The sequence below is a fragment of the Myotis daubentonii genome, chromosome 1, assembly GCF_963259705.1.
Source record: "Myotis daubentonii chromosome 1, mMyoDau2.1, whole genome shotgun sequence".
Classification (NCBI taxonomy): Eukaryota; Metazoa; Chordata; class Mammalia; order Chiroptera; family Vespertilionidae; genus Myotis; species Myotis daubentonii.
This window is the reverse complement of record NC_081840.1, coordinates 233,505,478-234,052,427: the sequence shown is the minus strand read 5'-3', so window position 1 is coordinate 234,052,427 and position 546,950 is coordinate 233,505,478. Positions and strand designations below refer to the sequence as shown.

The window sequence follows — 546,950 nt, the reverse complement described above, 5'->3', positions numbered from 1 at the left end:
AACAGGAGTAGCCTGACGGATGAAAGTTAGTAGCTCATGCATATCTCTGAAGCTCACAAAATATAAACCTGATATGAAATCTCTGTCATCAGTGATGCAGCAGCAAAAGTCCCACTGATAATATCAAGTGGAGTCATAAAGTTTTTTGTCGGACTATCAGTGTATATGTATACATTAAAAAATAAATGTAGCCAGAACCGGTTTGGCTCAGTGGATAGAGCGTCGGCCTGTGGACTGAAAGGTCCCAGGTTCGATTCCGGTCAAGGGCATGTACCTGGGTTGCGGGCACATCCCCAGTAGGAGATGTGCAGGAGGCGGCTGATTGGTGTTTCTCTCTCATCGATGTTTCTAACTCTCTATCTCTCTCCCTTCCTCTCTGTAAAAAATCAATAAAATATATTTTTAAAAAAATAAATGTATTTTTCATCATCATATACTGTGTTTTTCGCTCGAATGAATTTTATTATTTCTTCAAGGTTCTTCACATACGTACACCTTAAGAGAGATCAAGTAGGCATACGCTGTCTTACACAAACTAGAAGGATATAAAAAGGAAATACTCCCTCTTGTGTTTGTTCAGAATTTGACAGAGGCAATCTGCTCTGAACTTCTGCACAATAAAGATGACTCCCTTTGCCGAAACCGGTTTGGCTCAGTGGATAGAGCGTCGGCCTGCGGACTGAAGGGTCCCAGGTTCGATTCCAGTCAAGGGCATGTACCTGGGTTGCGGGCATATCCCCAGTGGGAGATGTGCAGGAGGCGGCTGGTCGATGTTTCTCTCTCATCGATGTTTCTGGCTCTCTATCTCTCTCCCTTCCTCTCTGTAAAAAATCAATAAAATATTTAAAAAAAAAAAAAAAAGATGACTCCCAACTAATTGGCTCATTAGGCATCTTGTCCAGTTTACTGATTTGCGAAACAACAGCCTGACTTGTATGCAATGGAGACATGGGTCTACTTCCTTGTCTCTTATTTCCACCTCAGCATTCACAGACAGGGTTCCCACCTCCCCCACCTCCACCCCAGCTGAGTGCCTGTCCAGCCCCACCCACTGCCACACCCTGTCATTGTTGCCTCAGCTGACCCAGCCAGGGTAGGTTTTCTGTCATTATGCCCTTGGCAGGAAGTGGCCACAGCAGATGGTGGGGACCAGGCTTCACTGATGACCCTCCCTCTCTCCGTTCCCATCCACGGTTCTCCCCCACCAAGGGCATGAGGCTGGCAGGGGGCCCCGTCACCCTGAGGACACTCCTCTGGCTGCTTGGGCTCTGGGTGGTGATGGCTCCCGCCCAGTGTTCTCAAGGTCGCCCCTCCTGGCGCTACATCTCCTCCGAGGTGGTGATTCCCAGGAAGGAGCTGCACCACAGCAAAGCCGTGCGGGCAGCAGGCTGGCTCTCCTACAGCCTGAGGTTTGGGGGCCAGAGACACGTCCTCCACATGCGGCGCAAGAGACTCTTTTGGCCTGGACAGGTGGTGATGATGACTCAGGATGACCAGGGGGCCTTGCAGGTGGACTACCCCTTTTTCCCTCTCGACTGTTACTACCTGGGCTACCTGGAGGACATCCCTCTCTCCATGGTCACCGTGGACACGTGCTATGGGGGCCTGGAAGGCATCATGAAGGTGGATGACCTTGCCTATGAAATCAAACCCCTCAAGGATTCCCAGAGGTTTGAGCACATCATTTCTCAGATCGTAGCCGACACTCACGCCATAGGACCCATGTCCAGTCTGGGACACAAGGCTGAGAGGTACCCGCTGTTCTCTGACCCGAAACCCAGTGCAGCCTCCAGGATCAGCAGTAAGAACTATGCATCCCACAGTGGAGCTATGAAAGGCTGTCTTATGAGTGCCCATTCCATTTATACTCTGTACAACAATGTGTCACTGTGTGCCCAATACCTGGTACAAATAGGTAGTATAATAGACGCCATGTACAGAGGTCTTAATATGAGGTACTACATCGGCCTCATGGTCATTTACAATCAGGGAGAGCCAGCCAATATGAACAACTATGCTGTGCCACAAGGTCCATTTGCTAAGAATTATGCTGACAAAATTTATAGGTATTATGACACATATCCAGCCTTAATTGTGAAAAGAGATGGACCCCATGAAGTTGATTTTAAACCAGGTATATACTCGCTGTGTGGACGTGCAAATCTGATCTTTCTGGGTCAACTATCCAGACATTATTTACTGTTATCAATTATAGCCTCCCACCATATAGGGACCTCTTTTGGTCTGTGGTTAGATACGAAGGAATGTGTTTGCCAGAGAAGGACCACCTGCATCATGCACAGATACCCTGTGTTGACAGATTCATTCAGTAACTGCTCCTTTTTACACACAGAACACATATTGTTTAATGCAGCAAATTGCCTGTTTAGAACTGAAATGGTGTATTCAAACAAAAGTCTGACATCCATTCGATGTGGAAACTCTGTGGTGGAAAACAAAGAGCAGTGTGACTGTGGGACCTTCAAGCAGTGTTACAGCAACAAATGCTGCGAAAGTGACTGCCGCTTCACACCTGGGAGCATCTGTAACGGAGAAACGTGCTGTGCAAACTGCACCCACTCGCCTGCAGGGACACTCTGCAGACCGATCCAGAACATCTGTGACCTTCCGGAGTACTGCATGGGGAAGAACACGAGGTGCCCCAGTGACTTTTATCTGCAAGATGGAACCCCGTGCACTGAGGACGGCTACTGCTATCATGGCAATTGTACCGACCGCAGTATGCACTGCAAGGAGATCTTTGGGGAGGGGGCGCTGAGCGCGCCAGACGTCTGCTACAGCATAAATAAAAAGGGCCACCGATTTGGACACTGTAAAGTTACAGTTGGATATCGCCCAAAGCCTTGTGCGGACGCTGACGTTATGTGTGGACGCCTACAGTGTGTCAACGTCACTCATCTGCCTCGGTTGCAGGAACATGTGGGCTTCCATCACTCAATCATAGGGGGGTCCTTGTGTTTTGGCGTGGGTGCACACCGTGCGACAGAAACAACTGATGTTGGTGCTGTGAGACCTGGTACTCCCTGCGGCGGTGGAAAGTTTTGTCTTGAGAGCTTCTGCAATGCTACTCTGGCGGCCATCAACTACAACTGTCCCCCTTCGAAATGCAACTACAGGGGCGTGTGCAACAATAAGAGGAACTGCCATTGCCATGTAGGCTGGGACCCTCCCCTGTGCATTAACAATGGTGCGGGAGGGAGTGTGGACAGCGGACCCCCTCCAAGAAGAAGGCGGTCAGTGAGGGCAGGTGGTATGTCACTGGTGTATTTGAGAGTCGTTTTTGGTCGCTTGCTTGCCATCATAGCTGCACTCCTCTTCGGCGTAGCCACGAATGTGAGAACTATCCAGACCACTACAGTCACTGAAGTGAAAGTTCGTAGAAAGTAAACAGCAAGTCAGCCTTCTGACCCCTGGACAACTCAGGCAACATGAAGAAACACCTGAAAAAATTCACCATAACCAGCTGGCAGAGCTCAAGGCCACACTTCTTAGAAGCTGCAGGAGTCCTGCCCCACATCCAGCATGAGCGCAGTGTGGGCATTTTCACACCACTCTCTCTGACACCTCGCTGGCCAGCGTCTGCAATAAAGCTTGAGCACCACATGTTGGCATCCTGTTCAGCTCTTGTAGGTCTGTAAGAGCCCTGAGTGAACCCCAGGATCGGGCCTGGAGAGGAGACCTGGTCAGCAGCTGGTCTTGTGCTGTGGACGCCTGTCCCAGGATTAGTGACAGTAGCCACAGGTTCCTTTAGGACCAATACCTGTCAATTCCCCACAATCTGCCCTTGAGCACCAAGTTACTCTCAGTCCCTAGGTCAGGTCTTTTCTAAACAGGTTGGGTTCAGGGCAATGGTGTAGGGCGTAGCTATAGGGTTAAGCCTGGGACTGACCTGTTTGCAAAGCCACAGACAAGTCCCAGCTTAGAGGGCACAGTCCTCTTAGCATAATTAGGCTTGGCCTTATGACACTCCCTAGATCTTATCTGGGTAGCTAATGGGCTGTGGGAGGTGCAGCAAGTGCTGCCAAAACAAGTGAAACTCACAAGAACACTCTAACTATGGTGACCACTACCTTGTTTACCTCTGACTATAAAATAAAGGCTCAGCTTGCCACTGGATCTCTCTCTGTGGCCTCAGCCAGGCACAGGCAGATCCACCTAGACCCAGCTTATTCTCTTTGTCATTTCTTCATCCATTCACCGCCCTCACTCAGGCTTTCAACCCTTGGCTGAGCTGGCTCGGCACATGTGGTGCCCAATGTGGGGCCTGAGTTCAGGGGAACTGCAGTTTTCAGGTGAAAGGACTCTCCAGTGAAGCACGTACAGAAAACAAGAAGGAAGGTAAGCAGCGAAGTTCAGTGACATAACTAGGTGTAAAACATGGGAAATTCAGGATCGCAGGAAAAGAACTTATACATATCCATGCTTAAGGCTATGCTCCAAGCATGGGACTGTTCTGTGAGGTATGAACAGCTTTTTGAGTTGTTGGGTTTTATGAGTAAAATCTGCCCATGGTTTTCGGAGGAAGGAAAGGTAAATATAGAGGCATGGGAGAAGGTAGGAAAACAACTTAAAGATCATTATATCGCTGAAGGTCCAGAGGAAATGCCTGCCTCTGCTTTCAGTCTGTCATCCTTGATTCGGGACTGCCTAGAGCCACTCCTGAAAGGGAGTGGATGAATGTGGCAGGGGAATCAAGACAGATGGGGGAAGGCTACCAGAGGCTTCCGACTCCACCTGTACCATCGGCGCCTCCGCTGCCTCCTCCAGTCCCTGGGGCTGCAGCTCCTGTGGGAGAGAGCCCTCCGGACGATGCGCTTCCTCCCAAACATGAGTGAGGATTGGAGGAAGCAAGGGAACAGCGCCGGCAGGTTTGGGATGATGGGGGTCTGATGCAAATATTTGGAGAGCTTACTGTTGCTCATAAGCCTCTACTTTTACCCCCTAAACAAGCAGCTAGAAATGAAAGTCAAGGGCTACAGGGAGTGGAAACAAGCAGCCTGGATTATGTTCAGGATGCAGGAGAGGAAAGAAATTGGGTAAATGACTGATGTTGATGATAGTCCAATGTCCCCTAGGCAGGGAAACTTCAAGTGGGGCCAGCCCCGTCCCCACCAAACAGTAGGGTCCTTATCCTTAACCCCACTGAAGCCTTTCCAGCTGGCTCAGTAAACCTTTATCATGCCACCCTGGGAAGCTCAGCATTGGCGAGTTCTTCCTGGGGTGATGGATCAGGACTCAGGCAATATCAAAAAGCGCCAATCCTACTCTTAAAATGCAACTATAAAAACAAAAAAAAGGGGGGGGGAAGAATTTTATGTGTTAAAATTTTTGAAGTACAATGCAGAGTTGTACAGCGGCCGAAAGACATTGGGCCTCCTGTACAATAGCCTCTGCTGGGTTAGCCCGATGGAAGGATACACAAACCAGGCAAGAGTGTTACCAGAATCAGTAATGATGTGGGGCAGAAGTTGTGTTTGTATCTTTTCAGAAGGAGCAGTGCAGCCAGGTTGGGTGCCAGAGCGTTACATGCGTCACCATAATGGACCCAGAGAAGCTCCTTGTCCCTTTACTCAAAAGACAGAGCTGCCCCGATGACAGCAAAGCAGAAAAAAGAAGAAAAGGATGGCTATGCAAGGGACCGAGGTACCACCATGGGGTCAGCTGAAGAAGTCAACAACTAAGGCCCAGCAGATGGTAGAAAAGAAAGATGTGGAAGCTACTCCCTCAATCGTGTTTCTGGCTAGGCTAGCAGTGGTTAGCTGCCAGTCTTCTGCAAAGTCTTGCGCAGCCAAGTCTGAGGACTCTGAGTAAATCAGCAAAAGAAACTTTCATTTAGTAGAAAATTGTTACTGTAGTTTGAGTTCTCATTTATTGGTGTTTTGCATTGGCATTGTTTTGTTATTCTTACTAGTTTTAAAAATGTTAACACATTGGCATTGTTTTGTTAATAGCCAGAGCTTTATGTTTAAGTTTTAACATGTTAACATGTCTATAGTTTGGGTTTTGCATTGGCATTGTTTTGTTATTGTTTTAATAGCCAGAGTTTTGTTCTTGATGCTTAAGTTTTACTTTCATTATAGCAGCTTAAAAATAAAAAAGGGCAAGATGTAGGGTGTGGCTACAGGACTAAGCCTGGGACTGACCTGTTGGCAAAGCCACAGACAAGTCCCAGCTTAGAGGGCACAGTCCTCTTAGCATAATTAGGCTTGGCCTTATGACACTCCCTAGATCTTATCTGGGTAGCTAATGGGCTGTGGGAGGTGCAGCAAGTGCTGCCAAAACAAGTGAAACTCACAAGAACACTGTAACTAGGTGACCACTACCTTGTTTACCTCCGGCTATAAAATAAAGGCTCAGCTTGCCTCTGGATCTCTCTCTGTGGCCTCAGCCAGGCACAGGCAGATCCACCTAGACCCAGCTTATTCTCTTTGTCTGTCATTTCTTCATCCTTCACTGCCCTCACTCAGGCTTTCTTTTTTTTTATTAATTAAATCTTCATTGTTCAGATTATTACATTTGTTCTTCTTTTTTCCCCCCAGAACTCCCCTCCACCCAGTTCCCACCCCATCCTCCTCCCTCACTCCCCACCCACTGTCCTCATCCATAGGTGCACGATTTTTGTCCAGTCTCTTCCCGCATCCCCCTCACCCCTTCCCCCCGCCCCCACAAGAATAGTCAGTCCACTCCCTTTCTATGTCCCTGATTCTATTATAATCACCAGTTCATTCTGTTCATCAGATTATTCACTTGATTTTCAGATTCACTTGTTGATAGATGTGTGTTTGTTGTTCATAATTTGTATCTTTACCTTTTTCTTCTTCTTCCTCTTCTTAAAGGATACCTTTCAGCATTTCATATAATACTGGTTTGGTGGTGATGAACTCCTTTAGCTTTTCCTTATCTGTGAAGCTCTTCATCTGACCTTCAATTCTGAATGATAGCTTTGCTGGATAAAGTAATCTTGGTTGTAGATTCTTGGTATTCATCACTTTGAATATTTCTTGCCACTCCCTCCTGGCCTGCAAAGTTTCTGTTGAGAAATCAGCTGACAGTCATATGGGTACTCTCTTGTAGGTAACTGACTGTCTTTTTCTTGCTGCTTTTAAGATTCTCTCTTTGTCTTTTGCTCTTGGCATTTTAATGATGATGTTTCTTGTTGTGGTCCTCTTTGGATTCCTTTTGTTTGGGGTTCTCTGCGCTTCCTGGACTTGTAAGTCTATTTCTTTCACCAGGTAGGGGAAGTTTTCTGTCATGATTTCTTCAAATATGTTTTCGATATCTTGCTCTCTCTCTTCTTCTGGCACCCCTATAATTCGGATGTTGGTACGCTTGAAGTTGTCCCAGAGGCTCCTTACACTATCTTCATATTTTTGGATTCTTTTTTCATTTTGCTTTTCCAGTTGGGTGTTTTTTGCTTCTTCGTATTTCAAGTCATTGACTTGATTCTTGCGATCCTCTAGTCTGCTGTTGGGAGTCTGTATAATATTCTTTATTTCAGTCAGTGTATGCTTAATTTCTAGTTGGTCCTTTATCACAACCTCGAGGGTCTCATTAGATTTCTTGTGGGTCTCATTAAGTTTATCGGCAGTTTCTAGAAAATTCTTGAAAAACCTTAAAAGTGTGGTTTTGAACTCTATATCCAGTAGTTTGCTTTCTTCCATTTCTGTTATTTGTGTCCTTTTTCTTTGTCTCCACATTTTTTATGCTTCCCTGTGTTGATAAAGTTGTTTTCTGTGCTAAGTGTCCTCTAGGGCCCAGTGGTTCAGCCTCCCCAATTACCTGAGGAGGACACTCTTGGTGCACCCCTTTGTGGGCTTTGTACACAGTCTTGTTGTAGTTAAGCCTTGATTGTTATAGGTATCACTGGGAGGAATTGACCTCCAGGCCAATTGGCTGTGAGAATCAGCTGTGTCTGCAGTGGGAGAACTTCTGTGCTGGAGACACCCCTCTGGGGCAAGACTTGCTTCAATGGGGTGGGGCTTTGGTGCTCACTGAGTCTGCCCCCTGAGTGTGTCCTTTGTGGTTCCACGGAGCTGCAAACTGGATGGTCCCACTCTGACCTCTGGGTACACTGGCTCCTGGATCTCTAGGGAGGTGCTAATCTAGCCTCTGCCTGATGCTATCCAGCAAAAGCCTCCCTGCAGGTCTTGGGCAGGGGGGGTCCCACGGGATCAACAGGGTGGGGCTATCAGTTATGGCTGCTCTCAGAGGCCCAGCTTCTCAGTGAATTGGCAGTTGCGACCAATGCCAGACAGTACCGCTTCTCCCGTATAAGTCTGGGTCCCCAGATACTCGCCTGGAACTGGAGCTCAGAGCCTGAGACTCCCTCCCGATTGAAAACGACAACCATGCCCTCAGCCACCAGCTCGCTCAGTGTGCGCCTCTGTACCTTAGTATTTTACTTCCGCACTGCGCCTCCTCTGAGTCTCGGTATGCTTTTCTCTTTCCTTCTAGTTGTGGAATTTCCACTCAGCCAGCCTTCCTGTGGTTCTGGATGATGTCCATTCCATCTTTTAGTTGTATTTTTGAAGTGGTTGTTCCAGGCAGAAAACTTTGGTGTTTACCTATGCCGCCATCTTGTTTTTTCCAGGTCACTCAGGCTTTCCAACCCTTGGCTGAGCTGGCTCAGCACACAATGGTGTGCTCCTGTCCCCCAATCCTGCCTGTTTCACACAGGGTGGCTGTGGGTGCGGGCTGAGAGTGAGGGTTCCTTGTCTGCTAGTGAAACCTGAGCTGCCTGTGTTGAGGCAGACCAGTCAGTGGCAGTCAATCAGAAAGGAAGAAGGAGTGACCCTCCTGACTCTGGCCTCAATGGAGCCTGCTCATTTGGGCCACTCCTCCCCGCTGTGCACTGCAGAGAGTGGCAGTGAGTGCGAGCTGAGTCCTGGAGAGGCACTGACACCCTCTTCCCCAAAGGCCTGTGGGGCTGGAAACCCTCCTCCTCTGTGTCTTCATAGTTTGCCCCTAAATGCCATTGAACAATGTCATGTAAAGCTGATGAAAGTGAACCTTTACCTGAACATTTAGAATTAGATATTTCCTCCATCCAGCAGGTCCATCAAGTGGAATTGAAAACTGAAATCCCCACAAGTTCAAGGGTCTGGGTGTCCGTGATGGGCAGACATGACAAATGGACGTCAGAAGCTGAGGTTGGGACCCGTGTGGTCACTTATTGATTGAAAGTGTCTTCTGTGACGGGCAATGTGGGAGAGCTGGGAAGAAGGAGCAGGGCCCCGGGCTCATGGAGCTCGAGTCTAGGTCTGAGTTGGTGAGAATTATACAGTGTGTCCTGCTAGGGTGGTTTCCTGAGGCACTGAGCAGCCAGAGGGTCATGTGCGGTCAGATGGACACCCACCTGAGGGTGCAGTTCCCAGGGATGATCTTAATCCCTGAGGGGCAGGTGGGCCTGTCAGGAGGCAGGTGTGAGGAGGAGCCAGGTGGGCCTCTTAGGAAGCAGAAGAGAATTGGGGCCAGGTGGGCATGTGGGAATCAGAGCTTGAGCTCAGCATGCAGCTGCCTGGGCTGTGATGGTGTCCCTCTTGGTGGGAATGTTGCAGAATTTATCAGGCAACCAGAAAACACACAACAGGTACTCAGAAGATTCAGAAAAACCCTTTATTTGCAGATGTACTAATACAGTGACTCAGTTTTCCAAACTAGTCAGTTTTCCAAAGCGTGAGTGATGAATATGGAGCAAGCTTTCCTTTTATCCCCTTAGTGTCAGTTAGAATGGGGAAGTAAGATTACAGCTAAAGGCCTTGCCTGGGTGATGCCAGAGACCTCCCTTCTTGCTAAGCTGTTAAATTCTTGGTTTATGGCCCATGTAAACTGGGATTTTTTGGGAAAACAGATTATTGCCCATGGAAGGGGCAGTGACTTAATTATAGGCTAACAAGAATGTGTGTCAGAGGCAGGTTACTGGTACAGATTCAGATTGCTAGCCCTCCAGTTGTCTTATTTTCCCCTTCATTCCCCCCTCTTGATCCTTGAGCTGATTTTCAGCCTTGGGGATTCAATAGGAGATTCAAAGCGAGGGAGCAGGGTGTTCAGAAGCTCAAGTCTTTTTCATCTTCATCACCCAAGGGATGTGATGGCAGTCCAGATATCTGGCCTGGAGTAACATCTGGGGCTTCAGGGCTTATTGATTCTATCTCTATTAGCTGTTCTAAACCGGTTGGCTTTCTTAGAGGAAGGGAGAGGGATTCTACACAGGTTTCTTCATTTCTGGCTTCAGAGCAGTTGGAGTGGTGAGAAGCATGTCTCAGAGTCCCCTCTATTTCCCCTCCAGTTGGCCCATTGTCCTAGCTCTGCTCATGTCTGTCTAACTGCCTAACACATCCCCTCAAGGATCTTGGCTGTGAATTCTTTCAGGGAAAGTGGGTGTCAGTGGGCTCCTCTAACTGCTTGGATGCTGAGAAGGGATGAAGTTTTCTTTCAGAGCCAAGAGATCTTTGCTCTCCATCAGAGGGATGATGAGGCCTGGGCATGGAATGAGGTGGGCTTATGACCTGGTGGAGACAAACTGTATTATAAAATTTAGTATTATTGAGCAATTAGAGCAGCAAGAATTACAACAAATGTTCTGGTGGAAGGGAAGAGAAAACATTTCAATTCTAATAATTTCCTATTGAAATAGATTTTTTTTCTCCTTAAAATCACACTTATTTTTATTAAAGAGCCAAATTAAGACTATTTATCAATTTGGCCTGATTGTCTGCATAAACACAAGAATGGTAACTGACTGCCTTTGCTGGAATTTCATGATTGAGTCTCAATGTGCCCCTTAGGGCAGAGAAGCCCAGCCATCCAGCTTCCATCAGGCCTGCCTGCAGCATCTGCTGGGTTAGGTGAATTCCTCACCAAGATCTGTACCTGCAGCAGCTCCACTGGGGCCCACACCTTAGGCTTCAAAACCCATCTCAGTAGCCCTCCTATTCGTCATGGTCTAGAGTGCGTGGGGGTTTGGCAAGGATGCAAAGGCACCCTTGCTGCTTTCCTTCCACTCTGACCAATCAACAGCGATAGCAGGGTATGGGCCTGACATTCCAGCACCATCCATTTTCAGGGCGACCAAACAAGAAACCAGGCTTTCTCCATGGCACTCTTATTGGCTTCAAGTCCTCAGAGTCCAGACATGACCTTTTTAAACATGACACTCCAGTCAAATTTTTCGGTCAATAAAACCACCACTGGAAACCTGTCTTATTGAATTTATGCAAAGAAATGCATTGCCATGATTCATTCATTAAGAATTGCCAAATTTCGGAGGGATCATATGGGAAGAAAAATACACTAACTTGCTTTAAGATCTTCTGATTTTCCTTGTCAGTCCTTTCCATGGACTCTTCAGAAGATGTAATATTTTTCCAAATGCATTATCACAAAACAGTAACTGTCTCCAAATGACAAGAAGAAATTTAAAATGACATGATTATGGATTTCATTATAATGCAGATGACATGTAATATTGTCCTTTCTGAAAACCTAACATTCTATAATATAACCAATAACCATCCTATATAATCCTATATAATAAAGAGGTAATATGCAAATTGACCCTCACACCCTCGTGTCACAAGATGCCTGCCCCAATGTTGTCACAAGATGGCTGGCAAGGGAGGTGGTTGGGGATGACCAGGCCTGCAGGGGAGGGCAGTTGGGGGTGATCAGGCCGGCAGGGGAGCATTTAGGTGTAAATCAGGCTGGCAGGGGAGTGGTTAGGGGGTGATCAGGCTGACAGGCAGAAGCAGTTAGGGGCAATCAGGCAGGCAGACAGGCAAGTGGTTAGGAGCCAGCAGTCCCAGATTGTGCCATCTTCAGGGCTCCCAAACAGGATACCAGGCTTTTCCCATGGCACTCTTATTGGCTTCAAGTCTTCAGAGCTCAGACAGGGCTCCTTAAAACATGATACTGCAGTCAAAGTTTTCGGTTAATTAAACCACTATTAGGAACTAGTCTTATTGAATCTGTGCAAAGAAATGTATTGCCATGATTTATTAAACATTGCCAAATTACAGAGGAGTTATATAAGGAGAAAAACATACTGACCTGCTCTACGATTTTCTGATTTTCCTTGCCAGTCCCTTTTCATGGACTCTTCAGAGTAATTGTCTTTAAATGGCAAGAAGAAATTTACAATGTGTCTATATTCAAAGAGACAGTCACTGCTGTCCCTGTAGTAGGGTTTCCCTTACTTGACTTGTTCTCTCGGAACGGACTAAGGGAGCTTTATTTCTTTACAGGGTCTTACATGTCACAGGACCTCACAGGGTCGGTAATTCCTGTAACAGAGGGCTAGTAGTCACCACTTTACTAACCCCCTCTGTTCTAAACAGGCCTTCCCCAGTTTCCCACAGTTGAGATTTGTGCCACCCCTGACATGGGCATGGTCACACAGGCCTTCAAGACAGTATACAGGCTGCTAACTGTCAACTTTCTCTGAATAGAGACCAAAACCTGATGGGTGGTCTTCTTTGCCCAGTTGGGCACCTGCCCTCTCGGCAGCTAGGAACCCTCAACTTTTGGGGTTCACCCCACATAGCCTCCTTTTAGGACACCCACCACATAGCCATGACAATGGCCCTCAGTGTAGGAGACTGGACACTTGCCAGTTACTCCCAAAGCCTACCAAGGACTGTAGACCATCACCGGTCTTCAGCAACTGCTGGCAGCTACACCTACATTCAAACCTGTAAGATAATCAAAGGTTAATACAACATATTAATACAATGAAACATAATATTGGCACCATGGCCACCTCAAGACAGCTAAATCTTCTGCTACTAAACATGACATATGGTAGGGCTATACAAACATCTTAGGGAGGTGACTAAAGTCTACTCTTGACCTTCCCATATAAGGCAAAATTGTCCTTGTCTCTCTGGAGCCATGTCCATGAAGATGCAGGCACTATCTAAGTCTATTACACAGTTTTCTGCGGGCTACTGTCAGGGCTGTGTATGCGGCCAGTTCTTCTTTCTAGCCGCAAACACAGTCTGTCCAATTTCCTTAAAATGTATTCTGGCACAGGAGAAAGTTGTTTTGCTGTACACAGGTAGCTTCACCCCTATACAGCTGGGCTTGGACCTCTGCCTAGCAAACTGCAGTTTACAAGTTCAATATGCAACCTCAAGCCCTCTTAACCCAATGAGGTTTCGGCCAGTCTCTGAGTCAGACTCCTCCTCTCTTGGAGAATTTCAAAGTCCTGATGGCTCCCAGGTCCAGGGAGAGTGCCCATTTGTTAAGCCTGTTTATTAGTTACAGGGCCCCGCTATCCGTGTCTTGCCACCAGTCCCCTTTGTGGCAGAGCAGCGACCAGGCCTCTTCCAAGGGAGTGCACGGGAAGGGGATATCAGCCCCTCCTCTTCCATCAGCAACAGGTACTGAATACTTTCAGTAGATTTGCAAACAGGGAGCTTCTGCTAGCTCTATCTGCAGCTTTCATAAATCCCAGGCTTGCTGCTCTATTCCTGGGGCTGTAGGAAGGCTAGTAACAGTCACTGGCTTCTGCCTTAACTGCTGTAGCCTGCAAGCCAAAGGCCCAAGTCTTGTATTGCTTGTTGTAAAACACTCATTACTCACTGGGCAGCAGCGGTGCAGCTCTAGTGTCAGGTAAATTCCTGCTGTCCCCCACTTTCTCGATGCTGCTGCTGCTGCTGCTGCTGCTTCTTTTTTCAGGGCCACTGCAGGCAGCTTGGGCATCCAGCCCCCCTTCTTTGTCTGGCTCTCGCTGGCTGAGTCTGCCTAGAAACCAGCTCTAAATCACCAGGGCAGCTGCGGACTTCAGCTCCGTTATTCCTCCACTTTGCTCCTGGGAGTTTAGTTGTTTTTAACGTATCAGAATTCTTTATTCTTAGAAACCTTAATGTTTTAATGATTACCAAAAGTGAACAATCAGCATTGGTGCTCACAGAGAACTTGTGACCTTGAAGTAAGTTGATAAGGCACCTGCTGGTAAACTACATACAAAACCCCTATGCCTGCAGCTCGGTCTGCAGCCAGTAAAATAACTGCCAACACTCTGCCCCTATCTCTCAGCCCAGGGCCCGTTGCTTTCCCCCACAGATTTTTCCTCTTACTCTTGATCTCTCCGACCAATCCCCCGTCTCCCAGTCCAGTTGTTTGTCTCCTTTTAAACAGTGGGAGTTGCAGAGAAAAGCAGACCAATGCTATAGTAGTCCTCCCTCCCTCTGCCTTCACCCTCTCTGATCATTCACTCCCCAATCTGGTCTGGAGCTGGGGAATAGTGCCTCGATCCCCCTTGCATCCCCAGAGGGCTGCCCATCTGGCCCAAGGACCAATTTCCTTCCCTCCGCCTTCACCTTCCCTCCCTCTCTTAGGTGAAGAGGGTCTGCAGTAACTGCTGGCAGTCATCCCACTTGGGTAAAAAAAAGACTGACTCCAGCAGAGAGATCAGACCCTGAAGGTTCTGAGAAAAAGAGGGATTTTGATTCTTCCAATTATACAAATCACTAGTTGAGAAAGGGACATAAATCTTGAAAAGCTGGCCACCCGGGCCCAGTTCCGGTGGCCCAGCCTGCCTCGAGGGCAGGAGAGGCGCTGGGGCCCCCTGCCCAACGCCCCCGGAAGCTCCATAGTCCGTTCCCTGTCTAGTATGACAAAGCCCCTCCTGTCGGTGGGTCCAGAGGGAAGACAATTGGCATGGGGGAGGCAGGGGCTCCAGTTCAAGAGCTGGTGGGGTGGCCTGGGCCTGAGGCCGGGGCTCACCCAGGTCCCGCGCCGGGGAAGCATGGGGGGGCGGCTGGCTAATGGGTTCCTCCTGCTCTCCCTGAAGGACCGGGGAGCCTTTTCCTTCTGGGGCCCGGCCAAAAGAATTGTCTGTCTCTGTCCCAATTTTCCCCTCGGGAGGCATGCCCTCATCCACCGGGGTTTCTTGGACAATACGTCAACCCAAACCTGAATATAAGGAATTTGATCAGAATGCCCTGGGCGGCCGTGTATGATATGATGGACCCAGTAGGCAGTGGTCAGGTCAAAAGACCCTGCATCCAGCCACCCCACCTGGAAAGTGGGCCACTCCCGTTCACAGAATCACTGTAAATCAAAAGCATTAACATCATATCTGTAGTCTCCAGCTCTCTTCTTGAAGTCCTGAAAATTCTTAAGAAAACATTGCAACACAAACACATCAGGCAAGAAGGGAATGGAATGAAATATACAAAGTCATGCAAAGGAAGGGTCTGAATCCAAGAATACTGTACCCAGCGAGGCTATCAATCAAAATTGAGGGTCAAATCAGGAGCTTCACAGACAAAAACGGTCTACGGGAGTTTATTACAACCAAGCCAGCAATGCAAGAAATGCTAAAGGGTCTGCTGTAAATAGAAAAAATAGGAAACAAAGAAGGAACGCAGCGGTAAAGAACAAAAATGGCGACTAACAAGTTTCTATCAATAATAACTTTAAATGTAAATAGATTAAATTCCCCAGTCAAAAGGCATAGGGTAAATGAGTGGATAAGAAAACATGACCCATATATCTGCTGTCTACAGGAAACCCACCTCAGAAAAAAAGACGCACACAGACTGATGGTGAAGGGATGGAAAAATGTTTTTCAGGCCAATGGAAGTGAAAAAAAAGCCGGGGTAGCAATACTTATATCTGACAAATTAGATCTCAAAGTGAAGGACATAAAAAGAGATAAAGTAGGCCACTTCATAATACTAAAGGGAGCAGTCCAACAAGAAGAAATAACTCTGGTAAATATATATGCACCCAATATAGGAGCACCCAAATACGTAAGAAATCTTCTGGAGGAGATCAAGGGAGAGACTGACAGCAATACAATCATAGTAGGGGACCTTAACACCCCATTATCTCCACTGGACAAATCCTCTAAACAGAAACTCAGCAAAGAAACATCAATCCTAAATGACTCACTAGATCAGATGGAATTAATTGACATCTTCAGAGCATTTCACCCCAAAGCCACAGAATATACATTCTCCTCAAGTGCACATTTGTCATCTTCAAAGATAGACCATATATTGGGGTCACAGACAGAGTCTCTTCAAATTCAAGAAAATTGAAATCATATCAAGCATCTTCTCAGACCACAAAGGCATAAAACTGGAAATCAACGACAACAAAAACAATCCAGAAAAATCAAACACATGGAGACTAAATAGCATGCTATTAAACAACGACTGGGTTACCAGTGAGATCAAAGAAGAAATAAAAAACATCATGGCAACAAATGACAATGAAAACACAACAATCCAAAACCTATGGGACACAGCAAAAGCAGTCTTGAGAGGGAAGTTCATAGCTCTACAAGCCTACTGCAAGAAACAAGAAACAATGAGAATAAATGACCTAACTCTACAACTCGAAGAGTTAGAAAGAGAGCAACAAAAAAGGCCCACTGTAAGCAGAAGGAAGGAAATAACAAAGATCAGAGCGGAGATAAAGGACATAGAGACCAAAAAAACAATACAAAAGATCAACAAAACCAAGAGCTGGTTCTTTGAAAGGATAAACAAGATCGATACACCTCTAGCCAGGCTCACCAAGAAACAAAGAGAGAGGACCCAGATAAACAAAATCAGAAATGAAAGAGGAGAAATAACAACAGACCCCATAGAAATACAAAGGATTGTTAGAAAATACTACGAACAACTCTACTCCAACACACTAGACAACCTGGAGGAAATGGACATATACCTAGAAAAATACAACCTTCCAAAACTTAATCAGGAAGAATCTAAAAATCTCAATAGGCCAATAACTATGGAGGAAATCGAAGCAGTAATCAAAAAGCTTCCAGCAAACAAAAGCCCAGGGCCAGATGGCTTCACAGGGGAGTTTTACCAAACATTCAAGGAAGACCTAAAACCTATCCTCCTCAGACTATGTCAAAAGATCCAAGAGGAAGGAACACCTCCCAGCTCATTCTATGAAGCCAGCATCACCCTAATACCAAAACCAGATAAAGACAACACAATGAAAGAGAATTATAGGCCAATATCCCTCATGAACATAGATGCCAAAATCCTCAACAAAATCCTAGCAAATCGGATCCAGCAGTACATCAAAAAGATCATACACCATGACCAAGTAGGATTTATCCCAGGGATGCAAGGATGGTACAATATCCGCAAATCAATAAATGTGATACATCACATAAACAAATTGAGAGAAAAAAACCCACATAGTCATATCAATTGATGCGGAAAAAGCATTTGACAAAATCCAACACCCTTTCTTGATAAAAACTCTCAGCAAGATAGGAATTGAGAGATCATACTCAACATAATAAAAGCCATATATGACAAACCCACAGCCAACATCATAATCAATGGGCAAAAACTAAAACCATTCCCCCTAAAAACAGGAACAAGACAGGGATGCCCCCTCTCACCACTCCTGTTCAACATAGTACTGGAAGTACTAGCCGTTGCGATCAGACAAGAAGAAGAAATAAAAGGCACCCAGATTGGAAAAGAAGAAGTAAAACTGTCCTTATTTGTAGATGACATGATACTGTACATAGAGAACCCTAAAGACTCCATCAAAAAATTATTAGACTTAATAAATGAATTTGGCAATGTAGCAGGATACAAAATTAATGCTAAGAAATCCATGGCATTTCTTTACACCAATAGTGAACTTACAGAAAGTGAAACTACAGAAGCAATCCCATTTTCCATTGCACCAAAAAAATTAAAATACCTAGGAATAAACTTAACTAAGGAGGTAAAAGACTTATATGCCAAAAACTACAGGACACTGAAAAAAGAGATAGAGGAAGACATAAACAGATGGAAGAACATACCGTGTTCATGGATTGGTAGAATCAACATCATCAAAATGTCCATACTACCCAAAGCAATCTATAGATTCAATGCAATCCCCATTAAATTACCAACAGCATATTTCACAAATCTAGAACAAATGCTCCAAAAATTCATCTGGAATAAAAAAAAGACCCCAAATACCTGCAGCAATCCTGAGAAAGAACAAAGTAGGTGGGATCTCAATACCAGATATCAAACTGTATTACAAAGCCACTGTTCTTAAAACAGCTTGGTACTGGCACAAGAACAGACATATAGATCAAGGGAATAGAATAGAGACCCCAGAAATCAACCCAAACTACTATGCCCAATTAATATTCGACAAAGGAGGCAAGAGCATACAATGGAGTCAAGACAGTCTCTTCAATAAATGGTGTTGGGAAAATTGGACAGATACATGCAAAAAGATGAAACTAGACCACCAACTCACACCATACACAAAAATAAACTCAAAATGGATAAAAGACTTAAACGTAAGACGGGAAACCATAAAAATACTAGAGGAATCCACAGGCAGCGAAATCACAAACACATGCCAAAGGAATTTCTTCTCTGATACTGCTCCTAGGGCAATGGAAACTAAAGAGAAAATAAACAAATGGAACTACATCAAAATAAAAAGCTATTGCACAGCAAAGGAAACCATCAACAAAACAACAAGAAGACCCACTACATGGGAGAACATATTTGCCAATGATACCACCAATAAGGGTTTAATTTCCAACATTTACAGGATTCTCATGAAACTTAACAAAAGGAAGATAAACAATCCAATCAAAAAATGGGCAACGGACCTAGATAGACACTTTTCAAAAGAGGACATACAGAAGGCCGAAAGACATATGAAAACATGCTCAAAGTCACTAATTATACGAGAGATGCAAATCAAAACGACAATGCGTTATCATCTCACACCTGTCAGAATGGCTATCATCAACAAATCAACAAACAACAAGTGTTGGAGAGGATGTGGAGAAAAAGGAACCCTTCTGCACTGCTGGTGGGAATGCAGTCTGGTGCAGCCACTGTGGAGAACAGTATGGAGCTACCTCAAAAAACTAAAAATGGAACTCCCATTTGATCCCACTACTAGGAATATATCCCAAGAAACCAGAAACGCCAATCAGAAAGGATATATGCACCCCTATGTTCATAGCAGCACAATTCACCATAGCTAAGATTTGGAAACAGCCTAGGTGCCCATCAGCAGATGAGTGGATTAGAAAACTGTGGTACATCTACACAATGGAATACTATGCTGTGGTAAAAAAAAAAAAAAAAAAGGAACTCTTGCCTTTTACAACAGCATGGATGGACCTGGAGAGCATTATGCGAAGTGAAATAAGCCAGTCAGAGAAAGATAAATACCACATGATCTCACTCATTTGTGGATTATAGAGAACAACATAGACTGATGAAAAGGGACAGATCCAAAGACTGAGAAACAGCGATCAGGCTATCAATCCCCAGAAGGAAAGTGGGGGAGGGCGGGGGTAAGGGAAAGAGATCAACCGAAGGACTTGTTTACATGTATATAAACCAAACCAATGGACATGGACAACAGGGGGATGGGAGCATGAGTGTGCGGGGCGGGGGAGGGGGGGTGGGGGCTAATGGGGGCGATGAGGACACATTTGTAATACCTTAACTAATAATAAAAAAAAATAAAAATAAAAAAAAGAAAGAAAACATTGCAGCGGGGAGCACACAAAAGCAGACGACGACTGTCCCGTTTTGACAACAAACACCAGACAACAAACACCAGACAGACAAGTCCTGTGCAACCGAAAGTCACACTTGCCAGATGCCGTGGCCACCATCATGGCCACCGGCTGGAGTCGGGAGGTAGTGCTGCGTCCAGCCCTCCTCTTGACCCACCTGTGAGATCTCATCCCAGGCGCCTCCTGTCCTTACCCCCCTGCCGGATTTTTCAATAAGTTCTCACTGATTGGCAGGTGATGGATGGGGGGGAGCCTCCTGCCCTAGAAAGGGGGTCCCTCTCATCCCTGCCAGGTATCTCGCTGCGACCTCCAAATGTTGTGGCCCAACATTCGCGAGAATAAGACCACCAACTCCAATTAGGTCTTAAACAGCAAGCGAGGATTTATTGAGCTGGCCAGCGTCTGCCATAGGCCCCTCCTGTAACAACCCCGAGCTTTGTGCTCAGCGAGCTTTAATTCACAGAAACCACAAATGTCCTTGATTTGCAGTTACAAGGGACTAATCAGGACCTTGGCGCGCAGATGTCTGGGAGCGGGAGGCTTGGAGTTATGCCTGGTTGGTTACCTATCCTTGACCCCATCCTTGTTAAAATTTTTTACTGACATTCAATTCATCACAATCGATGTTTCTAACTCTCTATTCCTCTTCCTTCCTCCCTGTAAAAAATCAATAAAATATATTTAAAACATAAAAAATAAATTCCCTACTGTAGATGAAATGGCCACATACTAACCTGACGAGCTCAGGGGAAGCCTGCATGGTGGCCTTGCAAACTCAGAGACCTATAGTAGCCACAAAGGCTGGTCTGAGCTGAAAACCTTTTCATTGAAAAGCAGTTTATAGTGGGTAGTCATGTCCTAGGGCAGCATCTTCCCTGACAAAGGTCAATCTTTACCTTAACTGAGCCTATTGTCTTTTTGCATCTGTGACAACATATCATTGAAATGTCAGGGTAACTTGTAACTTCCCCTCTTCCAGACCCCTCAGGCCACAACCAGATGCCCTGGGCTCCAGGACAGCAACCACAGACTGCTTCATTGTTATTGTTATCATGATAGTTGTTGCCTGTAAACTATCCAATACCCAGTGAAAGAAGCAAAAGAAATTTTAAAAAGCATGTTTCCATCATTTCACTTTTTATCCATTCCCAGAGGTTGCCCCCCATCTCACCATCCTCTGCTTTCTCCCGCCTCCCAAATCTATCACCAATGGATTTCATGTGACCCACGTAGGTCTCCTCCTTTGATTGTAATGTATGGAGCAAGGTGAAAAAATGCCATTCTCTGGAGCATTATCCCAATCTGTTGAGATTCTGCTTCTCAGCAATTATCGAAAGTTTGGCTAAAATAAACTCACAAAGTTCTGTACAGGTTTGAATGTTTTTATGTTAACACTACCAACACTGTCACCATGAAGCAGCACTGCCCAGCGTCAAGCTCAGGAGACACCTGCAGCAGGGCAAAGCTTACAATGAGCCCTAGAATACTGGGCCTCAGTGTGAGAAACGTTCATCTCTCTGGATTGAAATAACGGGCTTGGAGACAGAAGTATGGCAAAACCGAGACTTTTAGCACATCTTTGAAAGAGAGGGTGTCGGGCTATATGGGCACACGTGGAGTAGCCGTCACAGGCTATTTCTCCCTAGGGTGCAAAAGTCCCTCCTCCGGTTCCTCATTGGCTGAGTGCTATGGTGTTAACGGTTTTCCTCACATGTGGTCTAGGTCTCATTGTCTCACACTGGGCCATTAAAAAGAAAAAGGGCTACCCCAGCTGGTTTCGCTCAGTAGGTAGAGTGTTGGTCTGTGGACCAAAAGGTCCCAGGTTCGATTCAACTCAAGGGCACGTACCCTGGTCAGAGTGTGTGCAGGAGGCAACCAATTGATGGTTCTCTCTGTCTTTCCCTCTCTCTTCCAGTCTCTTGAAAATCAAGGGAAAGCCCGGCCAACATGGCTCAGTGGTTGAGCTTCAACATATGAAGCTGAAGGTCATGGTCTAATTCTGCATCAGGGCACATGTCTGGGATGTGGGCTTGATCACCAGAATAGGGCGTGAAAAAGGCAACCGATCAATGATTCTCATCACTGATGATTTTCTCTCTCTCTCTCTCTCTCTCTCTCTCTCTCTCTCTCTCTCTCTCTCCTTAGAAAGAAGGGTGGGTGCCTGAAGCCTTTCCTAATTATCTCCACCTACCCACGTCTAGTGGAGGTAGGCGGGAGGTGTTTTGTCATGGGTGCCTCAGAGGTTTCCATTGTGATGCTGGCTCATGTACACAGTCCTTTGTTCTTATATCTTCTTCCCTCCTCCCCACATTCTCTTTGTTCTGGGGAAATTCCATAACCAGTTCCATTGAAAGTTGACTATGCTGGAGATGGATCACAGAGGCCTATTTCCTTCACTCAGTTGCTGGAGGCTAAAGCAAACAGAGATTGGCATAAAAGTGCAGAAGAGACATTGGAAGGCCAATGCACTTTGACATTCAGCACGGCTGAATATCAGCACAAAACTGCCCTGCTGTGGGCAAAATGGCTCGAGGCAATTTCTTGACCTGATAATCCTTACATTGTTTACCAAACTTTACCTTTGATCTGCCTGTGTGCATTGCTAAAGGGCAGATGTGTATTCAAACTGAATAAATAGGAGATGGCCCCTGGCCCAGTGTGCCTTTTCAGGAAAGAGGTCTCCACCTGGCCCCCAATGCCTTCTAAATTCGTATTTCTTATATAGCATTTTCATTTCTGTGTCGGCCCCTCCTTCAGATCCTGAACCTTGCCGTGCAGGTCACGGCAATTCGTGCCTCAAACAAGAGACTGAAGGAGCAGGATTGCCTGAGTGAAAAATGAAGTGAAAAATTAAAAGTGGAAACTCACCAGAAAGGTGGAAATTCACTGGCGCACAAAGCCCGTGCCAGCATCAGAGTCGCGACCATAAGTGAACAGGGACGTTTCTGGAATCAGCCAGGTTATAATGGGGGCAGAATTTGAGTAAAAGGCAAACACATCATGGTAAATTTGTACCTTTCATGCTCAAGGATAAAGGAATTAAGGTGTCAAAAGTTACTCTCTTAAGTCAGGCTCGAGGAAAACGAGTGCCCTTGTCATCTTTAACTATGTGGGCTCTTGTTCAAACTGCATTGTGCCCACTTTGTACTGAGGATCAAGAGCCTACAGACCCCAGGAGGATTTGCCACTGCCCCCTCCCTCCAACCAAGGTAGAGCTTATACTGCCCCCCAATTGTCCACCTCTGGTGTGGGAAGGCTCATCAACTAGAAAAATGGGGCTAACCGTCAATTAAAAAAGGACTCTAACGCTCTGTCTGAAAATCAGCACCTGACGCCTTGGAACTGGCAGATTTTAGCTAAAACGACTTTAGACGCCAGTCAATGCTGCGGAGAGCAGAATATGATAAGATCTGTGAACAACAGACTGAGATCTGGGCCGCAACTGGCTGTAAGTCCCAGGCAATCTGAAAGATCCATGAAAAGAACTCTGTTTTATTAAGTCTTGTCTATGTGTTATGCGAGCTTGTCTGTTGATTGTTGTTTTACCTGTCTTTGTTGTTTGGTTTAATTGTTTATTGTTAGTCTATTGAGCAGGCCTCTGATTTATCTTCATAGAAAAGAAACGGTACGTGGCCAGGCCATTACTGACTTTCCCCAGAGCAAACAGGATGTGGGGATGGGAAGAGAGAGTACCAGCGGTACACGTGGCCAAGAGCACAGGCCCTAGAAAGATTCCCCAAGACAAAGGGAGGTAACTAAAAAAAGGCTCCGGCCCATTCATTACTAGGTCTCTTAGTGATCCTGTGAAATGGACACCCGCTCTTGGGAGTGTAACTAAAAGTCTCATTTTCCTCATGTTTTTGTTTCCCAGTCCGTCCTTTGAAATTTAAATAGATCAGCCAGCCGAAACCGGTTCGGCTCAGTGGATAGAGCTTCGGCCTGGGGACTGAGGGGTCCCAGGTTCGATTCCGGTCAAGGGCATGTACCTGGGTTGCAGGCACATCCCCAGTAGGAGATGTGCAAGAGGCAGCTAATGGATGTTTCTCTCTCATCGATGTTTCTAACTCTCTATCTCTCTCCCTTCCTCTCTGTAGAAAATCAATAAAATATATTTTAAAAATAAAATAAAATAATATAAATAAATAGATCAGCCATTTCTCACAATCTGGGAAATGCATCTGGGACGTCTATACCCATGAAGAGAAAAAGGTTAGTTTAAGGGGGAGGTGACCCACCCGATGATTTTCGGTAGCATCTTGTCCTAAGCTTTTTATTGTGATGTAGTACCATTTGTTTATTCTGCTACGTGAGTAGCCTGAGATTTTACTGCCTATGCTTTCTTTTAGGATTTCTATGGTTTCATGGCTTACATTTGAGTCTTTTACCCATTTTGAGTTTATTCATGTGTAGGGTATAAGTTGGTGGTCTGGTTTCATCTTTTGCATATGTCTGTCCAGTTTTCCCAACACCATTTGTTGAAGAGGCTCTCTTTACTCTATTGTATGTCCTTGCCTCCTTTGTCAAATATTACTTGAGCATAATGGCTTGGGTCGATTTCTGGGTTCTCTGTTCCATTGGTCTATATGCCTGTTCTTGTGCCAGTATCAGGCTGTTTTGATTATAATGGCTTTGTAGCACAGTTTGATAGCCGGTATTGTGATTCCCTCCAACTTTGTTCTCCTTTTTCAAGATTGCTGCAGCTATTCAGAGTCGTTTATGCTTCCATATAAGCTTTGGTAGTATTTGTTCAAGTTCTGTGAAGTATGCCCTTGGTATGTTTACAAGAATTGCATTGAATCTGTGGGTTGCCTTGGGTAGTAGTGACATTTTAGCGGTGTTAATTCAAGAGATCCATGAACATGGTATATTTTTTCACATGTTTATATGTTCCTCTATCTCCTTTCCCAGGGTCCTATAGTTCTCCAAGTATGGATCTTGTACCTCCTTAGTTAAGTTTTTTCCCTACGTATCTTAATTCCTTTGTTGCAGTGGTAAATGGGATTTTTGTTTGTTTTTTCAGTTTATCTTTCTGAGAGTTCATTATTGGTGTATCAAAATGCCATTGATTTCTGGATGTTCGTTTTGTATCCTGCTACCTCTCCATTTTCACTGATCTCTCCCTTATTTCCTGTATCTCTCCATTTTCTCTGACATGAAAATGTTATTTTATATGAAATTGTGGTTACCTGATTTTACAATGTTGAACCTATTTAATGTCTTTCTTTCAACTTGGGAAGATGTTTGTACATAATGTCGATCCACTTTTTTATGAATTCCATGGCACATAAGATTAAAATGGTGTGACCCACTCATCTAGTCCAGCATTTATTGTTAAACTTGGAAAGATGGGGCCATCAATTGACCTGACTCCAAGGTGCGTCATACCCCAGGTGTTCTCCCATCCCAGACCCACACCATTGAGTCCAGGAGAAGGAATGTGCTCAGGGCCTAGAAGGACATGTCAGACTGAACACAGTCCTTCCCACTTATGAGAACAGAGTCCCCACATGCAAATGTCTCTTCAAGCTGCAGGGCAAATCCTCTCTGAGCTGTGCAGGCTCACAGCTCTCTCCTCACACAGGGCTGAGGTCTCTGGGAAGGCAGCTCTGTGGTCTAGAAGAAGATGAGACTGCTGGGTCTTCTCCTGTGCCTGCTGGCATCCCCCCAAGGTGAGGGCCTCAGGGGCCAGACAGGGGTCATGGATGGCAGGTAACTGAGAGGTCTGATGCTCCTTGTTGCCGGGGGGGGGGGGGGGGGGGCGGAGGATGGCGGGGGGGGGGGGGCGGGGGGTCCCGTCCCAGGTGCAGCTGCAGGAATCAGGCCCAGGACTGGTGAAGCCCTCGCAGACCCTCTCCCTCACCTGCACTGTCCCTGGATTCTCTTTAATGAGCAATGCTGTGCCCTGGACCCACCAGGCCCCAGGGTTAGGGGCTGGAGTGGGCCGGGTTATGTGGGCTGGTTGAAGTGCAAAGTATAATGCAACACTGAAATCCCACCTCTATGGAGGGGTCTCTGTTTTCCGTGCCCAGCGCGGCTAGAGAGTGGTCCAGTTCTTTGAGTAGGGGCGGCTGGGGATTGAGAAAATGAAAGAAGGAGACAGACACAGAGATGGAAGGAAAAGCTGGGACTGGGTGGGACACTGCCCTCTTTTGCTGGGGAGACAGGACCCAGCACCAATACAGTGTGTTTATTTTATACCCCAAACTAGTAGCCCGGTGCACGAAATTCGTGCACATTAAAAGGGAATTAATTGCCCTAACTGGTTTGGCTCAGTGGATAGAGCATCGGCCTGCGGACTCAAGGGTCCCAGGTTCGATTCCAGTCAAGGGCATGTACCTTGATTGCGGGCACATCCCCTGTGGGGAGGGTGCAGGAGGCAGCTGATCGATGTTTCTCTCTCATTGATGTTTCTAACTCTCTATTCCTCTCCCTTCCTCTCTGTAAAAAGTCAATAAAAAATATTTATTTAAAAAGGGAATTCATTAGCAGAGATATTTTAATTTTGCTATTTTCCCTTTCTTTATAATAGAAGTGTGAGAGATGAAAGGAAATTAGTAAAATGTGTATGAAAATAATAAGTAAATTTATTAATAAATAAACAGTAACAAAAGTATATAACAACAGAGGCAAGATATAAAAATGACAAAAACATGATATGAAAACAACAAAAACATGGTATGAAAACAGTGATGCAAACAATGACTGATAAAGGGATTAAACTTATTCTAATATCTCCCTGTATGCCACATTAAGAGTGAAAACACTTTCAGAGTGCTTGGCTAATTTCCCTTGTGATGAATTACTTAGAACTTTAACTGTAACATCACATGCTCTTCAAACTCAAGAGAAAGCAACATATAACTGACCATGTGCAAAAACGGGTTCAGGTAGGAATATGCCTACTTTGTCTAGAGTTTGTCCTTGTGATTTATTAATAGTCATCACAAATGCTGGCATCTCGGGAAGCCGTCGTCGAATCAATTTAAATGGGAGGCCAGTGTCAGATGGGGACAAATTAATTCTTAGAATCGGAACAACCTCTCTCTCTGAAGATCCTGTCTCCTACCTCAGCTTTGATAATGTTAGGTCGTAATCTTTGGATAATAAATCTGGTACCAGTACCATGACCCCACCTACTATTAAGATTTCTCAATAGCATGATGATTGCACCCACTTTCAATTTTAATTTATGACACGGCATTCCTGAAGGAGTAATACTATTAAGAAATTCGATGGGAAAATTTTCCTTTTCAGCATCATCTGTGGAATCAATGGAATCATCACTCAAATATGTGTGAAAATCGCCATCGAGCATATCCAAATTTTCTTCATTTAATTTTTGAACATGCTCATTTTTTGGACAAAGAATTGCACGTTTGGATATATTTTTAATATTATCTATAGCAGTGGTTCTCAACCTTGGCTGCACAGTAGAATCACCTGGGAATCTTTTTAAAATCCTGATTCCTGGGCCGCATCCTCCGGAAATTGTTTCTTTGTTATGGGGTGGGGCCACAACATCAGTAACAAAGAAACAGAATTAAAACTTTATTGTGGGGAGCAGCTACAGTGTTTGGACAGGTTCAAGCCTTGGACTGATGAGAGGGCACAGTCCTCTCATTGCCACGTGCAAGTCCCAGCTTGGAGGGCAGGGCCCTCCCAGCACAATTACAGACAACAGCTGTAGTTGTAAGCTTGAACCTATGGTCCGAACACGTGGCCCCACGAGCTTGAGTGATGTAGGCTTGATAGAGTTCAGGTGCATGTAGTTGAGTAGGATTGTAAACATCTTGGTCATGCCCTTACTTTGCCTCGTAACATCTGCTATAAACTAAAGGCATGGCTGTGGGCATAGTTGCTGTTTCTCAGAGAAGCAGCGTCCCACTGAGACCCGGCTTTCATTCTCTTGTCTGTCTTTTCTAAGCCTTTCAGCCGCCACCACTCAGGTTCACCCCTGGCCCTGCTTTAGAAAGATATGCCTCCACGGTCCCAGGGCGGGTTCCTGCCTCAAACCCCACCCTTACAGGAAACAGCTCCAGGAAACAGCTCTGGGGAGGGTGCAGCCATTGCCAGGACAACCCCTGCAGAACTGACTTCCTTCTGCTTGGTCGCAGCGGTTGTGGTCATGATGAACACCACCCATGGTTTTTATATAAGTAGACTAGTGGCCGGGTGCATGAAATTCATGCACGGGGTGGGGGGCGAGAATTCCCTCAGCCCAGCCTGTACCTTCTTCAATCGGACATCCCTCTCGCAATCTGGGACTGCTGGCTCCTAACTGCTCACCTGCCTGCCTGCCTGATCACCCCTAACTGCCCTTCTCTGCCGGCCTGATCTCACTCCCAAGTCCCCTGTCGGCCTGATCTTGCCCCCAACTGCCACTGCTTGCCTGATCACCCCTAACTGCCCTTTCCTGCCGGCCTGATCTTGCTCTCAACTGACCTCCCCTACAGCCTGATCTCACCCCCAGGTTTAATTAATAGGCATGTTTAATCAATAAGCATATTAAACCAAATAAAATGACATATTTTGCATTTTTTTCTTATTTCACTTTCCAAAGTAATGACTACCTCTTAGAGTTATTTTCGTCAACATTTGCTTATTCCCAACGCATTCTTTGGTAATTTTGAAACAAGGCATTAGAGAATCTTTTTGCAGGAGAGCTGAGAGCTCCGCCCTCTCCAGCCGCCTTTGAAATCAGAAGAGGAGTATCCGGCGCCTTTCTAGAAATTACAGATTTTTGATCTTCAAAACATAGAGTGGGGCCTTGACTTATGAGTTTAATTCGTTCCATGAAGGAGCTCGTCACTCCAATTACTCGTATGTCAAATCAAAAAGTGAACGAGTGAGACACGTGATGCGGGGCTGATGTTGTGGCGGTCACTGTGACGTTCGCTGCGCCAACTAGCGGTGGGGTATTTGAAGCTGGCTCATAACCCGAATTTTAGCTCGCAACTCAAAGCAAAAAATCGGCCGAGAGACGGCTCGTATCTCGAAAAACTCGTTAGTCGGGACACTCATAAGTCAAGGCCCCACTGTATTAGGTATTTCATGATTTGAACTAGAAACCACATTTTTAAATATGATAACGGCACTTTTTCCTGAGCCTGATTTTGCACATCAATATATGTCCCAGTCCCGCCAGCATTTCATAAGTTATTTGAGCATTCAGCCCGCGGTTTGTGTGGGCTTGCTCCTGACGTTTCTCCAGAAATTCTCCCTTCCATAGGAAATAATCTCCTCCATCCAGAGTTGCACAACCCAGAGAAATGTTTCAGGATTAGGACATGGAGGTGGAGGGGGCCACGAAGGCCATTCCTCCAATTTTTCTTTTTGCTCTTTTTCAGGAGCGGAGGGTGCAGGGGAGGACGTTTATCCTCCTTGGCCTCTCTAAAAGGCTCTAGCAAATGCAAGACCTTGTTCCACAAGGAGAAGCAGTTTGGAGGCAAGTTTTTCCCCTGCTGCTGAGCTTTTTTCAAATTTTGACCCACTCTTTGCCAACATTCAAGAGCTAATGTACCTTCTTCAGGAAACCACGGGTTATGTTCTATAACATCAAGCAAAAACGGTAAGAGAATAAGTTCTGAAGCTTTAGCTCCTTAAGCATGCAAACCTAAAGTCTACAATAGTTTCTTACTTTTTTAACGGAATTCTGCCCCATTAGCCTGGCTAAAATAAGATTTTCCCACCCTACTTGCAGACCGTGACATCTGCAGCTGACCGTGCACTTTGTGTGCAGTGAATTTCCCCACCTAGAATGGTAAAATCTTCCCCACCTTGCCAGTGAAACTTTGTTTTTTTGGCTCTAGGCGATATCTTCTCCTCCAGATGTCCCTCATTGAGGTGCCAGATGTGATGACCCATGTGATGACCCATGGTTCAGGGTTCGGGCTCTGGAGAAGGGCGGCACTCAAATGACAGAGAGGAGACAAGAAATAATAATTTGGAAATTGTGGGGCCAGGCGGGAGCCCAGGAGGACTCCACTTGTGCTCAGGCCTTGCCATCCTTTGATTCAGTTTGGGATACACCTATAGCCCTCAGGCAGGCAATTTCCAGTAACGGATAGACTGTCTTGTCTTGACTAAACAGTCGCTGCATAGCTCTGACCTTTGCCAGGGCTCAAGGTTCACCAGCACTCAGGGCTCCTTGTCCACACCTCTCTGCTAGTGAAGACAATGGGCAGCTTCCGCCAGGTAGTCCTTTGACTGGGAGGTATAGAGTCTTCATTCTTCCTCCCTCCGCTCTGCTAAGGACAGGATCGTTGGAGAGGCCTCCTCACCTCGGCACAGTTGTGCTGAGCCATCCGGGGCAAAGGTGATTTCTGCTCCCATTTTGGCTAAAAGGTCTCTGCCCATTAGAGGGAATGGGCAGTCTGGCAAGTACAGGAATTCATGAGCTACCTGGTGGCCGCCTAACCGACATCGGCAGGGGTGGCAGAACAGTCTGGGGCTGTGGTCCCTGGTAGCTCCAATAATGGTGGCTTCCCATCCTGAGAAGGGAGCTGCTTTCTGAGTAACTACCAAGTGCTCTGCCCCTGCATCAACCATAAAGTTCAGAGTCTGGCCCCAGATTTTCATTTTGACCATGGGCTCATGGGGGCCCAGTTGGAAAGAGCTTGGTCTGTAATTCAGGTCCCATCTGGGTTCCACATCTGGGAGAGCCTCCCTGGCCCATCTGTCTGTGTCTAATGTCCCTGGTGGGGCCTGGGTCTGGTGTGAAAAGCCATGGCCAGCGTGGCTTTCAGGTTCAAAGGCTTGGAGAAAGAGCTGACATGCAAATTGACACACAAGACAAGAAATATTAATTTGGAATTATGGGGGGAAGCCAGGGAAAGCTTAATGGTAGTAGTCAAGTTCCATTGAGTCTCCGTTTCCATCTGTTTTTATTTACTAGAATACACAATTGCCTTTTAGAAATGCAGACAGACATATCAATGGTAATGTTTAGTAAACAGTAAGATTATCAGGTTGGGGGAGTTTGCTTTAGGCCATTTGTGGGTAGAGGTCAAGAGATTTATCTCAGTGCTGTGGCCGAAACAACGCTGTGAGTACACTGCAGCGAACAGGCTTCCTTGGCACACCAGGAAGTGGCAACACCCGCCTGACAAATCTCCAAGAGCCACCTACTCTTAGCCCCGACTCTCATGCCCATTGGATAACATAGCAAGCGGGTCCCTGTTGCATTGGCTGCTTACCCCTTTATATACGGGGTACTTCCTTTATAAACTTAGATCTGTGTCTCTGAACCTGGTCTCCGGAGTCGTGCATGCAGACGCCCCAGCGCGTTGGGCTCCGTCGTCCTCACCCCTGGGGGACCCCCTGTTCCATCTGGCGCCTCAAACAGGGACCCCAGCATGGCACACTCCAGGACGGTGAGTGACCCTTTGTAATGATGGGAAACCTTCCCCCCGCAGCCTGAGCCCCTCAGGCTCGTGCGCTTCATGCATTGTTACAGAGTAGGCAAGTAAAAGTAACAGAAAAGGAGCTACAAAAGCTCTGGGATGTCCTAATAGCACTTAACCCCTGGTTGCTAGAAGCCCCCATTTGGGATCCCAGTACATGGGAGAAAGCATTACCGAGGATAAGATCAGCAGAGGTCCATGAGAGAAAGACTTTTCCGCTCTCTCTCACACCTGCTATTTTAGCAATCTTAGCCTGCCTAAGCGGGGCCCCACCCAAGCCTGCACTTCCCATACGGGAGGCTCTCTCCGCCACCATCGGTGTGGGCGGGGGAACAGAAGACCCTCTGCCTCCCGATTCCCCTCCAGAGCCCTCTGCCCCCCGCAGATCCATGGGCTGTTTTCGACAAGCCAAAAGCAGTTTCTCAAAGCTCAAGGAAGGCTGAAACAGAGACAGAGAAAACCTCTAGCGAGGCGAAAGCAGGGGAGTCTCACCAGGAGGCTTCCTGCCGGAGTCACTTCCCCGCTCCCCTCGCTGAGTGAACAAAAATTTTAACTGCCCAGTGGTCCCCAAGTAACTCTTTCATGGGGGACACGGATGATAATCCATGGACGGGGATATATCAATCCATATGTAGCCAGAGGGGTAGAGCAAAGAAGTCCTTAGGATAGAGACCCCTGGACTCTTTCTTGTGAATGATAACCCCACAGCTGCAGCAAATGCCACCGGATCTGCAACAATATCCCCAATATCCAAATGGTTAATGCGGGGGGGGGGGAGGCCGTTGGCAGGGAGAGCAGGGAGAGAGAGTTCGTTGTCAATTTTTACTTACCTAAACTATGCTGGACTCAAGGCCGCAAGCTGCTAGTAAGCATAACAAACTTTTCTCTGTCCGGTTTTCTTCTATTTAACCCTTCCAATACTAAATTAGACTAATACAATATACTTAAAATTATATAAGGAAGGAAGCACCTGCTCTTATTAATCTAAAGAAATGAAAATCTTGTGCTTTCTCTGAAAAATTCAGAATTTAAAATATGTTACTCATTGGTCTAATTAAAAAAGAGAATAAACTCTGTGATCACAACTGAAATTTTTATATACAAAGATCAGTTTTAATTTAATTAATATCTCTTAATAATTATACAAAGTATATAATCTTTAAATCATATATACACATATGTATTTAATGGTCCTTCAAGTTAGATTTCAAAACTATAACCAAGGAATGACTTTGAGACATTTCATGGGCCCTGAAATGTTTTCAAAAGTTTATTCTCTCTTCTTAAAGGATTTTTTAATAAAGCCAATTTAATATACTTAAAATCACATGGAAAGCTTTATCAAATAAAAGTTAATAAATATATATTTTAGGTTTTTGCCTCTAAGAAAGGGCAAAACAAGTTATTTTGTTTAATACTTCTTAAAATACAGCAGTAGAATTTTAAGATATAATTTAAAATAACAAAAGCTCATTAATAATTTTTAATATTTTACAACAGCATATTATCCATTTATTCTAAACAAGCTTACAAACTAATTCTTTAAATGTTTGGCAGCAATTTAATAAGGACATGAAAGAATTTAATCCCTTCCACTGTGTGGAAGGCCCCCTGGGAAGGAACTTGGGCATTCTATATTGACCTCTCTTGGCCTTTTTGCCAAGGGGGTCCCTCTTTCAATTGCCCACAGCTGCTGCCTGAGCTCTCTGTTCATGCTAAGGTTGAAGCCTCATAGTGGCTAGTACCATAGATCTGTCTCTTGCCCCATGGCATGAGCTAGGCCCTCTCTAGAGAAGAAACCTGGGTTCCCCATGACTGGGCGTGGAGGCCATAGGGACATAGGCTACCAAGGAGACAGAACTGAACCTCACATCACCCATCTAGGCCCTGGAGGATGGCTGGTTAGCCAGAGACAGGTAAGATTCCTCAGGGAGGAACAACCTAAGACAGGCACAGTCGCAGAAGGGCCTTAGGAGAGAACTTGGGGGCCAACAGAGGTGGGGCACAGATCCTCACCCCCCACCCCAATTATGCAGGGGCTTGAACACTTGCCCCTTCTGAGGGAGGTCTCCTGCCCCCATGGCTGCTTCTCGATTCCCATGCCCAGCTCAGATCGGGACCTAGATAACAGAAAGAAACTTGGCCCACCCGAGATCGGTATCCAGATAACAGAAACTTGGCTAACAGGGGCTACCCTATATCTAAATCCAGCCTAACACCAGGAATACTCAGGGCCTTCTCAATGATGCAAAATAATCCTTTCCTTTAATATTTACAGTGTAAAATAAGATTGTTATTAGAGTATTAAATCTGACAGTAAAATAGTAGTCAAGGTTTCAGATTAATTAAAATTTGCTCAAGAAGTATTAACTAAAATTTTCATTTCATGGAAAAATTGCTTAACATTCAATGAACCTAAAGCAGTCATATTTTTGTACAAAAAAATAAAATTTAAAGTTATCTAGACTGCATTATAAATTTTTCAAAAATCCTCATAATAATTAAATCAAAAAAGGGTGGAATGTGGAAAAATACCATGTAAGGAAAAATATCCTGTAACTAATTTACATCTAGAAAAATTTTTTCATTTGTAATGCTAACAGCAAGACACCCATAAAAAACATACGTGGTGTCAAAATAAGCCAAAGAAAATTCATTTAAGCAAAAATAAATAGCACCCCAAGTAAAGTTTCCTTTATTAACCTTTGGTCGAGAATACGTTTGTATATTTTCAGAAAACAACTCCAAGACCATGTGGATTCCTGCAACAGAGAGGAATTATCAGGAATTCTTCAGCCATGAAGACAAGAGGAAAAACAATCCAGAGATAGAGGACGCTGACAACGCTTTATCATGTTAGCGGTCAGCAGCTGTGCGTCATTACAGGTTGCCCAAGACCAAACCAAAGAGGGTTGGACCTGCATTGCCACCATTTGTCCACCATCCAGTACACATTTTCTCAGATAGTGCCTATGCAGTACACACAGTCACAGGCCTAGGCCACTCAACCTTTCGAGCTAGAGAGACACCTATAGATCAGGCCCTACTTTTTATCAAGGAGATCATAAAAAAACAGACAGCATCCCTGGTACATACAGCATCTAAGGGCTCACATGGGTCTACCCGGACCCCTATCAGAAGGCAATCACCAGGTAGACCGCCTAGTCTTGACCCTAACACCCATAGAAGAAGCCAGACTGTTACATACAAAATTTCATATGTCAGCAGCTAGCTTGCACAAGCTATTTCCTCATTTAACCCTCTCTAGCTGCAAGCATCTCCTACGGGCATGCAAAACCTGCAGCCCCCTATTGCCTTTAGGCCCCCTCCAGCCACAAGGGGTCAACCCCTGGGGGCTCCAACCCAATGCCTTATGTCAAGCAGATGTGACCCATATTCAAACCCTGCACCACCAGCGATGAGCCGTAGACCACCATCACCATCACCCCCGGTAGAGGAAATGGAGGACCTGACCATAGAGGAAAACCAGCCCCGGCGGCAGAGACGACCAAGACACTGACGGGCCCACAACATTACCTGGGGAGACATCAAGAATCTATAGGACCAAGCCGCACACATGGCACCAAAAGGCAATCCGTCGGCAGGGACATTATTCCTATTAATGTGTGCCATCTGTGTAACACCCATTCCAGTGAGAAATGCCTCCTGGGAGCGCCAAAAATTAGCAAATCTCCTTAAAGGTCCATTCAGCCAGGCATTCCTAAACAGCACCTATCAGCTCCAGCAAGAAATCCTAAGAATCAACAATACCCGAATAATCCCATTGAGTTTAGTTTCTTAAGTGATGCCCTCAGCTGTCTAAACTCCTGGTTAAATCCTGCTAACATATTCGTATGGGCCGTCCTAGCAGCAGGAGGCCTCCTTCCGTTCTGCTTGTTTCGCTGCTTTTACTCCATGATCCAAAGAATGGATGCACAGCAAGCTATGATAATCCACATCCAGCAGGTGTTTATAAAAAGGGAAGGGGGAGATGTGGGAAGAGCTCAAGAGATTATCTCAGTGCTGTGGCCAGTGCAATGCTGTGAGCACACTCCAGCATACATGCTACCTTGGCACACCAGGGAGTGGCAATGCCCGCCTGACAAATCTCCAAAGCCACCTACTCTTAGCCCCGACCCTCACGCCCATTGGATAACAGAGCAAGCGGGTCCCTGTTGCATTGGCTGCTTACCCCTTTCTATACAGCTGTACTTCCTCAATAAACTTGGATCTGTGTCTCTGAACCTGGTCTCCGGAGTCGTGCATGCAGACGCCCCAGAGCGTTGGGCTCCGTCGTCCTCACCCCTAAGGGGACCCCTGTTCCAGAGAAGGAGACCTGATCTAGGGACTAGGGGACACTTGGTGCTGAAGGGCACGATTGTGGGGAATTGACAGGAATTGGTCCTAAAGGAACCTGTGGCCACGGTCACTAATCCTGGGACAGGCGTCCACAGCGCGAGGCCAGCTGCTGACCAGGTCTCCTCTCCAGGCGAGTCTCAGGCTCACTCAGGGCTCTTACAGACCTACAAGAACTGCACAGGACGCCAACATGCAGTGCTCAGGCTTTATTGCAGACGCTGGCCAGCGAGGTGTCAGAGAGAGTGGTATCAAAATGCCCACACTGCGCTCACGCTGGATGTGGGGCAGGACTCCTGCAGCTTCTAAGAAGTGTGGCCTTGAGCTCTGCCAGCTGGATATGGTGAATTTTTTCAGGTGTTTCTTGAAGATGTTGCCTGAGATGTCCAGGTGTCGGGAGGCTGACTTACTGTTGACTTTCTAGGAACTTTCACTTCAGTGACTGTAGTGGTCTGGATAGTTTTCACATTCGTGGCTACGCCCAAGAGGAGAGCGGCTAAGAGGGCAAGCAAGCGACCAAAAATGACTCTCAAATACACCAGTGACATACCACCTGCCCTCACTGACCGCCTTCTTCTTGGAGGGGGTCCGCTGTCCATACTCCCTCCCGCACCATTGTTAATGCACAGGGGAGGGTCCCAGCCTACATGGCAATGGCAGTTCCTCTTATTGTTGCACACGCCCCTGTAGTTGCATTTCGAAGGGGGACAGTTGTAGTCGATGGCCGCCAGAGTAGCATTGCAGAAGCCCTGAAGACAAAACTTTCCACCGCCGCAGGGAGTACCAGGTCTCACAGCACCAACATCAGTTGTTTCTGTCGCACGGTGTGCACCCACGCCAAAACACAAGGACCCCCCTATGATTGAGTGATGGAAGCCCACATGTTCCTGCAACCGAGGCAGATGAGTGACGTTGACACACTGTAGGCGTCCACACATAACGTCAGCGTCCGCACAACGTTTTGCCTGGTATTCATCAGTAACTTTACAGTGTCCAAATCGGTGGCCCTTTTTATTTATGCTGTAGCAGATGTCTGGTGCGCTCAGCGCCCCCTCCCCAAAGATCTCCTTGCAGTGCATACTGCGGTCAGTACAATTGCCATGATAGCAGTAGCCGTCCTCAGTGCACGGGGTTCCATCTTGCAGATAAAAGTCACTGGGGCACCTCGTGTCCTTCCCCATGCAGTACTCCGGAAGGTCACAGATGTTCTGGATCGGTCTGCAGAGTGTCCCTGCAGGCGAGTGGGTGCAGTTTGCACAGCACGTTTCTCCGTTACAGATGCTCCCAGGTGTGAAGCGGCAGTCACTTTCACAGCATGTGTTGCTGTAACACTGCTTGAAGGTCCCACAGTCACACTGCTCTTTGTTTTCCACCACAGAGTTTCCACATCGAATGGATGTCAGGCTACTGTTTGAATACAACTGCTCCCCTCTATCTTTGAAGAGGCAGCGTTGTATATTATTACTAAGTACGTGTTGTGTGTGTGTAAAGGAGCAGTTACTGAATGAATCTGTCAACACAGGGTATCTGTACATGATGCAGGTGGTCCTTCTCTGGCAAACACAGTCCATCGTATCTAACCACAGACCAAAAGAGGTCCCTATATGGTGGGAGGCTATAATTGATAACAGTAAATAATGTCTGGATAGTTGACCCAGATAGATCAGATTTGCATGTCCACACAGCGTGTATATATCTGGTTTATAATCAACTTCATGGGGTCCATCTCTTTTCACAATTAAGGCTGGATATGTGTCAAATTGCCTATAAATTTGGTTAGCATAATTCTTAGCAAATGGACCTTGTGGCACAGCATAGTTGTCCATATCGGCTGGCTCTCCCTCATTGTAAACGACAATGAGCCCGATGTAGTACCTCATATCAAGACCTCTGTACATGGCGTCTATTATACTACCTATATGTACCAGGTATTGGGCACACAGTGACACATTGTTGTACAGAGTATAAATGGAATGGGCACTCATGAGACAGCCTTTCATAGCTCCACTGTGGGATGAATAGATCTTACTGCTGACCCTGGAGGCTGCACTGGGTTTCGGGTCAGAGAACAGCGGGTACCTCTCAGCCTTGTGTCCCAGACTGGACATGGGTCCTATGGCGTGAGTGTCGGCTACGATCTGAGAAATGATGTGCTCAAACCTCTGGGAATCCTTGAGGGGTTTGATTTCATAGGCAAGGTCGTCCACCTTCATGATGCCTTCCAGGCCCCCATAGCACGTGTCCACGGTGACCATGGAGAGAGGGATGTCCTCCAGGTAGCCCAGGTAGTAACAGTCGAGAGGGAAAAAGGGGTAGTCCACCTGCAAGGCTCCCTGGTCATCCTGCGTCATCACCACCACTTGTCCAGGCCAAAAGAGTCTCTTGCGCCGCATGTGGAGGACGTGTCTCTGGCCCCCAAACCTCAGGCTGTAGGAGAGCCAGCCTGCTGCCCGCACGGCTTTGCTGTGGTGCAGCTCCTTCCTGGGAATCACCACCTCGGAGGAGATGTAGCGCCAGGAGGGGCGACCTTGAGAACACTGGGCGGGAGCCATCACCACCCAGAGCCCAAGCAGCCAGAGGGGCGTCCTCAGGGTGACGGGGCCCCCTGCCAGCCTCATGCCCTTGGTGGGGGAGAACCGTGGATGGGAACGGAGAGAGGGAGGGTCCTCAGTGAAGCCTGGTCCCCACCATCTGCTGTGGCCACTTCCTGCCAAGGGCATAATGACAGAAAACCTACCCTGGCTGGGTCAGCTGAGGCAACAATGACAGGGTGTGGCAGTGGGTGGGGCTGGACAGGCATTCAGCTGGGGTGGAGGTGGGGGAGGTGGGAACCCTGTCTGTGAATGCTGAGGTGGAAATAAGAGACAAGGAAGTAGACCCATGTCTCCATTGCATACATGTCAGGCTTCCCTCTAGCTACTTGCACACAGGTTATGTAATTTCAGCAAAGTTAAATGCCCTACTGTTGCCCGAACCGGTTTGGCCCAGTTGATAGAGCATCGGCCTGCGGACTGAAGGATCCCAGGTACAATTCTGGCCAAGGGCATGTACCTTGGTTGTGGGCACATCTCCAGTAGGAGGTGTGCAGGAGGCAGCTGATCGATGTTTCTCACTCATTGTGTTGTGGACCAACATTTGCGAGAATAAGACCACCAACTCCAATCAGGTCTTAAACAGCAAGCGAGGATTTATTGAGCTGGCCAGCGTCTGCCACAGGCTCCTCTGTAACAGCCCCGAGCTTTGTGCTCAGCGAGCTTTTATCCCCAGATAACACAAACGTCCTTGATTTGCAGTTACAAGGGTCTAATCAGGACCTTGATACAGATGTCTGGGAGTGCGAGGCTTGGAGTTATGCCTGGTTACCTATCCTTGACCCCATCCTTGTTAAAATTTTTTACTGACATTCAATTCATCACACTCCCTACTGGTCTTAAGAGACGAATTCAGACCCTAGATTCGTCGCTAGTATCCACTAGCTGAGAGTACTGGGTGTGCAGGACCATGAGGTAGGACGCAGAGCCCTGGCTCAGACTCAGTCTGGAGGTTTAGGGAGAGTATGCATGGGGTGAGTCCGGTGGTGCATGCCCACCAGGTACCATTTGGGGCCACCAGGTACCAGGGGTTCCCGGACCCTGGTCTTTCCAGAAGTCAGTGTGTCTGGTTACAATTTTCTGCATGGGGGAATCAGGGAGGGAGTAATTGGCAGATGTGACACACAGCCCGGCTCCAGTAATATCTCCTAAAGTTAATCCCCTCCTCCCTTTTCCCCATGCACATAGTCCCAGGGTTTCTGCATCCGTGGACACGTTGCGGACATGGGCCGCACTTGCCCAAAATGGAGCCGAAGCTCCCATCCCTACATAGTAGGGGGGCTTGGGGTTCACTTGGGCACACGCCTGGCATCTCCTAGCCACATCCTTGGCCATCCTCTCTAGTCCCGGAACGTAGTAATCCTTGCGAAGAAGCTCAGCCAGCTTGGTGCCTCCGAGATGGGTGCCCCTATGGGTCTGCTCTACCATGATTCTGCCCAGGCTTTCTGGGAGGAACAGACGATGGTCCGGGAGTTTCAGCCATCATCCCCTGGTCAACTGGGCCCCTAGTCCTTTTGCTTGCTCTTCTTCCTTCTTGGTGTAGGTTGGGGTGTCAGGCAGCTGGTGGTCTGGGAGGGCCAGTAAGACCTGTAGGGGCCCTACTGGTCTTTTGGCGGCTTCCTTTGCTGCTTGATCAGAGCAGGTTGATTGGCCAGGTCCATTGTCTTCTTGAGGATGATCCGCAGCAGGTGTGTCTGGTCAGAGGTCACCTTGTACTGAGGCTGGGCGTCACTCGGCTGGTGGGCTGCTGCCACCCAGAGGCAAGTAGGTCACCTAAATACTCAGATGCAAAGGGGTCAAGTCTTTTGGACAAATAGTCTACCAACCTCTTCTAGGGGCTGAGACTTTAGGCGAGTACCTCTTTGGCTATGCCCCTTGTCTCACATACCTAGAGGTGGAAATACTTAGTTACATCTGGTAGCACTAGTTGGTCCATTGTCCTTGCTCTGCTCATGTGTGTCTAACTGCCTAATATATTACCTCACGGATCCTGGATCTGAATTCTTTCAGGGAAAATGGGCGTTGAATTTTCTTCTGTAACTGCTTCGTGCTGAGGAGGGACGGAGTCTTCTCTCAGAGCCAAGAGATACTTGCTATCTGTCAGAGGGACAATGAGGCCTGGGCACAGAAGGAGATGGGCTTGTGACCTGGCGGAAAAAAAACATTTCCGTTTAAATAACCTCTATTGAAATAGAGTTTTTCTCCTCAAAAATACCTCTGTGTTTATAAAAAAAAAAAAATTAAGACCAATTTATCTATTGTATTCAATTTGGCCTGATGTTTGCACAAGCACAACAAGAATGGTAACTGATTACCTTTGCCAGAATTTCATGATTGAATCTTCGTGTGCCCCATAGGGCCAGGAAGCCAAGCAATCCAGCTGCCATTAGGCCTGTCTTCAGTATCTGCTGAGTTAGGTGATTCCCTCACCAGCAGCAAAGCCATCTGGGCCTATGCCCTAGGCTTTAAGGCCCATCTCAGTAGCCCTCCTACGCATTGCGGACCAGAGTACGTGGGGATTCCTCAGGGACGCAGAGGCGTCCTTATTGCTCCCCTTCTACTCTGACCAACCACCAGTGACGGTAGGGCATGGGCCTGACGCTCCAGCGCCAGCCATCTTCAGGGCTCCCAAGCAGGATACCAGGCTTTTCCCATGGCACTCTTATTGGCTTCAAGTCTTCAGAGCTCAGACAGGGCTCCTTAAAACATGATACTGCAGTCAAAGTTTTCGGTTAATTAAACCACTATTAGGAACTAGTCTTATTGAATCTGTGCAAAGAAATGTATTGCCATGATTTATTAAACATTGCCAAATTCCAGAGGAGTTATATAAGGAGAAAAACATACTGACCTGCTCTACGATTTTCTGATTTTCCTTGCCAGTCCCTTTTCATGGACTCTTCAGAGTAATTGTCTTTAAATGGCAAGAAGAAATTTACAATGTGTCTATATTCAAAGAGACAGTCACTGCTGTCCCTGTAGTAGGGTTTCCCTTACTTGACTTGTTCTCTCGGAACGGACTAAGGGAGCTTTATTTCTTTACAGGGTCTTACATGTCACAGGACCTCACAGGGTCGGTAATTCCTGTAACAGAGGGCTAGTAGTCACCACTTTACTAACCCCCTCTGTTCTAAACAGGCCTTCCCCAGTTTCCCACAGTTGAGATTTGTGCCACCCCTGACATGGGCATGGTCACACAGGCCTGCAAGACAGTATACAGGTTGCTAACTGTCAACTTTCTCTGAATAGAGACCAAAACCTGATGGGTGGTCTTCTTTGCCCAGTTGGGCACCTGCCCTCTTGGCAGCTAGGAACCCTCAACTTTTGGGGTTCACCCCACATAGCCTCCTTTTAGGACACCCACCACATAGCCATGACAATGGCCCTCAGTGTAGGAGACTGGACACTTGCCAGTTACTCCCAAAGCCTACCAAGGACTGTAGACCATCACCGGTCTTCAGCAACTGCTGGCAGCTACACCTACATTCAAACCTGTAAGATAATCAAAGGTTAATACAACATATTAATACAATGAAACATAATATTTGCACCATGGCCACCTCAAGACAGCTAAATCTTCTGCTACTAAACATGACATATGGTAGGGCTATACAAACATCTTAGGGAGGTGACTAAAGTCTACTCTTGACCTTCCCATATAAGGCAAAATTGTCCTTGTCTCTCTGGAGCCATGTCCATGAAGATGCAGGCACTATCTAAGTCTATTACACAGTTTTCTGCGGGCTACTGTCAGGGCTGTGTATGCGGCCAGTTCTTCTTTCTAGCCGCAAACACAGTCTGTCCAATTTCCTTAAAATGTATTCTGGCACAGGAGAAAGTTGTTTTGCTGTACACAGGTAGCTTCACCCCTATACAGCTGGGCTTGGACCTCTGCCTAGCAAACTGCAGTTTACAAGTTCAATATGCAACCTCAAGCCCTCTTAACCCAATGAGGTTTCGGCCAGTCTCTGAGTCAGACTCCTCCTCTCTTGGAGAATTTCAAAGTCCTGATGGCTCCCAGGTCCAGGGAGAGTGCCCATTTGTTAAGCCTGTTTATTAGTTACAGGGCCCCGCTATCCGTGTCTTGCCACCAGTCCCCTTTGTGGCAGAGCAGCGACCAGGCCTCTTCCAAGGGAGTGCACGGGAAGGGGATATCAGCCCCTCCTCTTCCATCAGCAACAGGTACTGAATACTTTCAGTAGATTTGCAAACAGGGAGCTTCTGCTAGCTCTATCTGCAGCTTTCATAAATCCCAGGCTTGCTGCTCTATTCCTGGGGCTGTAGGAAGGCTAGTAACAGTCACTGGCTTCTGCCTTAACTGCTGTAGCCTGCAAGCCAAAGGCCCAAGTCTTGTATTGCTTGTTGTAAAACACTCATTACTCACTGGGCAGCAGCGGTGCAGCTCTAGTGTCAGGTAAATTCCTGCTGTCCCCCACTTTCTCGATGCTGCTGCTGCTGCTGCTGCTTCTTTTTTCAGGGCCACTGCAGGCAGCTTGGGCATCCAGCCCCCCTTCTTTGTCTGGCTCTCGCTGGCTGAGTCTGCCTAGAAACCAGCTCTAAATCACCAGGGCAGCTGCGGACTTCAGCTCCGTTATTCCTCCACTTTGCTCCTGGGAGTTTAGTTGTTTTTAACGTATCAGAATTCTTTATTCTTAGAAACCTTAATGTTTTAATGATTACCAAAAGTGAACAATCAGCATTGGTGCTCACAGAGAACTTGTGACCTTGAAGTAAGTTGATAAGGCACCTGCTGGTAAACTACATACAAAACCCCTATGCCTGCAGCTCGGTCTGCAGCCAGTAAAATAACTGCCAACACTCTGCCCCTATCTCTCAGCCCAGGGCCCGTTGCTTTCCCCCACAGATTTTTCCTCTTACTCTTGATCTCTCCGACCAATCCCCCGTCTCCCAGTCCAGTTGTTTGTCTCCTTTTAAACAGTGGGAGTTGCAGAGAAAAGCAGACCAATGCTATAGTAGTCCTCCCTCCCTCTGCCTTCACCCTCTCTGATCATTCACTCCCCAATCTGGTCTGGAGCTGGGGAATAGTGCCTCGATCCCCCTTGCATCCCCAGAGGGCTGCCCATCTGGCCCAAGGACCAATTTCCTTCCCTCCGCCTTCACCTTCCCTCCCTCTCTTAGGTGAAGAGGGTCTGCAGTAACTGCTGGCAGTCATCCCACTTGGGTAAAAAAAAGACTGACTCCAGCAGAGAGATCAGACCCTGAAGGTTCTGAGAAAAAGAGGGATTTTGATTCTTCCAATTATACAAATCACTAGTTGAGAAAGGGACATAAATCTTGAAAAGCTGGCCACCCGGGCCCAGTTCCGGTGGCCCAGCCTGCCTCGAGGGCAGGAGAGGCGCTGGGGCCCCCTGCCCAACGCCCCCGGAAGCTCCATAGTCCGTTCCCTGTCTAGTATGACAAAGCCCCTCCTGTCGGTGGGTCCAGAGGGAAGACAATTGGCATGGGGGAGGCAGGGGCTCCAGTTCAAGAGCTGGTGGGGTGGCCTGGGCCTGAGGCCGGGGCTCACCCAGGTCCCGCGCCGGGGAAGCATGGGGGGGCGGCTGGCTAATGGGTTCCTCCTGCTCTCCCTGAAGGACCGGGGAGCCTTTTCCTTCTGGGGCCCGGCCAAAAGAATTGTCTGTCTCTGTCCCAATTTTCCCCTCGGGAGGCATGCCCTCATCCACCGGGGTTTCTTGGACAATACGTCAACCCAAACCTGAATATAAGGAATTTGATCAGAATGCCCTGGGCGGCCGTGTATGATATGATGGACCCAGTAGGCAGTGGTCAGATCAAAAGACCCTGCATCCAGCCACCCCACCTGGAAAGTGGGCCACTCCCGTTCACAGAATCACTGTAAATCAAAAGCATTAACATCATATCTGTAGTCTCCAGCTCTCTTCTTGAAGTCCTGAAAATTCTTAAGAAAACATTGCAACACAAACACATCAGGCAAGAAGGGAATGGAATGAAATATACAAAGTCATGCAAAGGAAGGGTCTGAATCCAAGAATACTGTACCCAGCGAGGCTATCAATCAAAATTGAGGGTCAAATCAGGAGCTTCACAGACAAAAACGGTCTACGGGAGTTTATTACAACCAAGCCAGCAATGCAAGAAATGCTAAAGGGTCTGCTGTAAATAGAAAAAATAGGAAACAAAGAAGGAACGCAGCGGTAAAGAACAAAAATGGCGACTAACAAGTTTCTATCAATAATAACTTTAAATGTAAATAGATTAAATTCCCCAGTCAAAAGGCATAGGGTAAATGAGTGGATAAGAAAACATGACCCATATATCTGCTGTCTACAGGAAACCCACCTCAGAAAAAAAGACGCACACAGACTGATGGTGAAGGGATGGAAAAATGTTTTTCAGGCCAATGGAAGTGAAAAAAAAGCCGGGGTAGCAATACTTATATCTGACAAATTAGATCTCAAAGTGAAGGACATAAAAAGAGATAAAGTAGGCCACTTCATAATACTAAAGGGAGCAGTCCAACAAGAAGAAATAACTCTGGTAAATATATATGCACCCAATATAGGAGCACCCAAATACGTAAGAAATCTTCTGGAGGAGATCAAGGGAGAGACTGACAGCAATACAATCATAGTAGGGGACCTTAACACCCCATTATCTCCACTGGACAAATCCTCTAAACAGAAACTCAGCAAAGAAACATCAATCCTAAATGACTCACTAGATCAGATGGAATTAATTGACATCTTCAGAGCATTTCACCCCAAAGCCACAGAATATACATTCTCCTCAAGTGCACATTTGTCATCTTCAAAGATAGACCATATATTGGGGTCACAGACAGAGTCTCTTCAAATTCAAGAAAATTGAAATCATATCAAGCATCTTCTCAGACCACAAAGGCATAAAACTGGAAATCAACGACAACAAAAACAATCCAGAAAAATCAAACACATGGAGACTAAATAGCATGCTATTAAACAACGACTGGGTTACCAGTGAGATCAAAGAAGAAATAAAAAACATCATGGCAACAAATGACAATGAAAACACAACAATCCAAAACCTATGGGACACAGCAAAAGCAGTCTTGAGAGGGAAGTTCATAGCTCTACAAGCCTACTGCAAGAAACAAGAAACAATGAGAATAAATGACCTAACTCTACAACTCGAAGAGTTAGAAAGAGAGCAACAAAAAAGGCCCACTGTAAGCAGAAGGAAGGAAATAACAAAGATCAGAGCGGAGATAAAGGACATAGAGACCAAAAAAACAATACAAAAGATCAACAAAACCAAGAGCTGGTTCTTTGAAAGGATAAACAAGATCGATACACCTCTAGCCAGGCTCACCAAGAAACAAAGAGAGAGGACCCAGATAAACAAAATCAGAAATGAAAGAGGAGAAATAACAACAGACCCCATAGAAATACAAAGGATTGTTAGAAAATACTACGAACAACTCTACTCCAACACACTAGACAACCTGGAGGAAATGGACATATACCTAGAAAAATACAACCTTCCAAAACTTAATCAGGAAGAATCTAAAAATCTCAATAGGCCAATAACTATGGAGGAAATCGAAGCAGTAATCAAAAAGCTTCCAGCAAACAAAAGCCCAGGGCCAGATGGCTTCACAGGGGAGTTTTACCAAACATTCAAGGAAGACCTAAAACCTATCCTCCTCAGACTATGTCAAAAGATCCAAGAGGAAGGAACACCTCCCAGCTCATTCTATGAAGCCAGCATCACCCTAATACCAAAACCAGATAAAGACAACACAATGAAAGAGAATTATAGGCCAATATCCCTCATGAACATAGATGCCAAAATCCTCAACAAAATCCTAGCAAATCGGATCCAGCAGTACATCAAAAAGATCATACACCATGACCAAGTAGGATTTATCCCAGGGATGCAAGGATGGTACAATATCCGCAAATCAATAAATGTGATACATCACATAAACAAATTGAGAGAAAAAAACCCACATAGTCATATCAATTGATGCGGAAAAAGCATTTGACAAAATCCAACACCCTTTCTTGATAAAAACTCTCAGCAAGATAGGAATTGAGAGATCATACTCAACATAATAAAAGCCATATATGACAAACCCACAGCCAACATCATAATCAATGGGCAAAAACTAAAACCATTCCCCCTAAAAACAGGAACAAGACAGGGATGCCCCCTCTCACCACTCCTGTTCAACATAGTACTGGAAGTACTAGCCGTTGCGATCAGACAAGAAGAAGAAATAAAAGGCACCCAGATTGGAAAAGAAGAAGTAAAACTGTCCTTATTTGTAGATGACATGATACTGTACATAGAGAACCCTAAAGACTCCATCAAAAAATTATTAGACTTAATAAATGAATTTGGCAATGTAGCAGGATACAAAATTAATGCTAAGAAATCCATGGCATTTCTTTACACCAATAGTGAACTTACAGAAAGTGAAACTACAGAAGCAATCCCATTTTCCATTGCACCAAAAAAATTAAAATACCTAGGAATAAACTTAACTAAGGAGGTAAAAGACTTATATGCCAAAAACTACAGGACACTGAAAAAAGAGATAGAGGAAGACATAAACAGATGGAAGAACATACCGTGTTCATGGATTGGTAGAATCAACATCATCAAAATGTCCATACTACCCAAAGCAATCTATAGATTCAATGCAATCCCCATTAAATTACCAACAGCATATTTCACAAATCTAGAACAAATGCTCCAAAAATTCATCTGGAATAAAAAAAAGACCCCAAATACCTGCAGCAATCCTGAGAAAGAACAAAGTAGGTGGGATCTCAATACCAGATATCAAACTGTATTACAAAGCCACTGTTCTTAAAACAGCTTGGTACTGGCACAAGAACAGACATATAGATCAAGGGAATAGAATAGAGACCCCAGAAATCAACCCAAACTACTATGCCCAATTAATATTCGACAAAGGAGGCAAGAGCATACAATGGAGTCAAGACAGTCTCTTCAATAAATGGTGTTGGGAAAATTGGACAGATACATGCAAAAAGATGAAACTAGACCACCAACTCACACCATACACAAAAATAAACTCAAAATGGATAAAAGACTTAAACGTAAGACGGGAAACCATAAAAATACTAGAGGAATCCACAGGCAGCGAAATCACAAACACATGCCAAAGGAATTTCTTCTCTGATACTGCTCCTAGGGCAATGGAAACTAAAGAGAAAATAAACAAATGGAACTACATCAAAATAAAAAGCTATTGCACAGCAAAGGAAACCATCAACAAAACAACAAGAAGACCCACTACATGGGAGAACATATTTGCCAATGATACCACCAATAAGGGTTTAATTTCCAACATTTACAGGATTCTCATGAAACTTAACAAAAGGAAGATAAACAATCCAATCAAAAAATGGGCAACGGACCTAGATAGACACTTTTCAAAAGAGGACATACAGAAGGCCGAAAGACATATGAAAACATGCTCAAAGTCACTAATTATACGAGAGATGCAAATCAAAACGACAATGCGTTATCATCTCACACCTGTCAGAATGGCTATCATCAACAAATCAACAAACAACAAGTGTTGGAGAGGATGTGGAGAAAAAGGAACCCTTCTGCACTGCTGGTGGGAATGCAGTCTGGTGCAGCCACTGTGGAGAACAGTATGGAGCTACCTCAAAAAACTAAAAATGGAACTCCCATTTGATCCCACTACTAGGAATATATCCCAAGAAACCAGAAACGCCAATCAGAAAGGATATATGCACCCCTATGTTCATAGCAGCACAATTCACCATAGCTAAGATTTGGAAACAGCCTAGGTGCCCATCAGCAGATGAGTGGATTAGAAAACTGTGGTACATCTACACAATGGAATACTATGCTGTGGTAAAAAAAAAAAAAAAAAAAAAAGGAACTCTTGCCTTTTACAACAGCATGGATGGACCTGGAGAGCATTATGCGAAGTGAAATAAGCCAGTCAGAGAAAGATAAATACCACATGATCTCACTCATTTGTGGATTATAGAGAACAACATAGACTGATGAAAAGGGACAGATCCAAAGACTGAGAAACAGCGATCAGGCTATCAATCCCCAGAAGGAAAGTGGGGGAGGGCGGGGGTAAGGGAAAGAGATCAACCGAAGGACTTGTTTACATGTATATAAACCAAACCAATGGACATGGACAACAGGGGGATGGGAGCATGAGTGTGCGGGGCGGGGGAGGGGGGGTGGGGGCTAATGGGGGCGATGAGGACACATTTGTAATACCTTAACTAATAATAAAAAAAAATAAAAATAAAAAAAAGAAAGAAAACATTGCAGCGGGGAGCACACAAAAGCAGACGACGACTGTCCCGTTTTGACAACAAACACCAGACAACAAACACCAGACAGACAAGTCCTGTGCAACCGAAAGTCACACTTGCCAGATGCCGTGGCCACCATCATGGCCACCGGCTGGAGTCGGGAGGTAGTGCTGCGTCCAGCCCTCCTCTTGACCCACCTGTGAGATCTCATCCCAGGCGCCTCCTGTCCTTACCCCCCTGCCGGATTTTTCAATAAGTTCTCACTGATTGGCAGGTGATGGATGGGGGGGAGCCTCCTGCCCTAGAAAGGGGGTCCCTCTCATCCCTGCCAGGTATCTCGCTGCGACCTCCAAATGTTGTGGCCCAACATTCGCGAGAATAAGACCACCAACTCCAATTAGGTCTTAAACAGCAAGCGAGGATTTATTGAGCTGGCCAGCGTCTGCCATAGGCCCCTCCTGTAACAACCCCGAGCTTTGTGCTCAGCGAGCTTTAATTCACAGAAACCACAAATGTCCTTGATTTGCAGTTACAAGGGACTAATCAGGACCTTGGCGCGCAGATGTCTGGGAGCGGGAGGCTTGGAGTTATGCCTGGTTGGTTACCTATCCTTGACCCCATCCTTGTTAAAATTTTTTACTGACATTCAATTCATCACAATCGATGTTTCTAACTCTCTATTCCTCTTCCTTCCTCCCTGTAAAAAATCAATAAAATATATTTAAAACATAAAAAATAAATTCCCTACTGTAGATGAAATGGCCACATACTAACCTGACGAGCTCAGGGGAAGCCTGCATGGTGGCCTTGCAAACTCAGAGACCTATAGTAGCCACAAAGGCTGGTCTGAGCTGAAAACCTTTTCATTGAAAAGCAGTTTATAGTGGGTAGTCATGTCCTAGGGCAGCATCTTCCCTGACAAAGGTCAATCTTTACCTTAACTGAGCCTATTGTCTTTTTGCATCTGTGACAACATATCATTGAAATGTCAGGGTAACTTGTAACTTCCCCTCTTCCAGACCCCTCAGGCCACAACCAGATGCCCTGGGCTCCAGGACAGCAACCACAGACTGCTTCATTGTTATTGTTATCATGATAGTTGTTGCCTGTAAACTATCCAATACCCAGTGAAAGAAGCAAAAGAAATTTTAAAAAGCATGTTTCCATCATTTCACTTTTTATCCATTCCCAGAGGTTGCCCCCCATCTCACCATCCTCTGCTTTCTCCCGCCTCCCAAATCTATCACCAATGGATTTCATGTGACCCACGTAGGTCTCCTCCTTTGATTGTAATGTATGGAGCAAGGTGAAAAAATGCCATTCTCTGGAGCATTATCCCAATCTGTTGAGATTCTGCTTCTCAGCAATTATCGAAAGTTTGGCTAAAATAAACTCACAAAGTTCTGTACAGGTTTGAATGTTTTTATGTTAACACTACCAACACTGTCACCATGAAGCAGCACTGCCCAGCGTCAAGCTCAGGAGACACCTGCAGCAGGGCAAAGCTTACAATGAGCCCTAGAATACTGGGCCTCAGTGTGAGAAACGTTCATCTCTCTGGATTGAAATAACGGGCTTGGAGACAGAAGTATGGCAAAACCGAGACTTTTAGCACATCTTTGAAAGAGAGGGTGTCGGGCTATATGGGCACACGTGGAGTAGCCGTCACAGGCTATTTCTCCCTAGGGTGCAAAAGTCCCTCCTCCGGTTCCTCATTGGCTGAGTGCTATGGTGTTAACGGTTTTCCTCACATGTGGTCTAGGTCTCATTGTCTCACACTGGGCCATTAAAAAGAAAAAGGGCTACCCCAGCTGGTTTCGCTCAGTAGGTAGAGTGTTGGTCTGTGGACCAAAAGGTCCCAGGTTCGATTCAACTCAAGGGCACGTACCCTGGTCAGAGTGTGTGCAGGAGGCAACCAATTGATGGTTCTCTCTGTCTTTCCCTCTCTCTTCCAGTCTCTTGAAAATCAAGGGAAAGCCCGGCCAACATGGCTCAGTGGTTGAGCTTCAACATATGAAGCTGAAGGTCATGGTCTAATTCTGCATCAGGGCACATGTCTGGGATGTGGGCTTGATCACCAGAATAGGGCGTGAAAAAGGCAACCGATCAATGATTCTCATCACTGATGATTTTCTCTCTCTCTCTCTCTCTCTCTCTCTCTCTCTCTCTCTCTCTCTCTCTCCTTAGAAAGAAGGGTGGGTGCCTGAAGCCTTTCCTAATTATCTCCACCTACCCACGTCTAGTGGAGGTAGGCGGGAGGTGTTTTGTCATGGGTGCCTCAGAGGTTTCCATTGTGATGCTGGCTCATGTACACAGTCCTTTGTTCTTATATCTTCTTCCCTCCTCCCCACATTCTCTTTGTTCTGGGGAAATTCCATAACCAGTTCCATTGAAAGTTGACTATGCTGGAGATGGATCACAGAGGCCTATTTCCTTCACTCAGTTGCTGGAGGCTAAAGCAAACAGAGATTGGCATAAAAGTGCAGAAGAGACATTGGAAGGCCAATGCACTTTGACATTCAGCACGGCTGAATATCAGCACAAAACTGCCCTGCTGTGGGCAAAATGGCTCGAGGCAATTTCTTGACCTGATAATCCTTACATTGTTTACCAAACTTTACCTTTGATCTGCCTGTGTGCATTGCTAAAGGGCAGATGTGTATTCAAACTGAATAAATAGGAGATGGCCCCTGGCCCAGTGTGCCTTTTCAGGAAAGAGGTCTCCACCTGGCCCCCAATGCCTTCTAAATTCGTATTTCTTATATAGCATTTTCATTTCTGTGTCGGCCCCTCCTTCAGATCCTGAACCTTGCCGTGCAGGTCACGGCAATTCGTGCCTCAAACAAGAGACTGAAGGAGCAGGATTGCCTGAGTGAAAAATGAAGTGAAAAATTAAAAGTGGAAACTCACCAGAAAGGTGGAAATTCACTGGCGCACAAAGCCCGTGCCAGCATCAGAGTCGCGACCATAAGTGAACAGGGACGTTTCTGGAATCAGCCAGGTTATAATGGGGGCAGAATTTGAGTAAAAGGCAAACACATCATGGTAAATTTGTACCTTTCATGCTCAAGGATAAAGGAATTAAGGTGTCAAAAGTTACTCTCTTAAGTCAGGCTCGAGGAAAACGAGTGCCCTTGTCATCTTTAACTATGTGGGCTCTTGTTCAAACTGCATTGTGCCCACTTTGTATTGAGGATCAAGAGCCTACAGACCCCAGGAGGATTTGCCACTGCCCCCTCCCTCCAACCAAGGTAGAGCTTATAATGCCCCCCAATTGTCCACCTCTGGTGTGGGAAGGCTCATCAACTAGAAAAATGGGGCTAACCGTCAATTAAAAAAGGACTCTAACGCTCTGTCTGAAAATCAGCACCTGACGCCTTGGAACTGGCAGATTTTAGCTAAAACGACTTTAGACGCCAGTCAATGCTGCGGAGAGCAGAATATGATAAGATCTGTGAACAACAGACTGAGATCTGGGCCGCAACTGGCTGTAAGTCCCAGGCAATCTGAAAGATCCATGAAAAGAACTCTGTTTTATTAAGTCTTGTCTATGTGTTATGCGAGCTTGTCTGTTGATTGTTGTTTTACCTGTCTTTGTTGTTTGGTTTAATTGTTTATTGTTAGTCTATTGAGCAGGCCTCTGATTTATCTTCATAGAAAAGAAACGGTACGTGGCCAGGCCATTACTGACTTTCCCCAGAGCAAACAGGATGTGGGGATGGGAAGAGAGAGTACCAGCGGTACACGTGGCCAAGAGCACAGGCCCTAGAAAGATTCCCCAAGACAAAGGGAGGTAACTAAAAAAAGGCTCCGGCCCATTCATTACTAGGTCTCTTAGTGATCCTGTGAAATGGACACCCGCTCTTGGGAGTGTAACTAAAAGTCTCATTTTCCTCATGTTTTTGTTTCCCAGTCCGTCCTTTGAAATTTAAATAGATCAGCCAGCCGAAACCGGTTCGGCTCAGTGGATAGAGCTTCGGCCTGGGGACTGAGGGGTCCCAGGTTCGATTCCGGTCAAGGGCATGTACCTGGGTTGCAGGCACATCCCCAGTAGGAGATGTGCAAGAGGCAGCTAATGGATGTTTCTCTCTCATCGATGTTTCTAACTCTCTATCTCTCTCCCTTCCTCTCTGTAGAAAATCAATAAAATATATTTTAAAAATAAAATAAAATAATATAAATAAATAGATCAGCCATTTCTCACAATCTGGGAAATGCATCTGGGACGTCTATACCCATGAAGAGAAAAAGGTTAGTTTAAGGGGGAGGTGACCCACCCGATGATTTTCGGTAGCATCTTGTCCTAAGCTTTTTATTGTGATGTAGTACCATTTGTTTATTCTGCTACGTGAGTAGCCTGAGATTTTACTGCCTATGCTTTCTTTTAGGATTTCTATGGTTTCATGGCTTACATTTGAGTCTTTTACCCATTTTGAGTTTATTCATGTGTAGGGTATAAGTTGGTGGTCTGGTTTCATCTTTTGCATATGTCTGTCCAGTTTTCCCAACACCATTTGTTGAAGAGGCTCTCTTTACTCTATTGTATGTCCTTGCCTCCTTTGTCAAATATTACTTGAGCATAATGGCTTGGGTCGATTTCTGGGTTCTCTGTTCCATTGGTCTATATGCCTGTTCTTGTGCCAGTATCAGGCTGTTTTGATTATAATGGCTTTGTAGCACAGTTTGATAGCCGGTATTGTGATTCCCTCCAACTTTGTTCTCCTTTTTCAAGATTGCTGCAGCTATTCAGAGTCGTTTATGCTTCCATATAAGCTTTGGTAGTATTTGTTCAAGTTCTGTGAAGTATGCCCTTGGTATGTTTACAAGAATTGCATTGAATCTGTGGGTTGCCTTGGGTAGTAGTGACATTTTAGCGGTGTTAATTCAAGAGATCCATGAACATGGTATATTTTTTCACATGTTTATATGTTCCTCTATCTCCTTTCCCAGGGTCCTATAGTTCTCCAAGTATGGATCTTGTACCTCCTTAGTTAAGTTTTTTCCCTACGTATCTTAATTCCTTTGTTGCAGTGGTAAATGGGATTTTTGTTTGTTTTTTCAGTTTATCTTTCTGAGAGTTCATTATTGGTGTATCAAAATGCCATTGATTTCTGGATGTTCGTTTTGTATCCTGCTACCTCTCCATTTTCACTGATCTCTCCCTTATTTCCTGTATCTCTCCATTTTCTCTGACATGAAAATGTTATTTTATATGAAATTGTGGTTACCTGATTTTACAATGTTGAACCTATTTAATGTCTTTCTTTCAACTTGGGAAGATGTTTGTACATAATGTCGATCCACTTTTTTATGAATTCCATGGCACATAAGATTAAAATGGTGTGACCCACTCATCTAGTCCAGCATTTATTGTTAAACTTGGAAAGATGGGGCCATCAATTGACCTGACTCCAAGGTGCGTCATACCCCAGGTGTTCTCCCATCCCAGACCCACACCATTGAGTCCAGGAGAAGGAATGTGCTCAGGGCCTAGAAGGACATGTCAGACTGAACACAGTCCTTCCCACTTATGAGAACAGAGTCCCCACATGCAAATGTCTCTTCAAGCTGCAGGGCAAATCCTCTCTGAGCTGTGCAGGCTCACAGCTCTCTCCTCACACAGGGCTGAGGTCTCTGGGAAGGCAGCTCTGTGGTCTAGAAGAAGATGAGACTGCTGGGTCTTCTCCTGTGCCTGCTGGCATCCCCCCAAGGTGAGGGCCTCAGGGGCCAGACAGGGGTCATGGATGGCAGGTAACTGAGAGGTCTGATGCTCCTTGTTGCCGGGGGGGGGGGGGGGGGGGGGCGGGGGATGGCGGGGGGGGGGGCGGGGGGTCCCGTCCCAGGTGCAGCTGCAGGAATCAGGCCCAGGACTGGTGAAGCCCTCGCAGACCCTCTCCCTCACCTGCACTGTCCCTGGATTCTCTTTAATGAGCAATGCTGTGCCCTGGACCCACCAGGCCCCAGGGTTAGGGGCTGGAGTGGGCCGGGTTATGTGGGCTGGTTGAAGTGCAAAGTATAATGCAACACTGAAATCCCACCTCTATGGAGGGGTCTCTGTTTTCCGTGCCCAGCGCGGCTAGAGAGTGGTCCAGTTCTTTGAGTAGGGGCGGCTGGGGATTGAGAAAATGAAAGAAGGAGACAGACACAGAGATGGAAGGAAAAGCTGGGACCGGGTGGGACACTGCCCTCTTTTGCTGGGGAGACAGGACCCAGCACCAATACAGTGTGTTTATTTTATACCCCAAACTAGTAGCCCGGTGCACGAAATTCGTGCACATTAAAAGGGAATTAATTGCCCTAACTGGTTTGGCTCAGTGGATAGAGCATCGGCCTGCGGACTCAAGGGTCCCAGGTTCGATTCCAGTCAAGGGCATGTACCTTGATTGCGGGCACATCCCCTGTGGGGAGGGTGCAGGAGGCAGCTGATCGATGTTTCTCTCTCATTGATGTTTCTAACTCTCTATTCCTCTCCCTTCCTCTCTGTAAAAAGTCAATAAAAAATATTTATTTAAAAAGGGAATTCATTAGCAGAGATATTTTAATTTTGCTATTTTCCCTTTCTTTATAATAGAAGTGTGAGAGATGAAAGGAAATTAGTAAAATGTATATGAAAATAATAAGTAAATTTATTAATAAATAAACAGTAACAAAAGTATATAACAACAACAGAGGCAAGATATAAAAATGACAAAAACATGATATGAAAACAACAAAAACATGGTATGAAAACAGTGATGCAAACAATGACTGATAAAGGGATTAAACTTATTCTAATATCTCCCTGTATGCCACATTAAGAGTGAAAACACTTTCAGAGTGCTTGGCTAATTTCCCTTGTGATGAATTACTTAGAACTTTAACTGTAACATCACATGCTCTTCAAACTCAAGAGAAAGCAACATATAACTGACCATGTGCAAAAACGGGTTCAGGTAGGAATATGCCTACTTTGTCTAGAGTTTGTCCTTGTGATTTATTAATAGTCATCACAAATGCTGGCATCTCGGGAAGCCGTCGTCGAATCAATTTAAATGGGAGGCCAGTGTCAGATGGGGACAAATTAATTCTTAGAATCGGAACAACCTCTCTCTCTGAAGATCCTGTCTCCTACCTCAGCTTTGATAATGTTAGGTCGTAATCTTTGGATAATAAATCTGGTACCAGTACCATGACCCCACCTACTATTAAGATTTCTCAATAGCATGATGATTGCACCCACTTTCAATTTTAATTTATGACACGGCATTCCTGAAGGAGTAATACTATTAAGAAATTCGATGGGAAAATTTTCCTTTTCAGCATCATCTGTGGAATCAATGGAATCATCACTCAAATATGTGTGAAAATCGCCATCGAGCATATCCAAATTTTCTTCATTTAATTTTTGAACATGCTCATTTTTTGGACAAAGAATTGCACGTTTGGATATATTTTTAATATTATCTATAGCAGTGGTTCTCAACCTTGGCTGCACAGTAGAATCACCTGGGAATCTTTTTAAAATCCTGATTCCTGGGCCGCATCCTCCGGAAATTGTTTCTTTGTTATGGGGTGGGGCCACAACATCAGTAACAAAGAAACAGAATTAAAACTTTATTGTGGGGAGCAGCTACAGTGTTTGGACAGGTTCAAGCCTTGGACTGATGAGAGGGCACAGTCCTCTCATTGCCACGTGCAAGTCCCAGCTTGGAGGGCAGGGCCCTCCCAGCACAATTACAGACAACAGCTGTAGTTGTAAGCTTGAACCTATGGTCCGAACACGTGGCCCCACGAGCTTGAGTGATGTAGGCTTGATAGAGTTCAGGTGCATGTAGTTGAGTAGGATTGTAAACATCTTGGTCATGCCCTTACTTTGCCTCGTAACATCTGCTATAAACTAAAGGCATGGCTGTGGGCATAGTTGCTGTTTCTCAGAGAAGCAGCGTCCCACTGAGACCCGGCTTTCATTCTCTTGTCTGTCTTTTCTAAGCCTTTCAGCCGCCACCACTCAGGTTCACCCCTGGCCCTGCTTTAGAAAGATATGCCTCCACGGTCCCAGGGCGGGTTCCTGCCTCAAACCCCACCCTTACAGGAAACAGCTCCAGGAAACAGCTCTGGGGAGGGTGCAGCCATTGCCAGGACAACCCCTGCAGAACTGACTTCCTTCTGCTTGGTCGCAGCGGTTGTGGTCATGATGAACACCACCCATGGTTTTTATATAAGTAGACTAGTGGCCGGGTGCATGAAATTCATGCACGGGGTGGGGGGCGAGAATTCCCTCAGCCCAGCCTGTACCTTCTTCAATCGGACATCCCTCTCGCAATCTGGGACTGCTGGCTCCTAACTGCTCACCTGCCTGCCTGCCTGATCACCCCTAACTGCCCTTCTCTGCTGGCCTGATCTCACTCCCAAGTCCCCTGTCGGCCTGATCTTGCCCCCAACTGCCACTGCTTGCCTGATCACCCCTAACTGCCCTTTCCTGCCGGCCTGATCTTGCTCTCAACTGACCTCCCCTACAGCCTGATCTCACCCCCAGGTTTAATTAATAGGCATGTTTAATCAATAAGCATATTAAACCAAATAAAATGACATATTTTGCATTTTTTTCTTATTTCACTTTCCAAAGTAATGACTACCTCTTAGAGTTATTTTCGTCAACATTTGCTTATTCCCAACGCATTCTTTGGTAATTTTGAAACAAGGCATTAGAGAATCTTTTTGCAGGAGAGCTGAGAGCTCCGCCCTCTCCAGCCGCCTTTGAAATCAGAAGAGGAGTATCCGGCGCCTTTCTAGAAATTACAGATTTTTGATCTTCAAAACATAGAGTGGGGCCTTGACTTATGAGTTTAATTCGTTCCATGAAGGAGCTCGTCACTCCAATTACTCGTATGTCAAATCAAAAAGTGAACGAGTGAGACACGTGATGCGGGGCTGATGTTGTGGCGGTCACTGTGACGTTCGCTGCGCCAACTAGCGGTGGGGTATTTGAAGCTGGCTCATAACCCGAATTTTAGCTCGCAACTCAAAGCAAAAAATCGGCCGAGAGACGGCTCGTATCTCGAAAAACTCGTTAGTCGGGACACTCATAAGTCAAGGCCCCACTGTATTAGGTATTTCATGATTTGAACTAGAAACCACATTTTTAAATATGATAACGGCACTTTTTCCTGAGCCTGATTTTGCACATCAATATATGTCCCAGTCCCGCCAGCATTTCATAAGTTATTTGAGCATTCAGCCTGCGGTTTGTGTGGGCTTGCTCCTGACGTTTCTCCAGAAATTCTCCCTTCCATAGGAAATAATCTCCTCCATCCAGAGTTGCACAACCCAGAGAAATGTTTCAGGATTAGGACATGGAGGTGGAGGGGGCCACGAAGGCCATTCCTCCAATTTTTCTTTTTGCTCTTTTTCAGGAGCGGAGGGTGCAGGGGAGGACGTTTATCCTCCTTGGCCTCTTTAAAAGGCTCTAGCAAATGCAAGACCTTGTTCCACAAGGAGAAGCAGTTTGGAGGCAAGTTTTTCCCCTGCTGCTGAGCTTTTTTCAAATTTTGACCCACTCTTTGCCAACATTCAAGAGCTAATGTACCTTCTTCAGGAAACCACGGGTTATGTTCTATAACATCAAGCAAAAACGGTAAGAGAATAAGTTCTGAAGCTTTAGCTCCTTAAGCATGCAAACCTAAAGTCTACAATAGTTTCTTACTTTTTTAACGGAATTCTGCCCCATTAGCCTGGCTAAAATAAGATTTTCCCACCCTACTTGCAGACCGTGACATCTGCAGCTGACCGTGCACTTTGTGTGCAGTGAATTTCCCCACCTAGAATGGTAAAATCTTCCCCACCTTGCCAGTGAAACTTTGTTTTTTTGGCTCTAGGCGATATCTTCTCCTCCAGATGTCCCTCATTGAGGTGCCAGATGTGATGACCCATGTGATGACCCATGGTTCAGGGTTCGGGCTCTGGAGAAGGGCCGCACTCAAATGACAGAGAGGAGACAAGAAATAATAATTTGGAAATTGTGGGGCCAGGCGGGAGCCCAGGAGGACTCCACTTGTGCTCAGGCCTTGCCATCCTTTGATTCAGTTTGGGATACACCTATAGCCCTCAGGCAGGCAATTTCCAGTAACGGATAGACTGTCTTGTCTTGACTAAACAGTCGCTGCATAGCTCTGACCTTTGCCAGGGCTCAAGGTTCACCAGCACTCAGGGCTCCTTGTCCACACCTCTCTGCTAGTGAAGACAATGGGCAGCTTCCGCCAGGTAGTCCTTTGACTGGGAGGTATAGAGTCTTCATTCTTCCTCCCTCCGCTCTGCTAAGGACAGGATCGTTGGAGAGGCCTCCTCACCTCGGCACAGTTGTGCTGAGCCATCCGGGGCAAAGGTGATTTCTGCTCCCATTTTGGCTAAAAGGTCTCTGCCCATTAGAGGGAATGGGCAGTCTGGCAAGTACAGGAATTCATGAGCTACCTGGTGGCCGCCTAACCGACATCGGCAGGGGTGGCAGAACAGTCTGGGGCTGTGGTCCCTGGTAGCTCCAATAATGGTGGCTTCCCATCCTGAGAAGGGAGCTGCTTTCTGAGTAACTACCAAGTGCTCTGCCCCTGCATCAACCATAAAGTTCAGAGTCTGGCCCCAGATTTTCATTTTGACCATGGGCTCATGGGGGCCCAGTTGGAAAGAGCTTGGTCTGTAATTCGGGTCCCATCTGGGTTCCACATCTGGGAGAGCCTCCCTGGCCCATCTGTCTGTGTCTAATGTCCCTGGTGGGGCCTGGGTCTGGTGTGAAAAGCCATGGCCAGCGTGGCTTTCAGGTTCAAAGGCTTGGAGAAAGAGCTGACATGCAAATTGACACACAAGACAAGAAATATTAATTTGGAATTATGGGGGGAAGCCAGGGAAAGCTTAATGGTAGTAGTCAAGTTCCATTGAGTCTCCGTTTCCATCTGTTTTTATTTACTAGAATACACAATTGCCTTTTAGAAATGCAGACAGACATATCAATGGTAATGTTTAGTAAACAGTAAGATTATCAGGTTGGGGGAGTTTGCTTTAGGCCATTGAGTCAGCAGTAGGTAATAAAATGCAAATATTCACCCTGTGAATATCAAACAGCCCAGTTCAGCCTTCTGACAGGTCTTCTCCCATTTATATTAATTACTGTTGATCTTGGTTCTCAGCCGTCTGGAGCCATTCCCAACTTTCTGTTATTATTCTCATGCGTAGTAGAAGACCAAACCCCATCTTGTGGGGTCCCATTTTCTCCAATTATATGAGGACCCTGCATTTCTCAGAGAGGCATGTGGAAAACAGAGAGTGGTTTGGGTCCCTGATCAGCGGAGCACAAACGTTGTCCAACTGGCTGTGGAGCGTCCAGTTGGGAGGAGATGGACGGAGGCGGTGTATCTAAGCTTCCCTGGCAAGGCAAAGGGGCACTGGGCACCACTTCAGGCAGGTATGGAGGTGGCAGAACTGGCAGGGCTTCCTCAGGGGGTTCCTGCAGAATAGGAGGGTTATTCCCCTTCTGAGGGGCCTGCCCTTTTTCCTTATCTACACAAAACCGGATCCAAAGCGGCTTAAGCTCTGCTGTTTCTAGCCACTGGTCAACACCAGGGAACTGGTCGGGATGACCTGGGTCTCCTGTGATAATTCTGTGAACATTCCTGATCGTGGGGACATCCAATGTGCCCTCTGGTGGCCATCCTCCTCCAAAGATGGCCAGTCTGCTTCACACGTCCTTTTTAACTCCCAGGGAACTATTTTTACCCCATAGTCCCCAATAAACCTCTTTTTAAAATTCCTTAACATACATTCTAAGACAGTAGAGTTTGTGGAGGAGCTATTACCCATGTTTCAGGGAGAGACTGGGTTGCCTCCCTTCAAAAAAAAATACCTGAATAAAAGAACTAATCAAAATAGGCTAATTTTCTTTTTTATTTATTTATTTTTTTAAATATATTCTTATTGATTTTTTACAGAGAGGAAGGGAGAGAGATAGAGAGTTAGAAACATCGATGAGAGAGAACATCGATCAGCTGCCTCCTGCACACCCCCTACTGGGGATGTGCCCGCAACCCAGATACATGCCCTTGACCGGAATCGAACCGGGGACCTTTCAGTCCGCAGGCCGACGCTCTATCCACTGAGCCAAACCGGTTTCGGCAAAATAGGCTAATTTTCTAACTTCATTTGTTCTTGGGTGTGGACAGCAAATGACACTAATCAGATTTCTGCTATCAGCCTCGCTGAGTACATTGACATAAGTAATTAACCTCTGTTTAGGGAGTCAAAATGCAAATCATTTACTCCCAAGTGTCCTTGGTTTAGGGAAGACAGGATTTCTCCTCAGTTTCCCTATTCTACTTGTCCCAGCTTACTGGCCTGTCATCCATTCAACTTTCTTTCAACATTTCTCTTTACCTTCCTCCATTACACCAAAGCTATATTTTCTTTCCAGTTCCTTAGAACTCTTTTTTAAAAAAATTAAATCTTTAGCTTTTCCTACAGAAACTATGCAGGCCAGAAGGGAGTGGCAAGAAATATTCAAAGTGATGAATAGCAAGAACCTACAACCAAGATTACTTTATCCAGCAAAGCTATCATTCAGAACAGAAGGTCAGATAAAGAGCTTCACAGATAAGGAAAAGCTAAAGGAGTTCATCACCACCAAACCAGCATTATATGAAATGCTGAAAGGTATCCTTTAAGAAGAGGAAGAAGAAGAAAATGGTAAAGATACAAATTATGAACAACAAATACACATCTATCAACAAGTGAATCTAAAAATCAAGTGAATAAATAATCTGATGAACAGACTAAACTGGTGAAAATAATAGAATCAGGGGCATAGAAAGGGAGTGGACTGACTATTCTGGGGGCGGGGGCAGGGAAAGGGGTGTGGGGGATGTGGGAAGAGACTGAACAAAAATTGTGCACCTATGGATGAGGACAGTGTGGGGAGGGGGGGGTGGGGAGGGCGTAGGGTGGGGTGGGAACTGGGTGGAGGGGAGTTATGGGGGGGAAAAGAGGAACAACTGTAATAATCTGATCAATAAAGATTTAATTTTTAAAAAAAAGAACAAAGCAGATATTCTAAAAAAATTAAAGAGTTACCATTGTCTGCTAAAACATTGAAAGACAGAACAATCAAAATGTCTTCGAATATAACCAACCAGCAAGTCAAAGATCTTAAATTGGTTTCAGCTTTATCAATAGCAGTTGGGGAGTCTTGTGACATAAATGATACAGCGCAAGTTTCACTTTTTGTACAATTTATTTCGTCTACAGTTCCTAAAGAAGAACTTTTAGGATTATTGCCACTCAAAGGTCAAACACGTGGAGAGGATGTAGCAAATGCTGTAACTGAGTGCACGGAAAAACATCATATTCCACTCGATAAAATTGTCTCAATTTCAACAGACGGGGCAAAAAGTATGACCAGCGCAAGAAATGGGTTTGTTGCTATTTTGAAAGAAAAATTAATCACGAGATACTTACTGTTGCATCATTCATCAAGAAGCACTTTGTGCACAGACATTTCCAGAAGAAATTTGCAAAGTTATGGAATTGTTGATTAAGATTATCAACTCCATTATAGATAAAGCTCTTAATCATCGCCAACTTACAGGATTTTTAGTTGAAATGGAGAGTGAGTACACAGATCTTCTGCTGCATAACAAGGTACGTTGGTTATCAAGAGGAAACATTTTGAAATGTTCTGCTTCCTTAATAACAGAAATTAAAGCATTTCTCCTTGAGAAGGGTGTTCACAATCCAGAACTAACGAATGATCAGTGGATCCCAAAATTTTATTTCATGGTAGACATTACGTCTCATCTAAATCAGCTTAATCGTAAACTACAGGGGAAAGGAAACACAATTTTTTCGATGTTAGAAGAAGTTATTTCATTCTAAAACAAATTATCTCTTTTTGCTCAAGATTTTGAAAGATAAACTTTGATTCACTTTCCAAGCCTGTTGAAACATGGCCAAGAAAATAATTCTGATATTGACATTTGCTATTTCAAAACAACACTTTTAAATATGAGGGAAGCTTGTCTCAACAGGTTTCAGGAATTCAGAAACAGCAAAACAACGTTAGCCTTTGTTAAAAGACCTCTTAATGCTACTGTAACAGAATTAAATTTTTCTCCCTTTAATATTGACATTGGCAACTTTGAAATGCAATTGCTGGATTAAAAAACAAACAACTCTGGAGCTCGAGATTTAAACGTCTTTGTGCTGATATAGAAATATAGGAGAAAAACAAATGTGAACTTAGTTCACAGCACAAGTGGTCTGCTTTGAAAGACCTGGAGAAGGAAGATATGTTGATTTTTAACACCTGGAATAGTATTCCTGACTCAAATAATCAACTGAAAAAGCTAGCGTTTGCTGTTCTTTCCTTATTCAGGTCTACATATTTATGTGAACAATCATTTTCAAGCATGAACCTTATCAAGAGTAAATTGAGAAGTCATCTTATTGATGAGAACCTGGAATCGTGCCTAAAATTAAAAACAAGAACATACAAACCTGACTTACCCAAACTTTCCAAGGAGATGCAAGGCCATTGTTCACATTAGTGTTTGTCATCATTGTCATGATTTAATTTTATGGATATTGTAAGGTAAATTGTAAAGAATTTAATTTTATCAATAAATAGTATCATTATTAAGTATGATATCAAGTTTTATTTCAACGTACCTATAGTTTAACTAAGACTTAAAACTTTAAGTAAAGTTTATTAAGTTAATTTTAGGGAACACTGTGGAGTGAAAGAAGATGTAGTGTGGAGGATTGAGAAAGGTGTGTTGAGATGGTTTGGACATATAGAGAGGATGAACGAAAGGAGATAGAGAAACAAGTATACAAGACGAGTGTGGATGGGAGAGTTGGAAGGGGTCGACCTCAGCAAACGTACCTCAATCAGATTGAGGACGTTTTTTAGCAAAGGCCAGTTTAGGAGCACCCTAATTAAGTTAATAACAATGTACCTACCTAGATAGTTTAAGTTTAAAAAATTTGGCTCTCAAAAGAAATTTCAATCGTTGTACTGTTGATATTTGGCTCTGTTGACTAATGAGTTTGCCCACCATTGTCTTACACAGATGGGTACAGGATAGTTTAACATAATTAACAGTTGACGATTAACTTGATAACAATAACAATGGGAAATGTCCTGGTGCCATTTGTTGTGCCCTGAGGAGTCTGGGGGTGGGGGGTAAACGGGAGGGGAGCGGGGAGGTTACAAGTTACCCAGACATTTCACTGGTATGTTATTTTAGATGCAAAAAGACAAATGGCCTCAGTAAAGATCTAAGTTGATCTTTGTAAGGGAAAATACTGGTCTAGGATATGACTACCCACCGTAATCTGTTTGTAGTTAAAGTTTAATTTCAGACCATCCTTTGTGGTTACTTTAGGTCTCTGAGTTTGCAAGACTGCCATGCAGGCCCCCCTGAGCTTGTCAGGTCAGCCTGTGGCCCCGACCCCCTTTTGGTCATAAATCAATCCAAAGGATGCATTGATGACCAACCTTTTGGTTGGATAATGGAGTCCCATGGTGCTAGGAAGCTCATTCCCAGGATGTCTCAGTGTCAGCATGTCTTTCATATATATATATATATATTGATTTTTTACAGAGGAAGGGAGAGGGATAGAGAGTTAGAGACATCGATGAGAGAGAAATATCGATCACTGCCTCCTGCACACCCCCCACTGGGGATGTGCCTGCAACCAAGGTACATGCCCTTGACCGCAATCAAACCTGGAACCCTTCAGTCCACAGGCTGACGCTCTATCCACTGAGCCAAACCAGTCAGGGCAATGTGTCAGCATGTCTTGCTGAACAGCTGGACCACAGGGGATGGGGCAAGACCATAACCTTAGATGGCATTTAAAGTCAAATTATTATTATTATATATTTTTAAAAAGACAGGTAAATGGGAGGCAGTTGTTATGCCCAGATTTCAGGATCCCCAAAAGACCACCACCAGGGAGCCAGCCGAGTCTGATGCAAAAGCAAAGAGTCTTTTATTCAAACCTGGGCCTGGCTGGCACAGCAGCAAGTGGCAGAGAGAGCTAGCCCGGTGGGAAGAGAAGTTTTATAGGGGGGTGGAGTAAGGGGAGGAGAGGGGACTGTGGGCCCTGCTGATTGGCCAGGCGCAAGTCGGTGTCTCGCTACACAGGATGTGGTCATATCTATGGTGTGCACTTCCTTTGATTGTCATTGGTTAGTTTAGAGAAATCCTGGGTGTGGCTAGCAGAGGCTTGGGCTTCCGGGAAGAAGCCTTGCTGAGCGCATGGCTCTGCCAAAAAATGGAGGATTCAGGGCAAGATGGAGGGCGTAGCCCTCGCCCTTTCAGCAGTCAGATCCTATATGTCCTTGTTAAAAACTATTCTGGATCATTTCTAATTTTTGAGACACCATGATCCTAGTCTTTTTACTGTTTGTCTTAAGTTTTGCTTTTCTGCATCTAATATAACATTTACATATCAGGAACAAAAGTAACAATATTAAACCAATAACACTGATTAAGAACAGAAAATGTCTAATTCTAGACAAGGAAAAGTCTAAGGGGAAAAAGCATCCCAGCCAACTGAAAAACCCTTTACATGGATTATCCTAATTTTTTAGGCTAATTATATGTTTTCCTCCTTCATCCACTATCATTTGTACCTTATGATATGTTTGGCCAGATGAATTAAGACTCTCTACTATTTCATTATCTAGAAGTTTTAATTTTTCTTCTGGGCAGTTAATTTTATCCATTCCTATATTTAGGCAATATTCATCTAAAATACTCATCTAGATTAGATCTACATATTATTCTACCAGGGGAATTATTAGGGAAGTGCTCTTGGAGAGGTTTGTCCAAGATAGGTCCTTTATAATAGATACTAGAGGCCCGGTGCACAAAACTCATGGGGGGGGGGGCGGTGTAGGGGTCCCTCAGCCCATCCTGCACCCTCTCCAATCCGGGACCCCTGCTGGCATTGAAGGTCGAATTAATATTATTCAAAAAGGGAAGGTAAATGGGAGGCAGTCAGATCCTACATGTCCTTGTTAAAGATCATTTCTAATTTCTGAGCCACCATGATCCAAGTCTTTTTGCTGTTTGTCAAGTTTTGTTTTTCTGCATCTAGCATAACATTTACATACCAGGAATAAAAGTAACAATAAGAAACCAATAACATTGATTAGGAACAGAAAATGTAGGGGAAACAAATATCTGCTATTATCCAGAAGTTTCCGTTTTTCTTCTGGGCAGTTAATTTTATCCTGTCCTACATTTAGGCAACACTCATCATAGGCGATCATCAGAATATCACTGTCCAGTAGGTGGAAAATTTTTCATGTCTAACAGGGAAAGAGTTCTAGAGAGACAAATATTGTTTCCACCAAGAAACCGTAAGGGGGATCATGACAGTATAAAAATCATTTGTATATACGCACAGTCAATGACAGTGAGGGGATGTAAGAACAAGGTTTGAGCAGCATCAATCTGTGGGCACACAGCCCTGCTGACGTCTGGGGATGGCTGTCAACCTCCTCCATAGTCGGCGGCTTCTCATCCTTGAGATGAAGGCGCGTGTCAGAGCCCTTTTCATGGATTTTTCTAAAGATATAATATACCTACAAATGCATCAGAATAAAGCAACAGCTGTTCATGAATGACAAAATTTAGAAGTGGCATGGTAGTAGATTTGATAAAACTTTGCTTTTTTATAAAATATTCCAAAACAACAATTTCTTGGTCAATAATAATTCCTGTAAAATGGCATCAACACTAATAAAAGAGAAAAATGGTAATTGGCGTACGAGCTACCCTTTTCATTGGCTAATCAGGGCTATATGCAAATTAACTGCCAACTAAGATTGGCAGTTAACTACCAACAAGATGGCGGTTAATTTGCATATGTAGGCACAATGCAGGGAGGCGAAAGGGAAGGCAGGAAGAAGCCCCCTGCCACTGACAGTGATTGGAAACCCAGGGGGGAGCTAAGAGCTGGGGGGCAGGGCAAAGGCGGCCCTGGGGCCGCCTTTGCCCTGCCCCCCAGCCATGATCAGAGAATCAGGCGCCTTTGCCGCCCTGGCCAGTGATAGCAGGAAGTAGGGGTGGAGCCAGTGATGGGAGCTGGGCACTGTCGAAGCTGGCAGTCCCAGGAGCTAGGGGTCCCTTGCCTGGGCCTAAAGCGAAGCCCAGGATAGTGGGGCCGCTGCAGCTGCGGGTCCCCGCTGCCCGGGCGGAAGCCTAGGCCAGAGGCATCAGGCCTGGGCAAGGGGCCGATCCTGCGATTGGAGGGTGATGGGGGTCAACGCCTGAGGGCTCCCAGTATGTGAGAGGGGGCAGGCTGGGCTGAGGGCGCCACCCCCCCCCCACCCAGTGCACGAATGGCGGTTAATTTGCATACTCACAATGATGAGAGGCGAAAGGGGAAGGACTGAAGAATGCTGATCAGCAACCCAGGCGGCAGGCAAGAGTTGGGGGGTGGGCAACGGCTGCCTTTCCCCACCCCCCAGCGGGTGATCGCCATGGGAAAGCTGGCCTGTGGCCCTGATCGCCAGGGCAATTGGAGGGCAGGAGGGCCGGAGCCAGGCCAGGCAGCAACCCCGGACCCCCGCCATGGTGATCGGAGGGCGGGAGGGCCGTGTTGCAGGCCAGGCAGCAACCACGGACCCCCACCATGGCAATTGAAGGGCGGGAGGGCAGGGCGCAGGCCAGGCCGCAACCCTCTCCGCCATGGCGATGGGAGGGCGGCATCAACCCCAGACCCCTGCCATGGCGATCGGAGGGCGGGAGGGCCTGAGCGCAGGCCAGGCAGCAACCCTGGACCCCCGCCATGGCGATCGGAGGGCAGGAGGGCCGGAGCGCAGGCCAGGCAGCAGCCGCGGACCCCCACCATGGCGATTGAAGGGCGGGAGGGCCTGCGCCCCTCCATCGCCATGGCGATCCGAGGGCAGGAGGGCAGGGCGCAGGCCAGGCCACAACCCGGACTCCCAGAACCTCTCTTAAAGGTTCTCTTAAGGCAGTTGGCGAGGGACCTCGGAGAGCCCCAGGGGGCCCTGGTGCCAGCAAAACAGACCTGGGGCGGCTCTCCCCAGAAGGTCCAGAGAACAGCCACTGCAGCCCGCCCCCACCCCAGCGCAAGGCATGGCACACTGGGCCCACCCACCCCCTCCCAGAGGCCCCTGGCTTGCTCATGCAGCCCTGGTCACATCACCGGAGCAGCTATAAGGCACAGAAAGCACCATGGACAGCTGCTTGCTCCCACTTGCATTTGCTAAGAAAAGGCCGGAGGGTGTGAGGGCCGGCTCACATCTCCTTCTCCCTCCTTTTGCTCCTCCTCTGGCTGCTTAGCTCGCCCAGCTTCTTATCCAGGCTCCTCTGCAGCTGGGCCCACTTGGCGGGGTCCAGGGACCGGTCCTTGGCCCCACTGCCAGCGTACAGCACTCCCTCCCAGCTGATTCTCTGCGGGGCGTGGGCGCGGGCCCTCTCCCCACAGCCATGGATCTTGGGCAGGCAGTGGCTGAGGCAGTAGCGGTCGGTGGCTGCAGTGTGGGCAGAGCAGTCCCGGATTATGAGAGGGATGTCCAACTACTGGTTTAGGACCAATCCCTGTAAACTGGCAGGACATTTTTCGAGGGGTCCCAAATCGGAGAGGGTGCAGGCCAGGCTGAGGAACACACCCTCCCCCGTGCACGAATTTCGTGCACCGGGCCACTAGTAGAGAATAATATAAAATGTGTATACTTTTAGATTCAATTATAATTTCAAGCGAATTACAAATATCCCGAGTATCACTGGCAGACGCCCCCACAGAGAATCTTCACTCTTGGCTTGCCTGGTGTCCCTGGCTGGACACATGCTACCCCCCTGAAAATTTCCTCTTTGAACCTATCTCTGAATCTTCGCAAGTTCCTTTCTGAAGCCAACTGAAATTTCTATAACATTCATTTCAACAAAATATATGTACATAAATAGAACATAGTTACTAATTTTTATTTGACAAAGCTTCCCATGTAATATCAAGTATATTAAATCGGCCTAATTAAGTTCAAAAAATATTTCTTTTAAGAAGAGAGAATAAATCCTTGAGTCGTTCCAGGGCCCTTGGAGTCAACCTTGGAATGCAGTCCATTCTTATTCAAAAACTGCATTATCATGGAAGCATTAACCTTGTTGCCCAACTCAGCCTGTATAGTTTACTTCCCCATGCCTGTAATCCCTACTTCCCCCTGTGATCTTTGTCCCCATATTCATAAACAAGGGAAGAGCAAACCAAAATCCCTAAAAGGTAGAGAGCCAACATTATATTGCAGACAAACAGAAATCTCACCAGCTGTTTCTGGTGGCTGAACCCTGAGAGGGAGAGCAAGAAGAGCCCCCAAGATTAAGAGTCCTTGGCACCTGCTAGGACATTCTTGCAATCTCTCTCACACTTTCAACGCCACCACACACAGCTAGGCTTCCCCATAGCAGGACTTGCCTCTTCTTTAAACAAATTAAACAACAACAAAGAGACACAAAACATCAACCCTTTTATACAGGCACACAGAACACACCAAAAGTTTACACCAGAGAATGTCCAGCATTAAACATTACCAGAGCAATGTCTTTTGTCTCTGGTTCGGGAACTGCCCCTCTCTAGAACCTCAGCATTCTCCCAATGGACTATTTAAAAAATGGGCTGGGGTCTTTTCTAGTTGCCTCTACCTCCCTTTGTCTGGAGGAATCTTCCTAGAACATGTGCCATTGGCCACGTGTCTCCCAATCCCCACATGCTGTTTGCTCTGGGGAAATTCAGTAATGGCCTGGCCACATGCTGTTTCTTTTCTATGAAGATAAATCAGGGGGGAAACGGGGTGTAGACATTTATTAACTTCAGAATAGTTCTGGGACAGTCTCTATAATTTTTTTATTAATTTTCATCTTTTTGGAAGAATTTTTCTGTATGCTTTTCCTTAGAAGCTTCTAATTTCCAAATCAAGATATGCTTCCCATATAGTCATTCAGTTTAATTTCAAGCCGGCATTTTCTAATTTCTGCATGCAAAATGTTAATGTAGATACCCAAAACAAACAGCATTTTGGCCATTTCTAAGTTGATATTTTCTAGTTAAACCTTCCCATTTCTGTAAAATACTTGCAAGTAAAGGCTTCCTATCAGGTGTATTAAATGAGGGCTGGGGTTTGGGGAGCTTTTGTCTTTGGAGGCACAATCCCATGTTTTTTTGTTTGTTTTTTTTAATTTTGGATATCTGTAGTCTGAGCAAACTTTCTAGACATGTTATGTAGTGGGTCAGGTGTGGCCTCAGTTTCTCTCCCGGCTGTCTAAAACCACAGGAAAGGTTCAGGGTCCAGGCAGACCAAGCCTTATGGTGGCCCTCTAGATGAGCCATTTAGTTAATTACAGTTGTGTTGGGACTTCCTTATGGGGCTCCTGCATTTCTGACACCTCCACAAAGATTCTTAGTCACCTAAGAACACCCCAGAATCGGACTGGAGGGAGGATGTGTCCCTTTATGTTCGAAGCTGAATGAGTTCAGCTCATTTATATGGCAAAGGTTATTTTTGCTCAGACTCTCAGCAATTCCAATTGAAAAGCCAAAATAAAAACCGGCCACCCATTTTCTCCACCAAAGCAAAGGAAGGTCCTGGATCCAAGAGACAACTCGCCCGAGTTCACCCAATGGGCCCTTTGCTGGATCCTAGCTAGTAAGCTCTTTGGAATCCTTCTGTGACTACGCCAAGTAATGTTAACGTAAAAACCACTGAAACCTGTAAAGAATTTTTGTGAGTTTATTTGAGCCAAACTGTCAACATATGCCAGAAAGCATATGATAATGCTCAGGAGATTGGTGGGTTACATCTGTATTTATACATTTGCAATCAAAGCAAAGGGACATAGGTGGGTTACATGAAATCCATTGGTGATAGACTAGAGAGGCAGGAGAAAGCAAAGTGGGAAACCACTAGGCTTGGATAAAAGTAAAATGATGGGCACATACTTAGGTGGGTGCAGGAACAATTAACATGATGAGGGAATTTGTGGTATCCTGGCACCCAGCACATTAGGTTGTGCCCCAAGGGGTCCAGAAAAAGGGAAGTTACAAGTTACCTAGACATTTCAAAGGGTATCTATACTAATAAAAGGTTAATATACTAATTAGACCAGGAGACCTTCCGGGAGACCTTCCAGATGTCCTTCCGGACAACCTCATGGTAGTGGGGCCGACGCTGAGGCAGTTAGGGGTGATCAGGCCGCCAGGCAAAGTGGTTAGGGGCAATCAGGCAGGCAGGTGAGCAGTTAGGAGCCAGCAGTCCTGAATTGCGAGAGGGATGTCCAACTGCCGGTTTAGGCCCGATCCCTGTGGGCCAAAACCGGCAGTCATACATGCCCCGGGGGTCCCAGATTGGAGAGGGTGCAGGCTGGGCTAAGGGACACCCCCTCCCATGCACAAATTTCATGCACTGGGAACTAGTGTCATTATAGATGCAAAAAGACAGATGGGCTCAGTTAAGGTAAAGGTTGACCTTGTCCGTGAAGATGCAGGCCTAGGACGTAACCGCCGGCCATGACTGCTTTTACTTACAGTTTAATGTCAGACCACCCTGTGTGGTGACTTCAGGTCTCTGCGTCTGCAAGCCTGTCCACAGCCTCCGGCAGGCAGGAGGGGAATAGACGCTCCAGGAGCCACCGTCTCCGCTGCGTCGCAGGCACCAGCGCCCTGGGTTGTCTGGCTTCACTTCAATCCCACGACTCCCACCCAAACCCCAACAGGACCTGAGACGGCGTCCCACAGCCCAAGGGCAACAGACGCCCACGCGGGTGGGCGGGGCCTCGCGTGGGCGGGGCGAGCGGGAGTCGCTGGTGGGCGGGAGATCCGCCGTGGGCGGGAACAGCGTGGGGATTGGGCCGGCGCGCCGGAAGTGCTGTGTGGGGCCTCCGACTCGGGCGGCCGGGCACCCGGAAGCGCTCGCCCCTTCCGTGTGTGTCGCTGGTGCGCAGCCGCCGGGACGCGGGGCGGGCTCCGGCAGGGCCTCGGGGTGCACCTGCTCCTGCCGTTCCCGCCGCCGGAGGCGCCGCGCAGCGCGGAGGGCACGATGCGGCTGGGCTGCGGGGCCTTCGCCGCCGGCTGCGTGGTGATCGAGGTGCTGGGGGTCGCGCTCTTCCTGCGGGGGTTCTTCCCGGCGCCCGCGCGCCCCGAGCCCGAGCCCCCGGCGGCGCCCGCGGCGCCCGAGCCCATGGCAGGTACGGCCCGCTCCGCTCCGGCCCTCGGGTCCCGGCCCCCTGGTGCTCAGGGAGTCACCGCAGATGACGACGCCTGCGGACCGCGCCCTCTGACAGCCGCCAGGCCCCTGGCACCGTCGCGACGCCCGCCCGGCGGGCCCGCTTCTTGGTCCGCCCCGCCCGCAGCCCCGTCCGGGGAGAGGCCCCGCTCTGCCAGGTCCGCCCCGCGGGGCCGCCGAGCGTGCGGACAGTTGCTGGAAGCTGCGCTTCCGCAGCGAAGGGCGCGCTCGGAGGGCCAGCGCCTGCCCCTGCCATTGCAGGGCCCTCGCCCGGAAGGGACCGCGGGGAGGGCTCGCTCCTCGCCCGCTGAGGGCGGTTCATCACTGGGTCCCGGGCTCCTGCGCTACGTGGGGGAGCCCCCCCACCCCCCCGGGGAGGGCACTGTTCTCGGGGTCGGTACCGACAGGTCTGGCGGGGTAGGCGCCAGAGACGTGGGCAGAAACTGGGTTATAGGTGATTGGTTGCTAAGTCACGTGTACAATTCAATTTTCTTTTTTCTTTCAAACCCTTTTAGGAGCCAGTTCCAATTGGACCGAGCGCCCCCCGCCTCTCTTCAGGAAAGTCGTTATTATGCTGATCGATGCCTTGAGAGATGATTTTGTGTTCGGGTCAAAAGGTGTGAAGTTTATGCCCTACACCACTTACCTTGTGGAAAAAGGAGCCGCTCACAGTTTTGTGGCTGAAGCAAAGCCGCCTACAGTCACCATGCCTCGAGTCAAGGTAAACGGTTTCACATCGTGTTTTGTAAATCACTAGACCCAGATGCACGAAACTCGCGCGAGCGGCTCAGCCCTCGCAGCCCGCCCAGCCCGGCGTTGTCCGCTACCGGAGGTGGTTCTGCTGTTGGGTGTGATTAGCACGTTAGCTCTTTCGTTTCTAGGACGGTTTGGCTCTAAGAGGTTCAGAGGGCTCTCTATAGTCTGTTACTTGTCCACATTTGAAATGCATTCCGTGCCGTCAGCCTGGCTGGGGCAGCCTGACAGATAAGGCAGAACTGAGGCCACCATGTGTACCCCTTTCCAAGTAGCCAGGGTTCAAGCTCCCTGGGCGGCAGAAGGGATTGAAAGCCAGCTGTTCCGGGCCAGCCTGGTCTCAGGGACGCCCTCCTCCTTGCTACCCTGCTGTTTTCTCTAATTGCCATTAGGGCAGTTATAATCCTGGAAAGGCTTAAGGGTGATCTCGTTCAGCCTCTGAGGCATACAGTGACTGGCCCAGCAGGGTCTGGCCTCCCCAGTTCTCGCTGTGTCTGCTGTGTGGCCTGCCTGCAGCTGCTTGGCCTAGTGAGTGTGGCTTTCGAGTGCCTAGTGCTTCACCCAGGAACTATGGGTAAAGAAAAGACTAAAGCTTTATTAGGGACCATTTCCGAAGGAGGGAACAGGCTTGAAGTACCCAAGTCACGCAACTGGATTGGGGACTGGAGCACAAGGCTGCCTGGCTCCAAAGACTGGGTGTCACGAGGCAGCACACAGCCGCACTGCCGAGCAGGGAGACTAAGCCAGGTCCTCCTCAGAAGGCAAGAAACCACCCTTCCCACGGCCATGGCAGCCACAGGAACCTCCAAGGACATGACAGAGTCTCCCTTCACCCTTCCTCGGGCCCCCAACTGCGACTCGGTCGCTCCCTGCCTGCTCCCTGGGGTGACAGCCCAGAGGGTAAGAAGAGTTCCATAAGGCAAGAAATTGCAGTGTCCGTTTAACTTGTGAAAAGGTTCTTTTTACTTTACTAGTAATCATAGCAACGCAAATTAAAACCATCTGCAAGGCCAAATTTTGTCTATCACCTTGAAAAAATTTAAAGATCGACGTTAACCTACTCTTCACGAGAAAGAAGGTGAGCAAGCGTCGTAATTCTGAGACTATAGCTGGACTGCGCCACCTCCCTCCTCCAGTCCAGTGTGGTCTCCGGCTCGTGCCCCTCGACTTGGTGCCCCCCACTGTGCCTACTCACCCAGGCCTCATGGCAGTCGTGCCCGTTCACCTGCCCCTCGTCCGAGCTACTTTCCTCTTTCATGATCACACGTAGCTTGGCTCCCGTGCACACTGCCCACTGGCCTCAAGCCTTGGCAGTTACTGTGTCTCCCTAGGAAGGCCCCAACTCCTCTCACCCAGACAACACTTCAGTCTCAGGCCTCAGCTCCAATGGTACTTCCATTGGAAACTTTGTAAAGAAAGTATCCATTAACATGGTCTTGGTTAAATATATTGTGCATTCAAATACTAAAAACATAGCCCCGGCTGGTGTGGCTCAATAGATAGTGCCAACCCTCGCACTGAAGGGCCGTGGGTTCGATTCCCGTCAAAGGCACATACTGGGTTGCAGGTTCCATCCCTGGCCCGGTCGGGCATGTGCAAGAGGCAACCAATCGATGTGTCCTTTTCACGTGTTTCTCCACCCCCCTTTTCCCGTCTTTTTTTTAAAAAAGGAAAAAATATCCCCAGGTAGGGGTTAATAAATATTTGTGTGTGTGTGTGTATATATATACACACACATAAATTTATATGTAGTTTTTATAGCTGTTAAAAAAAAGATAAAGTAGCTATTTGTTTTCTGGGGAAAGGAATCGGTGGTCTGTTATTAATTGGAAAATAAAACCAAGTTGTAAAATTATTTACATAGTTTGTTAATATTTTGGTGAAAAATGTATCTTTGTATATTTTTGGTTGTACACCTACAGAAGAAAGTATGAAAGGGTACTTACCAAAAATAACCAGTTATCTTTAGGAAGTAGAATTTGGGGTAAGAGAGAGGCTCACATTTTGAGAAATAACTTTAGCCCTGGCTGGTGTGGCTCAGTGGATAGAGCATCAGCCTGCAGACTGAAAGGTCCCAGGCTCGATTCCAGTCAAGGGCACATGCCCGGGTTGCAGGCTCGATCCCCAGTGGGGGGTGTCCAGGAGGCAGCCGATCAGTGATTCTCTCTCATCATTGATGTTTCCATCTCTCTCTTCCTCTCTGAAATCAATAAAAATATATTTTAAAAAAAGAAAAAGAAATAACTCTAGCCCTGGCCAGTGTGGCTTGGTTGGGTGTCCTTCCTCTGCACCGGAGGGTCGCTGGTTCAATTCCTGGTCAGGACACACGTCCTGGTTGTGGGCTCCGGCTGGATGTCTCACTCTTACCTCTATTGCATCGAGCTTATGGAAATCCATCACACCTGTCTTCATCTCTCTAGAAATCAATTTAAAAAATCTTAAAAGGGCCGAAACCGGTTCGGCTCAGTGGATAGAGCGTCGGCCTGCGGACTGAAAGGTCCCAGGTTCGATTCCGGTCAAGGGCATGTACCTGGGTTGCGGGCACATCCCCAATAGGAGATGTGCAGGAGGCAGCTGATCGATGCTTCTCTCTCATCGATGTTTCTAACTCTCTATCTCTCTCCCTTCCTCTCTGTAAAAAATCAATAAAATATATTTAAAAAAATCTTAAAAGGAATACCTTTATGGAGATAGAGTTTTTGTCCAATCCAGCACATGCATTTGTATGTGTATAGCTGGACGAGACATAACGTGTGTATATCCATGCCCCCTCCTCCACTCGAGATCGACCCTCAACCAGGAGTGGTGGCTGTCGTCGCTGTTGTTGTGTGTGGGGCGTGACCTGCCTGGACTAGGCCTGGAGAGTGTCTCCCTGAGTGCAGGGCAGCTGATGTCTCTAAGGTCGTTTTTCCAATTCTTGTTTTTAGTTTTAGGCTAGTATTTCCAGGGGCCACTCAGGGTCAGCACAGGTTAGCAATTGCTCAGAGGTTGTGCATAAAGACCTAGTGTGGTGAGGCTACCACCCTTCGTGGGGTCACGTGTGGACGGGCCATGTGCTCACTGGTCAGGGACTGACGTGTCCGCCCTGACTCTCACTTTCTCTGTGAGGAGGCCTTCTGCCCAGCCAGCAGGAGCTAGGAAGTCGGCCCTCCCTCTCCGGTCTCCTGAGGGTCCACGCAGCCTTCCAGGTGCCAGGAAGAGGTGGCGCTGACGGGGGCCACTACACCTGTCTCGTTCCTCCAATCCCCTCCCCCCTTTTTTTAATATATTTTTATTGATTTTTTACAGAGAGGAAGGGAGATAGATAGTTAGAAACATCGATGAGAGAGAAACATCGATCAGCTGCCTCCTGCACATCTCCCACTGGGGATGTGCCCGCAACCCAGGTACATGCCCTTGACCGGAATCGAACCCGGGACCTTTCAGTCCGCAGGCCGACGCTCTATCCACTGAGCCACACCGGTTTCGGCTCCAATCCCCTTTTAAAGTGTGGGCTGGTCTCTTACCACAGCTAGCACCGCGCCTCGGGCCGCTGTTGGTGTGGCCTCGCCATGGATGCCATGCCCTTGCGTGGCACTGTCCCCTGAGCCAGCTCCAAGTCGAGGGCCCTCCTGTCCTCTGTGCCTGCAGCACAGCCAGGGCGCAGCCCCGTGAAAGCACTGCGGTGCTCACAGAGCTCTGAGACTGCCCTTGGTCTTGAGTAAGAACTTCTCGACGGATTGTCTATCCTTGGTGAGTTTTCAGAGTCCCCAAAGGGTGGTTTTGACAGTTTTATCCAGTGTCATCTTGCTCTTGGGGGAGAAGACTGACGAGCTTGCATGCGTTCCAGACGCCCAGAACACGCTCCGTTTGCTGTTGGAGCAGTCTTGGCAGTTGCCCCTTGGGTGTGACCGGATTCCTGTTGATTTGCATTGCACAGGCCGGACACTCGTGCTGTGTGTTGTGGGGAGATACAGACCACAGAGACCGCGCCCCATCCATGCGGCCTCTTGGACTCCTGGCTAAAATGAGGGAGGTCACAGGAAGGTGTGAAGATGTCACACCCCCTCCCTGTCCCAGAAACTGGGGCCATGTGGTGGGGGCGGGGAGGGGTCCCCACCAGCACACCTGGGCCAGCTCTCGGGGATCCCTGAGAGGTGTGTGGGAGCTGCTCCTTCACTCGGGAGTGGACAGTAGGGTCTCTGGTTTGGGAATCGGGACGTGGAGTTTGCAGACTTGAAGCTCAGGTGAGAGCCTGGCCGTGGGTGTGAACACAGGCTTGCGCACACACCGCCTTTGGTCGCTTGTTTTGGTTCTTCTCCTCTGGCTCCCTCAGCGCCTCCTTTATCCTCTCCTTGTCTGAAATGGGGCCAGGTGTTCACGGTGAAGCATTCTGGTTTTGCCAGAATCTGCGGGTAGCTTTCCCCATTTGTCGTAGGACTGACCCACCCTCCTGTCCTGGGAGTGCCCTACTTTTATGCTTGCGTCTTTCCTCTGTGTCGTGGCCAGCACCCCTCCCCCTGCTGCACTTTGGACCCCAAAGTCTAATCCGAGAGTGTTCCCTCCTGCAGGCATTGATGACAGGGAGCCTCCCCGGCTTCGTGGATGTCGTCAGAAACCTCAACTCCCCCGCACTGCTGGAGGACAATGTCGTCACACAGGCAAAAGCCGCTGGGAAAAGGATCATCTTCTATGGCGACGAAACATGGGTGAAGTTATTCCCAAAGCACTTTGTGGAATATGATGGAACAACCTCATTTTTTGTGTCAGATTATACAGAGGTCAGTGTTTAAAATAAGAAACATAGATCCTACCAGGTGGAGAGGCAGCGTTCGTTGTAGTGGTGTTTGTTGCTCTATCGGGAGGGTGTGGAGACAGTACAAACGTGGCTCACTTGCACCGTGACAGCCAAGGGCGTGAGCCCTGGTGCAGGTGTGAGCACGGCTCTCTGGAGCCCACAGCCTGGAGGCTGAGCACCGATTGGCAAGTGTCAAGAATCCAGAAGGGCTGCCCAGCCAGGAGTCAGGTGAGCTGGGTGCATAGGTGAGCGGGGACGTCCCACAAGGATAGAGTGGTGGCAGCCTCTGTCTGAGGCCGAGCCCAAGGATGCCACACTGCCTGGGGCTCCGAGGCCGTTGGTCCCTCTGCAAGTGGGTCAGCGTCGAGTAGGAGGCACAGGGTCGAGGGCAAGCTGGGTGGGTGGTCTTGAGAGGCATCAGCTGGGAGTGCCGCTTCGCCAAGGGGAGGAGTGATGAGAGCCCTTGTTGAAAGTTGAGCCTGGGTGCAGAGGGAGACCCTCGGGGCAGTGGCACCGCATGTCTGACTTGGCATTAGGGCGGACAGCATTGCACCCCTCACCTGTCCGTTGGCTAACACAGATGCCCTCTGCTGCAGTGGCCTGTGCAGCATAGCAGTGCTGGCCAGCGGCAACTGGGCCTCCCCATCCTGTGTACAGTCACTCAGAAACTTCTCTGCCATAGGCTTTTCAGTGGGAGGGAGGTGGCCAGCAGTGGCGTCGGGGCTGACCAGGCTAAATGGCTCTGTTGGGGGCTGTGGACGGCTGGTCAGAGTGCTGTCTCCTCCCTCCCAGAACAGCTCTCATGCTGGTCACTGGAACCTTGGGCACTGTCCTGTGCTCACTGCCCTCCCCTGTGTAACTGGGTCCTGGGTCCTTGCTCAGTGCAGCCCTCGCGGTGCCCACAGAGATGCTCTTGCAGCAGAACTTGCTCGGTCCATCTTATACCACAGTCTGTCTGCAGCCTGGGGTGCGAAACGATGTCAGTGAAAGTTTTGTCTCATCTGATGTTTAGTTCTTTATGGCAGTTTTAATTTTTTTTCTTGTCTTTTCGAACTCCCCCGAGTCCTGTCACCTATAGTGAACCCTGTGACGTATAACGACACATCACTTCCTTGGGCAGTGGCGATCTAGCTCTTCATCTGCACTTTCCCCTTAAAGGTGGACGATAACGTGACGAGGCACTTGGATAAAGTATTGAAAAGGGGGGATTGGGATGTGCTAATCCTCCATTACCTGGGGCTGGACCACATCGGCCACATTTCCGGGCCCAGCAGTCCCCTGATTGGGCGGAAGCTCAGCGAGATGGACAGCATCCTGATGAGAATCCACACCTCGCTGCTGTCAGAGGTGAGCTGCGCTTCCGTGGGTCTTGGTGCCAGGAGGTGCTTGTGCCCACAGTCCCCAGAAAAACTAGCCGTCACGTGAGCTCAGGTGAGCTGAGTGAATGTCACGCCCACCGTCCCTCGGCAGCCTCAGCCGGCACAGGTGCCACTGCCATGCTCACCTGCCGGGTCCCGCCTGCAGTGGCTGTGTCCCCACCATCCCCATCCCTCCCGCTCCCGCCTCCTGAGTGCCTTCGGGACGCTGAGCCTGTCTGGGTGTCTACGGGGTGTGGGCTCCAGCCAGGAGGGCAGACAAGAAGCACAGTGAGTGCATCAGGGTTCTTTTTTAAAATATATTTTTATTGATGTCAGAGGGAGAGAGAGAGAGAGAAACATCCGTGATGAGAGAGAATCATGGATCGGCTGCCTCCTGCACACCCCCCCCTCCCCCCACTGGGGATCGAGCCTGCATCCTGGGCATGTGCCCTAATCGGCAATCGAATCGTGACCTCCTGGTTCACAGGGTGACACCCAACCCCTGAGCCAGGCCGGCCGGGCTGCATGAGTGTTCTTGAAGGTGACGTGCCCCAGGACAGTGGGGGCAGGAGGAGGGAACCGCACCTGCGGGGCTGTGGTTTTCAGCAGCCTGGGCAGAGTAGCCACAGGAGACGTGAGCAGAGGCTGGACAGGAGGGGGCCGATGTGCCAGGCCAAGAGCAAGGGCGAGGTGGAGCCTGCCAGGCACATCCTGGGCAGCAGAGGTCATGGCTGGAGCCCCAGGGCAGGAAGGTGGCTGCATTTGACAGATGGGGGCACCGGGGCACGCAGAGCAATGTGCCCGCACTCTCACAGCTCCGAAGTGGCAAAGAGGTCCGGGCCCAGAGCCTCTGCCCTGAGAGCCCTCTGTCCAATCCCACTGCTGTGCGACCTCCATGAGATTCTGCTTGTTTCATACATGACGCTATTTGACCGTGACCCTTTGATCTGACTGTAAACTCATAGGCAAAAGGAAAAACCCACTAATTTAGAAAGAACTGTTCATGCAGCTAGAACAGGGGCGGGCAAACTTTTTGACTCGAGGGCCACAATGGGTTCTTAAACTGGACCGGAGGCCGGAGCAAAAGCATGGATGGAGCGTTTGTGTGAACTAATATAGATTCAAAGTAAACATCATTACATAAAAGGGTACGGTCTTTTTTTTTTAGTTTTATTCATGTCAAACGGGCCGGATCCGGCCCGCGGGCCATAGTTTGTCCACGGCTGAGCTAGAACCTGACGTGCGTTTCCTAGCGAGTACGTGTTCCCGGTGTCAGTGCCGTTGAAATGGCCCCTTTGCCTTACAGGAGAGGGAGGCCCTCTCGCCCAACCTGCTGGTTCTCTGTGGCGACCACGGCATGTCCGAGAGTGGGGGCCACGGGGCCTCCTCCCTGGAGGAAGTGAACACCGCGCTGCTCCTCACCAGCTCTGCGTTCGAGAGGAAGCCCGGTGAGGACGCAGGCGTGGCTAACACGCTGAGACTGTATTTTACTGCTGTGTTCTACCACCCGATACTGATTGTAAAACTCTTTTTGGAAGCTACGTTTGAAATACCCTGAGTAATGGCAGAATGAAAACTAACAGGGCAAGGGGCAGTCAGGATGAGGAGGTTAGATTTCTTGCCCCGATTATTACAACACAAGTGTCCTTTGTGGGAATTCGGTTGTATGGATGCCACTGCCTAGCTGCCTGGGACTGTTAGTAAGAATGTCCCGTAGCTTAGCGACTTCGGAGGCACATGTATGAACGGAGAAACGTAAGTGCTTACATTCCCCTAAGAGTCCCCTCTGTTAGAAACTAGAGGTCGAGTAGCCGTGTCAGTAGGAGTCACCAGACCAGTCCGAGCAAGATTCACTGAAGACTCCTCTGTCATCACTGACACCCAGTTCTGCACCCAAACACACGGGCCCCTCTGACCCACCGGCCTGCCTCAGGCCTGGCCGTCTCCGCCACCCTCCCCGTGGGCCTGCCTTTGCCCCTCGCTTCACTTGCTGTTGTTTCTGTGGATTCTGTGGCTTCCTCTCACAGTTCCTTGCCATCACCCAGCACTGTTGGAGCCAGCCTTCCAGAGAGCGGGTACAGTGCCCACCAGGGCACCGGCCTCTGCACCCCGCCACCCTCACTCGACCACAGCACGGCCTCTGCACCCCACTATCCTCACTCGACCACAGCGCGGCCTCTGCACCCCACTGCCCTCACTTGGACCACAGCACAGCCTCTGCACCCCACTATCCTCACTCGACCACAGCGCGGCCTCTGCGCCCCACTATCCTTACTCGACCACAGCGCAGCCTCTGCACCCCACTGCCCTCACTCGACCACAGCACGACCTCTGCGCCCCACTATCCTTACTCAACCACAGCGCAGCCTCTGCACCCCGCCACCCTCACTCGACCACAGCACGGCCTCTGCGCCCCACTATCCTCACTCGACCACAGCGCGGCCTCTGCGCCCCACTATCCTCACTCGACCACAGCACCGGCCTCTGCGCCCCACTATCCTCACTCGACCACAGCACGGCCTCTGCGCCCCACTATCCTCACTCGACCACAGCGCGGCCTCTGCGCCCCACTGCCCTCACTTGGACCACAGCAGGGTGGCCACCGAGTGGGGTGAGAGCCCTGCACTAGAAATGGCTTCTTCCCAGCACTTGCTCATCCTGCCCGGGTGCCTGAGCTCCTGGGACGGAAATGGCGCCACGTGAAAATGTCTCACAAACACGTGTTCACGGACGTTCACAGCAACATCACTCATGAGAGCCCAGAAGTGGGAACCCAAGCCCTGATGAGGCGGCTGAACGTGGTTCGTCCACACAGCAGATACCACCGACAGCAGGAAGGGGTGAGGGTGGGCCGTGCAGCAGGGCTGTCTTGGGAGGAAAAGGACAGCTGCCGAGCTGGGAGGCCCGTGTGCGGGCAGATGGCCTGGAGGGCTGCGGGGCGTGTGTTTAACTTGACTGTCTTTAAGAATAGTTATACCCTGCAGGCTTCACTCCTTCTGTCCATTGAGTCAATCTCAGTTCTAGAACATTTATGTGAGTGGTCCCCAACACTCCCACTCCCACCACCACCCTCCACCCCTCCAGCAAGTTGTGTTTCTGTCGCTGTTAGATTTGCGTCTTCCAGAGCTTCTAATACAAGGAGCCCTGGGGCGGTGGTCTTGTGGCCAGGATAGAGGGCCCTGCAGTGCTGCCGAGTGATAGCTGTGGTGTGGGCACGCGTGTCCATTTATCCATTCATCCGTGGGCGGGGCTGTGAACATTCGTCAGCAAGTGTTTGTGAAGACGTATTTTCATATGGTGTCTTTTAAAAAATGTATATTCTTAATTGATTTCACGGAGGAAGGTAGAGGGAAAGAGAGATGAAGACATGAGTGATGAGAAAGCATCACTGACGAGCTGCCTCCTGCACGCCCCTCCCTGGGGATGGAATCCACAGCCTGGGCCTGGGGTGTCATTTTTCTCCGGGCACCTTTGACTCCCTCTGTGCTGTTACTGTCAGGTGGCTTCTGCAGGGCACAGCCGGGTCTGTGCGCAGCGCGGGGCTGCTGCAGTCAGTGTCGGGTCTCAGCACAACAGCCAGGCCCCACCAGTGTCAGTGCTGAGAACTAGCCCTCAATGTCAGAGACTATGAGAAGAAATGTAATGCTGGAGTGGAAAACTTCTAAGTATAACTCAGGAGGCATCAGTAGAGGGTTGGTCAGAAAAGAAGAATAAATTGGACCCAGTTAAAAAGAAAATTCCATACAACCCAAAATTACCATAATCAAAGCTAAACCTCTACAAACTCGCCCTAGAGTGGGAGGCTGGCCCCAGGCTGCGCTGACCCACCTGCACAGGCGGCTGGGGGGACGGGGAATTTCTCCTCCGAGAAGAGGACGCCTGCGCTGAGCTTCCTGTCCAGGGCCTTGCGGGGCCTGGGGCGGAGCCGGGCCTGAGCCCAGGTCGTACCTCACCCAGTCCCCTTGTAGGGCCCGTCGGACGCCAACCCCTGCCTAGTGCTCGGGCCGAGCCACTGGGCCAGCCTCCCGCTGCTTTCCCAGAGGTGCCCGAGGGGCTGTGAGCACCACTCTGATCCACAGGGCAGGGCCGCCAGGGACCCCCAGGTGACCATCTGCTGCGCCACCTGCTCCCTGTGCCGGCGTCTCCCAGGCGCCGTGGCTGCTTCAGGGAAGGTGGCGGTCCGTCAGCTCACTGACAGCCCGGTGCGGTGCTCCCCGTAAAGCTACAGGGAACGGTTTGGCGAGACGGTGATTGACGTGCGTTGTCAGAGGTCAGGTGTGTCCGAGAGCCTGTCGCTGACCCTGCTTCCTCCCCTAGGTGAAGTCCGGCCCCCAGAGCGTGTGCAGCAGACCGACCTGGCCGCCACCCTGGCGGTGGGGCTCGGCCTGCCTATCCCGCAGCACAGCGTCGGCCGCTTCCTGTTCCCAGTCGTGCAGGGCAGAGCCCTGCGGCAACAGCTGAGGCTCCTACACTTGAATGCGGTGCAGCTCAGCAGGCTGTTGCGAGCGCGCATCCCGGGGTTCGAGAGAGGTGAGTCGCGGCTACCCTCCGCCAGACTGGGGCCCCGCGTGACCTGGCCCCCGCTGCGGCCTGGCTGTGCTTTCAGAGCTCGGCCATCACCGTGAGCAGCACCCAGAGGCCGTTGTCTCAGGCACGTGCTCCCATACGTGTGCTCAGTCGACAAGTGGCGACTCTTCCCACTGTTTCCGTTTGGACAGCAGGGCCAGGGCTGCCCTCATGGAGCGCAGCTTGAGAGGGAGAGCAGGAGGTGGCCACTGGTGTCAGGTGGTGTGTGGGTGGCGAGGCCTGGGGGGGACGTGCCTCACTTGCAGGGATGAAGGGGCGGGAGTGGCTGGAGCAGAGGAAGGCACAGGACGGGAGGCCAGGGGTGTGGGGGCCTCTGGGACCCTGGCTAGAGTAGGGGCTCTCGCTTTCGTCCTGAGTCGCGGAGCCTGAGCTCTGCAGCCGGCACTTGGGAGGTTCTGGGGCCAGGGAGGCTGGAGGAGAGCTGGGAGGAAGCTGCCCAGAGAGGACTCGCGATACGGAGCCGGTAGAAGACCCAGGCTGTTGCTGAGAGGCAGGCAGGGCAGCCATGCGGGGGCGGGGGGGAGGGGTTGTGGATGTGGTGGAGACAGCGGCAGGCACCCGTCCGCCCAGTCCTCACACAGTGCGAGCATGGGAAGGTTTCTGTAAAGTCGAGGGCCTGTTAACACAATGCATTTCTGGGTAGTTTCCCATTGCAGGAGCAGAGGGGAGGGAAGGAGAGAGGGAGCAGGGGAGGAGGAGAGGCAAGGCCAGGGGTGGAGGCAGAGGGATGGGGGAGGTCAGCTGGAAGGAGGTTGGAGGGTGCTGGCCCATGACCAGCCCACACACGAAGGTCCCTGGGCGCCAGCTGTCAGGTTCTCCCACAGGCCGCGGAAGCCGCTGGGAACCCAGTGCCTACGTCTGTGCTGCGTCCGCAACCTACCTGTTCCTCTTCTTGTCAGAGCATGGATTCGAACAGTTTAAAATATCAGAAAGGCTGCACGGAAACTGGGTCAAACTGTACTTAGAGGAAAATAATGCAGAAATCCTTCTCAACATGGGAGCCAAGGCCCGCAAGCAGTACCTGTACACCCTGAAGGCCCTGAGCCAGGCCTTGAGCAGCCAGGAGGCCCAGTACGACATCTACTCCATGGTGGTGGGGACCGTCGTGGTTCTGGAGGTATGGTGCTCGCCCGCAGCGAGGCTCACCTGTGGAGCTGGCTCGATACCCCAGCCAGGATATTGCAGTGGAGTGTCTGTAGCACATCAGTGTTCCCCAAAACAGGAAACTGGTTTTCCTGTTTGCTCACGTGTGCCCTTGTGCACAGTCCTGTCCAGGCGGGTGGCTGGAGGCGTGGTTTGGCCTTTCCCTGCCACCATTGTGGACCAGCCTGTGCTTTCTCGCCCAGGTCCTCGCCCTGCTCCTGCTCAGCGTCCCGCAGGCCCTGGGTGCCACGGCGAAGCTGGAGGTCCCTCTGTCGCCCGTGTGTTCTCTGCTCTTCTACGTGATGTTCCTGCTTCTCTGGGCCACGCACATGGTCGTGTGCACCTCGGCTGAGAGCTTCTGCTACCTGTGCAGCCTCGCGTGGCCCGTGGCGGGCGTGGTGCTGGCACTGGTCTCCGCGCTGCTCTGTGGGGTCTTGTCCACTCTGACCAGGATGTGTGTGCGTGGGAAGCTTCTGAGGAGGGTAAGGCTGGCTCCCGCAGATAGGACACATCTCGTGGTGTAGGCTGCACTTGGTAGTTGAGTACCTTTCCCTCCCGATGTGTGCGGCAGGTGCAGCGCTGGCCGGAGCCAGGGAGGGCAGCCTGTCCCCAGGCTCTGGGCCCACCTCACACTCTCAGCTCCGTGCTGACAGGTCCCAGGCCTCGCCTGTCAGGTGAGAGAGGGTGGGAGAATGAGAGAGACAGAAACATCAATGATGAGAAAGAATCATGGATCAGCTGCCTCCTGCATGCCCCACACTGGGGCTCGAGCCCATAACCCAGCCATGTGCCCTGACCGGGAATCCGAGTTGTGACCTCCGGGTTCATAGGTTGATCTCAACCACTGAGCCACACTGTCTTTAGTTTTATATGCTTCAGGTTGGTACATTGAAGGGATGGTGCTGTGATGCCAGCTTTGTCATTTCAGTAGAATGAACATTTCAGTGGAAACTTCTGGATTTCTGGAAAATTCATGGTTGGATTCTTGGGAAATACCATTGAGGTTCTTTGGTTTAGTAGTGGGAACTGGCTGTGGCTGCCTGACGACCCAGGCTCGAGAGGACGAAGATGTTGTATGAAGGGCTGGGTCCAGGGGCCGGGCCCAGGTCTCTGAGCCCCCACGCTGCCCAGGTGGTGCGGGTCTAGGCACCATGTCCCGTCACCAGGCTTCGGACGGGCCGTGCTGAGGAGGGCAGGCCATTCCTCCAGAGCCAGGGGAGCATCTGATGAGTGTCCCGCGGGTTCTGCTCTGTGCCCAGCATGCAGCCCGTTGTGTGCGGTTCTCAGGTTTCCCTTACAAAGTCCACCTTCCTTTCTACAGAAGTCAGCTCCTTCCCACTGGAAGTGGTCGGAGCTGGACTTCCTCATCCTGGCGGGGACTGCGGGCCATGTCCTGAGTCTGGGTGCGAGCAGCTTCATCGAGGAGGAGCACCAGACCTGGTACTTCCTCGTCAGCACCCTGTGTCTGGCTCTGAGTCATGAGAGCTACAGAAGCTGCTTCCTGGGAGACGATGAGGAGCCTGAGCATTGCCCACAGGTGGCAGGAGAGTTTGCCCGCACGGCGTCAGCTTTGCCGGACAGGAGCGTCAGCTGTAACATGTTAGAGCTCGACCAAGCACGCCAGAGCCCCTCTTCCCTGGACGGACTCCGAGGGCGTGAGAAGTGCATGGCGCTGGCCAGCCCGTGGCTGATCCTCGGCTGCTGCCGGCTGCTGCGGTCTCTGAACCAGACGGGGGTGCAGTGGGCCCACCGCCCTGACCTGGGACACTGGCTCACCAGGTGAGAGCACGCGCCGTGGCCACGGCCAGCTGGCCAATAGTCGCCTTTCTCCACGTGGGCCCGTTTGCCATGTTCAGGGTGGAAGTGGTATTTGAGATTGGAAGAATTAGAAAAATACACCCTAGCGCATGAATTGATGTTGAAAAGCAAACTTACGTCAGGCTGGCCTGTGTGGCTGGTTTTATGGCCGAATCCCTGCAGCTGATATTTGAGAGCCTGTGAGTGTTCAGTGGTGATCACAGCGAGGAGCTGGCTCTGCCCTGGCCAGCTGCTCCCGGGAGGACAGGCTGTGACGTACGTGGTCAGAAGCCCTCGACAGCTAGTGGCTGTGCGGGTGCTGCTGCAACACCTGGGACAAGTGCAGCAGGTGAAAACCAGACTGGAAAGGGGGACTCATGACCGTTAGAGGGGGGCGGTGGGGCTCAGGACAGTCGGACGGGGTCTGTGAGGGGCTCGGGACCGACGGACGGGGTCTGTGAGGGGCTCGGGACCGACGGACGGGGTCTGTGAGGGGCTCGGGACAGTCACAGACACCTGCAGCAGGAAACTTCAGCAGAACAGCAAAATGCTTACTCCGACCAGCAGTTGGGAGTTTCAGGTAGAATAACAGGGCACTTTTATCTAACAAGATAGGGAACAGAAGAGATAGGCGGTCTGGGTGAGGCCGCAACCTGGCCCACACGACAGTCACTGGGGAAACTGTGTGGCCTGTGCCTCCAGCCCGAGTGTGGCTCCTTCCTTGACTGCGAATTCTATGGGGAAATCTCCCATCCCAGCGTCAACCACCGACAGCCCAGCACCCCGGGCAGCGCTCCTGGGCTGCTGCTGCGAGCCCGCTCCGCGCCCTCAGTGGCCTGGAGAGAGGAGCGAGGCCGAGCCCACGGGCCCTGGGACCGCACAGGGGCCGCGCTGGGGGCGTGCTGTCCTCCCCACACTGGACCGGGCCCTTCCCCTCAGGCTTCTGCATCTCAGGCTGTCCCTGCCGGTTTGCAGAGGCGGCCCGGGGACCAGGACAGAGCTGCGTGGGGGCATCCAGGCTCGCCTTCTGGTGCTTTTTCAGTTGTGACCATTTACCACCAGGACAGGACATAAATGTCCAGTTTAAACAGCAACAATGAGTGGACCCCATGTGACCACCCCCAGAGCAAGACCCTGGCCACGGGCACCCTCTGCCTGTTTCCCAGGCGTGTTTCCTTCGTGTGTTTCATTTCGTGAGCGAACTGTGCTCCCCGGCTGCAGCAGTGGGCGTGGCCAGGCAGTTGGGCGCCCACCCACCCTGTAACCGCTGCCTGTGAGCCTCCCAACTTCTCTGGGGTCTCGGGCCCCGAATGGAGATCACACCAGGAGGTGCATGACTCCCCGGAGTGGGATGTACCCTGGGAAGCACAGGGTTTGCCCAGCAACTCCTCACCTGTGTAGGGAGCATGTGGCTGCCCAGAAAAGGGGCGCATGGCCAAGCGGTGAGTGGACCACTGTGGACAAGAAGCGGTAGGTCAGGGCAACAGCCCTTCGTTTGTACATTGTGAGAGCCTCAGTCTGCATTTCAGTCACCAACCGTTTTCTTCCATGCTTTTCAGGAAAATCAGCTGTTTTTAGGACAGTTCTTAGAAAGCCACGCAGCAGAGACCCAGCATCGCTAGCTGCACTTGTGGGTAATTCCTGGCACTTTCCATTCCCTTTCAGCTCTGACCACCAAGCCGAACTCTCCGTCCTCGCTGCCCTTTCCCTCCTCGCCATCTTCGCGCTGGTTCAGAGCAGGTGCTCCTCGGTGGCCAAGGGGGCCCTGGCGCTTGGCCTGCTGGGTGTCTACTGCTACAGGGCAGCCACTGGCTCCGTGCTGTCCCCATGGCAACAAGACAACAAGGACGTTTCCAGGTAGTGTGCTGCAGCCCGGGGGCTTGTTTTGAGGTCTCTCTGGTTTTTGAAGGAACACCTGCCTGCTGCCTTTAGGACGTCGGTGAAGTGGTTTCACCGAGAGCCGCGGGCCTGGCTGAGCGCTCAGTGAGCTGACCCTGCCCTCGGTCCTGGTGGGAGACAGTTGAGGTGAGGTGTGAGGTGTTTGAGGGTCATTTTTTTAAATAAGGAATTTCTTTAAAAAACAAGGCGTCTCAAGGATTCAGTGTTGCCTGCTCAGGACAAATGAGATAGAAGAGCGAGTGGGTGTTGCCTAGCAGTTCGGAAACATGGCAGAAAACGAAACTCGCCCAGGTCTGGCCGGGAACCCCTGAGGAGCCCCGTGCCGCTGCGCCCCGAGTCACTGTGCAGATCAGAGACGGGGGGCGGGGGCGGGGGGCAGTGTCCCAGGACTGTTGGAAACGTGCGGACCCTCCAACCCAGGTGTCCTCAAGCAGCGAGGAGGCCCGAGGGGAGGGGTGGGCTCTGCTCTCCAAGGCACGAGCATTGCACCGTGGGAGGCAGCAGGGCCAGCGTGGGGGAGCTCTGAGCGAGCGCGGCTTGTTCTGGGCTCGCAGCCCCGGCGTCTGCTGAGCTGTGTGTTCACAGGACGTGCTGAGACGCAGGGCAGCAGGCCGTCCCTCTGTGTGGCCTGAGCTTGTGAAGTAGGAGTGTCGCTTTTCATGTTCATGTGAGACTCACAGAGGGCACTGGCCCTCGGTGGGTAGGTGGCTGAGGGGCACGGGTACCCCTGGAAATGGCCTGCCAACTGGCGTGGGGAGTCAGTGATGCCAGGGGCCTGGTGAGGGGATGCACCCGACACAGGACAGCCAGATGGGGACAGCGTGGCGTGCAGGCATCTCCGAGGAGGCGCGCTTTGTCGTCGGAGATTGGGCGCCTGCCGGAGAGGGAAGCCGCATTCGGGTGTTTAATGCAGTTGTTGGCCTCAGTCTCAGAGTCTGTGACGCACAAGCAGACCCTCCTTCCTCTCTGGTTGACGCCCTGGTTTCAGCATCGCTCGCTTCAGAGCTTGGGGCAGTGTGATCCTCTCACGGACCCAGTGGCTTGTAGGCCGGAGCCCCCTTTGGGAATCTGCTGCTGCCTGTCCATCTTCTAGAACTTGCCTTTACATTTAATGCCTGGCTCTTCTCAATGCTCAGCAGGCGGGGGGGCCAGGCGGCGGTGGCGCTCTTCCTCCTGGCCGCCCGGCATTCAGCCCTCCCCTCTGTGAGCTCTGACCACTCCGGCCTCTGCTGCGCTCTCTCTGCTCAGCGCGGCTCCCGCCTGAGTGGGCTGCGCCTGACCACATCTCCGTGGCAGGCCTCGTGGACAGTGTTTCACTGCTTGAATTAAACTCATACTAAAAAGATAATTTTTAAAAAATGCATAAACCTTCCTAAGAAAATCTGAAAGTTTATTTTTTTCAAAAATATATATTATTTTGATTATTTCATTTACATTTTTGCTTAGCGTTACTGCACTTATTTGTTCTGACTTGGAGAGGGTGTCTGTTAAAGCTGGGGCAGGGTCACTGGAAGGCTCGGTAGAAGCAGCACCAGGACAGCCCAGGGGGGCACTCGGCTTTCCTTTAAATCATCAGCCTTTCTAGTATAAAATATTTGCTTTATGAAATTTTTTAAAATTTATTTATTATCTAAAGTTTTACATATGCCTCCTTTTTCCCCACTTGACCGCCCCACCCAGCTAGTCCCACCCCCACAAGCCCCCACTACCCCAGTGTCTGTGACCACTGGTTATGCTAATGTGTATGCACTCTAACCCCCCCTCCCCTTCCATTTGTCTGTGTATCTATTCTTTTTTTTTTTCCATTTTATTTTTTCTTTATTTTATCGTTGGGGGCCATAATGATTTCTAAATAAAACCTGGTAGGTAGTTTATCTTTTTTTTTTTAATTCTTTATTAAGGTATTACAAATGTGTCCTCATCCCCCCCCATTAAACCCCCATCCTCCCCCCACCCCCCCACCCCCCACTCATGCTCTCACCCCCCTGTTGTCCATGTCCATGGTTTGGCTTATGTGCATGCATACAAGTCCTTCGGTTGATCTCTTCCCCTTACCCCCACCCTCCCCTACTTTCCCTCTGGGGATTGATAGTCTGATCGCTGTTTCTCTGTCTTTGGATCTGTCCCTGTTCATCAGTCTATGGAGTTCTCTATATTCCACAAATGAGTGAAATCATGAGGTATTTATCTTTCTCTGACTGGCTTATTTCACTTAGCATAATGCTCTCCAGGTCCATCCATGCCGTTGCAAATGGTAAGAGTTCCTTCCTTTTTACAGCAGCATAGTATTCCATCGTGTAGATGTACCATGGTTTTCTAATCCACTCATCTGCTGATGGGCACTTAGGCATGTTTTCATATGTCTCTCGGCCATCTGTATGTTCTCTTGAAATGTGTCTATTTAGGTCCTTTGCCCATTTTTTGATTGGATTGTTATCTTCCTTTTGTTAAGTTATATGAGTTCCCTTATAAATTTTGGAGATTAAACCCTTATCTGAAATATCATTGGCAAATTTGTTCTCCCATGCAGTGGGCTTTCTTGTTGTTTGTATGAAATTTTTCAAACCTTTGTTGTTGAGAGTATTACAGTACCCCTCTTTCCCCCCCCATTACCCCTCCACTAGGTTCCCGTCCCGCCTAAGACCTTCACCACCTTATTGTCTGTGTCCATAGGTAACGCATATCTATTAAGATGCAAAGTGTTCCCTCAGGAGTTCAGCTGGGAGGCCACGAGTTCAATTGCTTGCTATGACGTGCACTCACCACCAGGGGGTGGCACAGAACGAAGGAAAGCTCCAGCTGGCAGCTGGGGAAGGGAGGCCCCGGCTGGCAGCCAGAAGGCCCCGATCGGCCCTGATCATGGGCCAGTCCTAGGGACCCTACCCATGCACAAATTTTGTGCACCAGACCCCCTCTCTCTCCCCATCTCTCTCTCTCTCTCTCTCTCTCTCTCTATATATATATATATATATATATACACACACACACACACACACACACACACACACACACATATTAGAGGCCCGATGCACGAAATTCGTGCAAGAGTAGGCCTTCCTTCCCCTGGCTGCCAGCACTGGCTTCCCTCTGGCACCTGGGACCTGGGCTTCCCTTGCAGCCCGGCTTCATCCAGAAGGTCATCTGGAAGGACGTCTGAAAGGACATCTGGTCTAATTAGCATATTACGCTTTTATTATCTACACTAATAAAAGAGAAATATGGTAATTGGTGTACGACCGCTACCCTTCCCATTGGCTAATCAGGGCAATATGCAAATTAACTGTCAGCCAAGATGGCGGCCGGCAGCCAGGCAGCTTGAAACTAACATGAGGCTTGCTTGCTTCAGTGACGGAGGACTCCAACGTTCCCCGCCGGCTGCTGCAGGCCTCTGAGCCTGCAGTTTCAAACGTTGTAACAAATATAGACGCCCAGAAACCAGCTTTCAGCCGGCTGGGATCTCAGAGCTGGAGTTGATACAGAGTTTCGAGAACCCGAAACAAACCAGATACCTGCTTTCAGGAGCGGAGGCCTAAGAGCTGGAGCCTCAGAGCTAAAGCTGGCCCAAAATAAAAAAAATAAAAAAAAAGAAAGAAAAGAAAAAAAGGAGCAGTTGGGAGCTTCAGTCCCAGCCTGAAAACAGCTCTCAGCCCCTCACCCAGACTGGCCAGGCACCCCAGTGGGGACCCCCACCCTGAAGGGTGTGTGACCAGCTGCAAACAGCCATCATCCCCTCATCCAGGCTGACCAGGCACCCCAGTGGGGACCCCCACCCTGATCCAGGACACCCTTCAGGGCAAACCAGCCGGCCCCCACCCGTGCACCAGGCCTCTATTCTATATAATAAAAGGGTAATATGCCTCCCAGCACCGGGATCAGCGGAGCTGAGAGGCCTCCCGGCACCGGGATCAGTGTGACGGGGGGCAGCACCCAAACCCCCTGATTGCCTGCGGCTCTGTGTGTGACAGGGGGCAGGGCCACAACCTCCCTATCGGCCCTGCTCTGTTTGTGACAGGGGAAGGCGTCCCAAACCCCTGATCAGCCCTGCTCTATGGGTGATAGAGGGCGGCGCCCCAACCCCTCCCCCCCCCCCACAAGCTCTGCTCTGTGTGTGATGGGGTAGAGCCATAAACTCGCCATCGGCCCTGCCCTGAGTGTGACAGTGGCGGCGCCCCAACCCCCTGATCGGCCCTGCTCTGTGGGTGACGGGGCAGTGTGCCAACTCCCCTATTGGCCCTACTCTGTGAGTGACAGGGGGGAGCTCCTCAAACCCCTGATGGGCCCTGCTCTGTGCGTGACGGGGGGGGGGAGCTCCCCAACCCCCTGATCAGCCCTGCTCTGTGCGTGACAGGGGGCAGCGCCCCAACCCCCTGATTGGCCCTACTCTGTGCGTGACAGGAGGTGGCGCCGCAACCTCCCTATCAACTCTGCCTTGAGTGTGACAGGGGGTGGTGCCCCAACCCCCCAATCGGCCCTACCCTGAGCGTGACTGAGGGTGGCATCGCAACCTCCCAATCTGCCCTGCTCTGTGCATGACGGGGCGGCGCCTCAACTCCCCAATCGGCCCTGCTCTGAGCCCAACCAGGGGCTGCACCTAGGGATTGGGCCTGCCCTCTGCCACCCAGGAGCAGGCCTAAGCCAGCAGGTCGTTATCTCCCAAGGGGTCCCAGACTGCGAGAGGGCACAGGCCGGGCTGAGGGACCCTCCCTCCCCCCCGAGTGCACAAATTTTTGTGCACCGGGCCTCTAGTTATAGATAAAAGCCTAAGTGACAGTTACGACCGGTCACTGTGACACACTGACCACCAGAGGGCAGATGCTCAATGCAGAAGCTGTGCCCTGGTGGTCAGTGCGCTCCCACAGGGGGAGCACCACTCATTTGACAGACCCGACCCGGCACCCACCAGCCCGGCGGCAGCCACTCACTCCTTCAGTAGTCCTGCAGGTCTCATCTCCGAAGAATGGGCCAGCGCCACTACACGATCCCAACAGTGCTGCCCTCCTGGAAGTCGGCCTCGGGTACCACAACCGCTTCCCCTCCTTAGACGCTCCGCAAGGAAGAAAGGATATAAAAGCAGCCACCAGGTGGCTCCCAACAACGGGTGCAAACATCAGCAGGACAGATCCGGATCCTGGGTCGGCAAGCGCGTCGGTCCCCCTCCCCACCTTGGGACCCCACCTGTGCATGAATTTGTGCACCGGGCCTCCAATACGAATATCTTTGGTTAATCTCTTACTGCCCCTCCTCCCGAGATTCTTCAGTCTGTCCCATGATTCTGCCTCAGATTCTATTTTATTCATCAGTTTATTTTATTCATTAAATTCCTTCTTTTATTTTTATTTTTATTTTTAGATTCAACTTTATATATATATATATATATTTTATTGATTTTTTACAGAGAGGAAGGGAGAGAGATAGAGAGTTAGAAACATCAATGGGAGAGAAACATCTATCAGCTGCCTCCTGCACACTCCCTACTGGGTATGTGCCTGCAACCAAGGTACATGCCCTTGACCAGAATCAAACCTGGGACCTTTCAGTCCGCAGGCCGACGCTCTATCCACTGAGCCAAACCGGTTCGGCTAGATTCAACTTTTGATAAATATGTATTTATTGCCATTTTATTCATATTTTTTATCTTTTTTTCTTCTTTTTCTTTTTCTTTCTCCTCCTCCTCCTCCTCTTTACCTTCTTTCTCCTCCAGTTTGGTGGTGATGAATTTCTTTAGCTTTTTCTTGTCTGTGAAGCTCTTTATCTGACTTTCAATTCTAAATGATTACTTTGCTGGGTAGAGTAATCTTGGTTGTAGTCCTGGCTTTTCATCACGGAATATTTCTTGCCACTCTCTTCTGGCCTGCAAAGTTTCTGTTGAGAAATCAACTGACAGTCGTATGAACACTCCCTTGTAGGTAACTAACTGCTTTTCTCTTGCTGCTTTTAAGATTCTCTCTTTGTCTTTAACTGTTGGCATTTTAATGATGATGTGTCTTGGTGTGGGCCTCTTTGGGTTCCTCTTGTTTGGGACTCTCTGCGCTTCCTGGACTTGTAAGTCTGTTTCTTTCACCAGGTGGGGGAAGTTTTCTGTCACTATTTCTACAAATAGGTTTTCAATATCTTGCTCTCTCTTCTTCTGGCACCCCCATAACACGAGTGCTGGTAAGTTTGAAGTTGTCCCAGAGGCTCCTTAGGCTATCTTCATATTTTTTGGTTTCTTTTTGCTTTTCTGATTGGGTGTTTTTTGCTTCCTCATATTCCAAATTGTTGATTTGATTGTCAGACTCCTCTACTCTCTTGTTGAGTCCCTATAAATTATTCTGTATTTCAGTCAGTGTATGCTTAATTTCTAACTGGTCCTTTTGCATGTCTTTCACATTTTCACTAAGTTCCTTCAAGCTCTCATTAAGATCCTTGAACATCCTCATAACCATTAGTTTTAACTCTGTATCTAATTGTTGTAGTTGAGCCTTGATTGCTATTGGCATCACTGGGAGGAGTTGACTTAGGAGAGCTTAGGCTCCCAGTCTTGCATAGATGGGAACTGGCTGTGCAGACCAGGCTGCACCTACAGTGGGAGAGCTGCTGTGCAGGAGACACCCTATGGAGCAGGACTTGGTTCAGTGGAGCTATGGTGCTGAGTCTGCCCCTTGAGTGTGTCGCTTGTGGATGTGTAGAGTTGTAATCTGCTATGGTCTGAAACTGTCCGCCAGGTGCACTGGGTCTAGTGCAGAGGTGGGCAAACTTTTTGACTCGGGGGCCACAATGGGTTCTTAAACTGGACCGGAGGGCCGGAACAAAAGCATGGATGGAGTGTTTGTGTGAACTAATATAAATTCAAAGTAAACATCATTACATAAAAGGGTACGGTCTTTTTCTTTTTTTTTTTTTTTTTATTTTTATTCAAACGGGCTGGATCCGGCCCGCGGGCCGTTGTTTGCCCATGGCTGGTCCAGTGCCTCCCGGGTGGTACACAGTCAGCCACTGCCTGGGGCCACCCTGCAGGAGCTACAGAGCTGTCTGCAGATGGCTGTTACTTGTATTGGGCTTGGAAATGCCAGGTGAGGGTAAGCTGTGAAGTAAGGTAGGCTGGTGCTAGCGCCGGGTCTTGGGCCTCTTATTGATAGTTATGGGTTATGCTGACACCGGCTGCTGCTTGTTTGAGAGATTTTAGGAAAGTCTTTTTAAAAAAATATATTTTATTGATTTTTTTACAGAGAGGAAGGGAGAGAGATAGAGAGTTAGAAACATTGATGAGAGAGAAACATCGATCAGCTGCCTCTTGCACACCCCCCACTGGGGATGTGCCCACAACCAAGGTACATGCCCTTGACCAGAATCAAACCCGGGACCCTTCAGTCCGCAGGCCGGGGCTCTATCCACTGAGCCAAACCGGTCAGGGCAGGAAAGTCTTCTTAGAAATAAGTTGATCTCCCAAAACCAGGGGTCCTAGCAGAACACAAGGGACATTCGGAAGCCAGACAACAAGGCAGTCCCTTCCCTCCTGCAGGAGGTGCGTATGCACTGGGGCTGGGAGCATGCACATGCTGAGCAGCGACCACTCGGGCTTTTATTGCTCATGCACCTGATCTGTCCCTCACTCTTGATGGGAGAGCTTAGGCTCCCAGTCTTGCATAGTTGGCTAATTTAAAGGAAAAAGGAAGGGGTTGACCTTTGCCATTTCAAAATGGTGGCCCCAGGGGAGCTGCAAGTCACACGGGCCAGAATGGTGGCTGTCTACACTCCCTTCTATGACAGGGGAGATTATTTGTTTATTCTCAGTCTGAAACCTGAGCCAGAACAGGCTTATTCACATGAAAAAGCTGTTGCAACAGCTTGGGTGGGGCTGCAAATTGGAGAGGACCGGGCATGAAATTTATTTAAATATGTTTAGGGATATGTGTTTCACACTATGAAGTTCTTTGGCATGTTGTCACAAACAGTGTCCTCTGCAGACAGCTGCAGGTGACGTGCAGAAATGTTCAGTTCACAACAGGCACTGCGCAAACACTGGACGCGCAGTCCCTCGGTCAGTTCCGCGGACGCCTCTGTGGGGTGTAGGTGCCGTCCCTTCATTTGCCGATAACACGGTCGAGCATCAGGAGTCCGGACTGACTTGCCCACAACAACAGATGGTGTGGACCAGCCCGTTGTGTGCAGGTGTGCCTCAGTGTTTGTGAGCTCGGCTGTTCCTGGCAGAGCTGTACCAGGTCGTCCTCGGACAAGCTCTGTCAGAGGAGTGCACACACAGGGGTCCTGGGCTTCCACTGGCCGCCCGACAGGTGGGGCTGGGGCTTGTTAGCTGAGTAGACACTCAGTCGTCGTGGGGAAATATGTGCCCATTTGTTTTGCTTTTTCTTAGGGGCATCATTGAAGCGCGTTTCGTGTATGTGTTTGTGCTCGGCATTCTGTTCATGGGCATCAAAGACATGCTTAAGTCTCAAGTCCACGCTGCAGGCATCCCGGTCAAGACTGTGGGTCTATGGGACGTGTACAGTGGACTGGTGCTCCTGGCAGCCTTGCTCTTCAGACCACATAACCTTCCCGTCCTGGTGTGCAGCCTCTTGATCCAGACCCTGATGACCAAGTTCATCTGGAGGCCCCTGAGGCACGGGGCCGCTGAGGTCACCGTCATGCACTATTGGTTTGGTCAAGCGTTCTTCTATTTCCAGGTAGGTTTTCGTTATCCTTGTGGGTAGGCCAGTAACTTTTTGTCATTTATCTTTCCGTTTTTCTTTGGGAAGCTTCCGTGTTGGTTCGGTGAAAGAGCTGTCAGTGCAGAGTGGTGGTGCTGCCCCTGCCGTGTGCGTGTCTGTCAGACTTGACGCAACAGTTGCGTGAGGCATGGCTGTGGCCATCCTGCTCGCCTGTCCCCTCAGTCATTCCTCCCCTAGAGCCCAGCGTCCACCCTCAGCCTCCAGCGAGGGCCCCTGGGCCGCGTGACCTCCGGGTTCCAGCCCTTGGACAGGGTCCCAGGGGGGAGGGTGTGTCACGTGTCTGTGTGAAGTAGATAGATCTGAGGAAAGGCAGACCTTGCTGCAGCTCATCAGAGGCTTCCGTCTGTATAGTCTCTCCACGATCAGACCTGGCACTTGCTCCTCGCCGTCTTTGGAAGCGTGTCCGGGGTCAGCCGGGACAGGAGGGTGGGCGGGCAGCCGGGGCTCCTGGCTTCTCACGGTCACATGGCCATGTTGTGAGTGTGGCCATGTCATTCCAGGGAAACTCCAACAACATCGCCACGGTGGACATCTCGGCGGGCTTCGTGGGCCTGAACACCTACGTGGAGGTCCCGGCCATGTTCCTGACGGCATTTGCGACGTATGCGGGGCCTGTGCTGTGGGCCAGCCACTTGGCGAACTTCCTGAGTTGGGGGCCCAACAGGTGCGGCTCCTCCCTGTCCCTCAGCAGTCTGTCCACGCCCCTCGAGTGCGCAGCTCCCTTTGCCAGGGTGACGGGAGGGGTGACCCTGGAGTGTGACTGTGGAAGCCCCTGTTTCTGTGGCTGAGAAGGACCCACTCCCCAGGCGAGGGGCAGGGGGCAGCCAAGGCCGACCTGTCGATGAAGCTTCTCCCAGTCCTCCTTCATGGTTGGTGCCGTGCTCCCTGGGGTCCCCTTTCTGACAGTTGGATCCCTAGCGGGACCCGCGGCGTGTGTACAAGGACTCGCTGCAGGAGCTCGGGCCTGGAGCCACCACAGAGAGTGAACCAGAGCGCCAGTCAGGCCGCCTCACAGAGCGGGGCTTGGGGCAGCAGGGGTCACAGCCTGCCCCGGGGAGCGGGCGGGGGCCGCGTGTGCCTGAGAGTAGAGCTGCACGCACTAATGCTCGTGATCTTGCGTTTTGAGCTGGTTCTTCATGTGGTGTAAGTTGGTGGTCGAGCTTCATGTGTCGCACATGTCTGTCCAGGTTCCCAGCGCCCTTTATTGAGAGGCTGTCTACCCAGTGTGCACTCCTGCCACCACCTCTGTCCTAGACCATGTGGCCTGGGCTCACTTCTGGGCTCTGTTTAGCCCTTGTCATGGTGTATGATCTTGCTGGGCTCGATTTGCTAGTATTTTGTTGAGGATTTTTGCATCTATGTTCATCAGGGATATCAGCCTATAATTTCCTTTTTCAGTGTCTCTGTCTGCTTTTGGAATGAGGATGATGCTGGCCACGTACAATGAGCTTGGGAGCCTTCCCTCCTCTTGAATTTCTGGAAATAGTTTAAGAGGAATGCATGGGAATAATTCTTTAAGTGTTTGCTAAAATGTACCTGTGAAGTCATCCTGTCCAGGACTTTTGTTTGTTGGGAGTTTTTTGATTCCTGCTTTGATTTCATGAGTAGTTAGCAGTCTGTTCAGGTTCTTCTTAACTCAGACTTGGAAGATCGTACGTTTCTAGGAGTTTATCCATTTCTTAGTTTGTTCAGTTTGTTGGCGTATAGTTGATGATCGTCTTGTGCGGTTTTCTTTTCATTGTCTATAGGTTATAATATACATGATAGTATTGCAGTGTGTGCATATCGTTTCTAAATAGATACTTTTGCAAAACAGGGCGTGACGTGGCGTGACAGGAGGTATCTGCCTGCAGCCTCATCTCCTCAGGCGCCTCTGCCCTCCAGACTGACCAGGCCCGGGAGCAAGAATTCCCTCCTCGTTTTCAAAATACAAACGTCAGTCACTTAATGCCCCCGGGACGGAGCGGTGCACTAACCCGTTTCCCTTTACCCGCAGCGGCTCGGCGCTGAGGCGGGCCTGCTTCTGCTACGCGCTGCTCAGCTCCGTCCCCGTGTCCGCCTACGTCGTCCTGGTGACGGCCCTGCGCTACCACCTGTTCATATGGAGCGTGTTTTCCCCGAAGCTCCTCTATGAGGGCATGCGCCTGCTCGTCACAGCCGCCCTCTGCCTGAGCTTCACCGCCGTGGACCGGGCCGGCGCCAAGGCAGACGCTGGGAAGGTGGCGCATTGTTAAAGCTCCTGTTCACTTCATGGGTTCGAGTCATGAAAGCAGGTGTAAGTTCAAGATTATTCTAAAAAGAAGAGGTGAGTCCTACAGTGTGGGTGAGTAGCTCCAATGGCTGGGACGGCTACACTTGACGTGGAGTTCGGTGGCCAGTGGCTAATAAAAGGTCACTTTAAAATACTTAATTTGGATATGAATCCTATTCCCCTGTGGACAGTCACTACGGAACTGCTGGACGCCTATTGCCTCTGGATGCATTCGGCTGTGACCAGCCCTGTGTGTCACGTGGTGCACACCAAGGTGGCGAGGGTGTCGCGTGTGCGGGGTCACAGCTGTCGCACTGACGGCGCTGAAAATTAAAACAGACACTTCGAAACAATTGATTCATTTAAAAATAAAGATATAAACTTTAATATATTTTTAAGAAAAATAACTACTTTCCACACACAAAAATTAGCAAGAAGAGTGGCATTATCTTTTTTTTTTATATTTTATTGATTTTTTACAGAGAGGAAGGGAGAGGGATAGAGAGTTAGAAACATCGATCAGCTGCCTCCTGCACACTCCCTGCTGGGGATGTGCCCGCAACCCAGGTACATGCCCTTGACTGGAACTGAACCGGGGACCCTTGAGTCCGCAGGCCGACGCTCTATCCACTGAGCCACACCGGTCAAGGCAAGAGTGGCATTATCTTATATTTTTGCAAACCTCCTGAGTGTCTGGCTCAGGTGGGGACGGTTGGGCTCTGCGCTCAGTCTGCTGTGCTGTGTGCAGGTGCGGGGCACACCGCCTGGTGCCGGCCAGGAGAGTGTGGGTCCGTTTGTGGTCATGGTGGGGGTTCTGTGTTGATGCTGCACTGAAACTTTGGAAGGTGCACCAGGGGCAAGCGGCGAGTGGGTGCACGGAGCTTCCCGCTGGCGTCGACAGGTCCTGTAGCTTTAAATGCCTCAGGGAAGCTGGGGTGTGGGACGAGGATTCCTGTACTGTTTTTGCAACTTCTTGTGAGACTTAAACTTCTTCAAAATAAAGTTATTTTGAAAAGGAAGCTTAGTTGTGCTGTGCAGTCTGAAGCCACACTGTGACCGGCTCTGGGCTGCGCCGGGCTGCACTGCGCGGTTGTGCCTGAGGGAACCCGCCCCAGGGGCGGCCCCGTCACACTCTCATCTGGAGAATGACGTGGCAACACGGTTCGCGATGCACAGCCACACACCGCTCGTCCCGTCGCCCACAGCCCATCAGAGCTCTGAGTGCCGGGAGCAGAGGGGCAGGTGCACGTGTCCAAACTCTTAACTTAGTGTGAAAACTCAACGTTCATCAGCTCATACTGAGTTGTCTTTGCAACAACAGTCCCTTGGTTCTCAAGGAAATGACTGCCACACCCCCAAACCCGAGCCCTAGGTGGTCATTCTTTCAGGCGCCAGGTCCCGGCACAGCTGCAGGTGGGGTTCCATCCATGTCGTGGTCCTGCCTCCGGGCGCCTGGAGGAGGCACTCCTCCTCCACAGTCACCACAGGACTCACCGTCCGGCCCCTTGAACACTTCGGATTCTAAGAGCAGTGCGATCTAGAAGGAACGAGCGAGTTCTCTCAGCCTCTACCACCTTGTCTCCTCTCTCTTCCCTCGATTCCTGGCCTCCCCAGGGTCTGCCCCTCTTTTTAAGAAATAATGACTTGGTATCATTGTAATTTTTTAATCATAAATACTCAAACAACAAAAACACCGCATTTTAAAAAATATATATTTATTAATTTAAGTGAGGAAGGGAGAAGGAGAGATAGAAACATCAGTGATGAGAATCATTGATTGGCTGCCTCCTGCACGCCCCCTACTGGGGATCAAGCCTGCAACCCGGGCCTGTGCCCTTGACCGGAATCAGACTTGGTTCCCTTCAGTCCACAAGCTGACATTCTATCCATTGAGCCAAACCAGCTGGGGCAAAAACACATTTTTTTAAAGAAAGTATTTTTTTTTAATATATTTTATTGATTTTTTTTTTTTTTTTTTTTTTTACAGAGAGGAGGGGAGAGGGATAGTGTTAGAAACATCGATGAGAGAAACATAGATCAGCTGCCTCCTGCACCCCCCTTACTGGGGATGTGCCCACAACCCAGGTACATGCCCTTGACTGGAATCAAACTTGGGGCCCTTCAGTCCGTGGGCCTACGCTCTATCCATTGAGCCACACCGATGAGGGCAAGAGTATTTTTAACTGTCACTGCCCAGAGCAGCAATCACGGACACTCAGGGAACTGTCTCTGGCATTCGTCCGGCAGGCTCCACTCTATTGCTATTTTTAATCCAGAGCTTTTAATGCAATTTCTCTGAATTTAACAGAAAAAGAGAAAGTGCTGAACTTTGGATAACTGTTCCTTCTTACAAGAAGTATTAGTTCATAATAGATTCCTAAAAATTTAAGAAAAAATACTTTTAAATGTTCATTTTAAAAACTAACTACTCTTTCCTATTTTATTCCATATCCCTGGACTCCTTGCTATGAAACATGACAGAATTATCACACACCTTTCTTCCTTCCCCCACTTACACATTCTTTTATAGGATTATTACCACAATTTATGACATCAATTTTGTGCTGTAATCTATGCAACTGGTCAGTTTTAATTCTGTGATAAGTCGCTCGTAGCTCACCCCCAGGCCTTTCCACGCTGCTTACTATTATATTCTTTCCTCTATTTTTGAATCTTTTTCAAAGATGATTCATGGATGTGGACTCTGAACTTTACATCTGTCAGAGCAAGGTCTAATTCTTGGAGTGTGGGGCGCGGGTCCGGTGTTTGGCCAGGTTCCAGCCTTGGACTAATGAAAGGACAGGGTCCTCTCACTGCCACGTGCAAGCCCCAGCTGGAGGGCAGGGCCCTCCCAGCACAATCATAGCCAAGGCTGTGGCTGTGAGCTTTAACCTGTGGTCCGAACACGTGGCCCCACGTGCCTTGTGCTAGAGTTCCGGTGCATGTCGTTGAGTGAGGTTGGAGCTCACAAGAATGCTGGAAACAACGTGATCACGCCCCTGCTTTGCCTCGTGGCATCTGCTATAAAATAAAGACACGGCTTGTGGGCGCCGGCGTTGTCTCCTCATCAGGGAGGCAGCAACCCACCGAGACCCAGCTTTCATTCTCTTGTCTGTCTTTTCTCAATCCTTTCACCCCCCTACTCAGGATCACCCTTGGCTGTGCTGGCGCGGCACATTGGAGTACTTATTCCTACATCCTGCTCACAGTGCCAATTGTCAGAGCAAGTCCTACTTGAACCCTGCTCGCCGTATTATTGTTGAAAGCACTCACTGCTCCATCCTGCCAACTGCTCCAAGTAGGTCCTGACCCTGCCCTACTATGCCAACTGTCAGGTCCAAGCCCCTCTGCCTGGGGCTAGACCTTCTGGGGCACCGGTGGTAGAGAAGCTATGTATGACAAGTCATGAATACGTAAGAGAGTCTTTATTGTAGGAGCCAGTGGCCATGTAGCCATTGCTAACAAGGAGCCATTAGACCAGTGGTTCTCAACCTTCCTCATGCCATGACCCTTTAATACAGCTCCTCATGTTGTGGTGACCCCCAATTTCATTGTTACAAATTGAACATAATGAAAGCACAGTGATTAATCACAAAAACAATATGATATTATATATGTGTTTTCCGATGGTCTTAAGCAACCCCTGTGAAAGGGTCGTTCAACCCCCAAAGGGGTTGCAACCCACAGGTTGAGAACTGCTGTTCTAGACCCACAGCCTCTCATAGCAGCTGCATCTAAGCTCACAGCCTCAGTAGCCTTGGTAACATACTTTAAGACTAGGTAGACAACAGAGGCTTTCTGCCAAATAATGGCAGCAGTCTGGGTTAGGGACGGGTACGCCCACCCGGTGCACGGTGAGATTGCGGTACCTTGCGCCTGTGTAGAGCGTCGTGGCCTTGAACACTTGGGTGAAGATTGCCACACTCCAGCTGGCCCTGGCCACCCGGCGTGCTCTGTTCCCAAGCATCCGAGAAGTGTCTGCTGTGGGATTCTGTGCAGCGGAGTCTGCATCACTGTGGCTGCTGGTGGTCTGGCCCATGTCCCTTCCTCCCTTACATCCAACTGAAAATGAAAAGTCTTTTACTAAACACTGCCTTTATGACTATTCAAAGTGTGTGTATACATTTTGGGGGGATACCCTATAGTTTTTCTTTTCCCCGAATGTCACATATCTGGAATCCCACCATATGTCGTCTTTCATACTGGGTTCTTTCCCTTGGTAGCATGCATTTAAGGTTCCTCCTCGTCTTTTCATGGCTTGATAGCTCATTTCCTCTGAGTGCTGAATACTATTCCATTGTCTGGGTGGACCCAGTGAAAGAATCTAGTGAGCGACATCTTGTTTGCTCCCAAGTTTTGGCAATTATGAATAAAGCTGCTATAAACACGTGACCAGCATCTCTCAGCAGGAAATCAGCCCCGCGTGCCGCTCACAGATCCCTGGATGCCGTGTGCAGCTGCAGGCAGGTCCCTGGCGGTGGCTGGGAGAGGGACCACAGAGCCGTGTCCGGAGGGAGGCCACAGGAAGAGAAGTTCTGGGTTTGTGGGCACGTCTGAATCAGGACAGCATGTTCTCATCTCTGTCAAAAGTTAGGGATGGCTTGGGTACAAATTCCTAGAAACAAGCATGCAGTCATGGACCACCATATGCCTCACCTGTGAGCAATGTCCGTGATCTTAATAAAGTAGAATACTGACTTTTGTTAATGCCAACACTCTTTGGGAGGGTGGGGAGAGAAGGTTGTGTGTCAACTTGTGAGTGTAAGAAAACTAATCTTGAGGCTCACTCGGAAGAAACCAGTAATCCTGTCCAAAATGGAAATAACAGAATAGCAATGCAACCATTTTTCCAAAAAAAAAAAAAAAAAAAAAAAAGGATATTAGCAAAGGAAGTGGTGGAAATACAGAGTTGGAGGGGGAAACAAAACCATCACTGACTTTCCAATCAGACGCATTATTGGTTTGATTTACATCAAAATATGTATTAGTGTAACTTAACCACAGAAAACAAATGATCATAGTAATTAACGGGGAAAAAGACACTGACAGTGCTAAGAACAAAACCCAACTGATTAAATGTGGGGACTGGTGGGTTGTGAATGGTCCATGAACTGGGCTGCAGCTCACCCCACAGGCAGACACCTCCAGGGACAGGACGGGCAGGTGCCGGACAGCTTCGGCCAGAGAAAAAGTCAGGTTCATTCCGCCAAGGAGGAGTCACGTGGCCATGGCCTCTCATTGCTGAGCTGCGGCGTTTTCATTGGCTGGGCCTGTTGCTGGGCTGGAAAAAAGCTGCGCCTGGGGCCGTTGACAAAGTGGGGCTTCCTCTCTCGGCCCTTCCCACTCCAGTTGCAATCTGAGGTTCCCTTTATTAATTGTCACATTAGAATTGAATGCCCACTTATGGAAACAACAACAAACTATTAGCAAACTAGCCAAAGAAGGAAGCTTCCTTCATGTGTTCAGTGGGGCAGCCCCCACGTCTCAAGACTGAAGGTAGACCCAAGAGGAGGGCCTCGTCCCCACCCCCAGGCCCGTCGTGTTGGGGGGCTCAGCAAGAGCGTGTGCCCAGAACGCAGGCAGGGGACCAGGAAGCCAGACACGGAGCCATCACTGATCACCGATGACATCGGAGACAGACAAGTTATTAGAACCGTAAAGAAATGTTTGGCGTGTTGCTGGGCACAAGGTCACTATACCAGGTCAGCAATAGTCTTTAGACCAGCAACAGACACATAGGAAATGTAGTTTCTAAAAAGACAACATTTACAATGGCCACAAAAATGAAAATGCGTCTCGGGAAAGTCTAACAAAAGCCAAGCAAGGTGTTTACAGAGAAAAGTATTAAACTTAATTAAAAACATAAGTGAAGAGAGAGCTCTACCCAGAGATGGAAGGCCTCAAGTTTGTCAAGATGGCATTCTACCCCAATTAACGAGCAAACCCCCAAAGCCAGGCCGGTCTGCATCCTGTGCGGTTCTGCGCAGCTCACGGCAGTCTTACCAGAAACGCATATGGAAAGGGCCAAGGCCAACACTTGGGTGAAGTAAGATGTGGGATACGTGGATCAACAGAAAAAAAAGAACAAAAGAAAAATTGTGTAAATATAGAATATCATTATGTGAGATATGTTACAAACAGCTTAATATTAATAGTCTTCATAAAGCACTGAAATAGTTGGCTTACCGTGATAAAAGAGAAGGGGTGCTAGAGAAAGTAGCTATCCACACAATAAAGGAAAACTGATAAAGGAGATGGAAAGGTAATGGATGGTGGATGGTGGATGATGGATAGATGACAGATGTGTATAGATACAGATAGGTGAACACACACACATACATATAACAAAAGATAAAAAATGAGATCTCACCTCACATTATAAACAAAGATAAATTCCCAGGTGGATAAAAGACCTAAATATGACAGCAAAACTGTAAAACTTTTACAAGAAAAGGAAACAAAGATTGGGGTAGGGAGGATTTCTTAAGCAAGAAAAGGGAAGACAAGCAATAAAAGATTAATGTGATTTACTTTTTGACAAAATACCACAAACAGATTTTAAAAACCCTGGGATAAGGTATTTGCAAACCCCAAAGGGGTGCCCAGACAGAATACGTGTCAGGGGCTCTGAGAAATCAGTAAGTAAACAGCAAGCTGTTGTTTTTTAAAGTCAGAGAACCAGGGTGCAGATGGCACTGCTAACAGCACAAACCTCCCCCAGTAACTGGGAAGGCAGGTGCGAACAGTGAGGTACCATCGCACAGCAGCCAACAGGAGACAAGTGAGGGGTGCTGAGGGAGGTGGGCCCCTCAGATCAATCCCCAAACATCCCTAACTAGCTTGGCTCAGTGGCTAGAGTGTCGTGTCGGCTTACGGACTGAAGGGTCCCAGGTTCGATTCTGATCAAGGGCATATACCTTGGTTGCAGGCTCGATCCCAAGTAGGGGATGTACAGAAGGCAGCTTTCTCATTGAGGTTTATAACACTCTATCCCTCACCCTTCCTCTGTAAAAATCAATAAAAATATATTTAAATAATAGTAAATAACCCCCAAAACATAATGTTGGTGCACCAGACGAGGTGCAGACGGCACCATCATGCGAAAACTGGGAAGCGTGCAGAGCACCTGTAAGGCCTGTGGCAGACACGCCCGGGGTGATGGCTCCATGGACAGTGCGTCGGCCCGAGGACTGAGGGGTTGAAGGTTCGGTTCCCATCAAGGGCACCTACCGTGGTTGCAGGCTCGATCCCCAGCCCCTGGTCGAGGCGCATGTGGGAGGCAGCCAGTCGAGGTGTCTCTTTCCCATCAACGCTTCTCTCTGTGTCTTCCCACCTCCCTTCCACTCTCTCTAAAAATCGATGGGAAAATATCCTCGGGTGAGGATTAGCAACAACAGAAAAACCTCCCTGGAAACAACCCAAAACCACTCTGAGGTGGTAGCCAAACTGCTCCCGTAACATTTTCTAGATTTAGAACGAAGATTTGACAGTCCGCTCCGTGCTTCTGTCTTTGGATCTATGGAGGGTGGGCGGGTGGGAAGAGGTCAGCCAATGAACCTGTATACGTATATGCATAACCCAGGAGCACAGACACTAGGGTGGTGAAGGCCTGGGGTGGGGGCAGGGGTGGGCTGGGAGAGGTCGGGGGGGGGGGGCGGGGGGAACATGGGTAATACTTTCAACAATAAAGTGTTTTTAAAACTAAGGCAGGGGAGGGTGGCAGTGTGAAGAGATCAACCAGTGACCTTGTATGCATAATGCATAACCCAAGGACACAACAGTGGGTGGTAAAGGCTTGGGGGGGGAGGGTGGGGGGAGGGGGCAATAGGGGGAGAGGGGACATATGTAATACTTTCAACAATAAAGATTTATTTAAATAAATAAATAAATAAGAACTAAGAAATGTGGACCAAACATGGGCAACATTTTAAACTGTTAAAATTTAAAATGGCCCCGGCTGGTCTAGCTCAGTGGATAGATCGTCGGCCTGTGGACTGAAGGGTCTCGGGTTCGATTCCGGTCAGGGCACATGCCTAGAGTACGGGTTCGATCCCTGGCCCTGTTCCAGATGGATGCAGGAGTCAACCATTCAATGTGTCTCTCACATTGATGTTTCCCTCCTCTCTCTCTCTCTCTCTCTCTCTCTCTCTCTCTCTCTCTCTCTCTCTCTTTCCTTTCTCTCTCTCTCCTCCTCCTCCTGCTCTCTCCCTTCCATTCTCTCTAAAAATCAGTGAAAAATGTCCTTGGGTGAGGATTAACAGCAACAACAAAAAAGACCTCACAGGTGCACAGGCCTGGGTGACGGAAGACAGGCAGGCAGAGTGGGCCCCTCCCGTGCCCTGAGCAGGCCCAGGCAGGGGCACCCGGCCAGAGCAGCCTCTGTTCACCCACTGACCTGCTGGCCCTCCGGCCCCTAGCACACCCAGGCAGGTCTGGCCACAGCACAAGGTCTGCAGGGCCAGGAGGAGAGCCACGTGGATACGGGTAGGGAGGCAGGCGTGCTCTGTGGCGGAGTCGGATCTCAGACTTCCTGCTGAGGACCAGGGCACATAAAGTGGCAAACTCACGCTGTGAGCAGACTCCCACTCACCGCAGAGATTTTAAGAAAACTGTTGCAAACACAGCTCCCTGAAGGGCTGGCCTGCTCTCCTCGGCCAGCCAGGAGTTGCGAGGGGAATTCAGATTGGGGATAGGAGATGTGCACACTGTTTTCCTAAGTTAAACTTTCTTCCCTTTTGCTGGTGTTTTGTTCCTGTCAATCACTGCGCTGAAAAGTAGCAAATTAAGCAAAGACATCAGATCATCTGGAAGGTAAACCAGCTGACGTGAGCTCTTGTCTCTGTGGCCGAGTTTAAAATGGCCCACAAGTCCGTCGCACTCGCACTCAGTTAATGCGCCAGGACTCCCTTCCCTAAGGCCTCTGTCAGGTATTAATTTCTTCCCAGTCTTGGTGAAGAAACAGTGCTTTGGGGCAAGAAACACCTTGCGGGCACAGCCTGGTCCCGTGGGTAGCACAACCCAAAGGTGACCCGACACTCGGCCCCCACCACGCACAATGTCTGTGCAACACGGACCCACCCAGGGGCCCCGGGACTCGGCCTGGCCCCACCACTGTCCCAGACCCTAGTGCAGCTCCAGTGCGATCTGCTGTGCCGGTCTGTGCACACATTCGGGTGTGTGGGCACCCACGGGCCTGCCCCACCTTCCTATGACCCAGTGTGAGCCAGCCTGCAGCTCACCCACTAGCCGCGCTCAGAGTCATGCTCCCTACATGCACATTCTGGTGTTTGTGCCCGGGGGGCAGTCCACAGCCAGGCCACTCCCCTCAGATTCCCCGGGATCCTGGGTACCCCAGGCAGCGCTGCTGGCCTGGCCTTAGACATGCCTAGGCGGCAGTCCATGTGTGAGTGCACATGAGTGCAGCATGTGTGTGCACTGTTTGGTTTTACAGTTGCATGCACTCCCATGTGCATGTGTGCTCTTGTGTGCGTACACACGCACGGGGGCTCATGTGTATGCCCGTGTGTGCTCCTGCGTGCATGCGTGTGCACTTGAGGAGTGTATGTACTGTATCTGTGTGCATGTTGGAGTGTGCTGGGTCATGGCACTAAATAAACATTTAATCACCAGCAGCCCCATCTTCACACAAAACCATCAGACTGATTCCTAACTTAACGGATTGTTTCATTGCATTCCAGGCGAAACGTAGTTGTGTGGATCAGATTTGTGCGGCAGGGCAGAGCTGCGCTGATGACGGAACACGTGGCAGCCCAGGAGCCTGAGGCCGGGCGCGGCTGTCCACCTGTCTTAGCCTGGCTTGTGTGGCGACCACATCATGTGTTATCTTAATTAAATTATTCTCTTAAAGGTAAACAACCTTTATGTTTAAAAAAGCAACTTATAGCCAGCCCTAGCCGGTTTGGCTCTGTGGATAGAGCGTCGGCCAGCAGACCAAAGGGTCCAGCTTCGATTCTGGTCAAGGGCACGTACCTCGGTGGCAGGCTCCTCCCTGTGCAGGCCCCGGTCGGGGCATGTGCAGGAGGCAACCCATCGATGTGTTTCTCTGTCTTTCTCTCTCTAAAAATCAATGGAAATTCACGAAATTTCCGAAATTCTGCTGAATATTCACGAAAACAAAAACAAAAAATAAAACTACTTATACACTCAGCATCAAGCCATGTAAAAACTCTAAGATGTGTTTAATCTTGGTGTTTCGTTGTGACCCTAAATTCCTGGGGCGGCCTCCACGGGCCACGAGTAGGACCCACTCTGAGGAAGGTCCGAGAATCAACTTGTCTTCTGAAGAGTCAATTCCAAACAACTGACGCTTTCAGAAAGCAGGTGATGTGGACAGTGTGGGGGGGGGGGGGCGTGGCCGTGGGGCGTGGGGGCCTGGAGCCCCCGCCAGGAAGCTGGTCCCGAGCCCAGGAGGCTCAAAGCTTCCAGACCCCACGTGTTCCCTGAGGTTGGCCTTGGAACAACTTCAGCTTGGGGATTTTTGGGGTTTCATCTCCTGTATAAACTTTAAAAAATGAAACCTGTTTCCCACATCATGGTCTTGCGTGGGGCTACGAGTATTCGTGAAGTTAGAAACATTTGCATCTTGAAAAGTGTCACCTGGTTTTTTGTTGCCCGAAGTTCACTTCTATGTGACCCAGGCGCTCCCTGCGGCCTGGCCAGACGCCCACGCAGAAGGCGCTGCCCGGTCCAGCTCTAGAGTCTGCCACTGCAGGGAGGCCCCTGGTTTTGACGTAGAAGGCATCCAACATGCAAACTGCACAAACGGTGTAGAACGAAGCACCTCAGAGAACAAGGGTCTGAGGTTGATGTCCTGTCACACCAACCGGGCCACCTCCACTGCAGCTCTGAGCTGACCCCGCAGGCGTGGGCCCGGCTCCGGAAGTGGGAACTGCTGGCAGGGCCTGATTGGTTGGACTTGGGCAGATAGAGAATGTTTTTAGAGTCACTTTTGCTGCCACTATCACGTTTGCTGCCTTAGGTTGATGGCCAGGGGGCTGCTGGTGTGGGGACGGAGAGGGGTCCGGCTGTAGGACCGGCACGGGCACTGCTCGGGCCATGGCCTCAGCCTGGCTGCATCCAGAGGGCTAATCTGGACAAGCATCTGAAGTGGCCTGTGGGTGAGAACCGAGTAGCCTGGACGTGAAGGACTCTTCCTCAGGCGGAATCCATGTTTCGCAGAGGACGCTGGCTCGCTGGCTCGCTGCCTCTTTGATTGGATGTTTTACAGTCGCTGAGGTCAGGCTGCTGGATGGTGACAGGCCGCCACGCCTCCCTAACAGCTTCTGCTGCAGCGGGGCAGCCCGGCCTGGCCAGAGCCTCGGTGGCCAGGGTCCAGGGGATCTCGGGCTTAGGGCGGGGCACCGGGGGGCTGAGGGCAGGTCTCACCCTACAGCCTGCACTTGGGAAGCACCTCCATCCCCAAACCTGGGTGCTTTTTCACAATGAAGAGGACCCCAAACATGAATATGTGACACATTTCTTTCACTTTTCTCTGGCAGAGGTGACCTTCGCTCCGGGATGTCCCCACCTCTTTTGCAGGAGGTCAAACCCTTCCGTCAGAGTGGGGCTCTCCTCTGAGCAAGTTCAGAGTCAGCGCACACCTGCCTGACACCCCAGCTCTGGCCAGACTCCCCTTTTCCCTGAGACCCACCAGGTCGGATGGACACTCACCGCACCACCATGTGGAATGCACTTCACACCGTGTGTGTAAACATACAACCTAATGATTTAAAACTATGGCCTTCACATCAAAGCGAAGGAGTATATGTTAAATAAAATGGCATAATGTTCAAATGACCAAATTAATGAATTCATCAACAGGAAAATAACCTTTGCCAGAAAAACTAGGCCTGTGGTTTTCCAAAATAGAATTGGAAATTCATATGCATTAACCAAAAATAAGCTCAGCTTTGCAGTAGAAACCTCATCACCAGTTTCCAAAAAGAGAACCGTTTGGGGCCTGGTGCACAGGAAACGTTCGCTTCAGAAAGAGGCTGGGTTAGTCCACCCGGAGCGGAGCGGAGAGCGCTGCGGGGACTGACGTCTGGTAAACTGAGCCATTGCCCCCCAAACTGACCTGTGCGTAGACATCTTCTAACTCCAATGACATAGCAATTAATTTAATAAAGGAACTCACCAATTTTAAATTGCAATTAATTTACCAAACATCGTCACCATTTATGGAGCTTTACAGTAAGAAAGTTTCGACAAAAGCAGGCACATCCGTGTACAAAGTGTTGCCGGCGGCGGTGCGTCCTGTCTTTCGTTCCGGAAGTTGTCCTTCTGTCCGCTCCGAGGGGGGTCTTCCTCCCCTGCCAGCTCGCACCGGGGACCTGGGAGCCTCGCCCAGGGAAGGGACTTGCCAAAGAGAAGTGCGGTGGGGGCGAGCTGACCCCGAACATTTATTGTAAACTTGAAAATGGAATCCGGATACGGACAGACACGGCGAAGAGAAACCTCCCAGACACAGAAACGGTAACACTGGAGGCCGGGCTCGCGGCGGGGGTACTCGGAGAGAGGCGCCGGCCACAGCCCGGGGGAGGCGACACCTGGCTCGGCCCCGCCGCCCCCGCGCGCCTCGCGTTGGTGGTGGCTGGGGAGGCGCCCGCGAGTCCGTTCGGGATCGGGGTTCAGCAGGCGCGTCGTGGCTCCCAGGGACGCGCCGTCTCGCGGGGAGGCCGGCAGCAGTAGGGGTAGGAGACGTCGAGGTCAGGGTCCGAGGGCGCGTACCCCGGCAGCTCCACGGACGGGTGCCCGCCGCAGCACACCTCCACCCCCGCCTCGTCCGCCGCGCGGACGACGCCCACGTCGATGTAGGAGACAGCGTGGTGCGCCGCGAAGCCCGCGCAGTCCCCGGGGGCGGCCAAGTCCGACTCCTCCGGGGCCAGGATGGAAGCCTGGCTCGGGCGGTGCTGCAGCCGCCGGCCCCGCCGGCCTCGCCGCACCCAGGAAGCGGGCGGCGGCGCACGGAGCCCCGAGCCGCCGCGGGGCCGCGCCGGGGCCCGGCCTCCCCGCCGTCCGCGACGCCCGCGCCGGGCCCGCGCCGCGCGGTAGGTCTTGGCCAGCAGCAGGCTGAGCAGGCCCAGCAGGCACTCGAGCGCGTTGAAGACGGTGGAGAGCACCAGGCCGCGCTGGTAGTCCTTCAGCTGCCGGCACTTGGCGGGCGTGGCGCGGGCGCGCGGCGCGCCGGGGGCCGGGCCGGGGGCGGGGGCCGCGGGGCCCGGGGCCGGGGCCGAGGCGGGCGCGCGCGGGGGCAGGCAGTAGTGGGAGTACTTGCGCTCCACGAGGGACACGGCGTCGCCGTCGATCACGGCGCCCGCGAAGGCGCTCAGGACCCCGAGCATGAAGACGAGGGCGCCGAGCAGGAGCAGGTTCTGGCTGGTCCCCGGCCCCGCGGGCTCGGCCGCGGCCCCCGGCGCGCCCGGCGCGGTCTCCGGAGCGCCGGCCGGGGCGGCGGGGACCCCGAGTCGCGGGCCCGGCCCCGCGAGAGGCGCGGCCCGCGGCCCGCAGCAGAGCAGGGCGGCGCCGAGCAGCGAGAGGCCGGCGGCCAGCAGCAGCCCCGAGTAGAAGGCGCCGGCGGCCGCCCCGAGGCGGAACGGCTCCCCGCGGAGCTCCGAGCCCAGCGAGAAGCACTTGAGGCCGACGGCGGCGGCGCTGAGCGCGCAGGCGAGCAGGAGGCAGGCGGAGAGCGCGGCGCAGGCCCCGCGGACGCTCCACTTCATCCTCCGCGCCCGAGCCGGCCCGCACCCCGCGCGCCCGCCGCCGCCCGCCGCCGCCCCCGCCGCCTGCGCCTCCTCCCGGCGCCGCGCGGCCGGACCGCCGGCCTCCCCCTCATCCTCCCGCGTCCTCCCGGGCCCGCGCCGCCGCCGCCGCCGGAGCCCGCATCTTCTGCCTCCCGCCGCCGCCGCCGCCGCCCCGCGCCGGGAACCCAGGCGGCGCAGAGACCCGCCGCGAGCGCGCCCCCTCCCCAGCCCGCGGCGCCCCGCCCAGGGCGCTGCGCTCCCCGCACCCGGCCCGCGGCCCCGCCTTCCCACGCCCCCGGCCCCCGCCGCCCCTCGGACGCCCCTCGGCCAGCTCCCAGAGGAGAGGGCCCCCGCGCGTCTCCCCACCTTCCTCCGGGTGCGGGCGCCCTCGGCCCCTTAGGCAAGGCCACCCTCCAGCCCCGGGCTCCACGGAGGCCCCCAGGCCCCACCCCCCCGCACCTCCCACCTCCTGAGCAGCTGCGTCTGCGCTCCCCAGGCGACGAGGCTCGCCGCTCTGCACGGCCACCGGCTTGCAGCGCCACGACCCCGAGGAAGCTGGCAGGGGCGGCGGCACGGGGGAGGGGCCCGGGGCTGGAGGCCTGAGCTCAGGAGGTGGAGGGAGAGGGGTCCCGGGGGAGGGGGCCGGGGGCCAGGGGGATGAGCGGCAGTCTGTATTCGGGGGGTGGTGGGTGATGGGGTGTGAGTGGAGGTGAGGCCTCAGGCAGAACCTCGATGAGTCCGTCTCCCGGCTGAGGCTGTGAGTTAATTCATTAGAAGGCGGTCCCCGGCCGGAGAGCGACTGGGGTGGGGCTGGAGATGCCTGTGGGTGAGAGGAGGCGGGGGTGCGAGGTGGTCCCCGCGCCCTCAGGGCGCTCCATGCTCCTCCTGAAAGGTCTGGGATGGGGCGCCTCCGGACGGCCCTCGGAGGAACCTCGGGCGGCGGCTGGGCCGGCGCGGTCCCCGAGCTGCAGACGGAGGCCGGGAGCCATGACTCACCCGCGGGCTAATCGCAGCGTAAATAGCTTTGCGCCGATCGGAGGAGGCGGGCGAGCTGCGGCGAGGGGCGTGTGCGGAGGGCTCTGAGCACACGCCTCCGTCCTGCCTCCCACGTGCGAGGGCTGCGGTGGGGACCCCCTCCGTGCGAGCGTCCTCGGTGCCGGTGAGCAGTGGCCCAGCAGCGCGCGGGCCCGCGCCCGCCTCCCACCACCACCATCCGCCGCGGGAAGGAGCGGGCTCCGCCGTTTTCAGCGGGGACTGCGGGCCGTAGAGCGCCCGGCGCCCGCGGGTGACTTCCCGGGGCCGTGGGATCCTGAGCCCCCTGCGCACAAGGTGGACAGTTGGAAAGGCCAGGGCGTCAGCGTGCGCCCCTGCGCGTGAGCGGAGCGACTAGGAGCTGCCTCCCAAAGACTGTTTTGGTTTCCAGGGCGACAAGGTTCGCAGCCAGCACCGTGGAGCAGCCTGGAGCCGCCTCTCCATCCCGCGCTGCGGTGCGCTGCGGCCGGACCCATTGGCCGCTGGGCGGGGCAGCAGCATCTCTCCCCGGCACCCACCTTCCCTGACACTTGTGCCCCGACCCCCTCCCTGACCCTCCCCTCACCAGCCTCGCGCCTGGTGCCCGCGTCCTGGGCTGTTCTGTCGCAGGGGCTCCCTTCGCCACCCTCACCCGCTCCTGCCTTCCCTGTGTGCGATCTCCGCATGGACTCCCGGAAGAGTAACTGGCTACTGACTCCTCGGTGCCTGAGTCCTTCGGACCAGTAGGTGCTTTGCGTGGCTTGCTTTTTTCTTAAAGTACACTCTTTTAAAAAATATTTTTTTATTGATTTCAGAGGAAAAGGTAGGAGAGAGAGAGAGAAACATCAGTGATGAGAATCATTGATCAGCTGCCTCCTGCATGCCTCCCACTGGGGATTGCGGGTGCAAACCCTGGTGTGCCTGGAGGGAATCCAGCCGTGACCTCTTGCTTCATGGGTGGGAGCTCAACCACTGAGCCACGCCAGCCGGGCAAAATTATTTTACTGTTGTATCCGTTGCGGTTATTGTATGTTTTTCCTTTTCAGCCTGTTACTGTGGTGAGTGACGTTCATCAAGTGTCCGTGTTAAGCCAACCTTCACTCCTGAGATAAGTCCCACTTGGTCATTGTCAGGCCAACAGCCTCTGATGCCTGTTACCAGGAAGAGGACAAGTACTTCTCCCACAGGAACACAGAGCAGGGTCAAGCGTTACCCACACTGAGGAGTGACAGCCCATCCGGGGGTCTGCTCCCCCAAAGCCAGGAGGCCCCCAGCAGCTGATTCATGGCCATTAGCAGAGGTGCACCCCTCCTGTGCTGCAGCAGAAGCCCCCCCTCCCCCCGCCCAGCACAGACACCCGGGGCTGGCCAGGTGCCATGGGGTGCACAGTGAGCTGGAAGAGGGAACACATTCCCACACAGTGATGAGCCCAGCACAGGGGCCTCCCGGTGAGGAAGTGCTCAGCCCAAGGCCCATTCTCGCTCAGATGAGTAGGAGCAGGCAGACTGGTGCAGTCCTGATGGCCTACCCTTTCCATAGGGGCGGGGGGGCGGGGATTCAGTGTGCTGTTACCTCCTTGAGGACTTGTGTCTCTGTTAGTGCGAGGTATTATTTATAGCAGTGGTTCTCAATCTTCCTCATGCGGCGACCCTTTAATACAGCTCCTCATGTTGTGGTGGCCCCCAATTTCATTGTTACAAATTGAACATCATTAAAGCACAGTGATTAATCACAAAAACAATATGTAATTATCTATGTGTTTTCTGATGGTCTTAGACGACCCCTGTGAAAGGGACGTTCGACCCCCAAAGGGGTCGCGACCTACAGGTTGAGAACCGCTGATTTTAGCCGCCTCTGCTTGTACCATTGTCATCTCCTGTCAGAGTCTGGGGTGCTGACTTTGCAAAATGAGTGGGGAAGGGCTCCCTCATTTTTTAAAATATACTTTTTTTTATTGATGTCAGAGAGAAAGGGAGAGGGAGAGATAGAAACATCAATGATGAGAGAGAATCATGGATCGGCTGCCTCCTGCACAGCCCACACTGGGATGGAGCCCACAACCCAGGCCTGTGCCCTGACCAGCATTCAAACCCTGACCTCCTGGCTCATAGGTCCACACTCCACCGCTGAACCGTGCCACGCTGGCCGGGCCCTCCCTCGCGTTTTACTCTCTCCAAGCACTTGCAGAGCTGGCATTGTTTCTTCCTTAAGGATTTGGCAGAGTTCACCTGTGAAGCCATGTGGGGTTGAAGTTTTCTTTATGGGATGATTTTAACAAACTTAATTTTAAGAACATGTATAGGGATATATATTTTTTTTTTTTCTGGAAGGAGCGTTAGTATCTTTTGAGGAATTTCTCCATCACAGTTTTAGATTTGTTGGCATGGAGTTGTCTGCATTATTTCTCTATAAGCTGGTACTTTTATTGTATGAAAAGTATACCTCAGTAAAGCTGAAAGAATGAAATGTTTTAAATTTTTATTCTTTTATGTCTCTGGGGTCTGTGGTGAAATTCCCTCTTTCATTTCTGATACTGGTCATTTATGCGGTGTTTTTTTAATTTTTGTTTTAATCCTCACTGGGGGATATTTCTTCCATTGATTTCTAGAGAGAGGGATGGAGGGAGGAGGAGGAGAGAGAAACATCAATGTGAGAGAGACACATCGATTGGTTGCCTGCACCCGTACTGGGGTTGGGGAACTGCAACCACAGTACATGCCCTTGATGGAAATCAAACCTATGATCCTTTGGTCCATGGGCCAGTGCTCTAACCACTGAGAAAATGGGCCAGGGCTTTATGGTGTGCTTTTAAAAATCAATTTGGCCCTAACCCGTTTGGCTCAGTGGCTAGAGCGTCAGCCTGCGGACTGAAGGGTCCCAGGTTCGATTCTGGCCAAGGGCATGTACCTTGGTTGCGGGCACATCCCCAATAGAAGGTGTGCAGGAGGCAGCTGATGGATGTTTGTCTTGAATCGATGTTTCTAACTCTCTATCTCTCTCCCTTCCTCTCTGTGAAAAAAAATCAATAAAATATATTTTTTTAAAAATCAATTTGGCTGCAGGTTAATATTTTTGATCATTAAAAATAGTGTTTAGTTTTATCATTTTCTTTATTTTTTGTTTTCTATTTCATTGACTTCCACTCTTCTTTGTTATTCCCTTTTTCTCTGCTTACTTTGGCTTAGTTTGCTCTTTTTCTAGTTCTGGTTTGAGACATTTCTTTTTATATAATCATTTAATGCTATGAACATTGCTTAGTGGCATAAAGTAACAGTGAGCAAATTAAATCCCTTAGTTTGAACTTGATTTCATAAAAGCAAAATTCACTTTTTATCATACCCCCCTGCCGCAACCTGCGTGGCGGCTCCGGATGGCCTGCAGGAGGGCTGCGTGCTGGCAGAGCAGAGAGCACACAGGTCAGTAAAGCTCAGTAGAGTTTAGTGAACAAGATTATGGGGTCAGGCAATCACCTCGAGCCACTGATTGGCTGCCTCCTGCACGCCCCACACTGGGGCCCTCGCGGTCACAGCAGGAGCCACCTTGTGCTGGCCACAGCCCTGCTGACCGCCCCAGGTCCATGGCCTTCCGCGTTCCTGGTGCACTTCCATGCCCATGCTGTTATGCACGGTCTCCCGCACTCCCCCACAACTTTTTAAGGTGCTATGGGATGGCAGGTACTGGAAGGTTAGTCCAACTTGAAGACAGGATCTGGGAGGACCGATGGTGGATGGATGGATGGTGGGTGGGTGGGGGGATGGTGGATGGATGGTGGGTAGATAAGCTCAATATGAGGGATGGATAAAGTAAGATACCAGAGGGACCATGCATGGACCAATGGTGATAACGCCTCACACACTGGAGAGCAGGATTAACTCAGCTCTCTGGCTAATAAGCTAATCCTCACTCCCATTTCCTCGTGGCATAGCAGCTGTGGTCTGTTCCCTCTGTCCAGGACCCCAGCTGGGGGTGGCCCTGGGAGGAGGGACGCTTTCAGGGAAGAGGGGTCAGGGCTAAGGGTGGACCCGCCCCAGGGCTGCTGAGAGTGACCCTCCCTCCTGCATCTCATGAGCCAGAGCCACAGGCGGGTCCCTGAGGTCAACTGTGGGGCGCAGGGGACGGAGCTTAGTCAGCCAGCCGCTGCCTCTGCCATCCTCCTGGGCAGCGCATTGTCCCGGCCCCAGGCCGTGAAGCCACTCCGCCCGCAGCTACGGCTCCTCCCGAGATGGACCCTTCCCACATGTTCAGTCACGAGGCTTTAAATGTTCCCCCGGGTGCTTGGGTCTGCGGTCGTCCCTGCAGCGTTCCCGTCCTCAGGAACCCCGAGGAACCCCGAGGTACCCCTTTTCCATTTTCTAAGGCATTTGTTCCCTTCCTCCCGTTCCCACAGCAAGTCCCAGGCAGAGGACATGCCCACCTCCCTGGCTGGCTGAGAACTGGACCCAAAGCCACAGTGAACCCCAGGCCCCGTGGCCCCCGCAGCCCAGAGCAGAGCCTGCGCCCGCAGACGCCGCGGGTGCAGACAGGACCGTGTCCTTCAGATCCCGCCTCGTCAGTGGCCCAGCCTGGGCTCTGATGGGCCTCAGCCGGGGGGAGCACACAGTTCTGTCAGGGCCCAGCGGGCACACAGTCCGGGCTTCGCAGCCACACGGTGAGCGGCCCGGGCTCAGCGACAAGCAGCCCCGTGCGTGAGGCCCGCTGTGGGTTGCTCTCACTGGAGTCGAGGCCCTGAGGGTCCCTCCCTGCCCTGAACAGGGCTCCTCTGGACTCTGTGGCTGCCTGGGGGCCCCGCTAAGCCAGTCAACACCTGGGGTTTGCAACCCTGGCTGCCACTGCCATCAGCGGAGGGCCCAGAGCCCCGGGAACCACCGTGTGCCGCTGGCCGCCCCCCCTCTGAGCCGGGGGTGTGACACGATGCACTTCCTTACGCTTAAGGCCTGTAGAGCTCATTCCTTCCACTGCCCTGGCTGCTCTGAGCAGGACCCGCCCACAGGGGTGGGTGCCGGGTGCCAGGCCCGCTCCCCGCAGCCGCACCAGAGCAGCCGCCTGGGCACCCCAGCTGCACCCGCGAGGCTGCCGGCGCCACGCGGCTCTGCGCACACCCGGCTGGTGCTGGCCTCAGGGCTCCAGGGCAGGACGGAGCCGGGGCCTCCGCTCAGACAGCTCAGCAGAGGGACGAGAATACAGGGCCGAGGCCACAGCCAGCTCAGCCCAGCCCTCACTGGCCATCCTGGGCCGGGCGTGCCCTCTGCGTGGCCGGGGTGGCGGCTGAGACCAGGCAGCCAATGCCCATCGTTCATGTGAGTGTCCAAGGGCGGCCCAGCCGTGGATAGATTGTGGGGACTTAAGTCCTGGCTGGTGCTCAGTGGTCAGAGCGTCGGCCTGCGGACTGGAGGGTCCCGGGTTCAATTCCGGTCAGGGACACGTACCTCGGTCGCAGCCTCCGCAGCCCAGGCCCTGGTCGGGGTGCGTGCAGGGGGGCAACCAATCGATGTGTCTCTCTCACATGGATGTTTCTCTCTGCCTCTCTCCTCCCTCCCTCCCCCTAAAAACCAATGGAAAAATATCCTCGGCTGAGGATTAACAAACAAACAAAAAGAAACCAAACCAAGAAGAAAGTGGGGACTTAAAACAGCAGAAATGTGCTGTCTCTCTTGGGGGCAGCTCAAGGGCTGGGTCCCTCTGGGAACCGGAAGCCGGCTTTGTCTGGGAGGAGAAATCTCCAAGCCAGATCACATGACAGGCTCCAAGCTCCGTGAGACAAAGGGTTAATGCGCCACAGCCCCCTAGCTATCCCTGGGCACTGCCCTGCCTGCAGCCCGCAGCCCCCAGCCCCCGGGCACTGCCAGCCCACCCCACAGGCTGCCGTCTGGCTGGCTGGTGGCCACGGCCATTGGTGAAGCGAGAGACCGGGAAGTTCTGTGAGCCTGAGAGGTGCTGCTGCTCCCCTGGACTGGGTGAGCTGACGGCCGGGTGTGTGTGTGGGAGGGGGGGGCAGGCGGTGTTAGCAAGGCCAGGGGCCAGCACGCGGGCCACGCCTTCCCTGGAGCACTGCCAGCCACAGGGTGACGGACGCCTCGAGCTGCTTGTGCCTGCGCCCAGGGCGTGGGTTCCCACCGCGTGAGCCGGGGAGCTTCATGCCGCGCCCAGTTTTCCTCAGGCTGGAGGGGAGGAGGGAGCAGAGTCGGACGCTGGCAGGGCCGGAGGGTGGGCCTCAGGGCGGGGCGAGTGGCAGGTTTGGGAAGTGCCCCCCAAGACCCAGTTCCCCAGGCGCTCGACCAGGTGGTGGTCATCACGTGTCTCTCACACCCAGGCCCAGCGCAGGGCCTCCGGAGACGATGCCCGGGGACACCGAGAAGCTGCTTGGAGCTGACGGCCAGCGAGGCCACGGCAGCCCCGGCCCCAGGTCCGAGAGTGCAGGCCGGCACCCTAGTCCGAACCCACTATTCTTAGGAGACGTGGGAACCTTGGAGCGGATCCCGGCAAGAAGCCGGCTGCGTGGCTCTGCGGAGGCGGGAGCCTCGAGCCGCCCCCGCCCCCAGCCCCGGCCAGCTGGGCCCATGGGGTGTCACAGCTGCAGGGCCCAGAGCCCCAAGATCCCTGCTCGGGTGGAGAACACTTGTCCCAGCACACGAGGCGCCCCGGCCGGCGTGCACACTGCACACACACACACACACACACACACAGTTTCACCAGCTGAGTGCAGCAAGAGCCAGACTCACACACAAGCCCTGCGTCCCGGTGGAAAGTGTGCTAGCGGCACAGACACGGCTCCATGAGGAGGAGACCCAGCCACTCGGAGCCCGTGAGCAGAGGGGCCAGAACCCTCCCCCAGAGACGATCTGCTGCCGCCTCTGCAGACAGGCCGGTTCTATCGCTGCTGCCTCAGGTGGATCCGAATGCCAGGTGCCACCAGGCGCCCTGAGACGTGCACACCGGTTCCCATGGACAGAGCTTCTACCCCAGCCTCCCACGGCCCATGGTGCGCATGCACACACGCACAGGTACATGCACACACAGTCATGCATGTACACACACTGCGTGCACGTGCAATCATGCACGCACCTAGGCATACATGTGTGCACCCATGCATGGGCACACACAGACTTGTGCGTGTTCACACAGTCTTTTTTTCTGTGCAGCAAAGGGCACCCCTACAGCAAGAGAGTCAGAGAGACGTGGTAGCTTCACCTTGTTTCACATCATGAATCAGAGAAGCTAAATCTGATGATGTCGGGGGCGGCCCAGGCATGCCAGTCCCTGCGTGAGGCACAGTGCTCGGGAACGAACTCGCCTGCAAACACGGCCAGAGGTTGTGGCAAATAAAGGTGCCGGCACGTGGGGAGTGGGGGGGGCGGGGTCCATTCAGACACTGAACTAAGGGTGCCAGCTCTTCACAGAGCAGCACCGGGGTGCGTCCAGGTGAAACCCTCACCCTCCAGACTGGATGCCCGGGCCGCCTCTTCCCAGCATGGAAAGGGGAGTGTGTGAGCCCCTCGCCCAGGCCAGGGCTGGGCCACCTCCCCCCCTTGTCCCCACCTCCCTCTGTGGGGGTGGAGCCGAAGCGGCAGCCCAGGGCCCCCGCTCCAGGCCTGGGACGGGCTGTCTCCCCGTCTCCCCGAGGCAGATGCCCACCAGTGTACACCTGAGCCCAGGTCTGGGCCGCCGGTGGGACCGGGTGGAGAGGGTCATCTCCCTCCACGGAAGGAAGCCCCCCGCCCGCCCCAGCCGCTGGGGCGTCCCGAAGGCCCCATCACTCCCAGGCAGCAGGCAGCCCAGGCCTCGGGCCCCGGGCGAGGGGGCAGGCGTGGCCAGTCAGCTGGTGGCCCAGGCCTCTAATCGCCACTAAGCAAGGCTCTGCTGATGACAGTGTTTGCGGGAGCCTGCGCACACCTGGCGGCAGCAACCGGACACCATGAGCCTCCGCGAGGAGCAGGTGCGGCGGTACCTGGACCAGAACCCCGGCTTTGCGGACCGGTACTTCGGGAAGACGCTGAGCCCCGAGCACGCGGCCCGGGCCTGCGAGGACGAGGATGAGGACGGGCTCCCCGCGGGCGGCGCCAGCTTCCGGGAGCTGTGCCAGGTGCGGGAGAGCGCGGCGCTGTTCGAGCTGGTGCGGGACATGCAGGAGAACGTCAACATGGAGCGCGTGCTCTTCAAGATCCTGCGCCGCCTGGGCCCGCTCCTGCGCGCCGACTGCTGCAGCCTCTTCCTGCACCGGCAGCGCAACGGCGTGGCCGAGCTCGCCACCCGCCTCTTCGGCGTGCGGCCGGGCCGCGTCCTGGAGGACTGCCTGGTGCCCCCCGACTCCGAGATCGTCTTCCCGCTGGACATCGGGGTTGTGGGCCACGTGGCTCAGACCAAGAAGATGGTGAACGTGCGGGACGTGAGGGAGGTGGGTTCCCGCCGCCTCCAGGGCCTCGAGGGTCCCTCGGGGTGGGGGAGGGTCAGCAGGCCGCACGGGGAAGGGGGTGGGAGGGGGCGCCCGGGAGGAGCAGGGAGAGGCTGCAGCCCAGGAGGGGCCCGTGCATCTCCCGGCCCCTGAGGGGCCCAGCCTGGGAGCTCGAAGCAGGAGCCGCGACCTGGACCTGCCTCTTCCACGCCCACGAAGGAGTCCAGAGGGGCCGAGCCCCCAAGCAGCCGCGTCCCCTCGTCCGTGGAGACAGACGGACATGCCGGACCCCAGGCTGGAAGGGAAGCAGCCAGGCTGCAATCCTCTTAGCGCCTCTGCTCCCACCGCCTGCCTCCGTGGCCTGAGCAGAGTAATCTCCAGGATTAGCCTCTCTCTTCGCTTCCTTTTTAAGAAATGGGTCACCCAAGAATCGGGCGTCAGGAGCGCGACTTCCCAGAAACAGGCGCTCAGTAGTGGGGACCCCCGCCCCGTCTTGTCCCCTCAGGGGCCGGTTTTCCAGCCTCCCCATCCCACGCCTGTGCTGCGGGTGTCCCAGCTGCTCTGAGGGTCTGGTTCCACCTTCGGGGCTGCCCCAGGCCAGGTCCCCCCCCTGCAGAGCTGTCGCCCTGGGTCTCCCGGGCGGGGGGCCGTGCGGCATCGGAGGTCCTCAGGCCACGGGGGCTCCTTGATCCCAGATGCAGTGGAACAGAGACCAGATCAAAACTCACCAAAAAGCAAATCTCCACAAAGTGCATCACGAATCCCTGCGTTGTCAGGGAGGGTGGGGTTCCCAGGTGGCTCTGGAGAGGGGAGACTGAGGCAGGGTCTGAGCTCCGCCCTGGGCGCCAGCCACTCGGAGGGCAGAGCCCCAGGGGCTGTTCCCGGAGCCGGGTGTGTGGGGGGGTGTAGGGGGGAGAGGGGGGTGCAGGTCTGGCCGGTCAGCACCCTCACAGCTCCCAGACCACGAGGGCTGTGGCTGAGCCGCTGGGCCAGGACCATGGGCCCAGGTCCTGGCTCGGGGGGCGGGCGTTCTGACCCCCCCCCACCCCCGCCGCAAAGAGCTGTGGTCCCCAAAACGCCTGGCCAGAGTCCTGCTGTAGCCGCAGTGTCTGGACCCAGTTGTGGCTGGAGTCGTGTGGCTGAAGGACGAAGGGCCGGCGCTGGGGGCGGGTGAGGCCTGGGAGCTGCCGTGGGGGGGCGGGGGCAACAGCATTGGGGACACTTTAGAGAAACCCCAGGCTTCGGTCCTACAGGCTGAGTGGCGGGCAGGCAAGGCCGCAGGGTCCCCTCCGCAGGCGTGGGCGGGGCCGATCCCGGGAGGGGCACAGGAGGCAGTGTGGCTGGGCAGGAGAGTAAGGGCGTGGGCCGGGGCTGCCAGTCCGTCCCAGGGTGTCTGGGAGCGTGTGCACCCCCAGCAGCTGCAAAGCGTCCGGCTGAGGCCCTGGGGCCCAGGGTCTGACCCCACAGAGGAGCCCGGACGGGGCAGGGGGCCGGTGGGGGGAGACGGGGGAGCAGAAACAGCACAGGCAGGGAGCCCGTGCAGGCGTGGGCCCAGGCGCTTCCGTGACGCTACCCCGAGAGCGTGGCTCGGCCCCAACGTGCCCCCCTCGGAGGCTCGTGCGCGTGTGGTGGGGCCCGCATGCGGGCGCCTGTGTGGGTCCCCTGGGCACGAGGACCGGGAGGAGGCCGGCAGCACAGCCAGGCGTGTGGACGCCGGGGCGGCCGGGGCTGTGAAGGGAGCCGGGAGCTGGCGGGCGGAGGGCTCAGCACGTGGGACCTTCCGGTTCAGACGCGGGACCCGCACTCACCGGCCAAGCGCTGCTTGTCCTGCGGTCAGAGCTGAGCACCGTGAACCCCTCACTCTGGCCTCAGGTGAAAACACGTCGCATCGGGAAGGGGGCGAGGCCGGCACACCCCTCTGAGGGACAGAGTCCGAGTCACCTCGGGAGCCCTGGTCGGGGCCCGGTCAGGGCTTGAGGACCCTGCCCCTGTGGAGACAGACCTCCAGCCGCTCCCTCCCCACCAGGGACCTGCTTGGGACAGGTGCTGGGGTGGTGGGAGCCCCTGGGGCAGGTGCTGGGGTGGTGGGACCCCCTGGGGCAGGTGCTGGGGTGGTGGGAGCCCCTGGGGCAGGTGCTGGGGTGGTGGGAGCCCCTGGGGCAGGTGCTGGGGTGGTGGGATCCCCTGGGGCAGGTGCTGGGGTGGTGGGAGCCCCTGGGGCAGGTGTTCGGGTGGTGGGAGCCCCTGGGGCAGGTGCTGGGGTGGTGGGAGCCCTGGGGAAGGTGTTCGGGTGGTGGGAGCCTCTGGGGCAGGTGCTGGGGTGGTGGGACCCCCTGGGGAGACCCCAACTGGTGCACAGGCCTGGGAGGCCTGTGGGGGCTTTGGACAGAACCTGGGTCCCCAAGGAACCCTCGACGCCCACCCGCGGGCTGTCCCCCGAACACGCCCCATCAGACTGTGCTCCCCCGAGTTCAGCCACACGTATGTTTGGGGGAGGAACCCCTGGGTCTGGCCCCAGCGGTGGAAGGCAGGAGGAGCGGCAGCCAGGAGTAGGAGGGCACCCAGGTGTCAGGTGTGGGGGGACCCAGTTCTGCCCACAGCCCAGGTGGGGCACGGGGGTGGGGGTGCTGTGAGGACTGCGGAGTCTGGAAGCCAAGGTGGGGTGACCGGGACTGAGCCAGGCCGGTGGCACATCCTCTGAGCTTCCCGGGCTCCCCAGGCCGGGGCAGGGCCGCTGGGCGTCAGCCCCGGCCTGGGGCCCCACAGTCCCCCAAGCCCAGGCCCACAGAGGAACAGCCCCTGTCTTTTCTCCGGCACCGCACAGAACCCCCACTTCAGCACCTTCGCCGACGAGCTGACCGGCTACGAGACGAGGAGCCTCCTGGCCACGCCCATCATGAACGGCAAGGACGTGGTGGCCGTGGTCATGGCCGTGAACAAGCTGGACGGGCCGGGCTTCACCGGCGAGGACGAGGACGTGAGTGCGCACCCCCCCCCCCCCCCGGCAGGGGTGCGAGTGTCCGCGGCTCCGTCCCTCTGTCTGTGGGCGCCTGAAAGCCGGGCTTTAACGCCTGTGGTCGACCCTCCGTTCCAGGTTTTCCTGAAGTACCTGAACTTTGGGGCCTTGAACCTGAAGATCTACCACTTGAGCTACCTGCACAACTGTGAGACGCGCCGCGGACAGGTACCGCCTGGCCCTGCCTCCTGGCCACAGCCGGGGGTCCAGGCCCCCTGCTCACTCTGGACCAAGGCGGGCGGGGTGGGGCCCCCTGGGCAGGTTGCTAGGCGTCGTGGTGTGGTGCTGTGTGTGCTGGCCGACCTCAGAGGCTGGGCCTGGCCCCTGGGCTGCCATCCCTCACCTGGGGCCCAGGCGGGTGTGAGGGCACTGCCCTGCCTGCCAGCTGCCCCAGCCCCTCTGGAAGGGGTCAGGGGATTGTGCACGGATGACAGGCACACAGTCCTGCTGCTCTGAGGCCGCGATCCCTGGTGGTTTGGCCCTGGCCACACGGGACGCAGGACAGCGTCTGCCTGCCCGAGCGAGGGCATGGGGGCTGGGGGGGGGGGGGGGCCTTGTGCTGTAGGAAAGAGTGCAGAGCTGCCGGCGCGCAGCCTCGGGCCCCTGCGTGGCCCTGCCTCCGAGGCTTGGCTTGACTCCGGTGGGAGGTTTGCTGTGTCATCAGGCGTCACCGCCTACGTGCAGGCTGACCTGGCGGGTGCACACGGAGCCTGGGCTCCATGCGGCCCCGGGAATTCGGGGACAGTCACTGCAACGAGACAAAGAATGAAAGCTGCCGTCCTGCGATGTTTGCTACAAACAGCAACGCCTCCGAGTGGGTAACTTAGCCAGGTCCGGCAGGAACACTGGCTGCCGGTCACACACGACCAGGGCGGGGTGAGGGAGCTGAGGGCTCCCGTTCCTTCCCGCAGAGGAACGGACATCGGTCCGGAAACGGCCTCGCAGACGTGGCCGATTAAGAGGACGCGTGACGGGGCCGGTTTGACACTTGTGGTCACGATTCGATTCCGGTCAGAGCACAGGCCCGGTGTGGGCTCCATCCCCAGTGTGGGGTGTGCGGGAGGCAGCCGATCAGTGATGCTCGCTCATTACTGATGTTTCTCTCCCTCTCCCTTCCTCTCTGAACTCAATAAAAATACAGTTTTTAAAAAGGTGAATGATTGGAAGGGAATACGAATACCTCGATGAGTGGATATAGTTTTAACGTGATCTCCGTTTTTTAAACGTAGGTCCTTTACCTCTAATAAAGCTGGTGTGGAGCCCTGGCCAGTTTTGCTCAGTGTCAGAGCGTCTGCCCAGGGACCACGGGTCTCAGGTTCTGTTCCGAATCAAGCTGCAGGTCCGATCCCAAGCCCCGGTCAGCGGGGGCCTGTGCAGGAGGCAACCAGTCGCTGTGTCTCAGTCACACTGATGTTCCTCTCCCCCCTCCTCTCTCCCTTCCACTGTCTCTAAAGATCAATGAAAAAAATATCCTCACTCCGGGTTGAAGATTAAGAAAATAGAGTCTGAGGCGCTAGCTTCTCCAGAGAGGTCAGGCCCACACCTGACATGAGTCGTAGCCATCGAGCGGAAACAGACCAGGGCCCTGCCCCCCCTGCAGGAGTGTGTGTGGGGGGGGGAGAGGAGGTTCGGGCAGAGGGACAGAGCACAGGCCCTGCGTGAGGCCTTGGGGTGAAGTCCCAGGACACCCCGAGTCAGAGCAGCTCTGCCCAGGGCCGGGTCTTGGCTGGGGCAGAGGCCCTTCAGGGCTATTTGCTCTGAACGCCGACCTCGCGGCTACACGAGGCAGCTGCCTAAACATCCCCCTGGCGTGGCTCAGCTCCCACTGAGAAACAGAGGCAGGAGGCGAGGGCGGGTGGGGCCTCGCGGGCCAGGCTGCTGGGGTCAGAGCCGCAGACACACCCCAACCCTGCGCCCATTTCCTCGGCTGTGACAGAGCCTGCTCCTGGCAAGGGGGCCACACGGTGACAGGTCCCTGGTCTAATCGGGGCTCAGGGGTGACAGACGGAGGGCCGGGTGGGAGTGGTGGGTCTCCCCTCGATGCTCCTGGGGAATGAGCGGGGGTGGGGGGTGATTGTCTTCACACAAGTGTGTGGGGGCGGTGCCCAGGCCTTTCGCAGCAGGATGGAGGTGCTCGTCCACCAGCTGACTCGAGAGGGTGACTCACGTGTAGACCCCACGGGGCAGCTGGCACAGGGCCCGCAGCGCAGACGGTCGGCGGCTCTCACGCCCTCTGCACCGTCAGCAAGCGCTGGGGCTCTGCATGGCCTCCTGACCTCACAGCTGTGATCGAGGGGCCAGACCCCGAGACTGCTTCCTGAGGCCCGGAAGGAAGGGGCGCTGTCGGGGTCTGGCTCCGCGAACGCGGCCGTGAAGGCCCAGGGCGCAGCTTGTGCAAAGGCCCTGGCCCGGGTCCGGGGAGGGAGTGGGGACACAGAGGAAGCAGGCCACCGCTCAGGAACTCCTGGTCTACGTGGGCAGCGGGCTGCCTCCTGGCAGGAGGACACAGGTGGGCCATGAGAGCCAGAACTGGCCGGCGACAGTGGGGGCTGCAGGGGCCCCGGGGGCTGGCAGCAGGGGAGCCATGCAGGGGATGATCTTGCAGGAGGGGCTCGGCCCCAGGCTGTGCTCAGGCCCGAGGACAGGTGCGGGGGGGGGGGGGGGGGGGAGCAGGTGTGACAGGCTGGGGCCAGGAGGTGCCCTGCCTTTGGGCTGTGGCTGAGGAGATGGAGGAACTGGGGAGGGGCCCCCCTCGGAGTTAGTCTGAGCCTGGCCATCAGCTGAGGCTCAGGGGGCAGGTGACCCAGGGCCTCGGGGACCCTCACCTCATCTTGCTGGCCCAGGACACCATGAGCTCATGTCCTCAGAGCCCTGCCGCCACCGCCTGACCAGGGCGGGCTGGTCCAGGCTGTGCCTTCCAAGCTCATGGCCACTGGTGACAATTCCCATCACTCATCACGGACCCGGTGTGAGGCCAACCAGGCCGCGCGGGGCAGGGACATGGCCGGAGCTGGAGGCCTCCTCCCCCAGGAAGCCCCCAGGCCCTGGGGTCAGGCCGCAGGAGTGGGGGCTGGTGCCCCTCAGAGATGCTGTTGGGGGGCCGCCCGGCTCAGCGTCCCCCGGGTCCTGCGGCAGGTGCTGTGCACGTGCGTCTCAGGGGTGAGGGTTGGTGCCCAGACAGGCAGGGGGTGTGAGCAGGGGCCATGGTGCCGCCCTGCAGGTGCTGCTGTGGTCGGCCAACAAGGTGTTTGAGGAGCTGACCGACATCGAGCGGCAGTTCCACAAGGCCTTCTACACGGCGCGGGCCTACCTCCACTGCGACCGGTACTCCGTGGGCCTCCTGGACATGACCAAGGAGAAGGTGAGGCCCGCCTCCCCCCCCCCCCCCCCCGCCAGGCCTCGCGCGGCTGGCTCACCCCTCTTCCTCTTCCCCGCCAGGAATTCTTCGACGTGTGGCCCATCCTGATGGGAGACGCCCAGCCGTACTCAGGCCCGCGTACCCCTGACGGCCGAGTGAGTCGTGGGGACGGGCCAGCCGCTCCCCACCCCCCAACTCCAGGGCAGCAAGGGGCCCGTCCCAGCCCTGCCCAGGACGGGGGAGGGCGAGGGGCCTGGGGAGCCAGGGACGGACGTCTCATCTCCCAGAGGTGCCCGGGAGTGCTGGCCCGGAGCCCCTCACGACCGCCCGCTGTGGTCTGACCCTCAGGAAATCCTCTTCTACAAAGTCATCGACTACCTCCTCCACGGCAAGGAGGAGATCAAGGTCATCCCGTGAGTGCCAAGGTCACCCTGTGCCGGCGGATCCTGGGCCGCGGGCGCCCGCGTGGTGGGAGGCGCTGGCTCGCTGACCTGGAGAAAACGACTGGGGGTGAACCTTGCAGCGGCCATCCCGGGGGGCCAGGGAGCGTCCAGGGGGCCCTGCCACGCGCCTGAGCTCGCGGGCCCTCTAGTCTCGTTGACACTGCACACCCAGCGGGATGGACCCCAGGGGACATCTGCTGGGGGCAGCATGGCCGGTGGGGCTCAGGGAGGGCCCGGTCCCAGCCCTACAGCCACGCGGCCATGGCCCTGGGCCCCACAGGCCGGTCAGGGCCCCACCCACAGGCCCCCACAGGGACCGGACCTCCAGATCCCGGCCCGGCCACAGGACAGGGGTCCAACGCTCAGCTCCAGAGGCCACGGGAGCCAAAGGGGTTTCCACGGGGCCAGTGGCCTCGTCGTGGGCCGAGAAGGCGGATGCGGCAGCACAAACGCCCCCAAGCCCACCCTCCGCTGCCGGCAGCCTCCCAGCTTCCCTCCCCACCAACCCTGCCCCACCCGGAGCTCAGAGAATGGAGCCAACAGGAGCACACACGTGCACACACCGCACAGCCCTGGGCCTGGCCCATCTGACCCTCTGCTTCTCTTCCCAGCACACCCCCAGCTGACCACTGGGCTCTGGCCAGTGGCCTTCCAACCTACGTGGCAGAAAGTGGCTTTGTGAGTCCCGAAGGCCCTGCCTCCAGCCCACGGGCACCCCCGCCAGCCCCACCTGCCTGGGGGCGCCCCTGCCAGCCAGGCACCTCCCACCACCCGCCTGGGGTACCCCGCCAGCCCCTGCCCCCACTCGGCCTCTGTAGACGCTCCGGGCTGGACAGTCGCTTTCAGAATCGTGTGTCCACTCGGCTGTGCAGCTGAGACGGCTCTCTGCTCCTTGCAGATCTGTAACATCATGAACGCCCCTGCGGACGAGATGTTCACCTTTCAGGTAGCTGTTTACCAACAGGGCAGGCACTGCCCTTGGGAAGGAGGGATCACGGTTCAGAAAGGACGCTCAGGAGTTTCATTTTTTATATTTGTATTTTATTTCAGAGAGGAGGGGAGAGGGAGAGAGAGAGAGAAACATCAACGATGAGAGAGAATCATGGATCGGCTGCCTCCTGCACACCCCTTCCTGGGGATGGAGCCCACAACCAGGCATGTGCCCCGACCGGGAACCCAGCCAGGACCTCCTGGTTCCTAGGCCGATGCTCAACCCCTGAGCCCCGCCGGCCGGGCCAGAATCGGCTTTTACTGCTTAAGAAACAACCTCAAAACCGCAGTGTCAAACAGCAGCAAACACATACCGGGGGTCCCCGCCCCCCAGAATGTACACACTTTAACAGCTGATAGCTCACTAATTTAATAAACTCTGACTTTATAATTGTTCAAAGTGTGTGTGCCTCCGGGGCACCCGCATCTCACGCTCACCTGCCTGCGGGTCGCTGGGTTCAGGGGTTCGGGTCTGCCCCCCCGCCTTCCCTGGGGACACTGACCAGGGCTCCGCGGCCGGAGGCTGAGGTCCTGGGCGCCGGCCGTCCCACAGGAGGGCCCCCTGGACGACTCCGGCTGGGCCGTCAGGAACGCCCTGTCCATGCCCATCGTCAACAAGAAGGAGGAGATCGTGGGCGTGGCCACCTTCTACAACAGGAAAGACGGGAAGCCTTTCGACGAGCAGGACGAAGTGCTCATGGAGGTAGGCACCCCCGCGGGTGCCGGACACGCCACCTGCTCCCCCACCTGACCCCGCGCGGCCCCAGGGTGGACGGGAGGCAGCGTGCGGGGTCCCAGCGGGGCCAGGGCTGGGCAGGCACCCGGCCGCCCCGTAGGAGCGGGCACGGCCCTGGGCCGCGCACCTGGCACCTGGACGGCAGTGCCCCGCGGGGGTGACGCTGTGCCCTCCGCAGTCCCTCACACAGTTCCTGGGCTGGTCCGTGCTCAACACCGACACCCACGACAGGATGAACAAGCTGGGGAACCGCAAGGACATCGCCCAGGACATGGTGCTGTACCACGTGCGCTGCGACCAGGACGAGATCCAGCTCATCCTGGTACTGCCCCCCCCCCCGCGTCCACGCGGACGCACACCCAGGAGCAGGCCCATCCCGGAGGCCCACTCGCCCTGCCAGCCCAGGGTGGGTCCCTCCCAGGCCGTCCCCCTGCGGTGAGCGGGGAGGGAGGCGCCTTCGTGCTGCTGTGAGGGCTCCATCCTCCGGGGAGGCAAGGGCCACCACGCACTCTCATCTCTGAGGCAGGACGCACCCCCCTGGGCCTCCCGCGGTGACCTTGGTCCTCTGTCCCAGTCACAAGGGTGTGGGGGTGCTGTCGCCTGTCCCACACTCCCGAGGGTGTAGCTGACGCTGTCACTGACTCAGCGCATCGGTTCTCTCCCAGCCAACGCGAGCACGCCTGGGGAAGGAGCCGGCTGACTGTGAGGAGGAGGAGCTGTGGGAACTCTTGGTCAGAATCTGCCCCCACCCTGAGGTGCAGGCTGGGGGCTGAGGCTGGGGGCCGGGGACTAAGGGTGCTCACAGGGTGTCCCTGTGGCGGTGGCCGCCGTCCGCCACCTTCCCACGTAGGTATCTCTGCGTTTGTTTCCCTGGCAACATCACTGTGTCTGCCCAGTTAGGCAAGTTCTTGTTATTGGGCTGAGCGTCTGAGGAGAGGGGAGGAAGGGAGCTGAACCATCCAGGACCCGTGTCCAGGCCACAGGCCAGAGCGACTGGCAGGGCAGATGTCACCTGGGGCATCCGGGGCTGGACTGAGGGTCCTGGGAGGAGGGACGAGGAGCAGTGGGTGGTGGGCCTGCCTCCCTCAGCCACGGCCCTCCCACAGAAGGAGGTGCTGCCTGGGCCCACCAAGTTCGACATCTACGAGTTCCACTTCTCCGACCTCGAGTGCACGGAGCTGGAGCTGGTCAAATGCGGCATCCAGATGTACTACGAGCTGGGCGTGGTCCGCAAGTTCCAGGTGCCCCAGGAGGTGAGGGCGTGGCCAGGGTCCCAGGTCCCCCAGGAGGTGAGAACATGGTCAGGGGTCCCAGATGCAGAGGTCCCAGGTCCTGCACTGAATTTGGGGCAGGCCTGTTCATTACAGAATGGGCAGTGCAGGCGGTAAAACACAGGTAGAGCGTGGGGTGGGAGAGATGACCGCTGGACGGATGGAAAGTCTGATTGACAGGAGCTCCAGGCAGTGTGACCTTAGGTGCAGCGGGGCGATAGTGGGCTCTGGCATTGGTGTGGGGGGGGGGGATAGCAGCCCACAGCTGTGCAGAAAGCACCCGCCACTCCCGGCTGGAACCAGGCCCTGGCGACCATCCCACCGCCCGGGTGGGGCCACCTCCACCCTGCGCTGCCCCGTGGTTCCCTTCACACCCTGAGCCTCTGCTCCCACCGCCACCCATTGAGGGAAACACCTTCCCTCTTGCCGACGCCAGGGCAGCAGGCCGCATTTCCAGGAAATGTTCTACTGAATAAGAAAGGAAACAAAGGATAAAAATTATAGACAATATGGACGGAAAAAATTATTTCCTGATAATTTCCTGGACCTAAAAATCACAGAACAGCCCTAGCTGGTGTTGCACAGTGGGTAGCGCGTTGGCCTGGGGACCCAAGGGTTCCGGGTTTGATTTCGGTCAAGGACACGAACCTCCCAGCCTGGACCCTGGTCAGAGCTCGTGCAGGAGGCAACCCATCGATGTGTCTCTCTCACATCGATGCTTCTCCCTGACTTTCCCTCCCTTCCCCTCTCTCTAAAAAGCAATGGGAAATATCCTCGGGTGAGGATTAAAAAAATTATTTAAATCGAAGAACAATAAGAGGCTCCCCTGGGGAGACCACTGCCTCCACCCCACCCCCTCCCAGCCTCCGCCTCCGCCACCAGCGCCAGGTGCCCACACAGCTTGCCCCAAACAGGCCTTTTCTTCTGAGACGCCCTGTACCTGCCCTGCCCGTGTGACCAGGGTCACGGGTTCCATTCCCCGTCAAGGCACATACCTGGGTTGCAGGTTCGTTCCGGGCCCAGGTGGAGGCGCATTCTGAGGCAACCACTCCACACGTCTCTCTCACAGGATGTCCCCCCTCCCTCCCTCCCTCCCTCCCTCCTTTCCACTCTCTCTAAAAATCAATGGAAAAAATACCTTCTGCCCTGGCTGGTTTGGCTCAGTGGATAGAGCATCGGCCTGCGGTCTGAAAGGTCCCGGGTTCGATTCCGGTCAAGGGCATGTACCTGGGTTGCGGGCACATCCCCAGTGGGAGATGTGCAGGAGGCAGCTGATGGATGTTTCTCTATCACCGATGTTTCCAACTCTCTACCCCTCTCCCTTCCTCTCTGTAAAAAATCGATAAAACATTTTTTAAAAAATATCCTCTGGGGAGGATTAACAAAATACAAACTCCCCTAGACCCCTTGCTGGGGTCCTCTTCTCACACTTGGGGCTGGGCGATGGGACGGAGCCCCTGGCAGCCCCGTGAATGAGCGCCCCCCCCCAGCAGACCGTGTCCTGGCTCCACAGGTGCTGGTGCGGTTCCTGTTCTCCGTCAGCAAAGGCTACCGGCGGGTCACCTACCACAACTGGCGCCACGGCTTCAACGTAGCGCAGACCATGTTCACGCTGCTCACGGTGCCCGGAGGGGGCAGGGCGCCCAGAAGCCGGGGTGCGGGGTGGGAGGCGCCCACGCACACCGCCCCACCTGCCCAGGGCTGTGAAGACCTCCTGGTCCAAAGGCAGCCCCGCTGGGGGGGCGGGGGGGGCGGGGCTTGGAGGGCTCATTGGGGGCGCGGGGGAGGGGGGGTCAGACCCAGCCCCCAGGCCGCCCCACGGCCCTCAGCCCCGGAAGCAGGAGCGGGTGCGGGTGCGGGTGTGGGACTGGGGCCCTGTGTCCGCAGACGGGGAAGCTGAAGAGCTACTACACCGACCTGGAGGCCTTCGCCATGGTCACCGCCGGCCTGTGCCACGACATCGACCACCGCGGCACCAACAACCTGTTCCAGATGAAGTAGGGGGGGGGGGGGGGTGTGCCGGGAGCGGGGAGGAGGGAGGGGAGGGGGGAGGGTGCCGGGGCGGGGGGTGCCGGGAGGGGGGAGGAGGGAGGGGAGGGGGGAGGGTGCCGGGGCGGGGGGTGCCGGGAGGGGGGAGGAGGGAGGGGAGGGGGGAGGGTGCCGGGGCGGGGGGTGCAGGGAGCGCGGAGGCCCCCCGGAGGGCCCCGCGCAGCCGGCCGGGAAGCAGAGACTCGCTGTGGCGCCCACGGCCCCGCCCGGCCACTCGGGCTGCTGGTCTCCCTGCACCTGGCAGGTCCCAGAACCCCCTGGCCAAGCTGCACGGCTCCTCCATTCTGGAGCGACACCACCTGGAGTTCGGGAAGTTCCTGCTGGCGGACGAGGTGCGAGTCCCCGCGTGCGCGTGCGTCTCCTGCCCGCGCCCCAGCGCCCCGGGCCCTGCACCTGGGCCCCCGCGCCCCTCCGCCCCGGGCCCTGCACCTGGGCCCCTGCGCCCCGGGCCATCCTGGGAGGGTACAGCCCCTGGCCTCCTGGGCACGGAGTCTGACGGTGCGCCCTAGCGAAGGGGGCGCGGAAGTCTCCCCGCGGTGAGTGGGCTCCCTGGGGGAGGCCGCCTGAGTCTGGTGCGCGCCCCTGGGGTGAGGGACGGACTGAGCCCCCGCCCCCCACCCGCAGAGCCTGAACATCTACCAGAACCTGAACCGGCGGCAGCACGAGCACGTGGTCCACCTCATGGACATTGCCATCATCGCCACGGACCTGGCGCTCTACTTCAAGTGGGTCCCGCGTGGGGGGCCCGGAGGGGAGAGGCCCGGGTGGGGGCACCGGGGAGACCCTGCGGCCCAGGCACCTGGACTCCTGGCGAGACCTCCCTGGAAGGGCGGTGGGCGCCCGCAAGAGGGGGCGGGGCCTGCCCGGGGGGGGGGCGGAGGGGAGAGGGGGGAGGGCGAATGGGGAGGGGTGGCCCACAGCCCCCGTGTCCTCGGGGTTCAGGAAGAGGACGATGTTCCAGAAGATCGTGGACGAGTCTAAGAGCTACGCGGACCGGCGGAGCTGGACGGAGTTCCTGTCGCTGGAGACGACGCGGAAGGAGATCGTCATGTGAGTCGGTGCGGGGTTCGGGAGCGGGGTTGGGGGGCGGGTTACTCCGCCAACTTCCGCCAGCCCCAGGCCAGGCCCCCCATGCTCTGCGGCAGGAACAGCTCCTCCCTCTCGGGCTTTGGTGCCTGGAGGCAGAGCTCCGTCCTGCTCCTCGCGTGCGGGGGCTTTGGGGCCCGACAGCACCGCGCACGGGCCGGTGGCGGCGCCCGGTTCAGCACCACGGCCAGCGTCTCGGCGCCGCCTTTGGCGACCACGTGCCCAGCCGGGAGCCCGCCATCCACACCCTGGAGCCCGGTTCTGATCCTCACGCCCGTACACCACGCACTGCAAGGCTCGGGACAAACTTGCGGACTTCCGCGTGCGGGGCACGGGGCATGGGGAGCACAGGCTGCCGCTTCCGGAAGGACCTGCGCCCCGCGGTCCCCAGGCTGCACGGGCAGGCGGGTGCAGGGGCGGGGGGGGGGGGGGGCGAGGGGGCCAGCCTGGACTCGCCTCCAGCGCCCTCTGCTCACAGGGCCATGATGATGACGGCCTGCGACCTGTCTGCCATCACCAAGCCCTGGGAGGTCCAGAGCAAGGTGAGCCATCACCTGGGGCGCCGCCTCCCTCCTGGGGGGTTGGCCTGCGGGAGCTGTGCTCACGCGTGTGGGGTTCCCGCGGGTCCGGGTGGAGACCGCGGACACAAAGCCTCCGGCAGGTCCTTGGGACGCTCTCTGACCCAGCGCTGAACCCCACTGAACCCCACCGGATGAACGACTGCCTTTTCTGTGCCCCCAGGTGGCGCTGCTGGTGGCAGCGGAGTTCTGGGAACAAGGGGACTTGGAAAGGACGGTTCTGGATCAGCAGCCCATTGTGAGTGTTGCTTCCAGAACCTCTGCCCGGGGCGTGGTCCTGGCTCAGTGCAGACAGGGGACCCCGGGTCTAAAGTCCTGGGCTCTCACTCTGGGTCATGTGACGAGATGGGGTGTGGGTGCCGGTGGCTGGGGATCCGGGGGAAGCTGTGAGGTTGAATCTGGTGGGACCAGGCAGTGGATCGTGGCCAGAGGCTCCACGAGCCCAGGCAGCTCCGCAGTGAACACGGCTGGGCCCTCAGAGGCCCAGGAAGCCCCAGGTGGGACAGTCGTGGCCCCAGGGAGGGTGCCGAGCCAGGGAGCCAGGTGCTGGAGCCAGGGCCCACACACGGCACATGGCGGTGCGGGGCCTGTGGGTCACAGTGTGGTCCTGACTATTCTGCAAGGGAACCAGGGGCCAGGACAGCGTGGTAGGTCCAACACGTGAGAGACGGGGAGAGGGTTTGCTCACAAGCCAACCCACTTGGTGAGTAGCGGTCTGAACACAGGCCTGAGGAGGAGCCGGGCAGTACAGGCGGCAGGAGAGGCGCCCTGACCACCAGCAACGTCTCTGGGACACTTGGCCGGTTTGTCCGTCCAGGCCAGGCTGCTAGGGCCCTGCCTGGCTCACTCTCCCCACGCCGGCTCCAGACCATGGGTAACTGTGAAGCAGGGACTGACAGGAGGCCGCTTGGCGGGTCCGGAGGGTGTGGACAACGAGGACAGCGGTCTAAGCTTACCAGGGGCTCGCGCCAGGGCGTCTGGGGCCCCGGGTTGGCACCGTGGACAGCTCCTGGGGGAGCTGGAGGGGCCGCTCTCAGGGGATGCGGGGCCTGGTTCAGCATCCTGGACAGCGCGGTGGTGGGCCTGGTTCGTCACCATGACAGCTCCCTGGACTGGGGCGGCTCTCAGGGAGCCCGGGGTCCTGGCTCAGCATCGTGGAGAGCTCCGGGGGAAGATGGAGGGGGCCGCTCTGGGGGCGTGGCGTCTAGGGGCCCTAGGAGACCTGGGATAGGCCAGCACTATGACGTTGACACGGATGCCCTGGAACCAGGGCCCGATGGCTCCAAGGCGTGTGGGGCATCCTGGCCAGGGCTCCACCTTCCTCTGCGCATCTCCATGGTCATGTTCATCCGAGTGGGTGGGGCTGAGTGAGTCCTGGTGCTTGGGGATGTGCCGGACCCACCTGGCCCTGGCCCTGGCCCTGGCACTGCCCCTCACTGTGCCCCTGCTTCCCCCAAAGCCAATGATGGACCGGAACAAGGCGGCTGAGCTCCCCAAACTGCAGGTTGGCTTCATCGACTTCGTGTGCACCTTCGTGTACAAGGTGAGCACGGGGCCCACGGGCCCAGGAGGAAGGGCCGTGGAGTCATCGGCCACCCAGGGCCACCCTGGCCCACCCTCCTCACCTCTGCAGTAAAATCCGACATCTTCAGTGTCGCCCCAAGTTGAGTCCCTCCCCCTCCCTAGCACAGTCAGCGCCTCGTTCCCACCGGCTTTCAGCTTTCTCCCGTTCAATGTCCTCACAGTCACCGCGAGGCCTCGCCTCCAGTGTCCCTTCTCCAGCCCCCCGGGCGCTCCCCGCGCCGGCATGGTTCTCGGGGTGACGGCAGGTGTATCTGCCGGTGTCTGTGAGCCCGAGGACAGGGTGGCCCCATGGAGCTGGGTGTGCTTTCCCCAGAAACACGTGCTGCACAACTGGCAAGTGACAGCAGGTCACAGCTCAGGGGACTGGCCAGGGACTGAGGGGCATCTGACTGCACAGCCTCCTGCGATGCCCAACATGGCCAGGGCCTCCACCCTGCCACTGGGGCAGCAGAGCAGACCCCGCACTCCAAGGAGGATGTTGCCTGGTTCTGAGTGAAGTCACCCCTGACTGGACTGCCCCACCCCCACCTCGGCCCCCAGGACACCAGCTTCCCTCCACTGCAACTCCAACCCATTTCCTGCCTCCACAGCTGACGTGCGGGGGGAGGCGGGACCAGGATGTGCACAGCAGTTCTGACCTCACAGGTCACAGCTCACCATGCATCCCCTCCCCACGGCCCCCGCATACCCACAGCTTGTGTGCTCACATGCCTGTGTGCTGTGCATGCATTTTTTATGTGTGTGCACTGTGTGTGGTGTGTGTGCATCGTGTGTGGTGTGTGCACTGTGTGGTGTGTGTGCATCATGTGTGGTGTGTGCACTGTGTGGTGTGTGTGCCCTGTGTGTGGTGTGTGCACTGTGTGTGGTATGTGCACTGTGTGTGGTGTGTGCACTGTGGGGGGGTGTGCACTGTGTGTGGTGTGTGCATTGTGTGTGGTATGTGCACTGTGTGTGGTGTGTGCACTGTGGGGGGGTGTGCACTGTGTGTGGTGTGTGCATCGTGTGTGGTGTGTGCACTGTGTGGTGTGTGTGCATCATGTGTGGTGTGTGCACTGTGTGGTGTGTGTGCCCTGTGTGTGGTGTGTGCACTGTGTGTGGTATGTGCACTGTGTGTGGTGTGTGCACTGTGTGTGGTATGTGCACTGTGTGTGGTGTGTGCACTGTGTGTGGTGTGTGCACTGTGTGTGGTGTGTACACTGTGTGTGCACTGTGGGGGGGTGCATTGTGTATGGTGTGTGTGCACTGTGTGTGGTGTGTGCACTGTGTGGTGTGTGTGCCCTGTATGTGGTGTGTGCATTGTGTGTGCACTGTGTGTGGTGTGTACACTGTGTGTGCACTGTGGGGGGGTGCATTGTGTATGGTGTGTGTGCACTGTGTGGTGTGTGCACTGTGTGTGGTGTGTGCACTGTGTGTGGTGTGTGCGCACTGTGTGTGGTATGTGCACTGTGTGTGGTGTGTGCACTGTGTGTGGTGTGTGCTGTGGGGGGGTGTGCACTGTGTGTGGTGTGTGTGCACTGTGGGGGGTGTGTACACTGTGTGTGGTATGTGCACTGTGTGTGGTGTGTGCACTGTGTGTGGTGTGTGAACTGTGTGTGCACTGTGGGGGTGTGCATTGTGTATGGTATGTGTGCACTGTGTGTGGTATGTGCACTGTGGTGTGTGCACTGTGTGTGGTGTGTGCTCTGTGGGGGGGTGTGCACTGTGTGTGGTGTGTGTGCACTGTGGGGGGGTGTACACTGTGTGTGGTGTGTGTGCACTGTGTGGTGTGTGTGCCCTGTGTGTGGTGTGTACACTGTGTGTGCACTGTGGGGGGGTGCATTGTGTATGGTGTGTGTGCACTGTGTGTGGTGTGTGCACTGTGTGGTGTGTGTGCCCTGTGTGTGGTGTGTGCATTGTGTGTGCACTGTGTGTGGTGTGTGCACTGTGGGGGGTTGTGCACTGTGTGTGTAGTGCATACACTGTGTGTGGTGTGTGTGCACTGTGTGGTGTGTGCACTGTGTGGTGTGTGTGCACTGTGTGTGGTGTGTGTGCACTGTGTGGTGTGTGTATGAGACATGGGAGAAGGAGCACAAGACACACACGTCTGTGAGCCCCCCGCCCCCTCTGCAGTTGACACCTTCGGCTCCATTCTTGGGGTCCTTGCCCGCTCTGATGGCGTGTGTTATAAGCATTCACGCCCACAGCTCCCAAGCGCAAACGCCATCTCCCTGTTCAGGGCTTTGCTGGGAAGTGACATCTCGGTGGCCGCTCCTCCTCCCACCCGGCAGGCCTCGGGGTTCTCCTCAGAGGGAACCAAGGCAGAGGCAGGGTCGTGACCTGTCCCTCCACCCGCCCGGGGAGGTCGCGACGTCTGGGTTCCCTTCCAGGAGTTCTCCCGCTTCCACGAGGAGATCCTGCCCATGCTGGAGCGCCTGCAGAACAACAGGCAGGAGTGGAAGGCGCTGGCCGATGAACACGAGGCGAGAGTGCGGGCCCTGGAGGAGGAGAAGCAGCAGGAGGAGAGGACCGCGGCCAGGAAAGGTCTGGGCCCCGGGGTGCAGGGCGGGCACCGGGTTCGCCAGTCAGAGCGAGTGAAGAGGCAGAAACAAGGAAGTGAGCTCAGAGGAACGGCAGGTGCAGAGGGGGCCACCGGGAGGCCCGACCACGTCCACGGGTGGGCCCTGCTGACTCAGGAACGCACCAGCCTGGGAGAAAGGGTCCCTTCTCCTGGCCCAGCGGGGACTCTCGTCTCCTCCCAGGATCATGCGTGTCACTTCCTTCACGAAGGGGAAAGCCCACTGAACAATCAGCAACTCTGAACGGATCTTCCCTGCAAAGAGCAGTCCCCTCCAGAGGAACTCGGAAACCCACCTGTTTCCCATGCACACACACTCACATGCTCACACACACGCATGCCCACACATGCTCACACGCACACATGCACACACAGAAGAGCTAGGAGCCGTGTGCACGACTCCCGGGGCTGTGTCCAGCAGTCGTTGGCCTGTTCGCCCTGAACTGTGGGAAGGTGGCTGCCCTGGAGCGGCTCAGCCAGTCCGGCTGGACTCTGGGGCCGCGTGGCCTTGTGTCCACCTGTGCTCGGCCACTCGGCTCCGGGACTTTTGTGCTATTCCCTGCGGCTCCCTGCTATGGGCTGTGGGAGGCCAGGGCTGAGATAAGAAAGGTGAGCCCCAGAAATCGGCTAGGCCGACCACAAACGCTCTTCCCCTCCCACAGGGCCGCAGAGGACATGCAGGCCGACGGGAGGGGCCCGGCTGGGGCGCGCATGGCCCTCCCTCACCTTCTCGCCTTCTCTTGCAGGGGGCACAGAAATTTGCAATGGTGGCCCAGCACCCAAGTCCTCGACCTGCTGCCTCCTGTGAGCCACTCAGGGCACCTGAGGGCTCCCGCATCCCCCACGCCCACGCAGACTCGCCTCTAACCACTTGGTTCAAGAGGTTAGGAAGCCTGAGACAATTTTGGATACTTTGAATTTTTCTTAAGGTTTGTGTTTTGCCGAAACCGGTTTGGCTCAGTGGATAGAGCGTCGGCCTGCGGACTGAGGGGTCCCAGGTTCGATTCCGGTCAAGGGCATGTACCTGGGTTGCGGGCACATCCCCAGTGGGAGATGTGCAGGAGGCAGCTGATGGATGTTTCTCTCTCATCGATATTTCTAACTCTCTATCCCTCTCCCTTCCTCTCTGTAAAAAATCAATAAAATATATTAAAAAAGAAAAAAAAAAGGTTTGTGTTTTTATCAACTGAAGTCAACCAGAAATAAGAGTGTAGCCGCCCTGCACTTACACTCATCGCCTTTGACACACAGTCGCACGGAGCCCCTGTGTCCCCACCGGTGTCGGAAGCCTGGGGAGAAGTCTGCGCCTGTTTTTATGGACACACAGGTGCTGTCTCCCAGCTGGTTTAGGAAACGGTATCTGACCAGAAATGTAGAATAAATGAAAACAAGCCGCCCCTTTTCTTCTGTGGTGGGAATTACGGCAGAAGGCGCACTGTATACGACCAATTGGAAAAATTCCGGCAGGGAGGTGAGGCCGGGAGTAGAGCGCGATCAGACCTGAGTGGGCAGTGCAGAAAGAACCCGGAATAAAGGCCTGTGTGTCGTTGCTGAGGGACGAGGTCGGGCAGGTCGGTCTCCAACGCCCGGGCTGCCCAGGCCCCTCCTCTGCAGCTGGGGGTCCCCTTGCCGCAGCACCACACACTTCCGATGGCTCCACAACTGAGCCAGGAAGAAAGGCAGTCACCCCCAAACTGGGAAGCAAGGCCACAGGTGAGAGGGGTGCTAATTATCTGGCAGAAATTAAGGACTTTTAACTCCTGATGTGAGCTCCCGGCATCTGTTCCCGACACTGGGTGACACGACCCCCTGGGAAACGCCCTTCAGCTGGGTAGAGGCCAGTTGTTACAATGCCAGTTCTGATGGCACCAGGTGCTCCCCCAGGGATGGGGGTGGGGTGGGTGGACACGCGCCACACAACCAGGCCTCAGAGGGAGGGCATTTCCGTTTCCATCTCAGGGGCCACAGGCACCTGGTGACGGACCTGTGACTGAGGAACTCAGCACCATCTCACAGGGGCCTCAATTAACCAAACCAGGGATTTGAGGTGCTGGTGTGCTGCTCCCCGTGCACATGAACTCGTTTTATAATGAAACTAGTGGCCCAGTGCGTGAAATTTGTGCATGGGGGGAGGGGCGTCCCTCAGGCGGGTCTGCACCCTCTCCAATCTGGGACCCCTCAGGGGATGTCCAATTGCGGTTTAGGCCCGATCCCACCTAAACCGGCAATTGGGCATCCCTCTCACAATCTGGGACCACTGGCTCCTAACTGCTCACCTGACTGCCTGCCTGATCACCCCTAACCACTCTGCCTGACAGCCTGCTCGCCCCCAACTGCCCCCCCTGCAGGTCTGATCACCCTCAACTGCCCCCCCTGCAGGTCTGATCACCCTCAACTGTCCCCCCTGCTGGCCTGATCACCCCTAACTGCCCCCCCAGCCTGATCACTCCCAACTGCTCCCCGAGCCGGCCTGCTTGCCCACAACTGCCCCTTCCTGCCGGCCTGCTCGCCCCTAACCGCCTCTGCCTCGCCCCGCCACCATGGCTTTGTCCAGAAGGTCTTCTAGTCTAATCAGCACATTACCTTTATATTCGTATAGATGGGCAAGAAAGAGCAGAGCCTGGCTCTCCCCTCTGTATGAGCTCCAGTCCCATCCTGTCCTCAGACCACAGCCCCTCCCTGGTGTCACGGAGGAGCTGAAGGGCATCAGCCCCACCCCCACCTTTGCACGACAAGCCCCCACCCTGTGTTCAGGGCCTGGGCCTGGGCCAGCTCAGAGGGCTGCCGGTCCAGCTGTGCCTCCATTACAAACGGCACCCTTTGGTGCTCCCACCTGGATGCCCCAGGGAACAGGTGAGAGTTCCTGTGCTCCCCACACACACACATCTGTGGTGGATGGTAATTTTTTCTTTTCTTTTTTGCCATCTTCTGGTGCCATTTAATTTTCAAGTTGTTTTGAGTCTTGATCTGAAATGCTTTCCCTTCCTTATACCCATATTCCTTTCTCCTTGAGCCCCTAATGTTTCCTTTCATTTTCCCTGGAGAGAGATACACCTCTTCAAAGCTCAGAGAACCCAGGCTGGGCCAGAGCAGAAAGCAAGGACAGAGGATGGGCTGTAGCTTAGAGGCCTGAACAGAGCTTGCAGGCTGGTTTGGGTGCTTCCTGGACTGTGCAAGACCACACTCAGCCTCAAGCAGCCACGAGGGCAGTGTGTGGTCTGAGTGGCAGCTCTCCGACTGCAAAATGAAGGTGGCGGCTTCTCATCTACACTGTGCCACCAACAGACCATGAACTGCCAGGGCGAGAAGGGCCTCTAAGGGCTCACCCAGACCAAATCCAGCCTCCCAGAGCTGAGGACTTGCCAGGTACCCAGTCAGTGACGTCATCCTGAGGCAGAGCACAGTGACGCTTGTGACTGGCTGTCCCTTGACGGACCGTCCAGGTGTGTCTGGGCCCCCAGGACGGCCGACCTGGCACTTCCTGGGAGCCGAGTGCACCTGCCATCACTCCCCAGCCAGGTCTGACTGAAGCCAGAGCCGATCGCGGTGACAAGGGAACCCTGCCATGCCAGGGATTAGGGAGCAATGGCCAAGCTCCTGGGGCTCCAGCGAGGCCGAGACGGGCGAGTTAACGCTAGGCTGGGCAGGGTGGGGGCCTGGCGCGGCAAAGATGGGGGGCGGGGGGTGAGCCAGCGACCTAAATGGCTTCACACAAAGCACCTTCTCAGCTCCAGAGGTGCCTTGGCCTTCAACTGCCCGGCCCGCAGGCTCGCCGGTGCCCTCGCCGGACGGTCACCACAGCACCATCCTCCTGCTTTGTCCGCGCTCCCAGCGCCCCTCCCGGCCGCCTTCCCTTGTGCCTTGGGTTCCTTTTACTCGCTTCCAACTGGTGTTTCCTCCCCTCCCCCAGCTTTGATTCCACCCCTTCCACACCCCTTTGATCTAACTCCCCACCAAATCTTCGGGCTCCCCCACCCCCAGGTGCCTTTGGTATTTCCGCAGTCGGCCGCAGGCGTCTCAGATAAAGTGGATCCAGCCCTGAGGCTCCCGGGGTCCCAGCCCCCCCCCCCCAGGTGCCCGGTGCTCAGGCCCGCATAGAGCATAGTCAGGGCGCCTGTCCCAGGACGGGCGGGCGGCCTCCCTGGCAGCGCTGTGGTGGGTGATGCTGCTTCTGAAACCCCTCCCACCCCGCACACTGAGGACTCGGGAGAGCCGCGCTCACACACAGAAAGCTTTATTCATGTCCTGCGGGCGGGGAGCTCACTTCAGGATGCTGTCATCACGGGCTGCAAGGTCGGAAGGAAAACGTGCGTTACTGCCTGTCCAAGTAACTTAAAAGGGGCGCTGCGGCTTTTGGGGTTCAACACTCCACCTCCCGCTCCCGTGGAGCCCGACGGGGCTCGGCTTAACCTCCCGCCCGGTGGCCTCGTCCCTGCACGTCAGAGGGAGACTGTGCGTCCGGTCCTGCGGCCACGCCCCTGGACCACCCCCTGGGCCCCTCTCAGGTCGCTAGGAGGGGATGTCCGTCCCAGAAAGTCTGGGTGGAGGGCAAGTCTGTCCGACTCAGACCCCGTACCTTCCGCCAGTTCTCTCTCGATTCGCTTCAGCTCATCCTGCCGCTTCTTCTCCTCGGCGGCCACTCTCCTCTCCTCCTCCGCCCGGGGCTTCAGGTAACCTGTCGGGGCGGCGGGAAGGGCACGGCCCATGAGCTTCCTCCCTGGAGCGCCCTGCAAGCAGCTAACCCCGCGCAGCCTCCCTTCCGGGGTGCTAGGAACCCCTGGACCTGCCGTTCCTTCTCCTTTACCTCCATGTCGGGCAAGGCCTGCAGGTCGCGCCTCAACAGGGAGCCCCGCCCAGAGAGGGGGACAGGGCCCCCTGCCCAGCGCCTGGACTCGGACCGCAGCTCGCGCCCACCCAGCTGTCAACCACCACCGGTTTCCAGGCCCTCAGCGTTCTCAGAACCCCTCCCCCAGGTTCCCCGGACCCCGGGTTTCCAGGCCCCCCCGTTTCCAGGCCCCCCGGATTCCCAGACCCCCAGCCGCCGGTTTCCAGGACCCCCAGGATTCCAAGCCCCCGGTTTCCAGGGCCCCCAGGTTCCCAGGCCACCGGGGTGGGGGGGCGATGCCGGGTTCACGGGGCGCCATGGCGGGAACGGCGGGCAGCACCGTCACTCACTGTGGCGCTTGGCTCCGTAGGTCACGCCGAGGAACAGGGCGGAGTAGCGGCAGAGCTGCGGGGAGAGGGCGGTCAGAGGCGGCGGGAGGACCGGGGGACGGGGAGGGGGGGACCGGGACGCACCACGGGGTTAGGGGCGCGGGGGGGGCGGACGAGGTCGCGCCGCGGGGCCCACGCACAGCCGAGCGGCGGGAGGCGGCCGCGAACCCCAGTTCACCTTGATGAGCGGAGAGACCTGCACCGGCGGCACCATCTTGTCCGTGACCCTCGCACCGGAAACACAATGCGGGCGGACGAAGACGTCACCAGGCCCCGGAAAGCCGCGAAGTCGCAAAAGTGCCCCGGGGCGAGCGCATGCGCCGTCGGGGACAGTGAGCGCGGCGCCCCCCAGCGGCCGGAGGACTGACGTGTGACGTCACCGTGCGCGCACGAGGTCCGGGGCGCGCGGGGCTGCGCGTGCGCGATGGCGGGGTGATCGGGTGGCGACTGTGCGGGACCCGGTGCGTGAGCCGGCCCGCAGCCCCGGCGCTCGGGCCCCGCGAGCGCACGTGGAGGCCCGCCGCGTGGGTCCAGCATGAAGTCTAAGTCGGGCACCCCAGGTGCGGCCCGCGCCGAGGACGCCCCGGTCCGGACTGAGCGGGACCTGGCAACGCCGGGCAGGTGGCCGAGCCCCGCACTGTGGCCTCGGGGCCCTTCCTGCGTCCGCGCCGCGCGGGCGCCTCCCCACCATCCCACCGCCCCCGGGCCAGGCTCCCGGGAGGGGTCCCCCTGCAGGACCCGCTCCCTGTGTCTCCTCGCTCCTGCCCTCGGGACCTGCAGTCCGAGGTCCACCTGCACCGGAAGCCACGGTCACCCCCGCGGGGTCCCTTCCCCTCCCGCTGCGCCCCCCGCGCCCCTCGGAGCGCCCTGTTTCCCAGCTCTGTGGGCAGCGCCCGTGAGAACACCGCCAGGCAGACCCGGGTGTGCAAGGGGCCCCCGCGGGTGCTGGCGCATGGTTCCCATGGCACCTGGCTGGGGCCCGCCCCGGGGGACCCCCGCCCCCCCACGCGCCTTTGGGAGAAGCTCCCTGAGAGCCAGGCTTGGGGCCCAGGAGGTCGGCTCCGCTGGCTGCAGTGGAAGGGAGGGGAGCCCGCGCCTCACTCCTCGCCAAGCCCGGGCTTTGGAAGACCTGAGCTGCCCCTGAAAGAAGGGAATGGAAGGGAATGCGGGGCACGAGGCTCGGACAGGAGTAAATCTAATCAGCACATGGGGATGGGGGGGGACCCCTTCCAGGGCCCTGCACTCCCTCAGCCGCCTTCTCTGCAGTCCTGGCCCGGTTCGGTGTCCTGGCTGGAAAGTCGCTGGGCTTTTCCGGGCTGGGGAGGCTGGGGGCTGGGTCCTACAGGCCCTCTCCCGGGTGCAGGTCTCCACCCTCAGGGTCCCGGAGGGAGGGAGGCATAAGGCTCGCGGACCCCACAGGGTACAGGATAAACTCCCTGTGCCCACAGGCCGTGCCCGCCCAGTGCCCACGCTCAAGCACATGCGTTCTTGCCCTGGAGCCGTTGGGCGGTGACCTCAGGTGACAACGTCCTCACCCTTCCCTGACTTTAAAATAAACCAGGCTCCTCAGCAACTCCTGCTTCCAGAGTCAAAAATAAGTGTGGGGCGAAGGTGGGGCAGAGGGCGGGTGGGGCCACACACCAGAGGGCACACAGGCACCCCCAGGGCAGACCCCTGGAGCCCGTACACCTGCCTTGGCCAGGGCCTTTCCTGGGGTGGGGGGTGGGGGTCCACCTGGCTCAAGACACCAGGATGGCCTGCCGCGTCCCTGCACCTGTCAGGGCCAGCTGTCCCTGCCGGATCCCCAAACTCTCCCGGGAACCAGGCTGCAGGCTATCTTTAGTGCTGTGCTCAGACCCTGGCCGGCCCAGGAGCACCCTCGGGGGCTCTGCTGGCCCACTGCCTCCCCTGCTGGGCCTGTGAGCACAGAATTCACAGGCCTCCCCCTGGGTGTGGCCCTCCCCACTCCTGCAGCCGGGCCTGGGGTCCCTCCAGGCCCAGCTGACCCCACCCAGCTGGGGACGGTGGAGCCCCTGTTTGAGGTGCAGCCCAGGCCCACGTCTCCCACATCCTCTGGAGTTCTCTGGGCAGCGCCCCTGAGAGCCCCCCAATCCTTGCAGGCTGGGTCACGCCTCCCCTGGCTCCTCAGGGTGCCTGTGGTCCCAGCTTCGCTCCGTGTGCCCTGCTACAGCTGCAATGGAGGCAAGGGTTCAGAGAGGTGCCCCCAGGAACACCCACTCAGCTACTGTGGCTGCACAGACTCCCCACAATGCCCTCATCCCTGCACACCCCAGGCTGCAACTGCTGACCCCGCTGGGCGCCAGGACATCAGCCTCTGACTGGGTGCTAACGGGCACCCATGGGCCCTGGCATGTGGGAAGACCAGGCTAAGTGCTGGCCCAGCCTGCCCACCCGGCCCCCATCTCCTCTGTGAACCCAAGGTGGGGACGGCAGTGGCAGCCCCAACGCCAGGGTTAGGGACCTGCGACCTGTCTGCCTCTAAGGCCGGGAAGTGAGGGCACACGAACTATTTGTGGGGATGCTTGGTGACTGGCCACTGGGTTCATGTGCAAATCTGGATAAAGCACCCTTTTTTCTGGCTCCTGCAGTCCCCCCCCCCCCCAGGCCCTCCACCCACAGGCAGGCGGCCGGGAGGTGCACAGGATAGCGGGGCTCCTGGGGAGGGGTTGGCAGGAGTGGCCTGGGAGGCTGGGGGCCCTGCTGGGCGGGGCAGGATGGGGGCATCCGAGTCACTGCTGACTGTCAAGCTCACTCGACAGTTGTCCGGTCCCTGGGGGACCCCAAGCCTGTCCTTGTAGGGAGTGACAGGCAGAGTGCGAGCTGTCCTGGGGGAGTGGGCAGGAGCTTAAGACAGACGGCCCGACAGGGAGGGCACAGACCATCGCACCCACGGACCTGGCATGGTGAGTGTGCACAGGCAGGCAGCTGGGGATGGGGGGATCTGTGCCCTGTGGCTGCCCAGTAACAGTCTGGGGCTGGAAGACAGGGTCTTGGCTGTCGCCGTAGCGGGGTACCCAGAACAAACCCATCTACTGCTGGCCACCTGCAGAGTCCCCTGGCTCCTTGGACCCCCAGCCGGCTCCTGGCTGGACTGCAGACGGAGCAGGGCCAAGTTCAAGGTGAGCCTTCTCAGGCTCCCGTGCTCGCCAGCACCTGAAGCTGCCCAGCCTCGGACCCAGACGGGCCACCATGGTCCGGCCCGCCCTCCTCTGCGTTAAGTCCCCCAAAGGCCTGGCCCGGGGCCTCAGCCTGTGTTCTCCTTCAGGCCAGCAGGAAGACCAAGAAGAAGGAGGGGGGGGCCCTCCGGGCGCAGAGGGCGTCCTCCAACGTCTTCTCCAACTTTGAGCAGACGCAGATCCAGGAGTTCAAGGAGGTGAGGCTCTGCTTGTGTAGGAGAGCCCCCCCCCCCAGCTCCTGCCCGGGGGCCCCTAAGGGTCCTGAGCAGGTGGCCAGGAGACCCCGTGGGGGCCTTGCCCAGGGCAGTCAGAGTGGGTGCCGGGCCTCACTGGGCGGCCTCCTTCCAGGCCTTCACACTGATGGATCAGAACCGAGACGGCTTCATCGACAAGGAGGACCTGAAGGACACCTACGCCTCCCTGGGTGGGTGCCGGCAGAGCTCCGCCCCCGCCCCAGCCCCCCCACCCCCCACCCCTCAGCCTTCCCGTCTGGTCTGACACCCACAGGCTGCGAGGAGGGGGGCCAGGCTGGGGAGAAATTCCCCTCTGGAGTGCAAGGGCTGGCAGGGGTGTCGCAGGGCACGGGGAGGCGGACAGCCGAGAGGGGAGGGGGGCTGGGACTGGTCCAGGGAGGAACACCACTGCCCAGGACAGGGTGAGAGCTAGAGGCAGGTCCTGCCCCTGTAGTGCAGCCTGGCGTCCTGCTCCCCGCCCTCCCATCTGGGGACACTTTTCCCAGCCTGAGGTGTCCTGCCCTCAGCCCTGGGTCTACCTGCAGGGGTTCCCACACACCTGCCTTCCCCCTGGGTCCCCTCATGCCCAGGTGAGCAGGTCACAGGCCTTCCTGGCTCCATGGGGCCTCCTCCCTCCTCAGCAGCCCAGCTTCCCGGGTTCAGGGTTTGGGGGTCTAACATGCAGAACCTGCACCCACCAACCTGGGCCAGGGGTCCCCCCTTTGCTGGCCTCCATCCCCACTTTGTCCTGGGGTCACCTGAGGACCAGGGAGGTGGGCAGCCCACAGGCGCCTGCCAGTGGGTACAGTGCATGCATCGGCCAGGACGGGGATGCCCACCCGTGACCTCGTGTTTGCACAGGCAAGACCAATGTCAAGGACGAGGAGCTGGACGCCATGCTGCAGGAGGCCTCGGGGCCCATCAACTTCACCACCTTCCTGAACATGTTCGGGGAGAAGCTGACCGGTGAGCCTCGGCCGTCGGCGGGGGCGGCAGTTTCTTCCGAAGTCCAGGCGTTGCACATGAGATCAGATCTCTGGCAACGGCCTAGGAGCCGGCATTCTGGGACCCACATGTGTGGCCCCCACATCTTCCCTCTCCGCTCCCCGCCCCCTCCCAGCTGGGAGCTCCACCCTCAGCCCCAGCCCTGCCACCTGCCGGCCACTGGTGGCCCCTGTCCCCTCACTGAGTGCTGCCCAGGCTCTGGGCCTAGGCGGGCTGTGAGGGCCAGGGAGCAGCCCCCAGGGCAGGAGCTGCGGTGCCCCAGGCTGTCGGGAGCCGGGCCGTGGGGCTGAGGGCAGAGTGGGGGGCCGGGGTGGACCGGACCGGAGTCTCTGTGGCAGGTACGGATGCCGAGGAGACCATCCTGAACGCCTTCAAGATGCTGGACCCTGAGGGCAAAGGCAGCATCAACAAGGACTAGTGAGTGTGGCCGCAGGGCCTGGGGGCACCACGGCCGGCCCCCCCTCTCCAGCTTCCCCGAGTTCGAGTCCTCCAAGGCAACCGAGGGTAACCCAGTCCTGCCCACACCCCGGCGCTGGGCCTGGGGCTCCTGGGCCAAGCACTGGGAACAGGCCGGTCTGGGTGCCTGGCATTTGCCTCCCATGGCCCCGTCTCTGCCCCCATCACAGCCCCCTCACTGTTCAGCTGTCCGGCGCTGACCTTTTTTTTTTTTTTAATATATTTTTATTGATTTCAGAGAGGAAGGGAAAGGGAGAGAAACATCAACGATGAGAGGGAATCGTTGATGGGCTGCCTCCTGCCCGGGGATCAAGCCCGCAATCCCAGCATGTGCCCTCGACCGGAACTGAACCCGGGACCCTTCCGTCCGTAGGCCGACGCTCTGTCAGTGAGCCACACCGGCCAGGGCTGACTCTTTCTTCAGAGCAGCCTAACCCGGTGCCTCCCTCCTTGTCCTCAGCATCAAGAGGCTGCTCATGTCCCAGGCTGACAAGATGACTACAGAGGAGGTCTGGCCCTGGGCCCCACCCCTCCTCCCCCACGGCCTGGGGGACCCCAGGGCTTGGCTGAGGGTGGGCCCTGGCCCTGAGAGGCTGGAGGGTTGGTGTGGGTGGGACACCCAGAGGCTGAGCCCCAGCCCCCCTCGTCCCCACAAGCACAGAAACAAGCCCAGAGCAGGTTGGAGGTGGGGGCCTGTCACCCTTGGGCTGCACTCCTTGGGACCCACTTGCTCTGCCCTCCTGCAGGGCCTGACACCCACCACCCGGCCCACAGGTCGACCAGATGTTGCAATTCGCAAAGATCGACGCTGCAGGCAACCTGGACTACAAGGCGCTGAGCTATGTGCTCACCCATGGGGAGGAGAAGGAGGAGTGAGGGGTGCCCCCACCCCACCCCCACTGGGTGGGGCCAGTTCAATAAACCCGAACCCACCAACCTGCCTGCAAGTGTCTGTGGGGAGGGGACGTGTCCACCTGGGGTCGGAGGGCCTGGGCGGCATCGGCCTGTGGGACCCTCCATCTGTTCTGCCCCCGGAATAGCCTGGACCACCCGTCAGCACCCAGAACACCCCTACCCGTCAGCGCCCAGGCCCCTGTTGGCACCCAACCACCCCCGTCAACACCCAGGCCACCCCTACCCATCAGCACCCAGGCCCCTGTTGGCACCCAACCACCCCCGTCAACACCCAGGCCACCCCAGTCAACATGAGGCTGGGTGTCTGGTCACTCGGTAATGGAGGCTGAGAGAGGCTCTGGGATGGGTTCCTTCAAGGAAGGCCCTCCCCACCCCTGTGCACTCCAGTCTCTGACCTCTGGGGCCCTCAGGACCCACAACCTGTCCTGCTCCCCATAAGCCATGTCCCCATACGCTGCCAGCTCCCCATAAGCCATGTCCCCATACGCTGCCCCTGCACTGTGCCCACTGCAGTCCTTGTGCCCCTGTAGGACCTGCCCGGGCTCAGCGGTGGCTGCCCCAGCCGCCTCTCCCGGCTCCTTCACTCCCCAGGCTGCCCCTCAGTCCCTGCATGTCCAAGGAGGCTCTAGGAATGAGCCGCCCCTGCAGCGTCCTTGCTGGGGCCCTGGGGGTGCCCCAACAGGGCTGGGGGCAGGGCCTGCTGGAGGGGTGCATGGTCTGCGGCTGGGCTCCCAAAGTCTTGGAGGGAGGGGCTCGAGCGGGCCTCGGCCTGCAGGCGCCGGTAGGGGGTGTGGAAGAGGAGTACCAGGCAGCAGCTCAGGAGGGTGCACAGGCCGGCCATCGTCAACATGGACACTGGGGGGACACAGCAGCCGGCCTGAGGCCTGGCCATGGAGCCAGCAGAGCCCAGCTGACCCCACTGACCACGACCACAGTGACCAGGGGCAGATCCCGTCCCAGCCTTCCTGCCCCAAGGGTAGGTCACAGATGCTGTCGCTGGCACGGTCGAGGGGCCCGGGGCAACACCCCACCTCTCTGTGCCGCCTGCACTCTGTCTTTCTGTCTGTCTGCCTCTGTGCCTGTCTCTCCTCTCTCTCATCTCTTTTTCTTTTCCTGACCTCATTTTAGTCCTCACCTGAGGATACGTTTCCATTGATTTTTAGAGTGGAAGAGAGAGGGAAGGACAGAGAGGAACATCGATGTGAGAGAAACACATCGATCGGTTGCCTCCTGCACGCACCCTGGCCAGGGCAGGGCCGGGGAGGAGGCTGTGCCCTTGACCGGAATTGAACCTGGTGCCCTTCGGTCCGCAGGCCGATGCTCTATCCACTGAACCACACTGACTAGGGCTTCCTGATCTCATGTTAGAACGACTCACGCAGGGTATAGAGGCTGGGCTTTGTAAGGGCCTCAGGGCTGCTCCCGCCATGCTGAGCTGGGTTCTGCCTGTTGCCCTCTGACCCCCCCCCTGCCCCTGCCCTGTGGTGCCCAGCAGCCACCCACCATGGACAGTAGAAGGGCCCATGGAGGGAGGTTCCCAGGGCTGGCGCAGGTGGAGGCCCAGGCCCTGCCCTCTTCGCCTGCGTTGGGCTCCCTGGGCGGGGACACTCACCCTTCCAGTCCAGGGGGTCCTGGCCGCCTTGGCAGGTGGAGAAGGACGGGTCCGAGCGGCGCACAGTCAGGGCGGTCAGCAGCACCATGATGAGCACGCCCTCGGCCTGCCTGGACAGCCGGGAGGCCCTCAGCCGTGCCCGACACGGCTCCCTGCCCCCACCCTGCCCCCCCACAGTGCCAGGCGCCCCAGTCAGTGTGGCCCCCGCCCAGGCCTGCACCCAGCAGGCACATACTCACCCCACCACGAAGACCAGGCCCGCAGCCGCGCCCTCGCCCACGGGGAAGGAGCATTCCACGGCTAGCTCCATGGCGACAGGCGCCACCGAGAAGCCGAAGAGCCCGAGCAGGGAGCAGACGGCAGCCAGCGCGACAGTCTGTCCCCGCAGCTGGGACACCTGGGCAGCAAGCACATGGGAGACGCCGTCAGACGCACCCCAGCCCTGGACGCCGGCCTGGCAGGCCCCACTCGGGCTCCAGCTGGCTGAGTGGGGCTGGGAGGCTGAGCCCAGCGGGCAGGGCCTAGATGCCTGTCTGGTTGGGCTGCCAGCTGCCCACGCCCAGAGCACCCATTCTCCCCGTGGGGTGGTCTCGGCTGCGGGGACACTCACCAGGGCAAAGGCCACACAGACCAAAGAGGTCAGACAGAAGCCGATCTTGACGGCTTCCGTGAAGCGCTTGGTCCGGTCCACATACAGGCCGAGAGCCAGCGCCCCCAGGATCCCAAACACGATGAAGAGAGCCCCGCAGAGGCCTGCGAACTCCTGGAGGAGAGGCCGGGCACCGTCACCAGGCACCCTCAGGACAGGCGCCTCCCCGGGGAGGCCCCCACACGGCCCCACCCCAACCCCACAGTCCCCCCTTCCATGGGCCCACGGCCCCAGCCCACCGCCGGTGACCGTGTTGGCACCTGACCCCTCACCCACAGCATCTCAGCGGTGCCCACGCAGGAGGTCACCTGCCCAGATGTGGAAACCCAGGGCTGGGGGAGGTCACTCCACGGCCACACGCGGGAGCCGCCGAGGCAGACAGCCTTCGGGGTGACAGGCTCCCAGAGCCCCGTCCTGGCGTGGGCCCCCACCCCGGGCAGGGCGGACACTCACGTTGGAGTAGCCGTTCGCGCATAGGACCTGCTCCAGGAGGGCCGAGAAGCTGGAGAAGATGCCGACGCCGCCCCCAAAGCACACGGCCAGGACGACGTAGGCCTTGTTCCTCACGAGCTGCGGGCAGGGCCGCTCAGTCAGGAGCCCGGCAGGACAGGCAGGGGCTCCCACGGGCCCGGCCCACCCTCCCCGCCCCGGCCTCTCCCTGCCCCAGCCCCTCCCCGGCCCCAGAGCCCACAAAACCAACCAGCTTCAGCCCGCCCAGGAACTTCTCCGAGTTGGAGTGGGCGGCCCCCGCGGAGGGCGGGGTGGGGGGCATGCTCTCCCAGAGGCAGGCGGTGGCCAGCAGGCAGGCGAGGCCGGCAGGGATGATGTAGACGCCCAGCTGGGGAGGAGAGTGCACGCAGCACATGTGTGTGCAGGTACATGCAGGTCCCACAGACACATGCACTGCACAGGCCCCTTGGGCGTGCCGCTCGGGCTCCACGCCACCTCACCCACCTCCCTGGGCGACGTGGACAAGGGTGAGCCCGGGCTGGGGGGCTGCCCGTCCATCCGGCTGCCCCCGCACCCACAGCTTTGGCAGTGCTGCTCCGAGTGCACGGCCCCGTGCGGCTACCAGGTGGGGCCGGTGCACACTCTCAAAGACGTGTGGACACACTTGTGCCCATGAGAGCCGACCACTCATGCGCGCACATATCACACATCACACATAAAGACACAGACATGTGCATGTGTGTACCGCACAAACATACACCACACACAAACATGTGCACCACACATACATGTGTGTGCAGGCCAAATATGCATGTGTACCACATAAATGTACGTGTGTGTGCACCACACAAACACACGTGTGCACCACACAAACATATACCTGCTACACAAATATACATGCATGTGCGTGCACAACACACGGCCATACACGTGCGTGCGCACCACACGCATACACACGTGTGTGGGTGCACCCCGTGAGCCCCCTCACCATTATGGGGATGTCATCCTCCTTCTTCACCAGGGCAGGAGACAACACGTTGGCCAGGAGGATGCCCAGGGGGTTTGCTGGATGGACGGACAGAGACACACGTCAGGTCAGCCGTGGCCTGGCCGGGTCCCCAGCCCCCAGGGGAGCCCTCCGTCTCCAAGACCTGGGAGCGCAGAGGGGCCAGGATCCGTTCACTGAGCCAGAGGAGACGTCGGCCTCACCCCTCAACTCACCCATGGTGCCGACCATGTTGGCCGTGGCCCGCTGGTGCTCAGGAAACCACAAGGCAGCCAGCTTGGCCGGAGAGAAGATGACCAGGGTCTGGGCCAGGGCACACAGGCTCTGGCCACCCATGAGGAGGGCAAATGGGTTCTGGATCCAAAACAACACGCAGGGCAGGGTACGGAGCACGCTCCCGGCGAAATTCAGCCACGCACACAGGATGGTCTGCAGGGGGCGGTCAGGAGCTCTGCCTGGGGACTCTGGTCTGGGAGGGGCAATGGCCTCCCAGCCCTCGGGGCCCGCCCCAACCCACAGAGCCCTGGTATGGGTCTAACTCACTGCCCAGCGGAGCCCCACTGAGTCCAGAATCCAGATGGCCACCAGGCCGGACGGGATGGCCACCACCAGGTAGACCAGAGAGAGCCAGTTGACCTGCTCGGTGGACAGGAGGAAGTGTTGGGCGATGGTGTCTGCCACGGGCGCGAAGCTGAGCCACAGCTGCAGGGCACAGGCTGGCGTCAGCCCAGGGGCGGGCACCATAGGCACCACGGCCCCCGCCTTCCTGGGCTGGCTGGCCAGCCTGAGTAAGTGTCCAGCAGTCCCGTGACGGCCAGGGCCTCCTCCTGGTCACCCAAGGTAAGGCTGCCAGGTAGAGGGTCAGACAGTGTGCCTGGACTGGACAGCGCTATCCTTGCAGGCATGTCCTACAGGCAGAGGGGGCCCACAGCCTGGCCAGAGCCCGCAGGATGACCGGCCCTGCAGGACTAACCCTCCCAGGAAAGGCCGGAGCGCTGTCAGGGGGAGGTTCTCTGTGGGGCAGGCAGGCGCCGGGCGTGGCTGGACCACGGAAGCTGGAAGAGGCGCTGGGATGGCGGAGCCAGCGGCCTTGGCCCCCGGTGCAGGGACAGGCTGGGAAGGGGAGCACGTTGGGGGCCACCCTTGGTGTCCAGGTGGATGGGGAAGGAGGCAGGGTGGGAAGAGCTGTGGACGGCCCAGGGGAAGAGACGGTGGTGGGGTTCTGGGTTGGGGGGAAGACAGCCCAAAAGGCACCTTCGCCGGAAGGCATGCTGCGTCCCAGAAACACCTGGATGTGGAGGCCCTGCCCAAGGCCAGCCCCACCTCCCCCACAGGAGATGGGGTGTTTGGGAGGGAGAGCCTCAAGCAGGCACTCATTCTCGCTGGGACGCCACTCAGCAGCCCTCCAGCAAACAGAGTGCGGCCAGAGGGGTTGGGCAGTGGCGGGCGGGGGGACTTCCTGGAGCAGGTGACCAGCCACCTGGCCCCTGAGGGGGGAGGGGCCAGGGTGTCACAAACCCAAGCTCACAGTCCTCCAGCCAAGTGGACCCAGGAGCTGGCCCCAGGGTCAGAGCCACAGGCAGGGACCCAACTTCCTGACTGAGATTTCTGACCACAGACCCTCACATGTCTGAGGTTCCGTAACAACTGCCTGTTCTTCCTCTTTTTAAAAATATTTTTATTGATTTCAGAGAGGCAGGAAGAGAGAGAGATAGAAACAGAAACATCAATGATATGAGAGAATCATTGATCGGCTGCCTCCTGCACACCCCACACTGGGGATGGAGCCTGCAGCCCCCGGCAGGTGCCCTGACCGTGACCTCCTGGTTCAGAGGCCAACACTCAACCACTGAGCCACGCCAGCCGGGCCATTTCTTCCTCTTTTAAAGGACAGACCAGGGGATGGATCCCCAGGTTCAGAGAGTCCGGGGCGGGCCTGGTTGCCTCCTGCCGCCTGAGCCAGCAGAGACCACATGGCATGCTCTCCAGCCCACCCCTCGCTGGCCTCACCCTCATCTCCCTCCTCCCTCCAGCCTGTGGCCACAGAGCAGAGGTGGTCCCGCTGCCAACGGTGGCTTCGGCTTCGAGCTACAGGATCACATGGAGGCCCCAGGCTGCCCGAGACCGGGCCTGCGGGTCTGTGGGAGGCCAAGGAGGCGCACCCCAGCTCCTCAGGCAAGACCTGCCTGGGAGTGAGATGCGTGGGGGCCGGGGCAGCCCTGTGGGCAGTCTGGCAGCCGGCCTCTGTGCAGGTGGCCATGGAGGGTCAGGTGTGGGCTCGGAGCAGGCCTCCCTGGATGCGCCCCTGGGGCAGGTGGCTGCCGGGAGCTGAAGGCAGACTGCCTCCTCGAGGGAACTCAGAGTGGGGCCTCGTCCGCCATCGGGTTATCAGCTCTACGTCCCAGCTGGAGAGCAGGGCGGACGCTGGTCCCGGACAATCACCATCCTGCAGTGACGCCGGGGACACCCCAGGCGCCTGGCCCCATCCTTGGCTCCGGACCTCACTGATCTGCCCTCTCTGACCCCGTGAGTGTAGGTTCCCACAGGCACACGTGTCATTACACGCCGTTATTGATCTTGGTGTCTGTCTGGTCCTCTGGGTATTGGGCGAGCGGGGAGAGCGGGAGGGTGGGCGTTCTCTCTCCGGGCCCCACCCTCTGCATTGGTGCCTGGTCAGGGACATGGGGGTGGAGAACAGTTCACTGGCCGAGCTGCCTGCGAGCGGAGGGGGGGCTGGGGAAAGGGGCACAGGCCTCTGGGGAGAGCAACTGGGCGCTCAGGGGTGAGTCTGGGAGGAGCAGCTTGGGGCCTGGGCCCCAGGAAGGGGCTGAGCGCCTGGCCTGGGAACAAGTCTAGGACCGGGGATGAGGTCACTGGACCCCGGCCAGGAGGTGGGGGGGGGGGGGGGGACAGGTAAGGAAGGCCCTTGGGGGCCCAAGAACGGAATCAGAGACCCAGGAGGGCGCCAGGGCACTGGCGGCGGAGGAAGGGGGAGGGCGAGGGAGACCAGACTCCTACCCGCCCGCCTCAGGGATCCCTTGAGACCATAGCGCCCAGAACCCTACACGGCACAGCCAGGAGAAGGCCCCCGCCCCCAGCACCGAGCACCGAGCACCGCGGGGAGGGACTTCGCGCTGGGTCCCCGCCCCCGGGCCCCCCCAAACCCCCTCCGCTCCCCGCCCCCCTACCGTGGCGTTGGAGCAGCTGAGCAGACTGACCACCAGCAGGAACACCCACCGGCGCGCGTAGGCTCGGTAGCCCCGCAGCGCGCCCAGGGCCGGCGGCGTCGGGGGGCCCGGCGCGTCCCCCTCCAGCCCCGCCATCGCCGGGGTCAGCAGCGGCCGGGGCGGGACCGCCCCGGGAGGAGGGGCCGGGCCCGGTCAGTCCGCCGAGGGCAGGGCCGGGGCCGGGGCCGTGGGGACGCCGACTCCGCCGGGACGTCCGGTGGGGAAGCGTCGGCCGCGAACACTGGGCCCCGTCCCGCCTCTGTGGCCCCCGCGGCGGACACGCCCACGTGGGTGGGGAGAGGGCGCCGAGGTCCCTGCGTTTCCTGAACCGGGTGTGGAAAGGCCTCTGGCCGCCTCCACCCCGGACGGGCAGACGGACAGACGGACGCCCCGCAGGCCCGGGAGCAGCCGCCCGCCTGCGGGACGGGGCTGGAGCCCATGCCACCCCTGCCCGGCGCGGCGCGGGGCGGACCGGCCCTGCGGGGGCCCGGGCGGGGCAGGAAGGCCGTCCTGCTGCCCGGGAAAGGGCGGCGCTGAGCCGCCAGCCGCCCCCGCAGGGCCGGGCCGTTGTCTGCAGTTCAGCGGGGAGACAGCTGGGCCGCGGAGGCCGTGGTTTCTGTTTGTCCGAGAGGCCTGCGGGCTGGAGGGCCGAGGAGGGGTGTCCCTGGTCTGGGCGCAGGCTCCCCACGGCCCCAGGGGACTTCCTGAGCTCCCCGCAGCCATGCCTGGACCTGTGCTCACTGAGGCTGCGGGCTCACCCCCGGGACCCCCTTGCTCAGATGCTGGGCCCCCGCCCAGGCCGGCCCTTCTGTGCAGGACGGAGGCAAGAGCCAGTCCCTGGCCGGACGTGGAGACCGAAGTTAGACCCAGGCCGCGGAGATTACTTCCCAGAAAACTGCCCCTGTGGCAAAGTTAGCAAAACGCACAGGGGACTTCAGTGCTAAAAATTGCACAACAAACGCCTAAAGGCCGGAGGCATACCCTGCTCATGGACCGGGGGCTTCCCACCTCAAGGCGGCAGTTCTCCCGGTGGACCTGAAGGTCTAACGCAATTCCTAACCAGAGGTGTTTGCAGGCACAGATGGGAGGAAACATTTGCAAACCACACGCCAGCAAAGCACCGAAGCCGCGAGGCAATACAGAGGCCTCAAAACTCAACGTAAAGCCCTGGCTGGCTTGGCTCCGTGGATGGTGTGGGCCTGCAGGTGAAGGGTGGAAGGTTCAATCCCCGTCAGGGCACCGCCCAGGTTGGGACTTGATGGGGGGGAGGGGGTGCAGAGGGGGGGTGGGGGGGAGGGGAGCGGGGAGCGTGCAGGAGGCAGCCCATCAATGTTTCTCTCTCATCATGGATGTTTCTATCTCTCTCTCTATCTCCCTTCCTCTCTGAAATCAATAAAAATATATTTTTTAGCCGAAACCGGTTTGGCTCGGTGGATAGAGCGTCTGTGGACTGAGGGGGTCCCGGGTTCGATTCCGGTCGAGGGCATGTACCGGTTGCGGGCACATCCCCAGTGGGAGATGTGCAGGAGGCAGCTGATCGATGTTTCTCTCTCATCGATGTTTCTAACTCTCTATCTCTCTCCCTTCCTCTGTAAAAAATCAATAAAATATAAAAAATATATGTATTTTTTTAAAAAGAGGGGGTGGAAAGAGGCCCCCCAGCCCACAGGCCCCCAGGCAGCATCCCTGTGTCCGGGGCGGTCCCCAGCCCCCAAGCTCTCTTTCATCATTAATGTTTCTCTCTCTTCTGCTCCCTTCCTCTCTGAAATCAATATAAAAAATATATACTAAAAAAAAAACTCAACAGGAAAAACAACAAGAGTCCAATTAGAAAATGGGCAGAAGACATGAAGAGACGTGTCCCTGAAGAGGACATGCGGATGGCACTAGGGAGGAAAATGCAAATTAAATCCACGATAAGAATCCACGATAAGACACCACACGCCCTTCAGATTGGCTCGAATAAAAACAGTGACATCAAGTGGCAAGGTCATGGGTAACTGGGTCACTCAGGTGTTGCGATAGGATTGTAAAACGTGCCCAGCCTGACTGGTATGCTCAGGGGTTGAGCATTGACCTATGAACCAGGAGGTCACGGTTCGATTCCCGGTCAGGGCACATGCCCAGGTTGTGGGTTCAATCCCCAGTGTGGGTGTGCAGGAGGGGGATTCTCTCTCATCATTGGTGTTTCTATATCTCCCTCTTCCTGCCTCTGTGAAATCAATAAAAATATATATATATATATTTTTAATATATTTTATTGATTTTTTACAGAGAGGAAGGGAGAGAGATAGAGAGTTAGAAACATCGATGAGAGAGAAACATCGATCAGCTGCCTCCTGCACACTCCCCACTGGGGATATGCCCGCAACCCAGGTACATGCCCTTGACCGGAATCGAACCTGGGACCTTTCAGTCCGCAAGCCGACACCCTATCCACTGAGCCAAACCGGTTTTGGCAAAAAAATATATTTTGAAAGTTTAAAAGATTGGAAAATGTTACAGCCACTGCACAAAATAAAACCTGTAAAACTCACAGAATGTGGAAAGGACATTCATTTGGAGACAATAAACCTTTTCTGCTTTTAGTGAAACTGTTTTTATTTAAATCCTGGAGGAGTGGCTTCCACGTAAGCACCTAAGTTGTTCACATTTCGCATCCTGGTGGAACGCCACTCACAGAAGCCTCACCTGAGCCCAGGTCCGCGTGCACACCTGTGGTCCAGTACATCCCGACCTCCGTTAGTGGTTTTCACCTGGGAAACACCTACATCTTGCTTTCCCAATTACATTTCATGGCTTGTTTAAAATAAACTCAGCACGCACCATGACGACTGAGTCGGTTTCCGTTTCTTTACCTCCGTTTTACCGAACCGCATGTAGGCTCCTACCCGCATCCGAAACAGCACCAGCCGAGGCTTCTTCCCTAAACAGTGTGTGCTCGAGCGTAAGCCTGGGCGCCTCGCTCCCCAGCCTGGTGCAACCGCTACCCCTCCTTCGCTGAGGGCAGTGTCGGGACAGCAATCTCACCTTACGGCCAGGTGGTCCGCCCCCGACCTGTTCGTTGCTTACCATCGGCTCTGGTCCGGGGAATGTCAGCTATGTGAGGGCAGGCCCAGGTGTGTCCACACCTGAACCTGGAGCGCCCGTGGCTGCGGCTGGGAATAGCAGTGTAGGGGCGGATGACCTTTCTGTTTGCACCCCTCCCTGCCCCCTTTGCCACCCCGCCGGCCTGCCTGGCAGGTTCTTCACGGGTGACCCACCCCTCTCCCCCACCCACATCCCAGGCCTAACCTTCCAGACCTGATTCCAGAGGCACCCGCCCTCCAGGAGTGCAGGCCTTCACTCATGCCTGCTCAGGCCACCTGCCTCCAGGTCACGGCTGCCAGAAGCCCACACTCACACCACCCATGGCGGGGAGCTGCGTGGGCGGGCGGAATCTGGATTCTCAGGCTCCTGGAAGAGGACACGTGACTCCCTCCTTCTCCAAACAGAAGGCCAGTCCGGACGTGTCCACGGGAAACAGTGTAGGGGCTGTCTGAAGGGGGGCTCACTGTGGCCTGCGCTCCCTGCCAGAGGGAAGCCCTTGGGGTTGCCCCTCTCCTCTCTCTGCCTCCAGTGGCGGGGCGGGGGGCCAGCACAGGGGCTCACATACACCCCAAGGTGTGGCAACAAGTACCTGGGACCCAGGTTGCTGGCCCCTCCCATCGAGGACCCTGTGCTCCCATCCGTCTCTGCTGCTCAGACCCACCGAGCCTGTGAATGCAGAAAAAGCTGGTTTTCTTGCTTTTGTGTGCGCACGTGCGTGTGTGTGTGTGTGTGTGTGTGTGTGTGTGTGTGTGTGTGTGGTGTGAGATGGGCATGGTCTGAGGACTCTCTGGAGTCCACGTCTGTGAGAGAGAGTGAGGAAGGGGGGAGAGAGGGTACCGGACGTGTGGGGGTCCTGATGGTCCCCTGTTTGTGTACGTGTCTGGCATGAGTGGGTAGCTTAGTGGTGTCTGGGGCGTCCTATGTGAGGCTGTCGGGGTTAATGGCACGTGTGATGTGAGACGGGCCTCTGGCTTTCGTGTAAGTGTGGGTGAAATGGTTACCTAATTCTGCCCGAATGGGAAAGACCACGCACCAATTCCTCGGTGCACCTGTGGGAACCCTGTCTGCTGTGGGTGTGCGTCTGGTGTGAGATGAGTGTGTTCCAACAGAAACTGTGACGGGCGTGAGATTTCGCTCCATTGCAAGCGGGGAGGTCGCTGACCACAATCCCCAGAACACACAGGTCGGGCCAGCGGCTGTTCTCACAGGGGCAGCCACGCCTGCACCTGGTCTTCTGGCCGACACTCTATCCACTGAACCACACCGGCTAGGGCTGGATCTGTTTTTTAAGAATATTTTGAGCCCAGCCGGTGTGGCTCAGTGGTTGAGCAGCAGCCCATGAACCAGAAGGTCATGGTTCAATTCCCTGTCAGGGCACATGCCCGGGTTGTGGGCTCAATCCCCAATAGGGGGCTCTCAGAAGGCAGCTAATCAATGATTCTTTCGCATCATTGATGTTTCTCTCTCCTCCTCTCCCTTCCTCTCTCTGGAATCAATAAAAACATATTAAAAAATAAAATAATAGCTTTATTGAGATCGAATTCTCATGTCATACAATTCACCCATTTAATGTGTATGGGTCAAGAGCTGTTAGTATATTTGCAAATATGTGCAACCATAACTATGACCAATTCTAAAACATCTCATCGCCCCCAAGCAACCTTGTGCCCATTAGCAGCCATGCCCCATTTCCCCCAGCTTTCCAGCACCACCCAGCTCAGCACCCCCCACTCGCTAATCTGCTCACTGTCTTTTTGGATCTTAGATTCTGGACATTTTATATAAGTAGAATCATAATTTGTGGTCTTTTGTGCCTGTTTTTCCCCCCTGAGTATAATGTTTTCAAGGTCCATCCATGTTGTAGCACGTATTACTACTTCCTTTCTCTTTTTTTTGCCAGATAATATTTTATTTTATGGACTTAGCACATTTTGCTTATCTATTCATCACTTGATTGGCATTTGACTTGTTTCCAGCTTGAGGCTACTATGGGTTTTGCTACTATGAACAGTGTCTTGGTTTTAGGGTGGACGTGTTTTCTTTTCTTTAAAAAAATTTTTTTTCTTGATTTCAGAGAGGGAGGGAGAGATAGAAACATCGATGAAAGAGAATTATTGATCAGCTGCCCGCTGCTCTCCCCCTACTGGGGATTGGGCCCTCCACCCGGGCATGTGCCCTTGACCAGAATTGAACCCGAACCGCTCAGTCTGCAGGTGGACACTCTATCCACTGAGCCACACCAGCCAAGGCTGGACGTAAGTTTTCGTTTCTCTTGGCTCTGTACCTAGGAGTGGGACTGCAGGGTTGTATGTACACTAACTTTCTGAGGCACTAACCGACTGTTTTCCATAGATGCCCTGGCCACATCTCCCAGCGGTGCCTGAGGGTCCAGTCTCTCCACATCCCTGGCAACACCTGTCTGCCTGTCTTCTTGGTGACAGCCGTCCCAGCGGGTGCAAAGTGGTGTTTCACTGTGGTTTTGATTTGTGTCTCCCTGATGACTATGTTTGCCGGGGTCCAACCCCAGCAGGTCCAGGGGTTCCCAAAGGCGTAGACGGAGTCGGCGAAGAAGGAAGGACATGGAGACAGTGTTCAGTTGATCAGCAGCCTAGCCAGGCTCTCCAGCCAAGTTCTGGTCTCGATCTCCAGAGAGGTTCTGCTGTTTATTGTCTTGTTACATCCGTATTTATCCCAGTTGATTTTAATCCTGTCAATTTCTATTACAAAGGTTAGGGCGTTTCTTATCTCCATTCCAGGGAGTAAAGATTATGTAGCTTAAGCATGATTGTTTGTAGTGATTAACTACCCGCCTGGCACTTAGTTAAGGAGTTTCATCCCCTCCCTGACTTCAGGGAAAAATTCCTACCTGGGGAAACAACCTTTCTCGGAGAGGTGACCTTGGTTAAAACACACAGCGCTAAGGGGAGCAAACATATTAAGAACAGTATGCTATATACGCCAGGTCCCTTGAAACATATGCTGTGCAGATGTTTCTTTCCTGCAGCGACTGTGTCAAGCAGCAAGGATGGACCGGCTTCCGGCATATGTTGAGCATTTTTTCATGTGCTTAGTGGCCATTTATATATTTTCTGTAGAGAAATATCTATTCAGATGATTTGTTCATTTCTAAATTGTCTTTTTATTGTTGAGTAACAGCTTATACATTACTTATTTTCTTACATATGCTTTATGTGTTCTAGGTACCAATGCCTTGTCAGATAGATGATTTGCAAAATTTTCCTCCCACTCTTTGGGTTGTCTTTTCACTTTATTTTTTTTAAATATATTTTTATTGATTTCAGAGCAGAAGGGAGGAGATACAGAAACATCAATGATGAGAATCATTGATCGGCTGCCTCCTGCATATTCCCTAATGGGGATGGAGCCCACAACCCTGGCATGTGCCCTTGACTGGGAATTGAACCGTGACCTCCTGGTTCATAGGTCAATGCTCAACCCCTGAGCAACAACAGCCGGGCTCTTTTCACTTTCTTGATGGTGTCCTTTGAGATATAATTTTTTTGTTTTGATGATATTCTTTTTTTAAATGTATTTTTATTAATTTCATAGAGGAAGAGAGAGGGAGAAAGCGATAGAAACATCAATGATGAGAGAGAATCTTTGATTGGCTGCCTCCTGCACGCCCCACACTGGGGACTAAGCCTGCAACCCAGGTATGTGCCCTGGCCAGGAATCGAACCGTGACCTCCTGGTTATAGGTCGATGCACAACCACTGAGCCATGCCCTCTGGGCTATTTTGATGATATTCTATCCAGTTTTTCTTTTGTTGCTTGCACCTTTGATGTCACGTCTTAGAAACCATTGCCTAATCCAAGCTCAAATAGATTTATGCTTATGTTTTCTTCCAAGAGTTTAACAGCTTGAGCTCTTCCATTTAGGCCTTTGTGACCCACTGGAGTTAATTTTGTATATGGGAGATGCTAAGAGTCCAATTTCATTCTTTCACATGTGAATATTCATTTTTCCCAGCAACACTTGAAAAGACTTCTTTCTCCATGGAATTGTCTTAGCACCCTTCTTGAAAACCAATTGATCTAAATGTCAGGGTCTATATCTGGTCTCTCAATTCTAATCCATTCACCCTCATGTCTCTTCTTAGGCCAGCACCACACTGTATTGATTACTGTAGCTTTGTGGTAATTTCTAAAGTCAGGAAATGGGAGTCCTGCAACTTGGTTCTTCTTTATCAAGATTGTCTTGGCTATTCTGGGTCCCTTGAATTTGCATATGAATTTAGGCTCAGGTGGCCATTTCTGCAGAGAAACCAACTGGGTTTTCATATGGATTGTGTTGAATTTGTAGATCAAATTGGGGAAAATGAATATCTTAATATTGTCTGCAATCAGGGTGGCAGATATCTTTCTATTTATTCAGGCCTTCTTTAATTTCATTCAACAACGTTTGGTAGTTTTCAGAATCTAAGTGTTGCACTCTTGTTAGATATATTCGCAGGGCTGGCTCCCTCTGTGTTCCTTCCCTTCCCATCCACCTCGGCTTCCCCACCCAGCTGCTTCCCTCTGTTATTGTCCCTGCCCCAGTGTGGACCCCACGGGGAAGGAGAAGTCACGATCACTGTTTAAAGCTCCAGGGCGGGGCCTGCGCAAAGGTGGACACAGGGACGAGTTGTGGGGTCAGCCCTGCTACCCATCGTCCAGGAGCCAAAGGCAGGGCCCCTGACTAGTGCACGGAGGGCGCTCCGGGCTAGTTGCCAAGGACAGGAATGCAAGAACGACACCGCCTCCGCCGGAGGAAACCCTGGCCCAGGGGCAGCAGAAATCGGGCGTGTGCTGCCTGCAGGCGCCCAGGTCCCGGAGGCCCCGGGGCTGCTGTCCCAGCGCCCACCAGGCCCCTCCGGGCGGCCTCTGCCCCCCCCCCCGCCCCCGCGAGGCCCCACCTCCACACGGCCCGCCCCAGGCCCCGCCCCTTCCAGACCCCGCCTCCGCCAGCCCCGTTCCAAAGTCCCGCCTCCGCCCCGCTCCGCCCCGCTCCGCCTCCACAAAGCCCCACCTACGCCCAGGCCACGCCCCTTCCAGGCCCCGCCTCCGGCCTCACCTCCCGGACCCCGTGCGGGTCACACGTGCCCAGGGAGTCCTCCGCAGAGCCCCGCCCCGAGGCTCCCTCCGGCCACGCCCCCTCTGGCCCCCGCCCACACTCTGACCACGTCCCCGCCCACGCCCGGCCCCTAGCACCCTCCCCTCTCCTGGAGCCACCGAGCCCCGGCAGAACGCGCCTGCGCCCTTTGGCCACGCCCCTCCAGCCCCAGCTCGGCCCCGCCCCCTCCCGGCTGCCGGGTGGGAGCTGGGCCGCGCAACGCGCATGCTCCAAGCGCGGCGCCCCTGACTCGGCGCTCGGCTCCGCTCGGGCATTTCCGCCTCTTTGTTTTAAACTCCGGTCGGGTTTTTTTCTCCGGCTCTTGGGGGGGACCCGGAGGGAGCGGCGCCCCCTCCCCTCCCGGCGCTGCCCCCGCGTGCGCCCCGCTCGTCCGCAGCCGAGACGGCAGGTCAGTGAGTCCGCGCCCCGCCCGGCCTGGCCCGCGGCGGCGCCCGCCGCTCAGGCCGCGGCCTCGGCCGTGTCCGGGCCCGGGAGGCTCCGAACCCCGGCCCGGCCCGCAGGCCCCCGGAGCCCGGACCCCAGGACCCGCCGCCGGGGAGGGCACCGCGGGACCAGCGAGCGCTGGGCTCGGGACAGTCGCCGAGAGCGTCCCCCGCGCGATGGGCATCGAGGAGGGTCCGCGACCAGCTCGGGCCACGGGAGTGCGGGACCTGGGACCGGGCCGACCCTGGGACGGGGCCGGACCAGGGCGGGCGGACCCTGGGAGGGGTCGCCTGGGAGGTCTGCACCTCGACCGGCCGTGGGAAGGTCAGGACTCGGGGTACACCCACTCGGAGGTCTGGGACCCCAGATCCAAAAGGCCGGGTCCCGGGACAGTCCTGTGAACCTGGGACCCGAGACAGCCCCTCCCCGAGGCCGGACCCCCGGACGGTCCCAGCAGGCAGGGCTTGAGCCATGTGACAGGCCCTGGGGGTGAACAGGGCCCCACAGGCCCTGAGGAGGTGGGGGTGCCGGGGCAGGACCATGAAGGCCGGGACCCTGATAACAGCTGGGCCTGGAGACAGGTCTGGCGCGGCCAGGACCCCCGACAAGGGGTGAGAAGTGCCCAGGCCCCACTATTGGGCCATCCGGGCTGCTGGGACCCAAGCCAGGCCCCCAGGAGTTGGGGCCCTGAGACAACACCCAGGGGTGCCCCGAGTCTCCCCAGCCCACTCAACTGGACCCCCGTGCTACGAAGGCCCTGGAGCATCAGGGACCCTGGTCACCTGGGCCCCACAGGTGCACTCCCCTCCCTGAGGCCCCGACATCCGAGCACTGGGCCGCCTGCCGACCTCTGACCTTCAGCGGGTGCTGCCTGCGGGGCCTCGGAGGCAGGGCTGGGGCCCATCCCCCTGGCACTGGGGATTCAAGAGGGGCTCCTGGTCCGCGCTGGCTCCCAGGCCATCACTGTGCCCACTCCCAGACCCAGAAAGCTGCCCCCTATTCTCCCAGCCCCTGCGCCTGGGCTGCTGGCCTTGCCTTGGCCCCGTGGTCAGTGCCTGGCACTTTCAGCTACTCCTGCCCTCTTCTCCCTCTGGTGGTGTCACCAAACTCACCCCATTCTCCTGGTCGTGGGGAGGCACCCGCCCCCCATCCTGAGTCTGGAGGTGTTTCCTGTGTCTAGGAGGTTCCGGAGCGGTTTGGGCCTCGACGTGTGTATGAGAGGGGGGAGGGCGGCGGGCAGGAAAGTTGGAGCAGGCCCGGGTGCATGTCGGGTGACGCGGGCACCTTCCCCACTTCAGGAAGGAGGCATGTACAGGACCTGGGAGGGGGCCTTTGCCTCCCGAAACCTGTAACTCAGGCCGTCTAGAACTTGCCTCTCTGCTCCCTGGATTCGCAAGCGGTGATGAAAAAGCAGGGTGCGCCGAATGCTGCTCCTTGCCTGGGAAGGGCTCCAGAATGTGTCCAGTAAGATGCGGGGGGGCAGGGGGGCTGGGAGCTTAAGAGAAGGGAAGGCCCCGCAGGCAGGGGCCTCGCCCAGCCCCGTGCCCAGCGCTGGCCGCCTGGCGCGAGGTCAGCAGGCGGCACTGGACTGAGGAGTGCGGGAAGGAGCAGCGAGAGCAGGAATACTTGTAGGAAGATCGGTTGCCTTGGGCGGGAGGTGAGATACAAACCTGACCCGGCCTCCTGGGCTCCCAGGAGAGGTACTGGAACTAGTCCGTTCAGTGTTTCACCTCGTGCCCAGCGTCACTTGGTTACTCAGGTGGTCACTTCGGTTTCCTAGGGCCAGGAGGTCCGGGTGAGAAGCGTCTATTTCCAGCTAGAACCACACGCCTTCCTCAGTGCTGACTCTGACTTCGCTTGATTTTCGCTGCGACGTTTTGGAAAAGGCTGCGATATTTTGTTGGGTTAGGCTCTTTACTTCCCCACTTTTGGATTTTTTCTTCTTTAATTTAAATTCTTTATTGTTTAAAGTATTGCATATGTCTCCTTCTTCCCCATTGACCTCTCCCTGGCTGCCCCCCCCCACACACACACACACTTTTGGGTTTTTAAAGATGTGATCGTGCCGGTGGCTGTATCATTTATATATTGCGTCCAGCAAATTACCCCGAAACTTGGTGCCTTGGGAGAGCAGCAGCTACCATCTCGGGTTCTGTGGGCCAGGGGTCTGGGTGCCGCTCAGCTGGGTCCCCAGCCCCGCCTCAGGCTGCAGCCAGGGCGCTGGTGGGAGCTCCACGGGGGCCGGGGGGGGTCTGCTTCCAGGCTCACTCACGAGAGGCCAGCTCCCTTCCACGTGGGGCTCCCTTCATGTGGGGCTCCCTTCACGTGGGGTTCCCCATCCGGCAGCTCAGAGGGAGCCAGCTGCAGAGCAAGAGGGAGCTAGAAGGAGGCCAGTCTCCATGACCTAATCTTGGCAGTGACATCCATCCCTTTTGCCATATTCTGTCTGTTAGAGGCACAGGGCCCAGCCCACACTTGAGGGAAGGAACTCCACAGGGTGTGAGGACGAGGAGGGGCTGGGGTCACTGGGGGACTAGGGGGGCTGGGGTCACGGGGACTAGGGGGGCTGGGGTCATGGGGGACTAGGGGGGCTGGGGTCACTGGGGGACTAGGGGGGCTGGGGTCACGGGGACTAGGGGGGCTGGGGTCACGGGGACTAGGGGGGCTGGGGTCACTGGGGGACTAGGGGGGCTGGGGTCATGGGGACTAGGGGTTTGGGGTCCCTGGGGGACTAGGGGGTGCTGGGGTCCCTGGGGGACTAAGGGGTGCTGGGGTCCCTGGGGGACTAGGGGGTGCTGGGGTCCCTGGGGGACTAGGGGGTGCTGGGGTCCCTGGGGGACTAGGGGGTGCTGGGGTCACTGGGGGACTAGGGCTGGGGTCACGGGGGACTAGGGGTCTGGGGTCCCTGGGGGACTAGGGGGTGCTGGGGTCCCTGGGGGACTAGGGGGTGCTGGGGTCCCTGGGGGACTAGGGGGGGCTGGGGTCACGGGGAGGAGGTGGAGCCTGCACTGGCCGGGTGTCAGCTAACACAGGGCCTGCACCTGAGAAGCACCCCAGGGAGATGGGCAGAGCTGCATGCAGAGGGTGTGCGAGGTGTGGCATCTTCAGGACCTGACGCTGGTGTGATAGGTGAGCTGCCGCGGAGGGAGGTGAACTCCAGGTGGGGAAGGAAGGTCTTTAGGAGCTTCCCTGGAGCGGAGCACAAGGCCGGCAGATTGAATCCTGGGCGTGTCCGTGGTCAGGTTCGTTGATCGCGTCAGGACAGCGGTACTCTCCGTTTCCAGATCGTTTCATTCCCACCAGTGGTTTTGCTCCAACAGCTGTAAACTGGCCTTTGCGAGGAGTTTCTGTGGGATGTGAGATCCCGAAACGCCTTGGGGGTTTGACCCTTGTAGGAAGCAGTGGTTCCAGAGCCCTGTGCAGGCCCGGCTCAGCCGCAGGGCTCCCGGCCCACAGGGCCTCCGGAAGACCTGTCGAGCCCCATCAGGGAGGCATCTGGTGAGGGGATGATCCCTTGGGGCCGTGTGATTTCGGTCATAGAGCAAGGTTCGTTGTTGGTCTCTACTTTTACTCTTCAGTCTACTGAAGGGCTGGGTTGGCTATTTCATTTGGAGCTTTGTGTGGCTAATGGTCGGAATAGGGTTTGAAGTTGAAAATGCAGCTTCTTCTGCGGCTGAAGTACCTCCTCTCTGGTTTGCTGTGGGTGTTGGGGACCGGCCCTCGGTCGCCGTGCTTCAGGGGATGGAGCCGGTCTCCTTCGGTCCAACAGCTGATGGGTCGTTCGCCATGGAGTCTGCCTTTCCTGCCGGCGCGCGCTGCTCCCCGCGGAGCTGACGGGGCCAGGGGACAGCGCGGAGAAGGCGTCTCGCGTGGCGCGGGCTACCGCCTCAGACGCAGGTTCAGGGCTGTCCGCTGAGTGAAGCGCAGCTTTCCCTGATGGGAACGAAAACTCACCAGAAAACGGGCTCTAAAAGCCGAGGGGGAGGCTGGCGGGATTGGAGGAGGGCGGGCGCCTGGTGTATAAGGTGAGTCCAGGGCTGGAGGGTAAGTGGGGTTTTTTGCAAACGTATCAATATTTGTTGGACTTTGCTACATTGACAGCAGATTCCAGATGTTTACAGGAAGTGCGCGAGCAGCAGGCAGCTGCCTGAGGCCTCCCTGCCCGCTCTGGCGGGTGTGCGGGTCCTGCCAGCTGCTCCGGGGGATTCTCAGCAGGACCTGCCTGTCCTGGTGGAGCTGTTCACTGCTCCTTGGTGACTTCCTTCCCTGCCCCGATCCGACGGCGTCCTGACCCCTGAGCCCGCGGGCTGGCCCCGCTCGCCCGCCTTCCCGCCCGCCCACAGGAGACCCGCACAGCCGGTGCCACGTGCGGGCAAGAAGCCTTCCCTCTTCTGGGATGTCAAGTCATGTACCTTACTTTTCTTTCTTCCTTTTTCTCTTTCTTTCTTTCTTTCTTTTAAATACATTTTTATTGATTTCAGAGAGAAGGAGAGGAGAGAGGGATAGAAACATCAACGATGAGAGATGAGAGAGAATAATCGATCGGCTGCCTCCTGCACACCCCGCTTTGGGGATAGGCCTGCAGCCGCACGTGCCCTGACGTATTCGAACCGTGACCTCCTGGTTTACAGGTCGATGCGCAACCACTGAGCCACGCCAACTGGGCTCATCTTACTCTTCTACCCGTGTTTTATTTGGGGGGGAAACACAGTGGAGAAAAACTGCAAGAGTTATACAGGGAGCATCTTCTCCCTCCCTCCCCCCCGCCCCCGTCCCCCCGCCCTCCCGCCAGGTCCAGTCATTGGTTGGTTGTCTTGCCACATTCGCTTCATGTCTTTCTCAGACTCACTTATTGTTGGATCGTGAGAGGGGCTGCGGCTGACCGTGCATTCGCGAGGGGATTCAGGCAGCAGGGCCAGGAATGGGGTCTCCTCCGATCTGCGGGGCCGTCCTCACACGCGGGGCTAGCCTGCTCACCTCCAAATCTCCCGGTGTCTCGAGAGCGTCTTTGGCGGCGATTCTCTCTTCCCTGACACCGGCAGGCTCCCAGCGTGGCCCGGGCCGTGCCCCTTCCTGTCTTTCCGTGTCAGGCTCCCACTGCCCCCGCGTCATCGCTGGCAGACCGCCTGTCGGGTCTCTGGTCTTCACTGGGGTGCTGTCCGCTGCGCTCTGCACTGGGGAGTGCGGGAGAGGCAGGTGCTTCGTGCTGTGCTGTCGGGTCATGCCGTCTGTCCGCGTGGGTATCACTTGGGCTGCGCTGCTGCCACACCTGTCAGCCCCCGATTTCCAGGGCCTTGGGGTGGGAGGAGCCTGCCGGGGAGCAAAGGCTGTCAGGACAGCCCTGGAGTCCCGCACGGGAGCCCAGAGCCGGGCCTTTGTCTGGTGACCGACTTACACTGTGTCTCGCTAGAGGCCGAACCCCTGGCCCTCGGGCCGTTCAGCGCAGGAGCGTCAGGGGCCACCCCACCTTTTTCAGGGGCACACCCAGTCCCACCCGGCGGCTTCGATGCTTTCAGCTGCCTCTGTTCCCACTGAGTGGGTAGAAAGCGTTTGAAGTTGTTCACGGGAACATGACTTTTGCTGTCGAATAAAGTAACTGCCTTTCCTTGCACAGAGATGGGCCTGGCAGGAGGCAGTTAATTTTCCCGGGCTTTTCATCCAGGCGCCTGGCGAGGCCACAGCGATCAGATGGGACCTCTCAGTCCGCCCGGCTGGCCTAAGGCAGTGCCCCAGGCTTCCCGGGTCTGAGGTCCGAGATCCTGGTTCTGGGCGAGGACCCCTCTCGCTGTGCTCACTGATCCCGACACGGGACCCGCCGTGCATCTCAGCCTAAGCGCCCCACATTGGGCCGGTGCAGCGCGTACGAGGGTTAGCGGCCTGTCTCTCGTCTCTGCCTGGGAGGCTCATCGCCAAGGGGACGTTTTGCAGAGCTGGTGGCCACTGTTTTCCGTGCTCGGGAAACTGGCTCTTCCTTTTGCTAGGAGCTGCCCTGCTTCTAGAAACTGTTGTCTTCGTTTTCTGTGGCCGCAAAACGAATTGCCACACACCGGGTGGCTTAAAAGGGCCCCCACTCACTTGCCACAGGTCTGGGCGGCACAGTGGGGCTGGCTCGGGCCACAGAGGCGGAAATGGCGCGCCAGCCGGGGGTGGCTCTGGTCTCGGGCCCTGTCCCTCTCCCTGCGCACTGGCTGGAGCGGGCGCCCTCAGCTCCCAGGGCCCAGTCCTGTGCCCGGGCCGTGGCAGCTGACATGGCACTGCTTTCTGCCCAGCCAGCAGGGCCCCTCGCTCTGACGGCCCCTCTCACCAGCCAGAGAGAACTCTGCTCCCAAAGGCCTGCCACGGGGTCAGGCCACCGGACTCTGCCTTTTTTTTTTTTTTTTTTTAATGTATTTTTATTGATTTAGGAGAGGGAGATAGAAACATCATTGATCAGTTACCTCCTGCACGCCCCCTACTGGGGATCAAGCACACAACCCAGGCACGTGCCCTGACCGGGATTTGAACCGTGACCTCCTGGTTCATAGGTCAGTGCCCAACCATTGAGCCATGCCAGCCGGGCCACTTTTTATTTTTGTTTCTGTTAATCCTCACCTGAGGATATTTTTCCATTGATTTTTAGCGAGAGTGGAAGGGGGGGGGCGGAGAGAGAAACATTCATGTGAGAGAGACACATTGATTGGTTGCCTCTTGCATGTGCCCCAACCCTGGACAAGGATCAAGCCTGCAACCAAGGTGCATGCCCTCAACCGGAATTAAGCTGTGACCCTTCAGTCCATGGGCAAGTGATGTACCTACTGAGCCACACCGGCCAGGGCTATTCTTAATTCTCTACGTTTTTAAAAAACTCAGGAATGGAGCCCTGGCCAGTGGTTCACTGGTTAGAGCACCAGCCAGTGCACCCAGTTCGATTCAAGGGTGTGTACCTGGCCCCCGTTGGGGTCCCTGCAGAAGGCAACCAATCAGTGTGTCTCACTCCCATCGATGTCTCCCTCTCTCTCTCTCTCTCTCCCTCCCTCTCTCCGCCCCCCCTCTCAAAATATCGGGGAGAGATCCTTCAGTGAGGATTAACAACAACAACAATTGGGATGAATTTCGACAGGTGATTTTTGTGTGTATTGGGAGAGCTTATCATTTTTCTCCGTTTGGTCACAAATTACATGTGTTTCTTATATTCACTCCTGTACTGGGATCAGCCTGGCTCGTCCAGCAGGACCTGCTGTCCCGATGGGGCGCGGCGCTCGGCTCTGTTGGCCGCGGGCTCGGTCTGCGATCCCGCCAGCCTGGCCGGTGTGTGTGCTACGCCTCCCAAGACGAGGTGGGAATTACCGCCTGAGACGGGGTCGGGAGAGCCGCTTGCAAGTAGCTACCGAATTCTCTGGGTTTCTGTGTTTACAGCCTCGACCAGGAACGTATGGGTTTTATACAAATTGGCAACTTTACTGGCACAGACTTGTCCGTACTCTTCGGCTGTTGCTCACGTGTCCCGGTTTTCAGTGAAGCCTCTCGGGCACCCCGCCCCGCCCACTCTGACTCACCTGCTGGCCGCCTTCGACCTTACCTGCCCACCGCCGTTACCTTCACTGCCTCTTCCCCGTGAAGGCGCGGCCCAGGCGCCTGTTCTTGTCTGCCGCTGGCAGAGGCCGGCACTGTGACGGCGTAGGGAGCCACAGCCACGCCACCCGTGCTGGGCAGGGGGATGTGCCGGCACAGCCTTGTGCAAGGGCCCCCAGGCCTGCGTCTCCCTCCTGCCTCCCTCCCCTCTGCCTTTTTCTGTGAAACGTAATTGAGCCTCAAAGAGTAGTTAATAAAAGATGCGTTATGGGAAAGCTTGGCGTGCGGATGCTGGCGCGGGATGTGATGTGGACAGCGGGCTGGCGTTTCTCTGGCCCGGGCTTCGAGGCTGGGTTTGCCCTGTTGTTAAGCCCCACGCGCTCAGTGGCGTTAGGGCTGTGACTTCTGTACCTGGTCCCCCCAGAGCCTCGGGCCACTGAGCCTCCCGGGGCCTCTCCCTGGTCCCAAATACACGCTGTGCTGTGGGTGTCTCTAGTCCATCTCCCACAGAGCCCACATCCTCGTCCCCGCTGTGCCCCAGACCCAGCCCGGAGCTGCGGGAGGGGCCCCTGGTGCATGTCCCTGGGCGGGTGGCCCCGAGAGACACCCTGCTCATCACACACAAGTTAAACAGCAGCCAGCCATAGCCCGTCCCTCCCGGAGGCCCAGCCTGCCACCAGGTGCCCCTGTAATGCTTCTCCTCCCCGGAGCTCTCACAGACCCTCCTCCTGCCTCCTGGGGCCCTGCCCCGCGGCCCCCACAGTCCCCGCACCCCCCCCACCCCAGCCGCACCTGGCCTCGGTGACACCACAGCCAGAGACCTCTGTGTCCCTCTGGTCGACCCTGGCCCTTCACTGTCATTAATTCTTGCTTTCCTTTTGGTTCTAAGCAAGGAAGGGAACCGAGGTGTGGGGGCCATTGCACAGTGTGGGGGGCACAGTGTGGGGGGCACAATGGGGGCCATTGCACAGTGTGGGGGGCACAATGGGGGCCATTGCACAGTGTGGGGGGGCACAGTGTGGAGGGGCACAGTGGGGGGTAGTGTGGGGACCATTGCACAGTGTGGGGGGCACAGTGTGGGGACCATTGCACAGTGTGGGGGGCACAGTGTGGGGGGCACAATGGGGGCCATTGCACAGTGTGGGGGGCAGTGTGGGGCACATTGGGGGGTATTGCACAGTGTGGAGGGGCACAGTGGGGGGCAGTGGGGGGCCATTGCACAGTGTGGGGGGCACAGTGGGGGGTCAGGCCGGCAGCACCGTGACACCTGCTCTCTGTCTCCACAGGCCCCAGCATGTAGCGGAGGGCCCCGGCCGCCCATCCAGGTGAGAGCAGCGCACGCGGAGGGGCTGTGGGGACCTGGAGCCACAGAAAGGCGGCGCCTTGGGGCTCCTGAGACAGCTGAGAGCTCCGGGGCGGCCGACTGTGCATGGGACCACATGTTCCCCGGCGAGTGCGGCGGGCTCGTCCGCTGTTGGCTACGGACTCCGAACGGCCCAGCAGAACTCGGTGCAGGAGTGCGTCACCCAGGCGTGACTGAGCCGGGCTGTTTCTGTGCAGAAAATGGAAAAGGCGCAGAGGACCGAAGGAAGGCGCAGGGGTGAAGACGCGGAGTGCGGAGCGCGGCAGCCGGGGCGTCTCAGCGGCACAGCCGAGGCCTGAGCGCCCATGCAGAGGGAGCGGCGGACCCAGGCGTCTAGAGGAGGTAATCGTGGGGCGCCCACAGGGGTGACGTCATGGGGCGGTGCTCACGGGGTGATGTCATGGGGCACTCACAGGGGTGACGTCATGGGGCGGCGCTCACGGGGGTGACGTCATGGGGCGGTGCTCACGGGGTGATGTCATGGGGCACTCACAGGGGTGACGTCATGGGGCGGCGCTCACGGGGGTGACGTCATGGGGCACTCACAGGGGTGACGTCATGGGGCGGCGCTCACGGGGATGGCGTCATGGGGCGGCGCTCCAGGACTGAGGGTTGCTCCCCACTGAGGCTTCCTGCCTCTGCCCTGGACAGCACCTGTGAGAGGCGCCGCGAGGTGGGCGCATGGAGTGGGCACAAAACTGCAGCCTCGAGCTGCTGCCCCTGGTCCAGGTGGACAGGCCCCTCCGGTGTCGGTGCCCAGTGCACAGGGTGCTCAGGGCCACCTCTGCCGACTGGTGGTGACAGGCGTCAGGACAGGCGGTCCTGTCTCAGATGCGGAGGTCAGTGGGCACAGGGCCTCCTCTCCAGCCGGGCAGGCGGCCCTTAGGCGGCGCTGCACCCAGGCCCCTGTCCCTCTGGCCTTTTAGGACCTGGTGGTGTAGAAAGTGACCTCACTCCCTCAGGCTCTCAGCGGGAGTCCCGTCGCGGGCACTGTGTCCCCGGGCGATGTCGGAGGCACACCCGCCATCCTCCTGGTCCCCCTGGGCCGCCTGGCACTCAGTAGGTGATGTCTGTGGGGCTCCCTGCCCTGAGCCCCACTCTCCTTGGTGGCTGCTCGGTGGGGCAGGACTGTGCCTTTAGACGGGAAGGGGGCCTGGCCCTGGCCCAGGTGGGGTGCAGCCTCTGCCCTCTGCACACTGAGGCTCCTGGAGGGACGTCCTCTGACTTCCTTCCTCTGGACCCTGAGCCTTGATGACATGCACCGGAACGTTCCAGATATTCATTAATGTGCCTTTTCTCTTGCAGAAGCCAAAGATGTTGACCAGAAAGATTAAACTCTGGGACATAAACGCCCACATCACCTGCCGTCTGTGCAGCGGGTACCTCATCGACGCGACCACCGTGACCGAGTGTCTGCACACGTGTATGTGAGAGTGTTCTAGAGCCTGGCCTCTGACAGCATGTGCATGTACACTGTCTGACCACGTGCACACGTGCGTGTGAAAACGTCTAGAACGTGGCCTCTGATGATTACTAGTCAGCTGTTCTTTGATACTTTGGCTTTTTTTTTTTTTTTAATATATTTTATTGATTTTTTACAGAGAGGAAGGGAGAGAGATAGAGAGTTAGAAACATCGATGAGAGAGAAACATCGATCAGCTGCCTCCTGCACATCTCCCACTGGGGATGTGCCCGCAACCCAGGTACATGCCCTTGACCGGAATCGAACCCCGGACCCTTCAGTCCGCAGGCCGACGCTCTATCCACTGAGCCAAACCGGTCTCGGCGGCTTTTTTTTTTAAACAAAAGTTTTAGCTCAAGTACAAGGCAGGACCCAGAAGCAGGAATAAAAACGATCTTGAGGATACATTAGGAAAAACACTTTCAAAATAAAAATACTGTGGGTGTTTCCATAGAGACACCATTTCAGGACGCTCGGCCTGGGAAATGCTGTGATTTGATTGAACAGACAACTGTCACGGGGACTTTACTCCTGACGGGCAGAAGCGCTTGTTTTCTTAAACGTTTCCACGGAGGGCTCGCTGGCCCCGCCTGATGCGGTCGAATGGAGGGCTCTTGGGTGTTTTTAAGCACAGCCTCACCGGCCAGCAGACGGCATGGTTCCCTGGAGATGCAGTTTCAGGCCGTGGCAGGCAGGATCTCAAACCACAACGAACCCTGTAATACCTGCACATACACTTTCTCTAACTTTTTAAATTGACTTTAGAGTGAGGAAGGGGGAGAGAGACCTCGTGTGAGACAGAAACATCAATCGCTTGCCTCCCATATGCTCCCCGACCAGCACATGCCCTTGGCCAGGAATCGAACCCGCAGCCTCTTGGTGCACGGAGGACGCGCCAACTGAGCCACCCGGCCGGGCCTGTAACTTTTTCATCCTGTGTTTTCCACTTGAGAAAGTAAAATATTTTCCAATCTTAAGAGTTTTTCGCCAAAACCGGTTTGGCTCAGTGGATAGAGCGTCGGCCTGCGGACTGAGGGGTCCCGGGTTCGATTCCGGTCAAGGGCATGTACCTGGGTTGCGGGCACATCTCCAGTAGGAGATGTGCAGGAGGCGGCTGATCGATGTTTCTCTCTCATCGATGTTTCTAACTCTCTATCTCTCTCCCTTCCTCTCTGTAAAAAATCAATAAAATATATTAAAAAAAAAAAAGAGTTTTTCATTTAAAGTGAGCTGTATTTGTAGATAATGGGGGTATAATTTATGTTGTTTTTACTGAATTTCTGATGCACAAAGGAAGTCCTGTGAACTCTCAGGCCAGCATAGCACTAGACCACTAGCCCGAGTGAGACCGAGCCCAGCGCTTTCCCCGCTCTGGCCTCTGCTGCTCCTCGCCTCCTCAGGAGGCAGCAGGGGTGTGGCTGACAGCGCCGGATTTGGGGGGGCAGGGGAGGGCGGCGGGGCCTGGGCGGCCCAGGTAATTCTGCCTCTGCCCGCAGTCTGCCGGAGCTGCCTGGTCAAGTACCTGGAGGAGAACAACACCTGTCCCACCTGCAGGATCGTCATCCACCAGAGCCACCCGCTGCAGTACATCGGGTGAGCGCCCCGGTGGGCCAGCTGGGGTCACGGGACTTCCGGGCTGCCCTCCACGGGACTGAGGAGTCCAGCAGGCATGAACTCGGGCCGCGGGGGGCCTTGCCCAGAGGGAACTTGGGCCACGGGATGCCTTTCTGAGGGGAACTCGGGCCACAGGAGGCCTTGCCTAGAGGGAACTCGGGCCACGGGAGGGGACTCGGGCCACGGGAGGCCTTGGAGAGAAGTGTGAGAGGCGAGGCGATCCTGTTGGCTAACCCGTGCTGCTCTCCCTGCAGGCATGACAGGACCATGCAGGACATCGTGTACAAGCTGGTGCCAGGCCTGCAGGAAGGTGCGTGTGGGGCACCCGCTCCCGCCCCCGGGTGCCTCTCCCCACAGTGGGGGGGCAGGGCGGGGCTGGACATGAGGCCCCTCCTTCTGGCAGAACCGCCATCTGTCCCTGCTCTGAACTCACTGGCATCTCCCGCTGGTCTCCTCCGTAGTCTGTCCCTCGTCTGCACCCTCAGCCCGGAAGCCCTGGTGTGGGCGTCGTGCGGCCAGCGCTGTCTGGGCTGTGGGGGCACAGCTGGCATGGGTGCCAGTCAGTGTAACTGTACTTACAGAATTAAAAAGAAACGCTCTGTACTACACCCATCCTGAAAGTGGGAGTGGCCGTTCTTTCAAAAGTTCTGCGTAGCCCTGGCTGGTTTTGCTCAGTGGATAGAGCCTCAGCCTGTGGACTGAAGGGTCCCGGGTTCGATTCCGGTCAAGGGCACAGGCCTGGGTTGTGGGCTCGATCCCCAGTGGGGGGTGTGTAGGAGGCAGCTGATCCATGATTCTCACTTATCATTGATGTTTCTATCTCTCCCTTTTTCTTCCTCTCTGAAATCAATAAAAATAAGTTTAAAAAAAAAAAGTTCTGCGCAGTACTCAAGGCTGAGACTGTCCCCACCTTTGTCGGGGTGGGGGCGAGCTCCGTTCCACACGGGCAGCAGGCGGGCGCTACCTGCTGGCGAGACTCGGGTGCCCTCCACGTGAGGCTGGTAGGGCGTCCGGAGAGGCTGATAGTTTAAGATTCAGCTCCTGCCTTAGGCCGCTAGACGGCGTCTGGGCTTTATCCTGTAACTCGGGTGTTCAAGCCTTCCTGTCCCGCATGCGTCCGTGCGGGACTGAAACGTCCTCACGCGTGTGGGCGGGAGCAGCGTTAGTCCTGGAACCGGCAAAGTCACTGGAGAGGGTTGTAGACGTGCAGCCGTGGCGGGATCCGTCACGCCTGGGACCCGTGTCCGTCCTTGCTGGGCCACTCGGGGGCCCTGGGAACCCCAGCTCAAGGTTGCTCTCCTTCCTGCAGCTTCCAACTTTGTAATCGTCTGTGCTCTTTGTGTGATATTTGTGAATAGAACATTCCCATAACTCGTGGCCTGCTCAAGGTTAAAGGTTGTTACTGATCTTTCATAGCGGAAATGAGAAAACAGAGGGAATTCTACCACAAACTGGGCATGGAGGTGCCTGGAGACATCAAGGGGGAGACTGGTTCTGCGAAGCAGCACTCGGACCCCCATCGGAATGGTAAGCGACGGATGGCTGTCAGGCTGTTCCTGAGAGCTCCCGTCCCTGTCCCTGTCCTCATCCCCCGCCCCCCGTCCCCTATACCCTGTCCTCATCCCCCGCCCCCCGTCCCCTATACCCTGTCCTCATCCCCTGTCCCCTGTCCCCTGTCCCCTTTACCCTGTCCTCATCCCCTGCCCCCTGTCCCCTTTACCCTGTCCTCATCCCCTGCCCCCTGTCCCCTGTCCCCTATACCCTGTCCTCATCCCCTGCCCCCCGTCCCCTATACCCTGTCCTCATCCCCCGCCCCCCGTCCCCTATACCCTGTCCTCATCCCCTGTCCCCTGTCCCCTGTCCCCTTTACCCTGTCCTCATCCCCTGTCCCCTGTCCCCTGTCCCCTTTACCCTGTCCTCATCCCCTGCCCCCTGTCCCCTTTACCCTGTCCTCATCCCCTGCCCCCTGTCCCCTGTCCCCTATACCCTGTCCTCATCCCCTGCCCCCCGTCCCCTATACCCTGTCCTCATCCCCCGCCCCCCGTCCCCTATACCCTGTCCTCATCCCCTGTCCCCTGTCCCCTGTCCCCTTTACCCTGTCCTCATCCCCTGCCCCCTGTCCCCTTTACCCTGTCCTCATCCCCTGTCCCCTGTCCCCTATACCCTGTCCTCATCCCCTGCCCCCTGTCCCCTATACCCTGTCCTCATCCCCTGCCCCCTGTCCCCTGTCCCCTATACCCTGTCCTCATCCCCTGCCCCCTGTCCCCTATACCCTGTCCTCATCCCCTGCCCCCTGTCCCCTATACCCTGTCCTCATCCCCTGTCCCCTGTCCCCTGTCCCCTTTACCCTGTCCTCATCCCCTGCCCCCTGTCCCCTTTACCCTGTCCTCATCCCCTGTCCCCTGTCCCCTTTACCCTGTCCTCATCCCCTGTCCCCTGTCCCCTATACCCTGTCCTCATCCCCTGTCCCCTGTCCCCTATACCCTGTCCTCATCCCCTGCCCCCTGTCCCCTATACCCTGTCCTCATCCCCTGTCCCCTGTCCCCTGTCCCCTTTACCCTGTCCTCATCCCCTGCCCCCTGTCCCCTTTACCCTGTCCTCATCCCCTGTCCCCTGTCCCCTTTACCCTGTCCTCATCCCCTGTCCCCTGTCCCCTATACCCTGTCCTCATCCCCTGTCCCCTGTCCCCTTTACCCTGTCCTCATCCCCTGTCCCCTGTCCCCTATACCCTGTCCTCATCCCCTGTCCCCTGTCCCCTATACCCTGTCCTCATCCCCTGTCCCCTGTCCCCTATACCCTGTCCTCATCCCCTGCCCCCTGTCCCCTATACCCTGTCCTCATCCCCTGCCCCCTGTCCCCTGTCCCCTATACCCTGTCCTCATCCCCTGCCCCCTGTCCCCTATACCCTGTCCTCATCCCCTGCCCCCTGTCCCCTGTCCCCTATACCCTGTCCTCATCCCCTGTCCCCTGTCCCCTATACCCTGTCCTCATCCCCTGCCCCCTGTCCCCTGTCCCCTATACCCTGTCCTCATCCCCTGTCCCCTGTCCCCTATACCCTGTCCTCATCCCCTGCCCCCTGTTCTCTGTCCCCTATACCCTGTCCCCATCCCCTGTCCCCTGTCCCCTATACCCTGTCCTCATCCCCTGCCCCCTGTCCCCTGTCCCCTATACCCTGTCCTCATCCCCTGCCCCCTGCCCCCTGTCCCCTATACCCTGTCCTCATCCCCTGCCCCCTGTTCTCTGTCCCCTATACCCTTTCCCCATCCCCTGTCCCCTGTCCCCTATACCCTGTCCTCATCCCCTGCCCCCTGTCCCCTGTCCCCTATACCCTGTCCTCATCCCCTGTCCCCTGTCCCCTATACCCTGTCCTCATCCCCTGCCCCCTGTTCTCTGTCCCCTATACCCTGTCCCCATCCCCTGTCCCCTGTCCCCTATACCCTGTCCTCATCCCCTGCCCCCTGTCCCCTGTCCCCTATACCCTGTCCTCATCCCCTGCCCCCTGTTCTCTGTCCCCTTTACCCTGTCCTCATCCCCTGTCCCCTGTCCCCTATACCCTGTCCTCATCCCCTGCCCCCTGTCCCCTGTCCCCTTTACCCTGTCCTCATCCCCTGTCCCCTGTCCCCTATACCCTGTCCTCATCCCCTGCCCCCTGTCCCCTGTCCCCTATACCCTGTCCTCATCCCCTGCCCCCTGTTCTCTGTCCCCTATACCCTGTCCTCATCCCCTGCCCCCTGTCCCCTATACCCTGTCCTCATCCCCTGCCCCCTGTCCCCTGTCCCCTATACCCTGTCCTCATCCCCTGCCCCCTGTCCCCTGTCCCCTATACCCTGTCCTCATCCCCTGCCCCCTGTTCTCTGTCCCCTTTACCCTGTCCTCATCCCCTGTCCCCTGTCCCCTATACCCTGTCCTCATCCCCTGTCCCCTGTCCCCTATACCCTGTCCTCATCCCCTGCCCCCTGTTCTCTGTCCCCTATACCCTGTCCTCATCCCCTGCCCCCTGTCCCCTATACCCTGTCCTCATCCCCTGCCCCCTGCCCCCTGTCCCCTATACCCTGTCCTCATCCCCTGCCCCCTGCCCCCTGTCCCCTATACCCTGTCCTCATCCCCTGCCCCCTGTCCCCTGTCCCCTTTACCCTGTCCTCATCCCCTGTCCCCTATACCCTGTCCTCATCCCCTGCCCCCTGTCCCCTGTCCCCTATACCCTGTCCTCATCCCCTGCCCCCTGTTCTCTGTCCCCTTTACCCTGTCCTCATCCCCTGTCCCCTGTTCTCTGTCCCCTTTACCCTGTCCTCATCCCCTGTCCCCTGTCCCCTATACCCTGTCCTCATCCCCTGCCCCCTGTCCCCTTTACCCTGTCCTCATCCCCTGCCCCCTGTCCCCTATACCCTGTCCTCATCCCCTGCCCCCTGTCCCCTTTACCCTGTCCTCATCCCCTGCCCCCTGTCCCCTATACCCTGTCCTCATCCCCTGCCCCCTGTCCCCTTTACCCTGTCCCCATCCTCCGTCCCCATCCCCCATCCCCTGTCCTCATCCCCTGCCCCCTATACCCTGTCCTCATCCCCTGCCCCCTGTCCCCTGTCCCCTATACCCTGTCCTCATCCCCTGCCCCCTGTTCTCTGTCCCCTTTACCCTGTCCTCATCCCCTGTCCCCTGTTCTCTGTCCCCTTTACCCTGTCCTCATCCCCTGCCCCCTGTCCCCTTTACCCTGTCCTCATCCCCTGCCCCCTGTCCCCTATACCCTGTCCTCATCCCCTGCCCCCTGTCCCCTTTACCCTGTCCTCATCCCCTGCCCCCTGTCCCCTTTACCCTGTCCCCATCCTCCGTCCCCATCCCCCATCCCCTGTCCTCATCCCCTGCCCCCTGTCCCCTATATCCTGCCCCCATCCTCCGTCCCCATCCCCTGCCCCCTGTCCCCTTTACCCTGTCCCCATCCTCCGTCCCCATCCCCTGTTCCAATCCCCTTGTCCCCGCCTGCCTCCTCTCAACCCCAAGCAGTCTGTGGTGCAGAGTGATAACCTTCGTGAAAGTCAGTGACTGGTAGCCCTGGGGGCATGGCCAGTGGCTCCCGGCGCTCCCTGCGTTTGGGGAGTTTTGCTGTAGACGGCAAAGTGGCATGTGGCTTCCATGTAAAGTTAACGGCATGTAAATCTGCACATCGAGTAACAAATGAAAGAAATCTCTGATGCTCTGACGTTTTCCTGTGGACCACACCGTCCCTGGGAGCCTGAGGCCTCCTGTGCTTTTGTAACCGTCAGGGGACGGGCGGGCTGCCGTCACCTCCGCCCACCCTGCTGGCGCCGCTGGGCCCTGGGAGGCGGGGAACGTGCCGGGACCGGCAGTCTGTCCGCGTGGCAGCCAGGGGCGTCTTCATTTCAAAGTGGCGAGGAGTCGGCCGGCGCGGCTCAGTGGCTGAGCGTCGACCTGTGAACCAGGAGGTCACTGCTCAATTCCTGGTCGGGGCACAGGCCCAGGTTGCAGGCTCGACCCCCAGTGGGGGGCGTGCAGGAGGCAGCCGATCCATGATTCTCTCACATCATTGATGTTTCTCTCTCTCCCTCTCCCTTCCTCTCTGAAATCAATGAAAATCTATTTTTAACCCTTTGTGCGCCATAAGCATCTATAGACGCGATTAAATTCAAAATACCGGGGCATGTGGGGATGGTTTCCGTTTTGGACGCGTGGCAGTTATCTGGTTAAATAAATGGTTCTGAGCTGTGCCGTGCAGGGCGCCGTGCAGAATGGAGGTGGGGGTGTTAAGAATTGAGCAGCAGCGGGTGGCCGAGCCTGTGGCCCCTTTCACCTCCCGTGCGCCTGTGCCCCTCCCTCCGCTGCCTCGGGCCCTGCCTGAGGAGCACGCGCTCACACACTTGTCCCCCGCCTCTGGCGTGTGCTTTATGGTGCAAATTCTTACTACTCTGTTTTTTAGTGTGTTTTTAAAATTATATGTAATTTAAAAATTTTTTAAATATATTTTACTGATTTCAGAAAGGAAGGGAGAGAGAGAGACAGAAACATCAGTGATGAGAGAGAATTACTGATTGGCTGCCTCCTGCACACCCCACACTGGGGATCGAGCCCACAACCGGGTGTGTGTCCTGACGGGGATGGAACTGTGACCTCCTGGGTCACAGGTTGATTGGTGCTCAGTCCCCAGCCCCACCAGCCGCGCCTACACCGGCTTCTATAGCGTTTCAGGTGTACAGCAGTGACCGGCTCCGCATTTTGGGTTTAATAACAAACACAGTGTATTCTCTTCTGCTAAAAGGTGAAACCAAAGCAGACGAGAGCTCCCACACAGAGGCTGCGGAAGAGAAGCAGGAGGAGGACAGCGACTACCACCGGAGCGACGAGCAGGTCGGTGCCTTTGCGTCCCTGTGCCCTGCGTTCCCTAAGGCCCCCCTCCCTAAGGCCACCCCCCGCTCCCTAAGGCCCCCCCTTCTCTAAGGCCCCCCCTCCCTAAGGCCCCCCCTTCTCTAAGGCCCCCCCTCCCTAAGGCCCCCGCTCCCTAAGGCCACCCCCCCCCCTCCCTAAGGCCCCCCTCCCTAAGGCCCCCGCTCCCTAAGGCCCCCCCTTCTCTAAGGCCCCCCCTCCCTAAGGCCCCCGCTCCCTAAGGCCACCCCCGCTCCCAAAGGCCCCCGCTCCCTAAGGCCCCCGCTCCCTAAGGCCCCCCCTTCTCTAAGGCCCCCCCTCCCTAAGGCCCCCGCTCCCTAAGGCCACCCCCGCTCCCAAAGGCCCCCGCTCCCTAAGGCCCCCGCTCCCTAAGGCCCCCCCTTCTCTAAGGCCCCCTCTTCCCTAAGGCCCCCGCTCCCTAAGGCCACCCCCTGCTCCCTAAGGCCCCCCCTTCTCTAAGGCCCCCTCTTCCCTAAGGCCCCCCTTCTCTAAGGCCCCCTCTTCCCTAAGGCCCCCGCTCCTTAAGGCCACCCCCGCTCCCTAAGGCCCCCCCTTCTCTAAGTCCCCCCCTCCCTAAGGCCCCCGCTCCCTAAGGCCACCCCCCCGCTCCCTAAGGCCGCCCTCCCTAAGGCCCCCGCTCCCTAAGGCCCCCGCTCCCTAAGGCCCCCCCTTCTCTAAGGCCCCCCCTCCCTAAGGCCCCCGCTCCCTAAGGCCACCCCCCGCTCCCTAAGGCCCCCCCTTCTCTAAGGCCCCCTCTTCCCTAAGGCCCCCGCTCCCTAAGGCCACCCCCCGCTCCCTAAGGCCCCCCCTTCTCTAAGGCCCCCTCTTCCCTAAGGCCCCCCCTTCTCTAAGGCCCCCTCTTCCCTAAGGCCCCCGCTCCCTAAGGCCACCCCCCGCTCCCTAAGGCCCCCCCTTCTCTAAGGCCCCCTCTTCCCTAAGGCCCCCCCTTCTCTAAGGCCCCCCCTCCCTAAGGCCCCCGCTCCCTAAGGCCACCCCCCCGCTCCCTAAGGCCACCCCCGCTCCCTAAGGCCCCCCCTCCCTAAGGCCCCCCCTTCTCTAAGGCCCCCTCTTCCCTAAGGCCACTCGCTCCCTAAGGCCCCCCTCCCTAAGGCCCCCGCTCCCAAAGGCCCCCCCTCCCTAAGGCCCCCCTCCCTAAGGCCACCCCCCGCTCCCTAAGGCCCCCCTTCTCTAAGGCCCCCTCTTCCCTAAGGCCACTCGCTCCCTAAGGCCCCCGCTCCCTAAGGCCACCCCCCCACTCCCTAAGACCCCCCCTCCCTAAGGCCCCCCTCCCTAAGGCCCCCGCTCCCTAAGGCCACCCCCCCACTCCCTAAGGCCCCCCTCCCTAAGGTGCTGGGGTCCAACCCCAGCAGGTCCAGGGGTTCCCAAAGGTGTGGATGGAGTCGGCGAAGACTATCCACTGTCTTCCTACGGTGGAGTCCTATCCGTCCCAAGTGCGGGGCGCTTACCTAGGGGTCCCTGTTTGGGCGCCAGATGCCGGGGTCCAACCCCAGCAGGTCCAAGGGTCCCCAAAGGTGTGGACGGAGTTGGTGAAGAAAGAATTAAACAGAGACAGCGTTAGTTGATCAGCAGCCTAGCCAGGATCTCTAGCCAAGTTCTGGTCAGGATCTCCAGCCAGGTTCTGTGTCCATGTTCTCTTGCCATGTTCTATCCAGGTTCTGTAGCCAGGTTCTGTCTCTAGGTTCTTCAGCCAGGTTCTCTCGCTAGGTTCTGTCTGCAGGTTCAGTGGCCAGTTTCTGTCCAGGATCTTTTGCCATGTTCTCTCCAGTGAAGTTCTTCTGTCTCTAGGTTCTGTGTAGGTTCTGTGTCTAGGTTCTGTCTCCTGTTGTCTTGTTACATCTGTATTTATACCAGTTGATTCCAATCCTATCAATCTCTATTCCAAAGGTGAGGGCGTTTCTTATCTCCATTCCAGGGAGAAAAGATTATGTAGTTTAAGCATGATTGTTCGTAGTTAAAGGGATTAATTACCCGCCTGGCACTTAGTTGAGGGGTTTTATTCCCTCCCTAACTTCAGGGGAAAATCCCTACCTGGGGATTCAACCTTTCTCGGAGAGGTGACCTTGGTTAAAACACAGTGCCGAGAAGGTGAGCAAACATATTAAGAACAGTATGCCATATATGCCAGGTCCCTTGAAACAGCAAGGATGGACCGGCTCCTGGCACTAAGGCCCCCCCCCCCGCTCCCTAAGGCCCCCCCTCCCTAAGGCCACCTGCTCCCTAAGGCCGCCCCCCCACCCCACACCCCGCTCCCTAAGGCCCCCACTCCCTAAGGCCCCCGCTCCCTAAGGCCGCCTCCCTAAGGCCACAGAGCCCGGCACTCCCGTGGGACTTGCTCTCATTTAAAACAGAGAAAGGCCATGAGGGAAAGAAAATAGAAACACTAAATGTTCATGCAGTTTCTTAGTTTTTCCTGCTACCTCCTTACTTTATTTTTATTTCTTTTTTAATTGTCAAAGTAAATATTCTCGCTGTTAAACATTTTAAATATAAAAGGGTAGGCATTTTCCCTGCACATAGTTCACAAGAGAAACCCAGTGGCAGTAAAAGGTAATTTAAAGGGTAACGTGGAGGCATCTGTTCGCGTCATTCTCTGCGGCATCAGACTGAACAGGAGATTCTGAGGGAGGAAGTGAGGGATCCCGTGTCCTGGCGACTCGGCAGCTGACAGCCATCACACTGTCCTCAGGCAGGACGTGCCTGCTGTGAGCTGTCCCTCAGCCACAGAGACAGAAACGAGACGTGGGAGACCGACACGCACGGCCTCAGACCGCCGTCCGCGCGACCTGAGCGTGTCACCTCTTCAGTCCTTTCTGTTGGGTCCCTGGTAATTCTAGGCGTGTACGTATTTCTTTAGTTCGTTGGTGAATCCTTCCACCCGAGTGTGAGGGGGATGGGCCACTTTCTGTGGCAGCTGAGGGAGAATGTGGCCGAGCACTGGAGTCTCGGGTGGGCTGTCTCAGGGGCCCGCGTGGTGCCTGGCTCCTCTCACCCACACGTCCTCCTGCTGATGGTCGGGAGGGACCTCGTGAACCGCAGGCTGCCCCCAGCTCCTGCTCCTGAAATGGCCAACAGGACACCGCTCCCCACACGACAGGTGCTGCAGAGCGGGGCCTGTCGGCCGTGGGCCTGTCCCGCCAGCAGGGAGCTCGGCACAGCCTGTGGGCAGACGGGCTCGGGTGTCCTGCGCAGCCGCTTCCGGCGCTCCCGGGACCAGGCAGCCACAGGGAGCAGAGCGCTCGGTTCGCCTTGCAGTCCGAGCGTCAGGCAGAGCCGGCAGCGCCAGAGCATCTCCCAACCGGCAAGCACCCCGTGGGTTTCACGATCGTGTGTGTGGAGGAGGTTTTTAAAATTCCTTCCTGTGGTGTGGGGTCTGTTTGGTTTCTGATTTCGAGAAAGTCAGCCTTCTTAGCTGTTAGGGGGCTCGCAGAGCGCCGGCGCCCCGAGGCGAGCCGCCCAGCCCTGCCCTCTCTCCCGAAGGTGAGCATCTGCCTGGAGTGCAACAGCAGCAAGCTGCGCGGCCTGAAGCGCAAGTGGATCCGCTGCTCCGCCCAGGCCACCGTGCTGCACCTGAAGAAGTTCATCGCCAAGAAGCTCAACCTCTCGTCCTTCAACGAGGTAGCCCTTCCTCCTGCCGGCGGGACGCCTGAGCTGTGTGTTGGGTGGTTTTTTACAACTTTCTTTGGAGAGTTTAAATTAGAAAAAAAATGTTTGTTTTGCCTGTGCCCAGAGTGTCCCAGGAAGCAGTGAGGCGGGATGGTCCAGAGACCGTGAATGGGGGGAGAGGGGGTGGTGAGAGAGCTGGTTCATATGTGTTGCAGGTTTAATTTCACCAACGGACAGACGGATGGATGGACGGGCGGTGGGTGAGATGACTGGGTGGGGAGGCAGGTAGATAAAATACTGTCCAGTCGTCATAAATGCCGAGAATAAAACAAAGGCTGGTGACCCGTGGGGCTCAGTGGTGGGCTGGCAGCACACAGCTGGGGCGTCACAGGCCCTTCTGCAGGGCAGCGCTAATGCCAGGATGCACCTTGTCCGCAGGAGCCAGCTGTGCGTGCAGAGGCGCAAGGAAAGGGCTTTGAGGGCCTTAAGCACGGGGTCCGTGATTTGAGCTATGGTTTTAAAATGGTCCCCAAGCTGTGAGAAAAATGGATTGTCGGGGTACAGAAATGGAAGCCAGGGCGGCCAGCTGGGGGGTCTCACAGGATGGTCAGGAGAGAGGGACCGGGTGGTGAGAAGTGACGGACTGGAGGTACGTCGTAGAGAGAGCAGTGGGGTGGCCCTGACCCAGCTGTGGCCACAGCCTAACCCCGAACCTGTGAATGGAACCTTTTTGGGGAAAAGGCCTTTTCGGGGGTAAGTAAGGGTCTTGAGGTGAAGTAGCCCTCACGCCGATTACACGTGTCCTCACAAGGGGAGGCAGCGGAACCGGAGCCACAGAAGGTGGTGTGAGGACAGAGCGGGGAGGCGGACACAAGCCAGGACACCGGGGCCCCAGGAGCTGGACAGGCAGGAAGGACCCCCCCTCCCGCACCCCGAGCCTGGGAGGAACTCTGCCTGCCGGCACGTCTGAGAGCGTGACCTTCGGCTGTGGAAGCCGCCAGTTGCCATAGAAAATGAAGCGAAATTTTGGGACCAGAAGTGGGGTGATGCTGAACAAATCCCCCAAAATGTGGGTGTGGCTTTGGAGTCGGGTGAAAGAGACGAGAAGACTGTTGAGAAACAACTTTAGAAGCCGTGAAGGTCACCTTGAAGAGACTTGTAGGCGTGCGGCCCTTACAGGTGATTCTGATGACGGCCCAGGAGAAGCGAGGCGGCTTCGTAGAGGTAGATGTCACCGGAAACGGGTGTGGAAGAACTTCTGGTGCGGCAGTCAGGCTCCGTAGCAAACATTCAGGGGAGTTAAAAACCCACGTCCACAGAGACCTGCGCATGGATGTTTGCAGCAGCGTTACTCTAATCGCCCCAAACTGGAGGCAGCCACGGCGCCCTCACCAGGTGGGGGATAAACACACCGTGTCCATCCAGACCCCGGACACCCTTCTGCCCGAAAAGGAAATGAGCGATCGAGCCAGGGCAGCTCGGAGGAACCGTCCATGCTGTGCCTCTGTGCAGAGGCCAGTGCGAAAGGCTGCCCACTGTGACCCCACCCCACGGCGTCCTGGTCACCAGGGGGCGGCTGAGCAGACGGAGCGAGGGTTCCAGGTTCTCCGTGAGACTGTGTGGCGGGCACTTTGTGCAAACCACAGGGAGTCAGCACAGGGCGACCCTCGTGGACTCTGGGTGGTGGTGACGGCGTCTCCCTTCCAGGGGTGCTGGGGGGGCGACGGGGCACGTGGGACGTGTCTGGACCATCTGCTCAGTTTTGCTGTGAACCTAAAAGGCTCTAAAAATCTTTTTAAACAAAGAAAGTAACAACAGGGAGTCCATTACCTTTTCCCATGAGGTGGAAGGGACAAGCTTGGCCAGGAGGTGGACGAGGGCGGGGGGGGGGGGGGGGGCTGTCCGGGGGGTGTGGCCAAGCTTCACGCTTCCTCCCGCTGGCTGGGTCGGCGAGGCCCCGGTGCTGAGCGCCTGGCCCCGCTGACCCGGTGTCTTTCCCGCCAGCTGGACATCCTATGCAACGAGGAGATCCTGGGCAAGGACCACACGCTCAAGTTCGTGGTCGTCACGCGGTGGAGGTTCAAGGTGAGGCCTGATGTGTTTGATTTTTAGAATCTGCTACGACGTCAGCACTTCCTGTGCACATTCTTCCATCCTCACCCGAGGAGCTGTTCACCGATGTCTTTAGAGAGAGAAACACGGTCAGTTGCCTCCCGTATGCACGCGACGGGACTGACCCACAGCCTCTCAGTGCACAGACGACGCTCCGGCCCGGGAGCCGGGGCAGGGCGGCTCCTCTTCATCTGAGAGTTTAGAGAGAAGGGTTCAGGCGCAGGAGCCGTGACGCGCAGCCCAACTGCCTCCCGTGCCCCTCCTGGCGGCATGAGGGGGCTGCCACTGCTGGGGCGCCCCCAGCCTTCCCTGGGCTCTTTGCGAAGGTGGGAGCAGGTGGGCGGCGCCCTGTCCTCTGGGGAGGGGCCCTCAGAGGTCTGAGACGGGGCCAGGAGCCCGCACCCTCCGCTCGCCCTCCCTCCCCTGGGCGCCCGCGCGCCGCTCTGGTCCAGCTGAGTGTGCGTGGCCCCGCGGCCTGTCTTACAGAAGGCGCCCCTCCTGCTGCACTACAGACCCAAGATGGACCTGCTGTGACGTGCAGACGGCCCGGGCACGGAGCACGGGCGCGGACCCGAGGCCCGGGACCAGACTTCTGCACAGAGAGTATTTATCCCTTTTGTATGAGAGTTCACGCTCGGCAAGACACTACCAGCAGCTCGGTGACAGGTGGCCACACACTTCACAGGCTCACGCGGCCGCCGCCCTCGCCACCCTCGGCCTCACGGACCCCGGCCCCCAGGTCTCCAAAATCTCGGTCGTTTCCGTTTAGTTTACGAGTTAGGGTTCGTGACAAAAACACGTGTGCTCACGGGGTCCTCACTAAGCTGTTGAAAACGCGCTTTCGTGGTGGACGATGACTTTATGTGGCCTGTAGCTCCCGGACGATCGACAAGAATTCACTTTAAGAGCAAAACAAAAGAGGCTGCCACTCAGTGCGGTGCCCGCGGCGTGCGGTGTCCCTGTCGTGGCCCGAGGGAGCCCCTGTGCGTCCACCGGCCCCGGGCTGACCCGCACGCACAGCCATCTCGGTAAAGTCGCTTTGATCACTCAACGCGGCACCATCGTCAGAGCACGCTCCCTCCTGCTGCGAGGGAGCTGGTGGCCGCAGGGAGTCCCAGGCCCATCGTCCCGCTGCAGGGGTGCCCGCCTCCTCTCTGCCGGTCCCGGTGGTTCTCACCGAGCACCAGGGCCGGCGAGAGGACAGCACCCCAAACCCAGCCCCAGGGACACTCGCTTTCTCACCCAAACGTTCATATTTTTGTGGAATTAGAGAAAAAACATGCGACAGCACACAAACGTGTTTCTTTTAAGGTAGTCCCTTGGAAGGCGTGAAGGCGAGCTCGGGGAGAAAGGGCCGTTCCTGTGGTCACTCCTGCGTCCCCGGCCCTCCCACCCCTGAGGCCTGTGGGCCCGCCCTACGCCCACCCTGCCTCTGTGCTGGGTTTACCCATGAAGTCCTCACTTTAGGGACAGAACTTTCTCAGATTGGCTCCAGACCTGTGGGCTCGTGGGCTGCTTCCTGTTGCACGTACACAAGGGTCAGAGGCAGCTACTGATGAGCCATCAGCGTAGAGAAAAACCTTCAAATTAATTCAGTCCAAGCAATTTTAATGTAAGGCCTTTAAAACCACCCAAACGCGTTAGGGATTGGTCGAATCGCTGTTTCAGCCGTGACCCCGTCCTGTTCATCCCCGCGGTTCTCCGTTGCTCTCCGAGGCCTGGCGAGTGGATGTGTGTGAGCAACTCTGACCTGTCTACCTCAAAACGCACATTGCCGCTGGCGCATCTGTCGGACCCCGGACCCCAGTGCGGTCTCCGGGCCTAGGGGGTGGGGGTTCCCGTGGGTGAAGAGGGGTGAACAGCGTGAGCGTCACCTTCGAAAACATGGTTCCCGCTCAGACCGGGCCGACGGTGTCTGCAGCCGCCCGGTGCACATCGTGACCTGTAGCTCTCGGTGCGACCACTTGAATTTGCTATGGTGCTAAGCTGATACCTTGAGATACGCCGAGAGGGGCCGGGGGCCGGCGGGTCCACACCGCTGGCTCGGCCGCTCTTCTGGCCGCGGGACCTGGGGAGCCCCAGCAGCAGCAGAGCCTATTTTTCTACGATTTCCTCGTGAGACTGTTCACGCAGACGGCGGGACCTGCCTGGCTGGACCGCAGCCCGTGGACTCGGCTGGGGAGGCTGATGCACTTTCTCCTGCGTGAGAGTCGGGTCGGGGGGCAGGCCGCGGGGTTTCCCAGCGGAGTCCCCGAGCGTCTCCCTCCCGTGGGCGCGGCTGGGACGCCGCTCGGCGCCTGCACCCTCAGCAGCCGTGGGACTCACCGTGCGGTTTTCACGAAAACAGAAAATTCAGATAGAATATATAACGTGGAATTTAAGGTTTGGGGGGTTGGAAGAGAAAACTTAACTTTATAAAATTATTTATTCTATTTTAAGCGTTCTATCCTATTTTCCCATCAGCCATCTGGTTCGTGCCGCTTTGTTTACAGGCATATAAGGTGAAAGGGATGTTCTGCAAGCTTCTTCCTTTCTTTGGGGCGTCGCCCTGTGTTTCCGTTTGTCGGGTGAGGAGCGTTGTTATGCGTTTATGCTTTTGTGCAATAGGCTCCACGCGTGCTGCCCGACAGCGACGGGACGGGGACGTACGTGGATTCCCAACCTGCACACGGAGCTACTTGGGTTTCCTTTTTCGTTGTTGTGACGAGAATGCTGTTCTTGGGATGACGCACAGCCTGTCAGCAACATTACCAACAGGTGCCCGCAGGCAGGCAGGCGCGTGTGTGGGGCCTCGCACCGGACCCCGCGTGCTCAGGCCCTGGCACACCACCCCCACGCCCGGCGGCCCAGATGTGGGGTGCAGTCCCAGGCCCCGAGCCCTCGGGCGTCCGTTAGGAGTCCTTACCACCGGCTGGTGCCTCAGCGCACGGCTGTGCCGCTGATGCGAAGTGTCGTCGGGTTCTATGTTGTAGGAGCCGCCGGCGGGTTTCTGTGATGTGTGTCACTGTTGGATGTGCCCTCAAAACGGGAAATCACGCCAGTGCAGACAACAGTCCGTTTCTCATTCCTCAGGAGCCCGTGTGCACCCCCCACGTCACCTGTGCCCTTAGCCCATAAAGTGTGTGTCTGCCTCGGTTCGCAGCGCACGGGGGGCACTGGGATGCGCAGATGAGAAAGGGCTCAGGCTGCACTTCCCGCGAGGCGCCTGTGGGCAGGGAGGGCCCCGCCCCCACATCAGGGGTCCCCACGGCTTGTTGGGTGTAAGAACCACGTGTTCCCAGTCGGTGCGGGTTCGGGCGGAGCCTGCCATCTGCAGCGACAAGGCTGCCATGGGTTATGGGATGGCAATGCAGATGCATATTTTTGTTTAATTTGAAAGTTTACATTTTTATGCTTTGTGTTGGTGTGTAACTTTTGTACTATTGGTGGCTAGTTTTGTCTAAAATCTTTTTTGGAATATTGCTTAAATGTTTTGATTTTATGACGGTGAAGCTTGTATTCAGTGTTTTGCCAATTAATATTATATGCTTGTAATAAAAGCAAAGGAAACAACGGTCTCTCTCAGGCTGGGAGCTTGTCATCGACAATATTTGTAAGAGCCTAAGGTTGCCGTGGGAAACCAGGCTGCACGCCCTGGTCTGGATCCCGGGTCCAGGCCTTCGCCCGCGGCTCCGTGAGGCACCTAGGAGCAGAGTCCTGTAGAGGGGCCCCGGGGCGGTGCCGGTTTGGTGGGGGAAGTGGTGAGTGCTTGCTTGCGGGAGCCAGCGGCAGGCAGGGCTCTGCGAGGACCAGACCCCGCAGGAGCCCAGACACACACACGGATCTGTGGATGTGGAGTCCCCCGAGGAGTTTGTGCACAGGATGTGGAGGCCCAGAAGCCCGGGAGGGCGCAGGCCGCGCACCCAGGGGCCAGAAGACCGCCTCCAGCTCGGCCATCGGGTGGGCAGCGCCCCTCCCACTCAGCCTGTTGGCTCTGTCCGGGCCTGCGGGGGTTGAGTGGCGCCCACACATTGGGGAGGACTCAGGTGCCAAGGCTCAGCTCATCCAAAGCAGCCCCCACACCCAGAATAGTTTTAATCTGGGCCCCAGGGGCGGGCCCCTCATGTTCCCATGAAATTCCCATCCGACCATTTGGAAGGGAGAGGGCCTGTGCTCAAACACCTTAATTTTTTACCTTAATTTTTTTTAAAACATCAATGTGAGAGAGACATACTGACTGCCTCCCATATGCACCCGATCCCGACCGAGGTCAGGGGATCCAGCCTGCAGTGAGCCTGCAACCGAGGTACACGCCCTTGACTGGAATTGAACCGGGACCTTCAGTCTGCAGCTGAAGCTCCATCCACTGAGCCAGCCCAACCAGGGCAAAAAAAAAGCTTAATTTTTAAAATAGCTTTTCTATTACAGTTCGTGTACAATATTATATTAGTTCCAAGTGTACAATCCAGTGATTAGATGTTTATATATATAACTTACGAAGTGATTTCCCCCCAAAAAAGTCAGTGCCCAGCTGGCACCAACACAACATGAAGGGAAAGAAGGAGGTCGGAGGATAGGTTGGCACTGCCCGCTCCCCGGCTGACGGTGCGGTGACAGAGCCGTGTGGCGGTGGTAGAAGAACCACACGCCAAAGGGACAGAAGAGAGAGGCCAGAGAAAGACCCCCCAAGACGCACAGGGGAGGAAAGACAGCCTTCCCCACAAACGTGCAGCAGAACGGCTCCAAAAACAGAGTAAACCGGCCCTACACCTTCCTCAATGATGAGCTCACAGACCTGCCCCAGCCGGTGCGGCTCAGTAGACAGAACGTCGGCCTGCAGACTGAAGGCTCCCCGTTCAGTTCCAGTCAAGGGCACAGGCCTGGGTTGTGGGCTTGATCCACAGTGTGGGGCGTTCCAAAGGCAGCGGATCCATGATTCTCTCCCATCACTGATGTTTCTATCTCTCTCTTGCTTCTTCTCTGAAATCAATAAAAATATTTTTTAAAATAATAAAAAAATGGATTACAGACCTAATGTAAAATACAAAATTATAAAATTCCTAAAAGTTAATGGGAAACTCTAAATGACCTTGGGTTTGGCAATGAGGTCTTTGATAGGACACCACATGTACAAAAGAAAAAAGCAGTAAGTTGGGCTTCATTAAAAGTAAAAGGTTCTGCTCCGGGAAAGACAGTTAAGAGAATGAAAAGACAAGCCTCAGACGGGCAGAAAATATTTGCAAGTCACTGATCATCTAATCTAATAAAAGAGAAACATGGTAATTGGTGTACGACTGCTACCCTTCCCATTGGCTAATCCCCCTGTCACTCACAGAGTAGGGCCGAGATATGCAAATTAACTGGCAGCCAAGATGGCGGCCGGCGGCCAGGCAGCTGATGCGAACAGGGAGGCTTGCTTGCTTCAGTGACAGAGGACTCCAACGTTCCCCGCCTGACTTGCCGGCCTCTCAGCTGCAACTCTAAGCAACTATGTTGCGAATATAGAAGCTAAAAAACCCCCAGAAACCTGCTTTACTCAGCGGGGCTTCAGCCAGCCGGACCACAACATTGTATCAAATACAGACGGTAAACAAAGGCCAGAACCTGTTTTCAGCAGCCGAGGCCTCAGCTAAAGCTGGCCCAGAATAAAAAAGAAAAAAGAAAAGAAAAGAAAAAAAGGAGCAGTTGGGAGCTTCAGTCCCAGCCTGAAAACAGCCCTCAGCCCCTCACCCAGGCTGGCCAGGCACCCCAGTGGGGACCCCCACCTGAAGGGTGTGTGACCAGCTGCAAACAGCCATCATCCCCTCACCCAGGCTGGCCAGGCACCCCAGTGGGGACTCCCACCCTGATCCAGGACACCCTTCAGGGCAAACCAGCCAGCCCCACCCGTGCACCAGGCCTCTATTCTATATAGTAAAAGGGTAATATGCCTCCCAGCACCGGGATCAGCGGAGCCGTGAGGCCTCCCGGCACCGGGATCAGCGTGACAGGGGGCAGCGCCCAAACCCCCTGATCGCCCTGCAAATCTGTGTGTGACGGGGCGGGGCCCCAATCCCCCCGCCCCCCCATGGGCCCTGCTCTGTGTGTGACGGGGTAGAGCCATAACCTCCCCATCGGCCCTGCCCTGAGTATGAGAGTGGCGGCACCCCAACCACCTGATCGGCCCTGCTCTGTGGGTGTTAGAGGGCGGCGCCCCAACCCCCCTCCCCCCCCCACACGGGCCCTGCTCTGTGTGTGATGGGGTAGAGCCATAAGCTCCCCATTGGCCCTGCCCTGAGTGTGACAGTGGCGGCGCCCCAACCCCATGATCGGCCCTGCTCTGTGGGTGATAGAGGGCAGCGCCCCAACCCCCTGATCTGCCCTGCCCTGAGTGTGACAGGGGGCGGTCCCCCAACTCCCCTATCGGCCCTACTCTGTGAGTGACAGAGGAGAGCTCCTCAACCCCCTGATCTGCCCTGCTCTGTGCATGACAGGGGGGAGCTCCCCAACCCCCTGATTGACCCTGCTCTGTGCGTGACAGGGGGTGGCGCCGCAACCTCCCCATCGACCCTGCCTTGAGTGTGACGGGGGGCGGTGCCCCAACCCCCCAATCGGCCCTACCCTGAGCGTGACTGAGGGTGGCATCGCAACCTCCCAATCTGCCCTGCTCTGTGCATGACAGGGGAAGGCGCCCCAACTCCCCAATCGGCCCTGCTCTGAGCCCGACCAGGGGCTGCACCTAGGGATTGGGCCTGCCCTCTGCTACCCGGGAGCAGGCCTAAGCCAGCAGGTCATTATCTCCCGAGGGGTCCCAGACTGCGAGAGGGCACAGGCCGGGCTGAGGGAGCCCCCCTTTCCCCCGAGTGCACAAATTTTTGTGCACCGGGCCTCTAGTCCTATATAATAAAAGGCTAATATGCAAATAGACCGAACAGCGGAACAACTGGAACAATTGAACAACCAGTCGCTATGACATGAGTTGACCACCAGGGGGCATGCGCGAAACATGGTGGGCATCAGCCATGGCAGGATGGTGGAGTAGGTGAATGGAGGCACCAGACCAAGACAGGGTGCTGGTCACTGTCATCAGGGCAAGCCTCTGGTGGTTACTGAAAATTCTTTTCTCCTGTGTGTCGCGGTCGCGCCTGGTGCTTGCACCTGCTGCCAGCGCTGGCCTCACTCACACCCACTGCCGGTACCAGAGCTGCTGCTCCCACCCACAGCCGGTGCCTGGTGCTGTGAGCAGGTGCACGCGGCGGCTGCTGGCCCCAACCACCCTCAGGGCTTTTTCACCTCTCCCAGCTTCTGAGGGGCAATCAGGCTGGCAGCCGCTGTGTGCACCCACTGCTGGTGACGGCCCCTCTCACACCTGCTGCCAGCACCAGAGCCGCTGTGTGCACCCACTGCCAGCGCTGGCCCCACTGACACCCACAGCTGGTGCTGGAACCACTGCTCGCACCAGCTGCCAGCACCTGGTGCTGATCCCAATTGCTCAGCGCCGTCAGCGGGTGTGAATGGCAGCTACAGGCCCTGATTGCCCCTGAGGACTTCTCCACCTCCCCCTGCTCCTGAGGGCTGATCTGGACAGCAGCCACTGCTTGCACCCACTGACAGCGCTGGCCCAAATCACTCCACGCTGCTCGCACCCACCGACAGCGCCAAGTGATCCGGAACAGCAGCAGCGGGAGCTGGGCTGCTGGCAGAGAGGAGACGGGGGCTGCGGAAGGAGGGGGCAGGCGGGGGTGCGGAGAATGGGCCAAGACCCACACCTGTGCCCACTGCAGCCTCACAGCCCACAGTTCCTTTCAAGGTGCACGAATTCGTGCACTGGGCCCCTAGTATATAATAAAAGCCTAATATGCTAAGTGTCCGATCATCCATTCCACCAATCAAAGCATAATATGCTAATGATATGCTAAGGCCGCTCAACCACTATGATGTGCACTTACCACCAGGGGGCAGTCAACCAGTCGACCAGTCACTATGACGTGCACTGACCATTAGGAGACAGACCCTCCAATGGGTAGATTAGCTTGCTGCTGGGGTCTGGCCGATCGGGACTGAGCGAGACGCCCTGGAGCCCTCCCGCAGTCCCTCCCTGGCTGGCCAACCTCCTGCGTCCCTCCCTGGTTCTGATTGTGCACCCCTCCCTCGGCCTGGCCTGTGCCCTCTCGCAATCTGGGACCCCTCGGGGGATGTTGGAGAGCCGGTTTCGGCCCGATCCTGCAGGCCAGGCCAAGGGACCCCACTAGTATCTGATAAAAGACTGTCATCCAAAGTATGCAAAGAACTCTTAAAACAAAAATAAGAAATCAACTCAATTAAATGTGTGCCAAAGACCTAACAAATACCTCGCCAGAGACACAGATGGCAAAGAGCCCATGAATGAATGCTCAGAATGATGTCAGAATCCTGACATTAGAATAATGAGACGCCTGTCGGAACGGCCAGGATCCAGGACACGACACCACAGTGCTGGTGGCAGGAGCGGCAGGGCCTCGCCCGTGCTGGTGGGTGTGACATGCGGCCACCTTGGCCACTTGGCTGTTTTATGACGAAACTAAACATACTCTTACCATGTGACCGAGCAGCCTTAGTATTTATCCAAATCACTTCTGTCCACACGGACTTTTCACAGATGTTCAGAACAGCATTATTCAGTCTCGAAAAACTTGGAAACGACCAAGCTGTGCCCTGCAGGTGAGTGGACTATGTCACATCCAGACAGAAAGAAAAGACGGGCTCTCAGGCCGTGCAAACATGTGGAGGAACCTTAACCACATGTCACTGAGTGACAGGCCAAGGCGAGAGCCGCACAGGCGTGACTCCCGCTGCGACACGTCCCGCAAAGCCATGCCTCAGGCGGCGGCGGTGGGAGGGTCTGGAAGGAGGGACGGGCTGGTGGAGCTGATCTGTGTGACGCGATGTCCTGGACCCATGTCACCCCTCTGTCCAACCCACGGAATGTACCGGAACAAGAACGAGCTCTTCACGATGGCCTGTAGTTAGCACCGTATCCTTGCGCCACTAGTGCAACATGTTCATCAGAGGGGAGACTGAAGGAAATGCGGGGCACGTTCCATCCGTTTCTCTGTGAACCTAAAACTGCTCAATATAAAGTTTATTGACTTTTTCACAAAGACAACAACCCAGCTGTTTAAAACGACAGAAGATTCCAACAAGACGTCTGGGAGGAAGATGGGCAGTGGCCACAAACACTGGAAAAAGTGTCAGGGAAACGCACACGAGCCAAGAGGAGCTCCCATGCCGACCCCCCCCCCCCCCCAGGACTGAAACATTAAGACTTTATGGACTGGCCTTGGCCGGTGTCGCTCAGTAGATAGCGCGTCGGCCTGCAGACCGAGGGTCCGGGTTGGATTCCGGTCAAGGGCACGTACCTGGGTTGCAGGCTCCTCCCCGCCCAGGCCCTGGTGCAGGAGGCAGCCCAGGGATGTGTCCGTCAGTCTGTCCCTCTCTCCCACTCTCCCTGAAAGTCAATGGGAAAGAACAGTAACCCGTGTCTTTCCGAGGAATAACGGGCAGGGCAGCGGGGATGCAGTGGCAGCAACTGCACAGCCCCCTCTTCTCGCCCACCAGCGCCGGCCCGGGCTCCCCCCACGGCCCGGACCCCACGGCCCGGGGCTGCCCCACGGCCCGGGGGCTCCTGGAGGCCGCCCCGCCTCGGTGGACTCCCTCGGGCGCCAGAAATGGGTCTATTCTGTTGAACGCAGCCTTCGGGGCTGGGAGAATCGCCCCGGGCGCCCGGGACCCAGGCGGAGCGGGGCCGCCCTGGAGGAGGCAGGACTCCGCGCCGGCCGCGCCCACCCGGCCTCGGCTCTGGGGCCACGTGCGCCCCCTCCCCGGGCTGTCCTCGGGCTCGGGGCGAAGGGCGGCCCCTCTGCGTCCGGCCCGGGAGCCCCCTCCCGGCTCCCAGGCTCCGACCCGCCACTAGCCTCCGGGCCGCGGCTCCCGGTTCCAATTGGCCAGGCTTTTGCCACGTGATCACGGTGGTCTATCTCGCAGACGCTGATTGGCCCCGATAGGCGGGGGCGGGGCCTAGAGGGTGTGAGGCGGCGGGGACCCCCGCGCCCCCCGCGCCCTCGGCTCTGACTTCGTCCCCCGCGCCCGGCTCCGAGGCCCTGGCCTGGGGTCCCGCTCTGAGCGCTTCCTCCCCGGAGCCGCACGGACCGTCCCGGACCCACCTCGCCGAGGGGAGCCCTGCGACGGGGCGGACCCGGCTCCGGGCGGCAGGTGGCCGGACCGGGCTCACCGCGGGCCGCAGGGTCCGTCCGGCTGCGGGTGAGCAGATGGACACACGGCGCGGCATCGCCAACCCGCACTCCGTTCCGGCCGCCGTGGGGACCCGCGGGCTCCCGGGCCGGGGAGGGGCCATCAGGGCCGCTGCCCAGGGAAGGGCGTGCCCAGCGCCACCACGGGCTCGGCTTTGTCCAGCGGTGAAACGTCCGGGAAGGAAAGAAGCTGCCAACGGGCCGCGTGGCCGGAGGCCGGGCCCGAAACGCTGTCTCCCACGGCGCCCTCTGCGGACACCGCCGTCCGGGACCCGGGCCGCCCGCTGCCCTCACCCTGCGCCGCCGAAGACGCGCCCCGGCCTTGTCCGTCTGTGTTTTTCTGCCGCCGGAACCGCCAGCTCCCGGGAGGGGCCGCTGTCCGCAGCGCCTGGAACTGCCTGGCCACGCGCTGGACTCGGGAGGCACGAGGCCCGGCTCTCCCCGGAGCCCTCGGACCCGGCACCGGAGGGATCCGGCCGCCAGCTCTGAGGACGGGCTGGCGGGCTTGAGGGAAGGTCACAGGGTCCAGGCCGGGGGGGGGGGCGGGGGGGGGCGCTGCAGGGGGTGCCCTTCTAAGAGCGGCTGCAGGGGGCGCTGCAGGGGGGTGCCCTTCTAAGAGCGGCTGCAGGGGGCGGCCTGCAGGGGGGTGCCCTTCTAAGAGCGGCTGCAGGGGGCGGCCTGCAGGGGGTGCCCTTCTAAGAGCGGCTTCAGAGGGCGGCCTGCAGGGGGTGCCCTTCTAAGAGCGGCTGCAGGGGGTGCCCTTCTAAGAGCGGCTGCAGGGGGCGGCCTGCAGGGGGGTGCCCTTCTAAGAGCGGCTGCAGGGGCGGCCTGCAGGGGGTGCCCTTCTAAGAGCGGCTGCAGAGGGCGGCCTGCAGGGGGTGCCCTTCTAAGAGCGGCTGCAGGGGGCGCTGCAGGGGGGTGCCCTTCTAAGAGCGGCTGCAGGGGGCGGCCTGCAGGGGGGTGCCCTTCTAAGAGCGGCTGCAGGGGGCGGCCTGCAGGGGGTGCCCTTCTAAGAGCGGCTGCAGGGGGCGCTGCAGGGGGTGCCCTTCTAAGAGCGGCTGCAGAGGGCGGCCTGCAGGGGGTGCCCTTCTAAGAGCGGCTGCAGGGGGCGCTGCAGGGGGTGCCCTTCTAAGAGCAGCTGCAGGGGCGGCCTGCAGGGGGTGCCCTTCTAAGAGCGGCTGCAGAGGGCGGCCTGCAGGGGGTGCCCTTCTAAGAGCGGCTGCAGGGGGCGCTGCAGGGGGGTGCCCTTCTAAGAGCGGCTGCAGGGGGCGCTGCAGGGGGGTGCCCTTCTAAGAGCGGCTGCAGGGGGCGGCCTGCAGGGGGGTGCCCTTCTAAGAGCAGCTGCAGGGGGCGCCCTTCTAAGAGCGGCTTCAGAGGGCGGCCTGCAGGGGGTGCCCTTCTAAGAGCGGCTGCAGGGGGCGGCCTGCAGGGGGGTGCCCTTCTAAGAGCGGCTGCAGGGGCGGCCTGCAGGGGGTGCCCTTCTAAGAGCGGCTGCAGAGGGCGGCCTGCAGGGGGTGCCCTTCTAAGAGCGGCTGCAGGGGGCACTGCAGGGGGGTGCCCTTCTAAGAGCGGCTGCAGGGGGCGCTGCAGGGGGTGCCCTTCTAAGAGCGGCTGCAGGGGGCGCTGCAGGGGGTGCCCTTCTAAGAGCGGCTGCAGGGGCGGCCTGCAGGGGGTGCCCTTCTAAGAGCGGCTGCAGAGGGCGGCCTGCAGGGGGTGCCCTTCTAAGAGCGGCTGCAGGGGGCGCTGCAGGGGGGTGCCCTTCTAAGAGCGGCTGCAGGGGGTGCCCTTCTAAGAGCGGCTGCAGGGGGCGCTGCAGGGGGTGCCCTTCTAAGAGCGGCTGCAGGGGCGGCCTGCAGGGGGTGCCCTTCTAAGAGCGGCTGCAGGGGGCGCTGCAGGGGGGTGCCCTTCTAAGAGTGGCTGCAGAGGGCGGCCTGCAGGGGGTGCCCTTCTAAGAGCGGCTGCAGGGGGCGCTGCAGGGGGTGCCCTTCTAAGAGCGGCTGCAGGGGCGGCCTGCAGGGGGTGCCCTTCTAAGAGCGGCTGCAGAGGGCGGCCTGCAGGGGGTGCCCTTCTAAGAGCGGCTGCAGGGGGCGCTGCAGGGGGGTGCCCTTCTAAGAGCGGCTGCAGGGGGTGCCCTTCTAAGAGCGGCTGCAGGGGGCGCTGCAGGGGGTGCCCTTCTAAGAGCGGCTGCAGGGGCGGCCTGCAGGGGGTGCCCTTCTAAGAGCGGCTGCAGGGGGCGCTGCAGGGGGTGCCCTTCTAAGAGCGGCTGCAGGGGGCGCTGCAGGGGGGTGCCCTTCTAAGAGCGGCTGCAGAGGGCGGCCTGCAGGGGGTGCCCTTCTAAGAGCGGCTGCAGGGGGCGCTGCAGGGGGTGCCCTTCTAAGAGCGGCTGCAGGGGCGGCCTGCAGGGGGTGCCCTTCTAAGAGCGGCTGCAGGGGGCGCTGCAGGGGGTGCCCTTCTAAGAGCGGCTGCAGGGGGCGCTGCAGGGGGGTACCCTTCTAAGAGCGGCTGCAGGGGGTGCCCTTCTAAGAGCGGCTGCAGGGGGCGCTGCAGGGGGTGCCCTTCTAAGAGCGGCTGCAGGGGGCGCTGCAGGGGGTGCCCTTCTAAGAGCGGCTGCAGGGGGCGCTGCAGGGGGTGCCCTTCTAAGAGCGGCTGCAGGGGGTGCCCTTCTAAGAGCGGCTGCAGGGGGCGCTGCAGGGGGTGCCCTTCTAAGAGCGGCTGCAGGGGGCGCTGCCGGGGGTGCCCTTCTAAGAGCGGCTGCAGGGGGCGCTGCAGGGGGTGCCCTTCTAAGAGCGGCTGCAGGGGCGGCCTGCAGGGGGTGCCCTTCTAAGAGCGGCTGCAGGGGGTGCCCTTCTAAGAGCGGCTGCAGGGGGCGCTGCAGGGGGTGCCCTTCTAAGAGCGGCTGCAGGAGCGGCCTGCAGGGGGTGCCCTTCTAAGAGCGGCTGCAGGGGGTGCCCTTCTAAGAGCGGCTGCAGGGGGCGCTGCAGGGGGTGCCCTTCTAAGAGCGGCTGCAGGGGGTGCCCTTCTAAGAACGGCTGCAGGGGGCGCTGCAGGGGGGTGCCCTTCTAAGAGCGGCTGCAGGGGGCGGCCTGCAGGGGGTGCCCTTCTAAGAGCGGCTGCAGGGGGCGCTGCAGGGGGTGCCCTTCTAAGAGCGGCTGCAGGGGGCGCTGCAGGGGGTGCCCTTCTAAGAGCGGCTGCAGGGGGCGCTGCAGGGGGGTGCCCTTCTACGAGCGGCTGCAGGGGGTGCCCTTCTAAGAGCGGCTGCAGGGGGCGCTGCAGGGGGGTGCCCTTCTAAGAGCGGCTGCAGGGGGTGCCCTTCTAAGAGCGGCTGCAGGGGGCGCTGCAGGGGGTGCCCTTCTAAGAGCGGCTGCAGGGGGCGCTGCAGGGGGTGCCCTTCTAAGAGCGGCTGCAGGGGCGGCCTGCAGGGGGTGCCCTTCTAAGAGCAGCTGCAGGGGCGGCCTGCAGGGGGTGCCCTTCTACGAGCGGCTGCAGGGGGCGGCCTGCCGGGCCCAACCTACGGAGCGGCTGCAGACGGAGCTTTGGATCCAGAGAAAGAGGCGAACAGCTGCTCCCTCCGCGGGTGGACGGTGCACTGGCCGGCTCAGCGGGACTCGGACTGGGAGCCCCCGACCCCTGGCAGCAGGAGGGGGATGGGAGACCCCCCCCACACACGCACGCACACGCACACGTACACGCACACACACCCCTCCCGCCCCCTGCTGGCCGAGAGCTGGGTTCCTCCCAGGCGCCTGAGGCGGAGGGAGGGGCCGGGCTGTCTCCCTGCAGGGACGAGGGCGGCCTTCCTGCCTCGGAGATGATGGCTTTGGGGGGGCTCACTGTGCGGGCCCAGCAGCAGAATGAGGAAAACCGTAGGTGCGTAGGTGCCCCAACTGGCCGCCTCTCTGGAGAGAAGCCCCAGGAGTGGAAGTCACACCGGCCCTTCTGGGACTCGAGTACCTGCGGCACATTTCGGGGCGGCTTTGGGCCCGGGAGGGACATGGGCGGGTCCACAAGAGGGACAGACAGCAGGGCAGTCCTCAGGGTTGGGTCGGGGGCTCAAGGTCAAGTAGGTCCGGGCAAACGGCCTCAGCCCAGAGGAGCAGCCTCCCCTGCAGGTGGGACCCCGAACTGCAGGGGGCACGGAGGCCCCCCAAACTCACAGGAGAGGGGCGCAGGGCAGACGCTGGGCAGGACCCTTGGGCAGCGGGTGCAGGGCCCTGGGTGGGGTCAGCGCACTGGGGCCGGATCTTGCAGGTGGTGTGAGTGAGGGGGTGGCTGCAGGGGCCAGTCTGTGTGTTAGATGGTTGGTCACTCTGGCTGGTCCCCAGTAAGGTGAGTTCTTCCGCAGGCGTGTCAGAGTGGTGGGGAGACCCGGCCGGGCCCCAGCGAGGGGTGCGGATCCCTGTGGGGTCGTGGGTCCCCCCCCCCCCCCGCCCCAGGAGGATTCAGGACTCTGGAGAGAATGTCCACACGGCGTGAAATCACTGTGTTGTTTATTGGCTGTGATTCCATCGAGAGGACACACGCGGCGCCCCGACATGCAGGAGGAGGCGCAGCGCGAGGACAGACAGACGGACGACATCCAAGGTCTAGCTAAGCTGGCTGCTCCGGGCGCCCCATGCGGGGAACGGGGTGCGGGTAGTCTGCTCAGAGCTGGCTGGTTAAGTGTGGACACGAGAGCCGGGAGGGGCGGGCAGGGCGCGCGGTGGTATTGCAGACTGTGTATGGCTTCTCTAACAGCGGGAGGCCGCGCCCTGGCCGCAGCACGTGGACACGATGGACGGACGTGGACACAAAGGGCTGGACCGGGCTTTCTGTCCAGATTCACCCCCAGACACATTCGACCTCATTACCTGAGATTCAACACATCGCGGTGCCGATTAAACAAGGTGGGGACGGGCTGGGCTGGGGAGGGGGCGAGGCCTGGGTGGGTCAGAGTGTCTGTCGCCCGCCCGCTGAGCGCAAGGACGCCCGGCACCGCCCCTGGAGGGGCCGGCCCTGTGGAAGGGATGGACGAGGCAGGTACCTTCCCCAGCACCTCGGAGGAGAGAGGTGGCCACCGGGGAGCTGCCAGGGGGTGTTGGGGGCCTCTGTGCGCACTCGGGGCGGGGTGTCCCCTCTGATCGTATTGCTGTGTTTCCCTTGGTCTGGGCCGTGGCGTTCGTTAGCAGCAGAGCCTTCCAGGGCAGGGGCCAAGGAAGAGGGAAGGACAGACGGACGGACAACGAACGAACCTGATGCGTTCAGATGAGAGACGTGGGCAGCCGGCGGGCAGGTGTCAGTGCCGGGGCGGGTCTGGGGTCCCGGCTGACCGACAGCGAGGGGCTGCCCCCCGCCCTAAGGGTGGGCCAGGCACCGGCTGCGCCCCCCGCCCCCCAGCACGGCCGCCCACCCCCCTATGGCTGTGCTCCTGAGTTTGGGCCGGACGAGAGCGCGCACCGACAGGGACCGGGACCGCGCGCCCAGGGTGGTGGGGGCCGGCCCTTTCGGGGGGCCGCCTCAGGCGCTGCGGGGTGGGCGGTGCAGGGCGGGGAATGTAGGGGTTCCAGGTCTGGGGGAGGGTCCAACCCACCCGCGGCCGGAGGAGCTGGGTGCGCTGTCCCGGCCTCCAGCGCGGGCCGCAGGGGCCTGGGTCGGCGCCTCACGCGGCGGCGATGGCGGGAGGGGCGGGAGGGGCGGGAGGGGCGGGAGGGGCGGAGGCTCCCGAGGCGCGGGGGCGGGGACCCGGGACTATGGCTTATGTGGGCGCTGGGGCTGCATCTGCTCCCGACTCCCTGCGGGGCCTCGGGGGAGGGGGGCGGGGCGGGGTGGGGCCGCGGGCGCTACTTCTTGAACATGTCCTGCAGCGGCCCGGGCAGGTACTTGATGACCGTGTCCAGGATGCTCTCGTCCTCCTCCTCGGGCTCGTCCCCGCAGCCCGGCGGGATGGCCTTCTTGGGCCGCGTCAGGCTGCCCTCCGCGTTGGCCTCCATGGCGGCCTGGGCCTCCGCCTCGCGCTCCTCCCTCTTCTTGATGCCGTACTGTGGGGACAGGCGTCAGGGTCCGCCCGGCCCACCGACCCAGGTCTCCCCGTGCTGGCTGAATGGCGTTCCTGCCAAAACCCATGTCCCGGGACCGACTGGGACCGGACTGGGGAACGGGGCCTGTGCAGGTGCAGCTGAGGCGAAGCCAGACGCCCGCCCGGCAGCCCGGGTCCCAGTCCAGAGGCTCCTGATGAGACGACGGGGAAGGCGCAGAGAAAGCCATGAAGGCGGCGAGGCTGGGGGCGGGTGCCCCTCGGTCAGAGGGATGATGGGGAGAGGGTGTGGGGGTCAGTGATTGACAGGCTGCAGGGCCTGCTGAGGGGGGTTTCTGCAGGGGGGGGCCCTTCCCGCTTATCTCTCTTCATTAGCTCCCCCCCAAAACCTGTCTCTCCAGCCCTTCCCTCTGCTTCAGGGGGGCTGACTGTGCCCACCCCCCTGCTGGGGGCACCTCAGCTCCCTCTTTCTGCGGCGCATGGGGTGGCTTCAGGCAGGGGAGGCGGGCCACCCTCTGCAGGGCGCCTGGGAGAGGAAGCCACGCTCTGGCTCTGGGCTCAGCGACCAGCACACAGGGCGCCTGGGACTGGAGGGGGACGAGGGCTGCCTCGCCTCGGCAGGGCTCCTGTGCGGCTCCTCGCCCCTCTGAGCCCCGACGCCAGAGACCTCTGGGAGGGCAGTGGGCACCCGAGAATGTCTGGAGCAGCAGGCACATTGCCCGAGTGCCCTCCCCTCTGAGCACTGACGGGGGTCAGCAGACGGCAGAGGGGACACTGGGCAGCCCAGGCTCCCCCAGGACGGGTGCAGCGAGCACAGGCCCTCTCCTGGGTCTCTGCTCTGGGACGACCTCCCCAGGGAGCAGGGAGCGAGGAGAGGCAGCCCCAGGGGGCGGGGGGGGGCGCCCCTGGGAGCCTGTGGAGCAGAGCGTGGGGGAGGGAGACGCCGCCAGAAACTAGGTCAGACAGGGCTTCCCTCCAGCCCAGGGCAGGGAGCCCGCAGCCTCCTCCCCCCACAGGACGCTGTGCACTGGCGGCCACCCAGGGGCCGTGCTGCCCACACCCACACCCACACGGCAAAGGAGCACGTGCCCCGGGGAGCACGCGGTGCTTGCCGAGCACGTGACGGCGGGAACACACGTGTAACGCACAGATGTGCCCTGCGGAGCAGAGCCCGGACCAGGGACTGGGGAGGGAGCCTGTCTGCCAGCACCTTGGGGTCAGCCCCTCTGGGTCCAAAGGACACCCGGGCCCCAGCCCATTTGCCTCAGAGGCTCGAAGGCTTTCTGAGTCCAAGGCCACTCGCCCTGGACTTGACCTGAGGGTCAAGGTTACCGGGGGGAGGGGGGCGGGGGGGGCCCTGAGCCGGCTCTGCCTCAGGCCTGGCCCCATGTGGCCTGGCTGGGAGCCTGTCTGCGGCGTCAGTGCTCAGAGCCCAGGTGACCATCACAGCTGTTCACCGGACACTGACCACCCAGGCGCCCAGCCATCCTCGCTCACCCCTGAGAGCCGCTGACCCCTGACGGCCAGAGCACCGACCCGCACCCGGGGGCTGGGCGGGAGCAGGGCGCCTGGGCACCGCCATGCTCTTACGCTGAGAATCCGGAACACGGACCAACAGCAGTCACGGGCAATCGCCCCCTGTCATGGGGCTGGGTCACAGGGCGGTGCCAGGAACCTGGGGACACCGGGTGGGCAAGGAGGTGCCCGGGCACAGCCTGTGTGGGGCCTGGTTCCCCCACAGCTCCTGGCCGTCTGGGGGCGGGGCTTGCGAGCTGCTCCCTACAGGTCCCAGGGAGGACCTTCGGGTGTGTGGCCCCCCTGCCCCATTGATGGGGGGCACAGAGGCTGCGGCTTCCCTGCCCACCTGCCCCCCCGCCCCCCACGAGGCCTGGCTCCCGAGTCAGGCCCTTCACTGGGAACACTGATGGCGGGGCTGGGCCCGGCACCACGCAGATCCCCTCGGAGGCCTCACGGCCCCCCCCAGCCGCCCCCCCAGGGGCGCCTGCCCCCCCCAATGAGGACAGGGCGGCTCCTCATCAGGAGCAGGAGGGACAGAGGGCACGGCCGTCCCCAGCGAGTCTGTGTGGCCAGTGTGGTCGCCTGGGGAGCAGTGACCTCCCTGTCCTACACCCCATGGGCCCAGCTCCCATCGCTCCTGAGCCAGGAGTCCAAGGCTCCGTCCCCTGGAGCTTAAAGAGGAGGGGGGCCCGGCCGGCCTGGCTCAGGGGTTGAGCATCGACCTACGGACCGGGAGGTCAGGGTTCAATTCCCGGTCAGGGCACAGGCCGGGGTTGCAGGCTCGATCCCCAGTGGGAGCCGACCCATGATTCTCTCTCATCATGGACGTTCCTCTCTCTCTCTCTCTCTCTCTCTCTCTCTCTCTCTCTCTCTCTCTCTCTCTCTCTCTCTCTCTCCCTTCCTCTCCGAAATCAATAAAAATATAATTTTTTAAAAGAGGGGGGAAGAGGCCCCCCAGCCCACAGGTCCCCCGGGCGGCATCCCTGGGTCCAGGGCCAGTCCCCAGCCCCCAAGTTGGGTCCTGCAGCCCCAGTGGTGAGGTCCCTGGGTGAGTTCAGGGCGCCGTCTCAGGGGGCAGGGCTCCCCTGTCCCGGGACCCAGCTGTCCCCACCCGTCCCGCAGGCCCACCTGTCCCCCCCCTCCCCCTGTCCCGGGACCCAGCTGTCCCCACCCGCCCCGCAGGCCCACCTGTCCCCCCCGCCCCGAGGCCCACCTGCCCCCCCCCCGTCCCGAGGCCCACCTTGTCCCGGATGCCCTGCCGCATGGCCTCGCGCTCGGCCTCCATCTTGGCGTACTTGGCCTTGCGCTCCTCCTCCTCCTGCCGCAGGGCCTCCTGGCGCTCCTCCTCCTTCTTGGCCGCATCGGGGTCCTTCTCCTCGTCGCCCCCCAGCATCTTGCCCATGTCCTTGGTGGCCCCTGAACAGGAACGCGGGTGAGTCGGGGCAGCCCCACCACCGGACAGTCCTGCTCAGACGGGGGCGTCCGGCACTAACCTGGGTTCTATCCACAGGGGGAAGCACGGGTTTGTGGAGTGGGAGGCAGTGTGTGTGTGGGCACGCGTAGGCAGCAGAATGCATGTGTGTGGCCATGTGCGGTTGTACTGTGTGTGTGTGTGTGTGTGTGTGTGTGGTTGTATCTGTGTGTGTTTGGTTGTATCTGCGAGTGTGTGTGGTTGTATCTGTGAATGTGGTTGTATCTGTGTGTGTGGTTGTATCTGTGTGTGGTTGTATCTGTGAGTGTGGTTGTATTGCTGTGTGTGGCTGTATCTGTGTGTGTGGTTGTATCTGTGAGTGTGTGTGTGTGTGTGTGTGTGGTTGTATCTGTGTGTGGCTGTGTGGTTGTATCTCTGTGTGTGGTTGTATCTGAGTGTGTGTGTGTGTGTGTGGTTGTATCTGTGAGTGTGGTTGTATCGCTGTGTGTGGTTGTATCTGTGTGTGTGTGGTTGTACCTGTGAGTGTGTGTGTGGTTGTATCTGTGTGTGGCTGTATGTGTGTGGTTGTATCTGTGTTTGGTTGTATCTGCGAGTGTGTGTGGTTGTATCTGTGTGTGTGTGTGTGGCTGTATCTGTGTGTGTGTGGTTGTATCTGTGTGTGGTTGTATCTGTGTGTGGTTGTATCTCTGTGTGTGGTATCTGTGAGTGTGTGTATGGTTGTATCTGTGTGTGTGTGGTTGTATCTGTGTGTGTGTGTGTGGCTGTATCTGTGTGTGTGTGGTTGTATCTGTGTGTGGTTGTATCTCTGTGTGTGGTTGTATCTCTGTGTGTGGTATCTGTGAGTGTGTGTATGGTTGTATCTGTGTGTGTGTGGTTGTATCTGTGAGAGTGTGTGTGTGGTTGTATCTGTGTGTGGTTGTATCTCTGTGTGTGGTATCTGTGAGTGTGTGTATGGTTGTATCTGTGTGTTTGGTTGTATATGTGAGAGTGTGTGTGTGGTTGTATCTGTGTGTGTGGCTGTATCTGTGTGTGTGTGTGGTTGTACCTGTGAGTGTGGTTGTATCTCTGTGGTTGTATCTGTGTGTGTGTGGTTGTATCTGTGAGTGTGTGTGTGGTTGTATCAGTGTGTGTGGCTGTATCTGTGTGTGGTATCTGAGTGTGTGTGGTTGTATCTGTGTGTTTGGTTGTATCTGCGAGTGTGTGTGGTTGTATCTGTGAGTGTATGCGTGTGGATGTATCTCTGTGTGTGTGGTTGTATCTGTGAGTGTGGTTGTGTGTGGTTGTATCTGTGTGTGTGGTTGTGTGTGGTTGTATCTGTGTGTGTGGTTGTATCTTTGTGTGTGTGGTTGTGTGTGTGTGGTTGTATCTGTGTGTGTGTGGTTGTGTGTGGTTGTGTGTGTGGTATGTGTGGTTGTGTGTGTGGTTGTATGTGTGTGTGGTTGTGTGTGTGTGGTTGTATCTGTGTGTGTGGTTGTGTGTGTGGTTGTGTGTGTGGTTATACTGTGTGTGGTTGTCTGTGTGGTATGTGTGTATGGTTGTGTGTGGTTATACTGTGTGTGTGGTTGTATCTGTGTGTGTGGTTGTATCTGTGTGTGTGTGGTATGTGTGTGTGTGGTTGTGTGTGTGGTTGTGTGTGTGGTTTGTGTGTGTGGTTATACTGTGTGTGTGTGGTTGTATGTGTGTGTATGGTTGTGTGTGTGGTTGTGTGTGTGTGGTTGTATCTGTGTGTGGCTTTATGTGTGTGTGTGTGGTTGTATCTGTGTTTTGGTGGTTGTATCTGTGTGTGTGTGTGTGGTTGTGTGTGTGTGGTTGTATCTGTGTGTGTGTGTGGTTGTGTGTGTGGTTATACTGTGTGTGTGGTTGTGTGTGTGGTTTGTGTGTGTGGTTTGTGTGTGTGGTTGTATCTGTGTGTGTGGTTGTGTGTGTGGTTATACTGTGTGTGTGGTTGTATGTGTGTGTGGCTGTGTGTGTGTGGTTGTGTGTGTGGTTGTATCTGTGTGTGTGGCTGTATGTGTGTGGTTGTGTGTGTGGTTGTGTGTGTGGTTATACTGTGTGTGTGTGGTTGTATGTGGTTGTGTGTGTGGTTGTGTGTGTGGTTGTGTGTGATTGTGTGTGTGGTTGTATGTGTGTGTGGTTGTATGCGTGTGTGTGGTTGTATGTGTGTGTGGTGTGTGTGGTTGTGTGTGCAGTTTGTGTGGTTGTGTGTGTGGTTGTGTGTGTGTGTGTGTGGTTGTATCTGTGTGTGTGATTATATGTGTGTGTGTGGTTGTGTGTGTGTGTGTGGTGTGTGTGGTTGTGTGCGTAGTTGTGTGTGTGGTTGTGTGTGTGGTTGTGTGTGTGTGGTTGTATCTATGTGTGATTATATGTGTGTGTGTGTGGTTGTGTGTGTGTGTGTGGTGTGTGTGGTTGTATGTGTGTGTGTGGTTGTATATGTGTGTGTGGTTGTATGTGTGTGTGGTTGTGTGTGTGTGGTTGTGTGTGTAGTGTGTTTGGTTGTATATGTGTGTGGTTGTATGTGTGTGTGGTTGTGTGTGTGTGGTTGTATATGTGTGTGTGTGGTTGTGTGTGTGTGGTTGTGTGTGTGGTTTTTGTGTGTGGTTTTTGTGTGTGTGTGGTTGTGTGTGTGGCTATACTGCGTGTGGCTATACTGTGTGTGTGGTTGTATGTGTGTGGTTGTGTGTGTGTGGTTGTGTGTGGTTGTGTGTGTGGTTGTGTGTGTGGTTGTGTGTGGTTGTGTGTGTGGTTGTATCTGTGATTATATGTGTATGTGTGGTTGTACGTGTGTGTGGTTGTGTGTGGTTGTGTGTGTGTGGTTGTATGCGTGTGTGTGGTGTGTGTGGTTGTGTGCGTAGTGTGTGTGGTTGTGTGCGTAGTGTGTGTGGTTGTGTGTGTGTGGTTGTGTGTGTGGTTTGTGTGTGTGTGGTGTGTGTGGTTGTGTGTGTGATTATATGTGTGTGTGGTTGTGTGTGTGGTTGTGTGTGCGTGAGCCCCCGGAGCGGGCTGTGTGTGTCCAGCCGAGGCCCAGCCTCCGAAAGGACTGGAGGGGGGCCCACGTAGAGGACGGTGAGTGGAGGGCCGCCCGGAAGGCGCACCGGCCACGCTTTCCTCCCGAGTCCGGGTTCACAGGCGGCAGACGCCTCCCCAGACGCCCCTGGGCCCGGCTCCAGGACGGAACCCTGTAATTACAGCCTGATCTCCCCAGGCACCAGCGAGGCCTGGCCCTGTGGGGGCTCCAGGGAGCAGAGCGGCTGATGCGCCAGGCACCACGGGGCAGCGAGGGGCACTGCGGTCGGCACATGGCGGCCTGGCGCAGCCACCCGCAGGGCACCCTCCTCGGCCGGAGGAGCCGGCCCGGCCGCCCCTGCACGCTCCCCTGGACTCTCCTGTTCCCAAAGGACCTGCTGCTCCCAGTGCCGGCCGCCCCCACCCGGATCCTCAGCTCTGAAGGCCGCCCCCTCCTCTGGCCTCTCATCGCCTCCACCAGCACGCGCCGCGGGACTAAGCCCTGAGGCGGAGACCAGAGCCACGACGCCTGTGGGGGTAGGTGCTCGCACAGGTCCCCAGACGGCCGTCCCCGGCCCTCCCTCCGGGCTCAGTGGCTCCAGTCCTCGGTGCTGGTGCCGGTGCTGATCTGATGCGGCACCAGTCTGTGTGCCAAATGCCGCCTTTGCCGACTGCTCGGGCGCGACCCCCGTGTGGGCAGAGGGCAGACCGGTGGGCGGATGGTGGGAAACACAACTCTGGACGGGCTCTGGGCCGTGCCGATCCCACGGGGCCTTCCTGGCGCCACACACTTCTGTGGGCCACGGGGTGTGAGGAGGCCCCGGTGACCTGGTCACCATGTCCCCGTGGGCACAGGTCCAGACCCACTGAGAGCCTCGGGGTCCGGTTTCAGCCACATCTGCACAATTTTGAAAAGCAGATTTGGGGCCAATGACTCAAGGGAAACTGGGTCATGGAGTCACTTATACATTCTTCCGACGTCTCCCCTGGTAACTAGGCCAGAACCCGTCTGCCTCCTCTCTGGCGGGTGTGGGACTCGGACCTGTACCTAGAAGGTGCTCAACAAATATCTGGCTGATAATGAATTTAAAACATTTCGGAGAGCCCTGACCGGTGCGGCTCAGTGGATAGAGCGTCGGCCTGCGGACTCAAGGGTCCCAGGTTCAATTCCGGTCACGGGCATGTGCCTTGGTTGCGGGCACATCCCCAGTGGGGAGTGTGTGGGAGGCGGCTGATCAATGTTTCTCTCTCATCGATGTTTCTAACTCTCTACCCCTCTCCCTTCCTCCCTGTAAAAAATCAATAAAATATATTTTTTTAGAAAACATTTCAGAGATATGCCTCATGCTCTCAGCCACAAGTGAAGCCCTCACACGCCCTACAGCTAACAGTCTGCAGGGAAGTCCTGAGCGCTTCCTCGTGGCTCCGTGACAAGCAAGGGGTGCCCTCTCGCCCCCTCCCCGGAGGACCCAGCCCTGGCCCCGCAGCAAGAAGAGAGAAGCAGCCTGGCCGGCGGGGCTCAGGGCTTGAGGGCCGACCTGGGAGCCAGGAGGTCACTGTTGATTCCGGTCGGGGCACAGGCCCGGGTTGCAGGCTCGATCCCCAGTGCGGGGCGTGCAGGAGGCAGCCGATCACCGATTCTCTCTCATCACTGATGTTTCTCTCTCTCCCTCTCCCTCTCCCTTCCTCTCTCTGAAATCAATAAAAATATATTTTCCAAAAAAGTTACACACAGAAGCAGCGCACGGCCGGGCGGGGCCGCCCCCCCCCCCCCCCCCCCCCCCGTGCAGAGCCCTGAAGGAGGGGCTTTGTTGGAAGCAGATGTTTGCGCCCCTGTTCACAGCAGCCCGTGCCCATGGGTGGACGGCGGGTCAGCAGGACGCGGTCCATCCACAGGTGGACGGTGTTCAGCCTCGAACAGGAAGAAGCCGACACCGGCCGCACCGGGAGGAGCCCGGCCGCCCTCACGCTCTGTGAACAGGCCAGGCAGCGTGGGCCGAACCTGCCTGATGTCCCCTCCACCGGCCCCTGCGGTGTCAGCCCCACAGACGGCGAGCAGAAGGGCGGGGGCGGGCGGGGCTTCGTGTGGGATGGGCAGAGGGTCCGTCCGGGAAGCGGAGAGTCCTGGGGCGACGGTGGCGGCTGCAGGGCCTGGGCCTGCGCCTCTGCCCCAGCTGGGCTGTGAGGGCAGATGTATGCTCCGGGTCTTTCGTCACAATAAAGAGAGAGAGAAGCACAGCTGTCCGGCCCAGAGCAGCCCCCTACGTGTCCCATGGGCCCGGGCGAAACCTCTCGGGGCAAATGAGTCAGAACGTGAGTCAGACCACGCGGCCGACGTCTGGGAACCGAGATCCGAGCCTCTGCCCGTCCGGCCACACTCGGGGACTGGTGTCCCGGACGCCCCCACGTCAGCAGGATACACGGGGACACGCCTGCGCTTCGGGCCGCAGAGGGAGGCCGGCGCACCGCCCCCCACCCCACGGCTCCCGCTCTGGGGGAGAAGCCGGGCTCAGGCGCACAGTTCAGCCCTGAAACCGTCTGAAAACCGGGCTGAAGGAGACGCTAAAGGCTTGTCAGCACCAGGACGCGTCTAGAACTCGCGGGTGGGCTCTCGAACGCTGGGCATTTAGGTCGTTCTGGGGGGGAGGGCAAGAGGGACATCCCCGCAGTTCACCAGTATTTCTGTGAAATCAGCATGAGAATGACGCCAAACTCAGCCGACAGGGAGGGAGGGCCAGGCCTGTGACGGCCGAGGAGGGGGCTGTGCTACCTCGCACGCGTGAGAGCGGAACGGAGACGCCACTGGCCTTGCATGCCCCCCCTCAGGAGGTCCCCCAGGGTCCGACAGGAGGAGAGACGGGGCCCCAGACAGTGGAGAGGTGACAGCCTGGGGGTGGGACAGGGGGAATGGGGGGGCATCTGTAAAACTGCCTACAACACATAAAGCCAGGCGTGACCAGGCGTGACCAGGCGTGACCAGGACGGCGCGTTTACACTTTTCTTTAGCATCTCAATTCCCTGCAATGAACAGTTACTATTTTATTGATTGCAGAGAGGAAGGGAGAGAAACATCCATGATGAGAGAGAATCACTGGTGGGCTGCCTCCTGCGCACCCCCCACGAGGGATGGAGCCTGCAACCGGGCATGTGCCCCGACCAGAATCAAACCGGGCCCTTCAGTTCGCAGGCCGAGGCTCTACCCACTGAGCACACCGGCCAGGGCTGAACATTCACTATTTTAATGATGGGAAAATTCACTCTCATGTTAAAAAAAATAACTGTGTGCAAATGTCTCTAATAAAACTGAATGCAAAGATCAAAACACTTTTTCTGTATTAGGAATGGTCCTCCGGATCTGAGCCGCGAGCCGGAAGGGGGGGGCGCGTGCGGGCAGAGCCCCGGGAAGGCGAGGGCCGGCCCGAATACGCGGCTGTGGCCTCGACCCTGACGATTCGAGCTGAAGCGATGTTTTCAAAGGGCACGGCTGCTCGGAAGCAGAAGGTGTGAGAGAGCCCTCAGCCACGCGACAGCATAAACTCGGAGCATTTTAGGGACCAGGTCAGGAGGGTCAGGTGTGATCCCTGAAGCCAAGCCCCTTCACCAGCCCCCCGCCCCCCACAGGGCATGCACCCCGGGCCCTGCAACAGGAGGGGCCACCCAGGGTCAGGGGACAAACCAGGTTCCCAGGAGAAGTACAGCCCAGCTTCCGACTGGCTCATCCGCCCGATTCCTGCTGGCCAAGGTCAGGCCAACCAGCAAGGGCAGCCTGGTTAAATGAAAGCTGCTTTCTCCGTCCTTGCCAGCACAGGTGAGCCCACCCCTCCTGCATGTGGGGGGTCCCCAGGGCCCCGCCTCCTGAAGGTGACCTGACGAAAGGTCGGAAGGTCGAGGGGCGCTGCTCCTGGCCTGGCCACAGCCCAGCCCACACCGGGTGCACGACCCTAATCTCCTGCGATGCTGCCGCTGCCCTCACCACTGGGACACCCTTCTCTCCCCACCGACCCCTTTTGTGGTCGCAAACCTTTGTGAGCTGCCTGGGATTCCCCTGCTGGGAACGGCCCCTCCCCCCGGCCTCCCTGACCTCAGAGGCCCCGCCTGTCTGGCCCCTGCCGCACTCAGAGCAGAGCGTCTGGTCTTGGCCTTGGGGAGAGGACACGTGGAAACAGAGGCCAGATGAAGACGCCAATTAGTGAGCCAGACAGAGCCAAGCTCCGGCAGATGGCACGGCCCGCTTCAGGGGCAGGAATAATCCCGTCGCCTGTCCCTCCATTCAGCCTCTCTCTCTGCCACTCACTCACCACCCTTCACTGGCCGGGAGGGGGACCTGACCCTCTGACCCCCCTCCCGCACCTCCTGGCCCCCAAGACGGCCGAGCGAGCAATGGCCGGGTGGCTCCCTCCCCGAGGGTCTGGCCAACAGAAGCCCCTTCTGACCACCCCCTGCCCTTCCCCACCCCAGCGCCTCCGACCTGTGGGCGCCCCTAGGTGGGCGCGGCCTCCCTTCTCTCGGGCTGTCATGGTCTGGACACGGAACCCCTGGGCGACCTGGCCGAGAGCGAACGGCCCACCCCACAGAGCCCCGAGGCCCTGCCTGGCGCTGTGCCCACGAAGTGCTTCTCCTCAGCCCACGGAGGGCTGGGAGCAGTGCCCAGCCCCACAGCAGCCGCCCGGGGCGCCGCCGTCCACTCCACCCCTCGAGCCCCCCAAGCCCCAGTGCCTCCTCCTCCAAAAACAGAACAGCCTAAGCCTCAGGGGCCCACGCCCTGCAGGACGCGGTCCACACTGACCGGCCGCTGGGAGCCCCCGGACGTGCCCAGGGTCCTGCAAAGTTCCCCTTCGATCTCCAGCTACGTCGGCTCGGCCAGCCGGGGCCCCTGAGCCCAGCTCCGACGTCCCCTCCTCCATGACGCCCGCCCTGCCCCCCGCCCCCCACAGGCCCCAAGGGCTTGGGCATGTTCTGGACACAGACGTGTCGCCCTGAGGCGGGATGGCGGCACAGACGGCCTGAATGGGGCTTTGGGGCCAAATTAGCCACTTTGCCTGCTTGGGCCAGCTAACCTGAAGGCCAGCTCTGCCCAGGGGTAAACGTGGCTCCCAGCCGGGCGCACTCCCTGCCCTTGGGGGAGACAGTTCCTCCAGCACAGGGAGGCCGAGGCCCGGGCCCAGGGGGCACCTGCTCCCTCCTCAGGCCTGAGCCTGGGCTGATGTGAATCTGGTTTGTCTAAGGCGCCTTGGGGTGGTGGGAAGTTTGCCTCGAGGAGGGAGCCTTCCTTAATGATTTGGCCCCAGAGTTCTCTGTCCCCTCGAGGTGCCCTGGCCTCGGGCAGGCCCAGCGGCTGTGCCTGGGGTCACGTCTCCTGAGCTGAGGGAACCAGGGAGCCCTGGTCAGGCCCCGAGAGCAGATGCCCCCACAGGCCCTGTCAGTCACCCTCTGGCTGTGTCTGGAGACACCGTGTGTGCCTCCCACATCCCTCCAGGGGCCCGAGGCTGGTGTGTCTGGGCCGACCCTGCCATCTCAGGGGAAGCAGCCCTGGGCGCCCCCTGTCCCTTCCTTCCTGGCCACAGCTGCCCCCCTGTCCTTAGAGAAACAGCGCCAGGAGTCCGCACGAGGCCACGGGTCCGTGCTGCTGGCCCTGCTGGGGTGGGACAGGCCCAGACAGTGTGCTGGCAGCTGGGTCCCTCTGCTCCCGCCCAGGGCCGTGCCAGAGGTGCCAGAGGTGCCAGAGGTGCCAGAGGTGTGAGGCACCACAGACCAAGGGCACCTGCCTCGTGCCGGGCCCAGCAGAACCGGCCATGCACTGGGGGCCGCAGTCACTCCGCCTGCCCGTCCCCTGCAGGCTCCCCACCAGGCGGTCACCTGGCTGCTCTGTCCCAGCAGAGGCTCTGCCTGAGACACGGGGTCAGGGCAGGGGAGGAGGCGCTGGGAGTGTGTCCTGGGCGGAGGACGTGGTGAGCTGGGCACAGCCTCAGGGGACCAGCACCTAACTCGGCCGCAGGGCGTCCTGCCCCTCCTGCTGCGGGGCTGCCGGCGGGGCTGTCTGGGTCTCTGCCCGCCTCCACTCCTGTTTCGGAGACACCTGTCTGTCTGTCTCTGTCCCTCCCTGTGTCCCCTCTCAGCCCCTCTCTGCTCTCACACCTCGGCCCCCGCCCCGTGGGTCCTCAGCCTGCGTTCAGGTGCCGTCTCTCCCTCAAGGCTCTTCTCGGCTCTGAGCCACCGACTGACTCTGGCCCCTGCCTGGCTTCCAGCAGCCTCGCTGTTGTCTCTGACTCCTGCGTCTGTCTCCCTCCATCTCGTCTCGCACGTCCTGGGGCACTTTCTCTCTCTCTCTCTCTCTCTCTCTCTCTCTCTCTCTCTCTCTCAGTTTCTGCTCTGTATCTCCTCTTTGTGGCTCCATCCCCGTCCCTGCTTCTCTGGGTTCCCCTCCTCTCGACCGTTTCCGGGTTTTTCCTGCAGGTTCCTCTGTCTGGGGCTCCGGTCTGTCCCCCTGGGAATATTCCTGGTCTCTGTCTGTCTCTGTCCCTCTGTCTGTTTCATTGTCACCCGGGCCCCGGGACGGAAAACAGACAGAAATCCAGTCTCACCCAGAGGCCAGCGCAGCCCCACCCCCAGCGCCAGGACAGGGACGGCCGAATGTCTGGGAGCACCGGGCAGGCAGCCGGGACACCCAGCGCCACCCCCTCCGCAGCTCCCACACCCTCAGGGGCACCCCATTGCCGCTGCAGGGGAAACTCTGGGTGACACCACACAGAGGGCGTGCGGCTGGCAGGCACCCAGCTAATTGCAGCCCTGTCGACAGCCAAATCAGAGCCTTGGTTTTCCTGCGAGCCCACCTCAGGGCCTGAATTAGCGCCTAATTAATTATCTGTAACAGCCTGCGGTGCAGGGTGGAACTCGGGCCTCCCGGGCCTCCCGGTGCCAGGAGGCTGCCGGCCCTGAATCCCCTCCCGGTGACGTAATCATTATAATTAGACGCAACCTGAACCCTGTCTATCCTTGACCATGGGGGCCAGGCCCGATGTCTGCTCATGTCATTTCTCTAGGAGACAAGCCACATGTGTGTCCTGTGGGCAGGGGCACCGGCCCCTCCATGCAGCCCCCGTCCCTGACGGCAGTGCCCACCTCCGGCCAAGCTCCCGACCCCCTGACACAGCAGCAGCACCCAATGCCACCCAGTGGACGGCATCAGGCCAGGGTGGGGCCAAGGACGATGCCCAAGCAGCGTCTGTCACGGCCACCAGAGCTGAGCCCAGGCTCCCATCACCGGAGACGGGGCAGGAGCACGGGAAGGCCCCCGCCTGGCTGACCAGAGCACCCCTGCTCTGTGCCCGTGTGGACTGTGCCCCGCTCTTCACCCACCTCTGGGGCCGGGTCTCCGGCCATGAGGATGCCTGGAGCCCAGTAGGCACAGGATTCCCTTCACATGGGGGTCAGCAGGTTGAGGGTGTCCCCTCCCCCAAACACAGGAGGTCGCACTGCCTCATGGAGGGGCCGGCTCACCGCTGTCTGGGACACATCCCTAGTTGTGCTCAGCCAGCCCCGTCCCCTGTGTCGCCTGCTGCCCCCACCCCAGGCCCAGCTGCTGTGGCCCTGCTCCCCGAGGGCCACCCACCCTGCAGGGGAATTGTCCCTCGTGCCCCTGAATCCCTCCCTGGGGTGTCCCCACGCCCAAGGGGGTGCTACTGCTTGCTCAGCCTTGACCCCTGCAGCACCCTGGCCGCCGAGTGTGCGGCCTGCCACCTGCTGGGTGCACCGTACCCCCTCCCCCTTCCTACCTCCCAGGGCCTGTTTCATCACGAACTCCATGACACCAGCTTTGAATCCTCAGCGGCAGCTCAGAGGGTCCCAACTCACAATCAAGTGTGGCCGCCGAGTCCTGGGCCTGGAAGAGAGGAGCCGGTCACAGGCCGCCAGCCCACCTGCGGGCTTCCTCCCCCCCCGCCCCCCCGCCCCCCCAGACGGCGCCTGGACGCAGGCTGAGGCCCCATGGAGACGGGGCTGGGGTCTGGGAGAGCCTCATTCCCTGGACCCTGGCCAGGTCCCTGTGGAGGGGCTCCCCCGCCCCCGACACCCTGGCCAGGGCAGCAGGTCCCAGGACCCCCGCTGGGTCTGCAAAGTGGTCTCAGAGCCCCTGAGGTTCCTGGAGAGGGATGGGGTGCTCAGTCTTGGGGAGAGGCACAGCTCAGAGGAGCCAGCCTGCAGGAAGCAGGGACAGGCACAGGGCATTTGAAGGTGACTGGCTGCTGCGTCCTGGTGGGCCCGGCCGGGGGAGGGGGACAGGGTCCACCCAAGAATCAGAGTGGGGGATGGGGCCCGAGTGGGTGCCCTCGGGGAGGGCCTGTGGCTGCTGGTGGAGGTGTTGGGAGGCCTGGCTCCATCCAGGGGAGACCTCGTGCCCAAGGCCACGGGCCCACCACAAGGAGGGGGTGGGAGAGCCAGGAGGGGGCCTGCCTCTGCATGGGGGGCCCCTGGGTCCAGGCGCCTGGTGAGACCTGCCGTGAAGGGGGGTCCCTGCAGAGCCGCTGCTTCCTGCGCCCCCCTTCCGCTGCAGGAGACCCGCCGGGCGCTGGGCAGGGGGGTGGGGTGCCCCCCCCTCGCAAAGTGCTGGCGCGCAGGGCGCCTTTGCCGCAAAGCAGATTCGCTTCCAAACTTCTCCCCTGGCTCCCGGGGAGCGGGGACCGCAGGGCCTGCCGCAGAGGTCGGGGCGCTGCTGGGCTCTCCCAGGGCGCGTGCCCGGCTCCCCTCGCCATCCCTCTGGGCTCTGCTGCGGGCAGCGTCCCCCTCGGCTTGGTGAGCTGCCCGGCCCTGCGGAGCGGCCCCGGGGCGGGGGGTGGCGCCAGGGGAGGGAAGGAGACAGAGGACAGGGCAGGGGGGACAGGGAAGGGGGGACAGGGCAGGGGGGACAGGGCAGGGCAGGGGGGACAGGGCAAGGGGGACAGGGCAGGGACCGAGCCGGGGAAGGAGCCGAGAGGGAGGGCGCCGCCGGGACGCGGGCCGCTTCAGCACCGCGCGGGTGGACAGCGCCCGCCCGCCGGAGCGCGTGGCCAGCGGGGCCGGGGCCGGGGCCGGGCCGGGTCGGGTCGGAGGGGGCTGCGCGCGGGGCCGGTTACCTTCCCGACCGGGGTGCGGGCGGCGGGCGTCAGCGGCGGGGCGCGCTCGGGCCGACCGGGTCCATGTGGCGCCCCAGGAACTGCGGCGGCGGCTGAAGGGCACCGCGAGGAGGCGCGTCACACGGAGGCTCCCCGCCCCGCGAGCGTGACGGTGAGGGCGGGGCGCGCGGCGCGGGGGGCGGGGCGGGGGCTGCGGAGCCGCGCCCCCATCTCCCTCCAGAGCCCGCCCCGCGCCGGGTTCGGGGTTCCAGCCTTTGGCGCCCGCCCGGCCCCCGAGTCCTAGGCACCGCGCCCCCCGCGCCGCGCGGTGTGGACCCGGTGGGCCGCCCTCCCCTCGCCGGGTCCTTCGTGAGCGCGTGCGGGACCGACACCCTCAAACCTGGAGGGAAAGTCCCTCCTGGGGCTGGAGAGGGGGAGCCGGGGGTGGGGGCTCCCCCGCCCCAATCGCTCCGCCACGGGAGGGGGCTCCCGGGGGGGTAGGTGGTCCCGAAACCGAGCGACCCCGACCCCCGCTCTCGGGCAGCCCCTGGGCGGGAGGGGGGCCCCCAGACTTCTGACCCCTCCCCCGGCGGAGAGAGACCCGCAGACGCCCGGCCTATTTTTCCATGAAAGTGACCGAGGAGCCGGGGTCCGCGGACGGTCGGGGCCCGCGGCGGGGAGGGGGCGGCGGGGAGCGGGGAGCGGGGAGGGGGGAGGGGGCCCTGCGCCCCGGGCCCCGCCCCGCGGTCCGTGCCAGCCCCGCCCGCCGCCGCCTCCCCGCCCGGGAGCTGCCTCCGCGGAGCTGCACTGCGGGCCGCGCTTGGCGGTCGCTGCAAGGTCGCAGCTCCGCCTCCTGCCCCCGCCCGTCCCGGGTCCTGCGCGGCCTCGTGCGGGGAGAGGCCTGCGGGGCCCGCGGCTGCCTGTGGCGGTGGACACCCTGGCGGCCGCAGCAGCCACTGGTCACCGGCCCCGCCGGGCTGAGTCACGGGGAGTCGCGGGTGGCGATGGAAGCGGTGGATCCTGGGGCTGCCCCTGCCCCTGCCCCTGCCCCTGCCCCTGCCCCTGCCCCTGCCCCTGCCCCTGCCCCACGGAGGGGCGGCCGCTCCTCTCGCCCTTCCCGCCGCTGCCTGGACCTCAGCCGGAGCTCGGGAGGACCGGCCTGGTCCCAGTCCACTGGCCCCTCGCCCAGCTCCTGCCTCTCGGACCCTCCGGCCCTGGCGGCCTGAGCCAGCGAGGAGGGGGAGGTGGGGGGGACAGTGGACTCCCGCGGGGCCGCAGACCCCCAGGAACGGGAGGAGCACGTCTCTGCTTTTTGTTTTTCTTTTTAAATATATTGTTTATTGGTTTTGGAGAGAGAGGAGGGGGAGGGAGAGAGAAGCATCAGCGATGAGAATCCCCGATGGGCGGCCTCCTGCACGCCCCGCGCTGGGGATGGAGCCGCAACCCGGGACCAGGCTGTGCCCTGACCCGGATCGAACTGTGACCTCCGGGTTCATAGATCGACGCTCAACCACTGAGCCACGCTGGCCGGGCTGCTTCATCTCTTTTTATTATTATTATTGTTTTATAGAGTTAGAAACATCGGTGAGAGAGAAACATCGATCAGCCGCCTCCTGCACACCTCCCGCTGGGGATGTGCCCGCAACCAAGATACGTGCCCTTTACCGGAACCAAACCTGGGACCTTTCAGTCCGCAGGCCGATGCTCCATCCACTGAGCCAAACCGGTTAGGGCTGCGGTTCTCAACCTGTGGGTCGTGACCCCTTTAGGGGTCAAACGACCCTTTCACAGGGGTCGCCTAAGACCATCGGAAAACACATATATAATTACATATTGTTTTTGGGATTAATCACTATGCTTTAATGATGTTCAATTTGTAACAATGAAAATACATCCTGCATATCAGACATTTACATGACAATTCCTAACAGGAGCAACATTACAGTTATGACGTAGCAACGAAAATAACTTTATGGTTGGGGGTCAGCGCAACATGAGGAACTGTGTTAAAGGGTCGCGGCGTTAGGAAGGTTGAGAACCACTGAGCTTATGAGGTGGGTCAAAGGTCAGCCTTGTGCAGGTCTGGCGACAGGAGCTGTGGAGGGGCCACTGGTTTCTAGGGTCTGAGGATCCCCAGCTCAGAGTCCTTGCCTCCCTGATGGGATGACCCACAGCGGACATCCTGCGGGCAATCCCCCAGAGGACCCCACAAGCCACCTGCAGGGAGACAGCCCCTGACCTAAAGGCACCAGGTTGGGCGGGTGCGGCCTCCAGGCCCGGGAAGTGCAGGCCGTCAGAGCAGACAGGGCAGGGCCCAGCCCCAGTGCTGGAGTCTGCACCCCGAGTGCACCCACACCCTGAGCCAGGGCTCACTGGCCCGGACAGGCTCGGGCACAGAGGCCAGAGGCCTCTGCTGGCTCCTGGACGCTGCTGACCCTCCAGCCTGTCTCCAGCCCTCCCCCTCCCTGGGGGGTCCCTATCAGAGGTCAGCCGTGGGGTCACCATCTCCCTCTCGCTCATGGTCTCCCTGCTGTTACCCATCTTACCCTCGCCACACACAGCGGCCCCTCAGTTCACGTCTGCCAGGGAGACAGACCAGGTTGCTGACGGGAGGGTCAGAGTGACGGGCGCTTGGGAGGAGAAAGGCGCGCGGGTGCGGGCACAGGCAGCGGGGAGCGTGAGGGCTGCAGGGCGCAGTGCAGCTTGGCAGGAGGGAGGACAGGGCACCTGGGTGCCCAGCGATGGCCGCAGGCCACACCCAGTAGGACTTGGCGTCCTGCGAGCGCCAGGTCGAGGACCGGGTGCTGGTGACAGACCCAGGCCCACAGCCAGCCGGGCGAGACCGTGGGAGCTTAGTGGGAATTTGTACCAGCCAGAAAGGTGGGCAGAGGCTGAAGCCGCAGGGGGGCTCATCAGGCACCTGGGGGTGGCCTCTGTCCTGATGGTATTGGGCCTGGAGGAGGGGGGTGGGGGTGGACGGAGGGGGGTGGGGGGGTGGACGGAGGTGGGGTGGGGGGTGGACGGAGGTTGGTGGGGAGGTGGACGGAGGTGGGGTGGGGAGGTGGACGGAGGTGGGTGGGGAGGTGGACGGAGGTTGGTGGGGAGGTGGACGGAGGTTGGTGGGGAGGTGGACGGAGGTGGGGTGGGGGGTGGACGGAGGTGGGTGGGGGGGTGGACGGAGGTGGGTGGGGAGGTGGACGGAGGTGGGTGGGGAGGTGGACGGAGGTGGGGTGGGGGGGTGGACGGAGGTGGGGTGGGGAGGTGGACGGAGGTGGGTGGGGAGGGATATGACAGGCAGCTGGGTGAGGGGAGGTGTCCCACCAGGAGGTCTGCTCAGCGCCCCAATAGCTCTTCAGAGCACTGCCCCCCAGATACCGGCCGGCAGCCCCGGCCCCAAGCAGGACTGAAGGAGACCTGGTGCTTGTGTGGGACCCCGCCGTCCACAGGTCCCCTCTGTCCCCCCACGGCCACTCTGGAGGCAGAGGCAGCCACCGCCCTCCTGCTCCAGCCCCACCCGCCTCTCTGGAAGCCCCTGCTGGGCGCCCCTCGGCTCCCTCCATGGAGGCCATCTGGTGCCAGCTCTCTGTTCCCTGGCGTTCCTGTCCCCCAGGGCACCCTGCTGCCTGGGGGCGGGAAGGGGGTGCAGACCCTGAGGGGGGGCTAGGAGGGGCTCCTGGCACACCTGGGACTCCCCAGAAGCTTCAAATGCCAACTTAATAATTTAACAAGCTGAGTAACAGCCCTGGCACCGCCCGCTGCATGGCCATCTCCCGCTGGATCTGTTATTACTTAAAAGGCTGCGACAGGGAGAAGGAAAGCGAGCAGCTGGCAGGACCCCGCGAGCCTCCGATGCCTCCATGGGCAGGCCCAGCCTTCAAGGCTCAGTGCTGCCGCAGCCTCACGGCCAGTTCTATCCCAGACCCCGTCTGGTCCTGGGGTGCTGAGACCCGGGCCAGTCGGGTATCCTCACTGTCCGTTTCCACAGAGGCCCTGCCCCCCAGGCTGCTCCGCACCGCAGGCCACGCTTCCTGCCCTGCCCACACTCACCTGCACAGCTGGCCTCCCGGCTCTGGGCAGTTCAGCCCACACCAGCCCTGCCCCACAGCCCAGAGGCCGCGGAGCTGGTGGGTCAGGGTCAGGGTCAGGGTCAGGGAGGATCTCACAGGGGCTGGGAACGGTCCCTTCAGGGCTGCCCAGCGGGGCCCAGGTCCGGGTGGGGTGCAGGGGCAGCCAGTCCCAGCGGAGCTCCTGGCCGGGGGGGTGCCCAGGCCACACCACAGCCAGCCTCACAGCACCCTGTGGGCACAGCGTACGAGGCCAGGAGCTCTGGGGGCGGAGCAAGGCCCCAGACCCAAGGAGGGAGCAGAGCATCTCCAGAGCCTCAGGGGCGCCCAGGCCCCTGTACCACCCCTCCCCTCCCCCAAGGCAGGTGGGTTAGGGTTAGGTTTAGGGTTAGGGCTAGGGCTAGGGCTAGGGTTAGGGTTAGGGTTAAGGCTAGGGTTAGGTTTAGGGTTAGGGCTAGGGCTAGGGTTAGGGTTAGGGTTAGGGTTAGGGTTAGGGTTAGGGCTAGGGCTAGGGTTAGCGTTAGGGCTAGGGCTAGGGTTAGGGCTAGGGTTAGGGTTAGGGTTAGGTTTAGAGTTTGGGTAGGGTTAGGGTTTAGTGCTAGGGCTAGGGTTAGGGTTAGGGCCAGGGTTTGGGTTACTGTTAGTGCTCAGATTAAGGTTAGGGCTATTGCTTAGGTTAGGGTTAGGGCTAGTTGTTTAGGTAAGGTTAGGGCTAGGGTTAGGTTTAGGTTTAGGGTTTATGGTTAGGGTTCCGGTAGGGTTAAGGTTCCCAGGTGTGTCCTGGGGGTTCCTCAGTGGCTCTGGGGATGGCAGGATGGCTGTTTCTGCATATCTTACCTGATATGGAAGCAGATGGTGGTAAGGCCCCTGAGGTCACTACCATTTGAGTGAAAGACCGAGTCTCGTTGGTGTGGGGACATCTTGGCCTCTTTGGTCGGCGGCATTGCAGACTGGTCAATGGGGGCATCGGGGCCCAGGCTGCGTGGCTCAGTGCCCCTGGACCAGCCCGGAAACCAGGAGCTACAGCAGCTCAGCAGCAGCCCAGCCAGGCCCTGGGGGATGGAGTGGGAGCCGTTACACCCACCACTGGCAGTGGAGGCCCCAGGTGTTCGCACAGCTGAGCGGGACTCAGGCCCCAGGGTGCTGCCCAGTGGGCCGGCCCCCACGCCTGTTCCGAAAGGGTCTGGCTCAGGGCAGCTGCAGGAGCGGCTCCACGTCCCCCTCCCCCAGGGGAGCAGCAGGGTTTCCTTCCGCCCAGGAGGGCTCCTGGCCTGAGCGTGACCCACAGGGTGAGGGGTGCGCTAGGGCCTGTGGGAGCAGAGCAAACACCACTGTGAACTTCCCTCCCGGTGGCCAATGCCCCTCCCATCCCATCCCCAAAGCTGCCCCGTGTGGGAGGGTTCCTGTGGCACGGAGGCTCCGCCGGCCGCGGGCACTGGGGGCTCAGAGCAAAGCCCCTCAGGTCTGCCCCCAGCCACCGGACATCTGGGCGGGCTCTAAGGATGTGACAGAGGGAGGGAGGCCCCACCCTGTGGTCCCAGGTGGGGGTTGGGGGGCTCCCAGCACTGCCCACAGACCTGAGCCTCCAGACCAGCCCCCACTGCAGGGTGGGACCAGCCAGCCCAGGCCACGGGGCAGGCAGCGTGGAGGCCCGTCCGCACCAGGCCACTTACCCAAGCCCACCTCCAGCCCAGAACTGTCTCTGGAGCAAGGCCCTGCAGGGCTGGGCGAGAGCCACCCGGTCCCATGGTGTGGGCAGAACGTCCCTTAGAGCTGGGGCGGGGCCAGGCCCTGTGCGCAGGCCAGCCCGTCCCTGAGTGGGCAAGCCTGGTCCTGTGGCCTGTAGTGCAGGAGCCGCTCTGGCCGGACCACCTGGGAGTCAGTCGGCACAGGCAGGTGGCGAGGGCCTCGGAGACCTAAGGGGAGACGGCTCCTGCAGGCCCGGCCGGAGACCTTCATGTGGGAGCTCAGCACCTATTGAGGCTGCTCATCATTCTTTCAAAGAAGCAAAAGCTAAAAATAGTGGTGGGTGCATAACAAATGGAGTCCTTACTGCCAACGGCAGGGCTGCCACACGGCTGAGACACGGCTGCACTGTCCAGCGCAGGCTCTGCCCTGGGTCCAAGGGTCTGGGGCCTCTCCTTCCCCCCGGCACCATCCCACCTCCTGGACAGGGGTCGTGGCCAGGCAAGGCCCTGAACCCTCAGAGGCAGGCTCCCTCCACCAGGACCCCCGGGACCTGGCCCAGCCTATGTGAGTCTCAGCCAGTTCATCTCCTGCAGCGGGAGGTGGGCCTGAGCCTCAGGCCAGGTGTTCACAACCACCGACACCCAGGTGAGCGCTCAGCCAGGTGAGAGCCGAGGAATCAGTGCCAGGTTCCCGCAGGCCAGTCAGGGACACGCAATCCCTCCCGCCCCCAGAAGTGGGTGGAGGCCGCCTGCACCTGACTGGATGAAGGACGCGGGCATGGGGCCTGCTGGCAGGAGCTGTGGGGCCCCACCTCACCTGCCTCACCACCAGGAGAGGAGGGTCACCTCCTCAAAGCGCCGGGCGGCGGTCTCCGTGGCCCCGTGGCCGGGAGGAGGTTCGTCAGCCACCTGACCCTGCTGGCCTGCGGGTCCTGCTGAGCGCTGCCCTAAGCCTCTGTGGCCACTTCGCCGCCCGCAGGATTCGGCAGCTGGCGCTTCTCCAACCGGCCTTTCCCTGGACGCCCGACAGTCCCCCACACCCACTCCAAAGGGAGACTCAGGGCCCTCCACTCAGGCACCAGTGTCTGGAGGGGCAGCGACCACAGCTGCCCAGCGCCTACGGCGTCCGTCAGCCCCCACACCGCCGCCTCCTCCTGCACGTGACCGACCAGCCAGGCTGCCCCGGGGCCCGAGGGGGCTCAGGACAGGGACGAGCAGCCCCTGCAGCCCCGCGCCCCGCGCTCGGGTCAGAGCCAAGACCAGCCCGAGACCAGCGTCATCAGAAAATAGTTTAATTATGTACAGGCGGCCTCAGGCTGATCACACCTGGGACACGACGTCACGCGGGACAGAGGGCCGAGCAGCACTCTCCCCAGAGGGGACGCTCTCAGGGACGGTCCTGGACCAACAAATCACAGACGGGACGACGGGGGACGCGAATCAGCACTTTCCTTTGGGAAAAAGAGAAGAGGAAACCCAGAGGCGCTGGAATGCTCTTCGCCAGGCGGGGCTCGTCCTCCGAGGGCGCAGCGGCCATCGGTGCAGCGGCGTCGCCCACGCCTCAGCCTGGCAGGGCCCTGCGGCCAACGGCAGCTCCTGGTCCACATGCAGCTGTGAGCAGAGGGCTCAGAAGAGGGGCCGGGCGCCCTGGCTCTCGAACTCGGACCAGGCGTCGCTCAGCTCCATGAAGATCATCCTGGCCTGCTGCTCGTAGGGCTGCCCCGTGGCCTGCGGGACGGAGGGGAGGGTGGTCCCATGCCAGCTCCTGGCATCCCTCCCGGCTCACCTCCCAGTGGGTACTCACCTCCCAGTGGACCCGCCCAGTGGGCGCTCACCTCCCCAGTGGGCACTCACCTCCCAGTGGGCACTCACCTCCCCAGTGGGCACTCACCTCCCCAGTGGGCACTCACCTCCCAGTGGGCACTCACCTCCCCAGTGGGCGCTCACCTCCCAGTGGACCCGCCCAGTGGGCGCTCACCTCCCCAGTGGGCACTCACCTCCCCAGTGGGCGCTCACCTCCCAGTGGGCACTCACCTCCCCAGTGGGCACTCACCTCCCAGTGGGCACTCACCTCCCCAGTGGGCGCTCACCTCCCAGTGGACCCGCCTGTGCTCACCTTGTCGGGGTGCACCACCAGCACGGCCCGGCGGTACTGCTTCTTCACCTGCTCGGGCGTCACCAGGTCAGCCATGCCCACGGGTGTCCAGCGGCTCTCGCCGTCCCACAGCACGGTGTGTAGTGTGGACAGCAGGGCGCGGATGTTCCTCTCCTTGCCCTCGGTCCAGTCCAGGAGCTGGGGGAAACGTGGAGTTGCAGGCAGGAGTCCTGGCCCAGCCCCCTGCGTGGGCCAGCATCGCAACACTCCGCACGTGTCCGCCCCAAGCAGGCCTCCAACGCCACAAGAACAGGCCCTGTCCCACTTCCTGTGCTGACCCTACCAGGCACGGTCAGCACCACTCCCAGGCTTGGCCGGACCCCACATGGGACACGACAGCGTGGAATTCACGGCCAGCCTCCCCGCTGCGGCCGCACAGCCTGTCCTGGAGCTCCAGGGCCCAGCAGGACAACAGGCCAGGCTCCGGTGGCCTGTCAGGGGCCCGCACCCATCCCCACCCATCTGGAGTGAAGACACCTGGCTTAGGCGCCCAGCAGAGGCCGGAGTGCACGCGGCAGACGCCTCCCCCAGGGGGCCTCAGGCAGGTCGCCCTGCGGGCTGGGGTTAGTGCGGCTAGAATTCCCGAGGAGCCAGACCCCGAGTACGGAGCACAGAGCCTCCACCTTCAGCCTGAGGCTGCCCGAGCCGAGCCGCTGGGGGGGGAGGGGGGGCCTGCGCGGCCGCTTCGCATCCACTGTGAACTCTCCGAGGCCAGGAGCCCGGGCGGGAGACGCCCCCAACCCTCCCAACGTGCAGCTGGCCCGGCAGCCGCTGCCACGCGGCGAAGGCAGGTGATCGTGGCCCCGGGGAACCTCAGCGCCAGGACCAGGGCCACACGGGGATGCCCTGGGCGACCCCGGCCGCTCTGCCGCCACCGCCCACCTTCAGCTTGAGCGGGTCCGTGTCCCTCGCCTGGTCCTGCCTCCTCATCTCGGCGATCGTCCTCGGCCCCTTCCTGTCGGCCTTGGAGGAGAAGCCCTGGTTCGACAGCAGGTCTTCAAAATGGTTCTCCGACACCCGCGGCTTCTGAGCTGGAGGGGGGATTGGACATGGCTGCTGACCCTCTGCCCACTGGACCTTGTGTGGGAAGCACCCACAGGGCTCCCCGGGGGCAAAGGTCACCCACCGCCTGGGGCTGACTATGCCATCCCAGGGATGACACCGCGGCCAGGCCAGTTCCCGGCAGCATGGGCCTGGCCACCTGGGCCGCGACGGAGACACCATCGGAACCGCGCCCCCACCCAGGTGTGGCTCCTATGGTGAGGGCTCTGGGCCCAGAGCTTTCCCGGGAGAAAGTCCACACGGAGGGAAGAGGACTCACCAAAGCTGGGGACGCGGACACCCCGCTCCTCTCGGCCGCCGATAACGCTGAAGCTCGCGTAGTTAGGCCTTGGCTGTGCACAGGTTTTGGGGGGTGGCTTGGTCTGGGGGGCCCGTGGGGCGCCCTGGGTCGGGGGCCGACTTGTCTGCCAGGAGCTGCCGCCCTTGGGAGGGGGGGCTGCTTTGGGACCGAAGCCCCCAGGAGGGAATCCACCGGGTGAGCCTGGGGAGACAATTCCGGGCGGTGAGCGTGAACATGGGGCAGCGCCTGGTCTGTGAGGGAGTCTCAGAGACACAGGCATTGCAAAACCAACGTTCAGTTGGGGGCCAGGACGCAGGGCGAGCAGCCATCAGAGCGGCTCCCTGTGGGCGACGGGGGACAGCTGCAGGGGCTGTGCTCACAGAGCGCAGGGCTGGCTCCTGAACCTTTATCTGGAAACAGACTCACAGGATCCGGAACCGAGACCAGAGCGCGGCACACGCAGCAGGCAGGCAACCCGCCTTGGCGCAGCTCGGGCTCCTGCCGGCTGCTACACGCACGCGGCCACTCGTGTGCTGCCATGTGGGCGTGTGCACGTGTGCGCACACGTGTGCTCAGCTCTGTGCCATCTCTTACCACGCATTCCTATTTGTGTGAGCACTGGGTCCAGGTACCACCTGTTCACCATCTCTGTGACTCACTTCAAGAATGTTCTAGAGCCGAAACCGGTTTGGCTCAGTGGATAGAGCGTCGGCCTGCGGACTGAAGGGTCCCAGGTTCGATTCTGGTCAGGGGCATGTACCTGGGTTGCGGGCATATCCCCAGTAGGAGATGTGCAGGAGGCAGCTGATCGATGTTTCTCTCTCATCGATGTTTCTAACTTTCTATCTCTCTCCCTTCCTCTCTGTAAAAAATCAATAAAATAAATTAAAAAAAAAAAAAAAAGAATGTTCTAGAAACGGCCTGGCTGGCGTGGCTCAGGGGTTGAGCGTCGACCTAGGAACCAGGAGGTCAGGGTTCGAGTCCCAGTCGAGGCACCTGCCCGGGTTGCTGCTTGATCCCGTGTGGGGTGAGCGGGAGGCGGCCAATCAGATTCTCTCCTGACGCTCCTCTCCCCCTCTGAAACCTATCGTCTGTCATCCATCTATCATCCATCCGTCCGTCTGTGTCTATCCGCCTATCGATCGATCTATCCATCTGTCTGTCTGTGTCTATCCATCTATCCATCTATCTATCATCCATCCGTCCGTCTGTGTCTATCCACCTATCGATCGATCTATCCATCTATCATCTGTCTCTGTCTATCTGCCTATCGATCGATCTATCCATCTATCTATCTAGCTATCCGTCTGTCTGTGTCTATCGGTCTATCGATCGATCTATCCATCTATCTAGCTAGCTATCCGTCTGTCTGTGTCTATCTGCCTATCGATCGATCTATCCATCTATCTATCATCTGTCTGTGTCTATCTGCCTATCGATCGATCTATCCATCTATCTATCATCTGTCTCTGTCTATCTGCCTATCGATCGATCTATCCATCTATCTATCTAGCTACCCGTCTGTCTGTGTCTATCGGTCTATCGATCAATCTATCCATCTATCTGTCTAGCTATCCGTCTGTGTCTACCCGTCTATCGATCTATCCGTCTGTCTGTCTATCTAGCTGTCCGTCCGTCTGTGTCTATCGATCTGTCTACATACGTTAAATGCTCTAGAAAGGGACTCAGAAAGCAGGCAGCTTCTGCAGGGAGCTCACTCAGGATGCCTCCTTTTACCGCTGAGCATCATTTTCCAGGAATGCACCAAGGTTCACTCAACCACCAGCCCGGTGTGGAGAGATTACAAACCAAGCTGCTGTGAACACGTGTATACAAGCATGAACACGTGTACAGGACTGTACACGCCTGCACCTCCATCTCTCTGGGTGAATGCCGATTGTGTGTCTACTTTTATAGAAACTGGCCCTCACTTCCCAGCAGCTGCAAGTGAGTGAGGTCTCCTGGCACCTCTCCAGGGGCTGGGGGCTCGCTGGCTCCGCATGCCTCTGCTGGGCGTCTCCTCCGACCGATGCGCCCATTTCCTGATGTTCCATGGACAGCGGGCAGCTCTCACGCTGACGAGGTGCTGGGGGCAGGAACGGCACCCTTGCTCACACCGGCCACCTGGCATGGCTGGTGTCGAAGCTGTTTCACCCGTACCGTGCTGTGCGGTGGGGCCGGCGGGAGCCGTGCTGTGCGGCCGGCGGCCTCCCACCTGCAGCGCCTCTCCGCCTCCACAGCTTGTCCTTTGCTCTCTGGTGGGTCCTGCCTTCAACTTCACGGGCCTGGCCCTGTCCTTCCCTTCCTCCCATTGGCTCTGAGCCGAGATGAGGCTCCGTGGTGACGAGCTCTCATCTTCTCCCAGCGGCACTGCACGTGCACCCAGGTCCGGAGACTCCCACCTCCACCCTCATCCGGTGCAGCACCCCCGCCCCCCACATCCCGAGAGCAGCTGTTCTGTCAGGTTCTCACAGCTGTGCCTGGTGTCCCGCTGGCCCTGTGGTCAGAGCAGGACGATGGGCCGTGACCCTCCTGTCACACGGCCCCACGGTGCCGGCTGCAGGGGCAGGAGGACGTCCGTGGCTCGTGCAGCGGTGCCCGGCCCCCGCCTGCTGGCAGCGAGCAGTGTCCCCAGGTTTGGAGGAGGGTGTGGTCTCCAGCAGAGGCTGAGCCTGTTTATTTCTCCTCTCAGTGCCGCCAGCTTTATTCAAACTCGCCTTGTGGGGGCAGGACACGGCGTCAGGCGCAGTGCAGAGCCGAGGGCCGGCTCCATCCTGAGCACGGACGACTCAGATCGGGAAATCCTCCTCACAGGGTCTGCAGCCAACAGCCCGGGTGGCGCCCAGGAGTCCCCTCCACATCGCTGTCCTGAGCAGGGCCACACAGAGCTGGGCGCCCAGAGACACTGCAACCTCAACTCCAGGAAACTTTAAAGAACCAACTGCCCACAAAACGAAAACCTCCAGGATCAACAAGACGGCAGCAGCGGGCCAGCGTGGCTCAGTGGCGAGTGCCACCCAGGAACCAAGAGGCTGTGGGCTCGACCCGCAGTGGGGGGTGTGGGAGGCAGCCCATGGATGGTTCCCTCCTGTCACTGACGTCTCTCTCTCGCTCCCTCTAAAAATCAGTAACAGCATCTTCTTTAAAAAAGAAATCCTATAACCTTTACCGAAAAAAAAAAAAGTAGCAGAAGGGCCCACGTGAGGTGGGGTGGATGTCGGCCCTGCAGACGCCGCAGCAGGGGCGGGAGGCGGGGCAGGGGAGCCGGGGGCAGCAGACAGCAGGTCCCTCGTGCTGAGGGGCTTCGGCTTCCCACGAAGGCTCAGGGGCACCGAGGAGGCCCCACTCCAGGGGGAGACGCTGGGTCAGCTGAGCAAGCCTCCCCAGGAGACATCACTTCCAACCTGGAGTTCCACCCGCCCACTGCTGAGGGAGGAGACTCAGATACCCACACGTGTCTGGAGGCACCAAGGGGCCAGGGACCCGGGTCCCAGGGCGCCGAGTCAGCTCTGGGAGGTTCGAGCCCGGGCGGGCATGACACCGGGGCCCCACGTGGAGACCCGGCGCCTGTGCGGCTGCTCCGAGGTCACGACGCCCTGGGCCTTGGGGACGGAGGGCAGGCCCGTCTCGGCACTGAGCCGGGCGGAGGGAGTGGGCGGAGGACGGAGCGCTGCACGCCCGGCACGCCCTGCACCTCACCTTGGAGGCTGGAGCTGAGGTCCCCGAGGTCTGCAAATGGGTCCAGGCTCTGAGACTTGGCCCGGCTGGCCGGGGGGCCGGGAGGGGCTGGCTGGCCACCAGGAGAGAAGAAGGGGCCTGGAGAAGGACAGAGGACATTAAACAAGCGCCATCGCAGGGAGACGCAGCCCAGCTCTCCGCCGAGGCTCAGGCGCCACACGGACACGCACGGGAGCAGGGCTGCTTCCGCTGCCCCCACCGAAGACCCCTGGTGCATAAAGGCCTAAACGTCCGTGTCCTCCTGACTTGCTGCTGCTGCTTCCTGGACCCTCCGCCGCCATCTGAATGTGCTCTGTGTTGGATATTTTAGCTCTTACTGTTACTATGACGGCTGCCCTCCCTGCTCCCCCTCCCCCTCCCCCTGGCCATCACCACGCTGCTGTGTCTACGAGCTCTGCACGTATGTTCTTCGGCTAATCCCTGCACCTTCCGTCACCCAGCCCCTCCCCCCTCCCCCCCTCCCCCTCCCCGTCAGTCGGTTCCATGGCTCCAGGCCCCTGGCTCTATTCTGTTTGTTGTGTTCAGTAGACTCCAGAGGAGTGAGATCATGTGATACTTGTCTTTCTCCGACTGACTGATTTCATTTAGCACGAACTCTCCCGGTCCCTCCGTGCTGTTGCAAAGAGTAAGAGGTCCTTCCTTTTAACTGCTGCACAGTGTTCCCTGGTGTAGATGTTCCACAGCTTTAACCTATTCACTAGAGGCCTGATGCACAAAATTCGTGCAAGAGTAGGCCTTCCTTCCCCCAACTGCTGGCACCGGCTTCCTTTTGGCTCCTGGGACCCAGGCTTCCCTCTCAGCACCCGTTTCGTCTGGAAGGTTGTCTGGTCTAATTAGCATATTATGCTTTTATTATTACAGATCTGCTGATGGGCACTCGGGCTGTTTCCAGATCTTAGCTATTGTAAGCTGTGCTGCTATGGACATAGGGGTGCATATGTCCTTTCTGATTGGTGTTTCTGGTTTCCTGGGATGTATTCCTAGAAGTGGGATCACTGGGTCAAATGGCAGCTCCATATTTAATTTCTTGAGGAAACTCCACACTGTTCTCCACAGTGGCTGCACCAGCCTGCACTCCGCCAGCAGAGCCCGAGGGCTCCCTTTTCTCCGCACCCTCCCAGCACTGGCCATGTGCTGGTGGTAGCCATCTGACAGGTGTGAGTGATACTTTGTTGTCCTTTTAATCTGCATCTCTCGGATGATCAGTGACACTGAGCACTTTTTCATGTCTCTTGGCCGTCTGTATGTCCTCTTTGGAGAGGTGTCTATTTAGGTCCTTTGCCCATTTTGAATTGGACTGTCTTCCTGGTGTTGGGTTGTGTGAGGTCTTTATATATTTTTTAAGTGAACCCTTATCAGATGCATCGCTGTCAGATACAGCCTCCCACTCAGTGGGCTCCCTTTTCACTCTGACGTATAATGTTCTTTATAATAGTGTCAGTTTGAGACTAAGTGTCAGAAACTGAAACATCTGAGTAAATTGCTGCACAGCCACTCGGAGGAACATAACCATTCCAAATGCTGGCGACGCCCACAGGAAGGGGCTCTTACAAGTTCACAGGCAGGAGAATGTCCTATGCAAAAAGGAACGTACCACAGTTCTCAAAAAACCCACAAAAAACCAGGACATAAAGTAACAGTTAACCTCACGTGCAGACTGCGATGCAAATGGAAATAGCGGGCAGTCTACCAAAGGGGTCTTTAGTCATCGTCCAGCTTTGGTGAGACTGGAGGCTGGGGGGCTCCTGGGCAAGCCAGTCACCAGGAGGTCCTGAGGGGACGCTGCCACAGGCCTCGTCACAGGGTCACCTCCGACAGCCCCGCACAAGCCAGTTTCCCAACACGACAGAATCACAGACGGAGGAAAGGACAGATGTCCAGCCAGTGAACGTGGGACCCCCTCCGTGTCCTGGGCAGGCTCCCCAGAGGCACAACAATGGTGGGACACAGCCACCACTCAGAGACGCTGCGGTGAGAGGGTCGCCCGTGAGCCGTGTCCTACACACCACGCGCCCACAGGAGACAAGGAAGGGAGCACGTGGAGGGCGCCTGGCGCCTGTGCACACCTGCAGGAGCGGGCAGGGCGCCTGGGACAGCCCTGGACCTGCTGACCAGGGTGTAGCCCGTGCCACCAGGACCCCTGTCCCTGGGAGGGCATGGTTGCGTCTTGGTGACATGGAGGAGGGGCAGGGCCGTACCGTCTGTGGCTGGAGCGGGGGCCGGGGCCTCGGCCCAGGAGTCCCATCCTCCCAGCAGGTCCGGGTGGCTGGCCGAGGTAGACATCCTGCTGGGCTCGGCTGGCACGTCCCCTGGGAGAGAGCAGCAGCATGTGTGGGGCCCCAGTGGGGGTGGACCGTGGCCTTCAAATGGCTCCTACCCACCGTCCCCACACACACCCACACACAGACACCTGCCACGTGGGAGCAGGAGGGACAGAGGACGGCCGGCTGGTGCACCCGGCCAAGTCCCAGTGGGCCCTGCTGGCTCAGCCAGCACTGACCAGCCTCCCCTCCTCACAGGCCGTGGATACCTCATGCCACTGAAGGGACGAAGGAGAAGGGTGAGCGGGAGGAAAAGCTCCCAGGAGGACGCGCCATGTCCGCCTCCCGCAGAGGCTCACACACTTCACGCACGGTGCACAGGGCGCCCCCAGGACCTTCGCCCACCCTCCCCGGAGCCTAGCAGAGCACGAGGGTGGACACCAGCGGCCACCTCATCCTCCGGGGAGGGAGGCCCTGCAGCCCCGCAGCTACTCACCCAGCTGCAGGAAGTCGGTGCCGCAGGCCGGGGGCGGGGCGCTGTGGGTGGAGGGGAAGGACGCAGGCTGAGCGGCCAGAGAGTCTGAATTAAGAAATTCCCCCAAGAGATTGGGCTTGGAGCAGGGCTGGGCATCTAGATCGGACGTCAGCAGGAGAGGGTCGAATGGGTCGGCTGCAGAGACACCAGGAGCGGGCAAAGTGAGGCGTGTGTAGGCACCACAGGAGCCCCCAGCCCAGAGCGCCAGGCCCCCGGCTGCGCAGCCTGGATGATGAGCCCACCCCGTGGGCCCAGGAGGACATGGAGGGACCGAGAGCTGGGCACACCCTCAGCCCCGATGTCCTCGCCTCAGACAAGCAGCCCAGAGGACGTGAGCTCAAGGGGGGGGGGGGACCCCCGCAATGCGGCCGCCTCCTGCTTCCCCTCTTGGCTGCGGCCCCGCTCGCCCATCCTCAGCTCTTCCCAGGCCCTGGCGGCTCACAGACCTGGAGGCCAAACCACTGGAACCCTCTCAGCTCACATACCGGCTGCAGGGGGCCCGCCCGTGGTGGGGGCGGGGCTGGTGAAGAGCAGGGGGGTCTCCCCACCGAGGAGGTCGCCTGGGGCACCCTCGGGAGCAGACTCCGGGGCTCCCAGGAGGCAGCTGAGCAGGTCGGCGTTGCTGGTGGGGCCCCCAGGGGCCGGAAGGGGCGCCGGCCCTGCCTCGGAGTGCAGCCCCAGCAGGTCGACGCTGTCCTCTGGCGGCCTGGGCTCCTGCGGCGTGGCCGGCCTGTTCGCATCAAAAATCAACTCTCGCTCCGGGGCCTTCGCTGCTGGGCCTGGCGTGTCCTCGTCCACCGTGTCCCTGCTCTCGGCGGAGAGCGTGGCCGCATCCTCGTCCGACAGCTCGCTCTCCCCTGCGTCCTCGGCCGGGGCGGACGGTGTCTCCTGGGCCACGTTGCTCTCTGGGCCCGGCTCCCCGTCTCTCTCCTCTGAAAGAGAGCAGTGCGCTGACGGCCGAGCCACGCTGATGGGCAGCGGGCGGTGACGCAGGAGCCCGGGGGGAGGGTCTGAGGGCAGCCGAGCGGCGCAGGCCTGCGGGCCCGGGCGTACCCTGCCAGTCCAGCGTGTGCAGGAAGTGGTTGGTGTCCGCGCCGCTGCTCTGCGGGGACTCCGACTCCGTGGGCTCAGCGTCGGGAGATCCCGTCTCGGCGTCGTACTGGGCGCTGGAGCCCGGCTGCCTGGGGAGCTCGGGCTTCCCTGCGGGGAGAGGAGGGCATCAGGCCACCGAGCCCCGGTGCACCGTCCTGTAGCAGCCGCAGCCCCGCTCCAGACCACCGGGACCACCGAGTCCAGTCTGCGCATGGATCCCAGTGCAGGCTCAGACGCTGGCTTGGGTCTCACGCATGCACACACATGTATACGCGCCTGTGCGCACACACACACACATGCTTCACAGCACACCACACACCTCGGGTACTTGGCCGTCTTCACGTAAGGAAATGTGCACATTGCACCCAGGGCACGAGGGGTGCTGAGCCCTGGCCACAGGGGAGCACAGCCGCGGCCAGGGCACTGCCTACGCTACTTCCTGTAATTGCTCTGAAATAGGAAGACGAGACTGAACTGAGCGGAGGGGCTGCCAGGAAAAAGCTCTGGCGTGCTGGCGGCCTGGCTGTGCCCAGCTGGTCCGGACGGGGCTCTCTGCCTGCTCCCGGTGCCGGGCAAAGGGGCTGCGCATCCAGAAAGCAAGCCCTGCCGCCAGGACAGACCTGGCCCTGCTGCGGGGCCGCCCAGGGCGCGGGAGGCGGTGGAGGGTCCTGGCGCTGGCCCACAAGGACTCACCGAATTTAGACAGGACGTCCTGCTGCTCCTCTCGGCTGGAAAAGAGGATCTTGGGGTTCAGCCCCCTCATGCTGGAGCTCTCCCAGGGCGGAGCCTCCCGGCTGGGCCTGTCTCGGGGCTCCACCTCCACCTCGAGGCTCACTTGGAACAGATCTGGGTATTTCTCCTGAATGTCACAGGCGTCCAGGTCATACCTGCAGGGGGGCCACACCCCAGTGAAGGGGGCAGGACCCGTTTCACAGCTCACCCCACGTCCCCCGGACACGAGCACAGACCAGGCTACACCCCAGTCTGGCCGCAGGAGCACAGTGGGCGCAGTCTGTGCACCAGGCGTGAGCACCTCTCTGAGCAGCACCAGCTTGTCAGGGGAGCACTGGGCCTGCCCTCGCCCTGGGTCCTGGGTCCAGGCCAGGCCGCCTGAGATACTAAATATGTTTCCATGGAAATGATCGCCCTACAAACGCCCCAATGGCTTCAGAGGCCCCGCAATCGCCTGCAGTGAGGGCAGCATGGTGGCCTGTTGCTGTGGGCCAGGGAGGCAGCACCCGCCCCTGCTGGGAGGGAAAGGGAACAGGCAAGAAGCCAAAGGCTCTGGTCTCCACGCACCACTGGAGGCAGCGGCCAGGGGCGGGGCACAGGGCGCACAGATGCGTCCAGGGCGCGTGGCAGTAGTGACTTCAGTGACCACGGCACCGACAGCCTCTGCCTCTCCAGGGAACCCAGTGAGTTAGTTCACAGACACCCAAGGTCACCCTGACGCTCATGCGCTGAGAAACCGCAGCCCCGGGCGCAGGCCAGTGCACCCAGCACCTGTGTGCGTCTCCCTTCACGTAGCAGAGCAGTACAATGCAAAACAGAAATACAAGACGGCAGCAGGTTCCCGAGACCGAGGTGGGGAGGGAGGGCTCTGCCGCCCCCACTGTCCGTGGGGCACCACCCAAACCGCCCCCCACCCCCGGGCCAAAGGGGCCGAGGAGACACCACACAGGGGCTCAGCGAGGGCGGTGGAGCCACAACAGCTTCTCCACGGAAGGAGCCCAGTGACACGCCCTGGGTGGCGCCCACTGCTTCACGCTCCCCGTCCACAGCTCTGCCGGGGACGCAGCAGAGCGCCATGCACGAGCCCTCCTCCGCGGCGTCCCCTGCCCACCCGCCTGCCCCAGAGGCCACGGCTTGCCTGCCTTTCTAGGCTGGGCACCTGCAGCGAGCAGACGACGCAGGCGACCTCCCCGGCAGGAGCCCCGCTGCAGCGAGGCCGGGAGGGGGGAGCCAGGCGGGGCCACGCAGGGGAGCACATGGCCTCGGCAGGTCAGCCCCAGGCACCACCCGGGGCCACCCATCGGGCCTCCCCAGCCCCAGTGGCCCAGGAGACTGGCCAGGCCGGGCCCCCCGCTGACCCAGCAGGCCAGTGAGGGCACAATGAGGGCCTGTGAGCAGGGAGCGGCCGGCCCTGGGCTGCAGAGGGACAGGGCCCAGCCCACTACCCCTGACACACTTGCTAGGAAACGAAGCGCTGACTGAGGCAGAACTGGAGCCTTTCTCGACGCCAGGCAGACCAAGACAGAGGGGAGCTGCCCAGCACGTGGTCCTAAGGCCCACCAACCCCACTGGAAAGACCAGCCTGGACAGCTGGCGCTGACTGGGTCGCCCTAAGGCCCACCCACAGCACAGACACACCAGGGCCCCGCCCGCTCTCCAAGCCCCGCCTGCCCTGCCCTCCTGTCCACGGGGCCTCCTGCTGGCCTTCTCCTCAGCGCGAGGGGCTCCTAGGGGTGCCCGCGAGGGACACAGCCAGGGAGCGGGGCAGCTGGTCCCAGGCAGCCCGACCCGAGGCCCAGGCCGCGGCCGTGACCCTGCTCCTCGACCCCACAGGCTCCACGGAGCTGCTCAGGCACCTGGACTCCTGTCCTGCGCTCCTTCCTGACCAAGTGGAGAGCCCACAGGCCCCGGACAGGGCGGGACGCACCCTCTGGCGACCCCGCCGGCGCCCCCCCCACCCCCCCACGGCCCTCCCCTGGGCCGCCAACGCACTTGGCGAACTTCACGGTGGTGGCGTTCCGAGGCACGAAGCCCGTGTGGAACTGGACCTGGAACATCTTCATGGACGCCATCTGCAGGGAGAGCACACCGGGGCTGGGAGGGGCCGGGCCTCCGTCACCCCACAAGCCCGAGGGCCCTGCACCAGCTCCCGGTGCTGAGCCCGGGGCGTGGGGACCGCACCCTCCCCCACAGCGGCCCCTCGGGCTCTGGGATCCCACCCAGACGGCAGTGCCGACCCGGGGGAGCGCTCACCTTGGCCTGCAGCCTGCCTCCCAGGGTGGACCGCGCATGGTAGATGGCGATGAGCACGTCCCCTTGGACAGCTGTGCCCAGCGGGATGACCGCTTTGCCGTCCTCGATCCTGAAATCCCTGCGGGGAGGACGGGCGGGTCCCTGTGAGACAAAGCCATGCCCTGGGGCGGCACAGCGAGGCCCGGGACACAGCACACCGGCCCCAGCAGTCTCAGCTCCCTGGTTTTGCTATGAACTACCCTGGGGGGGGGTGGGGTGCTCCAGGCAACACTTCCATGGAGCTTCTCAGCACGCCGTCGCCGTCGTGGGGAGCTTGACGCTCAGCAGAGGCCTGTCTGCTGCGCCTCGGGGACCTGAGGCGGGGCTCCAGCCGCCAGGGCCCCTCCCATCCGCCCGGCGCGCCCTCGTTGCCCTGGCTTGCGCTCACCGCATCCTGTCGTACTCCTGGGACGTGGTGGCCACGCGCTCGTCCCCCACGTAGACCTCGCAGAAGGGCCGACAGCCACTCCTCTGCTTGTTGAACAGCGGCACGGGCGTCATGACGATGGCCCGCACCAGGATCGGCTTGCTGTGGGGCGTGATGGGCTCCTCCGCCACCATGTCACACATGTACTCGATGTACCTGAAGGAGACACAGCACATCACACGTGCTGTGCACAGCCACACACATCACACATGCTCTGCATGGCCACACACATCACACACATGCTCTGTGCATGGCCACATACCAGGTCACACGCATGCTCTGCACGACTACACACCACCTGACACACATGCTCTGCATGGCACATCACACACAAATCACACACATGCCCTGCATGGCTATACACATCACATGCATGCTGTATGCTGTGCACAGCCGCACACGTCACACACATGCACACACCCCATCACAGGTTCTAGTTCCATCTCCCAAGCGTGATGCTGTAATTTTCACTCAGTTCAGAATCTTGTCACATTTCATGGGTTATTAAGAAGTAGACTGGTTAACTCTGAAACACTGAGGGGTTTCCCCGGCCCTGTTACAACTTCTACTTGAATTCTCTTTAGCCCGTGATGTTTTGTAGTGTCTAGTCCAGTGATGGCGAACCTTTTGAGCTCAGCGTGTCAGAATTTTGAAAAACCCTAACTTAACTCTGGTGCCGTGTCACATATAGAAATTTTTTGATATTTACAACCATAGTAAAACAAAGATTTATATTTTTAATATTTATTTTATATATTTAAATGCCATTGAACAAAGAAAAATCAGCCAAAAAAATGAGTTCGCGGGTCACTTCTGACACGTGTGTCACAGGTTCGCCATCACTGGTCTGGTCTAACTTGGCTGTGGTTAAGGGCCCGCGAGTGGCTGTTCTTGCCGAACATGCATTCCTGGGAAGGACGCGTCCACCGTGGAACACCCTGTGGACATCAGGTAGACCCGCTGGGTGGGGCCGACTTCAGTGCGTGCGCTGTCTGTCCTTCTGGGAGGGCGGGTGCTGGCCCCACCGCCTGGGATCCTGGGGTGGCGTCTCTCCTGGCTCCGCTGTGTCTGCTCCGCGAGCCACTGGGCGCACTCCGGCCTGTCTCCACAGCGCCCCCTGAAGCTGGGCTCCTGCCTGGGGACCCCTCCTTCACTTGCTTCTAATCAGCAGGAGGGATGGGCAGTGCCTTCCGTGCAGTCACGCTCTCGCCAGCCCAGCGGACTTGTCTTGGGCTCTCGCCAAACCCATCAGGAGGCCGATGCCGGGACCTCAGCACAGCAAACCCGAGAGCTGGGAAGCGGGTTGGGGCTCAGAGAAGAGTTCCTGGGAGCACCGCCCGCTCCCGACGGCAGGGCGGCCCGGCCCAGAACTGGGCGGGAGTCCAGGCGGCTGCGCCACGGCTGACCCTCAGGCTCCCTCACCGACCGCAGCCCGGCCAGGCTCTGTCCCGAGTGCAGACGGCCCCGCGCTGGCCGCTGCCCCCACCCTTCCACGGCCGCCATGGCTGGCGGCACCCTCCGGCCGGGGGCTGGTTTGTCAGCTGCTCCGCCGGGTTCTCCTCCCTGGTCTTCTCTTGGCCGCTGAGCAGGCTCCAGCGCTCAGTGCTTCCCCCGCTGGCTGCCAGGACAGCAGTCTTCCGCTGCCCCGGGTTCTCAGGGGACCTTCTGCAATGGCTGCCAGCAGTTTCCGCTCACCTGAGCGTGGCTTCCGCGGGGAGCACGGGCCAGCAGCTGGCCTTCTGTGTCCATCTGTGCTGCTCAATCCTGCTGGGTCCTGGGCACCTGAGGTTTGGTGCGTCGTGACCTTGAGGAAGTTCCCGGTGCCTGGCTGGTCAGAGCTCCGTGACCCCACCGAGGAGGGTGTGGCGGGCGGCGTCCAGCGCCTTCTGGGGTCCTCTCCTGCTGGCCCTTGGAAACTGACACGTGGGAGGCGGCCTTCACCGCGCCTGCGCGGCCAGGCCCAGCATCTCCAGGCCTCTCCCTCGCAGCCTCCCTGCCTCCCTGCCCTGCAGGTGCCGCCTTCCCTTCAGTGTCTGCAACGCCGTACTCAGACGCAGTGAACCTCCCGTCAGGCACCTCTAGGCACCTGCCTGTGCCCCTGGGAGCCACACCCCAACCCATCTGTGAGCGCCCTCGGGGACTGGAGGACGGACTCCCCAATCTCTGCGGTCTCGCCTGCTTCTGCACACGCGCTGGCCACTGGCTGGCCCTCCTCCGGCCCCCGGCTCACGTCCTTGGCTTCGACTGCGGACGGGCCCATTGCTCTGAGGACCAAGTGCTGTTCCTGAGTCTGAAGCTGGTCCCACTGCTGTTTAAGTAGCTCTGCACACACGCACGTCCCCGAGGAAGCAGCTGGGGTCGGGGGTCCCAGTGTCAGGCCACTCCCCACTAACAGCCCTCCTCCCGCTCTGCCCCGATGGTGAGCGGCTGCTCACGGGATCCCACGCGGCTCCGGACCCTCAGCACAGCTGGAATTCAGGAGCAAAAATGGCTCTCAGGCCCGCATGGCTCAGTGGCTGAGCGTCAACCATGAACCAGGAAGTCACAGCTCTATTCCCGGTCGGGGCACATGCCCAAGTTGTGGGCTCCACCCCTAGTGGGGCCTGCAGGAGGCCGATGGGTGTTCTCTCACTGATGTTCCTCTCTCTCTCTCTCCCTCTCCCTCTCTCTCCAAAAAAATCAATAAAAACATTTTTTAAAAAGACTCAGGTCACATGCTGGAAGGGTCAGCAGTCCTTTTGCTTGGTGGCCTCGCCCACTTTCCCGCGACACAGGACACAGCTGGTGGCTGGCTCCCTGCATCCAGGTGGCCCCACAGCAGGACGGCCTTTACCCGCCCCGCCCCGCCCCGCCCACTGTCCACAGGCTGTGCCACCATCCAGGGCAGAAGGAAGGGCCTGAACACCTTTCTTTCTTCCAGCATCACCCGCCCAAACAGACCCATGTGCACAGAGCTGGCGGCCAGAGTGCTGCCCGTCGCCTCAGACACAGGCTTCAGGGACACACGTGCTACAAGGGCTGGTGCCCGGGAACCGGATAGAGGCACTGCCTGCCACTCAGGGCCGAGGAGGCTGACTCTGACCCTCTGGCTGGGCTCCTGTTGGCACAGCAGGGACAGGCCTGGCGGCACGGGCAGCTGGCGCCCCACCCACACTGCCCACCCCTTTCCGAAACCCTTCCCACCTCCAGGGCCCACGGCGACCACACCAGGGACACCGCATCCAGTGTCCGACCGCGGACAGAGTACCTTTTGTGGGACGGCCAAATGCCAGGCGGGCAGCGCTTCATGCTGAACATGTACACGGCGGCCTCGGCGGTGCTGAAGAGCCGGCAGAAGCACAGGAAGGAGCAGACGGCCACGGCCGACGCCGCTCTCCCGTCCTAGGAGAGGGCACAGGCAGCTCCCTGGGGCCCAGCACCGCCTCCCGGGGGCAGACCCCAGGCCTCCTGGGCAGAGCACGTCCTGAACGTGCAGACACGCGTCCACACAGATGGGCGCCTTCATGACGGCACAGGACGCGGCGTCTCCAACGGGACACGCTTGCCTCACTGCCCCCCACGTGCACCCCTCCCTGAGCCCTCCTGGTGTCGCTCCCGAGTGGCTGCCCAGCACCAGGACAGCTGTCCCGACCTTCGCACCCACACTCGGCAGGTGCCGTGTGACGCCACACACCTCAGCCTCTCCGCGCAGTGGGGTAGGGTCCCCAGCTGCCGTCAGGAGGGACAGAGGTGGGTGCCGGGGCAGCGGCCTCGGGGCAGGGCCGTGGAGAGCCCTGGGTGCTGCCTTGAGGGGAGACGAGAGAATGCACTTGGGGCCACCGCACGCTGCACCTGTGTGGGCAGCTTCCCCAGCAGCAGCTAATGCCCAGGGGCCTGGAGGGGAGCCCTGCTGGGCACCCAGACGCTGCCGGGGGCATGCGCCAGCCCAGCACCCCACAGTCCCTGGCCCAGGAAGGGGCAGGCTGCTGGTGCCCCACTCCCCACCCGGGCCACCACCCAGGACACCGCCCCATCTGACGCCCGGGGTTCCTGACTGTCCTCCGTCCCCACAGCCCCGGTGCCCTCCTCTAACGCGGCGCACACTCACCGTGCAGTGCAGCACACACACGTTCTTGTGGTCCTGCCGCAGCCACCAGTGCATGTCCCTGCAGATGCTGTACAGGCTGCGCAGGCTCGGGGCGCGCCGGGCCGCCCACCCGCACTCGGACACCTGCAGGGCGGGCCCAGCTCAGCCTGACACCCTGCACCCCCGTCGGGGAGGCTCCCCTCACGCGCGCCCGCCCGCTGGCACACTCCTCTACGACAGGGTTTGTGCCAGGCAGACAGACCTGGCGACGGGAACCAGGGACAGCCTCCCGCCACGCTGGGGTCAGGGTTCAGGGACCATGAAAACCACGGGGCCTCAGGCTCCCCACGGGTGAGGGGCAGCAAGGCCCGAGGCTCGCTGGTCTCTGCACCACCCACCCGACTCTCTTCGGTGTCCGTGAGATGCCCCCAGGCTGTCACCACACCCCTGAGGACCAGCCCTGGCATCAGAGCGAGACCCTGCAGAGCCCGCTGCACTCACCCGGTTGTGGAACCTGGCGGGCCGGTACGTCCGGGAGGACAGGTTGTAGACCGCGTAGTGTCCCGGGTGCTTGGAGTCCAGGTACAAGCGCACGTCCTCGATGTTGTTTCTGATGGCCGACTCCACACCCTCTGCCGGGAAGGACATCACTGGAAGGAAACAGCCAGTCAGCCCGGGCACCGCGGGCTGCGCTCAGGCCCGTCCCGCCTCCCGGCTGGTGCCGTCAGACGCAGAGCTGAGGCGCAGCCCGCCTGCCGTCCACGGGAGCCCCTCGGGACCTCCCCACGGTGCACCGGGGCAGGAGGCCCTGCCGAGACCCCACGCGCAGCAGGGTCTCCAAGCGTCCAACCTCGTCTTCGGTTTGGATTTGGCCTGGAGACCGCGTTTCGACTGTGCGTGGCCTCGCTCACTCCTCCACCGCAGAGCCCAGAAAGTCCACCCGGGGAGCAGCTGCTGCACACGCACTGTCCCCTGCGGGCCCGGAGGTGCCCTGACACCGGACCCTTCACGCCCAGGCTGCAGCGGGCTGCGTGGGAGGCCCGCGCCCCCCGCCATCGCCGACAGGAGGCCAGAGGAGCCCCGGGGCGAGAGCGACAACGCACCTGCGATTCGGGAGGTGATGTAGGAAATGTCCAGGTCTCCCTTCGCGTAACTGGAACCCGAAAGAACACTTGGTTAGGACGGGGACTTCCAGGGCAACGACGACAGCTGAGAGAGCGAGTCCGGAGCGGCCTCGGGTGAGCCTGTGTGTGAGCTCACGTGGATGGATGTGGGTCACTGCGTGTGGGCGCAGGCATGTGTGTGAGAGGCGGGGAGAGGCAGGAACCCACACAGGCCGTGACTCAGGGCTTGCTCCCCCAGGAGGTGCGACGGGGAGCTGGCCGTGACAAGAGGCAGCAAACATGGACGACCGAGCCTCTGACCCACCAAGGAAAGCCACAGGGCACCCCAAAAGGCAAAGGCCCAGTCTGAAGGGACACAGCCAGCATCAGCATCAGACCTGGGGGGATGCTGGCATGACGGCCAGGAGCCTAAAGCAACGGTGACCAATGAGCTCATGGACAAAGCAGACAGCAAGGACAGAGACAGTGTGGGCGGAGGGGAAGCCCCAGGAAGAGCCGCCCGCCCCTGGAGGGGGCGCGAGACAGCGCTGCGGAGCACGAGGCCGGCGCTGGGCTCCCGGCCGGGCACGGCTGAGGAAGCGTCTCCGAGCCACAGGACCCTCCACGTCAGAAAAGCCAGGGGAACAAAGACTGCAAACGCCAGGCGGGGCACCCAGGCTGTGGGACAACCACAGAGGGCCCGACTCTCCCAGCAGGGGACACGGAGAAGGAACAGAAATATTTGAGACAATAACGACGGAGAATGTCCCCAAATTCACGTCAGACACCAAACCACGAATCCAGGAAACTCGGAGCACCCCCACCGGGATAAACGCCAGCAAACGCGCCTGGGCACAGGGCACCACCTGCAGAAATCAGAGGTGCAGAGGTCCCGAGAGAAGCCGGTGGGCACACACCTCATCTACTGAACAGGACAAGCACACAGACCTCTTTCTCCCCAGAATCCGCCTGCGCAAGGAGTGGAGAAACGAGAGCTGGAAGGAAAGCACACCAGCACAGCTCTGTGCCTGGGAAACCATCCTCCAAACATTAACGCTTTTTTCTCAAAAACTGAAGGAGCTTGTTGCCGGCAGTCCTGTTTTGCAAGAAATGTTAAGTTTTTCTAGAGACAAAGGAAATCATATGGGCCAGGAGCTCAGAGCCACATGAAGAACAGAAGAGCATCAAGAAAGAGTAGGTGAAGGTGGAGCGAACACCTCTGTTTTTGTTCATCTTAACTATCTAATAAGTGAGTCTGTTCAAAATATTAGTGGCAACAGAGTGTCTGTGTGCTCGGCACTCACTGTGTGCGTGTATGTGCACGTGTGTGCATTCGTGTGCATGTATGTGCGTGGACCGTGTGCTTCCATGTCAGCAACGAATGCCATGACGACGGGGGAGGGGTCACTGGCATCGAGCCTCCGAACCCCACGGCCGCAGTGCTGCTGGGGGGACTGCGTTAGCGCTGAGTGCACGCCGCCCCCCCACAGAGAAACCACTAGAAGGTAAACAAGTGTAACACATGCCAAGAAGGGCGAGCGTGGAACCAAATAAAATACTCAGTTCAAACCACAAATGGCAGAAGAAGAGTGAAGATAAAGAACGGGATGAAGAACAGAGCGTTGAGGGGGAAGCGGCAACAGATGGGGCAGATGCTGGCCCGACGCACCACCCATCTCCAAGCACCACGGTCTCCACACCCGGTGACAGACAGAGACCCCGCACCAACCATCTCCGAGCACCACGGTCTCCACGCCTGGTGACAGGCAGAGACCCCGCACCAACCATCTCCGAGCACCACGGTCTCCAGGCCCGGTGACAGGCAGAGACCCCGCACCAACCATCTCCGAGCCGGCGGTCTCCACGCCCGGTGACAGGCAGAGACCCCGCACCAACCATCTCCGAGCACCACAGTCTCCACACCCAGTGCCAGGCAGAGACCCCGCACCAACCATCTCCGAGCACCACGGTCTCCACACCCAGTGCCAGGCAGAGACCCCGCACCAACCATCTCCGAGCCGGCGGTCTCCACACCCGGTGACAGGCAGAGACCCCGCACCAACCATCTCCGAGCACCACGGTCTCCAGGCCCGGTGACAGGCAGAGACCCCGCACCAACCATCTCCGAGCACCACGGTCTCCAGGCCCGGTGACAGGCAGAGACCCCGCACCAACCATCTCCGAGCACCACGGTCTCCACACCCGGTGACAGGCAGAGACCCCGCACCAACCATCTCCGAGCACCACGGTCTCCAGGCCCGGTGACAGGCAGAGACCCCGCACCAACCATCTCCGAGCACCACGGTCTCCACACCCAGTGACAGGCAGAGACCCCGCACCAACCATCTCCGAGCACCACGGTCTCCACACCCAGTGCCAGGCAGAGACCCCGCACCAACCATCTCCGAGCCGGCGGTCTCCACGCCTGGTGACAGGCAGAGATCCCGCACCAACCATTTCCAAGCACCACGGTCTCCAGGCCCGGTGACAGGCAGAGACCCTGCACCAACCGTCTCCAAGCACCACGGTCTCCACACCCAGTGACAGGCAGAGACCCTGCACCAACCGTCTCCAAGCACCACGGTCTCCACACCCAGTGACAGGCAGAGACCCCGCACCAACCATCTCCGAGCACCTCGGTCTCCACGCCCAGTGACAGGCAGAGACCCCGCACCAACCATCTCCGAGCACCACGGTCTCCACACCCGGTGCCAGGCAGAGACCCCGCACCAACCATCTCCGAGCACCAGCGGTCATTAGCACAGCAACAGCGCGGATGCCTTCTCGAGGTTACTCAGCATGCCTGGGTAACTCCTCTGTACTCTATATAGTTTGAACATATTGTCTTTTTGTTATTTTAAGGAAATGTGGTAATTTGAGGAATAGAGAATTTTTAAGTTAGTGAAATTTATTAATCATTTCCTTCAGCGCTTGTGTATTTTTTTAAAAATATATTCTATTGATGTTTTTACAGAGAGGAAGGAAGAGGGGTAGAGAGTTAGAAACATCGATGAGAGAGAAACATCGATCAGCTGCCTCCTGCACACCCCCTACTGGGGATGTGCCTGCAACCAAGGTCAACATGCCCCTGACCGGAATCGAACCTCGGACCCTTGAGTCTGCAGGCTGATGCTCTATCCACTGAGCCAAACAGGTTAGGGCGGCTTCTGTATTTTTTGTCTCATTTAGGAAACCTTCGAGGGTTATAAAAATAACCCTCTATAGTTTATTAATTTTTCCTTAAAAAACACATGCTTCTTAGAATTAATTGCTTAACTCGCCAGAATAATGTATTCGCTGCTGCTGGACAGGGATCCGACTTCCTCCCAGCAGGCGGGGCTGGCACCTGCACTGACGAGGCCGGGCCTTCCTGGCAGACCGTGTTTCGTGGGTCCCCAGGCCTCAGCACGCCATCTGTCAGTCTCAGCACTCAACTCACCACACTGACGCCCAAGAAAGCTCACGCGTGTAATAGGGATCATCCTCTATTATTCTCACTTTTTAAAATGCTCCTGGCAGTAATGGGTAACATGAATTTTAAGATCAAAATCTATGAAAACAGCCTGGCCAGTGTGGCTCAGCGGTTGAGTGTCAACCTATGAGCCAGGAGGTCACAGTTTGATTCCGGTCAGGGCACATGTCCGGTTGTGCGCTTGATCCCCAGTGTGGGGCGTGCAGGAGGCATCAGATCCATGATTCTCTCATCATTAATGTTTCTCTCTCTCCCTCTCCCTTCCTCTCTGAAATCAATAAAAATATATATATGTATATTTTTTAATATATTTTATTGATTTTTTACAGAGAGGAAGGGAGAGAGATAGAGAGTTGGAAACATCGATCAGCTGCCTCCTGCACGCTCCCTACTGGGGATGTGCCCGCAACCACGGTACATGCCCTTGACCGGAATCGAACCTGGGACCCTTGAGTCCGCAGGCCAATGCTCTATCCACTGAACCACACTGGCCAGGGCTAAAAATATATTCTTAAAAAAATCTATGAAAACAATTTTTATGACAATGAATTTGTAGCCTGATTGAAAAGTGATACCATCTTTAAATCCTCCCAAATGTAAGTTTCTCCACTTACTGAGGTCTAATGTTACGGTTCTCACTGGACTCAGCCAGGCAGGGCAGGCTGAGCAGGGAGGTGGTGCCCTGGCTTCAGGGGCACCTGGGAGGGAGGGAGGGCGCCCGCAGGCCTGGGGAGGCGTCCCTGCTGGAGCCCAGCGTCAGCACCACTGAGGCCATGTCCCTGGTCTGATGGTCAAACGAGTAAAACCCGGAGCTAGGGAAGCACGCAGGCAGCCTGACAAGGTTGCTCTAGAATTCCTCTGCAGACACAGCTGAGCAGGAACATGACTCTCCTGGGAAGGACGGACGGACAGAGAGGCACGCACCACACAGCAGCAGCAGCCGCGCTGAGGGCTGCGGGGATGTCAGGTGCAACGGGAGGGGGAAGCTCAGGGGCTGGGGGGGGGGGGGGGGGGCTGGGTCACGGACGGGGACAGTGCCCTGCTTGCCATCAGCAGACGAGAACCAATGAAAAGTCCCCAATAAGGTCCCTGTAGATTAAAGACGTGAATGTGCAAGGAAACCATTAAAAGTGCATTTAGTTTAAACATTCTGAAACATGTATTTCAAAACATACCTAACCTTCCTACTCAGGAAAACAAAAAAAAGACATACAGGAAGTATGGATAGATTTGTGCTTTACTTAAAACCAAAAAGAAAAACACAAGTAACTGACAAGGAAAAACTGCTATTCTGCCTTTTCACAAAGTGAAATATAAAAATCTAAGCCCACGGCTGAGTCTGAGCGCTCTCACATCTACACGGGCAAGGTGCCGTGCCCACTGCACACGCACTCCACAGCCCAGGCCGGAGGTGGTGCCCCTCAGCTCCAGGGCTCCTGTGTGGCCGGCAGCGGGCCAGCACTTCTCCGCTACTCACACCCAAGTCCCTCAGGGCGGGGCCCACCCGATGGCCATGAGTGCAGGTGCTGCCAGGCTGGGAGGCGGGCAGCGCCCAAGGTCAGGAAACCCCCCCCCCCCCGCCATGGAGAAGCCACGAGCCACGCCCGGCCCTGCACCCACGCACCCTCGACTCACTTGGCGACGGACTGGATGACCTTGGAGGAGGTGTCCTTGAGGTTGGTGAGCAGGCGCCCGGGGCCCCCCCGCAGGATGTCCAGGAGCCCGCCGTAGGACTGCTCGTACTCAGCCACCGCCAGGCCTGCAAGCAGAGACTGGCTCAGGCCGGGGGGATAGGGCCGGGAGCCCCAGCATTCCCAGAACCTGAGGGCCGCACTCCCTGTCACCCCACCGTCTGCACCCCACGTGGGCACAGGAACTAAACCAGCAGCTGGCATCTCAGCATGCCCTGCGCCCACAGCCCACCAGCTGCTTTCACAAGGGCCGAGCCTGAACCCGGCCGGCGAGAGTCGAGCCTCCGGGTGCCCACGGCCTCCATCCCGTCTCTAGATTGTGCACCCATTCACTCCTGCAACCTGGACCCCGGGCCCCCTGCACACACATACGCTGAGGGCCCAGCCAAAGCGAGCCTCCACCCCTGGCGGGAGGACACAGTGGACACGGAGGGCAAGGAGTGGGGCCGTGCATGTGGCCCCGGCCGAGCACAGAGAGGCCGTGGGGCTGGACAGCAGGTGCTGCTATCTGCCTGCAGCGTAGGACCCGGGTGTGAACAGAGTGATGGCAAAGGGAGGCAGGTCCTGAAACCCCAGCACCCCGGAGGATGTGGTCCCCAAAGGCAGTGTGTGTGTGTGGGGGGGGGGGGGGCAGGTCGGGATAAAAAGAGGAAGTCGTGCCCGCGCGCTGCATCTGTGCTCAAGGTGTCTGCGGCCTCTGTGCAGCTTCTGAGACCAGCCAGCAGCACTGGCACAGGTGGCTGGGGTGCAGCTGGGACCAGGCCCTGCGCTCTCCCGCTGTCAGGCAGCCACAAAAGCAGCCCACACTTCCTGCGTGTAGAGCGTTCTTGCTGGCCATTCACCAGGAAATTACCAGCACTCGTGTGTGTGGAGCATGTGTGGGCACGACCGTGGTGTAAGCATGTACGAGCACATGCGTGCGCGTGTGTGGTGTGGTCCTGGAGAAGACCCAGGGCAGTCCGGGCGGCCCCACATGCTGTACATCCAGAGAGGCGACCAGGACCCACACTGTGTGGACACGGAGCCCAGGACCCAGGGCCAGCCAGCTGCTGGGAGGCCCCTCCCCAGGAAACAAACCCGATTTCACCCCAAACAGCGAGAGTGGCCAAGGGGATGGGGCAGAGCACAGCCTGGCAGGGCCGTCCAGAGCCTTCCCGGGCCTGCTGCACCGAGCCCAGCTGTAGGCTCCTCGGGGACCAGCTCCGCGTGCCAGCAGGGGTGCCCAGACCACCCACAACCACGAGATGAGGGTGCAGCTCACTCATCAAATGCAACCGAGCCGGGAGAAAACCCACTGAGCCACCTTTGCCATGGCCACAACCCTCTCCCCTGCCCAAGGAGCCTGCCTCTCCCCAGAGGACTCGGACCTGCGCCCCTGACCCCTGCCGGCCACCCAAAGGCCCCGCACGCCAGGCACCAGGGTACTCAGAGCCCCTGCAGCACAGGACAGGGCGCTAGCACGCACACCGCCCCCCGAATTCTATCCTAAACATGGCCTAGAGCAGCCGTGGGCAAACTACGGCCCGCGGGCCGGATCCGGCCCCTTTGAAATGAATAAAACTAAAAAAAAAAAAAAAAAAGCCTCTTTTATGTAATGATGTTTACTTTGACTTTATATTAGTTCACACAAACACTCCATCCATGCTTCTGTTCCGGCCTCCGGTCCAGTTTAAGAACCCATTGTGGCCCTCGAGTCAGAAAGTTTGCCCACCCCTGGCCTAGAGTGTCGCCTCCCTCCGTCCTGGGAGCTCTAGGCAGTTAGGGGACCCAAACAAGCAGCCTCTTGCACGCAGCCAGGCCGACCGCCCAAGGCAGGGTGTGGGCCGGCGCTCCGCACGTGTGCACTCACCTCCGCCTTGGCCGCTGCTCACAGGCCCCCCGGGAGGAGGTGGCCCTCGGGACGGGGCAGCATTCCCATAGCCTCCATTCTGCTCCAGGAGCTGCAAGGGTTCGAACAGCAAGGCCTCAGCTTGTACAGGGCCAGAGCCGCAGTCCGCCGGCTCTGCGCAGGGAGAAACCCTCCTTCCTGGCTGCAGCCCCTCCACCTGGCCCTGGAGAACCCTACACCAAGGGCGGCTCACACAGCGCTGGGAGCGGATGCTCGGGTCACGGGCAGCCTGCTGCTCCCACACGCCCACCGCGGCCAGTCTCTCGCCCAGTGGCTCGCAGCCTGCCTGCCAGAGGGTGGCTGCGCAGCAAGGGCCCTGCCTGCCACAAGTTGAGCCCACGGCCGGCGCCGGCCAGAGTCACAACCCCCAACCTTCAGAGAGGTGCTGGGGGCCCGGCTGGGGAGGGCTGCAGCTTCCCGCCAGCCCACTCGGCACCGGACGCGACCCTGCATGGCCGACGGCCGTGGTGCCCGCTCCTCTCCTGTGCATTCCTCAGCCTCTGGTGCAGCTCTGTGAATATCCTTGTTCCGGAGCTCAGCTTTCTCGACATGAAGCCCACGAGGTAAAACGAAGGTGCCGTTGCCTTTCTCTGGCCGAGCAGGTGGTGGGCATTCAGGACGCGCTGTTTCCCAGGCGACATGGCGGTGGGACAGCCAGGCTTTCTCCCGCCCTGTCTCTCCGGCAGGTTTCAGGCTGCCAGGCAGGCACGCCTTCCGCTGTGACCGCACACGCCAGGCCCCTCAGTCGGAGGCCCTGTTGCAGAGGGCACGCAGACACCGCTGCTCTTGCCTGCGTGAGGCCGGCCAGTCCTCCATCGGCTGCTCCTGGGCTCCAGGCCCAGCCCCCAGGCACGGTCCTCACTGCCTGGGCAGAAGCCCCCGCAGGGGGTAGTGTCTGCACCAGGGTCCCGAGTTCTGAAAGCGCCAAGACCGAAAGGCGCTCTGGCACCACTGACCAGCAGCCTGTGTCTGTCCGTCGGCACCCCCACCGCGCCCCAGAGAAGTCCTGGTGGCACACACACAGCAGCCCCAGAGCAGACGCCTCGAGCCTTGTTCACCCCCCATGCCCCCACTGCCCACCCTCCCCGCGCTGGCCACTGTCTGACGGGGTCGTCTTCCTTCCAGCTCCTGCCCACATTCAGAGCTGTCTGCCTGGGCTGACTCCCTCCTGCCAGGTGACCCCGCCCTGGGATTGCTGGGGCATGGGGACTCAGCCTGCACAATGGTCACCCCTTTAACACAGACGGGGCCTCTAGGACCCTGCTCCGAGCAGCACCTGGAAGGTCCTACCTCAGTGATGGGCGACTTGGGGTTCACACTCCGGGCAGCCGCGATCTCCTGCAGCTGGTTCACCAGCTCGGTGATGGACAGCCGCTCCTCCGGGTTGACCTTCAGTGTGGCGCCTGCAGCAGGAAGGGCGCGCTCAGGGCCCCACCCCCTGCCCTTGTGGAGGTGACGGACCCACAGAGGGCCTCGCTTACGGACTTTAAAAGCGAGGGCACAGCATGAAGAGTAACAACAGAACGGAGCAAAATGATCCAAAGCCACCGTTTGGAGCACGTAACTCACACGGCTGACTGATGGAAAAAGCCCACAGGGAGGCTGCCAAAGGGCCACGCGGGACGTTAAGGAGGCGTGTCCTCCGTGGTCCCTGCGCACGGCACTTACGGATGAGGCCGTGGAACACAGAGTACCGAGTGTCGTCAGCAGGGATGGAGTATTTCCCGTTCACGATGCGAAGCTTTGCTCCGTCTTCAAAAGGGTGCTGCCCGAAGCACAGCAGGTACAAGATGCAGCCCAGCGCCTGCGGGGCGGGAGGGGGAGGGGGAGGGGGCGGAGGGGGTGAGGCGGCCCATCCTTGGGTCTACAGGGGAGTCAGGCTCAGGCTGGTCTGACTTATGCCAGTGAGCAGGACAGCTCCCCACGCACACAGCTCTCCTCCTCCCCACAGCTCCCCCCATGCACGGAGCCCACAGGGGGCACAGAGCACACAGGAGGCACAGAGCACACAGGGGGCACAGACCACAGAGCACACAGGGGGCATGGAGCACAGGGGGCACAGAGCACACAGAGGGCACAGAGCACAGGGGGCACAGAGCACACAGAGGGCACAGAGCACAGGGGGCACAGAGCACACAGGAGGCACAGAGCACACAGGGGGCACAGAGCACAGGGGGCACAGAGCACAAAGGGCACAGAGCACACAGGGGGCGCAGAGCACACAGGGGGCGCAGAGCACACAGGGGGCACAGAGCACAGGGGGCACAGAGCACAGGGGGCACAGAGCACACAGAGGGCACAGAGCACACAGGAGGCACAGAGCACAGGGGGCACAGAGCACAGGGGGCACAGAGCACAAAGGGCACAGAGCACACAGGGGGCGCAGAGCACACAGGGGGCACAGAGCACAGGGGGCACAGAGCACAAAGGGCACAGAGCACACAGGGGGCGCAGAGCACACAGGGGGCGCAGAGCACACAGGGGGCACAGAGCACAGGGGGCACAGAGCACACAGGGGGCACAGAGCACAGGGGGCACAGAGCACACAGGAGGCACAGAGCACAGGGGGCACAGAGCACAGGGGGCATAGAGCACAGGGGGCACAGAGCACAAAGGGCACAGAGCACACAGGGGGCGCAGAGCACAGGGGGCGCAGAGCACAGGGGGCACAGAGCACACAGGGGGCACAGAGCACAGGGGGCACAGAGCACAGGGGGCACAGAGCACAGGGGGCACAGAGCACACAGGGGGCACAGAGCACAGGGGGCACAGAGCACAAAGGGCACAGAGCACACAGGGGGCGCAGAGCACACAGGGGGCACAGAGCACAGGGGGCACAGAGCACACAGGGGGCACAGAGCACAGGGGGCACAGAGCACACAGGAGGCACAGAGCACAGGGGGCACAGAGCACAGGGGGCACACAGCACAAAGGGCACAGAGCACACAGGGGGCACAGAGCACACAGGGGGCACAGAGCACAGGGGGCACTGAGCACACAGGGGGCGCAGAGCACACAGGGGGCACAGAGCACACAGGGGGCGCAGAGCACACAGGGGGCACAGAGCACAGGGGGCACTGAGCACACAGGGGGCGCAGAGCACACAGGGGGCACAGAGCACAGGGGGCACAGAGCACAGGGGGCACAGAGCACACAGAGGGCACAGAGCACACAGGAGGCACAGAGCACACAGGGGGCGCAGAGCACACAGGGGGCGCAGAGCACACAGGGGGCACAGAGCACAGGGGGCACTGAGCACACAGGGGGCGCAGAGCACACAGGGGGCGCAGAGCACACAGGGGGCGCAGAGCACACAGGGGGCACAGAGCACAGGGGGCACAGAGCACAAAGGGGGCACAGAGCACACAGGGGGCACAGAGCACAGGGGGCACTGAGCACACAGGGGGCACAGAGCACACAGGGGGCACAGAGCACAGGGGGCACAGAGCACAAAGGGGGCACAGAGCACACAGGGGGCACAGAGCACAGGGGGCACTGAGCACACAGGGGGCACAGAGCACACAGGGGGCACAGAGCACAGGGGGCACTGAGCACACAGGGGGCGCAGAGCACACAGGGGGCGCAGAGCACACAGGGGGCGCAGAGCACACAGGGGGCACAGAGCACAGGGGGCACTGAGCACACAGGGGGCGCAGAGCACACAGGGGGCGCAGAGCACACAGGGGGCACAGAGCACAAAGGGGGCACAGAGCACACAGGGGGCACAGAGCACAGGGGGCACTGAGCACACAGGGGGCGCAGAGCACACAGGGGGCGCAGAGCACACAGGGGGCACTGAGCACACAGGGGACACAGAGCACACAGGGGGCACAGAGCACACAGGGGGCACAGAGCACAGGGGGCACTGAGCACACAGGGGGCGCAGAGCACACAGGGGGCGCAGAGCACAAAGGGGGCACAGAGCACACAGGGGGCACAGAGCACAGGGGGCACTGAGCACACAGGGGGCGCAGAGCACACAGGGGGCGCAGAGCACACAGGGGGCACTGAGCACACAGGGGGCACAGAGCACACAGGGGGCACAGAGCACAGGGGGCACTGAGCACACAGGGGACACAGAGCACAAAGGGGGCACAGAGCACACAGGGGGCACAGAGCACAGGGGGCACTGAGCACACAGGGGGCACAGAGCACACAGGGGGCACAGAGCACACAGGGGGCGCAGAGCACACAGGAGGCACAGAGCACACAGGGGGCGCAGAGCACACAGGGGGCGCAGAGCACAGGGGGCGCAGAGCACACAGGGGGCGCAGAGCACACAGGGGGCGCAGAGCACACAGGGGGCGCAGAGCACACAGGGGACGCAGAGCACACAGGGGGCGCAGAGCACACAGGGGGCGCAGAGCACAGGGTGCACAGAGCACACAGGGGGCGCAGAGCACAGGGTGCACAGAGCACACAGGGGGCGCAGAGCACACAGGGGGCGCAGAGCACAGGGTGCACAGAGCACACAGGGGGCGCAGAGCACACAGGGGGCGCAGAGCACAGGGTGCACAGAGCACACAGGGGGCGCAGAGCACACAGGGGGCGCAGAGCACAGGGTGCACAGAGCACACAGGGGGCGCAGAGCACACAGGGGGCACAGAGCACACAGGGGGCACAGAGCACACAGGGGACGCAGAGCACACAGGGGGCGCAGAGCACACAGGGGGCGCAGAGCACACAGGGGGCACAGAGCACAGGGGGCACTGAGCACACAGGGGGCACAGAGCACACAGGGGGCACAGAGCACACAGGGGGCGCAGAGCACACAGGAGGCACAGAGCACACAGGGGGCGCAGAGCACACAGGGGGCACAGAGCACACAGGGGACGCAGAGCACACAGGGGGCGCAGAGCACACAGGGGGCGCAGAGCACAGGGTGCACAGAGCACACAGGGGGCACAGAGCATAGGGTGCACAGAGCACACAGGGGGCGCAGAGCACACAGGGGGCGCAGAGCACACAGGGGGCGCAGAGCACAGGGGGCGCAGAGCACACAGGGGGCGCAGAGCACAGGGTGCACAGAGCACACAGGGGGCGCAGAGCACAGGGTGCACAGAGCACACAGGGGGCGCAGAGCACACAGGGGGCGCAGAGCACACAGGGGGCGCAGAGCACACAGGGGGCGCAGAGCACACAGGGGGCACAGAGCACACAGGGGGCGCAGAGCACACAGGGGGCGCAGAGCACACAGGGGGCGCAGAGCACACAGGGGGCACAGAGCACAGGGGGCACTGAGCACACAGGGGGCACAGAGCACACAGGGGGCACAGAGCACACAGGGGGCGCAGAGCACACAGGGGGCGCAGAGCACACAGGGGGCGCAGAGCACACAGGGGGCACAGAGCACAGGGGGCACTGAGCACACAGGGGGCACAGAGCACACAGGGGGCACAGAGCACACAGGGGGCGCAGAGCACACAGGGGGCGCAGAGCACACAGGGGGCACAGAGCACACAGGGGGCGCAGAGCACACAGGGGGCACAGAGCACACAGGGGGCACAGAGCACACAGGGGGCGCAGAGCACACAGGGGGCGCAGAGCACACAGGGGGCGCAGAGCACACAGGGGGCGCAGAGCACACAGGGGGCACAGAGCACAGGGGGCACTGAGCACACAGGGGGCACAGAGCACACAGGGGGCACAGAGCACACAGGGGGCGCAGAGCACACAGGAGGCACAGAGCACACAGGGGGCGCAGAGCACACAGGGGGCACAGAGCACACAGGGGACGCAGAGCACACAGGGGGCGCAGAGCACACAGGGGGCGCAGAGCACAGGGTGCACAGAGCACACAGGGGGCACAGAGCATAGGGTGCACAGAGCACACAGGGGGCGCAGAGCACACAGGGGGCGCAGAGCACACAGGGGGCGCAGAGCACAGGGGGCGCAGAGCACACAGGGGGCGCAGAGCACAGGGTGCACAGAGCACACAGGGGGCGCAGAGCACAGGGTGCACAGAGCACACAGGGGGCGCAGAGCACACAGGGGGCGCAGAGCACAGGGTGCACAGAGCACACAGGGGGCGCAGAGCACACAGGGGGCACAGAGCACACAGGGGGCACAGAGCACACAGGGGACGCAGAGCACACAGGGGACGCAGAGCACACAGGGGGCGCAGAGCACACAGGGGACGCAGAGCACACAGGGGGCGCAGAGCACACAGGGGGCGCAGAGCACAGGGTGCACAGAGCACACAGGGGGCACAGAGCATAGGGTGCACAGAGCACACAGGGGGCGCAGAGCACACAGGGGGCGCAGAGCACACAGGGGGCGCAGAGCACAGGGGGCGCAGAGCACACAGGGGGCGCAGAGCACAGGGTGCACAGAGCACACAGGGGGCGCAGAGCACAGGGTGCACAGAGCACACAGGGGGCGCAGAGCACACAGGGGGCACAGAGCACACAGGGGGCGCAGAGCACACAGGGGACGCAGAGCACACAGGGGGCGCAGAGCACACAGGGGGCGCAGAGCACAGGGTGCACAGAGCACACAGGGGGCGCAGAGCACACAGGGGGCACAGAGCACACAGGGGGCGCAGAGCACACAGGGGACGCAGAGCACACAGGGGGCGCAGAGCACACAGGGGGCACAGAGCACAGGGTGCACAGAGCACACAGGGGGCACAGAGCACACAGGGGGCACAGAGCACACAGGGGGCACAGAGCACACAGGGGGCACAGAGCACACAGGGGACGCAGAGCACACAGGGGACGCAGAGCACACAGGGGGCGCAGAGCACACAGGGGGCGCAGAGCACAGGGTGCACAGAGCACACAGGGGGCGCAGAGCACACAGGGGGCACAGAGCACACAGGGGGCGCAGAGCACACAGGGGACGCAGAGCACACAGGGGGCGCAGAGCACACAGGGGGCGCAGAGCACAGGGTGCACAGAGCACACAGGGGGCACAGAGCACAGGGTGCACAGAGCACACAGGGGGCGCAGAGCACACAGGGGGCGCAGAGCACACAGGGGACACAGAGCACACAGGGGGCGCAGAGCACACAGGGGGCGCAGAGCACACAGGGGGCGCAGAGCACACAGGGGACACAGAGCACAGGGGGCACAGAGCACACAGGGGGCGCAGAGCACACAGGGGGCACAGAGCACACAGGGGGCACAGAGCACACAGGGGACACAGAGCACACAGGGGACACAGAGCACACAGGGGGCGCAGAGCACACAGGGGGCGCAGAGCACACAGGGGGCACAGAGCACACAGGGGGCGCAGAGCACACAGGGGGCGCAGAGCACAGGGGACACAGAGCACAGGGTGCACAGAGCACACAGGGGGCGCAGAGCACACAGGGGGCGCAGAGCACACAGGGGGCGCAGAGCACACAGGGGGCGCAGAGCACACAGGGGGCGCAGAGCACACAGGGGGCACAGAGCACAGGGGGCACTGAGCACACAGGGGGCACAGAGCACACAGGGGGCACAGAGCACACAGGGGGCGCAGAGCACACAGGAGGCACAGAGCACACAGGGGGCGCAGAGCACACAGGGGGCACAGAGCACACAGGGGACGCAGAGCACACAGGGGGCGCAGAGCACACAGGGGGCGCAGAGCACAGGGTGCACAGAGCACACAGGGGGCACAGAGCACAGGGTGCACAGAGCACACAGGGGGCGCAGAGCACACAGGGGGCGCAGAGCACAGGGTGCACAGAGCACACAGGGGGCGCAGAGCACAGGGTGCACAGAGCACACAGGGGGCGCAGAGCACACAGGGGGCGCAGAGCACAGGGTGCACAGAGCACACAGGGGGCGCAGAGCACACAGGGGGCACAGAGCACACAGGGGGCACAGAGCACACAGGGGGCGCAGAGCACACAGGGGGCGCAGAGCACAGGGTGCACAGAGCACACAGGGGGCGCAGAGCACAGGGTGCACAGAGCACACAGGGGGCGCAGAGCACACAGGGGGCGCAGAGCACAGGGTGCACAGAGCACACAGGGGGCGCAGAGCACACAGGGGGCGCAGAGCACAGGGTGCACAGAGCACACAGGGGGCGCAGAGCACAGGGTGCACAGAGCACACAGGGGGCGCAGAGCACACAGGGGGCGCAGAGCACAGGGTGCACAGAGCACACAGGGGGCGCAGAGCACACAGGGGGCACAGAGCACAGGGGGCACTGAGCACACAGGGGGCGCAGAGCACACAGGGGGCGCAGAGCACAAAGGGGGCACAGAGCACACAGGGGGCACAGAGCACAGGGGGCACTGAGCACACAGGGGGCGCAGAGCACACAGGGGGCGCAGAGCACACAGGGGGCGCAGAGCACACAGGGGGCGCAGAGCACACAGGGGGCACAGAGCACAGGGGGCACTGAGCACACAGGGGACACAGAGCACACAGGGGGCACAGAGCACACAGGGGGCACAGAGCACAGGGGGCACTGAGCACACAGGGGGCGCAGAGCACACAGGGGGCGCAGAGCACACAGGGGGCGCAGAGCACACAGGGGGCGCAGAGCACACAGGGGGCACAGAGCACAGGGGGCACTGAGCACACAGGGGGCACAGAGCACACAGGGGGCACAGAGCACACAGGGGGCGCAGAGCACACAGGAGGCACAGAGCACACAGGGGGCGCAGAGCACACAGGGGGCGCAGAGCACACAGGGGGCGCAGAGCACACAGGGGACACAGAGCACACAGGGGGCACAGAGCACAGGGGGCACTGAGCACACAGGGGACACAGAGCACAAAGGGGGCACAGAGCACACAGGGGGCACAGAGCACAGGGGGCACTGAGCACACAGGGGGCGCAGAGCACACAGGGGGCGCAGAGCACACAGGGGGCGCAGAGCACACAGGGGGCGCAGAGCACACAGGGGGCACAGAGCACAGGGGGCACTGAGCACACAGGGGGCACAGAGCACACAGGGGGCACAGAGCACACAGGGGGCGCAGAGCACACAGGAGGCACAGAGCACACAGGGGGCGCAGAGCACACAGGGGGCACAGAGCACAGGGGGCACTGAGCACACAGGGGACACAGAGCACACAGGGGGCACAGAGCACACAGGGGGCACAGAGCACAGGGGGCACTGAGCACACAGGGGACACAGAGCACACAGGGGGCGCAGAGCACACAGGGGGCACAGAGCACAGGGGGCACTGAGCACACAGGGGGCGCAGAGCACACAGGGGGCGCAGAGCACACAGGGGGCACAGAGCACAGGGGGCACTGAGCACACAGGGGACACAGAGCATAGGGTGCACAGAGCACACAGGGGGCGCAGAGCACACAGGGGGCACAGAGCACAGGGGGCACTGAGCACACAGGGGACGCAGAGCACACAGGGGGCACAGAACACAGGGGGCACTGAGCACACAGGGGGCGCAGAGCACACAGGGGGCGCAGAGCACACAGGGGGCACAGAGCACAGGGGGCACTGAGCACACAGGGGGCACAGAGCACACAGGCGGCACAGAGCACACAGGGGGCGCAGAGCACACAGGAGGCACAGAGCACACAGGGGGCGCAGAGCACACAGGGGGCACAGAGCACACAGGGGACGCAGAGCACACAGGGGGCGCAGAGCACACAGGGGGCGCAGAGCACAGGGTGCACAGAGCACACAGGGGGCACAGAGCATAGGGTGCACAGAGCACACAGGGGGCGCAGAGCACACAGGGGGCGCAGAGCACACAGGGGGCGCAGAGCACACAGGGGGCGCAGAGCACAGGGGGCGCAGAGCACACAGGGGGCGCAGAGCACAGGGTGCACAGAGCACACAGGGGGCGCAGAGCACAGGGTGCACAGAGCACACAGGGGGCGCAGAGCACAGGGTGCACAGAGCACACAGGGGGCGCAGAGCACACAGGGGGCACAGAGCACACAGGGGGCACAGAGCACACAGGGGACGCAGAGCACACAGGGGGCGCAGAGCACACAGGGGACGCAGAGCACACAGGGGGCGCAGAGCACACAGGGGGCGCAGAGCACAGGGTGCACAGAGCACAGGGTGCACAGAGCACACAGGGGGCACAGAGCACAGGGTGCACAGAGCACACAGGGGGCGCAGAGCACACAGGGGGCGCAGAGCACACAGGGGACACAGAGCACACAGGGGGCGCAGAGCACACAGGGGGCGCAGAGCACACAGGGGGCGCAGAGCACACAGGGGACACAGAGCACAGGGGGCACAGAGCACACAGGGGGCGCAGAGCACAGGGGACACAGAGCACAGGGTGCACAGAGCACACAGGGGGCGCAGAGCACACAGGGGGCGCAGAGCACACAGGGGGCACAGAGCACACAGGGGGCACAGAGCACACAGGGGACACAGAGCACACAGGGGACACAGAGCACAGGGTGCGCAGAGCACACAGGGGGCGCAGAGCACACAGGGGGCGCAGAGCACACAGGGGGCGCAGAGCACAGGGTGCACAGAGCACACAGGGGGCGCAGAGCACACAGGGGACACAGAGCACACAGGGGGCACAGAGCACACAGGGGACACAGAGCACACAGGGGGCGCAGAGCACACAGGGGACACAGAGCACACAGGGGGCGCAGAGCACACAGGGGACACAGAGCACACAGGGGGCGCAGAGCACACAGGGGACGCAGAGCACAGGGTGCGCAGAGCACACAGGGGGCGCAGAGCACACAGGGGGCGCAGAGCACACAGGGGGCGCAGAGCACAGGGTGCACAGAGCACACAGGGGGCGCAGAGCACACAGGGGACACAGAGCACACAGGGGGCACAGAGCACACAGGGGACACAGAGCACACAGGGGGCGCAGAGCACACAGGGGACGCAGAGCACACAGGGGGCGCAGAGCACACAGGGGGCGCAGAGCACACAGGGGGCACAGAGCACAGGGGGCGCAGAGCACAGGGTGCACAGAGCACACAGGGGGCACAGAGCACACAGGGGGCGCAGAGCACACAGGGGGCGCAGAGCACAGGGTGCACAGAGCACACAGGGGGCACAGAGCACACAGGGGGCGCAGAGCACACAGGGGGCGCAGAGCACAGGGTGCACAGAGCACACAGGGGGCACAGAGCACACAGGGGGCGCAGAGCACACAGGGGGCGCAGAGCACAGGGTGCACAGAGCACACAGGGGGCACAGAGCACACAGGGGGCGCAGAGCACAGGGGGCACAGAGCACACAGGGGGCACAGAGCACAGGGGGCACAGAGCACACAGGGGGCGCAGAGCACACAGGGGGCACAGAGCACAGGGGGCACAGAGCACAGGGGGCGCAGGCACTGCGGCCTCACCCAGATGTCCTGCTTTTCGCCGATGGGGAAGTTCGAGTACAGGTCCACGATCTCGGGCGTCCTGTACATGGGCGTTGTGTTCCTGGTGACCTGAAGAACAGATGCACTTTTCACAGGGAAGCTGTTTGGTGTGGTGCCCACGGCCTCCCTGCAGGAAGCGCACGTCCACCCCAGGGCCCAGAAAGCCTCGCCTGGCTGATCGCCTCCCTCCCCTCCCCTGCCCCCGCCGGCCCCTGCCCCGCAGCCCAGCTCTTGCTGGAGTGGCCACACCAGGCACACACGGTGGAGTGTTAGCTGTGTGTCCAGGAGACAGGTCTCAGCGGACGGGCACTCCTTCCAGAGCGGACGGGCACACCCTTCCAGGTCCGGGAGGTGGGCCCCCTGCGGCCCGAGGGGAAGGCTGCTCTCAAAGCCGCCTCCTACGCATCCTCGTGGACAGAGACCCTTTGTCCCCGGAGAGAGCTGAACTGAATTTACGGACGAGTCAGGCTTTTATGTGAGAAACCCAAGACCCAGGTACACAGGGTGGGCCCTGTGGCAGAGACTGGAGACACCGCATGGGGGAGGCCAGCGTGCCCGTGCACGGCACACACACACACACCAACCGCGGCCAGAGATGCCGCCCCCAGCGAGACAGGGAGGCTAACCCACGGCTCTCCTGGGAAGGTCTGCTTCAGGAGGAGGAGGCCTGAGCGGGACCAGCGCCCAGGAGACACCCAGGGCCAACCCATGCCAAGTCCAGGCGCATAAAGGATGCTGAGCCGGGAGGGAGGCGTGCAGAGGGCACTGCGACCGGACGTGGCCGCAGAGCCTCCACACAGGAAGTCACCAAGCTGCAGGCCCATGACCCACGTGTACACGTGTTCCCTGCACTAGACGGCGTGCCATGCAGCCGTGTGAGGCACTGACCCCCAGCCCAATGCGACGCTCCTACAGCACACGCAATGCTGAGCGCCCTCACCTCCTCCTCCACGAGGGCCCGCCGCTGGGCACTCCAGCTGTAGTCAGGGGCGTGCGAGACGGTCGTGGCGCTGCCAAAGTCGCACAGCTTAATGGTCCCCTGGTGACTCAGCAACAAGTTTTCAACCTGAAAAATTCCAGGAGACAGCCCTTATAGATCTGGGGTGCAGACAGCCAGCTGGCCCTGAGGGGAAAACGCAGCGTCCCCACTTCTTTTTGGTCAAAATCAGTGTGTGTACCTTTAGAAGCAGGTAATTCGGATAAACTCAGCCATAAGTCAAAAGATAAATGACATTAATACCATGGAATAAACAGCGAAAGCCTTTAGAAAAGACTGAATTAACACACTGTCTAAAAACTATCCTCTATAATAAAAGCCCAGCGCCTGACCGGCAGAACGACCAGAACGGCCGGTCAACCGGTTGCTATAACATGCAATGACCACCAGTGGGCAGACGCTCAAGCAGGAGCTGCTCCCTGGTGGTCAGTGCGCTGCCACAGTGGGAGCACTGCTCAGATGACCGGGATGAGCGGCTGTTCCCGCTGCAAACCCTGAGCAGACTGGCAGGAACGCGGGCTGCGGTCATCACCTCCTCGCCCCAGGCTCCTCCTCCGAGTGCTCGCAGAACGCTGGAGGCTGGGAGGGGATGTGTGGCCACCGTGGGACTGAGGCCTACTCCACTGCCTTCAGTGCTATTGTCCCTGGGCCTGCCCTGACCGGGTCTCCTGGAAAGGCAAGTGCTCCGGCTCCACGGAAGATGCCGGACCAGGGAGCAACCACTCAGAGGAAGGGTCCACAGCTGCTCGGCTAACCAGGATGAGTGGCGTTCCCACAGCGGGTTGATCCCTGCAGGCCATGCCCCCATCAGTGCACGAATCCCATGCACCAGGCCTCTAGTCCTATATGATATCCTATATAATAAAAGCCTAACATGCAAATTGTCCCCTTGACTGGGAGTTTGACCGCTCGCTATGACATGCACTGACCACAAGGGGGTGGCGCAGAACATGGCGGGCGTCAGTGATGCAGCGCTGGCAGTGGGCGACAGTGGAGGCGCTGCTGGCCCCAATGAAAGCAGGACCGCAGTGGGATGGTGGAGCAGGTGAGCAGGCAGCGCCAGGCCAAGGTGGGTGCGAGCAGGGCCCAATGACTCAGTCAGAGGGGGGCGCATGGGGATCCAGGGGCCCAGGTGCTGCCTAGGGCCCAGAGGTCAGCTGGGACCTGCCCTTTCACGCCAGACACTCATGCTTCGATCGCTGGCCAGGTCGAGGGACCGCACCCATGCACGATTTCGTGCACCAGGCCACTAGGCAAATAGATCAAGAAGCTGTCAAGGAGTCCAGCCAGAAACTGTCACTTGAGATGCACTTTTAAAATCCAACATAAACAGGACTAACAGCAGAGACAGACCTGTCCCAGCCCCTCGAGGGCATGTCCTGGCCAAGGCCCACCGCTAAGGACGGCTTTTACAATCTGAGTGCTGGGAAAAGTAAACAATTCTTCACCACCCAGGGCCGCGGGGGCCGCGGGACCCGCAGAGCAGGCATGTTTAGTCGGCCCTTCCCAGAGAAGCCTGTCGACCTGCTCGGGGACGGCCGAAGCAATCCCATGGGTGGAACTGACAAACGGATTAAAACCTGTGTAAGGAGACACAGCCGAGAAGAGCCACGCGATCCCGAGGCAGAGGGGAGCCCGGCTGTAGCTCCGAGCGGAGGGCGCCGACCGGGACCTGTCCCGGGACAGCGGGACAGGCAAGGGAAGAGAGGCCCTGCCTCTAAACGCAAGGGCAGCCACAGGCCTCAGGTCAACGCTCAGGAAGGAGCACGCTGAGCCGGGCAGCTGACCAGCCACTGGGAGCAGCACCTGAGCAGACACCACCCGCTGAGAACAAGCACACCAAACCCCACACGCTCCCACACGGCTTCTGCGGACGAGGCAGAAACACAGCTCAGCAAGAACACAGGCAGATACCGCTCCAGGGACGTCCCCAGAGAGGACATCCAACGCCAATAAACCTAAGAACGGTCAACTCTGTCCACAGAAGGAAATGCCACGGGAGCCACACACGGCTTCTGCGGACGAGGCAGAAACACAGCTCAGCAAGAACACAGGCAAACACTGCTCCAGGGACGTCTGTCCACAGAAGGAAATGCCACGCTCCCACACGGCTTCTGCGGATGAGGCAGAAACACAGCTCAGCAAGAACACAGGCAAATACTGCTCCAGGGACGTCCCCAGAGGACATCCAACGCCAATAAACCTAAGAACGGTCAACTCTGTCCACAGAAGGAAATGCCACGGGAGCCACACGGCTTCTGCGGACGAGGCAGAAACACAGCTCAGCAAGAACACAGGCAAATACCGCTCCAGGGACGTCCCCAGAGAGGACATCCAACGCCAATAAACCTAAGAACGGTCAACTCTGTCCACAGAAGGAAATGCCACGGGAGCCACACGGTCTGCTCCTAACACCAAGAGCCCCAAGCGCCAGGCTCCGAGGCCACACGCCCGGGAAGCAGCGACCCCACAGCGCACACTCTGCCAACTGTGGGCCCGAGACGGACGAGCCCCAAAACCACAGCGCTGAGCAAAACGCCACATGGAGGACGCACTCCGGAGCCACGCGCAGCAGACAGGGTCACCACACGGGGCCCGGACTCCGCGGGGACCCCTGGCGCACACGGGGCACTGGGGTGAGGGAGTAAACCAGGCATGCCCGCAGACACAGCTGATTTCATTCCTCCTTTTCACACACACAAGCACACGGCTAACACGTAAGCAGAACAGTCCTGAAGGCACGGGAAACCCCGGCCGAGAAAGGCCTCCAACCCCTAGCACAGCCGTGGGCAAACTACGGCCCGCGGGCTGGATCCAGCCCGTTTGAAATGAATAAAACTAAAAAAAAAAAGACCGTACCCTTTTATGTAATGATGTTTACTTTGAATTTATATTAGTTCACACAGACACTCCATCCATGCCTTTGTTCCGGCCCTCCGGTCCAGTTTAAGAACCCATTGTGGCCCTTGAGTCAAAAAGTTTGCCCACCCCTGCACTAGCACCACCACCGCCCGGCGTCCTCCCAACCTCACGGGTGGTGCCTGCCAACAGCTTAAAACGACCTCTCGGTTGGGGGGGGGGGGGGGGGGGAGAGACGGCCAGGCTCCTCAGAGGTTCAAATCTGGACCAAGACAAAGACCCACAGACGGGGTGTCAGTGCCGACCCCCAGGGGGGTTCAGAGAGCACATCGGGGGAGCACCAGGGAACAGGCTGCAGACAGGGTGTGAAGGACATGAGCAGCGATTTCCCACCTTCCCACCTTGCGACACGCTCACTACTGAGACTCTGCAGCACACCAAAAGTGCATTTTGCTGACCTGACCAAAAATGGGGAATTTTGATTCATTCACACTGGGCGCCTACTGTGCTGCTGGTGCTGTTTTTCTACGTGGGAAGCTAAGGGAAACGAGGTCCGTGCCCCGACTGGACAGCCAATCCTCGCAGCGCCGGGAGCACCTCTGCACTTAGGGAGTGTCTGGGTGCTGCTGCGGCAGGGATGGTGCAGCTGCTAAGAAAACTCCCGTTCTCCCACAGTGCACAGTGTCCAGGCGTGAAGTGGAGTGATGTCTGGGTTCCGGCTATAAAATCCTTCAGGAAAACCCACCTTCACCAGGAAGCAGGATGAGGGGCGGCTGCCGCCCAAGATGTGGCCAGAGGCGGGCACAGCGCTGGGTGCTGGACAATTTCCTCCAAGTTTTGGGTTTTTCAAAGACACAAGAGGGGGAATAAAAACCAGGCCAGGCCGGCTGGCGTGGCTCAGTGGCTGAGCATCGCCCTAGGAACCAGGAGGTCATGGTTCGGTTCAATTCCCCGTCAGGGCACGTGTCCGGGTTGCAGGCTCCATCCCCAGTAGGGGCCCTGCAGGAGGCAGCCGATCCATGATTCTCTCTCTCATTGATGTTTCTCTCTCTCCTTCCCTCCCTTCCTGAAGTCAATAAAAATATGTTTTTAAAAAACACACCAGATCATAAACCAGAAAATACCTGCAGCACATAGAACTCAAAAAAAGACCGTTCTATGAAGATACAAGGAGCTCCAGCCAATCAACATGACAGGCCAAAAGCAGGAAAGGGACAAAAAACAAAGCTACTGAAGAGGAAGACACGAACGACCACGAGCAAAAAGCACTTAACGTCACTAATAACCAGGAAAAGCAAAATCACTGCACCCCCCCCCCCCCCCCCCGGGAAAGGCAGCGGCAGCTCCGCACCTCAGCCCGCGGCACAGCACCTTCCGGCAGCTGTGGTCCCTGCATGAAAGGCAGGCGCGGACACCACCCAGGCCGCAGGCCGCTCTGGGCCCCGAGGGCACGTCTCGCCAGGGGGAGGACAAGGGCCGCGGCCCAGAGCTGGGCGCCAGGAGCCCAGGCGCCACCTGCAGCGGAGGGACACGGGGTCCTGCAGGAAGCCTGGCCGCGGGACCCGGGCGTGAGGCCCTCCCTGCTTCACGGAGGCGCTTCGGGGAAACCCGCCGGCTGTGAAGCGGCTCCCAGTGGCCTCTGCGTCTCTCGCCAGAGCCTGGCCGGCCTCACTGGCAGAACCCGGACCTCCTAGCCGGGGCGGGGCGTGTGAGTGGGAGGCAGCACCTTGAGGTCCCGGTGGATGATGGGCGGCTTCTGCCGGTGCATGTGCTGCACGGCCCTGCACGTCTGGTAGAAAATCTTCAGGACGGCGTCGCACGACAGCGGCCCTTTGGTCTCGCTTTTCTTCAGAAACTCCACCAGCTGCCCTGGAAGAGACAGGAGACACTCATCCCCACAAGCCGGGGGCGGGGCCGCAGGACAGGGCAGGGGCGGCACCACCTAGCGCTGGCTTTACCAGCCGGCGTGGGACACCTGTGGCCATGGCGTGGGCAGCACAGAATCCCACACGGGACCAGGGGTGGTGACAGCACAGGGAGCCCCATCCTCCCGTCGCCAGGGACACGTGTTCACACCTCAGTGCCCGTGCTGCCCTGGTCCCCAGCTTGTCCCTGATCCAGGCCCGAGGCCACCTCAGTGACGGAGGCACAGCCAGTGTGGCTACCACGGCTCCAGATCCATGGTGGCCCTCAGCCACGCTGCCCTGCCTCCTGGGGTCAGACACCGTGTGTGTGTGTGTGTGTGTGTGTGTGTGTGTGTCTCCCCCCCCCCCCCCCACAGGAAGCTGGCTCTGCCAGCCTGCCACACGGGCACCCACTCCAGCTCGTTTCCCCCAACGCCGGGCGAGTCGCAGAACCCGCGCCTGCACACAACAGTGCCCCAGACACCAGGCTCACCTGGCGAGAGAACCACCTGCCGCGAGGGGCGAGGGCGTGAGGCCCCAGCCTGACAAGGCCCAGCACAGAGCCAAGCAGAAGCCGCCCGAGCTCCCACACGAGGAGCAGGACAGACACCACGGCACTCACAGCCGGAGACAGGGGTCCCGACGGAGACCAGCGTGGCCTCATCCACGCCGCCCAAGGTGTCAGAGCAGGCCACCGAATGGCACCCCCGACCCAACAAGCCCCCTGTGAATGCCAGCCACAGGGAGGCCAGGTCCCGGGAGAGACACGCAGACTCCGTAGACGAGGCAAGGAGCGCGTCCGCAGACACTGGCTAAGGGCCTGAGTTCGGATCTGCTGACCCTGGGCCTTAGAGGGCAGGCGAGCCTGTGGGCGCAACACGGCGCCGAGCACAGCACACTTTTCAGAAGGAAGAGTGTGTCTGCAGAGCCCCGCTTCGCAATGCACCTCATGGCACTTCTTCCACGAGCACACGTCCTCTTCGCTAAAACCAGCAGTGACCGTGAGCACCTGCCACCTGGAAGACCTGAGTGTGGGCAGCACCTCCCAGCCAGCCCGGCGAGACAACGGGAAGCAGGGCCCAGACACGGAGAGCACAGCCCTCGCTCTCCCACCCGGCTCCCAACTCCACTCCCCGGGGTGAGTCCGGCTTCCCTGAGCCTATAAAGCCGTCTGCACCTGTGTCAGCCTGCTGCTCCCCTCCCCATCCCCTAACCCAGCTGTGGGCAAACTACGGCCCGCGGGCCGGATCCGGCCCCTTTGAAATGAATAAAACTATTGAAATAAAAGACCGTACCCTTTTATGTAATGATGTTTACTTTGACTTTATATTAGTTCACACAAACGCTCCATCCATGCTTTTGTTCCGGCCTCCGGTCCAGTTTAAGAACCCATTGTGGCCCTCGAGTCAGAAAGTTTGCCCACCCCTGGCCTAACCCCACCACCACCCGCTCCAGGGCTGCACTGGCTGCTAAGGGCTCAGCACCATCTCCTCCTCCTCCTGCAGGTGCCTGCGCCCACTGCCCCCTCTCCTCCAGAACAGCCCGGCTCGTGGTGGCTGGGACCCCAGGGAGGGCCATCTGTGGGCGCAGCATGTGTCCCTCCCAGAGAGACGCCTGCCTCAGTGTCCCCTGCTGCTGCTCCCTGGCCTTGTGGCGGCAGGACCCTGGCCTCCTCCCACATACGCTGCCCACGGACAATGAGGCAGCTCCTTGCCCCAGGACCGATGGCCCACCCGGCTGCCACCCTCTGGCCCACTGGGCCTCGCATGTCCTGTGCCCACTCCATTCCCCCTAAGTTACACCGATACCAGCTGAGCCCGTACGCTGCAGGAGGGCGGACCCCCGGCCCTCCATGGGCAGCGTGGGCAGACTGAGCCCTACCGCCTCCTCCTCGGTCATGTACATGACCCCCCCTGGAACTCTGCAGAAGGCACTGAGCCCCTCCCACTCCTGTCAGTGACTGAGAGCCTTTCCTGTCCTCCTGGGAAGGGCCTCCCTCCACCGGGACCTGCGTACGCCCGCCGGGAGCTCATTACCTCTGCAGAGCTCTGTGAGCAGCAGGAACTCGGCCTGCCCCGTGTCCGACTCCTCTTTCCCTATTGACGCTGCAGAGCAAAACTGGACAATGTTGGGGTGGCCAGAAAGCTTTTTCTGCGGGTGTCTTGTTAAAGGAGAACGCGTAAGTCTGCACACGGAAACACACATGCGCGGTGGCAGAGGCGTACAGCTGTGAGCACGGGGGCTTACCCTGTGTGATTTCCCACACACCTGTGAACCTACTTTTGCCCTCCCCTGTATAAACCATGACGCTGAAGGACTTGATCTTAGACCTCAGCGCATCAGAGCGGAAAGGTGAGGGCGAGCAGAGGGGCAGGGCGGGGGGAGGGGAGCGAAGTGCGGATGGAACCACACACACCTGACCGCAGCCAGGCAGGCCAGCGGGAGAGGGCGCGGCATGAGGCTGTCCACCCGAAACGCAGGGAGGCGAGCACCCCCGGGTTCAGGGCCAGCGTGCTCCCATGGACAGAGCTTCAGGGGAGAAAAGAACAGATTCTGGCAGCAAAGGGGCAGCGCCAGCGGGTGGAGGCCAAGAAGAAATGCCAGCCGTCAACCATTTGTTGGTTGATGCTCTGCCCAGGGTGAAGGGATGGCCGGGTGCGATGGCCGCAGGTTGAAGGGCTGCCCACCCCAGGCACAGAGACCTCGGGGGCAGGACCCACATCGCCACTCCCAGGACCATGGAATCCCTTACAGCTGCCCTGGGAGGGAAGAACAAGGAAATGGCTCCTTTTCGCTAGAAACAGTCCACAGCTAAGCCAGGAAAAGCAAAGCCCAGGTAGTGCGCCAACGCGAACGCGGCAGCGGCGCCCGGGAAAGGATACCAAGAAGCACACCTCCTGGATGATGGCCCGGCTCCTCTCCTCCTCGTTGGACAGCAGCCTCTGCGTCGGGAGGGAACGCACACAAGGTTAGTCCGCGCAGAACAGATCGATGCACCAACACCTGACCTGCGTAGAGGCCCCTGGAAATGGCCCTCTGCGGCCCAAGGACACAAGAGAACTACACAGAGGAGCCTCGCCCTCGTCTCCAAGTCACGTGGGCCCCTTACAACTTAGCCGCACGCCCAGGACGGCCACGCCACTCCACTCCGCAGCCCAGGCTGGACGCCAGCCACCGGATGAAACCAGACAGCCCTGCCCACAGTCCCACCATGAGCCTGCTCCGGGACATGCGAGCGTGGCCTGCACGCGTGGTCCACCCGAGTGGCTGTGCCGCTCCCGCCCGCTGCGGAGTCTCACTGTGTGCACTTGGCATTCGAGCTACTCTCGCCCCCAGGCCCCCAGCTGGACACCGCAGCCATAACGTCCCCTGAAAGTGCTGATGGCTCCTCGCCACCAGAGGAAACTACCAGGACGAGAGAGAACGCACAAAGAAGCACACTCATCGGGACCCCCTCAACATGTCACTGAGATTTCCTTAAAAGTGACCGAAACCCACGCAGAGCGTGCCGCCCACCTTACCTTCAGCGCATACTCTCGGCCGCTTCCCAGATCCTGGGCCTCATACACGAACGCAAACCCTCCTGAAATCAGGAAAATGAACACATCAGTCCACGCTGGGACTTATTCAACATGTAGGTGTCTTGACTGAGTCAACACAAACTGCACTTTGGACAGCAGCACGTTTCCTGCAAAAATAATGGCTCCAACTTACACGCAAAATTCAGTAACAAAAGTTTTAAAAAGATACTTCCTCAAATTCGAACAGGTGGTGTGAGCAAGCTCAGGAAAACGGGTCCAACATCCCTGCCCACGAGGGACCTCTCCCAGGACCCATCGGAGGCTCTCCCACACTGTGGGTTGGCCCAGCAGTTCCCTCCCCCACTTTTGCAATTTAAATGGAAACACAGTTCACATTTTGAAAAGACTAGAAAGCTCTCTAGCTCCACGACTCTGCCCAAAACCCATTTCGTGCTACAGTTGCAAATTCCAAAAAGCAATGAAAACCCCTATTTTCTTCCTGGGTCATTTGGCAGCAGACCATGACCTATTGTAAATGTACCGGTATCTGGGGCAACCCCTGGCACGAACTGCCGTGGAGCCATTTAAAGCTCACCCCACAGCGACGACGCCCCCAACTCCCCCCGTAGATGCACCTGATTACGGAGTGCCTCCAGCGCGAGGGGCACACGAGACCTGTCATCGTTCTAACACCCGCGGAGCTCGGACCTGCTCTCTGGCCCAGGGTTGGGGCTTGGGGCCTTCCCCGTATTTATACGAATCAGTCTGAGTGTCCACAGCCCGGGTTCCGAGGGAGCCGTGTTACGTGGAAGACTTCACACTGATTGCACCGGTTCATTTCCAAGAGGCTTCCCGAGCTTTAGAGCGGTGAGCCGACAGCTCCTGGCCGCACGGGTTACTTTTACCTCCTGGCTCGCCTACAGGGCACAGGGAAGGGGCTGGCACATTTCCTCGCTGTTCTTCCTGAGCGCTGAGCGGAGGCACAGCTGCCTTCTCTCCCTGACCCACTTCCCACCTGCGATCACGCTCCCAGCCCCTGGCCCTGGCCTGCTCCTGGCCGGACAGTCCCACTCCCGCCCCTCTCCCCACTGCTGTCCTCCCATCATTGGGGCGCCCGTCTTATTTTAAGGTAGAAGCCGCCTCCTGTCCGCCAGGAGTTTCTTAAGGAAACAAGGTAAACGAGGCGTTTTCAGGACAAATGAGGCGGCCTGGGGAGGCGTCCGCACAGGCCGGGCCCAGCTCTGAGAGGGACAGAGCCCGTGGTTCTCCCGATCGATCACACCCACATCTGTTTCCGAAACAAACTGGAGGAAAGCAGGTGGTGCTGCTGCGGCCTTAAGAACAAGGACATCGGACCCCGAGAGGCCCTGTGGCCGCCTCAGCTGGGCGCGGGGACGGCCCTCCTCCTCCTGCGAGTCCACGTGCAACGCGGGGGGTCAGCGGGGCTGCTGCCCGCCAGGCCCGGGGCGGAAGCAGCAGGACCAGCAGGACGAGGAAGGCGGGCGCCGCGCGGGCACCCGGCACAGAGGCGAGGGGCCTCCCCAGCACCGGGGCGACTCCCGTGTGAGGAAGGGGGAGGCCATCGGGAGGCGAGGACCAGCTCGCAGGACCCGAGCCCACACGACAGGCCCCCGGACGGGGCCAGGGGCACGGATGGCCCGGCGGTCAGAGCAGGAAGCCGGCACAGGGCGCCCACGGCCCGGCCCAGCGCCCGGGGAGGACAGGTGCCCGCCCACGGCAGCCCCGACGTGAACGGAAGGGTCTGCCTGGCGACCGCCGCCGCGCCCTCTCCTCCAGCCTTCGGCCTCCGCGGACCCCACGCTCAGCCCAACTCCCCGCCGGCCCGGCCTCCACCCCAGGCCACAGCCCCCCGCCCCCCGCAGGTCGGCCGCACCTGCGGCGGGGGCCGCCCAGCCCCCGCCCGGCCCCCGCCCACCAGGAAGTGCCCGAGCCGAGACCGGCCTCCCCGCCCGAACAGGCCGGGACCCTCCCGCCGGCCACGCGCGTCCGCCACGCGCTGACCCTCGGCGCCCGCCCGCCCGCCCGCGGGTCCGCGCCTCACCCTCGGCCAGGACCCGCCGCACCCGCAGCCGCAGCTCGCCCAGCTCCACCGTCTGCCCCACGAAGTCGGTCTGGTCGCGGCCGGCAGCGCCGCCCAGGGCGCCGGGGCCCGCCAGGAAGTCGAGCGCGGACTGCAGCAGCGACATGGCGGCCCGCGGCGGGCGCGGGGGCTCGGGTCCAGGGCGTCCGGGCAGCTGAGCAACCGCCGGCCGGAGCCGCACCAGCTTCCGCCCCGACGCCGTGACGCAGGCCCGGAAGGACGCCGGCCTCTCACTTCCGCCCCCGCTGGGCGACGGCGCGTGCGCAGGGCCCTGGGCGCGGGCTGCGCGTGCGCGGCGGCGCCGGCCTCGCGGAGAACTTCCGGCTGTCGAGTTCCTGGCTCCCCCCACGGAGCGGGGCGCGGGCGCTCGGAGCCGTGGCCCCGGGGCCTCCTGCCCGGATAGTCCGGCTGCCGGCCCAGCCCCGCCGGTTCCCCTGGGGGTCGAGTCTGCGGAAGCCGGTGGTCAGCCGCCCCGCCAGGCCCGGGCGGAGCCGGCTGCGTGTGCGGCCGACGGCCCCTGCGGGCGGGGGCGAGGGGGGCCGCGACAGCTTTAGCCGCGCCGCGACCCCGCGGCCCCTGCGACAGTTAGTGAGTAAGACTCGTGCACCGTGGACGGCCCTGGCTTGTGGGGTTTGGGGGGGGGGCACGTAAGTGGGTTTGTGTTTAAGAATTGGTTGTTACTAAAGGCTGAAAAACTTAAAAACCCAGGTTCCGTAGAAACGTCAGACCCAGAGCCCCAAGTGTCACCGGTCACCTCGAGCCCCGCCCCCGCTCGGGCAGAGGGCCTTTCGCCGACCTCGTGGCCGGTTTCTGTGCCTGGCGGGTGCAGCGGGCACCTGAGGCTGCGCCCCCTTCCACGGGGTAGTCGGTCTCAAACCGATAGATGCGCACGAAAGCCCGATCCCCCCGAAGGCCGAGCTCTCAGAGCGCTTCCCGGGCTGGCGGCTCTGTTTGCTGCCAACTTAACAGTGACAGGAGCCTGGCTGACCCGGCGCCCTGATGCTCGCACACCCTTCGCTGCCGTCCTAGGGTATCTGGGAGAAGAAGGCAAGTCTGGTTAACCCTCCTCCTCCCTTTTGGGGGATGAGACAACATACCTGACAATGGCGTTGCTTGGCCACGGTCAGCGAGCGAGCTGGCATGGCACACAGGTCCCATGGCCTCCCAGCCAGTGCGCTTGTCTGGTACATGGGAGACAGGGCTGGGGGGCCTGGCACGCCCCCCCTTGCTGCTCTCTGTCTCTGATTCTGACCCCTCTGGGGCCACACAGAAGTGAGATCGCACAGTGCTTGTCCTCTGTGGCCACTTCCTTCACTTACTGAGCCCCGTGGCCTCCAGGTCCATCCGCGCTGTAGCATCTGTCGGGACCTCCTTCCTTTTTAAGGCTGAGCAGCATCCTGCTCTGTGGATGGACACGTTGGCTTACCACTCACCTGCAGACGGACACTCGGGTTGCCTCCGCCGTGAGCTGCTGTGAGCAGGGGTGTGGCTTCATTCATAACCACCCCAGACCGAGAACAACCCACCTTTCACAGCTGGTGAACGGGGAGCATGTAGGTCCAGCCACACCAGCAGGTGACGGCACAGAGAAAACACTGGCACTCACAAAACACGAGTGGACCTCAGGTGCGTCCTGTGAGTGATGGAAACCAGGCTCGGAGGTGCCATGGGGACACGCCCACCCGTGGGACAACATGGAAGAGGCAGAACGACAGCAGCAACCTCAGTGAGCCTGCTGGTGTGGCCCAGTGGTTGCGCGTCGACCTGTGAATCAGGTCACGGTTCAATTCAGGTCCAGGGCACAGGCCGGGGTTGCGGGCTCCATCCCCAGCGGGGGACGTGCAGGAGGCAGCTGGTTAATGATTCTCTCTCATCACTGAGGTTTCTCTCTCTCTCCCTCTCCCTTCCTCTCTGGACTCAATAAAGATACTTTTTAACAAACATATGAAACTTAGTGGTGGCCGGGATTTGCGGTGCAGGAGGTTGGCCGCAGAGGGACCGTTCGGGGACGGGCTGGTGTGGGTGTGGTTGTGGTTGTGGTTGCCGAGAGATGTCCTCGGTTCCTTTTGTGTCTGGTGGATCCTGCACTTGTCAGGAACGCTTAGGACCCACAGCGGTGAGTAAGCGAGAAGGAGAGAGACAGCTGCTGCCGCCCTCCTGTTTGTGTTCTCGCTGTGTGCGAGTCGTGTGGGGGGTGGGGGTGGTTTTGTGTGAACATTCACATCAGTGGCCCACACTGTGTTGTTGGGCAATTTGACGCGTTCCTCTCGGTCTCGCGTTTCTGATTTTATTCATGTGGCTCTGCTTCGTCCGTTGTCCCTTCCTGTCTCCGCTCGGGCCACAGACAGGAACTTACCTGGGCGTCTGCGACCAGGTGGCGGTTTTCGGGGAGGGCCGCTCGCTGGCCGCAGCCTGTCACCGTCCTCACAGCGGAGAGCGGGCGCTGGTCTCTGCCCACCAGGGCCCCGAGCCCATCGCGGCCCCATCCAACCCCACTCCCCCCTCCCCGCCGTCGGGCAGGGCTTCCTTCCACACATGACTCTCCAGGGACGCACACGGCCCATAGCACTTTCATTTTTTCTTTTTTAATCTTCACCCGAGCGTATTTTTTCCGTTGCTTTTTAGAGAGAGTGGGAGGAAAGGAAGTGAGAGCGGGAGAAAGAGAGAGAGAAACATTGATGTGAGAGAGACACATCATGGACTGGTTGCTGGGGATCAAACCTGCAGACCAGGACTGTGCCCTTGACCGGGAACCAACCCTGCGACCCTTTGCTGCGCAGGACGATGCGCTAGCTGCTGCGCCACACCGGCCGGGCAGTCCCTTTGGGGTTCAATAATTTGCTCCCTTTAGAGGGTTTGGGGCACTCACTGCTGAGCCAAGCGTGGGTGTGGATCCTGCATGCTGCTTCCCTGGCACACCCCAGGGACCCTGCCGGCTCCCTCAGCAGGCTCAGGCCCGTGCCTCTTCCCAGGCCCACCATGTCCGGGTCTCGGGCCCCGGAGCCGGCCCTCAGCGTGCAGGGAGACTCCACCACCAGCACAGGGGACGGGGACGAGGACGAGGACGCTGCCCACGGGACCCAGCACTCCCACCGCATGCTGAGCTTCAGCGACGCACTGCTGTCCATAATCGCCACCGTCATGGTCTGTGGGGGTCGCACCAGCTCAGAGCCCGCCCCCATCCAGAGCCACTCCCACGGGGCCCAGCCTCACCCTCCCGGGCAGCCTTTGGGTGGAGCCTGGCCCATCTCAGCAGCATCCTGGGCTCCCAGCCCCTCAGACAGCTGCGGGGGGGGGGGGGGGGGCAGCCCAGCAGGGGCCCAAATCCCCAACACCAGCAGCGCCCGGCTAGAGAGAGACAGAGAGAGACGTCCCTCAGTTCCTTTTGTGTCTGTTGGTAGATCCTGCCTGTGACCCACACGGAGATCTCCCCTGAGCAGGTACTTGGCCACTGTCTGCAGCCTCTGGTGTGCGGGAGGGTCCACTCCAGTACCTGGCTGGGGAGGGACGCAGGGAGCCTGGGACAGGCTGGGGGTGGACGCAGGGAGCCTGGGACAGGCTGGGGAGGGACGCGGGGAGCCTGGGACAGGCTGGGGGGACGCGGGGAGCCTGGGACAGGCTGGGGAGGGATGCGGGGAGCCTGGGACAGGCTAGGAGGGAGGGCGTCGGGTCCCTGCAGTGGGTGCTTGGAGCGAGGGCCTGGTGGCTGATGGCCTGAGAGACAGGTTAACGTCACAGAGTGAGTGGAAAGGGTGTTCTTCCTAAGGCAGAGTCCCCCTGAGCAGCCGGCAGAGGCCCCCTGAGCAGCCGGCAGGGTCCCCGTGAGCAGCCGGCAGAGGCCCCTGAGCAGCCGGCAGGGTCCCCGTGAGCAGCCGGCAGGGTCCCCGTGAGCAGCCGGCAGAGGCCCCCTGAGCAGCCGGCAGGGTCCCCGTGAGCAGCCGGCAGGGTCCCCGTGAGCAGCCGGCAGGGTCCCCGTGAGCAGCAGGCAGGGTCCCCGTGGCAGCCGGCAGAGGCCCCGTGGCAGCCGGCAGAGGCCCCCTGAGCAGCCGGCAGGGTCCCCGTGAGCAGCCGGCAGAGGCCCCGTGAGCAGCCGGCAGGGTCCTCGTGAGCAGCAGGCAGAGGCCCCCTGAGCAGCCGGCAGGGTCCCCGTGAGCAGCAGGCAGAGGCCCCCTGAGCAGCCGGCAGGGTCCCCGTGGCAGCCGGCAGAGGCCCCGTGGCAGCCGGCAGAGGCCCCCTGAGCAGCCGGCAGAGGCCCCCTGAGCAGCAGGCAGAGGCCCCCTGAGCAGCCGGCAGGGTCCCCGTGGCAGCCGGCAGAGGCCCCCTGAGCAGCCGGCAGAGGCCCCGTGGCAGCCGGCAGAGGCCCCGTGAGCAGCTGGCAGGGTCCCCGTGAGCAGCCGGCAGAGGCCCCGTGGCAGCCAGCGTGCAGCATTTCTGCCCTGTGGGGTAAACAGCACAGTTAGGAGTGGACCTGACTCTAGAGGACACTGGGAGGTCCTGAGGTGCCTCCTCCTGTGCAATCGGTGGCACCCTCTCGGCCTGGGGGTGAGGACGCCCCACACAGCTGTGGTCTGGTCCCAGCAGTGCACGTGGCCTGGATGCCCCGGGGACGTGGGTGCTTGGTTTGGCTTTCTCCTCGGACAGGTGGTGACTGCCTCTCGCAGGGCTTGGGAGAGAGTTCACTAGGAAGGCGGGGGGTCTGCCCTGGGCGGCAGCAGCCACACCGACAGGATAGGCGGGCGCAGTGCCTGTTCCCCAGCCCCCCTGGAGGCTCCCGCAATGCTCAGGGTAAGTGCAGCCGCCTGACCCCTGACCGGACGTCCTCTGTCCCCACAGTTTGACAGAAGTATCCAGAAACTTCTAGCAACCAGGATTGCCGTCTACCTGATGACGTTCCTCATCGTGACCGTGGCCTGGGCAGCACACACGAGGTGCCAGCTGGGGCGGCTGCAGCTTTGCCACCTGGGTGGGGTCCCTGGCAGCTACGTGCACTCAGCGCCCACTAGGTCCCGTTCCGGGGGTTGGCGAGCTGCCCCTCACTTGCTGGGCTAAGCCCCAAGGGCATCGGGCAGTGGGCTCCCCTTCGCCAGTTCTCATCCAGGCCTCTGCTTTGTCCCTGCACATGGCCGTGCCGGGCCGGGGCAGTGAGGGGAGAGCTCCCAGGTCCGGGTGGGGATCGCTGCCGCCTTCTAGAGCTGCCTGGGACGCACAGGGCAGGGCACAGAGGGATGCAGGGACGCCCTCGGCTGTGGCCAGCGCCCTGGGCCTGAGCTGCTCTCCCAGACAAGCTTCCTTAGGATCCAGGGAAAAGGGCCCCAGCACTGCGGGGACCCAGAGCCCAGCAGGCGCCAGGGAGGGAGTTGGGGTGGGGGCACCTGGGAGGCGAATGCTCCGGCTGAGGGGTGCTGGGTGGTGCTTTAGGCTTGGCCCTTGCACTAAGTGTCTCAGTGCTTTCAGCAAAGTGACAGCTTCCCCCAGCTTCCCCCCCCCCCCTTCACAGGGAGGAGGCGGGCTGGCCGCAGCCCCTCTGGCCGTCCTGCTCACGCTGGCAGGCTGCGCTGGTTCACCCGAGGCCACACCCTGTGCCAGAGTCTGGCCTCAGGCCCCAGGAGCCTGCCCTCACCTGGGACCTGCCCTGAATGCCGGCCCTGGAGGCCACGCTTGGCGCCTGGTGGACACAGACCACCAGGTGGAGGACTCAGCCCCTGAGCCAGGCCAGGAGCAGGCGCATCCTGGGCCCGAGCCCTGAGGAGACTCGGGCAGGAAGGCGGGCGGCTCGGTGTGTCTCCAGCTGCTGGGCTGACTTGGGAGCTGCGTGCGTGGCTTCGGCTTCCTCTCCCGCACGACGTGGAGCCTGGAGCGCTGTCCCGCGGGTGCCGTGGGGGCCATCCTGAGAGGGAGTCCTCGTCTGCTTTTTCTTTATCTGATTTTTTTAAGATGTTTTATTTTAAATATATTTTATTGATTTTTTACAGAGAGGAAGGGAGAGGGATACAGAGTTAGAAACATCGATGAGAGAGAAATATCGATCAGCTGCCTCCTGCACACCCCCTACTGGGGACGTGTCCGCAACCCAGGTACATGCCCTTAACCGGAATCGAACCTGGGACCCTTGAGTCGGCAGGCCGACGATCTCTCCACTGAGCCAAACCGGTTACGGGCTAAGATTTTTAAATTGATTTTGTGAGAGAGACAGAAACAGCTATGTGAGAGCAAAACACGGGCGGGCTGCCTCCTGCCCAGCCCTGTGGGGGAACAAGCCCGCATCCGGGAGCGGCTCTGACAGGCAACCCTTCAGTGTACACGACGCCCACCCCTGAGCCGCACAGGCCAGGGCGGGCTTCCTTACTTCAATGGCCTTCGGACCCGAGGCCTAAAGAGCAAGTCTGCTGTGGCCTCACACCTCGGGACAGGCCACCACGCCTCCCTCGGGCCCCATGGCCAGCCTGCCCCAGGCGTGAGGACATGACCCCGGCGCTGCCAAGCGTGTCCGTTGGTTTCCACAAACTGCTTCTGCTCGAGCAGCCGCCGCGAGTGAGAAGGAACGGACACGCGTGGCGGCCGACGTGTGGGTCTCGGGAACCTCCGCGCACGGCCGAGTTTTAAATGCGGTTACAGCAGCGAGTGGCGGCGGTGCTGCTGGGCCCGTGTTGTTGATGGCCGCCCGGCCTTTCTCACCGGCTCAGGTTGTTCCAGGTCGTTGGGAAGATAGACGACACCCTGGCCCTGCTCAACCTGGTGAGTTTCCTGCCCCTGAGGGGAGGCGGCTGCACGTGGCTCCTCCCTCCCAGGAGCGAGCTAGTGTCTCAGCCAGTTCCTCCCGCTGAGAAGACAGGGGTGGGCAGCGGGGGGGGGGGGGGGGGGGGTGCCCTGCCCACACCCCCCCCTCCTGACCCCCCACCCCCGCCCAGGCCTGCATGATGACCATCACCTTCCTGCCCTACACGGTGAGTCCTGGCCCCCCCCCCCCCCCCCGGGTCCAGCCCGCCCTCCCCTGGTGAGAGGACTCGGGACCCAAAATGCTCCCGCCTCAGCACCTCAGCCCAGCGGGGGGTGCAGGCAAGGAGGAGAGGAGGCTGGGGGCCGGTGGGCGTGCTGCCTGGGAGGGGGCACCTGGGTGTGCAGGCGGGTGAAGGAGGGACGCCCCAGGGGCCCTAGCAGCCTGCAAGGCAGAGACGTGCCTGGGCCTCCAAGGCCAGTGGGGGGCGCCCCCTCCCCGCTTACTGGTTCTCCCAGCTCCCGCCCGGCCCCGGCCCACGCCCAGTATGTGGCTCCCCACCCCGCCCGCTTCTCCCTCTGCACCTGACAGAACAGTGCTGAGTACAGGGCTGCGCATCAGGGAGGGCCTGTCTCAGCGCTCAGGGCCAAGCCTCCGGTTGGCTTGCTGTCCCCCTGGGGACGCCCGGGTCCCGGCCACCCCGCCCAGCCCGAGGCCGTGGCCTGGACTCTGGACCTGCTGTGTTTGGCTGCAGTTTTCCCTGATGATGGCCTTCCCGGAGGTGCCGCTGGGCATCTTCCTGTTCTGTGTGTGCGTCATCGCCATCGGGGCCGTGCAGGTAGGCCGCCCCCGCCCCGCCTGGCTCCCACGGGCAGCCTCTCGGAGCAGGGAGCGGGGTGGGTGGGCGCAGTGAGCGCCGTGGGGCGCCTGCCTGCCCTGGGACACCTGCCGTGGCCGGAGCCGAGTATCCAGAGGCGGGCCTGGGCCCGTGCCGAGTGGAGAGTGAAGAGACCCACATGCACAGAGCAGGGTGCCTGTCCCCTCCGCGCCCCCAGCACGTCCACGGGGGGCCAGACGGCGGAGCCCGACCTCCGAGGCCCGCCCTCTGCTGGTCCTGCAGCCTCGCCCTCCTGCAGGCGCTGATCGTGGTGTACGCCTTCCACTTGCCCCACCTCCTGAACCCCCAGATCGGGCGCTCCGACCACCGGGGCCTCTACCGGCGCCACATCCTGCACATCGTCCTCCGGGGCCCAGCGCTGTGCTTCCTGGCCGCAGGCTTCTCCCTGTTCTTCTACCCGGTGGTGAGTAGGGGTGGAGAGGGGGGCGGAGGGGAGGGGGGGCCCAGCCGCAGGAGTAGGGCATGTAAGTGAGCACAGCGGGAGGCTTGTCCGCTCGCGTCCCCAGGGCCCACCTGTGCAGGTGTCAGGTCCTCCCCGTGACGGTCCAGGTGCCAGTGGGCCGTGCGCTCAGCCGTCCCTCCCTCCATGGACACTGGGCGGCAGCGAGCAGGGTGCCCAGAGCCCTCTGGGACCTGCTCTCCTGGGCGAGCGCGCAGAGGTGGGGCTGCGGGTCGTGGGTGGGCTGTGTGATGCGGGGGAAGCTCCCGTTCGCCACAGCGGCTGCACCTTCGTGTGTTCCTGCCTCGGTGCACCAGGCCCCCGCGCCCCCTCGTCGCCAGCACGGTGCCTGGTGGTGTGAGGGGCTCGCTGTGGCCTCAGTCCTGTGGGGTGCTGAGCAGCCTCGGGCATGAGGCTCTGACGCCCCGTTGAGTGGAGCTGGGGTCCTGTATTGGACGTGGTTGGGGGGCGTCTGCTTCCTCCCTGGAACGTCCTCTGAGGCGCCCAGTGCACTGCGACGAGGTGGGAGTCACCTGTGCCCCACCCTTCAGAGCAGACCTGACGTGTCTGTGTCTCGCAGTCGTACCTGCTGATGGCGACGGTCATCTTCCTCCCCTACGCCAGCAAGGCGGCCAGCTGGTGCAGAGGCCGGCTCGTGGGTGCGTCCGGGTGCTGCGCCAGGGCCCAGCCCGTGCCTGGTGCCCCTGGGGGTCCCCTCCTGCCTGCATGCTCCCGGCCCCTCGGGGAGGCGGGAGGCCATGTGCTGCGGGTCCACAGCATGTGAGCTCCTCCTCCTGCCACACCACAGGCCCCCGGGAGCCCCCGGCCCCCAGCGTGCAGTTCTTCACCTATGACCTGCAGGAGCCGCTCAGCAAAGAGCGGGTGGAGGCCTTCAGCGACGGGGTCTACGCCATCGTGGCCACGCTCCTCATCCTGGACATCTGGTAAGGGTCCTGCTCAGGCCGCCCGGGCGTACTGGGCGGGGCTCCCTGTCCCTCCTCAGCCCCCAGAAGGAACCCGCCCTGGGCAGGGATCCAGTGTGGGGTCTCCGCCAGCAGCCCCAGCTGATCGCCTCGGGGTCCTGCTTTTACTTCCCAGGTTTACCTGCTGCCTGCCCGTCTCCCTCTGGTTTTTCTGTTCGTCCGCACGCAAGGATGTGTTTTCCATTGGTGTTTAGAGAGAGTGGAAGGAAGGGGCAGAGACACATCGATGGGCTGCCTTGTGCACACACCCGGAAGGGGCGGGGATTGAACCTGTAACCCTTTGGTGTGGGGGGCAACGCTCTGACCATTGAGCACACTGGCCAGGGCCTCCTCCGTTTTACAGCCTGTGTTCCTTGTTAAGTTTCAGTAGATCCTATTTCATTGACGTGCTAGGAACCCTGATTCCGTGTTCTGTGTCTGACAGTCTGAGGTCTAATTCTCTCTTGGTAACTCTTTTTACTGTCATTTGTAAGTTTTTAAAATTGGGAGTAAGTGTCCACTGGGACCGATCTCTGAGGCCTAGACCTGAGCTTCCGAAATGACCTGCGGCTAGCTCGGCCTCCGTGAGCGGTTGTGGAGTGGCTGGGGTTGGGGGAGGGAGGTTACTGCTTCCACTCTATCCTCCGGGCCTCATGGGGTCCCCTGGGCTCTGTGTCCTGCTTCCTCCTTCAACCTGGAGCCCAGCCCCCCTCCCGCCGACATGTGCAGCACCCCTATGGGGCGCGTCTCGGGCGCCTCACACGGGGACCCGAGAGCTGCCACAGGCAGCGGCCCCCACGGCCTCGGGGAGTTCGAGTTGCTCCCTACCATCCCGTCTGCGGTCTGTGCCCCACGTGGACGGGCCACTGCAGGAGGGTAGACAGTGCCCCACGTGGACGGGCCACTGCAGGAGGGTAGACAGTGCCCCACGTGGACGGGCCACTGCAGGAGGGTAGACAGTGCCCCACGTGGACGGGCCACTGCAGGAGGGTAGACAGTGCCCCACGTGGACGGGCCACTGCAGGAGGGTAGACAGTGCCCCACGTGGACGGGCCACTGCAGGAGGGTAGACAGTGCCCCACGTGGACGGGCCACTGCAGGAGGGTAGACAGTGCCCCACGTGGACGGGCCACTGCAGGAGGGTAGACAGACAGCCCAGAGGCCTCGGCCCCGGGGTCCAGGCAGGGCTGCCCGATAGCACAGGTGACGGAGGCCGCGTGGCCGCCTGCCGCACGGGGCGTGTGTGTAAATAGGGATAAGATGGACGGCAGCCTGGGGCGGGCGCCGATCCGCGCCCACGCGAGGCTGCTCAGGCCCGTCTGTTCCCCTCCCAGCGAGGACAACGTCCCGGACGCCAAGGTCGTGGAGGAGAGGTTCCAGGGCAGCCTGGTGGCCGCGCTGAGCGTGTACGGGCCGCAGTTCCTGGCCTACTTCGGCTCCTTCGCCACCGTGGGCCTGCTCTGGTTCGCCCACCACTCCCTCTTCCTGCACGTGCGCAAGGCCACGCAGTCCATGGGGCTGCTCAACACGCTCTCGCTGGCCTTCGTGGGCGGCCTGCCCCTGGCCTACCAGCAGACCTCGGCCTTCGCCCGGCAGCCGCGCGACGAGCTCGAGAGCGTGCGCGTCAGCTGCGCCATCGTCTTCTTCGCCGGCATCTTCCAGTTCGCCATGTGGACCGCGGCCCTGCTGCGCGAGGCGGAGACGCTGCGGCCCTCGGCGCGGTTCGGGGGCCAGGAGCACGCCTTCATGTGCGCCAAGCTGGCGCTCTACCCCTGCGCCAGCCTGCTGGCCTTCACCCTCACCTGCGTGCTGAGCAGGTTCAGCACGGCCATCTTCCACAGCATGCAGATCGCCGTGCCCTTCGCCTTCCTGCTGCTGCGGCTCCTCGTGCGCCTGGCGCTGGCCCTCCTGCGGGCCCTGCGGGGCCTGGCCGCGCCCGCCCGGGATACCGTGGACCCGAGGGCCCCACTGCTCCCTGCCCCCTGCTAGCACCGCCCCTGCCAGGACTCGGCTTGTGGGGACACGCGCCCATCTGTGTCCCGGGCCCACCCAGGCTCGGGCGGCTGCGTGGGGCTGGCAGGTGGGTGTGCTGTGGCCCTGGGTCCTCAGTGCCAGGCAGGCCCTCCTGGGACCCCATGGCCCAGCCTGGCCCACCCGCCCAACGTGCCGACCACCCTCCCCACAGTGGTGCCGACGCAGAGACAAGCAAGACGCAGCAGGCCGTGCCCAGACTGTATTGCCAACCTACGTCAGGGCTGCAGGTCAGATGTGGCACAGGAGGCACTGGTGCAAAGCCACAGACACATCTGGGCACAGACGCACGGAGACAACAGGACAGCCATCGCCCACGATTTAGAGTCACAGCGGAGCCGCAGGGAGAGACTGAGGCACAGGACAGGGCAGGGGACGCGGCACACGGGACGAAGGCTGCTCAGTGCATGTCAGTGCAGCTTTGGCAGAAGCTGGGGGGGGCACATCTGAGGTTGAGGCCAAACCTCGGCAAATAGCAGCAAAGGGACCGGCACAGGGCCGGACGGGGGGAAGGGCATGGTCTGTGGTCCCCCTCTGGGGCCTCAGGGCTTCCCAGGCAGGGTGTTTGGTCAGGTTCCTCCGGGTGACCCATGGCCCGGCAGCCACGCCCCTGCTGGGCCTGGACGTGAGGGGCAGGGGCTGCAGGGCCCGTCCGCGCCGGGAGGGCCACGTTCATTGTTGGCGAACAACACAAAGTGCGAGTGGTCCCTGGTGATTAAAGCTGGTTCCCCCACATTTCCCGCGTCCACGTTCTCTGGGCCTGGGACACAGGTCTGCTCAGCTCTGGTCCCATCAGGCGCTGCCGCCCGCCTTCCCACTGCCTCCAGGCCCTGCACGCCGTCCTCAGGAAGGTGGCTGAGCCCATCGGGCAGGCCTTCCTGTGCAGTCCCGTCGCCACTCCCGGCCACAGCCAGGCTCGGGTGACGAGGTCAGGCCTGGGGCTGGTGGCGGGCAGGTACCCCCATCTCTGCTGGGCACACCGGGACCCTCGGAGCCGGCGACTCCAGGAGCATCTGGACCACCCAGGGGACAGAGCAGCCCCTGCCCACCCGTCACTGGTTGGGAGGCAGGGGTGTGGGGAGGAGCCCCGAGGTCAGGGCTGCAGACGTCCATCCACGGCCTGCCACTGAACAGGCACAGGCTGCTCGGCCTCCTACTTGAGGCCCCCCTCGGGGGTAGGCACCTCGTCTGCTCGGGCATCCTTGAGGGTCCCAGCCTTCCTGGGCTTCTGCTTGGCCTTCCTGAGCATGTGGACCTGTCCCGGGGCAGGGGGGGGGTCAGAGGGCAGGACACTGTAGGCCCCCAGAAGCCCTGGTGCCATCTCAGCCCGTGTCACAGAAGGGCAAGGAGTGGGGGCACGTGGCTGTGGCCTGTGGGGCAGGGGCTCCAGCCCCACCACGGCTCAGCAGACACGCCTCCTCCAGAGGCCTGGGGGCTCGTTTCCACAGAGGAGCGGCAGGTGCTCTCGAGGGCCCATCTCGCCCTACCTGGGCCCCAGGCCCTCCCGCCGCGCCTGCCAGCCCACCGGGTGCACCCCACGACTCACCTTCGGGCCCACGGCTGAGATGATCATGTGGCCGGGAGCCTGGACCCAGGGCTCCCCGTCCACCTGCACGGGTGTGGCCTTGAGGAGGGTGACCCGGAAGTACGCCCCTTGGGCGATGCGGATGCCGGAGCGCAGCCCGCCTTGGACCTGGCCCTGGGGGGACGGGCAGCGGCTCAGCGCTCGGCCGTGGCAGCACCTGGGCCCGCCCCCAGCCCCCATACTCACCATGTGCATGACTCCGGTCACCCCCACCACCTCCAACAGCCCGTCGTCCATCCGAGGCTTCTCAAACCTCGAGTCGCTGTCAGAACCCCACAGGTCAGCCCCTGAGCCCCAGCTGTGCAGAGAGGGAGGGGTGCACGAGTGAGGGTGCAGGCTGCACGGCCCGCGCCCTCCCAGCCGAGCTAGGACCAGCAGGAGCGAGGCCACTGGGCAGAGTCCCCCCCCCCAGGACCCCCGCCCCGGGCACCTGGGGATGTTGATGAAGATGAGGCCCTCGATGCTGGGCAGCTCCACCTCCTGCTGCTCCACCTGCAGCCGGATCTCCTTGTGCAGGCTGCGGGCGTGGCTCATCTTCTGCAGCCCCACGCGCACGTACACGCCTTTGTTGTGGAACCTGCGAGGACACACCTGCTGTTCTCAGGGGGCCCTTGGCCGCCTCACTCAGCCCCGTGCCAGCACCTCTCCAATTCCTGCCGGGAGCCACCCCAACGCCTCAACCCCGCACCTGCTGGTGAACTTGCTGGGCTCCTCCTCCCGCGCCTGGTGGAAGTCCAGGCTGAGCTCCGCGTCGATGCCGATCCCACAGTAGTTGCTCATCTGCACGATCTGGGGGCAGACAACTCTCCGTGGCCTGGGCAGCCCTCCTGGGGCCCCGGCTCCAGCCCGACTGCACCGCGCGTGGGAGCTGCCCCTCGTGTCGGCCCTGCTTGGTAGCCGCCAGCACCGGGAGAAGCTGCACGGCACGTGGTGCCGGTGCGAGTGAGCGGGCTCACTGCCAGCAACCACTGCTCCGAGCCTCAACGCCCCTTCCCTAAAGGGGCCGGTCTGGCACCTGCGCCAGGGAGGGTCCCCCGCGGGGCCCACAGCCACCGCTCCGCCCGCACGCCGCACCTTGGGGGGCTCCAGGTCTGCCACACCGTTCTCGGCACCGCCGGCCTCGTGCGCGTCCAGGAGGATGGTCCAGCGGTCCACCAGCACGGCGTCGGCCTCATCCACCGACACCAGCACCGAGAGCGGGTCCTCCCCGCTGTAGCCCGACCCCCAGCGGAGGACGCGGCCCAGGTCATTCCCTGGGACAGGGCGAGAGGCAGCCTGACTCTCCAAAGGCCCCTCCTCCCCCCCCAGGGCCGCCAGGAAGGGATCCCCAGGCCCCGCCCCCGCACCGGGGCTGCCCCACCTGTGCCCAGGGGCAGGATGGCCACAGCAGGCTCCGGGCAGGCCAGCTGCTGCCGCATCTCCTCCAGGGCCGCCAGCACCCAGCCCACGGTGCCGTCCCCTCCACACACCAGCACCCGGAAGCGGGGCATCTGGGCGAACACATGGAGCCTGGAGGGAGGGAGGCGGGGACCGTGTGCCACAGGCAGGAGGAGGGGCCCGGCGGCCGACGGGGCTGCAGCTCACCCCCACCCGAGACACCGAACCCCAACTGTCCCACCGGCCCGTCGACAGGTGTGAGAGCCCCCACCAGACTCACGCAGGCAGAGGCCCCCCGTTGGTCAGCTCGAAGACCTGGTGAGGGTTCAGCAGCTTCCGGAAACTGCAGAGCAGGTCCCGGCCCTTGAGGCCTCCGCTCTTGGGGTTCACAAACACGAGGAGGGGGCAGCAGTCTGGGGGCAGCTTCGTGTGCTGAGAGATGGGGGCCGAGTTACGGCAGGTGTCTCCCCACCTCGCTGCCTGGGCAGTGGCTGCCCCCACCCCGCAGCCCACCTGGCCTGAGCCCACCTGGAGCAGCCCCCTCCCCAGGAAAGAGCCCAAGGAGCCACACAGCATCCCCGCTCGCCACTGACCTCTGGGCCACCAGAGGCAGAGGGGGCAGCGCAGCGGCAGCCTGGAGCTCTGGCTCTCAGGCCGAGGCCCAGCCGCTGACACGACCCGAGACCCCGCCCACCGCCTCCTCCAGGCAGCACAGCCCGGCGGCACCTGCCCCTCTAGAGCCTCCTGGTGCAGCCTGGGAGGCCGCAGCTCCCAGGACCCCGCCCACCACACAGCAGCCAGGAGCCCAGTTCCCAGGGAGACCACACACCGCCCTCCCCACAAGGTCAGGACGAAGCCCTCCTCCCCAATCTCCACAATACAGTGTCCAGGAGACAGCGGGCAGGAGGCCGGGGTCCCTGGGCAAGGCGAGTCGGGGGGCTGGGGTCCCCACAGTGAGGTGGCTGCTGGCTGAGACATACAGGTTGGGCGCTAACTCCATAACCAAGAACACACTCGGGGTGACGTGTGACCCACGGCAGAGCTGCCTGCAGCACCGTGCTCCGCTCACTGGGCAGGAGGCTCCGGAGGGCAGAGGGGTCAGCGTCGGCCAGCTCTGCTCAGGGGGAGGGGCAGAGGGCACCTGCAGGCATCGCCCACTCGGTCATGCTCAGGTCACAGCTGTCACTCTGCTTCCCCTGAACCCTCGGGCAGGGCCGCTGCAGACACCTGGGGACCCCTCACCCTGCCCTGACCCATGTTGTGCCCATGGTGGAGCCCACCCTCGTCCCGGGCTGGCTGCCAGGCACCCTCCTCCAGGCACTCCCCTCCAGGCACCCCTCCTCCAGGCAGCCCTCCTCCAGCCACTCCCCTCCAGGCACCCTCCTCTGGCAGTGCTAGGTCTGCAGGACGGTGTCTGGTTAGAGAGTGCCACCTGCTGGCTGAGGCGGCCCAGGGACCCCAGGGAGGGCAAGGGCCTGTGGGAAGTCCTCTTGGTCCATGGAGGCCTCTCACGTGTGTGAATCAGGCGTATGTGGCAGACGCCCAAGCGTTGGATAAAACCAGCAGTGGAAGCCACATCCCCCAGGCCCAGCTCCACTCACCAGCACGTCGGGGAGCACCAGGGCGGTCAGCAGCCGGCCGTGCACAGCTGTGTCCCTGACCAGCATGTACAGCCGCTCGGCCTCTGCGAAGCAGGCCACATCCAGCACCACGGCACCTGTGGCAGGTGGGCTGTGAGCTCAGGCCACGCCAGGTTCAGGTCAGCCCACTCAAGGGCGTCCAGAGGGTGCAGGCCCACCCCCTGCCCGGGGAGCCTCACGGAGGGCCAGGATGTTGAGGGTGGAGGTGCGGGAGGCCCTCGGGGCGCAGGACAGAACACCCCCCCACCCCGGCCCCCCAAGCCCCTGGGGCCCTCGGGGGACGAGCCCACTTCGTTTCTGGGAGATGTGAAGTTTCCCGTGACCAGGACGTGAATCCAGGGCAGGATGGCAGCGTTCTGGCCTCAGTCACGGTTTAGCAGAGCATGACCCCCAGGGCCAGGGAACAAAACACATGCCCCTCCCGCGCGGCTCCACGGCCAAGGGGCGGGGCCCTCCCCTTTACCGCAGGGAGCGACCTCCGGCCTCGGCCTCGGGACCAGGGTGGGGCGCTCACCTTGGGCGGAGTACACGTGGCTCAGGGTCACCAGCCCAGCTGCAAAGACAGGTGAGTCAGGGAGGCGGAGGCCACGCAGAGCAGGGCCCAGGCTGTCCACGCAGCCCAGCCACTGTGTTCAGGGAAAGGTCACACCACATGGCATGGCCTGCCACCCCAGGAAGGGCCACCCCCAACTCCAGGCACAGCCCCTCCCCACCCCACCCCACTCCCAGAGCCTAGGGCAGAGACTGGGCCTCAGGAGGCTGGGAGCCCCTCAGAGGAGGTGTCACAGTCTGAGCCCCAGTGAGGAGACCACGGGGTGGGGAACCAGCTGGGCAAGGCTGTGGCAGCGACAGGGTGGGCGGGGGTGGGGGGGCCTGGCTCCCATAGTCTGTCTCAGGGCCCCCCTCCGGTCCCCAGTGGCTGTAGCCCCAGGCCAGCCCAGGTGGTCACACCTTTGGTGGCCACAGCCTCGTCCAGCAGGCTTCCATACTCCTGGGGGGACAGGCCGGGAGGCAGGCCACCAACGAACAGGGAGACTCGGGGAGCCACAGCCTTGCTCTCCGCCACGTAGAAGCGAGTTTGACTCATTTGCCGCAGGGACGTCTGGGGGGCGGGGCGGGGAGTAGGGCAGCGTTGAGCACAGCGCAGGGCAGCACCCACTCCAGGCCCTGCCACCTCCACCCAGAAAGGGGGCCTGGGAAGAGAGGAGAGGACAGAAGACACAGGCCTCCTCCCTCCAGGCCTCTCGGGGAGCTCGGGGGCCTGTGGCCCGAAACCCCATCTCCAGTTAGGTAGCAGATGGACATGCCAGGCCTGGGAGGGAGGCCGGAATGGTCAGCGGCCCCCCTGGGCAGCCCTGGGGTCCCTCTATGAGGTAGTGACCATGGCCAAAGGCCAGTGGCTCCCAGGGGCCAGCGTTCACACCACTGACCTGCCGGATGTCTCGAAGCCGGTTGAGCAAAGACTCTTCATCCGCCAGCACCGTCCGCTGCACTGCAGGGAGGGAGCACCGCGGTCAGCGCGGGCACCCTGAACATGGGCAGACAGCTGCCCGACCCCGGGGCCCAAGGCCCGCCCCTCACCTTGCCTGCTGCCCATGAACACCTCCTCCAGCTGGAAGCTCTCAGGACCCTCGGCCTGTGGGGCAGTCGGGGTGTCAGGCCTGGACCAGCCCCCACCTCCCAGGACACCCAGGTGGGGCACCCACACGGGGCGGGGCCAGGGCAGCCCAGTGCACATACCTGGCACCCGAGCAGAGGGAGGACCTCCAGCACCACGGTCCGCGCAGTGCTCTCTGGGGTCACGCGAATGGACACGTAGGCCACGCCCACCCTGCAGGGGACACGCTCAGGAGCTGGGGCCACACAGCCCAGCCCGCCAACCCCTCCCTACCCCCCGACCACCTCCCGACTCCTGCAAGCAGACGCTATGCCTGGAGCCTGGGCCTCACTTGAGCCAGGCAGGGTAGATCTTCAGGACATCCTGGGTTCGAGGGAGGGTGCGGATGATCCAGGCCTCAGGGCTGACCTCGCGGGACCTGGGGCCCCTGCCGCCCTCCTCCTCCGAAGTCCTGCCGTCGCCGGCCTGCAGCGGCCAGGGGAGCGCCTGCAGCTCGAAGCCCCGTGGGTCCTCTGTGATGTAGTAGGCCCGCAGGGCGGCCTCCTGTGGGGGTAGACCAAGGGGCTGGATGGCCCTGCCACCCAGAGGCGGCCCCCTTTTTTGTTGTTGTTGCTAATGCCCCCCATGGGTATTTCCCCATTGATTTTTAGAGAGAGTGGAAAGGAGAGGGAGAGACAGAGAGAAATGTGGATGTGAAAGAGACACGTGGATTGGCGGCCTCCCGCAAACACCCCGAGTGGGGCTGGGGATCGAGCCTGCAACCCAGGTACATGCCCTTGATGGGAATCGAACCAGGGACCCTGCGATCCAAGGGCTGACACCACAACCACTGAGCCCCAAGGGCCAGGGCGGGGCCCTCCTTACCAGCACCTCCTCGCTCCTGGCCAGGCGGGGCACGCTGACCACTCGGAAGCGATTCCGATGCACCGCATCGTTGCCGTCGAAGATCTTCAGGGTCTGCTTGTCTGGGCCAGAGCGAAGCAGGTGTGAGCCCAGACAGGGCGGGGGCGGGGGCAGGGGCGGGGCGGGGCGGGGCGCGGGGCGGCGGCCAAGGGCACGTACTGGACTCTGGCGTCGGCACCTCCCTGCCCGCGCCCGCGGGGCCGCCTCCATCCTCGCCGTCGTCGCCGTCGTCTGCGGAAGCACACACGGGCCTCGCTCGGGGTCCAGCCCTCGGGCGCCCCGCCGCCCGCACCCGGCTCACCTGGCTCGGGGCAGGCGCGCTCGGAGATGCGGAAGCAGTGCGTCTTGCTGAAGTTGCGGGACAACAGGCGCACGCACGCGGGCGGCAGCATCAGGGTCCGCAGGCGCCCGAACGTGCACTCGGGGGCGAGCGCCAGGGAGCAGACTGTGTGCGCCTGGGGGGGCACGGCCTTGAGCCAGGGGCCTCCGCCTGGGGGGCCAAGGCCAGGCGTCCCTCGGCGACCCCGCAGGGCCCACCATAGGAAGCCCGCCCCCCCATACGGAGCCCCGCCCCCACGCAGAGCCCCGCCTCCATCAAGGAAGCCCCGCCCCCACCACACGGAGTCCCGCCTCCATCACACAGAGCCCCGCCTCCATCAAGGGAGCCCCGCCCCCACCACACGGAGCTCCGCTCCCACCGCAGGGAACCCTCCTCTATGTACAACGGGGACCCCCACCCAAGAAGAGCAGGGTCTCCAATTGAAAGGAGGGACCCCGGCCCCGCCCTCCTAGACGCTGCACTTCTCCCGCGGGTCCCGCCCCGCCCACCTGGACGCCGCACCACTCGCAGCGCAGGCCGGCCAGCACCTCCGAGGAGCCGCACGCCTTCCGACACACCTCGCAGCGCGCACCCGAGGGCAGGTTCCCCTCCCGCCAGTGGTGGTGATGCGTGTCCTGCGGGGGCGGGGGGATCAGCAGGCCCCGCCGCCACCCCACCCCACCCCACCCCCACCCCCGGCCCCGCCCGGGCACTCACGTGGTCCCGGTGCCCGTCCTGGTGGCACTGGCGGCAGTCGCTGCAGGCGAAGGGCACACAGTCGGGGTGAACGTGCAGCTCACACACTGAGGGGCGGGCAGGGTTAGGGGCCTCTCGCCGGCCTCTCCACGGGGCCTGGGTGCCGCCCTCGCCCTGCTACGGTCAAGCTTCCTGGGCTCGAGGGGCGGGGCGGGGACACCCCCACCTCTCCAAGCCCGGCCCCCCTCAACCTGCAGCCTCAGCGCTGAGCCTGCCGCCTGCCTGGGCAGCTCCAGAATCCAGAACATTCCACCAGGTCCCTCGAGCCACTCCTCTCCCGTCCACCCGCCGCCAGGCCGTGCTGGGCCGTCCCGGGCAGCAGGGCAGCAGGGCAGCAGGGACCAGGACCCGGGGCCAGCGGTACCTTCGCAGCGGAGCGCGGGTGCCTCCAGGCTCCGGCGGCACACGGCGCAGAACTTGCGCTTGTAGAGCCCGCGGGGTCCAAAGCAGTGGGCCACGGGGACCTGGGGGGCGCACAGCGTCACCCCCTCAGCTGGGGGCCCACTGGCCACCGCAGCCCCCCCAGGCCTCTACCCCCCCCCCCCCAGAGAGCCCCGCACCACCCACCCACCCACTGCCTGGCCCCTGCACACCATTCCCAAGGTGCTGTGAGGGGTTCTGCGGGGATGCCTGTGCAGGGCCCCCCACTGTGACCTCAGGAAGCCCCTTCTGCCCAGACACTCCGCTGGTCCTTCCCTGCCCAGCCGCTGCCAAGGAAGCCCTGGCACTGACCCCTTCCCTAGGTCTGTTCCCTTGCCCGGCTGGGGCGCGGAGGACACAGGTGAGCACAGTGGGCAGTGAGGCCTGGCTGCTGCTGGGAGGGGCCCCACCCCAGCCCCTAGGCTGGTCCCCGCTATCCCACCCAGCCTGAGGCCCAGCACCACCCAGGCCCTTCCCACCCCTCTGCCCTGCCGGCCTGATGGCAGCCCGAATCCATACGCACTCGGACCAGGCTGGGCGCCAGGCTGGTGCACGGGGTCTTCACCTGCCTCAGGCACTTCTCATGGGACATGAAGTTGCAGACTGTGGGAACAAAGCCGGGAGTCAGACCCTGTGCTGCCCAGGAGTCCAGAGACCCCGGCTGGGCATGCAGACGGGAACCTCGGCCAGAGGCACCCCAAGGGTCATGACGGACTGGACCAGTGCTCTGCCAGGGCAGAGTACCCGTCACAGTGGGTGCACTCAGCCCTGGCAGATGGGCCAATTCCTGCCTGGGTGAGTCAGTGCAGTCCCTGCCCAATCCCCTTGTGGGGGTGTGGTTCCCGCCACCTCCCGCGCCCCCATACCCTCCCACTCCCCACCGTCATGGGGGGAGAGGGAAGCCGTAGCAACAGCCCCCCCCCCTCGAGAAGCACAGAGGGACACCTTGATCCTCTGCCCCCCCATCCCTCGTCCGGAGAGCCCAGATTGGGGGGACAGGGGCCTGGTGACTCTGATCATCCTGGATGACATTTCTGGTACCCCAAGAGTGGGCCTACTCTCACACAGAGGCTCAGCTCTTCTCCAGTCTCTGCAAGGGCAGGCAGGCCAATGGGACCCCTACAGGCAGGACCCGCCAGACCAGCTCCCAAAGGGACACGCTTCCCTCACTCACGCAGTGGCATACACCCAGCTACCCCTCCCACACCCGTGTGCCTGCCGAGACCCGCAGCCAGTCTGAGACCAGAACCCCACTGAGGCCAGATGGACAGCTGGCCTGGTGAGGGCTGCCTGTGCCTGTCCAGAGGGGTGGACGGCCCGGAGGCCCTAAAAGCAGTGAGCTCTCAGGCTGTGCTGTGCTCCCAAGGCCCACCCATCCTGGAGGCCCCGTGAGACTATGATTCAACTGTGAGATGGACCCCAAGATGAATAGGAGCGGGGACCTCAAGAAGAGCGGCTGCAGCGGCTGCTGGTGGCACACACAGCGGGCAGGGCCTGTGAGGATGGGGACCTGGGGGGGGGGGGCACTGGGGTGGGATGGGATGGACAAGGCTGCAGGGCCTGGGAAGGGGCAGGTGGCAGAGGGACAACTGCCCAACACAGCCTTGAGGAAAACTGCCCACAGGGCCATGGGGCAGCCCCATCCCACCCATTCCCTGGAGGGAGGCAGACAAGCTCCTGACAGGAGGAGCCCCGAGGCCTTGCTTCACAGAAAATTCCAGAAGCAGCCTGGGCTCAGGTGGGAGACGTGGAGAGGCACAGGGCTGAGCAGTGGGCTCCCCACCAGCTTCCCCTCCCGGCACTCGGACCAGCTGCCACAGACAGTGCTGTGGGCAGGCGGCGCCCACTTCCTCCTCTGGCCCCGAAGATAGCGCCCATCACCCCACCCACAAGTCCCTGTGCTCCTGGCGGGGGGCGGGGGGCTTCCTCCTGCATCCATGTCAGGCCTCTACTTGCCAGATCACCAGCCCCTTCTCCACTCAGCTGCCCAGTGAGAGCCTCACATCACCGCCCCCCTCCCCCACCCCCCCCACTGCCCCGCCCAGCCTCTGCCAATGAGCTGCTGTGCCCTCAGTCCTGGAGCCCTGCTTTCAGCTCTCACTTTTTGGGGGGGCGCTGCTTTCACCTCTCACCTATTGGAGGCCCTGAGTCTAGCCTCAGGCTGGAGCTGAGTGGCTGCACAAACACATCTCACCTTAGGAGGGCCTCCTGGAAGGCTCAGAAGGGAGGCAGGACAGTGCAATGTTTCTGATATGACAGAGAAGCCAGGGGTAACCACCCCCATGCCAGCTTGCCAGGCCACCGGGGGCAGCCCCCGGGGCGGGGGGGTCAGGACAGCCATACCACGTCCCTGGCAGAAGGCATCCTGTGCGAGGGGCCAAGGCTCTACAGACCCCTGCCTAGTGCCCTCTGTCCCCGGCACCCGCCACCTCCCCCGTGGCCTGAGGAAGGGGGCAGGACGGGGAGACAGCAGGCCCTGGCAGCACACCCCCCTGCTGCCCAGGAGCCAGAGGAGGGAGGGCCCTTTCGCCCAGACGCTTGGCAGCCGGATGGGGCCCGTCGGGACATGCCGCAGGTGGGACCGCAGCCTGGGAGGGCTGTCCTGGAGCCAAACCTGAGCAGCAGACAGGCAGCGCCTGGGGCGGAGGGACCAGCGCAGAGCCCAGGAGCCAGTGCCCCGGCGGCCCTGCGGGAGGAGTGGGCTGCGCGGGGTGCGCTGGCCCCCCTCCCCATCACTGCACCGGCCCTCGCTCACCCTGCCCAGGCGGGGCCCCCACTCTCTTCCCCCACCGGATCCTGACCCAGGTGAGGACGTCAAGGAGTCCTGTAGGAGGGGCGCAGGCACGGACGCCCCCAAACCCCAGCAGAGCCGGTCTTCACCACCTCCGTGGGGAGGTTCTGGCCCGCACATTCCTGCCCCGCGGAGGCCACTGCTGGGCGAGCCGAGGCCAGAGGTGCGGCGCCGGCCGCCCGGGGCTGCGGGTGCGGCGGCGGGGTCGGGGCGCTCACCGTCGCACTGGAAGCCGGCCAGCCCCCAGATGAAGTCGGAGCAGAGGTGGCAGAAGGTGGGCTTGGTGAGCATCACCTTCCGGAAAGTGTGGCCCAGCGCCGCAGGTCCCGGGGACCTGGCGCTCGCCCGCTCGGGCCCCGACCCCGGCCCGGCCCCCGGCTCCGGCTCCGGCCGCGCGCGGCCTCCCCTGCCCAGATCGGGGCTGGAGGCCGGGCTGCCCGGGCCCGGCGAGCCGCCGCCAAACCAGGCGCGGGCCCCGGACTCGGCCGCCGCCGCCATCCCCGACCCGGGCGGCCCAGGCTCCGGCGGCGGGCGAGCGCCAGAGCCGCGCTGCGGGCCGGACAGGCCGTGGTCCCAGCGGTGCCCCCGCGGTCCGGTCCGCCAGGCTTCCGACTGCGCCCGCCGCCACTGCGCAGGCGCGGACTCTCAGGCCGGAGCCGGCCCGGCGGCTGGGCGGGGCAGGATGCGAGGCCGAGAGGGGTGCGGCTGGGGGCGGGGCCGGGATACGGGGCGGGGCCCGCAAGAGCTTAGCTGGGGGCGGGGCTGACGCGGAAGTGAGGCTGTAAGGGCGGGGCCGAGGGGCCTGGGGCGGGGCCTAGGGGAGCAGGGCCTACCGGGGCGGGCCTGAGGGGAGGGGCCTGGCGAGGGGCGTGGCCCCGGGCGGGAGGCGGGGCCTGCAGAGCTGGGGTCCCAGTCAGGGTCCCAACAGCGCCGCGTGGGGCTGCCTGGTGACTGGACGGAGCCTGCCCCGCACGCGGCTCCCGACACCGTCGGCACCTGCGGTCCAGGAGCGCGTCTGCGCAGAGCGACTCCTCCCACGAGGTCCCCGGATCCCGCCTGTGACTCCCGGTTGCGCAGGGCGACCCAGCGAGCGCGCGGCACGTCCCGAGGCCTCCACGGTGGGCTGGACCCCGGGCCAGGCCGGCGTCCACGGTGGAGGAAGAGGGCGATGGAAGCGGCCCTGGGCTGGGCGGACCTGGGGGTCTTCGGACGCATGGACCTGCCGCCCGCCAGGCTGCTGCTGCCTCGCCTGTTTGCGGATGGCCTGACAGGGGCCCCTCCCATCGGTTCTCCGGTGGGCAGGCCGAGCGGCCGGCCACCCTCCTCCTCCCGGCAGAGTCCCACCCCAGCCCTGCCGCGGGGCACCCGGCTCTGCGGAGGGGCGGCCCACCCAGCCCGCAGCCTGGGCTTGCGTCCTGACCCTGGGCGTGGAGCTGTGACCTCCTGGCTCGTAGGCGACGCTCAACCACGGAGACACACTATTGGGGCAATGGTACCTTTTTAATCTACATTTTGTCTTGTCTCTGATTTTGCAACGATTTTGCAATGTCATTTTCCAGGGAGCAAAGAGAACGCTCATCGAGTCCCTCCAGCACACGTGGCCGGGAGGCAAATGGAGGCGGCTGTTTTACAGAGGCTCCGGCTGGACTGCCCGGCGCCGGTCACACCACCTCCGCGGTCAAGATGGCTGTCGGATTTGGAGAGAACTTGGTCGAGCTTCTTCCATCCGCCAGCTGGAGTTGCAGGAGCACGTCGGGGGCGGTGACCTCTAAGATGCCCCTTCTGATCCGTCGCCTGGTCACACCCGTGGCGCTTGCAGTTTATCTGGCGGACTCAGCCTTTCCTGTGGGGTCGGCAGCCTGTTTACCCTCTTCCCTCAGCCCCTGTGATTCGCCCTCTCCGTGAGTGTCCCGGGTGTTCCTGACGCTGTTTGTGTGCCAGATGTCTGGCATTAACCTCACTGCGCAGAGAAGGAACTGCAAGTGACACCGGGACACGCTCAGCTCACCCCGGCCCATGTTCCCACAACTCGACTTCCCCTCAGTCAGGTCCTGAAGGCACCCCGCCTCTCCAGTGCCACCCCAACAAGAGCGGAAGCGTGACAGAGGGAACATGAGAGAGTGTGGGGACCTCCGGGGTCACAGTGTCTTTGGTTAGCAATTTGTACAAAACGACGTGGCCCTGGGAGTCCACGCCACTGTGCGGACTACTGTGTCCCTGAGGGGCCCAGGGCCACGCCGTCTCACGGCCCTGACTCGGGGGCCGGGTCTAGGACAGCACATGCCTCTGTGTGTGTCAGGTGTGGGTAGGACCAAGTCCCCCGTGGCCCACTGCCCGCCTCGTCCAGCTCCTGCGTGCCCACACCGGTGGCCCCTCCTCCACCGCTGGAGCAGCAGCACAGCATCTGTGTTCCAAAACGTCCCAAGCCCGGCTGCTGGTGTGACTCAGGGATTGATTGTCGACCTATGAACCAGGAGGTCATGGTTCGATTCCCGGTCAGGGCACAGGCCCGGGTTGCGTGCGTGCTCGATCCCCAGTGTGGGGCGTGCAGGAGGCAGGAGATCCATGATTCTCTCTCATCACTGATGTTTCTTGCACTCTCTCCCTCTCCATTCCTCTCTGCTCTCTGAAGTCTATATACGTTAATATATATACATACATACATATATACGTGTATATATATATACACTAGAGGCCTGTTGCACGAAGAGATTCGTGAATAGGCCTTCCCTTCCCTTGGCTGCTGGCACCAGTTTTCCTCTGGCACCCGGGACCCAGGCCTTCGCTCTGGCTGGGCTCTGGCCAGAGCCCCCTCCCCCCAGCCGTCAGGCTTCCCTGCTCCACCGATCCTGGGCCGTGAGGCCTCGCTGCTCGGCAGGCTTGGGGTACGTTTAGCTTCGCTCCACCGCTTGGAGCCTAGTATGCAAATTAACCACCATCTTTGTTGGCAGTTAATTTGCATATCGCCCTGATTAGCCAATGGGAAGCATAGCGAAGGTATGGTCAATTACCCTTTTTGTCTTTTATTAGATAGGATATATATATATATATATATATACATATACACACACACACACACACACACACACACACGGAATAAAATTTGTCCCCAGGACTTGTTCCCGTCGGATGTGGTAAGGTGACAGAGAGGCAGCTGCCTTCGAAGGAGAAGAGGGTAGCTGTGCCGTGCAGGGCCTCACAGGGAAGCACCAGTGTGCGCCCACAGGCGACTCAGGAGCCCAGAAAGCGTGGCCCGGAGTCCCGGTTGGGGCTTTCACAGGAGGGGGAGGGGGAGTTTCGTGTGGCATCGTGGGGAGGGAGGGCAGGCCCTCGCTGTCCAGGACCCGGCTTGGTGTCTGAGGTGCGATGGTGAACTGGTGGGCGTGGGCTCTGGATGGATTGATTTGCAATCAAAGGTGTTCACGGGGGAGTCTTAGCCGGCCCCAAGGACCGGTGGGCCATGGGCTTGGGGCAGTCTCTCCAGCACCGAGGCCCCAAGAGTCAAGGACACAGAAAAGAAGCAGATACAGTAGAGTCGGGCGGACAGACGGTGCGGGGAGGAGGGAAGGTTTCTGCCTGTCTGGAGATGCAAGCCGGACTGTGTTTAAGAGAAAGACAATAGGTGTTTTGTTGAAGAGAAGAAAAAAGGGGAGAACCTGATGCTACTGTGGGCGGGGCCATCCCCGGGAGACGGCTGCCCAGACCTCGGGCCCTGCCCGGCTCCCTTCTCTCCTTTCAGCCCAAGAGAGAAATGACCTTCATTTCCCAGGAGAAGGGGGAATAATGCAGGCCCCTCCCCGCGCCCTCCCTCCGCCCGTGGCCCTGCCTCCTGTTTCCAGGGCCTGTGAGCACGAACGTCTCCCTTTATGTCAATCATTTCTGTGCAGCTGCCTCGCTTTATTGATGAAGACAAACCCTAGGTACACATTTCAGAACCATCTGCAAGTCTCTGTTTAAAAATTTTAAAAAATATGTCTTTATTGATTTCAGAGAGAAGGAGAGAGAGAGAAACATCCATGATGAGAGAGAATCATCGATCGGATGCCTCCTGCACCCCCCACACTGGGGGTCCAGCCCGCAACCCAGGCAGGTGCCCTGACCGGGAATCGAACCGTGACCTCCTGGTTCAGAGGTCGATGCTCAACCACTGAGCCACGCTGTCTGGGCCAAACCTCTTCTCTGAGGTCTGCCCCTCCCCCCCAAGGATGACATTTAGAGCCCACTCGGATAATCTGAGATCATCCCCCGTGCGAGAGCCTTAACTTAATCACAGCCGCAAAGTCCCTTCACCGGAGTCACACTCACAGGCCCGGCGGGCCGCGCTCCGGTCACTCCCCTCACAGCCTCCACGTCGCTGTCACACGTTTTAATTCCCCGGGTATATCGCAAGCCCCACCCGCACCACTGTCCAGGCCACTCCTCGCCAGGCTTCCTCTTGCGCCCTCCCTCCTGCCCCCGGCCTGGTAGCCGCCTCTTCCCTTCCCGGAAGGGCACGTCTCCTTCATGACTCCTCATGGCACATGTTCTCAGAGTTTGTTTCTCTGAAATGTCTATTGGACCTTATTCTTCTCCTTTTTTTTTTTTTACAGAATTTCTGTGAGTTTACTTAAGCCATAGACCTTCATTTTTATTTTTTTTAAATCCTCACCCCAGGATATTTTTCCATTGATTTTTAGAGAGAATGGAAGAGAGTGGGAGAGACAGAGAGAAACACATCGATTGGGTGCCTCCTGCACCAGGGCCTGGGCCGGGTAGGAGCCTGCAACTGAGGTACACGCCCTTGACCGGAATCAAACCCGGGACCCTTCAGTCCGCAGGTGGACACTCTGTCCACTGAGCTAAACGGGCCAGGGCGAGCTTCGTTTTTTAAGCATATTTTTTTTGCTGGATTTAGAATTCCAGGCTTACAGTCACTTACTCTCAGGATGTGGAGGTTCTCCCTTCGAGGCCGGAGGTGTCAGCACCCAGGGCTGTGCCTGATGCAGGTGGCAGGCCTCCTGTCCACCGGGCAAGCCTCCTGTCCACCGGGAAGGCCTCCTGTCTGGCTGCACCAGCAGCCCTGTCTGTCTGTCCGTCTCCTGCTTTATCACCATGACCGCACAGCACTTCTTGGTTCTGCAGCTGACGTATCCATCGCTTTTAGGAAATCATCAGCTCCTATCTCTTAAAATGCGGTCGTCATCAGCCTGCGGGACTACAGGGTGGGGCCACGCTGCCTGGAAGGGGCCGGCTGGCTCCCGGGTGGTGTGAGGCTGTATGACCCCCCCAGGGATGTGCAGTGTAAAGTGCGAACATCCCATGGGACTCCCCCCCTCACCCGCAGGTGGGGTCACCCCACTGCTCCTAGAAATGCCACTTGAGCCCACCCCGCACGGCTCAGCGGTTGAGCGTCCACCTAGGAACCGGGAGTTCACAGTGCCATTCCCGGTCAGGGCACAGGCCCGGATTGCGGGCTCGGTCCCCAGTGTGGGGAGTGCAGGAGGCAGCCAATCAGTGATTCCTTCTCATCATGGATGTTCCTCTCTCCCCCTCTCCCTTCCTCTCTGAAATCAATAAAAAAATATATTTTAAAAATTAAAAAAAAAAAGAAAGAAATGTCACTTGGCTTCTTAGAGGCAGTTTGTCCTGGAGGGTGCCCGTGCCTTTACAACAGCCCCACTTTCAGAAAATGCCCCCCAAACCCGGGTCTGCTCCTCCCACACATCCAACCGTCCGCTGGTCCTAGACGCCCACGGTGCCCCCTCTCCCTCCGCCCCCCAGCCGGCCGCCCGCGCCCCATCCGCCCCTCCCGGCCCCCGGGGCTGCTTCCGACGCAGCCACAGAGCTGGGCTCGCCCTCGTGCTGCTGACCAGAGGCCCGGCTGCCAAGGGTCCCGCGCGTGGGCGGGGACTGGACTGTCATCCCGGGGGGCGGGGCAGAGGGTGCGGGGAGGAACCTTCCAGGGGAACAGCCATCCAACCTCGCGGCGCTGGAGCCCAGAGAGACCCCGCCCGGGGTGCCCGGCCCCGCCCACCGGAGCCGCACCCGCCCCGCCCCCTCTGCACTGTCCCCGCCCCCCGCTCGCACCCCCCGAAGCCCCGCCCCAGCCCCGACGGCCGGGCGCGAGGGTCCGCCCCTCGATGGCGTCAGGAGGCGCGCGACCCGGAGGCGGAACCGCCGGGCATAGCGCAGATCTCGGCCCCGGGAGCGCAGAGGACCCCGCGGGCTTGCAGGGGCCCGGGTGTCCCCGCGCCGCGCCCGGCCATGCGCGCCCTCGCCCCCGCCCCCGCCGTGCGCCCCCCGAAGCCCGGGGCGCTGCTGCTCGCGCTCCTGGTCGCGCTCCCGGCGGCTCTGGCCGAGGCCCCGCACCTGGTGCGCGTGGACGCGACTCGCGCGCTGCGGCCCCTTCGGCCCTTCTGGAGGAGCACCGGCTTCTGGTGAGCGCCGCGGGGCCACGGACACGGGGCTGGGCGGCCCCTGCGCCCCTCCCGCCGAGCGCTCCTCTGTCCTGAGCACGTGCCCGGCTCCCGCCTCTCCGGGACCCCCTTGTCGCGCGTGGAGACACAGGCTCCTGCGCCATAGCACACAGGAGGCGCTGCCAAGTGAGGAAGGCGGCCCAGGCGCCCACTCCTTCCGCTGAGGCCCACCCTCACTCAGTGGGGGTCTCCTCTGTCCCCGCTCCATGCGGCTTGGGGTGCCTCGGGGGTTTTCTAGCTGAGGGAGGACCCGGTGGTGGAGGCCTGGGCCGGGCTCTGAGTTTGCCTGATGGCAGAGTCGGTGATGGGAGGCAGCCAGGCCTGGGAGGGCCCTGTCTCAGGACACTGTTCTGCCACCCAGAGCCTCCCAGGGGAGCCCCAGGGACGTAGGACATCCCTGCCCTGGGGCCTGTCCCCATCCCTGTGGGTCCCCAGCCCCCTCTGTGTCCGGCTTCGAGCCCAGCTCCGCAGCTGCCGCAGCCAGGAGCCGGGTGGGGGGGATGTAGTCCTCTCTCCTCGGGAGCCCCCCCCCCCAAACCGGAGACCGCACACCACTTCTGGCCTTGGGGTCGGTGTGCCCACCAAGGAGAGCGTCATTCACTGGCGGACACTTCCCGTCTGTCTGCCGGAGCCGTCTCTGGCCGTGGCTCTGTCTGCGCCGATGTTCGTCAGGCTGGTCTGCGGGCCCCGCGCCGAGACTAATGCTCCCACGCCCTTGTTCTGTCCCCAGCCCCCCACTGCCACACAGCCGGGCTGACCAGTTCGACCTCAGCTGGGACCAGCAGCTCAACCTGGCCTACGTGGGCGCCGTGCCTCACGGCGGCATCGAGCAGGTCCGGACCCACTGGCTGCTGGAGCTCGTCACGGCCAGGTGGGTGGTGGAGGGGTGGGCAGTCCGGAGCGGCTGGGCAGAGCCCACCGTACGGAGACAGGACCGAGGCCGTGCCCATGGAGGACAGTGCAGTGCGGCTGTTGGGGGGCACCGGCGGAGGGGAATCTGGCTCCCGGGAGCCCTCGCCCCCACGCTTCCTAGCAAAGTGTCCTGTGGGGATGGGAGGACGTCCTCCCTGGCTCGCGGGGCCGTGGGTGCTAGGCCGTCCGGGACGGGCACTGCTGGCTTCCTGCTGGTCACCTGGAGCTCAGGGTGGGGCTGGGTCCCGCCGCCCTGGCTCTGTGGCTGGACCGCTCCAGCGAGTATTCACACTTGGACCCTGTGCCGGGTTTTTAATTTTTATTATTTTTGTTTTTATTGATTTCAGAGAGGAAGGGAGAGGGAGAGAAAGATAGAAACATCAGTGATGAGAGAGAACCATTGACTGGCTGCCTCTTGCACGCCCCCCGCTGGGGATCGAGCCTGCAACCCAGGCGTGTACCCTTGACCGGAATCAAACCTGGGACCTTTCAGCCCACAGGCTGACGCTCTGTCCACTGAGCCTAACCAGCTAGACATGTGCTGGGTGTTCGTGAGTCGGGCTGTGCAGGGATGTGGTGCCCACGGGCCGACTGAGGTTACGCTGGTCACACCAGGGCCTTGGGCCCTGCAGGCCTAGCCGGGGCCTGGGCCCAGGTGTAAGGGACACTTGGGTGTGTGTGTTGGGGGAGCTGCCAGAGACACAGACGCCCAGGCCCTGGCCAGAGCTGCCCGCTCTCACCGGTGGGAGGGGCTGCGGGGGCCCAGGGCCCAGTGTCCTTCTGGCATCTGGCAGGCCACAGGGTTGTCTCGGGTCCTCGTTCAAATAAGACAGTAACACTGGGTGTCAGCCTGGCCCCCGCGACGCACAGCGCCAGGATCCAGCTTCGCACAGAGGTGGCGTCTGTTTTAAAGGCTCCCTTGTCCCTCCCGGGAGGACATGGCACCATGCCCGGGAGGAGTCGGTCTGGGTGATCGGTGGTGAGGGTGGTGCTGTGAGGGGTTCGGCGTGGGCACCCCTGGGACTGGGTCTGGGCGGTGCCGCCTCCGCTACAGAGAGGAGTTGGCGGGCGCTGGCTCCCTGTGCCGGGCTCGGGCCGCCTGCACGGCGTCGTGCACGCTGTGGAGCAGCTGCGCCTCCTCCCCCGCGCCCTCCTGGCCGTGCCCCAGGAAGCCCCCTCTGCGCAGGGCGTCCCTCACCGGGGGGCTGCAGCAGGCCAGCAGCAGGGCGATGCCCAGCGCCCCGTAGTCTCTTCGCAAGTCCCGCAGGGTGGCCAGGCCGGCCGCGTCCAGGAATAGCAGCGGGGCGCAGTCGATGACCACCGTGTGGAAGCCCGCCGCCGGTGCGGGCACCAGCGCGGCCGTGCTGCTCGCTGGGCCCCGGTCCTCGCTGACCAGGGGCTCCGGGCCCCGCCCCGCCCTCCCGGCAGCCGCGCGCCCCGCGTCCAGCCCCGTGAGGCTGTAGAGGGAGCTCAGGAAGAAGTCCTTGTTGGTGTAGCAGAGGGGCCCTGCGAAGCGGAACACCTGCACCCCGGGCTCGGGGACCAGGCCTTCGAACTCCGCCGTGTCCTCGTAGGAGCAGGAGCCCCCGATGCGGGCGAGCAGGGCGGCGCGGGGGCGCCGGGTGCGGCCGGCCAGGCTGAGCAGCGAGAGGAGCAGGCCCGCCAGCAGCCCGCCCTCGGTGCTGACCAGCACGCAGGTGGCCGCCGTGGCCACCCAGACCAGCGCGTCGGCCCGGCTGAGCTGCCACAGCTGCGGGACGTCCCGGGCCTTGCGCAGGGCCCCCCGCAGGCTGACGACGATGACGCAGGCCAGGACGCAGCGCTGCAGGTCCCGGAACAGCGGCGCCAGCCACAGCAGCACCAGCAGCACCACGGCGGCGCTGACCACGCTGGACAGCTGCGTGCGGCAGCCGGTGGCCGTCTTCACCAGGCTCTTGGCCAGGGCGGCGCTGGTGGCAAAGCAGTGGAAGAAGGCGGGCAGCACGTTGCAGCAGCCCACGGCCAGCAGCTCCTGGTCAGCGCGCACGGAGTAGCCGTGGCTGCGGGCAAACATCTCCGCCAGCGAGACGGAGAAGGCGGAGCCCACGAGGGCCAGGGGCACAGCGTCCAGTGCCACGCGCCACATCAGCTCCGGGTCCGGCACCCGCGGGGGCACGAAGCCGGTGGGGATGTCGCCGGCCACGCTGGAGCCGAAGCGGGCGTGGAGCTGCCCGAAGTGGGACACAAGCGTGGCCGCCACAATGACCAGCAGCTCCGTGGGCAGCGGCACCCTCAGGCGGTGCCGGCAGCGGTCCGAGAGCTCCTTGGCGGCCAGCAGCACGGCCAGGCACACGGCGCTGGTCAGCACGTCACACAGGTTGGCCTGCCCGGCGCTCTGCAGCAGGCTCAGCCACGTGCGGACCACCAGGCCCAGCCCCTGGTGCCGGGGCACCCGCACCCCCAGCAGGTGCCTCAGTTGGGACGTCAGGATGGTCACCGAGGCCCCCGTGGCGAAGCCGTCAAGCAGTGGCTGCGAGAGGTAGGCGGACAGGAAGCCCAGGCGCAGGACGCCCAGGAGGACCTGTGGGCAGAGGGTCGTGAGGGCAGTGGCTGTCCGTGGCAGCCAAAGGGGTGGCCGTGCAGAGCGCCTGGCCAGCCACGGGAAGGCACCTCCTGCCCCACAGTGGCACTGTCCCCTCCCGAGACCCAGAGCCAATGGAGGGGGCCTTGGGGCTGCGGTGGACGGGCCGGTAGAGGAGAGGGCGGTATGGGGGGGGCCCCAGGAAGGCAGGCAGCTCCCAGGGTCCCACCGGGGGCAGGAAGCCTGAGGAGGCCACGTGGGTTAGTCACACTCCGGCCACCTGTCCCGGCTCAGGCCGCCGCTGGCCACCAGGCTCCATGGGCCCCGGGCACCCTCAGCCCGGGTGCTCTGCCCCGGGCGCCATCTCAGGCCTACCTCTGCCCATCCAGTTCCTTCAAGGCTCCAGCCCTGTGCTTCCCCAGGCTTGGCCCTTCCGGGCCACAGTGAGCACCCAAAGGGGCCCCCCCAGCAGCTCGGCGGGACCCCTGCGGCCGGCTCCTCACCTGGTAAATCCCAGCCATCAGCGTGAGGGCGGTGGCCACGCGGATGGCATAGCAGTCGTGCCCGCAGTCCCGCAGCCCGGGTGCCAGGCTGGCCGCTGAGGCGTTGAGGGCGCTGCCGTTGTCCCCGGGCCCGGCGCCGTCCTGGGCAGGGTCGAAGCCAGCCAGCAGGAGCTCCCGGTCCACCACCTGCCCCACCATGAGGCAGAGCAGGCTGAAGATGCCCACGGAGACGTGGCGGGAGGTGCCCATGAGGAAGTAGATGAGGTTGGCGAGGAACGACGTGTAGAGGCTGTAGACGGGCTGCAGCCCTGCCAGCAGCGAGTAGGCGATGGCCTGGGGCACCAGGATGATGCCGATGACCAGCCCGGACACGACGTCGCCCGCCAGGTCCTCCCGCGGGCTGTACCTGCGCAGCCAGCGGGTGGCGGGGAACAGGCCCTGCACCAGCGCCCGCGCCCCCCGCGCGCTGCACACGCAGCTCCGCCGCAGCCTGGCCTTCAGCGTCCGGCGCAGGCCCGGGGGCGGCGGGGGCCGCCGGCGGACCAGCACAGGGGCTCCGCCCTGCTGCTCGGGGGACACGTCCATCGCGGGAGCGAGGCCCTCGGAAACCTGCCGTGGAGACGTGGGTGTCCACCCTGGGGCCGTAGGAGGCTCGTCACGGACCCAGGCTCCGCCGCGCCCCATCCAGGCCCAGGCCCCGCCCTCACCCCTCACGCTACGCCCCCTTCAGACCACCGAGCCCCCTCTGCCCTGTGGCCCTGGGGGGACGGAGGCCGGGGAGGGAGCGGCAGCCCTCGCCTCCTGCCAGGCCCCCTGGCACCTGCTTTGCTGTCCGTTCCGGCTGCAGGGCCCCCTTTCCACGTGTGAGGCAGCGCTCCTGGTTTTGCCTCAAAATACACGGGTGCACCGTGCAACACGCGAGCTGGGCCGTGCCTGCCGTCAGGCCCAACCCCGTCCCCGCACTCGGCACAGCGAGCACGCCGGCCCGGCTGCTCAGCTCGGCCCTGGGCCCCTGACGCTGCGCTCACGGTGACCTCACGCCTGGTCACTCCCCTGTGCTGAGAGCACTGAGGGCTGGGCCAGGACACGGGGCCTGGACTGCCCGGGGCGTGGAGGGTGCGAGGCGTGGGCACAGCCCCTGTGGACTCCCGTGGCTGTTCCCTTTAGGGGACGGAGGAAAGCTGTTTCAGAGACCTCACCACAGGGCCTGGGACTGGTTAGTGCCACCGCCTTGTGCCTGCGGGCCCCCCACAGAAGCCTGGCCTTTCCTCTCCCCAGAGAGCCTTCAGGTCCACACAGGCCCTGCAGGGCTCTTACCTGAGGGAACCCTCACGGGTCGGGCTCAGTGGGTAGTGAGGGCCGGCGGCTGTCTGTCCTCCCAGGCCCGGCCGGGTCTGCTGGTCGGCTGGACCCCGAGCCCAACTGCAGGCAGTGCTTGGTGGTTGGCTGGGCTGGCCATTAACTTATTTACCCCGGAGACTGCTGAGTCATGGGTTCCCCCAGACTTACCCCAGATGCGTGTGACCAGAGCGGCCAACCTGGGGGGTTGTACTGTAATCAGAGGCCCCGAATAATTACATGTGTGGCCTCCAATAGGCTCCAGCCTCCCGGGAGGGGGCTGCAGGTGGGGGACGGGCTGCAGGTGGGGGATGGGCTGAAGGTTGGGGAACCACTGCCCGGGGCAGCACGTGGCTGGGCAGGATGCTTGGGAGGAGGCCCTGGCACCCCGGACCCTAAAGAATGGGTGTGGGCCAGCGGGGACCAGGGAAGGGATCCCCGACATCCTCCCTGTCCTGATGGGAGACAGGCTTGGTCCACCCTGGGACATGGCAAGGGCGTCCTGGCCTCTCTCTGTTCTGTGTGTTTTTTTTAAATATATTTTTATTGATTTCAGAGAGGAAGGGAGAGAGAGAAACATCAATGATAAGAGAAAATCATCGACTGGCTGCCTCCTGCACGCCCCCTACTGGGTATCGAACCTGCAACCCAGGCATGTGCCCTTGACCGGAATTGAACCTGGAACCCTTCAGTCCGCAGGCCGACGCTCTGTCCACCGAGCAAAACCAGCTAGGGCTGTTCTGTGTCTGTTTGAAAGGCTGGTGTGTGTGTGTGTGTGCTGCCAAGGGCAGGGCGTTGCCAGGTGCTGACAGACTCTGGGACCAGCCGGGTGTGGGTCCGGAGTCTGTCCCCCGAGCCCGACCACCCTTTGTGAGTGGCAGCGCCTGGCTTCCTGCGTGTGCGCTCCCCTCTGGAGGAAGGGCCCGCCTGGCAGGGCTGGCACGAGGTCCGTGCCCCACACCACACGCTGAGGGCAGGCTGCCGTGTCTACAGTGGTCACTCGGAACGTCAGCCCCCCGCTTTTTAAATGAAGGAGTGGGTGAGAAGGGGACGATCCCACGGGGTGCTGAAGCCTCCAGGGCGCTGCCATCCTGGAGGGGGTGGTCCCTTTGGTGCTGGAGGCCTGAGCGGGCCTGGGCTGCTGTCCGGAGGCCCTGGCCCTGGCCAGCTGACCCTCCCATCCCCACGGGAGCTGCCAGAGTCAGCAGCCAACCAGCCCGCAGGACTCTGTCCCGCCAGATGGGACGGTGAGAGGTTGAGGGGCCCCCTCCGGACCCCATCTCACTCAGCCCATTTGGGGGGGCTCGGCAAGCCTGCCTACGGGACCGGTCCTGGACCCCAAGCCCTGGGCCTGGCTGGGGAGACCAGAGCCCCATTTGGGGGCAAAGATGGGAATAGTGCCCAGGGTGGCTGGCCAGGGACCCACTCGCCCTGGGGAGCTGTGTGCCAGGACAGGAGCCTAGTCCACTGGCCCAGCCTGGGTGGGGAGAGTCGGATAAGGTGTACTTCTGAGGGTGGGGTGAGCGCAGCTACTGAGGGGTCATAAAACATTTACACCCTGAACCAGCTACCTGACAAGGGCAGTAGGAACTCCCAGGTGCCCGGAGCCCATGCTGCCCCTGGCGGCTGGGCTCCCTGCCTGGGGTGGGGAACAGCAGAGCCGAAAGGCATGGGGGTGGCTGAGTGTGGACCTATGAACCAGGAGGTCACGGTTCAGTTCCAGGTCGGGGCACCTGCCGGGTTGGGAGGCAGCGGATCCATGATTCTCATCATTGATGTTTCCATCTCTCTCCCTTCTGCTCTGAAATCAATACTATCAATACTGTATATATATATAAAAGGCATGGAGGGTTGCGGGGTGCAGACACGTGCATGGGGGCTGGGAGTGATGAGCATCGGTGCTGGGACAGGATACGGGGGGCTTAGGAAAGGGGTTATTTGGGGGGAAACCTAATGTAGGAGGGGCCCCTCCTCCCTTGCAGGAGGGGGCAGGGCCTGGGAGGCTGTCTGGTTTGTAGCACCTGTGGCGGAGTCTGGGCAGGGGGGTACTGCAGGGGGGCTGTTTTCCGTGCACCCACACCAGCGCCCCATCCTGTCCGCTGCGTGGGGCCGGGCCGCGGCTGTCCTCGGCCGTGTGGACGGGGCCTGACACCCCCCAGCTCCCACCCGGCTGAGCAGGTGAAGAAACTCACTGAGGTCGCAGCTGCCCTTGGAGAGGGCAGGGCCCCTGGGTCGCACGCCCTCACCCACAGCTCCGCCTGCCCTTCTGCCTGGTATCCCATTCGATGACAATGCTGTGCTGTGGTCTGGCCAGGCACGTGGGCACGTGTCTGGGCCCCCCGCCCCCGCGCCCCTCCCCCCAGCTGCAGGCTTCTGGCTCAGGGCGGGGGCTGGGGTCTCCAGGGCCTTCCACCCGCCGCCTGCCCATTCCCTGCCACACCCACGCGGCTATTTCCTTAATATCTGTCTTCAAGCCGAGGTTTTTATGGTTAAGGACAGTTATTTGAGAAGGAAACACCATTCGTACAAGTAAAGAGAAGCCTCCCGACCCGGTTCAGTCTCCAGGGCCCGGAGGACAGACCCGAGTTTCCCCGAAAGCCCCGCCGCAGCGCGAGTGCGAGCGCTCAGCTCCCGGGCTCCAGACGGAAGGCCAAGGCCGAGCAGACCCGCCTCCCGCTCGCCCGCCCGGTGGCCTGACACCCTCCCACCCCATCCCGCGGGCAGACCGCGCCTCCGGCACGCCATCCCCCCCCCCCCCCCCCCCGCCATGCCCGGCTCTGGGAGCCCGCGGTCCGGGTCTCCACCTGCACATCCCACCGCCTGCCTCGCGGGCGCGCGCACTCCGCGTCCCCCGCGTCCCCCCGCCCAAGCACCGGCGCCTGGCTGCTTCCCGCCCGCACCGAGCACTCACCGGCGGCGCAGCTCCGTCCTCCGCCACGTGCTCAGGCCCTGGGGTGGGGGTTCCCGGGCCGCGCGCTGTGAATGAGGCCCTTGTGCTGCGGCCGCCGCCCTGGCCACGTGCGGGGGGCGACTCCACTGCCTCAACCCAGGTGCTGCCCGGCCCAGGCCATCAGGATGGAGGGGCCTGGGGGTCGGTCCGTGGCCAGGCCCGCGGGTGTGAGCCAGGCCTCTCTGCAGGGGGAGTGCTGGGAGGGGCAGTGCGCTCACCTCACCGCTCAGCCCCCTGCCGCCACTGCACACACCGCCTCCCTCCCAAACGGCGGAGGCGCCAAGGACTGCTCCAGGGTTCCTAGCCCCCGCCTTGGGGTGTCCTGGCCCCGGGGCCAGCCGACATTCAAGTTCACCAGGTGACAGGCTGGGCACACCTCTGCCCCTGGGGCTCCCCGGGGGCACCCCACCGGCCAGGGCAGAGCAGGGACCACATTTAGAAAGGCTTGCGGGGCCCAGCGCTGTGTGGGCGGGTGTGCAGGGACCTGTCTTCACGTTGCACTTGGTCACCATTGTTTGCCCCTGTCTCTCCGTCCCGCCCCCACCACACATCTGTGGGACTTTGGCACCCACCTGCTGCGTGCATTTAATTTTTACCCAAGTGCTTGTTAAGTTTTCTCTTTTGGTACCGGTTGTGACCTTTGGATGGGAGGGAGGTGGGTGGAGGTGTGTATCCTCGCTGTGCGCACGCCTGTCTGTGCACACGCCTGTCCTGCTGGGCTCATGCCTGTCCTGCTGGGCTCACGCCTGTCCTGCTGGGCTCATGCCTGTCCTGGGCACACGCCTGTCCTGCTGGGCTCATGCCTGTCCTGCTGGGCTCACGCCTGTCCTGCTGGGCTCATGCCTGTCCTGTACACACGCCTGTCCTGTGTACACGCCTGTCCTGCTGGGCCCAGAGCCGGAAGGAGCAGGAGGGTGTGCATGTGGGTGGACTTTGCAGTCAGGCCCAGGCTCTGCCTTGATGGGGTGCTGTGTGGGTCGGGGAGAGGACCTGGGAGAGGTGTTGACCTGTTCGTGGGACAACGCTGGCTGGCCAGGCTGTGAGTGGGCCGGAGACAGACAGACAGGGTTTTGGGCCTGACCCATGTGACTCCCCCCTCCTCCACAGCGCACAGGCCACTAACCCGCTGCCATCACCCTCTTACCACCCACCCGGCTGTCACCCTCAGCTGTGGGTGGGCCGGGCAGGCCCTCAAGGGGAGCCCTCAAACCCCTGGCTCCCCACCTGCCTGGGCTCCTCCTGCTTGCCAGGCCCACAGCCTGACCAAGGACCACCCGCTCCCTCCCAGCCCCAAGCCAGGTCCACCGCGGATGCCCACCTTTGTGGCCTATCTTACTGCTGCACACCCCTGCCTGCCTCTGCCGCCTGCGCCCCTGCCTGCCACACTGACCAGCTGAAGCAAACGCTGTGCTAGACCACCCCAGCTCCCCGGCTCCATCAGCAGGTGCTGGTTCCCCCTCCCTCTCAGCCCTCCCCCTCACCCCCTCTCACCCCTCCTTCTCAGCCCTCCCCCTCAGCCCTCCCTCTCAGCCCTCCTGGTCTGACCACCACACCTGCCCCTGGGGGCCATCTTCTGGCTCCAGTGAGCACCAGGGGGATCCTTTCAAAACACGGCAAAGGCAAAGACTGTGAGGACAGGAAAGACGTGCTTGTCACGGGTGTGGGTGCAGGGCGGGGGCAGGGGAGGCTCGAGGGCCCTGAGGCTGCTCTGTGTGACCCCCTAACTAGAGGGGTCACTGGACACCTTTCCAAACCCGCAGGGTGCACACCAAGAGTGGCCCGAGCGCACACCGAGGGCCCCGGGCGATGACGTGCCAGTGTCGTCTCGTTGGTCGTCACCAGTGTCCGCGCTGGGGGGAGGCTGATAACGGGAGGCTGTGCGGGGCAGGATGGGAGATTTCTGAACCTCCCTCAGTTGTGCTGTAAACCTAGAACTGCTGTAAAAAAAGTCTTAAAAACAAGCAAACCAGCCCTGGCTGGCTGGGCTCAGTGGATAGAGCACCAGCCCACAGACTGAAGGGTCCCAGGTTCGATTCCGGTCCAAGGCATGCACCTGGGCTGCAGGCTCGATCCTGGCCCTGGTCGGTCATGCGGGAGGCAACCCATCGTTGTGTCTCGCTCATATTGGTGTTTCTGTCTTTCCCTCTCCCTTCCACTCTTTCTAAAAATCAGTGGGAAAATGTCCTCAGGTGAGGATTAACAACAACAACAAAGACAAGCAAACACAAGAAGTCCTGGCACTGCTCTGCCCGGGTCTCCGATAGGGCTCCCCACTTCCTCCTGAGTCGGGGTCCTTCCTCACTGTGGCCGCCAGGCCCCGTGTGACCTCATCTCTCACACCCGCACCCCGGTGCTGCCCCAGGTCCGCTAGACGCCCTTCTGCCACTCCGTCACCACGCGTGCGTCCGCCTCCGGACTCCACACACGGTCCCAGCTGGCCCTGCGCACTCATGGCTGGTGTGTCCCCTCACGTGGGGTCCTGGATGCTGCCTGGAAGGCCCGCCCGCCTGACCCTGGCTCCCTGGCACATCCCCCTCCCAGCACGTCTCATTTGTTTCATTGCCTGGCGATGCCCGTGTCCTCTCCAAACGGGAGCCCCGAGGGAAGTGGGCCTCCGTCTGGGATGCGTGCAGGGAGGGGAGGCTGCCTTCCCCCACTCCTGCCTGCCCAGGTTGCCCCTTGGAGCGTGGGGGAGGGGGCGGGCGCTGGCCTCCAGGGGGGCAGAGGAGAGCAGGTCCCGTTGGCCATTGTCCCCCAGCCCCTGGTCCCGGCCAGCTGTCTGTAGGATGCCGGTTCTGCCTCCTCTATCCTGTTGCATCTGTCTCAGGCTTGTCTGCCTGCCCCACACCTGCCCCTGGCTGTTCAGAGCCCGGATGGCTTGGGGTGGGGAGTCCAGGACAGGCCCTAGTTCGCACTAGGCTGTGAGGGATAGGCCTCCACAGCTGGGGTGGGGCCCGTGAGTCTGCGCTGAGTCCTGTGTGCACCTGTGGACTCTCCACCCGCGTGAACGTGGCCTCGGTTCCGGCCCCGGCTGCCTCTTCCGGCCCTGACATTCCGTGTCCTTTTACAGCAGGTCGGCTGGGCAGGGCCTGAGCTACAACTTCACTCACCTGGACGGGTACCTGGACCTTCTCAGGGAGAACCAGCTCCTCCCGGGTGAGTGCGGCCGGCCTCGGCCCACACGGCGCGCTCTCCCGCGACCTGGCCCCTCTGGGTCCTGGCTGGTTGCTCCCCGGGGCTGGCCTTGGCGCGACATGGTGGGGCCGGGCCGGGCAGCATGGGGCTGTGTGGGAGGTGGGCAGCAGGACAGAGGGCCTCCCGTGTTGCAGGCTTCGAGCTGATGGGCAGCCCCTCTGGACACTTCACCGACTTTGAAGACAAAGGGCAGGTGTTTGAGTGGAAGGCACTGGTCTCCCTCCTGGCCAGGAGGTACATCGGTGGGTGAGGAAGCGGGACCTGGAGGACGCGGGGGCTCCGGGCTGGCTGTCCTCACGCACCTCTGCAGCCTTCTCACCAATCTCTGTCGTGAACTTTTAAAAACTCTCTATTTTTATTGACTTCAGAGAGAAAGGGGAGGGGGGAGAAATATCAGTGATGGAGAGAATCATGGGTCAGCTGCCTCCTGCACGCCCCACACTGGGGATGGAGCCTGTAACCGGGGCACGTGCCCTGACCAGGAATTGAACTGTGACCTCCTGGTTGATAGGCTGACGCTCAACCACTGAGCCATACTGGCCGGGCGTCTGTCATGACCTTGATGGGGAGGGAGGTCAGGGCGGTGGGCGGGGGCAGACTCGCAGGAGTCAGACAGCCCTACACCCACACCCCAACCCTGGGCAGCCCTGCCCCAGGGGAGGGGCCCACGCGCCACCGCATGGACACACTGCAGGGAGGTACGGACTGGAGCAGGTTTCCAAGTGGAACTTCGAGACGTGGAATGAGCCGGACCACAAGGACTTCGACAACGTGTCCATGACTTTGCAAGGTGGGCGGGCCCCCGCGACCTAGGCGTGGAGGGGGCGGGGCCCCGGGACCTGCGGGTTGAGGGGCGGGGCCTCCGGTGCGAGGATGCCCATCCTGACCCCCCCCCCCCCCCACAGGCTTCTTCAACTACTACGACGCCTGCTCCGAGGGGCTGCGCGCCGCCAGCCCGGCTCTGCGCCTGGGCGGCCCTGGGGACGCCTTCCACCCGCCGCCGCGCTCCCCGCTGAGCTGGGGCCTCCTGGCGCACTGCCACCACGGCGCCAACTTCTTCACCGGGGAGCTGGGCGTGCGGCTGGACTACATCGCCCTGCACAGGAAGGTGCGCCCGGGCCCTGCGCGCCCCGGGGCGGGTGGGGCGGCCTCCGGGACGCCGGCCGTGCTGAGGCCGGGCTGTGACCGCAGGGTGCGGGCAGCTCCATCGCCATCCTGGAGCAGGAGGAGGAGGTCGTGCAGCAGATACAGCAGCGGTTCCCCAAGTTCGCCGACACCCCCGTTTACAACGACGAGGCCGACCCGCTGGTGGGCTGGGCCCTGCCGCAGCCGTGGCGGGCGGACGTGACCTACGCGGCCCTGGTGGTGAAGGTGGGCCCCGCCCCGGGCGGGCGCGGTTCCCTGGCGGGGCGGGCGGGGCGGGGGGCGGCGGCCCGGGTCCCAGCCGCCTGGTGCCCACAGGTCATCGCGCAGCACCAGGACCTGCTGGTGGCCAACGGCAGCGCCTCCGTCCGCTACGCGCTGCTGAGCAACGACAACGCCTTCCTGAGCTACCACCCGCACCCCTTCTCCCAGCGCACGCTCACCGCGCGCTTCCAGGTCAACAACACGCGCCCGCCCCACGTGCAGCTGCTGCGCAAGCCGGTGCTCACGGCCATGGGGCTGCTGGCCCTGCTGGGTGAGCCCCCGCCCGGCCCGGGTCGCCTCGCCGCGGGGCTGGGCGCGCACCGCGGGCTGGGCCGGACCGTCATGCAGGCCCTGAGGAGGCAGGGGAGCCGGTGGACGTGCCCGGCTGGGGGGGCCGCAGAGGAGGCGGTGGGTGTGTCCGGGACCTGCTGGCGGGGGACCCCGGTGCAGGGGGGCAAATGGAGGGAAGCCAGGCCCTGCGCGGGGGGAGGGACGGCAACGCCCGTGTGGTGACTGCCGCCCGCGCCCCGCAGACGGCGAGCAGCTCTGGGCCGAAGTGTCGCAAGCCGGGGCGGTTTTGGACGCCAACCACTCGGTGGGCGTCCTGGCCAGCGCCCACCGCCCCGCCGGCCCCGCCGACGCCTGGCGCGCCACGGTCCTGGTCTACGCGAGCGAGGACACCCGCGCCCACGCCAACCGCAGCGCCGCGGTGACTCTGCGGCTGCACGGGGTGCCCCCGGGCCCGGGTGAGCGAGGGGCTCTGGAGCGGGGTGTGGCCCCGGAGTGGGGTGTGGCCCAGCTGGACGGGCCTGGGGCGGGGCCTCATTGTCCGGCTCCGCAGGGCTCGTGTACGTCACTCTCTACCTGGACAACCGGCGCTGCAGCCCCCACGGCGAGTGGCAGCGCCTCGGGCAGCCGGTCTTCCCGTCGCCGGAGCAGTTCCGGCGCCTGCGCGCGGCCGAGGTCCGCGGGAGGGGTGCGGGGTGGGAGGTGGGCGCGGACGGCGGGGCTGCCCTCGGGGCCAGGGCCTGAGCACCCGGCTCGGTCCCCAGGACCCTGTGGCCACCGCGCCGCGCCCTTTCCCCGCCGACGGCCGCCTGACGCTGCACCGCGAGCTCCCGCTGCCGTCGCTGCTGCTGGTGCACGTGTGCGCGCGCCCCGAGGAGCCGCCGGGCCAGGCAAGTGGCGGCCCGGCCCCGCCCCCCGCCCCCACCCCACCCATCCTGCCCCGTCACGCCGCCTCCCTCTTCCCAGGTGACGCGGCTCCGAGCTCTGCCCCTGACCCGTGGGCAGCTGCTGTTGGTCTGGTCGGATGAGCGCATGGGCTCCAAGTACGTGAGTGTGGGCGCTCGGTGCCCCAGCCCCTGCCCGGTGCCCCCCCGTCCTTCCCCAGCACATGCTCCCCCAGCGCCTGCCTGCCCACGTGGTCATGCCTCTGTAGCCCTCACCACCCGGAAGGCCACGCCCTCCCCTCACACACCTGCCGCCACTGTGTTCATGACGTCACCTCTGCCTGATGTGGGGGGTGGGCTCCAGCCCCTCCCCCCGGCCGGTGTGGCCTGTCCTCACAGCTGGCAGAGAGCCCAGGGCCCCGGGGGAGCCAGGAAGGAGGCTGGAGGGACTAGGCTCTGGGGGGCCTGCACCCCAACCACCTGGACCCCAGCCCTGGTCCCGGCTGACCTCCCAGGTGCCTGTGGACATACGAGGTCCAGTTCTCCCCGGATGGCCAGGTGTTCGCGCCCGTCACCCGGAAGCCGTCCACTTTCAACCTCTTCGTGTTCAGCCCAGGTGCGTCCGCCACAGCTCCTGGGGCTCTGCCCGTTGCCCGTGGGGTGGGGCCTCTGAAGCCTGCGGTCAGGGGCGCCTGGAATTCCGTGTGGGTTCAGGCGGTCGTGTGCTCCAGAACACGCATGTACCTTTTGTGTCCCCAGACACGGCCGCCGTCTCTGGCTCCTACCGGGTTCGAGCGGTGGACTACTGGGCCCGGCCAGGCCCCTTCTCGAACCCAGTGCAGTACCTGGAGGCCTCTGCCCCCTGAGGGCCCTGCTGTCCAGGGCCTTTGCGCCTGTGCTGACCGGGGGGCTGGACCAGCACCAGCTGTCCGCTGGTTGTCAGATCTGCTCTCTCCTCCCGCCTGATCACTCACCCCCTTCAAGTGCCTTTCCACACCTGGGCCTGGGAGTTGACTTTCGTGGACAGACACTGGCTGGAGCAAGTCTCCCTGCTTCCCTCCCACTCAGACCATCCCCCCCTCGCCTCCCCGCTCCCCGCGGGTGCCAGGGTGGGAAGCAGGCGGAGGGGCCGAGGCACAGCTGCCATTAGGTGGTCCCCTGCCCAGCTGGGGTCTCTGGTGGTACCCCATCCCACCTTCTGCCCAAAGGGGGGACCCACTTCCTGAGGCCCAGCTGGGCTCTCCCTGCACCTGCCAGGTGGGGGCAGGCTGGGCTCCGGGCTGCCTGGCACAGACTGTGGCCAGCAGCAGAAAAGGCCGCCAGTGGGCTGTGCCCGCTCCCACGGACATCCTGGCTCCTTATCTGGGCCCGGAGGGAGACTGATGGTGAGCTCAGTTGAAGACAGTTTGGGGACATCTATAGAGCTGTGGGCAGGGGCAGGGCTGCCACAGGGGCAGTGTAGTACCAAGCCCCCAGCCCGCTGCTCCTGGCAGACAGAGCAGGTGAGGGACCACTAACTGCAGACCAGAGAGGTGTGGAGAGCTCACTCGGGCAGGAGCAGAGACCTTGGGCCTGGGGTCCCTGTGGGTGGCGCGGGGGGTGTGGAGGCCTGATCCCACTCCTACCCACCGCCCTCTGGGCTGCCCTGCGCTCAGATTGGGAGGGGATGGGTCTGGAAGGGCAGGCAGAAGACAGGGCCCCGTCCGCCCCCAGGCTGCCCATCCAGTGTCTATATGAAAAGGTCAGCAGGGCCTGCGTGGCTCGGTGGTTGAGCATCGACCTATGAACCAGGAGGTCGCAGTTCAATTCCCGGTCAGGGCACATGCCTGGGTTACAGGCTCCATCCCCAGTGTGGGACGTGCAAGAGGCAGCCAATCAATGATACTCTCTCATTGGTGTTTCTCTCTCCCTCTCCCATCCTCTCTGATAACAATAAAAATATATTTTAAAAAAAGAAACGTTCATGGGCCACCAACTCCTTGTCATGGGGGGGAGATACCAGCTTGGTCGTATGTCCATCTGAACCCCAGAGCCAGCACCTGTCCCCATGTCCCTTTCCCCAAGTGGATGCCTGAGCGCTCGGGTGAGCGGACAGGCTCCTTCTCCGCTCGCCGACGGTGCCATCTCCGTGGCTGCCTGTGTGCGGCTGATCTCCACGTATAGGACCCGTCATCTGGAGTAGGGATCTCCACGTACAGGACACGTCGCCTGGAGTAGGGATCTCCACATACAGGACACGTCGCCTGGAGTAGGGATCTCCACGTACAGGACACGTCGCCTGGAGTAGGGATCTCCACGTACAGGACACGTCGCCTGGAGTAGGGATCTCCACGTACAGGACACGTCGCCTGGAGTAGGGATCTCCACGTACAGGACACGTCGCCTGGAGTAGGGATCTCCACATACAGGACACGTCGCCTGGAGTAGGGATCTCCACGTACAGGACCCGTCATCTGGAGTAGGGATCTCCACATACAGGACACGTCGCCTGGAGTAGGGATCTCCACATACAGGACACGTCGCCTGGAGTAGGGCCTACTCATGACACTATTGTCACCTCTTCCGAGGCCCCATCTCTGAATAGGACCACTTCTGGGGTGCTGGGGGCTAGGCCTTCAACATATGAACTGCGGGGGACACGATGCAGCTTACTGGCCCTGACCTGTGTCCCCTGGTGTCAGGACCCATCACCCCAACGGCAGAGCTGAGCCTCTCCACCTGCCGGGTCAGCGGCCTGAGGACCCCGCGGTCAGGGACCACCTCAGCTTCCTGCTCACAGAGGGGGCTGGGTTCCCTGGTGACCACGTCCTTCCTCGGACAGCAGGGCCTGCAAACACCGAGCGGAGATCCCGCGGGGCAGTGAGGGGTGGTGGGTGGCCCTCCCCCTTTCCTCTTCTCCAGCCCTGAGCGCTCTGGCTCCCAGCAAAACAGCAGCACACATTCAAGGCTGCACCTCAGCTGTGGGTTCCGGGCCCAGCAGCTGCCACCTGTCCTGGTCCGATGGCCCCTCCTTGGGAGGTGGCCGTGGCTTGAGGGCAGTCATCTGCTCCGTCCCTCTGTCCCCAGGGGGAAAGCCACCGTTTCCGCCGTGACTGGCTTCCGTGTAGCCAGGTGGCCATCAGGCTGCTGTGTTCCCTTTGCTGGTTGGGGCTGGGCGTGGCGCTGTGCTGAGGTGGGGAAGGCCACATGAATGGCTCACACAGCCTCTGCCCTGCTGCCACGGCCACTGGCACCTGGGCCCCGTTTATGAGAGTCCCAGAGGGGAGGCTCCTGGGATCAACAAGGCATTTCTATGGGGCACGGTGCCCTCACCCCAGACTCCCCCTCCACCCCCCACCTCGTCTTGGGCTTTGAGTCTGGTCAACTGGTCTACCTCCTGGCTGCTGCCCCTGGGAGAGCCACACGGGCCTCTGTGCCACCTGGTCCCACCCTCTGAGATGCGGGTGTGTGTACCCGCTGCCATAGCCCCGTCTGTGCTGTTCCCTTCTCTCCGGGCAGCCGACAGGGAGCTCGGGCAGCCCAGCGCGGGCAAGGAGGGCGGCACGTCAGCGGAGCTGGAGCCTCTGGTCCAACATGTGACTCATTTCTGGACAGAATGCTGCCTGCACTTGGCGCGCGCTGGGTGCTGGGGTCACACCCCGGGTCAGGCAGTTCCCAGAGCTCAGCTGCAGGCCTGAGACTTTTTCGGTTGGAGGAGGGTTGACAGAGAGGACTGAGCGGGTCTGCCTGGGGTGCCGGGGTCCGGGCAGGGGCCTTGCTCTCGGTGCTGCCGAGGCGTCTCTGCCTCCGCTGCTGCAGGTCACCTGAGCCCCCAGAGCCGTCTGCCCACGCAGGGGGTGGGGGCCACGGCACACCTGCACCTGCTGCAGAGGCTGTCTTGCCAACGTGACCTGTTGCCCAGGAAACGGGCCTCCCAAATCCACAGTCCCACCAGGCACCGGGCCTCTTAGAAGTGGGCAGAGTAAGGTACAGCGACTTATTCCACTATTTTTTTTAATGGTTGTATTGATTATTTTAGAGAGAGAGGAAGCGAGAGGGAGAGAGAGAAACATCAATGAGAGAGGAACACCAATCCGCTGCCTCCTGCACGCCCCCTACTGGGGATCAGGTCTGAAACACTGGCATGTACCCTGACCCCTGACCGAGAATTGAACCGTGACCTCCTGGTTCATGTCGATGCCCCACCACTGAGCCACACTAGCTGGGCGGCTTAGCTCACATTAAATGGGATCTCCCCACACTTCCGACACTGCAGGATCCCTGGCACCTCCCTGAGGCTCCTGACCTCAGGGTGGGTCCCCTCGCCTGGTGAGCACGTGAGTGACTTTCGCTGCCCGGGCCAGTTAGCGCGATGGCATTAAGGAAACCAAGCTCTCTGCATCCTAGAGCGTATTAATACAGCGGGAGCCTGGCCCGTGGGGCTCGGGTTGAGCGTCGACCTATGAACCGGGAGGTCATGGTTGGATTCCCGGTCATGCCCAGGTTGCGGGCTCCATCCCCAGTGAGGAGCATGCAGGAGGTGGCCGATCAAAGATTCTCTCTCATCATTGATGTTTCTCTCTCTCCCTTCCTCTCTGAAATCAATAAAAAATTTTTTTAAAATATATTTTATTGCTTTTTTACAGAGAGGAAGGGAGAAGGATAGAGTTAGAAACATCAATGAGAGAGAAACATCGATCAGCTGCCTCCTGCACACTCCCTACTGGGGATGTGCCTGCAACCAAGGTACATGCCCTTGACCGGAATCGAACCTGGGACCCTTGAGTCTGCAGGCTGATGCTCTATCCACTGAGCCAAACCGGTTAGGGCAATAAAAATATTTTTAAAAAGGTAACACCTTTATGGAGGCTTAACCCACACGACAAAGTGCGCTATTTAATAAGGTTTTTATTACTTTTTTTAAATATGTTTTATTGTTGATGCTATCACAGATCTCTCCCATTTCCGCCCCGATTATAATTATTATTGATTTGAGAGAGAGGGGAGAATCATCAACCATCTGCATCCTGCATGCCCCCTGCTGGGGATGGAGCCCACGACCCAGGCCTGTGCCCTGACCAGGAATCGGACCCGCCATGTCTTGATTCATAGGACAACACTCAGCCAAACGAGCACATCGGCCAGGGCGCGAACGGCACTGTGTCAATCAAGCATTACTATTGGATCAATTTTGACATGTGGGCGTCATGGAACCATGACCACTGTCTGTGTAGCAAATGTTTCTGTCCTCTCATGCCCCTCCCCCCACACACCTCCCGCAGCCCAGCTCGGCCACTGGACACGGGCTTTGCCCAGAATGTCCCGTCGCACGGGCTACATTCTAACGGACTTTCCTCACTCAGCACAATTGTTTCAAGATTCATCTGTGCTGCTCTGTGGAGCACTCCCTCCTCTTTTTGTTTGTGAGATACACACACACACACACACACACATACACACACTGAATGGCCAGATTATTATGACCACCCCATCAGTACTTCGTTGGGCCACCTTTTGCCTTCAATACTGCGGCGACTCTTCTTGGCATTGACTCCACGAGAGGTTGAAAGGTGATGCGAGGAATCTGACCCCATGCCTGATGAATAGCACTGTCCAGTTCTGTGAGATCTGATGGTTGTGGAACCAGCTGCCTCATGGCTCTTTTAACTTCGTCCCACAAATGCTCCATTGGATTGAGATCTGGTGATTGTGGGGGCCACCTATGAAAGGTAAAGTCCCCATCATGTTCTTGAAACCACTCCTGCACAATGCAAGCACCGTGGCATGGTGTATTGTCTGGTTGGGAGAAGCCATCTGATTGGGATACGCCATCAATATGATAGGATGAACTTGATCAGCAACGATACTTAGGTATGTTGTGCTATTCAGACGTTTATAATGATCTGGTCCTCTAGCAACTTCAGTGGGAAATTATAGCTAATTTGCCTACAAACATCAGGTGGTCATAATAATCTGGCCACTCTGTGTGTGTGTGTGTGTGTGTGTGTATGTGTGTGTGTATCCTATCTAATAAAAGAGAAACATGGTAATTAGCGTACGTCCGCTACCCTTCCCATTGGCTAATCAGCGAGATATGCAAATTAACTGCCAGTCGAGATGGCGGCCGGCAGCCAGGCAGCCTAAAGCTAACATGAGGCTTGCTTGCTTCAGTGATGGAGGAAACCAACGTTCCCTGCCTGCCTTGCCGGCCTCTGAGCTTGCAGTTTGAAACATTGTTACAAATATAGAAGCTAAACAAAACCCCAGAAACCTGCTTTCAGCCCACCGGGATCTCAGAGCTGGAGTTGATACAGTGTTTCGATTATAGAACCCAAACAAACCACACATACACACACACACACACACACACAGCAGAAGCCTCAGAGCTGAAGCCAGAGCTAAAGCTGGCCCAGAATAAAAAAAAAAAAAGAAAAAAAGGAGCAGTTGGGAGCTTCAGTCACCCACCAGCCTGAAAACAGCCCTCAGCCCCTCACCCAGACTGGCCAGGCACCCCAGTGGGGACCCCCACCCTGAAGGGTGTGTGACCAGCTGCAAACAGCCATCATCCCCTCACTCAGGCTGGCCAGGCACCCCAGTGGGGACCCCCCCACTGATCCAGGACACCCTTCAGGGCAAAACACACGGCCCCCACCCGTGCACCAGGCCTCTATCCTATATAGTAAAAGGGTAATATGCCTCCCAGCACTGGGATCAGCGGAGCCGCGAGGCCTCCCAGCACTGGGATCAGTGTGACAGGGGGCAGCGCCCAAACCCCCTGATCGCCCTGTGGCTCTGTGTGTGACAGGGGGCGGGGCCAAAACCTCCCTATCCGCCCTGCTCTGTTCATGACAGGGGAAGGTGCCCCAACCCCCTGATCAGCCCTGCTCTGTGCCTGATACGGGGGAGCTCCCCAACCCCCTGATCGCCCTGCGGCTGTGTGTGTGACAGGGTGCGGCGCCCCAACCCCCTGATGGGCCCCGCTCTGTGCATGACAGGGGGCAGCGCCCCAACCCCCTGATTGGCCCTGCTCTGTTCGTGACAGGGGGTGGCGCCGCAACCTCCCCATCGACCCTGCCTTTAGTGTGACAGGGGGTGGTGCCCCAACCCCCCAATCGGCCCTACCCTGAGCGTGACTGAGGGTGGCATCGCAACCTCCCAATCCGCCCTGCTCTGTGCATGACAGGGGGCGGCGCCCCAACTCCCCAATCGGCCCTGCTCTGAGCCCGACCAGGGGCTGCACCTAGGGATTGGGCCTGCCCTCTGCCACTCGGGACCAAGCCTAAGCCAGCAGGTCGTTATCTCCCGAGGGGTCCCAGACTGCGAGAGGGCACAGGCCGGGCTGAGGGACTCCCCCTCCCCCCTGAGTGTACAAATTTTTGTGCACCGGGCCTCTAGTATATATATATGGTTTTTAATATATTTTGTATATTATATTACAAGGGAGAGGGGGAGAGAGAGAAACAATGATGAGAGAGGATGATTGGTTGGCTGCCTCCTGCACGCTCCCTACTGGGGATCAAGCCTGCAACCCAGTCATGTGCCCTTGACTGGAATCAAACCCGGACCCTTCAGTTCACAGGCTGACGCTCTATCCACTGAGCGGCACCAGCCAGGCCGCTCCCTCTGGGAATCGAACCGGGACCTCCTGGTTCATAGGTTGACGCTCAACCACTGAGCCATGCCAGATGGGCCAGTACCTTTTTTGGGGGTAGATTTTGCAGAATTTTCAACGTAGATGATCATGTCATTCCACGTATTTCTGTACAATCGGTGCCGGCTGAGCCTCCCTGACCGTGTTGGATGGCGTGGAACGAGCAGCCCATGCCTGGCTCTGATTTTGGGGGGAAAGGGTTCGTCTGGAACAACTCGGGGTGGTGTTGACCGCACTGTGTGGGGTGCATTCACCAGGCGGGGAGGTCCTCAGGGCTTCGTGTGCTGCGAGTTGTTTATTTAAAAATCAGGCATGGGCGGTGGATTCTGCCATTGCCTTTCTGTGTTTATTGAGAGAATCACGCGGTTTGTCTGACTGTGAATATAGCAGCTCACGTTGACCGGGGTCCGGGGTGAGCCCCGCGTTGCACCCCGGGGCGAGCCCCCCTGTCCTCAGGCATCACCCCTCTTATGTTGTCGGGTCTGATTAGCGCGAGTTAGCGATGGCAGCTCTGTGTCCAGCAGACGCGGCTCTGGCTCCGGCCTCGTGGAGCGCGTTGGGGTCCCTTCTCTCCGAGGGGTGTTATTTCCTCGGAGATTCTGTAGAATTTCTCAGGGAAGCCCTCCGAGCCTGGTGTTTTCTCTGGGGTAAGGTTTTTTTTTTTTTTTTTATATATATATTTTATTGATTTTTTACAGAGAGGAAGGGAGAGAGACAGAGAGTTAGAAACATCGATGAGAAAGAAACACCGATCAGCCGCCTCCTGCACATCTCCCACTGGGGACATGCCCGCAACCCAGGTACATGCCCTTCACCGGAATCGAACCCGGGACCTTTCAGTCCGCAGGCCGACGCTCTATCCACTGAGCCAAACCGGTTTTGGCGGGGTAAGGTTTTTAACTAAAAATTCGAATTATTTAATAGTATAAGCAGGTGACCTATTTCTTCTAGACTGAGATTTGGTAGTGTTTGTTTTTCAATGAATTTGCCCTTTTCATCTAAAGTGTCGAATTTTTTGGCACAAAGTTGCTCATAATATTTGCTATTATGCTCCTAAAGCAGTGGTTCTCAACCTGTAGGTTGAGACCCCTTTGGCGGTCGAACGACCCTTTGACAGGGGTCGCCTAAGACCATCCTGCATATCAGATAGTCACATTACGATTCATAACAGTAGCAACATTACAGTTATTAGCAACGAAAATAATTTTATGGTTGGGTCACAACATGAGGAACTGTATTTAAAGGGCCAGAAGGTTGAGAACCACTACTCTAATGTGTGTCAAATCTGTACTGATGTCATGTCTCTCATTCTTTTTTTCTTTTTAATTAAATCTTCATTGTTCAGATTATTACATTTGTTCCTCTTTTTTCCCCCCATAGCTCCCCTCCACCCAGTTCCCATCCCACCCTCCTCCCTCACTCCCACCCACTGTCCTCATCCATAGGTGCACGATTTTTGTCCAGTCTCTTCCCGCATCCCCCTCACCCCTTCCCCCCCACCAAGAATAGCCAGTCCACTCCCTTTCTATGCCCCTGATTCTATTATAATCACCAGTTCATTCTGTTCATCAGATTATTTACTTGATTTTCAGATTCACTTGTTGATAGATGTGTGTTTGTTGTTCATAATTTGTATCTTTACCTTTTTCTTCTTCTTCCTCTTCTTAAAGGATACCTTTCAGCATTTCATATAATACCGGTTTGGTGGTGATGAACTCCTTTAGCTTTTCCTTATCTGTGAAGCTCTTTATCTGACCTTCAATTCTGAATGATAGCTTTGCTGGATAAAGTAATCTTGGTTGTAGGTTCTTGGCATTCATCACTTTGAATATTTCTTGCCACTCCCTTCTGGCCTGCAAAGTTTCTGTTGAGAAATCAGCTGACAGTCGTATGGGTACTCCCTTGTAGGTAACTGAGTTTCTTTCTCTTGCTGCTTTTAAGATTCTCTCTTTGTCTTTTGCTCTTGGCATTTTCATTATGATGTGTCTTGGTGTGGTCCTCTTTGGATTCCTTTTGTTTGGGGTTCTCTGCGCTTCCTGGACTTGTAGGTCTATTTCTTTCACCAGGTGGGGGAAGTTTTCTGTCATTATTTCTTCAAATAGGTTTTCAATATCTTGCTCTCTCTCATCTTCTGGCACCCCTATAATTCTGATGTTGGTACGCTTGAAGCTGTCCCAGAGGCTCCTTACACTATCTTCATATTTTTGGATTCTTTTTTCATTTTGCTTTTCTGGTTGGGTGTTTTTTGCTTCTTCGTATTTCAAATCTTTGACTTGATTCTTGGGGTCCTCTAGTCTGCTGTTGGAACTCTGTATAATATCCTTTATTTCAGTCAGTGTATGCTTAATTTCCAGTTGGTCCTTTTTCATAACCTCGAGGATCTCACTAGATTTCTTGAGGGTCTCACTACATTTATCGGCGGTCTCGCCAGTCTTTTCGAGGGTCTTACTAAATTTATCGGCGGCTTCTAGAAAGTTCTTGAAAAACCTTAAAAGTGTGGTTTTTAACTCTATATCCAGTTGTTTGCTTTCCTCCATTTCTGTCATTTGTGACCTGTTTCTTTGTCTCCGCATTTTTTATGCTTCCTTGTGTTGATAGAGTGGCTTTCTGTGCTAGGTGTCCTATAGGGCCCAGTGGCTCAGCCTCCCCAATTACCTGAGGTGGACACTTCTTGGTGCACCCCCTTGTGGGCTTTGTGCACAGTCTTGTTGTAGTTAAGCCTTGATATAGGATCACTGGGAGGAATTGACCTCCAGGCCAATTGGCTGTGAGAATCAGCTGTGTCTGCAGTGGGAGAACTTCTGTGCTGGAGACACCCCTCCTGGGGCAAGACTTGCTTCAATGGGGCTTTGGTGCTCACTGAGTCTGCCCCCTGAGTGTGTCCCTTATGGGTCCGAGGGGTTGCAATCTGGATGGTCCCACTCTGGCCACCAGGTACACAGGCTCCTGGATCTCTCAGGAGGTGCTAATCTAGCCTTTTCCTGAGGCTACCCAGCAGGAGCTCAGCTGTGAAGGAGTACAAGTTGCCCTGGGGACTTGGGCCAGCTGCAAGTTTGTTAGGTAATTTTCAGATCGCAAAAGCCTCCATGCACAGCCTGGGCGGGGCGGGCTCCCAGGGGATCAACAGGGCGGAGCAAACAGCTGTGGCTGATCGTCAGTCCAGCCCTAAGAGGCCCCGAGTCTCAGTGTCCCGGTAATCGCTGCAAGCACCTCTGAGAGAAAGCCGCCCTCGAGATGCGAACGATGCCAGACAGTCTGGCCTCTCCCCGCATCAGTCCGGGTCCCCAGAGACTCGCCCGGAACTGGAGTTCAGAGCAGTCGGGAGTTTGAGACTCCCCCCCGATTGAAAAAGCCAACCGTGTCCTCAGCCGCCAGCCCTCTCCGCCTCCGCCTCCGTACCTCTGCACTTTACTTCTGCGCCTCCTCTGAGTCCCGGTATGCTTTTCTCTTTCCTTCTAGTTGTAGAATTTCCACTCAGCCAGCCTTCCTGTGGTTCTGGATGATGTCCGTTTCGTCTTTTAGTTGTATTCTTGAAGTGGTTGTGCGAGGCAGCAATCTCCGGTGTTTGCCTATGCCGCCATCTTGGTTTCTCCCTCTCATTCTTAACATCAATGATTTGTGTCTTCTCTCATTTTCCTCAGCTACATCTGGAAGAGATTTATCAATTTTTATTTATCTATTTTTATCCTCCCCTGAGGATATTTTTTCATTAATTTTTTAAAAATATATTTTTATTGATTTCCAAGAAGGAGAGAGAGATATCGGCTGCCTCCTGCAGGCCCCCTACTGGGGATCAAGCCTGCAACCTGGGCATGTGCCCTTGATCAGAATCTAACCCAGGACCCTTCAGTCCTCAGGCTGATGCTCTATCCACTGAGCCTAACTGGCCAGGTTCCATTAATTTTTAGGAAGAGTGGAAGAGAGAGGGAAAGACAGAGAGAAACATCGATGTGAGAGAAACATTGATTGGTTGCCTCCTGCACGCACCCCGACCAGGGCCTGGGCCAGGGAGGAGCTTGCAACCGAGGTACGTGCCCCTCACCAGAATCCAACCCGGGACCCTTCGCTCTATCCACTGAGCCAAACCGGCTAGGGCTCGATTTTTATTCATCTCAAAGAACCAGCTTTTTGTTTTCATTAATTTTCTGTATTGGTTTTCCTATTTCCTTGATTTCTAATGTGACCTTTACTGTTTCCCTTCGGTTTCCGTTGGGTTTTGTCTGTTCTCATTTTTCTCGTTCCTTTGGATGGACGCTGAGGCCGCAGACTTGAGCCCCGCCCCCCCCCCCCCCCCCCAGAGGTGCTGAGTTACCGAGTTCTCTCCAGGTGCCGCCTTACCTGCGGGCCCCAGGTTTGCATATGCTGCCTTCTCATTTCCATTCAGTTTGAAATAATGTTTAATTTCCCTTTTGGCTTCTTCTTCTGTACGTGGGAGATTAAGAAGGGGATTATTTGGTTTGCAAATACTTGAGGACTTTCCAGACACCCTTCTGTTAGTGATTTCTACTGTCACTCCGACGTGGTCAGAGAACGTTCTTCGAGCTGCTCAAACTATGTTCAATATATTGAGTCGCGTGGCCCAGGAAAGGCTGGCCTGTTCTGGGACATCCACGAGGCCACGCCAGTACGTTCCTAGGGACTCTCTGTCCTCTCAGGGGTTTGAAATCTCGAGGGTGACTGTGGATTCACCCATTTGTCCTCATCAGCTTGGCTTCCCAGGTTCGGGTGCCTGTGGTTAGGGTCGTTCTGTCCTGAGGGTTTGAAACGATCCTGTTTCTCCCTGGGACGACTCTGGCCCCGAGACCCGCGCTGCCCGCTGCCCCCCACACTGGGCTGTCTCTAATGAGCGCCTCCGCGGTCGGTCCTCCCGTCCCCACGTCGGCCGGCGTGCGTGCAGGTGGCCGTGTGTCTGCGCAGGCGGCTCCGCGCTGAAGTCCGCTCTCCTGCCCAATCTGGGAGCCCCTGCCTGTGGGTCTCTCCCGCTGTCGGCCTCGCTCACACCGAGTGTGGTGATTGGTATGTTTGGGGTGAAATCTCCCATCCTGATGCGTACCTTTCATCGGTCTCACCTGTTCTTTCCCCCTCTTTTTCTACTTTTTTTTGATTATTTATTTATTTATTATTATTATTGTTTTTTACTGATTTCAGAGAGGAAGGAAGGGACCCCACTGGGGATCGAGCCCACCCCCCGGGCGTGTGCCCTTGACCGGAATCGAACCTGAGACCCTTCGGTCCGCAGGCGGACGCTCTCTCTATCCACTGAGCCAACCGGCGAGGGCTGGATTATTATTTTAAAAAAAATACTCCGTATGTCTCCTTGGCTGCTCGTTAGCTGCAATCCCTCGTTAGGCACGTCAGCAGGGGCTTCGGAAGTGAGCACCGGACGTTGTGAGCTGGTCCGTGCCGGCTGCGAGGTGACAGGCCTGTGGCACCTCACAGCTCTGCGTCCTGCTCCCCACCCGTCTGCGCTCCGGGCCACACGTTTCACTTTTTTATATCAGACCAACCACGTCGATGTTGTTTTTGCTTCCAGCAGTCGATCATGTTCTTCGGGGTTGAAATAGGAAAAACAGGTGTCTTCCGTTTAAGGCACAGAGAAGAGGAACCCCTCCTATCCAGGGAGTTCTCTTTTTATTTTATTTTTTAAAATCCTTACCCGAGGATGTGTTTCTACTGATTTCAGAGAGAGGGTAAGGGAGACAGAGAGAGGAACATCCATCAGTTGCCTCCCAGGAACAGAACCCACAACTGTTGTGTGTGTGTGTGTGTGTGTTTTGGTGTATGGGACGACGCTCCAGCCAACTGAGCCACCAGGCCAGGATAACAAGAAAAACATTTTAAAAAATATGTTTTTATTGATTTCAGAGAGAGCAAGGAAGAGGGAGAGAGAGAGAAACATGAATGATGAGAGAGACTCATGGATCGGCTGCCTCCTGCACGCCCCCTACTGGGGATGGAGCCCGCAACCATGTGCCCTGACCAGGAATCAAACTGTGACCTCATGGTTCCTGGGTCAAGGCTCAACCACTGAGCAACCCAAGCCGGGCCCAAATGATCCTTCTGCTAGTAGAGAACAGAGCTTGACTGGGCTTCTTTTTTTTCAGTACAGCGGGGCCTTGACTTACGAGTTTAATTCGTTCCGTGACGGAGCTCGGAACTCAGATTACTCGTATGTCAAATCATAAAGTGGACGAGTGAGACGCGTGATGCGGGGCTGATGTTGTGGCGTTCACTGTGACGTTCGCTGCGCCAACTAGCGGTGGGGTACCTGAAGCTGGCTCGTAACCCGAATCTTAGCTCGCAACTCAAAGCAAAAAATCGGCCAAGACGGCTCGTACCTCGAAAAACTCATTAGTCGGGACACTCGTAAGTCAAGGCCCCACTGTATTTTAAAGCTGTCGCTCGGCTTGCGTCGTGTTCATGCGACAAGACATCACCAAAGCTCCCCTTTCGTTGTTCCCGCGTACAAAATGTTTCTTTTTGCCTCGGGACACTGTCGCACTATTATGTCTGTAGGTGTTTTTCAGCATTTTGGGAGAGGTGCCGTGGTGTGGTTTTTTTCGCTTCTTGTGCTTACATTTTGTCGAGCTTTTGCGAACTGTGGGGCTTATGTTTTCCATTACATTTGGAAAGATTCTGGTCATTTTTTTCTTAAAATAGTTTTTTTTAAAAAATATTTTTATTGATTTCAAAGAGGAAGGGAGAAGGAGAAAGATAGACACATCAATGATGAGAGAGGATCATGGATCGGCTGCCTCCTGCACGCCCCCTGCTGGGAACGGAGCCCACAGCCCGGCATGTGCCCCGATGGGCACCGGAAGCCCGTACCCAGCCAGTTTCAATTCCCTGCCAAGCACCGTCCACTCTGTGTGCTGCTCATCAGGACCCACACCTGCTGCAACGACGCCATCTCTGTGAGGGCTGGGCCCCGTCCTCCAGACTGCACCCCACGTCTCGAGCTCTGGACGGAGCCTGGCACAGAGCCTGGCACAGAGCCTGGCACGTCATGGCTGAATGAGGACCCTACGACAGGCACATTAATGCGTCCAGGGGCTCACCTGTGCCGGGCAGGAGAGACGGAAACCCCGTAGTCCTCCTGAGAATCCTGGGGGTGGCATTGCCCAGGTGGGGCTGAGACCAGAGCTTAGCTAGTTGCCCTGAGCCTCAGTGTAAAAGGGGCGAGATTTGAACGGGCTCCTCATTCCGGACAGTTGTCACGAAGGGACATTGGAGCCTGCTGGTCGCAGGGCTTCCCACAGGAAGCGGCCTGGGCGTGGGCCTGGGGAGCCTGCGGGGACTGCCTGGTCAGAGCTGGAACGGCCCGGGACGGGGAGCCGCCTGGCCCCGCGCCTCCGCCAGGGGGCAGCGTGTCACTGCCAGGGACAGCCCTTCCCGCTCACACCCACCCCGCCCGCCCGGCAGCCACCGCACCTGGGCTGCCACCCCACGTGGCCCGCTCACCTGCTGTGCCCCCCTCCACCCACTTCCTGTTCCGACCTCCCCCTCCTTCAGAGCCGCATTCCCACACACCTGCCCTGGGCAGCCCGCACACCTGTGAGCTCTTCACGGTCGGTCGGTGGTGTCTCCTTCGGACTGGCCTGGGACCTCCCCACCCACAGGCCAGCTTGTCTCAGAGCCACTGCGCAGCCTCGGGTCCTGGGGGGCCCTGGACGTGGTCCTGGCTCCCTCCCACCTGCCTGCTCAGGCCGGCCACACGGTGCAGGCAGGAGAGGAGTGGCCGGCTCCTCGCCACCATCCGGGGTGCTCACGCCGGCCCAGAGAAAGGATTTAAGGACCTGTCTTCTATTTTCTTTTTAAAAAATATATACTTATTGATGTCAGAGAGGAAGGGAGAGGGAGAGAGAGCTAGAAACATCAGTGATGAGAGAGAACCATTGATCAGCTGCCTCCTGCACGCCCCCTACTGCAGATCGAGCCTGCAATCCAGGCACGTGCCCTTGACCGGAATCGAACCCGGGACCCTTCGGTCCTCAGGCCGAAGCTCTAACCTGCCATTCACTGGCTGTGGGAGGGCGGGCAGCCTGGGCCCTGACCCTGAGAGCTAGACCCCACCCCGAGCTGGCCTCTGCCCTGGGGGTCCTGGCCTGTAGGCCTCTGCAGTCCCAGCCTTCTCTGAAGGCTTCCGGGAAGAGGGGGCTCCTGGGAGGAAAGAGACACTGGCAGGGACCCCAAGGGAACAGCACGGGCAGAGGGCCTGTGGGGTCGGAGAGGGTGCTGCAGGGGGGGGGGGGCGGGGGGCGAGGCAGCTGTCACCTGGGAGAGATGGACAGGACCCAGGCATCCAGGGCCTCAAAGGTCATGGGGTTTGTGCTGTGGGCATTGGTGAGCCACAACCCAGTAAGGGCTGTATTTAAAAAGGGTTTTCCATTCCAGCGACAGTGGGAGGGAAGCCAGGGGAGCCTGGCCCAGTAGTTCAGGCAGAGAGGGGGGGCGGGTGATGGGAGCCAGTTGCACAGGGCACTGCGCAGGGGACGGGCCGCCGGGCCGTGTGGATGGCCGGCCTGCACGGCTGGGGGACTGCGGGTAAATCGCATGCCCTCTCTGTGCCGGCGTCGGTCCACCTGCACCAGCGACAGACACGCCTGCCTGCGGGACGGAAGGAGGCGGGCGTGGTGTCCTGTTATCATTCGCGTCCTTGTTTGTTCTCAGTAGCGGGTGAGAGACCAGACGCCTGAGGTGGGAACACACCTGCCCTCGGCCAAAGGCGCCAGGTGAGCCTGGGGCCCGCTTCCCGGAGACCTGCCCCCTCCGGCAGCCGCTTGGGGCCGGAGCGGGTTGGGTCACCCCTCTGCTCCCAGCAGCCCCGGGAAACGCGGGCCTCAAGGCCAAGGAGCGCCTGGGCCACCCAGTCTGCCGCTCCTGGGCGCCCGATGGGACTGGCCCGAGGTCGGCTCTGGGGTCCTGGAGAGCGGGGTGCACGGGGGTTGGGGCCTCTGGTCCGGTCGTGGTGGTGCAGGTGCGGGGTGGGCGCAGGGCACCTGGCGGTAAGCGGAGCCTGGTGGGGGCGGGGCCGGGGGCCGGGCCGAACGGGGCGGGGCCGCACCCGCGGGGTGGAGGGAGACGCCCCGCCCGCGGGCCGCCCGCAGCGCAAGGGTTAAGCCCCCGGGCCCGGCGGGCGGGGCGAGCGCGCGCGCAGATTGGTGGAAAGTTCGGGCGGGGGCGGGGCGAGGGGCGGGGCGGACGGGCCGCGGCGCGCCGATTGGCGGGAAGTTGGGAGGGGGCGGGGCGCGCGGCGGGCTCGGCGCTCGCTCCGGGAGAGTTGACAAAGCCCCGCAGGGAAGGACGCCTCGCGGCGCGCCGCCCGGGCCCCTCGCCCCGCCGCCCCGGGACCCCGGCGCCGCCCCCGGCCCCGGACGCCACCGAGCCGCCCGGCCCGCCCCGACTCCGGCCCCGGCTCCGGCCCGAGCCGCCCGCGCCCAGGTAGCGCCGCGCCGTCCCGAGGCCGGGCCCGGGGGCGCGGGGCGGCGGGTGCGGCGCCCGGGGCGGCGATGACCGCGCAGCGCGCCCCGCGGGCCCGGCCCTGAGCCCGCCGCCCTGAGCCCCGCGAGGTGAGCTCCTGCGCGCGCCCGCGGCCCGGGACCCCGGGGGGCCGAGCGGGAGGGTCGGTCCGGGGTGCGGGGCGCAGGCCCGGGGGTCCGGGTCCCGGGTCCGGGTCCGCCGGGCACGCGCCGCCGCCGCTCCCGCCCCCGGGGTCCTGCGCGCCCCGCCCCCCGGCACCCCACGTGGCCCCCCAGCGCCAATTTGTCCGCTAATGGCGCAGGCGGTGGCCGCGGGGCCGCCGGCGCTGCGTGTCCCGCGGGCAGGCCCGGGCTCCCCGCGCCGGGAATGCAGACGGGCTGGAGGGCGGCGGGAGGTAATTAGCGTGAGCCCTTTGTCTGCTTTGATACCCGCGGTCTCCCCGCCGCCGCCGCCCGGAGCCCCGGCCGCACCCGACCCCGCGGCCCCGGCCCGAGGCCGGAGGGGCGACCCCCACCCGCGCCAGTGACCGCCCCCTCCCGCCCCGCGCTCCCAGGTCCGGAGGCCGCGATGACGCCGAGCCCCGCGCTGCTGCTGCTGCTGCCGCCGCTGCTGCTGGGGGCCCTCCGGCCGGCCGCCGCCGCCCGAGGTGAGTCCTGGCGCCCGGCCCGGCGCCCCGGCCTCCGCCAGCGCCGCCCCTTTCCCTCCGGCCCTCAACTCTGCCCCAGTGCCCGCCTGGCGCGTGCCTGCGCCCCGCCCCTGCCGGCTGCGCTCCGGTCCCTCACCCGCAGGCCCAAGCTCACCGGTAGGGTGTCCCCATTCACCCCTGGGGCACCCCAACGTTCCCAAGGTGCCCCTCAGTTCACCTGCAGGGCACCCCAGGTAACCCACAGGGTGCACCCTCAGCCTACCCTTCAGGTCCCCCCAGGTTATCCACAGGGTACCCCCAGCTCACACCAGGAACCCCACTCCCCATTGGGATCCCCAGCTCACCCATTGGGACCCCACGGGGCCCTTCTTACCCGCAGGGCACCCCCAGCTCGGCCCAGGGGCCTCACCTTGCTGGCAGGGTGGGCTCTGGCCCCAGCTCCCCTCAGGACACGTGCCTGCCATTGAGGGCAGCTGGTCACCTTGGATTCTTGGAGGGTGAGGTGTTTGGCCACAGTGGACTCTCTTAGCTCCCCAGGGACCTGCAGAGATCCCCATGGTGGCCAGGGTCCAGTGTGCGGACAGGGGGGACATTCTTGGTGTCTGGGACGCGTGACCCAGCCCTAGCCCTGGGCCTGTCCACCCTTAAGTACAGACCCTGCGGTTGCCGCACTGTGAGGGGGTGGTGCCCGCTCACGGCAGACCCCAAGGCCTACCTGCTTCGGGCTGCACTCTGCTGTCCGCCTGCGCCACACCAGGGCTGGGTGTGTGCTCACCCACCTGATGTCCGAGTGGGCAGGCCTGGTGTGCGCCCGAGGGACCCTGCCCCCGCCCCCCGGCCCCGGTCCTGGCGAGCGGGGACATCCTCGGCCGGTAGGCAATGGGTGATGAGTGCCCGCGGACTCTTGCCCGCCATGGTCAGTGCTGGCCTCCGCTCAGCTAGGCGGGACCTTTGGGTGTGCTGACCACTCAGGATCGGCCCTGCCCCATCCGCCAGTCCTCTGAGACTTTGAACCCCTCCCCTGCTACCCAGCGGGCGCACCGAGCCCAACGTGGCCTTATATGGCCGCGTTCGGGTGTTGGGTGGCGGGCGGCGGCCCAGGTGGGCCTCATGCCATGGTACCCCCCCTCTCCGCCCTCCTGGCTGGGCACTGGCCGGCTGGCTTGAGGGTGGGGGCTGCTGGCTGGGCTGGGCAGTGTCCTGGGTACAACGGGCACTCAGGTCATCTTCAGCAAGGCCCTCCTGGCAGCGGGCGGCCAGGCTCTGATCTTCTTTTATCTGCTTGGACCCCCCCACCCCCCCATCCTCGCATCTGCCTGTCCCCTTGCCACTTGGTCAGGGAGGCTGAGGCGCCTGTCCTGGCCTGGTCATTGGCTGGCCTCGAGGCGGAGTGGGCGATGGCGGTCGGCAGTGGACGGCCGTGGGCAGCGGGGCCTGAGTCGGCGCCCCTCAGTCTTGGCCTTGGCTGCGCCTGGTATCCAGCCCAGCCCAGGCCTGGCTCGGGGCAGTGGGAGCCGGGGGCCGCCGTCCAAGGGCAGGGCCTCTGTGGTTTTGGGTGGGGGCGGGGGCTCTCTCCCTGAACTGCGCTGGCTTCTGGGGCCTGGACTGGAGGCGCTTCCCCCTTCCCGGGCGAGCGGGCGCGTGGGCTCCTCGGCCGGGGGACCCGGGCGCGGGGCGCTGGCTGGCGTGGCTCTGACAGCCGTTGGCCCGCGCTGTCACAATGTCTGGAATCGCACATCTCTGGAGTCGGATCGTATTTTTAAAGTTCCCCTTTCCCCAAAGTTTCACAATCTTGGTGGGTTTGTCTAAAACATTTTTTGTTGTTTTTTCCCCCACATTTGAGAAAAGAGAGGCTTTGGCTTTCTCCGCGTCCGTTTTGTTTCTCACAGCGGGAGCTAGAGAGGCTCGGCGCGAAACACGCTTCACAAGTGACTTTGGGAGCCGTTGTTTCGGGGTTTTCTGGGAAGCGCCCCGTCTGAACTTCTCCCAGGTCGGCACAGCCGTCCAGCCCCGAGGCCGGCCGTGCCCCAGACCCAGCCAGCTTGCCCCGGGTGAACGCAGCCGCGATCCCAGAAGACTGGGTGCTGGCCGGCACGCGGGTGCCCCGACCCCACGGGGAGGCCGGTCTCGGGGGCCGCCGGGGTCTGTGGTGTGTGACTCAGCAGGAAGGTGTGTGGTTGTCAGGATGGCTGTGGTGGGGCACGGGGCTCTGGCCCGGCTGCCGGGGGTGGGGGGGGAGTGGGGGGCGGGGGCGGCGGCCTCCTGCCTCCCAGCCCCGCTGCAGCGGCCAGCCAGAGTGGTGGGGCTGAGGGGCTGAGGTGGGTGCGGGAGCCAGGCCCGGGCCTTGCCAGGTGGGGTGCGGGCCAGCTGCCTCCTGTCCTCGGCCCCACTCCTGGAAGGGAGAATAAATCATGCTCCTGGGTGGGTGGGGAGGAGGGAGCTGTGAACAAAGTCGCCTTTGGCTGGGCTGGACACACTGGCTCCTTCTCCATTGTGCGGGATCAATGGCCGCGGCTCCTGCCCGCACCTCGGCCCCAACCAGGGAAATGTTGGGTTTCCCCAGCAGCGGCCCCAGCCTGTGGCCGGCCCAGGACCGGGCTCAGCACTGCTGACCAACGGGGGGTGGGTGTGGGGTGTGACCCCGCAGGCTGGAGCGCTGGCCGCTGGCTCCCTACCCTCCGTGAGCGTCCTCCTTGGCTCATGCTGTGCTTCACCTGGCGTGTCCCAGTGTCGGCCTCGCTGGGCAGGTCTCAGCGTGGAGGGCGGGCGCCCAGGTCTCCAAATCCCACGACACCCTTTCCAGTGCTGCGACCCCCTCGCACCATCTCCTTTCCTAGGCGTGGCCCCTGGGTGCTCCTGGCCAAGCCTGGGGGGCCCGCCCGGCTGCCGTGTGGGCCTGTCCTGGGCCCACAGTCCAGAGGAAGGTGGGTGGGGAAGAGGAGAGGCTGGGCGTCACAGGACAGGAGAGGACAGGCTTCCCGGGGGGGGTCTCTGACCGGGGGGCGGTTCACCTTGGCCGGGTGGACACCAGGGTATGTGGGTGCCTGGGTGTAGATGAGCTGGGGGCTGTGCGTGGGGACAGGCCAGGTTGGGGCTGGGAGGCTGGCTGGCTGAGGGGGTTCAGGGAGGGGGCTGCAGGGAGTGTCCGGGGGCTTTCCCACCTGTCCCCAGCCCCCTGTCCCGAATAAGGAGTCCACACTGGGCGGCTAGGGCAGGACTGGAGCTGGGCAGGTCTAGCTAGGCCCTGCACACCCTCACCACACAGACTGCCTGCCAAGGGGGCAGCCGGCATGGGCGGGCGGGGCTGCCAGGGCCTGTGCCCAGGGCGGGAGGCAGGGAGGGCGCTCCTGCGTCAGGGCGGCTGAACCCAGGCTTCCCATCCTGCTGGAAACAATTGCTTTTCCTCCTGCCAGGCTAGTTCATTTCGCGAGAGACCGACACGAGCTGAGTGCCCAGGAGGGACTTTAGGGCCGGTGGCAGGGGCGGAGGAGGGCTCTGCCGCGTCCTGGCCTCAGACCCGGGCGGTGACCCCTCTCGCCCCCGCAGCGCTGAGCCCAGCAGAGCCGACACACAGCGTGTCCTCGTCTGGGCTCTCGCCGCGGCCTGCCCTGCCCTGTGGGACTGCGGGGCAGGCCTTGACCTGGCGTGCTCTCCTTGAGCTGGTGGCCCCGCCTCAGGCCGGCCCTGAGGAGCCTGCTGGGCCGTGGTGCGGGAGCCGGCACAGGTGGCGCGAGGGGCCCTCTGGCCTGGAGGTGCCCAGTGCCAGTGCTGGTGGGCTGGGCTGTCCCGGGTGCAGAGCAGAGCATCGTTTCTGCCCAGAGCCCGCCCTCTGGCCCGGTTCCAGGCCCTTACCACGTCCCGGCTGGCACGGGGCTCAGGTGGGCAGAGTCCAGGCTGGCGTCCGAGGGAGGCCCCAGCGGAAAGAGCCCCTGGGTTCCTTGTCAGCTGGGGTGGGACCCGAGGTCTAGGCGAGTGGAGTTTGTGACCTGCCGTGTGGAGGGGGCACCTTGGAGCCCGGTGGACCTGGGCATGGGGCGGAGCTGCCAGTGTGCGGCTGAGGCCCTGGCTGGGCACCTGGCAGGGAGGCGGATGGGCCCTGGTCACCGCCGGCTGCTGGCAGTTTAGGGGGGGCTCCCCCAGGGCAGTGGCACCATCGGGGTGACATTCTGTGCCTCCTGGGACTTCCTGTGGTCAGGGTTCCGCTGACCGACCCCCTGAGGACTGCAGGGAAGGAAGCAGACCTATCGGCTCTCCTGGGGCCCCGCTCGGCAGGAGGGGGGACTGGACGCTCCAGCCAGCTCGCTCGCTCAGTGGGTCAGGCTGTCCCTTTGCCCCGCCTAGAATGGCCTGGTTTCTGGGGCAACCACCTGTCCTGCGGGTCCTACCAGTTCCACCGCAGATCCTGTGGGTCCAGCCCCGGGGGCCGCCCAGGGACTGGGAGCCCATGTGTGTGTGCGTGTGTGTGTGTGTGTGTGTGTGTGTGTGTGTGTGTGTGTGTGTGGTATCTGACCAGCTCGGGGCCTGGTTGTCCCCTGTGCCCCCTTCTGTGGGCATCTCTGTCCCTCCCTGACATCTCGCCTTCTTGGGGAGGGGGCTGGCCCTGGGGGCGTGTGTGCGGGCCTCCCCGGCTCGGCTCTGCCAGCGCTCTCACTGGGGTGAGGACGTGAGTACCCCGCCCTCCTGGAGCATGCCCACCTGCCCCCCCCCCCCACCAGGTCCCACCACGCTGTCCCCAGGCCACTTAGTTCCTCCAGGAGGGGTGGGCCCAGCAGGTCAGCGGCTCCGGTGGCGCCTTCACCCCATGGTGGTCCCTGCATGAGGGGCCTGATGCCCACCCACCCCTGGCCAGAGAATTCTTTCCAGGCCAGACATTTCTGGGGCTTTGCAGGGCTTGCTGGGGACAGAGCTGGCCCTGATGAGCTGGCCTGGTGGTCCCTGGACACTCTCACTCCCATCTTGTCTGCGGCCACCAGCGGGGGTAACCGACTAGAGCAGGGGTGGGCAAACTTTTTGACTCGAGGGCCACAATGGTTCTTAAACTGGACCGGAGGCCGGAACAAAAGCATGGATGGAGCGTTTGTGTGAACTAATATAAATTCAAAGTAAACATCATTACATAAAAGGGTACGGTCTTTTTTTTCAATAGTTTTATTCATTTCAAGCGGGCCAGCCGGCGGGCCGTCGTTTGCCCACGGCTGGACTAGGGGGAGGGTGTGGGGCGAGGCCTGAGCCGTGCACTTGCCACCCTGCGGGGCCTGGCCCAGCCCCTCCTGGAGGGAGCGCCTGGTCAGTAGGTCAGGCCCACAGGCTGCCCTGGGCAGTAGGGAGGGGACAGGCCCCTGATGGATGTGCCCAGGCCACCCCAAAAAGGGGTGTGGGAGCCCTGGAGGAGGGGTGGGTGTCAGAAGGTCACCGGGTGGGGCGTCAGAGTGGACGCCCTGGGGTCAGCGAGGTGTGGTGCTGGCCAGGGCGGTGGATGGAGGCTGATGGTGGCTGCAGCGGGTCCTGTCCCCACCCCTGCTTCTTGGGCCACCTCGCTGCCCAGCCAGTGCCCTGCCCCTCTGCCCTGCCCGGGCCCTTTCTGGGCTTACAGAGGGGCCTTGCTTTACTAAACCCGGCCAGGCAGCTGGGCCTGGGTCTCAGGTGCGAGCGGTGAGTTTTGTCCCTTGGGGCGGGTCTGCATCCCGTGTGTGTGTGTGTGTGTGTGTGTGTGTGTGTGTGTTTGCGCGCGTGTGCCTGCACACCTGGGGGCTGAGGGCAGAGCAGGCATTCAGGGACAGCATGGGTCTAGCCCAGTGGTTGGCAAACTCATTAGTCAACAGAGCCAAATATCAACAGTACAACAATTGAAATCTCTTTTGAGAGCCAAGTTTTTTGAACTTAAACTCTATAGGTAGGTACATTGTTATTAACTTAATTAGGGTACTCCTAAGGCTTAGGAAGAGCCACACTCAAGGGGCCAAAGAGCCGCATGTGGCTCGCGAGCCGCAGTTTGCCGACCACGGGCCTAGGGGCAGCTGTATGTCTGAGGACATCATGCGTGTCCGGGGCAGCGTCTGTGTGACGGTGTGACAGGTCTGTGTGCACCTGGGCTCCGGGGAGCAGCTGGGAAGCCTGGTGTCGGCTGGTTGCTGCCCGCTGGCCCCTCCTGGCACCCCTGTTCCTGCCGAGTTCCCACAGCAGGGTGGGGGTGGGGGTGGGGGGGGGAGAGAGAGGGCAGCAGCTCCCTCCCTTGCCCCAGGCCCTGCTTACCCCATGGCTGCATCGGTCCTGCCTGTGCCCGGACCTTCCCAGGCTGTGGCTTAGGCTGCGGGCAGGGCTGGGGGCTTCCTGGAGGGGGTGCCCACAGGGGAGGGCTGGGGGGGGTGCCCTGCCTGGGAGCCACGGGCTGGCCTCGGCACGCCACACCCGCCGGGCCCTCGGGCTTCGGCCCCTGCCTCAGTTTCCGTGGCCGAGGGGTTGGACACCCTGCCCAGGTGGCACAATGGGCGCTGTGTTTCCCAGGCTAAATATAGAGCCGCAGCAGCCACGCCGACGGCCAGAATTCCCAGGAATCTGCCGGGGGAGGGCTTTCCTCCCGTGGCCAGCCGCCCGCCTGCCTGCGGGGTCTCAGCGAGGCTGGTGTGGGGGTTGCCCCGGGCCTTGCCTGGCCTTGGGTCCAGCAGGGGTGGGGCGGGCTGGCCGCAGGGGCAGGGGGAGGGCTGTTTGCTTTAGGATAAGGCTGGCTCCAGCCCGCCTGTCCCCCAGCACCGCTCAGGGCTGTGCCGGGGCCACACTTCCTGCGTCTGCAGGCGCCTGGCTCTGTCTCTCTGCAGTGACGGGGGGCATCCTGACTCCCCGTCCGCACGAATCAGCGGCTGTGGCCCCTGTAGACACCCCCACTGCTCCAGCGCCTCTGCCCAGGGTGGGGTGGGCCTTGAGGGGCCCCCCACAGGCAGCTCCGTCCTTTCTGTGCCCGGAGCAGGCTCCTTCGGGGAACTGGGGTGCCCTCAGGGAGTGCTGGGACAGGCGAACCCCTCAGGCCTGGCACTGCCCCCCTCCCCTGCACTGGGACAGTTAGTGGCTCTGTGCGAGCCCAGGTGGCAGCCCTGGAGGCCCCGGGCAGGCTGGCGGGGACCCTCTGCCCTGCAGTCGGGAGGCCCTGTGCGTGGTAGAATTTCAGGCGTGACAGGTGGCGGACAGGGTCTGCCTGGGAACGAGCCGGACCTTGTCTGTGGGTCCTCAGGAGGGGCCGGGGGTGGGCTGCAGACAGCTCAGTCATTAGGGAAAGGTGGGTCTCCGGCCCCTGACCCTCTGCTTTCGTCCCTTGGGGGATGGGTGGGAGCGGATGAGGAGGGGCTGGCGGGGAGCGCAGCGGCCTGGGGGCGAGGCGCACAGTCTAGGAGCCACGCGGTGGGTGGGAGGGACCCGAGTGGAGGCAGGACGGGGTGGGCTTGGCGGAGTGGGGTGAGCCAGGCAGGGTGAGGGCGCGGGGGGACTGGGAGGAGTCCCTCCCCACTGGGAGCCCAGAGACCCTGAGCCCTGCCTGAGCTGTCAGTTCCCTCTACTTACTGTTTTTTAAATCCTCACTTGGGGATATTTTTCCATTGATTTTTAGAGGGTGGAAGGGAGAGGGAGAGACAGAGAGAAACACCGATGTGAGAGACACATCGACCGGTTGCCTCCTGCACACGCCCCGGCCAGGGCTGGGAGCCTGCAACTGAGGAAGGTGCCCTTGACCGGAGTCGAACCCGAGAGCCTTCGGTCTGCGGGCCAACGCTCTATCCACTGAGCCACACCGGCCAGGGCCCCTCTATTTACGTGGGGATGGCGCCTACCCCTCCCTCAGCCCCAGATGAGTGGTGAGGGCTCAGTGCTCTGGGAGGTCCCAGGAGGGGGGCGATGACGAGGGAGAAGCTGCCGCTTGAGTGTCTGACGGCCCGACGTAGCCAGCTGGTAGCTGCCTGTGGGAGGAATACTGGCTGGTTATTGGAAACACATGCACCGCAGGCCCGTCCGACAGCGTCTCGGGCTCCACCACCTCCCGGCACCCCCGTGAGGCCAGGACACGGGACATGGCCATGGCGGGTGCTCGCGTGGTCCTGGGAGCCGGGAAGGGCAGCTGGGTGCCCGGGGCTGCCTCCTCAGGGCGGGGGGCATAGTGAGCGGGGCGACTGCGTGAGAGCCCAGCACCACGGGGCCACCCACGCACAGGAGCGGTACCGCCCCAGGCTCGGACCTCGGCCACATGCCGGGGGCGGCCCCTGTCCTTCCTGACCCCTGCAGTGTCCTTCCCAGCCAGCCGGTCACTCGGTCCCCTCCAGGCCTGGTCGCCCACTGCCCCTGCACTTGACTCAGAGGCCCCGAGGCTGGACCCAGCAGGTGGGGGCGGGGGGGGGCCTGCCTGGTGGTGCGGGCGCCACAGCCTCAGCCTGGAAGGTGGGCTTCTACCGTGGTCAGCAGCAGGCACAGACCGCCAGCCGGGCAGGAGCCCTGCACCCGGGCCAACGTGCCCAGCCCTGGCCCTGTGACCCCAGGGCCCGGGTTCGGCTGCGTGTTGGGTGTGGCCGGCAGCAGGGAGGCCCTGGCCCAGGCGATGGGGTCCAGCACACACAGAAACGGGCCCCTGGGCGCGGGCACGGTGCACACTCAGATGCTTGGTGTGCCTGCGGGGTCGCCAGGGGGGCCCGCTCTCCCGTGGACATGCGTCCGGGGAGCTGCTCCACCCCGCGGGTTCCTGCGTCTGCAGTGGCCCGTGGTTGGCGCTCAGCGGCTGTGGGCCCGGGTGGGTGCTGGCCACGGCCTGGGAGGAGGGTCCTGACCTCGGCCCCCAGATCTGTGCTGGGCAGGAGTCTCGGGGCGGCGTCGGGGTGGGGACCCTCCGGGACAGCCCCTCCCCGGGCTCTCAGTGCCCACACCCCCAGCCCCCTGACGAGGCCTCCGACCCGCCCGCAGGCCCCCCGAGGATGGCCGACAAGGTGGTCCCCCGGCAGGTGGCCCGGCTGGGCCGCACCGTCCGGCTGCAGTGCCCCGTGGAGGGAGACCCGCCGCCGCTGACCATGTGGACCAAGGACGGCCGCACGATCCACGGCGGCTGGAGCCGGTTCCGCGTGCTGCCCCAGGGCCTGCGGGTGAAGGCGGTGGAGCGGGAGGACGCGGGCGCCTACGTGTGCAAGGCCACCAACGGCTTCGGCAGCCTCAGCGTCAACTACACCCTCATCGTCATGGGTCAGTGGGGCCGGTCCGGGGAGGGGCACGGGCTGAGTCCCCTCCCCCGGGCCCCCCCACCCCGTCGGCCTGAGCCGGGCCCCTGCCCCCGGAGTCCAGTCCCTCTTCTGAGCCCAGGATGGGCCTGACCTCCGTCACCACCCCAGCCCGGGCCCCTTCTCCTCGGGCCCACCCCTCAGGGATCCTGCCTCCCCAGGGGTCCTGCCGCCGGAGCCGGGGCAGCAGGGCCAGCGGGAGTGGCTGCTGGTGCCCGGATGGTGGTCCCACTGAAGGGCGTGCGGGCGGGCTGGTGGCCTGGGTGTCGGCATTGACTTTGAGGCTCTGGTTTCGGAGTTCAGAGGGGCCGCTGGAGCCAAGAACCTTCTGTTCTCTCCTGCCCTGGGGCCTGGCCGGGGCCTGGGCGTTGTCCTGGCCACACCCCGCACTCACTGCTCCGGCTCCGCCGCCAGCCCTTCCCCGTGGGCTGTGCTGCCGCCGCGTCCCCTGGGGAAGGGTCTCGGGTGTTGGGTCCCTGGGGAAGGGGTCTCCCCAGGGTGGGCCCCGCTCACAATGCAGGAGCCTGCGCCACGCTGTCCCCCGTTGGGTGCCGGGTGGGGTCCCGGTCCTGGGCTGGGGGAGGCTGTCTGGGGAGGGGGCATTCCTCAGCAAGACCCCCCCCGCGGGGCCTCCTCTGGTTGTGGAATGGGGACCCGCGGGTGCCCCCCCACGCTGTCCACTCAAGGGGAGAAGCACTGGGCGGTATGCGGGCCATGTCGCTTCCCCAGCCTGCGGCTCCTTGATGTGGGCTAGGGTTACTGCAGCTGCCGCGGGCCCGCCCCTCCCCCGGCTGCAGACCCCCCGGAGCCGGGGTGAGGGGCCAGCGCTCAGGCCCCCCCTGTGCCTGTCAGGGTCACCTGCACCCTGGGGGTGGGCTGGGCGGGCCCTGCCCAGCTGTCTCGGGACTGAGATGTGGGCGTGCCTTTTGAGAGCTTTCCCAGCTGGGCCGGACCCCGGGGCCTGGGAACCAGCCCAATCTGGGGGGGCAGTGGGAGCCCCTCTCACGTGCCCCTCTCACGTACCCCTCCCCCTGCAGAGGACACCAGCCCGGCCAGGGAGAGCCCAGGGCACGAGGGCTCCTCCGGGGGCCAGGAGGACCCAGCCAGCAATCAGTGGGGTGAGCACAGCGACGCCTTGTCCCCTCGGGTGCGGGCGGCCCCTCCAGCCGGGGCCCCCCTGACCTCACGCCCCACCCCCCCCCCAGCACGGCCCCGCTTCACGCAGCCCTCCAAGATGCGGCGCCGGGTGATCGCACGGCCCGTGGGCAGCTCCGTGCGTCTCAAGTGCGTGGCCAGCGGGCACCCGCGGCCCGACATCATGTGGATGAAGGACGACCAGGCCCTGACCCGCCCCGAGGCCAGTGAGCACCGCAAGAAGTGGACGCTGAGCCTGAAGAACTTGCGCCCCGAGGACAGCGGCAAGTACACGTGCCGCGTGTCGAACCGCGCCGGCGCCATCAACGCCACCTACAAGGTGGACGTGATCCGTGAGTACGGGGCCGGGGCCGGGGGCCGGCGGGGCCGGGGAGGCACCCACACGCCGTCTCCCCCGCAGAGCGGACGCGGTCCAAACCCGTCCTCACGGGCACGCACCCCGTGAACACCACCGTGGACTTCGGGGGCACGACCTCCTTCCAGTGCAGAGTGCGCAGCGACGTGAAGCCGGTGATCCAGTGGCTGAAGCGCGTGGAGTACGGCGCCGAGGGCCGCCACAACTCCACCATCGACGTGGGCGGCCAGAAGTTCGTGGTGCTGCCCACGGGCGACGTGTGGTCGCGGCCCGACGGCTCCTACCTCAACAAGCTGCTCATCGCCCGCGCCCGGCGGGACGACGCGGGCATGTACATCTGCCTGGGCGCCAACACCATGGGCTACAGCTTCCGCAGCGCTTTCCTCACCGTGCTGCCAGGTGCCCGCCCGCCCGCCCGCCACCGCCCGCCCGCCCGCCCCGGCCAGCCCGCGCCGCCACTCCTAACCCCGCGCCCTCCCTTGTTCTCTTCTGAAGATGCCAAGCCGCCAGGGCCCCCCGTGGCCCCCCCGTCCTCCGCCAGCAGCCTGCCGTGGCCCGTGCTCATCGGCATCCCGGCCGGCGCCGTCTTCATCCTGGGCACCGTGCTCCTGTGGCTCTGCCAGGCCAGGAGGAAGCCGTGCGCGCCCGTCCCCGCAGCCCCGGTGTCCGCACACCGTGCGCCCGGGGCCCCTCGCGACCGCGGCGGGGACAAGGACCTGCCCGTGTCGCCGGCCCTCGGCACCGCGGCCGGCCCGGGGCTGTGTGAGGAGCTCGGGGTCCCGGCGGCCCCCCAGCACCTGCTGGGCCCTGGGTCGGCTGCCGGCCCCAAGCTTTACCCCAAACTCTACACGGACGTGCACACGCACACGCATACGCACACGCACTCACACACGCACTCGCACGTGGAGGGCAAGGTCCACCAGCACCAGCACATCCACTACCAGTGCTAGGGGTGCTGCTCTGGGGGCCCCCGGCGCACAGTGGGGTGGCGGGTGCTGCGGGGGGTGGGCACCTGGAGGCCTGGCTGAGCACCGAGGCTGTGGGGGAAGGTGCACAGGTGAGGGTGCACTGGGCGCCCTGTGCGAGAAACACACACCTGGACATGTGCGCGTGCACACACAGTCACACACACACATAATCACACACACAGTCACACACACATAATCATATACACAGTCACACACACAGTCACACACACAGCCACACACACAGTCACACACACACAGTCACACACACACACACACACAGTCCACACACTGACCCTGAGGATAGGTAGGCCCCCACACAGCCTGTGCCTGCTGCTCTGCAGTGCGCACGGCGCTGGCCCTTGCAGGAAGCCCTTGGCCTGTGAGGCGGGTTTCACGGCTGCGATTGCCGCCCAGCCTGGCAGGAGATCTGAGAGGCCCCCCAGCTTAGCAAACCAAAAACCCCCACCCCTGCCCCGCCTGCCGTCCGTCCCCTGCTCGGCAGGTGGGTGGCTATTTTTGCTACCACCTGTCCTGATGTCCAGGAGTCCACCCATGGTATCCTGGGCCGGGGCGTCGGGCATAGCAGGCCCAGCCCTGTCCCAAGAGGCGGAGCCCAGCTGGGAGTGACTCTGGTCACCCCGACCTCCCTGTTGGAGAGAAGGGGCCTGATATTTATATTTAAGAAATTAAGATAATAATATTAATGGTGAAAGGAGGGCTGGGCACAGACCTGGCCTCCTGCGGCCCAGGACCCACCTGGCCTTGTGGCCGAGCTGGACGTCCCCCTGGGGCCGGGCACCCATTGCCCCCCTGCCCGAGGTGGCCCCAGACCTCTGTAATTTTATATAGAGTTTGAGCTGAAGCTTCGTATATTTAATTTATTTTGTTAAACAAGAAAATGAGCATCCTTTTTCTCTAAACTACTGTTTCTGCCTGTGTGTGCATCTCTACAGATGAGGGCACGTGTGTGTGGGCTCTCTGTACAGGTGTGTGCTTGAGTTTGTGTTCAGGTGTGTGCCTGCATCTGTACATTGTGTGTGCATGTGGGTCTGCGTCTACACTGTGTGTGTGTGTGTGTGTGTGTGTGCGCGCGCGCGCTGTGGGCCTTGTCTGTACACGTGTGTGTGCGCGCTGTGGGCCTTGTCTATACACGTGTGTGTGCATGCACTTGTGCCTTGTCTGTACCCATGTGTGTGCGTGCACTTGTGCCTGCCTGTACACGTGTGTGCGCGTGCACTTGTGCCTGTATGTACATGTGTGTGTGTGCACTTGTGCTTGTCTGTACCCATGTGTGTGCGTGCACTTGTGCTTGTCTGTACCCGTGTGCGCGCACTTGTGCCTGTCTGTACACGTGTGTGTGCATGCACGTGTGCCTGTCTGCACACACGTGTGCGCGCACTTGTGCATGTCTGTACACGTGTGTGCACACTTGTGCCTGTCTGTACACGTGTGTGTGCACTTGTGCCTGTCTGTACCCGTGTGTGCGTGCACTTGTGCCTGTCTGTACCCGTGTGTGTGCGTGCACTTGTGCCTGTCTGTACCCGTGTGTGCGTGCACTTGTGTCTGTCTGTACCCGTGTGTGCGTGCACTTGTGCCTGTGTGGGCCTGCGCCTTGGGCTCTGAGTCCCAATCCTGGGCCTGAGGTTCGGCCTGGGCCCTGGGTCTCAGGGCTCACTCAGTCCCCTGGACAGAGCCCTGCCCCAAACACGCCTCCGTGGTAGCTGCAGCCCCGACCCCTGGCCCAGTGAAGGCCCCTCTATGGGTGCAGCCCCCATGACCCCACCTTCTGGGGCTCAGCTGGCCCTCAGGTCACCGCCCTCCAGGCCCCCCTGCCTGCAGGACCTGGCAGTGCAGCAGGCCTTGTTCCCAGTGGGGCAGCTGAGGGCGGGGTCGGGGGCGCTGCAGCCTTGTGAGGGAAGGCTCTAAGAGAACCTGATTTTAGCAAAGCCGCCAGCGTGAGGCATCTGGCGGGAGGGCAAGGCCTCGCTGGTGTCCAGGGCACGGCCCGGCCAGCGCTGGGTCTCGGCTTCGCCGACAAGGACAGGCTCTGACCTGCTGGACGGGAGACCCACCGTCCTTCCCCGGCAGTGCTGGGCCCCCAAGGTCAGAGTGGGGCACCCCTCCCTCAGCTTCTCACACTGGGACCCCCTCCTCGCTGGCTCCCAGGGCTGGACCCCCAGGGCCTATGCTGTGCAGGACAGTCCCTTATCCTAACGTCTCCCCACATGCCTTCTTGGGGACCCCACTTCTGTCCCCAAGGAGGCAGGGGTCAGCCCTGAAGGAGGCCCTGCTTGGGTGGTCCTGGCCCAGGTGATGGAGACCACCTGTGGGGACACTGGGGACCTGGGCCCTAGCGGCCGTGTGCCCTGCAGTGAGCGGGCGGCTGTGGGGGCCCACAGATGGTGCCCAAAGAGATGGTCCCCAAACAGCAGGCTTGGGGGTGGGGAAGGCCGCGTAGTTGGGTTTTAGTCTAAGGGGGGAGAGGGGAGAGGGCGTGACCTTGGGTAGCAGGGAGACCGCTGTCCACTGGTGGAGAGACCTTGGGCAGTGCCATCTGGACGCAAGGTCAGGGAATAGCAAGGGGCAGCCCCCTTAGGAGCCCAAGAGCCTGGCCTTGTGCCTGGGCCCTTCTTGGCCTCATGTCCATTGCTGTCCACTGGGGCCCCCAAGGGGACTGCCCTCAGCCCCAGGGAAGTCTCATGAGCAAGACGGGCCTGGGGCCTGGGCTCGCCACCCAGGGAGCCTTTTCAGGGGTGCTGGGCTGTTCAGGGACCACGCCCTCTACCCAAAGGCCACGCCCTGGCTCAGAGACCCCCCCTCTTGCGTCTCTCCTGCTCCCTTGTCCTCAGGTGCTGCCAGGAGGGAGTCAGCTCCCTGCGGCCTCCAGCCCCAGCCCCAGCTGTGACCCCCACCCTGGTCCTGTCCCTGGCCTGTCTCCAGCTCAAGGCTGCCTGCCCTGGCCCCTGGGTGACTTCAGGGCCCTCAGGACGCCCCTCAACCTCGGCTCTGTCCCCCCACATTGCAGAGGTGTGTGTGAGCTGCCCTGCCCCGCACCCCCAGGGCGGAATCTCACTTCCTTAGACCCCGAGTGGACAGTCCTGGGTTCCTTCCGTGGTGGGTCAGACAGGGGAGAAGGCGGGGCGCCCTGAGGGGTGCCAAGTCCACCCTGACCAGCGCTGACTGCCTCACAGGCAGACCATGATGGGCTGTGGCTCTCTGCACACGGCCACCCCCACTCTAACGGCACGTCATCTCCCAGCACCCCAGCTCCCAGGAGGACTCCCAGGCCGGGCTCTGGGGTGTAAGGGGGTCCTGGGGTGGTGCGTGTGGCCACGGGGAACTTGATGGGCAGGACACGCCAGGGCGCAGGGAGTTTAGGGACTAAGAGGAGCCCAGTCACACCAGGGAGGGCACTGGCCGGGCCACGCCCCCTGCGGGCTCTGTGGGGCGGAGCCCTGGGCTCCTTGGCCCCTTCCTGGTTGCCCCAGACTTACACAGACCAGGCCCCAAAATGCCCTTGGCCACAGGCAGGAAGGCCAGCGGGCAGCTGCCAACTCTATGGGGTTCACCAGCGGGAGCACAGATGCCGCTGTCCCAGCTCTGCGGGGTTCTCTGGGGTGCGGTGGGGTCTGGGCCCTGCCTTGGAGCTCCCCGTCTGGAGGTGGAGGAGGGGGATCAACTGTGTCCTCCAAGTGACCCCCAGACCAGGCCGGGCTGGGCCATTTCGGGAGACCCCCGTGGTCCTTGGTGGGCGCAGGGTGCCGGGTGGGCAGGGTGCCAGGCGGGCACAGCCCCAGGTGCCGAGCCCGCCAGCCGTCCTCTGATCCGCTCTGGGCACAGTCAGCTGGTCCCCTTGAAGGCGGGGAACTTGAAAGGGTGGCCTGGGCTCTGCCACCCTCGGGTGTGACTGCCCCTGCTGCTGCCCAGCCCTGCCGGCTTCAAAGGAGTGCCGAGCCGCCCCGCAGCTGTCCTGCAGGGGCCGGGCCGATGCCAGGGATGGGCAGCACAACAGAGGCCGGACGAGGGGCACGTGGGGCCACCCTACCCCACGGGCCTTGTGTTGGGAGGCCTGGCAGGAGATCAGAGCCCGTCCTGGGGCCGGGCCAGGGGCCCTGGGACAGGAGCTCAGGATGTGGGGCACAGGAGAGGGGACAGGAGCACGGGCGTTGGGTGGACACAGACGTGGCTTGGCACCCGGGGCAGAGGGTCAAGGACTCCTGGGTGGTGCTGTATGGGGTTCACAAGGGCCTGGAGCTGCTGGAGGGGCTGATAGGGGGTGCCCCCAGGTGACCTTGCCCAGACGGCCTTGCCCAGACCCAGGGCACAAGGACATGGGGGCCATTGGGACGGGGGGCTGCTGTGAAGTGGGGTATAGGGACAGGGACTCCCTGTGTGGGAGCTGAGCCCTGGGCTGGGATGTGGGAGGCATCCCTGCCCTGTGCCTGGCACCAGCATCAGGCGTGAGACGCTCTGGTGCCCGCCCAGGGGCCGTGCAGGGGCTGGGTCCGGGGGCAGGTGGGCCCGGCGGCTGGGTGTCCTCTGAGCCTGTGTGGCCTCGCCCAGGCCTGGTGGGGCTGGTGGGGCTAAGCCTTCGCAGGACAGGCTGGGAGGGCCCTGGGGTGGGTGGGGGAAGCCGGGGCCACATGGGGACCCGGACCCTGGGGTTTGAGGGTTATGTTAAGGGCTCAGGACGCTGTCTCTAAGGAGAGAAACGCGTGCCTGCGGGGTTGTTCCTGCCCAAGGCTGTGCCTGGGCCCTGACAGAGGCCGACTCAGGATCGCTTTCAACCCCACAGTGGAGCCGGCCTGGAATGTGAGCCCCATGGGCAGGCGGGACCCGGGAGGCCGGGGGAGCGGGCCTGGCCTCCGGAAGCAGGGGGAGGGTCCCCAGTCTCCCAGGCCCCGCTGCCCACTGTGCACAGGGTCAGTGTGAAGCAGGCCCGTCAGGCCCAGCAGGGCTTGGACCTGAAGGCGGGCTACCCGTCTGGGCAGGACCTTGTGCCACACCCTCTCCGCCAGCCTCTTCCCTGGCACCCAGGCCCAGACCCTCAGGCACCCGCCAGTCTTCTGTCCTCCGGCACGGACTGCCCGGCCCTGCCCGCTGGAGCCCCGGGACAGTCCGTGGTGTCCTCCTGATTTACCCCCCAAATGTATTTTCTTACCGATTTCAGAGAGGAAGGGAGAGGGATCAATAGAAACATCAATGATGAGAGAGAATCATGGACTGGCTGCCTCCTGCACGCCCCACACTGGGGATCGAGCCGCATCCCGGGCATGTGCCCTGGCCAGGAATCGAACAGTGACCTGGTTCAGAGATCGACGCTCAACCCCCAGGCCAAGCAGCTGGGCTCTCCCCACCCTTTACTCCACCTGGGTGTCCCCCACCCCAGCCCTCGTCAGTCCTCACCTAGGGTCTGAGCCCCGAAGGCCGGTGCACCCCCAGCCCCAGCCAAGCCCAGCCTAGCACCCTGGTCCCTGAGCTGCTGCTGCCTGTGCAAGGGAGGGTCTGCCCCCACGGGGGCCACAGGCTTCTGTGACCCCAGGTGGGCGCTTGGACAGGCTCAGATCCGGGGCAGCTGCAGGTGGAGGTGTCTCCCACCAGGATTTCTCCTGTAGGCGCCAGCCAGGGGCGGCCCCAGGGGGTCCCTGGGCCAGCCAATCCCGCGGGTTCGTCTGGCCTCACACACGTGGTGCTCTGCGGCCTGGGGTCAGCCTGAGGTCCCGTCCACAGGCTCAGGAGCCCCCCCTGCAGGTGCCTCTGCCGGGCAGCGTCCCGGCCCAGACCCCGTCCTCACGGCGCAGCCCAGCTGGATGCTCCACCCACCCCATGGCCCGCACCCCGGGCAGCTCGGCTGGGGGGCTCTGCCAGCACAGTTTGGGCATCGGCGGGGGCAGGGCGCGGCTCTGGGTGAGGGCCCCTCAGCACACGCTTGCTTCTCGGGGTGCAGGCTGGTTTCTTTGGGGCGGGCCCCGACTCTGGTGTCTGGTAACAAGGCAGCACGTGGGTCAGGCTGGAGGCCGGGCTGAGCGCCGCCCCTTCGTTCCGAGACTGGGCTCCCTGGGCCAGGCCTGCAGGCCCCTCCCCCTCCCCCTCCCCCTCCCCCTCCCCCTCCCCCTCCCCCGCCCTGGCCCAGGGAGCCCAGGGGCTGCACGGAGCGACATCCTCCCACCACAGGTGCAGGTCTGAGGGGCCCTATCGGTCGCCCCGCACCAGCTCTGGGGAGGCGCGCATGCTGCTGGCTTGGGTGGGGGAGACCCCGGGAAGGTGACCTCAGATGCCCCTTGGGGGCCGAGCTGACACACACCCGGTCCCAGGTGGCAATCGGGGGACGGGCGAAGGGTCGGCAGCAGCCCCAGGTGAGGGCGGTGCGTGGGCCTGAGGTCCCCCTACCAGGCGGCAGCATGCCCCACCCCCACTCCTGCTGCAGCCGCCTGGCATCTGGCCCTGGGCCGGCAGGTGGTGACAGCTGCCAACAGCTGGCTGGAGGGTGGGCGCCGGCCTTACTCTGTGCCACAGGTGAGGGCCGGGGCGTCTGGCTGGGCCCTTGAGGAGCTGGGCCCGGTAGCAGTGGAAGGGGGTGCGTGTGAGTCCCGGGCAAGGGTGAGCTGTCCCACCCTCATCCCCCAAACACCTCCCCTGGGCCCGGGAAGGAGGGCCGCTCAGGGCGCCCGGGACGGGGGAGGAGGCAGGGCTGACCTGGCCGGGGCGCCACTGAGGACTCCGGCTCCACCTGCCCCTAGGGGGCCCCACAGGAGGGCCCACGGGCCGTGTGGGGCCAGAGGAGGCGGCTGGCAGCAGGCCGGGTATTTGCCCGAAGGCAGTGTCCACCCTCAGGAGGCAGGCCCTGGCCAGGGGCCGGGGACTCACGTGAGGGTGGGGCAGCGGGTCCCACCCAGACCCCGACCTTCCCAGAAGCCGTCAGTCTCCAGGGATGAGCCTTCCTCATGGACGGCTGCCCAGCATCATCTCAGCAGCCACTTCCAGGCCCCCAGCCGGGCAGCCTCGAGCTGCTCACTCGCTGGCCAGAACCCTCCCTCCGCCATGCCCTAGGGACCTGGTCTCGGGGGGTTGTACCTCCAGGATCTTGGCGCCACCCAGCTGCAGGCCTGCCAAGCGAGCAAGGGGCAGCCAGCTCAGGGTGGCACGGCCTCTGCCCCCAGACACCCCACCTCCCCCAGCCTCCTGTGAGATGGGTGTCACGCCAGCTCCCACGAGGACGGCCCAGCGGCCCAGCATCTGGTAGGCAAAGTGCAGCAGTCAGCGCCCACGGTGCCCCTCTGGGTCACCACTCAGCCCTCCCGGCCCTGGGTTGCAGGACGCAGGACCCTGACTCCACTCTCACCCCACTCTCTGCAGCCTGGGCAGCACCTCCCACCTCAATGCTCACAGCCGAGGCCTCAGGGGCCCCACAGCCACCCAGCCACTCTGACCCTCAGTCTCCTCTTCAGTGGCTGGAAGAGAGGCCCATGGTGACTGTGTGGTAGGAGGCGAGCCCAGGCCTGGCCCCAGAGGGTACGGAGTGGCCCTGGGCCTGCCTGGACCTCAGCCTGGCCCCAGACCTGGGGAAAGGTGGCTCCAGGCCTCACAGGCAAACTCCTTCTCCTTCCACAGCTTTTCCCTCTATTTTCCCCACTTTCCCCCCAAAGCCGCCCTCCACGGTTCATTCCTGGATCCCCTCCAAGACAATCGCTCCCGCTCCCTTGCCGCCACAAAGCTCCTTTGACGGTCACGGAGCCGAACCCACAGCAGGGATGGGGCAGCAGGAGAGCCCCCCTCCCGGCTGCACCTTCACAGAGGGGTACACAGGGCTGTGCTGGGATCCCTGCCCAGGACTCTGCCGGGCTGAGCCTGCACCCGATTCTGTGAGGACGGTACCCCCACTCCGCCTGCCCGGAGCCCAGCCCTCAGGTTCCCCTGGTGAAGGGCCGACGTCACCAGGGTGTGCGCCGAGCCGCCCGCTGGCCAGCCTGGGGGCACGTCTGGGTCCGAGGGTCCAAGTGTCCGGGGGCTGGGGTCCGAGTGTGGGGCTGCAGACCGGACGCTGGGCCACCGGGAAACGGGATGGCGCTTGGCTTGGTCGTCTGTCCTCTGGCCGTGGGCTCAGGAGGGCTGGGCTCTGCGCCCATTCCTGTACACAGTGGTGCTCACTAAATGTTGGTGGGAGAAGGGGCGGTGGGACCAGGATGTGGGGTTGTGGTGCCAGGCGGTGGGGGAGCTGTGGCCCCTCTGCCTCCATCCTGCCCTCCTGCAAAAGCCACCCTGAGCACGGGGCACCCAGAGGCTTGGGGACAGGGCTGGATGGACAGACAGGACACGGGGGGGGGGGGGGGGGGGAGGGCCCGGCTGGCGACAGGACGTGAGGCACAGGGGAAGGTGCTGGCAGGCCCCGCCTCCGGGCGTGGGGGCCGCTCGTGGGGGCGCTGGGGAGAAGGCAGGACGCTCGGCCGGACAGGCCCCAGGCTCAGGCCGGCGGCCGTGCCTCCGCTGGCGCTCAGGGGCCTCGCAGGCTGGCCGGAGGAGCCTTGCTTGGCTGCAAACACAAACATCGCCCACGGGGCCCGTCAGGGGCAGCGCCGGGCGGGGAGCAGGCCCAGAGCGGGCACAATCCACCCTTTGTTCCTGAGGCCGCCGGGAGCCTGCAGGCCAAGAGGAAATGGGGGGGGGGGAGCGCCAGCCAGCGGCCTCACCCACCGCAGACCTCGCGCCAGGGCCCGTGGACGCCAGGGCCCAGCCCAGCAGAGGGGCTCCTGGGAGGGGCAGGCTGCACCCAAGTCCCAGGCCAGCAGTCTGGGCACCCTCCCGGGGGAGGCAGGTCCCCATGGCTGGGGCCTGGAAGCCCATGGCCACCTCCCAGGTCTCCCCCCTTCACCTCCAGCAGCCCCACCAGGCGCACCCCCGCCCCCACCCGTGAGACTGCTTGGGCGACTGGGAGGGCCACCCTGAGCCGGCAGAGGGCAGGTCCTGGGCAGACCCTGCTCCCATCAGAGGAGGCCCCTGCCTCCCACCCATACCCCCTGCTCTCTCCCCGACACCCCGGCCCCAGACTGAAGGAGTGGGGGCGGGGCAGGCTGGCCCAGGCCCACCCTATTCCTTGCTGCTCCCCAGAGCCCGGCAGACGGGACGAGGCAGCCACACTGGCCCCTCACCCGCCCAGCAGGGTCGTGGGCCTGAAGGGTGCTGTCTTGGGGGGCAGCCCAGGGCCACTGATGGCTGTGTGCCCGTGAGTGCACGTATGTCTGTATGCATGCGTGTGCGTCTACCTGTGGGTGCATGTGGCTGTGTGGGGCTTGAGACCCCTTCTGTCCCCTTCGTACCTCCCCTTCGTGCCCCCCCCCACAATGGGACTGAGGACCCCTGGGGCCTGTTCAGGAGGCTGCCCGCGGGTCTCCTGGGGTCCCCCGGGGTGGCCCCCCGAGTGAGGTCTCCATCTCAGTGAGTCTCGGCCGCACCTGAGCCTGTGCCTCCTGAGGGGTGATGCCTGAAGTCCCTTTGTTGCCTCGATCCTTCCCCCCCAGGGCCGACCCTGCCCCTCGCTGGCAGATCCCACCAAGGCAGGCCTCCTGCCACCGGCCCGGCTAGGCCTCTGCCGGTGCCACCTGGGGACGGGCACCCACCCCACAGGGGACACAGCAGCTCTTGGGGTGCCAGGGAGGAGCAGTGGGGGCAGGTCACCCTCACCTCAGGCTTGCCCGGTGCACAGGTAGACGCACACGTATGCATACAGACATACGTGCACTCACGGGCACACAGCCATCAGTGGCCCTGGGCTGCCCCCCAAGACAGCACCCTTCAGGCCCACGACCCTGCTGGGCGGGTGAGGGGCCAGTGTGGCTGCCTCATCCCGGGCTCTGGGGAGCACCTGTGGCTGGCCTGGCCCTAAGCCCCCCTGGAAGTGGGAGGCCCCAGGGCAGGGGCCTGTCTCAGGACGGCTGGGCGGTCACCACATCACTGAGGTCTGGACTCAGCCGGGGGACCCAGCCAGCGTGGGTCCTGGGTGCCTGTCTGCAGGAGGGCAGGTGTGGGGGTGTAACCGTTGTGCCCATCACTCACAGGGGCAGCCCGAGGCCTTGGTCGTGGTGCCAGCTGCTGCCGGGAGGCCAGAGCCTTGGCCTGGGAAGGCCCCCACGCCCGGGAGGGGGCTCACCTCTGGTCTTGGGGTGCTCCTGGCCCACCTGGTCTCTCCCTGACTCCCCCAACTGCTGGGTCTGCTGGACTCCCCACCAGCTTTCACTGCCCTCTCCCTGGCCCCAACTCAGGCCTCAGACCATAGCAAACCCCTGGACGGTTTCTCAGCCGCGCAGACCACAGGGCGGGGGCCCTGCCTCCTGCCACCACCGGCCCGACGGTCCCCCGGAGGCCTAGGGGAGGCCCGCTGCCGGCTCTGCAGATAGCACCTGGGCTGCGGCAACGGGCCCCGGGGCGGGGCTGACTTCCTGTGGCCTTCGGCACCCGGGGCCCCAGGGAGCAGCCCGAGATGCTGGGTGCTCCTGGCCCGTGTCTGTCCTCCCGGACGCATTTGCCTCGGGGGCCTGGGGCTCAGCATGGGCAGTGGGAACAGACCTCCTGGGGAGGGGTCAGGACAGCAGGCTGAGTCCGCCCTCGCCTTTGGTGCTGGGGAGGGTGGCCCCCGGGGATCAAGAAAGATCTCGGCCGCGGGAGGGGGGGTGGTCCCAGGGAACCTCTGTGTCTGCCCAGTGCCGGCTGTGAAGTCTCAAGGGACCACTGTTCACCTGCTTCACCCCCAAACCCCTGCAAAGCGTGGGGCCTGTTTTCCGGAAGCTCTGGGTTGCAAAGTCCATAACCGTCGTCTCATGTTCTGCTGCCTAAGCTGAGGCGGGCTGGAGACAGGCTCTTCCAGGGACAGGTCGTGGCCGGCGAGCCAGCCGGGCTGCCCGGGTCCTGGCCCCGGTGGGAGGACCACAGTCGGGCCTGGGGGCCCCTGGAAGCCGCGCGACAGCCGCTCTGGCTCTCAGCTCCGATGCCTGGTGCCCCGGGGTCAGGGGTCATGGCTTGAGGGCACCCTTGGAGCACAAGGCATGTGCCCAGGCACTGGGCTCCCCGAGGGGCCCGGCCGGCTGCCTGGCCGGGCTGAAACCAGGGTGCCTATGGGCAGGCCTCGCGTGCGCCCCGCTGGCCAGCTGGGGCCTTGAGTGAAAGGCTGGGTCTGGCTGAGGCTGGGTCCAGGCGCCACTCGGGGTTTGCGCCAAAGCCTTGGGTGCTGTGGGCGCCTCCCCCTGGCCCTGGTGCCCCTCTGGGTCCAGACAGTGCTTAGCTTCGCCATCCTGCACCGAGGTCTGCAGCCGGCCCTGTTCCCGGCCGGGTCCAGCGTGTTTGGGGGTGGGGGTGGGTTTCCGGGCCTGAGCCGGGGGCCTGGGGGGGCAGGCACCGTGGTCGGGACCGCGCTGGCAACGCGGGGAGCAGCCTGGCGTGGCCACGGAGCCGGCGCCGGCCTCACTGCGGAGGGGGCGTCGGGGTGTCTGCGAGTGAGTGAGAACGCTCTGGGCTCACGTTACAGTTTCCACTGGAAAAACAGCCCCGTTTTGAATGTTGGCTGAGCTTTTAACATCGCAAATACACCAGCTTCCTGAGGGGCTCACCAAGTGAAGTGGCCGCTGCTGCCGCGGCGCCCGCCAGCTGGAGCGGCAGGCGGGCCGGGAGGCGGGAACGGAGGCTGAGTGGCCGAGTTGGAGGCAGCTGTCCCGGAGGGTCCTCCCTCCCGGGTGGTCATCACCTGACCAGTGGTGGGCAGGCTTCCCAGCTCCCTCCGCTCCCCGCGGGCCACAGAGGCTGCACCCCAACCCCAAGGCTAGGGAGCCCCTGCCTCCAGCTGCTGCTCTGAGTCCTGTGGGCACGTTGTCCACTCGTCACCACCGGAGGTCCCGACTGGACGGGGCCCGGCCCGCAGGGGGCCAGCCCAGGTGGTGCGGGTCTCAGGGCGGCCGTGGCTGCATGAGGCAGTCGCCTGGAGCTGCTGTGCGTGTGTGTGGTGTGCATGCGTGCTGAGTGCACACGTGTGTCCGAGCATGCGTGTACACAGTGGGAGTCAGCGTGTTCCTCACCTGCCCACACTCAGGTCAGGTCTCTGGGGAGGACTGAGGTCCTGTTGGCTGGGGGTGGGCATGCTGGGCCCAGGCAGGCGTCCTCGGGGAGGGGCCCTGATCCCCGTGTCCCCCACGCCAGGCGCCCGGCCGGCCTGTTTTCTTTGGAAACAGCGAACATTCCTGGTGCCGCGCGCTGACATGCAGATGACAAAAGTGCCCACGGGGTCTGCGGGACCCCCGCCCGCCCGCCCGGCTGTGCTCCCAGGTCCACGGAAGGCTCCTTCTGATGCCAAAAACATCTGGAAATGCTTCCAAGGACCGGATCCGAGCTCTTCGCACTTGGAAGCTGGCTGCCGTGTAGGACGAGGAGGCGGCGGTTCCAGCCGTGCCCTGGCCCCCGCCCCGCCCGCCAGGGGTGCCCCAGCCCTGGGCGACTCTGGGACCAGCTCCCGGGAGGTTTCTCACGGCAGGAGCTGGAGATGGTCCAGAAGGCTGGGCGCTGGCCCGATCCTCAGCCGGCCGAGCTGCCCTGTAGCCGTGGGTGTGTGTGGGGGGCTCCTCCTCTGACATGTGGTCTTGTCGAATGTCCTTGTGAAGGGTGACCCCGTGGAGAATTCTAGAAGCCACGGTGGCCCAGCTATCCTCTCTCCTGAGGTGGGGACACCAGAGGGGCCCCACGGTGGCCCCAGCCCCACAGCATGCACCAGGAAAGAACCCAGGCGCATGTGGGTGATGCTCCGTGTGCCTCGGGCGCCAGGGAGATGGGCCCCGGTCTGCGCTACCCACCAGCACGGGCCGGGCTCCAGGCTGGGCCCCGCAGAGAAAGCAAACCCCAGCCCAGGACGCCGGCTCGCGCTCCGCCGGCTCCCAATTAGTCGCCGGGGGTTTTGGCTCAGGGAAGCCCTGAGGCGAATCATTCTTCCTTCAAATTTAGGCCCAGATTTAAAAGCGCAGAAACCAGAGGCAGCGAAAGTGCCGGGAGTGAAGCAGACGAGTGTCCGCGAGGTCTGCCCGGGCCCCGCGGTGGCTCCAGCTGCCGGGGTCACCCAGGCTCCGTGGACGCGGGAGGGTCCTCGCCCGGGGCCCGTTCACGCATGGTGCACGTGGCTGGAGTGTGTCCAGAGGGGCAGGGAGAGGCCGCCACGTCCCGTGCCACATCTGGACCCCGAGGGCAACAGGGAGGGGGGGCTGGGCGTGGCTCTGGGCCTCAGTTTCCCTGACGCAGCCAGGAGGCTGCATTTGCCACCCCCAGTGGGGTGGGCTCCTCCCGCATGCTGGCTCATGATGACGTATGTCGGTCGCCCTCCTGAGTCTGCCCACCCCCTGCGGGGGCTCGATGGGGCGGCTGGGAAAGTGGGTGCTGAGGCCTCTGCCGGCCGGGAGGAGACATTTCCTGAAGGTGGATTTACGGGCTTCCCGAAGGCCCTGACACCAGCTACAAGCTCCGCCCCAACCACACGGTCTGCAGAGGCGTCTCTCCACGGGGAAGCCCTGGGCTCCCTGGTGCCCCCACCAGGCACGTGAGACCCCACCCGCCCACACGCCTCCTCTGAGGACACAGCCAGGCCCCACGTCTGTGATGGGCGACTGCCACACGGAAATGCCAGAGGAAGCCGGAATGAGAACCACGGAGCCACTGCCCTTGAAACAGGCTGGTGTCCGTGGTCGTGGTTCAGAAAATGCGGGCAAGCATGTGTGTGCATGTGTGCGTTTGCATGCGTGAGTGTGCAAACATGCGTGCGTGGCGGCCAGCTGTCAGCCGGGACGCAGGGCCTCAGCCCCCACCCCACTTGGCGTTTCTGTGGGTGAGGTCCCTTCCACGGGACGTGAAGACGAGGCCGACGGGTGAACCTGGGCAGACCCGGTGCCGGGGCTCAGGCAGCGGGCGCTCCCGCGTGCGGGCCACGTGCCCTCGCGGGGTGAGTGTGGGCCCCTCCTGACTTGCATGGATGGTGGCAGGGACCTCGAGGGCAGACCTGGTGGGTCACTCGGGGCACCAGGCTGCTGGTGTCTGCGAGCCCCCTCAGGAGGACCGGGTCTGAGGGCTTGGGCCCCCTGCTCCACCGCCAGAGTGTGGCTGCACGGCCCTGAGTGCGACAGAGAATCGGTGTGCAGCCCAGCACTGCCCACGAAGAATTTTAGGAATTTCCTCCCGGCCTGAAAGACACTCATTCACAGCCTCCCTCGAGTCACGGCGGAGGGTGAAAGGGCCTCTGTGATTGCACCGGAGAGGGCTGTGCTCCCGGGGGGGGGGGATGGGGAGGACGGGGGCTGTGGCCCAGGTGCTCCTGGGGGGCTCCGTGCCGGCTGCAGGACCCAGACATGCCGGCCGAGTGTCTCGGATCAGACCCGTCCTCGGGCAGCCCCCAGCCCCACTCTGCATCAGCCCTGGAACCCCATTATCCTGGGACCCCTGGACTCCCTACCTGCTCCAGACCCCTGATATCTGCTCATCTCCAGGCTGAGCCCCACTCCCAGGGCTCTGTGCCCTCACCTGGCCCCCTCCCGCCCCCCCCCCCCCCGGTTTTCCAGGGTCTGGGGCAGGCTTTGGGGTGCTGAGTCTGTCATTGTAGGTGCTGGGAGGGGGTGCGGCGATGTGCTCACTGAGGAGGGGGCACTAAGTAGGACTTGCTCACTCCCACTTGGGCCACGGGAGCCACGGGAGGAGCTCACAACCATGCTGGCAGATACTGGCTCACACGTGGGCCCGTTCTCATAAACCCAAGTGGCCCGACCACAACCGGGTCTGAAAGGTGAGACCTGGCCCGGAAGGTGCTGAGCTGCCAAAGAAGATGGTGTGGCCTGGGCGGGGCGCTGGATGGGGGTCCTGGGCGCGGGTGTTCCTGAGGGGGATGGCTGGTGGGAAGGCAGCAGGAGTCTCGGGGGGAGAGGGGGCTTTGGGAAGAGGAGCTGGGTCCTGGGTGGGGGCCCTGCCCCCAGGCTGGGCCGTCTCTGGGGCCTGAGGCGCTAGTGTGAGTGGACTGCCCCCCACTCGCTCGGCCCTGGGCTTGAAGGAAGAGGTGTCACCTTGTAATTAAAACAAGATGAGAAACCATGAAAACCAGGACAGGAGGTGCCGTCACCCACGCAGCAGGTGCTGGCGCACGGATCGGGTGTAGGACACGGACACACCAGTGGGCACATCTGGACAGTTGTCATACAGACCAGGACAGACGGTGCGGGGTGGTCTGTGGCCAGTGTCTCCCCACCTTGCACCCCGTGTCGGGGGTTCACCCCCTGAATGGACAGGCACAGTCCCGAGGCCCCTCCTGAGGCTCCGCCAGGTCACTCAGCGTGGCATTTCCTGGGCCACTGACACCCGTGCTGTTCCTGGGGCTGCGTGTCCACTGAGCCCACTCCACGTGGACATCCAGGCGCCCGGGGCGCCCACACAGCTGTAACAGCGGCGAAGGGGACGGGTCCGTCTGGCGGCCGTCTCTACTCGTGGGGCTGAACCTCCACGTTAAGCACGGCACCGTTCAGCGTTGGTTTCCTCCCGCTGCAGCTGGGCCAGCACCCCTGGTGCCCTGGGCGGGGCGGAGCCTCGCGGAGGTCCTGCAGGACCCAATTGAGACATGCCTGTGGCCACCAGGAAGGGGCCTGGGGTGCCGTGGCCCCACCAGCTCCCTCAGACTCCATGTTGCCATGTCCCACATGAACACGTTAACAGCATCACGAAGGAGCAGAGGCGGCTGGGGTGAGAGCCCCGTTTCCCCAGAGTGGGGTGCATCTCGCGCACCAGCCCGTTTCCCCAGAGTGGGGTGCATCTCTGCAAATAAGACGCTCACACGACGGGCGGTTCTGGGAGATACAACTAAGGCACGTGGGGAACTCAGGGGCACATTTTTTGTCCCCAGGCCCCTCTGCTGGCGGCTGGCGTGGTGGCGACCAGGGCCTCCCTGGAGCCGAGATCAGAAGCCCGCCGACTCGGCTGCGGGGAGGCCAGAGCCCAGGCGGGCCTTGGCAGCAGCTACACGGCTGTGTCAGACGCCGCCCCAGTTCTCGTGGGGGACACGTGGTGGGAGGCTGCAGAGGAGGAACAGAGGTCTGAGAAGGCTAGGGAGGGGCTGCCCTGCCTGTCCAGGCCCACTGTCCTTGGCCCTCACCCTCACCGTGGCCCTGGCACCGGCCGCTGAGTAGGACGAGGGTAGCCCAGCTGGCGTGAGGCTGGGCGGGCACCCTCGCCCTGTGAACCCCGAGCCCGTGGGGAGGCTGTCACCCTCCCAGCAGGCATTCACAACACATGGACGTTCCTGGGACTGGAACCCACTTGGAACACGTGCCCCCTGAAGTCACTGGGTGGCGGGTGTCCCCCGCACTGTGTACTCGCTGCCGGGACAGCCATCCGTGCCGTGCGCCAAGGCTCCCGCTGCTGAGGGCTCCCCGGGCCGTGTGACGGGGTGTCACCTGCGATCGAGTGCTACCTGACCGTGTGCCCCTCCTCCGTGAGGCGCGGGTCCAGGTGACGCAGCGCACACGCAGAGCTGATGACGTAGAGGATTACAAGGAACCCACAAGCCTCTCTCGTCCCATGTGGCCCAGCCGTGGGCGAGAGGGAGCACGCTGTCCCCAGCTGAGCTTGAGCATCAGTCCCACCTGCCCGGTCGGGAACAGCGTCATGCTGTCACAGGCACACGTGACAGGACGTCACAGACGACAGGCACCAGGCACAGGGCTGGCCTGAGCTGCTGGTCAGGCCTGCGTGTGGGTCAGCGCAGGCTCTGGTGGGGCTCCTCAGACTGTGGCCCCGCTTCCCGGCTCTGCACTTAATCAGAAAGCCTCCCGGAGGTGCTGCTCGCGGCACCCATGGTATAGGAGCACCTGGCGCCAGGAAGGTAGTTTCAAGGCCCAGAAAACCAGAAAAACGCTTTATTTGATGGCATTGCCGGAGCGCTGCATTGAGGAGAAATGGACCATCCACCACTGCCTCAAGAGCGTGCGGTGAGCGCGGGGAGGGCGGCTGGAGTGCGGTGGGCACGGCAGGAGGTCACCTCCTGGGCGGGAAGCCCCCAAGGCTGGCAGACCCTGTGGAGCACAGCCCAGTGACACCGTGTGAGCGACACCAGCCCTGAGGCACCAAGGGGAAGCTCAGACACAACTCGGGAACACGCGCTGCCACACACGACACGCTGGTCACACGCTCTCCAAGGGAGGCTGCGGTCCTTGCCTGACTGCTGCCTCTGCAGGAGCCCGGAGATGCTGATGGGCGGCCTGGGTGCCGGGGCCGAGGCCCCTCCTCCCGCTCTGCCAGCCGCCTGGAGGCCGAGGTTTTGGGATGCCCCCAGGCTGGGCATCAGCACAGGTGGGATCCTAGGAGCAAGGTCACAAACAAAATCACCAGCGCTTCAAGTGACTTCGGCAACACGATGCTTTTTAGTTTTAAAGGCCACATGCTGATTAAAACACACGTTCCCAGTGCCCAGGAGGAGGTCGCGCACTGCACTTGGGCAATGGCACTGCGACAGCGGCACACGCAGCGCCCGGCAGGCAGCCTCTGATGTGTGGGGGCTGCCCCTTGCCAGGGCCGGGTGCCTGCTCTCAGCGGGTCCTCCCACTGCTGTCCTCTGTGCTGGTGCCCACAAAATCCAGGAGTCACAATCACAGGCACCTGCGGGAGGGCCAGTCCTCGGCAGTGGGCGGGGTGAGGGGCCGGGTCCCAGGCAGTGGGCGGGGTGAGGGGCTGGCACAGTCCTGCGTGGGAGCTGTGGTCAGGCAGTGGGTGGGGTTGCCTCATGCACCAGGGCCGTGGGCACAAGTGTGGCTCTGGCCTGGGGAGGATGCGAAGGCCACGGCTGGACAGTGGCAGGTGGCCAAGTGTGGACGTGGCCTTTGGCATGGGGAGCCATCAGGGGCTCTAGGAGGGGTGACGGGCCCCTGCCTGACCTCCAGGCCCAGGCAGAGCCTGTGCAGATGCGGGCCCACGTCTAAGGCAATGGACTGGGTCGTGGGTTATGGTCTGTTCAGGGGTCGGCAAATGGCAGCCCATGGGCCAAACCAGCTCCGGCTTCTGTCAGCAGCTGTTGGGGACACAGATGTGCCATCGGCTCCCGGCCTGCCTGTGAACCCTGAGACACGATGCTGCAGCCCCGCGGGCGCCCGGGAGTTGGAAGGGCCTGAGTTGCATTTTAACTTCAAAAAAGCAAACCATAAAGTGGTCTGCACAGCACGACCCAGAGCAAACAGCGAGGCCGCCTTCCTCACTCTCCCCGCCTTGACCGTCCCTGTCCTGCAGGAGCTGCCGGGACCCACCTGAGCACCCAGGACCCACCCGAGTGCCCGGGACCCACCTGAGCGCCCGGGACCCACCCGAGTGCCCGGGACCCACCTGAGCACCCAGGACCCACCCGAGTGCCCGGGACCCACCTGAGCGCCCGGGACCCAGCCGAGCACCTGGGACCCACCTGAGTGTCCGGGACCCACCTGAGCGTCTGGAACCCGCTGGTGCGACCTGGCGTCAGGCTGAGCTGCTGAGGGCCTAGGCGGGAGACGCTGCCTGTGGAGGGTGGGGTGGGGGAGCGGCAGGGGGATGGGTGAACACAGCGCTGCTTCAGGAAGACACACCTACTGTCCCACCCATGCCCCCCACTGCGCCCGGCACACCCCTTCCCACTCAGCCGTCACCCCCTGTGCACCGAGAGCATTGCCACCACCCTCCTGAGCAGCCGCGTGAAGGCCACAGGCCTGCTCCGGACGGGCTGCGGGCTGCGGGCTGGCCTCTGCCTGTGACGCCGGGGCCCGAGGCGCTCAGCACTCGCCCCCACACTCACTCCTGTCACTGCTCCCAGAAGCTCTGGGCTCTGAGGAGAGGGTGGGTCGGCGGAGCCGACCAGGGCCGAGGTGCCATCTCCCCTGAGCCCGCATGTCTAGGCTGGTGAGACGCATTTTGGAGGCAAAGGCCCGCTGTGTGTTCAGTGAGACCAGAGGGCACGCGCGGAAGTGCTGGTGAACACTGAGCTCCGGGCTGCCCTGCCGTGGAGAACGGCCACGGACAAAAGGCAGAGTGAGAAGGAAGAGAGCGGGCAGGGGAGGCTGCCTGTGTCCTTTCACAACTGCAGAGCCCGTCCGAGGTGGGACAGCACTAAGTGGCCTGGGCTGCGTGGACCGTAGGGGATGCTGCCCTAGTGGCTTGCAGACCCCACAGAACAGCTGAGAACCAGCGAAGCAAACCGTCCCAGGAGGTTCTGTTAATCCCGTTTTTATTTTCTGTATTTTCAGATGGTTGGACTCCCCGGGGCCTTGCGAATCCCAGACACACTGCCCCTCACTGGGCAGGCTAAATCGCATGGGTCAGAGGTTTGCCTGTGCTCGGGCCACCTCCTCCATCTGGCAACCCGCTCTGCCCTAATCCCTGAGGTAGGGCTGACCCGAGGGGTAGCCCCTGCACCCCCACACTGCCTGCCAGGGCCAAACCTGGTTGGCTGGCCCTGTGGAACCTGCCTGCCCGCTGGCCCGCATGGGGGTCGTCTCCTGATCTGCCGGCCTCCCCAGCCGACTGCACAAGTCCCGGTTTCACGCTCAGGCAGAATGGCACTTCTCAGTAATGGGGTCCGGCAAGCACCTCTTATTCACGCTCACAGGGATCCATGGGGTGACCGTGGTCAACAGCGATGAGGAACTCGAGGCCTCGACAGGCCAACAACTGTCTGGGTCCCGAGAGCAGGGCTCTGAGGCCAGGTGGGCCCAGGCCCTCTGGTTGCCCCGACGTCGGGCTCTCCATCAGGGCTCTGCGGGTTCAGGCTGAGCCATGGGCGCAGGGTCTGCTGGGGGTGCACGGAGGCGAAACCTCTTGAGCAGGATGCCTTGGGGCCTCAGCCCAGCAGAGCCTGGCCAGAGTGCTGCCGCCCCAGGGCCCCCCTAGCCTCGGGCTGAGGTTTCCTCGCAGGAAGCAAGGCTATTTGATGCGACATAGACAGACCTGCCTTGAAACACCTGGCATCTAGGGAGGGTCAGCACTGGGAGCGTGGGAGCCTCGTCTCCCTGCGCCACCAGGCGAGGCTGAGTCCCGGCTGAGCAGGCGCCTGGGATGCTGTGAAGCGGGGGGAGGGGAGATGGCTGAAGGCGGGCACATCCCTCAAGGTCCGGGTGAGGGAGGGACTCACCCATGCGTCCGTCCTGGGGAGGACTGATCAGGGAGACTCTGGTGGGGCCGGCTGGCTCGGGCTAAGGACGGGAAAAGGGAACAGTGGGTAACATCGCTGTTTTCATGGGTAATGAGAGCCCCTCCGCCCTGAGAACACAGCCCCTCGCCAGCCTGCCGTGCCCGGTCTGCTGGGATGTAGCCCCATGAGACAGGGTGTCCCACTGGCCCCCACAGCAGTGAGTGGACAAGGAATTCGCTAGGTGCTTCTAAGAATTTTGGAACAGAGAAAAAGCAGACAGTTTTAGCTGACACTAGACATTTTAAAATCCTGAGTAAATCCTCGTTTTCGGTGCAAAACCGTCACCTGGAAACCCAGTGTTGATGACAGGGCCTGGTACTGCCCTGGCAGGGCCCGCATGCTGGGCTGGCTCCCAGCCAGGCACACGCCAGTGTCACCCATGTTTCTCTCCTGGTGAAGCTGACCCACCACCTCACCAACAGGTTGTCAGGGGATCCTGGATTCACTCATCCCCGTTCCCACCACTTGCCCAGGTGGAGGCGGAGCATGGCGGCAGCCCACCACATGTCCCATGCCAGCGTGGCCCTGCCTCCTGCAGCGGCATGGTCAGGAAGGAGCGGCCACGGTCGTTAGCGCTGAGAAGCAGGAGGCCCTGAACATGCAGGAAACACGACACACAGGGGAACAGACTACTCACCCTTCTCAGGGGGGAGGGCGTGAGGTCGACCTCCATGGGCTCCACTCTGTAAACCGACAGCCAGACAGTCACTGGCCTGAGACGGAGCGACTGACACGCGCACGATGGGCCAGGACGTCCGTCGCCGTCCTCCTTGCTCACACTGGGCCCCATCAGTCGCCTCCCTCTTAGCTCCTGTCTGCCACTTGTCTGTCAGACCAAACCCAGCCCCACACACGGAGGGAGGGCTGCCGAGCTCTGGGGGGGCCCTGTGTGGCCGGCCTAGGGCATCGCAAATGCAGGTGGCCTCCTCCGGCTGTGTGTGCTCCCCCAGGTCCTGCCAGTCGCCCTGGGGTTGCAGCATCTCATTTGCTTTAGGTGCCACTCGCTGCTGGGCTCACTGCACACAATCAGTGCTCGTAGGGCAGGCTCCTTCACTTACTGCTCCAGGCTGACAGAAGCATCACCTGGGCTTCCCCACAGGAGGAGAGGGCAGGGAGGGAGGGAGGGGGAGGGGCAGGGAGGGAAAGAGAGAAGGAGGGAGGGAGGGAGGGAGAGGGAGGAGCAGGGAGGGAGGGAGGGAGGGAGGGAGGGAGGGAGGGAGGGGCAGGGAGGGAGGGAGGGAGGGAGAGAGGGAGGAGCAGGGAGGGAGGGAGGGAGGGAGGGGGAGGGAGGGAGGGAGGGGGAGGAGCAGGGAGGGAGGGAGGGGGAGGGGCAGGGAGGGAGGGAGGGGGAGGAGCAGGGAGGGAGGGAGGGAGGGAGGGAGGGAGGGAGGGAGGGGCAGGGAGGGAGGGAGGGAGGGAGGGAGGGGGAGGGGCAGGGAGGGAGGGAGGGAGGGAGGGAGGGGGAGGGGCAGGGAGGGAGGGAGGGAGGGAGGGAGGGGAGGGGCAGGGAGGGAGGGAGGGAGGGAGGGAGAGAGGGAGGAGCAGGGAGGGAGGGAGGGAGGGAGGGGGAGGGAGGGAGAGGGAGGGGGAAAGGGAAGGAGGGAGGACGAGAAGGAGGGAACCAATCGCTGAGTCACTTTCTGGCTGCGCGCTCAGTGCCAGGCCCACTGCCCTTGGGACACAGGGACAGGCAGTGCGGGCGGATGCTGCCAGGGCCTCCGGTGCTGCGTATGGACCCAGCTCGCAGCATTTCAAGGAAAAACAGGTGGAGGAGGGATGCTCTCCAGGGACCGGCCGCCAGGGCTGGGTAGGGTCCCCAAGGGGTCACCACCTCTCGTCCTGTCCCCTGTGCCAGATTTGTTTCTGAGCTGTCCTGGGAGAGAGTCCCACCCGAGTCACATGACCACTCCTCCACCAGCCGCCAGGCCACAGGGACAGGACTGGGATGGGCCAGCCCCCAGGCCCTGGCGATGAGTAAGAGCTGCTGCCGGGTGAGCTCCCGGGGCCTGTGTTGGGCATCAGAACGTGGGAACCTGGAGGCGGGGAGGCTGGCAGGAGGGCGTGGGTGGCAAAGAAGGAGCTGCAGCTCCTGAGTGTGGCCCCCAGCCCCGCCCCAGCCCTGCCCCCTGGCCCCCGCTCCCCAGCCCTGCACACACACCTCTCGGAGGAGGCGGAGGAGCCGGGAGGCCGGAGCAGCTGTCCGCGGGGCTCTGCAGGAGGAGCTGTGACAAAACACCACAGGGTGAGGGCGCGCCTGCCCTCGGCTCTGCCTGCCCTGGGCTCTGCCCTGGCACGTCCTCGACTCGCCGCGCAGCAGGCCACCACTTACTTGAAACTGGACTTCTTAGCGCGCTGAAGGCTGTGTGTTGGGACGGTCTCATACTAAACAGATGGGGAGAGGGAATTATAACCCATAAGGACTTATTTCCAACCAGAGGGCAGGGCTGAGCCCCCCTTGGTCCCTCACCAGCCCCTCACCGGCCTAGCGCTCACTTTTACCCCAGAGGCCCTGAGGAGAGCGCCTGGCAGGAGGCCCTGAGGCTGGCCCATCAGCGCCTCTGCAGCGCTTCCCGCTTCCAACGACCCTAAAACTGGGCACGTGGGAGGCTGTCTCTCCAGACCACGTGGGACAGAAAGCAGGGCAGGGACGCCTGCCCCCAGGATGCCTGCGAGGGAGTGTGGACATGGGTGAGGGAGCCGGCAGGCGGGGTGTGTGGGCCCACTCTGCGGGAAAACCAGGCCACACTGGCGTGCACCGACCACGTCACCTGGAGGACCTGCTCGAGCGCGAGCCGAGGGGGAGGCAGGCCGGGCCTCTCGAGGGTTTCAGGGCAGGAAATAGACTGCCTGGCAGGCACAGAAATAAGCAAGGCCCGGTCACGGTGACAGAATGTTCTAGAGCAGCGGTTCTCAACCTGTGGGTCGCGACCCCTTTGGGGGTCGAACAACCCTTTCACAGGGGTCGCCTAAGACCATCGGAAAACACATATATAATTACATATTGTTTTTGTGATCAATCACTATGCTATAATTATGTTCAATTTGTAACCATGAAAATACATCCTGCATATCCGATATTTACATGACGATTCATAACAGTAGCAACGTTACAGTTAGGAAGCAACAACAGAAATAATGTTATGGTTGGGGGTCACCACAACATGAGGAACCGTATTAAAGGGTCGCGGCGTTAGGAAGGTTGAGAACCGCTGCTCTAGACGGCTGAACGGAGCAGTGAAATAAGCTCGAGGGAGAGGTGGGAGCAGAAGGACTGGGGCCTGAAGGACACTCGTAGGCGGCAGGGGCCCTCGCTAGGAGGGCCAGCCTGCGGGGGACTCGGCGGGCCATAGCTGGAACTTTCCAGAATGACGAGATGATTGAACAGAGAGAAAGCAGGTTATACAAAGGGCGACGAATAGAAGGGCCCTCTGCACCCAGGTCTCACTCGGAGCCGTGCCCCAGGGGGCCTGTCAGGCTCAGGCCACAGAGCCTCCCGTGCTGCTGCCCACAGGCCTCTGGCAGCATCTGTTCCCAGCAAGGGCTGGGTGCACCTCGGAAAGCAGCCTGTGATGGCGGCGGGTGGGCCGAGGCCGAGCGGGACCCGCGTGCCCAGCTCCTGCTGCAGCCCAGCCACAGTGCACCGGGCACCCGCACACACAGCCGGCCGACAGCAGCCCTCAGGACCCCGGCGCCCGGCCTTCACATGAACCTGTCTCACCACACTGGGCTTCTGAGTGCTCAGCCGCGCCCACAGCACTGCCTTCCCTGACCGTGTGGACCGTGCAGGGACGGCAGCCGTGCTCACCTCCCATGACCGCCATTCCTGGGAAAAGGCCCGGGCTGCGGCCGCCCCGGGAGGTGGAGGGGCGGCCCCTCTCCAGCTGGGCCGCTGGCTCTGCTCCCCAACCCCTCCCGTGGCCTGGGAGTCACAGGACAGGACGCCCCCTGGGAAACCACTCCTCTCCTCTCCTTCCCCAGACGGCCCAGCGCACCTCTGCCCTGACAGCTTCTGGGGAGTAGGGCCCCTTGTTAGGGCCGGGGCCTGGGAGGCAGCGAGCGGACGCCTGGCTGGGCTCAGGGGTGCGGGGTGCAGTGGGGGGGTGCGGGGTGCAGACCTACCTTTGCAGCTGCTCCACCCGCAGCATTGCCTTCCTGAGGGTCTCCTCCAGCCTGGCGATCTGCACACAACACAGTGACTCGGTGACCAGGCTGACGCCAAGCGACAGCGCACCGACACGCGGACCCTCCATTTTCACACCGGAGGCAGCACATGAGTCAGGAGGGAGCTGCCTGGGCCTGGGGCAGCGTGCAGGGGCAGACGGGGCTGTGGCCGGGTGCGGACACTACCCACAGGGGCCGGGGATGGGCGGCAACACGTCCCCTCTGGGCAGACCCACCGCAGGCCTGGCCTGGGGCAAGTACGGAGGGCAGACGGCAGGGGACACCAAGCACGCGGGGGCCAGGCCTCAGGGCGGCGACGCCTCACACCTTCCACAGAGAGGTCACGGCCACAGGATGGACACCAGGCAGCTTCCACACTCCTGGGGGTGGCCACAGGGTCTGTGGCTTCAAAGCCAAGCCCTCACCCTACTTACTCCCTAACCTGCGATGGTGTTTTTTTAAAACACAACGGGATGAATGACTAGAGAACTGTCTAAGCTGCTCTGAGGCCCAAGCATCACTCCCGGCCAGGTGAGGCGGCGGCCAGGTGAGGCGGCAGCCAGGTGAGGCGGCGGCCATGGGGTGTGTGCCGTGGCGTGGCCCCAGCACAGGAAGCTGACCTGGCCCCTTTGCCCTCTGCCGGCTGCTGCGCGCTCTCCTCTCTGCGCCTGCCGTCCCTGCCCCTCCAGGAGGCCTGACCCGGGCCAGCCCGAGCTGCCCTGGATGGAGCTTCCCTTGCTCTCAGCTCACCATCAGGGAGGAGGATGCTGTCGCTCCCGTGGAAGGACCAGTCCGAGCTCGTCGGAGTCGGTTTATGAAAAGTGCCGGTGAAGGGGGCACCACGGGCCAGAGTGGCCCCGAGATACAACTGGCCCAGTGACCTCTGGCCCTGAGCATCGCGGTGGCGGACGGGAACTGTGCAATGGGCTGAGGGTCCACGGGACGGATGCCCACCTCCCGGCCCTCCACCCTGAGATGTGGGGTCGGGTCACAGGGTCACATGAAGTTGAGATGGGGTTTACCTTTTCTCTGTAGAAGGCTAACAGCCTCTTTCTGTGTTTTTCTTGAAATTCTGAAATCTGGGGAGATGACACAGGTCAGCTGCTGCAGTGGCACATGGCCACGCTGTGCATTCCCCAGACACACCCTGCTGCCTGCCTGACCCGGGGCTGCCTGCGTCTTCGCGACCTTGGTCACCCCGCCGTGCACGCAGAACGCAGTGGGCACGCTCACACAGAGGAGCATGTCCCACTGAGGGCAGAGCACACAGGGCACCGTCTCTCTCTAGACACCTCCCCCCCCCACCGCCCCTGTGACTTGTGTGTGGAGAGGGCTAGGTGGGCGGGACAAGCCGCGCTCCCGAGAGCTGTGACAGGGGCTGGGTTCCCAGGGGCACTTCCGTTCAGGAGCCCCCTTGCACGCGGTCTGGAGTTGGCCCCCCGAGCTACGAGCCGCGCTGACCCAGGGAGGGAAGCACTGCTTCACGTCAGGGACGGTATCAGACAACGAGAAAGCCCTCCGGCTCCGGCACCTCGCGGGTGGAGCGGGTGATGGATGCAGGGCAGGTCCCAGGCTCACCTTAAAGTTACTGAGGACCCCTGAAAGCTCTGCTATGTGGGTTTTCCCTGTCGCTGTTTCCCCACTAGGAATTAATACTGAGGGAAACTTAAAGTATTCATTATGGTAAAATAACGGTAAGCCCAACATGCTGAGGTAGACAGCGAGCGAGGCACTGGGACAGGCGATGCCAGAGGCCTGGAGGGAGGCCACTGGGCAGCCAGCTGCCTCCACGCCTCTCTCCACCGGGGCGGGGCGTGGGGTCTGAGATGGAGGACAGGCACCCTGCCTCCTCCTGAGGCCGCCCCAGGCTCTGCGGGTCCCAGCACGACTGCTCTTGGCTCAGGGCCGCCTGTGGGTCTGAGCGCTATGGTGAGGACTCCCCCAGCTCACCAACACGGCAGCTTCAGGGTCCCGGGGACCTGGCCCAAGAGGCCCTCTAGGAATGTGCAACGAAATCAGCCCATGTCCCTGCTTGGCTGTTGCTTTGTGCCCATGCCATGTCCTGGGGCATCCAGGCCCCCGGGAAGCCTGCAGGGTGGAGGGGCACAGCCCTGACATCGCGGGCCCTGAGCCCGAGAGCAGCCTCCAGAGCAGGGCCGTCCTGGTGGCTGACATGTTTCCAAGAGAACAAGCCAACGGCCTAGAATGGCCAGGCCAGAGTGTGGTCCCTCAGCCTGCTGCTAGGCCTCTCCAGGGAGGGGCAGGTGGGAGGTGCCAACAGCGGGGGTGGGGGCAGCACTGTTATCAGAAGGGGGGCCGGATGGGCTGGCAGAGAGGGCTGCTCTCCGGACAGCTCCCTGGACAGCCTGGTGGACCAGGAGGTCAGACTGGCATCGGACCCAGGGAGGGCACCGACTCGCGACCTCAGAGCTGGGCAGGGGAGTGCGCCTGGAGCCAAGAGGGCTCAGGGTCAAACACTGCAGCCACGCCCCCTGACCCAGACGCCTGAGATCAGCTGGGCATCCCGACCACAGGACACGTCACCCCCACAGCAGCAGGGCAGGAACACGGAGCAGAGCGAATGGCATCCCTGCAGAGAAGACGGCACAGGGGCAGGGAGCACCCCCGGCCCCCCGCCCCGAGCCCCTGGGGTCTGCTCTCCAGGGCGAGATCATCGGCCCTGGGTCGTCAGGAAGCGGGTTCCCACGGCGAGCTCGCGTGCCCCAGGAGAAGGCCCACGCACCTGGGAGGTCTCCTTGGAGTACTTCCTGCACAGGCCATCTATGCCCATGAAGAGCGCCTGGACCCCTGGGTCCGTCTGGAAGAGAAAGACACCATCTCCGCTCGCTGCCTGGCACACGCTCAGGGCGTGATGCAGAGGCAACCTGGAGACCCAGATGACCCTCGGGACCCGCAGGACCAGCGTGTCCCTCGCTGTCGCCAGCAGGCACGGGCACCCACCTCCTGGCTGCCCGGGGCTGTGGGGTGAGGGCAGCGTGCCTGGCAGCTGGTGGCACCCTCTGGGCCACAGGCCCCTGTCAGGAGGAACCCAGGCCTCGAAGGGTAAAGGGCCGAAGGGGAAGCCGAGCTCAGAGGAAACACTACGTCAGGGAGGGAGTGCTGGTGAGCCTCCCATCGGTCAGTCCTTTAAGAAGCAAACATGAAGAACTCAAGGAAAAGTGGGTTCAGAAGTGATGCTGCCCACTCCACAGAGTCATGCCTGCCTCCTCCTCGCCCCCTCCTCCCCGGCACCCACAGCCTGGCACCCACAGCGGGCCGACAGTGACAGCCATCCGAGGGCATAGGCGTGGGAGGACGCCCTGAGCTGGGACAGACGGGGACAAACACAGCCACCGGGTAAGGACAGCAGACCCAGAAGATACAGGCGAGCGGTCCCTCGGTAGCCTGGTCCTGGCTTCGGAACCGTCAGCATGGCACGGGCATCAGAACGGAATCTGAGTCCCTCCACTGACACTCCCTGTGCTCCCCAGGTCCCACCAAAATGAGGTAAAACTAAGCGCAGGGAGGACACCTGATAGGCGGCAGAAGCTAGAAGATGTCCTTGGAAGGCAGTGCCTGGCCCGAGCCGCCCCAGACCTTGGAGGGAGAGGCCACACAGGGTGTCTGGACAGCTGGGTCCCTGGACTCGACCCCTGCAAGTCACAGGCAGGTGGGCCACAGGCGGGGCAGGGGCTCCAGGTGCCCACAAGCCCTGCTCGGCACCAACTCAACCTGCCACCCTGGCCTCGCCCCACCCCTCAGGGCCTGGTCCCGGGCCACAGAAGCAGAAGCATGCCTTCCCACAGCCTGGCACCCACAGCACCCATAGCCACAGGAAACAGGGAGCGTCCAACAGAGCGTGGTGGCCTGTGCTCAGGAGTGGAGAGCAAGTGACACACAGGTTATCACACAGGGAAGACACCTGTGGACAGGCAGGTGTGGCTTCACTCTACGTGGACAGGGACCCGCGTGGACAGGCAGGTGTGGCTTCACTCTATGTGGACAGGGACCCGTGTGGACAGGCGGGTGTGGCTTCACTGTGTGGACAGGGACCCGTGTGGGCAGGCAGGTGTGGCTTCCCTGTGTGGACAGGAGCCTGAGTGGGACCGGGTGTAGGGAGCAGAGGGTGAGGCCTCCACTCTGATAACAGCCTCTGCACAGGCTTTGGGGTCTCCCTGAAGCTCAGCCGGATACCACAGGACAGCCAGACCGTGAAAAGCCACAGCGAACGGAGCCACGTGATCCAAGACACAGGAAGCATTCATGTCCAGGAAAGCAGCCTAACGAGCGCAATATGCATCACAATGCAGGCAGCTCGAGTCCCTCTGGAGAGCTGTCACCACAGGCCTCAATGCAGGACCTGACAAAGGAATTCCCGGGGGGTGGAAAGTGACCTTCGGGGCGTCAGGGAGGCTGGGAACGGTGAGCGGTGAGCGGGAGGAAGTGGGACTGTGGGAACCTGGGCGGCGGTGGGATCCGGGCAGCGATGTCTGTGGGCTTACGTCTCTGGGAGAGAATAAGGTGCACGCCTCGGGCAGCACTAGGAATCGGAGGGAAGGAGGAAGCAGAGTCAAAGCGTCCAGGCCCCGCCCAGGGAGGATGGGAGCCTGTCCGACTTTAAGGGCAACCGCACAGGGTGTCCCGGACCAGTGCGAGTCACTCTCAGATCGGGCAGAATTCGCTGAGCTATGCACTTTTAATTTGTGCACTTTCGGCATTATACGTCAATGAAAGTTGGTAGAAATGATAACTAAAATCCCCAAATATTTCTAAATTAACCACATACACATGGGTCGCAGGAATAATTGAGAAGAGACTTGAATTGTTCTGCTCAGGCAAGGATGAGCACAGAGGGGGTGCGGCCTGGGATGTAAACAGGAGGAAGACAAGGTGGGGAGCTGACGTGAGCTTCCATCTTAAAGAGCAAACGAAAGCAAAGAGGAAAGAGGAGACAAAATGGCAAGGAGAACTCACCAGAGAACAGGTGTACAATAAAGAAACACAAGCAAGGATTAGTTCTTTGAAAATACGAATAAAGGTCAATAAACACTGACAAGACTGTTCAAGAAAAGGAGAGAAGGCACAATAACCACCATTAAAGTGAAGAGACGTGCATCACCACAGGCCTTCCGGACGCTGAGAGCACCCAGGACTGCACACGTGCTGGTGACAGGACACCTGACCTCGAGGAAAGGGCACCCCCTCCTGTGAATACAGCTCCCTTAGGTTGACCTGACGGAGGTAGGCACTGAGTGTCTAACACAGAAACTAAGTCCCTGGTTGAAACCTCCTCACCAAATCCCTTCCAGGTTCAGACAACTTCACCTGTGAATCCCACCACATTTTACGAGGAGAGGATGGGAGGCCCCAGCTGCTTTCACGGCCCCTCCCCCTGCCCATGCACCGAGGCCTGAGAAGGGCCGGGGAGAGAGACCACACGCAGCTCCCACGTGGACCCAGGTGCACGGCGTCTAGCTCATCTAGACACACGCACTAGGCTGCCTCGCACCAGGTCGGATCTGTTCCTGGGAGCTAGTGTGGATTTAAAGCTCTAAAAATAAATGCAACTCACCACATTGACAGAATAAAGTAGAAAAAACCATGATAAGCTTAACAGTGACAGAAAAGCCATTGGGTAAAGTTCAACACCATTCATGATAAAAAGCCACACCGCACACAGTACTTCACGGAAACACTGCCACGACCCTGAAATCAGGGGAGACAAACCCTCCACGAGAGATGGCCCCTGCCGTCATATCCACACGGTACGGAGTGCAGGCCGAGGCGGGGAGAGAAACACAGAAGGCACGAAACAAACAGATGGCGCGACTGTGGAGCCTGGAAACACCCACAGCTGAGCCAACAGTTACCAGGTGAACTTAGCAAGGCCAGAGGTGTAAGCTCATAGACAAGAATCCATCATGCTTGACTGGTGTGCTCAGTGGTTGAGCATTAACACAAGAACCAGGAGGTCACTAGTTCGAGTCCGCGATTCCCCGTCAGGGCACACGCTTGGGTTTCGGGCTCAGTCCCCAGAAGGGGGCGTGTAGGAGGCAGCTTATCGATGTTTCTCTCCCATTTATGTTTATCTCTCTCCCTTCCTCTCTCTCTCTCTCTATAAAAAAAGAAAAAAAAAGAAAATCAATAAAAACATTTAAAAGGCTACGCAGTCACCTTTAAAGAGTGTGGGAGTGCCCAAAATATGTCACTTGAGAAAACACCATTTCTGTAAGAATAAATCCGAGTAGCACCCACAGACCAGGCGCTCCACTCCTGGCTGCTGTCTTTGGGCAACAGTATCTGAGGGCTTCCACCTCCTCCACTACGATCTTTTGTATCATTTGCATAACATGTAACTTTGTTTTACATTTGTAATCAGAAAAAAAGCAATTGTTATAGATTAAAACATCAGATCAAATACACATCTTGGAGCTTAGGTGTAAAGAGGACAATTATTTGTAACGAAATTTAAAGCAAACAAGCTAAATTCATGTATTTTACAGAGAACAAAAGGCATTATTTTAAGCCTACTGCAACAGCAATTTAATACCTACTTTCCTCCAATCCTCCTGAGTAGATATGACAGCTGTGAAAAACCAAACCCTACCACCTTCTTTTTGTTGTTACCCCTCACCCGAGGTACCTTTTCTATTGACTTTTAGAGAGAGCGGAAGGGGGGGGGGAGAGAGAGAGAGCGATTGGTTGCCTCCGGCACATGTCCCGACCCGGGCCGGGAATCGAACCTGCAACCCAGACATGTGCCCTTGACTGGGACTTGAACCTACAACCCTCTGGTGTGTGGGCTGACACTCTAAGCCAGTGGTTCTCAACTTGGCTGCACATGAGAGTCACCTGGGAGTCTTTTTAAAATCCCGATTTCTGGGCCTCGTCCTCCGGAAGTTCTGTTTCTTTGTTTTGGGGTGGGGGCCCCAACCTGAGTAACAAAGAAACAGAACTTCCGGAGGAGGAGGCGCGGAAGTCAGGATTTTAAAAAGACTCCCAGGTGACGCCCAGGTGCAGCCAAGTTGAGAACCCCTGCCCTCAGCACGGGGCGCGGCCGGCATGCACTGAGGGAGCCTCCGCCGCACATCTCCATTCCCAGGCGCCCCGCAGGCGCCCGCAGCCCGGAAGGCTGCAGGAGGTCCCGGCCGGACCCTGGCGTGCTCCGGGACTCCGGGAGGCCTGCTCGGCCAGACAGGCACGAGAGCTCAGACACCTCGAGCGCCTGCAGGCGGAGCCTCACCTGCGAGGGAACGCGGCGATCCGTGTCAGACACGGCGACGGGCTTCCACTTACGTGTTTTGAGAGGAAGACTGTTCGGCAGGGCACTTTGCAGATGAGGCACTCGCCCTCCTTACCTGCGAGAGAAGAGCGAAGGCGGTGCTACCGGGGCGGCGGGGCGAGCACAGCTTTCGGGGTAACGCTGCTCCAAGCACACGGCCCGCCTCCATTTCCTCACCTTCACACGGTGGGGCTGAAAGGGTTTCCACAGCCAACAGTCCTCCTCCTTCCCGTTTCCCAAAGACACCCCCAGACAGCGCCCCTAAAGGGACCCGCTGCTCCCCCGGCCTCTGCCCCAGGTCCGGCGCCCCCGGCGCCCACTCCCCGCTCCGGGCAGGACCCAGCCCTTTCCCTGCACAGCGGCTGGAGCGCGTCCCGGCATCGGTGTCCTGGGGTCCCGGCCCCGCCCCCATCCCCCCGCCCCGCCCCCAGGCCATCCCCTCCCCCTCCCCCTCCCCGCCCCTCCCCCCTCCCCCGCCCCGCCCCCAGGCCCATCCTCCCCCCTCCCCCCCTCGGCTGCGCCCACCTCTTCTCAGGCAGCCGTCGCAGTACACGTGGCCGCAGCTGGTGAGGCTGAAGTGCGAGGCGCGGCCGGGCGGCTGGAAGCAGCCGTTACAGAACACCCAGCCGGCCATGCACCCGCGAGGCGCCGAGGCCCAGGGCTGCCCGGAAGTGCGCCTGCGGCCGCAGCCCCGCGCCTGCGCAGACGGAGCGCACCCCGCGCACGCGCACCAGCGCCCGGCGCTCCCGCCAAAACCCAGAGCGAAGCCGGCCTGACAGGCGCGCGACGGCAGCGTGAGGCGCCGTCTGCCCGCTCCGGCCGCACTTCCGAGGGCGCAACCAGCTCGGAGGACTGGCGCCTCCTCGCGCCGCTGCCGCCCCGGGACGTCCGCGGGCAGCGGGTCGCAGGCCCGGCCACAGCAAAGTCGTCGTCAGCACGGCCGCAGGGTCAGGTGAGGCTGCGACTGCGACTGCGGGACACGGCGCGGCCCGGCGGCGGGGGACCAGGGGCCCGCATCTGCCGTCTCTCCGTCAGTGTGGGTGCAGGGCGGGCGCACGGGGTGTCCGGAGGCTCGGGAAGTGTGCTGGGGACGGGGCCTGAGGCTGGTGCGCCGCGGGCCGCCTACTCTCGCGCACCTGGGGCCGGGCCGGGCCGGGCTGCTCCGCGTGCGGCGGGAACGGGAAGCAGGTGCGAGCCGCGCCTGGCCTGCGGGCCCGGGCTGGTCATCCGTCGGGAGGGCCCGGGCCGCGGCTGCTGTGAGGAAGGTGGTGCCTCCTGGGGAGTCCGGAGAAGCGGGGGTTCAGGCTGACTCTGCGCCCAGCGTGGGCCGGTCCTACTGGGGCTCTGACCCCTGGGACGTGGCTGTGACCCCTGGGACGTGGCTGTGACCCCTGAGACGTGGCTGTGACCCCTGGGACAGGGCTGTGACCCCTGAGACGTGGCTGTGACCCCTGGGACGTTGCTGTGACCCCTGAGACGTGGCTGTGACCCCAGGGACGTGGCTGTGACCCCTGAGATGTGGCTGTGACCCCTGAGACGTGGCTGTGACCCCTGGGACAGGGCTGTGACCCCTGAGACGTGGCTGTGACCCCTGGGACGTGGCTGTGACCCCTGAGACGTGGCTGTGACCCCTGGGACGTGGCTGTGACCCCTGAGACGTGGCTGTGACCCCAGGGACGTGGCTGTGACCCCTGAGATGTGGCTGTGACCCCTGAGACGTGGCTGTGACCCCTGGGACAGGGCTGTGACCCCTGAGACGTGGCTGTGACCCCTGGGATGTTGCTGTGACCCCAGGGACGTGGCTGTGACCCCTGGGACGTGGCTGTGACCCCTGGGACGTTGCTGTGACCCCTGAGATGTGGCTGTGACCCCAGGGACGTGGCTGTGACCCCTGAGATGTGGCTGTGACCCCTGAGACGTGGCTGTGACCCCTGGGACGGGCTGTGACCTGAGATGTGCCTGGTCCAAGCTGCGGTGTGTGCCTAGTGCAAACTAATAGAAAATAATACCCACGTCCCTAAGACCCATGGGAAAAGGAGTGCAGTAACCATTGTGCTGATTCCGTAAGTGGTAACATTAAAAAGCACTGTTTGTATGGGTTCAGAGAGAGGAGGGGAGAGGGAGAGACAGAGGGAGAAACGTGGATGAGACAGAAACAGCGACGCTGATGGGGGTGGAGCGCAACCCAGGCAGCTGCCCGGTTGGCGAATCCAAGACCTGGTGGTGCAGGGTCTGTGCTCGACCGCGTAGCCGCACCCACCGGCAGTGGTAACATTTTAAAATATATATATTTTTATTGACTTCAGAGAGGAAGGAAGAGGGAGAGAGAGAGACATCGATGATGAGAGAGATTCACTAGTTTGCTGCCCCGGCTCACCCCACACGGGGTCGAGCCCAACCCGGCATGTGTGCCGACTGGGACTTGAACCTGGGACCTCTTGCTCCATGGGACGATGCTCAACCCACTGAGCCACCACAGCCGGCCCGTTTTTGATGCAATGGGTCACATAGGTGTCTCTACGGTTGATTTTGCTGGTTTTTAAAACCTTCGTTGTGTGGCAGGCAGAAAACTTAAATGTTGCCTGTGTCCTGAGACTTTATTTCTGTTGGGCAGTGCTGGCACATACCAAGTTTGAAATAAGAACTGATGATGCGCTTACCTACCTCACCCAGGAGCTACGTTGTCAAAGCAACCTTTTATCCGTGCTAGAATTCTGTAACTTCAACCTCTGGTGTCTGGAGTCATGAAAGTACAGTAATCCCCACTTAACGTCGTCGACAGGTTCTTCGAACTTGTCACTTTAAACCAAATGACATATAATGAAACCAGTTTCACCCTAGGGTCTAGGCCAGTGATGGCGAACCTATGACACGCGTGTCGGAGGTGACACGCGAACTCATTTTTTTGGTTGATTTTTCTTTGTTAAATGGCATTTAAATATATAAAATAAATATCAGAAATATAAGTCTTTGTTTTACTATGGTTGCAGATATCAGAAAATTTCTATATGTGACTCGGCGCCAAAGTTAAGTTAGGGTTTTTCAAAATGCTGGCACGCCGAGCTCAAAAGGTTCGCCATCACTGGTCTAGGCTGATTGATATTAACAAGAATTAGGCTCCTAAAGCATATTTCTGGTCAGAAAAACACCTAACTTCTAAATAAAGATCCCAAACACTTCTCATATTAACCATTGAAGTAAATGTAAGCTATATATACATTGAAGAAAGATTAATGAAAAAAAGACAAAACAAACAAAAAAAAGATTAATGGAAACAAGTAAAATCATTATTTCCAACTGCTTATTCCCATTTAGGATCACTGGTGGCCAGTCCAACCCGACAGCTCCGGGTGCAAGGTGGGACCCCACCCAGTCAGGATGCCCTTCCATCGCAGGGTCACCCACACCCGCGCCCACACTCCCTCTGACTGGGATAGCGTGGATACACCATTCACCTCACATGTGCACGTCATTGGGATGTGGAAGGATCTCCCCTCCCCCCACACACGGGGAGAATGTGTAAATTCCACAGATAGTGAGCCCAGCTGGGAAACATTTTTCTTCTCATCAACATTATAACAAAACTAGGGGCCCAGTGCAATAATTTGTGCACTTTGAAAGGAACTGTGGGCTGCGAGGCTGCGGTGGGCACAGGGGCGGGTCTCGCCCCATCCTCCGTGCCCCCGCCTGGCTCCTCCTGCCTTGGCCCCCGGTCTCCTGTCTGTTGGCAGCCCTCCTCTCGCCACAGCTGCTCCCATGCGCCGGCCCTACTCGCACCCGCTGACAGCACGGAATGATTCGGCTGGTGCCAGCAGCAGGTATGAGCGGTGGCTGCTGCCCCGATCACCCCTCAGGAACAAGGGGAGGTAGAGAAGCCCTCAGGGGCGATCGGGGCCAGCAGCCGCTGCTCGCACTGTAACAGCGCTGAGTGATTGGGGCTAGCACCAGGCACTGGCAGTGGGTGTGAGTGGGGCTGGTACCGGCAGCAGGTGCAAGTGCCAGGCGGAACCACAGCGCACGGGAGCAAAGAATTTTCAGTAACCACCAGAGGCTCGCCCAATGACAGCGACCAGCACCCCACCCCGCTTTAGTCTGGCACCCCTGTCCACCTGCTCCACCATCCTGCTGCAGCCAATGCCCACCATGCTCCACACGTGCCCCCTGGTGGTCCGCGCACGTCATAGCAACTGGTTGTTCGGTTGTTCAGTTCCGCCGTTCGGTCAATTTGCACATTAGGATTTTATATATATAGACGACATTGGACAAAATGATATTATTTGAGGATCTCTTGTAATACACATTTATGAATGTATTTTGATTTATTAACTCAAATGTTATGCAAATCAGCAGGTAGTTATCTGTCTTTATTAGCATTTTAAACAAGCTTCTTAGCTATAAAGAAGTCTTTAAGGTACTTCATTTGGAAAATTCCAACTGAGATAAAGATTAATGTTTGTGCAAAAGCCCACCATAAAACATTGCTATTTGTGTCTTCACTGGTCATTCGAAAATTTTCTTCACGATCCTGTACAGAAGAAAAATAGGCAGGTTTAGTTTTTAGTTTCTTTTTCTTTCTCTCTCTCTCTCTCTCTCTCTCTCTCTCTCTCTCTTTTTTTTTTTCCTGTTGTTGTTAATCCTCACCCAGGATATTATTTCCATTGATCTATTTTTAGAGAGAGTGGAAGGAAGGGAGGGGTGGAGAGAGAGAGAGAGTGGGGGATTGAACCTGCAACCCAGGTAGATGCCCTTGACTGGGAATTGAACCCACAACCCTTTTGTGTGGGGGCTGAAGCTTTAACCACTTAGCATACCAGGGCAGTTTCTTAAAGAGCTTACTGCATGAGTTTGAGGGGAAGGTGCTGTTGGCATTCAAAGTATTTGATATAAAATAAAACACACACACACAATACAAACAAAAACCAAAGTATTTGATGTTTCTCAATTAATATCTTATATCAAAGTGTCATCTCTGATTTTCTAAGCCAGCTGTGGTGTTAGCAAAGACAAGGATTAAGAATCAACCTTGTAAGACATTTTTGTATTTTGGTGTAAAATATCAGGGATTTGATCTATTACTTTATTTGTCACTGTTAAGCAGAGTGAACATTACTCAATAGTTGTGGGTTTTCATGGTTTGAATTCTTACTTTACTTTAAGCTGGACTCTGTGTCAGCACACCTGCCCTCATCTTATTTTCCAGATGAGGAAACTGAGGCCTAGAGATGACACCAGGGTAGTGACTGGTGGAGCATATGTGAGCCCTCGTCTGACCACGGTCCATGAGCACAGTGACCCAGAAAACCCGTGTTGTCACAGGAGCACAAGTGTGACTGAGGAAGTGGGCATACTTAGCCTCTTCGGACCCGTGGGCTGTCTTTGGAAGCACTTACGTATTCATTCTGTAAGCTCATACCCCTAAGGTGAATGGCTGCAGTCTCCAGTCCTAGAGGAACCTGCTGTCCAGGGGACAGCATGGCCCTTCCCCCACACCCCGTGTGTCCACGCAGTGTGGCTCAGGGAGAAAGACCAAGGAGCAGAGTGTATTCTTTCCTTGGTTCAGGGACTTCGTCTGCGGAATTACGTTCCTGGCAGGAAGAGATAAAATGAGCTGAACAGGCAAACTGACCCTTTGATAGTTTTGTTCTTTGACTATTTGCTCAATTTGCTCAATCAGATGTTCAAGCTTGAAGCTAACTTCATTAACTTTGTCCTTGGCTTGAGCAATGGCAGCATCGAGGTCATGTTCTCCAACGCGGATGTCTAAGTGGACCCGCTGTGCCAACAGTGAGAAGGAAGACGTGCGTTTTAAAAGAGCTCCCCTTTCTCCTTCTCTCCCTCTGCGCATCCTCAGTTCCTCTCTCCTTCCTTTCCCCCCTTTTAAGAGCAGGCAGCCCCGCATTCTCCATCTTCCCTTCCCCTCACTGCCACTCTGTCCCCCATTTTACTCAGCAGTCCTCTGTAATAATAATGCACGGACTGCTCATCTACTGACTGAGGCACTTACGCCCTCCTGGACCTCACATTTACTCTCAGGCAAATGCGTTGGGTGTTGAGAATCTGACTACTCCCAGCAAAGTTTCTTTACACACAACTGAGTTTCTGATGCTAAAGTACACACTCTCCTCGTTAGTTCTCAGCACATTTAGGAAATAGCCAATCACCATCTACCGTGAAGAGTTTTATTTATTGGAATTCCATTATTAATTCACCCTCAGCCCTCACTTGTTTTCAAGCCTGAATAATCACAGTGCTTTTAACCTCCCCTCACAGTTCTTACTCAAGCCCTTTAATCAACTTCGTGGCGCTCCTTTGAACCCCTTCCAAGCTTTCCAGCTCCCTCTGTGGTGGCAGCGCTGAGATCTGGGTGCAGGACTTTAATAAGTCTCTAGCCGGCCCGGGTGTCATGGCTCTGCATACTGATGTCATGCCTGAATAGTGCTGACACTGTGTTCATCAGCAGCGACGTGGGGGCGGGTACTTACCAGCTTACTCCCTCCAAACGACACAAGCTGCGTGGAATTAGATTCTAAGCAAATGATGTGTTCGCCAGGCGAATGTGAAGTGAAATAGAATGTTCCTTGTGGGCCATATAACTTTGACAATAGTACCTAGGATGGAGGATTTCCACAGTGTAAGCTTATTATTCTCTAGTGGCCATTCTTACAAATAAACCTCCTCTGTATCTAGTAAAAAGTGTGCAATTCCTAAAGAAGAAAGCCAATGGCCAACAAACATGAAAAATATTCAGACTTCCTAATAATAAAAAAATACAAACCACAGTAGGATATCCTTGTTTGTTACCAGGTTGGCAACAATTTAAAAGTGCCCAAGGACGTATTGAGAAATACTATCTCCAAACACTGTTTTGGGAATTGAACAACCATACTGGAGAGCACTTTGGCACTATATATTGATTATTAAAATGTGTGTAACCAATGACCCAGCAGTTCTACCTATGAAAATTTACCCTATAGAAATGCACATGTAGATAAAGTTATACGTAAAAGGATATTCAGTGTGATGTTAGTCATAGTAGCAAAATTACATTAAATTTTTTAAAATCTTCATCTGAGCATATATTCATTAGTTTTAGAGAGAGAGGGAGGGGAGAGAGAAAGAAACATTGATGTGGGAGAGAAATATTGATCAGTTGCCCTCTGTATGTGCCCCAATGGGAATCGAACCTATAACCCACATATGTGCCCTGACTGGGAATCAGATCTGCCACCTTTTGTGTGTGTGTGTGTGTGTGTGTGTGATGATGATGATGATGCTGCTCAACCAACTGAGCCATCTGGCCAGGCCAAAATTGCAATTTTGAAATAATTTTAACACCTTTCAGTGAAAGAGGTTGATTAAATTCAGGCAAAGCCAAATAAAGAAACATGTAGCATTAAAAGAGAATATTATATATTACTAGAGGCGCAGTGCACGAAATTTGTGCATGGGTAGGATCCCTAGGCCTGGCTGGCAATCAGGGCCGATTGGGGCCTCCCTTGGTTCTGCACTGCCCCCTGGTGGTCAGCACACATCATAGCAAGTGGTTGAACTCTCAGTCAGTAGAACCCCCTCGGGGACAATTTGCATATTAGCCTTTTATTATGTAGGATATCTATATCTGTTTAGAAGGTGTCCATCATATCCTCTGGTAGAGCCGTCTGTGTAGGATCCTCTTTTTGTAAAAGAAGCATCATTTGTAAAAGAACACATACACATATATGTTTCTGTGTGCTTATAAGAGAATTGTAAAGAACACACACCAGATTGTTAGATGGTTATATTTGTTGGGGAACTTTGATTTTTCTGTTTATTTATATATTGTTTGGGATTTTAAAACAGGTATAGGACTTTTAGTCTGGCATATAAGGAGCTTAGAAGTTGTCATTTTGTCCTAACAACAAGTAAAAATGTGAACAAAAAGAAATCACTTCTTAGATCTGTCAGAGAATTGAGGTCACAGGGCAAACTGCTGCCTCCAAAACTGGAGAGAAGAACAAGCAAATACAAAGAATACAATTTACCAGAGAAGAACCTCTGTGGGAACCAGTACTGGGTTCCCTTTACCCATTACATCATGTGCAGCTTACAACAATTACAAGGCACATTAAAAGGCAAGAAGACACAGTTTGAAGAGACAGAGCCAGCATCAGAATCAGATTCAGACATGCTGGGATATTGGAATTATCAGAACAGGAATTCAGAAAAACTATGACTAATATGATAAGGGCTCTAATGAAACAAGTAGACACTATGCTAGAACAGATGGCAATGCAAGCAGAGAGGTGGAAATCCGAAGGAAACTCTAGAGTTAAAAATGCTGCAGCAGAAGTGAAGAATGCCTCTGATGGACTCCTTAGTAGACTTGACACAGCTGAGGAAAGAGTCTCTGAGCTTGAGGGTAGGTCAACAGGAACTTCCAAAACTAAAAAGCAAAGAGAAAAAAGAGGGACAGAATATCCAAGAACCATGGGACAACTGCAGAAGGTGTAACACACACATAATGGGAACACCTGAGGGAGAAGAAAGAGAAGAACAGAAGACATATTTAAAGCATCAATGACTGAGAACTTCCTCCAAATTCATGTCATATTCCAAGCCACAGAGCCAGGAAGCTCAGAGAACACCAAGCAGGATAAATGCCCAAGCATATTATGTTGAAACTGCAGATATTAAAGATACAATCATGAAAGAAACCAGAGGGGAAAACCCCTCAGCAACCATCAAGTAAGTAGAGAGGGGAGTGGAACAGTGTTGACAGAGAGAAAAAAAACCGTGCCAATATGGAATTCTGTATCCTGCAAAATTCTCCTTCAGAAGTGAAGGAGAAATAAAGATTTCCTCAAACAAGCAAAAATTGAGGGGATTTGTTACTGTTAGACCTTCCAGGCAAGAGATGTTAAAGAAGTTTTTTGGAGAAAAAGAAAACAATATAGTTCAGAAACTTGGATCTACATAAAGAACAGAAGAGCATTAGAGGAGGAATAAGTGAAAGTAAACTTTAAAATTTAATTTTTCTTTACTGATCTAATACATAACAGTCTGTTCAAAATAACAGCAGTAATGATTATAGTTTATGTATCAGTGACGTGAATGGCAGCAGTGATGTAAGGGAAGGAAGACTTGGGGATACCTAGTGATTATAAGGCACGTGCTGTACTTGTGAAGTGGTAGGACGTTGCTTGAAAGTGGACTTGGACTAGTTGCATATATATATATTGCAAACACTAGGGCAACCACTAAAAAATGTTTATTAAAAAGTGTAACTGATGATTCTCTCTCATCATTGATGTTTCTGTCTCTCCATCTCTCTTTCTGAAATCGATAAAAAATATATGAAGCCTGGCTGGTGTGGCTCAGCGGTTGAACATTGACATATGAACCAGGAGGCCAGGGTTCGATTCCCAGTCAGGGCACATGCATGGGTTGTGGGCTCGATCCCCAGTGTGGGGCATGCAAGAGGCAGCCGATCAATGATTCTCTCTCATCTTTGATGTTTCTGTCTCTTTCTCCCTCTCCCTCCCTCTCTGAAATCAATAAAATATTTTTTAAAAAAATATATTCTATTGATATTTTACAGAGAGGAAGGGAGAGGGATAGAGAGTTAGAAACATCGATCAGCTGCCTCCTGCACACCTCCTACTTGGGGATATGCCTGCAACCAAGGTGCATGCCCTTGACCGGAATTGAACCTGGGACCTTTCAGTCCACAGGCCAACGCTCTATCCACGGAGCCAAACCAGTTAGGGCAATAAAAAATATTTTAAAAATATTAAAACAAACAAACATCAATGAGAGCAGCTGCCTCCTGCACACCCCGACTGGGGATCAAGCCCCCAATCCTAGAACGTGCCCTGACTGGGAATCAAACTGGTGACCTTTGCACGGGACAGCGCTCAGTCCATTACGCCACACCAGCCAGGCCTGATTGGGAAATTTTATTAAATAAGACTACATTCAAAGGTCTGATTCTACAATTGATTTCTGACTTTAAGTGAATAACAGAGAACTCTGCTCTGAAAAAGCATTGTGACTGCTGGTTATCACAGTCAGTGTCTGAGTTTTAGTTTCATGTCCAGGCTCTGCATTGTCTACTCCCCGTGGATAGTCAAGTCAGCACACCCTCTGAATGCCTGCTGATTGGTGTATTGGAAAAAACACACATATGAGTTTAAATATCATTGTTGCCACTTGCTGATGGTGAGCTCTTGTCTGTCATGTAGCCTCTCAGAACAACCGGTTTTCTTCTACAAAATGGAATAGGAATATTGGACATGGAGTAGTGGGAAATGGAGCACAGAAGACATGTTTGTGTGGTACATGTGCATCGTTGATGTGGTTTGCCCTGCGTGCGCATGCTGTTCTGTTGGGCTATCAGTCACATGCATAGGAATGGACGCATGATTGGGGCCAACTTAAGAGGACCCCAAGCCCCCAGTGTCCTTGTGGGGGTGCTGACAGGTATCTTACTAGTAAATGGGGACCTGATCTTGTACGAAATATATTTTTATTGATTTCAGAGAGGAAGGGAGAGGGAAAGAGAGATAGAAACATCAATGAAGAGAGAGAATCATTGATTGGCTGCCTCCTGCACGCCCCACACTGGGGATCAAGCCCACAACCCGGGCATGTGCCCTCAATCGGAATCAAACCTGGGACCTTTCAGTCTGCAGGCCGACGATGTTCTATCCACTGAGCCAAACTGGTAGGGCATGCCATTTCTTATCATATTCCAAACGGAAGGGCTTTCCTGAAAATAAGGCCTGAAGGTGAGAGTTTTGTCTCTCCTAGGCCAAGAAGAGGGATGAGCATATATTAGCCCATGATAAGATTTGTTGGATGTTTGCAGAATGAACAGAAACCTATCTCTTCTCTTAGGCAATTGTGCTTTTGAAGAACAGACCTTCTCTGTCTTAATAACAGTAAACAGATTTTTCTGTGACCGTTTTTAGCCCAACTAGGGCTTGGGTTCTGGTTTTAATAAACCTTGGAGACAGTTCCAGATTGCTCCTGAAGTACTACTGGAAAGAGCAAGAGACCTGGACGCTGGTATCCCCGGACAAGGGACATGGGGGGGGGGGGGCGGCGCAGGGAGGACAGGTGACTGCAGATGGGAAGGGTCCCAGTGGAACTGTTATGAGGGAGGTGCCAAGTGCGCCAGGAGAAGAACGCTACCACAGGCAAGTACCAAGTGTCCAGTATCCAGTTGGAATGGAGTCTCCAGTGGCCCAGCTCCCGCCTCCCCATGAGAGGGGTGTCCTCTGTCTGCCCTCAGCTCAGGCCCAGGTGTCACCTAGTTTTCAGGAGAATAGGAACGTTGTCCTGCCTACACCAAGTCCCTCTCCGCAGAGAGGAGGTGCCCGTTCTACAAGGCGGTGCTGCACCGCCGCCCTGCACCCATGAGCGCCGCGCAGGACGGCTCCAGTCCAGACGGCAGTAATGCCCGCAGCTGTTTGCGTTACTGGCTGAGCGGGTCAGAGCACCTTGAGCTGCATGGTCAGGAGTGGACACCCGTTATATCCATGGTGCAGACGGGAAAGTGGAGGATCAAAGCAGGCAAGTATCCTGCTCAAGATTCAGCTTAGAGGCAGTCTACACTGTAACTTGGCTCTGATTCCAAAACCCATGTTCTGTCCCCTTGATCAAGATGCCTGCCTTGCTCCTTCGCTAACTCCCAGGGAGACCAGGCAGACCCAGAGAGCCCTGCCAGGACCCAAGGGGGAGGGGGAGGTGTCCTGCCTGGCCCTCTTGGGGGGGGGGTGTGGTATGTGGCCAGGCAGAGCAGACGAAGCCTGGCCTCTACAGAAGCATTGGGACGCCTTGACCCTGTGGGTGCCCTCTGCCCAGTAAGCCCAGCAAAACTCAGTTTGTATTGTTTCTAAACTCTCTCTGCCCGGGCGTCGCCTGGACGAGGCTCAGGAGAGCAGGCACCTTCTATGTCTGCAGTGCCTGACGGAGTGTGAACAGTGTAAGTGCTGCTTAGTGAGTGCTTACCCAGAGATTTCAAACGTTTGTCGGGATACATGCCTTGTGAATTTTAGCGACGGAAACATTTTAGTAAGAAAATGTAAAGAATGCTTTACCTCCTCGTTGTAAGTTGTAACCGTCACAAAGAGCCCCAGACCAGGAGCAGATTCCAGGAAGTCCTGTCTGCCCATGTCCCATTGCTGTATCTTGAAAGTGCCTGTTTGAAAAGCGTGAGACAAGACAGTTTACAGGGTAAATGTGAGGAGCGGTTACACATGACTGCCAACACATGAGCTTGTGTTTGAGCGTGACAATGTCTTGCTTCTGAGCAGTTTATACCCTGAGTAGGGCACGTAGCAGAGGCGGAAAACTGGAATATGTAGGAAGGTTTGCGCTCTGGGTCCCGTCTCTCTCTTGTCTGCAGTGGTTTCGCCGCTCTGAGTCTGCGTTTCTGTGCAGTGAAGTGAGGAGGGGACAGTTCCTAGTCCTCTGAGGTCTCAGCCATGGGGCTGTGGGGGAAGGTAGCCTAGGAAGCTTTCCATCAGAGCATGACTTGGCCTGGGTCATGCAGGCCCCCCTCCAGCACCTTCTCAGTGGTTCTGCCTCAGTGTCCCCCCCCCCCCCCCCCGCAACGTACCCTGAACACTCCCGGCATAATTCCTTCTTCAAGCTTAGGTGTGTTCATGCCTGACCCTTTTGCCTCCAAAGGCTCCTACTAAAATGTGGGTTGCTGAAGGGCCCCCCGCCTTCTCCCTTTAGGGCCCATCAGCATCATATGGCTCAGCTTTCTCCTCATAGCCTTCAGAAGTACGATACGAAGGAAGAACTAGCTAACGTTGGTTGGAAAAGATCTAACAGTACAGTGGGGCCTTGACTTACGAGTGTCCCGACTAATGAGTTTTTCGAGGTACGAGCCGTCTCGGCCGATTTTTTGCTTTGAGTTGCGAGCTAAGATTCGGGTTACGAGCCAGCTTCAGATACCCCACCGCTAGTTGGCGCAGCGAACGTCACAGTGAACGCCACAACATCAGCCCCGCATCACGTGTCTCACTCGTTCACTTTATGATTTGACATACGGGTAATTGGAGCTCCGAGCTCCGTCACGGAACGAATTAAACTCGTAAGTCAAGGCCCCACTGTACCTTATGTATGCCAGGTACTGTGTTAGCATTTAACATTGACTAGCTCATGCCTTCTCACAGCTGCTCTTAGGAAAGTATTTGTATCCATTCATTCCCCCAGCGGTGTGACAGTATGTAACAGCACCTTCCACGGGGAGCCTGCTCCAGAGGCTGAGGACAGAAGTGAGCGGAACAGGCAATGGCTCTGAGCCGAGGAGCTTTCCTGCAGGCAGTCAGGCAGCGAGCAGGCAGTGCCTAATGTCGGGGTGCTGATGCCGAAAGAAGCAGGTGGAGGTAGACAAGCTAGGGGAGGGCTTGCTGACATTGAGCACAGCCTGAAGGAATAGGGGAGTACAATACACAATTTTATAATGTTTATACTTAGAAATGTAATATGAAAATTATATTTCTATCACACTCAGTGCTAATTATGTGCCAAGCACCTTTCTAAGGAATTCACACATATAATCTGAGTTTTAATGACAACATTATGTAGTTAGATACTATTTTTTTTATTGATTTTTAGAGAGCGAGAAGAAGGGAGAGAGAAAGAAACATCGATTTGTTGTCCACTTACTGGTATTTATGCGTTCATTGGTTGACTCTTGTATGTGCCCCGATCAGGATAGAACTCAAAACTTGGTGTATCAGGACAATGCTCTAACCCAGTGGTCGGCAAACTGCGGCTTGCGAGCCACATGTGGCTCTTTGGCCCCTTGAATGTGGCTCTTCCACAAAATACCACGTGCGGGAGCGCACGTACAGCGCGATTGAAACTCCGTGGCCCATGCGCAGAAGTCGGTATTATATGGAAGAGCCACACTCAAGGGGCCAAAGAGCCGCATGTGGCTCGCAAGCCGCAGTTTGCCGGCCACTGCTCTAACCAACTGAGCTACCCTGCCAGGGCTGCTAGATACTATTCTTACGATGATTTTATATATGTTGAAACCAAAGCATAGAAAAAGCGATTTGCTAAAGGTCACATACCTAACACGTGGCAGACTCAGAGCTCAGACCCAGGCAGCGTGTGCCTTTTCCCTCAGCACCACATGATGCAATCCCCCCCCCCCCCCCCCCCCGAACGGTCCTTCTGTGCAGCAGCACGGCAGAGGTCCTGGGCCAGGAGCATGCTTGCTGTTTGAGGAACAGCAGAGTGGCTGGAGTGAGGTTAGCGGGAGATGAGGTTGAAGGGATAGCCAGGGCCAGACCAGGGAGGGCCTACAGGTCTGTTGTAAGGATTTGGGGAAGCAATTGGTTGGAGGAGTGAAATGCTGTGGTTTTCATTTTGAAATTTTCATTGTGCGGAGAAAACGATGAAGAGGACCAGGAGTGGAAGTGGGGAGGCTGTCGTAATCCAGGTGGTGTGGACCAGGTGCTAGGGTGGAGGCCGCACAAAACGCTGGAGTCTGTATTGCTGTCCCTGTTATTCAATGGGAACTCAGTCTCAGAGATAGAGGCACAGCCCAGAGCCACCCAGTAATAAGCTGCAGAGGCAGAATTACCACCAAAGCCACCTGCTTCGAAAGCCCAGACCGTCTCCAGTGCACACTGCCTTCCTGGGAGGGACCTGAGGTGAGAGCCCCACCCTCATGCAGCTGTAGGGGCAGCTTTGGAGAGTGGGGGGCCCTGGGGGACAGTGAGCGAGCATTTCCTGGGACGAAGGCTGCAGCCTGCACCCTGAGTAACTAACCTTCAGCGTCTTTTGAATAGACCTGCCTCTTCCCTTTAGACGTCTGCTGACTGTATACTCTGTCGTTTCTAGAATGGTCCACCTTAAGGTCTTTAAAAAGTATCATAGGTGATTCTGGAAAAGATGGACCAAGTCTATTCCGCCCTCTTCCTCCTGCTAATTACAACTGAGTACCAGGCAGCTGTCAGGAAACTCCGGAAGGTGGAAAACCAAGCTCACGGGCTAAGGACCTCATGACTCAGCACGACTCAGCAGTGCAGTTTGTTTTCCCCACACCTACGTGTCCTTACCTGGGAGCTAGAGCAGTATGCAGCTGCAGACCAAACTAGAGAGAGAGAGAGAGAGAGAGAGAGAGAGAGAGAGAGAGAGAGAGAGAGAGAGGAGGAAGTGAGAAAACCCACTCACAGCACGTCTCTCCAGCCAAAGGATCTGTGACAGGTGATCCCGCAGGGTGGAGCCCTCCAAGTCTGCCTGCCCTGCTCCAGAGGGAAGAAACTGCTTCCTCCCCCTGGACACTTCCCATGTTGAGGTAGGAGATGCCCGCCCTGCAGTAGAGGACGGTAAAGGGGCAGGACCCCGCTTCCACCCCAGAGCGCTGAGGGAGGATTGCCGAGAGGAGGGAGCTGGAGAAAGGGACCTTTAAGACCCGCCTGACGTCCTGCACACACTCCTGAGCAGCCTGTGCTGCAGCCAACCAGGATCAGCGGCCGGAGTCTGAGAACCCACCTGGGGTGTGGAATGCTGCCCAGGTTTTAGGTTGGCCAGCGTGCAGCACACAGCAGGGTAGACCACACAGTAGTGCAAAGTCTCTGAATCTAAATGGGTTGGCTGCCTACTGAAACAGTAATTCAGTGGAATTCAGAGTCATACATAATACTCAACTGTCCAGGATACATGACATTACAGAATTACTCTCCACACCAAGAACCAGGAAAATCTCAACTCGAATGAGAAAAGATGGTTAAAGACACCAACCTCAGAATGACATAGATGTTGGAATTATCTGACAAGAATTCTAAACAGCCGCCATAAAAATGCATCAACTAGAAGTTGAACACCCTTTAGATAATGGAAAAATAGGAATTCTCAGCAAAAGAGTAGAAGGTATAAAAAGAAAAAGTGGACACCGAATAGGAAAAATACAATATTTGACATTAAAAACTTACCGAAGAGGCTCACTAAAAGACAACCAAAAAAAGAATCAGTGATCTTGAAATTAGATCAATAGAAATAATCAAATCTATTCAATGAAAAGAAAAGAGATGGGGGAAAAGAGCCCCATGAACCTGTGGAACAAGGTCCCAGAGGAGAGAAGGACAGCCAGGCCTCGGAGATGCTGCAGGACCAGCCCAGACCACCCAGTCACGTGCACATGGCAATGCAGCGAGCCATGCAACCTTCCTGGTGTCCTGTGCATGGGAAGTATGTGTGCACTGTGCTGCAGTCCAAGTGTGCAACAGCATATGTCTAAAAAGCATGCATACCTTAATTAAAAATACTTCAGCGCTAAACATGCTGACATCATCTGAGCCTTCAGCGAGTTACAATCTTTTTGCTGGTGGAGAGACTTACCTTCAGTTTGTGAAAAATGCAACATCTGCAAAGCACAGTAAAGCAAATTGGAAGAATTGATGGCTGAAAACCCCACATTTGTTGAAAGAAAAAAGCCCACAGATGAAGAGGCTGAGTGAACGCGGGGCTTTCTTGAATAAAAGAACACAGCCACGTGTCCCCTGGTCCATGCTGTGCCCTTCCCACAGCCCACACACCTGAGATGGTTACCTGGCCTCCGCGGAGACAGCATCTTTCCACCACCAAGGTGCTCACCCGTGCAACTCCCTTTCTGCCTGCCTCTGGGTGGGGTGCCCCTGCTCCGCCAGTGGCTGCCCTTCCCTCCCCTGCCCTCTTCTGGGACTTGGCTCTTGTCACTCTCCCACACTTGCCCACTCCGGGTCTTGTCATTGTGCCGGCTGCTCTATGGCCATCCGTGTCTGCACTCTGAGGTTCTGGAGCACAGGCACATGCTGTGTCCTCTTCCGTGGGCTTGGGGCCTGGCAGTCAGCCCAGGGCAGCGTCTGGCTCCAGGGTGGAAGCTGGGTAAGGCTTTGGCGGGGGCGGGGGTGGAAATGCCCCCCGGTACATGTTCAATGAAGGGTTTTGAATGACTGTCAGTGGCCCGTTGTTAAAACGCCAGCGTACTTGGCACACAGCCTGAGTAATCAGAACAAGTGAGGTGGTTTTTGTTTGCTTTCACCATAACCCCCCAGCCCCCAGCCCCCAGCCCCCCACGGGCCCTGGGTGGGAGGGGAGCCTGGAGGGAGATGTCATGTTCCTCAGTTACCACCAGATGGCAGAAGAGAAGCATGCTGGGCACAGCCTGGGAGAGCCAGCCTCAGTGTGGATGGAGCTGCCCAGGGACAGAGCTCATGTACAGGGCAGGGACAGGCTGCCCCCTCATGCTTCTCACCACTTGGCGAGACAGGGGCAGGGGCTTCTGGCTAGAAATGAACACGTGGGCAAGACACTGAACTGCGTGCCTCAGTTTCCCCATCTTGTAAAACCAGGATAATAAAGGCAAATATCTTAGGATATGAAGAGTGATTTAAGCCCTGGCCGGTAGCTGAGTTGGTTAGAGTGTCGTCCCAGGATGCCAAGGTTGTGGGTTCGATACCTGGTCAGGGCATGTACAAGAGTCAACCAGTGAATGCATAGATAAGTGGAACAACACATTGATGTTCCTCTCCCTCACTTCCCCTCTCTTTCTCTCTCTCTAAAATCAATAAATAACAACTTTTAAAGAGTGGTTTAATATTTGTAAACTGCTTGACACAGAACTTGGCACATTGTAGGCTCTATGCACGTCTTGATACATGATTCCGGATAGTATCGTGGGCTTTCAGTGTGCAGTGTTTTTGTGAGCTCCCTGTAAGCTGGTACAACAGTCCCCACTGCCACAGGCAGGAGGCTGAGGCCCCAGGGCCCAAGCGACTCCTCTGGAACCACCCCAACAGCCAAAGGCTGAACAAATGCAAACAGCGCGGTCCCGGAATCGAGGGCCTTGCGCCCTCACCACAAAGTACGTTCACCCCACAGCCGGGACTCTGTACACAGCAGGCGGGCCAGCCTCACTGCCCAGGCACCCTTCCTCTGGGTGTCCATTCAGTGGACACTGGCTGAGAGCTGGGCATGTGCAGGCCAGTGACCCCAAGCACACAGATGCCTCTCTGGTCTCCCGAGTGCAGTGCACGCCCTGTTCAGGCTCTCGTCCCTTCCTGTGACCTGATGTGCTTGTCCCTCCCCTCCTGACCTGTCCTTGAGGCTGGGGCCCTGGGCACTCGACTCAGTATTAGAAAATAAAATGCATCCTTTGTAGGGATTTTAGGAAGTAAAAATCCCTGCTATGAGTTTTCTGTGCTCAATGTGATCCTTCCAGACCCTTTTCCTATAAGTACAAATTATATATTTTATAAAAAACAAGATGATACTGCCTAGCCAGTGTGACTCAGTGGTTGAGCGTCATCCTATGAACCAGGAGGTCATGGTTGGATTCCCGGTCAGGGCATCTGCCTGGGTTGCTGGCTCAGTCCCCAATAGGGGGTGTGCGGGAGGCAGCTGATCGATGATTCTCTCTCATCATTGATGTTTCTATCTGTCCTTTTCCTTCCTCTCTGAAGTCAATAAAAAATATATTTTAAAAAGATGAGATGATACTGCACCTACTATCTGTCACTTGATTTTTCCACCCTATTTTGTGGCCGTCTTTCTAGATCCTTAAACGCTCTTCTATCACCTAAGCTGAGGTCTGCTCAGAGCGGAAGGAAGATCGAGAGCTGAGTGCGGAGTTCTGCAGACAGGAATTGGGCGTCTGGTGGTGTTGGATGCATGAATAAAAGCGTGAAGGGGTTGGGTCAAAGGCCCCGTCGTCTGGTTGACCCCTAGTAAGACCTGGGCATGGAAAGCAGTTGCTCTTGAGTCTCTATGAACACAGAGTGGTCCCTTCTAGAATGCTCCTGGTTCCTCAGGGATCCTGGGCTCCCCTGTAACCTGGGACCCTTTCTGAGATAGCATGTAGGAGGGAGGGCAGGCAGGTGCTGTGTGGCTGAGAGGCAGTACATACGCACACCACGCGTCACACGCACCATCAGTGTATCGCTCGCCAGTTCACCCTGGTCAAAACACGGTCAGCATCCCAAACGCCCTGCCACTCACCCCCTCCCCGAATGCAACCGACACCCAACTTCTGAAGACAGGTTACTTCTGTCCGACTAACCCTCGTGTAAGTATGTGCACGCGTGTTGGCACCTAATCAGCCTGTGTTTGTGAGGCCCGTCCGCTGCCCAGTGCTTCGCTCTGCATAGGTGCTGCTGTTTTCCAGCGTTACAGGTAGTGCCGCCATGAAGCGTCTCGTGCGTTTCCGTGGGGAACTTGCTGTTGGCCTGGGTCACGGGTGTGCCTGTGTTGAACTCCCGTGGAGGCCGTGCAGTGGAAGTCCAGGCCGGAGCCTGCGGGGGCTGCCCGCCGCGTGCTGTTCTCTTTCCCGTTTGCATCCCTGGAGTGTGCCTCTCACTGGGCTCTGCTCTGTGTTCCCTGAAGACGAAGGGAGCTGAGCCCCTTCCATCCACTCTCCGGACGCTTGGGTCTCCTCTCTAGTGGGGCATCTGTCTGTCTCTGCCCGATTTCTGTCCCAGCCACACGGGACAGTCCTCCGTGCTGGTGAGTCTCTTCACACTCATTCTCAGGTACTTGTCACGTTTTCACTGAGGACGATGATTGGAAGTGCAGACCCCTCCCCAAACCAGTGTCCTCAGAAACTGTGGGCATTGGAGGGCGAGGTGTCAGGAGACGGAGCAAGCTCCCGGGCGCAGAAGCACTTCCAGCCAGGAGGAGCATCTGCCGTGGCGCGTGCTGGCCAGGCCCTGGTGGACACTGTGCGTGCCCCACGCCACACGCTTTGCAGGGACCTGTGACCTGCCCCGGCCGGAAGTGAATGGTGAGGGGACAATGCCCAGCTCCTTTGCCTGGAGGTGGCCCAAACTCTGTGGGCATCTCTTCCAACTGTTTTTTTTTCTTTCTTTTCTTTTTTCTGACTATGTTTTAATGTTTTAAAAAAATCATGGCAATACATATAACAAAGCCGAACATTCTGACCATTTTAAGTGTGCCGTTCAGGTGCATTAAGTGCACTCATATTATGGTGCAGCCACCACCATCATTTCCAGAGCTTTTCCATTACCCTCAACAGAAACTGTCCTCATTAGAGGCAAGCCTCCCATCCCCTCCCCCAGCTCCTGGCGAGCTCTCTTGTGCTTTTCGCTTTTGAATTTGCCTCTGTAGGGACCTCACGGAAGTGAGACCAGACAGCATTTGTCTTTTGACTTTACGGAGCGTGAGTCCTCAAGGTTCATCGTGTTGTAGCAGGTGTCCGAATCCCTTCCTTTTATGGCTGAGTAATACTGTGTCGCGTTTGTTTGTCCAGTCACCTGTCACCTGTCGGTGGACACTGGGTGGCTTCCAGCTCTTGGCTGCGGGTGCTGCTGCTGTGAACTTGGGCGTGCAGATCCCCGAGTCCCTGCTTTCTGTTCCTTCGGGCAAAGTGCTGGGTCGTGTGCGCATTATCATCCTATGTTCCTGAGGCCCCAGCTCAGTCTGAGTCTGGGCTTCACCTGAAATCTCACCTCTCCTGGCTTCTTTCCCTGGTTCCTGGGAGCTCCTCCTTGTACTTGAGTCCTTGTCTCAGGGTCGCTCCAGAGAGCACCCAACCTCAGACACCCCGAGGTGTGGTGTGGTCTTCTGCGAAGACACGAATGGGAGTGATGATTGGTAACAATCCTTTACTTTTCCTACTGCCTAATAAGTTTTGCTCTAAAGAAAAAACACACAGCAACCCTGGTATATGGCTGAGTGCAAGTCCTACCTGGGACCTTTGAAAGGGAGCAACCAGGAGCAAACGCATTGGTTCAGAATTCTAATTACCTTTTGAAAAATATACTTTTGTTTATTTCAGAGAGGAAGGGAGAGAGAGAAACATTAATGATGAGAGAGAATCATTAATTGCCTGCCTCCTGCATGCTCCACACTGCGGGCCGAGCCCGAAACCCAGACATGTTCTCCAACTGGGAATCGAACTGTGACCTCCTGGTTCATAGATCAGTGCTCAACCACTGCGCCACACCAGCCAAGCTAATTATTTTATTTTTCATGATCACTGTGCTCCGTGGCACCTCTCCATTGCTCTCAGTGCCTGCCTTTTATAAGGGACTAACAGCCTTGTTTTAAAAAGAAAAAAGTGTGTGCAAGGACCAGCAGGTGGTTTTAAAACTCATCCAGCTGGCAGCCGGAACCTACCCCGAGGCCCCTCCAGAGTTCCCTCCCTGCTCCTCCTCTCTCCCTGAGAGACCTCTCTCCCTTTCTTCATTCCAGACACTCGGGAATGTATTAGCAGAGAGCATTACTGAGAGAGCAAAGAGAAGCTCTATAAAAAAGCAGAGTACTTTTGACTTTGAAGCTGCTAAGCAAATTCCCCAGCAACTGTGCTTGACTCCCGCGCCCTGGACTGCGCGGTGCTCAGCTTCTGTTGTCACCCTCTCAGCTCCCAGGAGGGGACTGCCCACCTCTTCTCTGCTTCTCAGGAAATTTTCTTCCTTTGGGAGGAACATGAGCCAGAGTTGCAGCCACACCTGCTTCTCTAGTAGCTTAGGGCCGACGCTGGGAGGCCAGGTGACAAGGTTGGAGACAGAGTCCAAGAGGGTGGGAACCGACACTGACAAACACCTGCGGCTGGTCACCTCCATGCCAGGTGTCCTCCGGGGCAGGTGTAGCTCCAACTTACAGATAAGAAAACAGCTCAAAGTCACCAGCTATTGGGCAACAAAGGCAGCTGCAGAGCACGCCTCGTTGACTCCCAGATCAGGTCTCTGTTCCCCTGTGGGGGAGGCGGCCGAGCTCTCACATTCCCCGCAGTCTGTGTTTAGTCCCCGTGAGCAAAACCGCACTCCCAGGTGGGTTTGGATGCCTGGCTCTGAGGTCTCTCTCTGGCACTCTCGGCGGGTGTGTTTCAATGGACACCATTGGCCCTCAGAGCTGTGCAGAGAGGCGAGTGCTGGCTGTGCTCTTCCTGGTCTCAGGGCCCCACAGGTACCCAGGAATACGTCGGGTCTGTTTCTCCCTTTAGGGTGACCTAAAAATTAAATATAAGTATCCTCTGGATCAGCTTTTCTTAACCGAGTATGTTCATGATCGAGTGTGCACCAACAGAAATCGAGGACTTCACAGGTGGCGAAGGTTTTGTGATGGTTCAGTGAGCTGCGGGGGGAACGTGGAGCCACTTCCTGGCCCACAGCAGTCAGGAGCGTGTCCACGCTGCAAGCAGGTGAACTCGGCAGGTCCTCGCTTCACTGTGGGTTTGTAACACACAGTGAACACAGCATAGAGTAAACAGGAAACACAACTTTTCATAACGGGTTTTAAAGCAATGTCTAAGAATTGTATCTTGAGGTATGCTCTGTAGTTACTTGGCTACTGATTAGAGGCATAGCTGTAGCGAAAGGAAAATCATCACAAGCGTGTGTGCTCAGATCCCTTTCCACGAGGCGCCTAAGAGTCAAGCAGGAAGCGCGTCCAGGCGTCTTTCTAGCACTGGACCCACCGTCCCTGAACTCTCGGGAGACTGGTTTTCTGAACTTCCGTTCACATGTGCGTCTTTCCATTCTTTTCCTTTCATTCTTCCTTATGTTAAAGGTGTTTCATTTGGAAGCAATGTATCCTTGTTTTGTTTTTAAACCCAGTGGATTTGTGTCTTTTCCTTGGAGCTTTGTCCATTGTCACCGAGTGCAATGTAAGATGGATTGGGCTTCAGCCTACTTTCTTGCTGTTTGTTTTTTTTGTCCTGTTTACCCCTTCTTTCCTGCCTTTTCCCATTGTTCTCTATTAGCACATGATACATTCTGGGCTTTAGGACCACATTCTCTGTTAAAGAACAATCTAAGCATGTGACCTGACACATGTCCAAGTTGCCCCTGTAGCTCCAGTAGACTTCGGACGCTGACTAAATAATTGCTCAGGGTGATGGCTCCAGAGAGGACAGAGGGGAGAGCAGAGCCGGAGGCGTGGGCAGGCAGGGGAGAAGGGGCAGTTGGAGGTAGGGAGGACCAGGAAGGGGGAGACCCAATGTCCATGGGGGACCAGGACTAAAAGAAGCCCCTGATTTGGGAAGAGGGGCTGGCCAGACTGAGGTCTGTGCTCCTGGCAGCTACAGAACACAGCTGGCCTCCTTGACCTCCTGCCTCAGACCCTCTAGAGCAGTGGTTCTCAACCTGTGGGTCGCGACCCCTTTGGGAGTCGAACGACCCTTTCACAGGGGTCGCCTAAGACCATTGGAAAACACATATATAATTACATATTGTTTTTGTGATTAATCACTATGCTTTAATGATGTTCAATTTGTAACAATGAAATTGGGGGTCACCACAACATGAGGAGCTGTATTAAAGGGTCGCGGCGTGAGGAAGGTTGAGAACCGCTGCCTAGTGGGTCAGGTGATGCTCGGGCTCACTGCTGGCAAGAGCGCCCTGGGCCAAGTCCATCCAGCTCGTGGGCCTCAAGGCAGCAGGCGAAGGGGGAGGTAGGCTACTCCTGTTTCTCTTACTGCTCCGCCACCCCTTCAAATGCAGGCGGAAAGGCTCACAGGTTCCTGGGAAAACGATCACCTACCACTGAGCATCCCTGTGGTGAAAGAGTTGGGGTCAGGGAAGTGTGTGGTTGAGTCCTACGAGCTTTACAGATACTAATTCAGGCATCATCACAACCAAAATAAATGGTTGTCACTATTATTTTATGCCGTTCACACAAGAAGCAGAGAGGTTAAACCGCTTGCCCCAGGGCACACAGTTATCGGGCGGCAGAGCTGGGACCTGCACCTGGCGGCCTGTCACACTCCGCAGTGCCAAACACAGCCTCTGTCCGCCGTGCCAGGACCGCCGTGAGGCTCTGACACCCGGGCTTCTCTGTGTCTGCTTTGCAGTTGACTCATCCCCAAAGTCCGTCCCACACCGCAGTCTCTTCCTCTGCCCCTAGCGTGGGGCGTGGTTGGGCTTTTTGCAGGATGGATATTGGTCTTTGTGATTAGAACTCTCTAATGTGGAGGCCAAGAAAGCAGGAGAATCTGACCCCATGCACTTGGAGTGAGCTGCACATGCGCGTGCACGACCAGCACCGATAGGGAGCGGCCCGATTCGCACCTGCTCCTTTTTTTCTTTTTTTGCATGAAAGTCAGGGCATTTGGTGTTGAATGTTGGACGTACTGGATTTTCTATGCAGTCCTGAGACCCTGCCACGTGCTTCCCTCTCAGCAGGCCAGTGAAGCTTCGCCGCGCAGGGCGTACTGGGTGGGGAGCGGGAGCGAGCAGAAGTCCCGAGATGGAGGCAGGTTTCGTGGGCAGCGGGCTCAGGTGGCAGCGTCAGGCCCCTCACCTCCCCATCCTGTGAGACATGGACATTCAGAGGACGTGTTAGCATCTGCTGTTTTGTCTGTGTTACTGGACCCGTCTAGAGCCCTCACATGTCTTTCAGCCGTACTTAGCAGAACTGAGAGCATCAGAATCTTTTCCTGAAGGGAACATGACGACTGGAGAAACAAATCCAGCTTGTGTCCTGTGGTGTTGCCTCTGGGCTTCCTGTTTACGAATTATGCAAGTCGCTCTCAAACTATTTCATGTTGGTTTTGCATGACTTGGAAAACTGTCTCAAGAGAAAATGCACAGCGTGACACTCACTGCCCACAATGTATACCCCAGGGCTGGCGTGCGACCACAGCATGGCGTCCCTCCCGAGTTCAGCGCTCAGAGCGCACCCACCTACCTGTGATCAGCGTGTCACTGGGAATGTCTTCTATGATGCACTTCTCCTCTCGCTCCCCGACGTGGAAATAAAAAGCAGCTGAAAGTGAAAAACAGGAACTTAAAAGAAACGCTAGCACTCGCATTTCGGTTGCTGTAGCCACTCCCGGTAGCACTTGCTTTGAAATGGATCGATCGCAAGGGATGCTGCTGAGGGAGTGTTTGCATTCCATCCCACAAGTTTGTAAATTGATTTTTGTGAGAAGTGACATGTGGTGGCTGCCCTTGGGCAGGTGACTGCAGCAAGTCCCAGGGAACAAGACATCTGTCCCCTGGGGCCTGTCCAAGCTGATGACATCAGAGTGCCTTCTGATCTGTTGTTTTATGGGTTTCAAAGAGTTCTAATGGAATGGAGGACCACGCGGGCCTGGGGAACCAAAGTGCCACGCCCAGCAGATGCCCGGGGACCAAGCCCACATGGCCATTTCCTGGTGGTCGCCACTGCTTGGCAGGAAGTGGGGAGCAGGAGGTGAAGCCTGTCCTGGGTGGAGGGCGTCGAGAAGTGGGAGGCGGGTAGAAGTGTGGCCAGAGGAACAGCCGGCTGCTGAGGTGGGACGTGCTGGACTCGGAGGGCTCGCCCTGAGCGCAACTCCTTGAGTCTGTTTCCTTATTGTGAAGAAAGTGTCCAAGTCTCCAGTGTGAGCCATTAGGTCCCTGCAGTTCTGGCAGCCAGTGTCTTTCTTGAGCTTTACTTTTTTTATTTCTTTTTTTTCTTTTAATTTAATTTAAATTTTTAAAAAATTTCTTATCCTTACATACTTATATACCAGTGGTTCTCAACCTTCCTAACGCCGCGACCCTTTAACACAGTTCCTCATGTTGTGCTGACCCCCAACCATAAAATTATTTTCGTTGCTACGTCATAACTGTAATGTTGCTGCTGTTAGGAATCGTAATGTAAATATCTGATATGCAGGATGTATTTTCATGGTTACACATTGAACATAATTAAAGCACAGTGATTAATCACAAAAACAATATGTAATTATATATGTGTTTTCCGATGGTCTTAGGCAACCCCTGTGAAAGGGTCGTTCGACCCCCAAAGGGGTCGCAACCTATAGGTTGAGAACCGCTGTTATAGACCCACAAAAAGTTGCAGAAACAGTACAGAGAGGTCCCATGTGCCATCGCCCAGCCCCACCCAGTGGCCACGTTTCACATAACTGCATCCTGGAACCAAAGTAGACAGGGATTGCACTGGTGTCTTTTTTTTTTAGCATCTTTTAAAAAAAGGTCTTTGTCTACCAGATCTGCCATTAGATCTTTTTCATGGGCAACTCTGTTGACTTATTCTTTTCCTGAATGGGCCCTACTTCCTTTTCTTTGTACCCCTGATACTTTGTTGGACACTGGCTGTTTGGGTTCAATATCGTGGTGATGCTGGAAAGCACCTCCTCCCCCTCCCAGGGTGTGCTGTTGTGTTACTGTTGTGTCAGTGTTGTAGGCTGTCTCTGTCACGGTCACCTGAGGAATAACCCTAAGGTCTCCTCAGGTCTCTCCTGGGACGCCCAGGCACTTTCTAGTGTTCCCTGTATGCGCAGTTGTTTTTAAATACCTTCTCCTCAGTGTTTGGCTCTGAAAGGGGAAAAAGTGAAAAATTAAGGGGGAGGCGAGAGAAAAGGGTGCCAGCTGTTTAAATCTCCTGCAAGCGACTTCCCCTGGAGAGGGCAGGGCTTGTAACCATGGTACCCCCCACCCCCTCCACCCCTGTCTGCATGGCTGTGATCAGAAGCACCAGTCACCAGGCAGCTCACAGATCCCTGGGAGACAAGACCCTGTGTGCCCACCTGGGCTCCCGCAGGCTGCACGTAGGCTGCTCCAGGAGCAGGTACGCAGCCGCCTGACCCTGGCTGGAGTGGGGGACGCGTAGCTGCTACTGTGCTAAGAGCTGAGGTTGAGCAAAATTCACCACAGTTTACCGTCCAAGTCTTCCCCTGGGAGTTGCTGGCCGTCCACAGACTCCAGCGCTCCAGGACAGTTGCATCAGACAGATGCTGGCGGTGGTCCCGGTGGACCTGCGCCTCCTGCTCCCCCATCGGCCCCGGTCCTGGGTTCCTTTGATGTAAATAAGACACTGGGTAACGGGCGTTTGTCCCCGGGGCTGTCTCTGTGTTGAGCTTTTCCAGGGGCGGAGCGGGTGCGTTGGTGCTGAAGCTCCTGCTCAAGGAGCGCCTTCCCCGGCAGCCGCCTGGGGGTAAACTCAGCTTTTCTTCATCTGAAAGTGTGTAAGGCTTCCTCCCTGAAAGCTGGGGTTGCACTCACGACTCCGGTGGACAGTTTCTCACACGCGGAAGGCAGTGCTGGCTGCCTTCTGACTCCGTGGCTGCTGTGGAAAATGGCTGTCGCTCCCACAGATGTGCCTTCGTGGGTGATCTGCCCCCCTCTGGGCCTTTGAAGGTCGTCTCTTTTGTTGGGGCTGGGTAGTTTCATGTCGTGCACAGGCGTGGCGGCTTTCATCTGTCCTGTCTGGGATGTGTTATGCTTTCTGGCTCTAAAGGTGCCTTTTTATTTGAGCTTTCTCCGTTATCCCTCGTATATCTCAGTGTCGGGCTTGACGCAGTTAACACTTCTCATTCCCTCTCCCACATCTTCTGGAGGTTTCCTGCCTCTCAGCCTCCTCTGTGCTGTATTCTGGGGAATGGCCCCAGCAACGCCTTCCAGTTCCCCAGCTCCTCCTCCAGCCGAGCCTGGTTCGGCTCTTTAACCTACTGACTGAGGCCTGGCGGTCCACACAGTCTTTTCTTTCCGAATGTAGCTAGCTGTTCGTTTCTAATCATCCCTTGTTGATTGGTCATTTTTGTCGTAGCTGTTCTGTGTTCTAGTTCTGATAATTTCATTACCTTGGCTCTCAGAATCTATTGGGGGTTTTTTCTGTTTACTTTCAATCAATTATAGTGACTTGTTTTTTGGTTTAACTGGTGACTTTTGGGTGACACTCATGGCTTGATTGTGATTGGTGGGAGGCCTGAGCCCCCCTGGGAGTTGGGAAAGCTTCCTCCAGAGAGAATGCATCTTCTCTTCCCTGGTATTGAGGGACACTGCTGTCTCGGAGGGCCCGTTCAGCAGGAGAGCGCCAGGCTGTCTTCTGGACTCTGCTCTGGCCCGTGCTCAGCAGCAGCCCCCAGGTGACCTGCCCTTCCAGCTGCTCACATAGTTTGGCCTGACCCCAGCTCCTCTGCTCCAGGCCCAATTCAATGTTTTTGTTTGCTTATTTGTGAAAGTGAGAGGAAGTGAGAGCTCTCCCCTACCTCTTATGGAATGTCAGTGTCTCAGATGGTGTTTCCACCTGGGTTTAGGGTCTGGCTGGGGGGAGGGAGTGGGGGGGAGGGGTGTCCCTTCAGAGCGCCTGCGCAGACCCAGTGCCCAAGGCAGCCTTCTGGGTTATGCCATCTGAACATCCTTTTCTATAGTCTTAGTGGAGTTTGGACAGAAGTGGGGTTAGATATGAGTGTTCAGTCCACCATCTCTGCCAGGACAACCATCCCATCCCTTCTCACTGTCCTACCCCTACCTTCTTACCCCCCAGTGCCACCAACTGCTCAGCCCTGCCCCTGGTCACGCTCTTGGTGTTGCTGAGCATGGTGGACCATTGCCATGATCCTACCCTCCTCCATATTTGCACTGCTACCTCCTCCTCACTTCTACCTCCTCAACGTGACAGCTCTGGGTCCCGCCCCTGCTGGGCGCGCTTGCAGCCCCTTGAAGCACAGGGTAGGCATTCCCAGCCTGTGCAAGAGACCTGCGGGTATCTGAGTGGATGCTGGGACAGCCACGTTTGGCCCAGTGCCCTTCAGCTATCCAGTATGTGGCAGCACCACAGAACCCACAGGAGCCTCGGAGTGAGCCTGTCCTCACTCATTCCCTCACTCTCCCCGGGCTGACCCAGGCGGCCAAAACCTTCCTGTACTGAATGTTATGAATAGAGTTGACACCACCACCATCATCACTACCACTGTCATCACCACCACCACCGTCACTGTCATCCCTACCACCAACATCATCACCACTGTCACCATCATCATCACCACCATCATCACTACCACTGTCATCACCACCACCACCATCACTGTCATCCCCACCACCACCATCATCACCACCATCATCACTACCACTGTCATCACCACCACCACCATCATCACCACTGTCACCATCATCATCACCACCATCATCACTACCACTGTCATCACCACCACCACTGTCACTGTCATCCCCACCACCACCATCATCATCACTGTCATCACCACCATCATCATCACTACTATCCACCAGGACCAGGACCAGCACCAGCACCAGCACCGTCGTCACCACCAGCAAGTATTCCATCCCCTCTTCTCCAGAGCTGAGCACTGTATAACGCAAGATTCCTTTACTGTTTACTTCCATCGTCTGTCTCCCAAATCTCCGCCTCAGCACAACAAAGGTTCTGTCTAGTTGGCTGCAGGCTCTAGGCACTCTCCAGGGTGGGCGTCCTGAGGGTGTTGGCTCCAGGTGGCATCTGCGAAGGCGCCTCCATGTTGTCATACACTTTGGGGTCTGGAGCATCTGACGTGAGCAGTAAATGTTCTGGCCCCAAATAACACTGTCACTTCTCCCCCTGCCCAGGAAGGAGGGGAAGGCGACATGGGTGTCGACGGGTCTGTACGGCTGTATCTGCCCCCCACCGTGTGGTGTCCTTATGGGACTGTACACGCCCCATGTGTAGCACCTGGTCCTGGGAGACTGCCTGCCGGCCTCTGTCATGGGACTGGCGTGTGCAGCCGTGTGTTCAGGTCAGGCTCTGTGCTTGTTTCTATGGAACTCTCTTAAGTTTGCCCTCCGGCTGCATCACAGTCATCTGCTCAGTCACGTACTCCCCATGACGATCCCAGCACCTGGGCATTGCGGGTCTGACTCTGTAGTGGGCTGTTTCCTCTGATTTAGGGGGGCACTGCTGACTTCCTTGTGTGTCGGTGCACTTTGATTGTGAGTTCATGTTACAGTGGGGTTCTGTGAGTCCTGAATCCACAGGAGGGTCTCCAGGGAGGACTTATGCTCATGTCTTCCGGGTGCCTCAGGGCGTCACCAGCCCAGGAATTTTCAAGCAAAACTTGTTTTTTTTTCCCCAAGCAAAACTTTTAATGAGGGGTGTTCAGATCTCATGCCTGTGTAAGCATGGGCTGACATTCAGGAATTTTCAGGGACAATTTTTTTCTTCTCTGCAAAGCCAAGTGTAAGAGAGGCCATGCCCTTGTAGGGCCAGCTGTTTGCTCTCTCCCACACTGGGGGGGGGGGGGGAGGTGGAGGGGGGGTGGGCGTGCCGTGAGATGAGAGCCTTGGACATCCCAGGCCAGCAGGGCATCCAGGGTGGGGTCTGGCTCCTGCGCATACCACTTACCCAGTGGCTGCTTGCTGTTTTGGCCTTGGAGGAATTCCGTACCTTCTACCACTTCATCAGGGCATTATCTTTTGTTAAAAGGGTGTCTCATTTTGTCTGGTATCTTATGTGCTCAGTGTCAGGACTCCTGCAAAACAGATGAAGAGAGTGGAGTCCCTGCTCATGCAGCAAGAATTTGCTGTGTCTGCCATGTGCCCAAGCAGTGCTGTGTGGCTGTCACCACGTGTATGTCCTTCACCCCACAGCCATTCGCTGGGAGCCTGCAAAGCCAGCTCCTAGGGGCGGGGGTGTCCGTCTCGCTGGAGGGCAGGGCTGTGCACACAGGGCTCGGCTCCTCCTGGGCTCCCTGAGGAGCTTGCCTGGTACCCCTCCCTGGGGAGCGCTGTCATGAAGCATCTCTGAGGGGAGCCCCAAGATTACATGCCCAGAACATGCTGCAGAAAAGTGCCTCCTCGCAGGGCCGGTGCCAGTCTGTTTAGCAGCACTTCCAGGCGTGACGCGTTTAAGGCCCTCGCTGGGCCTTCACTCCCTCCTTTAGCAAACGGTCACAGGCAGCTGCTTTCACTCCTTCCTCCCCAGGCCGAGGGTCAGCGTGGCCTTTGGGGATCTGAGTCTGATCTGGAGAGAGGAATGGGGCCGAGGAGGGGAATGTTTGCAGAGGATGGAGGAAGGCTGTCAGCGAGGGGAAGGGGTATCTTCCGGCCAGTGGGGGGATGGGGCAGGGGCCTGGCGACCAAAGGGACTTGCTGTGTCAAGGGGGAGCTGAACCCCCTGTTCCTGAGAGGCTAGCAATATGGCCCCTGGGTCCTTGAAGGCGTGGAGGGGGAGCCTGTGTAGGGCGGGAGGAGCCCTCTCCAGGCCCGTAGCTGCAGGATGGGTGAGGGAGAGGGACCTGCAGGAATCCAAGCGGGAGGAATAATGGTCTGAAAGTGACTCCGTCTCCTGCCGTCCGCTGAGGGCCCAGCCCAGCCTCCACTCCGCTCACTGGGGAGTCCCTGAGGGATCCTTGCTGGTAGCACAAGGTTTTGAACCCCCAACCTCAGACAAGGGCCAGGGCAGGTAAGCAGTGAGGTGGGGCCCTGGCGCTCAGTGGCCTGGGGAGGGGACTGCAGATGTGCAGGGCGCCTGACACCATGTTTACATATTCTGACGCTTGCTCTGTGCTCTTCAGGGAAGTCTGGGGGAGACCCTACTCGGGGGGCAGGTGGGTGGCCCTTGTCTGCCCTCGTCCAGTGCCTGCCAGACCATGGCCACCAATGTCAGGAAACAGATTGTCTTTATTCAAGTGCACAGATCAGTCATGTGACAATGCCAGGTGCAGTGTCCCAGCCTGCCCCCCTTTATTCATCTCCCCTAGCATCACTGCTGGGATGCCAGGAGCAGCCAGTGCCCAGGGCAGCCTTGCTCTGAGGAGCAGGCATGAGTTCAGGGCTCCTGTGCCAGCGGCCGCCTGGGCACCAGGACCGAGGTATTTCACAGCCAGCACGTGAGGCTCGGCCCCTGGGCCTGGGGTGGGTGGCTGTCCTGCAGGGCACCCGGCCAGGCATTGTGCACACGTCCTCTGCACGGAGGACCATGGCCTTAGGGTGTGGGGGCCACGAGGGAGAACTTGCGGAAAGGAGACGCCTGGTCCTGACGTCCCCTCTGGCCCGCGGGCACGTCTGTGCAGAGTGGTCGGTCAGCAGTGCGGCTCAGAGGTGATGAAGCTGCGCTCGGCCTGCTCGCTGTGTGGTCCCAACCAAGCGACTGGGCCCGCCAGCCACGGCTCAGGGCTCACACACAGTTGTCAGGGACGCACTCCGCCTCCTCTGCAAGCTCGGGGCAGGGCGCCCCGTGGTTGGCAGGCTGCACACGGACATAGCGAGTCCTGGTCTTGGCTCCCAGCTTCCCGCACAGACCTTCGCACAGCCCCCAGGAGGACCAGAGGGAGACCTCGCAGTCCAGCGGCGTTTCTGGAGCTGAACCAAGCACAGGAGAGACCCGTGAGCCGCGTGGAGGAGGAGTGGGTGGCAGAAGGGCACCGGGGTGTGTTCACCCGTGAGACCCGCTCCAGACTGCGGGCGGGTGGAGGGGAAACGCCTTCGCAGTGTGGTTCAGAGTCCGCCGAAGAGAATGCCGCCCACCCTCCTGAGAAACACTGACACGACTGGACTCAGTGCTTCTACGCTGCGAGCGGTGCTTTGCTCCTCTCCACAGGCAGCCGTGGGACGGGAGCCCGGGGACTCAGCCATGTCCCATTCCTGGGGGAGGGGACCCGGCTGTGACCTGTGCTTCAGGGAGCCCCACGCTGAGGCTCCACCCACTGCTGTGAACCCAGTCACTGACCCGCGTCAGAGCTGACCACGCGGGAGCACGGCCCCACACTCACCCAGGGCCTGACGGGTTTCCCGCTCCAGTGGGCAGTGCCACCTCCACGTTTGCCGTGGAGGGCACAGAGGGGTCCACTTAGTGAGGCCCTTCCCGTCTGCCGTGACAGGCCAGTGGCCCACCTCCCACGGGGCTGGGCCCCCTCACACCTCCTTCCGGCTGCACTTACCCATGTTAGGCCAGTTTGATCTTTAGCTCAGAGCTTGAATCAACCAACTACCAAGTCTCCCAGAATTCTAGTCATCCTCACAGAGTGCTCTGAACCCCCAGAACCCCATCATCTTGTACCACATGCTGTGAACCACCAGGACCCCTGAGGTCTGGTGCCGAACCCATGTTTGAAGTTGCTCAGAGACGCAGGCTCATGGGGCCCTAAGCTCGGGCCCCTGGGCTGTCTGAGCATCAGTGCCCTCCCTGGTTTGACTCCCTTCCTGACCCCTGGTGTTGCTGGGGTCCTGGCCCAGCCTGGTGGTGGGCACTTCACACCCAAGAGCCTGGCTTAGAATGGGGTGACCTCCATGGCAAGTTGGGGCTGCTACAGGGGAGCACCGCGGGGGTGGATGACGTCACTCGGCCCCTGGACCATCACTCCTTGTAGGGTCACATGTGGGCGACTGGCTTGGCCTCGGGAGAGTGGTGGGGGTCAGGTGGTGTTATTGCTACTTCAGACAGTCCTTCTTGGGGCACTCCTTCAGGGTCACTCTCAGGGTGAGAGGTCAGAGCTGGTGCAGGGCTGGGTGTCGGCAGCTGTCCGTTGCCGTGAGAGCTGAGCACTGCCCGTGGGACACACTCTCTGAGTGGTTCTCTGCCCCATGCGCCAGTGGTGGGCATGGCGGCTCCTGCGGGCCTGAGCACTGGCCCAGGAGCACGGCTGTGGAGGACAGGGAACGCGGTAGTGGGCGTGGGGCCTGGGCTTACCCGAGAGGCTGTCCCCGATCTCGTTGCCCCTGCCGCCCAGCTCTACGGCGGGAGGCACGAAGGCCCTGGGGCTCTGCCGGAGACGCACCAGGGTCACCCTGGCGATGGGGGGCAGGGCCTTCAGCCGTGGGTAGTAGAAGGAGTTTGCCGGGTGGCTGGGAGAGGAGGAGGTTATCTGGGGAGATGAGAGAAGGGCGGTCAGCACGGCTGTGTGCTCGGCCCGGGTGGGAGCAGGGCAGTGTGGAAGCACCCCAACTGGGCCTTCGCAGCTCACTGGGCACCTGGCCCATGGTCCAGGGAAGGGACCAGGAAGGCCCGGCCTCCTCCGGGCCCCCACCTCGTACCCCCCATCATGTAGCGCAGCCAGCTCCCTCCTGGGCAGGACCACACCCCTGCTCCCGTGACCCTACCGACAGGGGTGCTGTCCAAACAAGAAAGAAAGCTGGGCAACAGGAGCGGCCCCGAGTGGCCAGTGCTGTCACAGCCTCCCCCGCCCTCACCTCGGTCACTGTGTCCTGCGGGATGGTCGCGAAGTTGGGGGAGGAGAAGGTGAAGCCGCTGTCTGTCCCCGCGTCATGTGGGTAAAGGTCCACGGTGACCTGCTCCCTCCAACGGTTCCCATCACACAGGTCCAGACTGTCGACGCCCACAAACCAGTCGGGGCTGGGGACAATTCGGACCACAAAGGACACCTGGGGGGGCAGGTGCTCAGCAGGGTGGCCACCACAGCCCACGCCTCTGCCCTCCTTCCCACCGTCTGCCACTTACCAGTGAGTGCCTGGCGTGGACCTCGAACTCCGAGGAGGTGTGCCCCATGCCGCTGGGCACGGCGGGTGCGGAGAACACCTCGTGCACGCTCTGGAGCTTCTCTCCGGCCGCCTCAATCTCCTTCATCAGGGCCCAGGCCTCACCCCGCTCCGCGAAGTCCCTCAGCCCATTGCTGGCGTACTGGTTCTCCCGCCACATGCTGTAGTCAGAGCTGTGCGCTGCCCCTGTGGGCCCGTTGCTGCGTGAGCAGCCGCCCCGCGTGGGCGCACCCCTCCTTCCCACCGTTCCATGGGGACACCCTGTGGCCTCGTGCTGCCCGGGGACCCTGTTGGGAACCAGTTCAGTGGCCTGCCCCTGACTGCCATTCTGCCCTCCGCCCCCAGAGCCCAGGCCATCACTGGCCAGCATGCAGTCGGCGTCCAGCAAACATAGCTGGCACTGAGGTGAATTGGGTCAGAGTGCCCCCGGACTGTGAGGTGTGGTGCAGCTGCCAGGTGCCATCCCCCCTGCGTGGACAGGCCACGCGCAGGGGCAGGGCTGTGCTCACCCAGCAGGGATGACCATTGCGCGGGCGGCCGGAACAGCGGGTACTGCTTGGGAAAGGCTGTCTGGCTCCACTTGCCCGTGAAGGTGATGCTGTACTTGGCCAGGGGCCGGGCCGTACACACGGAGTCTCCCCCCAGTGGCTGGCCGGCTGTGGTGCCAAGTGTGGCCAGTAGGAGAGCCCAGAGGGCCCTGCCCTGGGCGGCGGCAGGGGTCCGGATTTCCATCACCTAGAAGCGGGGGGAGAGCTCCACAAGGCTGCAGAGCTGGTCCCCAGACACCCGCTGCGTGCCAGCCCGGACGGGGCTTAGGTGACAGCCTTAAGCAGTTCCCTCCCTGCTCCACCTCCGGGCTCAGGCTTGGCCTGGCCCCTATTCTGGAAGGAGAAGCTGGATTTGCAGGTGTGTGTCTAGGAACCTAGGGTGCCCGACAGGTTTGGAGCCCTGGCGCCCAGGCGTGGCATCCCCAGTTACCGACTTCTGGGGTTGCCGTCCGAGGGAACCCAGACCTGGAGGGTCAACTTTTGGACTCACTATACCCAGAACTGCATGGCCAACTCGGGCCTCCCTCTGGGGTGCTGCAGGTTTCTGTAAGGGGATGGGGAGAAGCCAGGAGGCCGGTGACTTAGGGGTTGGGGTCGGAGGCCCACACGCAGTACTCACCCAGCAGGAGCAGCAGGAAGGCAGGCAGCTAGGCTGTGGCCTGGGATGGTCCCAGCAAGAGCCCAGAGCTCCAGTTTATGCTGAGGATGGCACCCGGCTGGCCAGCGAGGCCCAGGTCCCCCACTGCGGCCGGCAGAGAGCAGACGAGAAAGGGACTCAGTGCCCCACAGCTGCCCTGGCCGCCTGGCTCTGAGGCTGAGAGGCTTCTCCAGCGCTGAGGTCACTCTTGCTCTGGTCGGGTGCCTGCCAGTTGCCGCACCCCTTTCTTTGTCTTTCCCTCCCTCCCGGCCTCCCCGCCCTCTCCTCTCCCTGCTGCTCTCTGCTTTCCCAACAGGCCTTCCCAGTGTCTCCCTGGAGGTGGTGCCAAAGCCAGCGTGTTATAGCCACAGCCGCAACCGCAGCCACAGCCGCAGCCTGTGCTGGTGGGAGTGCTGGAGCTAGGCTGCAAGAGGGCCTCAGGGCTCAGCTTGCTTAGAACGCCCAGAGCTGGGCGGGCGCCCCTCCAGGGAATCAGAACCACAGGGGGTGGGGGGCGTGCTCAGGGAGGAGAACCTCCCACCCAGGGCCCTCCCTCAGGGCCGCCGGGTCCCTCGGGACAGGAGGCGCCCGTCCCTGACCCACATCCCTCGAGGGACAAAGGTCAGGGGTGCTTGGCACGCAGGACACCGCCATCAGATTCTGGTCTGTCTCTGCTCACTGTCAGGAGAATGTTTCCAGGACCGAGTCACAGGCCTGGGAACTGGAAGAGAGGGCAGGGTGGTCTCGCTCCTACGAGCCCTGGGAGGTCTTACGTGTGAACAGAAAGCATGCTGGTTTTAGGATGTTTCACGTGTTCAAAAAAAGGAGAGAAAAAGAATCAATAAGAACAGAATGGAAACAAAAACAAGCCGTGTGGCCACCTGCATTTCAAAGCAGTAACGGGCCCAGGGAAGTGGCTGTGAGCACCGTGTGGGGACGGCAGGACCCACAGCTCACACGTGGACTCGGGACCCTCACACCCAAAGAGCTCCTGTGCATGGGCGATGGAGAGGCACCAGGCTACTTCACTCACTTAAAAATAACCGGGCAAACCTACCCCCGCTCACAGAATTAGCACGGTGTTTTATGAAAGCAACTACATTTTTCAAAAAAACCTTTGTGAGAAAGTGGCCTGGCTCTGCCTTCAGGCCCATCTTTCCTGTCTGGCTCCTGTGCCTGCGGACAGGTGTCGTGGTCAGCTTCTGTGCGGCCCGCGCTGGAGAAGGGCAGTGCTCTCATGGCCTCGGGGGATCTGTGTGGACCTGCCGTCAGCTCTGGGAAAGCCGCACCCTCCAGGGAGCGCGAGCAGATGCATCTTCCAGCTCCTGGCTCCTGGTTCCCCTTGGAGAAGCAGCAACCGGGTTGGAGGACAGAGGCAGGACATGCCTGGGATATTGCATCTGCTCTCCCCTGTTCACTCAGGCATCGTCCGGTTCTCACCCCTGTTCACCGGCCACCGGGGGCCTCGGGGCTCACCCCACTTGACAGTAGGCCCAGGATGGCCAAGAGGCAGCCCAGCGTCATCAGGGGGCTGCTTCCCCAGCCCCCCGCACCCATCAGAAGAGCTCCACAACCCTCGGGGTCCCCGCCTGGGATGTGCTGCTGGGGACCAGGGGAGGTGGGTTTGTGCTGCTCAGATGGCCTCAGCGGGTGTGGGTTTCCAGGAGCCCGAGTTTGTGAGTTGCTGAGGACAGGCCTGGCATACGGGGAGCGCTGGGTAAGCTGTGTCGTCACCCTGTCCCCAGCTGTGGCCCTGCCATGGAGCCCAGACCCAGGATGTCCTCAGGGTGCTCTGCCTCCAGCTGGACCCGGATGACCTTGGCCACCCTGTCATGTGGATTCTGGCCCAGGGGCCCTCTAGCTCTGGCCTGACCAGGCTGTTTCAGGGTCCTCCCTGGGCGTGGCACAAGCCCGACTTGGGTGGGGTGAGGGTGGGGGACAGGCTGGCTTCTCCTCGGCATAGACTCAGGCCTGTGTCTGGCTTCCTGGGGGGAACAAGTGCCAGTCACACAGGCACACGTTTGTCGGCTCACTCACCCACTCAGCAGACATCTACCAGGGGCCGCTCCTGCCAGCCACCACAGACCGCACACAGCTTCCCCAGGGCGGCTCCCGTCCTGCAGGCCGAGCCTTCCCGGCCCCCACCCAGCCCCTCCTCTCCGCATCTTCCCTGCACCCGTCTGGGCCAGGGCAGTCCCAGGAGTCTTCCAGGCGTCCCCTCAGGGCTCGGAGGAGAGCCTGGTCACGGCCAGGAGCTGGCCTAGTGTGGGCAGAGGGTTGCCTCAGGTGTGAGCCGTGTACACAGTTGCTAAGGCTGGACAGCCAGGGCTGAGCCTGGAAGCCACCAGCTGCTCCTCGCCCCCCTGCCTGGGACTCTGCCGCCCCCTCCCGTTCAGCTCCACTCTGGACCCAGGTTTCCCTGAGCACCTGACCCGCCGGGAATCCCAGGTCCCCGGCTGATACACCCTCTGCAGTTCAGGGTCTGGGAGGTGCCGAGCCAGGGAGCCCCACGGCTATCCCAGCGGGGGGCCGTGCCTGTAGCCTCGCTCAGTAACCACGCCCCCTCTGACCGTGCAGGGGGTCGAGGAACCCAGGGCTCTGGCCAAGCATGGCCGTGACCTCCAGCTCCACTTTTCTGAGGAGGCCAGGCCACACTCTGGGGCCGCAGAGCTGGGTGGTGTGCTGTCCTGGCTGTGAACACAGGTTTGTCCGCCTCCCGGGAACACAGGTCTGTCTGTGCCGGGCTGCATTTACCACAGCGTCTCATTCAATCTGGAAGTCAGGACTTCAGCAAACATGGCGAAGTGGGGATTTCTGAAAATGCCCATCCTTCATAAGAGAAAACAGGCAGAAAAGGTCAGAACAAGCCTTCTTTCAGTAGCATGGAGTGCCCAATGGCCTCGAAAGGTTCTGCGCCTTTAAGCAAAGCAGGAAACAAAGGCAGCTGTGCCGCAGGCTGGTGGCTGGGAGTCAGGGAGAGGCTCCTGAGCATCTTCAAGGGACGCAGGACCAGCTGCCTGTGGAGGCAGCCAAAGGCTTGCAGCAGGTTGTGGGTTTCATCGAGAAAATGGGCTGAATCGTACGGTGTGTGTTTGTTTGTCTTTACCATCTTCAGTGCCCAGCTCAGTGGTCTTAGGTCAGTCACACTGTTGGGCAGCCGTCACCACCCCATCCCAGAACTCTTTCCACCTGTGAACCTGGAGCTGTCCCTGTTCAGCACTCACTCCCCCTCTGCCCAGCCCTGGGCACCCGCCATCCTACCTGATGAATGTGACCACTGCAGGGAGCCCGTGTGAGGGGGCATTGCAGGGTGTGCGCCCTTCGTGACCCGAAGGCTGAGGGGTGTTCTCAAGGCACACCGTGTGGTAGCTGTGCCGTGTCCTCTCCGAGGCTGAACCACACCCACTGCTCGGATGGGCCACGCTTGCTTATCAGTCATTCGCCCACCGGCACGTGGGTTCTCCCATGTTTGTCACCCGGGGCCACGAAGATCTCTTCCAGACCCTGCTCAGTGCTTCTGGGTCATGTGGGGGTTGTACTTTCCCTTTTTTGAGGAACCTCAGTGATTGTACCGTTTTGCATTCCCACCAACAGAGAACAGGGTTCCCATTTCTCCCTTCCTCGGCCACTGTGAGGTGGCTGAATTTACCCAGGCTCACCCCACTGTCCAGCTCTGTGCAGCATTCGTGGTGGAAACCAATAATAGCCCTTCTGTCCCGGACGGAAAGGGCTGGGCGGGAACGGGTTCCAGAGGCATTCCCGGAAAGCTGCCACCCCGACCTGCCCGTGGTTTCTGGGAAGACCCCGCTGCACGGCTGTCTGTATTGACTCGATTCAGAGCTCGCCCAGCATGAAAGCTTTTCCCCAAGAGAACGCAGCCTGGGCGTGGGCCACTTCCTCCAGCTCTTCACCTCCTGCAGCTGGAGGGGCTGTTTCCAAACCCCTGGAGGCAGAGGGGAGGCGGGTGGAGGGCACTGCCCCTGGGCGGTGGGAGCAGAGGGCCCTTGGGTGCAGGAGCAGTGAGCCCTTTGGCGTTCTCACCTGTTGTCAGGTCGCTGGTCCCAGCACCTTCGCCTTCACTGCAGTCACTGCTGTGGACAGGTGTCTTCACTGCTTGTACTTCTGGGTGCTTGTTGCTAGAGTGAACGTTTCTCACTTTCGTATAGTCATCCTGTGTCATTTTTTCTTACCGATTTTTAATTTTTTAAACTAAAGTAAAGGGAAGTCTCTAGGTTTGCAATCACGTCATCAGCACAAATGGTTTTATCTATTTTTCTTAAAGTTTATGTCACTTATTTGATTTTCTTATTCTATTGTGTTTGCTAGACCCTCCAAGAAAACGCTGAGTAACCATGGCAACGGCCAGCACCACCAGGCGCCTGCAGGTCTTGGGCCGGTTTTGTGTTCCTGTGTAGAATGAGCGTGGCCTCTGTTGTGTGCTAAGTCTTCGATTTCTTCTTCTGTTTTAATTAGTGTCATTAACGATGGTTGCTGGATTTCGCCACATTTCTCGTCAGTACTTACTGATCGGGTTCTCTGAATTTTCCGTGCTAGCTGTTAATGAAATGACGTCCATCCTCCTCTGAGCCACCCTGGAGCCTGTGCAGACCTGCTGAGTGCTGATGGACGGGCCTGCAGTTTCTTCCTGGGTTCTCTTTGCTCATCTCTTATTTAATTTTTTTCTCATCTTCATTTATAAGTGACATTTGTCTGTCGTTTTCTTTGTATCACATCAGGTTTGTGTATTAAATTATACAGGTTTCATGAGATGAATTGCAGAGTTTTTGTCTTGGGAAAGTTAAAATAACACTAGAATAACTTCTCTTCCAAGCTAAGGTCAGGTCATCCTCAGCTGTGAGCATCTGTCCCCAGATCTCTCCTTTATTCTTTCACCTTTAACCACCTTCCCAGGTTCTTGTGTTCCGCAATTCAGGTGTTCCCCTGTTTTAAGTCATTGTGGTAATTTACATTCACTAGAAAATGGCCTGTTTGCCCAGATTGTCAGACAGCTGCTCGGATGTGCAATGGCGGCACTGCAGCACGCCCCAGCCCTCCCCTCTGTGGGCGCTTCCTCCTCCCTGGTCAGAGGGGTCTCCAGATTCCCGCACACAGCCGCCTCCCTGGGACCGGGCATCTGCTTCGTTGTTTTAGCAAGAACACCACCATTTCTCCTTTTGACTTGTTTTCCACTGAATTTCTGGTTTTACCTTCCTTATCCCCTTCCTCACCGCCTTCATTCTGGTTTCCTGAGCTGGGCACCCAGTCCCTCGCTGTGGCCTTTCCCCCAGCGTCTGAGCTCCGTGTCAGTTGAGCCCCTGGCTCTGCGGAGACGTATGTACTTTCTGTGGCTTTCCCGACAGCTTGCGTGTTCGGATTTGATGTCCTGTTGTATCTAAGGCCGCGGTTCTCAACCTGTGGGTCGCGACCCCTTTGGCGGTCGAACGACCCTTTCCCAGGGGTCGCCTAAGACCATCCTGCATATCAGATATTTACATGATGATTCGTAACAGTAGCAACATGACAGTGATGAAGTAGCAACAAAAAGAATTTTATGGTTGGGTCACAACATGAGGAGCTGTATTTAAAGGGCCAGAAGGTTGACAGCCACTGAGAGCTACCTAGAGGCGTGTCTCTTAGTTTCCGACTGTTAATACTGAGGGTATGTGCGTGACATTTTTGTTACTTTAGGTTTTATTGGATTACAATAAGATCATTTTGATTAACATACTTTCTTCAGACGAGTACAGAACACCGTGGCCTTGAGCAAGTGCTGTTTTCTCTCTGAGGCTGTGACGATCGGTATCTGCTGGTGGCTCAGTTGCCAGGAGCTGGTTGTGAGGAGACCGCGAGCTGGCCTGCCTGTGTGTGCGGGCCCTTTCCCTGTCCCTTGGCCTGTGCGCAGCGTCCGCGTTGTCTGGCATGTAGGCCTTCCTGGCGTACATCACTGTGACCAGACCAGGGGGGTGCTTACGCACCGGCTCCTCGCCGTCCTGCTCTGTCCATGTCGTCCCATCTTGGCATCGGTCCTGCAGCCTCTGTCTGACTCACGGCCACTTTGCTAGTCTCCGGGTGTTCCCTTGCACGGGGTGCGGGATGACTAATTCTCCCGTGCTCTCAGGCCTTCCGGGCCGGCCGTGTGGGGCAGATTCCTCCTCTCTCCGCACCCACGGATGTCACCCACGTCCAGGCAGCAGGCCTTGGTGGTGGTGTGTTCTCCCTTGAGTCACACACTCTTGTCAGCGGGCACATAGCTCTCCCTGGCCTGCTGCGCCTGGAGGGCCGTGGGGTGGTGAGGTGAGGAGAGGAGAGAGCGAGGCCCATTGGGGGGCATGGCCACAGTGGCTGTGATCATGGCGGCAGCACCCACGAGCCCTCTGCCAGCACTCATGGTTTCGCCACTTTCAGAAGCTCCCTCGGGCTCTCTGGGTGCATGGGGTCAGTAATGCTGTGTTGGGACACGGCCACGCACCTTCTCGTCTGTTAGCCCGTGGCCACTTTCCGGTGTCACCGCAGACATGAGAGGTGGCGACAGGGCTCAGGCCTTAGACTCTTGCTCTCAGATGGGGCGGAGCCAGGCCCAGAGAAGCTGAGTAGCTCCTGAGGCCACACAGATGGCGAGTTAGGAGCCTAAATCTCCTGGCCTCCTGACCCCGAGCTCGTGGCCTCCTGTGGGGTGCACCCAATAGAAGACTACGCCTCCCTGGGCAGCCCTCGCTGAGCCCTTGCTGGGTACCAGGCTCCCTTCCAGGTGCGGCTTCATGGTCTGGAGTTGAGAAGGCGGAGGGTGACAGGCAAGCTGGAGGGTGGGCAGCCTCAGGCTCCTGAACCTCCTACACAGGAAGCTTCCCCCAGATTTCCAATCACACAGCACAGGTGAAGCGTGCTGCCTTCAGCGATGGAGTGGAGGGCAGCCCTGCCAGGCCCTGCTGGATCTGGCACCTCTGCCGCCCATCACTGCTCCCCCAGGGCAGCTGCACCTCACACAGCCCCTAGTTGGCTGAGCCAGAACCCTCACCACTTGTCACAGCCAGAGCCATGGTGCCAGCCAATGGCTGTGGTCACAGGTGCCCAGGTATCAGATGTTCTGATTGCCAAGCCTGACAGTGTCACCCTGCAGAGGACCAGGGGAACTGGGCCTTGCTCATTGCACAAGGTGGCCAGAGCCACCCATCCACCCACATGTCAGATCTGCATCCACAGGGCCTGTGCCCAGTGGGGTGGGGAGTGTGGCCCCAGCCAGCTAGTCCCCGTCGCCGACCTTGAGGGCTCATCACCAGGCTTCACACAGCGATTAACATGCCGGCAATCACCCTCACCGGTGTGGCTCAGTGGATAGAGCATCGTCCTGTGGACTGAAGGGTCCTGGGTTTGATTCCGGTTAGGGGCACATGCCCCGGTTGTGGGCTCAATCCCCAGTGGGGAGCGTGCAGGAGGCAGCTGATCAGTGATTCTCTCTCATCATTGATGTTTCTGTCTCCCTCCCCCTCCCCCTCCCCTCCCCCTCCCCCTCCCCCTCCCCCTCCCCCTCCCCCTCCCCCTCCCCCTCCCCCTCCCCCTCCCCCTCCCCCTCTCCCTCTCCCATCTCCCTCTCCCTCTCCCTCTCCCATCTCCCTCTCCCATCTCCCATCTCCCATCTCCCATCTCCCTCTCCCTCTCCCATAAAAAACATGCTGGCAATGGACACATTCCCTGATCTGACCCCTGAAAAAGAAGGACAGACATCCCTTCTTCCCTTAGGATTCCTGCCCAAACCAGCCTCACTCCAGGCAGGGGACTGGCAGGCAGACCCAATACAGAACTGACCAGCCCCTCAAACCTCCAGGACTGGTTCTAAGGAGACCTGGCTGCAGTGTAGTGGGGGGGTCACGAGTGGGAAGGCTGCTGAAGGATGGACGAGGTCTGCAACTGGGAGCAACAGGTGTCAGCGCTGTGCGGGGATAAAGCCGTAGCGTTAGAGGAAGCTGGGCGGAGGGTATGGGGACAGCACCATTTTTGCAACTTTTCTGTACGTCTAAAATTATTTCAGAAATAGGTGTGTGTTCTTTTTTAAAAAAAGTGTCTTGGCAGTAGAATTGGTGGGAGGCAAGGCTTGTGTGATCTGCCTGCGGGAGCCCTGCCCCCTGTCCCCCAGGCCAGCCCCAGGCTCTAGGCAGAAGACACAGGGTTTGCCTGGTCACCAGAGGGAAGATGCCCCACCCTCCCACCCCTTCGGTCCCAACACAGGCCTCCAGGACCCCGAGGTGGGCTCCACAGCCCTGCCCCACCGCTTCACCCCCCAGATGAGACATGCTGGGGCTCCCTCACTCTTCCCTCTCACTTTTGGGTGGTTGGGGAGAGCTGATCCTTCCTTTAAACCAGCGGTCGCCAACTCCTTTAAATTGGCCACCGCTGCTTTAAATCCTTGTGAGCAAGGCCTCTCCTTCCTTTGCTGTAAGACAGCCTTTGGGAGTTCCTAGAAGGAGGCGTGGGCACTGGCAAAGGGCGCCGGCTCCACGCCCCAGGCTCTGCTCTCCGTGACCTGCAGCAGGGGCTGAGCAGGGGCAAGTCCAGGGCACCTGGCCCTTGGAGGGTGGAGCTCTGGGCATCGGGTCCCCAGGCAGCTGAGGGTGCAGACACCCTGGGGGGCAAAGGCACCGGGCTTGCGTGCTATGGGTGAGGGGCCCTCCAGGTCAGCCCAGCCGGGTGAGGCTTGTGGGGCGAAGTGGGCCAGGGAGAGTGGGGTGCTGCCTTTGGTGACGAGCCAGCCCGACCTCGTACCCCATGGAGTCACAGCAGGAAGGGCACAGGCAGGGCTCTGGAGATCATGTGAGCCGCGTGTGCCAGGCCCTCCCTCTGGCCGAGCATCAGGAAGTGGGGACGGGGTCGCTGCTGGGGTTGGGCTGGGCCCCCAGACAGCCCCAGCTGGGCGTGCTTCCTTCCCCGGCTCTGGCTCCAGGCCAGGTGAGCAAACGCTGACCCACATTTCCACGGTGCCGGCGAGAAGTCGGCCACAGGAGGCCGGAGCCAGGCCGTCCCGCCACAGGCTGTGGGCCGCCAGCACCTGCGCAGACTTTCCAGGCTCAGGGTGGGTCCTGTGGGGGAAGGAAGGCCTTTCCCTGGTCCTCCCGGGGGCCGGCCCTGCTGGGCGTGGGACGACAGAGCCGCCAGGGCTGAGCTGGCGGTGGGGGTGCTGGTGCTTCCGGCTCTACCTGGAAGCCTGACCCCTCTTCCGTGTGCCCCTCTGCTCCGTCTGACTGAGGCCGGCCCTTCCGGCGCCATGTGTCCTGTGAAAGACGTTTTCCTGTGGAGACGCAGCCCGTGCCCTAGTGGTCACTGGAGCAGTAGAGGGAAAGTCCATGGGGAGGAAGAAACTGCGAAACCAGAGCACAAGCCCCCAACTCCGGTCCCGTTCCCAGGGCCCACCGTCAGCCTGCCGGCTGGTAAGGGCTGCCAAGACCGCCGGCTGACTCAGAGCAGCAACGCTGCTTGGCCGCCTGTGGTCACGCGGGAAGGGATTATCTCGCCACTGAGGCATGTGGGGGACGGAGCAGCTGAGCCATCTGGTGAGCCCATCCCATCCCACACTCTGCCGAGGGAAAACCAAAGCCTCGCGAGGGCGTGGACATGCAGGGTGAGGACGTGGGGCCTGGAAGGGCCTGTGTGGAACCCTCAGCCCGGCCTCGCTGAGGAGAGGAGGGGGGCCCACATACCCTGAGCCTCTCTCTGCTGCCCTGTCAGCCCAGGAAGTACCTGGAAAGGGGGCCTTCGGGGCCTGGGGTCCAGCTTTCATTTATTTTTGCATTTCCCTCTTCTTTTTTTAATATATATTTTAAAATATATTTTATTGATTTTTTTACAGAGAGGAAGGGAGAGAGAGAGTTAGAAACATCGATGAGAGAGAAACATCGGTCAGTTGCCTCCTGCACACCTCCCACTGGGGATGTGCCCGCAACCAAGGTACACGCCCTTGACCGGAATCGAACCTGGGACCTTTCAGCCCACAGGCCGACGCTCTATCCACTGAGCAAAATATTTTTATTTTAGAGACAGGAAGGGAGAGGGAGAGAGATAGAAACATTGATGAAAGAGAATCATTGATCAGCTGCTTCAAGCCCACCCCCTACTAGGCATCAAGCCTGCAACCTGGGCATGTGCCCTGACTGGGAATCGAACTGTTCATGGGTTGACCCGCAATCACTGAGCAACACCGGCTGGGCAATGGATTGGTTCTTGTATGTGCCCTGACAGGGGATGGAGCCCACCATCTTGGCGCGTTGGGGTGACACTCTCATGGACTGCACTCCCGGCCGGGGCACCCCTCTTCTTCCCTTTCAGGTGCCAGGCACTGTTCTTCCACAGCAATTTGAAGGTTGCTGCATCCACTTTGAAAAGTTGGGATTCTGCCCTGGCTGGTTTGGCTCAGTGGATAGAGCGTCGGCCTGGGGACTGAAGGGTCCCGGGTTCGATTCCGGACAAGGGCACATGCCTGGGTTGCAGGTTCAATCCCCAGTAGGGGGTGTGCAGGAGGCAGCTGATCCATGATCCTCTCTCATTGATGTTTCTAACTCTCTATCTCTCTCCCTTCTTCTCTGTAAAAAATCAATAAACTATATTTAAAAATATATATTAAAAAAAGAAGAGGGAAATGCAAAAATAAATAAATGAAAGCCAGCTTTTTTTAAAAAAAATCAATCAACCAATGCATAACTAAGTGAAAAACAAATTGATGTTTCTGTCTCATGCTCTCTCAAATCCTTACATTTTTTAAAATTAAAACTAAAAAGAAGAGGGTCAGGGCCTGTCCAAATCTTGACTCTGCCAGTGGCCAGCTGTGGACCTTGGTACTGACTGAGCCTCCCTGTGCCTCAGTTTCCACATGTGTCAAATGGGGCGGTTGTGTGGGTGAGTGAGTTGGATGCATGAGCAGTGCCTGCCACCACAGCTGGCGTCTGGTGAGCTGAGTCAGGCTCAGCCTGCCTTCGTGCTCTTTGCAGGTCCAACCTGTGCACTGTTGACATGGAGGGTGAATCGGCCAGCGCCCGGAATAGAGCCCGGAACACGTAAGAGGCCCCTGAATGAGGAACTGGGGAAGATGGTGGCCAGGAGGGTCTTCAGAAACAGCTGGGGGCCTGGGGCTGAGGCAGGGGTGCTAGGAGAGCTGGGTGACGAGCTGGAGGCCTCCAGCTGCATGACCTACTCAGTCTGCCGAGAATGTGTCCGCCGTGAGCTCACTGCTTGGAGAACGTGGTTTCCGCTGGCTGCCTGCCGCGGGCAGCTGCTCCCCATCAGGGCTCCTGGGTCTGGCTGCCCCTCGTTTTCCAGCAGGAAGCCAAGGCTGCTAACTGCAGGCCAGGTGTGGACATCCCCAAATCCCCAAAACCATCACCCCTGCCTGGGACCAGCTGCAGAGGGCAGGCCTGTGGGAAGACAGACAGGGCAGCGGAGCAGGAGGAGGCTGGGTGAGCACATCCCCCCCACGTGGGCATCACCGGCTGGTGGAGGGGGAGAGGTGGTGGTGACTATTGAGGACCCTCGGCCCCAGGTCAGGGGGCCTACACCCCTGCTGCGTAGTCTTGGGCACCCAAATCCAGGTGGATGGACCGCCCTCTAGACTCCTGGCCGAAGCATCCCAGCTCTCTGTGGACCCCACCAGTCACGGTCTACAGGCCGGAACATTCTGGATGGTTCAGACCCTCCTGTAAGGCCTGCGCAGCCCCACAGGAGACTTCCCGTCCGGCTCAGGGCCTGGTCCCTGCCCAGCTCCCTTGGCTTTGGTTTCCTTCTGCACAAGCCCAGGGCTGAGCCCTTCCTTGGTCGTGATGGCTGTGCCCTGCCTCCCGCCTGGTGAGGTCTGCCCAATGCGCCCCCGCCGCCGAGTGGGGGGCCGTCCACCCGCGCCTGCACCGGCACCTGGCATCTGGTTCTCCGCTCTGGCCCTCCCGTGGGGGGATGCTCACTCGTTTGATTGGCGTCTGACGGGTGATGTGGAGCATCTTTCCGTGTGTCTGTTGCCGTGTGTCCTCTGGAGAGAGGTCTGCTCGGGGTCTCTGTCCCTTTAACTCGTGGTTGCGTTCTAACGATATTTAGCCGCCTGCTCGGCAAGTGACAGACATGCCTGCTGCTCTGTCCTTGGCCAAGAGTAGTTCCGTGACCTCCACCGGCTGGAGGACACGCTGTAGGGTGGGCACCTGAGGGTGGCCTGGCACCGTGTACCTCATCACTGGTCCCACCGATGGCAGGGCCCCTCTCCCAGATGCAGCTGCTTGTGTACTGAGCTCTGCCTGGCTCTGTCGGGGCAGCGGCCCGTCCGCTCACACACCTGCCCACGCCGGGCTGCGATGTGGCCCGAGGAGGCAGGCGGACATCAGGCCGTGGCTCCCTCGCGGGCCTTCTGCTCCAGAATGTCCTTGGCTGCCCTTGTTTGTTTTCGATGGTGACCTTCTCGTCGAGTGATAGAGACTCTTTGGTGCTTGTGGTTGGTGGGTGGCCGAGCTGGCACCTTGAAGAGGCCAGGCCTGCCTGTGTCACAGCCTGCCCTCCTCGGCGCCCTCAGGGCTTCCGCACGCACCTGGCACACGAGTGTGCACGGTGCCTTCTCTTTCTCATCTCTTCCTGGTGAGCACGCGCTGTGCGCCGCTGCCTCCGCATTCTCCTGGGGTGCCCGCATTGTGGGGGGGCCTTCCTGGGGCTGCTCGTGCTTACGGGCGGAGGCAGGGTGTCCTGGACTCTTTCTGGCTCCTGGCCAGCGGAGACCATCCTGCCCCTGTGCCCCGTCCTGGCTGGAGGCACACGGAGTCGGAGTGAGGCTGGAGCACCTGGGCACAGAAGGCAGTGCTGGCATCGCCCTGAGAGGTCCTCCAGGCCAGGCCCCTTCCCAGCAGCTGCACGGGGCGAATACCCGGGACCCTGCTTCTCCCATCCATGTCTCCATGGAACTGGTTGTGCCCGTGTGGCTGAGAGCACAGTCCCTGACCGGGGTGGGGATGTGGGGCTTGAGCATTAGAGTTTAGAGCCACAGACGAGAGGTTGAATGTCCGTCAGTGGGGCCATGCCTCAGCCCAGCATCCACTGTCCCCAGAGCCCCAGGGGAGCCTGCTGGGCTCATCTCACCTGGCCAAGACGCCCAATGTGTCACCAGTGGCCCCTTCAAGGACCACAGCCTCAGGGCCGGTGGCTTTAGGGGGCTGGGCGTCATCTGTTGCTGATCAGTTGCAATGCACCAGGCCCCTCCCCACACACCTGTCCTCGCTCACCAGGACGGCCCAGCCAGAAATGCCTGGGCTGCCTGCCACTGCCCAGGCCCCCATGCGAGGCTCCCACCCAGTGGGCCCTGCCTGGGCAGCCCCCTCTGAAGCCGACAGACTTTAACTGGGTGTGGAGGCTCAGTACTCAGCAGCCAATAGGGATTGGGGTCCTTGGGGCTCCAGGACGGGGCAGCAGGAACCAACCTCTTCCCTGACCCCCAGCCTTGAGCTCTCCTGGAAGCACCGAGTGGACATGGAGACCTGCACTGACCTCTGCTTCCCCCAGCCCCACTGGGAAGGGGCTAGGCAAGAGTGGGGAATGGGAGCCCCGTCCTACTGGCCAGCCTGGGCTTGAGGAATGGCCAGCCCAGCATGTGGTTCTCATTGTGGGTGTGATGGCTCCTCCTGTGAGTTCGTCCTCCCCCACCCCCCAGTGCACAAACCCAACCAGGCCCCAGCGCCCCTGGGCTGAACACAGGGCCCACAGGAGCTGCCACAGCTCTGCCAGGGCAGGGAGCCAACAGCCAAGGTCACCAGGCCATGGGGTTACACGGCCACTCCACCCCCTGACTGCTGGGCACTCTGTCCATTCACTCTTGCCACCAGAGTGACCACAGTGGTGGCTGCACAAAGTTCTCACCCTCCCATGGGGACGATGTCCTGGGGTCAGAGTCCAGCTGATGAGAGCAGGGAGGATGTGGGCCACTGTGGAGAGAAGTGGGCAGGGCGACAGGGCCGTGGGGGCGGGGCCCACAGCAGCGCACTGGAGGCTGGGTCTGCTCAGGGGACAGCGGGCTCAGTGGGACATGAGCCCTGGCCACCTGCTGGGGGAGGGGTGCCCCGATGCCCAGACACAGCAATGCCCAGCAGGCACTCACGGCACCTCCAAGTAGGAGACTCCCCCAGGCCCAGCACTTGACCCACCTCTGGGAGAGAGTTGTAGGGGCTCCTTGAGGGGGAGCAGGCCTTGTCCTGGGGGGGGGTCTCAGTCAAGGCTCAGAAGAGCTGGGGAGCCCCCTGAGGGCTGTGGTTTAAGCACCCCACTAGGAGCACAGAGGGTCAAACCCACCCAAGCCCACCTGTGGGTATGGCGGTGAGAGCGGTGTCTGCAGCCACTGGTGGAGCGGAAGGGAGAGGCCGGCGAGGAGACAAGTGAGGGGGCCGGTAGGGGCAGGTGAGGGCGCAGCCTGGTCCGACCGGCCCACCCAGGCCAGCTAAGCACCCCCTCTTTGTGACCCAGGAGCCGAGAGCCGCTGCTCCCACCATCACGTCATCTCTGCGCCTGGCTGCCCAGGGCTGGTTTCCCCTGCGGCTTCCAGGCCCTTCCATTTGCTGAGACACTCATCACTTTGACTGGAAAGCTGGCGCCCAGCCCTGAGCTGGGCTGCCCCATCCTGGTGACCAGACCTCAGGGTGCTGCAGGGGACTGTGCCCAGGGCAGACGGCCAAGCCAGGGAGGCATGACCAGCCGCTCAGATGGGGACGCTGAGGCCGGAAGCCCCGACTCCCACCGAGATGGAGGTGGCCTCTCCCTGGTCTCCACTCAGCCTGCCCAGGCCTCTCCCCAAGCTGGGCTGGCCCTGCCCCAGGACCTCCTCTCGCCCTGCCCTCCCAGCGCCCCCTCCTCCCTGTGCCTGGGCAGAGGGGGCAGGGCCTCCTCTCTGGCCCCATCAAGCTGCAGCCCCCAGGGGACAGAGGCCCAGCTCACACCAGATGTACAGGTCAGGGGGCAGGCGAGGGGAGGAGCTGGGAAGGCCACTTCCTGGAGCAGGGCCTCCCCAGAGACAGCCAGGGAGGGGACCTTCCCCTGCTGTGTGGGGACGGAGCTGTGTGTACAGGGGCCTGGGGATACGCTGGAACCACCAGGAGGGACAGAGCAGGTGAGGGCCTGCTGCTGAGGGGGAGTGGCCAGTGCCCGGGATGTGTAATGAGCTGAGAACAACGCCCTGGACCCTCAAGGACAGAGAGGAGCCACTGCCCTGGGCCTGGCCTCCATGTGGGATTGCTCTGCTCCTGGAGCTGGAGCCGCATGAGCCCCACACAGGCCCTCATCCGCCTCGGCTGATTTGGGATCGTGCTCCTCCCCGGGGGGTTTAGCTGCTGGGCACAATGAGACCTCAGACACGAGCTGCCATGGACCAGAGGCCCCTGGCCCTTAACAGAGCAAGGAGGGAGCCTCCACCCCGAGGGACTCGGGTGTTCAGAGGCCTGGGCAAGGCAGGGCCCCCACTGAGTCGGTGCCCTGGATCGGGTGGGAGGGGCTTCAGGGTGCGTGGGGACAAGGAGCTTGGAGCAGGCTCCTGGGAGAGGGGACATTGTGTTTGGACAGTGGTCAGTCCCTGCCGTCCAGGGCTGGCCATCGGGGCAGAGAGGGATGGTAAGTGTGTAAGCAAACAATGAAGTCAACAGCAAGGGAAGAGCTGCATTTACAACTCATTATAGGTTAAAGGTCTAGTTCAGAGCTCTTAAAAACCAGTAAGAGAAAGTCCAGCCATAGGTTCCCAAATAGGAAATAGAACAGGTAACTCATGGGACACGGGACGTGGCAGTGCAGTTCCACTGGGACGAGGGGCCGTTCCCACCCCCACACGGATGTGAGTCACACGGCGTGTGGCTCGGGGCCTGGGTGCTGTATGGAGAACACTCTCCCAGCTGCGGCTGTGAACCCCTGCAGCTCACTGTGGGGAGCTGTGCCCCCGATCGGCCCAAGGGCAAGCCCCAGGCTGAGCCACTGTAAAAGCAGGTGGGCAGGCACAGGAGGACCGGGCCGGTGAGGAGTGGGGTGACCACGGCAGCCTCCTGCAGACACCAGGTGCTGACATCACCAGGGCAGTGGGAGTAAAGACAGAACGAGGCCGCCGGTGTGGCTCAGGAGCTAGCGTGGGCTGGGGCACCAGAGGGCCTCCGGCGCGATTTCCAGGAAAGTGCCCCAGTTTCAAGTTGGATCCCGGCCCTGGTCGGGGTGCGTGCCAGCGGCAACCAGTTGCTGTGTCTCTCCCATCGTTGTTTCTCTCTCTTACCCTCCCGCCCTCCCTTCTACTCTCTCTGAAAAACCAATGGAAAAAATGTCCTTGGATGAGGATTAACAACAACAAAAGAACCGTGTCTGTGCCCGTGTGGGAGAGAAGGTGATGGATGCTCGTGTTCATAAACAGGAGACGCACTGGCTGCTGGGGTGCAGCTGCTGAGGGTGCTGGTCTAGCAACGCTGGCAGGGACACCCGCTGGTCTGCAGAGGACGGCAGCGAGCAGCAGGCAGCGGGCGTTCGGGTGGGAGATCGGGGTGCAGCGGCAGAGCTGACGACTGCGCTGGCTGCGGTGCCCAGGTCTGAGGGTTGGGGACACTGCTGGGCTGATGCCTTCCTGTCAGGCCACTAGGCCAGGCAACCTGGCTCAGTGCCCATGACCCAGGCTGGCCTGAATTCCGGGTGCCGGGGGAGAGGCTGCGGGGCAGCGGGGGAGCCGTGCTGGTCATGGGGTCCGAGGCCCTCCTCCGGGGGCCGGGCACCGGCCCAGCACACCAGATGGCTCTTTTCACGCGGGAGCGCTGGCCGCCAGAGCGGAAAGCCCTAAAGAGCTCGCAGCTGGCCTGGCTCAGCGCTCCCTGGGGTTGTTTTTGCTGGAAGACAATTCCACAAGCCCCGTGGGCCTGGCTGGGAGCAGCAGGCGCCTGGTGGATTCGGACCTGCCTCCTTGGAGCCTCTCTTTGGGCCTGAAGGCAGGGAGGCAGGGCCCAGGCTGGGTCGGGGCTAAGGTTATTGGGGGGGCGGGGGGAGCTGCCTTGCTGCCCTGTCCCCTGCTCAGGACTGTCCCCAACTTCCTGTCCAGGGCCCAACCTGTACTCACTCAGTGTCCCTATGGCCTTGAACCCCCAGACTGAGGGGAGAGAGCTGAGGGCAGTGGCTACTGAGTTTCTTGAATGACCAGAGAGGCAGCCTGGTGGAGGCAGGTGGCTGGGCCGGGCCTGGGACTAGACCTGCGGTCCCCCGCCTCCCTGCCGGCACCACTGCCCTGCCCGCCCCCCCCCCCCCCCCCAGCTCTGCCCAGGGAACTGCCTCTTCACTGCAGCACCAGGGTTCATGCTTTGTTCTTGGGGATGCAGGGCCCCAAGCCGGGTGTGCCAGGCCCTCAGCAGTCTCGCCCAACATCTGCCCACCAGGAGTCGCCCTCTGCCCCGTGAGCTCCCGTGTCACCTGCTAAAGGTGTGTCCTCCACGGACTGTGCCTGCATCTCGAGCAGAGGGTGGTGGCTGGGAGGGAACGTCCGGCTGAGGACGGCGCAGGCCGACGTGGCCCGTCTAGTTGATGGGTGAGTGAGCGCAGCCACAAATCCAGGCCACACCGGGGCACAGGAGGGCAGAGGTCAGGAATGGAGTGGGGTGCAGGGCCACACGGGGCTCGGGGGCATCCTGAGGCCGTGGGGTACAGGGCGGGGTCAGGGGTCAGGGTGCTCGCACACACTCAGGCTCTGCTCGGTGCCAACAGGGCTTCGGCAGGGCCATGACCGCAGTGGGCTGTGTCAGAAGACGGAAAGGACTCGCCTGGAGCTGCTCTAGGACCGGCCGCTGGGAGAGCAGGTGAGCCACTGGCCAGGCTGGAGCTCAGCCCCTGCCCACTAGTAGCCCCCTCCACAAGGCCCCCTCCGCCCGCTGGCACCCCCTCTGCAGCAGTGCCCAGGCACGAGGCCCCCTCACGTGAGAGTGGGGACCACTGCCCTGCAGTGTCCCAGGGCTGCCCGCTCCAGCCCCCGAGGCCATGAGAGCCAGCAGGGAGACCCAGGGTCCTGTGAGACAAAGCCACGAAAAGAGGCTGGGCGTGCCGTCTCTTTCTGGGATTTTTATTTCTTTAAAATAATTCATACAAATGGTTACAGTCACGAACATGATTTTAACCAAAATACTGCTAGCCTACCACATCAGCAGGATGGCACCGCACAGGCCAGAGCCGCGCTCGCACCCCTGGGGCAGCGCCAAGGGCCAGCACTGCGTGCTCCCGCCTGCCGCTATGTCGCGGTGTCGTCTTCATTTGGAACGGGGGTTCATGCCAAAATTAGGAAAAACAGCCTTGGTTTTGTTTCTCTAAATTATTCTAAAAATAAGACAAGCAGATAGAAAAACAATGCACTGTGTGGCATAGAAAGAAAACGGGGAGGATCCATAGTCCTGAGAAGTTTGCCAACTGCCGTGCACGGCACGTTCCGCGGAGAAGGAGCGACCGAAGGGCTGCTGATGCCCTCGGCCTGGTGGTGACAGCTAAGCAAACAAATCCTTGGTGATGTTCTAAAGGCTGCACACAGACAAGGACATTCATGATAGAATTAACTACTAACTTCTTTTGCTTAACGAGACGCAAAAACACGGGGCAGCACGGGCCCTCAGGACGGGACTAGTCGACGCGGGGAGGCCAGCGCCACCTCCGCTGCTGGGCGCCGGGACAGTCTCTGGAGTGCCACCGCCACCCAAGGGCGCCTCCTCCGCTGGCGCCTGTCTGAGGCCCGGCCACCGGCACCGAGGCTGCAGAGCTCCGCCCGCGCTACAACTGGTCACTTGAATGGTCTCTATCCGCCTCGGGCTTGACGGTTTGGCCGGGAGAAGGGGCGTGGGGCGGGTGGGACACCGGGGGCAGGCCGTGGGACAGGGACATGGCGCTGGGCACAATGCCTTCAACGGCGGCTGGGATGCCGCTGGGAGCCACGCCCACCACGCCCGGGGGGTACCTGCTAGGAAAGGAGGGAGGCCACCATGAGCCCAGTGGCAGGGCAGGGTGTTGCGCCCTAAGCTGTCTGCTGAGAGGACCCTGCCTGGGCCCCCTCGGCCTCCCCGTACCCTGGGCCCCCTCGGCCTCCCCGTACCCTGCCCCCCCTCGGCCTCCCCGTACCCTGCCCCGCGCCCGCCTCCCCAAACCCTGAACCCTGCTCCCAGCATGGCCTCCGCCCACATGGTCTTGTTCCCACCCAGCCTGAAGGCCACCCTCCTCAGGCTCTAACTCCCGACCTTTGTGTCTACTGGGTCCACGGGAGCACAGACATCCAGGCCCAGAGCCCGGCTGAGCCCCTCTCCCCCGAGAGCTGTGCCCGAGACCTGTGTCCCTGACCGCTGTCCCCGCCCGCTCACCTGTAGGCAGCCCCGTTAAGCTCAGGGTGCACGACGGCCGGGTCCATGCTGGCCCAGGGGGCAGCGGCTGCCAGGTGGTCCTTGTTGACACAGTTCTTCAGGCTGTCGGGGACCCGGCCTGGGCGGCAGGGCACGGGGAGGACGGTGTCCGAGTTACACAGCTGCCACTGGGGGCCCCAGGAGAGGCAGCTCGGTCGAGAACACGGGTCCCCCAGCCAGGCCTCCCTTCCTCCTGGCTCCCCTCAGTATGGGGGTGCCGTCGGTCTGGTCACCCCCACCCTGTCCACTAAGCCCAGGCCAGGCTGACAAGTGTTGCCTGACTTACAAGGCTGGCAATGGGTGACACGTCAGCTGAACCCCAGGGGTGACAGGGAGGGAGGGTCATAAGGGAGGCGCGGGAGAAGGCCTGGGCTGCCCGTGCTCGACCAGAGGGAAGACCAGGCCCACCTCCCCAGCCTCGGCCTTGATGTCCCCCCAGGGCGGGTCCCTCTTGCTCCCTGCCCAGGGCCAGCACAGGACGGATTCAGCTGAATGAGAGGCGGAGGTGCTCCCACCCGGGTCTCCTGGTGAGTGCTCACCTCAAAGAGCCTCAGAGGGACCCCAGGCCCTGCTGGTGCCCCACCCAGCCCACCTGTGATGGCTCTCCGGATCTCCCGGGCCGCCTCCTCGCGCATCTCAATGGACGCCTGCTCGCTATACCAGGCTGCGTGGGGGGTGCAGATCAGGTTGGGGGCATCCTTCAGGGGGCCCTGGCTGAAGCTAGGACAGCAGAGCGCAGGTCAGAGCCACAGCCCGGCGCCTGCCCTCCATCAGACCCGGGGGTCCTCAAGGCGGTTACATCTGTCCCCGGGCTCCCGACCGCGGGGGGCGGGGCCTCGCCTGGAGGGAACACTGGTCCCGGGAGCTTCTGGCTCTCAGACCCCAGGCCCTCCTGGCACCACCGTTTCCAGGGCACCACCCTCCCAGGCCGGCCTGTGCCGCAGACTGGCTTCTCGGCTGTGGGGCCTCTGGACATCGCCACACGGGGGCCGGCCACCTGGCACACCTGGGCAACCCGTCAGCACTGTGCCCTGGGCTCTGGCAGGTGCAGGCCCTGAGAGCTGTCCTGGCCCAGGTGCTATGCTGGCCGCCCGCCTGCTGAGACTTGGCCGGGCCTGGCGGGAAGGTCCTCCTGGAGCAGGGTCGTAGGCTGGACACGGAGCCCAGTTACACCCCTGCACTCGGACGGCTGGCCGCTGGAGGCTGCGGCCTGGTGGTGCATGTGGGCACCGGGCCTCATGTCATGAGTGCTGATGCCAGCTAGTGAGGGGCCTGAGCCTGGGGAGGGAGTGCCCGGCAGGGGAGGCGCCGTCCTGGGACCACCCAAAGCCCTGCCAGGAGTCACCTGAAGGGCTCCGACTCGTGCACGTCCAGGGCCGCGCCGCGGATCCGCCCCTCTTTCAGGGCCTGGGCCAGCGCCTTCTCGTCCACCAGACCGCCCCGGGCTGTGTTCACCAGGAAGGCCCCTTGTCGCATCTGGAAGACACCAACACCCAGAGCAAGTCACCCCAGGCCGCCTCACCACCCTGCTGCTGGGAGGGGGGCAGGAGGGCGCACTTGGGCACTTCCCAGACAGGCACCAGGCTTGCGGGCTCTGCCGGTGAGGCCTGGGGCTGTGCCTCGCGGCCCTCGCTCCCCCAGCTGGCCTCCGCGGGCTCAGCCTGTGTGGCACCCACTCCCCCACGTGGGGGCAGCCCCGGTTCCAGCCCTGCCGGGTGCAGGGCAGCTCAGGACACACTGGGTGAGCGTGTGGGTTGCCCAGGCCAACGTTCTGCTGTGATGTAAGCCTCCACCCTCGGGCGGCCCCAAGACCCTCCGGTCCCTGTGTCCACCCCATTTGTGGGGGACTCGACGCCAAAAGCTCCGCGGCTCCACCGCTGCCATAGGCCTGGGCCTTTCAGGAGCTTCTGGTGGGGAATGTCCAAAGCAGGCCGTGCGGGGAAGGGCGCTGGCCCTGGGACCAGCCAGCAGGGGCCTGTCGCTCACTGTGCGTGCCTCGCGCTGGCAGAACGGACCCTCTGCCTGGCCCCCGCCCTGCCCCCCGGCCCTGACCTGGCCCCCGCCCTGACCTCCGGCCCTGACCTCTGACCCCGCCCGCCCACCTGCTTGACGGTGAAGTCGTTGACCAGGTGGTGGTTGTGCTCGTTGAGGCCGCAGTGCAGGCTCACGCAGTCGCTGTGGAACAGCAGGTCCTGCAGGGTGCTCACCCTCTGCAGCCCCAGGGCCCGCTCGGTGCCGTCCGGCAGGTAGGGGTCGTAGAAGAGCACGTTGAAGCCAAAGGCCTTGGCCCTCAGCGCCACCGCCTGCCCGACGCGACCTGGGGGGAGACCGGCGTCACCTCGGCCAGGGCCCTGCCTCAGTGCAGACGCTCAGCGTGGGAGCAGACCCTCTGGGCTCCAAGGCTTCTGCCCCCCGATACTGAGCATGGGGCCATCAAGTCAGTAGCCACGGGACCCCCCACTTGGCCGTGCAGGGGCTGGAGGCAGCCCACAGGGAGCACGCATGGACGCTCGGTGGACACGAGGGGGCCGCGCACGGGGTGGGCTGAGGGTCCGGCCTGCCCCGTGTGTGCTGGGCCAGACGCCACCCTCCCCAGGACAGGCGCTGCTGCGTGAGCCGGCGGGTGAAGGACCGTGTGGCAGCGGAAACACCTTCCTCCCCCCACAGCCGCTCTGGGGACAGGCTCTGGCGGGCAAAGTGGTGAAGGGGCCTCAGGGCCACCTAGCCCTCATCTGAGGGCCACGTCCACTCAGCCATCACCATAGGCAGGGAGGGCAGCAGGGCGAGCATGCGTGTGCGTGGGGCCTGTGGCTGGTATTTTTGGGCACACAGGCCCGCACAACTGCGGGCGGGGCCCCCTCCACTCCTCAGCGTCTCTGGGTGGGGCACCTCATCGTCCGCCGAGCCCATGCAGACGGTGAGGACAGAGGTGAGCTCACCTAGTCCGATGATGCCCAAGGTCTCCCCACGGATCCTGGCGGCTCCAGAAGCCACTTCCCGGATCTGCTCGACGCTCTGGACGCGAGTGCCTTCCCGCAGCGCCTGGTGCAGCCAGGTGGTCCTGCGGTACAGGTTGAGGATGTGGCACATGGTGGAGTCGGCGGTCTCCTCCACGGACGCCGCCGGCACATTGCAGACAGCGATGCCTGGGGACACAAGACAGCTGGGTGGTCACCACGGCCATCCCAGTGCTTCGCCCGTGAGAGCCAAGGACACGCCCCCAGGCCACCATGTGGGAAAGCCGGAGGAGACAGGACAATTGGACACCTGGGCTCTGGCTGGACCACCTGCCCCTCCACCTTCCAGGAAGGGGTCGTGGTCAGGGAAGAATCTGGAACCAGCCCCACAGCCACACACACCTACAGGTCTCACTCCTGTCTCTGGGCTCCCCGGGCCAATGGAGGCTTCGTTTTAGAGGGATGGGGCCCCCTCTCCTCCCCCGCAGCCCCCCACGGCCATCCTCCCATCCCCCGCAGCCTGTGCCCCATGTCCCCGTCCTCCCAGCCCAACCGGCCCCCTTAGCAGAGTGACCCTGGAAAGCGAGCTGGCTCGAGTTTCTCCATGCAAGCCTCGGTCCCCACTTCTCTCCACGTGGCCCTCGCCCACGCTGGTGGGTCCCACCATGAGGCAACGCTGCTCCTAGGTCAGGGGTGGGCAAACTTCGACTCGAGGGCCACAATGGGTTCTTAAACTGGACTCAAGAAGGAGCTGCGGCCGTGTTAACACTGCTGCTGGTAAAGGAGCGGAGGGGAGAGCAAGAGAACCCTCCGCTCTTTCGGCTCCGCGGGCCGTATTCGGCCCGCGGGCCGTATTCGGCCCGCGGGCCGTAGTTTGCCCACGGCTGGACTAGGTCCTAGGACCTAGGATCTGCCCCAGTGGCTCCATCCCCCTCCCTGAGTCCTGGCCCTCACCCTCCTCCCCGGCAGCCTGCATGGCGCACCCCTCGTCTCCCGTCAACCATCTCCCTGACGAGGAGGAGGCCCCCGGTGGCTGGGTTGGGGCCCGGCACACAAACAGCTGCATGAGGATCCAGTAAGGGCCACACCCCAACTCCCTGGAAAATGCAGGAGGGGGTGCAGGGAGGCCAGGTGGGAACCAAGCTGCTGCCCATCCGAGAAGGGGCAGCAGGTCCCAGGACTTCTGCATCCCCACCAGCCAGGCCTGCGGGTGACAGCAGGGCATGCCCAGACTGTCCCTGGCTAATGGTCAGCCCAGCCGTGAAACCGTGAGACTGAGGGCCAGCTGTGCAGGAACAGGTCCCAAGGACACCAGCTCAGAAAGTGTCCAGGACGCAGCCCACCTGCAGGCGCCGCCCCAGAGACACTGCCACGGGAGGTGTCAGCAGTGACCCCAGGACCTGGGGGAGGGGTGCCGGCTACAGCCTCGGGTCTGCTTGGGTGACCAGCACAGGAAGGGGAAGAGACAGCAGAGCATCGAGGAAAGGGCAGGCAGCCCAGCAGGGTGCAGTCCACGTTAAATCCGCTTCAACGGTCATGTGCACATGTGTGCATGTAGTCACACGTGTGCACACACTCATGCATGTCCTAACTCACAACCCACACTGCGTTTCCAGCGTCTTCTGGATGGGGCGTGTGAAACCCAAGGACACTGGCCGCCGGCCCCAGGGAATGTGGGAAGCTGAGGCCGAGTGCCAGCTGCCCCGACACACAGGCGCAGGCAGCACTGGAGCCTGCACGTGCCGAGGGGCTGACCGCATGGGGCCCCATGACGCCAGCTCACAGGCCACCTGCAGCCAAGCCGCGGGGGCTGCAGCAGGAGGCTTGCTGTGAAGCAGAAGCCGGCACCGCACAGAATGTGGGGAGGTCACTCCAAGGACACCCGGCGACGGCAGAGAGAAAGGGCCCCTCCTACCTAAGTCCCCGGCCGACTTGGTGTCGATGTTGTCAAAGCCGCTGCCGATCCGGACAATTATCCGGAGGGCTTTGAACTTCTCCAGGTCCTCCCGGGTCAGCGTGATGGTGTGGTACATGAGCGCGCCCACCGCCTCGTTCAGCACCTGCGGCGAGGACAGTGGCCGTGAGCCTGGAAGCTGCCCGCCCGTCGGCCCAACACGGGCAGGCCCCGTGGACACCTCCCCTCAGCCCCGCCCTGGCTGGGGCCACCAGGAGCCCCGTAGCTTCCTGTGTGCGCAGCAGGCTTTCGGGTCAGAAGCCGCCTGAGCCGACCAGGTGCCTCAGCCAGGAAACCCGGGGTCCCTGCCCCCCACCAGCATGGGAAGGGCAGGCACGGGCACCAGACGCTAAGATGGAGAATGCTGAGCACCGGAGGACACTGCATCCAGAGCCCAGACCCACCCGCGGCGCCAAAGCCACAGGACGGGGTGTGTCCCCCAAGAGTTCAGATGAGACCGAGGGCTCACTGCTTTCTTTGCCAAACCACGGACAGGAGCACAAACCTCCCCACAGGCAGGGCCCGGCACAGCTGCCCTCATGCAGAGCAGAGCCAGCACACCTGGCTCCCCAGGGGGCCCCTTGTGGTCGAGGAGGGCATCGGGCCCAAACCCTAGGGTTGGGTTCTGGGGAGAAACGCTCTGGCAACAGCCAGATGTAGGCGAATGACACAACGTCCCATCTCCGGATTCAAGGGCAGAGGCCATGGACCTGGGCCACCGCTCCGAGAAGGGCCGGAGGTACTGGTACGAGTAGGACGTGCGGTTGCTGGGGGACAGGGCTTGTCCTTCCCTCAAGGACGGAGCAGGGGGCCCTGCAGCCAAGGACACCTGAGTCGCTGAAACACAGTGGCCGGTGGAACCCTGGGCTGCTGTCTGCCCTGCAGGCTGAGCCTCCTAGATGGCAGGGAGGCCAACCTGACCTGGGCGCCCAGGACAGGGAGGCCGAGTGCCCGCTGTGCGCAACTTCCCAGGCTCCCATGCGCCACGTGTGAGCCGAGGGAGAAGCCTGTCGCACCCAGGAAAGCCTGGACGTGGGACCCATTAGGCGGGCGAGTAGAGTGGGTTTCCACGTGTGGAATGCAGGGCTAACTGCCCGCCTCCTCCTCCGATAGCAGCCTCAGCTGTCGCTGGACAGACAGCCAACCAGAACACAGACAGTTCCCTGGGGGCAGCCTGGAGACGCAGCCTTGGGGGCCTGGACCCTGGTCCTGCAGGTACCAGGCTGGCCAGGACTTGCGAGATGAAGGGAGTGGCCTGCTCCTGCCTGGGGTCTGGGACCAGCTCCTGGAGGCAGAGCAGAGCTGAGTGGGTGTGCGGCTGACCTGGGTACCCACCAGGCAGCGGGGGTCAGGGGATGTCAGGCAGCACAGGCACAGACCTCTGGTGCCAGGATGGCCCTGGTGTGGGAGGGGAGGGCCCTGTGTGACAGCAGAGTAGCAGCCAGTGCCCATGGGGCAGAGGGGACAGGAGGGCGTGGGGAGGTGGACACAGCTTAGGCAGTGAGCGTGGTGAAGGCCACAGGGGGGAGGGGGTGGGGGAGGGCTTGGCCGGTAGGACCCGGGAAGCCCCCTCTGGACTCCTCTGCTGTGTGAACTGGGGGGGGGGGGGGGGCAGCCACAAGAGCTGGTGAGGAGGGACTGCGGCAAGTTGAGGGTGGGCAGACTGGAGGGTGTCCGCTGTGGGCAGGCACAGCCGTACGCAGGCCTAACGCTGAGGCTTCACCGGCAGCGAGGGCTCCGTCCCCGCCCGGGCGGCCCAGTGGCCTGCCGCCTCCCACTGCTGGGCGCTCGGCTGCGTCCAGTGCCTGTCCATGTCCTTGGTGTCCTCCCCACACCTGGCCGCGCAGCGCTAGAGACGAAATGGGAAATATGATGGATGCAAGTTGCCATCTAGGATTCTAGCTTTAGCTTGCATTGCTGAGTGTGACCTGCCCACATGTGTCTTGTAAGTTATCTTCCCAGGTCCTGCTCCTTTTCCTCGCCTATTTTTAATCACCTGGCGCCAGGTGCAGGCTCAGAATAAGGACTGCGACGCTACTCAGAGCCGTTCCCGCCCCGGCCGGAGGGAGGCCAGGCTCCAGTGCAGAAGCCAGCCCACAGCCGGCCCGTTCCGCCCAGGGACCAGCACGGCCGTGCTGTCCGGCCTCCAGCAGCTCTCCGTGCAGGTTCCCACGGCTCCTGGGGTTAGAGTAGCTGCGACACCCGGATGCCGTGTCACCTCCGGGAGGAAGTCTGTCCCTGGGACCTACTGCCGCCCAGGGGTGCCCAGGCCGACATCCACTCAGGCCCCTCCCCTGCAGCTGTGTGACCAGGCCAGCGACTTAACTCGGTGGCTCAACCCCAGGACAGGGGTGACACATCCACGCGCAGAGCCTCTGAGCTCGGTCCATGGAGGCGGGGCCCAAAGGGGGCCATTCGGGCACCGAGGCAAAGCCAGGGCTAGGTGGGCACCGGCACAAGCTTTGGGGGCTTCTTTCCATTTCCCTGGTCTCCCACGTCCACATACACAGGCAGGGCCCCTCTGAAGCTTCCAGAAGGTTCCACGACGAGCAGGCACATGCAGGACCAGCGTGGATGCTTCCATTTCTCCTGGCAAGAGCACAGCTGCCTCGGGCCACAGCCCCTTGTGCTCCCACAGCAAGCGGTGCCCAGCGCCTGGGGTGGGGTGTCCCCTGCTGGCTCGCGGTTCCAGGGCCTGGAGCATCAACCGTGTCCGTGGTCCCCACCCCCGCGTCTCCCCTGCCTGGGGCACTTGCACATGCGACCTCCTTGCCGTCCAATCGGACGGCCTCTACTACCCACGCATCCTGCAGGACGGGCTGTCCTGGTCTCAGGGCAGCAAGCGTGTCCCCGCCATGGTCCTCTGTGCGGGGCACTCCGTTCCCTTGGGAGGGCTTTTCCGTGTCTGTCCCACCCTCTCAGGCGGACGCGCCTCCCAGCAGTCCCCCGGCCGCCACGACAAAGCGTTCCTGCGCTTTCCTGGGCTCCTTTCCTCTCTGCCCGGCCCAGTGCCTTCGTGCTGGGACTGGCCCCGGTGAGGAGGGTCGGCGCCCACCAGCCCGATGGGCGCAGCATCCGGGCGCCAAGCTTCCTCTCGCCGTCGCCGCCTCCTCCACAGGAAGCCTGTGCTGCACGAGCAGTTCCGTCCGCGCGTCGTCCAGCAGCTGCGAAGCACCCACTGCCGCTGGGCTGGCCCTTGGTTTTGCCGGTGCCACCCCCCCCCTCCCCCCGGTGCTGGTCGAACCTGGAACTCGGTGGAGTGCAGGCGCCTTTCCGCACGCACTGCGGTGATGACAGCTCCGTCCGCAGCACTTAGAGGCGGTTCACACCCAGCCGCTGTGAGGGGACGGGGTTCCCCGTCCAGTGACACGGCAGCCACTGTCCCGCCTCGCACAGCCTTGCGGGCGGCCAGGGAGCCTGTGTCGGCCCCGCGCTCTGGAGCTGGGCTCCTGTCCTGTTCCCGGGCATCCCCGTCCTGAGGGCGGCGGGGGCGCCAGCCGTCATGTCTGGGTTCCAGCAGAAAGAGGGACGGCCCTCTGCACACAACGCCGCTGCCCTTGCCTCGCCGCACTCGGCCGCCCCCGGGAAAGAAGTGCTGCCCAGGACTGTCACTGGGGACACGCCAGAGGGCACCCGGTCACAGCCCTCCCGGGGCCGGCGGCCTCTCCTCCCGCATCTTCTGGCTCCTCTGGACTGTCCTGCCCACTTTCCCATGAACGTTTCATGTCCACCCCTTTTAATGGCCAGCTCTTCCTGGGCAAGCCGTCCTCCTGGCTGAGGGTGCTCCCTGCACAGGCAGCAGGCACTTCAGAGCTGAGGACGCTCCTCCGGGAGGTGGACGCCAAGGGCAGAGGTGCTGTCTGTCCGTCGCCGGGTGGGGCGGGGCCGTCGTGCTGAGGGCCCGGCCCAGCCCTGCCCGGGGGCTGCCGCTGGCTCCCGTGGGATGGGATTAACTTGCTGAGTCGCTTCTGGTCAGTTACAACCTTAGAAGAAGCGCCTGTTTGGTCTGTATTCAAACTTACTGGCAAACTTTGACTCCTGCCGATGACTTTTTAAATTTCCCGTCTGCGTGTCTCTTTTGTCCTATGAACTGTTTTTTTAGGGATGTCTTTCCAGCTTGAAAGTTAGAGGGTTCACAAGTGGCCAACATTTCAGAGGGTACCTGTCCCCAGCCAGCTCCTACGGGACGACTCGCCCGCTTTCCTACTGCCCTGCCCGTGCGCCTGTGCGCCCAGCTCCGGGATTTTACCACCTGCCACTCGAGCAGCCACACGGGCACAGGACTGGGCCGCCAGCACCGGACACCGCCGGTCAGCTCCTCAGTCACGTGTGGCCCACCAGCATCTCATTGCTGGAGACCAGCAGGGCAGCACCCACCCTCAGACCTCAGCCTTGGCCCCGCACCATGGCCCTAGCGCCTTCTGCAGGTGGGCGGCTCTCTGGGCAGCTCACTCCCTTTGCAGTGTCCGTCGCCCGGGGGAGGGACGTTGTGTCTCAGGGCAGGAGCCAGGAGTAAGGCTGCCGGGAACCTTTCTGCATGTCAGCTGTGTTTCTCTGGGATAAAACCCAAAAGTGTGGCCGTGGGTGTGACAGGCAGGCGCCAGCCTATCGGGAAACCACAGGTGTCTTCCTGGGGCCGCACCGGCCTCGCTGCTGGCCCTGGGCACTGTGAGCCGCGTCTCAGCAGGCGTCTGGCCCGCCCCCCCGTCATTCGGAGACTCCGTTAGAAGCGTGTGGGTGCCACAGCGACCCCTCTTCCCACCCCTGTCCTCGTCCTGGCCCCTCCCATTAGCTGGGCTCCTTCAGATCTGGATCCCCAAATCTGCCGCCACTTTCTAAGCTCTCAACTCCTCATCGAGCCCACGCTTGTTCTCCCTTGGGCTGTGGCTGTGCTCGCGGCCTGGGTCTCCACTCAGCAATCCTCTCCTCTGCTGCCTGCTACCTGGGCTGTGGACCATGTGGCGCTAGAACGACCTACCGGAACATGAGGCCGAGGCCACCAGCCCCTCCTAAGGGGATGGCACCACCTGCGGGGGCAGGTGCGGGCCGCCAACGGCGCGAGCTCACAGCTCATGCCGACCGTGGAGGGTGCTGGGTTCCGTGTCGTGCTTTCTCCAGGCCTGACCCAGACCCGGGGGCCCTCACGACCCCGGCGGCGGCGAGGCTGCCCCTCCAGAACAGTGGGCACGCCATGCCAGGCCTGCCCCCCCTGAAGACCGGCCTCCAGGCCGCTGGCTCGTGGATGCTGGGTTTTTAAAACCGGGTCCCGCTTCCTCCCTGTCTCAGTGGGAAGGTGGTTCTGAAGGACCCAGTCGGCCGTGACTACAAACAGAAAACCAGGTTAACACACTTCCCATCGCGGGGAGCCCAGGACCCCGAGCAGACACCGCCCACCGCAGGCTGCCGGGCCCGGCCCCGCCCCACAGCCCCCGCTCGCCTCCTGGCAGAGCTGCTGGGATGGAGACGGGCAGCACAGTGCCTCCCTCCTCCGCCCCACGGGGTGGTGCTGCCGGCAGCGATGGCCCGAACCCCTGCGGCCCCCCATGCCGAGCGTGTGTCACCTTCTCGTGGATCTCCTGCGTGGACTGCGCGTCACAGAAGGCCACCGTGGCCACGTCCTTCAGGATGGGCATCTCCACCGTGCAGTCCCGGCCGTCCAGCAGCGCCACCAGGGGCCGGGGGTGCAGGGGCCCGTTCATGATCGGGGGTCGGACGCCTGCAACGACAGACACGGCGCTCAGCCTCCCGCGCGGCCCAGGAAACCGCTGCCCAGCCGCCCCCTCGCCCGCCACGCCACCCGGGGACGGCGCTCCATGTCCGGTCCCCTGGCCCTCGTCCAGTGTGAGCGGCAACCAGTGGAAAACGACAGCTCACTGACCACGACACAGACCGCTGGTGACCGGATGCGCGGGCGGAGGCGGCCAGGCGTGGGGCCCGGCCCCGCAGGGTCGTCTCCACGCGGCACCGGGACACGTTCCCTTCTGCCTCAGGCTGCGGCCTGGCTGCCCCCAACCCCGGCAGAGGGTGGACACGGACGCAGCGAGACCCCGACCTCCCACACACGAGGGCCCAGAATTACGAAAGCCGGCTCCTTCCGAGTGAGGCCGCTGCACCCCCTCTGGGCGAAGGGACACGGCCTCCCAGGCGTCCCGTCAGCACCGGGCCACCCCACCCCTCGCAGGAGCCCCCCCCGCACAGGCCAGCGCCCAGGGCTCAGGACGAGCAGCCAGGAGGGGGTGCCTGCCAGCCCCCACTGCCACCCCGCCCACCGCCCACCACCGCCTTCACAAACAGCAAAGGGGCAGATGCCGAGACTCGAGGCCAGCGGCCCGTGTGGGGTCTGCAAGGCCAGACCCCTGCTTCCAGGCCTGTCCGCCGCCCGCGCAGCGGAGAGCAATGCGCCAGGCCCGCCTCCGGCTCCGCCTGAGAGCAGTCCCTTTCGTTTCCGCGAGAATTAGGTTCCCGCGGCCGTTGCTAAGTGACTCGGCCAGCGCCTGCTCTCACGCCAGCAAATCCACACGATCCACACGACACAACCACACCCACACGTCAGGGTCCTCAGGGGCCACGGGCAGAGCAGGCGCAGGCTGACCCTGCTGCCGACCTGACGGCCGCGGTGACCACCAGACACCGCGACCGAGGAGCAGGGCTGCCCGCGCTCAGCGTCGGGCTCTCGGCCCACGGCCACGTGTGGGTGGGGGGCTGGGGGCCAGGACCATCAAGGTGGTGCAGGAACGGCTCAGCAGCGACACCCTCACCAGCACCGAGGCACCGACACCAGAGCAGACGCGGCGCCCGCCTGCCAGGGGCTGGGCGGCCCTGGCAGGCCGGCGGGACAGCAGGTCTCCATCAGCCCCAGGGCCACCCCCTGCGCACGGCCTGAGCACCCCCTCCCTGGCGCTTCCCACAGAAACCCAGCACAGCAGCCACCACGGCCGCGGGCGCCGTCCCCGCAGGAGCCCTCGTGTCCTGACCCTGCACGGGCTGTGCAGGCCCCGGCGGCACCAGAGGCCGGGACGCTCCGGGCGCAGCGCCCCCGGCGGAGGCGGAGGGTTAGAACTGCCTCCATCCGACTCCCCTACCAACCTGACATTGCCTAAAATGGGCTCGGCTTCCACGACCATGAATTCGACTTTGCCACACGCTTTATCTTCGCATCCCCAGGCAGAACTGCGTCCTGTCACTGGATCCTCATCCCACGTCTTAATTGTCTCGAACCAAAGCTCTTAGGCTCCGGGTCCACGGCAGCCACCGGCGCCCGCGCCAGGCTCAGAGTCTGACTAAAAATCAAACACAAGAGACACGTTAACGCCGCCGAGGGCTGCCCGGGGTCAGACGCCGGCCCTGCACCAGGCGGAGCTCGGTCCACGCCGGCCGGGGCGGGGCCCTACGCTGGCGAGGGAGTGACCGCAGGGATGTGGCCAGAATGGAGACACTGCGAGAGGCCTGCCCTGAAGTCCAGCCGATGTCCCCTCCATGTACTCGGGACCCCCAGAGCTGTCCCCACCCGGAGCCACCAGTGCCCACGAGCCAGGAGGCGAGGGAGCAGGTCTGCAGCCAGTTCTGCAAGCTTCTGCCTCAGGCTCCTATAGCTTCCTGGCCGGTGACTCCAGCACGGCCACCGCGGAGGGGCCGCAGGTGCAGCCCCGACAGGGACGCGTCCCCACGGTGAGTCCGGCGGGGGCTTCCCCAGGTCAGCACACGCACCACTGGCCTCCCGGGCAGCGCCAGGGACGGGCACTCCGTTCAGCCGCTCTCCCCAAAGTGCTGCGTGCGCAGCTCTGCCCGGGCGGGCGACCGGAAGGTGGCCAGGGCCCGAGGGCACGGAGGGCTCACACCGTCAGTCAGGGACCAGCGCGAGGAGGTGCCGGGCTGGGCACGGGCACAGGGCTGACCAGACAGGTGCTGGAACACGCAGGTGTGCACCGTGACACCGGGCGGCCCTGGGGCCAGCGTAGGGCAGGCTCCACAGGAGGGCCCTGTCCCCGCCCCGGGGAGACCGGGCAGCCTGGCCCCACCACAGCCGGGATGGCCCCACGGATGTGCACAGCCCTCACCCCCCCAGGACCCGGGCTGCGGGCCCCCAGGAAGCCAGGTGAGGGCAGCCAGCTGCAGCCACAGCAGGTGCAGCCGTGCGTCCCAGACGTCGAGGACGGGCTGCTCCCCAGGCCTCCGCACCTGGAAGCATCTCCCTCCGTTCCCTGCGGGCCACATGCCACATCGACCGCATCCCCGGCTCCCGCCACGCGGGACTGCGAGCCCTCTCCTCGCGGTGGGCTTCGCACCGGCACACGGGTCCACCGCAGCCCCAGCTCCTCAGTCCCCCATGGCAGCGCCCTGAGGCCGCGCCCTGGGGCCATCCCCCACCCGACCCGCGCTCCTGGGTGCAGCCTGCTCCCCCGGGCTGACCCCTGTGGCAGCAGAGCCCGTTCCTCCCGACCCCTCGAGTCACCACCATCAGCTCTTCACAGGCCAGGAGGGCAGCAGGTCCAGGCGGGCACGGGCTTTCCCAGTGCCAGGCACGGCAGGCCCCACCTGCCCAGGCCGGACGCACCTGTCCCCGCCACGTCCACTCCGCATGGACAGCGGCTCCCCTGGGAAGGACTCGACGCCCCGAGGAGGGTCCCTCCTGACCTCTCATGACAGAGACTCACAGCCACTCAGCACTCAGCTGTACGACACGCGTGACTCAGAACACAGAACACGGGAAACGACGTTCCACTGCAAACGACGGAACCTTAACTTCGCTGCACGAAGTGCCCAGTGAGTCAGTCCCGCAGCCGCCACCCACCGACCAGGGCAGGGACGCCTGGGCGGGTCCGGGACAGGGCGGCTGTCCCAAGGCCCTGCCCACCGGGCAGCAGGTGGCGGCAGGCCAGGCGGAGGCCAGTCTCGCCCTCCACCCTGACCTCCACAAGGACACGGGGGACAGCGCGGGGCCGAGGGCCTGGGGCAGCACGCGCCCGGAGGACACCGGCCGCAGGTCACGTGATGGCCAGCGCGGTGGAACCAGCCCCCAGGCCTCGGCGGCCCAGCAGGGCTTCCTCGGAACACGGGCCTGCGTGTCCTCGCAGCGAGGCGGCCCGGCCGGCAGGAGGGGCTCCCCCAGGCGCCCAAAGGCCTGCAGCCCAGGCGAACCAACTCCTTCACCTCTTCTCGCTCCGAGGTTCCCAGAGGCCACGAGCTCATTCCAAACAGGCAGCTCCCTCCAGGCAGCCGAGCCCCCATCCTCACACCTGCCACGCGCCTGATGGCCAGGACGGTCCCTGCCCTCCGAGGGGCCCAGGCTCAGCCCAGGGTGACACGCTGGCGCCGCACACACGTCCCGAGGGTCCTCGCCGCCCTCGGAGGTGAACCAGGCCCTGGGTGCTCGGGCGTCCCGCCCTGTGGTCCCCGTGCCCACCACCGATCTTTAGTGAAAACAGCATCAAGGAAGCTCTGCTCTGCCGACAGCTGGCCGTGCTTCCAGGTCCAGGAATGGCTCGAGGGGCCTGCAGGTGCCTCGCTCAGCGGTACGGCCCGTACAGGGACAGCCCCCCTGGCGACCCGGTCAGTTCACAGTGGGGAGGGGTGGCTGTGCCCAGGCCACCTCCCAGGCAGTCGGTCCTCAGCCACAGGCCAGTGGGGAGCGCGAATGGGTCACCTCACGTTGCATTAGGCTGCCCAAGGGTTTAGGTGTGAGACCCGCCTGGTCGGGCCAGCCCCATCCAGTCTCCCACCAGCTCCCAGCCTCACCAGGTCATCCCCCCCCCCATGCCCAGAGCCCCGCCCTGGCAGGTCTGTGGCCACCTCCCCAGGATGATAGGCAGAAACAGCACTAAGGGCCTCCCTGTTGTCCACCTGACAACAGGCCCCCAAGTTCCCTGGCTCCGCAGGAAGAGGGGTTTCCTCTCGGGAGACAGAGGGGCTCGAGGGGCCAGCGCACAGCCCACTGGCTGAGCCGAGGCTGAGCTTCTGGAGGAGATGACCCCTGGCTGGGGTGAGGTCCTGTCCTGCGGCGTGGGTCACCCCACCCGCATGGACGGTCAGGCTTGAGCCTGCTGTCCCAGTGAGGGACGGTCCCCCTCACGACGCCAGCAGGGGAGCTGGGCGCTCTAGGGGAGCTGTCACAGGACGCGCCTCGCCCTTGGCCACGGGCGGCACCAGGACCTACCAGCGGGGTCTTGGCCACAGCACAGGGGGCCAGCCCAGTGCATCAGCACCAACAAGCAGAGCGGGCTCCTCAGGCCGCACGGCCCAGGCTGCTCACACCGGACACGCCCATGGAGGCCCGTGCTCTGGCCCCGCCAGGCCCCACCCACCAGCGGGCTGTGGGGCAGACCTCGCTCTGGACCCAGAGTGCCTTCCCCTGCAGAGGGGCGGCTGGGGGACCTCTGAGGACACTGCTCCAGGGCAGGGCCCCTGGATGCCGCCACGCAGGTGGGCAGGCGGCAGTGCCCCTCACAGCCTGATGCCCAGCTTTCCAAAGCCAAGTGTGTTTCTATACAAAGGCAGCTGCTACTTGAAGAGAAGGGGCCCTCGGCCCTCAGGTGCGTGCAGATGACCTCCAGCCGCTGGAGGAGGGGAGCGAGGGGAGGTTGGTTCCGCAGCAGCCAGCGGCCAGGTTCACCTCCTCCAGGCGGTGGCTCCCGCCCCTCACCAGGAAGTCCATCTGCCCTAACCCCAGCCGATCGCAGAGGTCATCGCTGTGCGGGTCTGGCTCCGGGCCAGGCTCTGGCTGCTCCAGGAACTGCCAGCCTAAAGACCGGTTCTGGCTTCTCAGCAGCCAAACAAAGCTCGGCCTCCCGCCCGCAGCTCAGGTGTGGCAGCCCCTCCCTCCTGCCGGCTCCCGGGCGGGGGCGGGTCGGGAAGAGGAAGCCGCAGACCCTCCAGGGCTGCAGACCGGCCGCTCCCTGCCACGCCCGGCCCTTCCCACCGGGAGGCCCCGGCCGGCAGGCTGGGAGCTGACAAGGACTAGAGGGCAAGATGGCCACCGGGAGTCGCAGGGCAGGAAGGCAGCTGCCATCGAGCCAAGTGCCACCCGGGTCCTCCCAGCCCAGCCTGCACCCCCACGGCCTCAGCTCAGGTCCCCCCAGCGGGGCCTAGAGCCCCCGGAAGGCCCGTTTCGGACATCTTCCAAAGGCGAGGGGGAACGGAGCCAAACAGAATTGGGTCCAAAGCTCTTGAATTATTAAGGTGGAAAAGATCGGCTCAGGGAAGGGCCTGCGGCCTGCAGGGCAGTGCGGGCGCCTGCCCCCACCTCCCCCTGTGCACCCAGCGGAGGCTGCAGGGCTGTGCCGCCTGAAGGCCACCCTCCCCACGAGCTGGACGCTATATAACTCCATACATTTCTAGAAATGGACAAAACACCCCCAATGGCAGTACAGGGCCCCCGCTAAGACCACCCGGCCGGAGGGCAAGGCGCCCCCAGCCCGCGGTGCTCAGGGAAAAACCCTCCGTTCTGAGGGCTGCACCCTCCCAAGCAGCCCAGCATCCAGGGCAGCCAAGCGGCTGGAGCAGGGCCACCGGCCCCAGTGGGCCAGATGCAACCATCTTCCTTTTTCAAAGCGAGCCGTTCGCAGCTAATCGTGCCGCCCCAGTGACACTCCCGAGCCCTTAGGCCCCGGGGGAAGGGGGCAGTTACACCAGGAAGTGACAGATCAGGGCTCCACCTGCGACAGGCCCTGGCCGCTGGGCAGGCCCGGGAAGACCAGGGTCCGGGGCCGCACACTGGGCTCCGGCATCTCAGGCCTGGGGCCCCGGACCTCGGGATCTAAGATCTGAGGCCTGGGGGGTGGACACCCGGGACCTGGGATCTAACGTTTGGGAGGCCGGACACCGGGACCCGAGCCCCGGGACCTGAGGCCTGGGGGGTGCGGGCACCGGGGATCTGCGAGAGCCGGGATCAGGGAACCTGACAGGCCCGGGACTGTGAACCGCGGGTCAGGATGCCGGGGGGTGGGGGCGGGAAGGTCGAGGACCCGCGCCCCTTTGTGTCACCTGCGCGGTGGCGGGCGGAGGGCGGCGCCGGCGCACGCGCACTCCCACGCAGCGGCACGCGCACGCGCTCGGCGCTCCCCGGCCCCGCCCCCAGCCCGGCGGCGCGCGCACGTCGGCGCGCACGCGCACTCGCACACAAAGCGGCGGCCCCGCCCGCCGCCCCGCCCCCGCGGCCGGAAATGCGCGCGCGCGGCCTTACCGAGCGGCAGGCCCTTGTTGAGCAAGTGCGAGCTGCCCATTGAAAGGCGCGGGCGGCCGCGGGCCCCGATGAGTCCGGCGCGCTCCGCCGCGAGCCCGGCGCCTGGGGCGGCCTGGGCGCCGTCCGCTGCTCCGCCCGCTCGCCTGCGCCCGGGCGCCGCCGTCCGAGCCGCGCCGCGCCGCGCCAGCAGCCGCTCCACCGGGCGGGCGGGGACAGGCGCGCGCGCGCGCGGGCGGGGCTTCCGGCCCAGCGGCCTCCTGTTTCCCGGCGCGGGCACCGCGCAGCACCACGCGGGCGGCTGCAGACGGCGCCCGCCCGCCCCGCCCGCCCCGCCCGGGGCCCGCCTGCCCACGCCCGCCCCGGCCCCGCTCCAGCATCGGCCCGGCCCGGGCCTCCCTGCGTCCCCCTTCCGGCTGCACCGCACACGCGCCGGCCCCGCACACCTACCTCCCCAAACGCGGGCTTGGCGGGCGGCCTGGGCGAGCTTCCTGGTCCCCGGTGCGCACAGCGCAGGGACCGGCTCCGAGGCCGCGGAGGAGAGCAGGGCTTCCTGGGCTTGGCCGGGGCGGGGAGGGGAGGGGGCGTCCGGGCGGCCAGGTGTGGCTGCGGAGTTCCCGCCCCGGGCGGTCTGGCCTTCACCTCCTGCCGGGAGCGTGGCGGGTGCTTGGTTCTCGAGGTGCAGGGGGACCCGGCCCCAGGCGGGGTGCCCCGGCCGTGACCCATGACGAGGGGAAGGGCCCGGCCAGGCCTCCCGGGGGCGGACACGGGGCTGAGGGCAGGTCTGTGGGACGGACCATCCCGAAAGCATCCGTGTTGTCTGTTTTTATAATTCCTGTCGGTGAGGAAGTCGGGGGATTCATAACGGTGATGGGGAACTCGGTATCTTTGCGAAAAAAATGCTTTTAACCCCTCACCTGGTGCCCCCGTATGAAAATGTCTCCCAGCCCGAGCATCAGCCTGTGACCCAGGAGGTCAGGGTTCGATTCCCGGTCCGACAGGCCGGGTTGCGGCTCCATCCCCAGTGTGGGGAGAGCAGGAGGCGGCCGACCCATGATTCTCTCTCACTGATGTTTCCCTCTCCCTCTCCCTTCCTCTCTGAAATAAGTAAAAATATATTTTAGAAAGAAAAGCCCACGCTAGACAGGATTAACAAAGCCAAAAGCTGGTGCTCTGAAAAGGCGGGGGGGGGGGGGGCAGCCCCGATGACCCCACCCCGCACTCACACCCCACTGTCTCGGCCACTCGGTGACCAGGGTGACCAGGATACTGCAGAAGGGACGGGCGCCCCTCCAGGAGGGGCTACACGTATGTTGAGACCCCCATGTCGCTCCCTCTGGGCCACAAAGAATGCGGAGGGGAGCCAGGGTTGCCCCCAGGACTGGAGCCCTGATGCTGGCGGCGTCACCCCCCAGGGGACGGGCAGGGCCTACAGGACGGAGAACCGTCTCCACAGCAGCAGGTGGCCAACTGCCTCCTCCCGCAGGACACACCCGAACCCCTCGCCGACACGCTAGGCATTTACGAGGGAAAATGTCATTACATTGAGTTGGCAGGAAATGGGGCCACGGCAGCCCGAGGTGGGGGGACCCCTCCTGAGCTGCCACAGCACACACCCCCGGCCCCTGTTCCCACCCTGCACACCCTGGGGACCCTCCCGACTCCACTGGAAGCAGAAAGCCCATCCCCTCATCACCCACTATTTTAGCGCCCGCCCCTGCGGGAAGTGAGGCGCAGGACAGGAGGGCACAGAGGAAGGGAGGCGCGGCTTTGTCCGTGGCCTGTGTCTCGGCAGGAGAACTGCAAACCCTGGAAGCGAGAAGGTGGCCCAGACGTCGCTGGGGAAGGAATGGGTCCGCTAGGGCGCCTTCCGCTTCGTGCACCAGAACGCCAGGCGATGATCGTCTCCCAAGGAGCCGTCTGTCCGGAGCCAGGAGGCTCCCCGAGGATCACCCGTCCGGTCAGCGAGACCACCTTGGCACCGGTTCCCCTGGGGCTCTCTTTACTTCTCAAGGTCGCACTTTTGCTGCTCCAGATCCTAACATCACAAGGTCACCCTCGCAGGTCAGAGGCAAAGAGCAATCACGGGTCCCTGCCATCTGCCTTTTCTCAGTGAAAAACCCGGCACCCGGGAACCCACCTGCCTCCTCAGCAGGCACCCCCTCAGGCTCTATTGGCTGGAACAGGGTCCAGTGCCCTCCCGCCCCGAGCCAGGCCCAGCCAAGAGGAAAGGGAGGACCGTGATAAATGGCCCGGCAGCGGGCGTTCCCTGGCACTGCCTCTGCCTGAGCCCACTGCACGCGGAGGCCAGGACAGCTGACACCGACCGGTACCTGCGCGATTTAGCGTCACCCGTTTAGAGGGAAATGGGTGCTGGGAAAGACCAACCATGTTTTCAACAGCAGGTCCAGGACCCCAAGTCCAGGTATAGAATGGATTGTCTCTGGGGACGAAGGCGTCATCTTCGAAAGGGACACAGCAGCCCAGCGGCGAGCGAGACTGACATTTTCCTGAAGGGTGGGGACAAGGGCGCTGGGCAGGAGGGCGGTGGGTGCTGTCCCCGGGCTCTCCCCTCCGAACGATGGCTCTCCCCTGCCTGCAGTGCCGCCTCCTCTGTCCTGGCCCCAGGCCACCTGCAGCCTGCCAGCCCTGACCATCTTTCTCCGAGGTCTAGGCCATCAGATGGGAGAAGCGCGGCAGCCTCAGGCCCGGGCCGCGATCACCATGGAAACCTCGGGGCAAGGACCCGCCCACGTGGCGGACGCCTGCACCGCCAGCACCGCCAGCTCTCGGGTTTCGCACTCCGTGGTTGCCCCCAGGACGTGGAGGCTCCGGGTCCGGGTAGAAGGGGCCTGGCGCCGCAGGGGGCAAGGCAGGCGCGGGTGGGAGGGTGGGCAAGGGGCCGGGAGAGCCCCCCACAATGGGCTGGGGCGCAGGGTGACGTCAAAGGAGGCGCTGTGAAGCCAGGGGGTATAAATGCCCGCGGTGCCCGAGGGGAGGGTTGCGAGCTCCAGCTCCTCCTGCCCCGTCCCAGGCCTGGCTGGGCGCCCCGCCTGCGCGCCCCCATTGCTCATTTTGAGGCCTCAACATTGAACGTGCACCTGGGAAGCTGCCGAAACCCCAAGATTCTCGCCGCAGAAAAGGATAAAAAAGCCCCGAGAGCGGACTCAGTGCGGGTCTCTCTACCAGAGCACACCCACCCCGTCCTGGGCATGAACTCCTTATTTCCGCTTTGGGAGCTGCTTCCCCCCCTTTTCTCTTCCAGTAGGAAACCTGGGGTTGCACGTGCGACTCCAGCAGCTGTTAACCTGGAAATGGGGCTCAGTCGCTGACATGCGGCCCCGGCCTGCAGACAGGTGGGGGGCGGGGGGTTGGGACCGGGGCCGCCGGGGGCACCGACTCCAAGGGCCGCTTCCTGGCGAGTCACTGACCGGAGGGGTCACGCCTGGAGGGGCCCCAGCCTCTAAGGCAGCGGTTCTCAACCTTCCTAACGCTGCGACCCTTTAACACAGTTCCTCACGTTGTGGTGACCCCCAACCATAAAGTTATTTTCGTTGCTACTTCCTAACTGTAACTTTGCTACTGTTATGAATCGTAAGGTAAATATCTGATATGCAGGATGTATTTTCATTGTTACACATTGAACATAATGAAAGCATAGTGATTAATCACAAAAACAATATGTAATTATATACGTGTTCTCCGATGGTCTTAGGCGACCCCTGTGAAAGGGTCGTTCGACCCGTCCCGACCCACAGGTTGAGAACCGCTGCTCTAAGGGCTGTTCCGCGGTCGACCCCGCACCACGGCCCCCACTGCCGCGCCCCCCATGGGCCCAGCCCCAGCGACCCCGTTCCCATCGCTCTCCACCCCCAGGTGCTGCGGGCGGCCCCACGGTCGCGAGCAACCCGGGGCCAAGAGGCCATCCCGCCCCGCCCCTAGTTCAAGGAGAGAACCGCCCAACTGGCCTCCCCGCTGATTGGCTGAGCGAAAGGTAGGCCGGCGGTGATTGGTCGGGCCTGACGCCTCTCGGCGCGCACGCCGCGGCCGCGCCTTCTTCCGCCGCCGGGCCGGTGGGCGGACACGATTGGTGCGGCCGCGCTGCCCCGCCCCCCGGCCCCGCCCCGCCCCGCAACGTCAGTACCCGGCGTGCCGCGCGGCGCTTCCCCTCCGCCCGCTAATGTTTTGGCCGACGCAAGATGGCGGTGCAGGAGTCGGCCGCCCAGCTCTCCATGACCCTGAAGGTGCAGGAGTACCCGACCCTCAAGGTGGGTCTGCGGGCCGCGGGGCGGGCCTGGGGCCGGGCTCCCCGGGGCGGCGGGGTGTGCGGGCTCCGGCTTCCCAGGGTCTGCGAGGTCCGAGGGCGTCGGGCTCTCGGCGGCGGGGCGGCTTCGCAGGTTGGCGTGCGGGGCGGCCGTCCCGTCCGGCCTGCGAGGGCCCGAGGCGGGCGGGGAGCGGGTCAGCCCGCCGCCGGCTTCGCCCTCCGAGGCCGCCGTGGGGCCCCGGCGTCGGAACCGGCCCGAGCGGCGCTCTGACGGCCGGGGCGGCGGGCCGGGTGGGGCCGGGAGGTGCGGGGGTCGCGGCGCCGGCTGCCCCGGCGCGGTCCGAGGCGGCGTGTGCCGGCTTCCGGCCTCCGACGAGGGGAGGTGCGAGCAGAGCCCGCAGCTCTAGGGCGGCACCAAACCTGAAATACAGCCCCGGCCGCCGGCCGCGGGCGGTGACCTTGGGTGGCCGCTCGGCCCGTCGCATCCCCGCGGGAGGCCGGTGCCGGGAAGGAGCGGACGCCCCGGGAACGGGCTCCCCGAGGTCAAGGTCACCGCCTTGGGGAGCGCAGCGGCTCTGATTCCTTCCCTGCCCCCCCCCCCCGGTGGCGGGTGGGCCTGCCCCGTGGTCACCACTGGCGGGGAGGCCGCAGGCTCTTCGCGTTGCCTCCCGCCCAGGCCGGTCCTGTGAGCTCCGCCGTCCCCCGAGCGTGACGCGGGGGACCTCCGCGCCGGCCGCTGCTGCGCTGGGCCCTGCTCTTCTGTAACCTGCGGGCGGGCGGGCGGGCGGGCGGGCGGGCGGGCGGGGACCCTGTCGGTGCAGGTGTCAGCGTGCGGCTCCCGGAGGCCCCGCGTCAGTGGCTGCACCTGCTGGCTGTGTCCTCGCCCCCGTCACGTGGTCATTTGAGCGGTGGCCGGGGCTCGCAGGTCCGCGCCCGTGGCCGTGTGGGTCCGGCCGGGGGACGTGAGAGCAGCAGACAGGACCAAAGGCTTCTCCGTCCGGGGCCTCACGGCCTACTCGCGGCTGCTCGGCAGCCTCCGCCGGGAACGGTGCGCCGTCACCGGGTGAGGACGCCGGCGTGTCTGGGAGCTGGACTTTTGAGAGGTTTGAAAGCAGGGCTTTTGCGCTAGAGACCCTGCGCCACCGCGGGCCCTGCGTGCTGAGGCCCGTGTGGTCGTTCCTGTTCTGTGGACACGTGTCCCTGCGGAGCTGACCTTCTAGAAGGACTGGTTCCTAGCGGATGAGGACGTTTCCCTGGGAAGCGGGGTCCTCGATTTGGATGTTTGTTACCAGGGACTTAGCGGGACGTGGGCAGAGCCGATGGCCCAGCCGGGCTGTGCAGCCCTGCAGGGTCCAGGCCCGGGCACAGGGTCAGGGAAGGAGGAGGGGGGCAGAGGGCTGCGTCCTGGATGGTCCGCTGCGCTGCTCTGCTCCCCGGGCGCGTGTCCCGCAGGCGGAGGGGTGGGAGTCCTCACGCTGGCAGCTGGGGCAGGTTTGTCACAGCCCAAGGCCTGGGGCTCCTGGGTACCAGGAAGAGAAAAGGCTGTGGTGAGGTGCTGCTGCCCTGCCCTGCGCACCTGTCCTCGCTGGCCCCGGTCCTGCGGTGGGTGGCACGGCCTCTACCACTGCGGACTTTTGGGCCGGATGCTTCTTTGTTGTGGGGGCTGTGGGATGTCCGGCTTCCCCCCACCAGATGCCAGTAGTGTGGCCTCGAAGGTCTCCAGACCTGGCCGGATGTGAGAACCACGGACCTGGTCTGGCTTCAGGGAACTGGTTTGTGCTCCCAGGAGGGTTGGGGTGGGGGACGCAGCCTCATGCTCTGGCCCTGGCTGTGTTCTTACCCTGGAGGGCCCTTGGGTGTCCGGTGTAGGTCATGCCCCTCGGGCCTCCGTGGACAGAGAGGGCAGGAGCTTGGGTGCCTAGCCCAGCGTCTTGAACTAATTTTATTTTTGATAGTTTTTTTCTGATTACAAAAGTAACTAATGTTTATTCTCCAGTTCATTCTGCTAATCATCCTATTAATGTTCTGGTATATTTTATTTTCCCTTTCAGATAGTTGCAGTCAATCAGTCAGTACTTTAGAGACCTTTATTATTATCCAAACTGGGTGTCCACACAGCCCAGGTAGTCTCCAGGCCACCTGGCTCTGGGGCCTGGCCCCTCCAGTCTCACCTGGGCCCACCTCCGTCCTCACCTGGAGCCCCATCTCAGCAGCCCAGCTCAGTCCCACCCCCGTGCCCCTCTCACAGGCGCAGGCTGGGAGTGTGGGTCTGTAGGACTTCTCTGCCAGAACGTGTAAATTGTGCTTTTAACCGGTGACAGTCTTTTGACCAAGTCTGCCCGACAGTTCCAAAGCCTGGGTTTGTACTCGTCACAGAGAATTTGGGGGACAGGTACGTGCCTAAAATTGTGACCCTCAGGCAGTTTTCCAGACTTGGTCATGGCTGTATTTGGGGGATATGTGGTCTCCAGTCGGAGAAACACCGGTGAGCAAGAAGTGTGGACATAAGAGACAAACGGGGGTGGGTGTGCGGGGTCCTGGGTGGTGGCCTCGGCTGGGTCTTCACTCCTCTCTCCAGGAGGCTTTTTTTAAAATATATTTTATTGATTTTTTTTTTTTTTTTTTTTTTTTACAGAGAGGAAGGGAGAGGGATAGAGAGTTAGAAACATCGATGAGAGAGAAACATCGATCAGCTGCCTCCTGCACACCCCCTACTGGGGATGTGCCCGCAACCCAGGTACATGCCCTTGACCAGAATCGAACCTGGGACCCTTCAGTCCACAAGCCGACGCTCTAGCCACTGAGCCAAACCGGTCAGGGCTCCAGGAGGCTTTTTTACTTACAAAGTCAGGCGTCCCTCCCTCAACGGTGGTCGCCCTACGTTGCTACTGCTGCTCTCCGGTCCACGGCCCCTGAATCAAACTCCCTTCCTCTCCTACCTGCAGCCTGTCAGACCTGCCCAGCGCTGGGCTCCTCCCTGCCAGCATGACTCCCTGCCTCGTCCTCCGAGACCCGCAGGGAAAGCTGAGCCTGCGGCTGCCGGCCTTTCCCTCTCACCGTCCTCGCCTTTGGCTGGAGGTTTGACCACCGGGTCTGCCCTGAGCGAGCCGGGGCCTTCCTGGGACTGCAGGCGGCTGTGTGTAAAGAGCTCTTATTCTCGAACGAGTCACGTCAGGAAAGAAGGGGTTTCTGATGCCCACTCGTGCCGGCCGGCTCGGCTGGAGTCGGTGCTGGCCCCCACGGGTGGTCACCTGGCTCCAGGGCTCTGCTCTCCTGTGCTCCTCCTAACACGCCCGGACGGGCCCTGCTTGTCGGTGCCTCTGTCTCCCAGTGCGGGACAGGGAGGCAGGGGGTGCAGGCTGGGCTCCCGGCGCAGGCCGCGCTCCTCCGCGGCTCTCGGGGGCCTCTGAGCGCAGGCCTGTGGGGTGCTGGAGTGTGGGAAAGAAAAAGGAAAGGGAGTCCCTGTTCTGGTGCGGCTCCCGGTGGTGGGAGGGAGGCCCCGAACGCAGGGACAGTGCGTTTCAGAGCCTTTATCAACCAGGTGGCGGGAGGGCTGGGAGCCTGTGGGGTGGCCGGCCGTGGGCTCGTGTTTTGGGAGGACGTGGTGGCTGTGTTGCCGCCTTGGCAGATCCTACCCCGTTGGCACTCAGCCCCGTGGAGGGTCGTAGAGCGTTCCCGAAGCCACACAGAGTGCCCGGCCCCGCGGTGCCAGCTGCAGGCCAGCCGGTCAGCAGGAACAGGACGCAGCCAGGAGGACGGTAGCCCCAGAGCAGAGCGGGCCCTTGCGAGAGCCCCGGAGCTTCCCCGCGAGGGGCATTGGGCGGAGCAGGGCTGGGGGCTGACCTGCCGTGAAGGCCGGTGGGGGCTGGTGGGTGTGTCGGTGCAACTGCGGAGACCGTGATTTTGAAAACTCGTGAAAAAAAGAACGATGTACTGTTTCAATGACTGCCTACGAATAGCAAACAACAAACACGGGCAGGCAGGACGGGCTAGATACAGCCGTGGGCTGTAGAAATGAATAAAACTAAAAAAAGACCGTACCCTTTTATGTAATGATGTTTACTTTGAATGTATATCAGTTCACACAAACGCTCCATCCATGCTTTTGTTCCGCCCTCCAGTCCAGTTTAAGAACCGATTGTGGCCCTCGAGTCAAAAGGTTTGCCCACCCCTGGGCTAGGCCAGTGGGAGGAGGAAGGGGACATAGGTGAGACTCTGAACAATAAGATTGGAAAGTGACCTCCCTGAGTAGTTTGACGGTGACTCTCAGCCTGGAGAAAAGCACCAGCTGTGCGATGGTCTGGCCGCCCGTCCTGCCTGCGGCCCACGGGCTCCAGGTGGCCTCGGCCGCCGCCTCCGCCTCCACTCTCAGCGCACAGCCTCCTCGCCTGGCGGGCGAACTGCCCGTCCCTGTCAGCTTGTGCTGGGCCCACACCTTCTTGCTGCTGCTGCAGCACTTGGTTCTCCCGCTGCCTCAGTTCCCCCCGGACAGCTCCGATGGCCCCTCCTGAACCCTGTTCTCCAGCTGCTGGTCCTCTCGGCCCTCCGTCCTGTCTCTGGGAGATTCTGTGCCACCGAGGCTGCCCTGCAGAAGCAGCCGGGGCACCTGCTTGCTTTGCCCAGAGTCCTTCCCCCGGGTGCCCCCTCCCAGAGGTCACGGGGTTTAAACTGGAAAACCCACCACCTCCTTGTCTTTGCCGCTTTGTGTGTTTCTAACCGTGGGCTTATAAGCTCTGGGGAGGAGGGCAGAGAAGGAATAATTCTCCAGTTAAAAAATAGACTGTTCAATATTACTTGGGCAATTCTGTCCAAAGCAGTAAGAATCAAAACAGAAGCAAATGTCACTGTTAGGACAGATGAGACAGCGTATGTGTACATGCCCGTTAGACACAAGCCAACTAGCTGGGAAGTGCTGACGGTGACTAAGGTCAGCACGGTAACGGGCCCATGGTCAATGCACAAAGCGCGGCCCTCACGGTGCAGACCTCGCCGGCGCGGGCGCGGCTTCCCCAGCGCCTGGAAGAAGGCTGCCTGTTTGTCTGAACAGACTCATGGCAGCAGTGCCGGCACCCCCTGCCTTGGTGCGCTGATCAGGAATTCCTCATTTATAAGAAGCCCTGCTGGACACCAGAGTGGGGTGGGAAGTGCTACAGTAACAACCTTGCTAGAAAGTGGCTGCCTTCCATTTATATTTTTTATCTGAGAAGCAGCCCTGGTCGGTGGGTCAGTGGTTAGAGCACCGGTCCGTGCACCGCAGGTGTGGTTCCCCTTCCAGGGCACGAACCTAGGCTGCGGGTTTGCTCCCCACCCTGGTGGGGGCGGGTGCAGGAGGCAGCAGTCGATGTCTCTCACATCGCTGTTTCTCTCTCCCCCTCCCTCCCACTCTGAAAAGCAGTGGGAAATATATCCTCATTTGAGGATCAATCCCCCCCAAAGCAAACAAACAACAGCAGATAAGAAGGAGGCAGTGCCTGGCGGGGGTGTCTCGGTTGCCTGGGCTTTGTCCTGTGCCCAGAGGTCGCCAGTTTGAGTCCGGGTCAGGGCACGTGCCTGGGTTGCAGATGTGATCCCCAGAAGGGGGCGCGAGGGGGCAGCTGATCAAAGGTTCTCTCTCATCCATGTTTCTTTCTCTCTCTCTCTCTCTCTCTCTCTCTCTCTCTCTCAAATCAATAAACACTTTTTAAAAGTGAGGACGTCAGCTGTGCTGGTATTACATACGCCACTGACATGGGTGCCCATGGGGCTTGTGTTGGATTTGGCTGGGGCGCGGGGCTGCCGGAGGGCGGCCTGGCCCTGCCCGCGGCGGCAGTGGTGGGCGCCATGCTGCTGGGCAGGCCCGCTGACTCGGAGACGCAGCTGGTGTTTTACTTCGGTGCCCTTTCTGGAAACGGACCCGCCGCACAGCCAGACTCTGAGGTGACCAGCGGGCGGTGCTGGGACGACTGCACGAGCCGAGGGGAGGGCGCAGTGCTGACCGCTCCGCCTTCTGCACTGGTCTCATCACTCCCCGCGGAGACTGGCCAGAAGCCTGTTTAACACGGGGTTTGAACCGCTGCTGTGGGGTGTGCCTGCGTGGGAAGGTCAGCTTGGGGCAGCACACACCGGAACAGGCCGCCCTCCAGGGCTCGGGGTGCGTCCTGCCTGCGGGCCCACACCAGCACCTTCGGAGATGTTTGCGGCTTTGTGATAAATGTTCGAAACCTCTTCTGAGGTTCCTCAGTCGTGAAAGATAAAAGGCCTCATGCCTTTGGGGAAATCCTTCCTTCCTGTGCTGGTAGAAATGGCTGAAGACCTGTGACGACAAGTGAAATGCGTGTCTTTGTCAGCAAATACTGTCCGAAAGCCACAGCGAACACTGCAGACAAGGGAGGGGCGTGCGGCTGGTGGGAGCACAGGTGTTGGCCGCGCATTTGCCAGGACCCGCTTCGGTACGAAGACAGGAGGGCTGCTTCTTGAGCCATGTGGGGGGGGGCGGGCAGGGGCTGGAGAACAGCTCACTGGCTGGAGAGAGCCCATGGTCTTCAAGGCTGAAACGCAACCAGTTACCAAGGAAAAGCCGCGCAGATCTCGGTCAGACAGACTTAAGTCACTGGTTTAGCTGGTGAGATAAAATCAGAATTTAAAGCAAATAACAAACTGTAAAAACCCACCAAATAGGAACCTTAAAGAGCTGATTGCAATTGGGAGAAAGATCCAAGCCCTCTCTTGTGGAGTTGGACACAGGCACGCACGGGAATGTGTTGAGTTGAATCGTATAAATTGCTATTTTGTAGGTTAAACAGTGATGACTGAACAGGCCTGTAGCGTAGAGATTCCCAGGAGGCTCTGCCCGAGGAGAAGCAGGACCGGGGCTCCGGTGGATGCTGGCGGTGCCCAGGGGGTTGGTGTGGGTCCTGAGACAGGCAGGTGGTTCCCAGCCTGTCCCGTGAAGTCAGTCTCCCCGTCACCAGAGCAGACGGGCAGCTCAGGCCCCGGCGGCCGTTACCCCACGAGAGGAGAGACAGGTGCCAGTCGTCGTCAGCACCGTGCGAGGACATCGGGTCCGGCCGGTTCACCACGGGAATGCACGGCTGGCTCCACGGGCCGACGGACTCGCGGAATTCACCTTCCGATGACGGGAGCTTCCTCAGCCTGGCCAGGGGGTCTGTGAACACCCACACTCGGCACCACGACTCCCTGAGATCAGGCACCGACGGGGGTCCCCCTCGCCACTGCTCTGCCACGCCCTGAGGGTCTGGTCAGGTCGAAAAGGAACCACAAAGCTATCTGCAGGCGAACTGCTCTTATGGGGAAGATTCCCAGGAACCCACACCTACCAGAACCAACAAGCAGGATTCAGAGGCCGCACGTGAGACGTTTCTGTGCCTGAGAGATGGAAATCAGAAAGGAAACCGAGAACGAACTATTTAGGAATAAGACTTACACTCAAAGTAGCAATACTTTTCAAATTGATCTACAGATTCAGCACAAGCCATAAGAAAATTGTAGCTGGTTCTTTTGCAGAAATTGACAAGCCAATCCTGAAATTCTTAGGGAAATGCAAGGGACCCAGAATAGCCAAAACAGTGGTGTGAGCGGCGCAGGCTGCAGCCACTACCAGAGACAGGTCACAGTTTGGGGGCTGGAAGTCCAGGTGGGGGTGCAGCGTGGTTGGCTCTGGGAGGCCACTTCCAGCTGCAGACGGCCGGCTGGGCGGAGAGTGAGCGCCCTAGGGACCCTGCTAAGGGCACTCATCCATTTATGAGGCTGCACCCTCGTGACTTACCGCCTCCCAGAGGCCCCATCTTGTCGGGGCTAGGATTTCAACTGGAATTATGGGGGCATCCTGGGCCCATGGCAACACTGAACAACAGCTCCCCAACCCTCAGCAGCCCAGCACCCACCATCTCCCTTTCCGTCTGGACGTGAGTAGCTCTAGGACTTGGTGGACGCGGGCTGGCTCCAGGGCTTGGCTGGTTAGCGCCCTGTTCTCCAGGTTCCTCGCGTTGCACCCCTGGCAGGGTGTCTGCCTGTTAAGGCCGAACGACAGCCACTGTGTGTAGAACGTGTAGTCTTTTCTGTTGCTGTTGATCCGCACCAGAGAATGGTTTTCCATTGCTTTTTTCAGATAGTGGAAGGGAAGGAGGAGGTGGGGAGAAAACATCGCCGTGAGAGACATACTGACTGGTTGCCTCCTGCACATGCCCCGACTGGGGGCGGGAGCGAACCTGCAGCCCAGGTACATGCCCTTGACTGGGAATCAAACCCAAGACCCTTCGGTCCGAGGGCCAGCACTCTAACCACTGAGCCACCGGCCAGGCCAGACCACCTCTTCTTGAGCCCTTCGTCCATCGCTCTCCCCTTCTCAGCGCTCGTGCAGGGGCTGCAGAGGCCTCGCTGAGGGCACCGTGGACCCTCCGACAGCCCCGTGTGGACCGCGCCGGGCACTCACCGGGAATGCTTCCCGTGAATCCAGTCGGCCTTGGTGCCCCGGTGTCCCATCCACAGTGAGACCAACACCCGGTTGGAAACAGGATCTTTGCTCTGAGGCTGGGTTGGCGCCCTGTTCCCTTTTCTGTCCCTGCAGGTGGGGGTGCTGGTCATGCCGAGTTTCCCCAGCGGCTGCACCTCACCGCCCCCCCACAGTCTGCAGGGTCCGGGCGCGTCCCGCCAGCACTAGGTTCTGTGTTGGGGCCGTCCTAGTGGCCTGAACTGGTCTCTGGATTCCACGCCCCTCCCTGGAGTGACACTGAGCGCCTCTCACGTGCATGTTGCCTGGGACTGAAGTGTCTGTGGAGGACTTGCCGGGGTTTTGTTGCGGGGTTTTGTTGCGCTGTAGGAGTTCTCTGCGTAGTCTGGGCTGCTTCCCTCTCGGCCTCCTGTTTCAGTTTCAGTTCGAGGGGTCCCATTGGCTACTTTTGATTGTGTTGCCTGTGCTCTTAGGGATACATTTTTATTTACTTCCAGTTTGAATTCCTCCAAAGTCTGTTTCACTTCTAGCCATGTTATCCAGTTTACTGAGGCAGGATGTTTCCCTGTCAGGCCAACGACATTTCTTTTAGCCGACGGTGTCTTTCATCGGTCTCTTCCTTCACTGCTGTTCATTGCCCCGTGGCGTTACCTCGTTGACTGTGTTTTTGCTGGGCTGAGGCCTTCCTCCGAGTCATCTTCCTCCCGGGTTGGTGGGTGCTGACCCCGGCGTCCTGAGCGCCTGGACTGCCCTCCCTCCCCTCGCTCTCAGCGACCGTTTGCTGTGGTCGGATCCTCAGCGCCTCTGAAATTCCATTTTTTTCATTTGGCAAAAGCCCTTTGGGAAGGAGCTGTGGGACCAAACCGCAGGGCGGCTGTGGGAGGGCAGCAGCGGCTGGGCTGGGTGCCCTGGGCGGAGGCTGAGGAGCAGCTGGCAGGAGCCGCCGCCACGTGGCTCAGCAGCCGCCCAGCCCAGGGAGGCCGACTCCAGGAGCTCCTGCGGGGGCGGGGCCAGCCACACCCCTGACCTTGGACACACCCAAGGTCCTGGGCTCTGGCCAGACTGTGGGGAGGGTGGGGTGGCCAAAGGTGGAGCCTGAAGGAACCCTGGGGAGCGCACAGAAGGCCAGTGCCGGCCAGTCCTTGCGTGGGAGGGTGGGGCAGGAAGTACGGTCAGGGCCACGTGGAGGTGAGTGAGTGGAGGTGTAGGGGCTCGCTCAGCCCAGAGCAGGGCGCTGAGGTGGAGTGTTTGCAGCTGTAGGAGCGTGATGGTGCCGTGACCCCAGGTGAGCCAGCGCTGTATCTGTGGACACTGGGCCTCAGGCCCACCTGCGATTCTGTGCAGCAGTGGGGTGCCTACACCCCGACATGCACCAGGTCCCGAGTGGTTTCTTTCATCACCCGGTAAACAGTTCAATTTGACTCTGACCGTAGGGTGTAAATCGCAGGCCTGGCACTGGAACCACGCGTCTCCTCTTCCTTTTTGGACATCCAGGCCCTGCTGTGAAGCTGGCCGTGGCATCTCCCGTTTTTGTCGGCTCTCTGGGTTTGGAGACGGTTTGCTTTTTAGATTGTTTTTATCCTCACCCAAGGACACGGTTTATTGAATTAGAGAGAGCGGAAGAAAGATTAATCGGGCGCCTCCCATATGCACCTCGACTGAGGGTTGAACCGGCAGCCTTTTGGCAACAGGATGCCACTCCCACCAACCGAGCCACCCGGCCGGGGCCGTTTGCTTTTTTGCGTTGGTCTCTGCGTCCCGGAACCCAAGGGACCCTCCCTCCATTCGTGTGTCTGTCACTCCTTTCGGGTCTCAGGGTCAGAACCAGAACCCTAAGGAGGTGCCCGTGGCACTGGTGGTCTCAGCACCCTCTCTCCGCCAGGTGCCTTACGAAACACTGAACAAACGCTTCCGAGCTGCTCAGAAGAACATCGACCGTGAGACAAGCCACGTCACCATGGTGGTGGCCGAGCTGGAGAAGACCCTGAGCAGCTGCCCTGCCGTGGACTCCGTGGTCAGCCTTCTGGATGGCGTGGTGGAGAAGCTCAGCGTCCTCAAGAGGAAGGTCGGTCCTGGGCCGGGCCCGCCCGCCCACGCTGCCCGGAGAGGGCTGGGGGTCCTGGCCCGAGGCGGGCGGCTGTGCTGACCGGCGGCCCTCCCTGCCGCCTGCACTCAGAGCCTCAGGCCGGCCTCCAGTCCCTTCTTCTTCCTGGGGTCCGGGCGTCCTGACTCCACAGTGCCCAAGCCCCCAGGGCAGGCCGACGGGAGCCGGGTGATGTATTTAGAATTTCACCTAGAACAGCGCGTGGGGGTTTTGTTTCTGGGAATGGCAGGTGGGGTGTTGGCACTGATATGCCCACTGAGACAACCCAAAGATTGTGATACTTTAAAGTATCAGAGTCCTCCTGAAAGGAAGGGTTCCCAGGAGGACAGGGGCCCGAGGGGAGGGGGCTGTGCTGGCCACCCTGCATGTGCGGGAGGCAGACAGTGACCCGGGGCCCTGAGCACTGCCCCTCTGGAGGGTACCCAGGAGTGGACGCCCCCAACAAGGCGTTGCAGCCCTTCCACCTGGCACAGCTGTCCTGGCAGGGGCGCCAGGCAGAGTAAACGCAGTTCTGAGGTGTGAGGTGTGCGTCTCATCCTCCAGGTGCTGTACAGGCCCCCGGGGCACCATGGACAAGGCAGGACGGACCCCCGGGGCACCACGGACAGGCAGGACAGGCATGGGGTGCCGCAGACAGGCCCCCGGGGCACCATGGACAGGCAGGACAGGCATGGGGTGCCGCAGACAGGCCCCCGGGGCACCATGGACAGGCAGGACAGGCACGGGGTGCCGCGGACAGGCCCCCGGGGCACCATGGACAGGCGGAAGACAGTGCAGCGAGGGCTGCACAGACTTCAGACCCATCAGCGGTCAGAGACCCTGGTTTACTGTGTTTAAGGACTAAAGAGCAGCTTGAAATAGACCACGTGATTCAGTTTCAAAAGAACCAAATAAAACTTCAAGAAATGAAAAAACAAATGACATGAAAAACTCATGTTTGCTTATGACACGTTTGAGCGTTTGTGCGTCAGACAGCCACAGTGAGAGCTAGTGAGCCGGGAGGCGGGCCGGGAGCCTCGGGAGCCTCGCGAGCAGCGCAGGGGTGCAAAGGCCTGGAAGCAGCGGGCGGGCAGACGGGTCGTTGCCGGGCCGGCGGAGAGCTAGAGCAGGAGCACCATCCGTACCCTCAGCCAGCGGTTCTCAACCTTCCCAACGCCGCGGCCCTTTAACACAGCTCCTCACGTTGTGGGGATCCCCAGCCATAAAGTTATTTTCGTTGCTACTTCCTAACTGTAACTTTGCTACCGTTATGAATCGTAACGTAAATATCTGATATGCAGGATGTATTTTCATTGTTACACATTGAACATCATGAAAGCACAGTGATTGATCACAAAAACAATATGTAATTATGTATGTGTTTTCCGATGGTCTTAGGCGACCCCTGTGAAAGGGCCGTTTGACCCCCAAAGGGGTCTCGACCCCCAGGTTGAGAACCGCTGCCCTAAGCGGTAAACGAAGCAGTGGGACCCTGAGACAAACCTTAAAAGCAGCGGGAGAGGCGCCTGTGGGAAGGCAGTGCCCGGCCTCGCCCGGGCTGTCCACACCCGTCACACTTTGCGGTGGGCGGGCTGTGCGGACGCCTAGGCCAGGACATTGCAGGGCAGCTGTGTTCCTGTGAACAAAACTGACTTTAAGGAGGAGAGTTTGTAATGACAGGAGGTCTGGTTACATGTGCGTGGCAGCGTAGCTGCAGAATCCCTAAGCCAGCAGCCAACAGAGGTGCGGTCCACGGGGAGTGAGGGCAGCACCGGCACCAGCGCACCGCGGGAGGGGCGCCACGGGTGGGGCGGCGGTGCGCCCGCGGGCCGCTGGCCTTGGCGCTGAGCACCCCGCCCCTGTCGCAGGCGGTGGAGTCCATCCAGGCCGAGGACGAGAGCGCCAAGCTGTGCAAGCGCAGGATCGAGCACCTCAAGGAGCACAGCAGCGACCAGCCGGCGGCCGCCAGCCTGTGGAAGCGGAAGCGCATGGACCGCATGATGGTGGAGCACCTGCTGCGCTGCGGCTACTACAACACGGCGGTGAAGCTGGCGCGGCAGAGCGGCATCGAGGTGGGCGTCCTGGGCGGACCCTGCGCCCCGCCCTGAACCCGAGGGCCCGACCTGATGAGCGCACACGGCTCCCCCCCCACCCCCACCCCCCGCCCCGCGCGCTGCCCTCGCTGGTGGGGCCTTTTTCCAGGGCGGGGCTCCCTGTCCATCGGCCTCTCCAGTGGCGCCGGTGGGACAGGTGCAGAGCAGGGCGCGTGCCTGCCTGTCCTGTCCTGTCCAGGCCCAAGCCCCAAGGCGCTGCCCATGACCCACTCAGCTAAACGGCCACATTTTGAACTCTGGAGAGCAGTGTCTTCGGCCGCGTGTCCTGGGTGCACCACCTCAGGGGCCCCTGTCCCCTCAGCAGGACACCGCCCACCAGCACCCCCTGCCTCCCACGCTTCAGCCCCGACAGCGCCTCGCCCGTGGGGACGTGGCCCGGGCCCGGGTCCCGTCAGGACCAGCGGCGCTCCGAGCCCAGGGCCTTCCTGTCGGACATCCCGCAGCCCACCCCGGTGGAGGGACACTTACCGCCAAGTGTCCGTTCCCTCCAGGGGCCTGTCTGACGTCCGGGCCTGGGTGCACGGCCTGTGCCCAGGAGCCCTCTGCCTGGCCTGGTGCCGGTCCTGCCGCCTCGCGCTGCTGGCCTCTCCCGGAACCGCCGCCGCAGCCCCACCCACCCACCCCCTCTGGTCACCCCTTTCAGAAAACCTCCTGTTTAAGGCCTGAGGGGAACAGCAGAGTGAGGGGATGGGCTGCTGGGGTTTTCCGGCTTCTTGTGAAGGGTGGGCCAGCCGCAGGTCCTTCCGTGTCAAAGGGCCTGCTGGGTGGGGGGCTCCCCTGTGGCCCAGCCCTGCCCTGGGCAGACCCCTGCGCGCCCCTGGGAGCGGCCGGCAAGGTGCCTGTGCGCCATCAGGGGTCCTGGCCGGGCTGGTGTGGGCCTGGGAGAGGGTCCCGGAAGTCTGCTGGCCGGGGTCTGGGTGCCGGGCTCTGTGCTCTGAGCGAGCGCCGCTGCCCCCCCCCCCCCCTCCCCAGGACCTGGTGAACATCGAGATGTTCCTGACGGCCAAGGAGGTGGAGGAGGCGCTGGAGAGGCGCGAGACGGCCGCCTGCCTGGCCTGGTGCCACGACAACAAGTCCCGGCTGCGCAAGATGAAGGTGCTTGGGCCCCGGAGGGCGGGCGGGGCTGAGGCGGTGCAGCCTGCACCTGCTGGTTGGGAGTTTAGTCCTGGGCACCTGCGGGGCCGCGGGGTTTGGTGCGGGGTTTTGGAATTTCGGGGGGCGCACCCCCTTCTGCACTGGGGTTTGGACCGATACCCTAAGCATGAAGCTCTGAGGGAGCCAGTGGCGGCCACGTGGAAGCAGCACGGGCGCCCCGGGGGCTGGATCCCCATCCCGCCCGCCTGCATCGCAGGGGCCTGCAGGGAGGCGGGTGTCCGCCTGCCGGGGGCAGAGTTCCGGGCCGGGAAGTTCGTGAGCGCAGCTTCATCTGAGACCCAGCAGCAGCTTCGAAACGGCACCTGCAGCCGCGGGTCGGACCTGCTTACGGAAGGCGCTCCCACGCGGGCTGCAGGAACGTGTGCCTGTTAACCCTCCGCCTCCGTTAGAAGTCTGTCTTCCGTGTGCTAACCCGAGCGCCTCCCCTCCCGTGTGAGCTTGTCGTGTGCACGTGGTGACAGCCAGGGTGACACTCTCTGCCACTCAGGGCCGCCAGGGCGAGCATGACGCGAAGCCGGGACGGAAAAGTAGAGTGGCCAGTGGCTCCCCTAAGGAGAGTGAGGATCTTGGTATGGAAACCATAAAAGGAAAGCCAGAATTGGTACGTAACCCCCGCCCGCCCCGCCCCCGCCTGCCCCACAGCCGTGCTGCCCGCAGAGCGGGAACCGGGTCGGAAGGAAATGGGCTTCCGTCTGGGCAGGTTGTCCCTGCGAGCCCCTTGCCTCCCAGACCCACGGCTGCTGGGCGAGGGCGCCCCTCGGTGCTCTCAGACGGGCCTCGCAGCCAGTGTGGGCGAGCGGGCCAGGCTGAGCCCGGCGGCCGGTGCACGTGGAAGAGCAGTCACACACAGTGTGCTTGGGAGACGCCCTCACGCCCTGGCAGCACGCTCATGGGCATCGACTGGACAGATCAGGGCCCCGACTGCCTCTGCGCGTGCGCCTGTGTGTGCACACAGGCCGGGAGGGTCACACCAGGGCCAGCGGGGTCTCAGGTCAGTCAGGAGCCCGGAGGAGGGAAGGAGCTCGGAGGCTCGAGTGTCACGTAGTCGGAGATGCCAGGTTCGTGCCTGGTGAGCTGACTGGGGTCTCCAGACACTTGGGGCCGTGTGCGCAGAGCCCGTGATGCGTGTCTGGAAGCCCAGCAGTCCAGGCGTGGCCCGTGGTCAGTGCTCTCGATCACCCAGCCACGGTGCTTCTGTGACACAGTCGCCCGTGAGCGGCCTGCAGCCGGTCCTCGCCTGACACGTCCGCGGGTCTGACCAATGGGGCAGGTCTCGGGGGGATTGGCACAGAGAGCCCCCAGTCCTGGGCCCCCATCACCATTGTGTGAGAAGAGGCGGGGCAGGAGCTGCTGTGTTTGAAAGGGAGCCTGGGAGCAGAGCCCCGAGAGCGAGAGCGTGTCCTGCGCGAGCTGCCCTGGTGTCACCACAGCCCCTGTCCGCGGGGCCTCCTGGGCTCCAGCCCTGAGAGGCTGGGAGGCAGGCCGTTCTCTCCCCACGGGACCCAGCCACTCAGCACACGTACCTGCTCACCAGGCGGGTCAGGTGTGGGGAAGGCCCGCCCCGGGCGGAGGGGGAAGGGAGAGCAGGGAGCCTGCTGTGCAGTGGGCGTGTGGGCACCAGGTAAGTGGCTCTCTGCGTCTTTGCCTGCTGGCCCCAGGGTCTGGGCGGCACGTCCATGCTGTGCCACGTGGTCCGAGGCACAGGGATGGGGCTGAGTGCTGAGCTGGGGCTGCCTGCAGCCAGGGGGCTCGGGCGGGAGAAGCACGCGTGAGCGGTAAACAGATTCGGCCGCGTGGGAGGACTGACCTCACTGCTGTGGGCAGTCTCCAGTCAGGCCTCCTGGGTCTGGGTGTTGGGGACTCGAGGATGAGGGGGGAGCCCTAGGCCTTGCCTCCTGTCGGTCCACACGACTCGCTGCTGGTTGGGACACAGTTCTCTGAAATGGCGTGGAGACGGCACAGGGAGTGACTGCTCTGTGAAGCCGCCCAGCCTGTCACCTTAGGTTGCAGAGTCGTCTTGCTCCCTCCCCACCCACAGGGCTGGAGGGCACTGAGATCTCGACAGAGCGTTTGGGTGTCTGTACCAGGACCCTGCTGCTGGTGCCCCAGAATTTCCCAGAACTGTCTCCGGAGTCGCCGTGTGGGACTCTACCTGGTGCTCGTGCCCCCAGAATTTTGTGTGTAGCTTGTGGGCTGGCACCTGTCAGGCACGCAGCCAGCCTCGGCCAGTCTGGGGCTCCTGACTCCCTCACCACTCTGCCGGCTCTGTCCAGTCCTGGCCTGGCCCCTCTGCCTAGGCCAGCCTCCCCGGGTGTCTGGGTCCCTCCCCACCCCCACCCCCCTGCGGCCCCTGCACCTGCTCACCCCCCTGTTCATGTAAGATGCCACCTTCCGGCCTCCTCCTGCCAGGTGCCAGGGGTTGGGGCTTCAGCACAGGGCTGGCCTCCCTCCCCCCTCCGTCCGCCCCCCCTCCCCCAGCAGCCCTGGTGTGGGACAGCCTGGCAGGTCAGGGTGGGTGTGGCTTTGATTCTGTGACTCGGAGGTGCAGAGAGGGAGCTGTCCCCATGTGGGCACCTGCCTCGCCCAGGACGCTGTGTCCCCCACAGCCCAGCAGCCTTGCCGTGACCCTGGCAGCTTCTCACCTTGGTCACACCTGTGGGGGCCACCCAGCTGTCCCTGAGGGCCTGGGCCATGGGTGGCAGTGCTGCTCCACCATGCTTTGCCGAGGCTGCGCCAGGGGAGGCTGGGCCCTGACCTGCAGACCCTGGAGCCGTGGGCTGGGGCCGGTGGGCGGGGCCGGGCGGCAGGCCTGCCCCGGGCACTGTGTGCACAGCATCGAGCTGGTCTGGGGTTGGCCGGGCAGCAGGGCTCCATGGTGCCACCGGGTGAGCCTTTGTCTTGTCTTTGCCCTCAGAGCTGCCTGGAGTTCAGCCTCAGGATTCAGGAGTTCATTGAGCTCATCCGGCAGAACAAGAGACTGGACGCCGTGAGGTGCGCAGCGAGATGGGCGCACGGGGTCCGGATGGGCAGTCACGCACGGGAGGGCTGACCGTCCTGTCACCCGGGTCCGGGTGCCATGCAGGTCCTTGGGGGTCGGGTTTGTGTAGACCAGGGTCACGGGAAGGGCTCGGCCGGTGTCTGTGTGGGACTCCACCCGGCGCATCTCACGCTGTCCCCGTCCCGGTCCCTCGGTGGGGCCGGGCGCTGGCGAGCTCGCTTCCCGCAGACGCCGGCCGGGCACCGAGTGTAGACGGAGCTCACGCTCTGAAAGGCGGGACCAGCCTGAGGAGAGTGACCCGTTGTCTTGTAGACACGCCCGGAAGCACTTCAGCCAGGCCGAGGGCAGCCAGCTGGACGAGGTGCGGCAGGTCATGGGCATGCTGGCCTTCCCGCCGGACACACACATCTCCCCCTACAAGGTACCCGCGCCCCGCGCGCCCTTCCCGCCTCCTGTCCCCGTCCAGAGTCCAGAGCGGCTCCTGTGCTGTGCAGCCGCCCAGGGTCCTCTCCGTCCTGGAGGCTGGGGGCGGGGGGGTGGGTGGGTGTGGGCGCTGCTTGTCAGGAAGGGGCCGCGAGCTCTGAGCCCCTCCCCACGGCCCACCTCCTCCCGCCCTGCCTCGCCACATGGACCTGAGGACCTGCCTGTGCCCTGGGACCCAAGTGACTTCCTCCCTTGGCCTGAACCAGCCCTGCTGTCAGGCCTTGAAGCTGCTGCGCCCAGGGCTTCCCCTGCAGCCTCTCCCATCCCAGGCGGGGCCACACCCAGGTGCCAGGCGGCCTCTGACGGGCCCCACCCCTCTGCAGGGCATTGGAAGCTTCCCCGACTGAATTCCCAGTTAGTCCTGGGTCCTGGAGCTCCTGGGTGGTGAGCCCACCCGCGGGCTGGACCACGGCACCGCCCCTGCTCCGGGGGAAGTGTGTAGGCCAGAAAGGCCGACCTGCCCTGGGAGCAGGCGTCCAGTCGGGGGCCTGGGCCTTCCTCCCTGCGGGGCCTTGTGGCACTTCCCACGGCACACGGGAGAACCGTGGCTCAGGAAACGGGCAGCTTCCAGCACAGGAAGCATAGAGCTGAGGCTGCGGAGTGTCCTGGGGGGAGGGGGGGCGTTTGGAGGACCCGGCGTGTGCCGTGTGCAGCTGCCTGGCCCTGGCAGGGAGTCCTGGGAGTGTGAGGGCCACACGAGAGGCAGGATGAGGGCCGAGAGGAGGCACAGAGCTGCCCTCCAGCGCAGGCCTGGCCGCGGGCTCCACCACTGTGCTGGGATGAGAGCAGGGAGGGCGGCGTGGTGGCCGCTGGGCTTGGGGTGCCGCGCACCTGGCTGAGGGCTGGCAGGGGGCTGGTTGCATCTTCCAGGCTGATGGCAGGGATTTCCCTTTTCATCTGTGTGCCTCCCACACACACACGCGCAAACACACGCCTTTGAGCGTGAACTCAACCGTTGTAGGGGCAGACGTGGGCCAGGCTGAGCCTTATTTCCTGGGAGGAGGAGTTTCTGTTCACTCGGTGCCCAGCAGGAGGCTCAGACTTGCTCATGGAGACCTGTCTGTCCCGAGGCCGTGGGACCCCACCCTCTGAGCGCCCGTGGGCTGGAGGGCCGGCCGGTGGCCCAGCTCCGCCTTCCCTTCCAGGACCTGCTGGACCCTGCCCGGTGGAGGATGCTGATCCAGCAGTTCCGGTATGACAACTACCGGCTGCACCAGCTGGGGAACAACTCTGTGTTCACCCTCACCCTGCAGGCCGGCCTCTCGGCCATAAAGACGCCGTATCCTTCTGGGCTGTGTCGGCAGCCCTGCGCCTCGCGGCCCGTGTCCTCTGGCAGCTGGGACTGGGCCATTTAGAATAGCTTTCCGGTGGGTTCCAGGTCCTGCGGTGTCTGCTGTCCCGGTGGCCATGCTCCCCAGAGCGGAGCCTTCCTGTGGCCAAACAGCTGACCCAGACCCCGTGCTGGTCTGTGGGTCCCTGAGTGCACTGGGGGGTCCCCTCCAGGACCCCATCAGGGCCATGTGCCTCTTGCTCGTCATCTGACGCTGGCACGGTGGGCAGGCCCAGCCTGTGGGGACAGGTGGCCGTCCTGGGCTGTGCACGTGCTCCCGCCGTGAGGCCGTGGGCTCCCTGGGATGCGGGTCCCCCGCTCCCGGTGGGCTCTGGCCTCTGGGTCCCTCGGCCTCTGGCTGCGTTCCCGCTGAGCCCAGGTCTCTGCCTCGGAGAACTCTGCTTCCAGCCTGGGCCTGCCTGCAGCGGGCCGTCCCCGGAGCCTTCCTTAACCCGCGCAGGCAGTGCTACAAGGAGGACGGCAGCTCCCGCAGCCCCGACTGCCCCGTGTGCAGCCGCTCCCTGAACAAGCTGGCGCAGCCCCTGCCCATGGCCCACTGCGCCAACTCCCGCCTGGTCTGCAAGATCTCGGGCGACGTGATGAACGAGAACAACCCGCCCATGATGCTGCCCAACGGCTACGTCTACGGCTACAACGTGAGCCGGGCCGCGGGGCGGGCGGGGCGCCTCCCGCAGGAAGTCGCTGGTGACGGGGCGGCTCGGTGCCTGGGGCCACTGCTCTGTCCTCATGCGTCCGTCTTATCTCGCAGTCTCTGCTCTCCATCCGTCAAGACGACAAGGTCGTCTGCCCGAGAACCAAAGAGGTCTTCCACTTCTCCCAGGCCGAGAAGGTGTACATCATGTAGGCGGCGCCTGCCTCGCGGTGCCTGTTTCTTGCGACCAAAGATCCGTGAGCAACGGCAGACGCTTAGGAGCAGAGGAAGGAGGGGCAGCCTGTACTGGGAGCCACACTTGATCGTAGGACTTGGTAACGGGAGTCGAGCTGATGCGTCCGGGGAGGACCGGCACCTTCCAGAGACTCGAGACCCACTGGACACCAGGGAGACCCGAGGACGTTTCGGAAACAGTGTCCTCCCTGTTGCTCGTGACCGGCCTGGGAGCAGGCGTGTCCTGCGTGGTGGCGCCTCACGTGGACGCTCTCGTCTCGCTGGCGTGGCTGTGCCCCCGTGGGGCCTGCGTGGTGGTGGCCCTCGGCTCCCCACGCTGTTGTCACAGACGAACGTCCGGCTGAGTGACCACGACGACTTGGGATCCAGGGAGCCGAGAAGCCGACGCCGCTGTCCGTAGGTTTGTGCTTAGTGCTCAGTTGCATGTGGATGTTGCTTAGCTAATAAACTGTCCGTGTAACCATGTCAATAAAAGGGTTTCTATTTCTCGTTTCCGTGTGAGCGGAAGCTGCTCTGCCTTCCTGAGGCCTTGGCCCTGTCTGCTTCTCCCCTCCCCACCCCGTTAGTCAGCAGCTCGAAGGTGGCCCCTGCTGTGGGTCCCCTGGGTCCCAGGCTCCTGAAGTAGGGCTGTCCCCTGCGGAGCAGTGCACTGTCCAGGGGCTGGGCCACCAGCAGGACCCCCACCCCCCGCCCCCCAGGCACCTGCCGAACTTGGGAGCGGGCAGCGTCACCCCCACCCCCTCGGCCGGTGAGGCCTCACTGGAGCCGTGCTCCTGGGAAGTTGCTGGGCAGGGACTGGGCGCTGGGTCACACACCGTCCAGCCTGCCCCAGTCAGCACACGCCAGGGGCCGGGGAGCCAGGGCTGGGCTGCCCGCAGCCTCAGGTAGGACTCCCTTTGTGGAGGGCCCTGCCCTCTGCTGGCCTCAGGAGCTGCCCAGCTCGCTTTGGCCAATTCCTCCTAATTTGTGTAGCTTCTGTCATTGGCCAAAGTGGGCTCAGACGCAGCTGGACCCTCCCTCAGCACCTGACCCCGACATGCTCTGGGCTAACTTGCACCCCCATTGCTCCTTCGAGGCCTGCTAAAGCCACAAATGGCCTCCACAGCCCTTACAGCCCCACCCGGGCTGCACCCCCCGCCCTGGGCTGCTTCCTGGACCCTGCCTGTCTGCGCTCCTCCCCTGGCCCCCACCCTTGGGTGCTGGTTGTCCTCTGCTCCCAACCTGTGCCCCGGATCACACCGAGAGAGCCCGCAGGCGGGCGCCGTGCTGCTTCACGGGAGCACAGCGTGGGCCCTGCAGCCGGCCCATGTGCAGCCCCATGGTCTCCGGGCCGTGCCCGCCTGCCCGCCCTGGGGCCGCCTGCCCTGGGAGAGGCCTGCGTGGTGGTGGCCCTCGGCTCCGAACGCTGTTGTCACAGACGAACATCCGGCTGAGTGACCACAACAGCGCTGGGAGGATCCAGCTGGGTGCAGGATCCCATGTCACCCCAGCCTGGCCCTTGCCTCTTCCCTCCTCGGAGTAAAGATGGGTGCACAGCCTGCAGTCACCCAGAGCAGCCCCCCCCGCCAGCATCCCACAGGGATGGTCATCGGCCAGAGCGGCTCGGCCAGTTCTCGGCCCTCACGGACGCACAGTGGCAGCGTGGCTCCCGACGGCAGGCCGGGTAAGCCGGCCTCGTCCTCACCGCGGCTGGGCAGTGCCCACCAGACCAGAGCACACGGTTATCCTGTGTGCAGGCAGTGGGTGTGGCCACACCCTGGAGCAGGGCGCCCGGCTCGCCACCCAAGTGTGGAAGCACCCGTGGCGGCCGCTGGGCACCCTCATCTGAGTTCACACAGCCTGTTGGTCGGCTCACTGTGAGGTTTTAATTGTAAAGACCACGTACACGGGAAACAGACTTTAAACAATGCAACGAGCTTTGATAAATGTGGACTTGTAACCCCCAAGCCCGGCTGCAGCATTCCCAGACCCCAGAATGTCACCCGCGTCTCCCCCAGACCGGCCCCACCCCACCCCAACTATTGATGGTCCCGTGTGAGTTTCAGCAAGTCCTGAGCCTGTCGGTGCCGTGAGTCAGGTCCCTGCGTGCTGCTGAGTGAGCCCGCAATAACGTCAGGCTGTCGTGACGGGTGCTGGCTTGTTCCCGGGTTTTGCCTGTGACGGGCGTTGGTGCATGTCTTTGTGGGCGGTATGTCCATTGCTCGAGGGGTGCCTGGAAGTGGGGTGACAGCCACGGTGCTGCTGTGCATCTAGCTTCCCAAGGCCGCGTCTTCCCAGCGACACGGCCACGAGGGTCCCGCTGGGCACACTCTGCCAGCCCTGGTGCCGTGGTGAGCGTTCGGGCGGGTGCACTGGGGCCATACAGGGTGCAGAGGTGCGTTTCCCTGACGACTGGTGATGTCAGAGCTTCAGATGTGCTGCCTGCATCTGTTCAAGTCTTCGGCCCATTTTTATTGGGTTATTTTTTCTTGTAGGAATCTTTTTCTGTGTTTTGGTCAGGAGAGGGTTGAGGTTATCCTTTATGATCCCAGGATGCGGATGACGTCAATGTAAGGAACAGCCGTGCAAAGGGGGAACCACATACGTGCTTTCAGCGTGAGAAAAGGAGACGCCCTCCCTGGGCACCTCCCCAGCCACGCGCTCAGCTCGCTGGGCTCTGAGGAGCACGTGAGTGTCCGGGACCTGAAGGACCTGGGCCGGCTCTGCCGTCGGTTCTGCAGCCGCGTCTGGGGGCCCTCAGCACCTGGAGTGGCCGATGCTGCAGTTTTGCTGCAAGAACTGATTTCTGCTCTGGACACAAGGCCCTTGGTCTAGTTTCCTTTGGACAAAGACTGATTTACAGACACGAGGACCGAGGGGGAGCGTCCTATAGCCAAACCGTCAGGAGGGAGGCTGGTCCCCACAGTGCGTCCCCCCCCCCCCCCCGCCCCGCCCATGCACCGCCTGGCAGGGTCAGAACCCGGACATCTGCCCACCAACCTCCAGCCACAACACTGAGGTGGGACCTGCATCGTCTCTGGCCGGGAGGACTGTCTGCAGATCATTCTGGAAAGAGCTTCCGGAACCTGCCACAGGCGGCATTGCTGATGATGGTGACGTCGTCGGCCACGCCTGCCTCAGAGACCACCTGCCCGTTCTGCACCGTAGCCTCCCCGTGCAGCTACCTGAGCTGTGGCCCCGCCAGCTGCACACGGAGGGTCACCACTCGCCTCTGTGGCACTCAGCATGGCCACTTCCAGCTCAGCCTTCAGCTCCTCCAGGCCCAGCCGGAGGGCAGACACAGCCAGGGCACGCAGCCCCGATGGGTGGTACCCGGGCACCAGGTCCGTATTGTGCGCCTCCAGCACCGAGTCCTGCATCGGTGCAGGCGGCCCAGGCCGCGCAGGGCAGTGAGCACGCTGGCCTTCTGCAGCTCCGCCTTGGGGTGGCTCACGTCCCTCACGTGCAGGATCACGTCTGAGTGGGCCACGTCCTGCAGGGTGGCCGAGGACCGGGTGAGGCTGCGGGGCAGCTGGGACAGGAAGCCAATGGTCCGTGTAGATGACGGTCATGCGGGACGGCAGGGAGCCCGCGTGCGCCGGGATGTAAGGCTTCAAACGGTCCGGGGGCTGCATGGCGCTGTCACCCGTCAGAGCCTTGATCGGCGTGGTCTTCCCACAGCTGGTGTTACCCCACCGGGAACTCCCGCTGCCTGTGCTGCCTGCCCAGCAGCTGCCTCTGCTGCCGGAGGCTCCAGGGCCTTGTGGCTTTGCATCTCCTCTTCTTTCATCAGACACTGCCGCACCTGCATGAAAGGTTCTCCTGACCCCATGATGTAGCGAGTTGCCTCCATGTCCGTCCAGGTGGGCAAGGTCGTTCTTCATGCCGGACCTGAGGAGGGGGAGCTCTGCCAGAGCCACCTGCAGCTGCGCCTCCTTGGTCCGGGCACTGCAGTGAAGATGTGCAGGACCCCGGTGTATTGGTCGAACACCTGCACGCACCAGGTGGCCTCCAGTTCTCTCTTGGTGGGCACAGACATCCTCTCCGCATTCAGAACGACAGCTGTCGCTTCCAACAGGCTCCTAATTTGCTCCGTCAGCTGCTCCAAGCGCCTCTGCCGAAGAGATCAGCTTCATGTTGGGCGTCTTGGTCGGCACCATCGTCTCCACCACCGACCAGTTGTCCAGCGTGTGCACCAGCGCCTTCGCCTCCGCCTCTGCCACTTGGCCTGGGTCCCCCCTTGACCTCGGGGTGAACCAGGCACACACGCTGGGCCCCGCCAGCAGCAAGGGCTCCCTCCGCAGCAGCTCCTCAGAAATCTTTAGTTGTAAGATTTTATTTTAAATCCTCACCCAAGGATATTTTTGCCATTGAGTGCAAGTGAGGGAAGAGGGAGAGAAAGAGAAATACTGATGAGAGAGAGATACATTGATTGGTTGCCTCCTGCACATGCTCCAATGGCCAGGATCGAACCTACAACTCAGGTACAGCCCTTGACCAAGAATCAAATCCTGAGCTCCTGGTTCATAGGTTGACACTCAACCACTGAGCCACACCAGCCGGGCTCGAGTCAGTCTTGAAAGGGAATGTGAGTCCCTTTTGCAATACTTATTTTCTACTTCTTCCGAGTTATTTTGGCTTTTCTAGTTTCCTTGCATAAATTTTAGAATCAGCTTAGCCTATATAATAAAAGCCTAATATGCAAATCAACCGAGTGGCAGAATGACCAGCTGCTATAACACGCACTGACCACCAGGGGGCAGACGATCGATGCAGGGGCTGTCCCCCGGTGGTCAGTGTGCTCCCACAGGGGGAGTGCTGCTCAGCCAGAACCTGGGTTCACAGCTGGCAAGCAAAGTGGCAGAAGCCTCTCCCATCCCCACGGCAGCACTAAGGATGTCCGACTGACGGCTTAGGAGCGGGCCTAAGCCGTCAGTCGGACATCCCCCAAGGGCTCCTGGACTGTGAGAGGGCGCGGGCCAGGCTAAGGACCCCCCCCCGCCCCCCACCAAGTGCACCAATTTTGTCCACCGGGCCTCTAGGAAAGGTCTATAGGAAAGCTAGGATTTTGATTGGGATTACGCTGAATCCATAGATCAGTGTGGGGCTGTAGTCCGTGCAGGTGACCATCAGAACAGAAAGGCATTTCTCTCAAATCTGGAGGCCAGATGTCCAAGATCAAGGTGCCTGCGGGCTGGTTCCTGGTGAGGCCCTCTTCCTGGGAGGGAGGGAGAATGCTGGGTAGCAGTCCTGGGGGACCCGGGCCACAGCCTTCTGGCCCGACCTCACCTTCGTCACCTCCCAAGACAGCCACCTGGGCGCAGGGCACAGCCGAGTCCACACGGGCTCTGAGAAACCCTGACGGCACCAAGCCCTCCCAGCCGTGAACTCAGAGCCGCCTCCACATTCAGACCTTTCCTCGCGTCGTCCAGGCCTGACAGCTCCCCCGCACATAGCTGTCCTCCCGAGTCCGTCACCGTCTTTAATGCTACCGCAGACGTGGCTGTTAAGTTTAACTTTACAGTTGGTTCCCGAATGGTAACGCGGACATAGGCTTGTTTTGTGCGTCTTGTGTCCTTGGACCTTTCTAAGCCCACGCCTGCGTCAGAGCTGCTTTTTTTCACCTCCAGGAATTACCGTGTTCTCCTCCCGAATTCTGGTGAAGAATCGCCTTGACGATCTGAATGGTCAGCTCTCGCGATCCTGACAGAGCCCCCTCCCCCCGGGCGGGGCGGGGCATTCTGCGTTTCTGGGCGCTGGAGCGCAGTAGGTGAGCTCTGTGACGCACTGACGCCCCCCGCACTGGGCCTCTGCTTTCTTGTCTCGATCAGTCCAGCCAGAAGCTCATCCATCTCATCATTTCAAACACCCGCCTTCGGGGTCAGGGAGGCCCTGTGCCCATGGGAGCGAGCGCTTGGGGCGAAGGGGTCACGTGATGTGGCCTCAGGCTTTAAGGGCCACTCTGGTGGCTGCGGGGCGCGTGGACTGGGGGCACGAGGGCAGAGGTGGGGACCCCGAGGGGACGGTGGCTGGGGCCTGGAGTGCTTTCTGAGAGGGGCTATCGGGTGTCGGAGCGACTGGAGGGAGTGGAGAGAGGACACCTGCAGCCCAGGCGAGGGCGGGCAGAGGGCAGTCGCTCAGGCACGTGCACCAGAGAGGGAGCCACGCCAGCGCCACGGGCAACGGAGGATGCAGGTGCAGCGGAGACTCGGGCAGTGAACAGCTCTCTCTGGAATTCCGTGCAAAAGAGGAGCCAGAGGCAACAGGCTGGCAGAGAAGACAGACGGGTTTCCTCAGGAGAGCGGAGCCGCCACTGGACAACCACAGGCCTGGGGTGGGCACGGGGGGTGGGGTGGGGGGGGCTGGCGTGACGGGCACCGACCCCCTTCTCCTCCTAATAACGCCCATCGAGGTATAATTCACACGCCACAGAGCCACTCTTTCCAAACGCACAGCTCGGCGTTTCAGTATCGTAACCAGTGGTGCAGCCACTGCCCCTGACTGCTGGCCACCTTCGTCACCCACGAGGGACCCGGTGCCCATGGGCGGCCGCCCCCCACCCTCCGGCCCCAGGAGCCCGCGTCTGCTTCTGCATGCGTGCACTTGCCTGTGTGCACAGTCCACGCAAGGGCAGCCGCAGGTCTGGCCTCTCGTCTGGCTCACGTACGCCCAAGTGTTAAGACCAGGATGCGCAAATGGGTGTCCCCTCCTGTGGCCACTCAGAGCAGCGGTGCTGTCCACGGGCACGTCCACGCTCCCGTGTGGCCTATGTCCTTAGCACTCCCCCCACCTTCCCCACTCCCGGTCCTAGAAGCACCCATCTGCTGCTTGGGCACCTGTGTGTGCTGGTGCCTCGCCAAGCACCACGTGGAGCAGGTCCGAGACCCGGGGGCCGAGCGGGCCTCGGAGGAAAGGCTGAGGCGGGTGACCACTGGCCTGTGGGGCAAGGGCAGGGCACACAGCATGTGCCAAGGCCCCGAGGCCCGGTGCCGAGCACGCGTGTGGGCAGGGTGCAGGAGCCTGGCTGTGCATGGTGCGAGCGACCCCAGGGCCGCCTCTGGGCTGCTGGCCTGGAGCCCTAGGAACAGGCGATGGCCAGGCTGGGGTGCGTGGGCCCCAGCTCCCAGGCTGCACCTGGAGCAGCACGATGTCAGGGACATCCACACCCCTCCGCCGCCCAGGATGAGGGTGCGGAGGGGGTGTGGGCTGCGGCGTGGGTGCACTCAGGTCGGCCCAGGCCCACCATGTGGTGCCCACGGCTCAGGCCACTGGGCAGGCCGCGGGGAGTCCTGGGGAAGATGAGACGGGGGTCCAGGCCAGTGGGCCGGGCAGGGTGGCCACCTGCGGAGGCAGCTCCCCGAGAAGGGTGTGGGCGGGGCTTGGCCATCCGCCTCCCTGCGGACAGCAGACCCTCCACTCCAGGCCGCTGCCCCCCGGCCCGTCCCCTCCGCATCGGATCCCACGGAGCCGGTCCGCGTTCCCGCCCCAGGGGCAGCCCCAGCCCGGATCCTCCTGGCACCGCGGGGCGGTGGCCTTGGCACCCTTGGGAGAAACGCGCACCAGCTCCCACCCGGCCTGGCCCGGCCGGCCCGTCGCAAGGGAAGGGCCCGGGTACCACGAGCCTCCTGGCGGCCGCGACTTGCACCCCGAGCTCGCACCCCTCCGGCCAGTCCGGCACGCGCAGGTCCACGCGCGCGCGGCCCCTTTAAAGACTTGCTGCGCCCTCCCGCCTCCTTTTTCTCGCGCGTCGCCCTCCGCGGACGTTCTACCCCTTCCCGCCCCTGCCGGGGGCGCGCTCACGTCACCGCGCAGACTTTGGCCCCGCCCCCGTCTTCAGGGTCAGGCCGAGCCATTGGCTGTGATCTCGGGGCACGTGTAGGAGGCGGGTCCTCTACCGGAACAGGCGGGGCTAAGGCGAGAGCGACAGCGACGCGCGGTAGATGCGGACGTCACCTCGCTGACCTTCTCCGCGCACCGCCTGGGCTGGGGCGAGCCAATGACTGGCGCGGTCTTGGGCACGTGACAGGAGGCGGACCCTTCGCCGGAAGGGGCGGGGCGAGACTAGCGACCCGGTAGCGCGGTAGGTGCGGTGGTGGATACGTCGTCGGGCGTGGGTGCGAGTTCCGCGTTGGGGGCTGGCGGGGCGGGGGCGGGGCGGGGCGGGGCGGGGCGGGGTCCCCTGGGCGCCCCGAGTGCGGCTTGATTCGCTCTCAGAAGTCACTGCCCTCGATCGGGCGCTCCTTCCGGGACGCGCCTCCCGGGGTACCTGCCCCTGCCCCTGCCCCTGCCCGGCCTGCAGGGCCCCCAGGCGCGAGTCCCTCTGCTGGGAAAAGGCGGCCGCCCCCCGCTTCCCGCAGGGGAAGCGACGCAGACGGGGCCTCGCGTGTCCTCCCCGCGCGCCCCGCCCCAGAGCCCGCGCGGCCGTGCTGCACTTTCCCGGGTTCCCACCCAAAGCGCCTGCTGCCCTCGCCTGGGACGCCGCCTGCCCGGCTCCTCCGGCGCCCAGGCGGCCATCGCTGGGGGCAGTGGGCGCAGGAGACCGGGGCCCGGGAGCCGGCAGCACTGGGCGGCCCCTCGCTCCCCGCCTCCCGCGCCCCGCGATGGATCAGAGGCTCTCGGAGTTGATCGAGGACCTCACGACGTCGGGGGAGCCCCGGCTGGACCCCGAGAGGATGAAGGAGCTGAAGAAGATGTGCAAGTACGTCCTCGGGTCCGCCCAGAGGGCCGGGCCCCTCCCGCGGCTCCCCGGCGCCTCGCTGGGAAAGCGCCCCAAACGGCCGCCCGGGACAGGGGGTGGCGGGGGGCCCCCGCGGCGGAGGCGGGTCTCCCGTGCGGGTGGCGGGCGTCCCGGGGGCGCATCTGCTGCGGTAACTGTCGGGACCGGCCGTGGGGAGGGGAGGGTCCCCGGTGGGCGGGTGTCCGCCGCCCTTCCCTCCGGCTCAGACCGCGGCGCGGAGGCCGAGCTTGTGGGTCACCCTCACCCTGTGCTACAAGCCGGAGGCTTGGAGGGTGGCTTATTCCGCGGTGAGAACTTACATCCCCCCGGAAGGTTCCAGCCCAGACTGTTCGCCCAGAAAACCCGCCATCAGCAGCCACCGGGCAGGTGGCAGGGTGGCCTGGGCGCAGCCGCTCAGCGGGGGAAGCCAGGGCTGTGCCCGGCGGCCCGTCCCCCTGCGTCCCCCTGCGTCCCCCTTCCCCGCGGGACGCTGCCGTCTCCTGTAACGTCCACCCGTCTGAGCTTTACTCTTAATTCAGCCTTTAAAGTAAAAACCATTCTTGGCTTGCGGGTTCTTGTTGATTTTTGCTTAACCTCACATGAGAACGTGGAGAGGGGGGAGAGAGGAGCATCCGTGGCTGCCTCCCGTGCCCGCCCCAGCTGGGCACTGAACCCACAGCCCCTCGGTGCACAGGACGCCGCTCTGGCCAGGGCTCGGCTCGGGTTTAAGGGAGCAGAAAGGGGCTGGGGGCGGCCGCACAGGGGGGAGAGCGAGGACAGAGGGCGTGTCCCTGCCGCTGGCGGATCCTCCCCACGCGGGGCGGTGAACTACCGTCCTCGGGCACGGGCGCTTGGTAAGGACGCCGGGTCCCCAGGTCCTCGGAGGAGCAGCTGAGCCGCGCCTACCACCTGCTGACGGCCCGGCTGAGGCAGGAGCACGCCGAGGTCCGCCTCTCCGCCTTCCAGGTGGCCGAGGAGCTCTTCGCCCGCTCCCACCTGTTCCGGCTGCTGGTCGTCTCCGACTTCCAGGGGTTCCTGGAGCTCACGCTGGGCACCGACCCCCGGCAGCCCCTGCCGCCCCCCCGGGAGGCCGCCCGGAGGCTGAGGCAGGCTGCCGCCCGGGCCGTCCAGGGCTGGAGCGAGAAGTTTGGCGCCGCCTATAAGAAGCTCGCCTTGGGCTACCACTTCCTGAGACACGGCCAGCAGGTGCGCGGGCCTCGCGTGGTGGGCAGACGTGCCCGGGACCCTTGGCGGCTGGGCCAGGGTTGGGGGCCGAGCAGGCCGGAGAGCGGCCAGCAGGTGGGAGGCGCGGCTCTGGGAGGAGGCTGAGAAGCTCCCCAGGGTGAGGGGAGTGGAGCCTGTGGCCCTGGTGCCCACAGGTGGGCAGGGGAAGGAAGGACAGCGAGAGCCCTTCTCTGACAAGCCCCCACCCTCGACCCTCACACCCTTTGGCGCCTCTCCCGCGTCCTCAGGTGGTGGTCCCGCCCGGGGCCCAGCCGGCGGCGCCCGTCCCTGCGATGGAGCGACGCGGTCTGCCCGCCTCCCTTTGCTGGGAGGTGCTGCCGGCTGGGCCCTGCCAGGGGCTAAGCCTGCCGTCCAGCGGGTCCCTGGTGTTTTGAACGCTGAACTGGGGACACACCGAGGCCTGGCGCGGGCGGTGCCGGTGCCGCTTCTCTGGGGCCTGTTTTGGCTCTTCCTGTGTTCTGTTCAGTTGGATTTTATCTCAATTTCTCAGGTGGATTTTCAGGATGTGCACGCCAGGACGCTGGCGGAGAGAAAGCGAGAGGAGGAGAAGCAGAGGCGTTTAGACAGAATCTACCGGGAAAGGTCCGAGCAGGCCGTGCGGGAGATGGAGGGTGAGTCTCCGCGACCCGGCGGGGGGTGAGGGGCGGCAGGTGGACAGACCAGCTGGGCCCGAGGGACCCCCCCTGGTGGGCAGCCGGAGGGCCCTGCGAGCCGTGCCCCCCTCGGCGGTCACGCTGGCCGCGCCCGCCCCGTGCTGCCGGGCAGGGAGGCGAGACGGGTGTCCTTCGGTGGCCTGTGGGCCGTGTCTGAGCTTTACCCCTCTCTTGGCCTCATTGCTCTTGCAGCCCCGGCAGCCAGGGTGTGAGCACGGGGAGGGGCCCTGCCTCTGGCCAGGGGCCGGCAGGTGCACAGCAGGTCGCTGGGCCCGCGGAGGGGGAGCCGCGTGGGCGTGGGTGCAGGTGCACTCAGGCTGGGGGTCCTCACGGCCTCACAAACCTGCCGAGGAGCGGCTGTCGCAGCTGAGAGAAGACCTCGGGGTCAGCAGGACGTGGGAGGACGGCCCCGGGGCTGCGGCTGCGGCCAGGGTGCTGGGCTCCGGGTGTGTGTGTGGGGGGGGGACGGGGGCTGAACTGTGGGCAGCCCACCTGCTGCTGGATGGGTCTCCCTCAGACAGTGGGCCCTGCCCTTGGCCGGCGGTGCTGTCCTGAGACATGATCGACGAGTAGCGTCTCGACCTTCGCAGAAATGTCCGGGGACATCCGGGGCTGCCTCACGGAGGTGGACAGCTGCTTCCAGCTGCTGGTGCCCTTCGACTTGGGGCCGCACCGGGGGGCCGTCGCACCTGCCGTGGCCTCTGGGGCGCCCGAGGAGGGCCCGCCTCGCCTGGCCAGCGCCCCAGACCTCGGGGACGAGGAGCAGCCCTGCTGCAGCAAGAGCCTGCCTGCCTGTGCGCGCTGCCCAGTGGCCACCACGGGGGCCTCGGGGGACGAGGAGGACGAGGAGGACAGCGACCAGGAGGACTTTGTGCGGCGCCATGGGCTGGGCTCCCACAAGTACACGCTGGACGTGGAGCTCTCAGGTACCCGCTCCTGCCGCGGCTCGGAGCTCCCTCGAGGCCGCAGCCCAGGGCCCTCAGGCACTTCTGACAGCCCAGACTCGGGGCTGAGAGCAGGGTACGGCCCCCAGGGTGGGGTTAGGCTGTGGGCCCCAAGGCCTGCCCTGTGCCCTCGTGGTGGCTATGGCTGCTGCCCAGCCCATCGGGGTCCCAGGGTGGCCGCCGGGCCTGGGAGGAAAACGAGATGGAGAAGCGGCTTCTCGCTGTGTCTGCAAAGATACAGGTGGTGCCCTCAGCCCACGGGGCCCTGGTGTCCCAGCCTCGCGGCTCCACCCCGATACCCCCCTTCCACCGAGCTTCCTCATCGGCCCCGACGCCCGCCCTCGGGGGTGTGAGTGGGTTGCCCTTCAGATGTGTTCTTGGGAGGAGGGCAGCCCTGCTGGAGCCCCAGGACATCCTCACGCACGCCCTCACCCAGAGCCTGGCGAGCCCCACGCACGCCCTCACCCAGAGCCTGGCGAGCCCCAGGGAACTGCCCACCTGTGCCCGGGGCAGGGAGCTGGCAGCGGGTGGGAGGTGGACGTGGCAGCGGGTGGGAGGTAGGCGTGGCAGCGGGTGGGAGGTGGGGTGGCAGCTGGATTGGCTGGGCACAGGGAGGAGCTGGCCTTCATCCTGCGGCAGCGGGGGCGGTGGACGGCCGGGCCTGTCTGTCTGTGGGAAGCCGTAGAGGTCTCGGGTCCAGGGGAAGGGCATCAGGTCAGGCTGACCTGGTCTTTGCCAAAATCATGAAGCACCAGATTTGGGCGTCAGGTTTGGGGTCCCAGGGGATCTGTGATGGAAGTGGGATGGGCGGAAGTGCCGGTGACCTGCCCGGGGCCCTGGTCCCTCTGGTGACCCCTGCTCCCCCTGCAGGCAGCCTCAGGGTGCAGGAGGACGAGGACAATTGCGCTGTCATCCAGTCGGCCCGGGACGCGCTCAAGCTCATCCAGAACAAGTTCCTGCCGGCTGTGCGCACCTGGGTCCAGGTGAGGCTGCGCGCCTGGTCGTGCCTGCGGGGAGTGCGGGGAGGGTGCCCAGGCTGCCGGGTGACGCGCCCTTGCTGGCAGCTGTTCACCCGCGCAGGTGCACGTGGCCAGCACTTGGAGGCCGCCATCGACTTGAAAGCTGAGCTGGAAACCGCCCTGCGGAGATCCCAGGAGCTGGACATTGAGCCCGAGGGGCCTCACAGGAAGGAGGTGAGTGGGGTGAGGGCTGGTGGGTATGCAAAGGCTCTGGCCCTAACTCAGCCCTCCAAGCAGAGAGGCTGGGCTCTGGTGCATTCCGGTTCCTTCCTCACCAGGCCCTGGAGTTGAGGATGAGGAGGTAGAGGGGCTGGGACAGGGAGTCCCCAGTCCCTGGGGTGGGGGCCTGTGACTTCCGGGTGAGTTTCTGAGCAGTTGGGCCTCAACTTTGTGGAGTGTGCAGCTCCCTGGGACCAGCAGAGGGCGATCTCGTCTTCAAAGAAAACGAGGCTGTCAGGGACGCTCACAGCAGAGGGGAGAGGGCTGCAGTGCGCCGGGTGGCTGTTGGTGTGGCTGTGAGCTCATGCGTTGCTTGCAGAAGCCCTGTCGGCACCTCCACCGCCTCCGAGCTCACAGAGCCTCGCACCTCTCACTGGCAGGGGCCAGCGTGCTGCCCGGGTGTCCGCGGATGCTGTGTGGGCGGGAGGGTCAGTGTCCACCCTGGTCGTCGTGGGGCAGCTCCAGGCTGCTGGTGGCAGGAGCGGCTTGGGGAGCGGGAAGCCACTGGTCGAGGCGATGCCACCGCCCATTCTGAAGGCTGGCGGGCCTGGCCTGGCGAGGGGCTGACAACAGGGTAAACCGAGGCGGGCGCCGTGCGTGCTGCGCAGGGCGGTGCGGGCCAGGGTCTGATTGAGCGCGGGAGCGGGCGGGAGGCGCGTCTCTGCCTCGGCTCTGCCTGTCAGGGAAGGAGCGGGCGGGCGGAGACAGGCGCTCGGGGGCTGATTGCGCTCGGGGGCTGATTGCGCTCCAGGCCCCGGAGACAGCTCAGTCCGGGGCTGCAGATGGAGCGATTGGCCGGGCTGAGTGGCAGCGCCGGCTCAGGTGAGCGCCGATCCCAGAATAGACGCCGTGGTATCTGCGCATCTGCTCCCGTTCTGGTCTGCGCCGGGCAGCCGCCTGGGGCTGGTAGTTAGAAGTTCGGAGCGTTGTTCTTGGCTGGTTTTCCTGTAAGATGCCTGGGGTTAAATCCCTGGCCTCGGTGCCTCCCCACTTAGCCCGGGCCTGGCTGAGCGGGGTGCGGGTTCAGTGACTTAACATCTGAGAGCTGGTCACTGTGGGAGAGGGTCCCCGGGTCCCAGCGACCCCGAGCCCCAGACACGGGAGGGGAGCCTCTCCTCCCGCAGCTGCACGGGGGGGGGGGGGGGGGGGGGCCTTTTTCTTTTGATTTCCTGTTTCTGTCCTCGTGGCCACTGGTTCCTACATATTGTTTTCCTTTTGATGTAGATGTTCTGTCTTTAGGAAATATTTAAGCCGGTTTAAATGGGTCTGCCGGTGCTTTATAGAGGCCTCGCCGCCTGCGCTGGGGAACGGCCGGGATAAATCTCGCCCCGATCGATAGGCAGCAGCCCTGGGAGATTTAGTCTCCAGCCGGCAGCTCGGCAGCGGCACGATCACGGGCTGCATCCGTTACGCTGATAAACATCCTCTGGAAACTTTTAATTATGGAGCTAAGATCACCAATTCCTTAGTGTTGTGTAATTAACAAAATAGTAATTTCCCCTCACCCATAAGTCAGAAAAAAATAATTTTAAGTGTCGGTCTATTTGAACTACCCGCAGTGGGGGTTTAAACTAACGTTGGCTTACGTGTGTAAGTGGCTAAAGCCCACACGGACCCTGTTCCGCCATCGCCAGGCTCTGGCCGCTGCCTGGCCTAATGGCGGTCCTCCCGCTCAGCCACGTGAGGGCTCCCGGGTCGGGGCCACTGGAGTGAGGCCGGGCTGCTCTGTGTGGGCCTGGCCTCCTGTAGGTGAAAAGGACAGAGCAGGAAACGCAGGGAGTGAAATGTTGGACGTGTCAGGCTCCCAGAGAGGCAGAGGAACTAAATCAGGGACGTGGGGACCTTGGACTCGGCAGGGCCAGTAAACAACCTTCCTGTGACGTGGCCCCTCCATCATGCTGAAGGCCAAGCCGCTGCCTCGAGGGGCTGAGAGCAGGGAGGGTCTGCAGGCTGATCTCCTGAGGACTGGGGAGCATCTCAGCCAGGCCTCTCCCGCCCCAGCGCCCCCTCCCCCCCACCTCCCCCCTGCAGACACCTGCATCAGCTCGCCTTCCCAACGGCCCTGCCAGCCCTGTGCCCCAGCCACCTTCGCACCTTGTTCCTCTAGTGCCAAAGGCAGCTCCCCCGGGGAGCTGTAGCCCATTTTACAGGCAGGAAGACTGAGTCGAGCAGTTGTGTGAGCCTTGTCTTCCTCCCAAGGCTGAGCCACCCAGGGAGGGTGCCACCCACAGTGTCACGGGGCAGGAGTCCTGCCTCCCGAGCCAGAGAGCAGGACTCCTCATTGAGCTTCCTCTCCATGCTGGAAGCGAGATCTCCGTCAGGGGCAGGAGCTCAGGGGGAAGGCTCTGTGCCCCTCGCACTGACGGCTGCGGCCTCCATGGCACTCCTGTGGTCGCTGGAGGAGAGGGCTGTCCATTTGGACCAAAGCCTGGCGTGGACGCCCGCCTGTCTCCTGGCTGCCATCCGCTGAGGTTCACGCATGCGCCTTACCTGTCTGCCTGCTGCCCATTGGCCCAGACCCAGCAGAGCTGGACCCCGGCCTCACCCCCGAGATGGACCTCCAGGCGCAGCGCCCTCCTACCCGCAGCAACGGGCCCGGCCGCGGGAGCAGCCCCACGCAGGCTGCGTGCAGCTCACTCCTGCGAGCCATCAGGCCAGCGAGGGAAGGGACAGCCCTTCGAGGACGGGCGGCTCCTGTCCCCAGCTCAGGGCCGGGCCACGCAGGCTGTGGGGCCCGTGCGCTGCCCGTGTCCCCTGCTCGCTGATGCTGCTGAGATAGCGGCCTGGCGGGGCAATTTGCACGGCCTTCTGGGAGGGCATTAGCATATAAATAGCCGCCGGATGACGGCCATCACAGCTGAGCACGTTTAATTTTTAGTTTATAAGATAGAATGGGGTTTTAAATGCACAGCCATCAAGGCTGAGAGACAAATGCAGGTGGGAGCTCACTTGTCTGACGAGGCCTCACATCATTTTTTTTTAAAAGGGAAACACACATAAACCGAACAGAAGTGATTTCTTGGGGGAAAAGTAATTGAGATTGCGCACCAAGTTAATTAGATCGCACAGAATTTATTTAATGGTCCCAGCTGTATCGGGCGGCCTGGTGGGCGGGCCGCCCTGGCGCGAGGCGCGCTTCCCGTCCCCTCTCCGGTAATTAGTACCCTCGCCACCTCACTTCTGCAAACTGATTGCGTTGTATATTTTAGCCATTTTATTGCTTGTTTAATTATGATTGTGGAGGCTCATTTTTCTAGATCCTTTTAACTGTGGGTGAAGAATCCGTTCGTATAGAACCAGCGAGGCCATGGCCTCCTCCAGGCCTCCCTGGCCGCGGGCGGGCTGTGCGCCTTAAAGCTTCAAAAAGCGCAGGAGGAGTCCGGTGGCCGAGGACTGACCGCCTGCCGGGCCCTCACCTGTTCGGGGTGAGCACGTGGCCGGCATGACCTTCACGAGTCCCAGACGAGGCGCCAGGTCAGGTGGCGATCTGAAGCTGCTCTGGGGACACCTTTAGCGGAGGCCACCTGAGAGCGTGACCTCCTCCCAGAGGATGGCTCCTCGGGCATCCTGGCCCCTGCTCTGCCCTGCCCCCAGCGCCTCCCCCACCCCCTCAGTGCAGGCTTCCGACCCCATCCATGACCTTTGACCACGTGGGGAGGTTGTTGCTGCTGCCTTGAACCGCGGGGCTGGCCCAGGAGCTCAGGTGCAGGCCTTCGTGGCCAGCTGTGCTGGGTCCAAGGTCGTGGGAGGAGTGGCAGCCTGGGGGGCGGTGCTTCTTGGAACAGGTGCTTGGTGGGAGGCCCACGGGCAGGCCACGCACGCAGGGGCCACGGCGGGCGGGCGGGGCAGCAGTGCCTTCCCCACCTGCCTGGGCGCACAGTTGCCTGGAGCCCCGTGCAGACTCCCTGGGCCTGTTGAGCTCCCCTGGGACCCGACACGGCAGGGGGAGCTGTCGAGCTGAGGGTGGTGTTGCCGGAGGCTGCTCTCGGCTGCAGTGAGCTGACCCAGCGCTGAGGGGGGCCCCGCTGGCACCTCCGGAGGCCGTACTCACAGCCCAGCTTGCAGAGGTCCTCGCCCCAGCCTGTCCCGGACGCGGGCGCGGAGTGAAGGTGCGTGTTCCTGCTAGTTAGCTCAGCAGCTGAATGTTTTAGAAAGTGGAAATTTAACACAAGTCCCTGGTGAACTTCGAGGGTGGGAGCGATAAGCACAGTCTTTTATGAAAACGACCCCCATATTTAAAACGTGGCATCTGCGTTCTGCATTGTAGCACCCGGTCGGTCCACATCTACCTTTTAGGAAATTAAAACACATAAATTCTGTTTAGTGTTGGGTGCGCACTGTGAGGCCGGGAGCTGTCATGCCCTCGAACCTTGGGCTGCTTTCCCTTTCATAAATTCCGGGGAGATTCTATACAAAAATAATTTTCAGGTCCGCGGCTCATTGTTATTCAAACGTGATTGATTGTCGTCATTTGCTCAGCTCGGGAGTTAAGTGCCCCTGTCATTTCCAAAGAGTATAATTGGGACGTTTCACAGGTCAGCGGCGGAGACAGGCTTCCCTTTGATCAGTGTTAGGCTGATAACAGAAATTGCCGTTTCCAGTGATGGATGTCTCCGCACTCCGAGGCAGGGCTGCCGGAACCCAAACCAAGTGCATTTGCATCTGATTATGCCTCTGGGCTGCGGAACCAGGTACGGCCGGCAGCCCAGGGCGCCTCGGCCTGGACTTGGCCGCGGGGCCACGCGCGCCGCCCCCTGTGGCCAGTGTTGTGTCAGGCGGTCCTGTACCTGCGTTTGCCTCTGAGCCTGACCAGCCCGTCGCCGGTGATCATGGGACAGGGTCTGTCTTCCTTCCTGCCGCCTTTTCTTAGGGGGCCTGGCCTGGAGGCACAGTGGGGGCCGTGGGCGGGGTTTCTGGGCGCCTCCTGCTGTGGCCCTCCCCTCAGGAAGGACGTCTGAGGGGCGTGGCTCCCCTGGGATGGGGGGCTGAGCCGTCCTGAGCTTCATAAGGTTCTGGCCAGGACGCCTGCCCCCAGGGTGCGTGGCCCTGGTCGCCCCGTGTGGGCGCTCCTCTGGGAGGACCTGCCCTTCGTGCACAGGGCCTGCCACTCCCACTCCCACTGAGCCAGGAGGGCGAGGCCCCATCACACGGGCCTGGGCGGGGCCTCGTGTCCACAGGAAACTTCCTGTGGTGGCTGTTAGCGTCGCTGTTAGGACAGAATGTTCCAGAAGTGCTGTGGTCACAGCACCGCCGAGGCCCCAGTGAGGAGCTGGCCCAGAACAGGGCGTGGTGCTGTGGCCGGGCTGAGCCCAGCTGGGCCGTCACCTCCCTGGGCCTTGCCTTTTAGGGTGAGACCTGCTCTGGGGTGCTCTGAGGTGCCTGCAGGTTCGTGTTGGGGTTTGAGGGGGTGCACAGAGCTGGTGGTTTTAGGAGCGAGGGCGTGGGCTTGGAGACAGGTCAGTGAGTACAGCCACAACGCTGACCCCAGCTGGGGCCCCGGCACCTCCACCTCTGCCTGCTCCTCCCACTCAGCCTTGGGGTGTCCCACAGACGGCGGCCCTGGGAGACGAGGACGAGGACGAGGATGATGGCGACTTTGTGGAGGTCCCGGAGAAGGAGGGGTACGAGGCCTGTGTCCCTGAACACCTGTGGCCCGAGGACGGTGAGTGGCGGAGGGGCGTTGCATGGGGCCTCGGGGGTGGGATCTGGGCCGCTGATGGGCCACGGTCCTGAGGTGCGCTTGGCGCGGTGCCCCGGCAGGCTGCAGTCAGCCCCCGCGGTCTGCACCCGGCCCTGCTCTCCATGGAGCGCGGGGCCTGCGGACTGTGCCTGCGGCCTGTGCCTGGTCCGTGGGAGCCAGCCCCGACGCGGAGCTCGAATTTCCTCCGACTTTTCACCGAGGGCTTTTATCTTCCCCTTAATCCTGCGTCTGTCAGGACGCAATCTCTTTCTCAAATTTACATTTTAATTACAAGGCCAGCTGAACTGGGCAAAATCAATAGTGTCAGGCGGAGGCTGGCTGTGGGCCGCCTCGCCTCCTCTCCTGGATTGATCCGTCCGCCCCGCCCGCCTTAATGCTCCGGGCGGATGGTGCCACTCATCAATTTAAACAAAAAAGGAGATTTGGGCCTTTCCATGATTCTTCCTAAAGCCACCGTGGGAGTGAGACTGCACCAAGCCCTGCACCGAGTCCGGCGCGGGCCTCCCTCCCAGCCTCCCCTAGAAGTTCCCCTGAAAGCCGCGTGCCCGCGCCTGCTCTCCGGCTGCACTTGGAAAGTACGTCGGCGAGATTGATTTCCTACCGCAGTGTGAGATGGCGGTGTTTTTTTAGTGCCCCGAGCATTTACCCCGCTCTAACACGCTTACCCATCTTTTTAATGGTTTAAAACAACAAATCAATGAAAAATATATTTCATTCTTGTAACTCAGGAATTCTCATATTGATCTTGGGCTGTGACTGTATCCATCCAAACGCCAGTGTCATTACCAGCCTCTCCGTGCGCGGGCACGCGTGCACACATGCTTGTGCGGGCCACCGTGTTCCTAATGGCGTGCCGTCAGCCTCCCAAGTGGGCGTGTGGGCGCCTTCGTCAGTGGGGCCTGGGCCTCAGAGCTCATGCTCAGGTGGCCAGAGGCGGACACAGTCACTCTAAGGGGCTCTGTCCTGTGTCCCCCTCTCAGCATGGGACCCCAAGAATGGGGCGGACGGCAGAGCTCCAGGGCGTCTGGGGCAGGGCGGGCAGACATCTGTGATAGGTGGTGGGCCATGTGTGCCCCTGGCAGCTGCTCACCCCTGCTCCCCTCCGCTCACCCCTGCTCCCCTCCGCTCACCCCTGCTCCCCTCTGCATATGGCCGGCAACTGATCAATGTTCCCCTCTCCATGTTTCTCTCTCTCCTTTCCTCTCTATCTAAACTCACTGAAATACCTGCAGGTGAGCCCCCAAACATTCATTCTAATGGTCATCCCTAATAATTAAAGATTCATACTTACATCTGCTGTCCACTGCTTGCTTCTGCAGTTTATCAATGTCTGTACATCCCCCGCACAAGATGGTCACCTGGCTCCTGGGCACAGCTGGGCGCCCATGCTGCAGTCAGTCCCCCGCGGGTGGGATGTACAGACAGGTGGGTACTGGGCAGCACAGGCTGGCCAGCTAGTCTAGGGAGGGCAGTGGGCTTCCGTGGTGCCTGAGACGCTGCCCTTGTCTGCCCCAGGAACGTGGGGGTGGACGCTGGGCGTGTGGGCCCATCGGTGGCGGTGTTCTGTGGGGATGCCGGCAGGTGCCAGCATTGGGGCTCAGCTGGCTGGTGGCAGGGCCGGCCCTCCGTGGGCTGCAGCCATGGCTGCTGGAGGGTTTGGTGCCCTGACCTGCAGGCCGCCTGCTGACCCCGGGTCACACCTTTCCTCCTGGGCTGGGGGCACAGTGCAGGGGTCTGCTCAGGACGGTGACCAGGAGCAGGAATGTGTTTCAGGGTCAAAGAAAGACCTGGCGGCGCAGGGCTTGCTGGCGAGGAAGAGGAGGAAGACGGACGAGGAGGCGAGCGACCCCACCTCTGCTGCCGCCCAGCTCCACCGGCTCCGCGGCCACTTGCCCCCAGCCCCATGCCCGAGCCCCAGGTGACTCCCGGTCGCCCCGCCTCTGCCCAAGGCACGGCCTCGGGCTCCTTGATGGCAGCCCCAGGTGTGCATCTGGCCAGGGCACACCTGCCAGCACCTGTGCCTCTGGGGGTGGGGGTGGGGCAGAAGCGGGTGGGGGGCACCCAGCCCAGGGCGAGGGCCCCAGATCCAAGGCCAGCTCCCCGTGCCGCTCCCTGAGCAGTGGGAGCTGGGCTCCTCACAGCCTCGGTGGTGCCTGGAGCCGACCGGCCTGTGCTCAGGGAGGCAGAGGGAGAGGCGGTGGCTGTGGCGGCCTAGGTGTGCACGGCCAGAGCGCCCTGCTGTTCTGTGGCCCCTGCAGGGCGCCGCTGGCACCGGAGGAAGCCGGGAGGCTGGCGGCAGAGCGGGCCCGGGCGCCCGTGGTGCCCTTCGGGGTGGACCTGTGCAACTGGGGCCAGGAGCAGCCTGCGGCCGGGAAGGTCCTCAAGTGAGTGCAGGCGCGTCTGGTCTGGGGCCTGCCCGCTCCCACCTCCACCCGCAGACAGGCATCCGGGGGCCAGGGCCCAGGGCACTCCCCTCCTTCAGGCTCCTCCAGCCCTTGTCACCGTGGTCTCGTCCCACTGCCCTCGTCCTCGGGCTCTGAGTGGCTGGGCCTGGGGCCCTGAGGAGGGTGGGAAGCCCCTTGCTGTGCTGGCCTGCGCTCCGGCCCGCAGACCAGGGGGCACGGCTCTGCCCTCTGGAGCCCCGCTGGGGCGCAAGCCCGCGCGGCTCTCACAGGCGGCCGGCCTGCAGGGTGGAGTCTCAGCACCGCTTCTGGAAGCCCAGCGAGGTGGATGAGGAGGTGGACAGCGCCGAGGTCTCGGAGGTGCTGCGGAGCCGCCACATCACCTTCGCGGGGAGCTTCGAGCCCGTGCAGCACCGGTGCCGGGCCCCCAGGCCCGACGGCCGGCTCTGTGAGCGCCAGGACCGGCTGAAGGTGAGCGTGGCCGCAGGGGGCCCGGGGGCCTGGGCCGGCTGCCCTGCGGGGCCCGACTCAGGCACCAGGCGCCCCCTTCACCCTTTCCCGTGACGGCAGCTCCCTGGCGCCTGCCTGCCTTCAAGGGGCGAGGGTGGGTGGCGAGAGGCAGAGGATGACGACCACTGTGCTTTGCCCCAGTGCCCGTTCCACGGCAAGATCATCCCCAGAGACGACACGGGGCGGCCCCTGCACCCGGAGGACAGGGCCCGGGAGCAGCGGCTGCAGAGGCAGGCCGGGCGCTCAGGTGGGCACTTGGGGGGGGGGCCTGTTGGGGGACAGGGGGTCCCAGCAGCCACCAGGGCGACTCTGTGTATCTGTGTGTGGACCCTGCCTCTCCAGCTGGGCCCCTGGGTCCACACAGCCTGTGGGTGTCGGGCACTCCTGTGGGAGAGTGGGCACACCCTCTCCCGAAGCCCCTGTCGCCGCTGGCTTGTGGGGCTCTGGGGTCTGAACCGGGCTTTGCAGGCAAATGAGGGAACTGAGGCAAGAAAAGCTGATGGGCTGAGCCCCTGCTGCTCAGAGGAAGCAGCTCGCTCTGCCCTCACACCTGCGGTCTGGCTCTCGCCAAGCCCCATCCCTCTGCCCAGCGTGTGCGGGGTGTGCGCGCGCCGTGTGTGGTATGTGCACCCATGTGTTCGCGTGCTGCGCGTGTGTTTTGCGTGTGTGTGTGTGTGTGTGTGTGTGTGTGTCCGGGCCGAGGCGAGGGGCGCTGTCTCCAGATGCTCTTGGGGCCCTCGCCGGGCTCCCCATCTTCTGGCGGAGGCCCGTTTCAGGTGAGCTGGCCGTGGGCTGCAGCCCCGTCGTCATGCTCAGGACAGCGTAGGGAGCTGTCTCACCGTGGTGCGCGTGTCAGATTGGTGCTGGGGCACGTGCCACGCAGCAGGGCCGCGAGGTGAGGGCAGTGCCGTCGCCGGCTGGGCCGCACGTGGGCGCTCAGTGGACTGGAGTCTTGAGGCCCTGGCCACCGGGTGTCCTTTCCCCGGACCCTGAGGAAGGTGGGAGGCGGCTGAGTCTGGGGGTGCTGGCCAGCGTGTGGGGTCCCGGCCGGTGTTTGTCATTAGTGGAGCGTTTCCTTTGTCCCGAGAGACGAAGATTAGATTTAGCCTGACGCCCGGCCGGCGCCTGGCCCTGGCGACGGGCAGGAGGGTCGGACCTGCTAACCCACAGGCCAGCCTCCCTGGAGGTGCGCACTCGGGAGCAAATTGAGTGCCCGTCTGTGTGTCGCCCTGAGGAGCGTCTGTTCCCGGCGCGGTGACTTGTTAACAACAGGTACGGGCCGCGGCCGGGCCGGGCTGGCCGGTCAGATGTGAAATAGCGTCTCTGCACTAACTGCGGTATCGATCCCGCCTCTCGCACGCGGGGCAATTTTCTTCCCGGGCCCTCCCCGGTGACAATGCAGGCTCAGCCGTCGCGGGAGGCGCGCGGCTGCTATTGATTTTCTCCAGGGGCTTTAAATTGCTCCTTCATTTCCCCGAGATGCTCATTCCATCTCGGGCGGGCGCCGCGTTTTCCGTTGTGTTTAAACAATCGCTCCATTCACTGGGCTCCTAAACTGTGACGCCTTCTTATTACTGGGAGATAAACTGTTTAGACAGTTTTCCTTAATCTTGGATTAATCGTCTCTGTATCTGAGCTCTGCAGCCCGTTTTCCTTCACTTCAAAACATCCACTTGGGGAGGCCTCGCCGTCTGTCTGTCTGCGGCACGGCTTCCCTGTGCCCTGCGTGCTCTGCTCACAGCCCGCCCCCCAGGTTCCCGTTGGCGAGGTGGGGGGCCCAGCGCCCCCTGCGGTCTGTCTGGCTGAGCCAGGGTGCTGTCTGTGACTCCTGACCTGTGTGGCCCTCTGAGCTGCTGGCTGGACCCACACCATGTCTCATGGGCCCCTTGTGGCCGTTCAGAGCACCGGGCCCTGGCTGCCAGAGTGGGCACCTTGGTCTCTGACCCCCATGCCTGCCCCCGCCCCGGGCCAGAGCCCCCTTAGACAGAGCCCTCAGCAGCCCTGCACATGAGCACACGGCCGGGCCTGGTGCCACCTGTGGCCCCTGCCGCCCCCAGGCCTGGCCACGAAGGGCGCGTGCAGGAGGGACAGGGCCCCGGGTGAACACACACCCTCACCGCTGAGACCTGTGGCCAAGTCACCTTTGGACCAACACAAAGAAAGCCCAGCCCTCCCTGCCCCCCGCCAGGGCCCCTGCTGTGCGTGCCCTCGGCCAGCGGGCAGGCCGAGAGGCCGTGATGGGGCCTGGGGGACAGTCCCGCCTGGACGGCAGGAGCAGCTGTGAGAGGCACTGCCCCAGCCCAGCTCTCCTGGCCGGTGGTGCGGGTGCTGCGTCCTAGGGCGCGGGCAGGGGGAGGAGCTCTGCCGTGGCCTCAGCCTGGGGAATGGCCAGCAGCCTCCCTGCCCCTCGGTCACTGGGCGATCGGGGAGAGGCACGCGGGTGGTGCCAGGTGTTTTCTGAAGCCTCGGGTCTGTTTGCAGACTGGCAGGACCCCGAGTTTATGAGGGATGTGGAGGTGGCCACAGGGGTGGACCTTGGCTCGTCCAGGGCTGGCAGGAGAGGCAAAGGCAAGAAGAGGAGGCACCCCGGCCTCACCGACCTGAAGCAGCAGGCAGACACCGCCCGCACACGCATCGCCAAGAAGGTCTTCGCTAAGTAAGAGCCCCTCATCAGCCCCAGAGGGCAGTTGACCCAGCTCCCAGCCGTCCCCTGAGGCCCGTGGCACCCCCTCTGCTGTGCATCTCTTCCTGTGGCCACTGGGCCCTGGCAGACGGGGCCTCCCAGCCAGGGAGGGGCAGCAGGCCCTCGGGTGGAGCCTGGAGCGGTCGCCCCGTGGTCACGGGTGAGCCTCTTCCCAAGCAGGTCTTCCCTCGCCCGGCCGACCCGGAGGGCTGGGCACTGGCCTGGGGCCCTCGTGGTCAGTGCTCAGGGGTGTCCACCCGATGACTTCAGGGAGGCCAGTCCCCTCCAAGTCGGGCGGAACGGTCATCGCACGGGCTCAGCCCCAGCAGAGCTCAGCCGGTGCCACCAGGACGGTGGTCACTCCACGTGCTGCTCTCACAGCAGCTTGGGGCCAGGGGTCAGGGCAGGGCCCTCGTAGAAAGGCTGCCAGCCCAGCAGCCCACCGCCCCGCCCGCTGCTGTGGTCAGAGGCTCCCACCAGCTCAAGGTGTGGCCAGAGAGTGTTTGCGGCTTCTGTTGAGGAAACCCCATGAGGCAGGGCCGCCCTCCCCGGAGTTACGCCCTTGATGGCTCTCAGCTGAGCCTACGGGGTAGGGGATGCCCCTGCCCTCCTGGCTGGCTGTGCTGTCTACCCGGTCCAGGTGGGGCTGGGCAGCAGGGCAGCTTCCTGGGTGCCCACCTGGAGCCCCACGGGCTTCTCACTGCTGGCTTGTGTCCTTCCATGTCCAGATGCGGGCGAGGCCCCAGGCTCCAGGCACGAGGCTGGTTTCCTGTGGATCAGCCAGGGGTAAAGGGCACCCCGGGTGCTGACCCGGAGCCGTGTCCTCGCTGCATCCTTGGGCTGCTCGCAGCAGCTGTGTGGGGCCTGCGGAGAGCTGGGCGACCGAGCCCCTGGAATAGGGCCCAGCAGTCCCTGCTTCGCGGCCTCGGGGCTTCCTCCTGGGCTCCAGCGCCGGCCGTTTCCGGCTGTGTCACTCGCCAGCCTGCAGTCTGAGAGAGGTCCGCGGGCCGCGCCTGCCTCCGGACCAGCCCCATTGCCGCCGGGCCCTGGTCAGGAACCGGCCGGGCTCCCTGCTCACCTCTCGCTTTGCTCTCCCTGCAGGGCGGCCGTGCAGAGGGTGGTCACAGCCATGAACCAGATGGACCGGAAGAAGCACGAGAAGTTTGCAAACCAGTTCAACTACGCGCTGAGTTAGGGGCACCTGTGCTGTGGCCCCCTCTGCTCTCAGCTCCTCTCCCTCTGCCAGGGCCCCGAGGGGAGAGCGGACAGGTCTGGGCAGTGGCCTCTGTCTCCATGATTGTGTTCAATGTGAGGAAATGGTGCATCTTCTGATTAAAATGCTGAGGGTGTGGACGCGCCGTGGCCATGGGGGCCACCGCCATCTGGGTTGTGGGTCGGGCCTTTCTAAGAGGCGCTGGGCGCACAGGGCTCACCTCGGCAGCCGTGTCCCCAGCGGGCATCTGGCAGGGCCCCCGCACTTCATGGTGTGCTCAGGGGGGAAGGTCTGGCCATGAATTCTCTCCACGTGCACTTGTCTGGGAATGTCTTCATTTCTCCTTCACTTCTCGGTGTGGGAATGTGCGTGTGGCCACCCCAGCCACCTCCCAGCCCTCTGCTGGGGTCATCCGCTCAGGGACTCTAGGAAAAGCCCCACTTGTGTAAATGCTGTTTTCATGCAAGCATGAAGGGAAGCGGGCACCCGCCCGTCGCACAGTGAGGGTCCAGTTCCCCCTGCCTTGGTGCCGGCTCCATGAACCCACTGTGTGTGTTTCACACACGACCTGGTTGAGTTACAGCTCGCGTGCAGTGGCACACGTGTTTCCAGTGCTGAACCGTCCCCCCACCCCCACCACGTAGTTTAGAACTTCGTCCCCCTGAAAGGCAGCCCGTCCCCAGGAGTGGCCACTCCCCACCTCCAGTCCAGGCCCCTCTGTCTGAATTTCCCTGTGCTGGACCCTGCACGGAATGGAGCCCTGATGGCCTGTCTGGCTCAGGGCAGCGCGGCTGCCGAGTTCTCCCGCGTCGCAGCCAAGGCCAGAAGGCCGCTCCCCTTTACTGCAGCGTTTGGAGGTGCCTTTGTTTATCCACTCGCTAGCGACGTGGATATTGGCACATTTTGACTTGGGACTAATGCTGCTGGGAACATTTGTGTGTTGTGTGCACACGTTTTCACTTCTCGTGGGCATGTAACTAGGAGCGGAATTGCTGGCTCACAGGGCGACTCTGTTTAGCCTTCTGTGGAACTGCTGACCTGCTTTCCCAGCGGCTGCACCTTGCACGTCTCCCCAGCTGCGAGGGTTCGGACTCCTCCACATCCTCTGACACTTGTTAGCGTCTGTCTTTAACCACAGCCATCCTCGTGGGTGGGGTTTGGTTTGCATTTTCCTAGTGACTGATGATACTGAGCATTTAAAAAAAAATACTATTTTATTGATTCCAGAGAGGGAGAGGAACATCAGTGATGAGAGAATCATCGGCCGCCTCCTGCACGCCCACACGGGGGATCGAGTCCGAACCCGGGCCTGTGCCCCGACCAGGAATCAAACCGTGACCTCCTGGTTCATAGGTCGGCGCTTAACCACTGAGCCACGCCAGCCAGGCTTGAGCATCTTTTCATGTGACTTTTGTACAAATGGGAAGCTTTCACTTGTCTTACTACTAATTCAGTGTTTTATAGATCTGTTTGATTTTCTATTCCCTCCTGAGTCAGTTTCAGTAGTCTGTAGGAGTTTCATCTAGGTGGTTACAATTTGCTGACATATAGTTGTTCGTAGTGTTCGTTTATAATCTTTATTTCTGTAGGGTCGGAAGAAAGTATTTTGGGAGTTTGAGTGAAATTATTTGGTCTGGCCCTGCCCTGGCGATAGGGGTGAGTTAATGAAATGTTTGACCAAGTAGAGCAGGCTTTTAAGTTGATGTCTGGCCCGTGAGTGGTGTTGTGAACACCCACAGGCCCTGCTTTATGCAGCTGGCTTACGTCAGAGGGGAGGCCAGATTCAGAACAAATGTGCAGTCATACTACCTTCCGTCTGGCTCTGTGGTTGCCTTTGTCAGCGCTCATTTCCTGGTGGGGTTGAGTCTAGCGTTTTCTCACTTGGGCCTCAGAGATGCCCTTTTTTTTCTTTTTTTTTCTTTTTTTTTTTAAATATATTTTATTGATTTTTTACAGAGAGGAAGGGAGAGAGACAGAGAGTCAGAAACATCGATGAGAGAGAAACATCGATCAGCTGCCTCCTGCACATCTCCTACTGGGGATGTGCCCGCAACCCAGGTACATGCCCTTGACCGGAATCGAACCCGGGACCCCTCAGTCCGCAGGCCGACGCTCTATCCACTGAGCCAAACCGGTTTCGGCAACCCTTTTTTTTCTTGAAGGAAGATCGAACAGTGAGTTCTCTCCGTGTCTGCCTGGGAATGCCTTCGTTCCCCCTCCTTCGTTACGGAGACAGGCTTTGCTGGGAGTAGAACTCGCTAACAGTCCCCTAACACTTGGAACCCGCCCCCCATCGCCGTCTGGCCTCGCGGACCTGGCGAGAAGCCGCCGTCACTGACACGCGGAGCCTTAGGCGCGCGAGGTGGGTCCCCTGCTGCTTCCGAGCCGCCTGTCGTTGGCGGTGACCCGGGGAGGCACCGGTGGGTCGTGTGTGTCCTGCTTGGAAGTTGTTGAGCTTCTTGATGTGGAATTTGGAAGGACTGACCGTTACTTTGTGGGGGAGTCCCGCCCCGTCTCATCCTCGGCTGCCATTGTGTGCGCGGCCGTTGGGCCGATCACGTTTCTGAGGCCTGTTTGTTCTTCACCCTTTTTCCCGTCCCTCAGGGTCCAGGCTCCTCCTGCCAGGGAAGGTGCGACGGGCCCCTCTGACTCTCGGTTTCGCTGGAAGAGGCCTCGGACTTCTCAGCACCAGCACTTCTGCTTGTTCTCGCCTGCGATTTCCTCTTTCCTGGTGCTCTCTCTGCTGAAACGTCACTCTCACTCTCATCTTGAGCTGTGTTCCCTTTATTCTCTGAACTGTTTGAGTGGTTGCGTTGAAGCCCTTGTCCAGGAAGTTCACCAGCTGGGCGGAGCCAGGGCGGTTTTTGTGGGCTCCTGGTTGGCCTGTGCGGCCACACTTCCTGTCTCTGTGGGTCTCCTAATTGTCTTGTGACTGAAAATCGGACATTTTAATAATATGACGTAGCAGCCCGGGAGCCAGACTGCTCAGCGCCTGATGAGTTCTGTAAAGTCCGTGTTCTCTGTTGTGCTTGGCCGTGAGGTCTCTGCTGGGTCAGTGTGCTGCCCAGCTGATGGACCTTCAGCACTCCGCCAGGCAGTGCCAGCGCTGCCCTGCCTCCCCTCCCGCCTGTGCAGAGCTCAAGGTCAGTCAGAGGTGAGGGCCTGGGGTCTCGGTCAGCCTCTGGTTGGCCCAGCTGGTCTCCCGCCAGCAGCTGCATCGTTAAACAACCCGCAGCGAGCACTCAGGCAGAGGCGAGCCGGCCCTGCGAGTGCAATCTCCAGGGAGCCGCTGGGCGGTCATCTAGTGGCCATTCCCTGAGGACGAGGCTCCCTGTCCCGGGCCCGGAGCTGAGGGGCAGTGGGAGCAGCGCACACTGAAGCCACAGAGCGGCCCGACTCAGGCCCAGCTGTTTTCTCGGATGAACACTCCTTGGATTGTTCTGAGTCTGTGTTAATTCCCAGAGTTGGGGAAAAGTTCGTCCGGTTTCTCTGTGGCTCACGGGCCCTTCCTCTGCCGTGGGAGGGGCTGCCCCGTGCCCGCGTGGCCTCCGCGTGCGGACGGCCGTGGTGTGCATGGAGGTTCAGTGTTGGCAAGGGCTCTGCCCCTCGCTGTGGCCAGCAGTCCTGCGGCAGGTGTGCATGCACGTGTGTCTTCTCACACGCGTGTCTTCTCACACGTGAATGCTTCCTGGGCTTCACTCCTGGGAGGGGGGTGCTGGTCAGGGCGGTGGGGCAAGTACCATGTGGTGAGACTGCAGTGTGGCTCTCAGAAGCGGTGTCAGTCCACCATGACCACGCCCTCGGCGTGTTCACGGCGTCGGACCCCAGGTCTGACCCCCACGCCCTCGGCGTGTTCACGGCGTCGGACCCCAGGTCTGACCCCCACGCCCTCAGCGTGTTCACGGCGTCGGACCCCAGGTCTGACCCCCACGCCCTTGGCGTGTTCACGTCGGACCCCAGGTCTGACCCCCACGCCCTCGGCGTGTTCACGGCGTCGGACCCCAGGTCTGACCGCCACGCCCTCGGCGTGTTCACGGCGTCGGACCCCAGGTGTGACCCCCACGCCCTCGGCGTGTTCACGGCAGTCGTCGATCTTCGCCAGGCAACGTGCAGTCTCGGAGTTGGATATCTGTCTCAGAAGTGAGACTCGTTTTCCTTTTCTATAAACTGTGCCCTGGCCCTGGCTCTTTTTCTGTTGGCTTGTTTACTTCTTATTAAATTGTAGGAGCTCTTTATTCATTACGAAAATGAGCTCTGCGTTGTACATTGCAAATATTTCCTCCATTTGTCTTCTGATTTTGCGAAAGGCTTCTGAGGGCTGTTTTCCCCAAGCAGCGTTTATGTAAAAATACTGCCACGTTTCTTCTGTACACGGTGGGTTTCCTCTTACATTTAAGTTGCTGCTCTACATCCCTTCGGTGTAATATGCACTGTGACCGGGAACCCTGACTGCAGTGGCTGGTCCCCTCCACTTACTAACGGGCCCATGCCCTGCAGGCAGTCCCTCCGAGGAGGTGCTGCTCCGCCTGTCCCCTCCCTGCCTGCCTGTGTCCCACACCTGCCACCTCTCCCTGCATCTGGAGGTGGAGTGACCGGGGGGGGGGGGGGGGGGCAGGGGGGGGGAGTGTCTCCCTGGCGTTGGGTCAGGAGCGCTGTCACCTGTGCTCCTGTGTTAAAAGACAAACCTGTGGGTCCTTCCACGTGTCTCTGGCCAGAGGGGCCCATGGAGGGTGGGGGTGGCTGGCCGTGGCGGCCGGCAGGCCCAGTGCAGGTTCCACCACGGAGTCCAGGGTGCCCAGTGACTGGGCGCTGGGGGGCCGCTTCCCTCAGGCCCCAGGTGAGGGGGAGGAGGCTGCACCCCCACACCCCGCCCCCCCTCCCATCCTCAGCACCCCTCCTCGGCCCTCTGCCTGTCAGTGTGGCTCGGGTCCCTGTGAGTCAGACAGGGGCGGGGGCATGAGCCCACCTGTAGGAGAGGGCTCCACAGCTGGGAGGGCACGGAGGTCCCAGCAGCTCCTCCCTCCGGCCCCACCGCCTGGGCACAGGGGCCACCGCACAGGACTGGGGGGCGGGAGGGGCAGCGTCCTGGAGTAGCTGCCAATCCCAGGATGCTTGGGGGTGGGGCCCGGGATGGATGAGGCCCCCCAGGACCTGTGCGCCTCAGCCCTGTGTCTCCCCTCGGGACACTCCGTGCGTCCCTGAGCGACCTGCTTGTCCAGCCCCCAGCCCCCCGCTCCCTGCTGCCCACCCGGCACCCTCCCCGAGAGCACCGCCCTCCAGGAGCCTCCCTGGTCCCCATGGGCTGGGAAGGCCCCTCCCAGCTGAGTGGCCTTTCTTGGTGGCACGTGAACCCCAAGTGGCCCAGGACGGACACCTAGGGGCCCCGGCTGCACCCTGGGGTGGTGGACGTGACACTCCAGGCCCGCTGGCCAGGAGCAAGGGGCCTGCGAGAAGTGGGCAGGGGTGGGGCAGCCTGGCAGCCCTGCTGCGCTGGGCCTGGGTGGGCAGGCGGGGAGTGAGGCGGGCGAGGGCGCACAGGGCGCCAGGGTTCCCTGTGACGTGGGCGGGGCCCGGGCGAGGCTGTGGTCCCAGATGGGGAAGAGGGAACCTGGCCTGACCTGGACCTGACCGGACAGTGGGACAGCGGGTGGGGCAGGAGGGGCCCAGGAGCCACAGGAGCCCCGAGAGGGAGGGGTGATGGGCGGGCATGAGAAGCCAGTGCAGAGGGCAGTGCCCACAGCCCTTGGTGGTGGCTCCGAGGGGCCGAGCAGGGGGAGCTGAGGGCAGGTTTGGAGACGGACAGGACAGAGGCACGTGGGGGCAGGAGGGGTGGGTGCTGCAGGCCAGGTGACTGCCCCACTGAGGTGTGGCCATGGCTGGACAGGGCCCAGAGTCCCCTCCATGCCAGCGGGAAAGGGGGCAGGACAAAACTGGTTAAGCCAGCTGTGCCGGTGGCAGGTCCGCTAGCAGCCCCCGCCCATCCCTCTGACTGGGAATAACACTTCCCCAGCCGCCTGCCTCGGGCCAGGAATGGCCATGTGACCGAGCTCTGGCCAGGGAGCTGCGAGCAGCTGTTACCTGGGCTGTCTAACGGGAAAGGCCATGGCCCTTCTCCCTTCCTGTCTGCTGAGTGGAGGGGACCTGATGGAGGATGAGGGCCCAGCGGGGACCACGCAGGAGACAGCTGGGCAGAGCCGGTCCGAGGACTCTGTGAGGGTGTCCTTGTCCAGGGCCACCCCGACCAGCGTCACCCCACAGGAGAGACGATGACCTTTCAAGGCTGTTCCAGTCAATGTTTTCCTTCCTGCAGCCAAAGCCAGTCCTAACACAGCAAGGGACCACCCTCAGAGCGGGCAGTGGGCTGCGGGCAGGGCTGCGGGGCGGTGGCAGGGGTCCTGCCTTGCTATTTGCAAGGCTCCTTCCACCTGGTGGTTTGCTGTGGACACTGCATGGGCACAGTTTTGGGATTGTGGACGGAGGATGCTGCCTGGGCCAGGACACTCAGGTCCTGGGTGGTGACAGCCCCCCAAGACACTGACACCAAAGTGGAACCATGGGGAAGGGGGTCGGGTAAGGTGACAGCAAGGCCCCCGCTCGCCTCTGCATCCAGCTCAGGCCCTGGGTAGCTGGGCCCTGAGTCAGGCACAGGACCCCGGGGAACTGGGCAGGCAGGGGGCCCAGGCCCAGTGGGAGCAGAAGGGGTGGGGCAGCTTCGGAGAGGCCAGCACCCAGCACCACCCCACTGGGGAGAGCGGGGGAGCTGGGCCAGAGCCAGGTCTCACCTGGGCTCCCCCAGGAGGGAGGGGGTGTCCCCAGCACGCCCACCACCTCCCAGGCCTCAGTGTCCTCCATGCCATAACCATAGCTCAGAGCCCACAGGCTGCCCTGCAAGGGCCTGGCACATGCCAGGTGTGCCCTAGAGGGACTGCGGGCCCCAAGCCACAGCAGGGCCTGCTCAGGGCCCCACGGGGGAGCCTGGGGGTGGATAGAGCACATGGTGGGGGGAGGGCGAGGGGCATCGCATCCCTGGCTTCATGGCCTCCAAGCCGCCTTGCACCCTGCACCCTGCTCCAGGCGGGGTGGCTGCTGGGTCTGGGTGACCTTGGAAGGTCAGCAGCAGCAGCATGAGGGTGCAGGGAGTGTGCGGGTGCGGGTGCAGGGAGCTGAGGGTGCGGGGAGCTTGCAGGTGCAGAGAGTGGGAGGGAACGGGGGAGCGGGAGGATGCAGGGAGCTGAGGGTGCGGGAAGCGGAAGAGGCCAGCGCTGGTGAGCTGCTGTGTCCAGAACACCCTCTCTCCCTGCCGCTTCTCGGTTGGCGGCAGGTACAGGGGAGAGGTCGGCCCTGCTGGCAGCTGAGGTCTGAGCCCCCAGAGCTGGGCTGGGGTCCCCGAGCGAGCGCCTGCACCTGGTCTGAGAAGCGGCTGAGCTCTGCAAGGGAGACTGGGAGGCAGGGGCTCCTCCCGGGTCCTGGGGGCGCACCTATCCTGGCCTCTCCGCCAGCCTCCCTCAGGCTAGGTGTGCAGGGACACTGGTGATTTTATGAGGCCAACGGCCTTCTGGAAACTTCTGAAGCCTCTGGGCCTCCTCAGTCAGCTGCCTACCCCTGGGGACCCAGGTCTCCGCGCGAGGCCAGGGATGTCCTGCGCCCCCTCCTGTAGCCACGGGTTGGGTGGTGCTGAGCCTGCGGGGAGGGTCAGGCCTATGACCTCAGACCGCCCCCCCTCGCCCCGCCCCTCCCCCACACACACCCGCCCGCCCGCCCCGCAGTGAGAGCAGAGGAGGGAGTGGCCGGGAGGAGAGGGGTGGTGTGGGGGGCAGAGGGGAAGGGCGGCCGGTGGCCAGGCGGTGGGGGTGCCAGCTGGTGGTGGGGAGGCCGCGCTCTCCCATCCTGTCAGGGCGGGGTGGGGTGGCCGCCCCTGCAGAGGGATCGTGCCCCGGGCCGCAGCCCGGTCCTGCAGCCGCGGTGGCGCCGCTGACCAGCTCCGGGCGCCCCTGTTAGACCCTCGGGCCCAGCGCGGCAGGATCCCTCCGCGTGCGAGGCTCAGGCCGCAAGACTGGTGGCTGCGGCGCCACCATCCCCTCCGAGTCCGGCAGGCGCTGTCTCAGGGACCCTCACCGCCAAGAGCGTCCCTGACCCTGGAGCACCGGGCCTAGGGCTTCGGGTCTCGCGTGGGGACGTCGCCCAGAGGCCCCTCGGGTCGCTGGCGGCCACGCGGACGCGCTGGGCTCCTCCCGGGGACGTGGAGTCAGGCTGGGGAGGGGCTCCCGGCAGGTGCCTCCACTCGCGGAGCCCCAGCTCCCTCCGTGCGGGCAGCGGCCGGACGTGCCCAGCAGGAGATGCCCCACCCCGGCCTGGCGCTCAGGGTGGAGGGCGCTCAGGGGACAGGCTGCGACCCGCCTGTTCCGTCCTCTGGGCGCACCCACTCGCTCCCCGCGGCTGCCGAGGATCAGGGGAGGGGAAGGGGACGTCCCGGGGCCACCGGTCCGGGCGGAGGGAAGGGTCTTGGACGGGAACTCCAGCGCGCACGCGGGTAACCTCTGTGCCCAACCCGAGCGCACGGGGTGGGACCAGGCGAGTTTGGCTGTGGGAGGCCGGCCCGGGTCCGATGGAATGAACGCCCCGCGGGCGCCCCCGTCGCACCGAAGTTCCCACCGAAGGGCAGGGAGGGGGACCGGGCGCGGGCGGCGCGAGAGTCGGAGAGACGCGGCGCAGTCTCTGCGCTTTATTGATTGAACCAGGTTCGGCAAAGTGCTTCGCGGCCCGCCGGCCCGAGCGTCCTCATGAACTCAAACTCTTCCGGGGCAGCGGCTGTCCCGTCGGCGAACGGGCCCCACGCCGGCGGGGCGCTCAGAGGTGCGGCGCGTAGAAGGCGGGCGCGCCGTAGGTCTGCGAGCCCAGCACGAAGGGCGAGAGCACGGCCGGGCTCGACAGGAAGGGCAGCTGCGCGGCGCACACCAGGCCGCCGGGGCCGTGCGCCGGGTACCCCGCCGGCCCGTGCATGGCGAGCGGCGCGCCCATGGGCGGCGACGGGCTGAGCGGACTGAGGCCGCCAGGCAGCCCCGCGCCCGGCCCCGCGCCCGGCCCGGGTCCCCCGCCGCCGCCGGTCGGGGCGCTCGTGTCGGCGCCCGGGTTCTGCTTCTTCCACTTGGTGCGGCGGTTCTGGAACCAGATCTTCACCTGCGTCTCCGTGAGGCTCAGCGACAGCGCCAGGTTGAGGCGCTCGCACACCGACAGGTAGCGCGTCGCCTTGAACTTGTTCTCCAGCGCCACGAGCTGCTCGTAGGTGAAGGCGGTGCGCGCGCGCCGCGGCTTCCCCGACTTGGAGTCGGAGCCCGTGCGCTTGCGCTTGGGCTTGGCGGCCCCCGCCGCGCCCTGCGGGGCTGTCCCTGCGCCCCCCTGCGCCGCCGCCCCCGGAGCTCCGGGCGAGTTCCCGCGGGGGCCGGGCGCCGTCGCCTCGTCCACGGTGCCGGGCGCCGTCTCGGCCTCGGCTGTGCCCGGGCAGCCCGACCCGCGGGCCGCGAGGCTGCCGCCGCCTCCTCGGGCCTCCTCCGCTCCGGGCGCCGCCCCCGCTTCGGGCGCCCTGTCCCCGTCCTCGTCCTCGTCGGGCGCCTCGTCCCCGCTGTCCGCGCTCGGGCTGCGGCCGCCGCCGCTGCTGTAGTCGTTGGGCTCGGCCTCGTCCGCCTGGTAGGGGTCGCCGGCGTCTGCGGGGGGGACGGGCGGGAGGAGGACGCACAGTGAGACTCGCGCCTGCTTCCCCGCGGGCCCACCCTCCCGCCGCCACTCCCGCTGCCCCGCAGCGACGACCCCTTCCCCCGTTTCGTTGCTTCTTCCTTTATTCACTGCCTTTCCCGTCGCCTTCGCCCTCCTTCCCTGCGCTCCTCCCGCACCCCAGCCACGCGCCTGGGCCCGAGCAGGACCCTCGGAGCTTCCGGCGTAGGGAAAACTCGGATCGACCCGCAGGCAGATACAAACTTCATTAAACTCATCTGTGTGGGGCACAGACTGGTTAAGGGCCATTTCGTTTATTTCGGCGAGTATTACGGCGGAGTCCCCGCCTTGAGGAGGCGCGGGCGGGTGCGGACTGGAGGCTGGGCCGCCCCAGGAGGGGCTTCTGGGACCAGCACGGCTGCCCGGGCTGTCTCTGCCTCCGGCCTCCGCCCGGAACCGGCCACCCTCGCTCCTCTGCTGAAATCTGGGCCTGGCGGCACCTTAAACCCAGCCGGGTCCTCCAGTCGAGGCCGCGCGGTCCCGGAAACTAGGAAGAAAGTGTCTGCCTGGGGCGGGTCTGTGCGGCTCCCGCCCCACAAGAGGGAAGCCTGGCGGGTGCCGCTGCTGGGCACCGAGGTCCTGGCTGGTACCGAGACCAGGGAGTAAACCACAAATTCAGTGGCAGATCCTCGAGGGCAATCGCCAGGGCTTGGGAGCCTGCAAAGCCGAAGCCGGGCCCACCCCCCTCAGCCGCGGCTGGGACCCTGAGCACCTTCCACCCAGCCTCTGCCCTGCGCAGGGTGGGCCCAGAAGGAAGGGGCTGACCGGCTGGAGTCTGGGCCTCCCCGGGGTGGGCACCCAGAAACCCCGCCGGCCAGGCTGAAAGCGGGAAGGGTTCTCCCAGCTCAGCCCCACCGAGAGGGGCCAGCGCAGGTGCCTGGCCACCTGCCTCAGGACCCCGTCCTGCACCCCCTCCCCGTGCTCCCCATCTTGAGAGCCAGGCCAGGAAGTTGGGCGGAGGAGGCACCCAAAGCAATCAGGAGCCGGTCGAATGCAGCCTTGGTCGATCGCGGCCCTAATAAGTGTAATAGGTTTTAATCGAGTAATTATCCGAATTTTGACCCTATAATTTAGATGTTCAGGGGGGAGTTTGCAAGGTGCTTGAAAGAGATATGCACGCGGCCGTAATGGGATATCGACCGGCCGGCGCGGGCCGCCCCATTACCGGCCGCTTTCCGCCGCTAAGCACATTTCCCCTTAACTGTAATCGAAGGGATTTAATTGTTTTTCCAGAGATAACCAGCGTTTTGTCACAATTAGTCTGATTTGTCAAAAAAAAAAAAAAGTGGGGGAGGGAAGGAGGCCTCAGGCGGCCGCGGCCCGGGCGGGGAGGTCACCGGCCAGCGCGCGTCCTCGCCTCCAACTCCCTCCGGTGCTGGCGACACGCGGGGCAGAACCCGGCCGCCCTGCAGCCCGCAGCTGGCCCCGGCCTGGCAGAGCCACCCGGAGACGCGGTTCGGCGCGGGCCCCGGAGTCCGGGTCGGACGGAGGCCGAGGGCGGGCGGGTGCGGGCCCCGCGCGCTGCGAACTTCCCGCCGAGCCTGGGCCCGGGCCGCTGGGCTCGCCGAGGGTGTCTCGGAGCGCTAACGCAGCACGGCCGGTCCCTGCCCCGCGCCCCCGACCCAAGCCCGCGGCTCCTACTCACGAGGCGGCTCCGCTCCGGCGGCGGCTCCCGCTCCTCCGGCGGCGGCGAGGGCGCGGTGCCCCAGCTCCTCTGCGCGCGGTGGGCGCCCCGGGGCGGCGGGGACGAGGGCGCACGGGGCCGGGGCGCACGCGGCAGGCGGCACGGGGCCGAGCAGGACGCAGCGGCGTCTTCTGCTGTTGAACTTGTTGGGGTCCAGGATGTCCAGCACCGAGAAGGAGGTGGGGCGCGGCGGCGGGGCGGCGCGGGCGGCCCCGGCTCCCTCGGGCGCCGCGGGCACCGTGTCGCTGGCCGCCAGCGGGGGGGCTCCGGACCGAGAGAAGGCGGGCGGCTCGGCTCGCCCGTCCATGGCGTCCCGGGCGGCGGCGGCGGGCGCGAGCGGTGCGGGCCCCAGGCCGGGTCCGGGAGGCGGCGGCGGCAGCGCGGGGCCGTCCCCGGGAGCCGCCGGGCCGCTCGCGCTCATGCCGGCCTCCCGCCAATCTGGCCGATCGGGACTCGCCGGCTACTGGGCTCCCATCTCCGGCGGCCCGTGCGCCCCCGCACGGCCCGGTGCGGGCGGCAGCGGCTCAGCTCGCTCCCGCGCGGCGCTCCGCGCTCGGCCGGTGCTGCGGTTCTGTCGCCGCCGCCGCCGCCTCAGGCGCCCGCCGCGCCCGGCCCGCACATTTATGGCGGCCCCACCGGCGGCGCCCACGCGCCCACACGCCGCACACACGTGCGCCCGCCGGCGGCCGCGGGGCGCCACCGCCCTCGTTAGCGCGCGCGCCTAATTGGCTGCGAACGGTCCGGGGCAGGGGAGGCGGGCCTCGCGCGGGACGCACGGACGCAGCAGCCCCGGCCGGACTGACAGACGCGCAGCCGGGAGCTGCAGTGTCGTCCGCGGTCAGCGGCACCCGCCTCCCGGGCTGAGGGGGAGGAGACCGCGGCTTTTAAATAATCGCGGGGTCGGTCGGCGGGAGCTTGGAGGCGGCGGGGATGTCCCCGCGCGGGACGCGGCCTCTGTTCTGGGTCCGGGCGCGGGCCCTTGCGTTCTTCGGGCTCCCGAGGCGCCGGCGCGGGGAGTGGGCCTCGCGGGCCTCTCGGGTCTGGGCCGCGCCTTCAGCCGCCTCCGCCGAGTCCCCCGGAGCCGCCCCGCCTCTCCCGTCGCTCCGCTCGGCTCCGCTCCGGTCTGGGGTCTCCTCTGCCGGGTCTCTGCCCCTCCGTCTCCCCCGCGCCCGCCCCTTTCCCGCCGTCAAATTAGGGCCCTGCCTGGTGACTCCACGGAGGGGGGCGGGGGCGGGGGGGGCTCTTCAGAAGCGGAATCGACAATGAGGGGGGCTGGCCCGTCCTCCGGTCTCCGCCCCGCCCCCAACGGCCAGGGAGTCGCAGCCACAGCAGGACGCGCACGGAAACCTGTGCCTCCCAGTAAGCGGGGCCTCACGCAAGCCCGCCCCGCGCCGGGAGCAGGGCCCTCGGCCCGGGCCGTTATTTGTGCTGCCCGCAGGCGCTGCGCCCCGCCCTCGGGCACCAGCTCCTCCGCGGGCTCCCGCCACCCCGGCTCCGGCCCAGGGGCACCCCGGCCGGCCGCGGCCCAGGGGGAGTCGCGCGGCAGCGCCGGGAGCGTGCGCGGCTGTGTGTGACGGTGTGAGTGCGCCTGTGCCCGGGCGGGGTGCGCGCCGCCTCACACGGCGGTCCCCGGAGCCTGCTCCGCGCGCAAGGACGGGTCCTTTGCAATTACCGCGGGCAATGATCCTTTGGAAGCAGAAATTAAAAGTTGGGAGAAATAATGGGGGACCGATCAGCTGTAATTTGGGCCAAGCTCCGACAGGCTGAGCCTCAGGGACCCCGAGGCCGGGCCTCCCCTCCCCCAGCCCCGCCCCTCCCCCGCGTGCCGGTCCATCCGAGATTCTAATCAGACCCACAACACTGTGTCCTTCGTCGCCAGGACTTGATTATTCTTTATCTTTAAATTATAAATCACCTCTGGGGGAAGGAGGGTGCTAATCTCTCATCTCAGGGAGGTAATTATCTCCTTCCGCCCACCTTCCTGCAGGGGCTCTGGGATAGAGCTGTGTCCACCCCATTCACTCACACTCACTCACACACTCACACTCACACAGATTCACACACATTCACTCTCCTTCGCCAGCACACACCACACACCAGCGCACATTCATTCATGATCACCCAGGCGCGCCACCGGGGGGACCCACAGACACCACGCCCGCTCTGCCCCGCAGCTCCCGCTGGCCTGGGGCGCCGCGGGTCCCTGAGGTGCCACTCTGCTCCCCCCTGGAGGCACAGCTGCTGGGCGCCCGGGAGCAGGCCCCAGTGCGGACCTCTGACCCAGCTCCGCAGCACAATCCCTCAGGCGCCCCTCAAACTCCAGCCACCAGGCGTCCATCCTGTGGGCAGCCAGGTAGCCTCGGCGCGAGCGCACAGGGCGGACACAGCCCCCGCGCGGCAGGCCGGCTCCGGCTGCCCTCACTCCGTGACACACACTAGATGCTGGCAGGTGAGGAAGGGACATCAGCTCTCTTGGTGCAACCTTCATTCAACTCGGACACCAGAGGCAGCGTGTGTGGCGAGCATCACGGAGGCCTGGTGTTCAGAACGCACAGAGGAAGCATGATCTGCAATGAACACAATGAAACAATAAATCCGAATGTACAACCGGCACACGCTCCGCGGGCACACGCGCTCCCTCTGCCCCAGGAGAGGCGGCCGCGGCCTCAGGGCTCAGGCCACTGGAAAGAGGCGTGGTGACCTAGTTTGGAGGTGCTGAGACACCCCTCTGTGGTCCTCCCTCCCTTCCCCTCCCCCTTCCCCTCTGCCCTGCAGCAGGCACAATGGGGGGGGGTGCAGGGTAGTGTGAGGGGACCTCAGAGCTACACAGGGGCCTTGGGTCGCTTTCCTGTGGGGAGGGGGACGCTGTGTGTGAACAAGGCCCAGGGCGATCACAGCATCCTCCCCCCCCCATCCCTAAGGAGCAGCCCAAGGGAGATGTACGGCCCCCTGCTCTCCCAGATACCCTGAAACACCCTGCCCTCCCCCCAACTTCAATGGAAACGTCCGGGGCGATAAAGACGTCCTTTCACTCCTAATCACAATTGATTGTCAATTAGACCCTCATTTGTGCAATCTTGGCCCATCTGCCATATCAGGTTATCGCCGAGCCACCAGCTTCCCTGGCGGGGCCCCAGGTGGGCACTGACAGGTGAAATCAGTGCTTGAGATGCGATGCCGCCGCCTGCCCAGCGGGCAGAGCACACCCCTTCATTGCTGCGCCCCCACCCGCCGCACATCAGGCAAAGCCAGATGGGGTCATTGGCGGGCTGGGAGAGGGGTGTCCAGGCAGGAACCAACATGGGGCAGGGACAGAAACGGGGGGGGGGGGGGACGCAAAAGGTCTCAGAAGTGACCTGGAAAGGGGGTGGGTGAGGGCTGGGATTCCAGAAGAGGAAGCCGTGTTTTTGCCTCGATCCTCGCCCAGCACTGGGGCTCTGGGAAGTCTGGGGAGACAAGAGCAGGAAGGGAGCCCCACCACCCTAGCCACGGACTCGCCATGTGTTTCTGAACCCCCATCTCAATTTTCATCTGTCAGTGGTGGGGTTTGCATTCCATGTGACCTCTGAGGTCCCTGTACTCTCCCTTGGGGGTCAAACGATGACCAGGTCAGAGCCTTCATTGTACATAGTGGTGGGGTGGGGGGCCCCCTTCTCTTGCACCTGGAGAGCTGGGAGGGCAGCAGTGTTCAGGAGTCTTCAGGGGACAGGGATGAGTAACCCCCACTTTGTATAATGTTTGTGTCTCGCAGGCCACACTCCACCCCAGGCCGCCTGGGGTCATGGACTCCTGGGTCCTGCCTGGGTCCCGCCTGAACGGGCCACGGGCCTGTGCGCCTGGGGCGAGGCGGGGGAGATGGAGAATGGGCCGGAGGCTCCCGCGCGCCCTCCTCTCGCCTCCCCACCCTCCTCGCTCCGTGAGGAGCTTTTCGGAAAATGACCTTTTCCGCGTATTGGCTTCTTCATTCATCTTCTCTGCGACGCACCTCCCCTGGGGCCCCCCGATTCCTTGAGAAAGGGTGCCCCCCCACTCAGAACACGAGAGGAGAGAGGGACTGCGGGCTGCCGGCTGCCGTCCCCAGAGCCCTGCGAACCGGTGGGCCCCGCCCAGGCGGCCCCGCCCGGCGAGTGTTCAGGACCAGGGACAGCGGCACGGCCCCGGCGCCTCCGCCCTCGCGCTCTCCACGCGCCCCTCCGACGTCTGCGCCCCGTCCTGATCTCCCCCACACTCTGGGCCGCCCGAGGAGGAAGAGGGGGCGGGCACAGGACCAGCCATACCCCGGGTCGGAGCCCGCCCCCCGCAGCCCCCAGAACGGGACTGTCTCGCCGGCGTTTGAATTCTGTTTGTCGGCAGCGCGAGTATGGAGCTGGGAAGCGCGCACCGCTGGGCCGCGGGCGGAAAGGGCCGGTCAGACGCCAGGGCAGGTGTCAAGGCGGGTCGCACCCTTTGCACTTAAAGGTGGGCCTGGCGCGTGGCTCAGGGCTGAGCATGGACCTAGGAACCGGGAGGTCACGGCTCCATCCCGGCCCGGGCACAGGCCCGGGTTGCCGGCTCGGTCCCCAGTGTGGGGGGTGCAGGAGGCAGCAGATCCATGGTGCTCTCTCATCATTGATATCTCTCTCCCGCTCCCTTCCTCTCTGAAATCAATAAAAATAGATTAAACTTAAACATAAAACAACAAACAGCAGCTGGGACAACTGGAGCGGGGCCAAGGGGGCACCTGGCTCCCACCACCTCCCTCAGGGCTGCGCAGGGCGGCCAGCGCCCTCTCACGGCCTCGGGGCAGCGCCAGTGGGAGTCACCCCCTTGCAAACGAGTAGACTGAGGCTGGAGGGTGAGCTCAAGGTCACCCAGCCGGTGTGCGGGGAGCTCTGAGGACCCCGGCTGCTCCCCACCCCGCATGGCGCCCAGGCTTGTTTCCTGGGCATCCGGTATCGTCGCCCAGACTCAGGGACCATGTGTCCCCTCGCACCCCCATCCCAGGAGCGCCCACTCCTCCACGGGCCATGCATACAGCTGCTCTCATGGCTCACCCCTGAGAGGTGCGGGGTGGAGGTGGGGGATGAGGGGCAGGAGTGAGCAAGGCGGGCAAGGGTGCCGGGGAGGGGGGAGGTTGAGGGAGGGATGGGGGGCTGAGGGCGCTTTGGGAGGTGAGAGACGGGAGAGGGAGCTGGTGGGCTCAGGGAGGAGGCGGGAGTAGGAGATGGGAGTATGGGCTCCGGGGGACCCCCAACAAGTATACAGTGGTGCTCAATAACGAAGTCCCGCCCAGCAGCGCATGCGCTCTCATGAGCGCCTGCAGGGCCGCTGGGGGTCCGGAGGGCACGTGGGGGGGGGGGTCACGCCGCGTAATGAGCTTAATTGAGGTTAATGCCTCTCGCGCGGCGCCCTGATTATTAAATTATTATTATCACTCGCATGAATCATAATTAGGAGGTTCAGCAGCGCTCCAGGGGAGCCTCGGGAGCGGTTCTGGTGCGCGCCGCCGCCTCGCCCGCCCTGGCCGCCGCTGGGGGGGCGTGTGCGCGGGGCGGAGGTGGGCGCGTGCTTGGGCTGAGCGGCTCCCACGGGTGTGCGGCCATGGAGGCTGGGAGGCGGCCGCTGGGCAGGGAGGGGCTCACGGCTTATGTTCCCTCTTCTCAGGTGGGAACTGCAGCCCCCCCTTCCCAAGGCTCCCTCCTGCAGGTTCATTCTCTGTGACCCCCACGGGTCTGAGTCCCTGGGAGGGGCTGCCGGGGAGAGCCTCAGTGAGCGCCGGGGTGGAGGCGTGTGTCCTCCGCCAGCACAGGAAGGCGTGTGGGCCCCTGTGTGTGTCAGCGTGTGATGACGCACTGACAGGAGGCCAGCACCGGCTCCTGTGCGTGTGTCTGTGTCCACGCGTGTCTGTGTGTGACTGTGCATGGTGTGTGGCATTGTGTATCCCTCTGTGTGTGTCTGGGTGTCCACTGTGTGTGTGAGTGTGTGGGTCTCGATGTCCACGCTCTCTGTCCATCTGTGTGTAACTGCAGGGGTGTGTGGGCAGCATGTGCCCTGTGTGTGTGAGTGTGTCTGGGTGGACTTGTGTGGGGGGCTGTGTGCCAAGCCTGGGGCTGACTCGTCTCTGCAGCTGTGTGCCGTGGGACCGCGGGGGGGGGGCGCGGTTTCGGGGGCCCCAGGGGTGCAGCCTGTGTGAGATGCTAAGCCCCTGGGCCCTGTCCTTCAGCCCCTTCCCCCGGCACAGCTCAGGGGGAAATTCCTGGGAGAGACGAGGGGGTGGGGGCAGTGCTGGGTCCCCAGGGCGAGATGAGAGGAATCGCCGCTGGCCCCTGGCCCCAGAGCACCTCTCCCTTCCCCTCCTCTGTTTGTTCCCCTCTCGGCGCTGAACCATCTTGAAGGGAGAGAAAAGGAAACATTAAGATCCACCGTGAGCCTCGCTCGGAGGTTTAACGATTTCAAATGAGCCCGGCGTGGGCGAGGCCCTGACAGGCCGTCCGGTGGCAGATGACGGCTAAAATTACCCGGAATCAATATTCTCGCCGGGTGTCCGGGGCTGATAAGCGCCGCCAAGACAATGTTGACTATTAAAGTCGACAGCTTGAGATATTACACTATTAGTTATGCTATTTTTAATAATCTATAATATTTGGGCTATAATTAATTAATTATACGGGTCAGATAATATCTCGGGCTGGAATGAGGTCTGAAGGACCTATTACGGTGGTAATGAGAAAGGAGAAATCTAATCTGAGGACAGGTGCTGTGAGGCCTGGCGCTCAGGCCTGGGACCCTGCCCCCGCCCGCCGCCTGTCCCCGCCCGCCTGGGCCTGGGCCGCCCCAGACAGCCCAGTTGCTGGAAGCCTGGGAGCTGTGGGGTCCCCCGCAGGGGGCTGCTGCGTGGCTGGGGGAGGGGGTGTCTGCAGGTCCCGCGGGGCCCAGGGGTCAGGTTCCCGCCACCCTCTACCGCTTTCCAGCTTTCTCTGAAGTGAGGGGGTCCCCGTCTTGCGACGCTCAGGGCGTGCACCCAGGCCTCACCTCAGGCCCCTCCAGAGCCTCCCCAGCACAGAGAATGAAGCCCAAGCCAGAGCTGTGGTCTGCGGAGCTCCCTGCCCACCCCCGCCCGTCCTCCCCTCTCCGTGGGCTGCCGCCTGCCCGCCGGGAGGCCCTCCTGCTGCTCTGGGAGGAGTGACCTTTGGTGAGTACAGCTGTCCCGTGGCTCAGACCGGGACACACGTGGCCTGAGAGGGCTGCCCGGGGGGAGTGGGGCGTGGGCACGGCGTCAGCAGTACAGCAGTGGCTGCCCCCCCCCCCCCCCGGGCCTGCTGCAGGCGGCGGGTCGGGAAAATGTAGGCCCTTCCCGCACCAGGGCCTTCGCTGAAACCACAGGACCGGCTGGGGCTCAGCAGGGCCCCCGAGGGCAGAGAGCCGGGGGAGGGCCTGGTGCCCCCAGGCCTGCAGGCATCCGGCTGTGGCTGCGAGCTAAGCCCACCTGCCCGGGGCCTGGGCTCAGACACCTGGGGCCTTGGCCCTCGGTGGCGGCCCTGACAGGCCGCGGGCCCCCTGCAGCCGCCCTCCCCGCCAGCCAGCCCCGGCCTTACCCAGAGGACCCGCTGGTCAGGGTGTTTCCGTCCTCCGCATGAGGCTGGGCTCCGGTGGCTAATATTCCGCGGAAGGTTTCGCACAGACGGCCAGGAGAGGCCCGCTCTGCCTGCTGCCGGGATTCGGGTGATGCTGGCCTCAGAGGCCGTGTGGCTCAGTGGTTGGGCATCGACCACCAACCAGGAGGTAGCTCGATTCTGGGTCAGGGACGTGCCTGGGGTGCCGGCTCGATCCTCCGTAGGGGCGGGTGCAGGAGGAAGACAATAGATTCTTTCTCCTCATTGGTGTTTCTCTCTCTCCCTCTCCTTTCCTCTCTGACATCAATAAAGAGATATTTTTTTTAAAAAAACTGGGTTGGAAAGGGTTAGCTCTTCTGTTTTGTTAGAGATTATGTAGAGTGGGTGTTATTTTTATCTTTAAATATTTGTTTATTTATTATTTATATTTTTAAAAATATTTTTATAGATTTCAGAGAGGAAGGGAGAGAGAGAGAGAGAGAGAGAGAGAGAGAGAGAGAGAGAAACATCAATGATGAGAGAGAACCATTGATCGGCTGCCTCCTGCACACCCCCCACTGGGGATCAAGCCCGCAACCCGGGCCTGTGCCCCTGACTGGAATCGAACCCGGGACCCTTCAGTCCGCAGGCCGACGCTCTATCCACTGAGCCAGACTGGCTAGGGCCCCCTCGGCTGTCCTTTGCTGACTGTTTCCATGGCATACCCTCCTCCATCCTTTCCCTTTGAGCCGCCTGAATAAGGACATTTAAAGTGGATTTGTGTGGGCAGCATGTCACTGGACTTTTCTGAGTCCTGTGTAAGAATTTCTGCCTTTTAATCGGCGGCTTAGGCCGTTGACGTGGGATGTGTGTCGGGGTCGGGTCTGTGGCTGTTACTCTCCCGGTGCGTCTGCCTCGTTCCCTCTCGCTTCTTCGTAACTCTGCCCGCGTCTCGCTTGCCTGGTCGGCCTCCACTGCCTCCGTATAGAATATTGTTTAGCGATTGCCGAGGTCGCAGCGCAGACACCGAGCTTGCACAGTCTCTTGAGAATCAATATTTTGCCGCTGCAACGTGGGATACAGGAAGCTCGGGGCCCAGACCGCCTCCACCAGGTCTGTGCCTGTCGCTGCCTCGTCACGGCACCTGCCTGCAGCCCGTGCCCTCGCGGGCATTCTGACTCGGCTTCCGACCATCCTGCGTGCTGTGAAGAAAGAAGGAAAAATAGGAGTGGACCCGGATACCCGTGATTTCCGTGGCTGCGCTCTGAGCTCCCCCGCCCCCTGAGGCGGCTCTCACGCCCGCTGTCCGCGGGAAGGTCTGGGTGCGGTCTCTGAATTGCCTGTTCCCCGAAGACGGCGTGGTTTCGCCTTAATTTACGAGGGGTTTTCGCTGGGTGTGGGACCTGGGCTGAGGGGCGGCTGCGTCCTGTCCCCAGGCCGCTGGCCTCTGTCTCCCCGAGTGTTCGGTGGGTTTCTCGGCTGCTGTCGGGGCTGCGTTCTGTTTTGTCAGTAGTTGGAGTCCATTTCTGGGCACGGATTTATTTTTTATTTTTTTAGTTCGTCTTCTTTGGAGTCCACTGAGCGTCTTGAATCTATAAATTTGTCTTTTACAGATTTGGGAAGTTTTAGGCCACTATTGTTTTTTCTTATTTTTAATATATTTTTATTGCTTTCAGAGAGGAAGGGAGAGGGAGAGAGAGAGAAACATCAGTGATGAGAGAGGACCACTGACCGGCTGCCTCCTGCACGCCCCCCACTGGGGATCGAGCCTGCAACCCAGGCCTGTGCCCCGACCGGGATGGAACCGTGACCCCCTGGTTCCTAGGTCGATGCTCAGCCCCTGAGCCCCGCCGGCCGGGCGGCCACTGTTTCTTCAAACATTTCTTCTGCACGTCCCCGCTCCTCGCGACTCCATGGTGTGACACACACTTCGTGTGGAGCCTGGTGCTCTTCCGCCCTGTGGGCTGGTCCCGCCTGCCCGTCGGCCGCCCGGGTCATCTGCACAGCGGGGGCGGGAGCTCTGGCCGAGAGCAGCCCAGCGCCTGTCCACCTGCCGGCCGTGGAGCCCGGGGAGTCAGCGGTCAGGGGGTCACGCGTGGTGGAAGCTGGTCCTGCTCCTGGCCAGCAGGTGACAGAGGCTGAGGGGCTGGCTCCCCACGGCCAGCACTCCCGGGTCGGGGGCAGGCCGGGGGCAGGTTGGGGTCACAAGACATCGTGGTCACACCAAGCTCTGGCTTGTCCCTCCCCAGGTGACGCCCCAGGTCCCTGGTCCAGTGCCAGCCCTGGGAGCTCGGCGACCCTGCTCCCGGGTCCGCCCGGGGCCCAGATCTGCAGCCACGGGAGCTCCTCCGGCGCAACGCCCTCGCGGCAGACCCTCCCCACCTGGCCGGCCAGAGCCTCAAAGCCGGTCAGAGGACGGGGTGCAGGACGGCCCTCCCCTGCGCCCCGAGACGTTCCTTCAGCACTAAATGCCCAGGCCCCAGGGCCCAGGGCTGGGGTCTCATTCTCCCTCCCCAGGGGGCTCATGGGGACCCCCAGCGGCCACAGCAGCTGCCCCCCAGCGGGAAGGAGAACCAGATCCACTTATGCTCTGGAGGTGGTGGGGGGAGGGGGACGGAGGGTGGGCCCCTGGCCGTCCCGAGTGGACAGACCACAGACTGGGGGAGGCGGCCCCTTCTCCTGCAGGTTGGGGGTGGGGGGGGCTCCCCTCAGAGGCCGGAAGGGGGTCTCCTGCTCCTGGGCCAGCTGGCAGGGCCCTGCCGGGGCCGGGCCAGGGGGAGCTGACCCCAGGCTTTGGAGCGGGACTGTGTGCGCGTGTCACCCACAGCAGCCGCCTCGCGCACTCAGAACTATTGTTAATTAAGACTGTCTCCATTATAGGGCTAATTAACAATTAGCATAAACATAATTAGCCAGCGCTGACATTTAACTCATTGCATTGTTTAAATAATTTTCGGAAATTGCCCCAGCGGCATCCTGTCAGCTCCCCATAATGGCGCCACTTTGTCATGTAAATTACATGACATTTGTGTTGTTGGTCCCGCTCCGCGGGAGACAGGCCTCCAGCCTGGCCCTGAGCCCCACGCCTGCAGGGGCACCCAGGCTGGTCCCCGTGCCCACACAGCCTCCCGGGCGCCTGCGGCAGGAGGGTCAGGACCCCGCTCCCCGCCCCGTGGGTGGCTGGTAGGACCCAGGGCAGAGGGACACCCCTTCTTTGCTGTCCTGGGACCTGGAGGGACCTTGGCCAGCGCTTCCAGCAGATTCCCCGAGACCAGCGGGGTCGGGGTGCCCCGGACGCCAGGGGCGGGCGCTGGCACCGGCCAGAGCCTGCTCGGTGGGAGGTGCCTTCCAGGCCCAGAGCAGGGGCGCACGCTTGCAGCTCCCCGAGGAGTGGCCGGGGCCTTCTCGGGCCAGAGCCAGGCCACCGAGGGCGCCTCCTCCAGGCCAGGACCCTGGCAGCCGGCCCGGGGATCCCTCTAGGTCCCCATCCCCACCCCTGGGCCTCGGGCCCCTGTGCCCAGAGCCTGTCCAGGGCGGGACGCAGGGCGCAACCCAGTTCTCCTCCAGGCAGTTCCCAGACTGACCCTCGGCCCCTCAGCGCCCTCCCGGGCCAGGTGGGAAGGGGCGGGGCTCTGGCCTTCGGCTGTGACCCTCTGTGGGCTGGGCTGTGCCCTCGAGCCCCCAGGCCCTCCGCCAGAGGGTGTGCCGCCACTGGGCAAGCCCCACGCTGGTCCCCACCCTCCTGTCCGAAGGGCAGGTGCCCACGGCCCGAGGACACCCCTGGGCCCTGCTCTCCGTGGGTCACGCGTGTTCTCCCCCGAGAGGGACAAGCAGCGGCGACAAGTGACGGCCGATCCCGGAGCCCCTGCCCATCATCTCGCTCCCCCGGTGGAGTGAGCAGCCCGTGCCCCGCGGCCGCGGCTAAATCAAGTGCCCGCGAGCCGCGGGGGCCGGTCCTGGCTGTTAAGTGCTTGTCAGCGCCCGGCCTCTCCTGACTCCATAAAGCTCCCAAGAATTATAGGAGCCACGGGGTCCCATAACTCACTGCTCTGGAGAGTGAGCCTGCCGGCCAGTAATTCATATTTGTGGCGATAATATTGTTTTCCACTTTCCGAGAGTTACCGCCGCGTCTCCCTCCCAGGTCACTGTGGAGATCAAAAATCAATTTGGGAAGATGGATACTGTCAGGGACCAGGCGTGAAGCTGCCGCCCCCCCTCGCCGCCCGCCTGAGCCTCGCAGGGGCTCTGATCCGCGGCACCCCCTCGGCTGCCCCAGACGTGCCTCCGGCCCCCTCCCTCCCGCCCACCCTGGCGGCCGGTTAGGCTCTGAGGCTGCCCCTCCCTCGCCTGCCCGCCTGTCTCCACCTTGTTCCCCAGAAGCAGGCGGTGGCCAGCTCCAGTGTGTGCCCCCGGCCTCCAGGCCATCTCGGGTGGCAGCCCCGCCCCCACTCTGCCCTGCCCATGCCCACCCGGAACTGGTGGGTCAGGAACAAGAAGATCTGCCCCGTGGGAGGCCACACCCTGGCCGGCCGTGGGCCCCAGGCCTCACACCCAACGGACAGGACGGCCCCAGATGTGCAAGACCCACTTGCCCTCCTGCCGGGGGACCCTCCTGTCTGGAGACCCTCCTTCCTGGGGACCCTCCTGTCTGGAGACCCTCCTTCCTGGGGACCCTCCTGCCGGGGGACCCTCCTGTCTGGAGACCCTCCTGCCTGGGGACCCTCCTGTCTGGGGACCCTCCTGTCTGGGGACCCTCCTGCCTGGAGACCCTCCTGTCTGGGGACCCTCCTGCCTGGAGACCCTCCTGTCTGGAGACCCTCCTGCCGGGGGACCCTCCTGTCTGGGGACCCTCCTGCCTGGGGACCCTCCTGCCTGGAGACCCTCCTGCCTGGGGACCCTCCTGCCTGGGGACCCTCCTTCCTGGGGACCCTCCTTCCTGGGGACCCTCCTGCCTGGGGACCCTCCTGCCTGGAGACCCTCCTGTCTGGGGACCCTCCTGCCTGGGGACCCTCCTTCCTGGGGACCCTCCTTCCTGGGGACCCTCCTTCCTGGGGACCCTCCTGTCTGGAGACCCTCCTTCCTGGGGACCCTCCTGTCTGGAGACCCTCCTGCCTGGGGACCCTCCTGTCTGGAGACCCTCCTGCCTGGAGACCCTCCTTCCTGGGGACCCTCCTTCCTGGGGACCCTCCTGTCTGGAGACCCTCCTGCCGGGGGACCCTCCTGCCTGGGGACCCTCCTTCCTGGGGACCCTCCTTCCTGGGGACCCTCCTGCCTGGAGACCCTCCTGTCTGGAGACCCTCCTGCCGGGGGACCCTCCTGCCTGGGGGACCCTCCCTGGTGGAGGCGTGAGGCACCACACGCATGTCAGGAGGACAGAAAGCACTGAGCCGCCAGCAAGGGGCGCGTGGGGACGAGGGGTCCGCTCCAGCCTGAGGAGCAGTGGCTGAGGATGCTGGGAGTTGAGTGACAGGCCTGAGAGGCGGGGAAGGCGGGCCTCACAGGGGCAGCAGCACGTGCGTGGCCACGGGCACAGGCTGGCAGAGGGAAGGGGGCAGGATGTCCTCGAGGCTCCTCCCTGTGCTGGAGGCCCCGGTGCTGGCCTGCCCAGGGGTCGCCGTGCCCTGAGGGGCAGACGGAGGCCCGCCCCCTGGCGCTCTCCTCCGGCCACGGGCTGGGCGCCGGCTTTGGGGAGGGCAGCCTGGAGGCCGCTCCCGGTGGTCAGCGAGATGAACCATCCCGCAGGGCTCGGTCACCACCCGCCCCTCACCTCCGGGTGGAAGCCTGCCTGCTCTCCCGTGTGCCTCGGACCCTGCGGCTCCCGCTGCCCAGCGAGGGCCTGGCCGGCGGGTCAGCGGGGAGTGTGGTGGGGGCACGAGCGTGGCTCCAGTGTGTGACACGGTGGTGGGCTGGGTGTGAGCCGGCAGGTGCTGTGTGTGAGCCTGTGTGCATGCATGTGCTCATATGTGTACACACATGTGAGGGCCTATGTATGTGCCGTGTTCACGTGGGTGCATGTTTATGTGTGCCTGCGTGGCACCTGTGTGTGTGTGTATGTGTTGGTGGTTGTGTTGGTTTTCTTTTTTCTTTTTTAAATACATTTTATTGATTTTTTACAGAGAGGAAGGGAGAGGGATAGAGAGTTAGAAACATCGATGAGAGAAGCATCGATCAGCTGCCTCCTGCACACTCCCCACTGGGGATGTGCCCACAACCGAGGTACATGCCCTTGACCGGCATCGAACCTGGGACCCTTCAGTCTGCAGGCCGACGCTCTGTCCACTGAGCCACACTGGTCAGGGGAGTGCTGGTTTTCTGGAATGAGTTTGCCGACCGTGAGGGGGTTTTCTCGGACTGTCCCGTGGGCTGGCCGCACGCGTATCCGTCCTGATTTCCAAGGCCCTCGAGCGGCCCCACACCGGCTCGCACTGGGAGTCCTGGGAGCAGTGATGGCCGTTGGCCCCGAGGACGGTCCCCTGGGGCCCAGAGTCAGGCCGGCCCGTGTCCGGCATCGCCCTGACGTCAGAGGGGCCAGTGGGTTCGGGCAGCGGCCTGGGGGCACGGCCGGCAGAGCCCTCCTGGGCTGGACCCTCTGCCACCGCTCTGCCCTCCCCTCCCCGACACGCTCCGTGCTCCGGCCTCAGGCCCCCGCAGCCTCAGCTCAGCGTCGCTTCTGCCCGAGGCCCCTCCTGGCCGACATTCCTCCTCCCTCCTGCCTGCGCGTGCTGGGCCTGCCGCCCACCTCCACTGACCACCTGTGTGCGGCCGCCTCTCCCCAGCCCACGGCCTGTCCAGGGGGAGGGCCGCCCCCGGCCCTCGGAGCTGCTCTGTGGGCTGAGGCGTGGGCCCGGTTTCCAGTTGGACGGGCTTTGCCGGAGGAAGTTTCTGGAACCGCAGGGGAGCTTCACTGTGACTGGTGGGCTCCGGGCCCTCACCCCTCGCTGGCCGTGGCTCCCCCACACCTGGCCTCCTGCGGGCGCCCCCTCCCAGGCCCCCACCTGGTGGAGTTGCCGGCCCTGCCAGGCAGAGGGGACGTGGGATCTGGGGGAAGCAGAGGCCAGTGGGCGTGTGTTCCCGAGTCAGAGAGAAACGGGTGCCCCCTCTTCTGGCTGCTCTTGTGGGGGTGCAGACAGTTAATTACAAAGCCGCTAACGGTGCTCCGAGCTCAGCTGCGTGGACATGCGGGATCTTGGCCCGTAGATCACTGTCCCGCGAGGGCCTCCGGCTGCTTAGCGCTGCCCCCCCAAAGGAACTGAAGGCAGGTCCCCTTTATTAATAAGGGGGCCCACAGGGATACCCCCCAAAACGCCTTTCAGAAGGGACTTCAGCTCTTCCCTGGGCACGGGCAGTGCGACCCAAAGGCTAGGCTGCAGGGCTGTGCCAGCCGCGTGGCCCCTGGGGGTGAGGCTGGCTCCCAACAGCCTCCACGACCCCTGAGGGCCTGGGGGCCCAGCCAGGGTCAGGGGGTCCTCAGGCTGAGCCCTCCCGGCTGGTAGGGGGGCCCGCACAGGCACCGGGGCCAGCAGGCTGGAGGTGCTCATGGGCCAGGCCCCCCCCACCCGCACCCCGTCCATGCCCCAGCTTGGGTCAGGCCGGAACAGCTCTGGATGGGGGTCCTGACCAGGCGGGGAGCAGTGCCCCCCCACCCCCCGTTTGGGCGGGGCGACCAGCAGCTGAGACTCTGCATGAGGTCATCTTCCCCGCGACGTGGGCGCCCAGTGTCTCAGGGGGAGCCCAGGCCCCATCCGCCCTGCAACAGGAGAGGGGCTCAGCCAGGCACCTTCCGGGGGCAGCGGGGGCAGGGCCTGTGGTCCCCCTGGCCGCTCCCTCTCGCCCCATCTCCTGCCCGCACACCCGAGCTGTGCCCGAGGACACCCACCCACAGCCGCAGCGGGGGCCGTGGGACCAGCAGCCACTCCCCGCTGTGGTGGGAGGGAGGCGGGAGGCCGCCTGGCTGACCACCTGCCTCCCCCCGCCCCCCCCACATGAGGGGCTCACCGTCCCCCCTGGTGTAGGGAGAGCCAGGCGGAGAGATGGGGGAGGCGGGGACGTCTGGAGGAGGTGGGGGGCCTGGGTGAAGTCCTTTCTGAGTGTTCCCAGCAGCCCCTGCCCACCGGGCCCCACACCCCGCCGGGAGGGGCTGTCCTGCCAGGGCTGCACGTGGGCTCCGTGTGTCTGAGCCCCGACAGGCGCTGCGCTGGTGGCAGCGGCCCTGAGCCGGGCGAGGAGCCGCACGGGGAGCCCAGCAGCGTGAGGACGGGCACCCGTCCACCCTGTCCGTCCACACCCTCCACGACCCCCCAGCCAGTGGCCAGGGGCTATGGCGCTGGCTCCCCCCCCCTCCCCTGACAGGGCTTCCTTCCCATGTCCCAGGGGCCCTAGGCTCCAGGCCGGCCTGGGGAGGGTGTTCCCTGACGCTGACCGCTAACCTCGGCCATGGGAGCCACAGGCCTTCTCCTGCCGCCAGAGCCCAGCGCGGCACCCCCTCTGCCCAGCCCAGAGCCCAGCGCGGCACTCCCTCTGCCCCGCCCAGAGCCCAGCGCGGCACCCCCTCTGCCCAGCCCAGAGCCCAGCGCGGCACCCCCTCTGCCCAGCGATCGCTGCAGGAGCAGCCGGAGGGAGGGAGGGGTGCGCCGCGGGGGCCGCGCTCCAGGTGGCTGTCCCTCAGCCTCAAACCAGGGAGACCTGGTTACGCGGAGGCCGAGTCCCAGGGAGTGAGCGCTGTGGGAGGCGTGTGTGCAGGTGTGGGTGTGGGCACGAGTACGCATGTGTGCACATGTGTGCCCATGTATATCCATGTGCATGTGTGTCCTTGTGTGTGCGTATCCGTGTGTCCGTTTGAGCTCCGGCCCAGGGCACACAGCTGCCTCTCCTGGCCTGCCCGGCCCCTAGAGAAACTTCCCTCCATGAGCGCCCCACCCGCAGGCTCCCGCCCGCCCTCACCTCACGCCCAGGCCCCAGCCCCCGCCTGTGCCTCCCGGGCCTCCCTGAGGGTGCCGCGCCCACCGGTCACCCTGTGCCGCCCGTGCCAGCCCTTGCCCTGCACAGACCGTCTGCTCCACGCCCAGCGGCCAGACCTGCCGGCGGTGAGAACCGGGCTGGCCCACACCCGCGCTCCCAGGGCCCCAGACTGGAGGCCCCTGGGTGCCTGTCCCCAAGGGGCTGAGTGAGGGCCTTGCAGCTCATGCTGCCCAGAGAGATGGTGTGGCCACCCATGGCCGCCCCGGGAAAGGCACGGGTGTGAGGTGACCGCCGGGCAGGTGCCAGGAGGGGAGCTGTGGCCCAGGAGAGCTGGGGGGCCATAGCAGTCAGGTAGCGGGAGGGGAGTCAGGTCCCAGACCGGAGCGGGGAGAGCCCTCGACCCTCTTCACAGACCTCGAGCCCTGGGCAGCCCCCACGTGGCCCCCCCTGGTTGGCCTGGGGGCTGTGCCCGCAGACACCGGCTGGCCACCAGCTCCTGGAGCCCGCCTCTGCCGCGGGCTCAGGGGACGGGCACGGGCAGAGCGCAGGGCGAGCGTGTGTGCCGGTCTGACTGGGCAGCGCTGCGGCCCTGTGCCGAGGAGCTAAAGAGGCTGCGAGGAAGACCCTATTGATTTTAATTACCACAAACAGCCCTCAGGGACAAAGGACTCGGCTGTTTATGGAGCGGCCATGCTCCTCCATTGTGGAGGGAGAGATCAGATCAGCGGCCCTCATTATTCCTATAATAATACGCCGAGATGCTGCTTGGGGCTGAGGGCATTTTTTTTAAAGCAATAACCTCCCTGCTCCGCCCCCTCGCCGCCCATCCTAGGCAGGCTTAGCAGCGAGGAGCAATTACATGCTGTCGATATTAATTCAATTAAATCCAGGTTATTTATTGGGTATTAGGGAGGAGGAACCCCTCGTCTCGCACCGACGGGGCAGCCAAGGGAGAGCAGGTTCCGGAGCCCGAGTCAGCGAGTCTCCAGGAGGGAGGCGGGAGGGCCGGGCAGCGTGGCTACTTGGGTACGTTTCTCCCGGAGCTGGGAGGAAGTCGGGCTGGACAGGGTTCCAGTTGGAGTCCTCGCTCTTCTACAGACTGGCTGAGTGGCCTTGAGTGAGTCATCGATGCCTTTAGCCATTCACTTGGCAACTGGACATTGATTTTGGATGATGGTGGTGACCGTGATGATGTTGACAGGGTGGTGGTGATGGTGATGATGGTGATGGTGGTGGTGATGGTGATGGTGGTGATGGTGGTGGTGATGGTGATGGTGATGATGGTGGTGGTGATGATGATGGTGATGGTGGTGATGGTGGTGATGATGGTGATGGTGGTGATGGTGGTGATGGTGGTGGTGATGGTGATGATGGTGATGATGGTGATGGTGGTGATGATGGTGATGGTGGTGGTGATGGTGGTGATGATGGTGGTGGTGATGGTGGTGATGGTGATGGTGATGGTGATGGTGGTGATGATGGTGATGATGGTGGTGGTGATGGTGGTGATGATGGTGATGGTGGTGGTGGTGGTGGTGATGATGGTGATGGTGGTGGTGGTGGTGGTGATGGTGATGGTGGTGATGGTGGTGATGGTGGTGGTGATGGTGATGATGGTGATGGTGGTGATGGTGGTGATGGTGGTGATGGTGGTGATGGTGGTGATGGTGGTGATGGTGGTGATGGTGATGGTGGTGATGATGGTGATAATGGTGGTGGTGGTGGTGATGGTGGTGATGATGGTGATGGTGGTGATGGTGATGGCGGTGATGGTGGTGATGGTGATGATGATGACAATCATTATGGTGGTGATGGTGATGATGGTGATGGTGGTGATGGTGATGATGATAATCATTATGGTGGTGATGATGGTGATGATGGTGATGGTGGTGATGGTGGTGATGGTGATGATGGTGATGGTGGTGGTGGTGATGGTGATGATGGTGATGATGGTGATGGTGATGGTGGTGATGATGGTTATGATGATGGTGATGGTGGTGATGGTGGTGATGGTGGTGGTGATGGTGATGATGATGGTGGTGGTGATGGTGATGGTGATTATGGTGATGGTGGCAATGGTGGTGGTGGTGGTGATGGTGATGATGGTGGTGGTGGTGGTGGTGGTGGTGATGGTGATGATGGTGGTGGTGGTGGTGGTGATGATGGTGATGATGGTGATGGTGGTGATGATGGTGATGGTGGTGGTGGTGGTGGTGGTGATGGTGGTGGTGATGGTGGTGATGATGGTGGTGGTGATGGTGGTGATGGTGATGGTGGTGGTGGTGGTGGTGATGGTGATGATGGTGATGGTGGTGATGATGGTGATGGTGATGGTGGTGATGATGGTGATAATGGTGGTGGTGGTGGTGATGGTGGTGATGATGGTGATGATGGTGATGGTGGTGATGGTGGTGATGGTGATGATGGTGATGGTGATGATGGTGATGATGATGACAATCATTATGGTGGTGATGATGGTGATGATGGTGATGGTGGTGATGGTGATGATGACAATCATTATGGTGGTGATGGTGGTGATGATGGTGGTGGTGGTGGTGGTGATGATGGTGATGATGGTGATGGTGATGATGGTGATGGTGGTGGTGATGGTGGTGATGGTGGTGGTGGTGATGATGGTGATGATGGTGATGGTGGTGATGATGGTGATGGTGATGGTGGTGATGATGGTGATAATGGTGGTGGTGGTGGTGATGGTGGTGATGATGGTGATGATGGTGATGGTGGTGATGGTGATGGTGGTGATGGTGGTGATGATGGTGATGATGACAATCATTATGGTGGTGATGGTGATGATGGTGATGGTGGTGATGGTGATGATAATCATTATGGTGGTGATGATGGTGATGATGGTGATGGTGGTGATGGTGATGATGGTGATGGTGATGATGGTGATGGTGGTGGTGGTGATGGTGATGGTGATGGTGGTGATGGTGATGATGATGACAATCATTATGGTGGTAATGGTGATGATGGTGATGGTGGTGATGGTGATGATGATAATCATTATGGTGGTGATGATGGTGATGATGGTGATGGTGGTGATGGTGGTGGTGGTGATGGTGATGGTGATGGTGGTGATGGTGATGATGATGACAATCATTATGGTGGTAATGGTGATGATGGTGATGGTGGTGATGGTGATGATGATAATCATTATGGTGGTGATGATGGTGATGATGGTGATGGTGGTGATGGTGATGATGGTGATGGTGATGGTGGTGATGGTGGTGGTGATGATGGTGATGATGGTGATGGTGGTGATGGTGGTGGTGGTGATGGTGATGGTGGTGATGGTGGTGATGGTGATGATGATAATCATTATGGTGGTGATGGTGATGGTGGTGATGGTGGTGGTGGTGATGATGATGACAATCATTATGGTGGTAATGGTGATGATGGTGATGGTGGTGATGGTGATGATGATAATCATTATGGTGGTGATGGTGATGGTGGTGATGGTGGTGATGGTATTGATGATAATCATTATGGTGGTAATGGTGATGATGGTGATGGTGGTGATGGTGATGATAATCATTATGGTGGTGATGGTGGTGATGGTGATGGTGGTGATGGTGATGATAATCATTATGGTGGTGATGATGGTGATGATGGTGATGGTGGTGATGGTGATGATGGTGATGGTGGTGATGGTGGTGATGGTGATGGTGGTGATGGTGATGATGACAATCATTATGGTGGTGATGGTGATGGTAATGGTGGTGGCGATGGGTGTGGTAATGAGAAGAATGCCTGCTTGGCTGCCCTCACTCTGCTGCCATCCAGGTGCTGGGACACGGGGTTTTTAACAGCCTGTGGTACAGACGGGTGAAGAGGCTGCTGATCAGATAGAAGCCGCTCACTGTCTGGGTGCGCGTCAGTGCCGGCGGCGGGAGGGCAGGGAGTGACCTACATGGCGGCCCAGCTGCAGGGGGAGCGGGACACTTGTGCCGGTGGCCCCTCCGCTACAGGCTGAGCGTGTAGGCCCTGGAGGGCCCTGGGTGGCTACGGGGCCGAGAGCTCCCTCACATCTCTCACGTGATACTCACAGCACCCCTGGGCTGGCGCCGATGTCCGGTCGTCCTGCCCCCGTTCTCACTGGCTGACCGGGCAGCTGGCACACACGCCCTCCCACGCTCTCCCCGGATGTAGTTATGGGTCACCTCAGCCGTGTGAGTGTCTCCCCAGGCACAGCCGCTGGCGTGAGGCTCAGTGGTCTGGGTCGGCCCGTGTGCTCTCCACGGTGGGGGTGACTCTGTGAGGGGGGCGCCCTGGTCGCTGGGACGGAGCGGAGGCTGGAGGGCACGTGGAGCCCGCTGGCTGGTGGCGCCGGGCCGCCGGGGACAGCGTTGTTGGGGACCTGGTTGGGACTGAGGTTCTGGATGGATCTGAGGGACCGAGAGGCCGTGCAGGAGGCAGGGGTGAGAGGAGGCCGCGGGAGGAACGGGAGGCTGGGAGGGGCCGGGCCCCGCCCCAGGACAGCCCTGGGGGGACCGCCTCCTCTGACTGATTCAGTGCAGGGGAGCCCCTCCCGGCAGGACAGGGCCTCCCAGGGACTGTCGGGGCTGCAGGGCGGCCGGAGCCTGCTGGTCCGTCTCGGGTCGCTGCCCGTCAGGCCTCACTCACAGCCAGAGCCAGAACCACCGAGGGCTGGCGGCCGCCCGACCCCCGCTGGGCATGCTGCCTCCGGCTCCGGGGTGGGGGGGAGCGGCTGGGGGGGCTGCGTGCCGCCTGGCGCCGGACACCGTGTCTAACCGGCTGAGATTGACCTGTGCGGGGCTCCTCGCTGCGGCTGAGCGATTGGATCCGAGCCCCGCACAGCAGCGGGCTAGTAATTGGATGTGATGAGATCGAGGGCCACGCTCTCAGGAAGGGGCAGCGCCGTGGCCGGCGGGCAGTGGGGGAGGGGCTGCGGCCACCAGGGGGAGGGCGGCCACTGGCTGCGCAAGATAAGCCCGAGTCCTCGGCCCCCCAGTCTCCCAGGCGGGGTCACAGACAGAGCCCCAGGCGAGACGGAAGGAACGGGGCCGCGGCCCCGCACCGCCCGGTCCCGCTGCCTGGAGGGCACCGTGCAATTAGTTTTAAATATCAATTTCACGGCAGCTCCTGGGAGGAGGCCGCGGCGAGGCCGGCCACAGGCTGCGTGCTCCTCGCCGGCCACAGGCTGCGTGCCCCTCGCCGGCCACAGGCTGCGTGCTTCTCGCCGGCGTGAACTTTGTGAGAAAAGGCGGACGCCACCAACCACGCATCCGAATGAGGAAGCCGACGGCTCCCTGGGGCCTGCCGAGAGCCGCCCAAACCCCGGGCCTGTCCTGGGCCTGCCCATCCGACCGGTGCCCGCCCCTCTCCCCTCTCCTGCCCCCTCAGGACTCTGTGCCGGGGTCCCTGGTCCCTGCCTGCCCCCTCCTCCAGGAAGCCCACCAGGAGACTGTCTCAGACCAGGCTCCACGCCAGGGCTGCCTCCTTCCAGAGACTGGCTGGGCCACATCCCACCTGCCCCCAGGCCTCTCCTGCACCTGAAGCCGGGGAGTGAGTGAGGGACTGGCCAGGGCCAAGGCTGGGGTGGGGAGGGGCCGGGGGAGGGGGAAGCTGGAAGGGGCCAGGCTCCGCCCCGAAGGCAGGTGCCGCGGAGAGGGGCAGTGATGGACGGCACTGGAGGTCCCATGGGTGAGGATGCTCCCTGGAGAAGGGCTCTGACCCTGACCCTGACCCTGGGCCAAGCGCTCAGCCAGCTTGGAGGAGAAGGAGGGTCCCTGTGACAAGGGCTGCCAGGCGCCCAGGCCTCTGCCACCACATGACCAGCACCCAGCCCACCGCCCCCAGACCGGAGGCTGCAGCTACGGCTGTGGGCCTGGCCCTGGGCTGAGCCCGCCCCCGCCTCCCGGGACCGGGTCTGGGGGGCAGGACCCCGCCGGCCGGGCACAGGCACAGGTTCGCGGGTGCTCAGGCAGAGGGGCAGCCGGGGATGCAGGGGCGGCTGACCCACCAGGGGTGTGCGGGGGCGGCTGACCCACCAGGGGTGTGCAGGGGCGGCTGGCCCGGAGGGCTCCCTGCCCCGGGGCCCCCGCAGGGTCCTGCTGGGTGATGTCACGGGCGAGGGCGACTGGTGTCCGCGTGCCGTCCCGGCCGGGGGCGCGCAGGCAATTTATCTCCGTCTCCCGGCTCTTAAAACACTTTTATCAAAATCGGCGGTCACACGGCACTGAACCGTGGCGGCCTCAATCTTAAACGCCCGCCGCAGGTTTTAATTTGGGGAAGATTAATGCGCTCCTGGCCGTTATCGGGCCTGACGGGTGTCGGCGCCCAGCTCCTGTCCCGTGCCCCCCTCCCGGGCAGGGGTGGGGTGGGGCTGGGGAGGGTGCAGCTGCTCCCCAGACCCTGGTGCCGGTCCTCCTCCGCCCCAGAGTCTAAGGCACGACCTCCAGATGTCGGGGTGTCTGGGGTGGTCCCGGGGCCTTGCTGGCCTGCACCCCCTCCTCTCAGCGCTGGACACTCCTGGAACTCCGGACGCCGACGCCCCACGTCGGGGGCTGCTGGCCCCCAAGCCCCGTGGCATCGCCGCTCCTGGGGCGCCCGCTGGCTCCTGGCCTCACCGCAGTGGCCCCAGCGCGGAGCCTCGGACCCTGTCCACGCCTCCCACCCAGGTCTGTGGGCAGCGGCCCCCCTGGCTCCACCTCCAGGGCCGCTCTGAGCTGCTCTGGTCAGCGGCTTGTTTAACCCCGAGCTGCCCTTGACCCACACTGTCCGCTGCAGGGAAGCCAGAGGGCCTGGCGCTCGCACCTCTCCCGGTCGCACCCGGTGGGCACCTCTGAGGACTCGGCCTCCGAGGCAGGCGGGCCGCCCGCTGTCCCCTCGCCCGCCTCCTCCTGCCCCGCCTCTGGGAGGGTCCTGGCACCTGCCCGCCCAGACGGCCCCTGTGAGCTCCCAGCCTGGTCTCCAGTCCCAACGAGGCCTCCGCCGGGTGACCCCCGCCGCCCACTCTCTCTGCGGCGCCCAAGGCGGCAGCTACTCATCCCTGTCCCCAGGCCAGCTCCCAGCACAGGGTGGGCACCGGAGCTGCTCAGTGAGGAGCACGGGCCCAGGAGGGGGGGCCGACCGGAGGTCCTGCCTGGGTGGGTGGGGAGAGGCTGGGCTGCGGGCAGGGGGTGGGCAGGGGCCTGGGAGGGGGGGCCAGGTTGGCTTTCGCTGGGACCCTCCGGCTTCAGACCAGAGGTGATGGGGGTGTGGCGGGTGGCAGGGACCTGTGGGGACCCTCAGCCGGCCCAGCAGGAGCAGAGGGCCTGGGCGCCGCCATGGAGGGAGCAGAGGGTGAGGGGGCTCAGGAGGCCCCTGGCTGGTGGCCTGAGCACAGGTGCACGGAGGGCAGGTGTCCGGGTTGGGCCGGGCAGTGGGGCGGGCAGTGGGCAGCACGCGTGGAGCTGAAGGGGCCACAGAGGAGAGAACACAGCCTCCAGGACAGGGGTCGCTGGGCTGCGTCCAGGGCGGAGGGACAGACAGGGTTCCCACCTGCTCACGGGCTCCAGCCTGGCACTGTGGGCACCCACCTGCCCGAGCGGCCAGGGAGGGCTCCCTGCGGGAGGAGAGGGTGTCCAGGGGCAAGGACAGGAGACGCTGTGGCAGGAGGGAGGAAGGCGGGTGCCGGGGAGGAGGGTGCAGGGGAGGAGGGTGCTGGGAGGAGGGTGACGGGGAGGAGGGTGCAGGGGGAGGAGGGTGCAGGGGAGGAGGGTGCGGGGAGGAGGGTGCAGGGGGAGGAGGGTGACGGGGAGGAGGGTGCAGGGGGAGGAGGGTGCAGGGGAGGAGGGTGCTGGGAGGAGGGTGACGGGGAGGAGGGTGTGGGGAGGAGGGTGCAGGGTGAGGAGGGTGCAGGGGGAGGAGGGTGCGGGGGAGGAGGGTGCAGGGGAGGAGGGTGCCGGGCGTGCGGATGAAGCTGAGCTGCTGGTGCCTCACAGGTCGCACTGAGGGGCTGACCTTGACCCCACGGGTGACAGGAGTCACTTAGGGTTCAAGCAGGGGTGACCGGCCAGGCCAGCTGGTTAGGACGCCCCCTGCACTGGGTGTGGGAGCAGCGGTGTGGGGGGGGCGTGGACGGGGGCCCTGTCCTGCGGGCTGCCCTGCCCGCTGTCGCCGTGGCACCTGTGCCTCCACCGTGGGAGACAGGCGTGGGTTTGGGGCCCCAGGAGGGAGCAGCTGATTGGCTGAGCTGAGTGCTGTTGGGGTCCAGCCTGGCCAGGAGGAGGTGCCTTCCCGCGACCCTGGAGGCTGCTGGGAGGGGACCTGCCCTGCGACACCTGCTTCAGGCCTGGCCCCTGGAACGCAGGCGGGACCTCGGCCTCCCGGCCCCCAGGGCCCCACGCTGGGCGCCCGGTGTCGGGGCGCACGGTGGGCGTCCCTCGGGGTCAGTTTGGTGAGGACGGCCCGTTGGGTTTTCCGTGCAGCTGGGGAACCTACCGGCTCGGGGGTAATCACTGACCAGGCCTCTGGCTGGGGGTGGGGGGGTGGGGGGGGCCGCGGCGGGCAGCGCGGCGGGAATGGCCCCGGCCTCTCCGCTGGCTTCAGACTGCGTTCAGCAGCGAATAGAAATATGCAGGTGAAGGTACAATTAATTTTAATTACCAGACTATACCCTGTTGGTTGCACAGCCATGAGTAAAATTAAAATGGCAATCACAATTAGAAAATTGCAACCTCATTGTGCAACAAATTAGTCACAAATTAAAATGCGGCGCCAGGCTGCCTCCCCGAACGCCGGCGCCCGCTCCTGCCCGCGTCTTCCCCGTCAGCGCCTCCTGCACCGCCGCCCAGGCCGCCCGGGAGCCGGGCGCGAGGGGACCCTCCCAGGCCACCCGCCCCAGGGAGCGACCCGACCCGGCTCTGGGCCCGGCTCCGCGGGTCTCACATCTGCTGCCAGAACCGGGGCCGCAGCCTCGTCGAGGACAGGATGTCAGGGATGCCCTCGTGGCCCCTGGGCTCGGGGACCGCCACCCCGGGCGGCACAGGTGCCCTCTCCTCTGCCAACCTCCCCGGGGCCAGCTCGGCCCGGCCGCCAGCCCGACGCCCTGACCCTGGCCGAGACCCCACTTGGCGCTCCCCCCTGTGGACTCTGGACGCCCCACACGCACCTCCAACGCTGAGCGGGGTCCCCCCTGGCCCTTCTCCTCGGGCGCCTGACCCAGGCTGGTCCTGCACCCTGTCCTCTGCCTCCAGATCCCAGTCCTGGAATCTCAGCTCACCCGCACCCCGTCCCCACCGCAGCCCGGACAGACACCCGCCCCGAGGGAGGCCTGAGCCATCGCCCTGCTCAGGACCCCCAGGACAAGGTCGCAGCCCCCTCCCCAGGACCCCCAGATCTGGGTCATCCGCCCCCACCCCCTTGATCCAGGACCCCTGTTCCCTGCCCTTCAGCCAAGTGGCCCCGTCCACAGCGACCTCTGAGCACACCACTTAGGTTCAGGCTGTTCCCTTTGCTGCTGGTTGAGTGAGCTCCATGCCCTTCACCTTCAGCTGGGTCCCCCGGAGGTGCCCGCCACCCGCATTTATCTGTGGGGGTCACTGCGGAGGCAGGACCTGGAGGAGACGGGTGTGGGGTCAGAGGGCGGGGGACACGGCAGGTCAGAGCAGCACCCAGGCCAGGCGCTGGGGCTGGGAGCCGACAGGGGGCTGAGCACCAGCCTGGCACTCGGTGGGTGAGGTTGGCAGCCCCTGCAGGGAGGGTGCCAGCTCGGGGCTCGCAGCGCTCAGCTTTTCACCGGAAGCTCATTAATGCTCCGTGCGTGTCGGGCACAGCCCTGCCCGGGGCCGTCCTCACGGAGGAGAGGGCAGCAGAGATGAGCCTCGGCTGCAGGACCGATTGGCTGGGAGACCAGTGGGCCCCTCCGTCCTCCCTGCCCCCCCTCCGTCCTCCCTCCCTTCGGTGCCAAGTGCAGACACCAGGGCTCAAGGGGCTGGTCTCTGCTCCCCCAAATCCCCTCCTTTGATTAAGTCTACGGGCTCCCTGCCTTCGAGCCCGGCTCTGAGGGCCCATCTCCCAGCTGGGGGGCAGCCAGGCCATGGGAGGGGGCGTGTGAGGTCTTCGCACTGTGCCCCCCACCTCTTTATTGCCACTTGCCTTCCTCTGGGGCACTTCCTCCTCCTGACTGCCCCCCCCCCAGGACTTCCAGGGAAGGCTCAGAGGGTAGTCCTTTACACTATAGTGTGAGTTTAAACCACGGGGTGCAGTGGGGGTGGCTGCTTTCCCATGACCTGGAGGCAGGGCCACCCCCAGGGCCCCAGGACTCTCCCCAACCAGTTCACTGAGCCCTCCCAGGGCCTGCGGGGCCACAGTGGGGGGCCCTCTTGCATTCTGGCTGCCTGCCTCCCATCCAGGGACAAGCCAGTCCCCGCCCCCTCCCGCCATCTTCAGTGGGGGTGAGGGCTCCCTCCAGCACCTCCGAGAGGGCCCAGGGCGGGTGGGTGGAGCCAAGGGCACGGGGCCGAGGGCATCTGTAGGGCGACACGGGGCATGGGGGGCCCCGGGAGGGGAGGGCCCACGCCCCACAGGTCCCTGTGGGGTGGGGCAGCTAGGTGGGTGCCTGCCCTTTCTTTCCAGCCTGTTCCATTGCCCCTCTGCACCGTCCCAGCTACTCAGGAGTCCTGCTCTGTGCCTGCACCAGCTGCCGGGCCCTTTTTCAGAAGGAGGGGGAGGGGGAGGGAGAGGGAGAGGGAGAGGGAGAGGGAGAGGGAGAGGGAGAGGGAGAGGGAGAGAAACATCAGAGAAGAGAGAGGATCCTGGATCGGCTGCCTCCTGCACGCCCCCTCCTGGGGACCGAGCCTGCAGCCCGGGCCTGTGCCCGGACCGGGAATTGAACCGTGACCTCCTGGTTCGTGGAGGTGCTCAGCCCCTGAGCCACGGGCCGGGCCAGGTCCCCTTTAACCGCTCTCAGCGGTATTTTCTGTGCGTTTTTCCAGTATCCGGGTCTTGCCAGTTTGTGTCCGGTTTGCCCCTGTGTAGTTCACGTTTTTTGTGGCATTGCGAAGTCTGCGTACGTAAAGTGTCGCATTTCCCGTTGCCGGTTGCCAGTGGACAGATTTTCACGTCCCGACGACGTGCGTGCCCGGCAGCCCTGCGGGGATTGCTCCAGGATTGGCCCTGCTATTGGCCCGCGGGTGGGTCCCCGAGGGCTGTCCGTGCAGACCTCACGCTGCCGGCCTCCCTGCTGGCGGCTGCCGCTCGTGCCCCTGCCCTGGCCCGGCGCCCGGGACAGGAGGATGGGACCAGACCGCCCTGCCTGTTCCCTAATCGCGGGGGAGCGTTCAGCTTCGCCCTTACGTGGTGCCCGCGGGCCGTTCAGAGCGCTAAGGCTCGGACGTTCCCTCCCACCCCGCCTTTCACGGAGGGTTTCCGTCAGAAATGATGGTTGGACTTTGCCCAGTGCCTGTCTCTGTGGCTATTGAGATGGTCACAGGGGCTTTCATTTTCAGGCTGTCGCTGTGGCGAATTACTTTTTTACTTTTATTTTCAGAGGTCAAACCAACCTTGCCTTCCTTAGACAGACCCTTTTTTTATTTTTTTTATTGATTTTTTACAGAGAGGAAGGGAGAGAGATAGAGAGTTAGAAACATCGATGAGAGAGAAACATCGATCAGCTGCCTCCTGCACACCTCCTACTGGGGATGTGCCCGCAACCCAGGCACATGCCCTTGACCGGAATCGAACCTGGGACCTCTCAGTCCACAGGCCAATGCTCCATCCACTGAGCCAAACCGGTTTTGGCCTTAAACAGACCCTTTTAAAATCGTGTTGGTTTCTGCTTGCTAAATGCAGGGGCCTTTGCATCCACATTCATATGGCCATTGGCCTGCAGTTTTCCTTTGTGGTTTTTTTAAAAATATATTTTGCCCTGACCAGTTTGGCTCAGTGGATAGAGCGTCGGCCTGCGGACTGAAAGGTCCCAGGTTCGATTCCAGTCAAGGGCATGTACTTGGGTTGCGGGCACATCCCCAGTGGGAGATGTGCAGGAGGCAGCTGATCGATGTTTCTCTCTCACCGATGTTTCTGACTCTCTATCCCTCTCCCTTCCTCTCTGTAATAAAATAAAATATACTTTTATATATTTTATATATTTTATATATTTTATACATGGGGCTGGCGTTTTCTTTCTGAGAAGGTTGCTGACCACCGATCCCGTCTTGGCAGCCACGGGGCTCTCAGAGGTCCTGCTTCCTCTCGAACGAGCTTGGAGAGTTGCGTCTTTGGAGACATTTGTCCGTTTGCCTGAGCTGCTCAGCTCATGGGCAGGAACTGGACACAGCCTTCCCGCGTCGTCCTGTGTCCAGTCCAGTGAGGTTGCCTCTCCCACTCTGGCCACCGGCCGCGTGTGTCCTCTCTCTAGGTCTGATTGGCCGCTCGCCAACGGACTGATCTTCTCAAAGAACCGGCCTGGGGTCCGCTGGCCTCTGGTTCCTGCTTCTGACTCAGCGATTTCCTCTCTGACGCCCACGCTTGCGCCCCGGTTGCCTTGGGTTGACGTGTCTCCTTTCTCTCCGGCGTTTAGGTGGATGCTGGGGCATTGATTTAGGATCTTCGTTGTCGTTTTTCAATACAGGCATCGGTGCTATAAATCCCCCTCAGCTCTAACTGCATAGCAAGTGTGTTTTGACGTGTTGTGTCTCTATTTTCGTTCAGTTAAAAACGTTTTAGCCCTGGCTGGGCGGCTCAGTTGGTTAGAGCCTCGTCCTGATACACCAAGGTCCGATCCCGGTCAGGGTGTGCACAGGAGGCAACCAGTCGCTGCTTCTCTCCCACATCAATGTCTCTCTCTCTCTCTCTCTCTCTCTCTCTCTCTCTCTCTCTCTCTCCCCCCCCCCCTCTTATCAATAAAAACATATCTGCAGGTGAGGATTTAATATCTATAAATCCCAAGCCCGCCCCCCCCCACCGGCCGCCCCTCCCGGGCCGGCCCCCTCATCTCCCCCCCAGCTCGCTGAGGGGCTCCCCAGCTCTTCTCCCACGTCCACCTGGGCCCGGAAGCCGGCTCTCCACACACCGGCCAGTGTCATCACTTCCACACACGGCGGGTCCTCTCTTCTCCCTCACACCTCCCGGCAGGTAAGTCAAAGCCCGCCGGTGCCTTCGGATCCTGGGCGTGCGGCCCCTCCCCAGTGCCAGCTGCTCCCGCCTGCGCGCTGCTCTGACCGAGCAGGCAGCACTGGCCGCAGGCCCTCGCACTGGCTGTTCCCTCTGCTGGGCACGCTGTCCTTGCCTCACCTGCAGGTGGGTGCCCGCCACTCCCTGCCCTCACCCGGCTCTGCCCCCAGCGGTCGTCACTGCCCTCATTTCTCGCCCGTGTCTGTCCTCTCTGTCCCTGGGACATGGGTGCCCACCTCTGCCTCCTGCTGCACCCTCAGTGCCCAGCGCAGAGCCCGGCACACGGTGGGTGCCGAGCGCAGAGCCCGGCGCACGGTGGGTGCCCAGCGCAGAGCCCGGCGCACGGTGGGTGCCCAGCGCAGAGCCCGGCACACGGTGGGTGCCCAGCTCAGAGCCCAGCACACAGCGGGTGCCCAGTAAGGACTTGCTGGCGGCTGAGGAGGGGCGGGGGGAGGAGACCCGAGTCAGCTGTGCCCTCGGGCGGGGGGACCAACCAGAAGTTGGTTTGTGATCGACGGGCTGAGCCAGGCCGAGGGTTAAAAGCCGAACGTGACCAGAAACGTCACTGATGGGCTCGGGAGCCTTTAGGGGCAAAGTGGCCAGAGAAGCAGAAGCGCCTCAGGCTCCCCCAGGCCCCACGCCGGGCCCAGGCTGCGCAGGCGTCCGCGGTGCTGCCTCCCGAGGCGCCTTGGCCGTGAGGAGGGCTCGCTGGGGGGCCACAGGGAAGTGGGTGCGGCCCTGGCCTGGCCGTGGGCTCGCTGTCCAGGCGTCGTCCCCCCACTCCCCCTCTCTCCAGGAGTCAATGGCAGAACAGGGGGTGCTGCAGCCGGTGCTCACATTGTCCCCACGGGTCAGAGCCCCGGCAGGTCCCCCGCGGAGACATGGAAAGAGGCACCCCCAGCAGGGCAGGCACCCCCTCCCCAGCTCCTGCCTGAGGGCTGCCTCCAGCCTGCACCCCCCTCCCAGCCTGCACCCCCCTCGCGGCCTGCATCCCTCCTCCCAGCCTGCACCCCCCTCCCAGCCTGCACCCCCCTTGCGGCATGCATCCCTCCTCCCAGCCTGCATCCCTCTCCCGGACTGCACCCCTCCTGGCCTGCACCCCCATCCCAGCCTGCACCCCTCTCCGGCCTGCACCCCTCTCCCGGCCTGCACCCCTCCCGGCCTGCACCCCCATCCCAGCCTGCACCCCTCTCCGGCCTGCACCCCTCTCCGGCCTGCACCCCATCCCAGCCTGCACCCCTCCCGGCCTGCACCCCTCCAGGCCTGCACCCCCATCCCAGCCTGCACCCCTCCCGGCCTGCACCCCTCCCGGCCTGCACCCCTCTCCCGGCCTGCACCCCTCCCGGCCTGCACCCCTCTCCCGGCCTGCACCCCTCTCCCAGCCTGCACCCCTCCCGGCCTGCACCCCTCTCCCAGCCTGCACCCCTCCCGGCCTGCACCCCTCTCCCAGCCTGCACCCCTCCCCTGGCCTGCACCCCTCTCCCAGCCTGCACCCCTCCCGGCCTGCACCCCTCTCCCAGCCTGCACCCCTCCCGGCCTGCACCCCTCTCCCAGCCTGCACCCCTCCCCTGGCCTGCACCCCTCTCCCAGCCTGCACCCCTCCCGGCCTGCACCCCTCTCCCAGCCTGCACCCCTCCCGGCCTGCACCCCTCTCCCAGCCTGCACCCCTCCCCCGGCCTGCACCCCTCTCCCGGCCTGCACCCCCATCCCGGCCTGCACCCCTCTCCCGGCCTGCACCCCTCCTCCCGCAGGTCCACCCGCACAGGGTGGCCACCCCGGGTGCCGGGCGAGGTGCAGGCCTCCGGCTCTCCCCAGGGTCCCCGCCCTGCTCGCCAGGAAAGGGGCGCAGGTTCCATCTGAGTGCATTTCCGACCCCGACTCTCAGCTGCCAAGGGGAGCCCCATGGGGGCCATTAGTGCTGGGACAGGCCCTGGAGGGGGCGGGCCGATCGCGGGTGGGGTGTGGGAGCCCCTCTGCAGCTGCCGTGAGCCCCCCCAACCCTGTCGCACTGACCCGGGTCCGAGCCCCAAGGCCCAGAGGGGCTTCCATGAGCCCACCACACCCCAGCCCCAGGGCAGGGCTCCCAGCCTCAGGGTCCTGGGCCTGTGAAATGGGCCCATCGCACCAGGTGGGTGTGGGCCAGCGCCAGGCCGGGAGGTGGGGGTCCTGGCTCTGTCTGCCTCCAGAGGGCAGCACCCGGCCGGCCCCCAGCCCACCCACAGCGGGGGGCGGAGGCGGGGGGGGGGGGGCCAGGAACCCAGCGCCCACCCCACCCGGCTGCCCTTGGAGGGCCAGGTGGGCGGCGCAGCCCCAGCCTCCTCCTGGGCCCCCCGCCCGCCTCCCGGAGCCCGGCCCCCACCGCGTGCGCAACCATTTAATTTTGCTCTGGCAAGGAATAATAGAGTCCTGTGTATCTATTACAGATGCGGGGAGATTGGCCGCGGCCGCGGCACATTCAGAGCCTAACAAAGCTGCCGCGTCGCGGGCCTGCCATTACCCATTCAGCGGGGGTAATGAATGAGCCCGCGCTGCCTGCCATACACCACCCAGCCCGATAACGGCTGAAAGGAGAAAATTAAATTTTGCTTTTGTTGAAACATTATGATTTATGTATTTGTAATGTCGGCTGCGGTGGGCAATTGGGGGGGAAAGGATTGCCGGCGGCCACAGGGCGCGAGGGTCCCGGCCACTCGGACGCCGGCCCCGCCCACGCCTCTGGCAGGCGCCCACTAACCGGTCCCTGGGGGGGTGGGGGCGGGGGCCAGGGAGGCGGCGTGGGGCCTCGGGTTCGGATCCTGGCGGGTGGCCGTGCCGTGGGCCGGCAGAAATAATAGCTCCTCCCGCGGGCGCCACCACTCAGACTGGCAGGCCTGTCCCTCGCCGAGCGCCGCACCCAGCGGCTTTCCTGTCGAACCCACGCCTGTGGCACAGCTGCCATGGACAGGTGGGGGTTCCCGCCAGCAGCCCGCAGGGAGCCAGGGGCCCTCCCTTGATGGGCAGGGCAGGCCTGGGCTGGGGCCCAGGTGGCCACGCAGGGAGAGCGGCTTCCGTCCCGTCCGGCTGCCGGGCCGTGTCCCCAGCGGGCTGTGGGGGGAGCCCGGGGCCTGTGGCTCGGCCGGAGGGGCATGTGGAGGGATCCGGGCAAAGCCGTGCCGCCCAGAGGACCGCCAGCCCGCGTGCGGCTGGACGCTGGGCGCCGTGACCACCCTGGAGGCTCACCCAGGCCCTTGGCCGCCCAGGGAGCGAGTCCCTGTCCTTCGTCTCAGCACCTGGGAGGGGGTGTCCTCACCGAGGGGAACTGAGGCTCCGTGAGGCCGCGTGACCTGAGACCCCAGTGGGCCGGGGCTGCGGGGACGGGCCCAGCGTCCACCTGCCACTCCAGCCCCTGCCCTCCCAGAGGGTTGGCCGAGGGACACAGCTCCGCCCGGGACCCCAGATGCGTGACCCGGACTGAACTCCCCTCTTCCCACTCGTCTGCTCCCGCAGGGCCCATCTCGGGCCCCAGCGACCCAGCCCCCCCCCCCCCCGGTTCGAGCCCAGCCTCACCCCTGCCCCTCAGAAAGGCCTCTGCAGTAGGCCCAAAGGGCAGAAGCCTGCTCTTTGCCGATCCCCTTAGAGCTGCTGGATCAAACCCTGCCTGAAGCACCCCTTGCTGCGCTGTGAGGTGGGGTCCCCTCTGTCTGTGGGGCCAGGCTGGCCACTGGCTCAAGGCCCCGCCCCCTCTCCCAGGAGCAGGACCGCGATCGGCCTGGCCAGTGGGAGTCGGGGGGCTGTGCTGGCCACACAGGGATCTGGGGATGAAGAGACTGGGGAGTCCCCTGAGCTCCTTCTCTTCCCTCCCGTCTGAGTCCTCCACACTCACCGGCGTCCGGGCTCCATCACTCATCACGGGCCCGGGCCCAGCAGTCCCTGCGGCCAGGGTGCGGGGAGCACGCGCTCTGCTCCCTGGGGGGCCCTGGGAGGCAGGGCCGGGACACCTCAGCGTCCAGCAGCAGGGACGCCCCGGGACCACGCCACGCACGTCACTGGGCGCTGGGTGCTCTGTGGACCCCACCGGGCACAGCCACGCGAGGGAGCAGCCCGGGGCGGGGGGGCCCCCTCCTTCGCCTCCCTGTGTGG

At 60.5% G+C, this 546,950-nt stretch overlaps 23 protein-coding genes, 1 long non-coding RNA gene and 1 pseudogene across 55 annotated transcripts; 10 read left to right on the top strand and 15 right to left on the bottom strand.

Annotated features, from left to right (window-relative positions):
- Nucleotides 1–1,212: 1,212 nt before the first annotated feature.
- On the top strand, nucleotides 1,213–3,408 carry LOC132227658 (disintegrin and metalloproteinase domain-containing protein 21-like). Its single transcript, XM_059683004.1, has one exon. It carries the CDS (start codon nucleotides 1,213–1,215, stop codon nucleotides 3,406–3,408), a length of 2,196 nt encoding a protein of 731 aa, XP_059538987.1.
- A 32,261-nt stretch (nucleotides 3,409–35,669) lies between these two features.
- On the bottom strand, nucleotides 35,670–37,934 carry LOC132242952 (disintegrin and metalloproteinase domain-containing protein 21-like). The gene has a single exon (XM_059712382.1). The coding sequence runs from the start codon at nucleotides 37,932–37,934 to the stop codon at nucleotides 35,670–35,672; it is 2,265 nt and encodes a 754-aa protein (XP_059568365.1).
- A 33,243-nt stretch (nucleotides 37,935–71,177) lies between these two features.
- On the top strand, nucleotides 71,178–99,772 carry PIGG (phosphatidylinositol glycan anchor biosynthesis class G). Of its 5 annotated transcripts, none has more exons than XM_059678010.1 (13): nucleotides 71,178–71,442; nucleotides 71,996–72,201; nucleotides 76,784–76,993; nucleotides 78,169–78,357; nucleotides 79,675–79,816; nucleotides 82,686–82,898; nucleotides 83,855–84,072; nucleotides 84,302–84,580; nucleotides 85,420–85,877; nucleotides 87,561–87,752; nucleotides 96,148–96,457; nucleotides 97,003–97,166; nucleotides 98,499–99,772. In XM_059678010.1, the coding sequence occupies exons 1-13, from the start codon at nucleotides 71,295–71,297 to the stop codon at nucleotides 98,734–98,736; spliced, it is 2,967 nt and encodes a 988-aa protein (XP_059533993.1). In that variant the 5' UTR covers nucleotides 71,178–71,294; the 3' UTR covers nucleotides 98,737–99,772. The 5 variants fall into 5 exon arrangements, with proteins under 5 accessions (XP_059533993.1, XP_059534012.1, XP_059534021.1 ...); XM_059678029.1 differs by lacking the exon at nucleotides 98,499–99,772 and adding an exon at nucleotides 98,319–98,462; XM_059678019.1 differs by having other exon boundaries at nucleotides 71,201–71,342.
- LOC132222817 (uncharacterized) lies at nucleotides 80,390–81,187 on the bottom strand. The gene is made up of 3 exons (XR_009450307.1): nucleotides 80,752–81,187; nucleotides 80,698–80,714; nucleotides 80,390–80,506 (listed from the first exon to the last, which is right to left on the bottom strand). It is a non-coding gene; the product is annotated as an uncharacterized LOC132222817 (long non-coding RNA).
- An 11,141-nt stretch (nucleotides 99,773–110,913) lies between the features above and the next one.
- On the bottom strand, nucleotides 110,914–113,242 carry TMEM271 (transmembrane protein 271). The gene has a single exon (XM_059682992.1). It carries the CDS (start codon nucleotides 112,493–112,495, stop codon nucleotides 111,404–111,406), a length of 1,092 nt encoding a protein of 363 aa, XP_059538975.1. The 5' UTR covers nucleotides 112,496–113,242; the 3' UTR covers nucleotides 110,914–111,403.
- Nucleotides 113,243–121,423: 8,181 nt separating this feature from the next.
- PDE6B (phosphodiesterase 6B) lies at nucleotides 121,424–140,483 on the top strand. Of its 3 annotated transcripts, none has more exons than XM_059677989.1 (22): nucleotides 121,424–121,919; nucleotides 124,741–124,893; nucleotides 125,011–125,100; nucleotides 128,153–128,293; nucleotides 128,371–128,445; nucleotides 128,639–128,703; nucleotides 129,345–129,411; nucleotides 129,632–129,679; nucleotides 130,277–130,426; nucleotides 130,638–130,781; nucleotides 131,125–131,190; nucleotides 131,566–131,712; nucleotides 133,244–133,351; nucleotides 133,618–133,727; nucleotides 134,024–134,111; nucleotides 134,404–134,504; nucleotides 134,722–134,829; nucleotides 135,344–135,407; nucleotides 135,607–135,681; nucleotides 136,903–136,986; nucleotides 139,394–139,547; nucleotides 140,328–140,483. In XM_059677989.1, the coding sequence occupies exons 1-22, from the start codon at nucleotides 121,440–121,442 to the stop codon at nucleotides 140,387–140,389; spliced, it is 2,580 nt and encodes an 859-aa protein (XP_059533972.1). In that variant the 5' UTR covers nucleotides 121,424–121,439; the 3' UTR covers nucleotides 140,390–140,483. The 3 variants fall into 3 exon arrangements, with proteins under 3 accessions (XP_059533972.1, XP_059533966.1, XP_059533979.1); XM_059677983.1 differs by having other exon boundaries at nucleotides 130,638–130,865; XM_059677996.1 differs by lacking the exon at nucleotides 136,903–136,986 and having other exon boundaries at nucleotides 130,638–130,865.
- Nucleotides 140,484–143,799: 3,316 nt separating this feature from the next.
- Nucleotides 143,800–145,108, bottom strand: ATP5ME (ATP synthase membrane subunit e). The gene is made up of 4 exons (XM_059677975.1): nucleotides 144,974–145,108; nucleotides 144,757–144,811; nucleotides 144,158–144,256; nucleotides 143,800–143,867 (listed from the first exon to the last, which is right to left on the bottom strand). The coding sequence occupies exons 1-4, from the start codon at nucleotides 145,007–145,009 to the stop codon at nucleotides 143,842–143,844; spliced, it is 216 nt and encodes a 71-aa protein (XP_059533958.1). The 5' UTR covers nucleotides 145,010–145,108; the 3' UTR covers nucleotides 143,800–143,841.
- A 1,437-nt stretch (nucleotides 145,109–146,545) lies between these two features.
- Nucleotides 146,546–150,589, top strand: MYL5 (myosin light chain 5). Its single transcript, XM_059677965.1, has 7 exons — nucleotides 146,546–147,719; nucleotides 148,082–148,189; nucleotides 148,341–148,416; nucleotides 149,087–149,191; nucleotides 149,569–149,647; nucleotides 150,147–150,195; nucleotides 150,461–150,589. Exons 1-7 carry the CDS (start codon nucleotides 147,717–147,719, stop codon nucleotides 150,560–150,562), a joined length of 522 nt encoding a protein of 173 aa, XP_059533948.1. The 5' UTR covers nucleotides 146,546–147,716; the 3' UTR covers nucleotides 150,563–150,589.
- On the bottom strand, nucleotides 149,889–158,014 carry SLC49A3 (solute carrier family 49 member 3). 2 transcript variants are annotated; one of them, XM_059677945.1, is made up of 10 exons: nucleotides 157,507–158,014; nucleotides 154,862–155,020; nucleotides 154,534–154,747; nucleotides 154,301–154,377; nucleotides 153,563–153,700; nucleotides 153,316–153,432; nucleotides 152,824–152,976; nucleotides 152,453–152,610; nucleotides 152,214–152,323; nucleotides 149,889–151,456 (listed from the first exon to the last, which is right to left on the bottom strand). In XM_059677945.1, exons 1-10 carry the CDS (start codon nucleotides 157,639–157,641, stop codon nucleotides 151,227–151,229), a joined length of 1,491 nt encoding a protein of 496 aa, XP_059533928.1. In that variant the 5' UTR covers nucleotides 157,642–158,014; the 3' UTR covers nucleotides 149,889–151,226. The 2 variants fall into 2 exon arrangements, with proteins under 2 accessions (XP_059533928.1, XP_059533935.1); XM_059677952.1 differs by having other exon boundaries at nucleotides 154,862–154,954.
- A 7,939-nt stretch (nucleotides 158,015–165,953) lies between these two features.
- On the top strand, nucleotides 165,954–193,860 carry PCGF3 (polycomb group ring finger 3). The gene is made up of 11 exons (XM_059677932.1): nucleotides 165,954–166,157; nucleotides 175,030–175,068; nucleotides 175,304–175,448; nucleotides 176,412–176,529; nucleotides 178,065–178,161; nucleotides 178,437–178,492; nucleotides 179,599–179,709; nucleotides 184,448–184,536; nucleotides 188,071–188,208; nucleotides 190,201–190,281; nucleotides 190,795–193,860. Exons 4-11 carry the CDS (start codon nucleotides 176,421–176,423, stop codon nucleotides 190,840–190,842), a joined length of 729 nt encoding a protein of 242 aa, XP_059533915.1. The 5' UTR covers nucleotides 165,954–166,157; nucleotides 175,030–175,068; nucleotides 175,304–175,448; nucleotides 176,412–176,420; the 3' UTR covers nucleotides 190,843–193,860.
- An 11,154-nt stretch (nucleotides 193,861–205,014) lies between these two features.
- Nucleotides 205,015–221,778, bottom strand: CPLX1 (complexin 1). The gene is made up of 4 exons (XM_059677920.1): nucleotides 221,626–221,778; nucleotides 220,291–220,397; nucleotides 209,324–209,499; nucleotides 205,015–206,569 (listed from the first exon to the last, which is right to left on the bottom strand). The coding sequence occupies exons 2-4, from the start codon at nucleotides 220,319–220,321 to the stop codon at nucleotides 206,372–206,374; spliced, it is 405 nt and encodes a 134-aa protein (XP_059533903.1). The 5' UTR covers nucleotides 220,322–220,397; nucleotides 221,626–221,778; the 3' UTR covers nucleotides 205,015–206,371.
- Nucleotides 221,779–228,632: 6,854 nt separating this feature from the next.
- Nucleotides 228,633–277,017, bottom strand: GAK (cyclin G associated kinase). 5 transcript variants are annotated; one of them, XM_059678079.1, is made up of 28 exons: nucleotides 276,760–277,016; nucleotides 274,698–274,759; nucleotides 274,059–274,118; nucleotides 273,213–273,327; nucleotides 270,999–271,141; nucleotides 266,357–266,482; nucleotides 265,396–265,485; nucleotides 255,819–255,954; nucleotides 255,441–255,553; nucleotides 254,112–254,202; nucleotides 252,207–252,330; nucleotides 247,100–247,149; nucleotides 246,498–246,646; nucleotides 246,018–246,140; nucleotides 245,178–245,311; nucleotides 241,892–242,086; nucleotides 241,465–241,582; nucleotides 241,204–241,283; nucleotides 239,173–239,366; nucleotides 238,441–238,587; nucleotides 237,873–238,319; nucleotides 237,349–237,522; nucleotides 236,790–236,900; nucleotides 234,553–234,669; nucleotides 230,833–231,054; nucleotides 230,394–230,542; nucleotides 229,473–229,649; nucleotides 228,633–229,084 (listed from the first exon to the last, which is right to left on the bottom strand). In XM_059678079.1, the coding sequence occupies exons 1-28, from the start codon at nucleotides 276,902–276,904 to the stop codon at nucleotides 228,983–228,985; spliced, it is 3,894 nt and encodes a 1,297-aa protein (XP_059534062.1). In that variant the 5' UTR covers nucleotides 276,905–277,016; the 3' UTR covers nucleotides 228,633–228,982. The 5 variants fall into 5 exon arrangements, with proteins under 5 accessions (XP_059534062.1, XP_059534072.1, XP_059534082.1 ...); XM_059678083.1 differs by lacking the exon at nucleotides 228,633–229,084 and adding an exon at nucleotides 229,124–229,142 and having other exon boundaries at nucleotides 229,447–229,649; nucleotides 276,760–277,017; XM_059678089.1 differs by lacking the exons at nucleotides 270,999–271,141; nucleotides 273,213–273,327 and having other exon boundaries at nucleotides 274,071–274,118; nucleotides 276,760–277,017.
- A 94-nt stretch (nucleotides 277,018–277,111) lies between these two features.
- Nucleotides 277,112–288,578, top strand: TMEM175 (transmembrane protein 175). Of its 4 annotated transcripts, none has more exons than XM_059678162.1 (12): nucleotides 277,112–277,386; nucleotides 278,137–278,373; nucleotides 279,771–279,942; nucleotides 280,200–280,238; nucleotides 281,632–281,726; nucleotides 283,482–283,533; nucleotides 283,707–283,742; nucleotides 284,268–284,351; nucleotides 284,650–284,814; nucleotides 285,431–285,509; nucleotides 285,659–285,794; nucleotides 287,147–288,578. In XM_059678162.1, the coding sequence occupies exons 3-12, from the start codon at nucleotides 279,778–279,780 to the stop codon at nucleotides 287,799–287,801; spliced, it is 1,506 nt and encodes a 501-aa protein (XP_059534145.1). In that variant the 5' UTR covers nucleotides 277,112–277,386; nucleotides 278,137–278,373; nucleotides 279,771–279,777; the 3' UTR covers nucleotides 287,802–288,578. The 4 variants fall into 4 exon arrangements, with proteins under 4 accessions (XP_059534145.1, XP_059534138.1, XP_059534117.1 ...); XM_059678155.1 differs by lacking the exon at nucleotides 278,137–278,373 and adding an exon at nucleotides 277,507–277,845; XM_059678134.1 differs by lacking the exon at nucleotides 278,137–278,373.
- On the bottom strand, nucleotides 288,031–299,896 carry DGKQ (diacylglycerol kinase theta). The gene is made up of 23 exons (XM_059678121.1): nucleotides 299,471–299,896; nucleotides 296,985–297,064; nucleotides 296,406–296,505; nucleotides 296,003–296,088; nucleotides 295,795–295,920; nucleotides 295,268–295,421; nucleotides 295,126–295,197; nucleotides 294,928–295,028; nucleotides 294,395–294,606; nucleotides 294,186–294,276; nucleotides 294,027–294,081; nucleotides 293,876–293,937; nucleotides 293,397–293,547; nucleotides 292,960–292,998; nucleotides 292,407–292,522; nucleotides 291,086–291,237; nucleotides 290,789–290,937; nucleotides 290,503–290,681; nucleotides 290,117–290,217; nucleotides 289,859–290,005; nucleotides 289,615–289,726; nucleotides 289,390–289,542; nucleotides 288,031–289,098 (listed from the first exon to the last, which is right to left on the bottom strand). The coding sequence occupies exons 1-23, from the start codon at nucleotides 299,748–299,750 to the stop codon at nucleotides 288,997–288,999; spliced, it is 2,820 nt and encodes a 939-aa protein (XP_059534104.1). The 5' UTR covers nucleotides 299,751–299,896; the 3' UTR covers nucleotides 288,031–288,996.
- Nucleotides 299,897–305,381: 5,485 nt separating this feature from the next.
- On the top strand, nucleotides 305,382–321,702 carry IDUA (alpha-L-iduronidase). 2 transcript variants are annotated; one of them, XM_059677910.1, is made up of 14 exons: nucleotides 305,382–305,668; nucleotides 306,438–306,578; nucleotides 317,044–317,126; nucleotides 317,300–317,407; nucleotides 317,860–317,955; nucleotides 318,071–318,273; nucleotides 318,357–318,536; nucleotides 318,627–318,843; nucleotides 319,106–319,318; nucleotides 319,414–319,535; nucleotides 319,625–319,750; nucleotides 319,827–319,903; nucleotides 320,260–320,360; nucleotides 320,504–321,702. In XM_059677910.1, exons 1-14 carry the CDS (start codon nucleotides 305,496–305,498, stop codon nucleotides 320,608–320,610), a joined length of 1,947 nt encoding a protein of 648 aa, XP_059533893.1. In that variant the 5' UTR covers nucleotides 305,382–305,495; the 3' UTR covers nucleotides 320,611–321,702. The 2 variants fall into 2 exon arrangements, with proteins under 2 accessions (XP_059533893.1, XP_059533891.1); XM_059677908.1 differs by having other exon boundaries at nucleotides 317,041–317,126.
- Nucleotides 306,951–311,100, bottom strand: SLC26A1 (solute carrier family 26 member 1). The gene is made up of 3 exons (XM_059677902.1): nucleotides 311,000–311,100; nucleotides 309,683–310,291; nucleotides 306,951–309,179 (listed from the first exon to the last, which is right to left on the bottom strand). Exons 2-3 carry the CDS (start codon nucleotides 310,265–310,267, stop codon nucleotides 307,668–307,670), a joined length of 2,097 nt encoding a protein of 698 aa, XP_059533885.1. The 5' UTR covers nucleotides 310,268–310,291; nucleotides 311,000–311,100; the 3' UTR covers nucleotides 306,951–307,667.
- A 14,942-nt stretch (nucleotides 321,703–336,644) lies between the features above and the next one.
- On the top strand, nucleotides 336,645–350,140 carry FGFRL1 (fibroblast growth factor receptor like 1). Of its 4 annotated transcripts, XR_009450275.1 has the most exons (8): nucleotides 337,117–337,248; nucleotides 337,408–337,500; nucleotides 346,435–346,707; nucleotides 347,780–347,860; nucleotides 347,948–348,229; nucleotides 348,298–348,651; nucleotides 348,748–349,362; nucleotides 349,465–350,140. XR_009450275.1 is itself a non-coding variant. In XM_059677890.1 (7 exons), the coding sequence occupies exons 2-7, from the start codon at nucleotides 337,422–337,424 to the stop codon at nucleotides 349,200–349,202; spliced, it is 1,524 nt and encodes a 507-aa protein (XP_059533873.1). In that variant the 5' UTR covers nucleotides 336,645–336,815; nucleotides 337,408–337,421; the 3' UTR covers nucleotides 349,203–350,140. The 4 variants fall into 4 exon arrangements, 3 of the variants coding, with proteins under 3 accessions (XP_059533873.1, XP_059533864.1, XP_059533850.1); XM_059677890.1 differs by lacking the exon at nucleotides 337,117–337,248 and adding an exon at nucleotides 336,645–336,815 and having other exon boundaries at nucleotides 348,748–350,140; XM_059677881.1 differs by lacking the exon at nucleotides 337,117–337,248 and adding an exon at nucleotides 336,645–336,943 and having other exon boundaries at nucleotides 348,748–350,140.
- A 15,993-nt stretch (nucleotides 350,141–366,133) lies between these two features.
- On the bottom strand, nucleotides 366,134–381,497 carry RNF212 (ring finger protein 212). The gene is made up of 11 exons (XM_059682980.1): nucleotides 381,389–381,497; nucleotides 380,878–380,939; nucleotides 376,325–376,399; nucleotides 374,604–374,660; nucleotides 373,540–373,598; nucleotides 371,750–371,802; nucleotides 371,577–371,630; nucleotides 370,058–370,101; nucleotides 369,361–369,421; nucleotides 367,682–367,754; nucleotides 366,134–366,571 (listed from the first exon to the last, which is right to left on the bottom strand). The coding sequence occupies exons 1-11, from the start codon at nucleotides 381,495–381,497 to the stop codon at nucleotides 366,190–366,192; spliced, it is 1,029 nt and encodes a 342-aa protein (XP_059538963.1). The 3' UTR covers nucleotides 366,134–366,189.
- Nucleotides 381,498–385,164: 3,667 nt separating this feature from the next.
- LOC132222667 (transmembrane emp24 domain-containing protein 11) lies at nucleotides 385,165–406,167 on the bottom strand. Of its 3 annotated transcripts, none has more exons than XM_059677855.1 (5): nucleotides 397,211–397,250; nucleotides 392,944–393,044; nucleotides 387,346–387,471; nucleotides 386,490–386,636; nucleotides 385,169–385,388 (listed from the first exon to the last, which is right to left on the bottom strand). In XM_059677855.1, exons 1-5 carry the CDS (start codon nucleotides 397,233–397,235, stop codon nucleotides 385,239–385,241), a joined length of 549 nt encoding a protein of 182 aa, XP_059533838.1. In that variant the 5' UTR covers nucleotides 397,236–397,250; the 3' UTR covers nucleotides 385,169–385,238. The 3 variants fall into 3 exon arrangements, with proteins under 3 accessions (XP_059533830.1, XP_059533838.1, XP_059533828.1); XM_059677845.1 differs by lacking the exon at nucleotides 397,211–397,250 and adding an exon at nucleotides 405,494–405,863 and having other exon boundaries at nucleotides 385,175–385,388; XM_059677847.1 differs by lacking the exons at nucleotides 386,490–386,636; nucleotides 397,211–397,250 and adding an exon at nucleotides 405,494–406,167 and having other exon boundaries at nucleotides 385,165–385,388.
- Nucleotides 406,168–412,167: 6,000 nt separating this feature from the next.
- On the bottom strand, nucleotides 412,168–416,446 carry SPON2 (spondin 2). The gene is made up of 6 exons (XM_059677843.1): nucleotides 416,167–416,446; nucleotides 415,509–415,734; nucleotides 414,962–415,185; nucleotides 414,694–414,885; nucleotides 414,194–414,368; nucleotides 412,168–412,866 (listed from the first exon to the last, which is right to left on the bottom strand). Exons 2-6 carry the CDS (start codon nucleotides 415,729–415,731, stop codon nucleotides 412,682–412,684), a joined length of 999 nt encoding a protein of 332 aa, XP_059533826.1. The 5' UTR covers nucleotides 415,732–415,734; nucleotides 416,167–416,446; the 3' UTR covers nucleotides 412,168–412,681.
- A 17,775-nt stretch (nucleotides 416,447–434,221) lies between these two features.
- Nucleotides 434,222–453,111, bottom strand: CTBP1 (C-terminal binding protein 1). Of its 5 annotated transcripts, none has more exons than XM_059677768.1 (10): nucleotides 453,094–453,111; nucleotides 447,555–447,748; nucleotides 446,030–446,184; nucleotides 440,430–440,574; nucleotides 438,497–438,703; nucleotides 437,660–437,874; nucleotides 436,903–437,033; nucleotides 436,150–436,277; nucleotides 435,519–435,636; nucleotides 434,222–435,124 (listed from the first exon to the last, which is right to left on the bottom strand). In XM_059677768.1, the coding sequence occupies exons 2-10, from the start codon at nucleotides 447,559–447,561 to the stop codon at nucleotides 434,938–434,940; spliced, it is 1,293 nt and encodes a 430-aa protein (XP_059533751.1). In that variant the 5' UTR covers nucleotides 447,562–447,748; nucleotides 453,094–453,111; the 3' UTR covers nucleotides 434,222–434,937. The 5 variants fall into 5 exon arrangements, with proteins under 5 accessions (XP_059533751.1, XP_059533741.1, XP_059533725.1 ...); XM_059677758.1 differs by lacking the exon at nucleotides 453,094–453,111 and adding an exon at nucleotides 452,647–452,875; XM_059677742.1 differs by lacking the exons at nucleotides 447,555–447,748; nucleotides 453,094–453,111 and adding an exon at nucleotides 452,647–452,875.
- A 536-nt stretch (nucleotides 453,112–453,647) lies between these two features.
- MAEA (macrophage erythroblast attacher, E3 ubiquitin ligase) lies at nucleotides 453,648–476,918 on the top strand. Of its 4 annotated transcripts, XM_059677787.1 has the most exons (10): nucleotides 456,764–456,911; nucleotides 467,239–467,421; nucleotides 469,308–469,511; nucleotides 470,526–470,648; nucleotides 471,196–471,309; nucleotides 473,623–473,699; nucleotides 474,019–474,127; nucleotides 475,335–475,468; nucleotides 475,980–476,175; nucleotides 476,289–476,918. In XM_059677787.1, the coding sequence occupies exons 1-10, from the start codon at nucleotides 456,843–456,845 to the stop codon at nucleotides 476,382–476,384; spliced, it is 1,305 nt and encodes a 434-aa protein (XP_059533770.1). In that variant the 5' UTR covers nucleotides 456,764–456,842; the 3' UTR covers nucleotides 476,385–476,918. The 4 variants fall into 4 exon arrangements, 3 of the variants coding, with proteins under 3 accessions (XP_059533770.1, XP_059533780.1, XP_059533787.1); XM_059677797.1 differs by lacking the exon at nucleotides 471,196–471,309; XM_059677804.1 differs by lacking the exons at nucleotides 470,526–470,648; nucleotides 471,196–471,309.
- A 1,372-nt stretch (nucleotides 476,919–478,290) lies between these two features.
- LOC132242905 (putative GTP-binding protein 6) lies at nucleotides 478,291–481,535 on the bottom strand (annotated as a pseudogene).
- Nucleotides 481,536–484,311: 2,776 nt separating this feature from the next.
- On the top strand, nucleotides 484,312–501,835 carry UVSSA (UV stimulated scaffold protein A). Of its 5 annotated transcripts, none has more exons than XM_059677819.1 (13): nucleotides 484,338–485,103; nucleotides 485,997–486,327; nucleotides 486,857–486,977; nucleotides 487,610–487,945; nucleotides 488,834–488,946; nucleotides 489,028–489,156; nucleotides 494,734–494,863; nucleotides 496,676–496,820; nucleotides 497,161–497,286; nucleotides 497,592–497,775; nucleotides 497,956–498,061; nucleotides 500,296–500,470; nucleotides 501,599–501,835. In XM_059677819.1, the coding sequence occupies exons 1-13, from the start codon at nucleotides 485,006–485,008 to the stop codon at nucleotides 501,690–501,692; spliced, it is 2,088 nt and encodes a 695-aa protein (XP_059533802.1). In that variant the 5' UTR covers nucleotides 484,338–485,005; the 3' UTR covers nucleotides 501,693–501,835. The 5 variants fall into 5 exon arrangements, with proteins under 5 accessions (XP_059533824.1, XP_059533818.1, XP_059533802.1 ...); XM_059677827.1 differs by having other exon boundaries at nucleotides 484,350–485,103; nucleotides 494,752–494,863; XM_059677835.1 differs by lacking the exon at nucleotides 487,610–487,945 and having other exon boundaries at nucleotides 484,334–485,103.
- Nucleotides 501,836–510,457: 8,622 nt separating this feature from the next.
- NKX1-1 (NK1 homeobox 1) lies at nucleotides 510,458–513,583 on the bottom strand. Its single transcript, XM_059682968.1, has 2 exons — nucleotides 513,124–513,583; nucleotides 510,458–511,411 (listed from the first exon to the last, which is right to left on the bottom strand). The coding sequence occupies exons 1-2, from the start codon at nucleotides 513,581–513,583 to the stop codon at nucleotides 510,558–510,560; spliced, it is 1,314 nt and encodes a 437-aa protein (XP_059538951.1). The 3' UTR covers nucleotides 510,458–510,557.
- Between the last annotated feature and the right edge of the window lie 33,367 nt (nucleotides 513,584–546,950).

What these genes read in the sequence shown, in the direction of transcription:
- LOC132227658 (XM_059683004.1), top strand. Translation starts at nt 1,213, where the DNA reads ATGAGGCTGGCAGGGGGCCCCGTCACCCTGAGGACACTCCTCTGGCTG.
- LOC132242952 (XM_059712382.1), bottom strand. Translation starts at nt 37,934, where the DNA reads ATGAGGCTGGCAGGGGGCCCCGTCACCCTGAGGACGCCCCTCTGGCTG.
- PIGG (XM_059678010.1), top strand. Translation starts at nt 71,295, where the DNA reads ATGCGGCTGGGCTGCGGGGCCTTCGCCGCCGGCTGCGTGGTGATCGAG. An exon ending in GACAACAAGGACGTTTCCAG is followed by an intron (nt 87,753 to 96,147) that starts GTAGTGTGCTGC and finishes GCTTTTTCTTAG; the next exon opens with GGGCATCATTGAAGCGCGTT. An exon ending in CTGAGTTGGGGGCCCAACAG is followed by an intron (nt 97,167 to 98,498) that starts GTGCGGCTCCTC and finishes CTTTACCCGCAG; the next exon opens with CGGCTCGGCGCTGAGGCGGG.
- TMEM271 (XM_059682992.1), bottom strand. Translation starts at nt 112,495, where the DNA reads ATGAAGTGGAGCGTCCGCGGGGCCTGCGCCGCGCTCTCCGCCTGCCTC.
- PDE6B (XM_059677983.1), top strand. Translation starts at nt 121,440, where the DNA reads ATGAGCCTCCGCGAGGAGCAGGTGCGGCGGTACCTGGACCAGAACCCC. An exon ending in ACGAGATGTTCACCTTTCAG is followed by an intron (nt 129,680 to 130,276) that starts GTAGCTGTTTAC and finishes GCCGTCCCACAG; the next exon opens with GAGGGCCCCCTGGACGACTC. An exon ending in TGTGCACCTTCGTGTACAAG is followed by an intron (nt 136,987 to 139,393) that starts GTGAGCACGGGG and finishes GTTCCCTTCCAG; the next exon opens with GAGTTCTCCCGCTTCCACGA.
- ATP5ME (XM_059677975.1), bottom strand. Translation starts at nt 145,009, where the DNA reads ATGGTGCCGCCGGTGCAGGTCTCTCCGCTCATCAAG. An exon ending in AGGTCTCTCCGCTCATCAAG is followed by an intron (nt 144,812 to 144,973) that starts GTGAACTGGGGT and finishes CTCTCCCCGCAG; the next exon opens with CTCTGCCGCTACTCCGCCCT. An exon ending in CGAGAGAGAACTGGCGGAAG is followed by an intron (nt 143,868 to 144,157) that starts GTACGGGGTCTG and finishes CCGACCTTGCAG; the next exon opens with CCCGTGATGACAGCATCCTG.
- MYL5 (XM_059677965.1), top strand. An exon ending in GGCAGCATCAACAAGGACTA is followed by an intron (nt 149,648 to 150,146) that starts GTGAGTGTGGCC and finishes CCTTGTCCTCAG; the next exon opens with CATCAAGAGGCTGCTCATGT. An exon ending in ACAAGATGACTACAGAGGAG is followed by an intron (nt 150,196 to 150,460) that starts GTCTGGCCCTGG and finishes CCCGGCCCACAG; the next exon opens with GTCGACCAGATGTTGCAATT.
- SLC49A3 (XM_059677945.1), bottom strand. Translation starts at nt 157,641, where the DNA reads ATGGCGGGGCTGGAGGGGGACGCGCCGGGCCCCCCGACGCCGCCGGCC. An exon ending in TCAGCTGCTCCAACGCCACG is followed by an intron (nt 155,021 to 157,506) that starts GTAGGGGGGCGG and finishes TGTGCCCTGCAG; the next exon opens with CTGTGGCTCAGCTTCGCGCC. An exon ending in TCTGTGTGGCCTTTGCCCTG is followed by an intron (nt 152,611 to 152,823) that starts GTGAGTGTCCCC and finishes CTTGCTGCCCAG; the next exon opens with GTGTCCCAGCTGCGGGGACA.
- PCGF3 (XM_059677932.1), top strand. Translation starts at nt 176,421, where the DNA reads ATGTTGACCAGAAAGATTAAACTCTGGGACATAAACGCCCACATCACC. An exon ending in CACCCGCTGCAGTACATCGG is followed by an intron (nt 178,162 to 178,436) that starts GTGAGCGCCCCG and finishes CTCTCCCTGCAG; the next exon opens with GCATGACAGGACCATGCAGG. An exon ending in TCACGCGGTGGAGGTTCAAG is followed by an intron (nt 190,282 to 190,794) that starts GTGAGGCCTGAT and finishes CCTGTCTTACAG; the next exon opens with AAGGCGCCCCTCCTGCTGCA.
- CPLX1 (XM_059677920.1), bottom strand. Translation starts at nt 220,321, where the DNA reads ATGGAGTTCGTGATGAAACAGGCCCTGGGAG. An exon ending in GATGAAACAGGCCCTGGGAG is followed by an intron (nt 209,500 to 220,290) that starts GTAGGAAGGGGG and finishes GTTCCTGTTCAG; the next exon opens with GGGCCACCAAGGACATGGGC. An exon ending in GGCAGGGCATCCGGGACAAG is followed by an intron (nt 206,570 to 209,323) that starts GTGGGCCTCGGG and finishes CTGTCCCCACAG; the next exon opens with TACGGCATCAAGAAGAGGGA.
- GAK (XM_059678079.1), bottom strand. Translation starts at nt 276,904, where the DNA reads ATGTCGCTGCTGCAGTCCGCGCTCGACTTCCTGGCGGGCCCCGGCGCC. An exon ending in GCGGCGGGTCCTGGCCGAGG is followed by an intron (nt 274,760 to 276,759) that starts GTGAGGCGCGGA and finishes TCCTGATTTCAG; the next exon opens with GAGGGTTTGCGTTCGTGTAT. An exon ending in CAGGAGTACGACAGGATGCG is followed by an intron (nt 241,583 to 241,891) that starts GTGAGCGCAAGC and finishes TCCTCCCCGCAG; the next exon opens with GGATTTCAGGATCGAGGACG.
- TMEM175 (XM_059678134.1), top strand. Translation starts at nt 279,778, where the DNA reads ATGTCCGGGTCTCGGGCCCCGGAGCCGGCCCTCAGCGTGCAGGGAGAC. An exon ending in CCCTGGCCCTGCTCAACCTG is followed by an intron (nt 283,534 to 283,706) that starts GTGAGTTTCCTG and finishes ACCCCCGCCCAG; the next exon opens with GCCTGCATGATGACCATCAC. An exon ending in TCGCCATCGGGGCCGTGCAG is followed by an intron (nt 284,352 to 284,649) that starts GTAGGCCGCCCC and finishes GCCCTCCTGCAG; the next exon opens with GCGCTGATCGTGGTGTACGC.
- DGKQ (XM_059678121.1), bottom strand. Translation starts at nt 299,750, where the DNA reads ATGGCGGCGGCGGCCGAGTCCGGGGCCCGCGCCTGGTTTGGCGGCGGC. An exon ending in GCGCGCCTGCCCCGAGCCAG is followed by an intron (nt 295,198 to 295,267) that starts GTGAGCCGGGTG and finishes GTGCTTCCGCAG; the next exon opens with ACGACGGCGACGACGGCGAG. An exon ending in TGACCGGAGTCATGCACATG is followed by an intron (nt 289,543 to 289,614) that starts GTGAGTATGGGG and finishes CCGTCCCCCCAG; the next exon opens with GGCCAGGTCCAAGGCGGGCT.
- IDUA (XM_059677908.1), top strand. Translation starts at nt 305,496, where the DNA reads ATGCGCGCCCTCGCCCCCGCCCCCGCCGTGCGCCCCCCGAAGCCCGGG. An exon ending in CGGGGTGCCCCCGGGCCCGG is followed by an intron (nt 319,319 to 319,413) that starts GTGAGCGAGGGG and finishes CCGGCTCCGCAG; the next exon opens with GGCTCGTGTACGTCACTCTC. An exon ending in GATGAGCGCATGGGCTCCAA is followed by an intron (nt 319,904 to 320,259) that starts GTACGTGAGTGT and finishes CTGACCTCCCAG; the next exon opens with GTGCCTGTGGACATACGAGG.
- SLC26A1 (XM_059677902.1), bottom strand. Translation starts at nt 310,267, where the DNA reads ATGGACGTGTCCCCCGAGCAGCAGGGCGGAGCCCCTGTGCTGGTCCGC. An exon ending in TGATGGCTGGGATTTACCAG is followed by an intron (nt 309,180 to 309,682) that starts GTGAGGAGCCGG and finishes CTCTGCCCACAG; the next exon opens with GTCCTCCTGGGCGTCCTGCG.
- FGFRL1 (XM_059677867.1), top strand. Translation starts at nt 337,221, where the DNA reads ATGCAGACGGGCTGGAGGGCGGCGGGAG. An exon ending in GCCGGCCGCCGCCGCCCGAG is followed by an intron (nt 337,501 to 346,434) that starts GTGAGTCCTGGC and finishes ACCCGCCCGCAG; the next exon opens with GCCCCCCGAGGATGGCCGAC. An exon ending in CTACACCCTCATCGTCATGG is followed by an intron (nt 346,708 to 347,779) that starts GTCAGTGGGGCC and finishes CTCCCCCTGCAG; the next exon opens with AGGACACCAGCCCGGCCAGG.
- RNF212 (XM_059682980.1), bottom strand. Translation starts at nt 381,497, where the DNA reads ATGGCCGGCTGGGTGTTCTGTAACGGCTGCTTCCAGCCGCCCGGCCGC. An exon ending in CTCCGCCTCCTCCGAGAGGT is followed by an intron (nt 370,102 to 371,576) that starts GTGTGTGCAGGG and finishes CGGTTTACAGAG; the next exon opens with TGGAGCCCATGGAGGTCGAC. An exon ending in CGCCCTCCCCCCTGAGAAGG is followed by an intron (nt 369,422 to 370,057) that starts GTGAGTAGTCTG and finishes TCCCGTCCTTAG; the next exon opens with CCCGAGCCAGCCGGCCCCAC.
- LOC132222667 (XM_059677845.1), bottom strand. Translation starts at nt 405,743, where the DNA reads ATGTCACTTCTCACAAAAATCAATTTACAAACTTGTGGGATGGAATGC. An exon ending in CAGTGACACGCTGATCACAG is followed by an intron (nt 393,045 to 405,493) that starts GTAGGTGGGTGC and finishes CTTTTCAAACAG; the next exon opens with GCACTTTCAAGATACAGCAA. An exon ending in AAGAACAAAACTATCAAAGG is followed by an intron (nt 385,389 to 386,489) that starts GTCAGTTTGCCT and finishes TCTTCTGTACAG; the next exon opens with GATCGTGAAGAAAATTTTCG.
- SPON2 (XM_059677843.1), bottom strand. Translation starts at nt 415,731, where the DNA reads ATGGAAATCCGGACCCCTGCCGCCGCCCAGGGCAGGGCCCTCTGGGCT. An exon ending in CGCAGGACACAGTGACCGAG is followed by an intron (nt 414,369 to 414,693) that starts GTGAGGGCGGGG and finishes TCATCTCCCCAG; the next exon opens with ATAACCTCCTCCTCTCCCAG. An exon ending in GATCGGGGACAGCCTCTCGG is followed by an intron (nt 412,867 to 414,193) that starts GTAAGCCCAGGC and finishes TGCTTGGTTCAG; the next exon opens with CTCCAGAAACGCCGCTGGAC.
- CTBP1 (XM_059677742.1), bottom strand. Translation starts at nt 452,686, where the DNA reads ATGGGCAGCTCGCACTTGCTCAACAAGGGCCTGCCGCTCG. An exon ending in ACGACTTCACCGTCAAGCAG is followed by an intron (nt 437,034 to 437,659) that starts GTGGGCGGGCGG and finishes GGTGTCTTCCAG; the next exon opens with ATGCGACAAGGGGCCTTCCT. An exon ending in CACGAGTCGGAGCCCTTCAG is followed by an intron (nt 436,278 to 436,902) that starts GTGACTCCTGGC and finishes CTGCTGTCCTAG; the next exon opens with CTTCAGCCAGGGCCCCCTGA.
- MAEA (XM_059677787.1), top strand. Translation starts at nt 456,843, where the DNA reads ATGGCGGTGCAGGAGTCGGCCGCCCAGCTCTCCATGACCCTGAAGGTG. An exon ending in TAAAAGGAAAGCCAGAATTG is followed by an intron (nt 471,310 to 473,622) that starts GTACGTAACCCC and finishes CTTTGCCCTCAG; the next exon opens with AGCTGCCTGGAGTTCAGCCT. An exon ending in AAGAGACTGGACGCCGTGAG is followed by an intron (nt 473,700 to 474,018) that starts GTGCGCAGCGAG and finishes GTTGTCTTGTAG; the next exon opens with ACACGCCCGGAAGCACTTCA.
- UVSSA (XM_059677819.1), top strand. Translation starts at nt 485,006, where the DNA reads ATGGATCAGAGGCTCTCGGAGTTGATCGAGGACCTCACGACGTCGGGG. An exon ending in ACACCTGTGGCCCGAGGACG is followed by an intron (nt 494,864 to 496,675) that starts GTGAGTGGCGGA and finishes AATGTGTTTCAG; the next exon opens with GGTCAAAGAAAGACCTGGCG. An exon ending in GAGGCAGGCCGGGCGCTCAG is followed by an intron (nt 498,062 to 500,295) that starts GTGGGCACTTGG and finishes GTCTGTTTGCAG; the next exon opens with ACTGGCAGGACCCCGAGTTT.
- NKX1-1 (XM_059682968.1), bottom strand. Translation starts at nt 513,583, where the DNA reads ATGAGCGCGAGCGGCCCGGCGGCTCCCGGGGACGGCCCCGCGCTGCCG. An exon ending in CGCCGGAGCGGAGCCGCCTC is followed by an intron (nt 511,412 to 513,123) that starts GTGAGTAGGAGC and finishes TCCCCCCCGCAG; the next exon opens with ACGCCGGCGACCCCTACCAG.